The 576,716-nt window shown below is 41.1% G+C and overlaps 11 protein-coding genes and 3 long non-coding RNA genes across 39 annotated transcripts; 10 read left to right on the top strand and 4 right to left on the bottom strand.

Annotated features, from left to right (window-relative positions):
• The first annotated feature begins 38,712 nt into the window (after positions 1–38,712).
• On the top strand, positions 38,713–103,286 carry APPBP2 (amyloid beta precursor protein binding protein 2). The gene is made up of 13 exons (XM_036911111.2): positions 38,713–39,166; positions 59,670–59,758; positions 67,758–67,909; positions 71,126–71,249; positions 87,575–87,743; positions 90,545–90,634; positions 91,842–91,909; positions 91,989–92,094; positions 92,796–92,920; positions 95,322–95,407; positions 97,049–97,239; positions 98,186–98,351; positions 98,710–103,286. The coding sequence occupies exons 1-13, from the start codon at positions 39,029–39,031 to the stop codon at positions 98,961–98,963; spliced, it is 1,758 nt and encodes a 585-aa protein (XP_036767006.1). The 5' UTR covers positions 38,713–39,028; the 3' UTR covers positions 98,964–103,286.
• Positions 103,287–113,704: 10,418 nt separating this feature from the next.
• Positions 113,705–121,224, bottom strand: CHCT1 (CHD1 helical C-terminal domain containing 1). The gene is made up of 6 exons (XM_036910996.2): positions 121,174–121,224; positions 119,948–120,049; positions 119,493–119,668; positions 118,940–119,039; positions 116,554–116,749; positions 113,705–113,980 (listed from the first exon to the last, which is right to left on the bottom strand). The coding sequence occupies exons 1-6, from the start codon at positions 121,222–121,224 to the stop codon at positions 113,895–113,897; spliced, it is 711 nt and encodes a 236-aa protein (XP_036766891.2). The 3' UTR covers positions 113,705–113,894.
• A 15,808-nt stretch (positions 121,225–137,032) lies between these two features.
• On the top strand, positions 137,033–362,246 carry USP32 (ubiquitin specific peptidase 32). 4 transcript variants are annotated; one of them, XM_036911110.2, is made up of 34 exons: positions 137,033–137,225; positions 186,436–186,563; positions 210,169–210,274; positions 214,288–214,406; positions 220,125–220,284; positions 265,392–265,523; positions 267,036–267,143; positions 268,643–268,758; positions 269,116–269,178; positions 270,999–271,082; positions 281,063–281,124; positions 285,471–285,573; positions 306,132–306,324; positions 307,857–308,032; positions 308,848–308,988; positions 325,066–325,225; positions 327,972–328,126; positions 329,278–329,359; positions 330,211–330,285; positions 330,758–330,896; positions 331,184–331,289; positions 332,430–332,603; positions 333,265–333,439; positions 334,290–334,441; positions 335,322–335,433; positions 336,666–336,877; positions 341,950–342,134; positions 345,221–345,307; positions 346,226–346,346; positions 353,861–354,052; positions 357,196–357,484; positions 358,530–358,954; positions 359,412–359,504; positions 360,087–362,246. In XM_036911110.2, exons 1-34 carry the CDS (start codon positions 137,168–137,170, stop codon positions 360,258–360,260), a joined length of 4,857 nt encoding a protein of 1,618 aa, XP_036767005.2. In that variant the 5' UTR covers positions 137,033–137,167; the 3' UTR covers positions 360,261–362,246. The 4 variants fall into 4 exon arrangements, with proteins under 4 accessions (XP_036767005.2, XP_057357248.1, XP_036767003.2 ...); XM_036911108.2 differs by lacking the exon at positions 137,033–137,225 and adding an exon at positions 165,373–166,605; XM_036911109.2 differs by lacking the exon at positions 137,033–137,225 and adding an exon at positions 165,375–166,605 and having other exon boundaries at positions 325,066–325,183.
• Positions 362,247–376,434: 14,188 nt separating this feature from the next.
• CA4 (carbonic anhydrase 4) lies at positions 376,435–384,786 on the bottom strand. The gene is made up of 8 exons (XM_036911107.2): positions 384,594–384,786; positions 380,351–380,404; positions 379,351–379,506; positions 378,460–378,605; positions 378,257–378,355; positions 377,986–378,049; positions 377,632–377,798; positions 376,435–376,703 (listed from the first exon to the last, which is right to left on the bottom strand). The coding sequence occupies exons 1-8, from the start codon at positions 384,649–384,651 to the stop codon at positions 376,512–376,514; spliced, it is 936 nt and encodes a 311-aa protein (XP_036767002.2). The 5' UTR covers positions 384,652–384,786; the 3' UTR covers positions 376,435–376,511.
• A 792-nt stretch (positions 384,787–385,578) lies between these two features.
• Positions 385,579–393,154, top strand: LOC118925334 (collagen alpha-1(II) chain-like). The gene is made up of 4 exons (XM_057501263.1): positions 385,579–385,713; positions 390,011–390,085; positions 391,254–391,369; positions 392,490–393,154. The coding sequence occupies exons 3-4, from the start codon at positions 391,330–391,332 to the stop codon at positions 393,020–393,022; spliced, it is 573 nt and encodes a 190-aa protein (XP_057357246.1). The 5' UTR covers positions 385,579–385,713; positions 390,011–390,085; positions 391,254–391,329; the 3' UTR covers positions 393,023–393,154.
• A 37-nt stretch (positions 393,155–393,191) lies between these two features.
• LOC130683535 (uncharacterized) lies at positions 393,192–397,175 on the top strand. Its single transcript, XR_008997303.1, has 3 exons — positions 393,192–393,557; positions 394,154–394,378; positions 396,110–397,175. It is a non-coding gene; the product is annotated as an uncharacterized LOC130683535 (long non-coding RNA).
• A 35,173-nt stretch (positions 397,176–432,348) lies between these two features.
• On the top strand, positions 432,349–437,238 carry ZNHIT3 (zinc finger HIT-type containing 3). 2 transcript variants are annotated; one of them, XM_036911105.2, is made up of 5 exons: positions 432,357–432,514; positions 432,630–432,661; positions 434,381–434,467; positions 435,463–435,543; positions 436,693–437,238. In XM_036911105.2, exons 1-5 carry the CDS (start codon positions 432,429–432,431, stop codon positions 436,872–436,874), a joined length of 468 nt encoding a protein of 155 aa, XP_036767000.2. In that variant the 5' UTR covers positions 432,357–432,428; the 3' UTR covers positions 436,875–437,238. The 2 variants fall into 2 exon arrangements, with proteins under 2 accessions (XP_057357245.1, XP_036767000.2); XM_057501262.1 differs by lacking the exons at positions 434,381–434,467; positions 435,463–435,543 and having other exon boundaries at positions 432,349–432,514.
• MYO19 (myosin XIX) lies at positions 437,107–467,826 on the bottom strand. Of its 8 annotated transcripts, none has more exons than XM_036911092.2 (25): positions 467,564–467,826; positions 465,413–465,561; positions 460,345–460,483; positions 459,852–460,000; positions 458,200–458,313; positions 454,455–454,587; positions 453,752–453,821; positions 453,212–453,314; positions 452,555–452,651; positions 452,333–452,409; positions 450,564–450,666; positions 450,049–450,220; positions 448,349–448,422; positions 447,616–447,737; positions 447,322–447,435; positions 446,884–447,060; positions 446,373–446,525; positions 445,248–445,355; positions 444,225–444,295; positions 443,144–443,247; positions 441,343–441,509; positions 441,105–441,234; positions 439,949–440,034; positions 439,188–439,493; positions 437,107–437,861 (listed from the first exon to the last, which is right to left on the bottom strand). In XM_036911092.2, the coding sequence occupies exons 2-25, from the start codon at positions 465,422–465,424 to the stop codon at positions 437,754–437,756; spliced, it is 2,889 nt and encodes a 962-aa protein (XP_036766987.2). In that variant the 5' UTR covers positions 465,425–465,561; positions 467,564–467,826; the 3' UTR covers positions 437,107–437,753. The 8 variants fall into 8 exon arrangements, 6 of the variants coding, with proteins under 6 accessions (XP_036766987.2, XP_036766990.2, XP_036766989.2 ...); XM_036911095.2 differs by having other exon boundaries at positions 437,107–437,626; XM_036911094.2 differs by having other exon boundaries at positions 450,576–450,666.
• PIGW (phosphatidylinositol glycan anchor biosynthesis class W) lies at positions 450,893–471,139 on the top strand. Of its 6 annotated transcripts, none has more exons than XM_036911104.2 (2): positions 450,893–451,224; positions 469,242–471,139. In XM_036911104.2, exon 2 carries the CDS (start codon positions 469,257–469,259, stop codon positions 470,763–470,765), a length of 1,509 nt encoding a protein of 502 aa, XP_036766999.1. In that variant the 5' UTR covers positions 450,893–451,224; positions 469,242–469,256; the 3' UTR covers positions 470,766–471,139. The 6 variants fall into 6 exon arrangements, with proteins under 6 accessions (XP_036766999.1, XP_036766998.1, XP_057357243.1 ...); XM_036911103.2 differs by lacking the exon at positions 450,893–451,224 and adding an exon at positions 467,740–467,874; XM_057501260.1 differs by lacking the exon at positions 450,893–451,224 and adding an exon at positions 467,770–467,885.
• A 2,753-nt stretch (positions 471,140–473,892) lies between these two features.
• Positions 473,893–474,920, bottom strand: LOC130683534 (uncharacterized). Its single transcript, XR_008997302.1, has 2 exons — positions 474,618–474,920; positions 473,893–474,467 (listed from the first exon to the last, which is right to left on the bottom strand). It is a non-coding gene; the product is annotated as an uncharacterized LOC130683534 (long non-coding RNA).
• Positions 474,379–506,675, top strand: GGNBP2 (gametogenetin binding protein 2). 6 transcript variants are annotated; one of them, XM_057501256.1, is made up of 15 exons: positions 474,379–474,503; positions 475,661–475,853; positions 482,691–482,771; positions 484,002–484,255; positions 486,121–486,219; positions 490,073–490,198; positions 490,288–490,401; positions 495,210–495,419; positions 496,539–496,713; positions 500,468–500,662; positions 502,528–502,675; positions 503,873–503,998; positions 504,081–504,229; positions 504,726–504,977; positions 506,028–506,675. In XM_057501256.1, exons 2-15 carry the CDS (start codon positions 475,761–475,763, stop codon positions 506,229–506,231), a joined length of 2,226 nt encoding a protein of 741 aa, XP_057357239.1. In that variant the 5' UTR covers positions 474,379–474,503; positions 475,661–475,760; the 3' UTR covers positions 506,232–506,675. The 6 variants fall into 6 exon arrangements, with proteins under 6 accessions (XP_057357239.1, XP_057357240.1, XP_057357237.1 ...); XM_057501257.1 differs by lacking the exon at positions 474,379–474,503 and adding an exon at positions 474,984–475,157 and having other exon boundaries at positions 495,210–495,413; XM_057501254.1 differs by lacking the exon at positions 474,379–474,503 and adding an exon at positions 474,984–475,157.
• A 2,002-nt stretch (positions 506,676–508,677) lies between these two features.
• On the top strand, positions 508,678–516,702 carry DHRS11 (dehydrogenase/reductase 11). 2 transcript variants are annotated; one of them, XM_036911083.2, is made up of 7 exons: positions 508,679–508,984; positions 511,642–511,851; positions 514,117–514,211; positions 514,855–514,984; positions 515,582–515,674; positions 515,880–515,945; positions 516,062–516,702. In XM_036911083.2, exons 1-7 carry the CDS (start codon positions 508,853–508,855, stop codon positions 516,101–516,103), a joined length of 768 nt encoding a protein of 255 aa, XP_036766978.2. In that variant the 5' UTR covers positions 508,679–508,852; the 3' UTR covers positions 516,104–516,702. The 2 variants fall into 2 exon arrangements, with proteins under 2 accessions (XP_036766981.2, XP_036766978.2); XM_036911086.2 differs by lacking the exon at positions 515,582–515,674 and having other exon boundaries at positions 508,678–508,984.
• A 138-nt stretch (positions 516,703–516,840) lies between these two features.
• MRM1 (mitochondrial rRNA methyltransferase 1) lies at positions 516,841–531,933 on the top strand. Of its 4 annotated transcripts, none has more exons than XM_036911082.2 (6): positions 516,841–518,305; positions 518,495–518,588; positions 519,739–519,871; positions 519,958–520,077; positions 520,288–520,475; positions 531,427–531,933. In XM_036911082.2, the coding sequence occupies exons 1-5, from the start codon at positions 517,722–517,724 to the stop codon at positions 520,425–520,427; spliced, it is 1,071 nt and encodes a 356-aa protein (XP_036766977.1). In that variant the 5' UTR covers positions 516,841–517,721; the 3' UTR covers positions 520,428–520,475; positions 531,427–531,933. The 4 variants fall into 4 exon arrangements, with proteins under 4 accessions (XP_036766977.1, XP_057357241.1, XP_036766975.1 ...); XM_057501258.1 differs by lacking the exon at positions 531,427–531,933 and adding an exon at positions 521,108–525,252 and having other exon boundaries at positions 520,288–520,451; XM_036911080.2 differs by lacking the exon at positions 531,427–531,933 and adding an exon at positions 520,690–525,251.
• A 238-nt stretch (positions 531,934–532,171) lies between these two features.
• Positions 532,172–576,023, top strand: LOC118925324 (uncharacterized). The gene is made up of 3 exons (XR_008997301.1): positions 532,172–533,721; positions 572,689–572,995; positions 575,933–576,023. It is a non-coding gene; the product is annotated as an uncharacterized LOC118925324 (long non-coding RNA).
• Positions 576,024–576,716: the final 693 nt, after the last annotated feature.

The following is a 576,716-nucleotide window of genomic DNA, read 5'->3' as shown; positions in this document are numbered from 1 at the left end:
CATAGTATGCCAGCATCCTGATAGCTTCACTTTCCTTTGGAGGAACCAGCAAATTCCATAATCTCATGACTTGCTTGACTCAAGTGACACATATTTGCACTCTAGGTCAACCAGACTCACACAGTTCCATGCTGGAAACTGCTCCACATTAGAAATATTCAACTCCAATGTACCTACCACTCCCTATCTTTCACTTCTTCCATGACCTAACTTTTATTACTACTGTTGGTAGATCATACAGAGACCTAACGGTTCTTCCCCACCCCACACCCAGCTTTACTGAGGATTGACTGACAAATAGAAAAGAGACCTATAGGTTCTTGATCTTCTTTTCTCAAATTGTCTGCCCCATCACTGCCTCACTTCCTTCCCTCTTTACTCTTACCTCCATAGTTTATCACCTCCACTTGCAGGAGCACCCTGACCTACCTCATATGTCTCTTTTTTCTGTCAACGTGGACTTAAAGCCACTAGCCCCAGAACAAATCTTGCGCCCTCTTCTCAGACCCTTTATGAAGAATGATGAGGAATGCTATGAGGAGAAGTGCTGCTACAAATTTCTGGATCTGCAGGCCCAGAGTAATACTCAACAATCTTATTCTGCATCCTTGCTGTAGGGGCCGGCCTACGGCCGAGGCTGAGTCCCACTATGGCTGAACACTGCCCTTCCACACTGGCTGACCAACGCCCTAAGATGGCGCCCGCTTCCTGGGCACCACCCTTCCTGGTTTGGTGGCATTAGCATAAGGAAGTTGCTCCTATAGGCTTGCCCCATGCTTCTGCACTCGTGCTCAGCTCGTGCAGAAGGCATGCTACCAATCAGCTTAAAGGTCACGCATGATCTTGATCACCATAGGCCAGCTTCCTTTATATAAGGCATAAGCAGGAAAGAGAATCTCTCTCTCTCTCTCTCTCCTCTCCCTCCCTCCCCCCTCCCTCCCTCCCTCCCTCCCTCCCTCCCTCCCTCTCTCTCTCTCCTCTCTCCCTCTCTCCCTCTCTCCCTCTCTCCCTCTCTCCCTCTCTCCCTCTCTCCCTCTCTCCCTCTCTCTCTCTCTCTCTCTCTCTCTCTCTCTCTCTCTCTCCTCTCTCTCTCTCTCTCTCTCTCTCTCTCTCTCTCTCTCTCTCTCTCTCTCTCTCTCCTCTCTCTCTCTCTCTCTCTCTCCTCTCTCTCTCTCTCTCTCTCTCTCTCTCTCCCTCTCTCCCTCTCTCCCTCTCTCCCTCTCTCCCTCTCTCTCCTGGAGCGCAGAAGCATGGGGCAAGCCTATAGGAGCAACTTCCGTAGAATGAAAATGACTGAATCACAGAGAAGAGCTGAGAAGAAATGAAAGAAAAAGACCAGACCATATTGCTCCCCATTTTGATCCACCCGTCCTTAGTTATTTAAGTCAATAATTCTTTTTTATTTATGCTGGTTTGAATTGGGTTTCTGTCAAGACAGAAAGTCTCTTAATATATCTATATCTTGTGTATCATGTTTATCTTTTTCTTCTATGTTTCATAGGAGTCACAGACCCTGTTTTTCCTCATTATTCATATTTGAGTGAGGTAAGTCTAGATCAGCAAACTGTAGCCTGTGGGCCATGTCTGGCCAGCCACCAGTTTTTTGGGTTTTTTTTTACAGCTCACAGCTAAGAATGGCTTTAACATTTTTAAATGATGACATTTTAAATGGTTATATAAGTATCTGCATAATAGCCTTGATTGTGTCTCTTGGCCCATAAAACCTAAAGTGTTTGCCTATGTGGTCCTTTAAGAAAAACCTTGCCACCAGCTGATTTAGATAGATATGATAATTGGCTAAAAATATTGTGCGTTTATTTTCCTTGGGTCCCTCACTATTTTACCTGGCTGCTATTGGAGTCCTTTATTATGTGGGTTTAAATCATCAGTTCAGCATTTAAGCTTCCTGCACAGGGTTGAGAGGAATGCAGAGTCATAGGTCATCTTATCCAGAAGTTGATCTTGGTGGGACCTTTTCCCATTGTCCAAATTGCTGCCCAAGTAAACAATTTTTGGTATTTGATTTCTGGTTTGGCCTGGCTTCTGCTTTTAGGTGTATGGCTTCCTTCCCAACTGTTTTGTAAGTTGGATTGAGAGTAGCTGCTTCATGGGGTAAGTTGCCCCTTAAAATAAGGAATCTTCCCTCACTGTTGAGGTGAGCTACCTGCTCTAATAAGATATACAATCAGAGAAAGTCCTCTCCACAGGTATTTCTGTTTTCATGGCCTCCTTTTCTTTTTTAAACTCTGTGCAGCTGCCTTCAGATGCTCTTGATCTGTAGCATCAAGAGCTTCCAAGTAGTAATGGCCCCTCATCCTTCCAAAAAACAGTTTTTTTCTGGCAGATTTTGTTTCTCTGATTAGTAGGTATTAGTGGGGTTCTACCAGGATCTCTGCAACTTAGTCATTATGATACTGCACTATTCTCTTGGAAATAGTATGTATGGGTTTTAATCTTATATTGAGTCCTAAGTGACCATTATCTAGCAAAAAATCTTCAATGATTGTGGCATATATCTATTTCTCCCTTTCACCATTTCTTCACTAATGTACACTTTCATCACTGATGTTTGTTTTTCTTTATTTAAATCAGTTGCATGGAGATAGAGGAATAGGTTTATATTTCTTTCATCAACACTCAATCATTGGCTGATAACAAGAACTCATTAAAGAAAGAAAGCATTTTTTGGACTACCATCTGGAACCCCAAAAAGGCACAGCTCATGCCTCAGCAGTAAAGTCATGAATGAGATGGAGACAATGTGAACTGATTCATAGGGGGAGGACTGAGAAGTCTGGAGCAAAGACAATATTATTAGCTCCAATAATGCCAGGTGAAGGGTCCAGAGCTAAGTAAGAAGGATCAGCACTTCATCCCAAATAGCCCGTGATGCTATTCCCTTCCCCACAGGTTGCAGTGATGGATCCAGAACACATCCTGACAATAGCCAAGATATGGAAGCAACCTAAGTGTCCATCAACAGATGAATGGATAAAGAAGATATGGTACATATGCACAATGGAATATTATTCAGCCATAAGAAGAAAACAAATCCTACCATTTGCAACAACATGGATAGAGCTAGAGGATATCATGCTCAGTGAAATAAGCCAGGTGGAGAAAGACAAGTACCAAATGATTTCACTCATATGTGGAGTATAACAACAAAGCAAAACTGAAAGAACAAAACAGCAGCAGACTCACAGACTCCCAAGAAGGGACTAGCAGTTACCAAAGGGGAGGCATCGGGGAGAGTGGGGAAGGAGGGAGGCAGAAGGGGATTGAGGGGCATTATGATGGGCACACACAGTGTGTGGGGGTTCAAGGGGAAGGCAGTGTAACACAAAGAAGACAAGTAGTGACTCTGTGGCATCTTACTATGCTGATGGGCAGTAACTGCAGTGGGATGTGGGGGAACTTGATAATATGGGTGAATGTAGTAACCACAATGTTGCTTATGTGAAACTTTCATAAGATTGTGTATCAATGACACCTTAATTTAAAAAAGAACATATGCTGGATGACAGGATAGGTGAACAAAAGAACCTTAAGACTCTATTGGGATTTGTTCTAGCCAGGGCAGCTGTACAGAGAGCTCAGTAAGTTATCAAGCTTATAAGCTCAAGTTGTCCCCTTCTGTCCAGGGTGTTGTATCATAAGCAGTCTTCCGTTGCACGGCAGCTAGTGGATGCCCTTGAAGAAATATGTTCCAGTGACCTTTGGCAGTTCTGTTTAGGAGAACTGTACACCTTAGGATAACTGGGGTAGTCCACATTGGAATAAGTTGAAATCACACTGTGATGAAGACACACAGTCGGACCTTGAGTCAGACAAACTTTAAGTAAAGACTCTGCTGGAGGGTTATAGAGTATGAGAGAAGAACCATGTTTAGAAATGAGTTTGCCTGGAGATCACTTTTCAGAAAGGCTGAGTGAGGACCTCTGTGAGCTTTCCCTCCCGCAAAAACAATGGAAATACTGGCAAAGCAACTAAAATCAACCATTTAAGAACTTTGGATATTGACCAAAGCCACAGAACAAACTGAAAAATCATCTATCCAAGAGAAACTACTGAACTTTGATTAGAAAGTGGTATCTGTGATATTTTAACTTGTGGATGGGATGCTATTCCAATCCACCCTCCCTCCCCACCCAGTTACATGGTAGCCACAAAAGCCAGCAAGTGGTCTAACAGCCAATGGAGATAACTGACTTCTTGTGGAGCTCAGTTAAAAGCAATTTCCCCAGAGCACAGTCAATATTTTGTCTGAACTTGGAACTCCTTGGAAAAATCTCTATTTTTAGGGGGTTGTGGCCATTGACTCAGAATTCAGCTCAGTAGAGAAAAAAAAAAAGTCCTATTCCCAAGGTATTATCAAAACAATAGCCATATACTGGCAACATTGCAGCTGCCTAAGGCTGTGCTTTCCACTGGGGTTAGCAAGAGACAGGCTGGAAATTTAAGAGTACATCCTAGAGAACTAGGTAACCACAGGGGATTCTGAAAAGCTCCAGAAAGTTCCAGAAGATCTAAAAGGCTGTGGAAATGCACAAAGCTGTGCACTTGCCCAGGAGAGACATGGGAAGGAGAAGATCATAGACACTAATTTTTGGCTGACTTTAAGGCTCTTTGTAAGCAGAAAGTGAAAGCTAAGGCTGTCTTGTAAACTGTCTGAAGTTTGAAGGCATGCGTTCTCACACACATTCCCTTGGCAAAGGGTGGAAGACAGAAATCTCTAGTAAAGGGTACCTCCTGTTCCTAATGGACTTTAACTTTTCTTCATGAGTTTGAGGTAACAGGACCTAGAATCCCATTCCCAATGAGTGTGAGAAGAGGGGAATTGCTCCTCTGGACAAATTAGAGGGGAAGAAGGGAAAGTGATATAATAGTATAGTAGGGTCCTGTAAGTGTACAAAAGTGACTCTGGCAGTGAGACTGGGCCACAACTCCTGAACCTAAGACTCATATATAGAGTGAAAGTGAAGAGCTCAGTGGCCTTTGTCTCCCTTTAATCTATCATGAAAGTCTACCTTATGGCCAACTGTGGGTATCAAGAAAAGCAGGAAGCCAAGGAGTTAAAGAAGGGTAGGAAGGGACAACCCCAAGGATGTTCCAGGGATTTGGGCGATAGGGCCTGAACCATGCACTCTCTTCTCTCCTTAGACTTTTCATTTTTGTTATATGCCATCCCTGGAATGAAGACAGTAGCCATTACTATATGCTCCTACATGTGTTTGGGGCTCACAGAATCATTGGAGCTATGAAAGTAAGAATCAGGGGAAAAGTAGGAAGGCAGGAATGATAATGTCAACATAGTCTTGCACAGTCTTGAGCTAGTCTCCTCTCCAGAGTGAAGGTAGATGCTCCCTGTCACATGGCCTAGGATCCCCATTCACCCTGCAACATGAGTTATAAGTAATGCATATATATATTTGGTCATTCAGATGACCAAAATAGTCTCTCAGGTGTATTTGGTCTTCATCCACGTTCTTCAAAATGCTTTAGAGCCATTAAAGAGAAATGGGTGTCTTGCTATGTTAATGAGAGAACCCTACCCAAGGGCAGGGGCTGGAGGTTGAATCACCCAATGGCCAGTGATTTAGTTAATCATGACTATGCAATGAAGCCCTCATAGAAACCCCTGAGAAGAACATTTTGCTCACTCTCTGTTTTCAATCTTGCTTCTCTGTGGATAAATCTTCCAAGTTTGGGGAACCAGAACGCTTCCATATGCCAAGCCTCAAGCTCCAGGAGGATAGAGTTCCTTTATTTGGGACCCTGCCCTATGTATGTCTTCATCTGGCTGTTAACTTGTATCCTTTTCGGCATCCTTTACTAAACTGGTAAACTGTTGAGTGTTCTCCTGGGTTCTGTGAGCTGCTCTAGCAAATTAATCAAACCTAAGGGGGGACGTTGTTAGAACTTCCAGTCTGTAGCCAGTTGGTTGGTCAGAAGCACAGGTAACAGCCTGGGGCTTGTGACAGGTGTCTGGAGTCCAGTGGCTGGCAGTCTTGTAGGCAGAGCCCTTAACCTGAAGAATCTGTTGTTGTCACTTGGCAGATAGCATCAGAACTGAGCTAAATTATTGGACACCCTCTGGTGTTTGAGGACTGCTTGATGTTATGGGTGGGAAGACCCCCTCACACACACACATTGGGTTTGGGAACCTGAACGGAACCCTCTTCCCCATTCCATCAAACCCTTGCTCTGCCATGTCTGGGTCTGGATTCTCTTCTCTCCTCCCTTATCTGTCTCTATTCTCTGCAGTGTTCTTCCATACTCACAACCATCAGTTTGTTCCCATAAGTCTCTAGCTATAGTTCCCTAGAGGGGCCAGGTGCCAAGATGTCCATGTCCCTGTTCAGAAAACTCAAATACCATTGAAGACTGTTGGGTTCACCAGAAAGCAGAGTCTGAGACAAGGAACTGAATGAAGGTAGTTTATTTGGAAGATGATCACAGGAAGGACTAAGGATAATGAATAGAGAAGGAAAAGGTCATATAAGGGTTATTATCGAGGTTCATGTTTGGGAAAACCGGGGTTCCAGTTAGCAAGGGAAGGATATCCTTCTGAAGGATAGGCTGGATCATCATCTGCTGCTATTCCCCTGTGGATGAACCTGCCTCAGGACTGTACTTCTCTATGGGTCAAGCAGACCCTATGGCATTGGAGAATGTCCTGGGGCAGAATATGTAAGATGCACTATCAGAACTGGTGAGTCTGAGCTCACAGAACTGTGTACCACAGCTGCGTCTGAAAGCAGAGCTGGGTGTAAGGGACATACCTCCGGAGGCCAAAGCATCTGCCACAGGCCTCTCCCCTGATTTTAAAAACTTTCTCATCAGAAACCATTATTGACCACATAATTAATAATGGGTGTTCATTTGTGTCACTTCCTCTAGCTGAAATTCAAATGTGAAATTCCTGGTTGGCAGAGGGGAAGAAATGTACTATTCCACTAAATTCAGGATAGAGCAACAGGAAAGAAGAAACAGAAAAGGGCTGTAGTGGGATGCCATGGAACTTGGTCAATGTGAAATTGCAGATAAGTTGAAGAACCAAGTACTTCCATAAGTTTCAGGTAATTTTTGTTCTAAGATTGGACAGCATGATAATATGAACTTGAAACAGCAGTATTTTCCTCTTAATGATTATGTCATGATTCATTTCAAGGGAAGCAGAAAAGTCAGGGGAAAGGCTGGTGGAGTCACCAAAGGCCATTTTGGCTGGTTTTCGTAGTGAGTGACCCCAAGTGGAGGGTCTGTTCACCCCCTGAGACCACTTTTATTTCCAATGGTAGTTATAATAGAAATCATCCTACTTCTGTCCACCAGGGGGCATTTTCAAACTAGACTGTAAAATTATGTTGTAAGATTCACTCTTGCCTAACTGAGGAATGATCCAAAGTTAAACGCTGACATCCAGTTTCAGAGAGCATGTGCCCCTTCTGAAGAAACCAGGCCTTTTTAGGACACTTATTAGTAGAAAAGATACTACCTATTGTCCAGATGTTAGAGAGATTTTTGTTGCTAGTCCACAGTGAATTCAGGTGACACTTGGGTACTAGGTCTTAGTGTATGGTAGACTTAAGATTCTGAAATTTCTTAGGATCATAGGCAGGCTGTGTTTGGTTAGGAGTTTCTGAGCTCCCCCCTTCTCTCTGGGACATTATGTCTAAAACTTTGATCCAAAACAGAATTTCCTTATTGCTTCACAGAAATCTTCAACCACCCTGAGTGGACAGGAAAGTACCAACATTGAACTTGTTATTCTCCAGCAAATCGTCAAGAAAACAGACACATAATCAACCTTATGCAGAATAGATCAGTGGTTTGTTTGTGGAATCCTCAAGCACTGATTGCTTTTACCTGCTTGGCATCTCTGCCATCCCTTTATTCTGGTAGCAGACTCACCCTCTCGTCAGAGAGAAGGCATGTGATCAGGCTAGGCTAATCATAACATCATACCACAGGATTAGACCACCAGGGGTCATGGGCCTGTGTAGCTTCTGTTTCCCAGGAATTGCAATCTTGAATGGAAACATATAGAAACAGTTTAGAATGGGCATGCCTTATGGCAACATCCTAACAAGAAGTTCAGTGATGTGCCTGGGCTGCCCTAGTGTCTATTCTTTCCAATCTTTTAGAGCAATTAGACAAGGAGAAGAAATAAAAGGCATCCAGACTGGAAAGGAACAAGTATGTACAACACCCTAAAGAATTCCCAAAACTGTTAGAGCAATAGATGATTTTAGTAAAATTACAGGGTACAAAATAAATACACAATAATCAATTGTATTTTTGTACACTAGCCACCAACAATATAAAAAGAAGTTAAAAAAACAAATCCAAGTAAGTCACGGGGATGTGGTGTATAGCATGGAGACTCTGGTTAATAATAGGGTATTGCATATTTGGAAGTATTACTCACTAAGAGTAAATTTTAAAAGTTCTCATTACAAGAAAAAATGTGCAACTATGTATGGTGACAGATGGTAACTAGATTTATTGTGGGGATCATTTCCCAATGTACACAAATACCAAATTGTTATGTTGTACACCTGAAACTAATATAAAGTTATATGTCAGTTATATCTCAGTAAATAAAAAAAGACTGTTTGTATATACACTGTTAATGAAAGTAAGCATCTTCAGAGAAAAAGAAAAAAGAATAAAGTTCCAATTATAATAATACCAAGAAGAGTAAAATAATTGGGAAAAATTTAACCAAAGAGGTACAAGACTTATATACTGAAAACTATAAAACATTGCTGGATAAAATTAAATACCTAAATAAATAGACATGCCATGTAATGGATTGAAAGACAACATTGTTAAGATATCAATACTACTCAAATGATCTGTAGATTCAATGCAATCCCTAGCAAAATCCCAATGGAGTTTTCTTTTTTTTAGAAATAGGGAAAGGGAAGATTATTTTATCCATTCTAAGTTTTCCAATATGATCACCTTTAGAAATATTTTCTAAGTCACATAGGCATCATTAAAAAATAAATGTTACTTAAAAATGAATTTATGGAGGCCAGCTATGCTGGTTCCTCAAAAAATTAAACACAGAATTACTCGATGATCTATCAAGTCCACTTCTGGATATATACCTACAGTTACTTAAAACAGGGACTCAAACAGATATTTGTACACCCATGTTCATAGCAGCATTATTCCCAATAGCGAAAAGTTGAAGCAGCCCAAGTGCTCATCTACAGATGAATGGATAAACATCTGTGGTATATAATAAAATGGAATACTATTCAGCCATAAATAGGAATGAAGCTCTGATGTGTACTACATAGATGAGCTTTGAAAACATTATGCTAAGTGAAATAAGTCAGACACAAAAAGAAAAATATTGTGTGATTCCACTTACATGAAGTACCTAGAGTAGTCAAATTCATAGAAACAGAAAGTAGCATAGAGGTTACCAGGGCTGGGAGAATGGGAGAATGGGGCACTATTGCTTAATGAGTGAAGAGGTTCTGTTTGGGGTGATGAAAAAGGTTTGGAAATAAATAGTGGTGATGTTGCACAATATTGTGATTGTAATTAGTGCTACTGAATTGCACACTTAAAAATGGTCAAAAAGAGGACTATACTATTTTTTCTAAGATTTGTGAACTACTTCAACATCTAATTCCTTTTCTCCTTTTTTCCCTTAGCATGTAGCAGTCATTTTCTATGTTTACATTCAAAGGAATTTAACTGATACATCACTACCACTTTCCCATTCTTTGCTGATAAGGAATCCTGAGTGGTCATTAGATAAGCCCTTGTATTTGTGGATCTCAGAGATCCACAATGTCAGCTCAACAAAAATGGACAGAAGAATCCATGAAAATTGCATGTGGCTTCTTGAAAAAAGGTGGGAGAAGAATGAATGCCACTTCTGGCCTTCAGGTTTATGAACTTTCATTTAAAGAGAATCTGCATTTTGAATCCTCAGCTTTACAGTTAGGTAGAGAGAGCTGGAGAAAAGATCTAAAGAAGAGTGACTGTGGGAAATTTTAAACAAAGAAACAAACAGTTTTTATGCACAATTGGCAGGGCATAGACTAGGGCTTATCAGGATGTGGGGAAAAGGAGGACCTATCTAAGAAAGGCTGTGCTCCTACAAGTGAAAAGGCCATATGAAAAAGCCTTTACTCAGGTACAACAGTCTTGGAAAATAGGCGGTCTATCAGCTGTTTTAATTTCGGGGAGGATGTTGGGACCCCAAAAGATTTAACAAAGAAGGAGTCAAGTCATAATATCAGAAGTAGCTGGAATGACCTCAGGATTTCTCCCAAAAACAGCCAAAGTTAAAGAATTCATTGAAAGTCACCTTCTGAAAGCAGTAAATGAAGAGCAGAGCTGATACTAGTGTAGTTAAGTGTGGCACGTTGTGCACAGTTAAGGAAGTGCTCTCAGCTCCTGTGAGTGCAGGGTGGGTGTAAAACAGAACTATTTTCTACAATTCAGTTATAATTTCTGACCTCAAGTATCCATCCTGCCTGAGGCAGAAAACAAGCTTGCCAACAGCAAGAAGTGTTTATTGTGCCGGTCACGCCACTGTAGCCCCTTTTGTGAATGAAATTGGCCATCACTTCATCTTTTCCTCACTCCCTCAAGACTCAAATTCCTGGGTAGGAGCATTTGTTTGGGCTTGCATTCTGGCTGCCAGGAAGCAGAAATAGGAAGGGAGGATTCACCTCTTTGGTTTCTGTAGTGGGAGGGTTCTGTATTTCTCACCATGAAAGAGGTTGGTTGAATGATGGACAGAAAAAAAACAAAAAACCAACAAAAAAGCCCACCATCCTCAGTTTTAGGAATAACCATTACAAGGTTCTTTTTCCTTTTTCATTTTTTAAAGAGACAAAAGTAACTCAGATACTTGTCTGTGAAGTGAAAGTTTATTGTGAGGTTAATTTTTCTTCTCAGGCCATGGGAAGCTTGACATTGCTCCTAACTTCTTCTTGTGGACCTTCTCCCAGTTAAGTTTTAATTCTGCAGGTGGGTTGCTCTGAATATCTGGAATGGAATAAGACTCATGGCAGATCTAAAGCAAAGAAGCACTTTTCTTGTCTCTACTCTCTGGCCCTGAAAATGTCTATTCTGTTAGGTTGGCACCTAACCCATGGATTTAGACTGCTGTTAGGTTATGGATAATCACTCTTGCTTAGGAGGAAATGAAATTTTGTGGGCAAGGGAATTGTACTGAAGCATTCTCATGTATTCTCCTATAACTCAGAATCGAGTTGGAACATTCTGGGAGGAGCTGGAAGAACCATCGTGGATCTAGTAGAAGATGGTAGAGCTGCATTTTTCAAAGAAAGAACCCTAAAATAAGGCACCTGAATGAACCCCCCGCCAGGAAGAGCCCCCAATAAGAAGGATTGGGAAAGGGGAAATTCAGGGATTTTAATTCTTCTTTAGGGCTCAGAGAGGAGAGATTCATTTTGGGGACATAAATTTCTCTTTAAAATATAAGGGAAGGAGATCATTTTGTTAGGTTCCAAATGTTATGATTTTTTTTTAATTGCCAGCATAGTATTATTTGGGTGGTGTCATCTAATAAATTAGATTTGAAAATACAACTGGGCAGCCAATAAGGTGTGACATCTCATGTAGTATATAATGTGGCTGTTGGATAAAAAGCAAATGTTCTGCCTTGACCTATTTCAAAGGCTTCAGAGGCCAGAATCAAAGAGGCATTCATAAAAGCCTTGAGGAGCTAGACTTATTTGCTCCGGACCAGTGTCTGGGAGGCCAGTCCAGGATGTGTGGACAGGACTCGTCTGATATTACCTTGATCTCCTCTCCTGGAATGTCCAAAGGGTCTAGTGTGTTCCAGGAAAAACTGATACAAAACGGTCAGCACAAGATAAATTTTTAAGATCTTGCCAACTGGACTTCAAGTTTGTCAAGATGCTGGAAAACATTAAAAATTCAAATGGAATACATAGAAATTCTAGCTAGTTCTTCTAAGGCCCCAAATCACCATAAATGAAGGTGAACTCCAAATGACAAACCAGGAAAAATGTTTTGCACTGCTTGATAAATGGTTAGTGATCTTAATATATTGTTAGAATAATGAATAAAAATAAAAACCACTCCCTTGGGGGAAAAAAGGAGAAAAACATAAACAGGCAGCTCATAAAATATAATAAACAAATATCTAAAATATGAAAAGTTTTTCGACTTCACCAGTAATTTAAAAGTACAAATGAGTGCATCAGTGAGAAAATGTTTTCATCTACTTAGAGAGGCAGCAATATAAAGGACCAATACTACCCAGGTTATAGAAATGAAGCAGTTATGTCCTGTTGGCAAAAATGCAAATTGGTACAACTTTTTTGCAGGGTTACATGACAGTAAAAAGGGCTTGTCTTTTTCCTGCATCAGTGTTCACTTCAATATTATCATAAAGCAAATTATACCCATTAACAGACCAGATGTCCCCTCCTAGTCACACACACACCCTCTCCAGAGGCAACCACTTCCTAATTTCTATCACTATGGATTGGTTTTGCCTGTTTGAAATTTATACAGTATATTTTCTTTTGTGTCTGGCTTCTTTGGTCATTGCTTGTGAGGTACATTCATGCTGAATTTTGCTATAGTTTGTTAATTTCTGTTGCTCTATAGTATTCTTCTGGAATATACCAAAATGTAGTTATCCACTGTGTACCTGGGTTGTCTCTAGTTTTGGCTTATTATGAATAATGTCTTTGGAATGTTTCTTTTGTATATATTTTAGTTCACATATATCTACATTTCTTAGATATATAGTTAGAAGACTATTGTGTGTCTATGTGTCTATTGTTTTAGTAGATGCTGCCAGTTTTCCAAAATAATTGGGCCTATTTATGTTGTCATAAATCTCTGAGACTTTCAGTTGCTTACGTACAAATTCTGAAAGTATATTTATTAGGCTCTAACAATAGGTTCTTCTGGTGAGTGGGATGAGGGAAGAATGGAGAGCTGTATAGTTTATACACTTAAGTACTTACTGTTTTTAAAATAACGTTATTTCTTTTTAAAAAAAACTAATATTTTTCTTCTTTTCTATCTTCCATTAATTTTTTTTAAGGTATCATTGATATACACTCTTAAGAAGGTTTCACATGAAAACAATGTGGTTGCTACATACACCCATATTATCCAGTCTCCCGCCATACCCCATTGCAGTCACTGGCCATCAGTGTAGTAAGGATGCCACAGAGTCACTACTTATCTTCTCTGTGCTACACTGTCTTCCCCATGATCCCCCCAACACCATGTGTACTGATCATAATACCCCTCAATCCCCTTCTCTTTCCCTCCCCACCCGTTCTCCCCTACCCCTTCCCTTCGGTAACCGCTAGGCCCTTCTTGGAGTCTATGAGTCTGCTGCTGTTTTGTTCCTTCAGTTTTGCTTCATTGTTATACTCCACAAATGAGGGAAATCATTTGGTATTTCTCTTTCTCTGCCTGGCTTATTTCACTGAGCATAATACCCTCTAGCTCCATTCATGCTGTTGCAAATGGTAGAATTTGTTCCCTTCTTATGGCTGAATAGTATTCCATTGTGTATATGTACCACATCTTCTTTATCCATTCACCTACTGATGGACACTTAGGTTGCTTCCATATCTTGGCTATTGTAAATAGTGCTGTAATAAACATAGGGGTGCGTATGTCTTTTTGAATCTGAGAGCTTGTTTTCTTTGGGTAAATTCCTAGGAGTGGAATTCCCAGGTCAAATGGTGTTCCTATGTTTATTTTTTGAGAAATCCCGATTCGGCTTGCCACAATGTTTGAACTAGTTTACATTCCCACCAGCAGTGTAGGAGGGTTCCCCTTTCTCCTCATCCTCACCAGCATTTGTTATTCCTAGTCTTTTGGATGTTGGCCATCTTAACTGGTGTGAGGTGATATCTCATTGTGGTTTTAATTTGCATTTCCTTGATAATTAGCAACGTGAAGCATCTTTTCATGTGTCTGTTGGCCATCTGAATTTCTTCTTTGGAGAAGCGTCTGTTCACATCCTCTGCCCATTTTTTTCTTATTTTGGTATCATTAATCTACAATTACATGAGGAAGATTGTTTACTACACTACCCCCTTCACCAAGTCCCCCCCACATACCCCATTACAGTCACTGTCCACCAGCATAGTAAGATGCAGTAGAATCACTACTTGTCTTCTCTGTGTTGTACAGCCCTCCCTGTGCCCCCCCCACATTATACATGCTAATTGTAATGCCCCCTTTCTTCCCCCTCTCCTTATCTCTCCCTTCCCACCCATACTCCCCAGCCCCTTTCCCTATGGTAACTGTTAGTCCATTCTTGGGTTCTGTGAGTGTGCTGCTGTTTTGCTCTTTCAGTTTTTTCTTTGTCCTTATGCTCCACAGATGAGTGAAATCATTTGATACTTGTCTTTATCCACCTGGCTTATTTCACTGAGCATAAAACCCTCTAGCTCCATCCATGTTGTTACAAATGGCAAGATATGTTTTCTTCTTATGGCTGAATAATATTCCGTTGTGTATATGCATCACATCTTCTTTATCCATTCATCTGCTGATGGACACTTCGGTTGCTTCCATTTCTTGGCTATTGTAAATAGTGCTGCGATAAACATAGGGGTGCATGCATTCTGGGCAAACTGGGCTGCTGCATTCTTAGGGTAAATTCCTAGGAGTGGGATTCCTGGGTCAAATGGTATTTCTATTTTTAGGTTTTTGAGGAACTTCCATACTGCTTTCCACAATGGTTGAACTAATTTACATTCCCACCAGCAGTGTAGGAGGGTTCCTTTCTCTACAACCTCGCCAACATTTGCTGTTGTTTGTCTTTTGGATGGTGGCGATCCTTACTGGTGTGAGGTGATATCTCATTGTGGTTTTAATTTGCACTTCTCTGATGACTAGTGATGTGGAGCATCTTTTCATGTGTCTGTTGGCCATCTGAATTTCTTTGGAGAACTGTCTGTTCAGTTCCTCTGACCATTTTTTAATTGGATTATTTGCTTTCTGTTTGTGGAGGTGCATGAGCTCTTTATATATTTTGGATGTCAACCCTTTATCAGATCTGTCATTTATGAATATATTCTCCCATACTATAGGATACCTTTTTGTTCTATTGATGGTGTCCTTTGCTGTAAAAAAGCTTTTCAGCTTGGTGTAGTCCCACTTGTTCATTTTTGCTTTTGTTTCCCTTGCCCAGGGAGATATGTTCATGAAGAAGTCACTCATGTTTATGTCCAAGAGATTTTTGCCTATGTTTTTTTCTAAGAGTTTTATGGTTTCATGACTTACATTCAGGTCTTTGATCCATTTCGAATTTACTTTGTATGGGGTTAGACAGTGATCCAGTTTCATTCTCTTACATGTAGATCTCCAGTTTTGCTAGCACTATCCGTTGAAGAGACTGTCATTTCCCTATTGTATTTCCATGGCTCCTTTATCATATATTAATTGACCAAATATGTTTGGGTTAATGTCTGGAGTCTCTATTCTGTTCCACTGGTCTGTGGCTCTGTTCTTGTGCCAGTATCAAATTGTCTTGATTACTGTGGCTTTGTAGTAGAGCTTGAAGTTGGGGAGCGAGATACCTCCCACTTTATTCTTCCTTCTCAGGATTGCTTTGGCTATTTGGGGTCTTTGGTGTTTCCATATGAATTTTTGAACTATTTGTTCCAGTTCATTGAAGAATGCTGTTGGTAATTTGATAGGGATTGCATCAAATCTGTATGCTGCTTTGGGCAGGATGGCCATTTTGACAATATTAATTCTTCCTAGCCAAGAGCATGGGATGAGTTTCCATTTGTTAGTGTTCTCTTCAATTTCTCTTAAGAGTGTCTTATAGTTTTCAGTGTATAGGTCATTCACTTCCTTGGTTAGGTTTATTCCTAGGTATTTTATTCTTTTTGATGCAATTGTGAATGGAGTTGTTTTTCTGATTTCTCCTTCTATTAGTTCATTGTTAGTGTATAGGAAAGCTGCAGATTTCTGTGTGTTAGTTTTGTATCCTGCAACTTTGCTGTATTCCAATATCAGTTCTAGTAGTTTTGGAGTGGATTCTTAAGAGTTTTTTATGTACAATATCATGTCATCTGCAAATAGTGACAGTTTAACTTCTTTATCAATTTCAATTCCTTGTATTTCTTTGTTTTGTCTGATTGCCGTGGCTAGGACCTCCAGTACTATGTTGAATAACAGTGGGGAGAGTGGGCATCCCTGTCTTGTTCCCGATCTCAGAGGAAAAGCTTTCAGCTTCTCACGGTTCGGTATGATGTTAGCTGTGGGTTTATCATATATGGCCTTTATTATGTTGAGGTACTTGCCCTCTGTACCCATTGTGTTGAGAGTTTTTATCATGAATGGATGTTGAATTTTGTCGAATGCCTTTTCAGCATCTATGGAGATGATCATATGGTTTTTGTCCCTCTTTTTGTTTATGTGGTCGATGATGTTGATAGATTTTCTAATGTTGTACCATCCTTGCATCCCTGGGATGAATCTCACTTTGTCATGGTGTATGATCCTTTTGATGTATTTTTGAATTTGGTTTGCTAATATTTTGTTGAGTATTTTTGTGTCTATATTCATCGGGGATATTGGACTGTAATTTTCTTTTTTGGTGGGGTTTTTGCCTGGTTTTGGTATTAATGTGATGTTGGCTTCATAGAATGAGTTTGGGAGTATTTCCTCCTCTTCTGTTTTCTGGAAAACTTTAAGGAGAATGGGTATTATGTCTTCTCTGTATGTCTGATAAAAATCCAAGGTAAATCCATCTGGCCTGGGGGTTTTGTTTTTAGGTAGTTTTTTGATTACCGCTTCAATTTCTTTGCTGGTAATTGGTTTATTTAGATTTGTGTTTCTTCCTTGGTCAGTCTTGGAAGGTTGTATTTTTCTAGGAAGTTGTCCATTTCTTTAAGTATTCCAGCTTGTTAGCACATAGATTTGCATAGTAGTTGCTAATAATTCTTTGTATTTCTGTGGTGTCCATCGTGATGTTTCCTTTCTCGTTTCTGATTCTGTTGATGTGTGTTGATTCTCTTTTCTCTTAATAAGTCTGGATAGAGGCTTATCTATTTTGTTTATTTTCTCAAAGAACCAGTTCTTGGTTTCATTGATTTTTTCTATTGTTTTATTCTTCTCAATTTTGTTTTTTTCTTCTCTGATCTTTATTATGTCCTCCTTCTGCTGACTTTAGGCCTCATTTGTTCTTCTTTTCCCAATTTCGATAATTGTGATGTTAGACTATTCATTTGGGTTTGTTCTTCCTTCCTTAAATATGCCTGGATTGCTATATACTTTCCTCTTAAGACTGCCTTCGCTGTGTCCCACAGAAGTTGGTGCTTTGTGTTGTTGTCATTTGTTTCCATATACTGCTTGATCTCTGTTTTAATTTGGTCATTGATCCATTGATTATTTAGGAACATGTTGTTAAGCCTCCATGTGTTTATGAGCCTTTTTGCTTTCTTTGTACAATTTAGTCCTAGTTTTATACCTTTGTGGTCTGAAAAGTTGGTTGGTAGAATTTCAATCTTTTTAAATTTACTGAGGCTCTTTTTGTGGCCTAGTATGTGGTTTATTCTGGAGAATATTCCATGTGCATTCGAGAAGAATGTGTATCCTTTTGCTTTGAGATGTAAAGTTCTATAGATGTCTATTAGGTCCATCTGTTCTAGTGTGTTGTTCAATGCCTCTGTGTCCTTACTTATTTTCTGTCTGGTGGATCTGTCCTTTGGAGTGAATGGTGTGTTGAAGTCTCCTAAAATGAATGCATTGCATTCTATTTCCTCCTTTAGTTCTGTTAGTATTTGTTTCACATATACTGGTGCTCCTGTGTTGGATGCATATATATTTATAATGGTTATATCCTCTTGTTGGATTGACCCCCTTATCATTATGTAATATCCTTCTTTATCTCTTGTTACTTTCTTTGTTTTGAAGTCTATTTTGTCTGGTAGTAGTACTGCAACACCTGCTTTTTTCTCCCTGTTGTTTGCATGAAATATCTTTTTCCATCCCTTGACTTTTAGTCTGTGCATGTCTTTGGGTTTGAGGTGAGTCTCTTGTAAGCAGCATATAGATGGGTCTTGTTTTTTTATCCATTCATTGACTCTATGTCTTTTGATTGGTGCATTCAGTCCATTTACATTTAGGGTGATTATCTATAGGTATGTACTTATTGCCATTGCAGGCTTTAGATTTGTGGTTACCAAATGTTCAAGGTTAATTTCCTTACTATCTAAGAGTCTAACTTAACACACTTAGTATGCTGTTACAAACACAATCTAAATGTTCTTTTGTGTTTCTCCTCCTTTTTCTTCCTCGTCCATTCTTTATATTTTCGGTATCATATTCTGTACTTTTTGTCTATCCCTTGATTGACTTTGGGGATAGTTAATTTAATTTTGCATTTGCTTAGTAATTAGTTGTTCTACTTTCTTAACTGTGGTTTTATTACCTCTGGTGACAGCTATTCAACCTTAGGAACACTTCTATCTATACCAGCCACTCCAAAATAGACTGTAGAGATGTTTTGTGGGAGGTAAATTCCCTCAACTTTTGCTTATCTGGAAATTGTTAAATCCCTCCTTCAAATTTAAATGATAATTTTGACAGTTAAAGTAATCTTGGTTCCAGGCCCTTCTGCTTCATAGCATTAAATACATCATGTCACTCCATTTTGGTCTGTAAGATTTCTGCTGAGAAGTCTGATGTTAGCCTGATGGGCTTTCCTTTGTATGTGGTCTTATTTCTGTCTCTGGCTGCTTTTAACAGTCTGTCCTTATCCTTGATCTTTTCCATTTTAATTACTATGTGTCTTGGTGTTGTCTTCCCTGGGACCCTTGGGTTGGGACATCTGTGGATCTCCATGGCCTGAGAGACTATCTCCTTCCCCAGTTTGGGGAAGTTTTCAGCAACTACCTCCTCAAAGACACTTTCTATCCCTTTCTCTCTCTCTTCTTCATCTGGTATACCTATAATGTGAATATTGTTCCGTTCAGATTGGTCATACAGTTCTCTCAATATTCTTTCATTTTTAGAGATCCTTTTTTCTCTCTGTGCCCCAGCTTCTTTGTATTCCTCTTCTCTAGTTTCTATTTCATTTATCGTCTCCTCCACCGTATCCAATCTGTTTTTAATACCCTCCATTGTGCTCTTCAATGATTGGATCTCCTACCTGAATTCATTCCTGAGTTCTTGGATGTCTTTCTGTACCTCCATTAGCATGTTGATGATTTTTAGTTTGAACTCCCTTTCAGGAAGAGTCACGAGGTCAATACCATTTAAATCTTTCTCGGGAGTTGTATTAATAATTTTACTCTGTACCAGGTTTCTTTGTCTTTCATATTTGTATATGGTGCCTTCTAGTGTCCAGAAGCTCTGTTCTGGAGCTGCTCAGCCCCTGAAGCAATGTTGGGGGTCACAGGGAAGCTGTATTGGTGCCTGGGGGGAGGAAAGAGCTGTTCCCCACTTCCCAGCTGCTGTGCCTGTCTCCACTGCCTGAACCAGTGGGTCAAGCACACAGGTATAAGCTTTTGTCCCAAAGCAGCCAGATATGGATCCCTGCTTTCCACAAGGGGCCAGAATCCCAGTCTCCCCAGGAACTCTGCCTACCCATCTTTCTAATCCCGTAATCAGAAGAGTATGATGAAAGCACCATGAAATGTAGGTTTGTGCTCCCAGCGCAGATCTCCAGAGCTAGGTATTCAGCAGTCCCAAGCCTTCCACTCCCTCCCTGCTCAGTTTCTCTTCCTCCCGCTAGTGAGCTGGGGTTGGGGTGGGGCTCGGGTCCCCCCGATCCACAGCTCTGGTACGTTACCCCATTCGGTGAGGTCTGCTCTTTTCTCCAGGTGTATGCAGTCTGGTGCCATTCTCTTTCCTATTGCTCTCTCAGGATTAGTTGTGCCAACTATATTTTCTAATTGTATACGGTTTTAGGAGGAAGCCTGTCTCTCCTCTCACGCTGCCGTCTTTAATCTCCCTTCCTTTAATTTTTATCATTTAAAAAGTAAAGTCTTCTATAGCATCTTACTATGCTAACAGACAGTGACTGCAATGGGGTGGCAGGTGGTGCGGGCTTGATAATATAGGTGGTGTTGAAACCATAATGTTGCACATATGAAACCATCATAAGATTTTATATCAATGATACCTTAATTTAAAATAACAATAATAATAAGTAAAGTCTTAAATGTAAAGACAGAGATCTGGTCCAAAGAAATGGAAAAGATCATTAGCTATTAAGAGTTAGTAGTAAGAGTTTGGTGAGTAGGCCTCAAATTTAACTTTGAGCTTCCTGATAGCCCAAGTAGAATATATTTTGAGTAATTCAGAGTAAATAGGTGTTCTCAATATTGGTAAGATGTGTCAATAGCTTGGGGAGCCTAATTCATCATGTGTTGTCTGATGAGGCAATGGCCAGTTTTGGTATAGTTAAAGACCCGATTTGAAGAAACAGGAATAAGAGGTAGGTAGGAGTAATGAAAGAAGTGGAAATGTAGTTTTGGATTAGATTGTGAAGGGTTTTAAAAGCCAAATTAGGAAATGTAGACTTTCTGGGCAATGATGAATCACCAGAGATTCAGAGAAGCAAAACAATATATTTATATCTGGTATCAGCCACTATGTAACAGTAAGCCAACATCCCACCTTTCTAGCTGCTTGTCCCAAGCAGCATAGCTTAATATAACCATTGGCACCAGGGATCAGGTCTCTACTTCCCCATCCATCCAGTGGACCAGAGACCAACCATGAAGTAGAAAGAGCCCTTCCAGTCTCCAGTCAATTATTTTTCAAATGAACTCTGAGAAACAGACCCCAGTCTTCTTCCTCAACAAAAAGAATCATTCAGGACTGCCTTTCCACATGACCCTCTAGGTCATCAATCACTAGAGTATCTCCTTCATGTGTGACAGGGAAGACTAGTTCCACTTTGGAGATATTTCAAAGGAACTTCTCCGTTTTGGCAGTGAGGGGTTTGGAATGTTGTTGGGAACCAGACTCATCAGATCCGGTAGAAAGTGGGCAGGATAGATACAGTTTCGGATTTTAATTTACAAAAGAAAGGAATTTCATTTTTTTACTTTGATTTCTCTATAAGAATGTCTGAATGTGTGTGTCACAGATCTGGATTCAAAATTACAATAAGGGTCTCTGTTTTTACCTCAGATCTAAGCTAAATTACAGTGTAGTGTTGGAGTACTAGGATCTTGCCCATATTAATGGAATTGTACTTCAGTTCTTATTTAACCAATTTTTTAAATGCATCTTCTTCATTAATCATAATTGGAGTGGAGGTGGGGAAAGGAGCATCCAAAATCTCCAGCAGTACTGTTCATGGCATGTACAGTGACATATCATTTTTTTCAAGGAAATTTGGCGATATTTATCAAATATTTAAATGCATACACTCTTACCCTCAGCAATTTCATTTCTAGGAATTCATCTTAAAGATGGCACTCGGGTATGCAAAGATAGCACCTGGGTGTGCAAAGATGTTGTAATATTATTAATAATATTGAAAACTTGAAATAACTTAAATGTCCAAGGAAAAGACAGGTTAAATTATGGTACATCCATTATTTACTGTTATGATTATTCCAATTGCAAGTAAAGGAAACAGACTCTGGGTGACCTAGAGGGGGGCAATGAGAATATACTAAAGATATGCTGTATTTCATGAAAAGAAAGGAAAAGTTGAAGAATTAATACTCAGGAATGATGTAATCAGGGCAGTTTCAGAGAATGAGGGAGTTATCCTATTTACTTCATATAATTCTATACTCTGTGTGTAACAAGGAGGAGATATTATGTTCATAATTTAAAAAACATTAAGAAAGAATTGTTTTGTTTTTGTTTTTACAAATGTTAGCACAAATAACATATTCTTAAATCAGCAGTTTAGGTTCATTAGGCTCAGTTTTACCACTTGTACAGACTTCAAGTAACACTTCTAAAATTCTCCTAGACATAGTGTATTACTTATCTATTACTGCAGAGTATTACCCCAACATTTGGTAGCTTAAAATTACAAACATTTCTTAATTCATGGTTTTGGTGGATTTAGAATTCAGAAGGGGCCTAGCTGGTGGTTCTGACTTAGGGTCTGTAATGAGATTACAATTCCAATATCACTTGGGGCTACAGTCATTTTGAGATTTACTGGAGCAGGAGAATCCACTGCCAAGATTGTCAACTCACATAAATGTTACCAGGAGGCCTTAGTCTCTTCCTGGCTGTTGGCTGAGGGCCTCAGTTCCTAACTACATGGACCTCTCCATAGGGCTGCTTGATTGTCTTTACACCAAAGCAGCTGCCCCTCCTCCCACTGCAATTGAGTGATCCAAGAGAGAAAAAGGCAAAATTCATAATATCTTATTATACTCTAGCCTCAGAATGGACATACCATCACTACTCCCATATTCTACTGGTACACAGACTAATGCTGATATGTTGTGAGAGGGGACTATACTGGTGAATTATTTAGGAAACACACTTTTCCCTTTCCTCTCTTATTCTATTTCTGGTCACCAAATACATGGGGATTTTTCCCACTCTGACCAACATGCCAATACCAGCTGGGTATCCTAAAATTTAATCCAGTTCTTTATCTACCTGGAGTTAGTGTCAGATCTCAAAGTTAGGAGCTCAGTCTCATAAGACTGCTCCCAGTTCAGATGCCAATTCCAAGTCCCAGGATGTCAGTTGTACTTCTGATAACTGGCTAGCTATGAATTGGGGTTCCCACAACCCCATCCTCAGCTTTGATAATTTGCTAGAACAGCTCACAGAACTAGGGGAAATACTTTCTTATGTTTACCATTGTATTATATAATAAAGGAGATGATAAAAGATACAGATTGTGGATAAAATGAAAGTTCCTGTGGCCAAGATTCTCACCTGGCCCTGGTTGGCTAGCTCATTACACACGTGTGGGCAATATGTTATTATTGACTCTATATAAAGAGCTCCGCTCAGTGCTCTGGGTAACATGGTGGCATGGCTGCAAGGCTGCCGGGAAGCAGAGCTGAGGCTGGAGTGGTCGCAGCACCGACGACAGAGGCCCAGAGGCAGAGACCAGCTTGCTGCATGCAGACTCGCTCTGAGTGAATGAGATTTTAGTGATTGACCTGCCACCATGGAAATAAAATTGGGTATAATCCTTTCACCCCAAGAGTGTTTTACTGTCATTTCTTTGATCACATTGAATCCATAGTGAACTTACCTGGGGCTGAAACCCATTGGCAAGACCCAGATGAACAGCCAGATGAAAAGATACATAGGGTGAGGTCTGCAAGGGTCCTGAGTGTAAGAGTTTCTGTCCTGTGGAGTAGGAGTACATCACCCTCCCAGCATGTGAATGTATTCACCAACTTGGAAGCTCCCTGAACCCTGTAATTCACTGATTTTTATGGAGGATTCATCATGTAAGTATAATTATTAACTCAATCTCCAGCCCATCTCCCCTCCTTGGGTGGGAGGTGGGGCTGAAAATTTCAAGCTACTAATCATGGCTTGGTGTTTATGGTGACCAGCTCCCATTCAAACCTATCCAGGAGTACATCAAAAGTCACCTCATTAGAACAAAAGATGCTCCTATCAGGAAATTTCAAGGGATTTAGGAGCTCTGTGTCAAGAATCAGGGTCAAAGACCAAATATTAAAACAAAAGATGCTCCTAGTACCTTTATAACACTGAGAAAATTACAAAGACTTTTTTTAAAGTTCTGGTCAGGGACTGGATACGAAGACTAAAATATATACTTATTATATCACATTATCAGAGGAGTAAATACCTGGAGGCTGCTACCACTTTGATTGCTTCTGGGGAGGGGAAATGAATAGTTTGGGCCTGGTCTGGAAAGGAAACTTTTCACTGTGTATGCTTTTGTACTTTAAAAAATTTTGAATCACGTTAAAGTATTCACAAGTTAATACAAAAGCTTGTTTAACAGAGTAAAGGGGAAAAAAATTCTCCCACCAGTTGTCCATGATTTAGACTGGTGGTTCTCAAATTCAGCATGTATCAGGATCACCTGAAAGGCTTGTTAAAACACGGACTGCTAGGTTCCATCGTCAGGATTTCTGATTCAATGGGTCTTGTGTAAGAACTGAGAATCTGGATTTCTAACAAGTTTTCAGGTGCTGTTGATACTGGTGGTACAGGGACCACACTTTGAGAAACACTGATTTAGACTCATTCTGTCCAACATGGTAGCCACTAGCTACTTGTGATTATTAGGCACGTCAAATGTGTCTAGTCTGAATTAAGATGTGTGTAAGTGTAGAAAGAAAAAGACTTAGTTTACATTATTTTATTTGTACTATCTTCTTGGTAATTTTTTTTGTGAATTCTGTGTTGAAATAATAGTTTAGGTATACTGGGTTAAAGGAAATACATTAAAAATAATTTTACCTATTTTGTTTTACTTATTGATTACTGGAAAATTTTAAATTAACATATGTGGCTTGTATTATATTCTACTGAATAGTCTTATTTAGACAATTGTCTTGCCAATGGGTTTCAGACCTGGGCAAGTTCACTATGGATTCAATGTGATCAAAGAAACTGACAGCAAAACATTCTTTGAGGTGAAAGGGTTTATTACCCAGCTTGTTCTCCTGGTGGTAGGTTGAGCACTGCCGTCTCTCTGGACGGAGCTCTCTGTATAGTGCAATAATAGCTTAATGCCTAAAGGTGTGGAAGTGGTAGCCTAGCAACAGACCAGTTACATCATCTGGTGGTTTAAGTTCAGTGAGGATCCTGGCCATAGGAACCCCAACTTCCCCACAACAATTCTCTCCTCTTCAAGGAGAGGAAAGTATTCTGTGTCCTTGAGCACCAGGATTTTGCTAAGAGATTCTATTAAAAAAACCAATTGTCTAAATTGTTAATAGGTAATAATGACTTTGTAAATTCACTCCTAGTTAATCTGTTTTCATCTTAACAGGAGTTCCTAATGTCCACATATAAAAAGTAAAAGGGGGAATTTTCTGACATCTTGGCAGCCAGGTGGAAAAGATATCTTTAGTTGGGCAGAACTTTTTGACCCTTCTTGGCTCCCACTAAAACTCCAACCACTTAGGTGACTTCAGCACTAAATAGGGCCTCAAGGCAAAAGAATTCATTTCTTTTTCCTAGGCTTGAAAGATGTTTTGTCTCAAAATGGTCATGATAAAAAAAGAAAAGCTAAATTAATGTGGAACCACAGAAGAGCTGTTTCAAAGGCTTTTAAGTCACCACTTCATGAATGTCATGTTCTTTTCTTTAAGTGGGTCAAAGGAATTCAATGAATCCATACATTCGTAAACATTTTCACATTTTAACTTAATCATTTGTTACTTTATCAAGTAGAAAGATTAGCTTTTAATGTCCATGTAAGAGTGATAATTAACCAGCAAATTTAGTCATGTTATTTAATTTTTAGTATAGCACCCCAAATAGAATTATATGATTTTATAGTTTTTTCAAAGTTCACATAATTTAAAGATCAAATAGTTCTACAGGTTTTGTTATGTAAATAAGCAGTCTTGTTTACCATTTTCTGTTCTCAGAATGTTTTAGATTGGAAATAATTTTTCCCTCAAGATCACTCACCTAGTCTATACACTAATTAGGAATTTCCCAACAATGGATTCCTATTGAGAAATTTGATACCTTTGTTGTTTATCCTTTTTATGAAATATTTTCCCAAAAGGCAACCAATTTTCACCTTCTTGGGTGATTCTTTTGGAATTTACCTCACTATCTCTAAAATAACGTACATTGTTACTTTTTTATTTTTCAAATTCAGGCATGATCTATGGTCTTCCTTTCGTGGAATATGAGAACTTAATTCTTTTGCCATCCTCTACCATGTCACCATTCCATTTCCTTATCCTTCTCATATACAAAATTATAATGTCAGTAGAGCAACATACAGCATTTAGTTTATTATGACTATGTAAATACTATTGTTATCAATGTCACTATATACTATGATTCCTTCTCCTTTCTTTCACATTTTGTCTTCTGTGGGGTTATTCTGGCTTTCCATTTATCAGCTTTCTATTTATGTATTATTAATTTGGCCCCAATCTTCCTCTGGTTATATAATCTGCTCTTGATACATTAAAAAACACTGGTACTCTAAGCAGTTATATTCTATCAATTTAGTCTTCTTTTAGGCATCTCTTCCAGAGCCTTTTGATCTGCTCCAGTCTGCACTAGTTCCTCTCTAAACCTGTAGCACTGTTTTCGTTGATATCTACATTTTACCCTCATCCTAGAGGTTGACCTCAGCTCTGTTTTGGTTGGACCATCAATTTTTTTCCTCCTTGGTTTACTCCTTGATTTTAGTAGAGTCCATTCCCTCTAGTTGTTTTGAGAGAAGGTAAATGGGGAGCAGTTTTTTTGGTGGGAGATGTTCTATGTCTGAAAATATTTTTACTTTATTTTCACACTTAACTGATAAGTTGGCTGAGTAGGGAATTCTGGGTTGGAAATAATTTTCTCAAAGGATTTTCCTGAGACCATACACATGTAAATATTTTCACAATAGTGTTGCTAGTGAGAAGTTTGATGTCATTTTGATTGTTTTTTAAACTGTTGGAAGGATTTATTCTTTGTCCTTAGTATTCTGAAATTTCACAAGTGAGGAGCCTTGGTGGAAGTCATTTTCATCCATTTTGCTAGGCACTTGGCCCTTTCAGTACAGAAACTCATGTACTGTGTTTTGGGAAAATAATCCCATGTTATTTCTGGATTATTTTCTCCCATCTATTTTTTCTATTCTTTTTTTTTTAACATCATATTTGAAAATATCATTCCTCTTGGCCCAATCCTCTTTTTTTCTCTTGTTTCCTATCTTTTTAATTTTTTATTTTTTCTTCATCTTTCTGGGAGATTTCCTCAACTCTGACTTCTAAAACTGCTTTGAAATTTTAATTTCTGTGATCATATTTTTTATTTCTAAGAGCACTTTTTGCAAAGATTTCAAGTTTAAAGTCCCTTTTTAAAATGCATCTTACTCTTGTTTTATAGGTGAAGTATCTGACAATATAAGAAATCATTTTTTGTTTGTTTTCTTCTCCCCTATCATACAGATTTCTTCCATGTTGCTTTTTCTATTTGTTTTGGTTAGTGTGTCTTATGTTAGAAGCTTTTGTGTAATGTCTGGTCATGCGTGGCTGTATGTTCATATATAATATTGAGCTGCCTCTAGGTTCTATTTGTGGGTGGACTCATTCACTGTGGCCTTTTTATATGGTAACCTGACTTAGCTGTTTTGTTGAGGGACCCTTGACTTCACTCTTTTTTTTAGCTCTTTTGGGCTGATCAGACTCCCTAGAGAAGCTGCTTCTCCTGCACTGTGTGTGCAAACCTGGCTGTCAGTATTCTGGGAGCTGGGGCTGGAAGAAGGCTAGGGTGTAGGGGAAGTATCTGAACATTTATTGTGAAGTTTTCACTTAGTATACTTGTGTTTAGTATGGAACCCCTACCTTCAACTGAACCTGGTATCCTTCAGACCAAACACCTGATGCTTTACTCTCCCTAAAGAATAAGTTTCCATTCTTCTGCCAGGATGGAAGAAGCAGAATCGTTTGTTAGTATGTGTGTAGGTGGGCACCTAGGAGCCTAAAATTTCCCAATTAAATTTCAGTTAACCTTCCTGTTTTTAGCCTATCCTTTCCCCACAGTTCCACAAGTGCCTGGTGCCAATTCCTGAGCCTCTTATGAATTTCTGACGTAAATCAAATTGATTCTCTGGTTTCTCCATTGCTGGCTTGAGATTGTGCTTTCTTAGTCTACTGAGTCAGTTAATACCCATCCATCCACATTCCAGTAGCCAAAATATTGTTTCTGTTGTCTCCATTCTTATTTTCTTAATTCATGCTTTTTATGACATTTTTTAAAATTCATTTTTGCTATAATGGATTTTGGCAAGAGGGAACTTTTTGGAAAAAAACCCACAGTTGTTCAAATTACCTTGTTTTTTGATTGTTGTTATTTTTATTCTTATTTTGCTATTATTAATGCACAATTACATGAACAACATTATACTAGACTCCCCCTATTATCAAGTCCCCACCACATACCCCATTACAGTCACTGTCCATCAGCATAGTAAGATGCTATAGAATCACTACTTGTCTTCTCTGTGTTATACTGCCTTCCCCATGTCTGCCCCCACCCCACATTATACATGTTAATCATAATGACCCTTTTTCTCCCTTTTCCCTCCGTACCCACCCATCCTCCCCAATTCCTTTCCCTTTGGTAACTGTTAGTCCAGTCTTGGGTTCTGTGAGTCTGCTGCTGTTTTGTTCCTTCAGTTTTTTCTTTGTTCTTATACTCCACAGATGAGTGAAATCATTTGATACTTGTCTTTCTCCACCTGGCTTATTTCACTGAGCATAATACCCTCTAGCTCCATTCATGTTGTTGCAAGTGGTAGGATTTGTTTTCTTCTTATGGCAGAATAATATTCCATTGTGTATATGTACCACATCTACTTTATCCATTCATCTACTGATGGACACTTAGGTTGCTTCCATTTCTTGGCTATTGTAAATAGTGCTGCGATAAACATAGGGGTGCATCTGTCTTTTTCAAACTGGGCTGCCGCATTCTTAGGGTAAATTTCTAGGAGTGGAATTCCTGGGTCAAATGGTATTTCTATTTTGAGTTTTTTGAGGAACCTCCATACTGCATTCCACAATGGTTGAACTAATTTACATTCCCACCAGCAGTGTAGGAGGGTTCCCCTTTCTCCACATTCTCGTCAACATTTGTTGTTGTTTGTCTTTTGGTTGGTGGTGATCCTTATTGGTGTGAGGTGATATCTTATTGCGGTTTTAATTTGCATTTCTCTGATGACTAGTGATGTGGAGCATCTTTTCATGTGTCTGTTGGCCATCTGAATTTCTTCTCAAACTACCTTTTTAACCAGAAGTTAGGAATATTTTTAATTGTTCAGTAAAAAAATTAATACAAAATAGATGTTAAATTGGCCAATGTGGTAAGCAAGTCATACACATTCTACTTCCTCTCTCTCCAACTTCCTGATGAAATGATTCAAGAACTGTAAAAGGAACAGTTTGTCCTGCTTCTGGAAACTAAAGAGGAACCCTTGTCACACCTTAGTCTTCAAGTAATTTCCTTGGAGCTGAGTGAGATGAAAGATTTGGAGGAGAGAGGCAAGTACATAGATAATTTTTTTAAAGTTTGTAATTATTTCCACTGGGGATGAAAAAGAAGGTTTGTGCATTGAGAATTTCCCAAAGATTATCTCTCTTTGGGAAAAAATATATGCTGATGATGCTGGGGTTCTTGTTTGTGGAGCCGTAGAATGAGCTTCACAAAGAGTCAAGGTAGGAGAGCAAGGTACAGGCTTTTATTTATAAATAAAGTGAGAGAATAGAGCTCCTGGCTCATGCCAGGAGGAGACAAGAGAGCCCGTAGTGATGTGTTGTCTAGGGGGTTTTATAGGCAGTTGAGGATTTTTCGAGAACATGAGACTTGCATTAGGGGTGTGGGCTTGCATCACCTGGCCTGTCTTCAAGGTGGGATGGGTCATAGTCTGACTGCTAGGGCTGACAGCGGAGTCACAGGTTATGCTGATACCCTTGCAGAACACTCAAACATTCCAGGCCAAGTTGCTTCTGGCCTTTTGACCTTTAACTGTTCTCACTGAAGATGTCTATATTCTTAGGTATCTTTCCCTAGAGAATTAGTGTGACCTTGACTTTGCATAATGCTTAACAGAGTTTCAATGGAGACTTCTTTGCCCATTGTTACATTGCTCTGACTGTAAATATTCCGCCCTGCTTTTCCCAGAGGCCCTCACCCTACTCTGACTATACCCATGGTCCCTGTCTCACTGACACTATCTTTATTTTAGGTTACTGAAAGATGAGCCACATCTAAATATATGCTATTCATTAAATTCAGCAAATATTTATTTAATACCTGCTATGTGCTGGGTATTGGTTTAGTTACTGAAGATAAACAGTGAACAAAAGAAACAAAAATACCACCCTTGTGGAACTTACATTCCAGCAGGAGGAGAGGCAATAAAAAATAAGCACGACAATTACTAGTCTTTATGTGGCATGTTAGAAAATGGGGAAGTGCTATGGGAAAAATAAAGCAGAGAAAGGAGAAGATTAGGAGTCAATGCGTGGGAGGGCTAGTTACAACATTGTTGAGGGTCAGGGAAGGCCTCATTTGAAAGGTATCATTTGAGCAAAGACTTGAAGAAGCTGAGAGAATTAGTAGTGAAGTTATCTGTGGGAAGAATGGTCTAAGAAGAGAGAACATAAGAGAAAGGTGACCACCATGGCTGGAATAGAGTGAGGGGGAAAGCAGTAGAGCAGGTAAGGGAGGTAAGGTGGGGTCAGGGAAATACAAATCCTGTGGAATCTTGTTGGCCACTGTAAAGACTTTTTTTTCCACTTTGAAATGGGGAGCCATTGCAGGGTTTTGAGTAGAAGAATGCCAGGAGTGAATACAGTGAATTTATTCTGGGAGACTGTCTCAGTCATCCAGATGAGAAATGGTGGTGGCTTAGACCAGGGTGGTAGCAGTAAATGTGAGAAGTGATGACATTCTGCATATATTTTGAAGGTAGCACAAGATTTCCTGGTGGGTAAGACATGGGGTGTGAGAAAGGGACTCAAAAGAGGTTTCCAAGTGAACTCTGGTAACTTTTCTATATTCCAAACATTAAAAGAAACTTAATTTTCCATGCTTTCTCATTTGCAACAGTAGATACAAATTGACAGTGAAGCAGTGTTAACTTTAAAGGGAAAAGGATCATGATTCTAGATGGCCAAAGCTGGCTCTTTCTGAAGTGGCAATCTATGGAGGCAGTCAGAGGGATTAGCTGAGATCCAACTAATTTTAGGCAAACCACAACAAACAGAGAAAGAAAGAATAAAAAAAATAATAAAAAGGCTCAGCAAACAGTCAGATAACATCAGTGAATCCCTGAAGCCTCCACCATCTCCCTTGCTTTCTTGCTCTGGGAAGTGTCTTCACTTTTAGGCCTATTCCTTACCCAGGCATCTCACCAGGATAAAGCCTGCCAGCAGAACACTGCAACCTTGGAGTGGGAGGCCTGACTCAGAGGAATCTGAACAGCGCAGTGACTGATACCATTCTGAGGAGTGCAAACCACCTATCAGCAGAGACTCTTTTTTTCCTTAAGTAGTATGATAGCAAAATAAAAATGATGCTGAAAAGGCATTTGACAAAATTCAACATCCATTCATGATAAAAAACCCTCAACAAAATGGGTGTAAAAAGTACGTATCTCAACATATAAAGACTGTATATGACAAATCCACAGCTAATGTCACACTCAATGGTGAAAAGCTGAAAGCTTTTCCTCTAAGATCAGAAACAAGACAAGGATGCCCACTCTCACCACTTTTATTCAAAATACTACTGGAGGTCCTTGCCATGGCATCATAGCAGTTCAAGAGATAGAAGGCATCCAAATTGGTAAGGAAGAAGTCAAACTGTCCCTGTTTGCAGATGACATGATATATATATAAAACCCTAAAGACTCCACCAAAAAAACTATTGGAATGCATAACTGGTTCAGCAAAGTTGCAAGATACAAAATCAATAGAGAGAAATCTGTTGCATTCCTATATAATAACAAAGAAATAGCAGAAAGAGAAATCAGGAAAACAATTACCTTGACAATTGCATCAAAAAGAATAAAATACCTAGGAATAAGCCTAACCAAGGAGGTGAAAGATCTAAACTCTGAAAACTATAAGACACTCATGAGAGAAATTAAAGAAGACACAAATAAATGGATATCTACCCCATGCCAATGGATACGAAGAATTAATAATGCCAAAATGGCCATGATGCTATTCTTTTTGTTAAAGTGCATGACATTGATTGATTTTCAAAAACTGTACCATTCTTGCATCCCTGGAATAAATCCTACTTGGTCATGGTGGATGATTCTTTTCATGTATTTTAAAATTTGGTTTGCTAGTATTTTGTTGAGGATTTTTGCATCTGTGTTTATTAGGGATATTAGTCTAAAATTTTCTTTTTTCATAGTGTCTTTGTCTGCTTTTGGTGTTAGAGTGATGCTGTCCTCATAGAATGGGTATGGAAGTATTCCCTCCTATGTTTTGGAATAGTTTAAGAATGGGTATTAGCTCTTTTTTACATGTTTGGTAGAATTCAGCTGTGAGGCCATCTGGTCCTCGTATTTTGTTTTTTGAGAGTTTCTTAATTACCAATTCCATTTTGTTTTGGTAATTGGGTCTGTTCACATTTTCTGTTTCTTTCTGGGTCTGCCTTGCAAGGTTGTATTTTTAGGAATTTTTCCATTTCTCCTAGATTGTACAATTTATTGGCATATAATTTTTCATAGAATTCTCTAATAATTCTTTGTATTTCTGTGTTATCCACTGTGATTATTCCTTTTTCATTTCTGATTTTGTTTATTGGTGTTCCCTCTCTTTTTTTCTTGATAGTTCTGGCTAGGGGTTTGTCTATTTTGTTTATTTTCTCAAAGAACCAACTCTTGGTTTTGATGCCAAAAGTAGTTACAAATTCAATGCAATCTTTATCAAAATAGCAATCGCATTTTTCAGTGAATGAGAGCAAATAATCTCAAAATTTATATGGAAACACAAAATACCCTGAGGAGCCAGAAGGGAATGGCATGAAATATTTAATGTATTGAAACTAAAGGAACTTCAACCAAGAATCCTCCACCCAGAAAGAATATCATTCAAATTTGAAATAGAGATTAAAAGTTTCCCAGATAAACAAAGGCTGAAGGAATTTATAACCACTAAACTGACGTTACAGGATATGTTAAAGGGACTTCTGTAGATAGAAATGTTCTTAAGCCTAAATAGTTTTCTCCAGTGAAAATAAACCTATAGTAAATGTGGTAGACCAACTACAAGCCAATCAACAACAAAATTAAAACAAAACAACAGTAGTAACACCAATCATAAACAAAATCAGTCAAGGATACACAAAAAGTGCAGTTTATGACATCTGAAACATACAGTGTGGAGAAGAAGAAGAAGAAGAAGAAGAAGAAATATACTTTTAGATTGTGCTTGAAACGGAGCAATCATCAATTTAATATAGACTGTTATATAGTTGGGAAGCTATCCATGAACTTTATGGTAACCACAAACCTAAAGCATAAAAAAGATACACAGAGAGTTAAAAAAGAGAAATCAAATCACAGCACTAAAGAAAACCAAAAAATAACAAGAGTAGAATATAAGAGAGGAAGAAAAGAACAGAGAGGAGCAACAAAAACAACCAGAAAACAATTAATAAAATGGCAATAAGTACATACCTATCAATAATTACCTTAAATGTAAATGGACTGAATGCACCAATCAGAAGACATAGGGTAGGATGACTATTATAAAAAAATGGAAAATAACATGTGTTAGGATGTGGAGAAATTGGAACCCTTGTGCACTGTTGTTGGAGTATACAATGTACAGCTGATGTGGAAAGTTTCGCAGTTCCTCAAAAAGTTAAACATACAATTACCATATGATCCAGCAATCCACTTCTAGGAATACTCAAAAGCAATGAAAACAGGGACTCAAAGAGATGTTTACATACCTATATTCATAGTAGCATTATTCACAATTGCCAAAAGGTGGAAACAACCCAACTGGCCATAGACAGATGAATAGATAGACAACTGTGTTATATACATATAATGGAATATTATTCAATCTTACAAAGGAATGAAGTTCTGATACATGGTACAACATGGATGAACGTTGGAAACACACTCTACATGAAATAAGCCAGAGACAAAAGGATAAATACTGTAGGATTCCATTTAACGAGGTACTTAGAATAGGTGAGCTCGTATAGACATAAAGTAGGTTAAAGGTTATCAGAGGAAAGGGAGAAGGTGGAAATGGAGAATTTTTGCTTAATGGGTACTGAGTTTTTGTTTGGGGTAATGAAAAAGTTCTGGAAATGGGTAGTGGTGATAGTTGCAGAACACTGTTAATGTACTTAGTGCCAATGCATTGTACATTTAAAAATGGTTAAAATAGAAAATTTTGTTATGTATGTTTTAGCACAATTTTTAAAAAAGAAACAAAATATTTAAAAGTGTTTTTGAAATTTTGAGTTTAAAGGAAGTAAATATTTTGAAATGTAGCAACAGTGTGTTGTTTCCCCCTAAAGAGAGGTAGGATTAATCATTCATTAATCCAATTACTGAATGCTCATCTTATATCTGTGCTAGCCTTGGCTTCTGAAATACACACTATCTTTTGTCTGGTCCTCAAAATGTTTATGGGTGGTTGGGGAGTTAAAGCATCCACATATGATAAAAATAAATTACAACATAAGACATCATTATAATAGATATTTCAGGGCAGATTGTAGATGTGATCTCTTTTTGAATTCACATTATTTCTCTTTTTTAAATATATTCTCTTGTTTTAACTATAGTCAAGGTTTTCTTTTTTCACTCTTAAAATCTAAGTCTGCCTAGGTATCTTATTTAGATCCATCATCCTTAAAAAAATTAAAAAGTGGATCCAAAGTCCTCAATATCTTGTTAAACTCAGTAAACGGTCTCACCGTATATTTTGTTTTCTAAGTTAAATGTCTGTGTCATTTGTATATTTTAACTAAAATGTCTAGTGGGGAGTTGGAAGTGGATGGGATGCTCATGAGTTATATGACTATATCACTTTGCATATACTTTATCTTATTCCTATTTTCTCTCATTGAAAAAAAGTCATAACTTTTCACTATGACAAAGAACAACTTTGTTTCACAATTTTCCATGTATTTTTTACATTCTAATAATTAGAAAATTTCCCAGAAATTGGAAGTGTAGTATCAAGGTAAAATGAGCCCACTTATGTAAATCTGTTTGTTATTTTCCCATGAACTTTATTGCAACTAAAAATACTTTTGAGAACTGACCTATTTTGGAACTGTTATAATACTATTACATCTAAATTAACTCATTATCTCCTTTTCAGTACTCCCATAATATCCTGTGCAAACTCTTATCAGTATTTCTCACACTGCATTGTTGTTATTGATTACATGTTTGTCTTTTCAAGAATGACCTTTACGCCTTTATTCCACATCTTGGACCAGCATTAGCACCACAAATACAAAACCACTCAGACCTTCCAGGCTGATTCTCTATTTTTGATTGTCAGGGTAAGTAGGCTGACTGTATCCAGGGCAGGTTCCAAGTGACCTTCCTCAAAGTAAGAACTGGCAAATGATAGGGTACATTTTCCTCTGCTTCTTAAGAACAAATGGGGGTATTATGTATGTTAATGAGGACAATAAATATCAAGAATAGGGGAAGCATCCTAGTAGATAGCAATATGGATTAATTTTGGAGATAGAATGCTGTGTGTAGCAAGCAGGGTGAATTTAAAGCTGCCGTGACAAGAGGGACAGTAACTCTGAACATGTCCAGGAAATTCGTTTAAGTTTTCCGTGAATACAGGTTATGGTACTGAGGGATGAGAATTGAGCTGGATTTCTATCTGCACTGTTTCCCCAAGTGAGAACTTATTGGTAAAGCCCTTTTCTGTTTTTTGGTGATTGCAAGTCATAGGAACCAGTCATTTTGTTTATGTCTGGTATCGCAAGTGTTCCTTGATGACCCTATTTAGGAGGTCCATATGATTGTTCATCTGTGGTTGATAGGTGTTGAATATGTGGATATAGACACGGAGGGCTCTGAAAACGACTCTTCAAATTAAGGACAAAAATCAGTCTCCATTCTCACAGTCTATGGTTAGGAAGTTCACTCTTAGAACTAGTGTAGCAGAGCCATTGTTAGAAAAATTGTTAAAAATTGTCCAATGTAGGTATTACTTTCATAACTGAATTCGTATGCTCAGTAACATGTGGCCCTGAGAGGGAATAGGTTCAATATGGAGTCTAAGGTGATGGGTTCCTGGGCACTTTAGGGGATTGGAATGGCGTGCTCCAGTGATCTATTGTGGCATAACAAATCACTCCAACCCTAGTGATATAAATAAACAACCACTTTACTAGGCTCCTGTGGGCCACGAACTCAGAGCAGAGCAGGGATGCTTGTCTCAGTTCCATGATGCTTGAGCCCTCATCTGGGAGGGTGATTCAAGTGTCTTGGAGTTGGAATCATCTGTCAGTTTCTTCGCTGAAATAACCAGTACTTGAGCTGGATGACTCAAAGGCTGCACTCAGCTGTGACTGTTGACTAGATTGCTTCTCCATGTGGCTTAGGCTTTCTGGAAGCGGGGTGTCCTCAAGGTAATTCATCTTTTTACATGGTGGACAGGAATCCAAGAGTATTCCAGAGAACAAGGCGGACTCTTGGAGAGTCCTTTTTCTGATGACCTAGCATCACTTCTGCTGTACTCCATTTTTCAAAGCACACATATTCCAACCAGCTTCAAGAGGAAGGTACTTAGACCCCACATCTGATAAAGGAAGAAACTGCAGTTTTTAAAATGGTCACAATGTGTACTGCCTCTTAGGATTCTCAGAATTCCTTCTGGACCAGGTTCATATCTCATACAGCTCTGAACAGTGCAAGCCTTCTGCCAAATTTGAGGCTATCAGTAGTTAAGGCTTAAAGAGAGTCTGGTGAACTGCAGCGGGATCTTTGTGATACAAGGGATCTGTCCACCAAAATGTATAGATGGCTATGACAGTTTAGCAGGCCTCTTCTGTTTTTACCCTTCTAGAGCTGGGAGTACATAGTTCTGGCACTTCTTCCAGCTCTGCTGGTCATACATGGCTACTGTCTTCTTTCTGACACACAAATCTGATCCTTTTACATCCCTGCCTACAAAAATCTTTTAAGGAGTTCTTGTCATCTCCAAGATAAAGTCTAAGGCTATTAGCATCACATATAACTCCTCTGTGATCTGGCCTTGACCACTGAAAACTCAGATGGCTATGCTATTATCCAAAATATGAAAGGCAGTATTTATATAATTACTGATTCAAATCCCAGCTCTGCTGGGACTCGTTCTTTTCCTAGGGTACAAGGTCTCAGTTGAGGCTGGTGTACAACAAAAATGGCCTAGTTTCCACTCATTTCTCTGCTAATTTTTGAGCTGCCTAAGCCTGCAGATGGGTTCTAGTTCTGGAGTCAGTGTTCTTTGACCTTTGGTCCTTTGCCAGCCCATTGATCCTGACTCCTCCAACCCTCCTGATGAATTGTTTCTCAGAGGTCTTGTCCTTTTGGGCAGTGTTTCTGCTCTTAAGGCCTCCCAGTCTATCACACATTTTAATAACTTTCACTCTCAAACAATGAAGAAAGAAGTAAGATACCCTTTTGTCCATAGAGACTCCTCTGTCTATATACAGTTTTGGATGTCTAACTATGCCCAGCAGCATCTAAAGACCATAGAGCAATCAATAAGTGTGTCTGATACAACTTAAACTGTTTATAGGACCTGAGCCCAGTTCCTGATTCAGGCAAATGTCCTAGATCATCTGCATTCAATTTCAGGGGATTCATGGATCCCTTGAGGTAGGGTTGCTGGATAAGATGCCCAGTTAAATCTGAATTTTAGTTGAACGATGAAGAGCTTTTTAGTGTAAGTTTGTCCCATGCTATATTTGCATGGATAGTTACGTATTTCTGTGGGAAGAGGTCCAAATAGTCTCAAAAGGTCTGTGTCAAAGAACTCCTGATGCACGATTTGCTGGAGTGATGGTGTGCTTGAGTGACTTGGAAAACTATTGCATATAACAATACTTTAAGAACTCTGTTGTTTATCTGAAATTCAAATGTAAGTGGGTATTTATTTTTTTTACTTGCTAAGTCTGGCAACCCTTTCTTAAGGTCAATCACAGCTTTCCTAGTTCATGGATTATAGAGTAAGAACTGGTATAGACTAAGGACTAAGTGTGTTTCTTTTTTACCAGATTATTTAACCCTTTAACACTGAAATACCAAGGTGAACTGGAAGAACCACTTCCAATCCCTTTATCTCTAAATGTTAGGACATTATTATCATTACTGTCTACAGGTTTTATATTTACAGAGTGGCTATGAGATTGACAGTGTCACCAATTATGGCCAGTTATTTCCTTGTAAATTCCTAGAGCAGAAAGATGTTGTATAAAGTTCTTGCAGTTGCAGACTTGGAAAGTTAAGTTATATAAACAGCAGATGTTCAGGATGAGGAAGGAAGAGAGCTGAAACAACTACCCTCAATTATTCAACAATCCCCTGGGGTCAGGACTAGAACTATAGGAGAAAATTGAAATCATCATTTCTATTTTACCATTAAGTCCTATGACGGCCACATTTTAGCTCTTTTCCTCTCACCACTATTTGTAATTCCACAGTCAGGCTAACGTTCCTAGGCAGTTCTTCTACAGCAAGATTTTTCTTTCTTTCTTTCTTTTCTAAATTCTGTTTGGAAAAGAAAACATGGTAAAAAGTTTAAACAGTGGGAATGATTATACAATGAAAAGCAGGTCTCCCTTCCCTCCTGACCCCAATGCAGGATTTGTTGAAGGGACTGATGCGCCTAGTGACTCGGGAACGGCAGGTAAAAACTCAGAATAACTCGTCCCAGGGCAAAAGGTCTCCCCACGCACCGAACCCCGGACCCCTTGGAAAGAAAGTACGTCCCCTGTGGAAAGATCACTGCTCTTGCCTTCCCAAGTTTTTCTCCTGCCGCATTCCTTCCCTCCAGCGCGTCGGCGCCCACTGACGTCACGACGCCGCACACGCAGTCCCGCCCCTGCAGAGATCGGCGCTGGGACGGAACCTGGGTTTCTCTCAAACCCGGAGTGGGAGGCCGCGGCTGGGTTCCCTTTGCTCCCCGCGCGTGTGCTTACCCGGGCCTGCGTCCGCCGCCGCTGCCCACAGCTCGCCGGTGAGGAGGCAGGGCGGCCGCGCCTTTCTTCCGCGGGCCCGCGTGGCTGCTGCCGCCCCTCCGAATCCTCCGGGGCCGCAGAGGAGTTCGCTACGGAGGGAGGCGGGGGCCTTCGGGAGGAGGAGGCGGAGGAGGCGGAGGAGGAGGGAAGGAAGATGGCGGCGGTGGAACTAGAGTGGATCCCAGAGACTCTCTATAACACCGCCATCTCCGCTGTCGTGGACAACTACATCCGTTCCCGGCGAGACATCCGCTCCTTGCCCGAGAACATCCAGTTCGACGTTTACTACAAGGTACGGACCGTGGGCCTGTCTCTGCTCTCCTGCCGCAACCGTGGGGCCGCACCCCCTTCCACGTCTGCGGAGCCCTTCGGTTAACCCCTCACCCCTCGGAGCAGGATCGCCTCCCGAGACATCTGGTGTGGTCTCGGGGTTGCCAGGATAGAAATATCCTGCCTCCGGGTCCTGTCTCTCAGGTTCTCGGGCCTCGATTGGTATCTTCCTAAAGTGTCTGCCCCCCTTTTGGTGTTCCTCCTGCACTGTAGCACCCCTGGGTAGGCATTTTGCGTGGACTTTCTCTGTTGCGCCCGTCCCACTCAGTCCTTCCCTTCTAGCCGGTGTCGTCTAGATATTTCTTATCTCTCTTTCCAGTTGTCAGCATCAGCTGAACTTTTTGCCCCGCCAGCCACCCCCTTCCTACTTCCCTTGCCGCCCTCCTAAGTATTTTTTTCTGCTTCGTTTTCCTTCGTTTCTCCTTTCTTAGCCAAATCGAGAGGTAGTTGAATTATTGTAGTCTTGTGCCTTATTCGCACATTCCTTAAAGCTTTGGTTGTTATTTATACTTGGGGATGATTTGAGGTGTTTATTAATATGGGAGTGGTGATAAACTATTTGAAAGGAAGGTAAAAAAATCTTTCCTGAAAGAAAAAATAGTTTGGAATTTAAATTACTTTCATGTATTTGAAAGTTGCAATGCTGCAGCGTTCCTAAATTGCTCCCTTTCAAAAATCTGAATAGAAAGTATCCAAGTTACTCTCCAAGGAGTTTCAAGGGTAAGTGTCTTCAGACGTGGACAATTTTTTGCAGTGTTTGGAGAGGGAGGAGAACTTTATGGACTTGGAGCCTCCCTTTTCCTCTTCCCCCACATTTGAATGTGAACAGTGGATTTATTATTTAGTACCCCCTGCCTTGAATAGGGTAGATAATTCCTGTCCTTCAGTAGCCACTCATGCAAAATTTGACCAGAAGTAGAATGTGATTTACTTTTTTAGATCTGAAATACTTCCTCTTGGTTTGCAGATTGGCTGGAACACTGTGAACTGATATTTAACAGATTTGTATATTCTTATATATATATGGTGTTTTATGGCAGTTTTATTGGAAAGATTGCCCACCTTCTCCACCCCAGCATATTTTTTCAGAAAGCAGCTGACTTGCAGCATTCTACTAAATCCAGCTGCTTTACAACACTTCTAACAATGAAAATGTGGGGTTTTTTCTCTCCCCTAAATATTTGGAGAAGATTGATTTTGGTCATTCATATTACTGTGGGGGTGCGGGGTCGAGGGTGTAGAGGAAACTTTCCTTCATTCCAGATCCCTTTGATGCGTTGATTTATTTTTGTGTATATCTAAGGAATTTTGTGTATTTAAGATTTATTACTCCCAAAGAAGAATGAGTTAGATTAGTTTTTCGCAATTTGGGAAACTGCAGCTTTGTGTGTGTGCTAACTGTGATTAAATCTTAATGTAATCTTTAACACTTTTTAGAGAAAATCATTGGAAATTTAATCGAAGTATATTTAGTAGTTGAATTCTCTCAAAATACTCGGCTATTTTCTAGTAACTTTTGCTTCTAATTGAAGCTTTTCATTTGAAGAAGATTATTATTGGTGTGAACAGATGGTGCTTTTGTTACATTTTCTGTTTCACATAATTCACAGTTTTAATATTGCTTCTTTTTGGTACACTTGTCCTTAATAGTTGTATGTCTTTTGGGAGTATGGCACTTCCACTGAGAAGGAAGGTATTTAACAGTTAAAGGTGACTGCAACCGTGTTAATGCTTTTACACATGTTGTCTTGTTTTAAGCCTCAAAATTAAACTGTAAAGTAGGGTATAACCCTGTGTTAAAAGTGAGAAAGTTAAGTAATTTAGTCAAAGTCTCATAGCTAGTATTTAATTCTTAAATTCATTGCTTTCGGAAAGCTTTTGCATCTTTAGGTAGTAGATCATTTTGATGGAAGACACTGTAGAACTAATGTTTGATGAGATCTTGAGGTAGAGTGAAAGTCAATGCCTGGAACTTGTGACTTTAATGGAAATACAAGAAGGAATTTTTCTTGCTTTTAAACACTGTATCAACGCATAAATATAAGATACTCAGACCCTGCCCAATTTGTGAAAAATTTAAGAGGCTTATTATTTACAGTTCCCAATTTTCTCCAATTTAGAGCCAAGGAGAAACTCATAATCAGATCCTTCAGCAGTCCCAACTTCCATCAGTAGGCATAGTCAGAGATAAAATTGTAGTATTTATGGAACCAAAAATTCCTCCATCCCTTTTGATTGTTTTACTTTAGTGTCACTATTAATTTTGTCAGCTTCCGGTGAAGGCACTCAAAGCTTTAAGAGATAGGGTTTGTGGAACGAATGAGGGTGATAAAGTAGGTACGCTGACTACTCCCTAAGAAAGGAAGAGAGGTGTTGAAACAGAAAGGGTGAAATGTGAAGGGATTTTTTTTCTTTTTAAAGAATGGAAAACGTTAGAATGTATTGGTTGGCTAAATGGCAGAAGCCAAGAGAATTAGAAGTTGAATATACAAATAAGGTGGGAAATAAATTGTGGAGTAGAGTCCCCGAGCAGGAGCATTAATTAATGAGTCTTGCCCCTTCCTTCACTGTGGATAAATCAAGATACGAGTCTTAAATCGGAGTTAGGGAAGGAATACTTCTTCCTTTAAGATCAGATGGGAAGAGAGACATGAAATATCAATATAAGTTTGCAAAAAATGGTGGTCACAAATAAGGAGGTAAGATCATCTGCTGAGAACAAGGGATAGAAATGGTAGCTTTTACGTAGGAAGGCTAAACTGAAGTTGAAAATGACTGCTGAGGTATATAGGAAGAGAAGTTCGCCAAAAATAAGTTTAAAAAAAAGTCGACAGGTAGTAAGGATAGTTCAGTGCAAATCAGTACCCTACAAAATAATGTCCGAATCTAAATGGTTTTCTTCCCAGGGACTTTCAACAATCTGATAGTAGAAATGAGTAAGATGAATAAAAGGAATTGTAAAATTGTATCCCAGGTGAAAGCAACTAGAGCTAGAACACAGGGCTGGGTTCTTTTAAGAAGAAAGGCTATGACCTTTTTTTTAAAACTACTGAATTGCCCATTATGTATCCTGTTCCACTTATAAATAAAATTTTGCCATAGAGTTAAGTTTTGGCTAGGTCAAGTTTTCAGTAATGTGTTCTATTTCTGTTTTCAGTCTTAAACTGAATGATTTTGTTTTTTATTATTATTTTGAGTCTCATTCTGAAAACCATATGAATTAATGTGTGATTTAGTATTAAGAGTTTTTTCTGTGTATATTTCTGTTGTATAGCTGTGTACAGACTAAAACTCTGAAAATCTTTTGAAATTGGCTGTTAACAAGTTGAAGAAAATTCTTACAACATGTTTGACAGCCAAAGAATTAATATCTTTTCATGTAAAGAGCTCTTACGACAGTGAAACTTTATGGGGGAGGAACATAAAAGAACATAAATATCCAGCCATACCATCTATCTGGATGAGAAGGTGTAAGTAATGTTATAAATATGTCAACTTACCTCAGTTAAAGCTGTGAATTTATCACAACGTGAATCAGACTCTCAGAATTTTATTGGGTATAAGAAACTAATTAAATACGAAGTTCATCTGGAGGAATTAATTACATGAGAATGAGCCAAGGAAACTTTGAAGATGCACAATACTTAGAGATGTGCATTATAAGATAGTCATATTTTAAAACAGTGTAGCACTGTCACAATAACAGCACAGAGAATTTGATTTCTAGAACATTGTAGACAGTTTAGATAGAAACCAAAGCATATTTAAGAATTCATGATATGATCAAGTTAGGAGGTATTGCCACATTTTAAATAAATGGGGAAAATATCCAAAAACACCTTGGGGAGCTGACTATTTGGAGAAAAAGGCCTCAACTTCACACTTTATACCAAAATGAATATCAGGTGAATTAAATATTTATGTATTTTTTCTTTTTATGAATTAAAATTTTAAATTGGCAAATAAAATCATTAAAATATTAGATAAATTATAGGGTCAGTATCTTGCAGTGGAAAATGACTGAAATTTCCTCTTTAAAGAAACTATTTTTAGGGTAATTTACAAATTTAAATAATGTCAAATATAAAAATAAGTAATGTAAAAGGTGAAATCATCTGTTATTCATCTTGCCAATACTGTAATGCCATCTTGGCATGGAGAAGGCTTTTCTAAGCATGAAACCAAAACCCTGGAGGAAAAAAAGAAATTAATACTTTTCTTTTTTTTGGTTGCATTAATCTACAATTACATGAGGAACATTATGTTTACTAGACTCCCCCCATCACCAAGTCCCCACCACAAACCCCATTACAGTCACTGCCCATCAGCGTAGTAAGATGCTGTAGAATCACTACTTGTCTTCTCTGTGTTGCACAGCCCTCCCCGTGCCTCTCCCCCGCACATTATACATGCTAATTGTAATGCCCCCTTTCTTTCCCTCCCCCCTTATCCCTCCCTTCCCACCCATCCTCCCCAGTCCCTTTCCCTTTGGTAACTGGTAGTCCATTCTTGGGTTCTGTGATTCTTCTGTTTTGTTCCTTCACTTTTTTTCTTTGTTCTTATACTCCACATATGAGTGAAATCATGTGATACTTGTCTTCTCTGCCTGGCTTATTTCACTGAGCATAATACCCTCTAGCTCCATCCATGTTGTTGTAAATGGTAGGATTTGTTTTCTTCTTATGACGGAATAATATTCCATTGTGTATATGTACCACATCTACTTTATCCATTCATCTACTGATAGACACTTAAGTTGCTTCCATTTCTTGGCTATTGTAAATAGTGCTGCGATAAACATAGGGGTGCATATGTCTTTTTGAGACTGGGCTTCTGCATTCTTAGGGTAAATTCTTAGAAGTGAAATTCCTGGGTCAAATGGTATGTCTATTTTGAGCTTTCTGAGGAACCTCCATACTGCTTTCCACAATGGTTGAACTAATTTACATTCCCATCAGCAGTGTAGGAGGGTTCCCCTTTCTCCACAACCTCGTCAACATTTGTTGTTGTTTGTCTTTTGGATGGTGGTGATCCTTACTGGTGTGAGGTGATACCTCGTTGTGGTTTTAATTTGCATTTCTCTGATGACTAGCGATGTGGAGCATCTTTTCATGTGTCTGTTGGCCATCTGAATTTCTTTTTTGGAGAACGGTCTGTTCAGTTCCTCTGACCATTTTTTTATTGGATTATTTGCTTTTTGTTGAGGTGCCTGAGCTCTTTATATATTTTGGATGTCAACCCTCTATTGGATCTGTCATTTATGAATATATTCTCTCATACTGTAGGATACCTTTTTGTTCTATTGATGGTGTCCTTTGCTGTACAGAAGCTTTTCAGCTTGATATAGTCCCACTTGTTCATTTTTGCTTTTGTTTCCCTTGCCCAGGGAGATATGTTCATGAAGAAGCTGCTCATGTTTATGTCCAAGAGATTTTTGCTATTTTTTTTTCTAAGAGTTTTATGGTTTCATGACTTACATTCAGGTCTTTGATCCATTTTGATTTACTTTTGTGTATGGGATTAGACAGTGATCCAGTTTCATTCTCTTACATGTAGCTTTCCAGTTTTGCCAGCACCATCTGTTGAAGAGACTGTCATTTCCCCATTGTATGTCCATCGCTCCTTTATCATATATTAATTGACCATATATGTTTGGGTTAATGTCTGGAGTCTCAATTCTGTTCCACTGGTCTGTGGCTCTGTTCTTGTGCCAGTACCAAATTGTCTTGATTACTGTGGCTTTGTAGTAGAGCTTGAAGTTGGGGAGCAAGATCCCTCCCACTTTATTCTTCCTTCTCAGGATTGCTTTGGCTATTCGGGGTCTTTGGTGTTTCCATATGAATTTTTTAACTTTTTGTTCTAGTTCATTGAAGAATGTTGTTGGTAATTTGATAGGAATTGCATCAAATCTGTATGCTGCTTTGGGCAGATGGCCATTTTGACAATATTAATTCTTCCTAGCCAAGAGCATAGGATGAGTTTCCATTTGCTAGTGTCCTCTTTATTTCTCTTAAGAGTGTCTTACAGTTTTCAGTGTATAGATCATTCACTTCCTTGGTTAGGTTTATTCCTAGGTATTTTATTCTTTTTGATGCAATTGTGAATGGAATTGTTTTCCTGATTTCTCTTTCTATTAGTTCATTGTTAGTGTATAGGAAAGCCACAGATTTCTGTTTGTTAATTTTGTATCCTGCAACTTTGCTGTATTTCAATATCAGTTCTAGTAGTTTTGGAGTGGAGTCTTTAGGGTTTTTTATGTACAATATCATGTCATCTGAAAACAGTGACAGTTTAACTTCTTTACCAATTTGGATTCCTTGTAGTTCTTTGTTTTGTCTAATTGCCGTGGCTAGGACCTCCACTATGTTGAATAACAGTGGGGAGAGTGGGCATCCCTGTCTTGTTCCTGATCTCAGAGGAAAAGCTTTCTGCTTCTCACTGTTCAGTTATGATGTTGGCCATGGGCTTATAAATATGGCCTTTATTATGTTGAGGTACTTGCCCTCTGTACCCATTGTGTTGAGAGTTTTTATCATGAATGGATGTTGAATTTTGTCAAATGCTTTTTCAGCATGTATGGAGATGATCATGTGGTTTTTGTCTTTCTTTTTGTTAATGTGGTGGATGATGTTGATGGATTTTCTAATGTTGTACCATCCTTGCATCCCTGGGATGAATCCCACTTTGTCATGGTGTATGATCCTTTTGATGTATTTTTGAATTTGGTTTGCTAATATTTTGTTGAGTATTTTTGTGTCTATGTTCATCGGGGATATTGGACTGTAATTTTCTTTTTTGGTGGGGTTTTTGCCTGGTTTTGGTATTAGTGTGATGTTGGCTTCATAGAATGAGTTTGGGAGTATTTCCTCCTCTTCTGTTTTCTGGAAAACTTTAAGGAGAATGGGTATTATGTCTTCTCTGTATGTCTGATAAAACTCTCCGGTAAATCCATCTGGCCCGGGAGTTTTGCTCTTGGGTAGTTTTTTGATTACTGCTTCAATTTCGTTGCTGGTGATTGGTTTGTTTAACTTTTGTGTTCCTTCCTTGGTCAGTCTTGGAAGGTTGTATTTTTCTAGGAAGTTGTCCATTTCTTCTAGGTTTTCCAGTTTCTAAGCATATAGGTTTTCATAGTATTCTCTAATAATTCTTTGTATTTCTGTGTGGTCTGTCGTGATTTTTCCTTTCTCGTTTCTGATTTTGTTGATGTGTGTTGATTCTCTTTTTTTCTTAATAAGCTTGGCCAAAGGCTTATCTATTTTGTTTATTTTCCCAAAGAACCAGCTCTTGGTTTCATTGATTTTTTTTCTATTGTTTTATTCTTAATTTTATTTATTTCTTCTCTGATCTTTATTAAGTCTCTCCTTCTGCTGACTTTAGGCCTCATTTGTTCTTCTTTTTCCAATTTTGATAATTGTGACATTAGGCTATTCCTTTGGGATTGTTCTTCCTTCTTTAAATATGCCTGGATTGCTATATACTTTCCTCTTAAGACTGCTTTTGCTGCGTCCCACAGAAGTTGGGGCTTTGTGCTGTTGTTGTCATTTGTTTCCATATATTGCTTGATGTTTATTTTAATTTGGTCATTGATCCATTGATTATTTAGGAGCATGTTGTTAAGCCTCCATGTGTTTGTGAGCCTTTCTGCTTTCTTTTTACAATTTAGTTCTAGTTTTATTCCTTTGTGGTCTCAAAAGTTGGTTGGTAGAATTTCAATCTTTTGTAATTTACTGAGGCTCTTTTTGTGGCCTAGTATGTGGTCTATTCTGGAGAATGTTCCATGTGCATTTGAGAAGAATGTGTATCCTGCTGCTTTTGGGTGTAGGGTTCTATAGATGTCTATTAGGTCCATCTGTTCTAGTGTGTTGTTCAGTGCCTCTGTGTCCTTACTTATTTTTTGTCTAGTGGATCTATCCTTTGGAGTGAGCGGTGTGTTGAATTCTCCTAAAATGAGTGCATTGCATTCTATTTCCTCCTTTAGTTCTGTTAGTATTTGTTTCACATATGCTGGTGCTCCTGTGTTGGGTGCATATATGTTTATAATGGTTATATCCTCTTGTTGGATTGACCCCTTTATCATTATGTAATGTCCTTCTTTATCTCTTGTTACTTTCTTTGTTATGAAGTCTATTTTGTCTGATCCTAGTACTGCAACACCTGCTTTTTTCTCCCTGTTGTTTGCATGGAATATCTTTTTCCATCCCTTGACTTTTAGTCTGTGCATGTCTTTGGGTTTGAGGTGAGTCTCTTATAAACAGCATATGGATGGGTCTTGCTTTTTTATCCATTCTGTTACTCTGTGTCTTTTGATTGGTGCATTCAGTCCATTTACATTTAGAGTGATTATTGAAAGATATGTACTTACTGCCATTGCAGGCTTTAGATTTGTGGTTACCAAAGGTTCAAGGTTAGCTTCTTTAGTATCTTACTGCCTAACTTAACTCGTTTATTGAGCTATTATTAACATTGTCTGGTGATTCTTTATTTCTCTCCCTTCTTATTCCTCCTCCTCCATTCTTTATATGCTGGGTGTTTTATTCTGTGCTCTTTTGTGTTTCCTTTAACTGCTTTTGTGGGTAGTTGATTTTATTTTTTGCCTTTAGTTAGTATTTGGTTGGTCTGCTTTCTTTACTGTGATTTTATTTTCTCTGGTGACATCTGTTTAGCCTTAGAGTGCCTCCATCTAGAGCAGTCTGTGTAAAATACCCTGTAGAGGTGGTTTGTGGGAGGTAAATTCCCTCAACTTTTGCTTGTCTGGGAATTGTTTAATCCCTCCTTCTTATTTGAATGATAATCATGCTGGATACAGTATTCTTGGTTCAAGGCCCTTCTGTTTTCATTGCATTGAATATATCATAGCATTCTCTTCTGGTCTGTAAGGTTTCTGTTGAGAAGTCTGGTGATAGCCTGATGGGTTTTCCTTTGTAGGTGACCTTTTTCCTCTCTCTAGCTGCCTTTAAAACTCTGTCCTTGTCCTTTACCTTTGCCATTTTAATTATGTGTCTTGGTGTTGTCCTCCTTGGGTCCCTTCTGTGGGGAGTTCTATGTACCTCTGTGGTCTGAGCGATTATTTCCTCCCCCAGTTTGGGGAAGTTTTCAGCCATTATTTCTTCAAAGACACTTTCTAACCCTTTTTCTCTCTCTTCTTCTGGTACTCCTATAATGCAGATAGTGTACCTTTTGGATTGGTCACACAGTTCTCTTAATATTGTTTCATTCTTGGAGATCCTTTTATCTCTCTGTGGTTCTGCTTCTATGCATTCCTGTTGTCTGATTTCTATTCCATCAATGGCCTCTTGCATCTTATCCATTTTGCTTATAAATCCTTCCATAGATTGTTTTATTTCTGTAATCCCCCTCCCGACTTTGTCCGTTAGCTCTTGTATTTTTCTCTGCAGCTCCATCAGCATGGTTATGACCTTTATTTTTAATTCTTTTTCAGGAAGATTGGTTAGGTCTATCACTCCAAGCTCCTTCTTAGAGGTTGTCTCAGTTATTTTGGTCTGGATCAAATTCTTCTGTCTTTTATGACGATAGAGGTAGTTGTTGGGAGCTGACGCGTGTGTTGGCTGGGAGAACGTTCCTTCTTGCTGGTTTGTGACCTTCCTCTCCTGGGAGAACGGCGACCCCTAGTGGCTTGTGCTGGGCAGCTGCGTGCAGACGGGGTCTCTGATTCTTGCCCCGCTTCTGTGAAAGGTCTGCCCTGCTGCTGTGGGCGTAGCCAGCCTCAGGCTGCTGCTCCGCCATGTCAGAGCCACGCCAAAGGGGGATCGGGCGGGAGGCTCTTTATTGCCGTGAGGGGCCTCCAAGCGCTGCCGCCCAGTGGGTTAGACTGCCTGGTGTTCCCCTGGATTCCCAGCCACTGGGCTAAGTGTCCCGGGACGCCTCTGTCCAGCTGTGGGGTCTCTGTCCCTTTAAGACTTTCAAAGAGCACTCACTTTTCTTTGTCCAGGGACGCTGGCTGCGGGGACCCACTCGCAGGTTTTACTGTCCCCTTTCCCTAGTATCTAGCACCCCACGCACTGTGTGTCTGTGCTCCTGTGCAGATGGCTAGGGCTGGGTGTTTAGCAATCCTGGGCTCCCTCTCCCTCCCCTCTCCAACTCCTCTCCTCCCGCCGGGAGCTGGGGTGATGGGAGCTCAGGTCCCGCTGGCCTGCGGCTTGTATTTTACCCCTTTTGCAAGGTGCTGGGTTCTTGCAGGTGTAGATATAGCCTGGATGCTGCCCTGTATCTTCTGGTCTCTCCTTTAGGGACAGTTGTATTTGTTGTATTTTCAAAAATATATATGGTTTTGGGAGGAGATATCTGCTGCTCTACTCACGCCGCCATCTTGGCTTCTACCCCCCTGTTTTGTTTTTTTTAAGTGGAGAATATATGTGTATGTTTGTATTCGCATTAAAAAAATAACCTAGAGGAACACAAAATTTTAATGATGTTTACTCAAGGGGTAGGATTGCAGTGGCTTTTTACTTACAGGTATGTATAGCCATTATTTTTAATACTTGGATTTTTATGACCATGTATTATTTTGATATATAAAAGAAGTAAAATTAAAATTTAAGTATAAGATATATGGTACACAAACTTATACTAAGAGGAGATACAGCCTAAAAACTGATATTCTAAATTTGTCAGTATGAATGAAAAGAAAGTCTGAGTGGTTGTTTAAAAAGAAAAATCAGGAATTCAGCTAATTAAATAGTTAATTCACTAGGTAGCCAGATCAAGAAACTTGAAAGCTAACATTCTCAAAATTAGGAATGAGAAAGAAAAACAACTGTACATTTAATGGAAAGGGGAAAAATAGCTTTTTAAAATGGGCTTCAGATATTGAAAAGCTTGTAGGTTTATATGCTAATCAGTCTGAAAACCTTGCTGAGATTATGTTTCTAGGAATATAAAAATGACCAAAGAGAGAAATTGACAGACTAAACACTGTGACCTTTAAGGGTCATTCAGTTGTTATTCCAGGAATACACAGGAAGCCAGCTTCCAGGCCTTTCCCCCAAGGTGCTAGAAAGACCAGTCATCGCTAGTCCATGTGTCGAAATGTCCAGGTCCAGGTCCATTCAACAGTGTCTCCAGGGCTTAATGCAGTAGGGACTGGCAGCAGGATATTGCTCTGCTGGCCAGATCCTGGCTTCTATAACTCTTCTTTGGTTTGGACGTACAATTGTATAGGAGAGGCAGCAAGGTGTGTGAGCATATCCACAGGGCTCAAAGCTCGTTTACATGGCTTCTCTTTAAAACGCCGCAGCACTGTCCATAGGCAAACCGACCAACTCCATAGACTTGGTGTCCAACTTCAGGCCAGATTTCAACAAACTGTTGTACCTCTCTATCATGCCTGCCCCGGTAGGATTATATGGTCCATGAAATTTCCACTTTATTCCTAATAGCTGCACCCATTCTCATAATGCATGTCCAGTACAGTAGGTGCCTTGATCTCTCTCAATCACCTGTGGCCAGTCATAGGCTGCAACAAGACGCTCCAGGCCCCTCTTGGTGGTTTGCTGAACTGCACAATGTGCAGGAAAAGCAACCAATAGTCCAGTAGCCATGTTCACACAAGTCATGGCATACCAATGTCCGTCTGATATGGGCAAAGGCCCAATATAGTGTATTTGCCACCTGACAAGGGGTATTGGCCCCCTTACTATTGTCCCATGTTGCTGTGGGACTTGGTGTAAGTTCCTCTTAGAGCACACAAGGCACTCCTTCCGGGCTCTGCTGATTTCTTCAAAGGTCAGTGGCAAGCCCCACCTACAGGCTACAGCCCACATTGTCTTTTGCCCCACGTGCAACAAATGCTGGTGTAGTCATTGGGCCACATGAGAGGCAGGCTTTCCTTCTAGCCATTACACCTGGACCAATGTGTCTGCTTCATCATTCCCTGGGGATGCTAAAGGCAAAAGGCCGGTCACATGATATACAGTAACAGTATTAGTCTGACCAGAGGCCCATAGGTCTTGCCACAACTCTTGCCCCCAAAGGGGCCAGTGACCAACCATTCAGTTGGCATGATAACATGTCGGTAGCCACAGGAGCAAACTCTGATAGGTGGCCCAGTGTCAGGGCAGACAGCTATGGGGGAAGGCTCCTGGGTGATTATGAGCCATCTGCCCGCAACTCAGCCCATTGGCTTCTCTGCCCCTTTCCATCCTCCATCCATATTGTCTCAGTCTTAGGATGGAAAGCCACGGCCCTCCACTTTGGGGGCCTCCCATGACTGGAGCTGTCTGTGTACCAAACATCTTCAGGTATAGGGACTTTTCCCTCCTGATAAGGAGTCTGGGCTACCAGTGGCTCAAAAGCAAGTTCTTCCTGCTTTCCACTGGTATAGGTCACTGGCCCCAATAAGTGTTGGAGTTCTCCACTTAAGGGGCTAGTAGAGAGGTTGCTGCGCTGCTGTAAATATGCGCCCCCATTTGGCCAGTGTAGGTGTCTTTGCCACACCACTCTGTGGCCTTTGGGTCCAGTCTCACACCCACCCTGCTATGGGATAGGTGGTTATTACCTTGGTGGTCAGAGCTGTTCTGGCAATGGGCTCTGTAGCCAGCAAGGCATGGTACACAGCAGCCCGTTGCTTCTCTGTCAAGGTGTACCAGACCTCTGCTCCTTTCCATAGTTGCAACCAAAATCCAATAGGTTGGCATGTCCAATCAAGCCACTGCCAAAGACCCCATCCATAACCATCTTTGGTTACATGAACATCTAGGTCACAGGGCCTTGATGAGTCCATTACATTCAAGGCCTGTATGGCCTTGACTGCCCGCTTGGCAGTAGTAAAAGCAACTGTACATGTCTCATCCCAGTCCCATCTGATGCCCTTTCATACCAACCAATATAAGGGCTTCAGAATTTGTGCCAAGTGCTGGGTAAACACTCTCCAGTAGCCAAAAAGACCCCAAAACTCTTGTAGTACTGCCACAGTGGTAGGGGTGGGGAAAGCCTGGACCTTGTCTATAACTGCTTCAGTAACAACTTTAGTTTTACCCGACCAGACAGCCCCCAAGAATCTTACAGAGAAACCAGGTCCCTGAACCTTGGTGCTGTTCACAGCCCATCCTTTTTCCTGTAGATGTTGCAACAGTCTAGAACTACCCCCTTCTAAATCTGAAAGAGAATCAGACGTGAGCATAATATCATCAATGTAGTGATACAACTGCACTGTTTGTGTTTTCTTCCATGTGTCCCAAGTCCTGGGCTACAAGTCCATGACAGATGGTGGGACTGTGGAGATATCTCTGTGGAAGGACAGTAAATGTCCACTGCTGGCCTTCCCACATAGGCAAACTGTTCCTAGCTTTCCTGTGCTATATCAATAGAGAAGAAAGCATTAGCAAGGTCTACTACATGATACATTCCCAATTCATGGCTGACGCTGTCCAGAATGTCTGTTGTAGAGGGGACAGCGGCATGCAAAGGAGGTGTGACTTTATTCAATTCCCTGTAGTCTACAGTTATACGCCAGGAGCCGTCTGGCTTTCTCACTGGCCACTATGAGTGGGCTTTATGATGCCCACCTTCTCTAACTCCTGTAGAGTTTCTCCAATTTCCTTGTGCCCCCAGGCAATTTATACTGCTTAGTATTTGTCACCACCTGAGGTACAGGCAGAGCTACAGGTGGGTGCTTAGCATGTCCCCTCAGAACTACCTTTACTACACATACCCTCAGTCTGAACTCACCTGCAGTGGTCTGTAACCACAGGCCCTGCAGAATATCTACCCCCAAAATACATCAGGGATGGACGAAATGTACATGGTATACCCCTTTGGGGATAAACGCCCTATCCCCAATGAGATTTGGGCTTTCTTCACTCTAATTGCCTTACCCCCATAACCATCTATCACAGCAGGGGTCCTGGGGAAAACACTCAGGGTTGCCATGAATCAGAGAACACTCAGCTTCTGTGTCCACCAGTGCCAGGACACATTGTACAACACAGGGGACCAATGAACTGCTAATTCTACATGTGGCCTCTGGTCCCCACCATGTCCCCCAAGGTGGGGACTTTGACCTCCCTCTCTTAGTTGAACTGCGATGCCCAATCATCCTCCTGTGGGGGTGAGGGCTCAGGCGAATCCTGAGTACTGTCTCCTATGAAGTTTTGCAGGGACACAAGCTGGGCATGAGGCCTTGATTCTGGTTTCCGTGTCCTGGTCCTCAGCGGCTGGAACTGCTGCTCTGGCTTTAATTGGTGCCACAGTTGTAACAATATTCTGTTGGGCTGCCCATTGAGTTTTTCTTTCACTACCCCAGCCTTTATCAAATTAGACCACATCTGGGTCCTCGAGACCTTCGTGGGGCCTTTTGCACCTCTCCTTTCAGTCGTGGCCTGTACTTCCCTCCATGCCCTTATTGTTTCAACCTCCCCCAGACCTGCTAAAATACAGTAGCCTCACTTACGGGTTGCCCTAGGTGGGGGGCAAGAGTATTCACTAGGGACCCAAAGAGAGATGTGGGAGCTGTATGCAGCACCACGTTTCTCATTCCTATAGTGAACACCTCCTCATCAGGGCCCTCAGGGTCCATATTATAGAGAATATTTTTCATACCCAATTCCCACAGTACCTGTTGGAGCTCTGCATACGTTTTCAAACTACTGAGAAAATATGGTAAATCACCCTGATTAGGCCAAACTACCCTGATGGCAGCTGTCAGCCATTCCAGGAGTGTCTGATTCCCTGAGGCATGACGGTCATTTTGAAACCACTGCTGGAGGGAAGGGTGAGTCATCAGAGAAGCCATTCTACTCATCTCAGTACCTGACATAGCAATGTTCTTCACCCCCATATCCCAGAGATGCAAAAGCCATATAGGCAGAGATTCTGATGGCCTCTGCCTATACTGGACACTCATGTCCACTAGCTCGTCCTGGGTATAGGGGCAGAGCATGGAGTGCTCCACAACCTGGGGAGGGAACTGCTCCTCCCCCTGAGGAGCCCACGGTTTCATTTTTATTGTCTTAATCACAGCTGGGCAGGTCTTTAAAACAGGAGAAGATGGTACTTCCAGCAGTGGGCTGGGTAGCAGATCCGCCAGTGGCCCCTCCGCCTCTTCTCCCTTGGGCTTCTCCACCAACGGCTCCTCCTCCACCATTTCCGGGCTGAAGGCACTAATCTTCCCCCCCCACCCCAAAGCCTCCTGCAACGGGTCTTTTCATGCTGCTTCCTCCCTTGCTGCTAAGGGGTCTTCTAGGACCGTGACCTGTCTTTTCAGTAATTGTCAGTCTTCTTTAATAGCATCACATAGGTTATTGCCCAGGTCCTCCAAGTGATGCTGAAGTGTGTCTCTCTCCCGCCTAAGCCCCTCTCTCTCCTTGCTAACCCTCTCAATAATCCTCTCTTTCTCCTATAAAACATTTTCCACTATCTTAATGAAAAGACACTCTACCATGCCAGCCCCTCGCTACACGGTCCCTTAAGGTCTCCAAGCAGTCCTCCACCTCATGGAGGGCTTCTGCAGCTTCTGGCGTTTCCACCCTTCCCCAGTTCTGGAGAAGGTCCCACCCCTCTAAGAGGTACTTTACCCTAGACCAATTCCCCACTAGGGGTTTCCAACTTGGAAGCCCCACAGCTGGGGAGATAATGACAGGTAAAGCGGCACCCTCTGCTGCTGCATCCGCTGGGGCCTCCCTACCATCCACAGGAGCAGCCCTCCCATAATGCACCCATTATGACAGAATTCGGGTTCAGAGGCACCCTGCTGACTGCCGCCAGATGTAAGTGGGGAGAGGAAATCCTGGGGCAGAATACCTATAAAAACCGTAATCAGTCAAAGGGAGAAATAAAGTTTAAAACCCGTTTATTGCTTACAAACTGCAGTCCAGCATCGTCTCTCTCTCCTCTTGCTTCGGAAGAAGCAAGCAAGCCCCTCCCCTTAAACTCTCAGATTCAGGCACCCCCTCAGTTGCCCAGGTAATTACCCATTTACGACATGGAGATGAACTCTCCACGCCTGAGGATATGCAAATGAACTAAAGCTAGGATAGAGAATCTGAAAATGTTACAATTTTACCCACAAACTTTTTAATAAATTATCACTTAAGTGAATGTTTGCATGTGTGTCTATGCTGCTATGGATGAAAAAAAATGTTTTCTGAGAAAATATAACAGGAAACAGAATTTAGGTTGGGGAGCCAAGGGAAGGTCTCTGTGAGGAAGTGATATATTAATTGAAACCATTAAGATGAGTTACAGATTAACCAGGCACAAAGAATCATGGTACTAGTGCTTCATTTGAATGCAGCAGCATATGTATGCAAAAAGTTACGAGGTGAGACAGAGCTAAATGAAAGCTAATAGGCAGGACTGTAAGGGATAGGGAGAAAAAAGTGGCAAAAGATGAGGTTTGAAAGATAGGCAGGAGTCATGACTTTTAGAGACTTGTAGCTATTAAGTCTCTAAAAGTAGTTGATAGAGTCCTTTAATAGCCCCATTATGCACTGGATGCAGAATATAGTATGAAACATTGTAATAATGAACTTAAAGTAAGTCAGATTTTTAAAAATCTGATATGAGAATCATTACCAAGAAACCTAAGCCTCCATTTCATTTTCTTTAAGCTCTACTCTGTAAAATGTGTGAATCTATGAAAGAATTAATCTTTACATTTCTATTGTTTCTATAAAAATGTTAAAAATTACCCATCTTATATTCTTTCTTACCTCCCAATATATAATCCTCAAGAAGCAGTAAGTCTTAAGTTATTAAGAATATGGACATAAGGACAGATGGCCTGAGGCTAGATTCTTGCTTTGCCAGTTCTTAATTGTGTGATTTTGAGCAGATTTTTTATTTTATGTGGCTCAGTTACCTTATCTGTGGAAGGATGAATGAAAGCACTTAGAACAGTACATAGTACATATAAGATCCCTGTAAATGAAATGCTATTTTTATTTTGGATCAGTATCCCAAAAGCCTATTCATAATATGTATAAATTTGCTTTTTTTGGATAAACCTGGTAAGGATGATTTGAAAAAAATATATCATTACCTTCTCACCAGAATTTAAATGGGAACTCATTTTTAGATAGGAAAATTGAACTGCTGAATTAAAAAAAGTTTGTGTTATATTTGTGTTCAATATATTTACAATTGTAACTAAAGCAGCAACTATCCTAAATTTTAGTTTCAATTCCTATTTAGTAGAGTATACCAAATTTCAGTCATTAAAGGGCAATTGTACAGCATAGAGAATATAGTAAATAATTTTGTGATATCTTTCTTGGTGACATGGTAACTACACTAATTGGGGTGAGCATTATTATTTGTTTTATATATAAAATATGTTATATATCACATATAATTAAATGTTAACTATTGAATCACTTTGAAATGAATGTAATATTGTATATCAACTATACTTACTAAAAAAGGACACAATTGTAGAACACATAAAGTTGGTCTTTGACTAATGAGTTCAGGCAAAAAACTTGTATGATTTGTTTTCATTTCTTCTATCTAAAAAGAAATCCTAAGCCTTAAGTTTTACTAATGACAGTTATTTGGTAAGAAGGTTTTTTTTTTTGCTCTATACTGTTTAGGAAATATATTTATTTTGATAACTGCCTTTATTTTTCTAACCCAAGTCAGAAATTTATCACATTGCTAAGTTCTAAAATAGGAATTTGGTCATAAATTCTTTATTTTCCCTGAGTTATTCTATATTAGTTAATAGCAAAGGAAATATGACAGTGATTAACAATAAGTAGTGAATTTTACTGTATACATTCCCAAAGCTCTTATTACAGCAGAAAATAAAATCATCTCCAAAAATGGCAAATCTTTCCTTAAGGTTTATTGTTAATGTTAATATCCAACCATTATGTGAAGATAAGATTTCTACCTCATGGAAATACATCCTGTGCTCATGGATAGGAAGAATTAATATTGTCAAAATGGCCATCCTGCCTAAAGCGATCTACAGATTCAATGCAGTCAATCCTTATCAATGACATTCTTCCAAGAACTAGAGCAAATAGTTCTAAAATTCATATGGAACCACAAAAGACCTGAATAGCCAAAGCAATACTGGGAAGGAAGAATAAAGCTGGGGGGATTATGCTCCCCGACTTCAAGGTCTGCTACAAAGTAATCAAGACAATTTGGTACTGGCACAAGAACAGACTGATAGATCAATGGAACAGAATATAAGGTCCAGATATAGACCCACACATTTATGGCCAATTAAGATGATAAAGGATTCCAAAATAAGTTAGGCTTGGTGTACCATGCCAGCCCTTAACGAAATTTTGTGAAGCACTATCTTACCAAAAAAATTATCTTAAAAAAAAATGATGATAAAGGAGCCATGGAAACACAATGTAGAAATGACAGCCTCTTCAATGGCTGGTGTTGGCAAAACTGGACAGCTACATGTAAGAGAATGAAACTGGATTACTTTCTAACACTATACACATAAGTAAACTTGAAATGGATCAAAAACCTGAATGTAAGTTATTGGAACCATAAAACTCCTAGAAGAAAACATAGGCAAAAATCTCTTGAATATAAACATGAGCAATTTTTTCCTGAATGCATCTCCTCAGGCAAGGGAAACAAAAGCAAAAATGAACAAATGGGACTACATTAAACTAAAAGGCTTCTGTACAGCAAAAGATACCATCAGTAGAACAAAAAGGCATCCTACAGTATGGGAGAATATATTCATAAACAACGTATCTGAGAAGGGGTCAACATCCAAAATATATAAAGAGCTCACATGCCTCGACACCCAAAAAGCAAATAACCCTATTAAAAAATGGGCAGAGGATATGAATAGACACTTCTCCAAAGAAGAAATTCAGATGGCCAACAGGCACATGAAAAGATGCTCCATATTGCTAATCATCAGGGAAATGCAAATCAAAACCACAATGAGATATCACCTCACACCAGTTAGGATGGCCAGCATCCAAAAGACAAGAAACAACAAATGCTGGGGAGGATGCAGAGAAAGAGGAACCCTCCTACACTGTTGGTGGGAGTGTAAATTAGTTCAGCCATTGTGGAAAGCAATATGGAGGTGCCTCAAAAAGCTAAAAATAGAAATATCATTTGACCCAATAATTCCACTCCTAGGAATTCACTTGAAGAAAACAAGATCCCAGATTCAAAAAGACATATGCAACCCTATGTTTATCGCAGCACTATTTACGATAGAGAAGATATGGAAGCAACCTAAGTGTCCATCAGTAGATAAATGGATAAAGAAGAAGTGGTACATATAAACACAGTGGAATACTGTTCAGGCATAAGAAGAAAACAAATCCTACCATTTGCAACAACATGGATGGAGCTAGAGGGAATTACGCTCAGTGAAATAAGCCAGGTGGAGAAAGAGAAGTACCAAATGATTTCATATACATTTGTGGAGTATAACAAGAAAGGAAAAACTGAAGGAACAAATCAGCAGACTCACAGAACCCAAGAATGGACTAGTGGTTACCAAAGAGAAAGGGGGTGGGAAGAGCACACGGAAAGGTAGGGAGAAGGGGATTAAGGGGTGTCATGATTAGCACAAAAAAATGTAGAGAGTCACAGGGAAGGCAGTATAACACAGAGAAGACTAGTGACTCTTGCATCTTACTATGCTAATGGACTGTAGTGGGTATGTGGTGGGGACTTGATAATAGGGGGGAATGTAGTAACCACAGTGTTGCTCATGTGAAACCTTCATAAGGTTATATACCAATGATACCTTAATAAAAAAAAGTATATAAGAAAAATTTTAAAAAGTAATAAAAAAAATTTAAAGCATTTGGTAAAGTGGGGTGGGTAGGGTGATAATGGGCAATAGTGTTTGTCTCTTTTTAACTTTGTGCACATATTATTCGTGATCAACTAACATATTTGTTAAAATACCATTTTAAATAGAAGTTCTAAAAAGTCAGGCAAAATGAATAAATGATTGTGAGATTAGAAATTCTGCGCTCCTGGTTTACTTTAGATGTGATCTACTGTTGTCAGCTTGTGAAGTGTCATGCCCAGAACTGAGCTGAAGAGTCCTTTGTGGGGCATATTGACCAGTCCTAGCTTCTGGACATTATCTTTGCTATCATTTTGATAATATCACATTAACTATATCCAGTTTTGTTTAAGGAAAAAACTTCATTTTTAAAGTTTCTTGAATACAACTTTTTAATGTTTATTTAATAAATAAGTACTTATATTGCATTTTGTAGTACTTACCATGTACATACTAGATAGTTTTAGAAATACTGATTTCTAACTATTCTATACAACTATTAGGCTGTTTTATATGGTTTGTAGAAATTTAGGGTTACATTTCTCTTAGCATAAGCATCTTTCCTGATTATTATGTAATCATACCAACTTTGAGTAGTATCCATTAAATTCATCAAATACTAAGCCCATCAAATTTATTCATAAGCACGATTAAATTAGAAATTGAAATTAAATTTCAAACATTTAAAATAATCTTTTTTCTTTCTTTATTTCAGCTTTACCAACAGGGACGCTTATGTCAGCTGGGCAGTGAATTTTGTGAATTGGAAGTTTTTGCAAAAGTATTGAGAGCTTTGGATAAAAGGTAAATTCATGTTTTTTAAACTATGGTAAACTATACATAACTTGAATTTTACCATTGTAATCAATTTTAAGTCTACAGTTCAGTGGCATTAAGTACATTCACATTGTTGTGAAACCATCATTACCACCATTGCTTTTTGTGTGTAAGAAAAGGAGGTCAACTTCATTTTCCCCCTTGTGGTGGTTATGTAATAGGAGCCACATGGAGGTGTAGGTGACAAGGCTTTTGGTTGTACTTGCTGTTCTCTTTAGCATTCTTCCCTAAATTTGCTTTAAATGCCATTTCTTTCCTTAACCCACATTTCTGGGAGCATAGAATATGGTTTTACAAAATACTGCTGATCTCCTATATAAGTATTGCCAGAATGTTTAATTTCTTCAGCAAATTAAATAAATATTGTTGAATGCCTGTTCTATGTCAGGTATTCTTCTAGATGCTGTGGTTACAGCAGTGGATAAAATATACAAAATCTTTTCCTTATAGTTTTCATATTTTAGAGAAGGATGATAAAATAATAAACAAGTAAATAATTAACATTATTTCACTGTCCAAGGATAATTTTGAAATGTAGCCTGTGTACTAAGCCAACTCTAGAGAAACTTCTTGGTTACTTGATTAATTACAATAAATCTGCAGAAAAAGAATAGATGAGATCTTCATTTTGGTAAGAGGCTATAGAAAAATCTTTTAAAAACATTCTTTAAGAAAATTATTCTAGCTTTCTGGGATTTGAGTTTCTCTGCAGTTCTACACATGGCCATTGAAAAGATTTAGTGGAATATCTCCCTTTCATCTCTCAGGTTATCTTTTACCAAGACCAAATGCCTTGGTACCGGTTTAATATGTTTGTGAAGTAGTCTGACTTTTTTCTGCTTTATCCAACGCAGTGACTCCCATTACTTAAAATTTTGTTTTTACATTTTTTCTGTTGCGATACAATTCACATACCATAAAATTCACCATTTCAAATTGTACAGTTCAGTGGCTTTTACTGTCTTCACAGGGTTTTACAAACGTTACCTCTATCTAATTCCAGTATATCTTATTTTCATCATCCCCAAAAGAAACCTATACCCATCAATAGTTACTCCCTATTTCCTCTTGCCTCCAGTCCCTTGTCTACCATTTAACCATTTCCTGCCTCTGAATTTACCTATTCTAGACATTTTATATAAATGGAATCATACAATATGCGGTCGTTTGTGACTGGCTTCATTTACCTGTCATAATGTTTTCAAGGTTTATTGCTTTCTTTTATCAGGAATTAATACTTTTTTTGGTATCATTCATTAATCTACAATTACATGAGGAACATTATGTTTACTAGAATCACCCCATCACCAAGTCCCCCCCACAAACCCCATTACAGTCACTGTCCGTCCGTGTAGTAAGATGCTGTAGAATCACTACTTGTCTTCTCTGTGTTGCACAGCCCTCTCCATGCCCATCCCCACATTATACCTGCTAATCGTAACACCCCTTTCTTCCCCCCTGCATCTGCCCCTCATCCCTCCCTTCCCACCCATCCTCCCCAGTCCCTTTCCCTTTGGTAACTGGTAGTCCATTCTTGGGTTCTGTGATTCTGCTGCTGTTTTGTTCCTTCACTTTTTTCTTTGTTCTTATACTCTACATATGAGTGAAATCATGTGATACTTGTCTTTTCTGCCTGGCTTATTTCACTGAGCATAATACCCTCTAGCTCCATCCATGTTGTTGCAAATGGTATGATTTGTTTTCTTCTTATGACTGAATAATATTCCAACATGTATATGTACCACATCTACTTTATCCATTCATCTACTGATGGAGACTTAGGTTGCTTCCATTTCTTGACTATTGTAAATAGTGCTGCAATAAACATAGGGATGCATATGTCTTTTTGAGACTGGGCTCCTGCATTCTTAGGGTATATTCTTAGGAGTGGAATTCCTGGGTCAAATGGTATGTCTATTTTGAGCTTTTTGAGGAACCTCCATACTGCTTTCCACAATGGTTGAACTAATTTACATTCCCACCAGCAGTGTAGGAGGGTTCCCCTTTCTCCACAACCTCGCCAGCATTTGTTGTTGTTTGTCTTTTGGATGGTGGAGATCCTTACTGGTGTGAGGTGATATCTCGTTGTGGTTTTAATTTGCATTTCTCTGATGACTAGCAATGTGGAACATCTTTTCATGTGCCTATTGGCCATCTGAATTTCTTCTTTGGAGAACTGTCTGTTCAGTTCCTCTGACCATTTTTTTATTGGATTATTTCCTTTTTGTTTGTTGAGGTATGAGAGCACTTTATATATTTTGGATTGTCAACCCTTTATCGGATCTGTCATTTATGAATATATTCTCCCATACTGTAGGATGCTTTTTTGTTCTCTTGGTGGTGTCCTTTGCTGTACAGAAGCTTTTCAGTTTGATGTAGTCCCACTTGTTCATTTTTGCTTTTGTTTCCCTTGCCTAGGGAGATATGTTCATGAAGTCGCTCATGTTTATGTCCAGGAGATATTTGCCTGTGTTTTTTTCTAAGAGTTTTATGGTTTCATGACTTACATTCAGGTCTTTGATCCATTTGGAGTTTACTTTTGTGTATGGGGTTAGACAGTGATCCAGTTTCATTCTTTTACATGTAGCTGTCCAGTTTTCCCAACACCAGCTGTTGAAGAGGCTGTCATTTTCCCCATTGTATGTCCATGGCTCCTTTATCATATATTAATTGACCATATATGTTTGGATTAATCCCTGGACTCTATTCTGTTCCAATGGTCTGTGGGTCTGTTCTTGTGCCAGTTCCAAATTGTCTTGATTACTGTGGCTTTGTAGTAGAGCTTGAAGTTGGGTAGCGAAATCCCCCCTGCTTTATTCTTCCTTCTCTGTATTGCTTTGGCTATTCGGCATATTTTGTGGTTCCATATGAATTTTAAAACTATTTATTCCAGTTCGTTGAAGAATGCTATTGGTATTTTGGTAGGGATTGCATTGAATCTGTAGATGACTTTAGGCAGGATGGCCATTTTGACAATATTAATTCTTCTTAGCCAAGAGCATGGGATGAGTTTCCATTTGTTAGTGTCCACTTTAATTTCTCTTAAGAATGTCTTGTAGTTATCAGGGTATATATAGGGCTTTCACTTCCTTGGTTAATTCCAAGGTATTTTATTCTTTTTGATGCAATTATGAGTGGAATTGTTTTCCTAATTTCTCTTTCTGCTAGCTCATCATTAGTGTATAGGAAAGCAACAGATTTCTGTGTATTAATTTTGTATCCTACAACTTTGCTGAATTCAGATATTCGTTCTAGTAGTTTTGGAGTGGAGTCTTTAGGGTTTTTTATGTACAATATCATGTCATCTGCGAATAGTGACCATTTGACTTCCTCTTTACCAATCTGGATGCCTTGTATTTCTTTGTTTTGTCTGATTGCCGTGGCCAGGGCCTCCAGTACTATGTTGGGAGAGTGGGAAGAGTGGGCATCCCTGTCTTGTTCACAATCTTAGAGGAAAAGCTTTCAGCTTCTCGCTGTTAAGTATGATGTTGGCTGTGGGTTTGTCATATATGGCCTTTATTATGTTAAGGTACTTGCCCTCTATACTCATTTTGTTGGGACTTTTTTATCATGAATGGATGTTGAATTTTGTCGAATGCTTTTTCAGCGTCTGTGGAGATTATTATGTACTTTTTCTCTTTTTGTTGATGTGATGGATGATATGGATGGATTTTCAAATGTCGTACCATTGTTGCATCCCTGATGAATCCCACTTGATCATGGTGTATGATCCTCTTGATGTATTTTTGAATTCAGTTTGCTAATATTTTGTTGAGTATTTTTGCATCTATGTTCATGAGGGATATTGGTCTGTAATTTTCTTTTTTGGTGGAGTCTTTGCCTGGTTTTGGTATTAGAGTCATGCTGGCTTCATAGAATGAGTTTGGAAGTATTCCCTCCTCTTCTATTTTTTAGAAAACTTTAAGGAGAATGGGTATTATGTCTTCTCTATGTGTCTCATAAAATTCAGTGGTGAATCCATCTGGCCTGGGGGTTTTGTGCTTGCATAGTTTTTTGATTACCGATTCAATTTCATTGCTGGGAATTGGTCTGTTTAGATTTTCTGTTTCTTCCTTGGTTAGTCTTGGAAGATTGTATTTTTCTAGGAAGTTATTCATTTCTTCTAGGTTTTCCAGCTTGTTAACATATAGATTCTCATAGTATTCTCTAATAATTGTTTGTATTTCTGTGGGGTCTGTAACGATTTTCCTTTCTGATTACTGATTCTGTTGATATGTGTAGATTCTCTTTTTTTCTTAGTAAGCCTGGCTAGGGGCTTATCTATTTTGTTTATTTTCTCAAAGAACCAGCTCTTGGTTTCATTGATTTTTTTCTATTGTTTTATTCTTCTCAATTTTATTTATTTCTTCTCTGATCTGTATTATGTCCCTCCTGTTGACTTTGGGCCTCATTTGTTCTTTTTCCAGTTTCAGTAATTGTGACTTTAGACTATTCATTTGGGATTGTTCTTCCTTTTTTAAATATGCCTGGATTGCTATATTATTTCCTCTTAGAACTGCCTTTGATGCATCCCACAGAAGTTGGGGCTTTGTGCTGTTGTTCTCATTTGTCTCCATATATTGCTTGATCTGTGTTTTAATTTGGTCATTGATCCATTGATTATTTAGTAGCATGTTGTTAAGCCTCCATGTGTTTGTGAGCCTTTTTGTTTACTTTGTACAATTTATTTCTAGTTTTATTCCTTTGTGGTCTGAGAAGTTGGTTGGTAGGATTTCAATGTTTTTGAATTTACTGAGGCTTTTTTTGTGGCCTCTTAGGTGGTCTATTCCGGAAAATGTTCCATGTGCACTTGAGAAGAATGTGTATCCTGCTGCTTTTGGGTGTAGAGTTCTATAGATGTCTATTAGGTCCATCTGTTCTAGTGTGTTGTTCAGTGCCTCTGTGTCCTTACTTATTTTCTGTCTAGTGGATCTGTCCTTTGAAGTGAGTGGTGTGTTGAAGTCTCCTAGAATGAATGCATTGCATTCTATTTCCTCCTTTAATTCTGTTAGTATTTGTTTCATATATGTTTGTGCTCCTGTATTGGGTGCATATATATTTATAATGGTTATATCCTCTTGTTGGAGTGACCCCTTTATCATTATGTAATGTCCTTCTTGATTTCTTGTTACTTGCTTTGTTTTGAAGTCTGTTTTGTGTGATGCAAGTAGTGCAACACCTGCTTTTTTCTCCCTATTGTTTGCATGAAATATCTTTTTCCATCCCTTGACTTACAGTCTGTGCATGTCTTTGGGTTTGAGGTGAGTCTCTTGTAAGCAGCATATAGATGAGTCTTGTGTTTTTACCCATTCTATTACTCTGTGTCTTTTGATTGGTGCATTCAGTCCATTTACATTTAGGGTGGTTATTGAAAGATATGTACTTATTGCCATTACAGGCTTTATATTCATTGTTACCAAAGGTTCAAGGGTAGCTTCTTTACTATCTAACCATCTAACTTAATTCGCTTATTAAGCTATTGTAAATACAGTGTGATGATTCTTTATTTCTCTCCTTTCTTATTCTTCCTACTCCATTCTTTATTTGTTAGGTGTTTTGTTCTGTGCTCTTTTGTATTTCCTTTGACTGCTTTTGTTAATAGTTGATTTTATATTTTGCCTTTAGTTAGTATTTGTTTGGTCTGCTTTCTTTGTTGTGATTTTATTTTCTCTGTTGACATCTATTTAGCCTTAGGAGTGCTTCCATCTAAAGCATTCCCTTTAAAATATCCTGTAGTGGTGGTTTGTGGGAGGCAAATTCCCTCAACTTTTGCTTGTCTGGGAATAGTTTAATCCCTCCTTCATATTTGAGTGATAGTCGTGCTGGATACAGTATTCTTGGTTCAAGGCCCTTCTGTTTTCATTGCATTAAGTATATCATGCCATTCTCTTCTGGCCTGTAAGGTTTCTGTTGAGAAGTCTGATAATAGCCTGATGGCTTTTCCTTTGTAGGTGACCTTTTTTCTCTCTCTGGCTGCCTTTAATACTCTGTTCTTGTCTTTGATCTTTGCCATTTTAATTATTATATGTCTTAGTGTTGTCCTTCTTGGGTCCCATATGTTGAGAGATCTGTGGGCTTCCATGGTCTGAGAGACTATTTCCTCCCCCAGTAATGGGAAATTTTCAACAATAATTTCTTCAAAGACCCTTTCTATCCCTTTTTCTCTCTTCTTCTTCTGGTACCCCTATAATGTGAATATTGTTCTGTTTGGATTGGTCACACAGTTCTCTTAATGTTCTTTCATTCCTGGAGATCCTTTTATCTCTCTCTGCCTCAGCTTCTCTGTATTCCTGTTCTCTGATATCTGTTCAGTTACAGTCCCTTGCACCTTATCCAGTCTGCTCTTAAGTCCTTCCAGAGATTGTTTCATTTCTGTAATCTCCCTCCTGACTTCACCCTTAGCTTTTGCATATTTCTCTGCAGGTCCATCAGCATGGTTTTGACGTTTATTTTGAATTCTTTTTCAGGAATATTGGTTAAATCTATCTCCCTATGCCCTCTCTCTGGGGTTGTCTGGGTGATTCTTGACTGGGTCAGATTCTTTTGCCTTTTCATGGCGATAGAGGTGGTCGTAGGCAGGTGGCCTTTGTGTCAGCTGGGAGAACAAAGTCCCTTCCTGCTTTCTGGTCACCTTACCTTTCTCCGCTGCCTGTGCCAGTTACCCACACACCAGGAGCAGCCTCTGGGTTAATCCACTCAGCTGCCATGTGCAGGGTATCCCTCCGGGTAGCCCAGAGCCCTGTGAGGAATGGCAGGCACGCCACGTGTGTTCTCCTGCAAGAATGGCACCCCTTTGTGCCTTGCACCAGTTTCCTTTGTCTGTGCTGGGCTTCTGCTCGCCGGTAGCAGTCTCTGAGAGGCCCGGTTAGCTGCTCGCTGGGAGGAGACTCTGGGCAGTTGCTGTGGGCGGGTCTGTTCTTCGGGTGCTGTGCCGCTGTAGCGGGGCAGCGCAAGCCAGGGGAACGAGTGGGAGGCTGCTTATTGCCGTTGGGGACTTAAGTGCTGCTTTGCCACCCAGGGGGTTACGGTGCCTCAAGTTCCTCAGGATTCCCAGCCTATTGGGCTGTGTGCCAGGACGATTCGGTCCAGCTGTGAAGCCCCTGTCCCTTTAAGACTTTCAAAAAGCACTCGCTTTTCTTTCATCCCAGGGAGCCGGCTGTGGGGACCCGCTCGCAGATTTTACTTTTCCTTTTCTCTAATACCCAGTACACCATGCAATGTGTGTCTGTGCTCCCAGTGAAGATTACTAGGGCTGGGTATTTAGCAGTCCTGTGCTTCCACTCCCAACCCACTTCAACTCACATGGGGGGAGTGCTTGGGTCCCACTAGGTCACAGCTTTGTATCTTACCCTTTTCATGAGATGCTGAGTTCTTGCAGATATAGATGTGGCCTGGCTGTTGTACTGTATCTTCTGGTCTCTCTGTTAGGCATAGTTGTATTTGTTGTATTTTCAAAAATATATATGGTTTTGGGAGGAGATTTCCACTGCCCTACTCACGCTGCCATCTTGGCTCCTCCCCCCCTTGCTATCACTTAAAAAAAAAATTATTACTTAGCTATCCTAGCAGGTGAAATGGTCTCTCATTATGATCTTGAGTTGCATTTCCCTAAAGAGTAATGATGTTGAGCATCTTTTCTTTGTTGGCCATTTGTATATTTTCTTTAGAGAAATCTCTATTCAAATCCATTTTTATTTTCTCATTATGTTGTTGAATTATAACACAATTGGTTTTTAAAACTGACATGGAAAATTAGTTTTATCTTAATTGCCTTCAGTTAACACTGAGTAAAGACGTTTAGGCTACATTGTAAATTATTATCGTCTCATAGTTCATGAGGCAAAAACCCTTTTTTCTTATTCCATCTTGTAAAAGAATGGTATCGTTAATTTAAAAAGTAAGGCAGCACTTTCTAACAGGACAAAATATGTTACCTTTATAAAATAGTCTTTTCTTTCTCTTTCAGACATTTGCTTCATCATTGTTTCCAGGCTTTGATGGATCATGGTGTGAAAGTTGCTTCAGTCTTAGCCTACTCATTCAGTAGACGGTGCTCTTATATAGCAGAGTCAGATGCTGCAGTAAAGGAAAAAGCTATTCAGGTTGGCTTTGTTTTAGGTAAGTAATAGTAAAATAAAGGAGTGTTTTGTCCGATGACATGACTGAGAATTAAACCTGGTAACAATAAAAGATTCTCCCAGGACATTCCCTTTAGCCTACAAAAGGAGGTTATGAGAAGAACATCAGAAAAACTAGATGTGATTTATTGAACATTAACTTTGTACCAGGACTATAGTAGGCAATTAAATAATATCTTTCTAAATCCTCATGATATTCCAGTTTTGAGATTGTATTAATAGTATTTTACAAATGAGGAAACAGAGAAGTAACTTGCTCAAGTCACATAGCTTGTAGTAGAGCTAAATTTAGAATCCTGCATCTGTATTTTTCCAAACCACATCTTTTTCTACCATGTCATGCTGCTACCAGCCTCTTTCATCACCTTACTATATGCTGTGACATGGGACTTAATCCTTTTGGGCCTCAGTTTTTCCATCTCTAAAATAAGGGTAATTTTGTATTTCCTCTTGGGAATGTTATGAGAATACTGAAAACATAAATGGAAAAGGATTCTGAGAAGGTTTTGTGTGCTGTACATACAGAAAAATATTGTTTAATGTTTGTATAACATTTTATATGGTTTGCACGGATATACATAGGTATGTATGTTTCAATTGTTAAAGTTGCTATCTTTCTTTTAAAATTTTTTTAAATTTTGAAATTATTGTAAATTCATAGACAATAGCAAAACCCAGAAATGACACTGGTTTAGTAGAAAACAGACCTTTAATTTTTGCCAGTTTTTACATACTCAGTTGTATGTGTGTTTCTATGCAGTTGATTCTGTGTAAAGGTTCATATAATGGTTATTACCATGAGGATACAGAACTGTTCCATTACCATATACTACCTTTCATCTTTAACTTCTCACATTAATGTGTGCTTATGTGTTTTCTCTCTCACTGTCTTAAACATGCACATGTACTTTCTTTGCCAACAAATTTTCATAATCAATTCCTTCACTCTTAGAATAATTCATTGTAGTGCTTATAGAAAGTTGGCTGGAGGAACTTCAGAAAATTGTTTTCTGAAAAGAACCTTCAATGTTTTATCTGTTGATGGTTCCCTGGAATATAAATTGCAGCAAAGAATATGACCAGAGAATGTTTCTAACAGTAGAGTGTGTGTAATCCTGATGAATGTGAAGGCTGATATCTGTTCAGTCCTAGATGGTCATATAAAAATCTATGGGAGAAATTTAGTATCAAGGAAGGGGAAAGGCAGGGCAGGAAGGCTAGTGTTCATTGACGGTCTTCTGTCATCTCCACAAACACTTTTACCAATCTGGCCAGTATAATGCTCCAGTCTGAAGAAATACCATGGAAATGGAACCCAAGTCCTAACAACTTGTAGTTGTGGTATCAGTCTTGATCCTAAAATTTCCACAACAATGAAAAAACGTCATGCCAAAAGTATACAGTGATGGAGGTAATTTTTTTTAAGTAACAGCTTTATTGAAATATAATTCATATGCCATACAATTGACCCATTTAAAGTATACAATCCAAAGGTCTGTAGTATATTCATAGAATTGTGAAAATATCACCACAGTTAGTTTTAGAGCATTGCTATCACCCCAGAAAGAAACCCATGCCCGTTAGTAGTCACTTTCATTCCTTCCAACTCAAGCCCTACTACCCATCTACCTACCTTTTGCCTTTAGATTTACCTATCCTGGATATTTCATATAAAAGGACTCATAAGATAGATAATTTTTGAGACTCGCATTTTCCTTTAGCATAGTGCTTTCAAGTCCATCCATGTTGTAAAGATAGAATTTAAAGAATTTTAAAACAGGTATTAGACAGTAGAAAAGACAGAAAGGGAACCCTAGTGTATGAAAGGACAAAAAGTGACCCATAGGGCATTATGGACATAGCTGCAAAAATCAACCACCTCTAGGGCTTGGGGAACCAAGTGATGGGGTTGGAATTATTAAAATTTAGAAGCTTGAGATGTCTCACAGAGATGGGATGCTACTAGGCTGGTACTGGTGCCTCAGGTCTCTGATGAGGCAGCCCACGGGTCTGGAACCTAGACCTCTAGGAGTGGCACCTGGCTGACTCTGATGGGGTTCTGTGAATATGGTTTTGCAAGTTTTGGAAAACAGCAACTGAAATTGGCTTATTGGAGTAAATTGCCACTGCCAGAGTAAAGAAGCATTACCCTGGGCCTTGCTGACAGAAACTGGAAGCTAGCATGGAGGAGTGTCTCTTGCTTGAAATCCACCTCCTTTCTTCCTTCCTTACCCCCCTTCCCTCTCCCTCCTCCCACAGTGCCTCTTTTTGGCACAGATGACAGGGAGCTAGCTGGCAAAGGAGAAATGTATGTAGAGTCCTAGCCCCAGCGTCATAAAACAGAGCATAGAAGGGTTGATTTGAAGCTGAGAGACAATAGCCTAATAACCTGCACAGCACATAGTATTTTGGAACAATGAATAGACTGTTGCTTAGTATGAATATGTGTATTAGCCTTTTTATTCCAGTTACTTGGTGAGGGCCCTAAAATGTTCTAAAGCACATATCTGTCCAATTAAAGTAATATTTGTTTGATTTACTTATCACTTTAATTAAATATAAAACATGGGTCTGAGCAAAATAGATTTTCGCAACTCAAGACACCATTGACAATATTAAAAAATGTATTAACCATTGTGGCGATCAAGAGCTTCCAAAAGCATTGGATGGTATTCTAAGGAAATGATGCCCAGTGCATTAGGACTGTTGGAGGAGGGCAGTTTAATTTCTTGCTAAAAATACTAGATGAGCAAACATCAAGATCTCTTTGATCTGTGTATCCCCTAGGATGTGACACTATACTAAGATTAATTTTTTCAGATTTCTTTATCTTTTTTGAGATTGGGAATGGAGAGATTGAAAAGTTTACCCTGCAAGATGAAAATGTTAGAATCATTCAAATATAGTGGCTAATTAACTAGAAAATGGCAACTCTAAGGCCATGGAGTATTCTTAGAGGGCTAAACTCTTGACTCCTTACTCAACGTCTGATCTTAGATCTAATACCCCTAGTTTTAAAGTTTTGTTTTGTTTTGTTTTTAATTTCACAATTTAGTAATATTTTTATTTTGGGCTAAGCATAGTACTTTAGTATTCTTGGTTTTTTGTTTTCGAGAATATTTATTGTAAGCATGTCCTTTTAGCTTCAAGTGATTTATTAAATTACTTAAAGTTACTGGCTTTTCTTGTCCTTTAGGTGGCTTTCTTTCAGATGCAGGCTGGTACAGTGATGCTGAGAAAGTTTTCCTGTCCTGCCTTCAGTTATGTACTCTACATGATGAGATGCTTCATTGGTTTCGTGCTGTAGAATGTTGTGTGAGGTAAGTTGGAACAAATCCCACAATTACATGCTGTAATAATACTTAGTGGCTTTATAGGTTTAGCTCTTCTAAGCATACTCCAACATTGGAATAAACCTCTGAGGTGATATTTATATGTCATGGTTTCGCTAGCCTGGTCTCTTATCTCATCCCCAAAATATTGTTAACTTGATATAGGCATCTTAGCTTAGATTTGAGTATTATGAAAAAGCCTGTATTTTATATTTCTTTTTGCTTTGTCATTGAGCTTGTTTGTTCATTCAATACGTATTTACTGAATGCCTAATATGTACCAGGAGCTGTGCTAGGCACAGGGTGCTAGGAAAAGTAATATACATTTTTCTTGAGTATTAATTTTTTATTTTTGGTATCATTAATCTACAATAACATGAGGAACATTATTTTTATTAGACTCCCCCCTTCACCAAGTTCCCCCACATACCCCATTACAGTCACTGTCAATCAGTGCAGTAAGATGTTGTAGAATCACTACTTGTCTTCTCTGTGTTGTACAGTCCTCCCTGTGCCCCTCTACATTATAGATGCTAATCATAATGCTCCCTTTCTTCCCCCCCACTTATCTCTCCCTTCCCACCCATTCTCCCCAGTTCCTTTCCCTTTGGTAACTGGTAGTCCATTCTTGGGTTCTGTGAGTCTTCTGCTGTTTTGTTCCTTCAGTTTTTTCTTTGTTCTTATACTCCACAAATGAGTGAAATCATTTGATACTTGTCTTTCTCCACCTGGCTTATTTCACTGAGCATAATACCCTCCAGCTCCATTCATGTTGTTGCAAATGGTATGATTTGTTTTCTTCTTATGGCTGAATAATACTCCATTGTGTATATGTACCACATCTTCTTTATCCATTCATCTACTGATGGACACTTAGGTTGCTTCCATTTCTTGGCTATTGTGAATAGCGCTGCAGTAAACATAGGGGTACATATGTCTTTTTCAAACTGGGCTGCTGCATTCTTAGGGTAAATTCCCAGGAGTGGAATTCCTGGGTCAAATGGTATTTCTATTTTGAGTTTTTTGAGGAACCTCCATACTGCTTTCCACAATGGTTGAACTGATTTTCATTCCCACCAGCAGTGTAGGAGGGTTCCCCTTTCTCCAAAACCTCGCCAACATTTGTTGTTCTTTGTCTTCTGGATGGTGGCCGTCCTTACTGGTGTGAGGTGATATCTCATTGTGGTTTTAATTTGCATTTCTCTGATGACTAGTGATGTGGAGCATCTTTTCATGTGTCTGTTGGCCATCTGAATTTCTTCTTTGGAGAACTGACTGTTCAGCTCCTCTGACCATTTTTTTATTGGATTATTTCCTTTTTGTTTGTTGTGGTGTGTGAGCTCTTTATATATTTTCGATGTCAATCCTTTATCGGATCTGTCATTTATGAATATATTCTCCCATACTGTAGGATACCTTTTTGTTCTATTGATGGTGTCCTTTGCTGTACAGAAGCTTTTCAGTTTGATGTAGTCCCACTTGTTCATTTTTGCTTTTGTTTCCCTTGTCCAAGGAGATATGTTCATGAAGTCACTCATGTTTATGTCCAGGAGATTTTTGCCTATGTTTTTTTCTAAGAGTTTTATGGTTTCATGACTTACATTCAGGTCTTTGATCCATTTCAAATTTACTTTTGTGTATGGTGTTGGACAGTGATCCAGTTTCATTCTCTTACATGTAGCTGTCCAGTTTTCCCAACACCAGCTGTTGAAGAGGCTGTCATTTCCCCCTTGTATGTCCATGGCTCCTTTATCGTATATTAATTGACCATATATGTTTGGGTTAATCCCTGGACTCTCTATTCTGTTCCAGTGGTCTGTGGGTCTGTTCTTGTGCAGTTCCAAATTGTCTTGATTACTGTGGCTTTGTAGTAGAGCTTGAAGTTGGGTAGCGAAATCCCCTCTGCTTTATTCTTCCTTCTCAGCTTTGGCTGTTCAGGGTCTTTTGTGGTTCCATATGAATTTTAAAACTATTTATTCCACTTCGTTGAAGAATGCTGTTGGTATTTTGATAGGGATTGCATTGAATCTGTAGATTGCTTTAGGCAAGATGGCCATTTTGACAATATTAATTCTTCCTAGCCAAGAGCATGGGATGAGTTTCCATTTGTTAGTGTCCTCTTTAATTTCTCTTAAGAGTGTCTTGTAGTTTTCAGCATATAGGGCTTTCACTTCCTTGGTTAGGTTTATTCCTAGGTATTTTATTCTTTTTGATGCAATTGCGAATGGAATTCATTTCCTGATTTCTCTTTCTGCTAGCTCATCATTAGTGTATAGGAAAGCAACAGATTTCTGTGTATTAATTTTGTATCCTACAACTTTGCTGAATTCAGATATTCGTTCTATTAGTTTTGGAGTGGAGTCTTTAGGGTTTTTTATGTACAATATCATGTCATCTGCAAATAGTGACAGTTTGACTTCTTCTTTACCAATATGGATGCTTTGTATTTCTTTGTTTTGTCTGATTGCCGTGGCCATGGCCTCCAGTACTATGTTGAATAACAGTGGGGAGAGTGGGCATCCCTGTCTTGTTCACAATCTTAGAGGAAAAGCCTTCAGCTTCTCGCTGTTAAGTATGATGTTGGCTGTGGGTTTGTCATATATGGCCTTTATTATGTTGAGGTACTTGCCCTTTATACCCATTTTGTTGAAACTTTTAAAATCAAGAATGGATGTTGAATTTTGTCAAATGCTTTTTCAGCGTCTATGGAGATGATCATGTGGTTTTTGTACTTCATTTTGTTGATGTGGTGGATGATGTTGATGGATTTTCAAATGTTGTACCATCCTTGTATCCCTGATGAATCCTACCTGATCATGGTGTATGATTTTCTTGATGTATTTTGAATTCGGTTTGCTAATATTTTCTTGAGTATTTTTGCATCTATGTTCATCAGGGATATTGGTCTGTAATTTTCTTTTTTGGTGGAGTCTTTGCCTGGTTTTGGTATTAGAGTCATGCTGGCTTCATAGAATGAGTTTGGAAGTATTCCCTCCTCTTCTACTTTTTAGAAAACTTTAAGGAGAATGGGTATTATGTCTTCTCTATGTGTCTCATAAAATTCAGTGGTGAATCCATCTGGACCGGTAGTTTTGTTCTTGAATAGTTTTTTGATTGCTGATTCAATTTCGTTGCTGGGAATTGGTCTGTTTAGATTTTCTGTTTCTTCCTTGGTTAGTCTTGGAAGATTGTATTTTTCTAGGAAGTTGTTCATTTCTTCTAGGATTTCCAGCTTGTTAGCATATAGATTCTCATAGTATTCTCTAATAATTCTTTGTATTTCTGTGAGGTCTGTCATGATTTTTCCTTTCTGATTACTGATTCTGTTGATATGTGTAGATTCTCTTTTTTTCTTAGTAAGCCTGGCTAGGGGCTTATCTATTTTGTTTATTTTCTCAAAGAACCAGCTCTTGGTTTCATTGATTTTTTTCTATTGTTTTATTCTTCTCAATTTTATTTATTTCTTCTCTGATCTGTATTATGTCCCTCCTGTTGACTTTGGGCCTCATTTGTTCTTTTTCCAGTTTCAGTAATTGTGACTTTAGACTATTCATTTGGGATTGTTCTTCCTTTTTTAAATATGCCTGGATTGCTATATTATTTCCTCTTAGAACTGCCTTTGATGCATCCCACAGAAGTTGGGGCTTTGTGCTGTTGTTCTCATTTGTCTCCATATATTGCTTGATCTGTGTTTTAATTTGGTCATTGATCCATTGATTATTTAGTAGCATGTTGTTAAGCCTCCATGTGTTTGTGAGCCTTTTTGTTTACTTTGTACAATTTATTTCTAGTTTTATTCCTTTGTGGTCTGAGAAGTTGGTTGGTAGGATTTCAATGTTTTTGAATTTACTGAGGCTTTTTTTGTGGCCTCTTAGGTGGTCTATTCCGGAAAATGTTCCATGTGCACTTGAGAAGAATGTGTATCCTGCTGCTTTTGGGTGTAGAGTTCTATAGATGTCTATTAGGTCCATCTGTTCTAGTGTGTTGTTCAGTGCCTCTGTGTCCTTACTTATTTTCTGTCTAGTGGATCTGTCCTTTGAAGTGAGTGGTGTGTTGAAGTCTCCTAGAATGAATGCATTGCATTCTATTTCCTCCTTTAATTCTGTTAGTATTTGTTTCATATATGTTTGTGCTCCTGTATTGGGTGCATATATATTTATAATGGTTATATCCTCTTGTTGGAGTGACCCCTTTATCATTATGTAATGTCCTTCTTGATTTCTTGTTACTTGCTTTGTTTTGAAGTCTGTTTTGTGTGATGCAAGTAGTGCAACACCTGCTTTTTTCTCCCTATTGTTTGCATGAAATATCTTTTTCCATCCCTTGACTTACAGTCTGTGCATGTCTTTGGGTTTGAGGTGAGTCTCTTGTAAGCAGCATATAGATGAGTCTTGTGTTTTTACCCATTCTATTACTCTGTGTCTTTTGATTGGTGCATTCAGTCCATTTACATTTAGGGTGGTTATTGAAAGATATGTACTTATTGCCATTACAGGCTTTATATTCATTGTTACCAAAGGTTCAAGGGTAGCTTCTTTACTATCTAACCATCTAACTTAATTCGCTTATTAAGCTATTGTAAATACAGTGTGATGATTCTTTATTTCTCTCCTTTCTTATTCTTCCTACTCCATTCTTTATTTGTTAGGTGTTTTGTTCTGTGCTCTTTTGTATTTCCTTTGACTGCTTTTGTTAATAGTTGATTTTATATTTTGCCTTTAGTTAGTATTTGTTTGGTCTGCTTTCTTTGTTGTGATTTTATTTTCTCTGTTGACATCTATTTAGCCTTAGGAGTGCTTCCATCTAAAGCATTCCCTTTAAAATATCCTGTAGTGGTGGTTTGTGGGAGGCAAATTCCCTCAACTTTTGCTTGTCTGGGAATAGTTTAATCCCTCCTTCATATTTGAGTGATAGTCGTGCTGGATACAGTATTCTTGGTTCAAGGCCCTTCTGTTTTCATTGCATTAAGTATATCATGCCATTCTCTTCTGGCCTGTAAGGTTTCTGTTGAGAAGTCTGATAATAGCCTGATGGCTTTTCCTTTGTAGGTGACCTTTTTTCTCTCTCTGGCTGCCTTTAATACTCTGTTCTTGTCTTTGATCTTTGCCATTTTAATTATTATAAGTCTTGGTGTTGTCCTACTTAGGTCCCTTGTATTGGGAGTTTTATGAGCTTCGTGGTCTGAGAGACTATTTCCTCCCCCAGTTTGGGGCAGTTTTCAGCAATTATTTCTTCAAAGACACTTTCTATCCCTTTTTCTCTCTTGTCTTCTTCTGGTACTCCTATAATGTGAATATTGTTCCATTTGGATTGGTCACATTGAGTATTAAGTTTTTTTTACTCCTACTTTATTAACATTTCTAAAATCATGCATAATAAGATTAGTATTTTACGTTTAAGTGTTTTCTTTAAAAGTACGTTTTTTAATAGATGTACTTAAAGGGAAGGAGCACAAATCTATACATAACTGTGATTTGACTGTCCTTATTTTTTCTGCATTTGTAACGTTTAGTTTTAGGGGTTTTTTTACCCAAGTTTGATTTGAGATTTCTTAAAATAATTTTTTCTTAAAAATAATTATTTGAGGGAAACTTAAGGGAAATCAAAATAAAGTTAAAAAAAAAAAGAACCGGATATTCCTTGTCCAAGTTAAGTGAAGTCTGGTCTATTTGTTAAATTTATAGTTTTCTGTTTTTATTGAAAAAAGTGTCATATTTCTTTGGTACCTTAGAGATGAGTTAATTAAAACTGTATCCCTTCAGAGCCAAAACATAGACTTTTGTATGTAAAACCATTGTTGATTGAAACTAAAATTAAGTTGACCTCTCAAATTTTTTTTTTTAATCAGTCGAAGTTCAGTCTTTTGAGGTTGTCATGCTGTTTTATACAGGACTTTACCTGTGTTAGACAAACGTACAAATCCTGAAGTTAATTTTGTAATGTGAACTTCATTATAAATAATATTTTAGAAGCTTATGATAATTCCCTGCAGATATTTTAAAAGTATGTTATAAATTGTAGAAATACTTGTGTGCAGAAACTATAAAGAGATCAGTATTTGTATTTGGGCCTATAAATTACAGTATTGATAAAAATAAATCTGTGTCATTTTTCCTCCCATTTTCCGCCTATTCTGTCTATAAGAATAGACTAGACTATCTCTTGGAATTTCAGGGGCTAGTTGAATGTTTCTGTGCATGTGAAGTAGTTAATTTGGAATAGGAAAGAGATTTTGTATGATTTCTCTTTTAGATTCCTCTTTTTAGCAGTCTTTTTCACCAAAAGGTAAAATATTTTCTTCTTACATGTGCTTTTTATTTATAGAATCAGAAGATTTATTTCACCCAGATAGCATTTCTTCAAATTTTAAGCCTCCTGTGTACATGTTGCTTTACTGTAACCAAAAGGTTTAGTTTTTTCACAGGGGCAAGGCTTTCTCTCTCATTCCGATTTTGTCATCTTTAATATGTAGTTCACATCGTAGTGTTTGTAAGTGTTGTAGGCAGGGAGAAGGGCAAAAGGCTCATGAGTCTGCCTTTTCTTTTTCTTTTTTTCCATGCAGGCAAAAAAAACCTTTCTGAAAAGTCTAGCCCTGCTCTTTTTGCTTACTTTTATTTGAAACTGAGAAACTAGGACACGTTTTTCATACTCTCCAACCCATGTAAAGTGGTCTGGGGAAGAAAACATTTTTAATTGTGCATATTCCTGCCCTGAATGAACTCATGGTCTAAGTTAAGGAAGGAGGGGAGGGGGGTAATATTGGATAGGTAACTAACAATACAGTGACTGTTTGGGCTGTTTTCAGAAAAGGCACAGATGAAATTAGAAAAATGTCTGGACCAAAAACAAAACAGTTTATAATACCAACTTACTGCCTGTATACCAAGACGTTTTGTTCTTAATGAATTTGAAGTTTCACAATAAAATTTGTTTCTGCACAGCTACACTTGCCACATTCTTGGTAATGGTCATCACAGATGTATTTAACATAATTTATATATACTGTATCATTTTATTATCTGTTTAGTATTATTTGAAAAAGGATTGAATTTTTCTAAGCTTTTTTTTTAAGGCAGAAAAATTAGGGGGATTAATTGACCATGTGTTTAATTGAATTCGAAAAGAAGTGTTTTGCAGAACAGATACTCATGAAATTCTTTGGCTAATCTGGGGCTAGCATAGAAGCAATATAGAGTGAATGTCAGAAAATCTTGTTAAATCTGGTACCATTGTAGTTAAACCTGGTACCATTTCTCAACCCTTACTGTATTCCTTGAAGACCCTGCTATTTCTAAATACTCATATTCTGTTTAGTAACTTAGTATTTTTGTTTATCTGTCTATTGCCAAACAAAAAATAATAACAACAATATCTATAACCCTGCTGCCCAGAAATAACTATAATCACTATATTGGAGTATTTTGAGAATTTTAAGTGAGAAAAGAAACTTCCTGAACTTGTGGGAGAAAAGACTTGCATTTAGATTAAGAAAGAACCCTGAGCCCTAGACAATTGAATTTGCTGAAATCCAAGAATAAGTAGAAATTAGAAGCTAAAAAAAAAACCCAGTATCTCAGTTATTGAGAGAAGTAGTATGCCTTACCAACTTTTATTCTAACATAAAGAATATACAAAGATTCAGTTTACCTCCATGTACTTTATCTGAGGAAAATACTCAAGAAGCAATTTCTCTAACCAAATAAAAGTACAGTAACAACAAATCTCAAAATGGTAGATGATACACAAATGATGGTAAGCAATGAGTATGTATGTATAACAGATATGTCATTATATGTAAATGGATTAAAAGAGAAAGAAAAACAAACCGATTTTGTAATACATCTTAAGAGTATTTTTCAAACTGGAAATGAAAGGCATTTTGAAGTAACCTAAAACAAATCCTCAGTTACCACATACCATTAAATGTAAGGTAAGAGTTTTTCCTGCCCTTAATTTATCCTTCGGTAAAGACAGTTGCCTTACAAAGTCCCTCATGTGTTATATGATTTTTCTCTCAAGTCTATTACTTTGAACAGCGAAGTAGTATTTAGGAAAGAAATGTTAACCTGAAAACTCAGCCAGTGCCAATGTCTGGAAAGCTCATAGAGACTACATGGCAGATTTTTCTTTTTAAGGAGGTAAAGGAATTTAACACATTCAGAATTATTCTGGAAGTTATAACCTTGTAGTTGTGTTACATATCTTTATTAACCAGCTTTTAAAATACTATTTTAAATGTGATATAGTATGTGATTTGGTTGTGGAGATTATAGATGTCTTCTTGTGGAATGGAAAAGCCCAACAGTCCTAATGCTTTTTGCAAATGGTTGCTGGTGGTACCTTTGGATAAAATTTCGGATGATATCATACTCAAGAAATGCTCAATTTAAAAAAAAAGAATGTTTTTAGTCTGAAAAACTCTTAAATGACCCAAAAAGTAGTTATGGTGATGATGGAGATAAATGTTCTAAGGTGCGTGTGAATAGTTTGGATAAAATTGTTTCATTTTTCTGAGGAGGAAAACAGTGTTGGGAAGTTTAATTAAGATATTAAATATGTATGTATAACAGAGATTATTTAAATATTATAAGTTTTAAAATGTTATCACATGCACCCTTTAAACTTGAAGTAGTCAAGTTAGCCAGAAAGTTTTTTGGATGGAAAATGGAGGCTCTTATTATGTTCAGGTTGCTTTTTATTGGTCATATTTGATAGCTTATTTTTAAAATACATATTTGGGGAAAAGTAGTAAGACACAGAAGTGTGGCAAAGGTCTCATTTTGGTGAGTGGAGTAGAAATGGCTGTCATTAAATGTTCAAACATCATCAATGCTAAGAGTCAATATATAATGACTTGTATAATGGAAAAATATGGTAGACATTCCAAATTAGGGAAGTGGGAGTAGGTAAAAATGGTTGGAAACCTGTCCAAGCTAGGTATAAGCAAAGAGAGTAGAGGAAATAACTAAATATAATAAATGAAGAACAGCTAACTAATGATAAGTGAAAGATAATATGAAAAGATTAAAACCAAACGTAGCTGTCATCATAGTACATGTAAGTGGGCTCAATTCCTATATCTAAAGATAGCAACTGCTGAGAGAGTTAAAAAATGAAATCTGGCCCTATATATTATTAAAATACTCCCTAATGATAATACTAACAACAAAGCAGAATTCAGGATAAAAAGCATTAGTTGATACAAAAGGGATATTGATCTCTTCAACAACTGGTGTGGGCAAAACTGGACAGCTACATGTAAGAGAATGAAACTGGATTATTATTACCTAACCCCATACACAAAAGTAAACTCGAAATGGATCAAATACCTGAATGTAAGTCATGAAATCATAAAATTCTTAGAAGAAAACATAGGTAAAAATCTCTTGAATATAAACAAGAGCAACTTTTTCCTGAACGCATCTCCTCAGGCAAAGGAAACAAAATAAAAAATGTACAAATGGAACTACATCAAGCTAAAAAGCTTCTGTACAGCAAAGGATACCATCAGTAGAACAAAAAGGCATCCTACAGTTGGAGAATGACATATCCAACAAGGGGTTAACATCCAAAATATATAAAGAACTCAAATGCCTCAACACCCAAAAAGTAAATAAGCCAATTAAAATATGGGCAGAGGATATGAACAGACACTTCTCCAAAGAAGAAATTCAGATGGCACATGAAAAGGTGCTCCACGTTGCTAATCATCAGGGCCATGCAAATTAAAACCACAGCAAAATATCACCTCACACCAGTTACACATTGAAAAGACTAGGAACAACAAATGCTGGGGAGGATGCGGAGAAAGAGGAACCCTTCTACACTGCTGGTGGGAATGTGAAGTAGTTGAATCATTGTGGAAAGCAGTATGGAGGTTCCTCAAAAAACTAAACATAGAAATACCATTTGACTCAGGAATTCCACTCCTAGAATTTATCCAAAGAAAACAAGTTCTCAGATTCAAAAAGACATATGCACCCCTATGTTTATCGCAGCACTATTTACAAATAGCCAAGATATGGAAGCAACCTAAGTGTCCATCAGTGGATGAATGGATAAAGAAAAAGTGGTACATATACACAATGGAATACTATTCAGCCATAAGAAACAAATTCTACCGTTTGCAACAACATGGATGGAGCTAGAGGGTATTATGCTCGGTGAAATAAGCCAGGCAGAGAAAGACAAGTACCAAATGATTTCTCATTTGTGGAGTATAACGATGAAACAAAATTGAAGGAACAGAACAGTAGCAGACTCACAAACTCCAAGAAGGGACTAGTGGTTATCAAAGGGGAAGGGTGGGGGAGGGAGAAGGGGATTGAGGAGTATTATGATTGGTATACATGGTGTAGGGGGGATCTTGGGGAAGACTGTAGCATAGATAAGACAAGTAATGACTCTATGGCAACTTTACTACACTGATGGACAGTGACTTCAATGGGGTATAGGGGGGACTTGATAATATGTTTAACAATAACCATATTGTTTTTCATGTGAAACCTTCATAAGAGTATATATCAATGATACCTTAATAAGAAAAATTAAAAAAGGATATTGATGATAAAATGTACAGTCCACAAAAAGTTCATAAACCCATCTATAGCAAATAAGATAGCAGCCATTTATATAAGCATTGCACCCTAAAAATACAAGGAATTTTATAAAAAAGGTAATTAGTACATGTCAAGTGCCTCCAGGGTAGGTTGATTCATAATTCATTGAGGTTTTAAAGGAGCTATGTTTTTTTTCCATGTGTCTGATGCTCTGTCCTCTGTGTGCTGTTTCATCTGTGGTTTGCTCACCAGTGTTGTAAGAATGCTGCTGTGATTTGAAGTATCACACGCAGATTGCACATTGTCCAACAGAAGAAACACTTCCTTCCCAACCACAGTATTTATTTATCTTTAATGGCAGGGAACCTGTCCCGGAAACCACCTAACCTAACCACTGAGTCTCATTAGTCAGAGCTAGGTTATTTGGTGACTTCTGAATCAATCACTGGCATGGAATGGGATCACTACTATAATTGGCTTAAACTAATCTTGATTTACTCCTAAGTCCTATGAGAAAAGGGGTCAGTGCCTAAACAAAATCAGGGTTCTGCCAAATAGCATGAGGTGCATAAAATGACTGTTAGGAAGCCAACAGTATCTGCTACATTTCACAATACTTTGCTCCCCCACTTAAATTAAAACCACTCTGTACTGACAAAGGAAAAAGAGAAGATACAGATACCTAAAATCTGAAATATGAGGGCATTACTACCAACCTTCCCAAAGTAGAGTCGTAAGAGAATCCTGTGAACAGTTGTATGCCAGCAAATTAGATAATATAGATGAAATGGACACATTTTGAGAAACATGCAAATTACTTAAACTGACCCAAGAAAAAAACAGAAAATCTCAACAAACCTATAACCAAGTAAAGAGATTGAATCAGTAATCAAAAACCTAACAAAGAAAAATCCCAAGACCAGAAAACTTCACCAGTGTGAAGTCTACCAAACATTTAAAGAATTAACACCAATCCTTCTCAAAGTCTTCCAAAAAATTGAAGAGGAATACTTCCTAATCCATTTTATGAGATCAGCATTAGATATCTCAACAAGAAAAAAAAAAACACAAGAAATGAAAATTACAATGTCCCTTAAGAATATAGGCAAAACTTCTCAACAAAACACTAGCAAATCAAATCCAATTAGCATATAAAAGAATTATAGACCATGATTAACTGGGACTTACTCCAGGAATGCAGAGGTGATTAAACATAACAAAATCAAGGAATGCAATACCACATTAATAGAATGAAGGAAAATGTATGATCATCTCAGTTAATATAAAAGGCATTTGACAAAATCCAGCACCTTTTCATGATAAAAACATTCAGAAAACTAAGACTAGAAGGGAACTTCCTCAATATGATTAAGGGCATTTATGAAAAACCCACAGGTAACATCATACTCAATGGTGAAAGACTGAAGGCTTTCTAGAACAAGACAAGGATGCTCACTTTCACTACTGTTATTCAACGTTGTCCTAAAAGTTCTAGCCAAAGCAGTTTGACAAGAAAAGGAAATAAAATGTATCTGTATTGGAAAGAAAGAAGTTAAACTGTCTTTGCTCACAAGTGAACTGAACTTACATCAGAATTAAGAACTTCTATGTATCAAAGGACATTTTTAAGAAAGTGAGAAGACAACCTATAGGAGAAAATATTGGCAAATCATATATCAAATAAGAGTATTATCAAGAATATATCAAGAACTACAATTCAGCAACCACAAGCAGTGCAATTTAAAAAATGGGTAAAAGACTTGAATAGACATTTCTCCAAAGAGGATATTTAAATAGCTGATAAGCACATGAAAAGATGCTCAGTATCATTTGCCATTAGGGAAGTGCAAGTCAAACACAATGAAATGCCACTTCACACCTTTAAAAAAAATTAGCTGCTAGCAAGAATATAGAGAAATTGGAATTCTTGTCATTGCTAGTGGGAAGGTAAAATGCTGCAGCTGCTGTGGGATTCAGATTGATGGTTCCTTAAAAAGCTAAACAGAAAATTCCTATATGATCCAGAAGTTTCACTCCTAGGTATATATACTCCAAAGAATTGAAAATGGACATAAACAGATAACCTACATGCCAATGTTCATTGCAGAATTTTTCAAAGTAGCCAAAAGGTGGAAACAACCCAAGTATCTTTCAACAGATGGATAAACAAAATATGGCATATGTATAAAGTGGAATATCATTCAACCAGCTGCAACACAGGTGAACCTTGAAAATAATATCCTAAGTGAAATGACCTACATGTAAAAGAACAACTGCTATATGATTCCACCTATATGAAATATATCTAGAAGAGGCAGATTTATAAAGACAAAAAAGTAGCTTAAAGGTTACCAGGAGTTGTGAGGGAATGGGAAGCTTGTTATAGTTCTGTTTGGGATGATGAAAAGGTTTTGGAAACGAATGGTGGCGATGGTTGCACAGTTGGTGAATATGATTAATATTACTGACTTGTACAGTTAAAAATGGTTAATAATAGCAGATTTTGTTACATATTTCACAAAAAATCTCATATCAGTCTTTATTTTTATTGTCCAACCCTCCCCTTTCAGTCTGTCATTTATTTCCAAAATTGTTAAGTAGTTCTTGGAAAAATACAGTTGTAAACAGAAGAAAGATTGTTTTCCTTTAGGTTTACTTACTTTCACTGTTTTATTTTTGTCATATCTATCTAGTGAGGATCTAACTAGTCATCTTGTTCATTCTGATAGTAAATATATTCATAAGCCAGTGGCTTCTAAATTCATGTATTTTCTATTTTCCATTTCAAACAGTGTTTAACCAATTAAATAGTAATTGCTTTTGACAATAGCTGTTGGTCAAGTAGATGTGATTTTATGTTGTCATAAAAATAAAATACTACAGGGTAGAAGGTACATGGGAAATCTCTATACCTTCTGCTCAGTTTTATATGAACCTAAATCTGCTCTGAACAAGCATAAAGTAAAATACCTTTTTACGTGGTAGAGCCACTTTGGAGAACCTGCCTTTTCAATGAACTGATATTGGGTCAAAAATAAATCCTCAGTTCTTGGGTTCTTTGGACTAAAAAGTTCCTTGGGTCCTGCATTCTGCTTAGTGTCAGCCCAGATAGACACACAGACACTGAAGAGTCTCCATGTGTTTAATTTGCCCTTTTGTTTTAATAGACAACCAGCAAGGGAATGGAGAAACTATCAAGCTTTGCTTTTTTTAGCTTAACATATTTAGTTGCTACCCCCATTATATGCAAACATTAAATAATTTCCAGAAACTAACTTTTAGGGGGAATTCCTACAGTGAACATGTTGGAAATGCAATTCTTAATTAGTATTATAGAAATGAGAGCACTGTTCTTTTCATCTTCTAAATTTACAACCTTTGCCTGAGTTTAACCTTTTTCTCATTCAACCATTGTATAACTATCAATTCTGAATTTCTAATACCAGTCCTTTTTTTCTTGAGGGTTTTTTTTTGTTTGTTTCTGGATGCTGCACTGTCTTCTGTCCTGGTTAACTTACTTCCATTATTGGCTTTACTATAATCCGTTTTCTACTCTGCAGCCAGAGCAATCTTTTTTCGAGTTGTACTGTCTAGTATGGTAGTCATTAACCACCTATAACTTTTATTTAATTAAAGTTAAAGTTAAAGACCAGTCCTCAGTCACACCAGGCACATTTTAGATACTTGGTAGCCGCTTGTGGCCTGTGGCCTACCACACTGGACAGAGCAGGTGCAGAACATTGCAAGTGGCATTAGGTAGTATTGCTCTAGAGCATAGGTCAAATAATCTCATTTGCTATTGTAACCGTTGGCCAACAAGGCCATACAAAATCTTATATGCTCTTTCATCTCTCTGTGTAATCCTTTTTTTTCATAATACTCCAGACACATTGGCCTTCTTTCTGTTCTGTGATTATGCCACAGTTTTTTTCCCTCTCTCAGGGCCTTTGCACTAGTTATTTCTTCTGTTTGGAACATGTCTTTCTCCAGACCTTCACATGATTGCCTCTTCACCGTTTAGATGTCAACTCAAGTGTCACCTCAAGAGAAAGCTCTTGATCATACCACCGTGTTTTTCAATACCCCATAGCATTTATCTTTAAATGAAAATCTTACTCATTGGTTTATCTGTCTGCCACCCTAACATACTTCTCCCCACAGAATGAAGCTTCATGTGGTCATGGATTCTTTCACTTATTTACGCCTACCTCCCTTGCCCCTAGAAAAATGATATAATTGGTGCTGAGTCAGTACTTGACTCGAGTCTCTCAAAATGTTACCATCTGAACTACCATACTTCTTTTTACTGTAATCTTTTACTAAATTTCGAATCTGTTTTCCTGTGAATGGTCTCCACTGTGACAGAGGTCTTTACAAACTGCTTGGTCATTAGATCAGCGATTTGACAGTCAAGGGACATTGTCTCTTTACTCTGTATCAGTATACTTTTATGAAAAGTAGTCTATTTAACAAAACATTTTTTCCTACTTTTATATTTATATTTAAAAATACAAATCTAGTTAACTCACCATTCTAGAGTAGCCTGATAAATTACTATGTTTATTTCTGCTTTAAGTTGGAATTTGGTATTCCATTCGAAATTTTTGATTAACCTTAGTATATTATTTTGCCTGAGGGTTTGAGTCTTTTCGAAAGCAGAAAACTGCCGGTGTCAGGAGGATGTATGCTGGTATTGTATAATATTTGCCACTCTAAGTAGTTGTAGTTCATTTGAAGTTACTGTTTTTCCTAACTTTACAAAGGGATGATAGAGATTAGAAAACTATTAGAATGTTTCTCATCCTGGGTCATTGATCTTTTAATATTTTTGGTGTAGGTAGAAAGATAAATGTTAAGTGTCCGGTTTTTTTAATACTCCTGAAGAATGCTTCTTAACCTCTCCATACTTTGTTCTATAAATGATTTTTCTATCTTGCTCCCTGTCGGTGCTAAGCATTTTCAGAAAATTGTATTGGCATGATACATGGAAATAATGTTTTAGCCAGCATTATAACAGATACATAAATGTATGTCTAGATCTCACACTATTTTCTTGTCTTGTACAGTCTATATATACAAATATATAGTCAATTGCTATCTAGACCTCAATCTAATCTAAAGCATTTACTAATCTTGCATATCATTAGATAGTCAGCATGGTATTACAGTTACTTTGTGTAAAGAACTCTGTATTTTTCCACCATAGAGGATAAAGATTTTAAAAGAAACAGCTGACAATACCACTATTTTCAGTGAATTTATCTTACTGGAAAGATAAGCAAAAATGAGCATTTATGAAGCAACATGAAATGAATGATCACTGATCAAGTGTTGCACAAATATACTAGAAAAAAGAATGGAAAGTAATGGTAGGTAATAGTATTTCATGTTGATTTTAATTTTCTTTATTGTTATCCAAATTTTTTATGAGGCTGCATTATTTTTGGATTTGGAACAAAAAGAGTTACATGTTAGATGTAGCATACGCTAAGTGCACAAAGTATACAAAATATTCAGAGAAGATAAGAAATCCAAGTTAGATGAGATGAATCATGGGTAGTTTTCTGGGAAGAGCATATACTTCTTTATGTGCATTAGTCAATCCCTGTTTGGGTCAGACAGTTGTTTCCAGTGCTGCCCCATTTCTAGCATTTAGTTAACTCATTTGGGGGCCATCTAGTGATCTGTAAGAAGTTACCATGTCGCCTCGCTGAAAATATCAAAAAGAGAGGAATGTTATTTGTGCTTTTGCAGGTTGCTTCATGTGCGAAATGGAAACTGCAAATATCATTTGGGTGAAGAAACATTTAAATTAGCTCAGACGTATATGGATAAACTCTCAAAACATGGCCAGCAAGCAAACAAAGCTGCACTCTATGGGGAATTGTGTGCACTCCTATTTGCAAAAAGTCACTATGATGAGGTGAGTATTTTGAAGTGCATTCCATTGTGAACAGTAAGGACCTGTAAAACAGGGTAAATCACATTATCTTATATTGTATTTCTAGATCTCATTTTCACATACTACATTTACTTAAAGTGCACATATATAATGAAAAAGTTAATGTCAGCCAAAAGGAGTATTCTTTGAGCTGGATTTTAAACATACATGATTTAGGTCCAATTTTTGTTTTTAATTTGACCAAATGTATTTCTGCCTAAATTGTTTTGATGGGCATGCTCTGTTAAATGAGCTTTTTAGTTCATTAGCTTAAATAGATGCTTTTTAGTGGATATGTAACTGGGTGAATTCTCATAACTTTAAGGCATTCATTTTATGGGAAGCTAAATATTATTTGTACTTCGTTGCATTGATTTGAGCCTTCCTCTACTTTAGGAGAAGGATAGCTTCACTCCTGGCTTTATAGACCCTTAAATTAATGCTTTGGTGCTAATAAATACATAGTTGAGAAGTGATTATGCTTAACTCCTTTACTTGCTTGCTTTGTTTATGGAAGAATATCATAATCATTTCATGCTGTGAGATAATGTCATTTACCTTCCATATTTTAAAATCTTCTTGACTTGCCATACATGTATACTATATATATATTACATATTTACATATATTATTACATAATACATATATTCCATATTGAAAGGAAAATTATAATTAGAAGTGAAACTAGAAAATTCTACATAATTATAGAGTAATATTGTGTAATCCCAATGCTAGGATCATCCTGCTTCTAGTACCTGTGTGTAAAAGTCTAAGCTCCTTATCAGCAGGCCTGCAATTCTCAAAAGATTTGTGAATGTTCTGGTTATTTTTGATGCAGAATTCCTATGTCTGCTGAATTAGTTCTTTCAGATTGTTTTGCCACCATTTGTGTGCATGTTCCTTAGCTGATCCACACAGATACAGAACTTGGCCCCTTTCTGTGATTTTCATATACCAAAACAAAGAATCCCATTCACAGAAGGCCTTTGTGTGCAGAGCTGACATCACTAGAATTGAGGGTTAGGTAAATAACAACAGTTTGAGTATTAGAAATGCCTGTCTTAAAAGCTTCTCGGGCACCCCGCTGTCTTTTTTATCTCTGTATAAGAACTCATCTTAGCCATCTCTGGTTCCTCTTCTATCATTTCTTTTCATTCCTGTTTCTCATACTGCCTCTGGAATGCAGTACTCTTCTTTTTTGTTACATAGAGTGATTCATAACTTGCCATTCTTTATTCCATCCAACTCAGCTCCGGGACATCTTAAACTTAATATGTCCAGATCCACCAGTGTATTCAGTGGGTCAAAAGTGCCTTTTATTTACCAGTTTCCACTTCTTTATTAGGGAGTTACTATTTACTTGATAGTTATTTTCTTTCTGCATTTGGATTGGGGGTTCCTACTGTATCTTGTTCATGGTCTGCAGTTCTCAGCACATTCATGAGGAATGGCAAAGACTAGATGTTTCTTGGATAATTTTTATAATTATTTTAAAATATAAATTAATTTGTTGGTATCTACAGAAAAGTACACAATTCTTGAGAATGTAGTTTGATGAATTACCACCATATTCTGATACTAGTCAGTGTGGACAAGACTATGCTGAGGTAATACCAACCCTAAAATAGCAGTGACATGGAACAATAAAAGTTCATTACTTGCTCATGCTACATCCTTCCTATCTCAGAATGTCTGTGTCTGCTTAACAGCCCGCCTATACTTTGATCAAAACACCATGTGGTGGAGCATGCTCTACCTAGAACAGTGCCAGCCTTGGAGCAGAGGCAAAAACTTTGTTGGAGAAGTACTCCTGGCTCTTAGAGCTTTTTCCTCAGAAATGGCACATCTCACTTACGCTTCTGTTTTCACTGGACAAAGGAAATCACATGACCACTCTCATCTTTAATGTGGAGTGGAAGTATATCCTTCCTGAAGGATGTGCAGTGAATACTTTAAAGCAGCATTACAGTCTACCACAGTTCTAAAGATTTAAAAATGTTATTACTTTGGGACAAAATCAGTTTATTTAGTATCTTAAAAACTAACCAGATTTTTTGGCTTAAATAAAATATTTTTGTATCAAAATTGCTCCTGAATAACTACATCTTTTTGGTGGGATGGAAGAGAAGGAACCTTGCAGAGGAAAACAAATATTTTCCTTGTGATCCCTTCATAATACTGTTTTGTTTCTTTGAAGCAGTTCTTAGTATCCAATTTTTTTTCCCCCCACTAAACACTAGGAGGACATTTTGTGTTTTGTTCCCCACCAGATACCTAAATGCTAGCACGCTGCCTGGCACTTAACCTCTTTGTACCCTAGTTTCTCATGATAATAGTACATACCTCATAGGGCTGTTGTGTCAATTGAAATGTGTTTGTACACATAAAGTGCTTAGAACAATAACTGGTGCAAAGTAGGCACTCAACTAAAGAGGCAATTAGGATACAAAATAATAAGCATTACAACAGGGGTAGGAAGGCGTAGGAAACCTCTCCTAGGACTGAAACCCGAAAGACAGGGTAGGTGGGTTAAGGGATTGGAGGAAGAGGAGGAATATATTCTGTACAAAGGCTTCTGGGCAAAAGAGAACGTGGCTCTGATTCCCTGTATCCAAAGGAAAATGTAACGAACATAATTTCAAGAAACTTAGAAAATTAAGTATAAGTATTTCGTATGTGTTCTTATTCAAGTATTTGAAAACCTGCAGAAAAAAATCAGTCATTTTATTAAGTGGTGTCCATTTGATTTATCAGTTTTTGCTCTTCTGTAAATACATTTTTAGGCATACAAATGGTGCATTGAGGCAATGAAAGAAATCACAGTGGGCTTACCAGTCAAAGTCGTGGTGGATGTTTTAAGACAAGCTTCTAAGGTGAATATAATGGTAAAATTATTAAATGAATTGTAGGATTTAGCAAGCTTTAAAATTGTTTTAATTAACCTATTATCTAACAAATTAGGTGGACTCCATGGACTAAGAGGGTCCATTTTCTAAGTTTCTTTGCTCAGTTTTAGAAATAAGGTTTCTAAAACTGTCTCACATACAGACTTTGGCTAATTTTCTTGTGCTCAGAAAACCTGTGAAAAAATTCATTTTGATAAAGAACAGACCAAAGTATTATTTTGGTGCTATTCTGGCTTGGGTTTCTTAAACCTTTATAGCAACCTGAATTGCTGATGCCACAATTGTATGGGCTTTGGTCACTTTTCTTCTAAAGGGGCCTAGTATAAAATCTTTTAGTCATAGTATTGCAGTCTCACAGTATGACAGCTTTCTGTACTTGAACAGAATTGTGTGAACAATGCTTATTTTATTTTTTCCTCTAGTTTTTTCTTACTCTATAATAAATGCATTAACTCTTTGAGGCCAGTTACAAGTATTTAAAAATTGTGGCTTTGGTGTACTGAGTCTTAACAGCATTGATATACATTCCAAATAAGCCATTTTAGTACAGGTGAATAGCATAAGTATTTAGGTTAATGTCAGAGTTACAGAAGGGATATTAAAATGTTTGCAATGAATTTAAAACATTGGCTATACATTTAATATAAAGACAGTTAATATATGTGCAAGATTTATATTTCTGTATGCAAGTGATATTTGAGTTTCAAAACTACTGTTTATTTTGTGAATCAAAATATTTTAAGAGGCAGTAGAAACTCTTGAAGTTCAGTGTATTTAAAAATCATCAGATGAAAACTTCTAAGATAGTTGTAAGCCACTCTAAAACTGGACTATAAATAAGTACCTTAGAAAATAAAAATGGTGAACCCTCCACTGTTTTATTTTAATAATATGGAGGGACGAGAGTATACAAACTGTAAAATAACCATTATAACAGGTTTGTACTGGGCGTGGCTGCCAAAATTTTAAGCTTATAATTTCCCAGGATATGTACAGATTTGTTTATAATAGAATTTCAAGTACTTGGAAAGCAAGAAATTACAAGTAGAATACTTCTATTTTGGGAGCTGCTTTTCTTTTTGACCATTATAGTCTGAATATGTAAACTGTACTTATTTTAGCACACTAATTAACTATTTGAGAGTTATTTAACAGTTTTTCACTTTATCCTTAGGCTTGTGTTGTAAAACGTGAATTTAAGAAGGCAGAACAGTTAATTAAACATGCAGTGTATTTGGCACGGTAGGTGATTGTATGAAAAATAACATTTCAGATTGTCTTTCTCTACTTTATATTCTAATAGTTTTGTATCTTTTTATAGGGATCATTTTGGGTCCAAACACCCAAAATATTCTGATACTCTGCTAGATTATGGGTTCTACCTACTCAATGTAGATAATATCTGTCAGTCGGTTGCAATTTATCAGGTATGTTAATAGTGACACCTTTTTTCTTTCCATGTAAATTGACTGCTGACCTGTATTTGTTTGTAGTATATAAACCACTCTCTAAAAATAACTGAGTCTCTCCTTATATGACACACCACATTATTTTACTAAATAATACCCAGAAGGCTTAAAAGTTGATGTTTTAGGCATTAAAAAGAATCATCAAGCAAAGAGTTGTTAGGTTGTGGGTTCATATTTAAGAGTACTTTTCCATTTTTCCTTTGCCCAATGATGGCCTGTCTTTGTTGTTGACTTGACAACAAGTTGACTAGCTGTCTGTAATATCAAGGAGGGTTGACAGCAATTATTTTAGGCTTTTTTATCTTAGTTATTCTCAGGTAAATGATGTGTTATGCCATTGTCCTGGACACAGGTAACCTTGATGTTATAGTTCCTTTCCAAAGGACGACCTAAAGAAAAACACTGATTGTGATTCCCAAGACTTAATGATTTTTATTATTAAGCCATTGCCTTTTAAGTCACATTTAATCTTCAGAAAATCAGGCATTATAAGATGACCTTTGTGGTCTATTGTGATTTAAATATAGCAGAACTTTTCTTCAAAACTGATGGGATTGAGTATGTAGAATATATGTTAAAATTGCTGGGATGCTTAAATAAACTAGTTAGTGTTTTCTAAGGATTTACGGTATTATCAGTTATATTCATGACTCTTTCAGGCAGCCCTTGACATTCGGCAGTCAGTGTTCGGTGGCAAAAATATCCATGTGGCAACAGCCCATGAAGACTTGGCTTATTCTTCTTACGTTCACCAGTATAGCTCTGGGAAGTTTGACAATGCATTGTAAGTTCCATGTTCCTCTTTAGTGAGGGATTAAATGCGGTTGCTATTGTTTTATTTTGTTTTTCCTGATATAATAATATTAATGTACTTTGTGGATTAAATTTGTCTTCCTGAACCTTTGAACAAGATGCCTAAAATGTTCTTGAAGTCTTAAAACCATACCATTTTATAAACCATTCATTTAAATCTCATGTGGTATAGTACTGAGATTTGTTTATCTTCATAGTATAGAATATAACGTCTTTTGAATATTCCCTTCAATAGTTTTTCTTTGAGTAATACAGTACCCTCTGGTTTAATGGCAGACCTAATCTAAAAAATTCTTGCTCAAAACCTGTAGAAATACTGAATAAAATATAACAGTCTTCTTTTTAAATGCATAACTGAGCTTGCAAGAGAGAGAAGAAATCCCCAAGAACCAGTAATGGACTAAAGTCCCAAAGGGAAGGCATGAAAGTTTCTGTAACCTTAACTTGAACAACTTAGGCTTAAGAGAAAAGGCATTTAGCCTACAAGCAGCTGCGAGTTAGAACTAGAACCCTCATATGAAGCCAAGACACAGGCTACACCCTCAAGAGACAGGTAAACTAGGGGAAAAAAAGCATCTGACCACTGTCAAGAGAGATGACAAGGAAACCTGTCCATCTCAGGCTGGGCTCTCAGTTGAGCAAAAAAGGAGCCTCATGGGAATTTACAGCTGTAGACCTTTACTGTTCTTGTGCTTGGACATCATGCTAGCAGGAACCCCCAAACTAAGCACATTAAAAAGCACTTTGGGATGACTAGTTTTCCTGGGATGCCTTTCCAGTGAAAATACAAAACTCTTGGAAATAGTTAACCTTGAACCCAAACCATACAGACTTCCCATAGATTCAGCTCTACTTAAAATGAACTTACCATAAAAAATTTAAAAATAAGTAAGTAAATACTGCCTGCATGAATGATAGCCAGCAGACATAATGAACAGGATTAGAACCCTAAGAATGTCAGTTAACAGACCCTTTTGGTTGATACTTTAAGTATTCTTAAATTATTAAAGCTATAAAATGAATTAGCAAGCTGTGGCCTGCAGATGAGGTTTATTGGGACATAGCAATGCTTATTTACTGTGTAGCTGCTTTCATTCTACAGCACATTCTTGACTAGTTAGGACAGTGTGTGGCCCACACAACTTAAAACATTTACTGTCTGGTCCTTTATAGAAAAAACTTACAGACTCTGACATAAAAGAAGGCATCAGTCATATTTCAGAGGGAAAAATTTTAAAGGCAGATTTAAAAATAAACACATGCTTCAACATGGATAAACCCTGGAAACAATGTGCTAGGGGAAAGAAGCCAGTCATAAAGGACCACACACTGTATGATTCCATTTATATGGAATGTCCAGAATAGGCAGATCCATAGAAACAAAGTAAATTGGTGTTGGGGGCAGGGGAGTTGGAGGAAAATGGGTAGTGGCTGATAATAGGTACAGGGTTTCTTTTTGGGATCATGAAAATATTCTGAAATTGATTGTGGTGATGCGTACATAACTCTGAATATAAATATACTAAAAACCATTGAATTGTACACTTTAAATGGGTGAATTGTTTGGTATGAAATACATCTTAGTAAGAGCTGTTATAAAATATAAAAGCTAGAATTGGAAAATAGTTGTTGACTTTAAAACTCAGTAAATAAGTTAAACGGCAGATTAAAAAAGAACTAAAGAGACAATTAGTGAACTGGAAGACAGATCTGAGAAAACCTAATGATTACCTGGAAGATGGGGCTATAGAAGGCTTGGAGTTGTTTGAGAGGAATTGGCAGATAGCTCACCTTCTTTTTGGTGAGATGGGCCATAAACAAATAACTAAACCCATCAGGTGAGAATACATGCTTCAAAGAACAATAAAGTAAGCTAAGAGTTTAGAGGGTGATGGTAGATATTTTGGCAACTTCTGTATAGGTTATAAAGGCTTTTCAGTGAAGAGTGAGCCGTGTAGGTATTCAGGGGAAGAGCATTACAGAGAGACAGTAAAGCAAATAATGTAAGAGTCCTAAGTGAAGACATTCTTTGCATGTTCAGAAAACAGATCTGTGTGGCTGGAGGAGGGGAAAGGGGATTGTTTCTGAGAATTGTAGGAGTTTAGGTCAGAGATGTAACCCAGTGAAAGATTACCTTAAGTCCTGTAAGCTGTAATAACAACTTCACAGTTAATTCTGAGGATGATTGGAATCCATTGCATGTTGAAAGTTCAGTTCACAATAGATTGGAAATTGAAAGCAAACAAAAAACTGGCCCTTTACCACAGATAGTTTTAGAAATTCTACCAGTATTATAAATGGTGATTTTTTTTTAATGCTTATATTATTTGTAACTAAACAGAAATGCCAGAATGTATCTATCTGTATTGCAGATTTCATGCAGAAAGAGCTATTGGTATCATTACCCACATCCTCCCTGAAGATCATCTTCTTTTGGCTTCTTCAAAGAGGGTGAAAGGTACCCTTTGTAATCTAGTCTGTATATATATATATATATATATATATATACACACACATATGTAATACACACACACACACACATATTTAGATTTCTTTAGCTGTCAGTTATAATAGATATCTGTAGTTTCTGATGTTTTTTAATTGTTGATAATATGAAAATAGGGATACTTGTTTCCTCAGGGGTAGTAGCATAGGATTATAGACTGTATCTACACATTACAAAAGTAGCCAATTCACTGATCTAAAGAACTTGCAACTCTGCTTAAGAATTTCCTGTGTTTCACAATGAAAGGTTGTTCACTTTTCTTATATAACTTTGTTAATAAACCAGAATATCTTCTGTTACTTTCTCTCTCCTTTCCCTGTCTTCTCTCTTTCTTTCACGTATCATTCATTTCTTTTGAGGGGAAGATGGAACAACAGCACACATGGTTTTTGCACAGTAATGTGAATAGCAAACTGAAGATAGGTTTTGCACACACCTTCAGCTCTATAGAGCAGGATTCTGAAACTCAGCTTCATAGCAGGTTACCCTTAATGTTGTAAGGTTCCTACCAAATGCCATTTCCTTCTTTGTTTTAACTTTTGTTCTAATCACTATCAAGGCTTTTTCATTTGAGGTATTTATTTTTCAGTGTGATTGGGTCTTCCATATGTTAATTCCATGCATGAGGTTTACTTTTGCTGGACCTTGATTCTGGAAGTCAGGTTCCTTGCCTCTAGGTTTGCATTTTTAAGGCTATAAAAGTAACACATGATTAATGTTGAAAACTAAAGGTGAGATAAAAAAGAGAAAAAAATAAAGTCACTTGAAATCCCACCAATACAGAATCAACATTTTAATAAATATTTTTTAGACTTTTCTTTCTTCAAATAATTAAATGAATGAATTTTTTTTTAGCTTTATAATCAGCTTTTTTCACTTAATATATGAATGAACATTTTTTACATGTCAATACATGTAGGTATATATCCTTTTTCTAATGATTTAACCTCACTTCTATTAGTGGACCTTTGTATGGTTTTTAACCTTTTGTTCTTTAAAAAATGCTACAGTGAACAAAATCTCTTTTACTTTTGTGCTCATGGACAATCATCCTAGAAATAAAATTAGTTAAAGAATATTTTTAAGAATTTAAGTGGAATTTGAAAGTCTTGAGTATGACTTTGAAATAGAACTGTCTTTGGTTGGTCAAGTGAGTAGAAAGAAACCATTTTTTTTCATTCTATTTGGTTATAGGTTATATTTTATAAAGTATAGTTTCAAATTTTCAACAGTGCTTAAGTATCCTTGGTACAGTTTCATAATTTTAAAAAAATTTGCCTTCTTCCTTTCTTACATTTGCTTGAAGACAACAAATTCACATCAGTGAAATTGTCTAGTAAAATAGAAATTCTGCAGAATAATTTGATGTATAACATTGTTTTTCTTAAATTTGAAATTCATTATACTATGCAAAATAGAATGATTCCTTTGTATTTTTTAAAGTAGAATGCTTTTATCTTTACCAGTTCTAAACCATAGCCATATATAAATATGTACTACAGACATGTATAGAATATAAGTATAAATTATATGCTCTAATTAGCTTTGATAGATGATTTGGAAGTGCACTAATTTTATTGCTTTCTTATTCAGCACTTATTTTAGAGGAGATTGCAATTGACTGTCATAATAAAGAAACTGAACAGAGGCTGCTTCAAGAAGCTCATGATTTGCACCTGTCTTCACTTCAACTAGCTAAAAAAGCTTTTGGGGAATTTAATGTACAGACTGCAAAACACTATGGAAACCTTGGAAGACTTTATCAGTCAATGAGAAAGTTTAAGGTAGAAGCATGTTTTACTATATTTTTCTCTAAATAGTTTTAGGCAATCTTAAATTGTAAATAAATCTTAAATAATACATCTTCAGTAATCTTAAATAATAAAGTATACATTTATTATACTCTATCTTATTCTGTAGGAAAACTGGGAAAATAGCTAATATAAAACAAAATAGTTAAAATGTAAGTAAAATTAAGAAATCCAGACTGTGGGAAAAACAGATATCAAACCATAAAGACTAACACAGTTACTATAGTTAGACTTAAAACATAACCCCTTAATTAATTAATTAACTTAGCAGAATGCCTGGCACATAGTGGGTATGCAAGAAATGTCAGATATTGCAGGTATTATTAATTGTAATGATAAAAATGTACCAAATTAGTTCTCTCTTAGAATTCTGGTTTATGAATTCTTGGTATTGTCCATTTTAGGATCGGAATAGGAAAGGATGAGAGTCACTGCCTAAGACATTCATTCTTACCTGAAAAATCAATCTGTATATCCCTCAAATAACCTGAGTTTAGTTTATTGGAGTAGAAATTATCAAAACTGCAAAAAATAAAGTGTACTCCTGTGTAAATGAACATACTATAGGATGGAGTTTTTAAAGGAGGTTCAGTTAAATTTTGGAGCGTGTTCACTGAAAGAAATAGTTTTCATTTTAGAATGTTTTGATGTTAATTTCTTCTCACAATTTTGTATCAGCCCAACAAGTTTTCTCTTATCATTTCTGGCATAGGACACCATTACTGTTACCGTTTTATGTGCATAGTTTTCCAAACCCTTAGTCATCTTTTGGAATAGTATAGTATGTTCTCTGATATGATTACCTTATGCCATCCATAAGATAGCTGTAGCATTTAGAAGACCCTTGCTTATTGGGTAAGAATTGTTGAAATAAGAAACAGTATGATCCAATGGTTAATACAGCTTAATTATTTTGCAGGAAGCTGAAGAAATGCACATCAAAGCAATTCAGATTAAAGAACAACTTCTTGGTCAAGAAGATTATGAAGTAGCCCTTTCAGTGGGACATCTGGCTTCTTTATATAATTATGACATGAATCAGTTTGAAAATGCCGAAAAACTTTATTTGCGATCTATAGCAATTGGTATGTTATTTTAAAATTATCCTAGTCATTTGATTAGAGATCATCATCTCAGCATGTCTTTTCTATTATTGGAGGTGCTGTCATTCTTTACTTTTAGATCTCTTCAAATCAGTCCCTTCAAACTGTAAAATTTCATAATTTTATGCTTTAGATAAGAGAAAAATATTTTTAAAGTCTTAAGAGATAGCTTATGGATATGGCCGAGTTGGGAGGAGTGCTGATACAAGAATTGAATCTCTTTCAAGGGAATAAAACCAAGCCACCCTATTTAAAGTATTGATCTTGTATTGCCTTGTAAAAACCTGTTGTTATTTCATTATTTGAGCTTGCTTTCTTTTTTTTACTTTGGTTATTTCAGGGAAGAAACTTTTTGGTGAAGGCTATAGTGGACTAGAATATGACTACCGAGGTCTCATTAAACTTTACAACTCCATTGGAAATTACGAGAAAGTGTTTGAATATCACAATGTTCTGTCTAACTGGAACCGGTTGCGAGATCGGCAGTATTCAGTGACCGATGCTCTTGAAGATGTCAGCACCAGCCCCCAGTCCACTGAAGAAGTGGTACAGTCCTTCCTGATTTCTCAGAATGTTGAAGGACCGAGCTACTGAGGGAGGACCTCAGTTAACTAATTTACCTTTTCCCAGATTCCAGGGAATTCATACTGTGAAATCAAAACCATGTTGTTTTTTGGGGCTGGAATTTGCATTGAAACACTGGTCCAGTCCATTGACCCTATTTGGGTGATCCCTATCTTGCAGAGTCTCTGTAGGAATAAGCATATATTCAGTTATATTTAGCATGTACCGCATGTATAAGTAGTCTGGCCCATACTTTCAACCTAGTAGAACAATAAGAAATGTTTTGTTTTTTCTTTTTAAAAAATAACTAATTTTGCAGAAAGTCTGAAAGGAAAAAAAACCCTAAATAAAACTATTTAAGAGTTTAAAAGAGTTGCATTCTTATTATGTAAGGATGATTTTAACAACTTTTTAACATATAATTCTTCCTTGTGGAGGTATTCAATACTGTACTGTAAAGAAATTTTAATGGGGAAAATCTTTATATGCAGTATAGAAAAGTTAACTCAAATACCAATAGAAGAGGGACATTCTGGCTTAGGTTTGGCTGCCTTACCCAGAGAAGTGGATATAAGCCCCCCAGAGCGCTATTACAAGGGAAGGACTGTCAGATTCATCTGAATTGGACCAGTGTTGATCTGTAAGTAGTAGAAAAGCTGATAGACCAGCAGTTGCCATTTTAACTCTTTGGCTAACTCTCTGGTTGTGTTTTGTTTTTGTTTTTGTTTTTTGTTTTTGGTACAACAGTGCAAGATGCTCAGATAGTGTTTGCTAGCAGGACCAGGAAGATCTAAAAGGACCAGTCTAATGTAGAAAGGGGTTGTTTGGACCAGAGGCTTTAGGTTATTATTTTAGCCCCTGCATATACTTTTATCAGTAAAATGATTGCATTTAGATGTATAATGAAAAGTGGTAATGCAAAATTTATATTCATTTAATAGACACCAAACTAGAGAAAGTTTGCAATTTTAGTGGCATAGCTTTAGTAAAGGTACACAGATGGCAGTGTCATAAGCAAGTCTACAAATACTGCCACATCCATCCCCCTCATTTTAAATATTACCCTAGTAATGCAATTTGCAACTATTTTGGTTAAGAGTCATGAAATAACTCACATATTGTTTGTGGGGATTAATGTAAAAATGAATGCCCAAAATAAGCAAGTCTTCTTAGAAATTCTTCATTTTTATGATAAAAACTAGTACAGCTAGGTAATGTTTATTTGAAATTCAAGAGTCAAATGCAAAGATCCCCTAATGATATATCTATTTCATAAATCTCTTTATTGGGTTTTGGTTTGTTTTTTTTTAAGCCAGTCAGTTTATTTAATGTTGAGGTATTAATTCAAATTTGAGAAGTTGTGACATGTAGCAGTCCAAGAAACAAAAAAGGTCTTTTGCTGTTACCTCAGTTCTTATTATAGTGGCCTAGTTGGTGCCTCTATAGTTAAGAATCAAGGTTTTCCCCCCTATTTTCAGGGGTTCATGACTCACCTGTTAGAGCTATTGCTCCTGGCTAATGCTTGGAGTAGTCTATGGGTGTGAATGGATGTTTGTTGAATTTTGGTTTTCTTTTAACATGCATGTTAGGGTCAGAGGGTGAAAAAGTCTAAACTGAACACCACATTGAATGCAGAAAAAGTAATTGGAAATTTCAGACAAACTTGATTTTCAACACTTTTTTGAACTTCCCAAATATAACCTTGTCTAAAGCTTATTTGCTGTCTTGTTAGTTGAGTCAGTATTTTTAAGTCCCCAATGTGGGATTGACTGGGGTATGTACCTAAAGAGATGAAGCAAGCCCAAAGCCTAAGATTATAACCATGCGATTTCAAAACCTGAATTTATTCCTCAAACAGAATTACTTTCTTTTTAATTTAGCAGAAAATACATTGGCATACATGCACCTCTCCCTACCAGTTAACTGCAGTCTAATGCCAAGGGGCACCTCTTTATTAAATTACCAAATAGTCTGTGTGACCAAGGACTAATATTTTTTAAGTTACGCAGCTCTATCCTTATGGGTCTATATACTTAATACCTCCAAAGATGTTTTCAGGATAGGCTTTTGTGTACTTTTGTTGGTCATTTAGAGTCCTGTGGTATGTTTGTGGAATAGGAATGTCATGGTAAATTGTTTTTCAATAAATATTTTGAAACATGTTTGTTTCCATATGAAGTTTTTTTTTAACCTATATTTTTTGGTTTTGTGCACATATATAGCATTTCTAGGATAAAAATCAAGCAAATGACTTAAGGCCTAATCCTCTCTATTCAGTTTGAACTGAACATAGCTCTTACTAAGTGATAAAGTAACATGGTATTTAGAAGCCTAGGATTACAGGGTGATAATGTTAAGTGGCAGCCAGTTTTTCTAAAAAAAAAAATCACTATTGATAGTCTCCCCTTATTGCTATTGCTTTAAGGTAGTATTCTGTAAATCCATATACTTTAATTTAATGCAAATGCTCTAGGTTGAGAAAAGAGATTGCCAGTTTCTGTTAGTGATGTAACTTAATATGCTATTATTTGTGGTTCTAATGAAGAATAATACCTTAATAATTTTAAGTGTGGAAGATTTGTCCTTTTCATAGAGATGTTTAAAATACATTAGAGAGGTGAATGTCACCATGATTTATGGTGTGTGTTTTTTTTTTAATCTTGAAGAATAAAATTTACCTCACAACAAATAACCAGTAGCTTGCACAAACTTTTCACATGTGGTGGAGTTGTGTGTAGGAAGCCTAGACTAACTTAAAGATTTTTCTCACAGTGCAGCAAAATAGTGTTAAATAAAGGGGCCTTTGGTCACACATCCTTCCCTGACTTTGGTTTCTTCTCTTACCCAGTCTTTTTCCTAAAGTTTGGTGCTACTCAAGTTGGGTGCAGCAGGGAGCTCTGTGACACTCACGTGCCACACAGGTGGTCAGTCACTCCTGCATTCATTTTAATAGAGCCAACTGGGTTTTTTAAACTAATTTTTATGGGTCCCCAAATGACTTTGCCCATGCATTGTGACCCTTATTAGCATCAAAGGTTTTGTCTCTGCTTGGTAAAAATTAACTCACTGTTGCTTTATAGTAATCCCTGTGCAATTATGCTTTCTTTCATTTTTGAAAATAAAAGATTTGACAAAGACCTTCGTTCCTAGCCTGTTTTGAGAACAGTTCATAATATTGTGAAAAGTAAGTACAGAGGTTGCAATCTTAAAAATAATGAGAGTGCCACTTGACTGCTCTTTATAGTGCAAACAATGCTGAACAGTAAACACATGCCTAAAATGTGATTTACTTAGTCCATATTTTACAAATTGAAAGAGATTTGCTAAGTAGCAGGTATTGTTAACCACCACTCGGTTTCATTTTTTCCCCAGAATTTGTAACCTTGCTGCTTCCAACATGTTTTTTTTCTGGGTGGCAAAGTTACTACTGGTAAAATGAATATTTATAAGTACAGACATTTTTAAGAGTTTTATTCTTGCTTTAAAATATATATATATATTTCACCTCTTGGCTTTTTGGAGGACTTCTGTTCTTGCTAGGATATTCTTTCTTTTTCTTTTCCTTAAATCTGACATTTGGATTAACCTCCAGCTTGTACACTAATAGTTGTATTGTCCATAAATCTCAGGAATGTTTTAGGCATAAAACTGGTTTTACCCTGTTGGTGATCTGAAGGAGTGTGCTTTAGGATTTATGAAATAATACTATTCTTTCATCGCAATTCTAGGTATCTATAGCATGAGTGGCCTTAGTGAGTTTGTTGAAGTGCACATTTTTTTCAAAAGTAAAATTTAAGATTAAAAATATACGCTATATATAGATATCTAGAAAACTCAGTTTGTGGTACACAAGTGTTGGATCACTAAATAACTGTTGCAGGTACCATGTGTGTAACATTACTCATTTATGGAAAGATATGTTGTCATGGTAACTAAAACTTTTCAGTTTAATTTTACTTTTATGATGTGAACGAATGCTACATTTTATTAAATATTACCAGGTCAGTACTATTTTTGTACTTTATTAAGCAACAGGGGATTTTAGTTTAATAGACTCAAAATAAAAAGCTCTTAATAAAACAAAGCAAACAGTTCTTTACATGAAAATCCCCACTAATAGTGCCACAGTAATTTATATAGCTATAATCTAAGGTCACTGATAGATTTTTTTAAGACAGTTCTTGATTGTGTCAGAATGACCTTTCGTATCATTCATATCACAAACTTGTAGTGCCCACCATTATTTGTAACCATTAAATCATACTAAGTATGTTTGTAACCAGCATTGTGATATATTCTGTACTTGTATTGCTAAAAATGAGTCATTGACCTAATAAATACAGTGTTCCTGCATTCCTGGTGTATCTGTTTCCAATTTAGTGTGACCAGCTGGGATTATTTAAACATTGCAGACTTTTTATTAAAGAACAGTATAGGAGAATCTGTTGGAACAAGAACAGAAGTACTCTTGTTCAGGAAAGGTTAAGATGGCAGAGGAAGTACACTTAACAACATTGGGAGGCGGTACTCATGAAAATATTTCGGAAAAGACAAAGTACTGCATTACTGCAAGGGACTTTGCAGTCTATATTATAAAGTAACTACACCATTCTCTTCCCTAGTCTTCTGACTCTAAAAGGCCGCAAATGGGTGATGATACCTGGTGAAGTTCTGCTGGCAATGGCACAGAAAACTCTGGGTTTGGCCCAGCTCCACCTCTGCCTCTCAACAGTAGGAATTTGAGATAAGTCATTAGAAGCATCTTTGTTTTTCATTTCCTCACAGGAATAGGGTCAAATGAGGTCTTTTAAAAGTCCACCATGAAACAGCATGAATCTTAAACAGTTTAAGGTTTCAGTTAAAACAGTTTACAGAAAATGAAACCGAATTTTAAAAGATTATTAAAAAAGTTAACATTTAGACAAAACTATGTTCACTTGGAATAGCATTGGCTTCATCACCTGCCACCTTGAGTGACACTGAGTTTTCAGATTTTTTTCCTTTTACAGCTCCATGACTTAGAACATGCTGTTCCCTCCTTTGTATGAAATGTGATTTCTAAAGTTTTATTCATCTGTCAAGCTCAAAAGTCAAAAAGCCTTCCCTTAAAGGTTGAGTTGCCTCTTAGTACTTAAGCAGCATTTTATTTAAAGCTCTGCTAAAGCTATTACCATTTGATCATATTGCTTACCAGATTTAAGCCATTTCCAACTCATAAATTTTGCTGATTTGTGCATTTAACAAATTTAACCTGTTTATTCTGTAACACCACTGTGTTAGCAAACCACACCCATTTGCTTTATACATTTATTTTTATAGTTTGAAAATTTAAGATAAACTCCCCACATTTGAATGGCTATTATTAAAACAAGTGTTGGCAAGGATGTAGAGAAATTGAAGCCCTTGTACATCATGGGTGGATATATAAAATAGTGCCTCTGCTAAGGAAAATAGTAAGGTGGTCCTCAAAAAATTAAAAACAGAATTGCCATATGATCCAGCAGTCCCTCTTCTGGGTATAGATCCAAAAGAATTGAAGGCAGGGTCTCAAACATACTTGTACACCCATGTTCATAATAGCATTATTCACAACCAAAAGGCGGATGTAATCCACATGTCATCAATGTGTGAGTGGATAAAACAGTGTGATACATAACATACAATTGACTTGTTAAACCTTAAAAAGAGAGGAATTTCTGACACCTTGAGGGCATTATGCTAAGTGATCCAAGCCAGGCACAAAAGGGAGGGGAGAGAGTAAATACTGTCCAATGCCACTTACATACGTTCTGATACCCAATTTTAATTCTTATCATGACCATTTCCCCACACTATTATATATGGAAAGTGTTATTTTTCATAACTTACATAGAAGGCCAGTGTGTGGATGGGCCATAATTAATCATCCTCTAGTGCTGAAAGCATTAGTTATCCATTGCTGCATGAGGGATTACCTTAAAATTTAATGGCTTGAACAAAAAATATTAATTAAAATTCCTGTGGCACTGAAATTCAGGAGTGGCTTAGCTGGGTGGTTCTAGCTTAGGGTGGGTGTCTCATGAGATTGCTTTAAGCTGGCAACCAGTGTTGTAGTCATCCTAAGATTTGGCTGCAGCCAGAGAATCTGCTTCCAAGATGGCACATTCACATGGCTGTTGGTGGGAGGCCTCAGTTCCTTGTCACGTGGGCCTCTCCATAGGGCAGCTTGAGTATCTTGATGACTTGGCAACTGACTTTCCCCAGCACAAGTGATTCCAACGGAGAGCAAGCCACAATATCATTCATGACCCACCCTAGGAAGTCACTCTGACCAGTTTCACCATATTCTATTCATTAGAAGTTGGTCACCAAGTATATCTCACACATGGGAAGGAGAATTAAACCCCATGTCTTGAAAGGAGCATCATAAGAATCATATATTTAAAAACTCCCACACTGGACATTTAAAATGCTCCCAGTTTTTTCCTACTGTAAATACCTCTGTGATGATTATCCTTGATGCTAAATCTTTGTGCACATCTCTGATTCTTGTCTTACAATACCTGGTGGTGGAGTTGCTGGGTCAGATTTTGACACATGCTGCAAGGTTGTTAACAATTTCCATTCAGGTTATAATGTATCAGAGCTCTTATTTTTCCACACCCATATCGACACTGGGTTTAAAAAATTTTTTTTTCATTGCCAATGTAATACAAAGAAAGACTTCATTTGCATTTTTTTTATTAGTAATGAGGTTACACATTTTGCTGTGACTCGTTGACTTTTTAGAGTGTGAACTATCAGGAGCACCCACCAGTAAGTAATTACCCGGTTTCAATCCTATCTGCATCAAGAACATTTCCCGGCTTTGACACACCTGTCCCATGTCCCAGTTCCCTGGATACTCATCAACTATCTGAAGTTCAAGACTTAATGTGGTCCAGTCTGCCCCCTTTACCCTACCTTCTTACAGAAAAAAAAAACTTGGGGAAGGAGTCAAGGCAAGCTTCTAGGCTAAATATCAAGGCTGAAGACTGTCCTGTTTTAAACCAGGAGGATTATGGCTCTTAGAAATAGGAGAGGGAAGATGACTTGGCTAATCTTTTGAAAATATTTTGGAAATTTTTAAGCACATGAAAAAGTAGAGACCAGTCTCTTATACCTCTCATCCAGTTTACCAATACATGGCCAATCTTGTTACAACTATTTCCTCAGCCACTATATACCCTGACTTGCCACTGGATTATTTTAAATCAAATCTCATTACATCATATTATTTTGTCCAAAATTATTGCACTGTTGATCTCTAAAACATAAGGACTTAAGAAATACATAACTACAAAATGCCATTTCCACACCTAAAAAAATACTAAAGTATCCCTTTATATCAAGTAGTCAGTCCCTGTTCAATTTCCTTGATTGTTTCACAAACATGCTTATATAATTGGTCTGTTCTAATCTGGATGCAAACATGGTCTGGTCATCATATGTCACTTGGCTGTATCTCTTCAGTCTCTTCTAATTTTTAGATCTCTTTGCCTCTTTCATTTCCTTTGCTGTTTATTAAATTAATTGGTTTGTTCTGTGGGTTTTTCCATAGTCTAGCATTTGATGATTCTGTCCCCATGGTGTCATTTAATATGCTCCTCAGTCCCTTGTATTTCTTAAGAACTGGTAATTAGATCTGGGAATTTGATCAGATTCAGGTGAAATATTTTTTTGCAAGACAATGTTTGCTTATTTCTCTTGATGATGTTAAGATTGGTCCACAAATTCAGATGTTGTCTACTGCTTAACATGACCATTAAGTTTTTAATATCAATGACTATTTCTCATTTCTAAAGTTCTGTTTGGTTCTTTATAGAATCTGTCTACTCATTTCTTGTCATACCCCATTTTGTTTATTGTATCTTTTTCTCCTTTTTCATTAAAATCCAACCCTACATGGACAGACAAATCAATGGACCAGAATAGAAAATTCAGAAATAGAGCCAAATAAATCAGGAACTTAATGGATAAAAAGGGTGACATTTCCATCAGAGAAATGCAAATTTAAACCACGAGATATCACCTCACACCAGTAAGGATCGCCACCATCCAAAAGACAGACAACAGATGTTGGCGAGGTTGTGGAGAAAGGGGAACACCCCCTACACTGCTGGTGGGAATGTAAATTAGTTTAACTTGTGGAAAGCAGTATGGGGGTTCCTCAAAAAACTAAAAATAGTAATACCATTTGACCCAGGAATTCTACTCCTAGGAATTTACCCTAAGAATGCAGCAGCCCAGTTTAAAAAAGACAGATGCACCCCTATGTTTATCACAGCACTATTCACAATAGCCAAGAAATGGAAGCAACCTAAGTGTCCATCAGTAGATGAATGGATAAAGAAGATGTGGTACATATACAAAATGGAATATTATTCATCCATAAGAAGAAAACAAATCCTATCATTTGCAACAACATGGATGGAGCTAGAGGGTATTATGCTCAGTGAAATAAGCCAGGTGGAGAAAGACAAGTATCAAATGATTTCACTCATCTGTGGAGTATAAGAACAAAGAAAAAAACGGAAGGAGCAAAACAGCAGAAGACTCACAGAACCCAAGAATGGACTAACAGTTACCAAAGGGAAAGGGACTGGGGAGGATGGGTGGGAAGGGAGGGATAAGGGGATGGGGAGGAAGAAAGGGGGCGTTATAGCATGTATAATGTGTGGGGGGACACAGGGAGGGCTGTACAACACAGAAGACAAGTAGTGATTCTACAGCATCTCACTACGCTGATGGACAGTGACTGTAATGGGGCATGTGGGGGGGACTTGGTGATGGGGGGAGTCTAGTAAACATAATGTGCCTCATGTAATTGTAGATTAATGACACACACACAAAAAGGGTGACATTTCAAAGCAGTGTAGGAAAGTTGGGTTTTTTCCCTATATGGTATATCATAGAAATACACTGCCACATGTGCAAGGACAACTGTTTAGCCACCTGGGAAAAAAAATCAGATTCCTGCCACTCAACCCAAAATAAATTTCAGATAGCACAAAATTTTAAGTGTACAAACAGAAACCTTAGTGTTAGAAGAAAAAATAAGTTTTTTAATATTCTCTGAGTGGAGAAAACCTTTCAAAGTCATAAGGAAGCCATAAAAGAAAGGACTGATAACTACATCATAAAACATCTGCATGCACAAAGGAAAAGTAAAGTCAAACACAGGAGCACTAAGTGTGGAGTCAGGAGATCTGGAAAGTCAGTATCTCAGTTCAGCTGTGCTGCCTCTAAAGCCCTGCTTTCTTCTCTGTAATGAAGTTGCCCTCACAAGTTTGGTGAGGATCCAGTGAGAATGGATGCCAAGCACTTTGCTGTCTCTCTGGCATTACAATCGTTAGTGGTTGTGCTCTTGTTTAGAGGCGACTGCATGACTCCTGTAGCCTGGAGTGGGAGTACATCAGGCAGTGGTTACTCATTACATCAGGAGCCTCTTCCATTAAAGACTTTAAGGACTGTATCCATCATTCTCCAGAAAGGGGCCCCTTTCCAGAGCTCTTTGGTCTAGCCATCGGTGAGGCATTTTCCCTCAGATGAGCCCTACCCTCTGGGTAGCATAGGCCACGGTGTGATTTGGGGGTTTCTTTGAAGGCTCCTCACCTCTGAATAGCCTACCTTAACCACCTGCTTCTGGTGTCCCCAAGTCCACCTTACAGAGCCATAATGTGGGTAAAGATACCTTAAGTAAGAAAATACAAACCTAGGAGAAGTAATATATTGAGTGTTGTGAGTTACTTAGTTTGTAGGAAATGAGCATTCTGGCAGAGAGCAGATGGAGCATGTGTCATTGCTATGCGGGAAGTGTGCTGGCCTGTGGGGTCATCAGATCTGAGTGCTGGCCCCAGTTCTGGCACTGATTTCCTGTGTGACCTTGGAGATGTCACCTTTCTTCCTGGCCTCTTTTTTCCCTCAGGTGGTTGGACTAAATACTCTATTTTGGCTCACTCATTCATTCTACAAATGTTTGAATAGCCTACCTTAACCACCTGCTTCTGGTGTCCCCAAATCCACCTTACAGAGCCATAATGTGGGTAGATACCTACTGCATTCTAGGTACTGTCATGATTGCTTGGTCACAGCAAAAAACAAACAGACAAAAAGCTCTGCCCTGTGGAACTTACATTTTAGTAGGAGGGGGGGACTGTCAATAAACAAGAAATATAATCATTAACTAAATTATGTAATATTTGAAAAGTGTAAGTGACTTAGGAAAACACAAACAGTGTAAGGGATATCAGAGTACGGGGTGGTTGGAATTTGAAATGATGCTGGGCTACACTGATGAGGTGACATTTGAACAAAGATTTGAAGTTAATGGAGTTAACTAAGTGGATATCTTGGGAAAGAACATTCCAAAACAGAGGAAACAGCCAGTGAAAAGGCCCTGAGGCAGGAATATGTTTGACAACCATGCAAAAAGCAAGGATGAGGGCAGAGAGGTAAGAGAATGGATGATGGGATAGATCACAGAGGGCCTTGTAGGCCCCTGCAGGCACACATGAGATGTGTCTTTAATCTGCATGAGATGAAGAACTGTTGGAGGGTGTTGCTTGTTTGTTCTAATACTGTATATTTTACAGCATTTTTAGGTTCATAGCAAAACTGAGCAGCAGGTACAGAGATTTCCTGGGTATTGCTGTCTCCAGACAGTCACAGCCTTTCCATTAACCGTATCCCCCACCAGAGGGTACATTTGTTAAAACCAGTGAACTTACAATGACACATAATCACCCAGCATCCACGGCTTACCTTAGAGTTCACTCTTGGTGTTGCACATTCTATGGGTTTGGACAAATATATAGTGACGTGAATCCACCATTCTGGTATCACAAAATATTTTCATGGCCCTAAAAATCCTCAGTGCTGCTGGAGGGTTTTGAGCAGAGCAATGTCGTGTGATCTGCCTTTTGGGAATTCTGAGATCCTACTGAATTTGAGGAAAGAGTTAAATCGGCTCACGTGTTGCCCATTTTGCCTTCAGGCCTCCTGAATATCCCCAAGGCGGGTATAAAGCTCCCCTGCTTCCTCCTGGTCTCCATCTTTTTGCGCACACCCTGCGCTGGTTGGAATAGGCTGTAGAGTCCCAAGCTTCCTCTAGATGGCAGTGCTGCCTCACGCACAAGGGGATACCTCCCTGTTGTGGAGTCAGGCAGCCCTTTCCCTGGAATCCTGTCAGTGATGTCTCTCAAGAACACAGAATCTTCCTATACACTAACAATGAACTAGCAGAAAGACAAATCAGGAAAACAATTCCATTCACGATTGCATCAAAAAGAATAAAATACCTAGGAATAAACCAAACCAACGAAATGAAAGACCTATACCCTGAAAACTACAAGACACTCTTAAGAGAAATTAAAGAGGACACTTACAAATGGAAACTCATCCCATGGTCTTGGGTAGGAAGAATTAATATTGTCAAAACGGCCATCCTGCCTAAAGCAATCTACAGATTCAATGCAATGCCTATCAAAATACCAACAGCATTCTACAACAAGCTGGAACAAATAGTTTTAAAATTCATATGGAAGCACAAAAGACTCCGAATAGTCAAAGCAATCCTGAGAAGGAAGAAAAAAGCAGGAGGGATCTCACTACCCAACTTCAAGCTCTACTACAAAGCCACAGTAATCAAGACAATTTGGTACTGGCAGAAGAACAGACCCACAGACCAGTGGAACAGAATAGAGAGTCCACAGATTACTCCAAACATATATGGTCAATTAATATATGATAAAGGAGCCATGGACATACAATGGGGAAATGACAGCCTCTTCAACAGACGGTGTTGGGAAAACTGGACAGCTACATGTAAGAGAATGAAACTGGATCATTGTCTAACCCTGTACACAAAAGTAAATTCAAAATGGATCAAAGACCTGAACATAAGTCATGAAACCATAAAACTCTTAGAAAAAAAATAGGCAAAAATCTCTTGGACATAAACATGAGTGACTTCTTCATGAACATATCTCCCTGGGCAAGGGAAACTAAAGCAAAAATGAACAAGTGGGACTACATCAAACTGAAGAGCTTCTGTACAGCAAAGGACACCACCAAGAGAACAAAAAGGCATCCTACATTATGGGAGAATAGATTCATAAATGACAGATCCGATAAAGGGTTGACATCCAAAATATACAAAGAGCTCATGCACCTCAACAAACAAAAAGCAAACAATCCAATCGAAAAATGGTCAGAGGAGCTGAACAGACAGTTCTCCAAAGAAGAAATTCAGATGGCCAACAGACACATGAAAGGATGCTCCACATCGCAATCATCAGAGAAATGCAAATTAGAACCACAATGAGATATCGCCTCACACCAGTAAGGATCACCACCATCCAAAAGACAAACAACAACAAATGTTGGTGAGGATGTGGAAAGGGGAACCCTCCTACACTGCTGGTAGGAATGTAAATTAGTTCAACCATTGTGGAAAGCAGTATGGAGGTTCCTCAAAAAACTAAAAATAGAAATACCATTTGACCCAGGAATTCCACTTCTAGGAATTTACCCTAAGAATGCAGCAGCCCAGTTTGGAAAAGACAGATGCACCCCTATGTTTATCGCAGCACTATTCACAAAAGCCAAGAAATGGAAGCAACCTAAGTGTCCATCGTAGGTGAATGGATAAAGAAGATGTGGTACATATACAAAATGGAATATTATTCAGCCATAAGAAGAAAACAAATCCTACCATTTGCAACAACATGGATGGAGCTAGAGGGTATTATGCTCAGTGAAATAAGCCAGGTGGAGAAAGACAAGTACCAAATGATTTCACTCGTCTGTGGAGTATAAGAACAAAGAAAAAAAACGGAAAGAGCAAAACAGCAGAAGACTCACAGAACCCAAGAATGGACTAACAGTTAACAAAGGGAAAAGGACTGGGGAGGATGGGTGGGAAGGGAGGGATAAGGGGGTGGGGGGGAAGAAAGGGGGCATTATAGCATGTATAATGTGGGGGGGGCACAGGGAGGGCTGTACAACACAGAAGACAAGTAGTGATTCTATAGCATCTCACTACGCTGATGGACAGTGACTGTAATGGGGTATGTGGGGGGGACTTGGTGGTGGGGGTAGTCTAGTAAACATAATGTTCCTCATGTAATCATAGATTAATGATACCAAAATAAAGAAAGGAAAAGAACAGAGAATGTTGGAGGGCCCCAATCACCAGGGACCCCCTCCAGCCTGCTTGCCCTTGCCTGGCAAGTTATTCCTGCTTTCTCAGGCTCTCAGGGACTGCCAAGGAAGGCTGACCCCAGGCCCGTGGCTTAGAATGCTCATCTTGCCGCTTCTGGGAGGGAATGGGGTAAGGAAGAAAGAAAGGCTGGGGCTGCCCCCATTTCTCCTATTTATGTTTCTCTGTATTTGTTCTTCAAATCTAAATTGATATTCATTTTAACATTTTAAATCTTTGATGATATTTGGTCCTGAATACAAACTGAGGAAGAGAGGAGAAAGGGTCAAACGTGTTCTCGTCCTACCCACTCCAGGGCAGCACTGGGCAGTGCGTGCTGCTGCTTCAGGCAGAGACCTGACTTCCAGTGCTCTTGGAAAATGATTTGACCTGCTTCCCTTCTTGGATGTAACCACCTTTTCTTTGCAGCTAGAAACAATGAACCATCTTCCTTTCTCCCTCTGCCTCCCTCTCTTTCTCATCTCCCACATAATGTCACCAAAAAGTGCCAATTTTACCTTACATAACCTGACAAATTTACCTTCCCCCTTTTATGCACACTTTCATTGCCTTTGTGTACCCCAAGGTTAGCAAATGCCAAAGGCTAAAAGGGTCAAACAAGTGATATAAATGAGCGCAGAAGGCCAGTATATAAGCAACATGGAAGGGTGGGGACTGGTGAACTGAGAGTATTAGTGGAACCTAAGAAACTGCTTCTCTGCCCTACCTTGTATGAAGGCAGGTCCAATTGTGGCCAATTTTTAAGAGCCAGAAATCTGTTGTTGTTTTTAATATGAAATGTACCAAGTTAATATTGGCAATTGATTTTTGTTATTAAGGTATCATTGATATACACTTTATGAAGGTTTCACATAAAAAACATTGTGGTTACTGCATTCACCCATATTATCAAGTCCCCTCACACCCCACTGAAGTCACTGTCCATCAGTGTAGTAAGATGGCAATTGACTTTTTTTTTTAATGTTTTAAACTACATATGGCAAACAAAACACATCAGCGGTTTGAATTCAACATGCAGGCTGCCAAATTTTGACCACTGGCCTGAACCACCATCCTAGCTAAGACTTGTGATGTTGTTTCTTCTTTGTCCCTGCCTCTACCCTTTCATTTCCATCATCTTTGCTCACAGTCTTGGGAGCATTTCCCCAATACCCAAATCACAGCAGCTCATTCATTCCACTGCTTGACATCTGCTCTCCCCACCCCCCAAAAGTTATCCACAAGATCCAGTGCAGTTTAGGCTGGCTGCCAGACTTACCACTCTGACTCCAGGCCCAATCCACTCCACTCCACCTTTGGTACTTCCCCTGGGGCCGCCTCCACGCACCTGCATTCATCCTTTGTAATGCCCACTTACACAGGCATCTCCCCACTAGACTATGATGGTCTTTGACACAAGTGACCACATTTTATTCATCTGTGCATGTGTGGGGCACCTGCTACTCAGAAGGTGGCTGGGAAACATTTTTTAAATAAATTTTAAAAAAAGAATGAATGAATGATGACTATTAGTCAAGTAAAGTAGAACTGTCTTAAGGATGTGTATTTGCTGCCCCATTTAAACATAATTAAGACCTCAGCATTCATTTGATAAAGACAATTTTCTTCTTTCTCTTCACTGGTCCCTATCCCACCAGGTGCAAGGTGTGGGACGCAGACAAGCGCTCTGGGACCCCCCAAACCACGCCCGGCAAGCTGGCCTGTGTCCCAGCTGGGTCTTCTTATTGGGAGGCCTCTGGAGTTTCTGGGGCTTCCTTAATCCTCTTTCTCCTGGGTTTTGTTTTCTGCGGAAGTGTCCTCAAAGAATCTGTAAAATGGAAGGTCAGAAGCAGTTCTGGTGACATCACGAATAGTAAGAAAATCTCAGTCCATGACATTTGCGAGGTGTGGTAGGGACCAAAAGGAAGAACAACAAAATCTTACCTTACTTCCGACCTACTTATGTCTCCTACTCTTTCTCACAGGAACCCTGTGGGACAGGGAGATGGTATCACCCCAGTTTACAGATGAGGGATCTCAACCAGGCACAGAGTAAGGAAATGGCCTGTACAAAGCCTGAGGCAAGTCAGGGGCACAGTGAGGACCAGACCCCATGCTTCCTGACCTCTGGCTTCGGACTTGGATTCTTATCCGCTTGTCTCTCAGGTTTCACGCCCCAGTTCCCAGGACTTTGCTGGACTGTTTGCAAATACCATTGCCATCTTTTTACTTAAGAACTGACTTACAAACATGGTGCCAAAGCAACGCCACTCAGGTTACTTTTGCTGTGATTAACCTTAGCCCATTCATGGTGGGTCCCCCAGATAGTATGTGTTTCTCATATAACATGTAAAGAACACAACCTCATCTCTAGTGTATCCCAGGAAAAAAGGAAAAAGCTTAACATGAATTCATCCAGACTTTTGATCTAAAGTCCTGTTTATAGACAAAGGAACAAGGTTAAAGGATGCCAAAAGGAAAAAAACAGCAAATGGAATATTCTGCAGAAAAATAGCCTGATCTCTTCAACAGGTCGGAGTATAAAAAAGGGGGACTTCGTTAGGATAAAAGAAACATAAAAGACATAACCAAACAAAATGCATGGTTTGGGAAAACACTGCAAAATACATCTTTGACTACTGAGAAAATTTGAATATGGAGTATTTAATCCAACAGTTAGAAAAAATGAAAATGTTGACGTGGGAGGTTGACATAATTGAGAAAAGCAAGTTCAAATCAAAACCATATATATAACATGATCTCATTTTGGTTAAAATACATGTATTTACATGCATAAATACCATGGAAAGTGCTAGCACAATGATGACAATGTGATGTTTATGTTTTCTTATTTTTGTTTACTTGTATTATCTAATTTTCTATGATATGCTTATGTTTATGGTAATAAAATGTTATTTTAAGAGTTGCATGAGAGCCAACCTTCTTAACTCACCATCCAAGGCTTTTTCCTGTTACACCCTGTCCTGTTCTTCTCCAGCCTGCCCTTCCATTCACCTCCAAGCCCAGCCTCTCTGCTCTTTGCCTCTCACCTCTGCTCACATTTTTCCTCCCACCTCTCTCTTTTCTTTCCCCTCTCTGTTGCCTGTTCCCTTTCTTTTAAGCCTATCCCAAACTTACCTCCTCCAGACAACCTGTCCTACCCTTTGCCCTGTGGTCTCAGATTGCTCAGTTGTAAAAGGAGGGGTAGTAATAATATTCATCTCACGGGGATGCTGCATCAGGAAGTGAAACTGTGAGATACAGAGCACCCAGTACAGGGAGTGGCTGGCCCAAAAGCCCGCAGCTCACTTTCCTCATCTGATTATGGACTGCTTGGCCTAGATCATCTTGATGGGCTGGCCTTCATTCCGTTGTACGTTTTACTTCCTCAATTTAAAGTGTAGGCAACCAGGCCATGGGCCCTCACAGAGCCGGGACAGCGCTCTGGGCCCCAGGAGCTGCCTAACCTGTCCCCTCTGCACCTGACCTGTTCCTACTCGCGCTCTCCCATTTGGCCCAGCTGCGACTGGTGGACGAGGCTCCACAGGCTGCTGGCCTGCGTTAGCCCCAGCTGCCCAACCTTCACAGAAACACCTGGGTCCAAGTTAGGACCATGCTCTGAGGTCTTAGGCTACCCGGTTTACCTTCATTTTCTCCCCCAGTAGCTAAGCAAGAACAGTGAACTGTGACCCCAGAAGCCAGTTCCAGAAGAGTGAGGAGTGGTGGCACCAACTCCATGCACAGGGGGCACCTTCCTAGGTTCCAGCCTTGGCTGGGACTGAAGGGTCTCTCTTCCCTAAAACCCCAGCCTATGTCCAGAGAGTCAGGCAGCGCGATCATCACAGAGGCCAAAGCCTCTGGGAAGGCCATTCCTAGGCCATCTGGCCGGACTTCCTCCTCTCTGTGGAATGAATGCCTCCCTCAGCCCGCACCCCAGCCAGCACTCAGTGAGCTCCTACAGCTGCTTGGACACCTCCTGGTCCCCACCCATGGCTGCTAGAAATGGTCTCTGCTCTGTTTCTAGTCATATGGGAAAGTGCCTTCATTTTAAATGTTAAAGGAAAAATGCCAGATTCAAGACTGTGTGTATCATGAGGCCTCGGCATGGTGGGGTGGGGGCAGGTATACAGAACTCTGAAGGAAACACACCAAAATGTTAATAGTCAAGGCCTCTGGGTGATGGGTGATTTTTCCACTCTTCTGTTTTATACTTATCTGTACATTTCAAACTTTCTATAATGAGCGTACCTGCAGGGAGGGGCATGAAAAATTGAAAATAAGTGGAGAAGGGGAAGGAAAATGAATAGAAAGAGGAACCCAGAGACAAAGAGACACGGGAAGGAACGCGTCAGGTGCTGCTGCAAAGCCCCTGCAGGAATCCGCGCACCCAGCAGGCATTACCTCTCCTGATGTGGCCCTGGGCTCTTGGCTCCTCCAGCAGGGAGGCCCCATAGCTGGGGGCCTGCATCTCAGACAGCCTCGCCTTCATGCTGCTGAGGTTACCGTGCAGCCCCCAAGCATCGCAGAGCTTGGGCAGATTGTCCTCCTGGCCAGCCATCAAGCAGCTCTCCAAGGTGTCCAAGGGGCAGGACACCACCTGCAATGGGGCCACGGTGTTGAGGAGAGTGTGGAGAAGAGAGGGGGCTACATTCCGGAGGCCCAGCCCTGCCCTTGTTAGGAAACTGCACCTCACTCCTGCCCCACTAGAAGGATGGGATAAGACACAGGTGAAGGAGAGGAAGCACCACAGGGACGCGTAGGCCAGGCTGCCAACGGTCCCTTCGTGGTTCTTTATGTTGATACAGCCTCCATCTCTTTTTTGGGTTATAGTATCTTATGTATTTGTTTGTAGTGAAACAATGGTATTTGTTTTAAAGTCCTTTGCAAAATTAAAATTGAGAACCTAAAAATATCTTTTGAAATTTTCCTGGCCAGTGAAATCTAGGAATCACTAAAATGGCAGTTCCTCATATTCAGAGGAAGAATCACAGAAATGATCCACCCATTCATGTTCAGAGGAATACACAGAGGCCCAGAGAGGGAGAGACTCTGGTTAAAGGTGCGCAGCTAGATTGGAGGAGGGTGGAGGAAGCAGGGTGGTGTGGTTAGAGCAGGGCTGAGCCATGTTAAGTAAGAATCCAGCACTTCCCTCCCATTTGCTATGTGGTCTGGGTCACATTACTTTACCTCTCTGTATTTGGCATCTTCATTTACACACCGTGGACAGTAATTCTAATTACCACGTAGGGTTACTTTTGAAGATTTCACGAGGGAACATAAAGTCCCTGGCATGTAGAAATTGTTACCTATGACGATTATTTTGTGAGTTCGAAGTATGCTCTGTCAACCTCTGGGGGTCCCTGAAATAGTTTTTGACTTTGCAGACCCCCCTGAAAATTGGGATCCACTGAAGGTACAAGAGAGAAACCAGTGGATTCAAATGTAACAATGTGAAAAGTTCATATGAATGAAAAGGCTACGTATCGTATGATTTCAACTACATGACATTCTGGAAAAGACAAACTATGGAGACAGTAGAATGGTTGGTGGTTGCCAGGGGCTTGGGGGGAAGGAGGGAGGCATGAATAGGTGGAGCCCAGAGTTTTTAGGGCAGCAAAACTATTCTGTGTGGTACTATAATGGTGGGTATATGTCATTGTACATTTGTCAAAGCATATGGAATGTACAACACAGAGAGTGTACCCTAATATGAACTACAGACATTATTTAGTTAATAATGTATCAATATTGGCTCATCAATGGTAAATTACCTACTACAAGAAGTTAGTAATAAGGAAAACAGGAGGGGTTGGCATATGGGAACTCTGTATTTTCCACTCAGTTTTTCTATAAACCTAACACTGTTTTTTAAAAAAGCCTATTGAAAACGTTCATTAATGTAATTTCAGATTCCATATTGCAAGTAACGGCTGCTTACTGAATTTTGGTGTGATATCCAAAAAAAAAAATCTGCTATTATCTGAAAACGCTAATAAAATACTCCTCTTTTTCTAACATATCTATCTGTATGAGTCTGGGTTTTCTTCATGTACTTCAACCAAATCAATATATCCTAAGGGACGGGCTGCAGATGCAGGTTCAAGAGTCCAGCTGTCTTCAATTAAGCCAGACACTGAAGCAATTTGCAAAAATTATGTAAAACAATGCTGCTATTCTCAATGATTTTTTTGTTTTGGAAAATACTATTTCTCATAAAAATATGTTTATGTTAAAATGCAATGGACTTCTTGTTTTTATTTTTAAATGGATTAATAAATACATATTGTGAATATTTTTCTTTAGCTTTAATTTCTAATAGGGCAAATATCAATAGATATAACCTATATAAACAAATGCTTTTGGGGATTCCCAGAGATTTTTAAGAAGTTAGAAGTGACCTGACGCCAAAGCTTTTGAGAATCACTGTTTTGGAACAAAGCCAGGCCAGGCTCTGTCCACAGTGTCTGGAGCCTTCCTCCACGCTGGCTGTGCCCTTCTGCCTGGCCTCAACTGTCCCCACCTGTGGCTCCCCAGGGATGTCCCTGCCACTGCTAACATCAGGGGGTGTGTATGGAGAGTGAATAAATATTGAGAACCTGAAGCTGAGCTTCTGTAGAGAGAGGTAGGGGCAGAGGGGTCTTCCTCAGGCAGCGAGCCATGGGAAGGAGGAGGGGCACCGGTTATATCAGAGGGCCCTTCAGTTCCAGGCACTCCCCCACCCCCAAATCCAAGAACACACCAGCCAGCCCCAAGCTGGGCCCGGGAGGAGCTCTCCCAAGAGCCTCACCAGAAACTTGGCCAGCTGGTTGCTCTTGGTGTGCTTGTAGAGACTGCGGAGCTGCTTCGCCTCCAGTTCTGAAAAGAGGGAGACAAATCGCCAGAGCATCCTGCAGGGGAGAAACCCACAGCTGAGGAAGGCAGAGCACAGCCCCTCTCCCTCCAGCATTTGTCCTGTGGCGGGCACCCACCCAGGAAGAATGGACCACGCACTGCTGCCTTCTTTGTGTTTTGTTGGAGGCATGAAGAAATGGAGTTTGCCAAGCCTGGAACATCCTGTCCTGGTGATGAGCACCCCCACCACCTGGTAGTTGTTCAATCAGAGGTTATTCTCCTCAGGGTCAGGAGAGCTCTTTGCACTGTGTGGACAGCCACGGTATATCAATGCTGGAGTGACTAGAGGACCCTGTTCTCTCCACCCCTCTTTACCATGCTCACTTCAGGATCCTGACTCTTTCACAGAAAGATGAAGGACTAGGGGATCTTGACTGAGGTGTGGCCTCAAATCTAGAGGGAGGGGCCCAGGAGTGGGTGTGATGGGAAGGGCCAGGAGGCTGCCCTACTTCCTCCAGTGCTTGATTTCCCAGGCTTGGCAGTAGTGCTGCAGAAAGGCATTGATGTGATCCCCTAGGACCACCAGGCTCTGCTTCATGTACTTTAGCTGCTTCTTCTCAGGAACGTCCTTGGGCAGGTGCAACTTTCGCAGGAACTTCTTCAGTGGCCTTAGGTATTCTTTACACTGAGGAGGCAACAGGTGAAGTGAGAGGCCATTGGAGAAAAGAAGAGGCAGATGGGCAGCCCCAAGGAACCAGCAGGTTGGCTCAGCTGCAGCCCTTGTGGCCTAGGAAGGGGCACACATGTTAGATGAGGAGGTTGTAGTCAACCTCTTACACACTTCCTTCCCAAGAGTGTGGCAAGTGGGGAGGCGAGCTATGGGCTGAGGCCCACCAATTGCTGAACCAGGTCTCCTGACCTGTGTGGAGCAGGGACCTGGGTCCTGAGCTGGCCTGTTACTCACAATTTTGAAGGCGTCCTGGCTGAGGCCCTTGGCATGGCACACCAGGGACACTCTAGCAGGGATGGTGCTGAAGCTCTCCTCTAAGTAGGGTACATCTTCCACCTGTGGGGAGGCAGGGGCAGTGGTTGGTTGGGGGGCTTAGGCTGCTGCTCCTGAAGGGCAGCAGTGCTGGGCAACCACTGGTCCAAATGCCAGTCAAAGTCCTTCTCCATTTTCCCTATGACGTCTTCCTTGACCCAGCCCTGAGGTGAGTGAACCCTGGGCAAAGAAACGCATTTTTGAGAATCCCTGCTGAGAAATTCTAGAATGTTCCCCCAATTTCTTTGATAATAATCATAGCATAGTATACTAACAAACTTCGCAATGCACTTGGTAAACATTCGTTTTATTCTACCACAAATTCTGTGAGGTTAGATATCATTATCCCTTTTTATAGATGAGAACACTGAGGCAGCAAGAGATTTAATTAACTCCTTGGGAGAATGAGCAGGGATTCATTAATTCATCCACCAAGTAAACATTTATTGAGTATCCACTTCCCAGGCCCACCTCTTTGTATCCCTAACCTTTAGCATCATGTCATGCTACCTACTGGGTACTCAGAAAAACATGTGATGGTGATAGTAATCACGAGAAGGAAATTTCTGGGCAAAAGTGGGGCAAAAAAGGCTGAAAATTAATGAAGATGGAGTGACCAAAATAATACTTGAAGTCAAGAGTACAGGGTTAGATTGACATGGCTGGGTTTGCACCTGACCTTTTAAAAGACTTTCAGAAAAATGGGCATTAATTCCTGCTTGTGTTCAGGGGAACAAGAAAGATCCAAGCCCAGACCACCCTGAAGGCAGAGACCAAGAAAAAAGATGGGGGTAGACGGAGAGGGTATGGGATACAGGCTTCTCTAGGCCCCAGAGAGAGGGGACTCTAGGTGATCACCTCCTTTAACACACCACCACACCACACAACCATGTACACACACACACACACATACACACGGGCCCTTGTCTCTTCATAACCAACCAACAATCACGTCCAGGAATACATGTCCTTGATAAACATCTGTTTGAATGAATTCATCTTCTCTTGTTCCTTTAGTCTCTTGCTAACTCATGTACCTCATCATTGTTTTCCTTCTCTTCTTCCTTGACTTTCCTATTCTCTGCTTTCCAAAACCGGCCCTCAGGGACTCTCCTTTTTCCCCTCCCTCACATCCCCAGCCCCCTCACCTTCTCTAGAGGCTCGTCCCCTTCACCCTCTCGCCCATCTGAGGCCTCCATCTCAGTAGGTGCACTGGTGGGCTCCAGAGTGGCACTCCTCATGTCCCCTCAGGCTGCTGACCTGCTGCTTCTGTGACCCAGGTGACCCAGGGACCGGCCGGGTTGGCTCCAGAACGCGGAGGGAAACCGTGGCAGCTGTCAACACAGAGCCCCCCCCCCCACCCGTTCCTAGGGTGGTCGCCGGCCGTCGCCTGCCAACTGGGAGCTGGACGGGGGGCGTGAGGAAGATGTGCGAGGCAGAGCTGGAACTTTGTCGGAGCCCCCGGCCGGTCGGGATGGGCTGTACCCCTTCTCCCGAGAGAACTGTCAGTTGCTGTTGATTTTGAACCCTGGTACGGCTTGTGAGGTAATTTTCTCGCGTGAGTACCATTCAGGCCTCCCCTCCCCCCCACCCCCGTTACATCGTGCGCTTCCTGAGACGGGGGACCGGGGTTTGTAACTTTCCTCTCGGGATTTGGGACTAAGGGCTAGAGGGTGCATTGAGAAAATGGAATACAGTAAATCTCCCGAGATAGAGCTCTTCTACCCACCTGTGGCCTCCAGGAAGTTAATAAGCCAGTTGTGGTGGGTGTTGGATGACGGCATTGGAGGTATCTTTGCGGGGGTGGAGGGGTACAAAAATACTAGCCACCGTGTATTATGTCAACCCTCGCAACAGTCTTCCCGGGGCTAGGTACCCGTAGCGATCCCATTCCACAGAAGAGGAGCCGAGATGCAGAGGCCCGCACGGTGTCCCAGGCCGGCGGCCACTAGGGGGGGTGCGGAAGTTTGGGCCGAACTGCGGTCCTTCTGGGGACCGGGGGCGCCGCTGAGGCGCGCGGGGCCTCCGCGTCCGCTGAGGCGCGGGGGCGGGTCCCAGCCGCCGCCCGGCCCCCAGCGCGGCTCCGGCTGCCCCTCGCGTCCTTCAGCGCGCGCGGCCGGCGACGGCGCTGGACGGGCGGCCCGCGTCCGCTCCCCGCGCTTGCGCCTGCCACCCGGAGCGCCGCGGCCCTCGCCTCTGTGTGCTCTGGGCCCGGCGTCCCGTGTTCCCCACCCAGGTTGGCCGTCTTCCTACCCGGCCTTTGCAGGCGCCGCGTTGGGGCGCGGCAGGACGCTTGTGGCTCTACCTCCAAACGGAAAGGTCTGTTCTCTGACCATTAATTCAGGATTATTTTGCTGCCATTAAGAAGAATAATTAAATTGGCAAGAGTGAGGAGAAAGGAGCTCTCTTATACTCTTCTGCTGGGAGTGGGAATTGGTAAACAAGGTAATGCAAAATATTAACTATGCATTCCCTTTGACACACAAATTCTACGTCTGGGAATTTGTGCTAAGGAAAGATGGATGTAGCAGGACTGTTACAATGGTGACAATTTGGAAAAAACTGAAGCGTCATCAATAGGATAAGGTAGTTAAACTGTGGTACACCCATACTTAAAAGTACTATGCTGTGAAATATTAAAGTTAAAATTAATGTTTAAAAACACTTTACTACTAAAATAGGAATTATTAAAATACTACTCTATATAATACTAATTAAAAATTTAAACTTTAAATTACTCTGTATGGAAAACTGTATGGTATTATATATTTTTCTAAGTATGTATTTATATATACACAGAAAAAAGTCTTTAAGGATACCTTTCAAAATCTCAAGGGCGACTTTTCACTTTCTTTGCGTATTGTCTGCCTTTTTAAAAATAATATGTTTTACATTTACAGTCAGAAAGGGCAGCTATGTTTTTAAAAGTTACTTGTAAGGAATTAAAAACATTATAAATGCTAGTTTAAAAACAGCATAAAAGAGTATTACATTGTAACTCATACTTACATAAGTGAACAAGGATATGGACGAAGACTGGAAAAAAACAGTAAAAAAAAACAAGGAATTGAATATATATATTCAATTCAAATATACTCTCCTGCCCCAAATAATACCTACAATTCAGAAGGGGGAAAAAAGCGTCAGAACCTCAAGGTTTATCCGTCCCTGCCTGTTCCTTCACCCCGCTCCACCCCTTCTTTTCCTTCTCAGAGCCTCCAGCAAGTCCTAGACTCTGGTTGCCTGCCCTATTCCCATAATGGTTTCTTACCAACCTTAGGGAGTAGCCTGAAGAGACAGTTGAACCTGTCAGCAGCCAGGAATTAATGGTTCCATATTCAACCATTAACTAAGACAAAACAAAAATCCATTGCCTTTAGGAAACATCCTTCAGAATTCAATTAGTCAGTGTAAAATGACTCTACAGGGCAAGTCAACTCATTCAACAGAGTTATTCCTCCAATGTTTAATTTGAAAACCCTATGTACCATGTACTTTAGGCAGGTGGGGTGGGGGTGGAGATGGTGGGGGTGTTAATTTGTCCACCCTCCACTTTATGCAGGCTGGCATGTTCCTTGATGGGACCAGCCAGTTTCCTTCTCATCATGTCTCACCCTTATCCCCAGTGCACATGATAGAGCTCACAAAATTCTTGTTGTATGCCCTGACTTCAGTGGATAAAGCCACTCCAAGGCCACTAGGGCTTGAATTACTGTGGAAGGCAGAATCTCTTAACATGGGTTGGGCTTGAGGGAATCAACAACCCCTTTAAAATTCTTAACTAGCAAATTGTATTTGAGGACCATAGTCTTCATCAGATAATCAGAGACGTCTGTGGCCTCAAAGAAGTTAGGAACTGATAAGGGTGTGAACCTTCCCAACAGTGGCTTCTCAGATGGGTCTTTATATCTGATTTCATGGAAGCCTCAAATGGAAATAGTGTGAGAAATGCCAGGAAGACTAATGAGTCTGGAGAGAAACAAGTGGAGGAAGAAGGCCTGGGAGTTTTAGGACTAACTAACCATATCCCAGACCCAACCCAAGAAACCAGGGACTAAGCAGAAGACCAATGAGATCCTTGACAATGTCCAGTACCTCTGAAGGACTGCATCCCCTGCCAACAGCCTACATCCAGCCCTCACCCAGGGGGAAGGAAGCATTCTCCTAATAAAGGATAAGAGCTGTCAGGACAGGGCCTGCAGGTGGGAGGTCTTTCTCTCCCCTATCTGGCAGGACCCAGGCCCATTTCTACATGCCGGAGCATCTCTTCAGCTCTTCTCCTCTCAAAATAGTTCTCAAAAATGTTTGGTACTTTTTCTTCACTCCTATCTGATATTTACTGTAGTTTTCCATTTAATGGAGGCTTGGTTTAATTTCACTTTTTTTTTTAGCAATGTTTTAATTTGGGGCTCATGTACTCTAAAAATAACTTGTCAGGCTATCAAAATAACACTGCAGAATGGCATCCTCAGAACTTCAGAGCATGTTTCAAAACAGTTAAATATATGCAAGCTTCTGTGTTCCTGTCAAATTGCTGGGCCTAATGATTTCCACTCATCTGTCTCTGGAAGGTGTTCTTTCCTCAGATGGGATTCAGGCTGATGAGCAGGAGAGGATTGTATTGGCAATGAATATTGGAGCTAGGAAGGATTTTGGAGAGAAAAAAATGTCACCTCCAAATTTGTAACATGTTCCCCTCAAAGGTCTTACACTTGCCTCCTTTCTTCCAGGGCACCCTATTTGTCCTTGCCTTCATGCCTAGATTTGGTGGTGCTGGCGACTAATACCGGGTTTTGTAGACAGAAAAATCATCAAACCTCAGACGTGCAGAATCAGAATCTCCCATGAGGGCATGGAATCAGCATTTTGATAGATGTCCCAGGCAATTCTTATCATTAGGCAAACTTGGAAGATGCTGGTATGGTAAGTTGAATTCCACACTGGCCCTTGTTTGAGTCCAGCTGGGTAAATTTTAGACTTTCCAGTGTTGTAGTAGAGCCAGCTGTAACAACAGGCTCACTAGAACTGACTATTACATTTTCAGGACTTTTGCCAGCTATTTGTTGAACACAGACATTATTAAATGATACTGCAAGCAGGGACTCAAACACCTACTTGTGTACTAATGTTCATAGTAGCATTATTCCCAATAGCCAAAAGGTGAAAACAGCCCAAATGTCCATCAACGGAGGAATGGATAAACAAAATGTGGTATATACATCCAATAGAATTTTATTCAGCCATAAAAAAGAACAGAACTTTTACAGGTGCTACAGTATGGATGAATCTTGGAAACATTATGCTGAATGAAATAAGTCAGGTACAAAAGAACAAGTATTGCATTACTCCACTTATATTAAATATCTAGCATAGGAAAATTTACAGAGGAAAAAAATAGAAGTTACTAGTGTCTGGGAGGAAGGAAGAATAGTTACAAAATTTCTGTTTGGGCTGATGAAAAAGTTCTAGAAGTAGTGGTGATGCCACTGAATTGTACACATAAAAATGGTTAAAGTGGTAAATTTTATGTTAGGCATATTTTACTACAATAAAAAAGTTAAGTAAAAATAAAATATCAATATAATTAAATAAGTCAAATTGGAAAAAATAATAATACTCAAAACTCAACACTTCCTGATTATTTTTCTACCTTTTACAATTATCTTTGCTCTTGAGGTTATTCATGCTTAAGGAAATATAATTATATGGTATATTTAAGCCACTTGGCAGAATGTCCAAGGAATCCTCATTTATCCCCATTGGCAAAGAAACAATAACACCTTTTCTCTGGGTTCTGCTAGTCCACAAAAAAAAAGATGCATTTGGGAACCTGGAATTCTCCCTTAAGCTGTTTGAGTGGCATTAAACCTGGCTTCATTTCCAGGCCTGCACTCTAGGATCAATTATCCATGGCTGCTTCATTGGTGCAACAGTAATATAATATATTGAGATGGAGTACAACTCGGTACAGAGCTCTGCCCTGAGTAGTTGCATAAGAAAGGAAAACAGATACAAGGGAAAGAAGCAAGCTGGTACCATCTGGAAGGAGTTTATAGTTAGTGGAAAGTATCATAACTGCATTGAAAGCCATCAGGTTGTTACAAGTAGGTGACATCTCCATAAATGCAAAGTCCCGCTTCAAGTTGAATCCAAAGGGTTATGAGAAGCAGAGCATAGAGGTTGAGAAATGTTAGGCCTGAATGGTTTACTAAAGTAAATAATTATAGGCCAAATTTGACAGATTGGCAAGGACAGATTAACATTTCTGTCTGTGGAAGGAATAGCATTGGCAAAGTCATGGAGATAGTGAGAGGGAAAAATTGTGTGGAAGAAAGGGATCACAGATCTCACTAGCTTGACTGAAGTGGAGAAGCCAGATTAGACAGAAGAAATGAGAATGTCAAGGGCAGCATCTTTGGTTTTATCTACAGATAGTGAGCCACATGAGTTAGAGAAGAAAAATGGGCTAGGGAAGAAGAAGGGAACAGAATGAACACTCAAAAGGGCATGGCAACGTGGGGTATTTGAATTTCTCCACCAGTTGGTTTCAAGGAAAGCAGTTTCTCACCTGTGAAAGAGCAAGACTGTGTTTATAGAATTAGCTTGTGTACCTTGAACAAAGTAGAGAATTCATTTACCAAATACATACTGAGCAGTGGCACTGTGCCAACTACTATGCTAAACCCTGGGGATATAGAAGTGAAGGAAACAGACCCAGTCTCTGCCCTTGGGGAGCTTACTGTCTAATGTCTAAAATTTGGAAATCGTAATTACATAATTATAACTTATAAAGAATTTACTTCAATAAAGTTGATTTTTGAAAACAAAAAAATCCCATGAAACAGATATACATACCAAAATAATTATTGATTTTTTAAATTAATCACATTTGTTTTTTATTGAAATGTAATTGATATACAACACTATTATTAGTTTCAGGTATGGTTATTGAATTTTGTATAGGAGAAACTTCTTCCAGGATATATGATAATCTTGGTCCCTATTAAGGATTTAGCCCTTTGAAGATATTTTTGGTCAGCAGGTCCTCTTGTTATAGCTGTCCTTATACTTGATGTCACACTTGTCACTATAAATACAGATTTCTGGGAGTACTTGACTGTTGTCTTTATCCATCTGTAAAATGGAGATAATAATAACATATACCTCATAGGGCTCTTGTGATTAAAAAATTTAATGATGTATGTGAAAGGGCTTAAAACCAGTGTCTGACATGTATAAGAGCTCAACAAATGGTAGCAATTATTATTAAATTGTTTAAAGTAAGAGGATTTTCCTTGATTGTATATTTCATAAATGAAGTTTTTGTACATCTTTGGTATGGTTAATACTTTGTAGGTCACAACACTTGCAATATAGGTCCAAGTATTTCAGAATAATCAACTCTGAATGAATAAAATGATATATGTGATGGCCATGAATAAATTTATTAAGTGAACAGCATGTGCCTTTTAAACTGGGAGTCTTACTAGTATTATTCTTTGTTTGGGGATTGTGATACTGTGATTAAAAAGACCCACTTTCTATTTAAGTGTTCTTTTCAAACTAGAAACATGAGAAGGTTGTTTCTCAGCAGCCACTATTTTTAAAGTTGATACTCTGAGAGTACAGTGGTGGTGGTGCTTCAAGGGAGCTAATCCCAGTCTCTCTTGCTACTAGAAGGCTTCTCCTACAATTTCTCTAAATGCCAAGCCACACTTACAGATGCCTTTAGTGTGGTAGGTAACACAAAGACCATTGAAAAGCTGACTTTCAGAACAGCCAAATCTCCTCTCTCAAAGAGGGATCTTTCCCAGATCTTTAAGGAAATCAGATATGGAGGCATGGAGGCTGAAGTGTGGGAGGTGATGGTCTCTTCTTTTAGGCATCTGGGCAAAAGAACTAAAGAGTCTTCTCTCAGCCCCCAAAAGTTATACAAAGGTCAAATTAGGGATTTACCCCTGGAATGAAAAGTATCAAACTATTAATGCTCAGCACCTCTTCCAAGTGCATCACATTTTTACAAACTTTTTACTTGGAAATAATGTCAGGCTTACAGAAAAGTTGCAAAAATAAGAATAGTACAAAGAGTACTTGCATATACTTTACTCAGATTTATCTATTGTTAACATTTTAATCAAAGTGTTTTATCATTTGCATTTTCCCTCTCTCCCATTCTCTCTCTTGATAGATATATCAAGATATATATATATGCACACACAAACATATACATATATGTGTACATACAATACACATACACAAAATACATGTATGTATACATAAAATACATACATACATATATATATGTATATATATATGTATCTTCTATTATATCCCATTCATTGAAACAGTCACAAAGTTATTCTCAGACTCTAGTGGGGAAAGTTTCCAGAAATGTGTGTGTTATATATGTGTGTACACATATTTTTTTTTCTGAACCATTTAAAAGTGTTTCAATATGTCATGTCCCTTCCCCCTAAATAACCTCAGTGTCTATTTACTAAGAACATATGTTCCTGTCAAGAAATACTGTACAGTATTTGAGCCTCATTCACACCTGGACTTGATTTAGATGATGAGATCCTAGACTCGTAGCTTTAACCTAATGTCAAAATGGGAATTTTGGAGAAAAGGGTGAATGTGTATTGCATAAGGAAGGAATGCAGATTGTTGTCACTAGGGGGCAGACTGTGGCACAGCAATATTTCTGCAAACTGTTTCCTCTCAACTTGAACCTGGACAGAACTTTGTAACTCCTTCAGTGACTGGAATGCAACAGAAGTGACATTGCATTCTAGCTAAGGTTAGGTCCTAAAAGGCAATACAGCTTAAGCTGAGCTCTCTCTCTCTCTCTCTCTCCCCCTTCACCTTTGGAACCTAGTCACAATGTTGTGAGGAAAGAGGAATCACATGTAATGTGTAGTTGTTTCAGCCAACAGCCAGCAACAACTGCCAGGCATGTGAGTGACTATGAATGAGCCTTCAGAAGATTACAGTTTCTCGCTTTCAAGCCGTTGCAGATAACACTAAATGGAACAGCTTGGCTCTCTCCATGGAAGCTTGCCCAAAGTGCAGATTTGTGAGCAAAATAAATGTTTCACTGTTTTATGCCACTAAGTTTTGGGGGTAATTTCTTGTGTGGCAGTAATAACCAGTACCACATACAGTAGCATATGTACACTCATTTGTGTAAACAAAGATCTATCTTCTAAAATGTAATTCCAATTAGTACTGTAGTGTAGTTCAGAAGAATGAAAAAGTAAATTTAAGATCAGTGAAGGATGTGTGTTGATCATGGAGAAAATCTTTATATTAATGTTTGTAATAATACAAGATTGGTTGCAATTAATAAATGCAGAGTGACCTATTAACTAGAATTTAACCCTGCCCACTTTTATTTTTGTTCCATTTCCACAGAAACTAGAAGATCTGGGTTACTTTAGGACCCTTTTTTTTGAAAGATGCCTATGACACTAGTACATAGTCTGAGCTACTAATGAAGAGAGAGTCTGTCCGGGTGGGGGAAATTTGAAGACCTTTCCCTATGGATTTCTGGGGACAATCTTTGTATCTATTGGCTACTCCCTTAGACTTTTGCATGAATTAATTGGGATATCAGTATTATTTATTAATGTACACAAAAATATGGGCCTCAGCAATCTCTTTTGAGTGACATTCAAGCTGACGTTCATGCATAGGTAGAAATCTACTATTAATGATCATACTTTAGCCTTAATCATTCTTTTAGAATAAATTTTAAGGGTGTCTAAATTCCCCAGCTCAAAGAAATCACAGCAAAATAGAAATCTGACAAAAACCAACTACAATCTTAAAATCTACCTGAAAGCATTCCTCAAATGCTTATAATTCTTACCAAGTGTTAAAAGTGAGAACTATTACCTTGCTAGTTAATAATGGATTCTGATTTTCAGTTGTTTTAATAGCTAGGTCTGTTTTGACAAAAAGCATTTCTGATGAGGCAGGGCTTCTTTAGATCTCTGTGCCTTTTTTACACACTTTTCTTTTTTCTTGGCATGCCCTTTCCTCTTCTTTACTTTACTACCTGCTGGCTCCACCTTCTCAGTCTTCTTGCTAGTTCCTCATCTCAGAACTTTCAATGTCACAAGCCCCAGTTACTTTGGGAGTGGGTCGTGTCCTTAGAGATCTCATCCAATCTCATGACTTTAAATACCGTCAGTCTCTAGTAACTTCTCAGTATTTCTCTCCAGCCTGGACCTTTCCTAACTTCAAATATTTAACTATTCAGCATTTTCACTTGAATGTCTAATAGGCATCACAAATGTAATAGGTACAAATCTGAGCTCCTTATGTTGTCCCCCAAACCTACTTGTATTGTCTTCTTCACCTCAATGAATAGCAGTTCCATCCTCCTAGTCACTTAGGCCACCAACTTTAGAGTCATCTTTGCATACTCCCTCAGATATCCCAATGCAATCTATCAATAAATCCTTGTTGACTCTTCCTTCAAATATTATCCTGGGCCCAACCTCTCACCCGTTTACCCTCCCTGCCTAGCTATCTGCAGTAGCCTAATTTTGGTCTCCCTATGTTTACATTGTCATCTCTTCTCACCCAAGTCCATGTTCAGCCATCAGAGAGATCCTTTTAAAATGTGTGACAGATCTCTTCTCCATTCAAAAACCTGCAGTGGCATCCCATTTTCCAAAAAAAGCCAAAGTCTTTAGGGTGAAGCTGCCTCTATCTTCTTCCTTCACTGTTGAAGTCACACTTGCTCATTCCTGGTCCTCATGCCTGCCAGGATGTGCTTGCCTCAGTGCCTGGGACAGTTTTCCACAAGGTTTGCTGTATTATCTCCTTCATCTTTTTGCTCCTTTCTGACCACTCTTATTTTAAATTTCAACCTTCATCTCAGCACTTCCTGTCTCCTTTCTCTGCAGTTTTTCTTCATAGAACTTACTGACTTACCATTATTTATGTATTTTATTTATTATTTTTATTTTCTCACTAAAACATAAATTTCACAATACCAGGAATTTTTCTTTGTTCAATTCTGTACCTTCATTGCCTAGAACAATGTCTGCCACAAAGTGGTAGGCACTTTGAATTTACTGAGGGAGTGAATGAATGGCTGATTTCTTACTTATCCTTCAAGATTCCTATTCCCCAAGGCTTCTCTCCCTCCCAACTCCTTGAGTTTAGACTATCCCTCTTCCTACTCTTGGTTCCCACACCATACTATATTTATCTTGATCATAATACTTTCCAACTTTTAAAAAAATTCATCTTTGTATTCCCTAGGATTTAGCACAGTCCCCTGCACACAGAAAATGCTTAATAAACATTCTAAAATGAACTATTTTCAACATTCATATCAAATGTTGAGGCAGTGGGAAGATGTTAAATAGGCATGAGTGAGAAACTTATCAACTTCCTTTTTTTAATATGAATTTCCTTCCTCTTTCAAAGAAACCCAGATTTGACTCCCCCCCCTCCCCCTCCAGAGAACTAGTAATAGAACACAATTGCCAAAAACATTTTGACCAAATACTATTTTATCGCTTTTGAATCCTTTTGGAAGAAAATATAGGGATTTTTTAAAGATACTAATTGTCTGATCAGTATTACCAAGCAAAAAGCTTTACCTAAACCTAGAATCACAGTTCACATACTATATATCTAGCCTCACCTCCTAACTTAATTTTAAGACTAATGATTTATTTCTTTCTCACTCCAACTGTAAATCCCCAAGAGTTTTCAAATTATAACTACTAGTTATTAAATGTAGGCAAGTACATCTCTGTATCAGAATTTTTGATTATCAAACTTTACTTTTTAGAACACTTTTAGGTCCACAGCAAAATTGAGAGGAAGATACAGTGATTTCCCATATATGGCTTGTCCCCACACTTGCATTGCCTCACCCATCATAATAATAGTTATTGATCAAAAGCAAGTCCAAAGTCAAGAAAAGGAGGACAGTTAGACAAACACCATACTGGTAATTCATTAAAAGGTGGAAACAATTAAAAAATTGCATTAATAGCCAGGTGAGAAAGAACAGCCTGAACTAAAAATAAAAACAGCTTTGGGCTGCCAAGAGAATGTATATTGCAAGAGACAATAAGATTATAGAATTTAAGAACTGGAAAAAGCCTGGCAGCTTAAATTTCTCATCTAGTAGATGAAGAAATTGAAGTCAAAGGTACATAGGTAGAGTTGGCATTTCTCAAATAGCTAAGAAAGCACATTAGCGTGATAAGCTGGACTTTAGATGACAAAGGTATTTAGAACCTGGATACTAAAGTAAGGTATACTCTATCTGTTTAGAGCTGGATCTGTATTATTCTATATTTTAATTGCTGATTAGAACTCAGTTAATGTTCTTATTCTCAAACTTGTAGTTTCTATTTTTCTGGAAAAGACTGGCCTTAGAGTACCATGCAGTTGCCACATTAGAAAGAGTAAGGAAGCTAGAGGAGGACTAAAAAGAAGCTGCTTGATATTTCAGGACCTAACAAGAAAAAGTAGCCCCTGGTGGCACTGTCCATAAGACCCATTCCCTAACCTTTGTAAAGTATTAATTTGAAAGAAACACAAATATAACGTTATTGCAATTGGGGTGGAGGAGAACAATATGGGAATATTTATAAAGAGTAAACATTTGCTTACAGGTTCAGGGGGTAGTATAAATTGTTTGCCAAGCACGGACTGTGGTAAGAAAGAGAACTTCTAAAGTAGGTCTAAGTTATTAAAGTCCTTCACTCTGAATGTTTTACTTCTTTCTTAGTTTCATCTTAGCTATCTTGTGAGTTGGAAGCTCTCAGGGGATGGGCCCTATTGAAATTTTGCCAATTATAGGCACCTTTTCAAGAATGATAAACAGAAAGGAGAAACATCTTTAATTGCAGATCAGGGAATTAAATCTCTTTAGTCATTCTTCAAATATTTTGTCTAGGTTTAAAATGAAAATGAATTTCATGTCTGGAATTATGAATTTTGTCATAGGTAAAGGGTAATGACAAAAAAAATCAGCTTACTGACTTATTAACATTAGCAAAGATGAAGAGAAATTGGTTTTCTCAGATACTCTTGATTAGAATGTAAATTGATCCAACTTTTTAGGCCAGCAATTTAGCAATATCTATTAAAACTTAAAGGGTGCATACTCTTAGAATCCATAGTTTCACTTCTGGAAATGCCATCTGCAGATACACTCACACATGTAAAGAAGGATATATGTACTAAGATGTTTATTACAACAACGTTTGTACAGTTGACACTTGAACAATGTGAGGATTAGGGGTGCCAATCCCCCCTCACAGTCAAAAATCCCCATATAAACTTTTGACTCCCCCAAAGCTTAACTACAAGTAGCCTACTGTTGACTGGAAGCCTTACCAATAATGTAAATAGTTGACTAATGCATATTTTGTATGTTATATACATATACTGTATATACATATGTTATATGTATATATATGTATATACATACTGTATATACATATACTGTATATACATACTGTATATACATATACAATGTATATACATATACTATGTACTGTACTCTTACAATAACATAAGTTAGAGAAAAGGAAATTTTTTTTGAATTGTTATAAATGTCTAAAAAATTTTCCAATATTTTTATTAAAAAATATCTACATATAAGTGGACCCACACAATTCAAATCCATGTTGTTCAAGGGTCAACTGTAATATTGAAACTTGAATAATCTAATGTTCATGATTAGGTGATGGGTTAATTATACATTAAGTACACAAAAATTGGCATACTATGTATCTGTTAAAAAGAATATGGGTAGATCTATATGCTGACATGAAAAAGTAGTCTGGGATATATTACTGAGTGAAAAAATATCAGTATGCAGGTCAGTATGTAGACTATGAAAAATGTGTGTACAAAGAGTGTATAGATGTATATTTTATATGCATGGAAAATATGGTGGGTGTAGTCACAAAACTTGAAGGATATACACCTCTAGGGAATGAGATTGGGTGAAGCAGGAAATGTGATCTTTTCTTTATATAAACACTTTTGTACTAATGCAAAAAAGACTTTTTTTTTTTTACAATGAGTGTTTACTTTCATTAAAAAATAAAGTGTTTTAGAGTAAATGAAAATGTAATACAAGTGACCACATCCTCATATTGTGTTACAATAAGGTAGCTAGTCCATACTACTAGAAAATCAACTTTCTTATTGTATAGTCACACTTCATACACTGTTGGCTTCACTTTGTGGCCATCAAATTATATGTAAATCAGGTGCTGTTTAACCTCTTCTTTACTGTATCAGTCTTCCTGTCTGTGACCTAAGATTCTTTGACAAGTACTAAAATGACTCTGCCCTATTCCTATGTCATTCCTCTGGGAGTACAAACTAAGGAGCACTGTCATTTAGATTGCCCAACTGCAAGTAGAAATTACATACTAACCTCCCAAGCTTTAAACCTTTGTATGGACAACTCTTTCATAGGCATGTGATTATAGTTAAAGCAATTGCTCCCCAAGTGTAACCTAATGCTTAAAGTCAGGAGGATGGCCTACTCCTCAGTGGATTAAGTGAAATATAATGAAACTGAACAAACTAAATAATAGAATTCCTTTCAGCATGACAAGTAGACTCTAGATTTTCCACGTCATCAAACTTAACGTCATCAAACTTAATTACATACTGTATCAATTTTAAGTTATAGAGGGATGCTTAACATTTGACTGTTACTATGTAATACAAACCAAAATGCAGGTTTTAATCCAAGTTTAGGGAACGTAAAATTCCCATCAGACATAACTACCTGCTTCACTGCCTTCAATAATATGCTTAATTTATCTCAAAGGAGAAATAATATTTATTAGTATGCTATCTCAACCCATACTTTTGAGAAGTATTTAATCCATGGTAATCTCTGTGATGGGGTGAAAATTTTTATGTCCCTAGGGAAGCCAGACCTGACACCAAGGAGGAAATTTTGAAAGTTTCTGTGTGTGTTGGTACTGCTATAAATCTTTCATTATAAAGTTTATATTCTATTCTTTCCTGAGTATTTTATAATAATTTACTATTTCATGAGATAGATTAATTCCAACTCTAGTCCCTTCTTTCAAGTGGGGCAAGCACTACAAAGAGATACAATTGGCTTCCAGTTCCACTGTAAATCAAGTGGGTAAATAATCACCGAGCTCAACCTTTTGTACAGCAAGGTTGCCTGTAGTTATTTTTAGGACAGTAATAATGCCTAGGTATGTTGCAATTGAACTCCTGGAGGGTCTTTTCCCCCTGCAGCTGAGTCCTTAAGATTCACTTCCAAGTGATTATATGGTCTAACTGCAGGTTGAAGATGACTGAGTTGTTTTGTCTGCAAACTTCTATCTATACCAAACGAATGACCTGGAAATTAAAGGCTTTGAAGTACATTCCCAACACCCTTATTCATGGCCTTTCAGTAATCAATCTAATCTCAGGTCTTGAAATTAACTGCCTCACAGCAAACTGGAAAAGGCAGCACTGTGACTAATGCCACGCTGCTGGTCTGGTTGGCCAGGAAAGGTGAGTAGAGAAAGGAAAGAGTATTACCTTCTTTCTCTGGTAGGGCATATTATACATACTGGCTTTAGGAACTGAAATCCTTTTTCTGGCCCTGAATTACCTAACTGGAACATCTGGTCTAATCTAATACAATTGGTCATTTTTCAAAATTGTTTCCTTATCCAGAAGCTTTATCCTATGACTTTCAAGATGAAGTCTAATGGAAGCAGGCTGAATAGAGTTAAAGAGCAAGGAACTGAATAGCATTCCATTGTATGTATATATCACAATTTATTTATCTATCCATCATTATCTGTGTTGGACACTTGGGTTGCTTCTATCTTTTTGGCTGTTGTGAATAATGTTCTATAAACGTTTGTATAAATATGTATCCGTGCCTACAATTCTTTTTGGGTATATACTCATAAGTGGAACTGCTGGATCATTGGTAAATCTGGGAAATTCTGGCATATGCTACATTGTGGATGAACCTCGAGAACATTATGCTAAGTGACATGTTAGTCACAAAAGGAGAAATACTGATTCCATTAGTAAGATACTTAAATGGTGAGTTAAAATGGTAGATTGTATATTTTACTACAACAACTTAAAAATATTTAAAAGCAAGGGACTCCTTTATGTCTTGTAACCCTCACATTTCTGGTGGGGAGTAACTCTTGGAGGGAGGGTAAGCCTTTTGCAGAGCAGTTGCCCAAGAATCTGTACGAGAGGCAGGCTCAGAGCGGGTGTGGGGCAGCTGGGCCTGAGGACGCGGGGAATTCTAAAGTCCGATGGGATAGGGGCATGGGATTAACACGAAAACGAAGACATTCCAAACTTTGTCACAAGGTTCACTTTCCTTAGGGATCTCCCCAGTAGGATTAAGAACCCTCTTGTCACAGGAAATCCTTGAGCGTCCTTTCTTCTCACAACGCCCTCCCAGTCGCAGATTTAACGTTAGTTCTTCGCCTGCGCGTTCCTTTCTCTAAGAAAGCGCAAGCCTCAGACCCCAGGTCCCTAAGATCCCACTACTAAGCCAAGAACGGGACGGGCAACGGCCACACCAACCGACTATTGCTCTGGCCCCAACCGTAAGCGCCAAAACGGGTGGGCGGCGGGGCGACCCCGAGTGCCCCGGAAATCACCCCCCGGCCCCAGGAGGGCGGAGGCGCCCAGGCTTCCCGGCATCGGGTTGGCGGGGAGGTGCGGCTGATGCGTTATGCGCGGCTGCGGCCCCGCCTCTACGTCCCTGCGCGCGGTTAGCGTGGGGCGGAGCGGAGTGTGTGGCCCCTGGCGGCCATTACCCGGAACAATCCCCTGCCTCGGGTCAGGTGACCCCCGGCGGGGTGGTGGGAGGAGGGTGTGAGGAGAGAAGGGAAGGCGGGGTGGAGAGCGCAGAAGGGCGGAGTAGGAGGGAGGGGCGGGTCAGTCACGTGACTCGGAATGGAGGTGGTGGCTGCGGCCGGGAGGAGCCGCCGGGGCAGAAGCCGCACTTGTTAGTGTTGGGGGAGGAGGGGCGCGGGGGACGCCACCACTGTCACCCAGGGGCGCAGAGGAGAAGGCGGGACGGGGTTGGGGGCGAGATCAGGCTCCGACACCCGGCCGAGGGGATGAGGGAGCATGGGCGCCAAGGAGTCACGGATCGGATTCCTCAGCTACGAGGAGGCACTGAGGAGAGGTGAGGGGGGGAGGGGGCTGGGCGAGCTGCTGGGAGGCCGGCGACGGGCTGACCGAAGGGTGGGCGACTGGGTCGGGGAGGGGCGTGGGGGCGTCTGAAGCGGAAGGGAAAGGAGTGCCGGAGATGGGAAAGATTACGGGGGAGAACGGTCGGGTGGGAGCAGTGCTTGGGAATTGGGACCGTTTGGAAAGGGGCGAAGCTTTCCCAGAAAGAGAGGTGTCTGGCGCTGGCAGGGAAATGCCTGTGCTCTCCTGTGGCGTTGTTTCCCTGATGCGTCCAGGGAAGTCCTCTTGGGTGGCACCAGCCCTTCCAGCCCCCCTCATCCTTTACTGCCATTTTCTCATCACTCCATGAAAACCTCCAACAGCATCCTAACCTCGTACCTGACAGCCTTGGTTGGAAGGCGGAGGGGAGGCGGCTGCAAAGCTTTTTTCTCTCTGCTGGTAGAAGCTAGAAGCCTCTTCCAGTCTTGGAGTCTCTGCCTTTCCAATGGCCTTTGCCAGTCTCTTGGGGGCTATCACCATCTACTCTTTCCGCCCCCTCACCCTTTGAGCCGCAGGCTGGTTAGAACGACCTGAAATTTAGTTGTGTGGGGTGAAATGAGACTGGACAGCTGGTGTTGCCCCAAGACCTTGTCTTTGGTTTCATCTCCTCAGACGTTAGCCAGAGCCTTCCTTTTATTGCACTTGATCCCCAGTTCTCACCCCTCCCTCTTCATAAAATGGCATTCGGAAATCCAGCATTCTGATATTGTGTAGCTCCCTTTTGAGACCGGCCTTGCTACCAGTCCTAGCCTGCTGCTTATTGGCTCAGATGCACAGTATGTTGTTCACAGCCCCAACCCCCTACCAGTTACTCTGATACCACTGCCCAAGATCGCTAAAGCACGCGCTACCTGGAAGTGTCTATTGCACAGTTTATGGCCGGAATGTGACTTTATTTTTCATATCTGGGATTTGAGTGTGTGTGTGTATGTATTTATGTATGTGTGTGTGCTTGTATTTCTTTTCTTTGTAAGAAGTGAAAAAACATAAAGTTAGGTGCAGGCACCAAGTCTAAGTCAAGAAACCATCCATGCTCCAGGTGATGGTTCTGGTAGGTAAGGATAGAAAATAAAAATTAGTCACAAAGACAGGCATTCAAAATGAGAATTTAGTAGTGAACTCTTGGTCATATGTAGAAAGGAAGGGATAAGTTCAGTGAGCTTTCACCTGAAAATAGGTACAGAATTAGATGTATTTATTGTAGACTGACTAGAATAACAAAATATGCTTTCTGTGTCTTTTTTCCTGTGGAACAGTATAATGATTATTCTTATGGACAATCTCGCTTGAACTTTTTTCCTTGTCTGTCTCAGTATGAGAAATACTCCAAATTCTTGATGTGTTTCCAGCTCTAGTAGGCTATTCATTTCCGGGATGCTGTTAAGCCTGACAGGTCTGGCCTCAATTAGGCAATGGCTTACATGGCATGAAAGAGGACATCAGTCAAATTGATTTACAGCTTCAGAGTTCAGAAGTGTTTAGTTTCTTAAGTTTGAGGATGATGTACCTGGCATTAAGGAATTCTGAAATTAAACTTTTATTCCACTCTAGCCTTCCTAATATCAAACTAAGATTTTAGTACCTTTTAAATATAAATAAATAGTTGGTGCAATTTAAACTGCTTTTGACTGAAGGTCTTTGTTCAGTTTGTAATGAAGTGTCTGCCTGTTGAATTTTAAAATGTTTGAAGAGGTAGCAAAATATGTGGTAAACCTTATTTAATTATTATTTGAGTGAATTTATGTTTTATCAGTTTTGCTGCAGAGGAAAATTAAAGCAAAAGAGAAGCAAGTTGATAGCATTTCTAAATGTAAGCCAGGAGCTTTGTTTTAGTGGGTAATTCTTTTGAACATGGTACTATTTACTCTATTAAATGTCAGACAACTGTAGGATTTATTTTAGTAAGGTTATAGAAAGAATTTATTAAACTTTTCATAGATAATGGTTTGAGAACTGTTTGGGGGCACATGAGAAGTCTAAATAGGTGCTAAAATCTCCATCAGTCTGTCTTATTTGCTTGTTTAGATTGTGTATCTATGTTGGGGGTATTGGACAAGCACACATAATGTGTGTTATATGAATCATTTTATAAATAAAAGCCACCTTATAAACTACTGAAATACCCACCCACTGGCTTTACTTAAAATTATTGAGCACTGAATAATGCCTAGCCATAATTAGGTAGTAGTAAAAAATAGTCAATTATATATTGCCACATACAAACATGGAATTGCAGGCAGTTTATCTTGCAGATTGGGGCCTTGGAAATGAAGTGTTGTATTAATGACAGATAACACACACTGAGCCTGAGTAAAAGGGCAGTCTCCTGACTTTTCATTTACATCTCAGAAGCTGTAGAAATTAGGAGGATTGATTTTGCATACTGTTTTAGCTAGTTTGCATGTCCGTTATATAAACATTAATTTTACTGAAAGTATACCTTAAATTTTGTTTTTGAGGGATAAGTATTAGTGGTAACTTACATTTTTTGCTTGCATTTATCTTTGCTAAATATCTTGAGTAGACCACAAATAAGCTTTCTCTTGAAGGCTTGATTCTGGCTTAGAATGTATTTATTTATTTACTATTTTTTTGGAGTGTATGTATTTTTAAACTTCATGGGTACTGAGAATTTTAGCAGCTGTGTTCTTCAGCTCTTCACTTCTTTATTGCACCTAAGTTTGTGGCTTGTGTATTCCTAAAAATGTATTCTAAATGCTTGGAACATAGCATTAAAAAAACATTGAATGAAAGGTGAGTTGCAGTTTAGAGCATGTAAGAACTTAAAAATCTTCAGTACTTTTAATTATTTTTTCCTGCTCTCCTCTCCTTTTCATAATTCTGGAAACTGAGAATTATAGTTTTTTTTACTTTTTGTTTTTTGTTTTGCAAGAATTGGCTGAATTAAAATTGTCCTTAGCTTTTAAATCATGGTAATAAAATATAATGGGTACATTTCTTCTAATCCCTTTCTTTAAGTAGAATATGGCACTTATATTGGACTAAGTAGCTGGGTGATGAGCTGTAGTATGTCAAAAAGTTATGTTGTGGATTCACATTTTCTAGTGTCTCATTTATTCAGCACATTTTTACTAAGCACCAGCTATGACTTAGGCACTGACGAAACTTAGTTAAAGATAACTAAGACCTTCCCTCTAGAAGCATAGCCTCAGTCAGTGATCTCCACTGAAATGTACCACCTCAGGGTATATGCAGGACTGACTAAACATGGAGGAGGGAATAAAATATTAGAACTTCTATCCGAAGTTCTATTTTGTATATGCTTAATAATGGACATAATATTTTCAATAAATAGTACATTTGTATATCATTCATAAATAATTAACATATAGTATGTCAGGTGCTACAATGTTAAAGAAGTGAGTGCTATAGGAATGCAGTGTGTGTGGGTGTATTTGATGGCCTGGAAAGATCCCGAAAATTGTACTCATTTCATAGTATGTGCTTAATAATTATGGGTTAAAAAATTTAATTTTCTAGTCATTTAAAGATGGTTGTGTTAATTAGTGGAAAATTAACCATGTAATAGTTGAAGAGCCCAGTACTTTTCATTGTACTTATCTACCAACACTGATATGCTTTTAGAACATTGACTCTCCAATCAAAATTTTAATTCACCAAGTTTGATAGTATTAATATTAAAATTTCATTAGTAATGTACTACCTGTGATAATATCATATTAACTGGTTTGTCATTGTATAAATGAAAATTGAGTTTCATGGGTAGTGGTTTCTGGGATGCACTATTCTCTCTTATTAAAGCACTTGTTTGCCTTCATCTAAATTTGTTAAATTTACTGCTGAACTCTCCAGCATTAATTAGTGTGGAATTGCAGGTTTTGTTCAGCTTTTTGCAAGTATACCACCTATACCCGTTGTTATTAGATGTAAAGGAAAAAAAAGTGGCAGTTTTAAATCAGTCTGCTTATATGTAGTCACTTAAGTAGTTACAAAGGTGCTATTTTTCGTTATCTCCAGTTTGACAATCAATATGGAGTGTCAGTGACAAGGGAGAGACAAATATGCTAATGAGTCATGGATTTTTGGGGTGGGGGGAATGAAGTGACATCAGTTCATGGTTAATGGCCTCCCATTTACTAAACTGGAGAGCTGTTGTTTTTTCTTGTTCATTGTTTGTCTTTGTGCATGGTTAGTGAGACTTCACAGTGACAGCATTCAGGGTTGCTTTCTAGAAATACATGTAAGTAACCTAGAGTTCAGAATATGGCAACCAACCAATAGCCAGGTGTTTTCTCAGGAGAAAGAGAAGTTTTTAGCACTTGTTTATATGCTAGGTCATAGGAAATGTTAGGGAAGTGATTTACAGGCATATCTTGGAGGTACTGCACCTTTTGTTCCAGACCACTGCAATAAAGCAAATATCGAAATAAAATGTGTTTATAGAGCACAGGCAGAGTAGGTATACAATAATTCTTAAATTAGGATTTTTGAAATGGTCAATGAGCGTTGGCTCCAACTTAAAGTTACCAGCTGCATTAGCCCGTAACAAGAGAGTCATCCTGTCCTTTGAAACTTTGAACTCAGACATTGACTTCTGTCTAGAAATGAAAGTCCTGAATGACATCTTCTTCCAATAGAAAGTCATTTCATCTACATTGAAAATCTGTTGTTTAGCATAGCTACTTTCATAAATTATCTTAGCTAGATCTTCTGGATAACTTACTGCAGTTTAAACACCAGCACTTCTGCCTGCCTTGCACTTTTTGCACTTTTTTTTTTTGGTATTATTAATGTACAGTTACATGAACAACATTATGGTTACTAGACTCCCCCTATTATCAAGTCCCCACCACATACCCCATTACGGTCACTGTCCATCAGCATAATAAGATGCTACAGAATCTGCCTTGCACTTTTATGTTACAGAGACAGCATCCTTCCTTAAACTTAATGAATCAGTGTCTGCTAGCTTCAGGAGTTTCTTCAGCAGCTTCCTCACCTCAACCAGCCTTCATAGAATTAAAGAGAGTTAGGATCTTGCTCTGGTTTAGGCTTTTGGCTTAAGGGAATGTTTTCGCTGGTTTGATCTATCCAGACCATTAAAACTTTCTCCATATGAGCAATAAGGCTGTTTCACTTTCTTATCATTCATGTGTTCACTGGAGTAGTGCTTTAATTTCCTCCAAGAACTGTTCCTTTCTATTCACAACTTGTTTAAACTGTTTGGTGCAGGAGACCTAGCTTTTGGCTGTTTCAGCTTTGGACATGCCTTCCTCACTAAGTTTAATAATCTGGCTCTTGATTTAAAATGAGAAATGTGTGACTCTTCTTTTCATATGAACACTTACAGGACATGTATGGTTATCAATTGGCCTTAATTTCAGTATTGTTCTCTTTCAGAAACGAGGGAGGCCCACGAAAGAGTGAGAAGGGGAATGGCTAGTAGGTGGAGCTGTTAGAACAAACATATTTGTTGATTAAGTTCACTATTGTGTGGGCATGGTTCCCCAAAACAATTAGAATAAATATATCAAAGATCACTGGTCACAGAGCACCATAACAAATATAATTATAATGGAAAGTTCGAACTTTTGTGAGAATTACCAAAATGTGACACAGACATGAATGAGCAAGTGATGTTGGAGAACTGATGCCAGTAGACTTGCTTGATGCAGGGTTGGGACAACCTTCAATCTGTTAAACATGCAGTACCTCTGAAGCGTAATGAAATGAGGTATGCCTGTATTATTCTTGCAATGGCTGTAGAAATTCTGTGTTTGGAGCGCTAGAGATTAATGCTGAGAGTTTGGATTAGAAGCTTTAATGTTAAACAGTTGCAGAGGTAGGGGGATTTTATTTATGAATTAAAAGTTGGTGGTTTGATAATGGTAATGGAGAAGACTATGATGGGACTGACAGTTCTTTTCATATTGTATTCATAAAGCATGGCTTCTCTTTTTGGGTCTTGTTTGTACTTCTGCTTTTACGTTTTGGCCTTTGTGATATTTGTGTTTAAATCAAGCCACTCCACGTCTCTTTCTGCATGCTAATAAATTCACTTGTTCCTCTCATATGTAAATAAAGAGCTCTTGGAGGTTAGAGGTGGACAGTTAATTACAAAAAAGCCTGATAAAACTAGCTTTTTAATACTTCCTATTTTAGTCAGAGACCTATATATTAGATCTAGCTTCAAAGATGAAGGTCTTCCCTTACTATACCCCACTCTATTAGGGATATAATATTCATTAATATAAAGCCCTCTTTATTTTAGGGGAGTCCCAAGTTCATCACTTTCTTGTGAACAAGGTTCAGGAAAATTGATATTTTGAAACCTTGATATAATATGGTTCTTGTAGTCCTTGATACTGGTCTGCATTAAAAGCAAAACTGTGCTGAAATGAGGATTTACAGAGGAAGTTCTCCAGCTTCTCTTTCATTTCTATAAAGAAGTTAGATTTTTCTCAGCATCTTACCCCTTTCGAAAAAAATCTTTTAAGCTTTGCTATGGTTTCTTGCCTTTTCCTAATGACTTGTGAGTCTAGAGATTCCATTATGAAAGGACCCATCTATTAATGTAGGGTTCCCCTAGTCTTTCTCATGATAGTAAATGGCACCACTATTCAACACAGTTAATAAATCCAAGAATCTATAGACATTCTCAGTTATTCCTTTGATTTCACTGTCTGACTTACCCTCTTTTTCCCAGTTTGAGTCTTTCAACGAGCCGTTACTTTGGTATCCAGTCCAGTCTGTTAACTTCTGCTCATCTTCACTGCCTCTACTCCAGTCCCTGTTGCTGTCTTCTCTTGCTAAGATACCTGTTGTGATCTTAAAATTCAAATAATCCTGTTATTCCTTTCCTCTCAGCCTGTTTTCCTTTCAGCCTCGAAAAGCTATTTTCAAATTTTCATGTCTGGCTCATTCTTCATAACTGAAGTCCCAGCTCTGATGGCCTCAGTGAGGACTTCTCTTATCACCTAATTTGAGGTGATCTTCTGTCACTATTGTACCACTCTGTATAGTTCATTACTGCCTCCATCATAATAATGTAATTATCATGTTTATTCTCAGGCATGATGTTGAATCCCCAGTGCTAGTATAGGTGCCACGTTTGGTGTACTGTAAGTGTTCAGTAAATATTGGATGGCTGAGAAATGTTTAAATGTATAAATGATGGAGAGATTTGGAGAACTTCCATAATGTAAGTAAGGTTGCAAGGTAAAGAATAGAGTGCTGACAGGGATTGAGTATACTAAGCAATGTGTCCATCTCAAAATTTTTTTCTTTTATCAACTCTGAAAAATTTTTTGTGCTAAATGTTTGGAATATAGTTAAAAATGTAAGAGTCTGAACTTTAATATATGATTTTGTCTGTTTGGTTCAAATATTTAAGTTGATACCTAATAATGTAAATTCCTGAATGGCAGCAAGTAATTGTATTATGAATTGTATTATGAACACTTGAGAATATCTTTTGGTTAAATATAATACTTAATAATTTTGTGCATGAAATGACTTGATATAATAATCTTCATGTACTTTTTATCCGTAATGACAAATACCATCTTACTGCCAAATGTGAGTTTAGAGTTGGAAACTTTTTGCTTAAAGTGTTGCACAGTGTTACTTTGGAAGATGAGAATAAAATTCACCTCCACATACATTATCTTATTGGTTCTAGATAATCCAGGGATTTTAAACTATAAATTTATGAGTAGTCTTTTTTTTGGGGGGGGGGGGGCTAAGATTCTGTTTCTCTTACATTCCATTGTTAATGCTTTTCCCCCCTTCTTAATCTTTTAGTTTTGATTTTTATCATAGTATGATATGTGCACATAATTTAGAATCAAATGATTCTACAGGGCATGGTATGAAAACAATAGTACTATTACCCTCCCTCCCTTGCCATTTTCCTCTACCCATTGGCCAATACTTTTAACACTATAAATTTATTAATTTGGTCTTTATCTTTATATTTTGAAATAACATACTCATATTGCTACTCCTTCCCACTCCCACCCCCAAGTTAGCTCTTTATTACACTGCTACCAATCCCTCAAACATGCACATGTTTTCCTCTTTTCCTCTGATTTCCTCATCTTGGTAAATATGTCTTATTTTGGTCAGGTCATTGTTTAGAGTTTATGTAATTGGACCTTTATTAATACTGTTCATAGCCATTTAATATACTAGGATTACTTTTCCTTTCCTTACACATTTGATTTCCTCCAGTAATTGCCTTGTGTTTTATTTGCTTAGGTTTCTGTTTACTGTAATTAAACCCCCAAAGTTCCACCCAATTGTTAACTCTGATCCATACATGTTCATATGTATCAGATGTTCATGCAGTTCATCATATTGGAAAAAACTTTTCCTTGAGCCTTTTGGCCTTCTCCAGTCTTACCTGTTGCCCCTTGTGCTGAAAGCATAGCTGCCATTCCTTGGATTCTCCTTGACATTATTCAGGAGATTTCCTTCACTGTTATATGTTAGATCCCCTGTATTTTTACCAAGTTATTATTCTGAAGTTCCTAATTATCATTATACTTATTTTGGTCATGTGTGTCTTAATTTAAGCCACAGGGCAGATTTAATGTAGTGATCATTTAGAGATCAGAGTAAGAGGAAGGCTTTGCTCTAGAATGCAATTTTCATGATCAGGTACACTAGACTAAAAGATTTCATAAGGATGGGAACATATTTGTGTTGTTCACTGCTGTATCCCTAGCAGCATTTGTACAGTGCCTGCCATATATTTAGCTAGTCAATACATATTTGTTGAGTGAGTGAATTGCATATCACAGCTGTCTTTTCTAAAAACTGGATTGAACTTTTAGAGGAAACTTGGTTCAGGATAAGTGTGTGTGCTCAGTGTGTGTGTGTCCTGAGGCTTAAAACTCACATTTTTCTATCTGTATCTGTATAAGTGCATTCTTTGCTTTTAAAAAATGTTTAGTTGTATTAAACATGTTACATCATTTTTGGCTCTGTTCTAAAGTTGATTTTGGAGTGTTGGTGAACAGCTGTGGTAGGAAGCTGTGGTGGGTTTAGTACAGTTGTTTAATTAATAAATTTGTTTTAGAGATTCTTTATACGAGCTCCATAAATGAACTCTTTCACTGTATGGTTTTATAGGTCAGAAGTTATTCTTTGTCAGATATGCTGACTTGAGAATACCTGTTCACAGCTGATTATGGAAGGACAAAGAATTGCTTATTCTTTATGATTTAAAGGTATAATAAGCAATTACCTAATGTTGGAAGCATTTTATATTGTCATATCACTGGTACCACAGATTCAAATTGAAGTTGACAGAAGACTGCCAAGCAAGTATACTTAAATAATAAAAGAAATAGGACATCACCTGAATGAGCACTTGGCAGTAAATAACATCTTATAGAAAATGTTCCATTTTTAGTAGAGCATATTTTTTGTATTATTTCAGTAGAGTCCAAAACTTAATGTTATTTCTTTTTCCACAGATCTGCTTATATATTGCATGTCTTAATGATTTACCCACTGGCCCAAGCCAGAAAGCTGGTCATCAGTTGAGACCCTTTCTTTCTTCTGTTCACATTAGTCTATTGTAGTGTTCCTTTGGTGCTGCCTTCTTAATACGTTTCTTCTCTATCTTTAAAGTCATTGCCATAGGAAGGGCTTTCATCTGTTCCCTGGACTACTAGTCTCCTACCCCTTCAATCCATTCTTTATTTTTCTACTAGAATAATCTTTCTGAAATACACATCTGTTCATTTTACTCAAGTGCCCTTCAGTGGAAGGTACCTATACCTTATGGTTTGAAGTCAGTCTTTTTAGTGTGGGCTAGTTTCTGGGATTTGGTCCCTGCCTGAACATTTAGTGCTTTTGAAAATGTGGCTTCCTAAATCTGGAATGCCCCCCTTTATTACTTATGTGGAGTAAAGTGCGTAAATCCTATTGTAAACCTTAATGAACTTTTAGGTATGTACCCAGGTAACCACCATGCAAAACCAACATAAAGAACATTTCCAGTACTTCAGTAGGCTACCTTCTGCCCTCTCCCAGTCGATACCGCCCCTCAGAGGTAACCACTGTTCTGACTCCTATCACTATAGATAAGTTTTGCCTGTTTCTGAGTCTCATAGAATCTTAACTTTATTTACTTTTCTGTGTATGTTCATGGTGAGCTCATTTTTAAAAATGAGATGTGAATTCATTTTTAAGACCAATTTATAAGCCTTTTCTCTATGAAGTAAATTCCTAAAAATACTACTAGTGCCTTGAAATTAGGGCCAGTGTGTTATTTTTTTTTTCCAGAAGTGGGTGGTAAGAGGTATGTGCTCATTGACATGCACCTTTCTCCCTGAACTATCTGCCTTATCAGATCCTCATTCATCAAACATCAGTCATCAAGTCCTGTCAGAGCCTTGCTTGGTATTGCTCTCTCCTTTGCTGCTCTAACGCACTTGTAGTTATCCCACTGCATTCCCACTACTAGTTTAATTGACTGTTTTCCTTTACTTTATATGATTTCTGAAGTCCTTGAGAATAAGATTTCTGGAGCCTAAAAGGTACCTGGCAGGGCTTATTAAAACATTGACTAAAAGAGTGGGACAACTTAGTGCCCTTTGAATTAAAGGAGAAAGCTGGTAAATTGTGTTTTTACAGAATAAATTATGGTTGTTTCATGACATTTATGTAAATGTCAAAATGTTCCAGGGATATAATAAACATTTAAAATTTGGGTTAAAAAGAATGTCTCCTACTCTCAAATTACCTGAATCCACAAAGCACTCAGAAAATGTGGAGGAAAAAGGAAATACAAATTATATGCAAGGACTAGTAAATTTCTAATTTCTGTTATAATTAGCACCTTTGATTAAGTTTGAGTATCTACTTTTTGGAGGTGAGCCTTGGTTTGATTGATCAGAGACACATTATGAAGGGTTTGTTTTCATTTGATTCTACCCAAATTTCTAGATTTTAAGACCTTGCTAAATCTTAGCTTCTTTGGAACATTCCTGGATAATCCAGCACTTACCTTCTGTAAATTCTTTTGGCTCTTAATGTATATCCTTGGTATTTGAATATTTTTATATACATATAGTATTGTTTATGTGTATTAACTTAATCTCCCCACTAGATTGCAAGTTTCTTGAGGAAGAATCTTTTTTAAAACCACTTTGCTCTGTTTAACAGGTTAGGTGTTCAGCATATGTTTGATGATGGAAAGAAACTGGATGGTTACAGGCGTTCTTGTCTATATGTGATTGTGATGTGATGTTTTTAAAAATAAATTATCTTATTTCATTTTCTTTTAATATATACCTTTTAACTTTCACTTCCATGTCTTCTTCTGAATGTTTAAATAACATGTGGCTCAAACTCCCAGTTTGCAAGTTTATAGGAATGTGACAGAGTTACAGTTGTAGGTCCAAGAGAACTGCACTGCATTAGCAGTTCTACATGTGTTAGAAGAATTCATTCAAAGATAGACAATTGTATGATGCATTAGAATTTAGAAGAGTTTGCTCATCTTATATACTTCTGACCGTCTGAGGTTTGAAAATGCACCCAAGACATCTACTTCTCACCAGTGCTTCTTGTGATCCTGTCAGGGATAAGCTAAGCTGAAAGAGTGGACTTTTCTGCCTATCTTAGTATCTTGAGTCCTTATACCTGGAATAATAGATGTTTATGCATTTCTCTGTGCAAGTAAAAACACTAGAAGTGGATTTTTCAGCTTTTCAGAGTTTTCACATTTATGAAGTCCTTCACAGTTATCTTCTAATAGTTAAAGAAGTCTATTTTCCTTAACTTACACCAGAGCTAATTTGACATTTTCATTTCTGTAAAACCCTTTCTAAAAGCTACACATATATTAATATATATCCTAATCCCAATATATATTCTAATCTTAATACATATCCTAATGTTAATGCAGAAATATATTTTTTCTCACATATATAAGAAAAAACGAAATTACACTGAGTTATGATTTCTGATTGTAATAGGAATATGGCCTTATGATCAGGATTGTATTTTCAACTATATGTCTTAGGATTATTGTAAGGGACTTCTGAAATATTTCATGTGAATTTTTGTCTGACCGGCACTCAAGTGTGTATAGAGATGTTTTTATTTTTGTTTTCCCCTGAATTTAGCAATTTTTTATTATGTAAGCTATACATAATACGAAATTTACTGTTTGAACCATGTTCATAAGGTACAGCCATCACCAATACCATTTTCAGAACTTGTTCGTCACCCTAAACAGAAACTCTGTATTCATTAGATAAGTTCCTATTCCCTCTTCCCCCAAGTTCCTGGTAACCTCTATTCTACTGAATTTGCCTGTTTGTGGTACCTCGTATAAGTGGAATCGTAAAATGTTTATCCTTTCAGTCTTACTTCATTTAGCATATTTTCAAAATTTAACCATGTTGTAACATGGAGCAGAATTTCAGTCCTTTTTGTGGCTGAATAATATGTATATTCCACATTTTGTTTATCCATTCATCTGTTGATAGGCATTTGAATTGTTTTCACCTTTTTGCTATGTGAATAATGGTCCTATGAACATTGGATTGATACAGAGATCTGTTTGAGTGCTTGTTTTCAGTTCTTTGGAATATATATAACTAGGCATGGAATTGCTGGGTCGTAGAGTAACTTGATGTTTAACAGTTTGAGGAATAGTCAAACTGTTCTCTAAAGTGGCTGCACTATTTTACCCACCAATTATGAGGGTTATGATTTTTCCACATCCTGTCTACACTTGTTATTTGTCTTTCTTAGCCTCCTAATCAATGTGAAGTAGCAACTCATTGTAGTTTTGATTTGTTTTTCCTTAATGGCTAGTGATGTGGAGCATTGTTTCCTGTGCTTGGTCCTTTGTATATATTTTTTGTTTATTTTTGGAATTGAGTTGTTTGCTTTTTTGCTGTTCAGTTGTAGGAGTTCTTTATATATTCTGGATATTAATCCCTTATCTGATACATGATTTGCAAATATTTTCTCCCTTTCTTGGGGGTGTTTTTCGCACTCTTAATAATGGCTTTTGATGCTCAGAAATTTTTAATTTTAATTATGTCAGGTATTTAGTTCTTTTATTTTTTATTTTTTATTTTGGTATCATTAATCTACAATTACATGAGGAACATTATGTTTACTAGACTCCCCCCTTCACCAAGTCCCCCCCACATACCCCATTAGTCACTGTCCATCAGCATAGTAAGATGCTGTAAAATCACTACTTGTCTTCTCTGTGTTGCACAGCCCTCCCCATGCGCCCCACCCCCCGTACACACATTATACATGCTAATCGTAAGGCCCCCTTTCTTCTTCCCCCACCTTCTCCCTCCCTTCCCACCCATCCTCCCCAGTCCCTTTCCCTTTGGTAACTGTTAGTCCTTTCTTGGGTTCTGTGATTCTGCTGCTGTTTTGTTCCTTCAGTTTTTCCTTTGTTCTTATATTCCACATATGAGTGAAATCATTTGATAATTGTGTTTCTCTGCCTGGCTTATTTCACTGAGCATAATACCCTCTAACTGGCATCCAAAAGACAAACAACAACAAATGTGGAGAAAGGGGAACCCTCCTACACTGTTTGTGGGAAAATAAATTAGTTCAACCACTGTGGAAGGCAGTATGGAGGTTCCTCCAAAAACTAAAAATAGAAGTACCATTTGACCCAGGAATTCCACTCCTAGGAATTAACCTAAAGAAAACAAGTTCTCAAATTCAAAAAGACATATGTACCTCTATGTTTATCACAGCACTACTTACAATAGTGAAGATATGGAAGCAACAACTTAAGTGTCCATCAGTAGATGAATGGATAAAGAAGAGGTACATATACCGAATGGAATACTCTTCAGCCATAAGAAGAAAATCAATCCTACCATTTGTAGCAACGTGGATGGAGCTAGAGGGTATTATGCTCAGTGAAATAAGCTAGGCAGAGAAAGACAAATACCAAATGATTTCCGTCATTTGTGGAGTATGAGAAATAAAGCAAAACTGAAGGAACAAAACAGCAGATTTAGAGACTCCAAGAAGGGACTAGCCATTACCAAATCGGATGGGTGGAGGAGGGAGGGAGAAGGAGATTGAGGGGTATTATGATTAGTAAACATGGTGTAGAGGTGGTCACAGGGAAGACAGTGTAGCACAGAGAAGACAAGTAGTGACTTGTTGGCATCTTTAGACTACACTGCTGGAGAGTGACTTCAGTGGGGCATGGGGGGCACTTGATAATATGGGTGAGTGTAGTAACCACAATGGAAACCTTCAGAACAGTGTATATATCAATGATACCTAAATTAAAAAAATTATAAAAGTAGTATAACAATATTACAGAAAAATTGTAAGAGGGAGAAAATTCCACTAATGATCCTGTCACTTAACAGGTAATTATTTGCTTTTACTCTTCTTTTGAATAAATGTTTCATATTCTCTTAACCATAGCATACACACAATTTTGTATCTCGTTTTTCTGAGTTGTCTATTTTTATCAGTTTCATATATGCATATAGTTTAAAGTGTTAGTTTGTGTATGATTTGTTGAATAAGCAGCAGTTGCCTATTCATCCTTGGCATTTCCCCTTCCCAGAAAGACCACTTTATATACTTTTCGTTGATCTTTGGTATTTGTTACTGATTTTTTAGTTTTGAGCATTATGTGTTGACTTCCCACTTCTGAGCATGAGAATTTAGCTTTCTTCCCCCTACTTCTCCCTTAGCCACTTCCCCTTCCCCTGTCCCTATTACTTCATTCTTCTTCTATAGTTACAGTAATTTTGATCAGATATTTAGTGTTTACATTATAACCATGTACTTACTATTCATAGCTGAAGTTATATAGTAAGCTGTGATTAGTTTGCAGCACAATTTTTTGTTTTCTCTAAAACTAATTGTTGTGGTTTTGTTTGTTTAGTATTCTAAGTATTTATCACTAATTCAACCCTACACTCTGTCATTTGCCCAAGTCTCCTCAAGATTATAGATGTCAGTTTCTTCTAATGCTTTCTTGTAGCCTTCAGACTGGCTTCAAATTGAACTGGCTGTTCTTTGGGCTGTGCAGTTAACCTGGGAACTCTCTTCAACCTTTATACTGGGGATTCTCCTGTACTAGATTGTTTGTTACCTCTATCTCCTATCTTCCACTTTCTAGATTTTCTCTTGTTTTAGTGAATGGAATTTTTGAGAAAGTTAATGTGAGGTGAATTGTTTGAGATTCATAAGTCTGAAAATAACCTTACATCTGCCCTTATGCTTGACTGAAAGTTTGTCTGAGTTAGAATTTTAAGTTAGAAATCGTTTTTCTTCAGATTTTGAAAAAATATTGCTGCATTTTTAGGCTGGCTTCCCAGGTTTCTCTTGAGATATCCAGTGCCATTCTAATTCTTGGACCAGTGTATTTGTTTCTATTTCTGGAAGCTTGTAGGATCTTTATTCAAACTGTTGTGTAATTTCACAGTGATGTCGTTTAGTTTGGCTCTGTTTTCACCAAAGAAGTGAAGAAGGCTTGTAAAAATGGGCTCCTTGAATTTGAAGGCTGATGGGAAATTAAAAAAAATTATATCATAAATTATTTCCTCCCTCAGATTTTCTTTCTTCTGAAAGTCTTCTGTTTGGGTGTTGGACCTCCTGTACTGATCAGATTTTCTTAACCTTTTTTACATCTTCATATTTTTACTGCTTTTGGGGAGACTTTTTAACCTCACATTCCAGTCTTTCAATTGATCTTTGTCTTTTTGCTTTATGTTTTTTAATTTTTAAGAGCTCTTAATTTTTTTCTTTATTGAAAATATGTGATAAATTTACATGTGGTAAAATGCACAAATCTTAAGTGTACTCTTCAGTGAATTTAAAAATGCATATACCCATGTATCATACACCCCTATCAAGATAGATCTTAAATGTTTAATGAATTTTGACAAATGTTTTAAACTTACATTATTACCAAATTCAAGTATAGAATATTTCTATCACCCCAGAAAGATCCTTCATTCCTCTTACCAGTCAACCATCCCCACCCACCAGAGTCAACTGCTGATCTGATTTCTGTCACCATATATTAGTTTTGTTTGTTCTTGTACTTAATATAAATGTAATCACATAGTATATATCCTTTTGTGTCGGACTTTCTTTGCTCAGCATGGCTTCTGAGAGATGTGATAATCATCTGTGTTGTTGCTGAGTATTTAACTATATGAATATAACATGATTATTGTAATCTATTCAGTTGGACATTTGAATTTCCTGGTTTTGGCTATTATGAATAAAACTGCTTTAAACATTTTTGTAAAAGTCTTCACGCATTTTATGTACCTAGGAGGTAGTGAAATTATTATATCATAGGGTAGATACATGTTTTACTTTATTAGAAACCACCAAATAGTTCTCAAATGTGGTTATATAATTTTTTTACTTCAACCAGTTTCAGTTGCTCTAGTTCCTCACCAACACTTGATGTTGCCTTTTTAATTTTAGATGTTCAGATTGGTGGGGAGTAGTATAGTATATCAGTGTGGTTTTAGTGTGTATTTCCTTGATGATTAATGATGTTGAACACCCTTACTTGTGCACTGGCTATTTGAATGCCTCTTAAGAGCCTTTTTTTGTTACATGAATTTTGCTTACTAGCATCTTGTTCTTTCTTCATCTTGTTGTGTCTTTTCTCTTTGAGGATATTAATAATACATTTTTTAAAGTTTTTTCCCTCTCTCTATATACCATTTCCTCACCTTTTTTCCTGTCTGTATTTTCCTTCTTTCATACAGAGGCTTTTTGCAGATGCCTAATCAACTTGTTTCTCTGCTCTTAATGCTGATTAGAAATTGTTTTGGGGCTTGTTTCTGAGCGTTTTCATTGAGGAACCCCCTCTTTCCAACTCCCAAGTCAGTATATTTAAGTATTTACTCAGAGAAATCTCAAGTCTTCTGTCGGGAGGGTAAAAAATGTGTCTACATTCTCATTCATGTGTTTACTCAGTACCTCTGACATTAGAATGGGTTATTTAACCTCATTTTTGTCTGGTTTCCAGAGAGATTTTCTGGTGTCCAGAGAAGTATTTCATATCTCCCAGGTAATAAACTTGTAGTCTTTTGTCATTGTTAAGGAGTCTTGATAGTCAGGCTGTGTGGAATGGGGTTTGGGAATCACTGCAATATCACTGCTGCTTAAATAGCTTTGAGCCCAGTAGCGCACCACCCTCCTACACCTTCGAGAGGTGCTCTGGTCCCACTAATTCTGAGCCTTTATCGGATTTTATGCTGTTCTTTGGCTATTGTTTTTAATGTACATGAGTTTAAAATTTGTATATAGTCAGATTTGCCAGCTGTTGTGTTTTCTATCACTTGGTGAAGTTTCACATTTTTACTCTAACATAATGGCTGAAAAAGAATTGATTCTAATTTATGACTTTACACTTTTAAAAAAATTTACCTGAAATTTATTTTGCAGTATGGTAAAAGCTAAAATCTAAATTTATGTTTTTTTTTTAAGTTGCTAAGCAGCTAATCTAATACGAGCTAGGGAATCATTTCTATCCTCATTTTTAAAAAACCCTTTAAAATAATTTAATCTGTTTAATTACTACTGTTTTGCCTCATGAATTCTGTTCTACTTATTCCTTGATGTAGTCTTGCATTAGAAACTTGTGTATTGTCTCAGAGAACTTGTATTGCATCTTATGAAGTCTAGACTTCCTTATTTTAAATGATTTTGTTCTGCTTTGGTTGTTTAGGAAGTGTTTGTGCACTTTTACTTTTATGTAATACAACTTAAGAATGTTGCCATCTTGAGGTGGTTTATAAACCATATATGGTTACCAGGAAATTGCTTACAACTATGAAGTGCTTACTATGTGCAATAAGGAAAGTAAACTCCTAAACTTATTTAATGTTTATTTTTTGATGGCCAGATTCAATTCTTGGTTTTAGCAGTTTTTTGTTTGTTATGTAAGAGAATAACTAGGACAAGCTACCAAAAAGAGTTTCGCAAAGAATAGGCTGCAAAATGACACAAGAAATACAGGTCAGAGTACTAGAACTATTACTATTAAAAATATGAATTAATTACTTTGTTTCTTCACAACTTCATAACCACTAGCATGAAATCCCAATGTACAGTAATGAAGAAAGTAATAAAATTTTTGTACATAAGTAGGACAAGAATTCCTTTGGGAAATATCAAGTTGAATGACTACAGGGATGGTAATTCTTTAATTACCGATTAATTGCCTCAAAAGTTAAATTCAACCTTAAAATATAGTCATTTTTAAAGAAATAAACTCATTTATGAAACTAGATTAACTGAATAGAGTTTAGTTGATTAAAGAAGCTGGAAAACAACGAGCATTTTCCACATTTAGCAAACTAACTTTCACCTGTTGAAGTAACTTTCTTTTCATTTTCTTCATACCATAATCTGATAATGCTTTTGTCTGTTTCTCCCTGAAGTTTATTTAGTATTACAGTAGTAACTTTTTCCCCCATGCTTGTGAGTGAACTGTTAATATGTTGCCATCTATGCCAATAGTTTTATAGTTACCTATCTGTCTGAAAGTTGTGATTGAGATTTAGGATAGAAAAAATATATATCATTGCTGTTAGAAAATCTGAGATCAGAGAACTGGTAAGGAACAATATCTAAAATATTCATGAAAATTAAATATCTATGGTACATGAATCCTTCCTACAAAAATTTGAAACTGTTAGATTTTATTATAATTTTAATTTAAAAATTTCAGATTAAAACATTTGTCATTAGCAGGTTGATATGCATCTTCTAATCGTAAAGTATTGATAAAACATTCTCGGGAAAATATAAAGCAAGAACTCATTTTGACAGAGTAAATATGCAAATTTCTTTAAATAATTCTTTAAAGAATTGTCTGCATCTCTTATCCATCGATACAACTTTTTCAGAATTGCTTTTGGTATCTGAAGGAATGATATACAAAGTTTTGTCAGATGTTACATGTTGTTACCATTAAGAGTACTGAAAATGACGTTTTTCCTATCACTTATATATCACTAGGTATTAGTGGTTGTCAGAACATCAGTTTCTTTTAAATATTTTTTCCCAAATGACAGAATAGAGGCACATAGTGTGTTCTTTTTTACCAGTTTGCCAAGGGTGTTAAAAAATTCCAGTTATTTCCACTCTGTATGGAAAGCAGAACAATTCTAAATTTCATGAATGTTTTCTTCTAATAAATTGTTTTTTTGTTTCTAGATTTCATTAATCTGTTCTCTTATAAGGTGGTTTTTTTGTAGTGCTTTTCAGCAAAGATATCACTGACATATAAGGATGGGTGGATTCTCAGAGAATTGTAGGAAAATTATCATGATTTCTTAATTAAGGGGCACAAGAAAATAACTTACAATTTGAATATTATGGGTTTTGCTACTAGTAGTAGAATGTAGGTCTGGCTTTTAATTCTATAGTCATTTGATGATAATGTAAATCTGTGTTTTTGTCAAAGTATAAAATTTGACTTACATGGAGTAAGAATGTACTGGAGGATTGGGCTTTCTTTTCTTTGCAAACGTATTAGTGAATAATAAACTTTTGGAAAAGGAGAGGTTTAAGATATGTTGTAAAAGATTGCTTTTGAAGTGAAATAGAATGGAGGTAATAATTTTAAATTCATGGATATTGAATATGATTGGCTTAGCAGGTTTTAGGGGTTGATGGTGAAAGAGAAACATCACTGGTTCCTTTAGGGAACCTGAAAACTTAGGTACTTGCATGTGCGCCTGCTTGTGTGTGGGCTGGCCTTCCTTCACGTCTTTCTGCCTCCTTGCTAACCCGCCCTCGTTGTGTTCTGTCCTTTCCTCTCTCCCTTCTCTCCCCAAAAAACAGAAGAACCAGCAGAGATGTATGTTATCCTTAGAAGACTGTAATGAGACTATTTCTAAGAATTTTAAGAGATAGTGTGTGAAAGTGCTTTTAAAGAGTAAAATGCTGTTAGATACAGCATTTATTATTAATCTTACTTTATGGTTAAAGGCACTAAAGATAACCTATCCTTACATTTTGGTTAGATTTGCAAAGGGATTGGGCCACGTCTTTAGACTAAGTTTCCCCGTGCTTTTGGGGCAAAGACAGGTACTTGGAAACATTTTAATGTAGTTGAACTGATGAGTACCGTATTGCTGATAGCTCAGAAGTTTATGAACCAGGAGAATGATAAATTGCATGTTTGATTTGAGAAACTGCTGGAAGCAAGTGAATAAACTAGAAAACTTGTCATCAACATATGTTATTTAGTTATTTTGTCATATTATGGAGAATAAAAATGTTAATGAATATATAAGGGCATTCTTTCTATGACATTTTTAAGGCTCTCTTGCAGTGTCTTAAGTATACAACATTTTCTGGAACCATGAACTAAGTGGTGTCTTTTTTGATTTATGTTCTTTTCTTATGGGCAGTTTCCAAAGACACATTCTTCCTCAGAAATCATTTGAAATTGTTAACTATAAAGTGGCATATTTGGCATATTTCAGAACGTGAGCTGTCATTCTTAATAGAAGAAAACGTGTGTTTCTCCATTTGTGCTCTACATTTATAGTTGTTATTGGTTCACTCACTGACAAAGTAGGTTTGTTGTCCAGCACACAGATGCCATTCTATATTATTTTTTCTTTACATTTTTATGCTTGTTAAAAAAAACTAATAGGAAGGAGGAAGCAGAATTTTTTCTTAAACTAATTCAATTTTTTATGCAATGCAGCAAAGCTCAGGGATTCTGGGGAACAGAAGTAGTGGCAGATGGTTCATTCTGATGCTCTGCAAGGATGGGGTGGTCATTTTGATTACAGACACTGGCAGTCTGTGAAGTGAAGATATGGAGCCACAATCTCTTCTACAGCCTGCATTAACCATGTGTGTTGTGGTAAAGCCAAGAACAACTGTGTATGGACATAGTAGAAGAGATGACTGGATCCACTTAATTTCCACACACTCACACATAGCAATACTGTCAATATCATATCTTTGAGCACTAAGGCCAAATGGTATATACATTGCCACACCATTTTCTCCTTTAAAAACAGAGGGTGTGCTCAGGGATGTAAACTAGGCTATAATAGCAGGGAGCTAGATTTATACCTTCTCAATAACATGAGAAATGGAGGTCTATTTTCTCCATTATTTAAGCAGCTAGTCTTAGATAAGCTCTACAGGAGAGATTCTTTTAGAAATTTTTGTTTGAATTATAGAGACTATATAAACAACAGTGGATAAAAGGCTGTGAGAAACACAGTTGTGGGTATACAAATTCGTAGAGCCACTTGGAAGTTTGGCAGTATTTATTAAAGCAAGAAATGTGAATGACCTAGTGTTTAATAGAGGAGCACATTGTGAATAATATGTATTTTTCTAAGGAGGCATGTACATGATTTTTTTGTGGTATTATATGAAGGAAAAACATGGGCAACAGCCTAAATGTCTAATAATAAGTGAATAGTCTGTAGTACTGTTATGTAATGGAATACAATGAAAAACATGAAAGGATGTGCTCGATTTATATATAGTAAGAGTAAGTTGTATTGTGGTATTTATAGATATGTATAATGTGATACCACTTTAAGTTTCTGTGGGTTCTTAATAAAAGCATGAAAAAAGATCTGAAAGGAGACAGGCCAAACATTGATTATTTCTTTTGGAAAGATGAGGGAGTAGGAGGGATCAGGAATAGTGGGAGGAAGTGACCAGGGTTTGGTAGCAGTGATGTCTTTAGCCTTGTCTGTATGTACTATTTGAATTTAGAAGATGAATGCATTTATTCATTACTTGTGTAGTAAACTAATTTTTAAAAAATCCCCCAATACAACTGCTTTATTTTTTGCACATCATTCATCTGTTTATATATTTTGTATACTTTTAATAATCTTTGGTTGTTAATTTATTTTGCCACAAACATGTTTTCATGTTTCTGTGAAGACTTTATTACCATATTTAATAATACTCTTAAGTTATTTCTTTAAACAGAATTCCTGGGAATTAATCACATAACCAAAGGATAAGAACATATCTGGCTTTTCTTAAGTATTACTATATTGTTTTACAAAAGGATTTTACCAGCATATAATGCTACCAGCAGTGGTGAAGGTACTACTAACTTCACCACAACCTCATCATTCAAATTTATTTTTAAAAGCATAACACACAGATAAAGGGTTTGGAATCTGGAGCCTGACTCCTCAAGTGAATCGTGCCTCTGCCACTCACTAACTTTGTGACTTTGGGTAAATTATGTAACTTTTGTGCTTCAACTTCCTTATCTGTAAAATGGGAATAACAACAAGATTAAATGAAATAATATTCATAAAACACCTAGAATAGTGCCTGGCATAGTAAAGTGTTTGAGAAATTAAAAAACAAAAAAGAAAATTTGGAGGAGCTTTGGAATGGACTGTGTTGTATACAGATTGTATCTTACCTGCCTCATTTGATACTTTGGTAATTTTTCTTCCAAAATATGTCTCTGTCATTTTTAATGATAAGGAAGAACATGCATTAATCAAAGATAAGATATTTTGAGAAAGCTATAATTTGATTTTCTGCTTTGGGGCTGGTAAATGTCTAAATTATACCTATTCCAGCACTTTTAGATTTAACATACCATCTCTACCATCTGGATTTCATTTAGCAGGTTGTTAAATGAACCTGATTCCAAACTGGATCTTAGGCTAAGGGAGGATATGAGGAGGAAGATACATTTAGTGATAACAAACATCAGGTGCAGGATAATGAAAACATTATTGACCCTTACTGTGTGTGAGTCAGTATTGTTCTAGGTGCTGTTTCAATAGTAAGAGGGAGGCTGTTAATGAGAAATGGATAGGGCATTAATTTGATCATTTAAAAAAATCTAATCTTCATCCAAAAATTTACTAAGTATCAGTAATATTTAAGGTGCTTTGATAGATGTTGGGATACATACAAATAAGGCCATTTCTTTGTTCTCAAAGAGTGTAGGGTAGATATGCAATTAAATCAACAGTTACAGTATAAGTTGTATTATTTTAAAGCACTGGAAGTTTGATACTGAGTGATTATAAGGGAAGTAATTCTGTAGAAGGGACACCTGACTAGGTTGTGGGGTATGGAAGCATTTGGAATAGGCTTCTAAAAAATAAAGGAGAGATATTAAGCCAAGTCTTGAAGCATGTTCCAACTAGATTAATTGGAGATAATAGCCAGAGGACACTGCAAAGATGATGGCAGTGAGCATAATGTGGACAGGGAATGGTAAATAGATTGGAATAGATGGAGCTTTTGTATCTGCTTCTGGTTGTAAGGTTTACATTTTACAATTTTTATCTAATTATTGTATGTTAAAACATTTTAGATCTTTTCGGTCTAAGTGAAAGATTCTCAAGTCTTGGCAGTTGACATCCTTCCTCCCTAACCTTTTAGCCACAGTGTAAGCTATATTTTCTTAGTTTCTGGTGATGCCCCATGAGGTGGAATTAAACGCCTTGGAAACATAAATATCCTGGTATCATCTAGTTCCTCCAAATTTGATGTATAATAAACTTCTGTAAAACTTTCTGTCATTTTTAATCTAATTCTTAGACATAAAAACTTCTGCTTAGTTTCCTCTTTTCAGAGTGGTCTTTGATGCTCTATACTTGATGTACAGAGTAACATTGCTGTTATTAAACTTTGCCTCTTTTACTGGTATTTTGTGCTTTTGAATTTTGCATTATCTACATTTTCTAGTAGTGTTTCTCATTGTGAGGTTCTGACTTATAACTGATGTTTATGATTGCTTCCTATACATTTTTGTATATTTTGAGTAGCCATTGTCTTTTATATACTATCCTTATTATATTAGATGTCTAGATCTAGTCCAGAATTTGTACTTTTCTACTAGATTAATGTATCTAGTACTTACCTTTGCAGCCTACTCGTGCCAACCATAACTTAATCAGCTCTAGTTTACTTTTTAAAAATTTTCCTGTCTGTGTCACATTTGTAGAAATTTCTTTGTTTTTAATGTGGGATTTCTGTGTATTACTTTTACTTTTATGTTCAGTTAACTGTTTATAGCTTACCATTCTTTTTCTAATAGATAGTTTGGAAACTTTGAAGGAATGGTTATTTTGGCTTTTCCTTCAAAATGATATATTTCTACATTTTAGTTCAGAGTCAAAAAAACAAAATATTGTGAATGCTTAAAAGAGATTTATGAAAGTGTCATTTTGGTAGACCTGGTCACGATCAAAGATTTGATTTGTACTATTGAGTGATTTTTTTCAATAAATATGTTGGAAAAATTTTTGAAAATTTTTGATAATTTGAAGAAACGTTTTCTTATCTCTAGTTTATTCTAAGAGTGCGGTATGTGATAGAACATACAAAAATGTGTTAATCAATTGTGAAAAATGTTTTCTTATCTCTAGTTTATTCTAAGAGTACGGTATGTGATAGAACATACAAAAAATGTGTTAATCAATTGTTTGTGTTATTGGTAAGGCTTCTTGCCAACAGTAGTGCTAGTAAAGTTTTTGGGAAGTCAAAAGTTAATATGTGGATTTTTGACTGCGTGTGTGTTGGGGGCTGAGGGTGTCACCACCCTAACCCTGGAGTTGTTAAGGGTCTATAGATTGAGTTTCAACAGTTTAATGGGAATATAAAATTTATTTCTCCATAGAAACAATATAAATGATGATTAGATTCAGAGGGTGGTGGCCTACAGAACTTTAAGTCATTGTTTAATTGAAGTGCTGTACATCTGCAATAATATAAGTAGTAGAGACATTACTGTGGGAATACTAGATGAAGCACAATAACAATGAAATTGAAAAAGTCATTTAATAATGTGTCTAAATGCTAATGTTTGAAGATATGGAATATCCTTCCCTGCTAGGTCAACCAGTCCTTTTCGGATAGATGAAGCCTCGAAGTGTTTATCAACTACTATTGGTCACATAGAGGGGTAAGAGTATCCTATCCTTAGGAAATGTTTGTTCATTTGTAGAGATCTGGGGAGTTGTCAGTAATATGTCATATATTTGTATCTGGGATTTTTCCTATGTATCTGGAATAGGTTTATTAGTTTTTCATGTAAGAATCTACTCTTTTTAATCAGCCTTTGCTCAGTATAATATCTGAGCTTCATCCATGTTGTTACATGTGTCAGTAACTTTTTCCTCTTAATTGCTGAATAGTATTCTGTAGTATTATAATGTTTTTGTTCACTTGTTCATGGGCACTTGGGTCATTCCTAGGTTTTGGCTATTATCAATGAAGTTATTGTGGACATTTTGTATAAGTCTTTTGGGATCAGACGCTCTCATTCCTTAGTTAATTACCGAGGAACGAAATTGCTAGGTCTTAGGATAGATGTACATTTAACCTAATATAAGAAACTGCTTAACTTTGTTCCTTACATTCCCAGTAGTAGTGTGTAAAGAGTTTTAGTTCCTCTATGTCCTTGCCAACATTTGGTGTTCTCAGCCTTTTAAACTTTAGCCATTTTAATAGTTGTGTAGTGATTTCATTTGCATTTCCTTCATTACTAATGAAATTGAACACATTTTCTGATGTATTAGACGTATGGCTATCGTCTTTTATAAAATGTTCATTTAAGTCTTCTTTTCATAATTCAGTTGGGTTCTCTGCCTTTTTAATATATGCTTTAAAGGAAGGTAAGAAAAGGAGTCTGGTACTTAGAAATCATTCCCTGTGACATAAAGTTGTAGATATTTAGAAGCACTGTAGTTAATAGTCTTCATCTAGCAAGGACTGTTTTGGTGACTAGGGGTCTTAGTATTGGCATTTTAATGATGTCATTTGCTTTTTATATTTTGATGGTTGGAATTCAGAATAGGTAGAAAGCTTATTGTATTTGAACTATAATAATAGACCTTATACTTTGGGTTTACAGGGACAAGCATAACCATATGTGCTATTATCTACCACAGAAAAAGTCTGTATGAACGTTGTCGTAAGTCTTATAAGCCATTACTTTTGAGGGTAATATTGCTCAGGGATCAAAATCAGTAATTATACTATTAGCATTGTCATTGATTAGCCAAATCAGTCTTTTGGCCTCACTTATAAAATTGATAACTTCTTCCCAGCCTTGTGGAGGTACTGTGTAAAATTGTGATTCTCAGAGACAAGTAGTGTCTCTCTGGCATCTTACTACACTGATGGACAGTGCCTGCAATGGCGCATGGAGGGGGGGACTCGATAATATGGGTGAATGTAGTAACCACCTTGTTTTTCATGTGAAACCTTCATAAGAGTGTATATCAATAATACCTTAATTAAAAAATTCTGTGAAAGAATTGTGGTTCTCAGATATCCTTGAATCTTTTTAGAAAAATAAATACATAATCCAAAAAAATTTTATTATGTTATCTAATTTCTTTGTACCTTTAAAATACATACAAACCAATTTAAAATCAAAATGAAAGTCTGCTCTGTAGGAATTGATCCCTGTATATTTTTAGAGATTCTAGTTTTTAGAACACACTAGACCAGTTTCAGAATTTGCTGTTTTGTGTCACTTGATCAAAGGTTATGAATATGCATGAGAGTTTAATGCTTCAACTTTGCTTTTTCCCTTCTTACCAGAGAAAAAACTCTAATGACACTGTTTAGCCCTAGGTACATTCTGAAACTGGTGGAGTTGTAGTCTCGACAAAGTCACTAATGGCAAAAAAATGCTAGTTGTAGACAGTCTCTTACCATCTAAGATACTTACTCTTATTAATACCTGCAGTAACGTTTGCAAGATCTTCTGCTCTAGGTAACCTGCCAGAGAGACGTTTGGCAGGTAAATTCAATTTAGATCAGTTCGATCAGGCACATTTATAAATTAATATTGTGTATGATTCCTTTCCTATATTAGGCATTGTGCTTCTTCTATGTTTGGAAATTCATACTTACCCTACTTTGGCAGTGAAAAGCATATTTTCCAGTATTGATTTATCTCTGTGGTTATCCTCTGATTCAGGTGTTGTTAAAATTTCATCCATGGCTTTGGAACCAAACTGTTAAAACTGCAAAACTATATTTTAGCAAAAAATCTGAATACATGACACTGTCTTGGCTTTGTGGTAGAGGTGAAATAGGTAGTTGACCTTTGAACAATGTAGGGGTTAGGAGCACCAATTTCCCTATGCAATTAAAACTCCATATATAACTTCTGACTCCCCCCAAAACGTAACTGCTAATAACCTGCTGTTCACAGGGAAGCTTTACCAGTAACAGATAATCAGTTAACATATTTTGTATGTTATGTGTTATTATGTACTGTATTCTTAACAACTAAATAAGCTAGAGAAAAGAAAATGTTTTTTCAAGCCGTTGCAAATTTCCAAGAAATTCTATTTGCTGAAAAAAATCTGCACACAAGTGGACCTGCATAGAATCAACCTGTGTTGTTCAAGGGTCAAGTGTATTTGATCCCTGCTTTCAAGAGACTTAAAATCTACTTATAGTGATAAGATGTAACCATTATATTTGAATAGAGTTATAGTATAAGGTAGTATGTAATAGGAGTATAGAATACCGTATTGTAGTTTATTGTGAAATATAACCATATATTGAGTAATAATGAATACTGAACTTTGTAAAAGTGAAAAAAAAAAAAGCTTACCTTTACCAAAGTGGTTTAAAGTTCATGTACTTCACATATGATTTCTTAAATGGAAGTTAAGAGTATAGTTACAGCTAGAGTTTAAGGAATGCCCATTGTGGTTAAAACTGTAATATTTCCAGAATATCTCACCTGTCTTTAGTGCATCTGCATCCTCAGGGTTGGAGAGAAGTATGGCTTTAGTGTATCTGCATATCAATAGGTGTTCCTCAGGGATGGAGAAAAGTTCATTTCCATATCAATGGGTAATTACCTGGGCAACAGAGGGCTTATCTGAACCTGAGATGTGAGTGGGAGTGTGGATTTACTTCGGCCAGAGGAGGGAAGAGATTCCCCGGAAGTGCAGTTTATAAGCAAAACAGGTTTTAAACTTTATTTCTCCCTTTGACTGATTTCAGTTTTAGAGGTATTTTGCCCCAGGATACCTCTCCCCAAATTTACACCCATGGAAATGAAAACATCCATCCTGTGTTGCTGCAGAAAAAGTTTGATTACTGGTATAGACAAAAAATTGTAAGAATTTAGAGATGAACATTGTGCTGTTATTTCTTTTATACTGAGTTTTTTTGGTACAGTCATTAAAGTATATATTTTTATTTTCCTTTCAGAGACAGTGAATTCTAATCTCTTCACATGACCCTGCAAAAACCATTTAAATGGCTTCTCTATCTAAGTTAGAAAGGAGGAATTGACCTATTTATTATTGGTACTATGGAAATTGTATTAGTCTGCTTGGGCTGCCATAACAAAATTTCATAGACTGGGTGGCTTTAAAAAACAGAACTTTTTTTCTCTCACAATTAAGGGAGCTGAAAAGTCCAAGATCAAGGTTCTGGCAGGATTAGTGTCTGATAATGGCTTTCTTCCTGACTTGTGGATGGTCACCTACTTGCTGTACTTTCATGTGACCTATCCTGTTTTTGCTTGAAAGGAGATCAAGAGAGTGAGCTCTGAAGCTTTCTGGTGTCTCTTATAAGGATGCCAGTCTGATTTTATCTGATCAGAACCCTACCCTCACAACCTCATTTAATCTTAATTACTTCCCAACTCCAAATGCAGCCACACTGGAGGTTAGGATTTCAACTTACGAATTTTTGTGGGGGTGGGTATATAATTTAATCTATATCATTCTATCCCTGGCTCCCTAAATTAATGTATTCCTTGCATCTAAAATACATCTCTCTATCCCAGTAGCCCCCAGAGTCTTAACTCATTTCAGCATCAACTCTGAAGTCCATAGTCTCATCTAAATATTTAATTCCAGGTCTGGATGAGTCTGGAGATAGATTCATCCTGAGGCAGAATTCTTTGCCAGCCTTGAACCCGTGAAACTAAATAAATTCTGTGCTTCTGAAGGCAGTGGTGTGACAGAAAACAATAGACATTCTCATTCCAAAAGGAGAAAAATGAGAAAGAAGAAAGAGGTGACAAGTCCCAAGAAAGTCCAAAATTAGCAAGACAAAGTCCATTAGATGTTAGGGCTCAAGAATAATCCTCTTTGGTTGATACACTGCTCTCCAAGCCCACTGGGGAGGCAGCACTCCTGTGGCTCTGTGGGGGCAGACTGCCCCCAGGCACTGGGCCATGGATGAGCTTGCTCTGGTGGCTCTGGGTGCCAGCATCCTGGTTCCCCAACCCCAGACCAAGGACGCCTCACCTATTGAAACTGAGGAGCCAGCCCTGTCCTCTGGACCTGTGATGGGAGAGGCAATCCTGCCATTTCTGAATCACCTGTGGGGTCAGTCTTCCCTTTCTTTGAAGGATAAATGCATGTTTGTAGTTGGATAACTATTGTCCCATCCTGTAGAATCCCAGAAGTCTGACAGCGTTCCTTCATTCTGTCACATTTTTTTCTGTTCCCTTCAATCCCAGATAGCAGTGTGTCTGCTGGTGCAGTCCTATCTTTATTTCTGGCTTCTGCTGAGGTGCTTGATGAAATTTGTGGTTTGCATCCATATTAATCTCTTTATTAAATAGTTGTTCAGAAACACCATTAGTGTTCTCTTTAGAAGAAGCTTTACCATTTTTTGCAGAATGGATAGACTGAGAATTTTGCAGATAAGTTCTAGGTCCTTTTTGCTTAATAATTCCTTCAATTTACGTTTCCTCTGAAACTTTACTAAAAATTTTCAGGAGAAAACAAGTCTCCTACACTTTGCTTAGATATCTCCTCAACTAAATACCCAATTTCATCACTTGTAAGTTCTATCTTCTACAAAATACTAGAACTTGAACATAATTCAGCCAAGTTCTTTGCCACTTCTTAACAAGAATTGTCTTTCCAGTTTCCAATACTATATTCCTCATTTATCTGAGGTCTCTTACCAGAGTGGTCTTTAGCATTCATATTCCTAACCATCATTCTGCTCATAATGTATTTTTTAAGACAATAGAGACTTTTTCTGTAGCTCTCATCTTTTCTGAGGTATTAACCAGAATTGCCTTTGATGTCCATATTTCTACCAACAGTCCCTTCACAGCAATCTTAGGCCTCTTCTAGCATGCACCTCAGAAGTCTGCCAGCCTTACCCATTACCCTCTGTCCAATACTTCCATATTTTTAGGTCTGTTATAGCAGTACCCCACTTCTCAATATCAAATTCTATATTGGCTTGGGCTGCCATAACAGATACTATAGACTGGGTGGCTTAACAGAAATTTATTTTCTCACAGTTCTGGAGGCTGGAAAGCCCACAAGATCAGGGGTTTGGTTTCTGTTGAGGAATCTTAGCTTTCAAATGGCTGCCTTCTCTCTGGATCCTCACATGGCCTTATGTGTGCTTTCGGGGAGGTAGAGGTGGGAGTGCAAGCTCTCTGCTGTTTCTTTTATGGACGTGAATCCTATCTGCCCCACCCTTATAATAGCATCATTTAACAGTACAGTAGACCCTTGAACAATTCTGGGGGTTAGGGCACCAACCCCCCTGTGCAGACAAAATTCCGTGAATAACTTTTGACTCCCCAGAAACTTAACTACTAAGAGCCTACTGTTGACCAGAAGCCTTACCTGTAACATAAGTTGATTCATACATATTTTATATGATACATGGTTGTGTACTGTATTCTTAAAGTAAGCTAAAGAAAATGTTTTCAGGTTGTTGCAGATCTCCACAAATTTTTCCAATATATTTACTGAAAAAGCCCATATATAAGTGGACCCTCAGAATTCGAACCTGTGTTGTTCAAAGGTTAGTGGTAATTCTTAACTCCAAATGCAGCCACACTGGGGTTTAGAAGTTCAACATGAATTTTGAGAGTGAACCCTTAGTCCATAACAGATTGTAAATACAATGTAAAATATTCATATTCTCCTATATACTATATCTTCATCAGTGACAATCTTCATCAATGGCATTGACTTCACCTTAGGACCAAGCAGACATCTAGACATCATCATAGATGCTTTTTTCTTTCTTGTTCCACAGCTAATTATCCACTGAATCCTGTTCAGTTAATTTAATATCTCTGAAATCTGCCTTACCTCTCTTTTGAGTTTAGGCCCTCATCTGTTTGTTATCTGAACTGATGTGATAGCTTCTCAACCAGTCTTTATGTAGCATACATGGCCTTTTTCAGATCTTTTTAACATGTTAATATAGTGTGAATATAAATCTGATTGTTACTTCTTCATTTAAACTTAGGAATAGCTTATTGGTCCTTCCATATACTTGTACCTGATACCTCTGTCAGGATTAAGTTTGGATGAATATTAAACAAAAAATAACTTAAATACAGTATAGGGGTTTATTTTTCTTACACATCTGGAGATATGATATCCGGATGTTGTTTGACAAATCCATGGTCATCTAAGCCTCTTCTGTTTCTTTGACCTCACCATCTTTAGTGTATGGCTTATAATTTCAAGTTCATTCACAGTGTAAAGTGGCTGCTGGAAAGGCAGCCATTCCTTCTGAGGTCCAGGTAGGAAGAAGAGAGAAAAGCAGAAGGACATTCTAGCTATCTGGAGTTTTTAAGGAGTCTTCCTGGAGGTCCTTCCTAGTAATTTTGATTACATTTCACTGACCATTTCTCATTGCAAGAGAAACTGGAAAGTAGTTTTTTTTATCTAGGAACATTAACACCTTGAATAAGGTTAGGATTTTGTTTATCTGCCAGTTATCATTCCAACCTCATTTCTTAGAGCTCTGCTTCTTGTACCCTATATTCCATTTATATCAGACTACTCACAGTTCCCTGATTATTCATGCTACTTCATTCTTTCATATGTGTTTTCTTTGCACAGAATACCCTTCTGCCCTTTTTGGCCAGGTGAACCCCACTCTTCAGGGATTAACACCTCTTGGAAGCCTTTCTTAATCACCAGCTCAGAATTAATCATTCCTTATTTTGGGACTCCAATTTAATACCTCCACTTTAACATTTCCTATCTGGTATTGCAATTATTTTGGTTGAGTACTGTCTTCTCTACTAAATTTTGAAGTATCAGAACGTGGGGACTATGGCTTATTCATCTTGACTGTGCCTGACACATAGTAGACATTTAACAAATGATGTGTTGCAAAAAATCAGCTAAGTGTATAACTTAAAGATAAGAGGAATATTATTTTTATAGGCCACATGCAATCAGGAACTGCCTCTGGGAACTATTGATAATGAATATGTAGGGTATATAGACTACAACATTAAAATGATAGAGAAAGTTCTGAAATCCTGGGTGAATGATTTGAAGATACTTACTGCTTAAGACAGTTAAACAGAATTAGTCCTGACAGCTCTGCTGTATGAATGAATTTTTTAAATGGATTTTTTTTGGGCAGATTATATTTACCCATCCTCTTAAAAATAAATCTATGACAAAGCAGTTATAACTCTTAACCAGCTTTGTTTCATCTTTGATTTTCTTTCCCAGGGACAACCATGTCCATTGCCTTGTTAAGTTGTACTTCATTGCAGAAGTCAAGTTGGCTGTGGGAAAAGAGAAAACTTTCATTTAAACTTTTAGGAAGAAAGGCTCTAGTTAGACCCTAGAGCCTCAGATCAGGAAGTCACTCAAAGCTAGCCTAATTTTTTTTTTATCCTTTTACCTTGAGGTGTATTCTTCCTTTCTGTTCTTTCTTTCTTTTTAGTGTTCATTTGTTGGATCTTAGAAGTTCTTTGTGAAGAAATAGATCACAAAGTAGAAATCTCCTCTCTTCCCCTCTTGTTTTCTAAGGCAAGGTCATTCCGAATTTCTGAAATGGTGCTCTTAGATGTAGTACAGATAGGAATCTGATCTCTCCCAGTTAGGTAGCAGGCCACTTGGTTTTGTTCTGTGTCTTCTCTTTGTTGATTCTGTGCCTTTTCTAAGATGTTATGTTGGAAGTTTTAGTTTCTAGTTTAGCTCTACCTTTGACTAGAGGTGATCCTCTGTAATGGTTTAGTATTCCCAAAGGAGAATGGTATGGTTGACTGTTTTTAGGGCCAACTTTTGTAGTAGTACTTCTTTTCTAAGTACCATTTTTTTTTAGTATTTACATGTCTAACTTGTCTTGCAGAGATTTGTAAATATTTAAGAGACAGAGAATTCTTCAGGTGTCTATGGAAAAAAAGGCAGTGCACATGTAACACTTAGTATCCATGTTCATGGCAGATTATTTTTTCAAAAAGTGGCTGTGAGTATCTCTTATCTCACATGCTGCTTACAGTATGACTGACGCTTCTCCCATGAGGAGTGGAATTTATGGTTGCTCCTCTTAAATCAGGGCAGGCTTGTGACTATAGCAGCAATAGCAGTCTTGTTATTTCAGCTTTTTATTAGGGATACCAGTGAAATACATGTTGATTTCCTTTGCCTCTTTGTCTAATATTTTTCTCTCTAATCTTCCTCTTTTTAAACCTTGTTAATTTTCTTATTCTCTTCTCCTCTCTTTTCTCAATTCTGTCCTCTTTCTCTTTCCTGAATAATTTTTGGTTTGGCTAGAGGGCGTTTTGGTAAATATTTTTCTATAATGCTGGAGATCTTAAACTGAGGCCCAGTGGCCCCTCTTTTCTGTTATCAGAAAATGAAATGAAGAGACGTGAGTTTGTATGGGGCCTGATATATGTCTTTCTAGGCTTTCTTTTTCAAAATGTACTTTTTCAGTGTGGAATATATTGTGTCTATATGAATACTGAGCACTTAATAAAACTCTTATATTGGATTTAGTTTTTCAGTAGCCTCCAGATTTGAATTTCCAATTTAAAAATTTTACACCTTATTTTACTTTCACACTCTCACCAGAATACCTCCTGAGAAAGTAAAAGCTCATTAGCATACTTACCACCCTGGGTATTCTTTCCGCTTCTCTTTCCTACTGTTTATTCTTGTAATACTCCCACCATGCATTCCAGCCTCTCAAACTGTCCTCCAAGCATTCCTAACATCAACTGACCTCTGTGCCATTGCTTACCATCTTCTGATACTTGACTTGTTCTTCATATATCTCTGTCTTGTACTCATTATTGATTTTCTAGCATAAGAACTGCTCCATTTTTATGAAGCTTTCCTAGATTCCTCCCCTGTAATAAATATCTTCTGTATTCCCATAGCCACTTGCTTATACCCTGAAGACTATTTATTACATTCTACTTCGTGTTATTATTATGCTTATTATGCGTTAATTTATTTAACAAACATTTGAATCCCTGGGCCCTACTTCTAGAGACCCTGATGTATTGGTTTGAGGTAGAGCCTGGGCATCAGTATTGTTTAAATGCTCCTCAGCTGATTCCAGGGTTAAGCACTAGTGGAATAAAGATAAAAACCTGTGCCTGGCCTGTAATGAACACTCAAATAAATATTTGTTAACAGATTTAAAAATTTTAAAACCAAGGTCCATATTTTATCTTTATATCCCCCATAGCACCCAGCACACTATTGCCAATATAGATAAATATAATAAATGTAACAAATAAGTATACTCATGCTTTGAGTAAGTATCATATGTAGCCCAGCCTGTAGCCAGTGAATATGGCAGAATTAACAGATTGAACCTTTGGTCTATTAATACCAAGTAATTCCTGACTTGCTTCTATATAATGTTGAGAGCAAGATATGTTTTGTGAAGGAAAATTTTGTTTGTCATTTTAGGTAATGATAATGACCTTAAAGTGTTTATGAGCGCTCATAGTAATGTGACTCACCTGACTTGGAGTAGGACAGCACTCACGCTCAGATCTAATGCAGTACTTGGGTGCATTCTTTACAGTGAATGACAATACTCTTCTCTTATCCTTGTCTGTCAGAGCTATAGAAATGCTTTCCTCCTCTTGATATTTCCTTTCTTCCTCTTCTGCTGTCTCCCTTTTCCTTCCTTCCCCTTTGTCCCAGTGTTTGGTGGCAGCTGGGTCTGTCGGGGTGGAAATACTGGTCTATAGGTAAGGGGAAAAGAAGATAGGGGCAGAAAAATTTGTTGTTGTCATTGTTTGCCTGGCTTTTTCCTCCTTTCTCCAGTCCAAATTTTTTTTTTTTTTTTTACATGGTGAACAAATTCTTACATAGTGAATAAGTTCTTACATGGTGAACAGTACAAGGGCAGTCATCACAGAAACTTTCGGTTTTGATCACGCATTATGATCCAGTCCTAATTTTTTAATATTTTCCTCCAGAGTTAGTAGAAACTAGAAAATGAACAGAGGACACCCTCATTACTGTTAGAAATCCCCTCGTCCCAGACCATTATTTTCCTGTCTTTGTTAAGTTAGTCTCTCTCTCTGTCTCTCATTCTCTCTGTCTTTGTGTGTGTGTGTGCGTGTGCGTGTGTAGCTCTCTCTATATACATTCTCAATAAATCCTTATAACATTGCCACGAATTAGGTGCATTATATCTGTTTTACAGATAAGTAAGCCACAGCAAAGAAATATTAAGTAACTTGCCCATGTTCTTGGCAGTGTTGGATTTGAACATATGTATGTTTTGTTTGTGCTCTTAACCATTTGGACAGAGGTTGCCAAACCTGACAGTTGGTGGGCCATGTGGAGACTTCATGTTGTTTGAAATTTTAAAAAATTTAGTTGCCAACCCTTAAATTTTAAAGTAGGATTATTTAATAAAAATGTATGTTCCCAGTTTCCTCATTGCCACATTGCAACAAATGCCTGGAACATAGGAGCAGCTATGCCTTGTAGAACGTATATGTGCTCTCTGGAGTGCCACATACCCCACCTGGCCCACTTCATCATTTATAACACCCTCCTGGTCCCTATAGGTATTTGTTTTTGAGATTTACTCTTTACTACCCTTATATAACAGTAATTCCTGTTATGCTTGAACTTATATTCCAGAGCAAAGGAACCAATATTTTTATTCATACAGCTTTTCATCTAAAGTCGAATCTGAGAATAGTCAGGTTTAAGGAAGATGCCTTATGTTTCTGGCCTTTTGATTTGGAGTTACGCATGTATTTTCATTTATTTAGGTAATATTTATTGGTAGTGGTGGTAAAGATCAGATGTTGTGTGGTTCATAAGAAGTGGAGAGTATTGAAGAAGCACAGGTTTCTTGTCAGCACCCATTTCCCTGAATATGTAGATTTTCAGTGGCACATAGACTGCCTGGATTGAATTCAGGGTCTTCCTCTTAGCTCACCAGAATAGACTGTTCTCTTCACTCTGCTCAGAAAAGCAAATGATGAGAGAGAATGGGAAAATCTGGGATGGGAGGGTGTCCAGGAAGCATAAATTTATTGCTAGCACCATTGTCTATGTCTAAAGGCTGTTCATTGTCCCATCCAGGTGAGGATGATGGCCTTAAGCCACATGGAGAATTCCTGAAGTTATCTGCTCTCCTTTGAATCACAAGTAACTCAAATCCAGCCACATTAGTCACAGTCAATTGATACAACCTGTAAATCTTATCCCAGAAGACTATAATTTCTCTTAAAAATATTATTGTAACTGTTGATTAGGTGGTTTATGTTGATAAGTTGCTATATTAGTTTTATTATAGCTCAAATAGGTCTTTAAAATGTCATGCTACAAACGATTGAATGTAAAAATAATCCATAAGAAGATCTTCATAGAAAGTTTATCTGTTAAGTAATCACTTGCTGCAGCTAGCTGTCTGTTCTGCTCTAAATTGTGCTTAGTAATGCAGTTTTAGAACAGTCTTTTCCCCTTGTTCAGGCTTTCTTCCTTTGTGTACAATTATGTTTTTTATATTTACTATGTTACATTATTAATTCATGAGTCTGTCTCTTAGCCATGAGTTCCTTGAAGGTAGAGTTGGATGTCTTATTAGTTTTGTGTTCCCCATTGCCTAGCATAGTGTCTGGGCATTTGATAAGTAGGGGCTTCATAGGTTTTGAATCTTAAATTTTTATTTTTTTGCATTTCACAAGGGTCTTATGGAAGGATTCTGTTTCAGTGGTGAACCCCATAATCTCTGTTTTATCTCTGATCAAGTTAGTATCTGACCTTTCTGTATAATTAATTTTCCTTCTTTTGTGCTACAATCAGAAAGTGATTATTAAGTACTTTCTTTTTCTTATCAGATTTTGATAATTGATCTTTTGTTAATTCTCACCAATTGAATATTTAAAAAACAGATGTCTTGAAATCATCTACACTTTTTGTTGGATGAAATTTGTGTTAAATTCTCTTGAAAATCTGGTTTGATATAAGAAAAGTTTCTCCCTTGGTTTTTTGCCTTTGGTCTTCCCTTGTTGTCTTCTGTTTATTCTTCAGGTTTGAGGGGTGATTGTGGTTCTGTCCCTATAGCTTCCAGTAAGGTTCTGGTTGGTTTCCTATGATAGAGTATCACAGGTGTACTTTGAAATGCTTCTCTACTTCTTTAGGTTTGAAGAAAAACCTACAGTAAAACCAGTCTTTGAGAGTAATTGTTTAAAGGTGAAATACCTCTTGAAGCTAGTCCCACTGTGGTCAAATGTATCACTTAGTTTACTGTCCCACTCTTTCTTCTGGAGACCTTCTTCATTTCTAACCTGATCTTGTTGTCTAGGCGGACTGCATAGCTGTCATCCTGGGAATTCCCCTCACATTTGTCATGCTGAAGTTGGTCTTGCCAGGATCCCTTTTCTTTCCTTGTTTTCCCCCTCTGTTGTAGGGCATTCTCTTGTAGTATGTTGGGAAAGGGTGCAAGAGATTGTTCTTACTTTCTTTTTGTTGTATTTTTATGGTACCCTGTTCTTATTTGGGTGTAGTTTTCTTTTTCTCTAAGAATATTTGGAGGTTTGATAATTTATGTTTCATTGTTTATGTTTGTTTTGGGGTCATATACTTCAGAGAAGGGTTCTCATTTACTCTGTCTAGGTAATACATGTGTCAGGAGAGGGCTGCTGGATGTAAATGCTCAATCTTCACCTTTTTCCATACCTCATTAATCCCTCCTGTAGTGCTCAGCTACATCTGATATTTCTATTTATGTAGCCTTTCTGCCCTAGTTTCTCCAGAGAATGTATCTCTGGTCTTCTAATAGATATTTATATGTAAAAAGTTGATGTGAAAATCATGGTTGTGTGTGCGAGTAGGTAGTACATTGGTGCCTGACTGCATCATGCTGCAAGTTTAGACCTGAGAGTCTTAATGACTCTTTGTATAGACGTTAAACCAATCTTCCTTTAGCCCCATCTTTTGCCCCAGTGTCTTTTGTGGTAATTGGTACCATCAGTTCCTGATCCTTTTTTGGGTGCTGTGGACAAAGTAGTTACTTTGCCTCATTTTCAGGTTTCTCAACTGGTAGTACTTAGATTTCAACCTTGTTTGGTCGGCTTTAGGGCACCATTCCTCCAGATGCTTAATATTCCCCAGAAGAATTTGACATCATCTTGGGTCGTCAGTTTTCTCTTCTGTTCTTTTTGTCCATGTGAGTTTATATCTTTTTTTTATTCTTGTTGCAATTTTAGTCTAGAGAAGTCTAGAGAGAGAAGAGATGAAATTACTTTAAAAAAATAAAACTAAAATAAATACACTGTTAGGTTTTTCTACCTTGCAGTTTTATTAGGCTTGATTGTAATCTATTTTCCAGTTGCATAGATTTTTATTTTTAAAGTCTTCAAAGCTTCACCTGTACAAAAGAACACTTTTATGTACTCCTTGTCTACAAATTAATCTATTGTTATTCTGTTTATTTTGAATAAATATAAATAGTTTATTGTTAGTATACCTGGACCTGTGGCAATACTTTAGTGCCTGATACTCTGTTTTAAGGATATATAATAACTTACGGAATCTGTCCTCTATTGGTGGACAGTGTTTGCTTCTTATAAATGCTTTAAAAACTTCTATGTACATTATCATGTTATAAGTGAATAAATTTATTGGCCATCATATTGCTGTTTTTTAAACATATCACCAGTCCTTCAAATAATCTATAATCAACAATGTATAAGATTATCATTTTATATCCCAATGATTGATTTTCTTGTCTCCACTGGACTACGAACGTTCAAATTTGTTAGTAAAGACATTAATGAAAATTAGGCATCTTGAGAAATACGTAGTCTAGTAGCTGAATTAATTTCTCCATTGCTGTAATTTATGAGAAGAGCTTTGGTCTGTTTTTCACTTTTGCATTCTAAAAAGGGAAAAAATCAGTAGTATATTGGGGATGATAATGAGCCCAGTTTTTAATGACTTAAGCATCTTGTATTCACACTTTACTCTAGCTGCTTATTCAAGTATTAGTTCTGTTTTATCATTGCCCTACATGTGTTGAACCCATGAACTTTCCCTCCTTACTACAAACGTTTATTGAATGATAATCTGTGAACCAGGCGCTCTTCTCTCATTATCTTGCTTGTCCTTTCTGTCTGAAGACTGTTGACTCGTCCCTTTTTCTTGTCCTTTAGAGATCACACTCCTGTGTTTCCTAACTATTCCTTATCAGTCTTCTTTGAGTATTTTTTCTTTCTCTGCAGACACTGTAAACATTAGTTTCTTCCAGTTTTGTCTCCTTTTGTCTGCATCTCACTCTGCTTCTTATTCATGGTTTTAACTACCAGCTATTTTCTTTGACTCCTATTAAACCTCTTCTAAGCATTACATTCATAATTGCAAAAACCTAATGAATCACCACGAAATTCCTCATATTCAAAATGTCCTTACCAGAATTTATCATCTTTTCTTCCTCATTTAATCTTTTTTCTTAACATTTTCTTTCTACATGATACCACCATCCTTCAAGTTTCCCAGAATGGAATCCTGGGTATTATTCTAGATTGCTTCTTTCATTCAAGCTTCAAGTTCTACTGACTTTTCTTCTACTAATTTTTTTTTCTTCTACTTCTTTCCTTTTTTAAATTAAAATATCATTGATATACAATCTTATAAAGGTTTCCTGTGAACAGGATTGTGGATTCAACTTTTACCCATATTATCAAGTCCTCACTCCCCACCCATTGCAGTCACTATCTATCAGTATAGTAAGATGCTATCAAGTCATTACTTGTCTTCTCCATGCTGTACTGCCTTCTGCATGATCTACCTATATTGTGATTGTGAATTATACTGCCCCTTAATCACCTTCTCCCTCCCCACCCACCCTCCCCAACTCCTCCCCTTTGGTAACCACTAGTCCCTTCTGGAGTCTGTGGGTCTGCTGCTATTTTGTTCATTCAGTTTTGTTTTGTTTTTATGCTCCACAAATGAGTGACATCATTTGGCACTTCTCTGACTCTGCCTGGCTTATTTCACTGAGCATAATATCCTCTAGCTCTATCCATGTCGTTACAAATGTTAGGATTTCTTTTTATGTCTAAATAGTCTTTCATTGTGTATATGTACCACCTTTTCATTATCCATTCATCTATTGGTGAATACTTAGGTTGCTTCCATATCTTGGCTATAGTAAATAGTGCAGCTATAAACATAGGAGAACATATGTCTTTGAATTGGGGAGCTTGTTTTCTTTGGGTAAATTCCTAGGAGTGGAATTACTGGGTCAAATGGTGTTTCTATTTTTAGTTTTTTAAGGAACCTCCATATTGCTTTTTATAGTGGTTGAACTATTTTACATTCCCACCAATAGTGTAGGAGGGCTCTCCTCTCTCCATATCCTCACCAGCATTTGTTGTTTCTTGTCTTTTGGATGGATGGTGGCCATCCTAACTAGTGTGAGGTGGTGTCTTATTATGGTTTGAATTTGTGTTTCCCTGATTATTAGCCATGTGGAGCATCTTTTCATGTGCCTGTTGATCACAACAGATTTCTTCTTTGGAGAAGTGTCCGTTCATAACTTACATCCATTTTTTAAATCAGGTCATTTGTTTTCTGGGTGTTAAAAGTGTGTGAGTTCTTTACATATTTTGGGTGTTAACCCTTATTGGATAAATCATTTAAGAATATACTCTCCCATATTGTAGGGTGCCTTTTTGTTTTGCTGATGGTATCCTTTGTTGTACAGAAGCCTTTTAGTTTGATGAGTCCCACTTGTTCATTTTTTATTTTGTTTCCCTTGCCCGAGGAGACATGTTCAGGAAAAAGTTGTGCATGTTTATATTCAAGAGATTTTTGCCTATGTTGTCTTCTAAGAGTTTTATGGTTTCATGACTTACATTCAGGTCTTTGATCCATTTCAAGTTTACTTTTGTGTGTGTAATTAGACAGTAATCCAGTTTCATTCTCTTACATGTAGCTGTCCAGTTTTGCCAGCACCAGTTTGTTGAAGAGACTGTTATTTCCCCATTGTGTATTGATGGCTCCTTTATCGTATATAAATTGACCATATATGCTTGGGTTTATATCTGGGCTCTCTATTTTGTTCCATTCATCTATAGGTCTGTTCTTCTGCCAGTACCAAATTTTTTTGATTACTGTGGCTTTGTAGTAGAGCTTGAAGTTGGGGAGCATAATCACCCTGCTTTATTCTTCCTTCTGAGGATTGCTTTGACTATTTGGGGTCTTTTGTTGTTCTGTTTTAGCACTGAATTTTAGAACTATTTGTTCTATTGGTTTTTGATAGGGATTTATTGAATCTGTACACTGCTCTAGGCAGGATGGCCATTCTGACAATATTTTTCTTCCTATCCATGAGCATGGGATGTATTTCCATTTTTTGTTGTCGTCTTTAATTTCTCTCATGAGTTCCTTGCAGTTTTCTCATGAGTTCCTTGCAGAGTACAGGTCTTTCATGTCCTCAGTTAGGTTTATTCCTAGATATTTTATTCTTTTTTTTTTAATTACGATATTATTAATATACACTCTTATGAAGGTTTCACCTGAAAAAACAATGTGGTTACTACATTCACCCCTGTTATCATCTCCCCCTCATACCCCATTGAAGTCACTGCCCATCAGTGTAGTAAGATGCCACAGAGTCACTGTTTGCTTTCTCTGTGCTACACTGTCTTCCCCATGATCCCCCCCCCCACCATGTGTGCCAATCATAACACCCCTAAATCCCTTTCTCCCTCCCTTCCCACTCGCCCTCCCCCACCCCTCCCCTTTGGTAACTGCTAGTCCCTTCTTGGAGTCTGTGAATCTGTTGCTGTTTTGTTCCTTCGGTTTTGCTTTGTTGTTATACTCCACAAATGAGGGAAATCATTTGGTACTTCTCTTTCTCCGCCTGGCTTATTTCACTGAGCATAATACCTCCAGCTCCATCCATGTTGTTGAAAATTGCACAATTTGTTTCTTTCTTATGGCTAAGTAGTATTCCACTGTGTATATGTACCACATCTTCCTTATGCATTCATCCACTGATGGACACTAAAGTTGCTTCCGTATCTTAGCTATTGTAAATAGTGCTGCAATAAACATAGGGATGCATATGTCTTTTTGAATCTGTGGTCCTGTTTTCTATGGATAAATTCCTAGGAGTGGAGTTCCCGGGTCAAATGCTATTTCTATTTTTAGTTTTTTGAGGAACCTCCATATTGCTTTCCACAATGGTTGAGTTAGCTTACATTCCCACCAGCAGTGTGGGAAGTTTCCCTTTTCTCCACATCCTCGCCAGCATTTGTTGTTCTTAGTCTTTTTGATACTGGCCATCTTAACTGGTGTGAGGTGATATCTCATTGTGGTTTTTATTTGCATTTCCCTGATAATTAGTGATGTGGAGCATCTTTTCATGTGCCTGTTGGCCATCTGAATTTCTTCTTTGGAGAAGTGTCTGTTCCTCTGCCCATTTTTTAATCGGGTTATTTGCTTTTTGGGTGCTAAGGCATATGAGTTCTTTATATATTTTGGATGTTAACCCCTTGTCAGACATGTCATTTACAAATATATTCTCCCATACTGTAGGATGCCTTTTTGTTCTGTTGATGGTGTCCTTTGCTGTACAGTAGCTTTTAAGTTTGATGTAGTCCCATGTGTTCATTTTTGCTTTTGTTTCCTTTGCTCGAGGAGATGCATTCAGAAAAAAGTTGCTCATTTTTTTATTCTGGAGATTTTTGCCAATGTTATCTTCTAAGAGTTTTATGATTTCATGACTTACATGCAGGTCTTTGATCCATTTTGAGTTTACCCTTGTGTATGAGGATACACAATGATCCAGTTTCATTCTCTTGTATGTAACTGTCCAGTTTTGCCAGCACCAGTTGTTGAAGAGGCTATCCTTTCCCCATTGTATGTCCATGGCTCCTTTATCGTATATTATTTGACCATATATACTTGGGTTTATATCTGGGCTCTGGAGTCTGTTCCATGGTTCTGTTCTTGTGCCAGTACCAAATTGTCTTGATTACTGTGGCTTTGTAGTAGAGCTTGAAGTCTGGGGACATACTTCCCCCAGCTTTATTCTTCCTTCTCAGGATTACTTTGGTCATTCGGGGTCTTTTGTGGTTCCATATGAATTTTATAATTATTTTCTCTAGTTTGTTGAAGAATGCTGTTGGTATTTTGATAGGAATTGCATTGAATCTGTAGATTGCTTTAGGCTAGATGGCCGTTTTTACAGTATTAATTCTTCCCATCGATGAGCATGGGATGTGTTTCCATTTATTGGTATCTTCTTTAATTTCTCTCATGAGTGTCTTGTAGTTTTCAGTGTATAGGTCATTCACTTCCTTGGTTAGGTTTATTCCTAGGTATTTTTTTCTTTTTGAAGCAAATTTTTTTCTTTGTGAATGGAATTGTTTTCCTGATTTCTCTTTCTATTAATTCATCATTAGTGTATAGGAGTACAACAGATTTCTGTGTATTAATTTTGTATCCTGCAACTTTGCTGAATTCAGATATTAGATCTAGTAGTTTTGGAGTAGATTCTTTAGGGTTTTTATATACAATATCATGTCATCTGCAAACAGTGACAGTTTGACTTCTTCCTTACCACTCTGGATGCCTTTTATTTCTTTGTGTTGTCTGATTGTTGTGGCTAGGACCTCCAGCACTATGAGTGGAAGTAGTGAGTGTGGCCATCCTTGTCTTCTTCCCAATCTTAATGGAAAAGTTTTTAACTTCTTACTGTTAAGTATGATGTTCACTGTGGGTTTGTTGTATATGGCCTTTATTATGCTGAGGTACTTAACCCCATACCCATTTTGTTGAGAGTTTTTATCATGAATAGATGTTAAATTTTGTCAAATGCTTTTCAGCTTGTATTGAGATGATTATATAACTTTTGTCCTTTTTGTTGATGTGATGTATGATGTTGATTGATTTTCTAATATTGTACCATATTTGCATCCCTGGAATAAACCCCACTTGTTCATGATGGATGATCTTTTTGAGGTATTTTTGAATATGGTTTGCTAATATTTTGTTGAGAATTTGTGCATCTATGTTCATGAGGGATATTGATCCATAATTTTCTTTTTTTGTGGTGTCTTTCCCTGGTTTTGGTATTTGAGTGATGCTGGCCTCATAAAATGAGTTTGGAAGTACTCCCTTCACTTCTACTTTTTTTGAAAACTCTAAGGAAGATGAGTATTAGGTCTTTTTTAAATGTTTGATAAAACTCAGCTGTGAAGCCCTCTGTACCAGGTGTATTATTCTTAGGTAGTGTTTTGATTACCAGTTTGAGTCAATTTCTTTGCTAGTAATTGGTCTGTTCAGATTTTCTGTGTTTTCCTGGGTCAGTCTTGGAAGATTGTATTTTTCTAGGAAATTGTCCATTTCTTCTAGGTTATCCAGGTTGTTGGCATATAATATTTCATAGTATTCTCTAATAATTTTTTGTATTTCCATTGTGTCTGTAGTGACTTTTCCTTTTTCAGTTATGAGTCTGTTTATGAATGAACACTCTCTTTTTTTCTTGGTAAGTCTGGTTAGGGGTTTACCTGTTTTGCTTATTTTCTGAATGAATCAGTTCATAGTTTCATTGATTCTTTCTACCATTCTTCTCAATTTTGTTTATTTCTGCTCTGATATTTTTATGTTCCTCCTTTTATTGACTTTGGGCTTCATTTCTTCTTCTTTTTCTAGTTTCATTAATTGCAAGTTTAGACTGTTCGTTTGGGATTGTTCTTACTTGAGTTAAGTCTGTATTGGTATATACTTTCCTCTTAGAATTGCCTTCGCTGTATCCAACAGGTTTTTGGGCTGTTGATTGTTTTCATTTGTCTCCATATATTGCTTGATCTGTTTTAATTTGGTCATTGATCCGTTGATTATTTAAGAGCCTGTTGTTAAGCCTCCCTGTATTTGTGGGCTTTTTTGTTTTCTTTGCATAATTTAGTTTCATACCTTTGTGGTCTTAGAGGCTGGTTGGCACAATTTCAATCTTTTTGAGTTAACTGAAGCTCTTTTTGCACTACAGTATGTGATCTAATCTGGAAAACGTTCCGTGTGCACTTGAGAATAATGTTTATCCTGCTGCTTTTGGGTGGAGTGTTCTATAGATGTCTGTTAGGTCCGTCTGTTCTAATGCATTGTTCAGTGCCTCTGTCTCCTTACTTACTTTCTGTCTGGTTGATCTGTGTTTTGGAGTGAGTGGTGTGTTCAAGTCTCCCAAAATGAATGCATTGCATTCTATTTACCCCCTTCAATTCTGTTAGTTTTTGTTTCACATATTGAGGTGCTTTAATATTGGGTGCATAGATATTTATAATGGTTATCCTTTTGTTAGACTGACCCCTTTATGTAATGTCCTTCTTTGTCTCTCATTACTTTCTTTGTTTTGAGATCTATTTTGTCTGATATAAGTACTGCAACTCCTGCTTTTCTCTCCCTATTAGTTGCATGAAATATCTTTTCCATCCCTTCACTTTTAGTCTGTGTATGTCTTTGGGTTTGAAGTAAGTCTCTTGTAGTCATCTTATAGATGGGTCCTGCTTTTTTATCCATTCTGTAACTCTTTGTCTTCTGATTGGTGTATTCAGACCATTGACATTTAGGGTTTGTACCTATTGATGTGTTTGTATTGCCATTGTAGTCATTAGATTTATGGTTACCGACGATTTCAAGGGCAGCTTCCTTAGTATCTAACAGTCTGTCTTAAGTCACTTATTACACTACTTAAAACACAATCTAAAGGTTTTTTCCCCCCTTCTTCTTCCTCCACTTTTTATATACTAAGTGTCATATTGTGTAGTCTTTGTATATCCCTTGACTAACTTTGTGAGTAGTTGATTTAATTTTGTATTTGCTTAGTAATTAATTGGTCTACTTCCTTTTCTGTGGTTTTATTTTTTCTGGTGACAGCTATTTAGCTGTAGGAGCACTTTCACCTACAGCAGTCCCTTTAAGGTACACTGTGGTGATGGTTTGTTGGTGAATTCCTTCAACTTTTGCTTATCTGGAAATTGTTTAATCCCTGTTTCAAATTTAAATAATAATCTTGCTGGGTAGAGTTTGGAGACTCTTGCTTCATGCCACTCCCTTCTGGCCTGTAAGGTTTCTTCTGAGCAGTCTGCTGATAGCCTGATTGGGTTTCCTTTAAAGTGATCTTTTTTGTTTCTCTGGCTGTTTTCTCTTGTCCTTGATTTTTGCCATTTTAATTATTATATGTCTTGATGTTATCTTCCTAGGTTTTTTTGTGTTGGGAGATCTCTGCACTTCCATGACCTGAGAGACTATTTCCTTTCCCAGACTGGGGAAGTTTTCAGCAGTTATTTCCTCAAAAAAGACTTTTTCTCCCTTTGTCTCTCTCTTCTTCTTCTGGAACCCCCATAATGCGAATATTGTTCTGTTTGGATTGGTCACACAGGTTTCTTATTCTTTATTCCTAGAGATCCTTTTTTCTCTCTGTGCCTCAGCTTCTTTGTTTTCTTGTTCTCTGGTTTCTATTTCATTTACCATCTCCTCTACTTCATCTACTTTTAAATCCCTCCATTTTATGTTTCATTTCAGGTACTGTATTTTTCAAAATTTATATATCTTTGTTGAAGTCCTCCCTGAGACCTTGAATATTTTTCTGTATCTCTGTGAGCATATTTATGACTTTTATTTTGAAATCTTTATCAAGAAGATTGGTGATTTCAGTAATCACTGAATCATAAGCCTTCTTTCTGGCATTTTTTCTTGCAATTTTGTTTGAACCAAATCCTTTGCCACTTCACTTTTTTTTTAGCATTTCTTATGTGTAGGTGGCTCCCTCTATTGCCCAGGAGCTCAGTTTCTTATTGGCAGCCCCAACTGTTAGCAAGCAGTGGGTGTATTGTTTCGCCTTGTTTGTAGTGAGCTGTGTAAGCTGTCAGCTGATTGTGTGAGCTGGAAGAATACTTCCTGGAGCTGCCGTGCACCTGCAGCAATGGCAGGAGTCTCAGGTGAGCGGAACCAGTGCCTACCCAGGAGGAAAAAGCTTGGCTGAGAGGGTTTCCTTCCTTCCTGGCTGCAACGACCTGCCTCCACTGCCAGGTCCAGTGGACTGTGTGTGCATGGAGGATCCTCTGTGCTACGCCCCTGTAGCTGCTGTGGGTGGGACCACCCTCTGGCTGGCGTTGCATGATGGCAGGACTGCAGGTGAGCAGGATTGGTGCCTGCTGGAAGGAAGGTGCAGCAGGCTGTGTACCACAGTGGGGATCCTCATGGCTGCGTTGCCAGCCATGGAGATGGAGTGTCTGAAGCTCCTGAGAGTTCCCAACCTGATGGGCTGAGTGTGCTGGAAAGATTTTGTCCGTGTGCTCTTTCTCCTGAGCATGGAGCTTGTGTGATCTTTGCCCCTTTAGTGTGCCTCTCACTGCTGGGTAGTCCTACAAACTGCCTACCTTTCTTTTGTCCCTGGGGGGCCAGTTGTGCATACCTGTTCTCCACAAGTGGCTGTAATCTCAGTCCCTCAGAGTATTCCACCCCTCTTTGCTTTCCGACCCCTTTTATCTCCAGAGCACCATGTGATGTGGGTACGTGCTCCCAGAGCAGATCTCCAGGACTGGGTTTTCAGCGGTCCTGGGCTTCTACTCCCTCCCTTCTCTGTTCCTCTTCCCCTGCCTGTGGGCTGGGGTGGGAGGGGGGCTTGGGTTCCACAGGATTGTGGCTTCACCACTTTACCCTTTTCTGTGTGGTCTTCTCTTCTTCCCCAGATGTAGGAAGTCTGTTCTGCAGTCTTCAGGTCACTTTTTCAGGATTGTATTTGCTGTATTTTCATTTTTTACCTGGTTTTGGGAGGAGGTTTTTGCCTCATTTCTCACACCGCCATCTTTTTTCCCTTTCTACTCCTTTTTTCTTGTACTAGCAGCTTACTTTTTGCTTCTAGGTTTGTTCCTTTCTCTATACTACTGGTGGAATTAATTACCTGAATTGTATCTGACTGTGTTTCCTGTTCTCTTTTGCCTGGACGTTGTATCTGAATTGTATCTAACTATGCCTTCTACAGTGCAGAATTTCTTTGTCTTGGTCAGTGATTGCCTCTCCAGGGTTATCATTTTCTATTCTCTGTCTTGTATATTTTGTTCTATAAACATACAACTCTCCATATGCTCTATACATCAGTGTACTTTGAAAGAAACTATGGTCTTTGCTGAGTGTATCCTTGTCCCTTTTGCTTGGATTAGCCTTAAAATTTTATGTCATCATCTTCTGCCCAAAAGTGTTCTCTTTCTCCAGCACAGACTGAAAGTACCATTTCTGTGGCTCCTTCATGATCATTGAACTGACTTCATAATATTAAAGAGTATTTATTTTTCTGCACTTGTGGACAGAGACTGTTCTATTCAGTGAAAAAGAAAACTCTTCAATGCCCAAAATAAAGTAATGGCTCAGTAATTTTCAGAAGAAAATAACAATATAAATAAATAAAACTGATAATGTACACCTACAAATTTTAGGTTGTTAGAATCATTTCTTTAAAGATTACTTTCTTTGTAAATGATGACAAAAATCTAAGCTAAACTTGGGAGCTATCCTCAGTATGGATAGGTACATACTCAAGTACAAGTAATCTAATTTTTTATCCCAAAGGAAATGAGTGCATTGCTGCTGAAAACATATAAAATGCCAGAATCTAATGCCATTTAGCTTACCTGCTAATTTGAAGTACTTGTGACCTCTTTTTTGCCCCTGGTTAAAATTTTTAGCATACTTTGATGTTTTGTTATTTGAAAATAGTGGGTCAAGAGTTTGTATATTCATTTTCTATTTAGATTTGAAAATACTAGAATTATGACAAAATATCTTTGGGTTTGTTTTACTTACCTCGAAAGAGAAGTAATATTTGCCAATTTTTATTAAGAACTGTGTTAAAAAAAATGGAAAGATTTTCAGAGAGTTCTTTTTTTTCTACTGGTTTCTTACCCAGTGTCTATTTCTGATTTGCAGTTACAGATGTAGAGCTGAAACGACTGAAAGATGCCTTCAAGAGGACCTGTGGCCTGTCATACTACATGAGCCAGCACTGCTTCATCAGGGAAGTGCTTGGAGATGGAGTTCCTCCAAAAGTTGCTGAGGTAATCTTTACGTTCTAGGTTTTCCTTTGAGATAGTTATCTACCAGCCTTAAATACTTGAGAGGCCTCCTTGTCTTAACAGATTTAATCTTCTCTACAATTATATATCTTGTTGAATAACTAAACAGGTCTTGTCTTAGATGTCAGTATGGTTGTGTTCTTAGAGGCCAAATAGGAGTAATGCAGAGGTGCAATTCTGCTTCTTTTGTACTTCTGAGCTTTAATAGTCACTGATTATAGTCATGGGACCATTATTTGTATGACTGGCTACTTATTCTTTTTAAACATCATTCTGACATATAGTTTTTATGTTGGGAGTATGTTTTATAAATACTGCGTTAAAGAAAATATTTACATATAGTAAACCTAATTAAATTAATTATATAAAAATGTTGTGAATGAAGCAGTAGCTTATTGGAACTAGTAAAGGCTTAATTTAATTTTTACTAAAATTTTTAGGTAAAGATAAAATGTACTGTTGATATAAATATTCCCTTTCTATAAATAATAAGTTTTCTCTATTTAGGTATGTTGAAGGATATGCATTATGTCATTTCTAAATGTAAAATGAGAATAAAATTAACAAAACAGTGAAAATTATAATAGGAATTTTAAGCTTAGTATATTACACAGAATCTTAATTCACTGTTGGCAATTAGTGAGAATTTCTATTTTTGACCTGTGTTGTAAGCTTTTGAAGCTTGTGGTTTACAAATAGTTTTCATTTGTTGTTTTTTGTGTGTGTGTTTCACTTTTTTTTGGGTGGGGATTTATGTTACAATAATTCTTTTATATGTATTCTTGGGTAAAATTAAGTATTCTTGTTCTGCCATTATTTCAGATTTATAACAGGGTTAGCTTTTCCCTAATGCTACAGTTAACTCTTGAACAATGTTGGGGGTGTTAGAATTGATGGCCCCTGAATAGTTGAAAACCCATGTGTAACTTTTGACTCCCCAGAAACTTAACTAATAGCCTACTCTTGACCAGAAGCCTTATCAATAACATAAACAGTTGATGAACATACTATATTTTTACAATAAAGTAAGCTAGAGAAAAGAAAATGTTTTTTTCAAATTGTCACAAATCTCCAAAAAAGTTTCCAATATACTTATTGAAAAAAAATCTGTGTATAAGTGGACCTGTTCAAACCAGTGTTGTTCAAGGGTCAACAGTATTTATTGGGTTCTCTATTTCAGTATGAATTCATCTTCCTATTTTCTTTTAATCTTTTTTATCCTAAATGCTAGTATAATATAAAAATTTGATATTTAGACTTTTCATTTTAGGATATAACTAGCAATTTAATAAGATACTGTAAGTTGCCAGTGAGAGGAAGGGATTTAAACTGAGTCCATAGTAATTAATACAAGATGCTTCTAAATTCTGATATATGACTTCAGTCTTTCTCTCTCTTCAGTTCCTTACTTAAAGGCAGAATTGTTTTATGCTCAGTGTAATTCATACTGCTGGGAAAAAGTGAAGTCAGAATATCTGACTCATCTCTTTGGATCATATATAAAGATTTATACATGTATATCTGTATACCTATAAACAGATAACCATTCGGGTCCTTGTCCAGTTTTTAATTGGTTTATCTTTTTATTTTGAGTTGTAAGAGTTCTTATGCTAGATACAATTCCCTTATAAGACAATTTGCAGATATAGTCTCCCATTTGGTAGGCTGTTTTTTCACTTTCTTGGTGGTCCTGTTTGAACACAAAACTTTTAAGTAACAATAAAGTTCTATTTTCCTGTTTACCCTTTTATCACTTGTTTTCAGTGTTGTATCTAATAAATCACTGTCTAATCCAAAGTCATAAAGATTTATTCTCGTGTTTTCATCTAAGAGTTTTAGCTCTTAAATTTAGGTCTCATCCATTCTGTGTTAATTTTTGTGTATGGTGTTAGGAGTCCAACTTCACTCTACTGCAAATAGTTCTCCAGTTGTCCTAGCACCATTCATTAAAAAGACTATTCTTTCTCCATTGAATTGTCTTGTCACTCTTGTTGAAAATCAACTGACCATAGTGAGCATAAGGTTTTATTTCTGGATTCTCAGTTCTAGTCCATTGATTTCTGTGTCTGCCCTTGTGTCAGTGTAACAGTACCTTGCTCACTCCAGCTTTGTGTAAGTTTTGAAATCAGTAAGTGTCATTCCTCCAACTTTTTTATTTGTCTTCAAGTTGTTGTGTCTATTTTGGATCCCTTGCATTTATAAATGAATTTTAGGATCAGCATGTCAATTTCTACAAAAAAGGCAGCTGGGATTTTGATGGGGATTGCATTAACTCTATAGACTGAATTGGGCAGTATTGCCATTTTTATAATACTTAAGTCTTCTGATTCATGAAATTAGAATGTCTTCCATTTGTTTAGATTTTTAATTTCTTTTAGTTATGTTTTACATAGTTTTCTATGATTAAGTCAGATGTTCATCAACTGAATAAAGTATAGTATATTCATACAATATAATATTTTTGTTAATAAAAACAGTTTTCTGAGTGTTCAGATGAAACTTCAAAACATGAAGTCAAAGATGCTAAACACAAAGACCACATATTTTTTTATTCCATTTATATGAAATGGTCAGAATAGCCAAATTATAGAGACAGAAACTAGATTAGTGTCACTTTGTTAAAATTTTAGCAGATTTTTTTTTCTTACTTGATTTATGTGGCAGCTGTGTCTTCCTCTCATGCTGTGCTGTTAGACAATGCACGCGTGCTATGTTTTGGAGGAATCTGCCCTTCCTGGGATCTCAGGTTACTTGTTTGCCCTGTGATCTCAGCTCTCTGATGCACTCAGAAAATATTGTAATATGATAGTTTATCTGACTTTGTCTCATTTTTTAGGGTAGGGGTGACACTCTTTCAGGCTTTGTACATCTAGGGTGCAAGTGGAACTCACTGCAGCATCATTTTTATGTGAATATTTCATAAATTTCATTTCACCCAAAACTGTTCCAAAGCTCTCGTCTGTCCTTTGGACTAAGAGTCATTACTAGCCAAATTAATTAAAGTAATTATTTTACACGAATGATCATAGCTTTAATTGTGAAATCCACAATGTTAGTTTAAAGTTTCAGTTTCATTGTAGTTAACACTTTTTTTGTGTAAACTCTTGTACACTATTAAGCACAAATAAAAATTTTGTAAATGCTTGCAGTAATTAATGATGATGAACTTCTTTTGCCTTATTTACTGACCTAGGCTGAGTGAAGATGGGTACTCTTAGCATGTGGATATTGAGTAGTACAAATAATGTTGTGTATAGTGTAAAGTATTATGAAGAACTAAGTATTTCTATCCTTAATTAATTTCTGGTATTTTCTTATGTAAGGGATTTTATAGTTGCTCATACAGTAATCTCAAAGGATGAGTGAACTCCATTAAGCTCACTTCTGGAACAGTTTCAACATTGATATAAAGTGAGCTCATGACTTCCTTCAGGCATCTCTCCAAGACAGGCAGGGTAGTAGGTAGACTTCATTAGCTTTTGTGTGTATTTGGAAGAGGAAGAGAATTCATGAGTCTAACTCATTCTTGAAGAGTACAAAATTATTGGAAAGAAAAATGGTACATTTTAAATAAAATGGAAGTATAGGAGTGGGTGGTGATTTTGAAACTTGAATTTAGTTTTAGTGTGTAATACTCAGAATGGAGGTTCTGTATTCTACAGCTGCAGGGAAATCAAGTTAAATGATGGGATTTATAAACAATATGACTAGGTGCAAAGCTAAGGAAGTAATCATTCCACTGTATATTGCCCTTGTGAGATCTTTCTTAAAATTCTCTGAAGAGCTTGGGCCTTAAGTCTGGGTGGAGAGGGTCACCAATTCTTGGTGAGATTTTGAAATTAATGTTTTGAGCCACAATAGCATGATTTTAATGTCAATATCTCTATAAATGAGCCACAGGAACCATTTAAGCTGCCAGTTATGGGTGGAGAGAAAACTTTATTCCCTAATCAGTGTTTTTCTTTATAATAGAAATAATAACATATATTTCAAGAGCAAGCAAAGGTATTTTTGCAATCTTAGTGCAAAAGGATGATGAACTTAAGACAGTAACTTTAGTCCTTAATATATTAATTAAGGAAGCAATATAAATTTCTAAATTATTTTCTAAAAGAGAGTAGTTATATGTGTTTAGAGCAAAAGAGGGATTTATCTAGTATTGAACTGAATTCACATGTTTTACCTTCCCTGAAGACTTGCTATGATAAATTCCAAGAGGGAGGCTATTTTGGATGAGGAAAAAACTATGGCAGCTTACAATTTTTAGAATTTAAACATCAATTTCATTAATTCATTGTCTCTAGGATAGATTAATGTAATTTATATTTTGATGCAATTCTGATCTTGTTTATAATAGTAACTATTATTTGAATTAAGTATTAAATGAATAGAATTTGAGGGGAATGAGAAAACAAGGTCAAAACAATGTAAATGGAAAGTAAATGAAAAATGTGTTCTACTTGAAATTGGACTTTTCTAAGCCAAGGCCACTAACCCATAATAATCCAGCTTTTTTTTTCTTTAGGGTATCGCCTTTACTCTAACCTCTATGTCCCCAAAGAAATGGAATACCAAAGCATTTCCATGTAGTATTACTTTGTAATCATTTCCTATTATTTTCACATTGACTTAAAAGTGGTTGCCCTTTTACAAAATCTGCTAGGTAAGTGAATTTATAGTAGCTACTCATTAACTATTTCTTTTAACTGGAAAATCTAAATCTTTCTCCAGGATTGATTTCAATTATGGGTGACTGGCTAGCATAGTAATATTACTCCATCTTCCTCAACAAAGCTGCCTCTGACAGTTTTAGCCCACACTGTTTTTCTCCATCCCTAAACTGTTACAAAATTAAAGCCTGCCTCTGTACTACTTAGCACTAATATTTTATTAGATAATGGCTTGTTCACTAACTGTTGGTTTAATTCTTGTCATTCAACTAAGTTATGATTCTTGATGGACAGAATTTATGACTTTAAAAAAATATGGCCCAGTGGATGTTAAAGTAAGCTTGGGGAATATAGGCAATAATATTGTAACTTTGTATGGTAACAGATGGCAACTATACTTATCCTGGTGAACATTTTGTGATGTACATAATTTTCAAATTACTGTGCTGTACACCTGAAACTAATACATATCAACTACATTTGAAATATGAATAAAAGAATAAAAATGAAAATATACCCCAGAGTATTGTGCATAGACTATAACCTTAGTGAGTATTTAATTTATTAATCCTCTTGTTTTTTGTTTTTTTAGTAATTATATTTCATAAAAATTCTATTACAAAAATAACCAGGACAATGACCACGAAACCATACTCCAGAAGTAAATTAGCTTTGCTAACTTTGCAATCCTTGAGCATTTAACCTTTTCCAAATTAGAGAGAATGTACATTTTAAGCAAAAACAATCTTAGAGCCTAAAGTGTTTTCAGATATAGTGACCTATATATGTGACAACAAATAGCTGATGAGTAGGATATTTTTCCAGTAGTGTTGGCAAATTGGCACTGAAGTATTCATATTGCATTTAGAGGCCCCTTGGGACTAGGAACATGGATTTACTAGATATTCTAAGTTTAGGGGGATTGACTATGGAGTAATGGTTTATGTTTGTTTTCTAGTGTTGATGTTATTTGATCTCTATTACTGATCACATCACTTTATGTTGGATTTACTAACATGGATAACAGTTTTCTTGACACCTGTAGTCTTTGATTGTTAGCTCTTGATGCTACTGACCATTGACTGTTGTAATATATTAAATAACTAATGTGCTTAAATCAACTAGAGAAAAGCAGCTAACATTTTCATTTGTTACAGTAAATCTTTTTTTCCCCCAAACTTCATTTATTTTTTATTTTTTATTAAGATATTATTGATAGACATTCTTATGAAGGTTTCACATGAAAAAATGTGGTTACTACATTTACACATATTATCAAGTCCCCACCCATACCCCAATGCAGGCACTGTTCATCAGTGTAGTAAGATGCCACAGATTCACTATTTGCCTTCTCTGTGCTACACTGTTTTCCCTGTGATCTCCCACACCATGTGAACTAAACATAATACTCCTCAATCCCCTTCTCCCTCCCTCCCCACCCACCCTCCCACACCCCTCCCCTTTGGTAACCACTAGTTCCTTCTTGGGGTCTCTGAGTCTGCTGCTATTTTGTTCCTTGAGTTTTACTTCGTCATTATACTCCACAAATGAGGGAATTCATTTGGGACTTGTCCTTCTCTGCCTGACTTATTTCATTGAGCATAATATCCTCCATCTCCATACATGTTGTTGCAAATGGTAGAATTTGTTTCTTTCTTATGGCTGAATAGTATTCCATTGTGTATATGTACCACTTCTTCTTTATCCATTTACCTATTGATGGACACTTAGGTTGCTTCCTTATCTTGGCTTTTGTAAATAGTGCTGCGATAAACATAGGGGTGCATATGTGTTTCTGAATCTGAGAACTTGTATTCTTTGGGTAAATTCCAGGAGTGGAATTCCTGGGTCAAATGGTATTTCTATTTTGAGTTTTATTTTTGAGGAACCTCCATACTGCTTTCCACAATGGTTGAACTAATTTACATTCCTACCAGCAGTGTAGGAGGGTTCCCCTTTCTCTGCATCCTCACCATTATTTGTTGCTCTTAGTCTTTTGGATGCTGGCCATCCTAAGTGGTGTGAAGTGATATCTCATTGTGGTTTTTATTTGCATTTCCCTGATAGTGATGTGGAGCATCTTTTCATGTGTCTGTTGGCCATCTGAATTTCTTCTTTGAAGAATTGTCTGCTCATATCCTGCGCCCATTTTTTAATCGGTTTATTTGCTTTTTGGGTGTTGAGGTGTATGAGTTCTTTATATATTTTGGATGTTAACCCCTTGTCAGATATGTCATTTACAAATATATTCTCCCATACCATAGGATGCCTTTTTGTTCTGTTGATGGTATCCTTTGCTTTATAGAAGCTTTTTAGTTTGATGTAGTTTCATGTGTTCATTTTTGCTTTAAGTTTTCCTTGCTCAAGAAAGAAGTTGCTCATATTTATATTCAGGAGATTTTTGCCTATGTTATCTTCTAAGAGTTTTATGGTTTCATTACTTATATTCAGGTCTTTGATCCATTTTGAGTTTACTTTTGTGTATGGGGATAGACAATAATCAGTTTCATTCTCTTGCATTATCTGTCCAGTTTTGCCAACACCAGTTGTTGAAGAGGCTAACAATTTATTCTTTCACAATAAAGTAACTTGACAGGATAGTAATTATGTAAATATGATGAATTTCTGTCTCTTAAACATCTTATAAAAATTACTAGTCTTATTTTCATAAAACTTGCTAAGTCTGGGGAGAGAGGACTTAAATAATAAACTATTTTATCCTATGTGCATTAATTCTCCTCCAGTGAGTATCTGGGGGACTCCAAAGAGATAGGCATCTTACAGAGTATCTCATACTGAGTTTCAAGATTTCTAGTGACTACTACAAGTAGTATGGGAAAAAACAAATGGTGTCAAATATGGACTCCTAAATCAAGTTGCAAGGGCAGATGGTTTGAAATGCAGGCTTTGATTTGTGACAGATTTGTGTATCATTGGGAGATATATCACCTTTCCCCTGCTAAAACCCGTAGTGACTAAACATACTAGTTTTACTTTTCTTTAATGTGAAATAATTTCAAAGGTAGGCATTGAAAGGATTGATGGCAGCTGACCTTTGTCATCAGGGACCCAGGCCCCATTTGATCAAACAGCCTTTCAGAAACACACCCACTGACTTCTGGTTAGCCGTAGTTGCAAGAAATTTTGGAAAACATAAGTTTAATCACAAACATTAGTATCTTGGAAAAAATTGGGGTTCTACACAAAAAAGAAAAGAAAAATGGATATTGTGTAGACAGCCAACAGTTTCTGCCACAAGCTATATCATACTAACTGTATTATGATCCAGGGCGAATAGCAACCTGAATTTATTTAAATAGGTTAGGCAGTATTGTGGAGGCTAGTAATCCCTATATGATGAAAATTTTATTTAATAAAATTGCTTTTTAAAAAGTATATGAAATAAATGTTTTAGTTACATTATTTAAATTGAATTACAATGCTCTTTTGTCTTCTTGCTCTGTATTTCATGTCTTATAGTCCTGTGAAATATTATTTATTAATTAACTTAAAAGAAATAGGTAGTGTGTGCTCATGGCACACCATTAAAAACTTACAGAAGTGTTTCTAGAGAAAAGTAAGTCTTCTCCATTTTATCTCCATTATCTAGAATCCTTCCCCAGCGGCAACCAGTTGCCTATTTTGAAAATAAAGGTATAAAATTATTTTTTTTATTACAGTGATACATGCACATAGTCAAAGCAGAATCAGAAAGAGCTAGTGAAAAACAAGGGTGCTTGTCCCCACCTTCTTCAGTCTTAGGCCAGTTCCAGAGGCAACAACTTTCTAGCAATACCTTCTGGTATATATTTGTATTTTTTAAATAGTGTTCTTCCTGCTATTTCTTGGTGAATTTTAGAGATTATCTTTGTTTTCTAGTTGCAGACGATACTTAGTTTTTTTACTTCTCTCCACAACTTCCCAGTGCAATTACATCAGAATTTTTTATTAAATCAGTATTTGTTATTTACTGTATTGTAACTCTAAATATTCCCTGCAACACATGTACTATGATTTCGTTTTCTGTCTTACTCAGTTTGTTGTTTTTTTTCCCCCTGGAATTAACAATTGCCTTATTTTTTCATTTGCTTAGTTTTCATACCTGTGGCTAAATCATCCCATACCTTTCAATAGCTTTTTAGTATAATTTTCTGTGAAATAAAGGTTAATTTTTTACATTGATCTTTTCAGTATATTTTTAGCTTAAATATTTTAGTTTTAATAGATAATATATACATGTCATATATCTATGTATATCCATCCCTATCTGTATATAGACTGTCATTCTGTCCTCTAATATTCCATAATTTTTTATGCTTTTTGGCCTTTTTTGTCCCAACTGTGGAAAAAAAAAGAAGAAGAAAAGACTGATGCAAGGTTTAATTCGTGAGTTTTCTTTATTTGCTGTTGAAGTGATCTGGATATCAAGACAAAATATAGGAGGTGAATTAAGGGTGAATTTTAATAACATTGTTTGCATGTTGTTAAATTACCATTAATAACAACCATGGGAGAATACTAGGTATAAAATTCTATCTGTATAAGCCAGTTGACCTCAGAGGAAGGAGAAATCAGGCTTAAGAATCTTCTTTTTCTTGCCTCCTGTGAAAGAAGCCCAGATACTCTTTCTAAAATCAAGTTAGTAGAATCTCTGAAAATGTATTTTCATTTTTTACAGATTATGGCTAGAGTTTAGCTTTTTAAATAGTTTATAATTTTTTAAGCCAATTTATAGTTGGTTTTACTCATGGAAAATAGTAGTAGTCAAAATAATTTGCTTAAGTTATTTTATGTATGGGTGGTGATTTTAATAGTATTCTAACTGAATAATAATTTCTTCATTAATTTTCAAATGACAGAAGCCGTAGAAGTGTTTTGACATTTATGTAGAAAATAGTCCTGGCTTATAGTAACTCACATTAGATACATTCTGAACTATTTTTCCCATCTTCATTCTTTCTTGTTAGATTTGACTTTCAAAAACTTCAGATGAAGAATAAAAGGGCTTATAGGAGCAGTCTTCAGAAAAATGTGTTAAATCAGCTTGGCGCTATATATATATATATATCAGATCTTTGCTTTAAATGAAATAGTGATATTCTTTTTCCTAACAGTTTTCTAATTATTGGGATATAATAAATGCTATTCAGTCCACCCATTCAAAGTATCCAGGTGATGGCTTTTAGTTTGTTCACAGAGTTGTGCAACCATCATCACAATCAATTTCATCATCCCCAAAGGAAACCTTATACCCTTGTTACCTTTTTTCTCTCCATCCCCTCCTCAACCAGTTCTAGGCTAATAAACTAATTTACTTTCTGTCTTTATAGTTTTATCTATTCTGGACATTTCATATAAATGGAGTCATATATAGTCTTCTGTGACTGGCTTCTTTGACTTTGATGAATCTTGAAGACGTTATATGCTCTGTTGCAGCATGTATCAGTCCCCCATTCCTTTTTATTGGTGAATAATATTCCATTGTATGGGTATATCACATTTTGTTTGTTCATTCATTGATTGATGGGTATTTGAATTATTTCTATTTTTTAACTGTGATAAATAATGGTGCTATAAACATTTGTGTGCATTTGTATAGGCTATGGGCTTTCTCTTGGGTATATATCTTGGGTGTATTTCTCATTTCTTGGAAGGTAAATCCTAATTTCTGGGTCATATGGTAACTCCGTGTTTAACCTTTTGAGGAACTGCCAGAAGTGGCTGCACAGTTTTACATTACCACTGCCAGTGTATGAAGGTTCCAGTTTCTTTACATCCTTGCCAACCTCGTTATTATATGTTTTGATTCTAGACATCCTAATAGGTGTGAAGTGGTATCTCACTGTGGTTTTGATATGCATTTCCCTGAATAGTGGTATCCTGAAATAAAGTTTTGAATTTTTAAAAAAGAATATTTGAAAATAATTTCCAACTGTTGAGGTTATATTAATGGGTCTGAAATGTACAGAAAAGGTTTATACATTTTGTGGTGTGCATGTGTATGGCACTTTGTGTTTGGCTTGGCTCAAGCCATTACAGGGCACTAAAAAATTCGACATTTCTGTATTTCAGCAATAAATGTTTTAAAAGATTTAAAGTAATAATCATTAATCAATTTTAATGTTGATGTAAGGATTTAATCTATATTTTATATGGTGACTTTAGTAATACAACTCCAGGTAGAGAACCCGGGGACTACCTCCTCATTTTTGAACCCCAAGTAAATTACTTTTAATGTTTTCCAATCTTGATCCTTTTCTGAAATTAAATATTTTTAAAATCCATTTTTAATAGTATCTATTTAGCTACTAATTTTGTATAAATTTTTTACTTGCTAATACAGAGAATCAAGATGAAATGCCATTGAATTTTAAGTCACATACAACATGTATTTTCTTGTTTTAAAATGTAATACTAAATTCATCTCTAAGAACAATTAAAAAATATTTTACATTTTTCCTATGTCTTTAGAAAGAGGGAACACAGTAAGCAAAATAGACATACAAGTACACACATACACACACAGAATTTGAAATTTTAACTCTTGATTTTAGGGAAAAAAATAACCCAATTCTGAAAAGACAAATTTCCATTATGCATAAAGTAAGAGATCTGTAGAAAGAATCTAGTCACATAAGTTCTACCATTGTTTTTCTTTTCTTAAGTTGAGAGGCATATTCAACAAAATGCACAAATCTTAATATGCAGCTTGATGAATTTGACATATGTATATACTCATGAAACCATTACACAGATAAAGATATTGGATGATCTCACTGATTTTTTTTCCCCCTTCCACTGTCTCAACCCCAGGCAGCCCTATGGCAGCCTTATGGCATCCCTATGGCATATGACAGTTTGTTCTCTGTCTATGAGTCTATTTCTGTTTTGTTTGTTTTAGATTCCACATATATTTGTGTTTGTCTTTCTCTGTCTGACCTATTTTACTGAGCGTAATACCCTCTAGGTCCATCCATGGTATCGCAAATGGCAAGATTTCCTTTTTTTATGGCTTAGTAATCCAGTGTGGATGTGGATGTGTGTGGTATATGTGTGTGCGTGCATCACATCTTTTTAGTGAATTCATCTATCAATGGACATTTTAGGTGCCTCCATATTTTGTTTACTGTAAATAATGCCCCAGTAAACATAGGAGTGCATGTATCTTTTTCAATTAGTGATTTTGTTTTCTTTGGGTGAATTTTCAGAAGTAGAATTACTGAGCCATATAGTAGTCCTGTTTTTAGTTTTTTGAGAAACCTCCATACTACTTTCCATAGTGGCTATACCAGTTTACAGTCCCACTAGCAGTGTACCAGGGTTCCCTTTTCTCCACATCCTTGCCTACATTTCTTATGTCTTGTCTTGTTGGTATTAGCCATTCCAACTGGTAAGGGGTAGTATTTTACTGTGGTTTTGATTTGCATTTTCCTGATGATTAGTGATGTTAAACATCATTGTCTGTTGGCCTTTTGCGTGTCTTCTCTGGAAAAATGTTCAGGTCCTCTGCCCATTTTTTTTAAAAGTCAATGTGACTTTTTATTTTTTATTTTGGTATCATTAATCTACAATTACATGAGGAACATTATGTTTACTAGACTCCCCCCTTCACCAAGTCCCCCACTCATATGCCATTAGTCACTGTCCATCAGCATAGTAAGATGCTGTAAAATCACTACTTGTCTTCTCAGTTGCACAGTCCCCCGACACACATTATACATGCTAATTGTAAGGCCCTCTTTCTTCTTCCCCCACCTTCTCCCTCCCTTCCCACACATCCTCCGCAGTCTCTTTCCCTTTGGTAACTGTTAGTCCATTCTTGGGTTCTGTGATTCTGCTGCTGTTTTGTTCCTTCAGTTTTTCCTTTGTTCTTTTTTTCTCTTTCTTTTTTTTAAATTTTATTTTGGTATATTAATCTACAGATACATGAAGGACATTATGTTTACTAGGCTCCCCCCTTCACCAAGTCCCCCCCACATACCCATTCACAGTCACTGTCCATCAACATAGTAAGATGCTGTAAATCACTACTTCTCTTCTCTGTGTTGCACAGCCCTCCCCATGCCCCCCCCAACACTATACATGTTAATCGTAATGCCCCCTTTCTTTTTTCCCACCCTTATCCCTCCCTTCCCACCCGTTCTCCGCAGTCCCTTTCCCTTTGGTAACTGTTAGTCCATTCTTGGGTACTGTGATTCTGCTGCTGTTTTGTTCCTTCAGTTTTTCTTTGTTCTTATACTCCACATATGAGTGAAATCATTTGGTATTTGTCTTTCTCCACTTGGCTTATTTCACTGAGCATAATACCCTCTAGCTCCATCCATGTTGTTGCAAATGGTAGGATTTGTTTTCTTCTTATGACTGAATAATATTCCAACATGTATATGTTCCACATCTTCTTTATCCATTCATCTATTGATGGACACTTAGGTTGCTTCCATTTCTTGGCTATTGTAAATATGCGGCGATAAACATAGGGGAGCATCTGTCTTTTTCAACCTGGAGTGCTGCATTCTTAGGGTAAATTCCTAGAAGTGGAATTCCTGGGTCAAATGGTATTTCTAATTTGAGCTTTTTGAGGAACCCCCATACTGCCTTCCACAATGTTTGAACTAATTTGCATTCCCACCAGGAGTGTAGGAGGGTTCCCCTTTCTCCGCAACCTCACCAACATTTGTTGTTCTTTGTCTTTTGGATGGTGGCAATCCTTACTGGTGTGAGGTGATACCTCATTGTGGTTTTAATTTGCATTTATCTGATGACTAGCGATGTGGAGCATCTTTTCATGTGTCTGTTGGCCATCTGAATTTCTTCTTTGGTGAACTGTCTGTTCAGCTGCTCTGCCCATTTTTTAATTGGATTATTTGGTTTTTGTTTGTTGAGGTGCGAGAGCTCTTTACATATTTTGGATGTCAACCCTTTATTGGATCTGTCATTTATGAATATGTTCTCCCATACTGTAGGGTATCTTTTTGTTCTATTGATGGTGTCCTTTGCTGTAGAGAAGCTTTTCAGCTTCATATAGTTCCACTTGTTCATTTTTGCTTTTGTTTACCTTGTCTGGGGAGATATGTTCATGAAGAAGTCACTCATGTTTATGTCCAAGAGATTTTTGCCTGTTTTTTTCTAAGAGTTTTATGGTTTCATGACTTCCATTCAGGTCTTTGATCCATTACGAATTTACTTTTGTGTATGGGGTTAGACAGTGATCCAGTTTCATTCTCTTACATGTAGCTGTCCAGTTTTGCCAGGACCATCTTTTGAAGAGACTGTCATTTCCCCATTGCATATCCATGGCTCCTTTATCATATATTAGTTTGCCATATATGTTTGGGTAAATATCTGGGGTCTCTGTTCTGTTCCACTGGTCTTTGGGTCTTTTCTTGTGCCAGTACCAGGCAGTCTTGATTACTGTGCCTTTGTAGTAGAGCTTGAAGTTGGGGAGCGGGATCCCCCACACTTTATTCTTCTTTCTCAGGATTGCTTTGGCTATTCAGGGTCTTTGGTGTTTCCATATGAATTTTTAAACTATTTGTTCTAGTTCGTTGAAGAATGTTGTTGGTAATTCGATAGGGATTGCATCAAATCTGTATATTGCTTTGGGCAGGTTGGCCATTTTGACTATATTAATTCTTCCTAGCCAAGGGCATGGGAGGGGTTTCCATTTATTAGTGTCCTCTTTAATTTCTCTTAAGAGTGTCTTATAGTTTTCAGGGTGTAGGTCTTTCACTTCCTTGGTAAGGTTTATTCCTAAGTATTTTATTCTTTTTGATGCAATTGTGAATGGAATTGTTTTCCTGATTTCTCTTTCTATTGGTTCATTGTTAGTGTATAGGAAAGCCACAGACTTCTGTGTGTTAATTTTGTATCCTGCAACTTTGCTGAGTTCCAATATCAGTTCTAGTAGTTTTGGAGTGGAGTCTTTAGGGTTTTTTATGTACAATATCATGTCATCTGCAAATAGTGACAGTTTAACTTCTTCTTTACCAGTCTGGATTCCTTGTATTTCTTTGTTTTGTCTAATTGGCATGGCTAGGACCTCCTGTACTATGTTGAATAACAGTGGGGAGAGTGGGCATCCCTCCCTGTCTTGTTCCTGATCTCAGAGGAAAGCTTTCAGCTTCTCACTGTTAAGTATGATGTTGTCTGTGGGTTTATCGTATATGGCCTTTATTATGTTGAGGTACTTGCCCTCTATACCCATTTTGCTGAGAGTTTTTATCATGAATGGATGTTGAATTTTGTCGAATGCTTTTTCAGCATCTGTGGAGATGATCATGTGGTTTTTGTCTTTCTTTTTGTTGATGTGGTGGATGATGTTGATGGATTTTTGAATATTGTACCATCCTTGCATCCCTGGAATGAATCCCACTTGGTCGTGGTGTATGATCCTTTTGATAGATTTTTGAATTCGGTTTGCTAATATTTTATTGAGTATTTTTGCATCTATGTTCATCAGGGATATTGGTCTGTAGTTTTCTTTTTCGGTGGGGTCTTTGCCTGGTTTTGGTATTAGGGTGATATTGGCTTCATAGAATGAGTTTGGGAGTATTCCTCTTCTTCTATTTTTTGGAAAACTTTAAGGAGAATGGGTATTATGTCTTCTCTGTGTGTCTGATAAATTTCGAGGTAAATCCATCTGGCCTGGGGGTTTTGTTCTTGGGTAGTTCTTTGATTAGTGCTTCAATATCTTTGCTGGTAACTGGTTTGTTTAGATTTTGTGTTTCTTCCTTGGCCAGTCTTGGAAGGTTGTATTTTTCTAGGAAGTTGTCCATTTCTTCTAGGTTTTCCAGCTTGTTAGCATATAGGTTTTCATAGTAGTCCCTAATAATTCTTCGTATTTCTGTTGAGTCTGTTGTGATGTTTCCATTCTCGTTTCTGATTCTGTAGATGTGTGTTGATTCTCTTTTTCTCTTAATAAGTCTGGCTAGAGGCTTATCTATTTTGTTTATTTTCTTAAAGAGCCAGCTCCTGGTTTCATTGATTTTTTTCTATTGTTTTGTTCTTCTCAATTTTATTTATTTCTTCTCTGATCTTTATTATGTCTCTCCTTCTGCTGACTTTAGGCCTCATTTGCTCCTTTTTCCAATTTTGATAATTGTGACATTAGACTATTTGGAATTGTTTTTCCTTCTTTAAATATGCCTGGATTGCTATATACTTTCCTCTTAAGACTGCTTTTGCTGCATCCCACAGAACTTGGGGCTTTGTGTTGTTGTCATTTATTTCCATATATTGCTGGATCTCCATTTTAATTTGGTCGTTGATCCATTGATTATGTAGGAGAATGTTGTTAAGCGTCGATGTGTTTGTGAGCCTTTTTGCTTTCTTTGTACCATTTATTTCTAGTTTTATACCTTTATGGTCTGAAAAGTTGGTTGGTAGGATTTCAATCTTTTGGAATTTTCTGAGGCTCTTTTTGTGGCCTAGTATGTGGTCTATTCTGGAGAATGTTCCATGTGCACTTGAGAAAAATATGTATCCTTTTGCTTTTGGATGTAGAGTTCTATAGATGTCTATTAGGTCCATCTGTTCTAGTGTGTTGTTCAGTGCCTCTGTGTCCTTACTTATTTTCTGTCTGGTGGATCTGTCCTTTGGAGCAAGTGGTGTGTTAAAGTCTCCTAGAATGAATGCATTGCATTCTATTTCCTCCTTTAATTCTGTTAGTATTTGTTTCACATATGTTTGTGCTCCTGTATTGGGTGCATATATATTTATAATGGTTATATCCTCTTGTTTGACTGAGCCCTTCATCATTATGTAATGTCCTTCTTTATCTCTTGTTACTTTCTTTGTTTTGAAGTCTATTTTGTCTGATACTATTACTGCAACACCTACTTTTTTCTCCTTACTGTTTGCATAAAATATCTTTTTCCATCCCTTGACTTTTAGTCTGTGCATGTCTCTGGGTTTAAAGTGAGTCTGTTGTAGGTAGCATAAAGATGGTTCTTGTTTTTTTATCCATTCTATTACTCAATGCCTTTTGATTGGTGCTTTCAGTCCATTTACATTTAGGGTGATTATCTATAGGTATGTACTTATTGCCATTTCAGGCTATAGATTTGTGGTTACCAAAGGTTCCAGGTTACTTTCCTTACTATCTAAGAGTCTAACTTAAGTCACTTTGTATGCTGTTGCAAACACAATCTAAAGGTTCTTTTCTGTTTCTCCTCCTTTTTCTTCCTCCTTCGTTCTTTATATATTAGGTATCGAATTCTGTACTTTTTGTCTATCCCTTGACTGACTTTGAAGATAGTCAATTTTATTTTGCATTTGCCTCACAATCAGGTGCTCCACCCTCCCTACCATGGTTTACTGCCTCTGGTGACAGCTATCCAACCCTAGGAACACTTCCATCTATAGCAGTCCCTGCAAAATAGACTGTAGAGATGGTTTGTGGGAGGTAAACTCTCTCAGCTTTTGCTTATCTGGAAATTGTTTAATCCCTCCTTCAAATTTAAATGATAATCTTGCCAGTTAAAGTAATTTTGGTTCCAGGCCCTTCTGCTTCATGGCATTAAATACATCATGCCACTCCCTTTTGGCCTGTAAGGTTTCTGCTGAGAAGTCTGATGTTAGCCTGATGGGCTTTCCTTTGTATGTGATCTTATTTCTGTCTCTGGCTTCTTTTAACAGTCTGTCTTTATCCTTGATATTTCCCGTTTTAATTACTATGTGTCTTGGTGTTATCTTCCTTGGGTCCCTTGTGTTGGGAGATCTGTGGATCTCCATGGCCTGAGAGATGATGTCCTTCCCCAGATTGGGGAAGTTTTCAGCAACTACCTCCTCAAAAACACTTACTGTCCCTTTGTCTCTCTCTTCTTCTTCTGGTATCCCTTTAATGCAAATATTGTTCTGCTTGGATTGGTCACACAGCTTTCTCAATATTCTTTCATTCTTAGAGATCCTTTTTTCTCTCTGTGCCTCACCTTCTTTATATTCCTCTTCTCTAGTTTCTAGTTCAATAATCGTCTCCTTCATTATATCCAACCTGCTTTTAATACCCTCCATCATTCTCTTCAACAATTGGATCTGTGACCTGAATTCATTCCTGAGTTCTTGGATGTCTTTCCGTACCTCCATTAGAATGTTGATCATTTTGCTTTTGAACTCCCTTTCTGGAAGAGTCACGAGGTCCATATCATTTAAATCTTTCTCGGGAGTTGTATTAATAATTTTACTCTGGACAAGATTCCTTTGGCATTTCATGTTTGTATATGGACCCCTCTATTGTCAAGAAGCTCTATTCTTGAGCTTCTCAGCCCCTGAAGCAATGTTGGGGGTCACAGGGGAGCGGTACTGGTGCTTGGGGGGAGGAAAGAGCTGTTACCCGCTTTCCAGCTGCTGTGCCTGTCTCCACTGCCTGAGCCAGTGGGCTGGTCACACAGGTATAAGTTTTTGTCCCAGAGCAGCTGGAAAGGGATCCCTGCTTTCCACAAGCGGCCGGAATTCCAGTCTCCCCAGGAACTCTGCCTGTATTAACTTTCCAACCTGGTAGTCATGCGAGTCTCATGACAGCACCATGAAATGTAGGTTTGTGCTCCCAGAGCAGATCTCCAGAGCTAGGTATTCAGTAGTCCCAAGCCTTCCACTCCCTCCCTACTCCGTTTCTCTTCCTCCTGCCGGTGAGCTGGGCTGGGGGAAGGGCTCGGGTCCCGCGGAGCTACAGCATTGGTATGTTACCCCGTTCGGTGAGGTCTACTCTTTTCTCCAGGTGTATGCAGTCTGACACCGTCCTCTTTCCTGTTGCTCTCTCAGGATTAGTTGCGCCAACTATATTTTCTAATTGTATCCGGTTTTAGGAGGAAGCGTCTGTCTCTCCTCTCACGCTGCCATCTTTAATCCAATCCTCCTCTTGATGTATTTTTGAATTCGGTTTGCTAATAGTTTGTTGAGTATTTTTGCATCTCTGTTCATCAGGGATATTGGTCTGTAATTTTCTTTTTTGGTGGGGTCTTTGCCTGGTTTTAGTATTAGGGTGATGCTGCTTCATAGAATGAGTCTGGAAGTATTCCCTCTTCTTCTATTTTTTGGGAACTTTAAGGAGAATGGGTATTATGTCATCCCTGTATGTCTGATAAAACTCAGCGGTAAATCCATCTGGCCTGGGAGTTTTGCTCTTGGGTAGTTTTTTGATTACTGTTTCAATTTCATTGCTGGTTATTGGTCTGTTTAGATTTTGTGTATCTTCCTTGGTCAGTCTTGGAAGGTTGTATTTTTCTAGGAAGTTGTCCATTTCTTCTTGGTTTTCCAGCTTGTTAGCATATAGTTTTTTGTAGTATTCTGTAATAATTCTTTGTATTTCTGTGGGTTCCGTCGTGATTTTTCCTTTGTCATTTCTGATTCTGTTGATGTGTGTAGATTCTCTTTTTCTTTTTATAAGTCTGCCTAGGGGCTTATCTATTTTGTTTATTTTCTCAAAGAACCAGCTCTTGGTTTCATTGATTTTTCTATTGTTTTATTCTTCTCAATTTTATTTATTTCTTCTCTCATCTTTAATATGTCCCTCCTTCTGCTGACTTTAGGCCTCTTCTCTTTTGTTCTTCTTTTTCCAATTTAGATAATTGTGTCTTTAGATTATTCATTTGGAATTGTTCTTCCTTCTTTATATATGCCTGGATTGCTATATACTTTCCTCTTAACACTGCTTTTGTTGCATCCCAGAGGACTTGGGGCTTTATGTTGTTGTTGTTATTTGTTCCCATATATTGCTTGATCTCTATTTTAATTTGGTCATTGATCCATTGATTATTTAGGAGAATGTTGTTAAGCCTTCATGTGTTTGTGAGCCTTTTTGCTTTCTTTGTACAATTTATTTCTACTTTTATACCTTTGTGGTCTGAGAATTTGGTTGGTAGAATTTTAATCTTCTGAATTTACTGAAGATCTTTTTGTGGCCTAGTATGTGGTCTATTTTGGAGAATGTTCCATGTGCACTTGGGAAGAATGTGTATCTTGTTGCTTTTGGATGTAGAGTTCTATAGATGTCTATTAGGTCCATCTATTCTAGTGTGTTGTTCAGTGCCTCTGTGTCCTTAGGTATTTTCTGTCTGGTGGATCTGTCCTTTGAAGTGAGTGGTGTGTTGAAGTGTCCTAGAATGATTGTATTGCATTCTATTTCCTCCTTTAATTCTGTTAGTATTTGTTTCACATATGTTTGTGCTCCTGTATTGGGTGCATATATATTTATAATGGTTATGTCCTCTTCTTGGTTTGACCTCTTTATCATTTTATAATGTCCTTCTTTATCTCTTGTTACTTTCTTTGTTTTGAAGTCTATTTTGTCTGATACTATTACTGCAACACCTGCTTTTTTCTCCTTGTTGTTTGCATGAAATATCTTTTTCCATCCCTTGACTTTTAGTCTGTGCATGTCTCTGGGTTTATAGTGAGTCTGTTGTAGGTAGCATAAAGATGGTTCTTGTTTTTTTATCCATTCTATTACTCTGTGTCTTTTGATTGGTGCATTCAGTCCATTTACAATTAGGGTGATTATTGAATGATATGTACTTATTGCCATTGCAGGCTTTAGTTTTGTGATTTCGAAAGGTTCAAGGGTAGCTTCTTTACTATCTAACCGTCTAATTAACTCGCTTATTGTGCTGTTATAAACACAGTGTTATGATTCTTTATTTCTCTCCCTTCTTATTCTTCCTCCTCCATTGTTTATATGTTGGGTGTTTTATTCTGTGCTCTTTTGTGTTTCCTTTAACTGCTTTTGTGGGTAGTTGATTTTATTTTTTGCCTTTAGTTAGTATTTGATTGTTCCGCTTTCTTTGCTGTGATTTTATTTTCTCTGGTGACATCTGTTTAGCCTTAGGAGTGCTTCCATCTAGAGCAGTCCCTCTAAAATACCCTGTAGAGGTGGTTTGTGGGAGGCAAATTCCCTCAACTTTTGTTTGTCTGGGAATTGTTTATTCCCTCCTTCATATTTAAATGATAATCGTGCTGGATACAGTATCGTTGGTTCAAGGCCTTTCTGTTTCATTGCATATATATATCATACCATTCTCTTCTGGCCTGTAAGGTTTCTGTTGAGAAGTCTGATGATAGCCTGATGGGTTTTCCTTTGTAGGTGACCTTATTTCTCTCTCTGGCTGCCTTTACTACTGTGTCCTTGTCTTTTATCTTTTCCATTTTAATTAGTATGTGTCTTGGTGTTGTCCTCCTTGAGTCCCTTGTGTTGGTAGTTCTGTGTGCTTCTGTGGTCTGAGAGACTATTTCCTCCCCTAGGTTGGGAAAATTTTCAGCAATTATTTCTTCAAAGACACTTTGTAACCCTTTTTGTCTCTCTTCTTCCTCTTGTACCCCTATAATGTGGATATTGTTTCTTTTGGATTGGTCACATATTTCTCTTAATAATCTTTCATTCCTGGAGATCCTTTTATCTCTCTCTATGTCAGCTTCTCTGCATTCCTGTTCTCTGATTTCTATTCCATTAACAGCCTCTTGCACCTCGTCCATTCTGCTTTTTAAGTCCTTACAGAGATTGTTTTATTTCTGTATTCTCCCTCCTTAGTTCTTGTATATGTCTCTGCAAGTCCATCAGCATGGGTATGACTTTTATTTTGAATTCTTTTTCAGGAAGATTGGTTAAATCTCTCTCCCCAGGTTCCTTCTCAGGGGAGGATGTCTGGGTTATTCTGATCTGGATCAAATTCTTCTGCCTTTTCATGGCGGTAGAGGTAGTCGTGGGTAGTCGGCACGTGTTTGTGTGTCAGCTAGGTGAACCAAGTCCCTTTCCACTTGCTCCTGGACTTCCTTTCCTGGGAGAACAGCAACCCCTTGCGGCTTGTGCTGGGCAGTTGTGCCCAGACGGGGTCTCTGATTCTTGCCTGGACCGCAGTGGAATGAAGCTCTGCGGTTGCTGTGGGCGTGGCTGCTTTCAGGCTGCTGCTCTGCTATGGCAGGCCGCTCCAGAGGTGGAACGGGCAGGAGGCTGTTTATCACCATGAGGGGCCTCAGAGCCGCGCTGCCGCGCAGAGTTCCCCGGAATTCCCAGCTTCTGGGCTGAGCATGCCTGGTCGCTTCCATCCAGCTGTGAGGCTCCTGTCCCTTTAAGACTTTCAAAAAGCACTCACTTTTCTTTTGTCCCAGGGGCACTGGCTGCGGGAACCCACTTGCAGGTTTTACTGTTCCGTTTCCCTAGTATCCAGCACACCATGCACTGTATGTCTGCGCTCCCAGTGCAGATGACTAGGGCTGGGTATTTAGCAGTCCTGGGCTCCCTCTCCCTCCCTGCTCTGACTCCTCTCCTGCCGCCTGGAGCTGGGGTGAGGGGGCGCTCAGGTCCCGCTGCCTGCAGCTTGTATCTTACCCCCTTTGTGAGGCCCTGGTTCTTGCAGGTGTAGATGTAGCCTGGCTGTTGTCCTTTATCTTCTCGTCTCTCTTTTAGGAATAGTTGTATTTTCAAAAATATGTATGTTTTTGGGAGGAGATTTCCGCTGCCCTACTCATGCCACCATCTTGCCTCCTCTTCTCCTGTTTTGTTTTTAGATTCCACATATAAGTGAAGTAATATGGTATTTGTTTTTCTCCACCTGGACTATTTCACTTAATGTAATACACTGTAGGTTTATCTATGTTGTTATGAATGGCAGGGTTTCTTCCTTTTTCGTGGCTGAATAATATTCCATTATGTATATGTGCCATGTCTTCTTTAACCACTCATCTATTGATGGACACTTTGGTTGCTTCCATATCTTGGCTATTGTAAATAATGCAGCAGTAAACAGAGGTGCATGTATCTTTTCAAATTAAAGATTTTGTTTTCCTCAGGTAATTTCTTAGAAGTAGAATTACTGGGTCATATGATATTTCTATTTTTAGTTTTTGGAGGACCCTCCATAGTGCTTCCCACAGTGGCTGTGCAATTTACATTCTTACCAGCAGTGTAGGAGGTTTTCCCTTTCTCTACATCCTTGCTGACACTTGTTATTTCATGTCTTTTTGGTTTGTGGCCATTCTAACTGGTATAAGATGGTAGCTCATTTTGGTTTTGATTTGCATTTTCTGATGGTTAGCAATGTGGAGCATCTTTTCATTTGCTTGTTGTCTGTCGGTATGTTTTCTTTGGAAAAATTTCTTTTTAGGTCCTTAGCTAATTTTTTTAATTGGGTTGTTTGGTTTTTTTGGTGTTGTGTTGTATGAGTTCTTTATATATTTTGGGTGTTATCCCCTTATCAGATAAATCATTTATAAGTGTATTCTCCTGTACTGTAGATTGCCTTTTTTGTTTTGTTCATGGTGTCCTTTGCTGTACAGAAGCTTTTTAGTTTGATGTAGTCCCACTTGTTTATTTTTGCTTTGTTTCCCTTGCCAGAAAAGTTTGCTCATGCTTACTTAATTAAGAGATTTTTGCCTATGTTGTATTTGACATGTAACATTGTGTAAATTTAAGGTTTTCAATATGTTAACTTGATACATTTATATATTGTTAACATTATTGTTGTATTTCTGAACCTTCAGCTAGAGAATGTTGATCTTTAAAATCAAAGGATGTGTATAAGTTTTATAGAGGTTAAAGGAAATTGTATAATTGCTCAAAATTCTTCTTACATTATTGGGGCTACCAAAATAAAGAGGGACCTATATCTTATTATATTATTGGGTCTGTTGTAATAAGATACAAGAGGACCTTTATCTTCTTGGACCTTGATAAGGACTCCAAAGAAAAAGAATAAATAAATATTCAGTGTATGAGCCTGTGATATATATTCATAGAATAGATACAGTATATTCTTGGATGAGTGGGATAACAAGGTGTATAAGAGGAAGAGGGAGAAACTTAACATCATTTCACTAAAGTTTACCAGGGCTTTCTTTGGGGATGGAGACAAGATTTTTTAAAGGTGATATCAGCCTCAAATTCCTCAACAGTGGAAACACCTAAGGTTGGCTTTATCATTTTCTCCTAGGTGATTTACTGTTCCTTTGGTGGAACATCCAAAGGACTACACTTCAATAATTTAATAGTTGGACTTGTCCTTCTTACAAGAGGCAGAGATGAAGAGAAAGCAAAATGTAAGTACTTTTATTATCTCAAAATGGTAAGACTTCATTTGTGTGCAGAATAGTTTATCTCGAAATTCTGATGACAGGCAAAGGGTTTGAATTGGTATTTCTCCAAAGAAGATATGCAAGTGGCCAATAAGCACTTGAAAAACTGCTCAATGTAATTATTTATTAGGGAAATATAAATTAAAATTACAATGAGATACCACTTCACACCCAGTAGAATGGCTAATATAGAAAAGATAATAATCAGCGTTGTGTTATAATAACCAGTAATGGTGTGGAAAAGTTGCAGCCCCCATACATTTATTGTTGCTGGGAGTATTAACTATTGCCTCCATTTTGGAAAACTGTTAGGCAGTTCCTTAAACATCATGTTATAATATGATCAACAGTTCCACTTCTAGGTATGTTCCCAAGAAAATTGAAAACATATATTCATTAAAAGAAGAACATGTACAGGAAATGTTCATAGCAGCATTGTTCATAATAGTCACAAAACGGAAATAACCCTAATGTGCGTCAACAGGTGCATTCAACATAAACAAAATTTGATATATTCATGCAGTAGACTATTACTTGATAACAAAAAGGAATAAAGTAGTGACACATGCATGGATGAACTAAAACATTATGCCAAGTGATGAATGTCAGACAAAATAGGCCACATATTATATAATTTTTTTCATTTATATGTAATGTCCAGATTAGGCAAATCCACAGAGAGAGAGTAGATTAGTGATTGCCAGAGGCTAGGGGGAGAAAGAAATAGAGAGTGACCATTATGAATACAGGATTTCTTTTGGGGATGAAAATTTTCTGTTATTAGATAGTGGTGATGATTGTACAACCTTGTAACTGTACTAAAAAACCACTACATTAAAAATTTTTTAAGGGTGAATTTTATGGAGTGCAGTGTATCTCAATAAAGTGGTTGTTTTTTTTAAAATTCTGATGACAGAATTATCAGCCTGTTCATGCTTTACTTCACAAATGGAACCAAAAGTTCACTTGCTTGATAGTATTTTATAAAAATTCTTGGTAAAAGATTAAATTCTTTTACTTTTAGCTTCAGAAATTAATTTTACTAGGTAAATTATCTGAGGCCAGAAGAGGGTGGCACCTCATTCATGACCTTTAAATTCTACTAAGCAGGGAAATGTTATAATGAGAGGGCATCATTTACCCACTAATCATGAAAGAGAAGATAACTATAGTTGATCATTGTCCATCTGTATTTCCTAGGATATGCATTTGTACAGTAATTTTTCCATTCATTTATTTGTAATGTCTTCTGTTCCCTCACCATTTTCTTTGAGCTCCCCCACAAATGCACTCTCTTCTCTTGAACTTCCCAAAGATAAATATGCTCTTACCAAAAGTATTAGTAAGCAATGTAAATTTTATTGAAAAACTTCTAGGAAAGGAAAAGAAGTAAATGTTATATTACACAGAATATAACATTTTGCTCCCCAAATGCCTAAATTTCTACCCTTGGCCACTGGATGCTGGGTCCTCTTCTCTTCCTTCCTTTTCTAACTTGCCTTATGACTGCTTCTTCTGAATCACTCAGAATCTTCCTTAATTCCTGAATTTAGATGTTCTAAGTCTTTCCCTTTTTGTAGTTTTATTGACATATAATTGACATACAATAAGATACACACATATAAACTATATGTTTTGAGACATGTATATATCCACATTATCACATTCAAGGTAACTACGAACATATCCGTAAACCCGGTTTTATGTATTGGAATTAAACTGTGATTCTGGTTTTTTCAAATTAGTATCCCTCTAGGAATAAATACATAGTGTGGCTCCAGGCAGCCAGTAGTTCAAAATAGCAATTTTTGGGGTGATAAATGTAAAAGATACTTAAGATTTTTCTTCATTTTTATTATACAATTGTCTTAGTTTCTTGGGGCTGCATTAGCAAAGTACCATAAACTGGGTAGTTAAAAAAAAAATTATCTCACATCTGGAGGCTGGAAGTCACAAATTAAGATGTTAGCAGACCTTGTTCCCTCTGAAACCTGTAGGAAGAATTCTTCCTTCTTCCTAACTTGTAGTTGTGGCTGTCAGTCTTTGGTGTTCCTTGGATTGCAGCTGCATCACTCCAGTCTCTGCCCATCTCATCACATGGCTTTCTTCCAACTGTGTCTTTTCTTCTCTTATCATCAGTCACATTGGATTAGGGCCTACCCCAGTGACCTCATGTTGACCTGAGTAGGTCTATAAAAACCCTGTTCCAGATAAGGTTATACTCACAGGTACTGGGGTTAGGACTTCAGCACATTTTGGGGGGCTACCATCCAAAACAGATAGTCAGAAAATACTTCCAGCAAATACTTCCCAGAAGGGAATCAGCCTTGGGATGTAGAAGGGCAGGCAGTGGAACCTGCTGGGCCTTCAGAGGGACGGACTGTCTCTTCTATCTATTCACAGGTATCTGGATGTTAGAATTTCAACTTATCTCTTTGGGGGATGCTGTTCAACCTGTAACAGTAATATTCAAACATACATATAATATGTACCTCCACCCAGCTTTATCATCTCTTAACATTGTGCCATATTTGTCCTAGGTTTTGTTTTTTGGAAAAGAAAATATTACAGCCAGGGTGAGGCTCTCCCTCTACTTTCCATGGTCCCATCCCCATTCTTCCCTTCAAAGAGTAGCCACTCACTTGAATTAGGTGATCTTTCCATTCTCATGAGGATCTTTATATATCTTTAGGACATTTTTGTATCATAAATAATAAACATACTTCAACTGTTTTGTAGATTTTAAATTGGTTTATGGGTACAGTATAGAGATTATTTTGCAATTTCCTTTACCCTGAATATTTTTTTATATTTAACCATCTTGAAATACTTAGTTCTTTTATTCTGCTACTTAGTATTCAATTTTTATGTGTAACTCAGTTTAGCCATATTCTTGTTCATAAATATTTATCTTTTTCTCTCTAGATTTTGCTATTACGAACAGTACTCCAGTGAACGTAGTTTTACCTCACGAACATATGAGAATTTCTCAAGGGTGGTAGTGGAGTTCCTTAGAAGTTCAATTTCTACCATACATCTTCACCTTGACTAGATTTTGGCAAGTTGCTTTCCAAAGTGGTTGCAGTAATTTATACTCACATAAACAGTATATAAGATTTGTTGTTTCTCCCAATATTTTTTTAGTACTTTGTATTGTCACACTTAAACATTTCTGCACATTTGGTGTGTTTGAGAAGATGCCTAATTGCTGGGTTTCTTAAATTTTAATTTTAATTTTTTGAGGAATAAATTAAGTTACATATTTGTAAAGTGCTTAGCACTAGTTAATCACTCAGTAATTGTTACCCTTGTCTTCCCTTCCTATCTCTACCAGGGTGTGTGTGTGTGTGTGTGTGTGTGTGTGTGTGTGTGTGTGTGTATTTTAAATGTTGGAATACATTTTATTTGAAAGGATTATATCAATTTATCAAGGCACAGAACAGTTAAGTTACGGGATAAAGCAAGCACTGTTCAAACTACTCTTGGTAGTTTTCACAAAGAAATAAAACACTAATTCTCCAAGTTTCATGTTTTAAATTACAGTATACTAAATGTTAGTTTCATACTTAAAAAATTCTGCATACATTTCTAATTGATAGTAAAGGAGTTAATGTTTTGACAATGGTTTTTTAAAAGTCAGAACAATGGTAATTTTTCTCTTTAAGATTGCTCTGCACAATTTACACTTCTATGGCCATTGGTGAGTCCTGTATATCACTCAGAGCCAACACTGTCTGTACTCTAGCTTTTTAATTCCACCACCAGGTCATGTCCCAGGGCCGCCTTCTTTAGGCCACCTCATACCTCCTCCTTGGTGGACCCTGTAGACCTTGTTATCATGGATTCAATCTGACCTTGAAATCCCCATTTCAAGCAGGTTATTCTCATCCAAGCATTTCTTATCCTTCAGCTCACCACCCTTCCACCAGGGTATATTTAATCTATGGTAAGATTAATTTGTTCTTTCTTTCTCCTAGACATTTTTAGTCTTTTTGCAAGCGAATCTGGGAGCTATGTTATACGGGAAGAAATGGAAAGAATGCTCCATGTGGTGGATGGTAAAGTCCCAGATACACTCAGGAAATGTTTCTCAGAGGTATATTTAAAGATTTACATTTCATCCCAGTTGACAGAGTATTGACCTGAGCCATTCTGTGACCTCTACGACCCATCAAGGCCTATTTTATCATTTATTTTGCTTACCTGATTTTCACAGTGAAATATTTGTGTTTTGAAAATTTGTCATTTTTTTGTTTTCAGAAATAATGTATCTCCATTGTACAAAACTTAAACAATAGAAAAACGTGTATCTTTAATAGAGAAAATTCTTTTTATTTTGCTTACCTGATTTTCACAGTGAAATATTTGTGTTTTGAAGATTTGTCATTTTTTTGTTTTCAGAAATAATGTATCTCCATTGTACAAAACTTAAACAATAGAAAAACGTGTATCTTTAATAGAGAAAATTCTTTTTTTTCTTTTCAGAGGTCAGCTAATTTGGGAAAAGTCGCTATAGATGATGGAGTAAAACTCTTAGAAACTCTTTTAGTAAAATTCTTTTCTGCAGCACTCAGTGCTGTATGATTTCTTATGGGTGGCTCTTTGACCCACTTGCTTTCACCAATGACAGTCCTTCACTGCTTTTGGTCTATTCAGGGAGTTTTTATTCAGTTTAATATAGTCATCTTCCTAATTATATAGACATTGTCAATACTCCATCCATATGCATATATATGGTTCTAATATCCTTTGGGTTCTGTTAGGTTTCCTGGACCCAATTCTAGTGTGTGTATGTGTTGCAGGGGTAGGGGGGTCTTCCCCCTCCACCAATAGGGAATTCTTGGATACTAGCATGGTGTCTGAGAATTCAACTCAACCAATTCTGACACTCTATACCTGGAGACAGCACTCAATTAAGGGCTCAGTCCTGCAAGACGGCAACCCTCCACCCTTTCCTGTAACACTACTTGCCCTAGATGCCAGTCACAAGCCCCAGGCTGTTACTGCCTGTCCTTCTGACCAACTACCTACAGATTGGAGGTTCTCACAACTTTCTCCTTAGGTTCAATTAATTTGCTGGAGTGGCTCACAGAACTCAGAACAACACTTACCTTTATCAGTTTACTAAAGAATACTATAAAGGATACAAGTGAACAGTGAGATGAATAGATACATAGGGCAAGGTCTGGAATAAAGGAGCTTCTATCCTCCTGGAACTTGGGGCTTGGCTCAGAGGCATGGGGAAGCTTCTTTTTCCCCAATGTGGAAGCTCTCTCAGACAGGGAAACAGGATGCAAAGGGGCAAAATGCCGTTCTCATGGGTTTTTATGAAGCCTTCATTGCATAGTCATGATTGACTAAAGTCACTGGCCATTGGTTGACCCACTCTGCTGCCCCTCCTGCCTCTCCCCTACCTGGAGGTTGGGGGCTGTGGGCTGAAAGTTCCCACCCTCTAATCACATACTCCTGGCAGCCAGCACCTGCCCTTGATGGGGTCCAAAAGTCTCCTCATTAACACAAGACACCCATTTCTGAATCATTTTCAGGAACAGAGGATTAAGACCAAATATATCTGAGAAATAGATTTTGGTCATCTAAATGATAAAATATATATTCCATATAAAGCATTATATCACAGACTCTGGCCTTTGACTTTCCTATTTGATAGCACCTGGAAATTTCCCTTTCTTTCATTTGAGCTTAGCTGTGCAGTTTTTGGCATTGGTTAGGGTGTTACAGTTTACTCAGAATTTCTAAGTGTTTGATGCAAAAGGATTGGCCTCCTGCATTTTTGGTTCTGACATATTGACTAGAAGTTGCTGTGATAGTATTTCATTGCTATCAATTCAAACTAGGCTGTGGGTTTCTTTTTTCGTCCAATAACAAACGTATACTTATCAGAAAAAAAAAGGTGATCTAATCTTTGCAGGCTAATTAACAGGATTTTTTAAAGATGTCAGATGTGTTAATACTGTGCTCATTTAGGGGGAGAATTTTTTTTCATTTTAATAAGGTTTATGCAGATACTACCACTTTATAGATAGGAATTAAATGTGGTTAGCTACCTAGTTCTCTAAAATTTAGGCACAATAGCAGGCACATATATTAGATAATAATTAATGCTATAGGGAAAAATAAAGTATAATAAGGGGGATAAGTGGTGATAGGGAGGAGGTGGGGCATTTTGTTGTACAGAGTACTCAGGAAAGGCTTGTCAGATAAAGTGACACTTGAACCAAAAATTTAAAGGAAGTGAGAGAGAAAACCACAGATATCTGGGGGAAGGACTTTCCATAAGGCACTTTACATAAGAGAATACAGCAAAGGCCCTGAGGCAGGATTATGCTAGACATGTCGGAAAAAACAAAGAAGCCAATTTAGCTGGAATGGAATGAGCAAGAGAGTCATAGGAAATGAAGTTACAGAGGTTGGGGGAGAGGTGGGATGGAGTGGGGAGATTATATATGGCTATAGAGGACAGTGTGAATTCTTTGACTTCACCCTAAGTGAGATGGAAACCACTAGAGGGTTTTGAACAGAGGGTTTTTTGTTTTTAACATGATCATTTTGGCTTTTATGTAGAGGATGGGCTGAATAGGATCAGTTGAGTCATTTGAATAATCCAGATAAAAGGTGATAGTCATTTAGATCATGGTGTAGCAGTGAGATGATGATAAGTCTTTAGATTCTGCATTTATTGTGAAGGTGGAGTTGACAGGATCTTTTCCTGTATTGATTATGGACTGTGACAGAAAGAGAAGATGATTAAGAAGAGGATATTTGGCCTGATACAGTAAATGAGTGTAGTTGCTGTTAACTGAGATGGCTAAGACTACTGGAGAGGGTGGATTGAGGTTTTGATATCAATCGAGGTTTAAGACAATAATTAAGTTTAAATATCAGACATTCAAGTAGAGTTGTCAGTTATGCTTTTTGATGTGTAAATTGGAATTGAGGAGAACAGATGTGTTGGCTTAGAGTTCAGGATGAGATCACCTAGGAGGGAACTTAGAAGACGGATTGGAAGACTGAGTCTCATATTCTAATGTTTAAAGATTGGCAAGATGAAGGGGAATCACAAAGGAGCCTAAGAAATAGACCATGTGGTGAACCAAAAGAGAATGGTGTCCTGGAAGACAAGTGATTAAAAAGTTTCCAGAGGAAGGAGTATTTAACTGTTTCAAATAAACTGAAAAGTCAAGCGAGTTGATCTTTGATCACTGAGAAATGATCATTAAATTTGGCAACATGATTGTAGGTAGGTCCTGAGGAGTTCAAAAATCACTGGAGTCAGGATACTATAAGGAGTATGCTGGTAAGAGGAAATTCTGATAGGAAGATAGAATGCTTAAAATGGCATTTATGGGAAGGGGAACAGTTATTATAATAAAAATATCAAAGGACTATGGTAGTAAATGGATGGATTAGTGTTGTATGAGGGACAAGATTTTTAGCAGAAAAAGATCAAAGAAATGAGAGAGCACAATTTTGGAATACTTATATATATGGGTATTTAAATCATTAGATTTATGACTGATAAAAAGTAACACCGAAAATGGGCTAATTTTATCTGGTTCAACTGTTTGATGTATTTACCTGCTGTAATTTCTGAATAATGTGTCTGATGATTCTATCCAGACCCTTGCTTTTCAATTTACCATGTTTCAGTATTGGTTTACTTTATATTAGAATAGGCTTATTCAGGCCTATAACAGTGCTTTTTGTTGTTAATTCCACTTCTTATATAAACCCCAAAACCATGAAGAGAAGCATCTTAGCTAAAAGATGTGGACCTAGCACCCAGATTTAAGTGACATGAAATGTGTCTCAGGCTTTTCTATCCTAGGCTTTTTATTATCCTTGACAGGTGAAGTTATAAAGGAAATCCACATAGAGTTTTGTTGTTTTTTTCTTAATATTTTTTTTTTTATTGTTAATTCTTAAAGTGGAAATTCATGTTTTATATTCTTCAAAGATGTGTCAGCTTCAGGAATCTATTTTTAAGTGCCTTTTACAGTATTGGAAATTTCTTTTCCAGACTTTTATGACAGCTTGTAAAAGCAGACTTTCCCTTTGCTGCTTTTTAGAAGACATCCATGTCTCAAAAACATAAAATGTCAGATTTGACAGATGAAATTTTGGTACTACAAGTTATATGCAGTGATTAATGGACAGGTGGATTTAAGAGGTTACTTTATATCTCACTAAGTTGGCCAGGTAGTGTGGTTATATAGCTTAGGCACAAAGACTTTAGAGCCTGGACTACCTGGGTTCGTTTCTAACTCTGCCACTGTTTAATCTTGGACAGATAACTCAACTTTTTGGTGCCTCAGTTTTCTCATGTATAAAATGGGAATGATAATAGTATCTCCTATAGAAGGTTTTTTTTCAGATTAAATTATAAAAAGTTTACAGAAGTGTTTAGGGCTTTGTTTAATAAGAAATATTAACTATATGTGAAGGTTGTAGAAGCGCCTATTACAATTGATAGCTTTTTTCCCTTCCTTAGTGATACATGAAAGGTGTGTCTTATGACATCATAGCTTCACCGAAACCATTGAAACTGCCGTGTTTCACTGAATCAAACATGCCATCAATTAAAGTGTGCACCTTTATGTGTTATAAAGAAAGAAAAAGCTGCCAGTTACAATTGAAGGATACTATTGATTTTAAGACTTATTCCAACATCAGAGATGTTAAAATATGTAAAAATTTGCATCAGCTTGTGGAATTTATACTGCCAAACCTCTCTCTAGACAAACATGGGGTAAAGAAAGAATATGGGTATTATCCCTAATCTCTAAACATATTAGCAATGTCCTCACATGCCCCCAGAGCAAATCTGAATGCCATATTCTTCCATTCAGAAAAGAAAGACTATCAATGTTGTCTTGATTGTTTGGATTACACTGTTAAATGTTCTAAAACTACTAAGCTAGCATTTTGCTGTACTTGATAGAATGTTACCAGACAATATAGAAATTATTTCTGCCATGTCTCTTTTAGATTATTAATTATTTGTATCCTTAATGTCTCTATCAGGATTAGAGCTGCTAGGCTTCTCAATGTCATTCTACATTGTATTTCCGTGTTGATTCCTTCTCTCTTTTTCTGATAGAAACATTTGGCCCTTACTCAACCTAGGTTCTCTTGTCTTCTGGATGAGAGATTTTCCTGCACAACCGTGTTATGTTCTTTATTAGCGTGGATACTTTTTTTCTTCAGAGATTTAACAAGACAAATACTTGGAAGAAAGCAAAGAAATAGAAATCTGCTTTTTTCTTTTTGAATTGGAGCTGACTTATGAATACATGTTTTCAGTGATGGCACTCTGGAGGAGGACTCTTAGATAGTTGTTTTTAATTTGCCAGTGAAATTTAAAAAGGCATTTTTGTTCCATACATATTTAATTAATATTTAATTAATTCTGACAGATCGATATGCTAAAGAAGGGGGATAAAGCAAGTGAAAAATTGGCTTCATTAAATATTGAATGAAATTCAGTTTACTGATTTCAGGGTATACCTTAGCAAATAAAATGTGGCTTATTATTAGTACCAGTGCACTACTTTAATGAATTGATTAAATAATTTGCAATTCGTGTACACATTTTATGCAAATAGAAACTCTGAAGTACAATTATTTTTTAAAATAGTTTGATTTCTAAGTATACAGCCTATAGTGTTAGTTAGATAATCCTTTCTTTGTATATAGAAAGGTAAATGTCAAGTAATTGCAAATTGCAAGTTGTGCAAATTCTAAGCATGACACCTTAAAATTTGACTAAACCTACGTTTTCTTGTTTAAATTTTAGGGTGAAAAGGTAAACTATGAAAAGTTTAGAAATTGGCTTCTTCTAAACAAAGATGCTTTTACCTTCTCTCGTTGGCTACTGTCTGGAGGTGTGTATGTGACCCTCACTGATGATAGTGATACTCCCACTTTCTACCAAACTCTGGCTGGAGTCACACATTGTAAGTAATGACATTTTATTGTTTTCTGCCCACTTTTTAATACAATTACCTGGTAATATGAGAATATACCTATAAAGGAGAAATGTATGGTCAGTCAGTGTTTTTATTCTCTTCCAAAGCCTAATAAAATTAAGTGCTGATCATTGAGTACATAGGTGAAAAGAAAAACTTTTATTTTGTCTACTCACTACTACTTTTGTATTCCAAATGTGGGTTTTTCCCCACACCAAGAAATTTCCCAATGCACTGCGGATACTAACTGTGTATCCTACAATTCAGTTCAATTCTGACACTCTCTACCTGGGGTTGGCTCCAAACCCACAGATTTAGGGCTTGGTCCCATAAGACTATCCTTCTGTCCCTCCACTTCAAATGCCAATCACAAGTCCAGGTTGTCACCTGTGCTTCTGACCAACCAGCTATAAATTAGAAGTTTCCAGATCCCCTCCTTGGGTTTGATAATTTGCTAGAAATGCTCACAGAACTGAGGGAAACAATTACATTTACTGATTTATTCCATAATAAAGGACATATGGAAGGATACAGGTGGACAGTGAGTAAATAGATACTTAGGATGAGGTTTTAAAGGGTCCCAGGCATAAGAGCTTTTGTCCCTGCAGGTGGCATGTGCTAATCCTTCTGACATGTGGATGTGTTCACCAGTCTGGAAGCTCTCTAAACCCCATATTTTGGGGATTTCTATGGAGGTGTCATCATATAGGCATGATTAGTTAATTTTCAGCTCTCACCTCTCCAGACAATGGAGAGTGGGACTGAAAGCTCCACGTTTCTCCTTATGGCTAGGTCTTTCTGGTGACCAGCCCCTATCCAGGACCCTATCAAGAGTCACCTCAGGCATTAGGACAAAAGACTGCTATCACCCAAGAAATTACAAGAGATTTAGGAGCTCTTTGTCAGAAACTCCTATCACTCGGAATTTTATAAGAGTTTAAGTCAAAGACCAGATATTAGCAGGAACTGGGACTAGAGACAGGTTTCTTATTATTTCACAATAGCCTCTACTAATTGTCCTTAACCAAGCTGTAGTAGTTTTCTAGGGCTGCTGTAACAAATTTATAAACTGAAAGACAAATATATTCTCACAGTTTTGGAAGCTGAAGTCAAGGTGTTAACAGAGTCGTGCTCCTTCTGAAGGTTCTAGGGAAGAATCCTTCCTTGCCTCTTCCAGCTTCTGGTGACCCCAGACTTTGCTTGATTTAAGGCAGCATGACTCCAATCTCTGCTTCCATCTTTACATGACCTCTGTTTGTGTCTTTCAGTTCTTTTAAGGACAGCAGTTACTGGATTTAGGGCCCAGCCTAAATTCAGGATGATTTAACCTTAAGAACCTTAATTAATTACATCTGCAAAGACCCTGTCTGCAAATAAGATTACATTCTGAAGTTCTAGGAGGTAGTGAATTTTTGAGGGACACTATTCAGTCCACCACTATACAGACCTGTTTAACTTCTACTGTTCTTTCCTGTAGTTACAGAAATGTACCTACACTCAGCTTTTGCTCATGCTACTTTTAAACACTGAAATGCCTTTCCGTATAAATTCTAGTCATCTTTGAAGACTTAAATCACACATCCCTTTATTTTCATGGTAGCTTTTCTTGCCTTCCTGTGAGAAATCATCTCTTCTTCCTCAGAATTCTTGTAACACCTTTTTTTCTACCCTTCTTGAATTAACTTATCACTTTCATCCTTGTATTATAATTATAGCATTCTATTTATTTATGTATGTCATCTCTTAAATCATAGAAAATCTGTATTATTCTGTCTTTACCTCTGTGTTGAGCCTAAAACAAGTATTTATTAACTGAATAGAGGATCTTGGGTGTCAACAGTTATTTTGTATGTGTTTTTTTTCTTTTTTATTATTTTGATATCATTAATCTACAATTACATGAATACTAGGCTCCCCCCTTCACCAAGTCCCCCTCACAAACCACAAGCCCCATTACAGTCACTGTCATTCAGCATGGTAAGATGTTTTAGAATCACTGCTTGTCTTCGCTGTGTTGCACAGCCCTCCCCACTCCCCCCCAACATTGTACATTCTAATCGTAATACCCCCTTTCTGCTTCCCCGCCATTATCCATCTCTACCCTACCGTTCTCCCCAGTCCCTTTCCCATTGGTAACTGTTAGTCCATTCTTGGGTTCTGTGATTCTGCTGCTGTTTTGTTCCTTCAGTTTTTCTTTGTTCTTATACTCCACATATGAGTGAAATCATTTGGTATTTGTCTTTCTCCGCTTGGCTTATTTCACTGAGCATAATACCCTCGAGCTCCATCCATGTTGTTGCAAATTGTAGGATTTGTTTTCTTCTTATGACTGAATAATATACCATTGTGTATATGTACCACATCTACTTTATCCATTCATCTACTGATGGACACTTAGGTTGCTTCCATTTCCTGGCTATTGTAAATAGTGCTGCGATAAACATTAGGGGTGCATCTGTCTTTTTCAAACTGGGCTGCTGCATTCATAGGGTAAATTCCCAGAAGTGGAATTTCTGGGTCAAATGGTAAGTCTATTTTGAGCATTTTGAGGAACCTCCATACTGCTTTCCACAATGGTTGAACTAATTTGCATTCCCACCAGCAGTGTAGGAGGGTTCCCCTTTCTCCACAACCTCACCAATATTTGTTGTTGTTTGTCTTTCGGATGGTAGCCATCCTTGCTGGTGTGAGGTGATATCTCATTGTGGTTTTAATTTGCATTTCTCTGATGACTAGTGATGTGGAGCATCTTTTCATGTGTCTGTTGGCCATCTGAATTTCTTCTTTGGAGAACTGTCTGTTCAGCTCCTCTGCCCATTTTTTAATTGGGTTATTTGCTTTTTGTTTGTTGAAGTGCATGAGCTCTTTATATATTTTGGATGTCAAGCCTTTATCGGATCTGTCATTTACAAATATATTCTCCCATACTGTAGGGTACCTTTTTGTTCTATTAGTGGTGTCCTTTGCTGTACAGAAGCTTTTCAGCTTGATGTAGTCCCACTTGTTCATTTTTGCTTTTGTTTTCTTTGCCCGGGGAGATATGTTCATGAAGAAATCGCTCATGTTTATGTCCAAGAGATTTTTGCCTATGTTTCTTTCTAAGAGTTTTATGGTTTCATGACTTACATTCAGGTCCTTGATCCATTTCGAATTTACTTTTATGTATGGGGTTAGACAGTGATCCAGTTTCATTCTCTTACATGTAGCTGTCCAGTTTTGCCAGCACCATCTGTTGAAGAGACTGTCATTTCCCCATTGTATGTCCATGGCCCATTTATCGAATATTAGTTGACCATATATGTTTGGGTTAATGTTTGGAGTCTCTATTCTGTTCCATTGGTCTGTGGCTCTGTTCTTGTGCCAGTACCAAATTGTCTTGATTACTGTGGCTTTGTAGTAGAGCTTGAAGTTGGGGAGTGAGATCCCCCCACTTTATTCTTCCTTCTCAGGATTGTTTTAGCTATTTGGGGTCTTTGGTGTTTCCATATGAATTTTTGAACTATTTGTTCCAGTTCATTGAAGAATGCTGTTGGTAATTTGATAAGGATTGCATCGAATCTGTATATTGCTTTGGGCAGGATGGCCATTTTGATGATATTAATTCTTCCTAGCCAGGAGCATGGGATGAGTTTCCATTTGTTAGTGTCCTCTTTAATTTCTCTTCAGAGTGTCTTACAGTTTTCAGGGTACAGGTCTTTCACTTCTTTGGTTAGGTTTATTCCTAAGTATTTTATTTTTTTTGATGCAATTGTGAATGGAATTGTTTTCCTGATTTCTCTTTCTATTGGTTCATTGTTAGTGTATAGGAAAGCCACAGATTTCTATGTGTTGATTTTGTATCCTGCAACTTTGCTGTATTCCGATATCAGTTCTAGTAGTGTTGGAGTGGAGTCTTCCGGGTTTTTTATGTACAATATCATGTCATCTGCAAATAGTGACAGTTTGACGACTTCTTTACCAATCTGCATTCCTTGTATTTCTTTGTTTTGTCTAATTGCCAATGCTAGGATCTCCACTACTGTGTTAAATAACAGTTGGGAGAGTGGGCATCCCTGTCTTGTTCCCGATCTCAGAGGAAAAGCTTTCAGCTTTTCACTGTTTGGTATGATGTTAGCTGTGGGTTTATCTATATGGCCTTTATTATGTTGAGGTACTTGCCCTCTATACCCATTTTGCTGAGAGTTTTTATCATGAATGGATGTTGAATTTTGTCAAATGCTTTTTCAGCATCTATGGAGATGATCATGTGGTTTTTGTCCTTCTTTTTGTTTATGTGGTAAATGATGTGGATGGATTTTCGAATGTTGTACCATTCTTGCATCCCTGGGATGAATCCCACTTGGTTGTGGTGTATGATCATTTTCATATATTTTTTAATTCAGTTTTGCTAAAATTTTGTTGAGTATTTTTGCATCTACATTCATCAGGGATATTGGTCTATAATTTTCTTTTTTGTTAGGGTCTTTGCCTGGTTTTGGTATTAGGGTGATGTTGGCTTCATAGAATGAGTTTGGGAGTATTCCCTCCTCTTCTATTTTTTGGAAAACTTTAAGAAGAATGGGTATTATATCTTTTCTGTATGTCTGATAAAATTCCGAGGTAAATTCATCTGGCTTGGGGGTTTTTTTCTTGGGGAATTTTTTGATTACCGCTTCAATTTCTTTACTCGTAATTGGTTTGTTTAAATTTTGTGTTTCTTCCTTGGTCAGTCTTGGAAGATGTATTTTTCTAGGAAGTTGTCCATTTCTTCTAGGTTTTCCAGCTTGTTAGCATATAGGTTTTCATAGTAGTCTTTAATAATTCTTTGTATTTCTGTGGAGTCTGTCGTATTTTTCCATTCTCGTTTCTGATTCTGTTGATGTGTGTTGATTCTATCTCTTAATAAGTCTGGCTAGAGGCTTATCTATTTTGTTTATTTTCTCAAAGAACCAGCTCTTGGTTTCATTGATTTTTTTCTATTGTTTTATTCTTCTCAATTTTATTTATTTCTTCTCTGATCTTTATTATGTCCCTCCTTCTGCTGATTTTATGCCTCATTTGTTCTTCTTTTACCAGGTTCAATAATTGTGATGTTAGACTATTCATTTGGGATTGTTCTTCCTTCTTTAAGTATGCCTGGATTGCTATATACTTTCCTCTTAAGACTGCTTTCACTGTGTCCCACAGAAGTTGGGGCTTTGTGTTGTTGTCATTTGTTTCCATATATTCCTTGATCTCTATTTTAATTTGTTTGTTGATCCATTGATTATTTAGGAGCATATTGTTAAGCCTCCATGTGTTTGTGAGCCTTTTTGTTTTCTTTGTACAATTTATTTCTAGTTTTATACCTTTGTAGTCTGAAAAGTTGGTCGGTAGAATTTCAATCTTTTTAAATTTACTGACGCTCTTTTTGTGGCCTAGTATGTGGTCTGTTCTGGAGAATGTTCCATGTGCACTTGAGAAGAATGTGTATCCTTTTGCTTTTGGATGTAGAGTTCTATAGATGTCTATTAGGTCCATCTGTTCTAGTGTGTTGTTCAGTGCCTCTGTGTCCTTACTTATTTTCTGCCTGGTGGATCTGTCCTTTGGAGTGAGTGGTGTGTTGAAGTCTCCCAGAATGAATGCATTGCATTCTATTTCCTCCTTTAATTCTGTTAGTATTTGTTTCACATATGTTGGTGCTCCTGTATTGGGTGCATATATATTTATAATGGTTATATCCTCTTGTTGGATGAGCCCGTTATCATTATGTAATGTCCTTCTTTATCTCTTGCTACATTCTTTGTTTTGAAGTCTATTTTGTCTGATATTAGTACTGCAACATCTGCTTTTTTCTCCCTGTTGTTTGCATGAAATATGTTTTTCCATCCCTTGACTTTTAGTCTGTGCATGTCTTTGGGTTTGAGGTGAGTCTCTTGTAAGCAGCATATAGATGGGTCTTGCTTTTTTATCCATTCTATTACTCTGTGTTTTTTGATTGGTGCATTCAGTCCATTTACATTTAGGGTGACTGTTGAAAGATATGTACTTATTGCCATTGCAGGCTTTAGAATCGTGGTTACCAAAGGTTCAAGGTTAGCTTCTTTAGTATCTTACTGTCTAACTTAACTCGCTTATTCAGCTGTTATAAACACTGTCTGGTGATTCTTTATTTCTCTCCCTTCTTATTCCTCCTCCTGCATTCTTTATATGTTGGTTGTTTTATTCTGTGTTCTTTTGTGTTTCCTTTAACTGCTTTTGTGGGTAGTTGATTTTATTTTTTGCCTTTAGTTAGTATTTGGTTGGTCTGCTTTCTTTGCTGTGATTTTATTTTTTGTGGTGACATCTATTTAGTCTTAGGAGTGCTCCTATCTAGAGCAGTCCCTCTAAAATACCCTGTAGTGGTGGTTTGTAGGAGGCAAATTCCCTAAACTTTTGCTTGTCTGGTAATTGTTTTATCCCTCCTTCATATTTAAATGACAATCGTGCTGGATACAGTATTCTTGGTTCAAGGCCCTTCTGTTTCATTGCATTAAATATATCATGCCATTCTCCTCTGGCCTGTAAGGTTTCTGTTGAGAAGTCTGATGATAGCCTGGTGGGTTTTCCTTTGTAGGTGACCTTTTTCCTCTCTCTAGCTGCCTTTAAAACTCTGTCCTTGGCCTTGATCTTTGCCATTTTAATTATTATGTGTCTTGGTGTTGTCCTCCTTGGGTCCCTTCTGTTGGGAGTTTTGTGTACTTCTGTGGTCTGATTGATTGTTTCCTCCCCCAGTTTGGGGAAGTTTTCGACCATTATTTTTTCAAAGACACTTTCTATCCCTTTTTCTCTCTCTTGTTCTTCTAGTACCCCTATAATGTGGATATTGTTCCTTTTGGATTGGTCACACAGTTCTCTTAATATTGTTTCGTTCCTCGAGATCCTTTTATCTCTCTCTGCGTCATCTTCTATGCGTTCCTGTTCTCTGGTTTCTGTTCCATCAATGGCCTCTTGCATCTTATCCATTCTGCTTATAAATCCTTCTAGAGATTGTTTCATTTCTGTAATCTCCCTCTGGATGTCATCCCTTAGCTCTTGCATATTTCTCTGCAGCTCCGTCAGCATGGTTATGACCTTTAGTTTGAATTCTTTTTCAGGAAGATTGGTTAGGTCTATCTCCTTCTCAGGGGTTGACTCTGTGATTTTGATCTGTATCAAATTCTATCTTTTCATGGTGATAGAGGTAATTGTGCGGAGCTGGCGCGTGTCGGCTGGGAGAATGTTCCTTCTTGCTGGTTTTTGGCCTCCCTCTCCTGGGAGAACAACGACCTCTAGGGGCTTGTGCTGGGCAGGTGCATGCAGACAGGGTCTCTGATTGTTGCCCGGCCACTGTGGAATTTAGCTCCGTGGTTGCTGTGGGCGTGGCCTTCCTCAGGCTTCTGCTCCAACATGGCAGAGCCACGTTGGAGGGGAAACGGCCGGGAGGCTGTTTATCTCTGTGAGGGGCCTCCAAGCGGTGCTGCTGCCCAAGGGGTTAGGGCACCCGGAGTTCTCTGAGATTTCTTGCTGCTGGGCTAAGTGTCCCGGGATGCTTCTGTCCAGCTGTGGGGTCACTGTCCCTTTAAGACTTTCAAAAAGCACTCGCTTTTCTTTGTCCCTGGGGCGCCGGCTTTGGGGACCCACTCACAGATCTTACTGTCCTATTTCCCTAGTAACCAGCATACCGCGCACTGTGTGTCTGCTCTGGTGCGGTTGGCTAGGGCTAGGTATTCAGCAGTCCTGGGCTCCCTCTCCCTCCCCGCTCTTCCTCCTCTCCTCCTGCTGGGAGCTGGGGGGAGGGGCGCTCAGTTCCCGCCGGGCAGTCGCTTGTATCTTACCCCGTTCGCGAGGCACTGGGTTCTCACAGGTGTGGTTGTGTTCTGGCAGTAGTGTATTGCAATAGGGGAGAGAGATTGGTCTTAATCCCAGATATAACAAGGACAAGTTGGGATTTATAACCAAGGAACAAAGGAGGTGAGTGAAGGGAAAATAACTAAGAGGAGAGATGTCCAGTGTAGGTAGATAACTTCATAGGATTCTTTGGTAAGAGTGGGCTGAGCAGGCTAAAAACAGCATGGGGGCCAAGTTTGAGGCCTGGTCGAAAAGAGGGCTCAGGAGCAGAACTAAAGTTTGGTCAGGGAAAGAATCTGTCAGTTGCTTAGAATTAAATTTGTTCTGACATGCTTTGCAAGTGCTGCTTATTGCTTGTTTTTGAAAGTACTGTATTTATATATAAAAAGTTATGGATTTACTTAAATTTAAGGTCAAAATATTCAAAATGTCATCCCATTATATGGCTCCATTTTTATTTTAAAATGATCTTTTCTATTTATATTTTTATCAGTTGGGAAGATTTTTGGATTTTTAGTAATATCTGAATACTACAGTGCCTTTGCCTTGTTAAAAAATATTGACATGTATACATCATTTCACCTGTAATAATAATCCTCTAATTTCTAGACTTGAGTGATTGTTTCTTAGGGTCATTGTACCTATTAATATCTCTGTAGTGTTTCAGCACTATTGACTTTTCAGTTTTCTTCAAATTCTCTTCTTTGGTTTTTGAGACATTATAGTTCCCTGGTTTTTTATTATTTCTGTTAAGTTTTCTTCACTTTTTCCATCTACTTTTTAAAGGTAAGTTATTTTTCGTGGATTGGCCTTTAGCTCTTTTTTATTCTTGGATGGCATGTACATTTGCTTCATTACAGCCATTTCCATTGCTTCACCTATCCCTCATATCTTTGCTGGTGATACCTAGATGAAGATTTCTGGTCCTGAGTTACCTGTCAAACTGTATATTCATTATAATAAATTATTCCTGGATATTGTTTTAAATAAATTCATCTGAGTGAAATTGAAGGTCAAATTGGCTTTATTCAGTGATTCCTGAATTAGGCAGCATCCCATCTAGGAAACAGAAAGAAACTCTGAAGAGCTGTACAAAATGGAAGGCTTTTATAAGCAGGAGAGAGCAGAAAAAATAAATTTCTAACACAGCATGCATTGTTTCAGGCAGGGTCACCACCCGTTGGGGGAGGGGGCCAAAGGTCAGTCAAGCACATAACCTCACTAGTACTGATAAGGTAATTCAGGTCAACTGGTTAAAGGTCACATTCTGGGAGAGGCTGCAACTACAATTAGATTAAATATTAAGTCTTGATTTGTTGACATGGGGCTCTGCACAAGTGACTCTATTTTGAACTATTCTTTTTTAATAATTATATATATTCTAAAATCTTAATCTCATATGTAAAACCAATTTCATCTTTCCTTTCGTCAACCCATCAAGGTTAAAAAAGCAAACAACATGGGCTTCTTCCTCTCTGTAGTGTCTTTGGTTAATAGTATTTGTAATTCCAGTCATCCAATTTGAGATTATCTTTGACTTTTCCTTATCAAGCTTCACATGAGAGCCTATCAATCTTAACTTATTTATACATCTTGTGTCTTTCTTTCCTGTTGTTATATACAGCAGATATATATCTGATATATGCAAGTTATATATCTTGGGGCTTTCTTTCCTGTTTCATAGTAGTTTTCCTTGTTTATCTGACTACATGTTAATTACAGGGAAGATTGACGGAAAAGTTTGGTTTTTTAGTTTACATTTAAAAACTCTTCATCTTACTGCTCTTAAACCTTTGAGGATTCTTTGTTTTCTGTAGAACAGTTTAAACTCCTAAGCATGGCTCTGAACTCTCTTAGTTTCCTATTCTTAATTTTCCGTACCTATCTCTCCTCATGTATGTTCTCTATTTCACCTAAAGAGTCAGTATTTCATGCCTATACCATGAACTTTTATAGCTGCGCTATAACCGTCATTCCTAATATTCCTTCATTCAGGATTGCATTCCATCATTCAGCTCTTGACAATTGAAGTGCTTCCTTGTCATCAAAGCTCAACTTAGATGCTACTCCTTTTGTCCTGCCTTATCTGTTTTTTCTTCAGTTTGAGTTATTTTTCCATTTGCATTCCTGCACACTTTACATTTCAGTTAATGTGGTTAAGATGCCTTTTGTCTTACTTCAGAGTCAGTTGGAAATGCCTTTATTTTCTCCCAGAAGTTACATGTCCCTTGAGGACAAGGCTCGTGTCCTGTTCATCTTTGAGTTTTTCTTGGTACAAGGGACTTGATGCAAATTATTGGACTAAACTGTATTGAACAATTTTCAGCCACTGAAAGTCTACATTGAAGTACTGATTTAAACATTTGATTTCCCCAGGGGGGTATGTGTTGGTTTAGGATTGCAGGAGTAAACCCACACCAGAAGGACCAAGATAGATCATCATGTTTGAATAAGGTTTAACAACTTCAGAAAATGTAAGTGTGAATTACGATATTTATAAATTTAGGGAATTGATGAAGGTTCCAAAGTTGTTGTTCTAAGCTCTCCCTTCTAAAACTTTTGATTAGATAAATGCTGTGATCAGCCTCCTTCAAATACAAGAGAATTATCCATCTGAACTAATTATTTTATCTATTCCTATAACTCACCCACTGATTTCCCCTAAGGACAAAGAAATAAGTTGGTAGTGTAAGATAAATTCCAATAAATTCTAACCAAAATAAGCAGGTGAAGAGAGGCAACAAAGGGCCAGGTAGTTTATTTGAGTGCAACCCCTGGGTGATGTTCCACAGTCTGGGTATTACAGGCTGGGGAAGTCACACCCGGTTCAGGGAGGTGGGGGCTTATAAGGGATTAGGAGGGGGAGGAGTGGGCAAGCTATCCTAGGGGGCGTGGAGAGGTATGATTGGCCAAAGGTGACATAATAGACAACTAGAAACTTTTTTTCCTTCCAAGAGGGAGGAGGCTGACATCCAGGTCTTAGTTGGCACATCAGAAGGATGGAATTCAGGATGAGCTGTCCCCTTTCCATATAAGGCACGGACCTTGGGGTCTGGTCTGTTCTCCCCCTATGGCATCTCTCTGTTCTGTTTGCGTGTCCTTGTTTTTCCTTCCTCCAGCCTAACATTCCAGCCTTTTGGTCATAATGGGCGATGACTCGATCTGGCTACTTTCAGCTGACAAGGGGCATCATGGGGGTTTGAGGCTGGTATTAGGCTGAAGGAGGGGGCTCAGTGGGAAGCGGTGTGTAACAGTGAAGTAACATCTGGTTGGTGGCAACCCGGGTCATCTGGGTTAGCCGCTGTTGGAGGAACCTGAGGACACAAGGGGCAACTAAGAGTAAACCACAAACTGTTATTAAGGGGCTCAGCAGGGGCATTAGCCAGACCATTATGGGGGACTGGAATTCTGGATTGAGTTTACATCTCAATGACTAGTATTAGGATTTAGTATAGATAATACTGCATTATTGAAACAATACTTTTCTCTAAAATTACCCTCATTTTTATTAGAAGTAGCCAGATTAAGAAAATTAACAGTTGGCTTGATTATTTGCATAAGTGCAGCAAGAAGAGCAATTGATTACATAGGCTCTTTTAAATATGCTTTGCTGGAACTTTTTATAAGGAATTTCAGATTGGACTTTTAAAGGCTTCTTGAGGCCAGAAAGCCAAGCCAGACTTGCCATCAGGTTGTGCCTGCAGTACCTGTACATTTGGGTGAATTCCTCTCTTCTCTGAGGTTCTCAAGACATTCCTGAGGTTTCTGCACCTGCCAGGCAGTGACCTTCCTTACTCACCTGGTAAGGCTGCTGGGAACTCTGTAAGCAAGGTACCAGGCCAGTTCTTCCAAGGGGCTTTGTTGGCTTTATAAAGTCAATCTTAGTTCCTTAAAGCTGTCTGTTCATATCTGAGTTTACACACGTGTCTCTCAGGTATAATGTTCCAGTCAAAGCCTTGGTAATATAACTAGTGTTTTTAATTGGTCCTCTTACAAGGAAAGCAGATTCTTATTGAACTTGTGCAAATAAACATACTGCCATGAAATATAAAAATAGTCACTGAGAGTTTTTAAATTTTGGAGGGATCAGGTAGAAAGAAAGATAAAAGTTTCAATTCTGCTTATAAAGGCAGTCATTTACTAAACTGCTGTCAGCTTAAGAAAAAAGCTTAAAACACTTTATCAACAACATTTGAAACAAAAAACCACAAAATCATCTACTTTAGTTTACTTAATCCTATGTAAACTGGTTCTGCTCAAATCTAGTTCTTTACTAGCTTAAAAGTGATAAAACAGTGACTATAAATAATAAAAGACTTAGAAATGACAGTGGTTAAAGATTTGATGAGAGATTACTGTAAGACAGTTGACATAAGGAAATTCTGATATTTCTGTAACACAAAACATTTAGTAACAAAGTTTAGCATTATTCTTTTTGACAGTGCTTTCTAGGTAATTAAGCAGGTAATTATATATCAGATAAATAAGCTAAATTAGCCAGATACTTTCTCCAATGAGAAAAAGTTCTTCTGACATGTTCCAGGGGCCCTCTGGAAAATATCAGAGTTAACTAGAGGTAAAAGCACCTTTTCGAATTTGATTTTGGGAAGCTGTTAAAAGTTTTAAGGCACTTGCTTAAATAGGATTATAGGTTGCTATGAAGCAATATTTATCCAATTAAGTAGAATGACAACAAAGTTCTTCAAAGGCAAATAAAGAAGGTTATACAGTTGTTATCAAAGTTTAGCTTTTAGTCCTTTTAATATTAAGATCTCATTTTCTTAAATACTCTGACAACTCATTGAGACTTTAAGCATGAGAAACTGCTTTGATAAAACAATTAGAGAACTTTTTGCAAGTTTTCAATATTAAGAGCAGACTAACAGTTAAGAAAACTTAGTATTTTTAACTGAAAACAAAATTCTAATTTTGCTGTGTACTTTATACCGAGACTCATTTGCTTTAATTTTATATAGCATGACCATATTAAATTCTTCTACAAATTTTCTACAACCTTTTTTACATTTAGATTTCTCCCTCTAAATAAACAGCTGTACTTTAGAACAAAGTTGCTTTCTTTTATCAAAAGACACATTCTTTAGCATGCAGAAATGTTTTCCTTATTACTTTAAGTAGTTTTAATTAGAACTTAAAACTATTAGGTACCTTAATTTTTAGTGAACATTGAGAAGTAGGCTATTATAAACTGTTACATTAGCATTCTTTGGATTGACAAATTTATGAACATTTTATAATTTCTGTTAACTATGAGCTTTACAACACAATCTCTCACTAAGCACAAAGTATATCTTTTTAACTTAGCAAAACTTTAAGGTTTTAGGTTACCACAAAGATTTCTAGGCTGTAGATAGGTATACACACTGTAACACACAATTAAAAAGTGTTCACTTGCCACACTTATTTAGTTCACTCATTCGTAACAACTATGCTAGATTACTTACAAGACCTTTACTGAATATTAGACAAAGCCAGCCTTTAAGCATTTTATTCTTATCAGATTTTCTGGAAGTTTTAGAATGCCCAATTTTCACAAGCGCTTGTTTTTAAATCTATTTTTATTAATACTGTCTGGAGGTAGGAAAATATTTTTCATCCATACACCTAGACACACAAACATACAAACTGAGATACAACAACTACAGTCAGCAACACTCCCCACACAAAAACATATACACAGACAAGCTGATATAAAGACTTGAGTCACTGATATCCAATTGCTTTCCCTCTCCTCAGCTTCTTGTCTGTGGCTTCTGGAACCAGAGGGTGGGAGGAGCATGTTCCGGTGGGGGAAGAGGGCGGTGAAGGCAGAAGGAGAGGGGGAGGGGGTGGTGCAGCCACCAGAAGAGGAGAGCAGGACAACAGCATGGTTGAGAATGTAGGACTTTAAGATGGTGGCGACACGTGTGAAGACAAAGGACTTAAAGATGGTGGTGGAGAGAGGGGGAAGGGATTGCGAGCTGAGGGAGGCGGGCGACTGAGTTCTTCTGGCGAATCTGAAAAGGAAGAAGGACTGAGCAGAGTAAGAGGCTGACAATCTTTAACTGGAGATCGGGCTAGGAGACCCTGGGTCGTTGAACACAACATAAAAGTCTGGGTGGGAGTGCAAAGTCCAAAAATCCTGCACATATGGGATCTCACTGTACTCTCTGCTCCAGTGGCAATAATTAATCAAGTTGGTGAGGAGGCTAAAATTGAAAGTTCCCTCAGGGGCCAGCGAGATTGATTGTCCAAGGGATACTGAGGCCCAGCCTCAGAGCAAAGAAAGACTAGCTTCCATTTGCAAACTTCGCGGGACAAATATAGAGTAGCCAAATTAGAAATGAGACACCGCAGTGGGGTCTGAGTCTCTGCTTTTGAGGGTTGGTGCCCCATGTCTACGCCACTTTCCAACTAATCCCGCTGGGAGGAGTGCCCAGCGTCCCAAGTGTACCAAGTCAGGGGAGATGTCCTGGGAGCCTGGATGAGGGACGTCTCCCCCAATGCAGGGCCCAGGGCGGGCAGGATGCCTGCAGACATCCTGGGGCCTGGGGTAGGGACGTCTCCCATACCGCAGGGCCAGGGGCAGACCGGATGCCCACAGAGGGTAGGCCAAATGCCCAGGGGCCGGATGCCCTACCTGGACGTATGTACGATTTCTAACGGACCAGGTGAAATGGAGTTAGGAAGGGAAACAGACCGGGGGAAACTGAGGGACTCACCAGAAAATAGTCCATGCAGCAGAGAGCAGGCTGAGGTCCTGGGTCGGGGAAGGAGGGGTCGGGGCCACCAGTGGCTGGTTGGGGCCCCACGCTCACGCTCCTTCCTGGGTTTCGGCACCAAATGTAAGATAAATTCCAATAAATTCTAACCAAAATAAGCAGGTGAAGAGAGGCAACAAAGGGCCAGGTAGTTTATGTGAGTGCAACTCCCCGGTGATGTTCCACGGTCTGGGTGTTACAGGCCGGGGAAGTCACACCCGGTCAGGGAGGTGGGGGCTTATAAGGGACTAGGATGGGGAGGAGTGGGCAAGGTATCCTAGGGGGCGTGGAGAGGTGTGATTAGCTAAAGGTGACATAATAGACAACTAGAAACTTTTTTCCTTCCAAGAGGGAGGATGCCAACATCCGGGTCTTAGTTGGCACATCAGAAGGATGGAATTCAGGAAAAGCTGTCCCCTTTCCATATAAGGCATGGGGGTCTGGTCTGTTCTCCCCCTATGGCATCTCTCTGTTCTGTTTGCATGTCCTGTTTTTCCTTCCTCCAGCCTAACAGGTAGTATGTGGTAAAAGAAGAAATACTGTACTTTCAATTTTCTCATGTATAACATTTAAAATTACTGGCATCTTAGTTGAATTTTGTTATATCCTTTGTTGTTATAAGGGGAATAACTCAAAATAAAAAATGAGGCAACTCTAAGGCCACTATGGTAAATTAGTAGTTGCCAGCCATTATTGAGCACTAGAAATATTTGGAGGGGGTATTAAAAGTGCAGGTTACTTGTTTTATCTTCAAAGATTTTCACACAGTGGGCCCTAGGACTACTTGAATAGATATCCAGGGTAATTCTAATGTAGATGGACAGTGAACTATGTGTTGAGAAATACTGATAACAGTGTTTAGGAGTTCCTAAGACTGATTCAAGTACTTTGTTGTTCCAGCCACTTATTATTCATGTAGCCATGGGAAATTTAATCTCTGAACTTCTTTTTTCTCCTTTGGAATATAGGTATAATGATACATATTACTTCATTGGTGTGTTGTAAGTTGAAAAATACCTCTAAAAACCAAAATCATTCAAAGGGAGAAATATAGTTTAAAATCCATTTATTGCTTAGAAACTGCAGTCTGGCCCATCTCTCTCCTGCTCCAGCAGCAGCAAAACCAGCACTTCTCTCACCTCTCAGGTACAGATAAGCCCCTTCTGTTGCCCAGGTAATTACCCATTGATATGGAGATGAACTTCTCTCCACCACTGAGAAATTACGCAAATCAACTAACGCCATACTTCTCTCCACCCTTGAGCTTCTGTTGATATGCAAATATACTAAAACCAGGCAAGATATTCTGGAAATACTAGAATTTTACCCACAGTAGGGGAGGAAAATTTTTTTCCTCTACCCATCTTAGGCCCTTTAAATTAGACTGAAAAAGACTGATAATAAGAGAAACACATAAGTTTTACTAAAATTATGTGTGCATGGGAGCATTCAGTGATGAGTAATTCAAATGGGTGGTTAGAACTTGAGCTTATGTAGCATCTTAGCCAAGTGTAAGTCCGGGGAGAGGAAGTCCTGGGGCAAAATACCTCTAAAATCCAAAATCAAAAGGGGAAATAAGGTTTAAGACCCTTTTATTGCTCACAAACTTTAGTCTCAGGCTGTCGTTCTCCTCTGCTCTGGACAAAGCCAGCGAGCAAGCAAGCAAGTCCCCTCCCCTTAACCTCTCAGGTTTAGACATGCCCTCCATTGCCCAGATAATGAGCCATTGAGATGGAAATGAACTTCTCTCCACCCCTGAGGATATGCAGATGCACTAAAGCCAGATATACAAATGCACTAAAGCCAGGTGAAGTATTCTAGAAGTGTTACAGTTTTACCCACACCAAGAACAATAATTATGTAGAGAAGTGCCAAAACAAAGGAAAAGGACTTGAGCTTCTAGGGGTGGCAGGTTGTGGGAAGGCAAGTATATGGAGAAACTAATGGTAGATAGGGCTGATTAATGAGATATGTTATGTAGATTCAGGCCTGTGGTGCCATCTCCAGGTTGATAAAGGATCTAGAGTTATCTCTTGACGATTAACTTCTGTCCTACCTGGTAGAGGGACCGGGAAGACATCTTGACAAATTAGGCAAATGAGGGGAGGGAAGATACAAGTTTTTCTACTATCTGCTGCTTCTCAGTTGTCTTCAACTCAAAATAATCCCTGTGCTAAAGTGGCATATATATTTTGTTATCCTTCAGGAGTACATAAGATAATACCTTTTTGAAAGGACTCAGCTCTGTGCCTGATATAGAATTTTTATTTTAATTAAAGTATTTTTAATATACAATCTTATGAAGGTTTCACATGAACAACATTGTGGTTTCAACATTCACCCATATTATCAAGTCCTCACCCCCTTCCCCACCATTACCATCGCTGTCAGCATAGTAAGATGCTACAGAGTCATTACTTGTCTTCTCTGTGTTGTACTGCCTTCCCCATGACCTACCTATATTGTGATTGTGAATTATTGTGCCCCTTAGTTCCCTTCCCCCTCCCCGCCCACTCACCCCAACCCCTCCCTGCCCATTCTCCCTAGTCCCTCCTCTTTGGTAACCACTAGACCCTTCTGTTGTCTCTGAGTCTACTGCTATTTTGTTCCTTCAGTTTTGCTTAGTTTTTATACTCCACACATGAGTGAAGTCATTTGGTACTTGTCTTTCACTGCCTGGCTTATTATTTGAGCATAATACCCTCTAGCTCCATCCATGTTGTTGTAAATGGTAAGATTTCTTTCTTCTTATGGCTGAATAATACAGAGAGAGAGAATATTTTTTTAAATGAATGTGTGTCTTCTTGTATTAGTGAATACCTGGCTTGTAAATGTCAATGAGCTTCACCTCACTGTCTTGGAGAGTAATTCTTTGGGGAGCAAGCAGTTTTGTATTCGAGGGCTGTAGATTAGTACAAAAATTAACTTTTCCACATCTGTGGGAAGAAAGTTTTTCTTACCAGTTTATTTTATTTTACAATTGATAAAAATAAAGAATGAAAACAAACTAGTGCAGCAAACAATTTAATTGCTAGTGGCTCTTGCGAATACCTACTTTCTGAGTAGGCCGTACTATGAAAACATTATTGTAAGATAAATTTTAACCAAAATAAGCAGGCGACAAGAGGCAACAAAGGGCCAGGCAGTTTATTTGAGCGCAATTCCTGGGTGATGTTCCCCGGTCCGGCTATCACAGGCCGGGGAAGTCACACCCAGGAGGGGAGGCGGGGAGTTTTTAAGAGAATAGGGAAGGGAGGGGGAAGTGGGCTGCGCTAGGGGTATGTGGGGAATTTTTTATTGGTTCAGGGTTGGGTGATGGACAGCCAGAGGTCTCCTCCTTCCAGATGGAGGTGGTCTGCATCCGGGATTTGTCGGCAAGTCATGGGACTGGAATCTAGGAAGAGCTGTTCATTCCTTCCCCATACAGCACAGAGCTACTTGGCGCTGTCTCTGCTCCGCCTGCACTGTCTTCACCCTTCCCTCCAGTGCCTCCTGCCTTACAATTATCATGAAGTCAGAATTACTACTAAATTTCTTATAGGAATTCTGACATAGGCAGGTTTATACTCTGTTGGCTACGATTTATAATACTGTCCATAAATTCTCAGCTTCTGGCTAAGCAGTTCACTACTGGCATCTTTGCAGGCTCTTCACTCAGAGTATATTTGGTACATTAAAATTTTCAAATAATGTATCTTGAATGTGGAAATATAAGAACAGAGAATGTTATTAACTGATTTATAACTAGACAGAAAATATTCATTTTTAAGGCATGAGTGACTCCATTTAAGTTTGTGTAATAAGCCAAGGTATCTAGGAAATAAAAAGGAATTACAGGTTTTTACTTGTAAATAACATTTACGTTAGAGTGCAGATGCCTTTAATTACATTTTCACATATAATTATAAAGTAAATTTGAAGTCACAGTAAGTTGAACATACTGACATAGTTAATCAAATCTTACTCTCTTTTTTATGTAAATCACAAGTGAAACTGGGGAGCTATTTGTATTCAATACAGAGTTAGAATAATTAACTGATTTGGTTTACACAAGATTTTAGATTTTCTTATACCAAGTACATTGTTCAGAACTACAAATTCAAAACTATTGTTACTTTGCCCTTTATTGAAAAATTTAAAAACTGGATTTTAGCTCTGAAAATTTAGTCCAGAGTTCATTTTTATGCTTAAGTAGATCTTAGCCAAATTTTTATCAAGACTGTTACATTTTTCTGCCATAATTTACTATTTAAATAGCTAAGATTAGACCTGAGAAGGATCAAGATGGTGGAGTAGGAAGATCCTGAGCTCACCTTCTCCCATAGACACATGAAAATACTACATACAGAGCAACTCTCTCTGAGAACAACCAGAAGACTAGCCGAACAGCTCTTCCACAATTACAGAAATAAAGAAAAGGCCACATCAAGACTGGTAGGAGGTGCAAAGATGTGGTGTAGTCAGGACCTACACCCCTGGCATGGCGACCTACAAATGGGAGAGATACCACAAATGCAGAGGTACTACCTGAGGTCAAGGGGTTCAAGCCCCACATGGGCATGCCCACCTTGGGGACCTGCACCAGGAAGACGAGCCCTTATAATGTTTGGCTTTGAAAATCAACAAGGCTTAACTCTGAGAGATCCATAGGGTTACAGGAAACCAAGACTCTTCTCGTAAAGGACCCATGCACAAACTCACTCCGAGATCCAGCACAGAGACAGGAATTTGAAAAGCACCTGGACTGTATGTGAAAGAGATTTATTGACTAATTTTAGGGTATGTGCTAGAGGGGTAGGGATTTGTGGGAACTTTCTCTGGGAATGGAAGTACTGGTGGGCACCATTTTTCTTACGCCCCTCCCTAACTAGCCCAGCACTGTTATGTGCCATTTTTTATGCTTTTCATCTACCTTGCGAGCATTCCTCACCTGACCCCAGCATTCCTATTCTGCCCAACCCTCCCACCCTGACAGATAACCCCATCAAAGCTGCTTCTGCCCAGCCACACATAGTAGGTGGCCTCAGCTGGGACCAGTGCTCCTGTAGAGCAGCTCCCTTCTCACTGCACCTGACAGTGGCTTCAGCTGTGTCTGCCCCTGTCCCCCATTTCCTGCTATTGGGGAGAGGAGGCCAGCCTTACCCACCAGTGTGCTCATTATAGCCATGGCTGGGCCTCTCACCCAACTATGCTAGGGACCAGCCCTGCCCACCAGTGTGCTTGGATCAGTCATGGCCCAGCCACAACAGGAGGGTACATGCAGGCCACACAAGGCATATGCCTGGAACACCTGATCTGGTGACAGGGAATTGCACTTTTGGGCCCCACAGGTCCCATTCTGCTAAAGATCACTCTTTCAAGACAGGGAGATGTAGGTGATCTACCTAATGCATAGAAACAAACAGAGCCAGGCAACTTGAGAGGAAACATAGGAATATGATTCAAATGAAAGAACAAGACAAGACCTCAGAAAAAGAACCAAAAATGGAGGTGAGCAATCTACCTGATAAAGAGTTTAAAGAAACACCAAAAAAAAGAACAAAAAATCTGATTAAAAAATTAGCAGCAAGAGAAAAGCAAGTAGTTGCATACAAGGGAACCCCTATAATGGTATCAGTTGATTTTTCAGCAGGAACTTTGCAAGCCAGAAGGGAATTGCATAATATATTCAAAGTGCTGACAGGAAAATATCTACAACCAAGAATACCTGACAAGGTTATCCTTCAGCATTGAAGGAGAGATAAAGAGTTTTAAAGAAAAAAGTTACAGGACTTTATCACCTCTAAACCAACCTAATAAAAAATGTTTAAAGGCACTCCTTTAAGGAAAAGGAAAGGCAGTAACTAATAATGAGAAAATTATGAAAGAAAAAATCTCACTGGCAAAAGTAAACATAGTAAAGGTAGTGGATCAACCAATTATAAAGCTAGAAGATTAAAAAGCCAAAGTAGCAAAATGGGCTCTGTTTACAATAATGAGTTAAGGGATACACAAAAAGATGCAAAATGATGTCAAAGAAGTTAAAATGTTGGGGAGAATAAAAATATAGTTATTTTTCAAATATGTTCAAACTTAAACAACCAACCGTCAACTTAAAATAGATTGCTAGATACATAAGGTATATATATGAACCTCATGGTAACCACAAACCAAAAACTTCGTGTAACACGAAAACTTAAGGGAAAGGAATCCAAACATAACACTAAAGAAAATCATCAAATAAAAAGTGAAGAGAGCAGGAGAAATGTAGTGGAAACAGTTAAGATAATGACAATAAGTACGCAACTTATCAATAATTACTTTAAATGTAAATGGACTAACTGCTCTAATCAAATGACATAGGGTGACTGAAAGGATTTTTTAAAAGACCTATTTGTATGCTGCTTACATGAGACACTAAAGACATGTACAAACTGCAAGTGAAGGGATGCAAAAAGATACTCCATGCAAGTGGAAGGAAAAAGAAAACTGGCATACCAATATTATATCAGACAAAATAGATTTTAAAACAAAGACTATAATGAGACAAAGGAAGGATATTACATAATGATAATGGGATCAGTCCAACAAGAGGATATAACAATTTTGGATATCTGTACACCAAACATAGGAGCACCTAAATATATAAAGCAAATATTAACAGAAATAAAGTGAGAAATTGACAGTAATACAATAATATTAGGGGACTTTTAACCCCCCAATTACATAAATGGATAAAATATCCATACAGAAAATCGATAAGGAAATATCAGGTTTAAACAACACATTAGACCAAGTGGACTTAAAGGTATATATAGAACATCCCAGGCAAAAACAGCACATGGAACATACTGTAGGATATATAATATTCTAGACCTTACACAAGTCTCAATAAGCTTAAGAAGAGTCAAATCATATCAAACATCTTTTTGACCACAGTGGTATGAAACTAGAAATCAATTACAAAAAGAATGATAAAACACAGGTTGAACAACTTGCTACTAATAAACAACCAATGGGTCAACAAAGAAATCAAAGAAGAAATAAAAAATAACTTGAGACTAATGAAAATGGAAATACAGCATTCTAAAATATATGGGATGCAGCAAAAGCAGTTTGAAGAGATAAGTTTATAGAGATTACTACAATTATACACCATCAAATTAGACAACCTAGAAGAAATGGAATAATTCCTAGAAACACAATCTTCTAAGGCTGAATCTGGAAGAAGTAAAAAATCTGAAGAGATCAGTTACTAGTAATAAAATTGAACTGGTAAACAAAAAACTGAAAACAAACAAAAGTCCAACCAGACCACTTCTCAGGTGAATTATACCAAACATTTAAAGAAGAGTTAATACCCATCCTTCTCAAACTATTCCAAAAAATTGAGGCAGGAGGAGCACTTCCAAATTCATTCTATAAAGCCAGCATTACCTTGATACAAAAATCAGATGTAGGCACTAAGAAAAAAGAAAATTACAAACCAGTAACCCTTATGAACATACACAAAAATCCTGAGCAGAATATTGGTAAACAAAATCCAACAATACATTAAAAAGATCATACATCATGATCAAGTAGGATTTATTACAGGGATACAGGGATGGTTCAGTATCAAAGTGATACACCACATTAACAAAATAAAGGGTAAAAAATCATGCAGTCATCCTATAAATGAAGAGAAAGCATTACGAAATTCAAAATCCATTCATGGTAAAAACTTTCAGCAAAGTTGGTACAGGGAGAATATATTCCCAATATAATAAAGTCCATATATGACAAAGCTACAGATAACATCGTAATTCAGTGGTGAAAAGTTGAAAGGTTTTCCTCTAAGATCTGGACAGGGATGCCCATTCTTGCCACTTTTATTCAACATTGTACTGGAAGTCCTAGCCACAGCAGTCAGACAAAGAAAAGAAAGAAAAGGCATCCAGTTTGATAAAGAAGAAGAGAAACTTTCACTATTTGCAGATGACATGATGCTGTATATAGAAACCCTACAGATTCCACTAATATAACTAATAAAATAATAATGTTGCAGGATACAAAATTAATATTTAGAAATCTGTTCCCTTTCTATATACTAATAATGAACTATCAGAAAGAGAAATTAAGAAAATCCATTTACAATTGCATCAAAAAACAATAAAATGCCAAGGAGTAAATTTAAGGAGGTAAAAACATATACTCTGAAAAATATAACATTGATGAAAAAAGTGAAGATAACACAAACAACAAAGATTTACCATATTCACTGATTGGAAGAATTAACAGTTAAAATGTCCTTTGGAGGAGTTAACAATATTAAAATGGTCGTACTGTACAAACCAATCTCCAGATTCAATGCAATTCCTATCAGAATACCAATGACATTTTTCACAGAACTAGAACAAATAATCCTAAAATTTGCATGGAACTACAAAAGACCAAACTACATTTACCCAAAACAGTTTTGAGAAAACACAAAGCTGAAGGTATTACATTCCTGACTTCAAATTATATTGCAAAGTTACAGTAATCAAAACAATCTACAGTACTGGAACAAAAACACATGATCAGTGGAACAGAGAAGAGACCCCAAGAATAAACCTGTGCTAGTATGGTCAGTTAATATACAGCAAAGGAGACAAGAATATATAAGTGGAAAAGGCAGTCTCTTGAATAAATGATGAGAAAACAGAGCTATGTGCAAAAGAATGAAACTGGATCATTTTCTTACGCCATGTACAAAAAATAAAATCAAAATGGAATACAGACCTAAATGAAAGAGCTGAAACCATAAAATTCCCAGAAGAAAACAAAAACTCATGGACTTACCAACATTTTTTTTCTGGCTATGTCTTCCCAGATAAGGGCAACAAAAGCAATAAAAAACAACTGAAACTTTAGGAAACTAAAAGGCCTTTGCACAGTGAAGGAAATCATCAAAACAAAAAGGCAACCTACTGAGTGGGAGAAGATATTTGTAAATGATATTCCAATATGGAGTTACTATCCAAAAAAATATAAAGAACCCTTACAACTCAACACCAAAAACAAAAAACCCACCAGTCTGACTAAAAAATCAGATACTTTTTCCAAAGAAGACATATAGATGGCCAACAGATGCATGAAAAGATGCTCAACAGCACTAGTAACCAGGGAGATGCTAACCAGAACGCCTAAGATATATTGCCCCTCATCACTCCAAATAGCTAGCGTTAAAGAGAGAAGAAGTAACAAGCATTGAAAGGGATGTGGAGAAAAGAGAACTATTGTGTGTACAGTGGTGAAAATGTAAATTGGTACAACCACTATGGAAAACAGTGTAGAGGTTCCTCAAAAATTAAAAATAAAACTACCACATGATCCAGCAATTCCACTTCTACATATTTATCTGAAGAAAGTGAAAACACCAATTCAGAAAAACAACATTCACCCCTATGTTCACTGCAGCACTATTTACAATAGTCAAGATGTGGAAGCAACCAAAGTATCCATCAATACATGAATGGATAAAGAAGATATGGTGCACATGTATATAAACAATGGACTATTACTCAGCCATAGAAAAGAATGAAATCTTGCCATAGAAAAGAATGTGACAAAATGGATGGGCCTAGAGGTTATTATGCCAAGTGAAATAAATCAGAGAAAGACAAATATCCTATGATGTTGCTTGTATGTAGAATGCAAAAACCAAGACAAATGAACAAACAACAGAAACAGACTCATAAACACAGAGAACAAACTGGTAGTTGCCAGAGGAGAAAAGGGAATTGCAGGAAATAGGCGGAGGAGATTAAGCAGTACAAACGTCCAGTTATAAAATAAATAAATCATGGAGATATAAAGTACAGCATGGGGGTGGGTGGGGTGGGAAGAGATGGAAGTGGGAGAAGTGAGGCAAAATCTTCCTCCCAAAACCATGTAAAACATGAAAATACAGCAAATACAACTGATCCTGAAAGAGCGACCAGAAGACTGCAGAACAGGCTGCCTACATCTGGGGACAAAAGAAGATCTCATGGAAAAGGGTAAAGACACAAAGCCACGATCTGGTGGGACCCAAGCCCACCCCCTGCCCCAGTCCACAGACAGGAGGAAGAGAAGCAGAGCAGGGAGAGAGTAGTAGCCCAGAACTACTAAACACCCAGCCCTGGAGATCTGGTCTAGGAGCATGAAGCCACATTAAATGGTGCTCTGGAGATTAGCAGGGTTGGACAGCAAAGACAAGCAGAATACTTAGAGAGACTGAGATTCCAGCCACTTGTAGAGAACAGGTACACACAACAGGCCCCTCTGGGATGAAAGAAAGGCAAGCACTTTGAAAGCCTTCCCAACAGTGAGAGGGGTGCTGAAGAGGAAAAGATTACACAGAGCTCACTGCTCAGGAGAAAGGGCAGGTGGACAAAACCTTCCTGGCACATGGAGCCCAGCAGGTTGGAAACTCTCAGAAGATTCAGGTGCTCCATACCCCTGGCTGGCAAGGCTGCCCTGAGGCCCCCCACTGTAGTATGCAACCTGCTGCTCCTTATTCCTGTCAGATACTGGTCCTGCAGTCTTCTTGCACCAGTCTGACTAAAAAATCAGATACTGCTGCCCCCGCCATCTTGCAAGGGCAGCCAGAGGGTGGCCCCACCTATGGCAGCTACAGGGTCATAGCCCAGAGGCTCCTCCTTGTGCACTTGGCCCACTGGACCTGGCAGTGGAGGTAGGTGCTACAGCTCAGAAGGCAGGAAAGAGTTATTTCCTCCTGTGAAGGTACCAGTTCCCCTTTCCTGTGACCCCCACCATTGATACAGGTCCTTGGTAACTCCAGAGAGTGGAGCTTCTGGGTAATGCCTACACAAAGTTATTATTCCATAGAAGTCACTAAAAAAATGAAATGGCAAAATAATTTTGTCCAAACAAAAATAAAGGAAAAGATGCCAGAAAGAGGACTAAGTGAAACTGAAATCACCAGGCTTCTTGATAAAGATTTCAAAATAAAAATCATAAACATACTCATGGAGCTACAGAAAAATATTCAAGATCTCAGGGAGGACTGTGAGAAAAAGATAGAATCTTTAAAAAATATAGTATCAGAAATGAAACATACAATGGAGGGATTTTAAAGTAGATTAGATGAGGTAGAGGAGATTGTAAATAAAGTAGAAATGAGAGAACAGGAAAATGAAGCTGAGTCACAGGGAGGAAAAAGGATCTCTAGGAATGAAAGAATAATAAGAGAACTGTGCGACCAATCCACAAACAAAACAATATTGCATTATAGTGGTACCAGAGGAAGAAGAGAAAGACAAAGGGATTATAGCAGTACTAGAAGAAGAAGAGACAAAGAGACAGAAAGTCTCTTTGAGGAAATAATTGCCGGAAGCCTCCCCAGTCTGGGGAAGTAAATAGTCTCTCAGGTCACGGAACTGCAGAGATCTCCCAACAGAAGGTTACCCTAGGAAGACAACACCAAGACATATAATGATTAAAATGGCAAAGATCAAGGACAAGGAGACAGAGGGAAAAAAGTTCGCTTACAAAGGAAACCCCATCTGAAAGCAGCCAGAGAGGGGAAAAAGTTCACTTACAAAGGAAACCCCATCAGACTATCAATCAGCAGTCTCCTCAGCAAAAACCTTACCAGACAGAAGGGAGTGGCATGATATATTTAATGCAATGAAACAGAAGGGCCTCCAACCAAGAATACTCTACGCAGCAAGATTATCATTTAACTTTGAAGCAGGGATTACAGTTTACAGATAAGCAAAAGTTGAGGGAATTTACTACCCACAAACTGTCTCTACAGTGTATTTTAAAGGGAATGCTTTAAATGGAAGCACTCCTAAGGCTAAGTACCTGTGACCAGAGAAAAATACAACCACAGTAAAGGAAGTAAAACAATTAATTACTAAGCAAATACAAAAATAAATCAACTACTCACAAAGTTAGTCAAAGGATATATAAAGAGTACAGAATGTGACACCTAATATATAAAGAGTAGACAAGGAAGAAGAAGGGGGACAAAAACCCTTTGATTGTGTTTGAAGTAGCTTAATAAGAAGGTTAGGACAGACTATTAGATACTAAGAAGCTGTCCTTGAAACATTTTGTAACCACAAATCTAAAGCCTACAATGGCAATATGTATATATAGTTAAAAACCCTGAATGTAAATGGACTGAATACACCAATGAAAAGACACAGTTACAGAATGGATTAAAAATAAAACATCTATATGCTGCCTACAAGACACTCACTTCAAACCCAAAGACGTACAAAGACTAAAACTGAAGGGATGGAAAAAGATACTTCATGCAAATAATAGGGAAAAAAAGCAGGAGTAGCCGTACTTATATCAGACAAAATAGATTTGAAAACAAAGAAAGTAACAGAGAAAGACGGATATTACAAAATGATAAAGGGGTCGGTACAACAAGAGGATATAACCATTAAAAATATCTATGCACCCAATATAGGAGCCCCTACATATGTGAAACGAATACTAACAATTAAAGTGGGGAAATAGAGTGCAATGCATTCATTTTAGGAGACTTCAACACACCACTCACTCCAAAGGATAGATCAACCAGACAGAAAATAAGTGTGGTCACAGAGGCACTGAACAACACATTAGAACAGATGGACCTAACAGATATCTACAGAAGTCTACACCCAAAAGGAGCAGGATACATATTCTTCTCAAGTGTACGTGGAACATTTTCTAGAATACTTTTCATAATGGGCCACAAAAAGAGCCTCAGTAAATTAAAAAAGAGTGGAATTGTGCCAACCAACTTTTCAGATCACAAAGGTATGAAATTAGAAATAAATTATGCAAAAAAGCCCACAAATACACGGAGGCTTAACAACATATTCCTGAGTAATCAATGGATCAATGACCAAATTAAAACAGAGATCAAGCAATATATGGAGACAAATGAAAATGACAACTCAACAGCCAAAACCAGTGGGATGCAGTGAATGCAATTCTAACAGGAAAGTATATAGCATCACAGGCTTACATCAAGAAAGAACGATCCCAAATGAACTGTGTAGACTCACAATTAATGAAACTAGAAAAAGAACAAATGAGGACCAAAGTCAGTAGAAAGATGGATATAAAAAAGATCAGAGCAGAAATAAATAAATTTGAAAAGAATAAAACAGTGGAAAGGATCAATGAAACTAGGAGCTGGTTCTTTCAGAAAATAAGCAGAACAGACTAATCAAGAAAAGTGAGTGTTCACAAATAAACAGAATCAGAACTGAAAAAGGAAAAATCACTACAGACACCATAGAAATACAAAGCATTATTAGAGAATACTATGAAAAATTATATGCAAAGAAACTGGATAACCTAGAAGAAATGGATGACTAACTAGAAAAATACAACCTTCCAAGACTGACCCAGACAGAAACAGAAAATCTGAACAGACCAATTACCAGAAATTAAATCAAATTGGTAATCACAAACCTACCTAAGAACAATATACCTGGACCAGATGGCTTCATATCTGGTCCAGCTGAGTTTTATCAAACATTTAAAGACCTAATTCCCAACCTCCTTAAAGTTTTCTAAAAAGTAGAAGAGGAGAGAATACTTCCAAACTCATTCTATGAGGCCAGCATCACTCTAATACCAAAACCAGGCAAAGATAACACAAAAAAAGAAAATTACAAATCAATATCCCTGATGAACATAGATACAAAAGTCCTCAACATAATATTAGCAAACCGTATTCAAAAATACCTCAAAGAAATTATCCATCATGACCAAGTGGGATTTATTCCAGGGATGCAAGGATAGTACAATATTAGAAAGTCCATCATCCACGACATCAACAAAACGGACAAAAACCACATGATCATCTCCATAGATGCTGAAAAATCATTCGACAAAATTCAATATCCATTCATGATAAAAACTCTAAACATAATGTGTATAGAGGGCAAGTACCTCAACATAATAAAGGCTATATATGACAAACCCACAGAAAACATCATACTTAACAGCGAAAAACTGAAAGCTTTTCCTCTAAGATCAGGAATAAGAGAAGTATACCCACGCTCACCACTTTTATTCAACAAAGTACTGGATGTCCAAGCCATGGCAATCAGACAACACAAAGAAATAAAAAACATCCAGATTGGTAAGGAAGAAGTTAAACTGTCACTATTTACAGATGACATGCTATTACACATAAAAACCCCTAAAAAATCCACACCAAACATAGTAGAAATAATAAAGGAATTCAGCAAAGTTGCGGGATAAAAAATTAATACACAGAAATCTGTGTCATTCCTATGTACTAGCAATGAACTAGCAGAAAGAGAAATCAGGAAGACACCTCCATTTACAATTGCACCAAGAAGAATGAAATACCTAGGAATAAACCTAACCAAGAATGTGGAAGACTTATACTCTGAAAGCTACAAGACACGCATGAGAAAAATTAAAGAAGAAGACACAAACAAATGTAAATAGATCCTGTGCTCATGGATAGGAAGAATTAATACTGTCAAATGGCCATATTGTCTAAAACAATCTATGGATTCAATGCAGTCCCTCTCAAAGTACCAACAGCATTCTTCTACCTAAATAGAAAAAATAGTTCTAAAATTCACATGGAAACACAAAAGACCCCAAATAGCCAAAGCAATCCTGAGAAGGAAGAGCAAAGCTGCAGAATTACGCTCCCTGACTTCAAGCTCTACTACAAAGCCATAGTAATCAAAACAATTCGGTACGGGCACAAGAACAAACCCAAAGATCAATGGAACAGAGTAGCAAGGCCAGATATAACCTACATATATATGACCAATTAATATATGATAAAGGAGCCATGGATATACAGTGGGGAAAAGATACCCTCTTCAACAAACAGTGTTGGCAAAACTGGACAGCCACATGTAAGAGAATGAAACTGGAATATTGCCTAACTCCATACACAAAAGTAAACTTGAGATAGATCAAAGACCTGAATGTAAGTCATGAAACCATAAAACTCTTGGAAGAAAATATAGGCAAAAATCTCTTGAATATAAATATGAACAAATTTTTCCTGAACACATCTTGGGCAAGGAAAACAAAGGCAAAAATGAAAAAATGGGACTACATCAAACTAAAAAGCTTCTATACATCAAATGACACCATCAGCACAACAAAAAGGTATCCTACAATATGGAATAATACATTCATAAATGACTTATCTGATAAGGGGTTAACATTGAGAATATATAAAGAATTCATATGCCTTAACACCCAAAAAACAAATAACCTGAAAAAAAAATGGGCAGAGGACACTTCTCCAAAGAAGAAATTTGAATGGCCAAGAGGCACATGAAAAGATGTTTCCACATGGCTAATCATCAGGGACATGCAAATTAAAACCACAATGAGATTTCCCGTCACACCAGTTAGGATGGCCAACATTCAAAAGACCAGAAACAGCAAATGCTGGTAAGGATGTGGAGAAAAGGGAACACTCCTACACTGTTGGTGGGAATGTAAAGTAGTTCAATGATTGTGGAAAGCAACATGGACGGTCCTCATAAAGCTAAAAATAGAAATACATTCCTCTCCTAGGAATTTACCCAAAGAAAACAATATCCCTGATTCAAAAAGACATATGCACCCCTATGTTTATCACAGCACTATTTATAATAGCCAAGATATGAAAGCAACCTTAGTTCCATCAGTAGATGAATGGATAAAGAAGGTGTTTTACATATACACAGTGGAATATTAGTCAGCCATAAAAAGAAAACAAATCCTACCATTTGTAACAACATGGTTGGGGCTAGAGGATATCATGTTCAGTGAAATAAGCCAGGCAGAGAAAGACAAGTACCAAATGATTTCACTCATTTGTGGAGTGTAACAATGAAGCAAAATGGGGAGGGAGGGAGAAGGGTATTAAGGGGTATTGTAATTAGTGATCACAATACAGGTAGGTCACAGAAAGGCAGTACAGTATGGAGAAGACAAGTAATGACTCTACAGCATCTTACTACACTGATAGACAGTGACTTCAGTGGGGTGGGGGAGTCGATTTGATAATTTGGGTGAATGTTGAAACCACAATGTTGCTCATGTGAAACCTTCATAAGATTGTATATCAATGATATCTTAATTAAAAAAAAATACAGCATACGGTATATAGTCAGTAATACTGTCATAGCTTTGTATGATGACACTAAGTAGACTTGAGGTAGTAGTAATTTCATGAAGTAAATGTACACCTGAAACTAATACTGTATGTCAACTACTTCAATTTTAAAAGAAATAGGTACATATGATTAGATTTCTTTAAATTTTCCTTTTTAGTTAAGACTAGTGTTCTTAATGACAAGTTACTCTTTTTTTTCTGAAAAAAGTTTTTGAAATTTTTTACTTTTATTAAGGTATCATTGATATACAGTCTTATGCTCCGGTTTCACGTGAGCAACTTTGTGGTTACTACATTCCTCCTATTATCAAGTCCCCACCACATACCCCATTACAGTCACTGTCCATCAGCATAGTAAGATACTATAGAGTCACTACTTATCTATTCTATGGTATACTTCCTTCCCTGGGCCCCCCTATATTATGTGTGCTAATCATGATGCCCCTTAATCCCCTTATCCCTCCCTTCCCATCCACCCTCTCCGGTACCTTTCCCTTTAGTAACTGTTAGTCCATTCTTGGGTTCTGTGTGTCTGATTCTGTTTTGTTCCTTCAGTTTTTGCTTTGTTGTTGTACTTTACAGATGGGTGAAATAATTTGATACTTGTCTTTCTCTGCCTGACTTATTTCACTGAGCATAATACCCTCTAGTTCCATCCATGTTGTTGCAAATGGTAGGATTTGTTTTCTTCTTATGGCTGAATAATATTCCGTTGTGTGTATGTACCACATCTTCTTTATCCATTCATCTACCCGATGGACACTTAGGTTGCTTCCATAACTTGGCTGTTGTAAATAGTGCTGCAGTAAACATAGCGGTGCATATGTCTTTTTGAATCTGTGATCCTATTTTCTTAGGCTAAATTCCTTTGAGTGGAATTCCTGGGTCAAACAGTATTTGTATTTTTAGTTTTTTGAGGACCCTCCATACTGCTTTCCACAATGGTTGAACTAGTTTGCATTCCCACCACCAGTGTAGGAGGGTTCCCCTTACTCCACATCCTCACCAGCATTTGTTGTTGTTTGTCTTTTCTATGTTGGCCTCCTAACTGGTGTGAGATGATATCTCATTGTGGTTTTTTTTTTTAATGAAATTCTAATTTTTTTTAGATACTATTTTTTTGTTTTAGTATCATTAATATACAATCACATGAGCAACATTGTGTTTACTAGACTTCCCCCATTATCAAGACCCCACCGCATACCCCATTACAGTCACTGTCCATCATTGTAGTAAGATGCTATAGAGTCACTAGTTGTCTTCTTTGTGCTATACTGCCTTCCCCGTGTGTCCCCGACATTATGTGTGTTAATTGTAATGCCCCTTATTCCCCTTCTCCTTCCCTTCCCAACCACCCTCCCTAGTCCCTTTCCTTTTGGTAACTGTTAGTCCTTTTTAGGTTCTGTGAGTCTGCTGTTGTTTTGTTCCATCAGTTTTTGCTGTGTTCTCATGCTCCACAAATGAGTGAAATCATTTGGTACTTGTCTTTCTCTGCCTGGCTTATTTTGCTGAGCATAATACCCTCTAGCACCATCCATGTTGTTGCAAATGGTTTGTTTTCTTCTTATGGCTGAATAATATTCCATTGTATATATGTACCACATCTTTATCAATTCATCTACTGATGGACACTTTCATTTCTTGGCTGTTGTAAATTGTGCTGTGATAAACATATGGGTTCATATGTCTTTCTGAAACTGGGATCCTGCATTCTTAGGGTAAATTGCTCAGAGTGGAATTCCTGGGTCAAATGGTATTCCTATTTTTAGTTTTTTGAGAAACCTCCATACTGCTTTCCACAATGTTGAACTAATTTACATTCCCATCAGCAGTGTAGGAGGGTTCTCCTTTCTCTGCATCCTCTCCAGCATTTGTTGTTCCTAGTCTTTTCTGTGTTGGTCATCGTAACTGATGTGAGGTGATACCTCATTGTGGTTTTAATTTCCTTTCTCTAATGATTAGCGATGTGGAGCATCTTTTCATGTGCCTGTTGGCCATTAAAATTTCTTTGGAGAATTGTCTGTTCATATCCTCCTCCCATTTTTTAATAGGGTTGTTTGCTTTTGGGTGTTGAGGCATGTGAGTTATTTATATATTTTGGATGTTAACCCTTATCAGATATATCGTTTATAAATATATTCTCCCATACCGTAGGATGCCTTTTTATTCTGCTGATGGTGTCCTTTGTTGTACAGAGGCTTTTTAGCATGATGTCATCCCATTTGTTCATTTTTTATCTTATTTCCCTTGCCCGAGGAGATGCATTCAGGAAAAAGTCACTCATGTTTATATTCAAGAGATTTTTGCCTATGTTTTCTTCTAAGAGTTTTATAATTTCACAACTTACATTCAGGTCTTTGATCCATTTCAAGTTTACTGTTGTGTGTGGAATTAGACAGTAATCCCAGTATCATTCTCTTACATGTTGTTGTCCACTTTTGCCAACACCAGTTGTTGAAGAGGCTGTTATTTCCCCATTAGTATATCTATGGCTTCTTTATCGTGTATTAATTGAGCATATGTGCTTGAGTTAACATCTGAACTCTCTATTCTGTTCCACCTGTCTGTAGTCTGTTCTTGTGCAAGGACCAAATTGTCATCTTTAGTGTGGCTTTGTAGTGGAGCTTGAAATTGGTGAACATAATCCCCCCTGCTTTATTCTTCTTTCTCAGGATTGCTTTGGCTATTAGCTATCTTTTGTGGTTCCATATGAATTTTAGAACTATTTGTTACAGTTCATTGAAGAATGCTGTCAGTCTTTTGATAGGGATTGCATTGAACCCATGGATTGCTTTAGGCAGGATGGCCATTTTGACAGTATTAATTCTTCCTACCCAAGAGCATGGGATGAATTTCCATTTATTATCAATCTGTTCAATTTTCTCGAGTGCCTTGTAGTTTTCAGGGTATAGGTCTTTCACTTCCTTGGTTAGGTTTATTCCTAGGTATTTTATTCTTTATTGTTTTCCTCATTTTTCTTTCTGCTAATTCATTGTTAGTGTATAGGAATGCAACAGATTTCTGCGTATTCATTTTGTATCCTGTAACTTTGCTGTATTCAGATATTAGTTGTAGTCATTTTGGATTGGATTTTTTAGGGTTTTTTATGTACAATATCATGTCATCTGCAAACAGTGACAGTTTAACTTCTTCCTTACCAATCTGGATGCCTTTTATTTCTTTGAGCTGTCTGATTTCTGTGGCTAGGACCTCCAGAACTATGTTGAATAAAAGTGGGGAAAGTGGGCATCCTTGCCTTATTCCCGATCTTAGAGGAAACGTTTTCAACTTTTCACTGTTATGTCTGATGGTGGCTGTGGGTTTGTCATATTTGGCCTTTATTATGTTGAGGTACTTACCCTCTATACCCATTTTGTTGAGAGTTTTTATCATGAATGGATGTTGAATTTTGTCAAATGCTTTTTCAGTATCTGTGAAGATGATTATGTGATTTTTGTCCTTTTTATTGATATAGTGAGTGATGTTGATGGATTTTTGAATGTTGTACCATCCTTGCATCCCTGGGCTGAATCCCACTTGATCATGATGTATGATCCTCTTGATGTATTTTTTTATTCGGTTTGCTAATATTTTGTTGAGTATTTTTTCATCTATGTTCATCAGGGATATTCGTTGGTAATTCTCTTTTTTTGTGGTGTCTTTGCCTGATTTTGGTATTATAGTGTTACTCACTTCATAGAATGAGTTTGGAAGTATTCCCTCCTCTTCTACTTTTTGGAAATCTTTAAGGAGAATGGGTATTATGTCTTCTATAAATGTCTGATAAAATTCAGCAGTGAGCCATCTAGTCCACGGGTTTTGTTCTTGGTTAGTTTTTTGATTGCCAATTCAATTTTCTTGCTGGTAATTGATGTGTTCAGATTTTCTGCTTCTTTCTTGGTCAGTTTTGGAATGTTGTATTTTCTAGAAAGTTGTCCATTTATTCTAGGTTATGCAGTTTGTTAGCATGTAATTTTTCATAGTATTCTCTCATAATTCTATGTGTTTCAGTTTTCTCTGTAGTGATTTTTCCTTTGTCATTTCTGATTCTGTTTATGTGTATAGATCCTCTTTTTTTCTTAATAAGTCTGGCTTGGGTTTTATCTATTTTGTGTATTTTCTCAAAGAACCAGCTCTTTGTTTCAGTAATTTTTTCTATTGTTCTATTCTTCTCAATTTTATTTGTTTTTTCTCTGATCTTCATATTGTCCCTTGTACTGACTTTGGGCCTCATTAGTTCTTCTTTTTCCAGTTTCAATAATTGTGATTTCAGACTTTTTTGGGGATTTTTCTTTCTTTAAATAGGCCCAGATTGCTATATATTTTCCTCTTATAACTGCCTTTGCTGCATCCAGAGAATTTGGGGTGTTGAGCTGTTATTTTAATTTGTCTCCATATATTGCTTGATCTCTGTTTTTATTTGGTCATTGATCCATTGATTATTTAGGAGCATGTTGTTAAGCCTCCATGTGTTTGTGAGCCATTTTGTTTTCTTTGTACAATTTATTTCTAGTTTCATACCTTTGTGATCTGAGAAGTTGGTTGATACAATTGCAGTATTTTTTAATTTGCTGAGGCTCTTTTTTTGGCATAGCATGTGATCTATTCTGGAAAATGTTCCATGTGCACTTGAGAAGAATGTGTATCCTGCTGCTTTTGGTGGTGTGTTCTGTAGATGTCTGTTAGGTCCATCTGTTCTAGTGTGTTGTTCAGTGTCTTTTTTCTCCTTACTTATTTTCTGTCTCCTTGATCTGTCCTTTGGGATGAGTGGTGTGTTGAAGTCTCCTAGAATGAATGCATTGCTTTCTATTTCCCCCTTCAATTCTGTTAGTTTTTGTTTCACATATGTAGGTGCTCCTGTGTTGGGTGCATAGATATTTATAGTGGTTATATCCTCTTGTTGGACTCACCCCTTTATCATTATGTAATGTCCTTTCTTTTCTCTTGTTACTTCTTTGTTTTGAAGTCTATTTTGTCTTATACAAGTCCTGGAACACCTGCTTTTTTCTCTGTATTGTTTGCATGAAATATCTTTTTCCTTCCCTTCACTTTTTGTCTGTGTAATGTCTTTGGGTTTGAAGTGAGTCTCATGTAAGTAGCATATAGTTGGGTCTTGCTTTTTTATCCATTCTGTAACTCTGTGTCTTTTGATTGGTGCATTTAGTCTGTTTACATTTAGGGTGATTATTGATAGATATGTTCTTACTGCCATTGCAGGATTTGGGTTTGTGGTTACTAAAGGTTCAATGGCATCTTCTTTACTATCTAGCAGTCTAACTTACATCACTTATTATGCTATTATAAACATAGTCTGAAGAATCTTTTTTCTCTCCCTTTTTTTCTTCCTCCTCCACTCTTTACATGTCATGTGTCATATTCTTTACTCTTTGTGTATCCCTTAACTGACTTCATGGGTAGCTGATTTAATTTTGCATTTGATTAGTACTTAGTTGGTCTACTTCCTTTGTTGCAGTTTTATTTTCTCTGGTGACAGCTATTGATTCTTAGATACACCTCCATCTAGAGCAGTCCTTTTAAAATACATTGTAGAGGTGGTTTCTGGGAAGTAAATTCCCTCAACTTTTGCTTATCTGGTAACTGTTTAATCCCTCCTTCAAATTTAAATGGTAATCTTGCTGGGTAGAGCATTCTTGGTTCTAGGTCCTTCTGTTTCATTGCATTGAATATATCGTACCACTCCCTTCTGGCCTGTAAGGTTTCTGCTGAGAAGTCTAATGATAGCCTGATGAATTTTCCTTTGTAGGTGATCTGACAAGTTATCTTTTAAAGCGATTTGTACTGGATGGATGGATATATAGAATATTTATAGTGCTGCTGAATACTTTGATGGTGTTTAGAGTCAGCAAACATGTATAGAGAGCATGAACACGTTCTGTATAATTAAATGTTTGATATAGGTTGATACAGGTACATTCTTTCTTTGATGTCTGAGAATATTCTTCTTTCTAAGACCAGACCCTCATCATTTTGCTTTTTCCTGTAATACCTTTTCCATCCATTTTGTTCATGATTAATTGACAGCACATAGCATTGGAGCTGGAGACACAGACTATAAACTTAAAATGTAAGTTGTTTTCATCTGTTTTTCACAAATTTGGATCAGCGTATCCCATCCCCTGCTATTGTACATGTGTCTTCCTAGAAAGATACTGTCTGGCAGCTCTGTGCTAGAGTTCGAAGGCTCATCCTTTAGAGGCTAACCTTTGAAATGTCTACGTTGTGACAGAACTCCCTGCTGGTTCTAGGTTGAACTGTCGTCTTTAATACCTCTGTTTTTGTCTCTCACTGCTAAGTAAAGTTCTTTCTTTTTTTTGTTCTTTCATCTTGTGTCCTCAGCATTAGTCTTCCTATAGGTTATCCTTTCCTTGTTTTTTAATTAGAGTAGAACAGAATAGTTGTTTTGTTTTCATTTTTGTATTTCTGCCCTGTAACCTGTCTTTCCTCCAGACTTTTACATGGGCTTTTTCTTTTGCCTCTGCTTCTAATATACTTCTTATGCCGTAATATCTTCTTACCCGTTTTTTCCTCCTCATCAACCCTTAGGTATTCTGCATGTACTTTTTTAAATGTCACGACATCTAGGGCCTAGCTGCTTATGTGCTCCCTGACAACCCTGTGTCTGTTCTTTCATTGTACTTTCCACACTAGATTAAAATAACCTGTTTTTACTTCTATTAAGTATTCTCAATTTTGTTTTTGGTCACAGTCATATCTGCAGTTTTTAACACAATGTGACTCACATAGTATTGTGCGTTTTCTTAATGTTTGCAGAATACTTAATGATCCTTGACTATAGTTCCTGTGTTTGCTTTTCAAAAATACTTTGCCCTATGTTCCAATTTTACTACATGCAGATTGAGCACTTACTAGGGAGGCACTATTCTCTGTACATTTTCTCTTTTAATCCCTGTGCTTATTTCTGAGGTTCATTTTGTCCCCATTATAAAAATTAGGAAACCAAGGCTTCAAGACTTTAGAAACTTTTAGGTTTAAAGATGATTTATTGACACACAGTCATTGTATTCCTCAATCTCTTGTGAGTAGCTTGTAATTGCAGGTAAAAGGAATTGGTAATGTGGTAGTTGTGGTTTTGCTGAGCCATCTTTTTCAGACTTGCTTCAGACAATCTTGCAGATTCACTTTTTTCCCCTTGGGATATTTACAAATGATTATTTTTTATTTCTCCTTAATAATTAATTTCATTTGATCCAGGGAAGATCACTGAATGATTGCCTACTTACTAATAGTGAAGTTGTTAATAGAAGAACTATGATTTTAAGAACTGTTTTGAGAACTAATTTAGAATTTTTTTCCTAATGTTGTTCATATTTTCAGAGAATTTAGCTGTAGGATTTGAAAGAAAATATGTGTACCTATTCTTTCTTGTGCACATGTTTTCAAATAACTAAGAAAGAGGTTTAGAATTTCCCTAAAAAGTATCGTAAGAGTAAATAAATCTACTAACCCAGTGATTTCTTCTTAGTAGTAAAATCTGGATTGTGTGATAATTAATGTAGTGTTTTGGGCTATTTTTAGGGCCATAGAGCTCATTTTCATTATTTTTCTTTTCATATCTAACTCAAATTTATTTTCTCTTCTTAGCATTTATTACCTCAACCAAGAAAACATATAATATTATAGCCCCTTGCCACATTTAAGCTGGCAGTGTTAAAATCTTCTTTCAATAAGAAAAAGAAAGTACTTTGGTGATTCCTCTTAGAACCACAAACCCCTGGTAAATCTGCATGTACCTCCTTCATTATCCTCTTAACTGGTAGTTAATGATGTAAGGTTTACAGCCATTTTAAGTAGATCTTAGGAGGTCATTGCTTTTGCGAACAGGTTGTTTCCTCAAAAATGTTGAAGAACTGTGTTACTGTCTGAAAATACTTGGATATTTTGCCTGGCTTTTTAAAATGAGAATTCAGTTCTGGCATCAAAGAGCTATTCCTGCAGCTTAGAGCTCCGGTAAGGTGGGAGTTGATTAGCATTGGCCCAAGGTGCAGGCCAAGAACTATTTAGAATGTTGGAATATGGTATGCTGCTGTTCTGAATCAGAAAAAATTATACCTATAGGTGGGTGATAAATTCATTCCTATTTAGCTGTTAAAGTTTTGGTATTGATTAATAAATTGCAATTCTTGTAATTACTGCAATTATTAATTCTAGCATCTTTAAATGAAAGTGAAGTTAGTTGTCTTCTCTCTGCCGAGCAGTTCAAGGTGCCAATTCACGTGAAATGTTTGGGTAGTAATAAAATAATATATATAATTTACTTTAGCTTGCCTTTGGCAAAAACTTGATTAATTAATTGTAGTCTAAACCAAAATATGAAGAGATCACATAAGCTTAAAAGGGAGGTCTAAAGCACATCTTTAATTGGTGACTTTTACTAACAATCTGATCATTTTTGCATTTTAAATAACGTTCTACTTGTCTTTCCACATTTCTGCTTCAGCAAAGAAATTGTGTAGAATAAATTTGGAAGGCAGTTGGTATGATTTTTCTGTGTTCTAATTTAGTTTATTATATAAACAATCATCAGTACTTATTGAGCACCCATTATGTAGTCATTACCTAGAAGTATAGAAATAAGAAAATAGTTTCTGACAAGGCTACTACCTATCTTGGTTGGTTCAGGGTCAAATTTTTTATATGCAGATCTATTTGGAGAAAGTTTAGAATTTGAGAAGGCTATTTCTCTGCAGGAACAAAAAAGGTTTCTCTTTCTTCCTTCTTTCCTTCCTTCTTTTCTTTCTGTCTTTCTTCCTTTTATGTCATAAATGGAGTGAACAGACATCTTATTTAGGTAAAGGAGACAGTAATGCTATCTCAATTTTTGTATCAGACTCCTGTGATTACTCTTCCTATTGCTAAAATTTTTAAATACTCCTTTTAAATAAATTCAGTTACCTGGGTATTTGAAGTAGATATTTCCATTTTAAAAAATGAAAGCTACATGCTTATGTAGAAGTTAATGTATTTTTTAAATTAGTTGCAATTCTGAAGTAATTGGACCTTTGCAAAGGTTGATTCAGCATGAGGTTACAGTGTAGTAAATGTACCACATTTGCTACTTGGTTAGAAAAGATAAAATATATGAAAAAAATTGTTATTACTGCATGAAAATTTTCTTTCTTGTATTATAGTCTTTCCTGATGATTTTGCTATAGAATTTATAAAATAAATTTGGCCTATGGATTATTTAAAATTATGAACCTAAGATTTTGTGTTATTTGAGAAATCCTACAATGGTATAGATGATAGATTAAAAGCATTGGAATAATCTTCTCAAGTAACCCAGGTAGCATTCAATTAAATACATGTACTATCATGATTACAGTTATATGGAAACATACAATTACATTTTTTTCTTTTTTCTGTTTTTGATTACCTAACTTTTAAATATTTTTCATACTACAAAATATATTGCTAGCCTAATAAAAACTAGTAATGCAAATTTAAATTATAATTAGTATTGCTAGTGTTTCCATTTTTTAACTTCTTAAGATATGTTATAATCTTGTCACTCAGTTTTTTATAATTACTTTCAGTTAATTAATAATTAATTACTCCCCTCTAAATGCCAAAAGTGTAATCTTGTTGTCCCTTTTGGAAGCCCTGTTCATAAGTTTTGTGGATCATTAAGAGGACTATTCATATCAAGAACTCTCTAGGACAGCATTCTTTGTAAAATGGAGACTAGGTAGAATCAGTGTACTTGACCCCAAGTACATATTGTTGACCTTTTTGGTTGTCAGCTGTGGCAGATGTAATCATTCCTATGAACTTTTCCTTCTAATTCAGAATAAATTAGAACAGTGTCTCTCTGAAAATCTCAATTTCTCTATCTACTGATGGTTGGTAATGTGTACAAAATGTATATTCCCACCACAGGATTCTTTTTTTTATTTTTCTATTTGCTTTCAAAAGAGTTTCACTCTTAGGTCCTTTGAGTAAAAACCTCTTTTAGGTTTTAGTCATAATGAGCATCAAGGCAGAGTAAGGAATAAGAAGGAAAGATAGAGAAACATCAGCTTTAAGTCCTGGGGGCCCCTTGAAGATCAAGCAAAATGAATATAACTTCAATTAAAGTTTTTGAAGGTGGTAGAATGTATGTTTTCATTTATTTGCCACTTCTTATGACTATAGTAGTTGTACATATACAAGGCAGATACACATACAGATTTGACAACCTTAATTATCTTCTGACGAGGAAAAAAGTTTTCCCCCAAATTTTTACTTAAACTGCTAAGGAATAAAATAAGAGTGAATTCTTTGAAGGCAGCAGAAATTTAGAAAGCATTGTTTTTGTCTTTCCAGATAACTTGTCAGTTATTGGAGGACTAAGTTCACTACTGATATCAATCTGTATCTTTTATCATAGTTAACATTATCCTGAAGATGTGTGTGTGTATGTGTTAGGAGCTCAACAAATAATTCTTATTTGCCTATTAAAAAAATATTGAATGCCTACAACATACCAGGTATTTAAGTGTTAGAATATAGCAATGACAAAATAGACCATAAAACCTGCCCTCAAAGAGCGTATGTTCTAATTGCAGGAAACAACAGATAAATAAAACAGATAAGTAAATTATGCCGTATGTTGATAAGTATTAGGGAGCAAAGTAAAGTAGGGACGAGAGATGAAGAGTATCTTTGAGGGTATAGTTTGGATGGTCTGGGAACGAGATATTTCAGTAAGAATCTAGAGTTGTAAGAATAGCCATGTAGATAACTTGGAGAAGTGTTGAAACATTTTGAGGCAGAGAAATAGCATGATTCTTTTTAAATTTTCTTCTGATATAATTTTTTATTATTTGTGTTATTAAAATTCCCCCCAATATTTATGAATTGTATGTCTATACTTATTAACCTATTAGTTTTAATGCTAATTTTAACTTTTTATTGAGCACCTAACGGATCTTCCACTTCTGTTCTTGCTACCCACTGGACTCTTTTCTACTTAGTGGTCTAGAGTGATTGCCTCGGTTAGATCATGTCACTCCTCTGCTTCAGATCCTCCAGTGGTTCAGTTTCATTTAAAATTAGAGTCTTTAAAATGGTCTTCATAGTCTGACTTTAAAATCTTCATAATTTTTCTCTCTGACTTTATCTCTTACAACTCTCCTGTTATTTTCTCCCCCTATCTAACTCCAGCCATTGTAATCTTTCTCTTCCATGAGCTAGCTACCATCTCTAGGCCTCTATCCCTGTTCCCTCTATGAAGGCCATTTTTTTCTTCATGATTTGCCCCCTTGCTTCCTTCAGATCTCTGCTTGCATGTTACCCTCATGCATATTCACACTTCTAGGGTCATGGTATATATGCCTTTTCATTTATTCATATCTTTAATATTATTTATAAATCTTTCTTCATAAAAAAATCTCACCTCTGAAAGTTTATTTTTGGATATTTCTTGTGGTGAATTGCTGGTGCTATGCTTTTTTTCTCATTGGTAAGAATTTTCAGAATCACGTTAAATAATAATTGAAGGGTTTTGCTTTAGGTTGGGAAGTAGAGGGCATGAAAGACCTTCAATCCCACTCTAATAGCATGAAAACACCACAAAAATCAAATAATCTTACTCTTCTTTAAAGCCACTGAAAATGTGTCAATACACAGAAATCTTATAAAATAAAACAAAATTGAACTCCAGAGGCCCAAGCCCTTCCTAGGTAACCAGGAGATATAGGATGCTTTCATACCTGAGGCCAGATTCTGAGATTGGTAGTAAGACTGGTGGAGGAGTGAGCCTTTCTGAGGGCAATCTTTGTTGGGATGAGGAGAAACCAGCCAAACTTTTGAGAAGCCTATTTAAAATTTGAATCTGAAGGAAACCTAAATGCAAAGATAATACTCTCCACCTAGTAATTCTCTCATGTGGGAATTTTGCTGAGACTGGTGGCAGGCTGAAAAGTAAAAAGAGGTTTCTTGATTTTTCACTTTCATGGCCTTACAATTTTGAAGTCTCAGAACCTTGAAGGCTTGCTGTCTCATGGCTTTGTTGTTCTGAGGTGCTGTCATTTTGTGGAGTCTCACAGTCCTAAAAGTCTTGCTGTCAGCAATTTTAAGGTCTAACATGGATTGAGCAAACTTTTTCTTAAAAAAGCAGATAGAAGATATTTTAGACTTGTAGACCATGTGACTTTGTCACAATTATTCAACTCTGCCATTGTAATACATTAGCAGCCATAAACTATATGTAGGTAAATGGCATGGCTGTGTTTGAATACATTATTTATATAAACATGCGTGCAGCCTAAGGCTGAAGTTTATAGACCCCTAGTCTTAAAAACTAGCAGTTTCTGGGCTCTTTTGAATAAAAATCTGAACTCATCTTCAAAGCATTTGAATCAGAGGTAAACTTAATCTAACCAAAGCTGCAACCAAACTCCCATCCATAATCTGGTCTGATCAGTGATATCAGCCCCATATAAGTTAGAGGCTGGGCATTTCCTGTTTTGTTTTTTCTTTGTGTAGCTACTGATTTCCATCTAGTATCATTTTATTCAGTCTGAAGAACGTCCTTTAATATTCCTTTTGGTGTAGTTCTGCTGTTGATTAATTAATTCAGCTCTTGTTTGTCAAAATAATTCTTTATTTTACCTTTATTTTTGAAATATATTTTCATAAGATAAAGAATTTGAGATTAACAGGGTTTTTTCCTCCTTTCAACAATTTTTCCCATTTTCTCTGACTCTCTTCTTTCTGAAGAAAAATCATTGCTTAGCTTTCCTGTTTGTAATGTGTTTTTTCCTCCCCTCATTTGCTGCTTTTAAGATTGTCTCTTTATCAGCAATTTGATTATAACTTGCCTTGGTTTGGTTTTCTTTGAATTTTTTTTGCACAAGTTTCACTAAACTTCTGGAACTGTAGGATTATAGTTTTTGTTAAGTGTGAACGTTTTTTAGCTATTACTGTTTCAAATATTTTGTGCCCACCCTTTCTGAGACCCCAATAGCACATGTGTTGTACTATTTGATATTGTCTTGTAGGTCACTGGCATTGTAATCATTTTTTGCCCTTTCTTCTCCTTATGATATTGCTCAGTTTTCAAATTTACTGATCTCTGTAGTTTTTAATCTGCTGTTAAATTCTCCAGTGAATGTTTTCAAATTTCAAATATTCTTCATCTCTAGTAGTTCCTTTTTGTACTTTGTTATAGTTTCTATTTCTTTCCTCAATATAGTCATGGTTTTCCTTAAATCCTTGAGATATTTATAGTAGATGTTTTAAAAGCCTTTTCTGCTAATTCCATCATAGGAATCTGTTATTTCTATGGCTTTTTCTGTTGACTTATTTTTATCCTAGTTTTGGGTCACTTTTTCTTGTTTGTTTCTTTTCTTTTCTTTTTGTATGCTAGATACTGTGAACATTATATGGCTAATTGGATTCTGTTGTCTTCCTTTAGAAGAAGTTTGTTTTGTTTTGTTTGATATTTTCAAAGATATTTTTAAAACCTTTGTTGGGCAAGTCTGAAGTAGCCTTTACTCTAAAGTTAGTTTTTCCCCTACTAGTTAAGTGTGACCCTCTGAGTCTATGAATGCTTCCAATGTTCCTCCTGCTTGGGTTCCTCATACATTGACAATGCCTGGAAAGTGACTGTGGGCAGCAAGCCAGGACAGTGGAAGGGTTTACTGTGTTTGCTTTCTAAATATTACTTTAGTTCCTTGGAGGAAAAAAAAAGCACATGTAAAATCTAACCATGATCATGTTTGGAGCTTATCAGTGATTTTTTAATATAACTTACAATGAATGAGGAAAGAAAGACGGTCATGTTTTCATGGTGCTCCTATTATCTATCGCACTGGAAATCCTACTCTGCCTCCTCTGTTATTTATTGACTTTGTTACTTATAATATTTTTTATCATCTTTCATTTGTTTAAAAAATATTGACTGTGTAAGTAGTTGCCATATTGACAGGATGGAATCAGACATGGATCCTGCTATTAGGATGTTCACAGTGTAGCTAGGAGAGAATACGTATATAGAATCTTTAAATCTAAGACAGAGATTAAAAATTAAGAAAAATGAGTACAGATAAAAGTGGTGTGGGAAGCCAAAAAGATATGTCTCAGTTATTTACTGTTTTATATGTTAGATTTAAGCAGCCTACTTAATGGGAAACTCCAAAACAAAAATTCTGATTTTTAAAGCCTCTTTTATGTTAATAGAAGTTTAGTTTTCATGCCATTTAAGATAAAATGTATTTGTCTTCAAAGTTTTGTTTTATGTGATGATTATTTTTTAGTAACTGAATTAGGAAATTAAAGTGCTTTGGAAGTTATATTAGAATGAACTAAATGCCCAGAACAGAAGTCTGAGGTTTTATAATCTTGTTTGATTTGACTCTCAGTGGAGGAATCAGACATCATTGATCTGGAGAAACGCTATTGGTTGCTGAAAGCTCAGTCCCGGACTGGACGATTTGATTTAGAGACTTTTGGCCCATTGGTTTCACCACCTATTCATCCATCTCTATGTGAAGGTAAGAGTCATTCTATATTCTACAAATGTTCTTAGGTAAACACACCTGAGCCCATCTCTTATTTCTAACCACTACATCTTAACTCTTAAAGAGTGTATTGTAAGAGGTATGCAGGTTTCTTGCAAATAATATAGTGGAAAAAAACTGAAATGGGAATTAAGATTATAGTCTTGAGCTTCCTATTCTACCTATGAACTTGCATAAATCAGTTTAGCTCTCTGCACCTGAATATCCTCATATGAGTTTGACCAAGTCAGTGGTTTTGAAGCTGAACCTAAGGCGCCTCAGTGAGGCAATGAGACGCCTGCAATGAGGTGTGTCAGCAGCTGTTGCAGGGAATAAGGTGGTGGCCACTAAGTGGGCAGAGCTCCTGGTTTCCACACTAATCCCACCTCTTTCTCAGCTCGAGTGCCTCTACTTTTGCTTTTTCATGAGAAGGTTCCACTGCTGTCTCACCTCCTACCCTGAAAAAAAGAGATTAAGAAACCAGAAACCACTGGACTAGACCATCTTTGAGATCCCTGCTAGCCCTGAACTTTTCATTGCTGTAACTTTTTTTTTTTATTAGGAATACAAAGAGTAATTGTAAGTGATACCACAAAAACCATATTTGCAATCTGACTACTTGGGTTTCTGTGTCTGGTTCTGACCTTTTTAAACTTACTTCTCGCAAATCACTTAACCCCTTCTGAGCTTTAGTTTTATATTCTTTAAACTGAGGGCTCAGAATTAGATTCTTGAAATAAAGACTGTATTCTTCAGATTCCTAGAGTACTTCAGATATACTTATTAGGAGAGCCAGAGTAGATAGGGCTTTGGGCTTCCACCTCCTTCAACAGCACAGTTGTATTTTACCTGTTTTTAATTAGAGATTGATAAATCATTTCATTTGAAAAAATTATATCTAAATTTTACAAAAGTTTGAAAACCACAGGGATTATAAATTCCCTTTAATCTCTGAAACTTAAAATATTCATTTATAAAAGATTATATAGTACAAAGAAGACTGGAGTTTCTTTCTTTTGTAGCAAAAGTGCTTTATGGGAGCTTATTATTAACACCACAGTATATTTTTGAGTATGTATTTCAACTTTTCTCATTCCTTTTCCTTTTCAGTCTTTCTAAGTAAGGATAATTGTAATTTCGGACCTTTTTTCCCCCAGTTCTTAGTTTTTTTTAATTAATCTTTACTTTTTATATCTTATAGTCATTTTTAGCTATTAGAATTGACATAAGATAGAGACTTACAGACAAACATAACCAAACACTAAATGATAGTAACGTACTTTCTGTTACAATCTTAAGTTTTAGTTATAATTATACTAGGAAAGAAAAGAAATGCTTCCTCAGACAGTGGAAAGTACAGATAAACATTTTTCTTTCTTTCTTTCTTTCTTTTTGTTAAATTTGGCCAGTTTGGGGGAAAGAGTCATTTCTCTTTCATAAATATGTCTTTATTAACATTAGGAAGTTTGTTGACTCTGTTTATGGTGTTTTTTTCCTATTTTACAGGTTTGTTTAATGCTTTTGATGAAAATCGTGACAATCACATAGATTTCAAGGAGATATCCTGTGGATTATCAGCCTGTTGCAGGGGTCCCCTAGCTGAAAGACAAAAATGTAAGTGTGTTAAACATTGCCACAAAATTTGCAAACTGTGCAGAAAAAAAGTTAGCATCCATCCATGTGCATTGAAGTTTGAATTTGCATTACTGTCACATTGGCAAATAAGAGCCTTATGTTGAAGTTTTACTGAGGTGAATCTAAGGATTCAGTTGTTTGTTCTTTTTTACTAGGAAGTAGTTTTAGATCTTTGTTATTAATAATTGGGTTGATTTTCCCGATGAACTTGCAGTTCATGATAAATGAACTACCAGTCATAAATATATCTGAAAATGTTTAGAAAATATTTTCAATAATCTATGTAGAGAATTCTATGCCTTGCATAATCTGAAGTACAACTCAGTTTCTGTCACTTGTATACATTAATATTTAATTAGAAAAATGAAATTTATTATCAAAAGTTTTATTAAATACTAAAATGTTCTTTTTAACCTAGCTAAAATGTTATTATAGCATTATTTATAAGTATATTACATTATTAAATCTTAACCATATTTGAGAAAATGCAGCAGTTTACATTTAATTGGAACCTACTTCTAATATATTTACTAGGGTCATTATCTCTGTGTCTTTCTAAAATACAACTGCACAAGTGTTGCCTCTTTTGGGTGTGCTATTTATATTTTGATCAACTGTAATAATATTGTACTATGATGCACTCAGTTGATTTAATAGCATAATTATTATGGGAATGTATGAAATAGATAATTATTTAACTTTAGAAATTCAATTTCTTTTTTCTTACCGGATGATACGCCATGACTCCAACCTGGCTTTATGATAGATTTGTTTGTCCCCATGAAAGTCCTACTAAAAAGGAGGCTGAAATCTCTGCTTCTCAATTTAGTTTAATAATTGCCCCCAATTTTTTTTTTTTTTCTATTTTGCTGGTGGACTAATGGAAGTTAACAAACTAAGATTCATTTGTTTGGAGTTAATTAGCAAAGTACTGATATTTCTAGTACTTAGCATTTGTATACAAACTTCATTGGAGAGTGGAAATTGTTCTTTGGCAAAAAATAGAGCATGCATTAATTACTTTGGAGAGGCAGAGTGGAAACTGACTATGTGCCAGCTTTTATTGGTTCATGTAGGTGGGATATTTTCAGCAATATAAGAATCAGCTCTGCAGTGCTCAGTTTTAAATATGAGAAATTAATTTAAGGGTTTGAATTATCTCCTCAAAACCTGTGAGGTATTATAATATTTATTGTATAGTAACTTGGCTGCTTTTTTTTTCTACTTTGCAAGGAATTTAGGTGAAACATAGGGCTCCCCGACCTGGGCAATGATTTAGAGGAAGAGATTTATGAAGTGAGTGTAGGAAGTAAGTTCAGAGGTCATTAGTGACATGATAGCCTGCTCCAGATGAGAACTTAATCCAGAATATACTTGCTTGACAAATTTAGTAATTTTAATAGGACTGCTTCTAGCAAAATGTATTATACTTCAGAATATAAAAGTAATTTCCCTCCTTAAGAGTTTCTTGTCTTTAGTTTGCTTTAAGGTGTTTGATATTGACCGTGATGGAGTTCTCTCCAGGGTTGAACTTAGAGACATGGTCATTGCACTTTTAGAGGTCTGGAAGGACAACCGCACTGATGATATTCCAGTAAGTTGTAGTTGTGTACATCTTGTGGACTGTAAACTTCTAATAGGAAAATGGAGTGGAGAATTTTTCTAAAAAGAGAAAAGGATTTGTTATTACTTCTAGTTGCTGTATTATGCTACTCAAAATAAGTGCAAAATCGGAAAGAGAATTTGCTAATAAAATTTAATAAACTGAACTTACTGTGTAAAGTAGGAGTGAAACTACAGGAAAATTGTCTTAAATTTTTAAAGCAAATATAAGAATATATTTATATATTGTAATTTTAAAAATAATTGATCAAAATATAGTATACTTTGGCCGCTGAATAATAAAAATGATGTCTTTTCTAATTATTCCTTTGAATTTCTGATTTTAAAGGAATTACATATGGATCTATCTGACATTGTAGAAGGCATATTGAATGCACGTGACACCACAAAGGTGAGTCTAGCTAGGATTAGTTTATCCTTTTCTAAAAATACCGTGTACTCTGAATTAGAATATATAGTTTAAATATATAGTTGAATCTTTTCTGAATCATTCCCACCAAGTGCTTATTTGGACCTGTGGCTATAATACCTCCTAGTTGTCTCTAAAGAGAGCCCATTCCAGCTTTAAACAACTCCATTAAGTGTTTTATGACTGTATTTTATAAGCTATGCCTTTTGTAAAAATTAAGTAGACACAGCCCTTGTCATCTCTAGCTTATAATCTTTATTTCTCCCATTTTAATAAGTTTTGATAAAGCTGACCTTACATTGAGCTAAAGAAGCCACACATGAAAGAATACATATTGTATGATTCCATTTATAAGAAATATAAGAATAGAGGCAAAACTAGCAAATGGTGGTAAGTGTTTGAATAGTGATTTCAGGCATGGGTGGATTAACTGGGAAGGACCATAGGATATCTGGGGTGACAAAAATGACTTTTTATCTCAATTTGGAGGTAATACATATATTCCTTTAAAAACTTTTTCTTTAATAGTGTTGGCAAGGGCCTCTCCTGAGTTCTTTAATAGCAGCCAGAATAAGCTCATCATAGCAATAAACATGTACTTTACAAAGAAAAATATCCTTGCATTTTTTTAGTTTGACAGCATTTATTAGTAAGGATACTATACTTACTACAGGTTTACACCTGTAGCTTGCATTACTGAGATATTTCTGTATCCCTGTGAAATTGAAAATAATTCACATATGTGAGGCACATTTGAGTTAATTTGAGCCTTTCTTGTCAAACCCTGGCATGTACCAAATAGCAGATTGGTAGGTCATAGGCCACGGTGGTGTTACAAAAGTTTAGAAAAAATAAGTAACATTTTTTTTCTTTCTTCAGTCACAATTCCAGAAGGAATCATCAGTCTTATTAACTGATACTCCGTAGAAATGAGTTTTATAAGGCATGAGCTTTGTTTGGCAATATAGGCAGCCTTTTCCTTTCATTCACCTCTCTTTTCCGTAAACTAAGGTGTCTGCTTCTATTTGGTATGTTTAAGAACAGAAACATTGAAGAGTTTGTTAGAGAATGCCTTATGTAGAGATATAATTTCTAACTGTTTCTAGTCCTTTCTTCTAAGTGTTTGATAAATATGTAGCTATTGTCTAGTTTTAAGTAAGTAAGGAGTTTCTACTTCTGGTTCTACTGTGAACATTAAAAGATAATAATGTTGACAGACTAAGATAATTTATCTGCTCTATTTCCATGTAGCCATGATAATGAAATAGTAACAGTTTAGAATAAAACTTGAACTTTTCAACCAAACCTGTTAACCATATTCAGTGGTTAGATTGTGCTAATATTCCTCATTAATTTTTACCTTTAGATTGATATTAATGTACTCAAATTGAAGTTGTACCATGAAAGCTAATATAACTATAATCACAGTACTCCTTATATATGGTTAATATAAAGTGAAAAGAGGATATATTAATATCATTAATTAAATTAAAAAACAATTTTATTTATCTAGGACCATTAGAGAGTCATTGAACACATGAAGTAAGAAACATTTGGTTATATATTTGCCTGACATGAAAAATATATATATATTGAGGACATTCTTGACTCTATAGCATCTTCCTATGCTAATGGACAGTGATTGCAGTGAGGTGGGGTACTTGAAAATATGGGTGAATGTAGAAACCACAATGTTGCTCATGTAAAACCTTCATAAGATTGTATATCAATGATATCTTAATTTTTTAAAAAATGAGGACATTCTTAACATGAGATTTTTTTGAATATTGTTTCTCTTTCAGATGGGACATCTTACTCTAGAAGACTATCAGATCTGGAGTGTGAAAAATGTTCTTGCCAATGAATTTTTGAATCTCCTTTTCCAGGTATGTTTAAGGTAAATGATAGGTATAGAGAGTAGTAATACCAGTAGTTCTACATGAACCATTATGTAGTAGTTATTGCATATAGGCTGCAAAACCATATATTACAAGAAGAACTACATTATCTTGTATACCAACCTGAAAAATGTTGAGCTAGTGCATGAGGGCTATAAAGTTTCTCAAAGTCATGACATGGGAGATAGGAAAGCCAAATATAACTGATTATGTTTATTTATAGTAGCATAACTCACAACAGACCAGCATATAGATACATACATAATGATTTAAATTGCAAAAATCATCATAATTTACTATTTTTCTTTACTTCCTAATAGTGTGAACAGAGGGATAGGTCATAAGTATGTAGCTGTAAATTTTTCAAAGTATACAGTCTCTCCAGTTAGGAGATTATCTTAGCTGTAAGGCTGTTTCTAAATTTTTTTATTCTTTAGAAGGTCCAAGAAAGATTGAGGGAGAAGAAGTAAAGAAAAGCTGCCAGAATGAACATTAAGTTATAGAGCATGCCGGATTTTAACTATTTTCCTAGTTAAAGTAGTTCTCTTGCTGCAATTTAAAAAAATAATTTAGTTTTCATTTTTCATAGTTCTTCATAAATATTTAACTTGATTTAATAGTGGTATTATAGAGTTTCCTTATTTCATTTTCCTTTCTTTGTAAAAGCACCCCTCTGAAAGTCAGAAAGGTTTGGTATTTTTATTGATATATTATTGGTATTTTGCAATGGATCATCCATTGTAAATAAAGAATAACTTGTCTGTGCCATGGCTGTATTGAAATAAATGGAGATTGATCCTGACAGCTATAGACTAATTGTTGTATATTTAAAATATATACAATCTGATAAAAACAGACAATCATGTAACATCCATTTAAATTAGTCAGTTGCTCCACTATCACTTATAATTTTCAGCAGGAATTTAAGTTGATGGCTTTATAAATATGTACAAAAATAATATAAATCACTATAAACCGAAATGACATGTTGGTAATAATGAAAATTGATCAACTGTTTTTATCTCATTTAAAATAATATCCTCAACTACCTTATTTCATAATTGTATAAACATTTTAATCACTGAGGTTTGTGTCTGAGTCATTGTGCAGCTCTCACATAGGACAGCATTTTGATTTTTTTGTATTGCCTCTCCTATTTTCTCATTCTTAAGAATTTGCCATGGCACTGTTTTTTTCTATAACTGTAAACAAGTGTATGCTTGAGATTTGGTTTTGTGTGTATGTGTTGCTCACAATGTATTATGGAAATCTGGAAAATACTTTCAATAGAATATACATCTACCCACTACCTAAATTTTAACATTACATTTACTATACTTTATTCCATATTCAGAAACACTTTTAAAACTATATGTTCACTTAATATATGAATAAGCAGGCTGTTATGCTGAGTAGTTTTATTTTCTGTGTCTTAAAATTGGTAGTTATCTGGTAAGTTCAATGATAAAAGCTTGAATTACACTCTTATTTTCTTTGCCAAGATCCTCCTCTTGGCTGTTTTGGATATTTAAGTGTAACATATATGAGTGTCAATAGAATTAGAAAACCATTCCTGTATCTATTTTCAATCCTTTTATATGTACTCCGTGTCAAATCATTTGCAGAGGAAGCATGCTAAATAAACATAATCAGGGTCTTCTTTCCTGTATGTTTGTCAAAAAATATCAAATGTTCAAGAGTGTGGTAGGCAAAATAATGCCCCCCACCCCCCGCCAAAAAAAAAAAATCCATGCTGTAATCCCTGGAAACTGGGAATATATTATTTTACATGGTAAAAGGGACTTCACAGATGTATCAGGTTATGATTCTGAGTCAGGGTGATTAGCCTGGATTATCCAGATGGGTCCAGTCTAATCACGTGAGACCTAAAGTAGAGAACCTTTCCCAGCTGTGGTCAGAGAGAGATGACTTTGGAAGAAGGGTTAGACAGATGCAGAGTTTCTGGCTTTAAAGATAGAGGAACGAAAGGGACATGGACAAAGGAATCCTGGTGAACTATAGAAGCCAGCAAAGACAAGGAAATAAATTATTTCTTTGAACTCCAGAAAAGACTACAGACCTGCTGACATCTTGATTTTTAGCCTAGTGAGACCCATGACTTTTGACCTACAGAATTGTAAGGTAATAAATTTGTGTCGCTTTAAGATACTGAATTTGTGGTAATTTGTTAAAGCAGCAATTCAACCAATACCAAGGGAAATAATCCATACTTACGTATAGGAACGCTCACTGTTTTAAAGATTCCCCTTAAATTGATTGAGTTGGTCAATCAGAATCCTCCCAAAATTATTGTTATCATTGTTTTTGCAGAACTTGACACGCTGATTCTAAATACATATAGAAGTGCAAAGGGCCAAAAAAGCCAAGATAATATTAAAGAACAATGTTAGAGGACTTAGATTACCAGATAGTAGGACTATTATAAAACAACAGTATTAAGACAGTGTGATATATACATAAAATTAGCCAAGTAGACTAATGGAACAGTATTCTGTGTCCTTAAACAGACTTATAAATGTGATCACTTGATTTATAACAAAGAAGACATTGCATTACAGATGGGGATGGATGATTTCTTCAGTAAGTGGTAGTGAGTCAGTTGGTATCCATATGGGAAAAAAACACATCATTATTCCTACCTCATACCATACAAGAAAATTAAACTCCAGGTAGATTATAAATCTAATAAGTTTGTATTGGTAAATTTATATATAAATCTAATAAATGTGAATGGTAAAAAATAAAGCATCTAGAAAATAGTGTAGGAGAATAAACAATTTTTTTGTTTGTTTGTTATCATTAATCTACAATTACATGAAGAACATTATGTTTACTAGGCTTTCCCCTACCCCAAGTCCCCCCCACAAACCCCATTACAGTCACTGTCCATGAGCATAGTAAGATGTTGTAGAATCACTACTTGTCTTCTCTGTGTTGCACAGCCCTCCCCTCTCCCCCACCCCCCACATTATACATGCTAATCATGATACCCCCTTTCTTCTTCCCCTCCCTTATCCCTCCCTACCCACCCATTCTCCCCAGTCTCTCTCCCTTTGGTAACTGTTAGTCCATTCTTGGGTTCTGTGATTCTGTTGCTGTTTTGTTCCTTCAGTTTTTCTTTTGTTCTTATACTCCACAGATGAGTGAAATCATTTGGTATTTGTCTTCCTCCACTTGGCTTATTTCATTGAGCATAATACCCTCTAGCTCCATCCATGTTGTTGCAAATGGTAGGATTTGTTTTCTTCTTATGGCTGAATAATATTCCATTGTGTATATGTACCACATCTTCTTTATCCATTCATCTACTGATGGACACTTAGGTTGCTTCCATTTCTTGGCCATTGTAAATAGTGCTGCAATAAACATAGGGGTGCATCTGTCCTTTTCAAACTGGAGTGCTGCATCCTTAGGGTAAATTCCTAGAAGTGGAATTCCTGGGTCAAATGGTAAGTCTATTTTGAGCATTTTGAGAAACCTCCATATTGCTTTCCACAATGGTTGAACTAATTTACATTCCAACCAGCAGTGTAGGAGGGTTCCCCTTTCTCCACAACCTCGCCAACATTTGTTGTTGTTTGTCTTTTGGATGGTAGCCATCCTTAGTGGTGTGAGGTGATATCTCATTGTGGTTTTAATTTGCACTTCTCTGATAACTAGTGATGTGGAGTATCTTTTCATGTGTCTGTTGGCCATCTGAATTTCTTCTTTGGAGAACTGTCTGTTCAGCTCCTCTGCCCATTTTTTTTTTTATGAAATAAAGACATTTTAATAATAAAATTTAAGAAAGTTCACTATCTATAGACCCACGGAAAAATGAATCCCAAGAGGAATGGGAACCAAGAAACAATGGTGAGCAGGAAGGTTGGAAATACAGTTAAATTACTTTTTTTTTTTTTTGAGAGGGCATATCTTATATTTATTGTTCAAATGGTTGTTAACAACAATAAAATTCTGTATAGGGTACTCAATGCACAATCATTAATCAATCCCAAGTCTAATTTTCAACAGTCTCCAATCTTCTAAAGTATAATGAACAAGTTCTTACATGGTGAACAAATTCTTACATAGTGAATAAGTTCTTACATGGTGAACAGTGCAAGGGCAGTCATCACAGAAACTTTCGGTTTTGATCACGCATTATGAACTATAAACAATCAGGTCAAATATGAATATTCGTTTGATTTTTATACTTGATTTATATGTGGATCCCACATTTCTCCCTTTATTATTATTATTATTATTTTTTTGATAAAATGCTGAAGTGGTAGGTAGATGTAAGATAAAGGTAGAAAACTTAGTTTAGTGTTGTAAGAGAGCAGATGTAGATGATCAGGTGTGTGCCTGTAGACTATGTGTTAATCCAAGCTATACAAGGGCAATAAAACATCCACGGATGCAGAAGATTTCTCTCAAAACAGGGGGGGAGAGGTTCTAAGCCTCACCTCTGTTGATCCCCAATTTCTCACCTGATGGCCCCCCTGCAACTGTGCCTGTCTTAGGTTGTTCCTCCCTTGAGGAATCTTATCCATCTCTGGCTAACCAGTCATCTTCCGGGGCCATACAGGGAGATGTAAAGTTGGTAAGTGAGAGAGAAGCCATATTGTTTGAAAAGGTTAGATTTTTACTTCTTTGCAGATTTATGCCCTGTGGCTTCTATGCCCAGCATTTGTCTTGAGGTATCTTTAGCACTTGGAGGAATTATGATACTCGGTAAATTCGATATGAGGCACAAATTCTATTTAAGGGTTGTAATTAGGAAGGAAGAAGAAAAGCTATAGAGGTAGTAGACGGAAGAAAACATGGGAAGATTGATTATTTCTTTGACATATCTTCTTGTAGAGTAATTTAAGCGTGTATAGGTTTTAAATTACTAATTAAATTGCACACACACATTAACATAATAGGAATACAGTTACATAACCAAAGCAGATCTATAATTACCAGCCATCTCCAGTGAGGCCAAGGAAACCAGTTAGGCATCCTAGGCATTTGTGAAAATTTGTCTATGATATGATGGATATTGTCCAACTGTACTTGAACAGTCTGAGAGAAATCAGACAAATTAAAACAGCCCATTCCTGGGAACTGTTCACATCCCATATGTTCTTTTAACAGTAGAGAGTCTGTAGTTGTAAGATTTTGGAGCGCTAGAACTTGCACTTCTCCTAATTCTTGGTTGAGTTCCAGCAGTGTAGATGCAGTCAAATTTGTTGTTTTACTGTATGCACAGGCCAGCTTAGATATCTCCTTCTTCATTCCAATGGCAAGTCCAGGAACTGGTGGGATGAATGCAGCTACAACTGCAGCATCGCCTGGATCTTTGTTGAGGTTTTTTGATGATCATCTTCTGGTATGACTCTTCCAGAGAGTGCTGATGTTGGAAGTTCTTCTTCATATCATTCATTTTCTCAGTAGCCAAATTAGGCTTTGATCCTCTGTATAAACACAAACAGACCCTTTGCCCACACTTTGATCTGCCCTTTATACCATGTGTAGAACTCATTGGAGGTCACCACACAGGAACTGCTTTTTTTTTTTTTAAGAGAAAGGAATATTATCAGAAAAGTGTACCTCCATAGCCGATCATCTGACACCCTTTAAGTGATCAAAGTTAAGGATATTTAAAGCATGCATTAATCGTTGATTTACAGTTAGTTTTATCCTATCATGGAGTAATCCCCCTTTTCTCTCTTTCTTTCTTTTTTTGTTATCTTTAATCTACACTTACATGAAGAATATTATGTTTACTAGGCTCTCCCCTATACCAGGTCCCCGCTATAAACCCCTTTACAGTCACTGTCCATCAGCATAGCTAAATGTTGTAGAATCACTACTTGTCTTCTCTGTGTTGCACAGCCCTCCCCTTTCTCCCATCCCCCCCATGCATGCTGATCTTAATACCCCCCTTATTCTTCCCCTCCATTATCCCCCCCTCCCACCCATCCTCCCCAGTCCCTTTCCCTTTGGTACCTTTTAGTCCATTCTTGGGTTCTGTGATTCCGCTGCTGTTTTGTTCCTTCAGTTTTTCCTTTGTTCTTATACTCCACAGATGAGTGAAATCATTTGGTATTTCTCTTTCTCCACTTGGCTTATTTCACTGAGCATAATACCCTCCAGCTCCATCCATGTTGCTGCAAATGTTAGGATTTGCCCTTTTCTTATGGCTGAATAGTATTCCATTGTGTATATGTACCACATCTTCTTTATCCATTCATCTACCAATGGACATTTAGGTTGTTTCCAATTCTTGGCTATTGTAAATAGTGCTGCGATAAACATAGGGGTGCATTGGTCTTTCTCAAACTTGATTGCTGCATTCTTAGGGTAAATTCCTAGGAGTGGGTCAAATGGTAAGTGTGTTTTGAGCATTTTGATGAACCTCCATACTGCTTTCCACAATGGTTGAACTAGTTTACATTCCCACCAGCAGTGTAGGAGGGTTCCCCTTTCTCCACAGCCTCGCCAACATTTTTTGTTTGTCTTTTGGATCTCTGCCCATTTTTTAATTGGATTATTTGCTTTTTGTTTGTTGAGGTGCATGAGCTCTTTATATATTTTGGATGTCAAGCTTTAATCAGATCTGTCATTTACAAATATATTCTCCCATACTGTAGGGTACCTTTTTGTTCTATTGATGGTGTCCTTTGCTGTACAGAAGCTTTTCAGCTTGATATAGTCCCACTTGTTCATTTTTGCTTTTGTTTTCCTTGCCCAGGGAGATATGTTCATGAAGAAGTCGCTCATGTTTATGTCCAAGAGATTTTTGCCTATGTTTTTTTCTAAGAGTTTTATGGTTTCATGACTTACATTCAGGTCTTTGATCCATTTTGAATTTACTTTTGTGTATGGGGTTAGACAGTGATCCTGTTTCATTCTCTTACATGTAGCTGTCCAGTTTTGCCAGCACCATCTGTTGAAGAGACTGTCATTTCCCCATTGTATGTCCATGGCTCCTTTATTGAATATTAATTGACCATATATGTTTGGGTTAATGTCTGGAGTCTCTAATCTGTTCCACTGGTCTGTGGCTCTGTTCTTGTGCCAGTACCAAATTGTCTTGATTACTATGGCTTTGTAGTAGAGCTTGAAGTTGGGGAGTGAGATCCCCCCCACTTTATTCTTCTTTCTCAGGATTGCTTTGGGTATTCAGGGTCTTTGGTGTTTCCATATGAATTTTTGAACTATTTGTTCCAGTTCGTTGAAGAATGTTGTTGGTAATTTGATAGGGATTACATCAAATCTGTATATTGCTTTGGGCAGGATGGCCATTTTGACGATATTAATTCTTCCTAGCCAAGAGCATGGGATGAGTTTCCATTTGTTAGTGTCCTCTTTAATTTCTCTTAAGAGTGTCTTATAGTTTTCAGGGTATAGGTCTTTCACTTCTTTGGTTAGGTTTATTCCTAGGTATTTTATTCTTTTTGATGCAATTGTGAATGGAATTGTCTTCCTGATTTCTCTTTCTATTGGTTCATTGTTAGTGTATAGGAAAGCCACAGATTTGTGTGTGTTAGTTTTGTATCCTGCAACTTTGCTGTATTCCGATAACAATTCTAGTAGTTTTAGAGTGGAGTCTTTAGGGTTTTTTATGTACAATATCATGTCATCTGCAAATAGTGACAGTTTAATGTTTTCTTTACCATCTGGATTCCTTGTATTTCTTTGTTTTGTCTAATTGCCATGGCTAGGACCTCCAGTACTATGTTAAATAACAGTGGGGAGAGTGGGCATCCCTGTCTTGTTTCCGATCTCAGAGGAAAAGCTTTCAGCTTCTCACTGTTCAGTATGATGTTGGCTGTGGGTTTATCATATATGGCCTTTATTGTGTTGAGGTACTTGCCCTCTATACCCATTTTGCTGAGAGTTTTTATCATGAATGGATGTTGAATTTTGTCGAATGCTTTTTCAGCATCTTTGGAGATGATCATGTGTGAGAGTAAACAATTTTGATGTGGCAAAGAATTCTTAAACAGGATACAGAAAGCATTAATGATGAAAGCAACATTTTTAAGTTGGACTTCAGTAAAATTTAAAATTCTTTTATCAAGAGATAGCATTAATAAAGTGAAAAGGTAAGCCACACAGTGGAAAAAGATATTTGCAATACCTGCAGAGGTACAACAGACTTGTACCTATGGGTTAAAAAGAACAAAAATCAGTGAGAAAAAAGCAGAACCTCAATATAAAAATGTGCAAAAAAACTTGAGCAAGTGCTTCACAAAAGAGGATATCCAAGGAGCAAAAAATATTATGAAAAGGGGCTAACCTCTTTAGTCATTATGGAAATAAATATTAAAAAACATGCTTGAAGTACCATTAGACATACCCCAAAGGGTTAGTTTTTAAGTGATATATAAAGTATTGGTGAGGATGACAAGCAGCTGGAACTCTACACTTTTCTAGTCGGAATGTAAATTGCTACAAATACTTTGGAAATAGTTTGTCAGTATTTATGAAAGTTGAACATAGGCAGACCCAGCAAGTATACTCCCTGTGTGTGCCCTACAGAAACTTGCATATATGAGCACCAACAAACATCCATGGAAGTTCTTATAATCACTATTTGTAATATCCCAAAACAGAAAATGACCTGTCGAATACCTGTCAGTAAATCAATACATAAACAATAAATAAATTGTGTCCCACGTGTACAATGGTATGTTTTAGAGCAATGAAAATAAATACACTAGTGCTACACACAGCATGGATGAAACGTAACATTGAGTGGAAATACTATACCAAAAATTTCATAAGCAGACAAAACCAATCCATGGTGATAAAATTAAAGATAATGAATACATCAAAGTCATGCAGTGGTGTCTGGGAAGAATCCCAAAGTGGGAGGTAGCAATGTTCTATTTCTTGATTGGGTGAAGGTTATTTAGGTATATTTACTTTATGAACATTCATTGAACTGTCCTTAACACTTGTTCACTTTTAAGCATATATATTATATTTTTCTGTTTTTTTCAAAGTTTGCTCGCAAAAACCAGGTATCAAAAGCCCAAGTATCCATCAATATGAGAACAGATAAAAATAAATGATGTCATATGCAAACAGTGGAATACTACTCAGTAATAAAAAGAATGAATTACTGATCATGAATAAACCTCAAAAGCATAATTTATGTGTTTCATTGTTACATAAATGTTGCCTCAAAACAGTAAACAAAATCGAACAGATATAGAACTCTCTAGTTAATATATTAGGCATGCTGATTTACAGAGAGCTGTATTAATATTCATAATTTACTTTGAAATACATCCAAAAATTAAGATGGATTAATGGACAAATTCAGAAATAAATGCAAGTACAATAAAATGTTAATGTTGGAATATAGGATGGGTATGACATGTTCAGTATAAAATTCTTCAAACTTCTGTATGTTTGAAAAGTTACATGATAAAATGTTGAAAAAACCATATATTTAAACAATAATAATATTTGGAGAAGGCAAAAATATTAAAGAGAAAATGAACCCTAAAAAGCATACTTAGCATTAGTGGCCATAATTTTCTCCTAGAGCTTTTTAAATTAAAATGCCAATGTTATCTTTCATCTCCTATGTCCTCTTCATTGTCCCTTCTTCACCTTTCTCCCCAGTGTTATGATATGCTCTTCAAATTTTAGGAAAGAAAATAATATTCTTGGGAAATATTAAAATATATAGTATTAATGAAATACTCTGAAAAGGGGTTTTGTTTCTCTTTTCCTGTGTCACATGGAAATTTGGAAGTTGGCTTCTATTGAGATGGTTTGTGTAAAAAAAACAGGTAAAGTTTAAAGTTTGAATTTGCTCAAGTGAATCAATGATAATTCATCACTTGACAGCTGTTGCTAATACAGATTCCCATCTAGAAAGTGGATCTCATGCAGAGAGTGAAATATACTGCCCAGTCACTAGCACCAGTCAATAAAATTTAGTTTGCTACTTTTTTCTATAGGTATGTCACATAGTTCTGGGGTTAAGACCAGCTACACCAGAAGAGGAAGGACAAATTATTAGGTAAGTTTGTAGATTGAATGTGTGTGTTTTTCATTATGTAGTTGAAATTTCTAACACCTGAAATATATTTTTACTACATAACAAAATGGTACTATTTTAATGTAATCATTGCAGTAACATCCTGTTTCTTTGAAATACTTACATATTTAAATATTTTCGTTAAAGTAACTTCTGAACTAAGGGATTGGATTAATTTAGAAAGCAAATTCTATTTAACATTAAAATTGCACTGAGTACTGAATTTAACTTTTTGAAATAAAAGATATAAGATAAAAGCATTTTTTAATTGTACAAGAATTATAAAGTAGAACTAAGCAAAAAGAAACAAAAAATGACCATCATCTATATTTACACTTAATTGCTATCGACATTTTTTCAGCTTTATTTAGATATAATTGACAGGTAAAATTGTAAGATATTTCAAGTGTACAATGTGATGATGATTTGATACATATGCTTTGTGAAAGGATTCCCACTGTTGATTAACACGTCCATCACCATCACCTCACATACACCTTTTATTTATTTAAAAATATGGAAGAGACATGAATAGACATTTATCCAAACATGTGTGAATGAATGACTAATATGCCCATAAAAAGGTACCCAGCAGCATCTTTAGGGAAGGCAAATTAAAACACAATGAAAGGAGTGATTTCAATGTAAATGGTGTAGTAGGTAGCTCTAAGAGCATGTCTCTCCACAGAAACATTGAAAAATACAGGAGAAACTGTCAAAATAAATTTTGTTAGAATTCTTGAAAGGAGTCAAAGGTTTATAGCAATCAAGTGAATGCTGAAAAAGAAGAAAAGGCAACTTAAAAACAGTAAGAATGCTTTTATGGCATTTATATTTGCCCCTGCCTGGTTCACTGTCAGTCTTGAAGATGGCAGCCTGTGTTTCTAGTTTATGTATCTATTCCCTGGTTTCAGATGGGACAGAGCATACCTTACTCATAAATATCTGTGTTTGTTCTAACCTGTTTGGGTTTACTTGAAGAACTGACACAAATAGCTCAGCTCTGTTACCCCTGTCTGAGAACTTAACCAGGCTGGAAAAGCAGTGGGCATTCTTCAAAAATATGGTAAGGCAAATGAACAAACTGCAGCCACCTGGGGCAAAATATTACACTTCAGCCATACAACAGAATGCCAGAAGTCTAGGAGGGAAAGGGAGATGATTTTGCTTGGAGAATTCAAGCATTCAAAAGTATACTTGTATCTAGGGAATTTAGAAAGCCTTGCACATACTCATGGCAAGATGCACATTCAGAATAAACTTGTGAACATACCCATATTTACACCACTGGCTAATCTCTAGAATCAGGGCATGCAGGAAATGAAGGCTAAGGCAGATGTAAACAGCCTGACTAAGCACTGAAGAGTTCCCTAGCACAGAGCCATTCTTCAAAGACAAGAGAGGTTTTTGTTTCCTCTTTATCCTTTTCCACCCCCATCTCCACCCTCTTCCTTCTCCTTTTTGCTTTTCTTCCTCTCCTCTTCCTCCTCCTACCCCCTCTTCTCTCTCTCTCTCTAGCCCACCCATCATCTCCTCTCTCTCCCTCCTCCTATCCTGTGATTCAGAGAAATCTGTCAAAACACTAGCTGAGCACAGTGAAATGAAGAGAGAATTCAAGACCACACATAACAAAGAATACAGACTTAACAAAGAACAGTTCAGAAAAGTCACTAAGCAATTTTAGCAGGCAACAAAAGCAAACCTGGAGGAGTGGAGGGAAATCTGATTTCCAAAGTTACCATATTATATATTCAAAAGGTCTAGTTTTCAGCAAATATTATAAAACATGCAAAAAGGAAAAAGGACTGGCCCATTTACAGAAGAGAGTAACAGAAAACTGCCTCTGAGGAAGTACAGACATTGGGCTTAGTAGACAAAGATTTAAAATCAGCTATCTCAATTATGTTCAAAGAGCTACTGGAAACCATGAACAAAGAGGTAAAATACACCAGGAGAATGATATATGAACAAATAGATAAATAACATCAACAAAGAGTTTTTTTTTTAAAGTATGAAAAGGTACCAAGCACAGCTTATGGAGCTGGAAAGTACAATAACTGAAATGAAAAATTCACTAGAGGGGTATATTACCTCTAGTACCAGAAGACCTGTGGGATAGCAGCAAGCATACCAACATACACATGATGGGACTCCCTCTCAGAAGAGGAGGAAAAAATGGCAGAATATTTGAAGAAATAAAAGCCCCAAGCTTCCCAAACTTGATAGAAGACGTGAACTTAAACATCCAGAAATCCCATTAAACTCCAAGAAAGATAAACTCTAAGAGATACACACCAAGATACATTATAATCAAATTGTCAGAACCCAGATAGAATTTTAAGTGCAGCAAGGGAGAAAATACTGATCACATACAATGGATACTTAGTAAGAGTTAACAGCGCTTTTCTCATCAGAAACCTTGGAATCCAAAAGTGATTGGAATTAAAGTGCTAAAAGAAAAAAAAGGACTGTAACAAAGAATTCTATATTCAGCAAAAACATTTCTTCAGGAGTGTTTTGATTTTGAAATGGATTTTGATACTGGGACACCAAAAGCATGAGCAGCCAAATTAAAAATAGATAAATTTGACTTCATCAAAATGTAAAACTTCTGTGCATTCAAGGACATTGTCAAAATAAAAAGACCACAGAATGGGAAAAAATAATTGTAAACCATCATAGCTCTAACAAGTGTCAAGTAACCAGAATATATAAAGAACTCCTACAGCTCACCAACACAACAGACAAAAAACTCAAAAAATGGGCAAGGGACTTGACATTTCTCTAGAGAGGGTGTACAAATGGTGCGTCATCAAGCACATGAAAAAATACTCAAAATCATTAGTCATTGAGGAAATGCAACTCAAAACCACAATGAAATTCCACTTCACATCTACAGGATGTTTGTAATTTAAAAAATGGATAATAAATTTGTAAGGATATGGAGAAACTGAGACCCTCATATATTGCTGGTGGAAATGTAGAGTGGTATAGCTGCTATGGAAAACTGTCTGGTAGTCCCTCAACATGGAATTAACCACTTGTAGATATATACTCAAAAGAATTGAAAACAGGGACTCAGATACTTGTACACAGATGTTCATAGTGGCACTATTCACAATAGCCAAGAGGTGGAACATCCTAAATATCTATCAGTGAATGAACAGATAAACAAATGTGGTGTGTGTATTATTTAAAAAGGAATGATGTACTGATACATCGTATGACATGGATGAACCTTACAAATGAAAGAAGTCAGACACAAAAGGTCACATCTTTTATGATTTCCATTTATATGAAATATCCAGAATAGGTAAATCCATAGATACAGAAAGCAGATTGGTAATTGCTACATGCAGAGAGAAGGGAATAATAGAGAATAACTGCCTAATGTATAACTGCTTAGTTGAGACTTATGAAAATGTTTTGGAGAAATTCACATAACATAAAATTAACCATTTTAAAGTGTAAAATACAGTGGCATTAGTACATTCAAAATGTGCCACCACCACATTATGTGAATTTCTCCTCAATAAAAATACTATTTCAAAAGTCACAATGTGATGCCATTTCACACCTTCTAGGACATTTATGATAGAAAATACAAACAATAACAAGTGTTGACAAGAATGTGGAGAAACTGAAACCATCATACATTACTGATGGGAATGTTAAATGCCTCCTTTGGAAAACAGTTTGCCAGTTTCAAGTGATCAGATTTTAGATGGGCAAACAAAACATGGTATATACATACCTGTGTACTATCAGTAATAAAAAAGAACAGACTAATGATATCTTCTATAACAGAGGAACCTCAAAGTCATTATGCTATAAGGAAGAGAGACCAGATATAACAGACTATATGTTACAGAATTCCATTTATAAGGAATCTTTAGGAAAGGACAATTTGTAAGAGATAACTACTGGTTTCCGAGGCTGAGGGTGGTAACACAGGTTGACTAAAAATGGACACAGGGTATCTTTTTGGGGTAATTGAAATGTTCTAAAATTGGATTGTGGGGATGTTTGTATATGTCTGTATATTTAACAAAATTATGGAATTGTATACTTAATTTTGGTAAATTTTACTTTATGCAACTATTCCTTAATAAGGCTGTTTTTAAAACATCAATATGAGACTTGATAGTGTTGGTATGCCTCCTGAAATTAGCTTCAGAGTGTTTCACTAATTGAAATTGTGACAATCTCCTGAGTATATCTGTTGTTTCATGTTTTTCATTTATAAAAACTTCTAATGATAATTTGTGGGTATTTGGTCATGTGTTTCACACACCATTTGGTGTACTAAATTTCTCTTGTATGTACAGAGGCTGGTTAGAACGAGAGAGCAGGTATGGTCTGCAACCAGGACACAATTGGTTTATCATCTCCATGCAGTGGTGGCAGCAGTGGAAAGAATATGTTAAATACGTGAGTAAGAGTCCTGTTAATTGACATTTTTCATACAATTTTCAACTCCATCAAACTTTGTGTGACTACTGGCCAGTAGTAAAGTGCTCCAAACCTAGATAAAGATTTGAAGGAGAAATTAATGAATGCCTATGTGATACTTGCTGTGGACCAGGCTCCGTGCTTAAACTTCCACATCAATTTCCTCCCTTGCAACAACTCTGGGGAAGGTAATACTGGACACGGGGGTGCATATATGCATCTCACATATCTCATTTGATTTTCACAGTATCCCTGTGAGGAAATGGTATTACACTCATTTTACCTGTGAGGAACCTAAGGCTGAGATTAAAGACAACTGAATATCGTGCTAAGGGTGGCAGTTCTGGAAATAAATCCAAGGGACTGACTTTAAAACCAGTGGTGTCTCAACTTACGTTATTTTTTATTTGTTCACCTTCTTCATCAAAATTCTGTTCAAGAAAGTTAATTTCAGAACATTAGAACTCAATTTCTAAATGAAAATCTGCTATTATTCTAAATAGTTAAAAAATTCTCATTAGTGAATATTGTAGTCTTTTTTAAAACATAAAAAGCTTTTTGAAAATTAGGAAATTATAAAGAATAATGCCAGAAATTAAATTTCTCCATTCATGGAGAGCAGGTTGATATATATACTGATTGACAGTTGCCAAATGATCATTAGCCAAAATCCTGATAATTTTATTCATATTTTTCTTATATGTCTTTTTCTGTCATTGTTTATCAGAATATTGGTAGACTGTTTACATTATCTACCTCATTATTCTGCCGGGTTCTCTTTCCCTTTAACAGAGTTTAGTAATGTTTTCACATGTAAAATACACTAATTGGAAAAAGTAGGCTTTGGTATCACCTAAGGAGTAAAAGCAGGCAAATTACTTCAAACCTTGTAGGCAAATGATGATGGTGATTGTAGGTATAAAATGAGAACATTGGGGTAAAGCATCACAGTCTATTTTGAAAGGCTTTTTGGTCTTTATATTCTTAGTTTGGCCTTAGAATGAATGGTTACTAATGTCTTACTGGCTGCAGACTAAAATATCATCTAGCTTTGGTTTTAAAGTTATTACTTCTTGTTCCTTATAGGAACATGATAGAGGTCTTGCTCTTAGCAGTACATCTCTTATAAACAGGCGGAAGTGCACTGCTGAGAACATGAACCTAGTTTGTTCTTGCCTGCTCCAACCCTTCTATTCATTAAAAGAATTAGTGGAGGGGTAGTAAGGTGGGGGTAGAAGTCTACACTGAAGTGTCATATTCATCTCCCCACTCTGGCATTCTGTATTACTGTCTAGTAGTGCCTGTCAAATTCAGACTTTAAAGTCTACTTTAAAATGAAGACTGTCAAACTGTTGTGAGAAACCTGGGAAGAAAGTATCAGTTCATATGGAGGGAAAGGTAATAGAGACTAGGGCAACTTATTTAATAAGGAGGGAAAAAATGTAAATGAAATAACAGCAGTCCTTTCTGAACATACCTACTAATTAGGAAAGTGTTCTTTGCTAAATAAAGAACAACTTCTTTTAAATGCAAGTAACTTTTTAAAAAAGTGACATTCTGAGCTTTGTTTTCCCTATCTGTAAATGACAGTAATAATTGTAACCTCCATTAGAGGGTGTTACAAGGATTAAAGACTTGGTACGTCTTAAGTGTTTTAGAATATCTGGCACATAGTAAGTGTAAGTACTCAATAAATATTAGCTAATATTATAAGAATCCAGTATAGGATAATGCTGGTGAATTTATAATCCTGTGTTAAAGAGTCCTGTTTCTGCTACTTGCTGTACAATTTGAATAAGTTATCTATTCTTTCTTTACCTCAGTTTCCTCATACCAACAACAGGATTAATAACAATATCTATTTTAATAGTGTTATAAAAATGCACATGAGTTAATATATATGAAGCATTTAGCCCCATTACTGGCAAGTAAAAACCCTATATAAAGTTAGATAGTAATATTAGTAGGACTAGTAGTAGTTATAGCAACAGTAGTAGTAGTAATTAGTGATTTAAATTTACTTTTTAATATGTATGGCAACTTTAACAAATGCCCTGCTTAAAAAAGAATAAATGGGTGTTACTATCATATTGGATAATTTGATCTTACTCTGGATTTAGTCTGCCTACCTAAGATGTTAGTTAGCTTTTGTTAATGTCTGTCTCTTTGCAAAATGGCATGTTTGCATATGTGAATTACTAAATGTCTGTGAGGGCACACTGCATCTTTTAGATAGTAGCATGCCTAAAAGAGACAGACCAAGGAAGGAGGAAAAATTAGCAGTCCTTCTCCAGAAGTGGTTTACCTCAGATTCGCTATTATCCACTTGAGCTTGAATACCTCGTCTACTCATGGGATCTTGCTGATCTGTTTCCTCTTTAGTGATCCAAGTGTTTTACTACTATATGATATCTCCTTTTGTGAAAATGAAACGGAGAGAAATGGGTGAAATATTTTCTGTTTATCATCAGTATAATATGTATGATAGTCTTTCCTCCTAAACTAAAGGAACTAAAAGGAAGCAGCTATTACTACTCATGTACAGATTTTACTGTTTAGTTATCATGTAACTTTAGAGCCAGAAATAAGCACTTCTATTCTCTAAAGTTATACACAAAGCTTCTGAGGTCCCTTTAGGTTTTTTAATTGCCCAAAGTTATATTAGATAATTAATTAATTACCTGGTCTAGATCTCTAAAGCTCAGGTCTCTTGATTCCTACCTTAGTACTTTTCCCCTTGTTCCATACTGGCCTCTGTTTTTCCAAAACAAGCATTGTACACTTATAAAATATAAAATTGGAATAACTATGAGTCATCTAAGATAATACTTGTAGTACACATATATATATGGTAAAATGAAGGGGATTGTAAAATGAAGTAGCATCATCACTGATAGAGAAGAAAGTGAATCCTGCCCCTTAATTTTTTTTATTACTATTTTTTAAGTATCATTGATAAACACTCTTATGAAGGATTCACAAGAAAACAATGTGGTTATTACATTCACCCTTATTATCAAGTCCCCCCACATACCCCATTGCAAACACTGTCCATCAGTGTAGTAAGATGCCACAGAGTCACCATTTCTCTTCTCTGAGCTACACTGTCTTTCCTGTGATCCCACAAACACCATATGCACCAATCATGATACCCCACAATCCCCTTCTCACTCACTCCCCATCCACCCTACCCCACCCCACCCCTTTTGTAACCACTAGACTCTTCTTGGAGTCTGTGAGTCTGCTGCTATTTTGTTCCTTTAGTTTTGCTTCATTGTTATACTCCACAAATGAGGGAAATCATTTGGTATTTGTCTTTCTCTGCCTATTTTATTTCACTGAGCATAATACCCTCTAGCTCCATCCATGTTGCAAGTGGTAAGATTTGTTTCTTTCTTATGACTGAATAGTATTCCATTGTGTATATGTACCACATCTTTATCCATTCATCTACTGATGGACACTTCGGTTGCTTCCATATCTTGGCTATTGTAAATAGTGCTATGATAAACATAGGGATGCATATGTCTTTTTGAATCTGAGAACTTGTTTTCTTTGGGTAAATTCATCAGAGTGGAATTCCCGGGTCAAATGATACTTCTATTTTTAGTTTTTTGAGGAACCTCCATATTGCTTTCCACAATGGTTGAACTAGCTTACATTCCCACCAGCACTGTAGGAGGTTTCCCCTTTTGCCACATCCTCGCCAGCATTTGTTGTTCCTAGTCTTTTCTTTGTTGGCCATCCTAACTGATGTGAGGTGGGATCTCATTGTGGTTTTAATTTGCGCTTCCCTGATAATAAGCGATGGAAAGCATGTTCTCATGTGCCTGTTGGCCATCTGAATTTCTTTGGAGAAGTGTCTGTTCATATCCTCCACCCATTTTTTAATAGGGTTATTTGGTTTTGGGTGTTGAGGCATGTGAGTTATTTGTATATTTTGGATGTTAACCCCTTGTCAGATATATAATTTACAAACATATTCTCCCATACTGTAGGATGCCTTTTTGTTCTGCTGATTGTGTCCTTTGCTGTACAGAAGCTTTTTAGCATGATGTAGTCCCATTTGTTCATTTTTTTATCTTGTTTCCCTTGCCCGAGGAGATGCGTTCAGGAAAAAGTTGCTCATGTTTATATTCAAGAGATTTTTGCCTATGTTTTCTTCTAAGAGTTTTCTAGTTTCATGACTTACATTCAGGTCTTTGATCCATTTCGAGTTTACTTGTGTGTACAGGGTTAGGCAATAGTCCAATTTCATTCTCTTGCATGTATCTGTCCAGTTTTGCCAACAACATTTGTACAAGAGATTGTCATTTCCCCACTGTATATCCATGGCTCCTTTATCATATATTAATTGACTATATATGCTTGGTTTTATATCTGGGCTCTTTAGTCTGTTCCATTGGTCTATGGGTCTGTTCTTCTGCCAGTACCAAATTGTCTTGATTACTGCAGCTTTGTAGTAGAGTTTGAAGTCTGGGAGCATAATCCTCCCAGCTTTCTTCTTCCTTCTCAGGATTGCTTTGCCTATTTGGGGTCTTTTGTGGTTCCATATGAATTTTAGAACTATTTGCTCTAGTTCGTTGAAGAATGCCATTGATATTTTGATAGGGTTTGCACTGAATCTGTAGATTGTTTTAGGAAGGATGGCCATTTTGACTATATTAATTCTTCCTATCCATGAGCATGGGATGTGTTTCCATTTATTGGCATCTTTAATTTCTCTCATGAGTGTCTTGTAGTTTTCAGAGTATATATAGGTCTTTCACTTCCTTGGTTAGGTTTATTCCTAGGTATTTTATTCTTTTTGATGCAGTTGTAAATGGAATTGTTTTCCTGATATCTCTTTCTGCTAGTTCATCATTAGTGTATAGGAATGCCACAGATTTCTGTGTATTAATTTTGTATCCTGCAACTTTGCTGAATTCAGGTATTAGATCTAGTAGTTTTGGAGTGGATTCTTTAGAGTTTTTTATGTACAGTATCATGCCATCTGCAAGCAGGGACAGTTTAACCTCTTCCTTGCCAATCTGGATGCCCTTTATTTCTTTGTGTTTTCGGATTGCCGTGGCAAGGACATCCAGAACTATATTGAATAAAAGTGGGGAGAGTGTTCCCAATCTTAAAGGAAAAGCTTTCATATTCCCACTGTTAAGTCTGATGTTGGTTGCAGGTATTCATATGTGACCTTTACTATGTTGAGGTACTTGCCCTCTATATCCATTGAGAGTTTTTATCATGAACGGATATTGAATTTTGTCGAATGCTTTTTCAGCATCCATGGAGATGATCATGTGGTTTTTGTTCTTCTTTTTGTTGATGTGCTGGATGATGATGATGGATTTTCGAGTGTTGTACCATCCTTGCATTCCTGGAATAAATCCTACTTGATCATGATGGATGATCTTTTTGATGTATTTTCTAATTCGGTTTGCTAATATTTGATTGAGTGTTTTTACATCTATGTTCATCAGGGATATTGTTCTGTAATTTTCTTTTTTTGTGGTGTCTTTGCCTGGTTTTGGTATTAGAGTGATGCTGGCCTCATAGAATGATTTTGAGAGTATTCTCTCCTCTTGTACTTTTTGGAAAACTTTAAGGAGGATGGGTATTAGGTCTTCACTAAATGTTTGATAAAATTCAGCACTGAAACCATTAGGTCCAGGTGGTTTGTTCCTAGGTAGTTTTTTGATAACCAATTCAATTTTGTTTCTGGTAATTGGTCTATTCAGATTTTCTGTTTCTTCCTGGGTCAGCCTTGGAAGGTTGTATTTTTCTAGAAGTTGTCCATTTCTTATAGGTTATTCAAATTGTTAGCATGTAGTTTTTCATAGTATTCTCTCATAATTCTTTGTATTTCTGTGCTGTTCATCATGATTTTTCCTTTCTCCTTTCTGATTCTATTGATGTGTGGAGACTCTCTTTTTTCCTTGATAAGTCTGGCTAGGGGTTTATCCATTTTGTTTACTTTCTCAAAAAAACAGCTCCTGCTTTCATTGATTTTGTTGTTTTATTCTTCTCAATTTTATTTATTTATGCTCTCATCTTTATTGTGTCCCTCCTTCTCCTGACTTTGGGCCTCATTTGTTCTTCTTTTTCTAGTTTCCTTAATTGTGAGTTTAGGCTGTTCATTTGGGATTGATCTTCTTTCCTGAGGTAGGCTTCTATTGCAGTATACTTCCCTCTTAGCACAACCTTTCTTGCATCCCACAGATTTTGCAGTGTTGAATTATTGTTATCTTTTATCTCCATATATTGCTTGATCTCTGTTTTTATTTGGTCATTGATCCATAGATTGTTTGGGAGCATGTTATTAAGAATCCATGTGTTTGTGGGCTTTTTCATTTTCTTTGTGTAATTTATTTCCAGTTTCATACCTTTGTGGTCTGAGAAGCTGGTTGGTACAATTTCAGTCTTTTTTAATTTACTGAGGCTCTTTCTGTGGCCTAGTATGTGATCTATTCTTGAAAGTGTTCCATGTGCACTTGAAAAGAATGTATTCTATAGATGTATATTAGGTCCATCTCTTCTAATGTGTTGTTCAGTGCCTCAGTCTACCTACTTATTTTCTGTCTGGTTGACCTGTCCTTTGGAGTGCGTGCAGTATTGAAGTATCCTAAAATGAATGCAGTGCATCTATTTCCCCCTTCAATTCTGTCAGCATTTGTTTCACATATGTAGGTTCTCTTGTATTGGGCACATAGATATTTATAATGGTTATATCCTCTTGTTGGACTGACCCCTTTATCATTATGTAATGTTTTTCTTTGTCCCTTGTGACTTTGTTTTGAAGTTTGTTTTGTCTGATACAAGTACTGCAACTCCTACTTTTTTCTTCCTATTAATTGTATGAAATATCTTTTTCCATCTGTTTACTTTCAGTCTGTGTACGTCTTTGGTTTTGAAGTGAGTCTCTTGTAATCAGCAGATAGATGGGTCTTGTTTTTTTATCCAGTCAGTGACTCTAAGTGTTTTGATTGTTGCATTCAGACCATTTACACTTAAGGTGATTATCGATACGTATGTATTTATTGCCATTGCAGGCTTTAGATCTGTGGTTACCAAAGGTTCAAGGGTAATTCCCTTACTATCTAACAGTCTAATTTAACTCACTTAGTATGGTATTTACAAGAGCAGCATAAAGGCTTTTTTTTCCCCTCCTTTTTATTCCTCCTCCATTCTTTTATATATTACATATCATATTCTGTACTCCTTGTCCATCCCTTGATTGACTTTGGGAGTAGTTGATATAATTTTGCATCTGCTTGGTAATTAATTGTTCTACTTTTTTGCTGTGGTTTTATTTCCCCTGGTGACAGCTATTTAGCCTTAGGAACACTTCCATCTATAGGAGTCCCTCCAAAGTACACTGTAGAAGTGGGTTCTGGGAGGTAAACTCTCTCAGCTTTTGCTTATCTGAAAATTGTTTAATCCCTCCTTCAAATTTAAATGATAATATTGCTGGATAAAGTAATCTTGGTTCCAGGCCCTTCTGCTTCATTGCATTAAATACATCATGCCACTCCCTTCTGGCCTGTAAGGTTTCTGCTGAGAAGTCTGATGATAGCCTGATGGGCTTTCCTTTGTATGTGATCTTATATCTCTCTCTGGCTGCTTTTAGTGTTCTGTCCTTATCCTTGATTTTTGCCATTTTAATTACTATATCTCTTGGTGTTGTCTTCCCTGGGTCCCTTGTGTTGGGAGATCTGTGCACATCCATGGCCTGAGAGACTATCTCTTTCCCCAGATTGGGGAAGTTTTCAGCAATTACCTCCTCAAAGACACTTACTGTCCCTTTTTCTCTCTCTTCTTCTTCTGGTACCCCTATAATGCAAATATTGTTCCGTTTGGATTGGTCACACAGTTCTCTCAATATTCTTTCTTTCCTAGAGATCCTTTTTTCTCTCTGTGCCTCAGCTTCTTTGTAGTCCTCTAATTTCTGTTACATTTACTGTTTCTTCTAGTACATCAAATCTGCTTTTAAATCCCTCCATTGTGTGTTTTATTTCAGATGTAAAATTTCTTAATGATTGAATCTCTATCCTAAATTCATCCCTGAGTTCTTGAGTATTTTTCTGTACCTCCATGAGCATTTTATCATTTTTATTTTGAACTCTCTAGAAGATGGGTGAGTTCAGTTTCACTTGGGTTTTTTTCTGGTGATTGTGAGGTTTTAGTTTGAACCAGGTTCCTTTGACATTTCATATTTGTATGTGGCGCCCTCTATTGCCCAGAAGCTCTAGTCTCTGGAGCTGCTCAGCCCCTGGAGTGATGTCGGGGATCACAGGGGAACGGTTCTCGTGCCTGGAGGGAGGAAAGAGCTGTGTCTGCTTCCCAGCTGCAGTGCTTGTCTCCATTGTTAGAACCATTTGCCCAAGCACACAGGTGTTAGCCTCTGTGTTTTGCATTTGTAGCTGCTGTAGACGGGGCCTCCCTCTGGCTGGCCTGACACCAGGTCAGGGACTGACAGTTTGCAAGCCGGTACCGGTAGGCGAGGAGGAAAACACAGCAGGCTGTGTATCACATTGGGGGGCCTTTCAGAGCTGAGTAGCCAGCCAGGGTGATGGAGCACATGAAGCCCCTCAAAGTTCCCAACCTACTGAGCATAGCGCACCCAGACAACCTTATCCACCTATCCCTTCTCCCCAGCAGCAAGCTCTGTGCAATCCCTGCCCCTTCAGCAGCCCTCTCACTGCTAGGAAGCCTCTCAGACAACCCACCTTTCCTTTGCCCCAGAGCAGCCAGATGTGGATCCCTGTCCTCCACAAATGGCTGAAATCTCAGTCTTTTCCAAGTATTCTGCCTGTCTTAGCTTTTCAACCCCACTAATCTCCAGAGCACCATGCAATGTAGGTTTGTGCTCCCAAAGCAAATCTTCAGGACTGGGTGTTCAGCAGTCCTATACATCCACCACCTCCCCACTCCATTTCTCTTCCTCCCACCAGTGAGCTTGGGTGGGCGAAGGGCTTGGGTCCTGCCAGATCAGGGCTTCGGTACGTGTTTCGTGAGGTCTGCTCTGTTCTCCAGTTGTATGCAGTGTGGCGCAGCCTTCTTAGCTGTTGCTCTTTTAGGATTAGTTGTCTTAACTATAGGTTTCGTATTATATGTAGTTTTAGCAGGAGTTCTCTGTCTCTCCTCTCACACTGCCATCTTTGATCACCTTTTCCTGCCCCTTATTTTGGAATTTCCAAACCATTCAGAGGACTCAGAAGGAATCATAAAATCCTCAAAATAGCCACATTACCCTTTTAGGAATCATTGACTTGAAGAAAGTGAGGAAATTTCTCACCGTGGTTGAAATTTTACCTATCTAGATACTTATCTTCCTGAAAACACTAATAGGATGGTTTCTAATAGTTCCTGACCCAGAAGTCAGTAAGAACAAAACAAGATCCTTTCATGTTTAGGGAAAAAAACTTCCCAGGGCAACTGGAAACAAGACATGCAAAAAGAGCCAGGGACTACAATATATGACCATTATTGGTTTGTTCAACATACAAAAGGACAGTAGTGATAAAATAGGTTGACTAAAAATGTTGACTATTCACTGAAAGGCAAGACGGGTGGAATCAATAGCAAGAAAAATAGGGCAGATAAGGGGAAGAAGAAAGAACTTGAGTACCAGTGACAGTTTCAGGCAGTGCTGTACACTGAGAGCAATAGAAAAGATTAGAAAAGAAAGCCAAAGGCAGGAAAAGAGCTTTCTGATTTGGAACATTGGAAAAGAAGTGAAGAAATTTTCCAAGTCTAAAGGGTGTCATTCACTGTGGCATGTTAAAAGAATATGGTATAGTCTGCAGTCTCTGAGGGACAAAGATTGCAGCCTCTGATAAGCTATTAAAACCATTCTGTTGTTAAATTATTGTAAAACAATCTAAGATTTAATGCCTAGTGATATTGTTACCCTCCTTTTCTTGCCAGTGATAGCTATAGATTCAGCCTATAGACTAAGCTGTTCAGAATAAGAAATCTTTTAAGAATAGTTGCGTGTAAATTTTCTTTAGAAACATTGGCTCCATACAAGATTACCAAACTTACTAAAACATTTAAAATACAAGATTTTGTATAACAACAAACAAAACTGAAGGAACTAAACAGCAGCAGACTCACAGACTACAAGAAGGGACTAGTGGTTACCAAAGGGTAAGGGGGTTGGGAGGGTGGGTAGGGAAGGAGGGAGAAGGGGGTTAAGGGGCATTATGATTAGCACACATAATGTTGGGGATGAACAGGGAAGGAAGGATAACACAGAGAATCCAAATAGTGACTCTATAGCATCTTACTATACTGATGAACAGTGACTGCAATGTGGTTTGTATGTACGGGGTCTTGATAATATGGGTGAATGTAGTAACCACAATGTTGCTCATGTGAAACTTTCGTAAGATTGTATATCAGTGATATATTAATAAAAAATACACAAGACTCTGTTCAGAGTGCTAAACTCAGAGGAAAATTTGAAGAAAATTTTTAAGGTGGGATTAAGGAGACCTAATCTTCCTCAGTCTTTATTACTACAAATGGTGTAAAAGTAATTTATAGTGCATAAACTTGATATACATGGAATAGAGAAGTGAATATAAATTTTACAAGGAGGTGCCTGTCAAGTATGTGATAGTTATGTGGACATCACTTAAGTTCAAGAACACTTATGCAAGAATAAAGTGTCTGGAGGATAACATTGACCTGGGAGAGCCTTAAATTATTCAGAAAATCAATCTTTTGAAAAAGCTATTCTTTCCTACTCCATCTTTCTGGGAAAACCGCAAATGACCCAAAAGTTCATTAAAATCTAAGTCTTTTTCTAAAAAGCAAGTTCCAGAACAAATAATAGGTTCAGTAAGAAATCAGATACTATACTCTCAGCATTTGTAGCACTTTATGAAAACAAAAGTGTAAGACTATAATCCTTATCAGGACAATGGTTATCAATTCTGACTGCATAGTAGCATCACAGACAGCTTTAAAAAAAAAAAGACATGCCTGACCCTGAATAGCCAAAGCAATCTTGAGAAGGAAGAATAAAGCAGGGGGGCATCTTGCTTCCCAACTTCAAGCTCTACTACAAAGCCACAGTAATCAAGACAATTTAGTACTGGCACAAGAACAGACTCATTGACCAGTGGAGCAGAATATAGAGTCCAGATATTAACCCAAGCATATATGGTCAATTAATATGTGATAAAGGAGCCACGGACATACAATGGGGAAATGACAGCCTCTTCAACAACTGGTGTTGGCAAAACTGGACAGCTACATGAAAGACAATGAAACTGGATTACTGCCTAACTCCATACACAGAAGTAAACTCGAAATGGATCAAAGACCTGAATGTAAGTCATGAAACCATAAAACTGTTAGAAGAAAACATAGGCAAAACTCTCTTGGACATAAACATGAGCAACTTCTTCATGAACATGTCTCCTAGGGCAAGGGAAACAAAAGCAAAAATGAACAAGCGGGACTATATCAAACTAAAAAGCTTCTGTATAGCAAAGGACACCATCAGTAGAACAAAAAGGCAACCTACAGTATTGAAGAATATATTCATAAATGACATATCCGATAAGGGATTGACATCCAAAATATATAAAGAGCTCATGCACCTCGACAAACAAAAAGCAAATAATCAAATTTAAAAAATGGGCAGAGGAGCTGAACAGACACTTCTCCAGAGAAGAAATTCAGATGGCCAACAGACACATGAAAAGATGCTCCACATCGCTAATCACCAGAGAAATGCAAATTAAAACCACAATGAGAAATCACCTCACACCAGTTAGGATGGCCACCATCCAAAAGATAAACAACAACAAATGTTGGCGAGGATGTGGAGCAAGGGGAACCCTCTACACTGCTGGTGGGAATGTAAATTAGTTCAACCATTGTGGAAAGCAGTGTGGAGGTTCCTCAAAAAACTCAAAATAGACATACCATTTGACCCAGGAATTCTACTCCTAGGAATTTACCCTACAATTGCAGGAGCCCAGTTTGAAAAAGATATGTGCACCCCTATGTTTATCGCAGCACCATTTACAATAGCCAAGAAATGGAAGCAACCTAAGTGTCTATCAGTAGATAAATGGATAAAGAAGATGTGGTACATATACACAATGTAGTATTATTCATCCATAAGAAGAAAACAAATCCTACCATTTGCAACAACATGGATGGAGCTAGAGGGTATTATACTCAGTGAAATAAGCCAGGTGGAGAAAGACAAGTATCAAATTTCACTCATCTGTAGAGTATAAGAACAAAGCAAAAACTGAAGAAACAAAACAGGAGCAGATGCACAGAGCCCAAGAATGGACTAACAGTTACCAAAGGGAAAGGGACTGGGGAGGATGGGTGAGAAGGGAGGGATAAGGGGCAAAAGGGGACATTACAATTAGCACACATAACGTAGGCAGGGAAGGGGGACACGGGGAAGGCAGTACAACACAGAGTAGACAAGTCATGATTCTATAGCATCTTACTATGCTGATGGACAGTGAATGTAATGGGGTATGTGGTGGGGACTTGATAATGGGGGGAATCTAGTAACCATAATGTTGCTCATGTAATTGTATATTAATGATAGAAAAATAAAAAAAGAAATGACTCGCTATAATCAGCCAGAAAAAAAAAAAAGACACACCTGTGTTCCAGGCCAGATCAAATAGATCAGAAAGCATAACTAAAGAAAAAGGTTGAATTAATTTAAATAATGTCATTTTTGTTTACTGAAAATTTCTTTGAAACCTCGTCTAAATTTATGGCACTTTTATTGATATGGACTCAATGTCAGAAAAGCTCTGAGAAGATCAATACTATCATTAAAAAATTGCTATGTGAAATCCGCAAGCTGAAGTCCAAACACAAGATTAATAATATAAACTATTTGAGTCTAATTTATATTTCTACTTTTCTTGGCCACAGGTCAGTTTGGTTTACTTGTTCCGTTGTCTGTACAACTTTGACTACTATAGTGAATAGTCCAATTTACTTATGGCACAAAATCCATATTTGATATAGATTCCCAGTTGTTAGTAATTTGTGTGCTATGGTCACCATTTTTTGCCATATAACACCCATAGTATTATTTGCTTAATATGTTTATATAAGTAACTTTACCATTATTATGTAAATAAATGTTTTAAAAGTAAACTTTTTACCACTATCTTAAATAGGAAATCAGTGTCACAATGCAGAAATAGAAGGTCAAAATAAAAATAAATTCAGTGAAATAAAATACATAATTAAATTCCAGCTAAATAGTGCTGCCTTTGGAAGACTCTGATGTTCAGGCCTATATTCTCTGTTAAAAAGAGAAATTAAGCAAATGTTACACTACCATTTCAAGAATTAGACCAGCACTTTAGTACCAAACTGAGACTCTTTCCTTGAAATAGTCAGGATTAAAAGCGAATTGAATGGGGAATAAGTTTTTCATTGTAAACTAGGGTTATTTAATACCCCAAAAGGTCTGGCACTTTTCCCATATGTTAAGAAAGTTAATTGACAGAAGATGCTAGTATTTGGGTTTGTAATAAATGTGAACATATGTGCTTCTGAATTGTTTGAAATGTTAACTATAAAGCTACCTTCCTATTTTTAAGTTTTAATCCAGAAAGTTAATTGGTATATGGATAGAAACATAGGTTTTATTCTCATTCTTCTTGCCACTATTTCAATGCAAACACTGGGATTTCTTCAGAACTGGCTTCTGAAGCATCTAAAATTTGATTCACCTGATTTACCGTTCAAAGAGGGGAAAACATCTAATAAAATATTGATGCAATGTCTCTCTGTTTTGGCTAAAATTAGGAATGCTGTAATTCCATTAAAAGAAATTAAAGCATCCTCTATGCTATTGCAGTGCTGGGACTTGGAATTTGTCTTTTAAATTTGGTGTTTTTCTTAGGTTTCAGTACAGTGCCTTCTAGATTATCCATTAATCAGTTTTTCTACTAAGATTCAATTCTACACATGTTGTTGTCTGTCTCTGGTTAGTCCCTTTAGTCTTCCTCTTTACGCTCTCAGTTAACAAATATCCTGATTTTTTTTTATACACTCACAGATGCACATTCTCATAGCACTTTCTCTCCTGCTTCTCCTCAACTCTTACCTCTCTTTTTTCACTGCTAAATTTAGTGGAAAATAGTTCGATGTTAGCAATCTCTGTTTCTAATACTCTACAATCTCCTGATTTTTCTCTGATCATTCAGAGTCAGTGTCCTTCCCAGATTCTGTCATTACCTATCCTTTAAATAGTTTTTTCTACTTATTCTACGTATACCATTTTTTTGTGCTTCAGGAAATCTATTGAGTTGCAGATTTTTATTTCCAACCTCTTTCTCTCTCCTGAGCACAATACTGAAATGTTCAGGTATCTCAAACCAGAAAATCCCAGAACTATCTTACTCACTAGTATAACTTAATAATAAATAACTTATTACTTACTTATAAAGGTGTCAATTTCTAGTCTAAGCCAGCACCTCATGTTCTACTTTGGCATTATCTTTGCCCCTCTTTTATACATGGTTAGTTGTCAGATTTTTTCACCTTCTACATCTTATTTCTGGATCTAATTTTATGGTTTAGTACCACGTCATCCTTTGCCTGAATTATTAAGGGAGTCTTCCAACCTGGGCCCTCATTTTCAGTTTCTACATCCAGTTCTTTCTACCCAGGAAAATTATTTTTAAAAGGAAATTTGATTGTGCTATTCCTCTGTTTAAAAGATTCTCACAGAAAAATCCTATCAATATAACATGAAGTAAAAGAAAAAGAAACAATATCTTGTGTTTATAATGTGATAACTGTTTAACAACTGGAATGATAGTTCGCATTTACTAACTTCCAGGTACTTTCATGTAATCTTCGCAACATTTGTGAGGTAGATACTAATATTATTCTTATTGTTAGTCATGAATAAACTGAGACTTAAAGGTTTATTTTTTGTGAAAGGTCATATAGCTGGTGAGTCAGAGACGTGCTCTTAGTTCTAACTAAATCTTCCATACTACTTATTTTTACATGTTACATGTTTTCAGTCACAAAAAATAGAAGAATCACGTGAAAATGTCAACTATACTTAATGTGAAATGATGGAATGTGAGTACTTGTGATGTTTATTTCCTTCATATTTTTCTGTATTTTCTACAGTGACAATATAATATTTAATAATAAAAAGAGTAAGTTACTTAATTTTTAATATTAAAAAAGGGCTTCCACCCACAGAACTTCCAACACAAGGGACCCAAGGAGCACAACACCAAGACATATAATAATTAAAATGGCAAAGATCAAAGACAAGGACAGAGTATTAAAGGCAGCCAGAGAGAGAGAAAAGGTCACCTACAAAGGAAAACCCATCAGGCTATCATCAAATTTCTCAACAGAAACCTTACAGGGCAAAAGAGAATGGCATGATATATTTAATGCAATGAAACAGAAAGGCCTTGAACCAAAAATACTGTATCCAGCATGATTATCATTCAAATATGAAGGGGGGATTAAACAATTCCCAGACAAGCAAAAGTTGAGGGAATTTGCCTCACACAAACCACCTGTACAGGATATTTTAAAGGGACTGCTCTAGATGGAAGCACTCCTGAGGCTAAATAGATGTCCACAGAGAAAATAAAATCACAACAAAGAAAGCAGACCAACCAAATAGTAACTAAAAGCAAAAAATAAAATCAACTACTCACAAAAGCAGTCAAACGAAACACAAAAGAGTATAGAATAAAACACCTAACATATATAAAATGGAGGAGGAATAAGAAGGGAGAGAAATAAGAATCATCAGACTGTGTTTATAAAGCTTAATAAGAGTGTTAAGTTAGATGGTTAGATAGTAAAGAAGCTACCCTTGAAACTTTGGTGACCACGAATCTAAAGCCTGCAATAGCAATAAGTACATATCTTTCAATAACAGTGAGGAGCTGAAAGCATTTCACTCTAAATGTAAATGGACTGAATGCACCAATCAAAAGACACAGAGTAATAGAATGGATAAAAAAGCAAGACCCATCTATATGCTGCTTACAAGAGACACACCTCAAACCCAAAGACATACACAGACTAAAAGTAAAGGGATGGAAAAAGATATTTCATGCAAACAATAGGGAGCAAAAAGCAGGTGTTGCTGTACTTGTATCAGACAAAATAGACTTCAAAACAAAGAAAGTAACAAGAGATAAAGAAGGACATTACATAATGATAAAGGGGTCAGTCCAACAAGAGGATATAACCATTATAAATATGTAGGCACCCAATACAGGGGCCCAACATATATGAAACAAATACTAACAGAACTAAAGGAGGAAATAGAATGCAATGTATTCATTCTAGGAGACTTCAACACACCACTCACTCCAAAGGACAGATCCACCAGACAGAAAATAAGTAAGGACATAGAGGTACTGAACAACACACTAGAACAGATGGACCTAACAGACATTTACAGAACTCTACACCCAAAAGCAGCAAGATACACATTCTTCTCAAGTGCACATGGAACATTTTCCAGAATAGACCACATACTAGGCCACAAAAAGAGCCTCAGTAAATTCAAAAACATTGAGATTCTACCAACCAACTTCTCAGACCACAAAGGAATAAAACTAGAAATAAATGGTACAAAGAAAATAAAAAGGCCCACAAACACATGGAGGCTTAACAGCATGCTCCTAAATAATCAGTGGATCAATGACCAAATTAAAACAGAGACCAAGCAATACATGGAGACAAATGACAACAACAGCACAAAGCCCCAACTTCTGTGGGATGCAGCAAAGGCAGTTCTAAGAGGAAAGGATATAGCAATCCAGGCCTATTTAAAGAAGGAAGAACAATCTCAAATGAATAGTCCAAAGTAACAATTACTGAAACTGGAAAAAGAAGAACAAATGAGGCCCAAAATCAGCAGAAGGAGGGACATAATAAAGATCAGAGAAGAAATAAATAAAATTGAGAAGAATAAAACAATAGAAAAAAATCAATGAAAACAAGAGCTGGTTCTTTGAGAAAATAAACAAAATATATAAGCCCCTAGCCAGACTTACTAAGAGAAAAAGAGAATCTACACACATCAACAGAATCAGAAATGAGAAAGGAAAAATCACAATGGACCCCACAGAAATACAAAAAATTATTAGAGAATACTATGAGAATCTATATGCTAACAAGCTGGAACACCTAGAAGAAATGGACAACTTCCTAGAAAAATACAACCTTCCAAGGCTGACCAAGGAAGAAACAGAAAATCTAAACAGACTAGTTACCAGCAAAGAAATTAAATCAGTAATCAAAAAACTACCCAAGAACAAAATCCTGGGCCAGATGGACTCACTGCTGAATTTTATCAGACATAGAGAAGACATAATACCCATTCTCCTTAACATTTTCCAAAAAATTGAGGAGGGAATACTTCCAAACTCATTCTATGAAGTGAGCAACACTCATACCAAAACCAGGCCAAGACCCCACAAGAAAGGAAAATATCCCTGATGAACATAGATGCAAAAATAATCAATAAAATATTAGCAAACCGAATTCAAAAATACATCAAGAGGATCATAGACCATGATCAAGTGGGATTCATCTCAGAGATGCAAGGATGGTACAACATTCGAAAATCCATCAACATCATCCACCAGATAAACAAAAAGAAGGACAAAAATCACAGGATCATCTCCATAGACGCTGAAAAAGCATTTGACGAAATTCAACATCCATTCATGATAAAAACTCTCAGCAAAATGGGTATAGAGGGCAAGTACCTCAACATAATACAGGCCATATATGAAAAACCCACAACCAACATCATACTGAACAGTGAGGAGCTGAAAGCATTTCCTCTAAGATCGGGAACAAGACAGGGATGCCCAATCTCCCCACTGTTATTCAACATAGTACTGGAGGTCCTAGCCATGGCAGTTAGACTAAACAAAGAAGTACAAGGAATCCAGATTGGTAAAGAAGAATTTAAACTGTCCCTGTTTGCAGATGACATGATATTGTACATAGAAAACCCTAAAGACTCCACTCCAGAACTACTAGAACTAATATCTGAATTCAGCAAAGTTTCAGGATACAAAATTAATACACAGAAATCTGTTGCTTTCCTATACACTAATGATGAACTAGCAGAAAGAGAAATCAGGAAAAGAATTACATTCACACTTGCATCAAAAAGAATAAAATACCTAGGAATAAACCTAACCAAGGAAGTGAAAAATTTATACCCTGAAAACTATAAGACACTCATGAGAGAAATTAAAAAGGACACTAACAAATGGAACTCATCCCATGCTCTTGGCTAGGAAGAATTAATATTGTCAAAATGGCCATCCTGCGTAAAGCAATCTACAGATTCAATGCAATCCCTATCAAAATACCAACAGCATTCCTCAGTGAACTAGAACAAATAGTTTCAAAATTCATATGGAACCACAAAAGACCCCGAATAGCCAAAACAATCCTGAGAAGGAAGAATAAAGCTGGGGGGATTTTGCTCCCCGACTTCAAGCTCTACTACAAAGCCACAGTAATCAAGACAGTTTGGTACTGGCAGAAGAACAGACTCACCGACCAGTGGAACAGAATAGAGAGTCCAGATATTAACCCAAACATATATGATCAATTAATATATGATAAAAGAGCCATGGACATACAATGGGGAAATGACAACCTCTTCAACAACTGTTGCTCACAAAATTGGACAGCTGCATGTAAGAGAATGAAACTGGATCACTGTCTAACCCCATAAACAAAAGTAAATTCGAAATCAATCAAAGCTCTGAATGTAAGTCATGAAACTATAAAACTCTTAGAAAAAAAAATAACCAAAAATCTCGTGGACATTAACATGAGCTACTTCTTCATGAACATATCTCCCCGGGCAAGGGAAACAAAAGCAAAAATGAACAAGTGGGACTATATCAAGCTGAAAAGCTTCTGTACAGCAAAGGACACCACCAATAGAACAAAAAGTTATCCTACAGTGTGGGAGGGTGTATTCATAAATGACAGATCCGAGAAAGGGTTGACATCCAAAATATATAAAGAGCTCAGGCACCTCAACAAACAAAAAGCAAATAATCCAATAAAAAATGGTCGGAGGAGCTGAACAAACAGTTCTCCAAAGAAGAAATTCAGATGGCCAACAGACACATGAAAAGATGCTCCACATCACTAGTCATCAGAGAAATGCAAATTAAAACCACAATAAGATATCACCTCACACCAATAAGGATCACCACCATCCAAAAGACAAACAACAACAAATGTTGATGAGAATGTGGAGAAAGGGGAACCCTCCTACAATGCTGGTGGGAATGTAAATTAGTTCAACCATTGTGGAATGCAGTATGGAGGTTCCTCAAAAAACTCAAAATAGAAATACCATTTGACCCAGGAATTCCACTCCTAGAAATTTACCCTAAGAATGCAGCAGCCCAGTTTGAAAAAGACAGATGCACCCCTATGTTTATCGCAGCACTATTTACAATAGCCAAGAAATGGAAGCAACCTAAGTGTCCATCAGTAGATGAATGGATAAAGAAGATGTGGTACATATACACAATGGAATATTATTCAGCCATAAGAAGAAAACAAATCCTACCATTTGCAACAACATGGATGGAGCTAGAGGGTGTTATGCTCAGTGAAATAAGCCAGGTGGAGAAAGACAAGTATCAAATGATTTCACTCATCTGTGAAGTATAAGAACAAAGCAAAAAGTAAAGGAGCAAAACAGCAGAAGACTCACAGAACCCAAGAATGGACTGACAATTACCAAAGGGAAAGGGACTGGGGAGGATGGGTGGGAAGGGAGAGATAAGTGGGGGGACAGGGGAGGGCATTATGATTAGCATGTATAATGTGGCAGGGGACAGTGAGGGCTGTACAACACAGAGAAGACAAATAGTGAATCTACAACATCTTACTATGCTGATGAACAGTGAGTGTAATGGGGTATGTTGGGGGAACTTGGTGATAGGGGGAGTCTAGTAAACATAATGTTCCTCATGTAATTGTAGATTAATATACCATAATAAAAATAATAAAAAGAAAGAAAATAATTATCACCTTTCATCATCAAAAAAAATAAAATAAAATGTTGCACCTAACATGTGTCCACTTTTTTGAAATTACAAATCGCATTATCTAGCATTAACTAAGCTTTCCTTCAGAAGGACACATGGCTTAAACAGAGGCCTGCAAACAAGCAGGAGATTAAAGAAAAAAAGAAAGAGCTTCCATAGTTTCCAATTTTCAACATAATGAAATCTAAATAAAGTCAAAATTACTTTATGTTGCATAGAGTCCTGTGCAGTCTGTTCCCCATCTGCCTTACCAATGTTATTTATACACACTTTTCCCCTTTGAGAAAATAAAATTTAGTTCATTAAAATGTTTTTAAAGGACTATAGCCAACCACAAGAGAATTAGGAACAGTAGATATTTTAGGATTCAGTTTGAAGGCTTCATATTTGTCAGCTTATTAAATTTTAACTCTTAACCTCTGATTTCATGATTTTTAGGACGCCAGCCCCTTTGTAATTGAGCCATCATCTGTTCTGAATGGAAAATACTCATTTGGAACAGCGGTACATCCTATAGAGCAGAATGAAGATAGAATCGGAGGAGGCAGCCTCAGTTATGTGAACGCCACAGAAGAGAAATTTTCAGACAACATTTCTACTGCATCTGAAGCCTCGGAAACCGCTGGCAGCGGTAAGCATATTTTCCTTGAGGTTTACTCAGGGTCAGTTCTTAAAGGAGTATACTTTGTCAGGGAGTGTACTTGGTGGAGTTTTGGCATCAGGTTTCCCTTCAGAGGAGTAAGTTTTGAATGAAATGGTCAATTATAAGATTCTTGAAGGTATTTGTAGCTTTACAAAGAGAAGCTCTTCTCTGTAAATTACATGTTCATTTATCTCTCAATCTGAAAAGATCTTCACTGTTTTCATTGATTAAGCCATATCTTTTCATATTGTTATCAAATTATTTTGTCAATAAATTTAGATTTAGGAAAGCAGTTTTTCAGAAAATCTAAACTTCCATCACAAGGGCTCTCCCTAACCGTCACCATCCCTTCATTAGATTAAATGCATCCTCATACAAGATTCTACAGACATTTTGGGCCAGAATTAGGGGATTATTTTGTTAAAATATTCAGAAAGAATTCATAATGCTTCCTATAATTTCCTTCAGTTCTGAGTACCTACCAAAAACTTAGTGGTTCTGCACTTAAGAGGAAAGTGCTCTGATGTTTTTGCAGCTCAACAGAGTTGAGTTGATCACTGTTACTGTGCTCATACTGTAGCAGGACTCTCAGTCTTACTCTCTTGGTTATTTCATCTTTAGAGATGCTTTCTCCTTTTCTGTGGAAGGGAATGGACAAATAGGACAGAGCTAGCATTTTCTTTACACAGCTGTTTGTAGAATCTACTGCTTCTCTTTCCCCATCAGACATTACAAAGGTCATCAGCATTCTCTCTGTGATTGGCTTTAACACAACAATTATTCCTTTAACCTCTCTAAGGTCCTTTAGGGTATGTGCTCACTATAACCTGTTTTATCCACAGGCTGAGCAATGCCACAAATACAAGATTCAAAGTGATTGATGGCTAGAATGTTCACCTGAAATTAACATGTATTTGAAAGTTGAAATATCTTAAAATACCATTGAAGTTCACAATCATAAGTCATCATTAATCATTTTTCTATGTATATTTTTCTGTTGTAACATTCATGCCTTTCTTTCAAATAGATTTACTAGGAAATAGCGTCTTCCCTCCAGCACTCTTCTGTTGGGAATTCTTGTTTTAATTCCTTTGCTTTGGTTTAGAGAATTATTTTCATTGTCATCTACCAAGAACATTTGGAATGTGTTTGCAGGTGGAAGAGAAGAATTAAGAGAGACTATGTGAGAGCCCAGCTATGTGGCCATACTTCTGCCTTTCCTAGCAGAGAACATATTAATTCTTGTTGTATATTATTAGATATTCTAGGAGGCTGGCCAAATGTTCATTTGGTAACAATTTTTAGAGCTGTTATTCTCCTAGTATTATGCTAGGTATTGTCCAGTAAGGAATATATCTGTATTTCCTATCTTCTACAGATTTATCAGAATCTGACACTATACTGATAATGCCAACACAATAATAGCATTAACCTAATACATGGACACTGAGTTCATATTTTCAATCCTATTATGTATAATAACCAAAAATAAAGAGATTCCATCCTCTTTTTCCTTACAGGCTTTCTGTATTCTGCCACACCAGGGGCAGATATGTGCTTTGCTCGACAACATAACACTTCTGACAATAATAACCAGTGTTTTCTAGGAGCCAATGGGAATATTTTATTACACCTCAATCCTCAGAAACCAGGGGCTATTGATAACCAGCCACTAGTAACTCAAGAGCCAGTAAAAGTAAGTAATTTGACATCTACTTAAAATCATTCTCTTTCAAATTGCTGATAAATTAATCCTTGAAGTTTTAGCACATAGCAAAACATTGGAGGTTCATTTAATTAACCTGTTGTAGATGGATAGAACATAGTACACTTCGCATAATACGCTTCTGTGAGAATATTTATGGTGTAGTACTTGCAGTGTAGTGATCCTTGGAAATGTTGTTCTTAGGACAGCTACTGTGAAAATGTAGTTTCACATGTATATAGATTTTTTTCCAAAAATAGTGTTTTCTGTCACTGAAAGTAATTAGACATCTACTTAAAATCATTTCTTTCAATTTGCTAATAAATTAATCCTAGAGGTTTTAGCACATAGCAAAACATAGAGGTTCATTTAATTAACCTGTTCTGGATGGATAGAATATAGTACACTTCGCATAGTATGCTTCTGTGAGAATATTTGTGGTGTAGTACTTGCAGTGTAGTGATCCTTGGAAATGATGTTCTTACCTAGGAAAGCTACTATGAAAATGTAGTTTCATATGTTTTATGGAATTTTTTTCCCAAAAATAGTATTCTCTGTTAGTTGAAAGAAATCTGAAAAAGTCTTACTGTTTCAAATACTCCAATGATTTTTTTCAAATAGGTTGCCTTGAGTTCCCCTTCTTAAAATAATTTATTTCGAAAGTTAAAATTTTTTAAATTCATTTTTTTTTCCAGTAACATGAAACTGAGTAGTGACATATGTGTTTATTCTCCTGTGTCTAGGTTTTGTTAAAACATGAGATTGTAATATAAAAAAATCAACATTTGCATTCCATTCATTTTAAGGCTACATCATTAACACTAGAAGGAGGACGATTAAAACGAACCCCTCAGCTGATTCATGGACGAGATTATGAAATGGTCCCAGAACCTGTGTGGAGAGCACTTTATCATTGGTATGGAGCAAACCTGGCCCTACCTAGACCTGTAAGTATAGCCAATAGTACTTCTATAAGAAGTAGTCGTAAGTGGGATCTACTATTACTTTTCTATATGAACCTCACTATCCACAAATGGATTCTTACCTGTGGTAGCACAGTACTCAGTATCTGTTCAAATTAGTTCCTTCACATTTATTCATTTATTACACATTTATTGAGCACTGTATTAGGTACCAACCATACAATGTTGTGCCTGTGGGAGTGGGTGGCTTATATGGAGTGGAGTGAATAGTCACTGGAAGTCAAAGAACTATGAGGCTAGACTATTAAATAAGTCATCCACAGAAATGCAGACATTAAGATAATGCAGGACTTAGGCTGCAGCAGAAATCTGAGAACCAGTGCCAAAAAGTTCAGTGAATATAGGGGAAGTGGTGCAGTAGTTAATTCTGAAACTGTTATTCCCATTAACCACACAGGCATCCAGTAAGAGATCAGGCTCATCTTGTAGCAATTGGCGGATTTTTGTGGTTTGTCTTTTTGATTGAGGGACATAAAAAAAGATCACAACATATAACTAGAATCCAAAGCTAGTGAATTCTGATTGTTGCCATTACCAGGTTGAGTCATTTAGAGCAGAAATAAAAATGCTCTAAAATAATTTAAAAGACTCAGAGTATGTAATATCAAAATATTAGTGAGTTGACCGTAGAACATCATTGATTGTGCTTATGTAGTAAATAGCTGGGCTCATTACCCTGAGTACACTTTACATCACTGATGCAATAAAATACTTCATAAGAAGATTCTTTTGGTATATCAGGAAACACTCTCCCTTATATAATATCCAAGCTAGAACTTACACCAGGAATATTTGTGAATAGATGAGATACAGTAAGTTAGATCACTTTTGCAATAAAGGCTTAGCCTGTTATTTTGATATTGATTTTGAGTTAATGATTATGTTTATTAAAAGTTATGTTTAAGTCAAAATTGGGAATTTAGAGTTATTATTTGTTGACTTCAAGCAGTTCCTACTATATTTGGCATCAGGACTCATAAATAGACACATACAAATGTGAGTATACATAGAAACATGTGCATAGATATTCTTTATTTCTTGGGGGATGGGTAGTCCTTGCGTTAGTAACCTAATTTCTTGCACTGTCGTAATATTCTGTATCTATAGGCAAAACGTTGTGATAATTGTTTTGATTTACATATAGTTTGATGTTTTAGAGCCTGCCTGGATTCAGATTACCAGTGTTCTAACATCTAAGTCTTAGTTTCGTTAGAGTTGTTTTGACAAATAATACATATGATGAGGACAGCATCTGATTTATAGTAAGTGGTTGCTGCTATCATCATCATAAGTATAGTTACTAAATGGGTTTTTTAGAGTCTCACAAAAGATTCTTTTTGATGTCAAATAATAAAGTAAGCTATAATTTTACTATATTAAAGCTTCATTTGGTGACTTGACAGTGTCTTTTCATCTCTAAATATAAATTCACCTGTTTTCAGGGGAAATTGCTACAAAAACATTGAAAATATGGTGTTCCCACTTAAAGAACACCAAATATATCTGCCATGGCAAGGTTAAAAGTGAATGCTTTTACCTCCATACTTACATAAGCCATACCATTTCTTAAAAATAGCTTTAATGTAATTGTACATTAATGATACCAAAAAAAAAAAAAAGGTCGAGAGAAATGTAGGAAATAAAAAATGGGGACATTTTTAACTCCAAAAAAAAAACCATACAAAAATGGAACTATATAGTACCTTATGTAAATACTTGATAAGGAATTACCAAAATTTATCACAGAGCAAGGAAAATCATATTTTTGTTGGGGGCACACAATAGGTAAAGCCTCCTTTTTCATAGTGGAAAATGAATACTTAATACCAAAAACTGAAAAAAGAATCACAAGACAGCAGGATAGACATATTTACAGAGGGAATTGGGAATTCTTTTTAAAGGTATAGGCCTTGTAAAACTATTATTAATTCACATGTATTGATTTGATTAAAAATTAAAATGATTAGGCTAACCATAATAAGAACAGAAACAGAATGCATATTTTCCAAGTCAGATGAGGGGAATATGAAAATAAAAACCCATCATTCAATGCGATAGAATGCAGATATGATAGATACCTGCACTGCTGAGTTGGTGGATGAATATGGTGAGTTCAGCTCAATACCCAGCCCAGTGTCTACTGTGCCTTCCTGTATTTCAGAAGCTGAAAGGCTACAACTGCATTTCCTAAATGTTATTATAGCTAGGATCCTGGATGCAATTTTGGCTCTTAAAACCAAATTTTATCTCTGGTTTGGTAAGGTGGAAGTGAAGCAGGGCCTGTGTGTGTGCTGTGTCTGTTGGTGAGGTAGGTTGTGGAGGGGTCTGATTTTTCTGCAGTGGCTTCTTATATGTGGTTCAGGAGCAGCAGCTTTCCAACTCAGTCAGTGGCTTCCAGGTTGTCAGAAGAGGCAGTGGCTCCTTTAGTGGCCTGGCTTTGCACCACAGCTCTCAGTCATTCCTGAACATTCAACCTGGAGAGCTGCTTCAGCCCTCCAAATAAGTCCTTAGATCATTTTATACCCTATAATAAATCCTTATGTACTTAAAAAAAATAGCTTTATTTAATCTGCACATGTTATACATGCTCAGTGATAACAAATTAGGCAATATGGAAAATACAAAGAAGAAAATAGAAAGTCATGCAATATCCTGCTTCTTAAGAGATAAGTACTATAGATCAGATTAAAGATGGCAGAATATGATGGCCTCTGCCTATAAACACATAGAGGAAAATACAGCAAATGCAACTAGAACTAAAAACAACCTGAAGACTGCAGAACAGACCCCGTACACCTGAGGAAGAAGAGAAGACCACACAGAGAAGAGTGAGGCAGCAAAGCTGAGATCAAGGAGGACTCAAGCCCTCCCCCAACACCAGCCTACACAGAGGAGCGGAGAGTGGGGAGGGGATAGGAGCCCAGGAGTGCTGCACACCTGGCCCTGGAGATCTGCTCCAGGAGCATGAGCCCACATTACACTGGGTTCTAGTGATCAGTGGGGCTGGACACCAGGGACAATCAGAACGCTTTAGGAGGCTGAGACTCCAGCCAGTGTGGAGGGCAGGCACATCCCAGCAGTTTGAAAGACTCGCCAGCCATGGGAGGGGTACCAGAGGTGATAAAGGTTGGGCAGAACTCTCTCTTCAGGAGAAAGGGCAGATGGAGGATACCTCCCCAACCTTTAGCCCAACAGATCGGGAACTCTCAGGAGCTCCAGACACTCCCATTCCCCTTGCTGGTAATGCAGCCCCAAGGTACCTCCTTGCATGCTGCTGGGACCCAACCCACTTGGCCCAGCAGCAGCATCAGACTTTGCCGCCTGGCAGGTGGAGGGAGACTCTCCCAGCTTGCTTGGCTCCATTTCAGCCCAATCAGAGAGGTGCTATAAGAGCCAACCCCAAGAGCTTCTTTCTCTCTGAGCAGTGACCAAATCCATTGCTCTGTGGTCAGCTGGGGCACATTGGTCTGCCCACCCCATTAGCTCTGCAGCCCCACCATTGCTGCAGGACAGGCAGAGGGTAGCCCCGCCCACAGCAAGCTAAACAGAGTTTCCTCAGCTAAGACTTTGATCCCAGACTTAGACCACTATAGTGGAAGCCAGATAGAAAGGTGTACCACCCACAGCATGCCAACAATTGAGACCCCCACAAAACAGAACCAGGCATTAGAGAGTAAAGAATCTTGAGATTCTGGGCACCATAGCACACCTTCATAAAGCTATTACTCTTTAGACCAGAAAGCATAGCAGAGACATCTAATACAAAGGAAGAAACACAGAGTCCCTGACAAAATGAGCAGGCAGAGGAATTTGATACAATCAAAACTACAAGACAGAACCCCAGAAAGAGGGCTAAATGAAACAGAGATCACCAATCTTCCTGATAAAGATTTCAAAATAAAAGTTGTAAACATGTTCACTGATTTATAGAAAAGTATTCAAGATCTCAGGGAGGATGTCAACAAAGAGATAGAAAACCTGAAAAAGATGCAGATGACATGATATTGTACATAAAAAACCCTAAAGACTCCACTCTGAAACTACTAGAGCTAATATCAGAATTCAGCAAAGTTGCAGGATACAAAATTAACACACAGAAATCTGTGGCTTTCCTATACACTAACAATAAACTAATAGAAAGAGAAATCAGGAAGACAATTCCATTCACAATAGCATCAAAAAGAATAAAATACTTAGGAATAAACCTTACCAAGGAAGTGAAAGACCTATACCCTGAAAACTATAAGACACTCTTAAGAGAAATTAAAGAGGACACTAACAAATGGAAACTCATCCCATGCTCCTGGCTAGGAAGAATTAATATCGTCAAAATGGCCATCCTGCCCAAAGCAATATACAGATTCGATACAATCCCTATCAAACTACCAAGAGCATTCTTCAATGAACTGGAACAAATAGTTCAAAAATTCATATGGAAACACCAAAGACCCCAAATAGCTAAAACAATCCTTAGAAGGAAGAATAAAGTGGGGGGATCTCACTCCCCAACTTCAAGCTCTACTACAAAGCCACAGTAATCAAGACAATTTGGTACTGGCACAAGAACAGAGCCACAGACCAATGGAACAGAATAGAGACTCCAAACATTAACCCAAACATATATGGTCAACTAATATTCGATAAAGAGGCCATGGACATACAATGGGGAAATGACAGTCTCTTCAACAGATGGTGCTGGCAAAACTGGACAGCTACATGTAAGAGAATGAAAATGGATCACTGTCTAACCCCATACACAAAAGTAAATTCGAAATGGATCAAAGACTTGAATGTAAGTCACGAAACCATAAAACTCTTAGAAAAAAACATAGGCAAAAATCTCTTAGACATAAACATGAGTGACCTCTTCTTGAACATATCTCCCCAGGCAAGGGAAACAAAAGCAAAAATGAACAAATGGGACTATATCAAGCTGGAAAGCTTCTGTACAGCAAAGGACACCATCAATAGAACAAAAAGGTATCCTACAGTATGGGAGAATATATTCATAAATGACAGATCCGATAAAGGGTTGACATCCAAAATATATAAAGAGCTCAGGCACCTCAACAAACAAAAATCAAATAATCCAATTAAAAAATGGGCAGAGGAGCTGAATAGACAGTTCTCTAAAGAAGAAATTCAGATGGCCAACAGACACATGAAAAGATGCTCCACATCACTTGTCATCAGAGAAATGCAAATTAAAACCACAATGAGATAGCATCTCACACCCGTAGGATGGCTACCATCCAAAAGACAAACAACAACAAATGTTGGCGAGGTTGTGGAGAAAAGAGAACCCTCCTACACTGCTGGTGGGAATGTAAATTAGTTCAACCATTGTGGAAAGCAGTATGGAGGTTCCTCAAAATGCTCAAAATAGAAATACCATTTGACCCAGGAATTCCACTCCTAAGAATTTACCTTAAGAATGCAGAAGCCCACTCTCAAAAAGACAGATGCACGCCTATGTTTATCGTAGCACTATTTACAGTAGCCAAGATATGGAAGCAACCTAAATGTCCATCAGTAGATGAATGGATAAAGAAGATGTGGTACATATACACAATGGAATATTATTCAGCCATAAGAAGAAAACAAATCAAGATGGATGGAGCTAGAGGGTATTATGCTCAGTGAAATAAGCCAGGTGGAGAAAGACAAGTACCAAATGATTTCACTCATATGTGGAGTATAAGAACAAAAGAAAACTGAAGGAACAAAACAGCAGCAGAAGCACAGAACCCAAGAATGGACTAACAGTTACCAAAAGGAAAGGGACTGGGGAGGATGGGTGGGAAGGGAGGGTTAAGGGCAGGAAAAAAGAAAGGGGGCATTATGATTAACATATAGTGGGGGAGGGGCACAGGGAGGGCTGTGCAACACAGAGAAGACAAGTAGTGATTTTACAGCATCTTACTATGTTGATGGACAGTGACTGTGAATGGGTATGTGGGGGGGACTTGGTGAAGGGGGGAGCCTAGTAAACAAAATGTCTTTCATGTAATTGTAGATTAATGATTTCAAAATAAAATTAATAAAAAAAAAAGAAAAGAAAACCTGAAAAAGCGCCATGCAAAGCTGAAGAATACACTATCTGAAATGAAACACACACTGGAGGGATTTAAAAGTACATTAGATCATGTAGAGGAGAGACAGTAAAGGAAATAGAAATTAGAGAACAGGAGAACAAAAAAGCTGAGGGATAGAGAGAAAAAAGTATCTCTAGGAATGAAAGAATGATAAGAGAGCTATGTGACCAATCCAGACAAAACAGTAGTCACATAATATTGGTACCAGAGGGAGAAGAGAAAGACAAAGGGATAGAAAGTCTCTTTAAGGAAATGTTGAAAACTTTCCTAGTCAGAAAGGAAATAGACACACAGGTCATGGAAACACAGAGATCCCCTGACAAAAGGAACTCAAGCAAAACAACACCAAGACATATGATAATTAAGTGGCAAAGATCAAGGATAAGGAGAGAGTGTTGAAAGCAGCCAGTGAGAGAAAAGATTACTTAAAAAGGAAATCCCATCAGCAGACTTTTCAATAAAAATTCTTAAGGCCATAAGGGTCTGGCATGATGTATTTTATGTACTGAAACAGAAGGACCTCCAGCCAAGAATCCTCTACCTGGCAAGAGATTATCATTTAAATTTGAATCAGGGATTGAAGAATTTCCATATAAACAAAAGTTGAAAGAATTTATCACCACTAAGCCAGTCTTACATAAATTAAAGGGATTGCTGTAGATGGAAATGACCCTAAGGATAAATAGCTTTCACCAATGAAAATAAACCCACAGTAAAGGTAGTAGACCAACTAATTACCAAGCAATACTAAATTAAAACAAAACAATCAAAATCAACTATACATAAAATCAGTGAAGGAATACACAAAAAGTACAGATTATAACAATATGAAAAATGTGAAGGAGGAAGATGAAAAAGGGAGAAAAAGTACCTTTAGATTGTGTTTGAAATATAGAGTAATCAGCACTTTAAGATAGACTATTATATAGTAAGAAAGCTATCCTTGAGCTTTTGGTAACTACAAAACTAAAGCCTACAATAAATAAATAAATTTTAAAAAGAGAGAAATTCAATTACACCACTAAAGAAAACCATCAATAACAAAAGAATATGAGACAAAGAAAGAAAAGGAGAGGAGATAATAAAAACAGAAGAAAACAATAAAATGGCAATAAGTACATTATCTTTCAATGTAGAGGATCTGAATGCACAAATCAAAAGACAGAGGCAGATGGATAAAAAAGCAAGGCCCATCTGTATGCTGCCTACAAGAGACTCATTTCAGACCCAAAGACATACACAGACTGAAAGTGAAAGGATAAAAAAATATATTACATGCAAATAATACAGAGTAAAAAGCAGGAGTAGCAGTATTTGCATCAGACAAAATTGATTTCAAAACAAAGAAAGAGACAAGGACATTACATAATAATAAATGGGACAGGCCAACATGAGGATATAACCATTATAAATATCTATGCACCCAACATAGGAGGACCTAAATATATAAGACAAATACTAACAGAACTAAAGAGGGAAATAGACTGCAGCACATTCATTCTAGGAGACTTTAACACATCATTCACAACAATAGATCAACCAGACAGAAAATAAGGAAACAGAGGCACGGAACACTGCATTATATCAAATGTACTGAACAGACATATACAGAACACTCCACCCAAAAGCAGCAGGATACACATTTTTCTCAAGTGTACTTGGAATGTTCTTCAGAACAGATACATACTAAGCAACCAGAAAAGCCTTAATAAATTCAAATGATTGAAATTGTATCAAGCAGCTTCTCAGACCACAGTGGTATGAAACTAGAAATAAATTACACAGAGAAAACAAAAAGACTTACAAACACATGGAGGCTAAACAACAAGCTTTTAAATAATCAGTGGATCAATGAACAAATTAAAACAGAAATCAAGCAATACATGGAGACAAATGAAAACAAAAACGGAACAGCCCAGTATCTGTGGGATGTCGCAAAGCCACTTCTAAGAGGAAAGTACATAGCAATACAGGCTTACCTCAAGAAAAAACAGCAAACCCAAATAAGCAGTCTAAAATCACAATTAAAGATACTAGGAAAAGAACAAACAAAATCAAAAGTCAGTAGAAGGAGGGACATAATAAAGATCAGAGTAGAAATTTAAAAAGTAGAGAAGAATAAAACAATAGAAAAAAACAATGAAACCAGGAGCTGGTCTTTTGAGAAAATAAACAGAATAGATAAACCCCTAGCCAGACTTACCAAGAAAAAAGAGTGTACACACATAAGCAGAATCAGAAACAAGGGATAATTACAGTGGATACTGCTGAAAACAAAGAATTATTAGAGAATACTATGAAAAATTACATGCTAACAGGAGGATTAAAGCTGGCAGCATGAGAGGTGAGACAGAGGCTTCCTCCTAAAACCACATATAATACGAAAATATAATTAATACAACTACTACTGAAAGAGCACCAGGAAAGAGGACTGTGCCACACTGCATCCACCTGAAGAAAAGAGCAGACCTCACAGAACAGGGTAACATACCAAAGCTGTGGCCCAGCAGGACCCAAGCCCTTCCCCCACCCCAGCTCACTGGCGGAAGGGAGAGAAACTGAGTGGGAAGGGAGTGGAGGCCTGAGATTGCTGAATACCTAACTCCGGAAATCTGCTCTGGGAACACAAACCTACATACATTTCATGGTGCTTTCATGATACTCTCGTGATTATGGGGTTGGAAAATTTAAGACAGGCAGAATTCCTGGAGAGACTGAGATTCCAGCCGCTTGTGGAAAGCAGGGATCCATATCTGGCTGCTCTGGGACAAAAGCTTATACCTGTGTGCTCAGCGCACTGGTTCAGGCAGTGGAGACAGGCAGAGCAGCTGGGAAGCAGGAAACAGCTCTTTCCTCCCCCCAGGCACCAATACGACTCCCCTGTGACCCCCAACATTGCTTCAGGGGCTGAGCAGCTCCAGAGAGAAGAGCTTCTGGACACTAGAGGGGGTTATATACAAATATGAAATGTCAAAGAAACCTGGTTCAGAGTAAAATTAATATAACTCCTGAGAAAGATGACGTGGACCTCATGACTCTTCCTGAAAGGGAGTTCAAAATAAAAATCATTAACATGCTCATGGAGGTACGGAAAGATATTCAAGAACTCAGGAATGAATTCCTGTCGGAGATCCAATTGTTGAAGAGCACAATGGAGGGAATTAAAAGCAGATTAGATACAGTGAAGGAGACAATAAATGAAATAGAAACTAGAAGAGGAATACAAAGAAGCTGAGGCACAGAGAGAAAAAAGGATCTCTAGGAAAGAAAGAATATTGAGAGAACTGTGTGACCAATCCAAACGGAACAATATTCACATTATAGGGGTACCAGAAGAAGAAGAAGAAGAGAGAGAAAGGGATAGAAAGTGTCTTTGAGGAGGTAATTGCTGAAAACTTCCCCAATCTGGGGAAGGAGATAGTCTCTCAGGCCACGGATATGCACAGATCTCCCAACACAAGGGACCCAGGGAAGACAACACCAAGAGATATAGTAATTAAAATGGCAAAAATCAAGGATAAGGACAGAACACTAAAAGCAGCCAGAGAGAGATATAAGATCACATACAAAGAAAAGCCCATCAGGCTATCATCAGACTTCTCAGCAGAAACCTACAGGCCAGAAGGAAGTGGCATGATGTACTTAATGCAATGAAGCAGAAGGGCCTGGAACCAAGATTACTTTATCCAGCAATATTATAATTTAAATTTGAAGGAGGGATTAAACAATTTCCAGATAAGCAAAAGCTGAGAGAATTTACCTCCCAGAACCCACTTCTACAGTGTATTTTGGAGGGACTGCTATAGATGGAAGTGTTCCTAAGGTTTAATAGCTGTCGCCAGAGGTAATAAAACCACAGTAAAGAAAGTAGAACAGCTAATTACTAAGCAAATGCAAAATTTAATTAACTATCCCCAAAGTCAATCAAGGGATAGACAAAGGGTACATAATATGATACCTAATATATAAAGAATGGACGAGGAAGAAAAAGGAGGAGACAAAGAAAATAACCTTTAGATTGTGTTTGTAATAGCATATTAAGTGAGTTAAGTTAGACTCTTAGATAGTAAGGAACTTAACCTTGAACCTTTGGTAACCACGAATCTAAAGTCAAAGTACATACCTGTCGATAATCACCCTAAATGTAAATGGACTGAATGCACCAATCAAAAGACATAGAGTCACTGAATGGATTAAAAAACAAGACTCATCTGTATGCTGCCTACAAGAGACTCACTTCATATTCAAAGACATACACGGACTAAAAGTGAAGGGAATGGAAAAAGATATTTCATGCAACTAATAGAGAGAAAAAAGCAGGAGTTGCAGTACTTGTATCAGACAAAACAGACTTCAAAACAAAGAAAGTCACAAGAGACAAAGAAGGACATTACATAATGATAAAGGGGTCAATCCAACAAGAAGATGTAACCATTATAAATATCTATGCCTCCAACACAGGAGCACCCACATATGTGAAACAAATACTAACTGAATTAAAAGGGGAAATAGAATGCAATGCATTCATTCTAGGAGACTTCAACACTCCACTCACTCCAAAGGACAAATCCACCAGACAGAAAATAAGTAAGGACACAGAGGCACTGAACAACACATTAGAACAGATGGACATCTACAGAACTCTACACCCAAAAGCAGCAGAATATACATTCTTCTCAAGTACACATGGAATATTTTCAAGAATAGATCATCTAGGCCACAAAAAGAGCCTCAGTAAATTCAAAAAGATTGAAAGTGTACCAACCAGTTTCTCAGACCACAAAGGTATGAAACTAGAAATAAATTACGCAAAGAAAATGAAAAATCCCACAAACACATGGAGGCTTCACAACATGCTCCTAAATAACCAATGGATCAAAGACCAAATAAAAACAGAGATCAAGCAATATAGGAAGACAAATGACAACAATTCAGGACTGTAAAATCTGTGGGACGCTGCCAAGGCTGTGCTAAGAGGAAAGTGTATTGCAATTACAGGCCTACCTCAGGAAAGAAGAACAATCCCATATAAGCAATCTAAACTCAAAATTAATGAAACTAGAAAAAGAACAACAAATGAGGCCCAAAGTCAGCAGAAGGTGGGACATAATAAAGATTAGAGCAGAAAAAATAAAACTGAGAAGAGTAAAACAATAGAAAGAATCAATGAAAGCAAGAGCTGGTTCTTCAAGAAAATAAACAAAATAGATAAACCCCTAGCCAAGCTTTCCAAGAAAAAAAGAAAGTCTACACACATAAACAGAATCAGAAATGAGAAGGGAAAAATCATTACAGACACCACAAAAATACAAAGAATTATTAGAGAATACTATGAAAAATTATATGCCAACAAACTAGAAAACCTAGAAGAAATGGACAACTTTCTAGAAAAATACAACCTTCCAAGACTGACCAAGGAAGAAACAGAAAATCTGAACAGACCAATTACCAGCAACGAAATTGAACTCATAATGAAAAACCTACCTAAGAGCAAAATCCCTCGACCAGATGGCTTTACCGCTGAATTTTATCAAACATTTAGTGAAGACCTAATACACATTCTCCTTAAAGTTTTCTAAAGAGTAGAAGAAAAGGAAATACTTCCAAACTAATTCTATGAGGCCCTCATCACTCTAATACCAAAACCAGGCAAAGACACCACATAAAAAGAAAATTACAGACCAATATCCCTGATGAACGTAGATGCAAAAATACTAAACAAAATATTAACAAACCGAATTCAAAAATACATCAGGAAGATCATACACCATGATCAAGTAGGATTTATTCCAGGGATGCAAGAATGGTACAGCATTTGAAAATACATCAGTATAATTCACCATGTCAACAAAAAGAAGGACAAAAACCACATGATCATCTCCATATATGCTGAAAAACCATGTGACAAAATTCAACATCCATTCATGATAAAAACTCTCAACAAAATGTGTATAGAGGACAAGTACCTCAACATAATAAAGGCCATATATGAAAAACCCACAGCCAAAATCACACTTAACAGTGAGAAGCTGAAAGCTTTTTCTTTAAGATCGGTAACAAGACAAGGATGCCCACTTTCCCCACTTCTATTCAACATAGTACTGGAGGTCCTAGCCATGGCAATCAGACAACACAAAGAAATAAAAAGCATCCAGATTGGCAAGGAAGAGGTTAAACTGTCCCTGTTTGCAGATGACATGATACTGTACATAAAATCCCTGAAGAATCTACTCCAAAACTACTAAATCTAATATCTGAATTCAGAAAAGTTGCAGGATACAAAACTAATACACAGAGATTTGTGGCATTCCTATACATAACAATGAACTAGCAGGGAGAGAAATCAGGAAAACAATTCCATTCACAATTGCATCAAAAAGAATAAAATACCTAGGAATAAACCTAACCAAGGAAGTGAAAAAGCTATACTCTGAAAACTACAAAACACTCATGAGATAAATTAAAGAAGATACCCATAAATGGAAACACATCCCATGCTCATGGATAGGAAGAATTTATATTGTGAAAATGGCCACCTGCCTAAAGCAATCTACAGATTCAATGCAATTCCTATCAAAATAGCAACAGCATTCTTCAACAAACTGGAGAACATCGTTCTAAAGTTCATATGGAACCACAAAATACCTCGAATAGCCAAAACAATTCTGAGAAGGAAGAATAAAGCTGGGGGGATTATGCTCCCCAACTTCAAGCTCTACTACAAAGCCACAGTAAACAAGACAATTTGGTACTGGCACAAGAACAGACCCACAATCCAATGGAACAAACTAGAGAGCCCAGATATAAACCCAACCATATATGGTCAATTAATATATGATAAAGGAGCTGTGGACATACAATGTGGAAATGATGGCCTCTTCAACAGCTGGTGTTGGCAAAACAGGACAGCTACATGCAAGAGAATGAAACTGGATTATTGTTTAACCCTATACACAAAAGTAAACTCAAAATGGATTAAAAACTTGAATGTAAGTCATGAAACCATAAAACTCTTAGAAGACAAAATAGGCAAACATCTCCTGAATATAAGCATGAGCAACTTCTTCCTGAACGCATCTCCTTGAGCAAGGGAAACAAAAGCACAAGTGAACTCATGGGACTACATCAAACTAAAAGGTTTCTGTATGGCAAAGGAGACCATGAACAGAACAGAACAGAAAGGCATCCTACAGTATGGGAGAATATATTTGTAAATGACATATCCGACAAGGGGTTAACATCCAAAATATATAAAGAACTTACACGCCTCAACACCCAAAAAGCAAATAACTGGATTAACAAATGGGCAGAGGATATGAAGAGACAGTTCTCCAAAGAAGAAATTCAGATAGCCAACATGCATGTGAAAATATGCTCCATATGCTAATCAACAGGGAAATGCAAATCAAAACCATGAGATTTCACATCAGCTCAGGCCAGTTAGGATGGCCAACATCCAAAAGAGAAGAAACAACAAATGTTGGCAAGGATGCAAAGGGGGAGCCCTCCTACACTGTTGGTGGAAATGTTAACTAGTTAAACCATTGTGGAAAGCAGTATGGAGGTTCCTCAAAAAGCTAAAAATAGAAATACCATTTGACCCAGGAATTCCACTCCTAAGAATTTATCTGAAGAAACAAGATCCCTGATTCAAAATATATGCACCCCTATGTTCATTGCAGCACTGAATAGCCAAGATATGGAAGCAACCTAAGTGTCCATCAGTAGATTACTGGGTAAAGAAGAGGTGGTACATATACACAATGGAATATTATTCAGCCATAAAAAGAAAAATCCTGCCATTTGCAACACCAGGGTTTGAACTAGAGGGTATTATGCTCAGTGAAATAAGCCAGGCTGGCTTATTTCACTTATTGGTGGAATATAAAAATAAAGCAAAACAGGAAGAACAGCATTAGGCTCATAGACACTGAGAAGTGACTAGTGCTTACCAAGACGGAGTGCAGTTGGCGGAGGGAAGGGGAGGGCGACTGCTGAACCAATGTGATGTACATTTGATTTTTTTAAAAAGGTAAGTACTATTAACCTTTTGGTGTGTACATTTCCAAACATTCCTCTGTGCCTATTCATATACATATGTAGATATGTGTGGGTAATTTTATCAAATTGAAGCATATTATACCTGATGTTTTATAATCTGTTGTGTTCAACCTAATGTAGATGCTATGTATATCTTTTTAGGTTAATAAATTTACACCTATACCGTTATTTCTAATAATTGCATAATGTTTCCTTGTGCGAATTATATATATACACACATGCATATGTACATAAATTATAATTCATTGAACAGTTACCTACTGATGGACGTTTAGTTTGCCTCTAGCTTTCAGTTGTTCCAAATAATTTTCTGATGAATATTCTCTTTCCAAACATGTGTGGTTATCTCTTTAAGGTAAATTCCTGTTAATGGAATTCCATCTGTTGTTAGTTGTCATTGAAGTTAGCAAGTTCATAGAGAATAATTAAAATGTAAATAAATATGTATGTATGTTTGTGCATGTATGTATAAGAGTTTGTTAATCTGTAATTTGCTCATAAAATCACTTATCTTGGAAAGCAAAATAGATATAATAAAAATTTGCTTCATTATCAGTTCAGATTTTGCCAATCGTATGTTTTTATTTATCCTGGCAACTACAGGTGCTGAATTACCAATCTTCCATAAAACCACACTTAAACTGAAAATACAAGGAATTATGGTTGGCTTTGCAGCTCTCAGTGCCTGTCTAGAAGTAAACAGACTACTTTGTTTTCTTCCAGTGGTCTTAGACAAAAGTGTCAGGGAGAAAGCGCCTTTTACTACTTACCATTTAAATGGCATTTGAAAAAGCTCCCAGATGGAGCTATTTGAGTACCATACTATAGCAAATCAGAATGTACAGAATACTTAAAGGCCTAAAGGTTGGGTTTGTGGCATTTTTACTTGGTTTCTTACTACCCCGTCTTGATATTTAAAAAGTGCTGTGTTGCAGAAGACATTGGTGACTAGGGCAAAGGAAGACAGTGTAGCCTGATCACTTGAGACTATTAAAAATTCTGTAGGGTTTTATGTTTTAAAGCATTTGAGTGTTAATCATACTATCCTTTTAGGATACTAAACTGAGAATGTGCTACTCTCAAAACTCTTAAGGCAGTATTTGATAATGAAATATTTTCCTGTGCCTTTGGGTTGGCAAGCAGGTTATTAGAGGGAGTTATAGAAAAATCCTGTTACAATAATGTAAATTCCATTTTTATACATTCAATTTAGTTTTTTTAATCATAAAAAATATATTGAGCAAATGAGTTACACAGTGGAACATAACAAATTTTTGTATGAAAATATTTTATCCTACTTATACAAGAAATAAAATTTTAAGTAATTTTATAATACTGTTTATATGTATTAAAGAAATGGTGTTTTTAAATGATATCTGATGGTAAGGTTTTATCAAAGTAGTACATTCATACATTTCTGGGTATATTATAAATTGCTACCCTCTGGCAATGTGACTTACATAGTTAATGACATGAATTGAATACTTCCATACTTTTTGACTTGTAGCTCCAGTTGTAAGAATTTATCTTTGGGAGACCATCTTTTATATCTATAAAATATGTAAAAATGAAAATATTTATAGTCTGGGTACAATAAAATTTGGTAATATTTAAGATTTTTGCCTCAATTTTGATGTTACTTACTTTTAAATGAAAGACGAGAGAGTAACTACCAGTAATTCTAATCTTGGGAGGTGGATTTAGGAGCAGGATTCTGAGAGTATTTAAACCCACTTAATTTTAATCTATAAATTTCTGAAATCTAACTGAAATAATAGATAATGAACCTGTTGAACATTTTAAAAATAAATCAGAAGCTAGATAAAAATGTCAAGTTATGTTTCTCCTTTTATAGTGATCACTTTTATGTCTTCTATAACAACAGGTGATCAAGAATAGCAAGACAGAAATTCCAGAGCTGGAATTATTTCCTCGTTATCTTCTCTTCCTGAGACAGCAGCCTGCCACTCGGACACAGCAGTCTAACATCTGGGTGAATATGGGTATGATGAGCCTGAGAATGTTTCCTCAGCATTTACCAAGAGGTAACTTAAGAATGCAGCAAGAATACCATGCATTTCCTTAAAAAATCAAAATCAAAAACCAAGTTGCTCAAAGTCTGGTGCCACTGTGCTGTTAATACACATTCCCTTCTGCTTTCATACAGAATCAGTAAATCACTTGTGGGGCTTAGATCTATGGTCATGCGCAAGACTAGATAAGGTAGAGGCAATATCTCAGCAGCAAACTGAGAAGAATCGTTCCCTTTTCTGGTTTGTAAACATATAAAAATAATAAATAGAAATAGATTTTGCATACTTTGAAAACAAGCCTTTGTAAATTATTTGCTTGACCTAAGGGTCTACCAGTCAATAACTGGTCTTTTCAACACCAGTCAAATTTCTAAGAAGTAATTTCTTTGTCAATATTATCTTTTTTGTGTGTTTTTTGGTGTTTCAGTGGTCTTTTTTGACCAAATATAACATTTCTCATGCTAGGTCCAAAGAGCCTTTACAAGACCCAGAAATTACAAAGCAGAGGATGTATATTACTTAAATGAAAGTAACACATCTGCTTTGAAAAACATCAAGCCTATCAAAGTGACTACAGATAAGCTCTCATTTTAATGTATTACATGCAAAAAGTTCCTCTGATTCTGTATGAGGTTAAATTTTATTGATTGTAGGACTTGCTCTATATTTTTGCCTTGAAAATATTTGAAATTGTTTCTTCAAAAATAATGAGTTCATCCATATACACAGTCACAGACTCCGTGTTAATAATGCCGTAATGTTTTTATAATTAATATAACTTAGCATGTAAGAACTACCCATGAACCCAAATCAACCCTGAAAGTACCATCCCTCCTTTAAAATAGGGTTAGTTTTATATCTTTCTTAAAGTTTATGTTCAGGTAATACAAGGAGATTCTTACACATACTGTATCTTCAATTCTCTTCAAAAGATAACATGAGAGGCAAGATGTGTTGTACTTTTAGTAAGTGTTCTTTATTAATTCTTGTGCTGATCCTAGATTTTTGCTGCTTCTATAAATTCCAGTGCATTTGTTGGTGCTATTCAAAAGCCCAGAATTAAGTATAATAAGTGGCTGCCTGCTTAATGAGCTATGCTATAAAAAAAAACTGTTTAGAATTCAGATTTCTTATGTGGCTTAGGACAATGAAATCGACTTGGATACTACACTTGCAAATGCTTCTAAATCTTAGAACTGGATAGTTGGTTATGCTCCAAATTCATTCTTAATTTGAAATTTTATTCCTTACTAATTAGTTCTGAAATCAATCATTGATTTTTTGAAGTTTGTAAAAAATATGCTTTCTTGCTGTAATCTTATAACTAATCCTCTGATGTATAATTGGAGAAATTTGCTCTTTTGTTTTCTTTTTGGGATTATCTTTTGCTTGCTGATAGTAAAAAATTTGCTTTGTGTTTAAAAATTGATCATGGTTGGGTTTTGTTCTGACATAACATAGTTTTCATGTTTCCCATTGCTCAATTTATTACAACTGTTAACTGTATTAGGTTCTTGTATTCCTCTTGAAGTGACAGGTATACAAACCTTGCCTCAGTTACAACAACTTAAATGTAGCCTTTTTCACAGACAAGACTACCAGAATCATTGTTTTTTAAGTAATTTCTCAGCCTATTTTAAGTGTGTGAATTCTTTTTGGAAGCTCTAAAGAAGCAGATAATGCCAGTAATTTCTCTACTTTGTTTAGTACGTGAAGACTCAGAGTACATTTAATAGGAGGAAAAAAACTAAGTCATCACTGAATGGGTAGAAAACTACCTGGAATGTATAATTGTACCCTAGATGGGTTATATTGGTATGTTAAGTTTATTTTTATTTTGGGTTGCTCAATAAATTCTAACCTCCTTTAGGCAGAGATGACTGTAAAGCTATAGCTTTTGTCTAGCTTTTTGGCTGAATATTTAACCAGGGTTTAGCAGATTGTTTTAGCAACCTATCTTTAATTTACATAATCTCTTGTCATTTCATCTCCTCCTCTCCTTTGAATTGTACTTGATACATTCTTCCTTTACTCTTCATTCTTTCCCCTTATTGTCACTCTCTCTGTTTCCACCTTGAACCCTTCAGGAACTCAAGGTCATGTCTCCTGTCATCTAAATGATTCTTTTCTCCCCTCCTACCTTTCAGTAGGGCAATTTTGGGAGCATGGAAACTTCTTGGTTTCACTGCAATGTCTGTTTGGCCATGTAGAATTTATGCCTACTTAGAATTCTAAGTAAATTTTTCCTGTGTGATTGTACTGATGTATCAGGAAATTAAGCTGCTTAATGACTGAGTGATGGGATTAGTAATTCAAAGACCGTTTGTTTTAAGAAAATACATCAGGTAAATCCAGTTATCCATCTGTGGAATTCAAATCCAATCTCATTTTCTCTTCCCCATTCTTACATGGAGTTTTGATTTTTACTATTGAATGTGCCAGAGCTGAGGACAGAGAAGATACCAATACCTATTGCTGATGTTTGCCATTCTTTTTGGGATCCAAATAATGCCAGTTATTTGGGCTTCCATGATTTTTTCCCTCTTTTGAGTGGAAGTCCAGAGTTAAGGCTTTGGATTCACTCTAAGATACTTCAGTCTCTTGTCTTCATTTTAAAGCTTCTTAATTAATAAAATTATTAAACCTATAATTCTCTTTTCTCATCATTATTTCCTAAAACAGTATGTTTCCCATTGCTGAGGGGGTGCTTTTTTTTTTAACGTCTGCCTTTTCCTTATTATGATTACTACGACCATAGGAAATGTACCTTCTCCGAATGCACCATTAAAGCGGATTTTAGCCTATACAGGCTGTTTCAGTCGAATGCAGACCATCAAGGAAATTCACGAATATCTATCTCAGAGACTGCGCATCAAAGAGGAAGATATGCGCCTGTGGCTATACAACAGTGAGGTAAGCATGATCTCAGAGTCATGAAAGTCCTGATTAAGTGTTAAATCCATATTTCATGAGTATGGGATTTTGTCTATAGTAATCATGCTGAAAGACATGTCTGGGATCTCAATGAAAACTTCAACTTTTAAAGTACTGTATACATACATGTAAAATTGGTCACCTGAAATACATAACAACAGTTCATCATCATGAGCAGTACCATTTTTAAAAGGTGAGTGTTAGAAAGTAACAGCAAATATCTCCATTTTTTTAACCTAGTTTATGGATTTAAGGTAATTTATTTACATGTTAAAAAATCCAAACAATGCAAAGGTATATAGGGAAAATTCTTCCTTCCTATCCTCTGACCTTTATTTTCCACTCTTCTGTAAGGCATTTATTAATTGCTTATATGGTCTTCCTAACACATGCAATATATTTTTAGACTTTACTCCTAAATTGGATCCTAAGTAGTTTAACCAGTTCTCTATTCCCTAGTTGCTTCTTTCTTACATTATCATTTGGTCACCATTGAGAGGCAGTATGGTAAAATTTTTACTAGCACAGACCCTGGAGCCACAGTGCCAGGAGTTGAATTCTGGCTCTGCCACTTGTTAGTTGTATAACCCAGAGCAAGGCATTTAATTCTGTCTCAGGGTTCTCATGACTAAATGGGGAAGTATCTCCCATAGGGTAGTTGTAAGAATTAAATGAATTAATTTTGTGAGTATTTCAGACAGGGTGAACATAAACAAAAATGTATAGTTCTACTGAATGACATTTTGGTTTTACATTTTTGATTCCTAGTAAGTAATCAAGTTCCATCTTGATCACAAGTACATTTACTGAATTACATACCAGGTACTGAAGAACATTTCTGTAAGCTCTTTGGAAAATCTAAATCTCAGTGAATTTTGTGTGATAAGTCTACTTCTGGTCTCCCCAAAATTCTATATAACTCTGTTTTAGAGATATAAAGTATATGTTAATAAAGTATAGAGTGCTTTTCCCTCCTTTTACAAATTTAAATTATATATTTCTGAACAACTACAGTATGCCACATATCACATGAGTTATATAATAACATTTTTAATTGTCACTTTGATTTCTGTATTTGTTTCGAGTTTAGTCATGAAATTAACAAAATTATTTCTCCACTTCATAAACAGAATTACCTTACTCTTCTGGATGATGAGGATCATAGATTGGAATATTTGAAAATCCAGGATGAGCAGCACCTGGTAATTGAAGGTACAAGATAGAAGCATACATCCTATTAGCTTTTTAGGGAAAAAATCTAAAGATTTAGTTACTCAGTAATAATCCATTTTATAATTGTTCCAACTTTTATTTGATCATTATATTCCTTATAATAAAGAAACCCATTAAACCCATATGTAATCCTATATACTATTTAGATTGCTTTAACAGAAAAATATGTCTACATTCATTGGCTGGCAAGGGGTGGAAGTGGTGGGTGGAAGCAAGTGAATTCAGTTTTAAGTTTACAAAGTATCTTAAAATTTCCAAGCTGCCTCTTTGAGTTTGAGTTAAAACTAACTTTGACACAATGGCACAGGCTTTGTCATCAACACTTTTCACTCACCCACAAAGCCTACTTCTGTATTCACGCAGAATTACGTACCAGCGTGCACGTATCATTGAAAACTTAAAGTATGTCTTTTCCCATCAGTGTGCGTGGAAACATTGCTAGCTGCCTTTGTGTTAAAATGAATAGAATACTCTGACTGTTGTCACAATTTTAAAAAGAATTGTAATGGTTCTAATGTATTAATTTAAGAGCTTTAATTACCTCTAGAGGTGGTTGGGTATAATTTTACTTCAGGTAGGTGATTGAGGGAATAGCTTACCAATTAATTCTAAGCAAGTGACTATAAAGTCTCCACTATAAAGAGTTGAAATGGTTTTAGTGTCAGTTACTATAATTAATTTGGTGGGGGATTGTTTTTGTTTTTGTTTTGTTTTTTTCCCTAATTTTTTATTAAGAAGTAAGAACTTGTTAGTTTTTTAAACAGAAGTAGTTGAATGGGTATGATTTGAACGGTTAAGAAATTAATACATTCCTATCTCTGTCTTCCCAGTTAGAAACAAAGATATGAGTTGGCCTGAGGAAATGTCCTTTATAGCAAACAGTAGTAAAATAGATAGACACAAGGGTAAGTCTCTAGCATATTATTTTCAATTTAAAGAGGTAATCTTAAATTATTTTTTTCCTTCTTTCATCTATTAAAATGTTAACCTTTTGACTTCCCAGTTCAACAGTGATTAGGCTACCTTTTATTTTTATTTTTCCTGAGGCATCAGATTTCTTTCTAACTTTGTAATTAAATGATTTACATTATTTAAGACATAATACTAGGAGAGAGTTGTTTGAATTCTAAAAACCTATCATAGCAATTAAAGAGAATCATTGATGTAGATTACATATGAGCGTGGATTATGATGATTGCCAGTGACACTAATTGAAAAACCTCTACTTTAGCATTGCAAAACCAGAAAGAGAATATTAGTTGGTTTTAGCTGTTTAAAAGACTTATAAAAATTGTTGCATTGAATACAAGTAACTGTTTGATCTGTAACATCTTACTACAGGTAGTAAGGCTTTGTTTCTCATACTATTTGTTCCAGTTCCCACCGAAAAGGGAGCCACAGGTCTTAGTAACCTGGGAAATACATGCTTCATGAACTCAAGCATCCAGTGTGTTAGTAACACACAGCCACTGACCCAGTATTTTATCTCAGGGAGACATCTTTATGAACTCAACAGGTAATCTTTCTTTGGCCTCTTTTTGTAACCTTGATATAAACAAGAATCACCTAACTCTCCTCTTTCTTTACCTTGGGGGAGAAATAATGAGAAAAGTCTTATCTCATTTGCCCTGTATAATATGAAATAAGGGCCAAGGTTACTTACTTTAAAGAGATATTTTGGTATGAAAAAATAGGTGCTGGGCATTTCAGTACCCATGTAATTGTGATGTATGAAAAAATAGGTGGTGGGCATTTTAGTACCCATGTAATCTTTGGCAACAAATTTTCCTCTCAAATTTCTAGGACAAATCCCATTGGGATGAAGGGGCATATGGCTAAATGCTATGGGGATTTAGTACAGGAGCTTTGGAGTGGAACTCAGAAGAATGTTGCTCCATTAAAGCTTCGGGTAAGCAGGTTAAAATAATATAAAAGTATATAAGGCTTAAGTAGTTGTTTAAGTAATTATTTTTCTCTACATGTTTTTTATGTTTAGCTCTTTAGTTTTAGTTTAATGTTTTTGGATCCTTTTCTAGGTATAAACAAAATGTCAAATACTTACTGACATAAATGCAAAATACTACTATAGATGTAGTGGGTAGGAAAAGTTCAAAAGCAGTATAAATTTTATGTCATTCATTTAAATAATTATCAAATATCTTACTTGTATATGTAGTAAATCTTTTGTTAGTCCTCCACTATCAGGAGTATTTATTCTAACAGAGCTCTGAGTCTACTTAATGATACTCAATACATTTTTAACATTGCTAAGATAATTAGCTCTACCTGTAGAATTTTAAAAAGTAGTAGAAAGAATGTAATTAATGGATGTAAATTTTACATTAATATTATATGTTGTAAAGTTAGGATTATTTTTTATCTTTATTTAAAGACAACACAAAACTTTTTAGGTTAAAAATAATAATCGTAATTATAATTGCTAAAAATCTAACTACTTAACCAGGTACTACCCTAATTACTTAACATGTATTAACTCATTTAATCTTCTAACTGGCCCTATAATGTAAAGCAATGTTATTCCTATTTTATGGTTCAGGAAACAAAAACTCAGAGCAGTTAAATAGCTAGATCAAGATTGCAAGTTAGTTCCTAAGTCCTGTCAGTTAAACATAAGGCTATTTTGCCTCTAATAATAAGTTAGAATTTAACAAGACTAGAAAAGTTAACAGTAAAAGAAACATTGTAACAGGAAATCTTTCTGTCTTAACTGTCTTAAATAATGTCTTTGTAATATGATACTGTCTTTGCTTATATGATACTGAACTGGGAAGCAGTATTGGCCAAAATACTTTTTTTTGGTTATTTGGAATTAACATTAGAAGCACTTCATGATTGTCCAAATATATTTGCTAAAATAGAGACATACTATTATACTATACATAATACTATTCTATTTACTGGAGACATAATATTGTGCTCTTTACCAGCTTTTTACCTTCTTATAATGCCTCTGATGAGAATTATAGGGCATGTTCATTCCAAATGTTGTGGATAAAAATAATGAGTTTGATTCCTCTTATATTTGTAGTGGACCATAGCAAAATATGCTCCCAGGTTTAATGGGTTCCAGCAACAAGACTCCCAAGAACTTCTGGCTTTTCTCTTGGATGGTCTTCATGAAGATCTCAACCGAGTCCATGAGAAGCCATATGTGGAACTGAAGGACAGTGATGGGCGACCAGACTGGGAAGTAGCTGCAGAGGTTTGTCAATTTGAGTTTCTAATGTAAGCAATAGATAAAATGTTCTCTCCACAAATGTGTATTGCACAACTTAAGTGCTAACTAAACTATTCTGTAATCAGAATTTTACTGTGGAAGTGAAGTAATTTCTATTTCTCTGCTTAATTATTGTGCAGTAATGCCAAAACAAAGCATCTTTAAAGAAAATAGAAAAATGTTGCCATTTAAACAATGCAGACTTTTGGGAGAGGATGTAGAATAATTATTCGATACGACTTCAAGGATCTCCATTGCTAAAGTAATGTGTACAGCAATCAATAGGCATGTTTTATATGCTTTTTAATGGGCGAAGAACTTTAATATTCATCATTGTTACCATGATTATAACAAAGAAAAAATAGGGTTTTCCACCTGAGTTTAATGTTTTATTGGTTGAGCAGAAAGACTAACATTCTATTCAATAACTGGTTTTCTCTAGTATCTCAGTAAGTAATACATTTTAAATTACATATCTGAATTGTAAATTTTAGGCAGAAGCTTTTATATTTTAACTGAGAAAAAGGATTATATTCTTGACATTTTTAAATCCAGTGTGTTTAACCAGTTTCTTTGAATTTGTGTAGAAATATTTGTCTTTTAAATTTTGGGGAAAAAAAAGTTATCTTATCTTTTTCCTTGTTAGGCCTGGGACAATCATCTGAGAAGAAATAAATCAATTGTTGTGGATTTGTTCCATGGGCAGCTGAGGTCCCAAGTCAAATGCAAGACATGTGGGCATATAAGTGTCCGATTTGACCCTTTCAATTTTTTGTCTTTACCACTACCAATGGACAGTTATATGCACTTAGAAATAACAGGTAGGTCAGAAAATTCTGAAAAATTATAACTCCATTGTCTTTTACCTCATTTAAGCAGCCTGAATTTTTAAGTACAGTTGACCTTTGAACAACATGATTTGAACCATGGTAGGTCCCCTTACACACAGGTTTTTTTTCAGTAAATACATTAGACAATTTTTTGGAGATTTGTGACAGTTTGGAAAGATATTTTCTTATCTCTAGCTTACTTTATTGTAACAATACTGTATATAATACAGCATACAGGATATGTGTTCATGTTATTGGTGAGACTTCAGTCAGCAGTAGGCTATTAGTAGTTAAGTTTTTTGGGTATCCAAAGTTACATGCAGATATTCAACTGTATTGGGTTAGGGGGGTCAGCATCCCTACCCCACGCCATTGTTCAAGGGTCAACTGTATAGTCATTTATTCATAATGAATTCTCATAAAGATTGGTAGTCAGCATGTTATAATCTAGCAGTCTAATTTCAGGCATGATTTGAGTTTTGCAAGACTTGGAATGTGGGTCCATTTTTGTGCCCATTGATTCCTCTGTTAGTTTCAAACATGCCAGAAACTCTCTCTAAAATCTTGCGAAGTGTGAACACATAGATGTTCACACTTCTATATCATATGAACATCCAAAAGAATTATTTCAATCAATGTTATCCTCTAAGTATACCATCTGTTGTAGAATTTACATATAAAATAAAAATTCTAGCCTGAAATCGTTGCTATTTCCAAGTGTCTCTCTCTCTCACACACACACACACACACATACACACACACACACACACACACACATATACAGTGTAAAGCTTTCAATAAACCTCCATTTTACTGATAAAAGATCTTTTTTCTTTACTAGTTATTAGGTTGGATGGTACCACCCCTATACGATATGGACTAAGACTAAATATGGATGAGAAGTACACAGGTTTAAAAAAACAGCTGAGTGATCTCTGTGGACTTAAATCAGAACAAATCCTTCTTGCAGAAGTACATGGTTCCAACATAAAGGTAGTATTAACTATTTCTAGGAAACCCTTGATTCTATCCTTTAAAAATCATAGTTTTCTCAACTATGTAAAATGACCAAGGGAGATGTTAAAATACAACAAAAACTAAACAAAAAAAGTTGTCATTTTCCATCTCAGAAACTTAAAAGGGTTGTCTTCAGAATAAAGGAGTGATAATGGTGTTACTATTTTTAAAGAAGGGAAATATGTAAGCTCAAGGCTTCCTGCATGGAGTTACCAAGCTATGTCACTACAAATATAGGTTTCCCCCAGTGACTGTTGCTGCCATACTTGACAGCTCCTCTGCATTACCACTGTCAGTGGAATTATTCCTGGGTTAAAGTACTGTATGTATTTATAGAAGTGTGCTTTTAGTATTTTTTGAACACACTAGGAAGTTAGAGAGTAAAGACAAATTGACACAAAACAGTTCTTCCTGCATACCAGTGGAGAAACAAGCTATTTAGTAAATACACTGCCTACCCTAAATTGAGCTCCTACCATCAGTATTATTTATATTCATCTTTCGAGTTTCTGAACAAACTCCCACCTCTTTGATATTTTTCTCATATATAATGCAAAGGTGGGATCTCTTTGAGGGTTTATGATTTAGATGCTTGAAATGAAGGACAAAAACTAAGTCAATTAATTATATACAACATCCTTCCTTTGGAAAGGGATAACAGTTTTGTCAGTGAGATTAGTTATCAATTAGTTTATCAAGCTTTCTTTCATCTTTTAGTTATTTGAGAAAAACCGTTCAGTCTCCTTGTTTGTTTTACTGATGAAATAATCTAAGAAATTGCTTCAAATAGTATCACAGATGATTTTCCATTTAATCTGAAAATCTCCCGCTTCTCATCTTGCCACTTTTTCTGTAGAATTTCCCTCAGGACAACCAAAAAGTACGACTCTCAGTGAGTGGATTTTTGTGTGCATTTGAAATTCCCATCCCTGGATCTCCAATTTCAGCTTCTAGTCCGATACAGACAGGTAAGACAGAACTAGAGTTCCTTCTCATGATTTCAGTCTTAAATATTGGTCTAAGGATTGTCATTCTTTTTATATTTGTTTGGGCTAAGGGTATTAGAAAAATAGAATTTTGGATCCTAAAGGAAACCTTGATGATCATTTGGCTCAAATTCCTCATTTTATAGATGAAGAACCTAAAATTCAGAGGAACTAAGTGACTAAATTAGATAGATAGTTGTTAGTAAATCTACCACTAGAATTAAGATCTCTTTTAAAACTATTTTATCTAATATTAACATGGCAACAGATGGTATAAGAAGAATATACTATCAGAAAAACAAAACAATGAATATGACTATAAAATAATATAGTTTATCTAATGTTACATGTGATTTAATATGGTCATCCAATGAATCTTTCTGACTACTAATATAGTTTGTCATTCTTCTTTATACTGCTGATACCTAGGTTCATTCCCCAATTATAAAGGGTTTCAGAGAGAATGAGACTCCTCTCATAGACACTTAATAGATAAGTACTGATGGTGGGTTGGTGAATGATTTAATAATGCTTTTCTGTTTAGATAATCACTGTCCAACAGAACTCTGCAATAATGGAAATTTTCTATAATCTTTGCCATCCATTACAGTGTCCACTAGTCACATGGACTATTGAGCACTTGAAATGTGGCTAGTGAGGCTAAGGAAGTGCATTTTTAATTTAATTTAAATTTAAATTTAAAAGCAACATCTTTCATCAGTTGTAACACTCTGGGAGGGGGGATGTTGCTAATGGAGGAAACTGCTTTTGTGGGGCAGGAAGTACATGGGAAATCTCTGTACCTTCCTGTTTATTTCACTGTGAATCTAAAACTACTCTAAAAAAATCTGTCTTGGGACTTCAGTCTTAACACTTTTTTAGGGGAATGGAGAAATGAATTTTTAGAGAAAAGGAAAAAGAAAACAAGTGGTAGAATGCATGCCAGAACATGGTACAGATAAAGGATTTTGGCAAAAATTCTGTTTACACTTCCCAGCAGTTACTCTTGCTTTATCATTTAGTCATAAGTTTGAGTTATAGAAGTAAAATATGAAACTAAAATCTTCCAAACAATCTAGAATTATTATTTGAACTATGATTTCTCCCTGTCCTTTGTTAAAAGAGACTCTCACAGGTCTGCATGCCCATGATATTTAAGAAAAGAGCAAAGATGAAGGCACCATAAGCTTATATTGCTGTACTTATCTTTGTAGATTTCTCCTCTTCCCCATCTACAAATGGGATGTTCACCCTAACCACCAGTGGGGACCTGCCACGACCAATATTCATTCCCAATGGAATGCCAAACACTGTTGTGCCATGTGGGGCTGAGAAGAACTTCACAAATGGAATGATGAATGGTCATATGCCATGTCTTCCTGACAATCCCTTTATGGGCTACATCATTGCGGTCCACCGAAAAATGGTTAGTTTAAAAGTTAGGCAAGTTAACTGCTAGTTTTGCCAGTGTCATTTATGAAGCAGCCGTTTTCTATCTTTGCAACATCTTCATTGTGTTCACTGTCAACGTGTTATGTATGCTATTGTAAGTGATTGGTGCCAGGATTTATCTTACGTGATAGTCTATGTATAAAATGATATTCCTTATTCATATATTAAGCAGCAACAGGCTAGCCAGTGCTTCTGAATACTACCTTCTCTAAAGTTTATGTCTCTTACATGTTCATGTAGGCATGTACATCTTTTCTAGGCCTTATAAGCATGAATGCCTTTGGAAAAGGTTTTGTTCGTGAGAAGCGAGAATGTTCTTGGGCAGGACAAGTTGTTTCCTAGGATTGCTGTAACAAATTACCATAAACTTGGTGGCTTAAGAAAACAGAAATTAATTTTTTCACAGTCACAGAGGCCAGAAATCTGAAATCAGGGTGTCAAAAGAGCTTCAAAGACTTTAGGGAAGAATCCTTCCTTCCTTTTCCAACTTCACAGGCATTCCTTAGCTAATGCCTGCATAACTCCAACATCTGTCATTGGCTTTAGGGGCCATACAGATAATCCAGGATGATTTTACCTAAAAATCCTCCACTTTATTACCTATATATAAACTGGTTTTGCCAAATAAGGTCACAATCACAAATTCTGTAGGTTAGGATGTAGACATATCTTTTGGGAAGGCCATCATCCAATGTACAAAAATCAAGTACCTAGAAATGAACTTTACAAAAAAATATGCAAGGCATCTATATAGAAAATAATAAAAACATTATTGATAAAAATTAAAGAAGACTCAAATATTTGAAGGAAGAGACCATACTCATGGATTAAAAGACTCAATATTTCAAAGATATCAGCACTAGGCAAACTGATCTACAGATTCAGTGCATAATCCAATAACAGTGCTAATTCTATGTATGCTTATGTGCATATAAATGATAAGTTAATTCTAACATGTGGAAGTACAGCACCAAAATAACTAAGAGTTATTGAAGAACAAAATGTGAGGAAGGAATTGAGATACCAGATAGTGTGATTTATTTTATAAAGTGATGATACTTAAGATACTGTGATATTGGCATGAGAAAAGACAAATAGACCAATGAAACTGAATAGAGAGCCCAGAAACAGGTTCACACACATATGAACACTTAACTTATAACAGAGATGGCATTGGAGAGCAGTGAGAGAGAGACAGTTTTCTCAGTAAATGGTGCTGGGATAATTGGATATCCATTTGAAATTTGACGTCTACTGCTTAACCACACAAAAATCAATTCCAAGTGGAGTATAGAACTAAACATCAAAGTAAAACAGTAAAACAGACCCTGGAAGATAATACATCCATGACCTTGGTGTGGGGAAAGCCTGCTTAAACAGGATACAGAAAGCACTAACCATAAAGGAAAAGATTGATAAATGGGACATCATTAAAATTTAAAACTTTAGTTCTATCAAAAGATACCATTAAAAGAGCAAAAAGGCAAGCCTCAGAGTAGAAAATGTTTTCAACTCATAAAACCAACAAAAGGGGTCAATCCAGAAAACATTAGGAGCTCCTATAAGTCATTAAGGGAAAAACAATTCAATAAAAAATGGTTAATATTTAAGTAGGCACTTCATAAAAAGGAAATCCCAAATAGCCAGAAACCATACAAAGAAAATGCAATTAGAACAACCTATGTTATCACCACAAATCCACCAGTGTAAGCTAAGTGAATAGCTAAGATTAAACAGGTTGACAGTGTTGGTAAGGATAATTGAGTGAACTCTCATAAACTGCTGATAAGAGTGTAAATTAACTACTTTGGAAATAGTTTTCTAGTTAAAGATAATCTATTCCCCTCTTAAGTAGCCAGCAAACAGATATGTGTACCAGGAGATACATACAAAAATATTCATTGCAACATTATCTCTAATAGCCCAAAGCTGAAAACATAAAATGAAAACATTATATATGCATTAGTACTAGAAAGGATAAGGAAGATGAGACATAGTCACATAATAGAATATTATACGGCAATGGAAATGAATGGATTTATAGTTACAACAAACATAAATGAATCTCATAAACATTATGTTATGGGAAAGAAGTCATACACAAATAAATAGAAATTATATGATTCTATTTATAAATAACTTGAAAAACAGGGAAAATGAAATTTACTGTTTGTTTATACATAAGATGTAAAACTATTAAAAAGGAAGTGACTACCATAAATCGAGAAAAACTGTGTTACCCTTAGAAGAAGGGAAGAATTTGTGATTGGGAGGAAGCAAAAAGGAGGATTCGGGAGTGCTGGCCATATTCTGATTCTTGACCTGACTGGTGACTACACAGGTGTTTGCCTTGTGATGATTCTTTAAAATGTATTTTTCCCCACCTTTGAATTAGTAACTCTTGACTTAAGAATGAGTTTTGACCATTTGGACAATGTTCTGTGGGCCATGCTCTATAAACAGGATTGTATAAGCAGACAGCATAGAAAATTAAGAGATACATTTGTGACTTGTAATTATCTTTAAGCACAGCTCTAACTGATTCCATCAAAATAATAAAAATTAGGTGTTTATTAGGTTAAAATAACTGGGTGATTCATGTATTTCCCCATGTCTTTTTTTATCAAGCATTATCAGATCATATATTAAGAACTCTGATGTAATTCCTTTTATCTTTCTTAGAAAACAACTCTCATCAATTGTCATATACATATTGTATTACAGAAAGTGCTTAGTAAGTGCTAAAGCATTGTATAGTACAGGTTTCTGTAATTATAGACCATAAAGTCACATTGTCAGTTCTAAATTTTCACCTCCTAACCAGTCCCTGTTTGTAGTTTTCTTCATGATCTAGCCAGCTACTTTTGGGAATTCCTAAAATTGATTTTACATCTGCTTGTCCCAAATCAATTCTGTTTTCCTATTATTTCTGGGAAAGGCAACACCATTCTTCTATGCTAAAGATTAAAGCCTGGGAGATTTCTTAGATATTTTTTTCCCTTTTCTTCTAAAGCCCTATATTCAATATATTACTATGCCCTTTAATTTCTTCTTTCAAAATACTACTTGAATTTACCATTACTTCTTCATTTCAATGCCACCTTCTTCTTCCTGACCCTTTCTTATCTCAATTGAATTACTTTAAAAGTAGTTAGTTTTTCTTCTACTCCCTTCCACAAGATAGAAAAAGAAGAGGAATAAGGCAAGACAACACAGGCAAGAATATTGAGAGAATAAAGGAAGAAATAGAAAAACAGTGTATTGACACAACTAAAGGACAAGTCAGTTAAAGAAAAAATAGAGAAAGAAGTGTTTACTTAGGCCAGCGAGGTCAAAAAGAATGAGAACTGGAAAGTTTGGCAGTCTAACCAAGTAAAGAAATAGGGCAAGAATTTTTCACAGTTAGGTCAAGGGAGATTTTTTAGAAAAGAGAAAAAGTTGTTAGGAGAGAACAACAGGAAAATTTGTGCAGTAAAGCTGGGAGCATTATCCCATGAGGAACTGAGTGGGTATGGGCCCTAGGATACTAAGAATTACCTTCAAGAGGATGAAAATTGTGTGGGTTTAGAAGAGATACACTAAGGAGAGTAGAGGAGAGAGGTTGTTACTTAAATCTCATTTATTTAGTAAAATAAGTCATCAGATAAGAGTTGGAATGGAAGAAAAAGTAAAGTTTAAGGAGAGAAGAACTAATCTAAGTTTTTAGATTCTTAAAAAGTAATTGTTCTGAACTTTGTCCACATTTCTGTGTGTCTTATGATAATACTGACACATGAAAGAGGGCCTTAAAGTCATCTATTTAGCTAAATTTTAAAGAATAACAGCAAAATAAAATGAGAATCTGAAATAAAAGTTTTTTCATTTAGAAACTAGCTAACCCTTAGTTAATAAGTTGATGATTTTGCTTCTCTAACTACTACTTAAAGTCCAAACTTAATTAAATGTCCAAGTGCTCAGCAGCTCTTATGAGTACTTCTGAACCTCCTTATCAACCTTTCTATTACACTAAACTTCTGGGGATTTTTTGTTTTTGTGATTAGTTTTTTTTTTTATTAAGGTATCATTGATATACAATCTTATGAAGTGAAGCTTTCACAGGGGCAACATGGTGGTTACTACATTCACCCATATTATCTAGTCCCCTCCTACACCCCATTGCACTCATTGTCCATCAGCTTAGTAAGATGCTATAGAGTCACTACTTGTCTTCTCTGTGCTATACTGTCTTCCCTGTGACCCCCCCTACATTATGTGTGTTAATCATAATGACCCTTAATCCCCTTCTCCCTCCCTCCCCACCTGCCTCCCCTAACCCCTGCCCTTTGGTAACTGCTAGTCCCTTCTTGGGGTCTGTGAGTCTGCTGCTTAAACTTCTGTTTTATTAAGCAACCATTTCTATCCTAATTCTGTGCAGTATCTTTATATTAAGGAATAGCATGAAAATCTTGATATACCAAAAACAAATATTTTTAAAATTTACCTTTTATTCTTTCATGTAATTAAAAAATAGAAAAGACTAAGGTCACTTCGCTTTTAGTAAGGTGGGTAAGTCATTACAAAATTAAATGACTGGATTTCACAAGTTTCCAAAAGTTTGGAAATTGCTGCTCTAATGACAGCTATCAATGGCTTATTAGAAAATTGCATTTTGAGAGTGTTTTGTTTACTGGCATACTTTATAATACTATGGGTTTTAATTGCTTCAAAGCCTTCAGCTGTGAAACTATTACTAGTTTTTATATATGATCCAGTGTGTGAGAGAAGAGTTTATCAGAGTAAATACTTTGAAAATATTAAATGTCAAAAACCCAAGTGTGATAGATAAGACTGCAACTCTGAAATAGGCAGTACCTCAGCCTTTCAGTGACACCAATTTAAATAACCATTCTCTTCATATTAATAAAATTTGGTTCTATAAATAAAAAGAAGTGTGATAGTGACTATTTTGAAAATGGTAGTGATGCTTGTTATTGGCAGTCTTAGACTGCAAGGGTGGAATCAGAGGCCTATCTTCTCAGCTCTCTCTTCTCTTGTTTGTACACACAGATGAGGACAGAACTGTATTTCCTGTCATCTCAGAAGAATCGCCCCAGCCTTTTTGGAATGCCACTGATTGTGCCATGTACTGTGCATACTCGGAAGAAAGACCTGTATGATGCAGTTTGGATTCAAGTATCTCGATTAGCCAGCCCACTTCCACCTCAGGAAGCTAGTAACCATGCTCAAGATTGGTAAGTTCAGGGGATCAGCCTAGATCTGTAGTTTCCAAACTCCAGAAGAAGAATATGTATGAATTCTGTGTGGCTTATAGGACCTATTCCATGTCAGATTAATCATTCTTTGAAGAACCATCCAGAGAACATATAATTCAACCATATGGTTTGATCTTTTGAGTAAGAGAGAATTTTATAGCTTCCTTTCAACACCTAAACATTCTAGTGTCTTATAATCTGTTCATTCTCTAACCTCTTTTCTAAAGTCCTCCTGCTAATGCTTTAAATGCTTCAGGTAATATCCTTGATTTCTGTTATTGTAAATAGAGTATGAATTCATCAGGAAGTTTGTATCATCTCAACCCTCTGAAATTCATAATGGGAGCAATAGTGTGCATGGTTATACATGAACTCTGAAAAACTCATGCCAAAGAAATGATTTGGTTGGATTATTTCCATACTGTGTCATTTTAACGTGGAATCATTTCATAAGTCTAGGTAAAGAAAATAAACACCTGTTTTCTTTCCATTCCTCTTTCTGCTGTTCCGTTGGATTAGTAAATGTATTTACTTTTAAGAGTTGTTGGGATTGTGATGGCCTTATTTGTAGTTCATCTTAATTGCTGATCATTTTCTTATTGTGCAAGTGAGAAGTCTGCTTCTGTTAACTGAGTAAAGAATTCTCTTTGCTAATAGGTTATCTGCTAGGGTACAGGTCTTTTGATGATTAGGATAAGGCTTATGGTAAATTAATCTTAAAGGAAAACTGCAAATAATACAAAAGCAAGTTAGTTGAGGATTGTTGTGCTTAGTAAAAATGACAATAGGGCAAGATTAAATTTGAAGTGAAAGTCTGATTGATTTAAAGAGCTTCCAGATGAGGGCTTTTCCCAGGGCATGCTAATGAATTGGATATGGACTAGGAGGGAAAGAGTAATCCAAGCTAGGTTTTTAGCCTGAGCAATTGTTTGTGAATGGTGGTACCATTTAATGAAATGAGGAATACCAGAGAAGGTGTAGGTTTTAGCGAGATGACAGAAATCAAGTTAAATTCAAGATGTGGTTTACACTTTCAAGTGGGAAATAGACTTAAGTGTCCTTTGCTGGCGATGTCATCAACAAACAGTTGGCATTTAAAACCTTTAGACCAGATGATATCATGTACAGAATAAGAGTTAGAGAAGATGCCCAAGATCTAATTCCTGATGCATTCCAACATTTAGAGGTTGAAAATGGAAGAAGAGGCACAAAGGAGACTGAGAAGTAGCCAGTGATGTAAGAAGAAAATCAGGAATGAGATGTGTCCCACAAGTTAAGTGAAGGAAATGTTTGAAGGATTGATTAGTTTCAAATGATACAATAAGAGGATTAGGCATTGATGACTGGATTTGATTTTTTTTTAAAAAGGCAAAAACTGGAAACCTTTGGTGACCTGTGCAAAAGCTGTGTTAGTGGAGTGATGGAGATGAAGGCATGGAAGTTAGAGTAGGTTAAAGAGAAAAATAGTCCTGCAGACATTATAAAGATAGGGTTTACATTTAGAGAGAGTACACTGAAGTATGTATGGATGAAAAGGATAAAAGGTCTCTGCTTTTCTTCAAATGAATCTAGTGGGTCACAATAACCACGAGGTGGAAACAACCCAAATGTCTATCAACAGATGAATAGATAAGCAAAATGTGACATATCCATATCGTGGAGTATTGCTGAGCCATAAAAAGGATTGAGGTTCTCATACATACTGCAACATGGACGAGCCTTGAAAACATTATACTAAGTGAATAAGCCAAAAGGACAAATATTGTATGATTCCACTTTCATGAGGTATCTCAAACAGGCAAATTCATAGGCAAACAGTAGATTAGAGGTTATCAGGGTCTTAGAGGAGTAGAGAAGGGAAGTTATTATTACTTAATGTGTACAGACTTTCTCTTTGGGAAGGTGAACAAGTTTTGGAGATGGATGGTGGTGATGGTTGCCTAACATTGTGAATGTACTTAGTGCCACTGCATTGATACTAAAAATGGTTAAATGGTAGATTTTATGTATATTTCACCATGATTTTTTTTAATGGGATAGGAGAATCTAGTGGAATTAGGAAAGAGTATAGCTAAAGTGAGAGTGGCCAAGAATTGATGATTATTATAGTTTGGTGGTGAACACTTGGGGGTTCATTGTACAATTCTGTATTTCTGTGATTGTTTATGTGAGTGAATTTGAAATTTTAGATTAAATGAACAAATTGCTAGAATCGCAGATCTATACAAAGGATGATTATTTTCAGGGACAGTGGATAAGGAGAAAAGTGAGAATTTGAGGGCAATTAGAAGTGTCTCTTGGGTCAAAGAATTGTTAGAGAAGTGATACATGACTAAATGATTCAAGAAGACAAGAAATGATTGTTGCAAAGTATGATATTTGGAATTGAGATTTTTTTGGAGGTGGTAAAGTCCTTATTACGGTTTCATTACTTTCAGCAGACATGTAATAGCCACTCCCAGTTGCCAAATGAGCCATGAAATATACAGCTCATATGTTAATATTATTTGCATTGCCTCTTATGGGGACAAGGATGAATACATTTTTTAAAAGTTGGAGGATTCACAAAGTTATCTTGCAGTTAAAAATCATTACTCTAAAAATGTCTGTTGCTTATAGCTTTGAAAAGTTAGGAAAAGGGGTTCCTAGCATGTACCACATCAAGTATTCTTATTAAAGAACACTCCTAAATATGGATAGTTAACTCCTCTAAAAACGATTACAACCTCTCAGCCTTCTGTGGTGTGTCAGTGTTCTTGTCATAGAAACATCTAATTATTTTAGCTTCCGGCAAATTTAATCTTCTAATGGAATTAGAGCTGAAGATATTTAGTGTTTGATTTCATGGTAAGCTTATCTTATAAAATTTGTGTGGGCCACCTGGACTGTCTCAGAGACATCTGGCAGTCTACAGTGTCTACTCTTTTGGAAGCAGGGATACATGGAAGCCCTGAATGTGGTTGACAAATGCCCCTTCCTAGGGTTACTTCAAGAAAAGATGAAAAAGAGTTGAGAGCTCAAATCAGAAATGATTCTTACACTCTTTGGTTTATGTTCTGTTTCAGTGATGACAGTATGGGCTATCAATATCCATTCACTCTCCGAGTTGTGCAGAAAGATGGGAACTCCTGTGCATGGTGCCCATGGTATAGGTAAAGTGACCTTTTGCAAAAGAAAAATTTTAACAGAATTGCAGCTTCAGATATACCTTTTTCATAAGGTTTCCAGTTTTCAGAAGTAATAGTAAATAATGAGAAGCTTGAAGTAAACTGGAATTGTACTCTTCCTTGGGAGGCCTGTAGCTAAGTTTTGCTCTTGAGACTTGACTGGTTTTGTAAACTCTCTGATCCTCATGAAATTCATAGTTGAAGATAACATTCATTACTCTATACCTTCTGTTCCTTAAATATAAATCAGTTTAACAATCCTGAGCCAAGTAGAACATCGTCTACTTACTACACCTTGCTTGGAAGTCTGTTTCTTATTTTTAGAAAAGTTATGGAGATTGATTGTTTAGTGTTGTTCCAGCTTAGAAAATGCCTGAATACTGAAGTGAGCCTTCAGAGACCATAATAGACTTAGCAAACTGAGCTCTGAAATAGGCATTGGAACCATGGCTTCGTCATGGTCCCTTCTCCTGTAAATTTGTTATATACATTTATTTAATGTGATGTTTTACAGACAAGGAAATAGGTGTTATTATACCAGATAAATTGTCCTACCTCAGAGTATTAAATAGCCAAATTTAGAATGTCTTTAGAGGTGTACTGCCACAAATATTCAATTCCCATATCATTTATTTGCCATAAAGTCTATATACAATATACATAGATTAACAAATTGTTATCAAGTGCACTGAAAAACCAAAGACTTGAGAAGTGATGAGCATGATTCTTTGAAATAATAATTATTGATACATATTCATGAGTTTATCAGTCAAAGTTAGAAGTATGACAAGTTGTAAAGCCCAAGAAGGGAAATAGAGAAGTATAAAGGAATATTTCTCATAAAGAAAATTTGGAATTCTTCATAATTATTCCTTCATCAGTAGACATTTTTCCCCCATTTAGATTTTGCAGAGGCTGTAAAATTGATTGTGGGGAAGACAGAGCTTTCATTGGAAATGCCTATATTGCTGTGGATTGGGACCCCACAGCCCTTCATCTCCGCTATCAAACTTCACAGGAAAGGGTAAGTACTCAGGACCACCATAAGATGGTGATTTTTAAATGTAAAATTTTTCCCAGTTAACTGTATCATGAAATTTGTTTCATGCAATTTAAATACATCCAGAAAAACATTCATAGGCATTCTCTGTTGGCATTTAATATATTGACGTGGTTACATGGATATTTCGGTTTTCCCACTTCTACACTTAATTATATTGAGGCAGTAAATTTCAGAAATACTACTAATAAGTAAATCTTGAAACAAATACTAGTAAGTAAATTTGAAACAAAAGTCTGGGTGTAGAACAATCCCATATGAACGGTCTAAACTCACAATTAACAAAACTAGAAAAAGAAGAACAAATGAGGCCCAAAGTCAATAGAAGGGACATAATAAAGATAAGAGCAGAAATAAATAAAATCAAGAATAAAACAATAGAAAGAATCAAAGAGAGCAGGAGCTGGTTCTTCAAGAAAATAAACAAAATAGATAAACCCCTAGCAGGACTTATCAAGAAAAAAACAGAGTCTACACACACAAACAGAGTCAGAAATGAGAAAGGAAAAATGATGGACACCACAGAAATACAAAGAATTATGAAAGAATACTATGAAAAACTACATGCTAACAATTTGGATAACCTAGAAGAAATGGACAACTTTCTAGAAAAATACAACCTTCCAAGGCTGACCCAGGAAGAAACAGAAAATCTGAATAGACCAATTACCAGCAATGAAATTGAACTGGTAATCAAAAAACTACCTAAGAACAAACCACCAGGACCAGATGGTTTCACTGCTGAATTTTATCAAACATTTAGAGAAAACCTAATACCCATCCTCCTTAAAGTTTTCCCAAAAAATAGAAGAGGAGGGAATAATTCCAAACTCATTCTACTAGGCCAGCATCACTCTAATACCAAAACCAGGCAAAGACACCACAAAAAAAAGAAAATTACAGACCAATATCCCTGATCAACATAATGTAAAAATATTCAACAAAATACTAGCAAACTGAATTCAAAAATACATCAAAAAGATCATCCATTATGTTCAAGTAAGATTTATTCCAAGGATGCAAAGATGGTACAACACTTGAAAATCCATCAACATCATCCAGCACATCAACAAAAAGGACAAAAACCAGATGATCATCTCCATATATGCTGAAAAAGCATTCAACAAAATCCAGTATCCATTCATGATAAAAATTCTAAACAAACTGGGTATAGAGGGAAAGTACCTCAACATAATAAAAGCTACATATGACAAATCCACAGCCAACATCATACTTAACAGCGAGAGGCCGAAAGCTGCTCCTTTAAGACCGGGAACAAGACAAGGATGCCCACTCTCACCACTTTTATTCAACATAGTTCTGGAGGTCCTAGCCACAGCACTCAGACAACACAAAGAAATAAAAGGCATCTAGATTGGCAAGGAAGAAGTTAAACTTTCATTGTTTGCAGATGACATGATATTGTACATTAAAAAACTGTAAAGAATCCACTCTAAAACTACTAGATCTAATATCTGAATTCAGCAAAGTTATAGGATATAAAATTAATACACAAAAATCTGTGGCATTTCTATACACTAATGATGAACTAGCAGCAAGAGATATCAGGAAAACAATTCCATTTATAATTGCATCAAAAAGAATAAAATACCTAGGAATAAACCTAACCAAGAAGTGAAAGACCTATACTCTGAAAGCTACAAGACACTCATGAGAGAAATTAAAGAAGATACAAATAAATGGAAACACATCCCGTGCTCTCATGGATAGGAAGAATTAATATTGTCAAAATGGCCATCCTGCCTAAAGCAATCTACAGATTCAATGCAATCCGTATCACACTACCAACAGCATTCTTCAATAAACAAGAGCAAATAGTTCTAAAATTCATATGGAACCACAAAAGACCCCAAATAGTCAAAGCAATCCTGAGAAGGAAGAAGAAAGCTGGGGGGATTATGCTCCCCGACTTCAAGCTCTACTACAAAGCCACAGTAATCAAGACAATTTGGTACTGGCACAAGAACAGACCCACAGAACAATGGAACAGACTAGAGAGCCCAGATATAAACCCAAGCATATATGGTCATTAATATACAATAAAGGAGCCATGGATATACAATGGGGAAATGACAGCCTCTTTAACAACTGGTGTTGGCAAATTGGACAGCTAGATGCAAGAGAATGAAACTGGATTATTGTCTAACCCCATACACAAAAGTAAACTCGAAATGGATCAAAGACCTGAATATAAGTCATGAAATCAAAGAACTCTTAGAAGAAAACATAAAAATTTCTTGAATATAAACATGAGCAGCTCTTTCCTGAACACATCTCCTCGGGCAAGGGAAACAAAATAAAAAATGAACAAATGGGACTACATCATGTTAAAAAGCTTCTGTACAGCAAAGGACACCATCAGCAGAACAAAAAGGCATCCTACAGTATGGGAGAATATATTTGTAAATGACATATCGACAAGGGGTTAACATCCAAAATATATAAAGAACTTACATGCCTCAACACCCAAAAAGCAAATAACCCGATTAAAAAATGGGTGGAGGATATGAACAGACACTTCTCCAAAGAAGAAATTCAGATGGCCAACAGGCACATGAAAAGATGCTCCACATCGCTAATCATCAGAGAAATGCAAATTAAAACCACAATGAGATATCACCTCACACAAGTTAGGATGACCAACATCCAAAAGACTAGGAACAACAAATGCTGGGAAGGATGCGGAGAAAGGGGAACCCTCCTACACTGCTGGTGGGCATGTAAATTACTCAACCATTGTGGAAAGCAATATGGAGGTTCCTCAAAAAACTCAAAATAGAAATACCATTTGACCCAGGAATTCCACTCCTAGGAATTTACCCGAAGAATGCAGGAGCCCAGTTTGAAAAAGACATAGGTATCCCTATGTTTATCACAGCACTATTTACAATAGCCAAGAAATGGAAGCAAACTAAGTGTCCATCAGTAGATGAATGGATAAAGAAGAGGTGGTACATATACACAATGGAATACTATTCAGCCATAGGAAGGAAACAAATCCTACCATTTGCAAAAACATGGATGAAGCTAGAGGGTATTATGCTCAATGAAATAAGCCAGGTGGAGAAATACAAGTATCAGATTATTTCACTTATCTGTGGAATATAAGAACAAAGCAAAAACTGAAGGAACAAAACAGCAGCAGACTCACAGAACCCAAGAATGGACTAATAGTTACCAAAGGAAAAGGGACTTGGGGAGGGTGGGTGGGAGGGGAGAGAGAAGGAGAATAAGGGGTAATATGATTAGGACACATAACAGGGGGGCGGGCATGGAGAAGGCAGTATAGCACAGGGAAGACAAGTAGTGACTCTATAGCATCTTACTATGCTGATGGACAGTGACTATAATGGGGTATGTGGTGGGGACTTGATAATGGGGGGAATCTAGTAACCACAATGTTGCTCATGTGATTTTATATTAATGATACCAAAAAAAAAAAGTCTGGGTATAAAGAAGATGCATTTTCTTGCCATGACATACCAAGCAATAAATACATCTCTGCCTATTTATTGATTATTATTGACACTGCAGCTTGTGGTAACCACTATTACTTAACATAAGTGCATCCCAGGACTATAGCTACTTAATGGGCTTAGTGATCAGGAAAATTAGGGGAAAGATAGAAGATTTCATGGCTGGGCACCTAAAAGTACAACCCAATGACTGTTCTTTGCACTTAGCATTCCTCTATTACTGAGAGCAGGTTTTAAATGTTGAAAATGTTTCTTCAAAAAGAATACAAATGTCCATACCTAAAAATTTCCCTAATATTGTTTAAAGGGTTGATTGACTAGATAGCTTGTGGGTAGAGATATGAAAAATCTGATAGAGAGCAACAGAATCAAAGGAGCATTTTTAGTCACATGAATTGTAGTGGCCCATGTGTTTATGTGTCTCTTGATGGAAATTTCCTTCACTGTTTCTCAAGTCATTCACTTTTCTGTCTCTCTATGCTGTTGAGGAGTGGGGAAATTACCGATTTCAAACCTAGTTCCCTGTTTGGATCCCTAAATATACCCCCACACATCTCGAGGATCCTGGCAGCTCTCACTAGCCAAGTATGAGTATAATTTGTTGTATATTTGCTAAATGAAAGATCACTGGGCTAAAGGAAGCTGAAGAGAAACTGATATTCTAGCAGATCATGCTCACTGTAGCAAGGTAATTCAATAACCTCAGCCATCCTTCATTTAAAGAGGGAAATTATAGCAACTGATAGAAAGATTCTTTGTCAGCACAAAATCTGACAGGACATTGTGACAAGACACTCCTGTGAAAGATGAAAATTATTTAGCTCTAAACCTCATTCCCTTTTTAACAAGCCCAGTGTTCAATCTGAAAAGCTGTGGAGGACATCCTACTTATAGGAAGAAGGGCCTACATGACCTGTTCAGTCTCACCCATCTTCCATTTTTAGTAATCCTGTTAGGATACCATGGAAACCAACCTGCTCTTGAGATAATCCTGCCTTGCTAAGAAGTGGGGCCACATGACTAATTTCTTCCTACGTAATTTCTCTTCCTGTGTGTGGCTTCTGCATGTGCTTGGAGACTCAACGTAAACAGAGGAAAGAACTTGATTCAAAATTGAGACTATAGCTCATATGTTTTGTTTTTTATGCCAGGAATTTCCCTTCTAGGAATTTTACCTAAGGAGATATTCTGTAATCCACTGACATATCTTCACCATGGCATTTTTTAGAATAACAAAAAATTAGAAACAACTTACAGTTGCCTCACATTAGAGAAATACTTAAATGAAGTGTGATAATTGGATAGAATATTGTGCAATTATTAAAAATGATGACTACCAGGAGTTTTTATTGACACATATGGGAAGATATATAAATTATCATATTAAGTTTTTTTTTAAAGCAAGATATAAAATTGCATGTACTGAAAAATCTATTCAATATAAAAAAATGCCATTTAGGAAAAGGACAGAACAAAATCTGCCAATATTTTTACAGTGTTTGCCTTTGAATTGACAATATAAAAATTTTTCTGCCTTTTTTACATTTTTCACTGCTTTCTAAAATTTCTATATGAATGTTTTATTTGGTAAGCAGAAAAAAATAGAGAGGCAATTGCTCTTATTCTTTTTATTTTCCCCCTGTTTGGACCTCACATTCCTCAACAGAAAATTAAAGTAGATCTTGGATCTCCGTATTTTTCAATAGCCTTACCGTGTGTAAAAGCTACTGTTTCATTCCTTATGTTTTGTGTTAAGGGTGAGTTTTCAAACAAATTAGAAAAAAAAGGTGGTTATAAGTAATTCAGACTACTTAAATAAAAGTAGAGGATCTGGGAATGGATCCCTAAAGGTAAAGGGAATATTTGTCATTTAAGGAAATTTTATTGATAAATAAAAATTGTCAGTCCACAAATATGTTTTTTATCAGTCTTCTTCCCTGTTTCCTAATTCTGTAGCCTGTATGTTCCATAGAAAATACAGTCAATAAAAAATCAACATTCTTTACTAGCTTACCTGCAATTTGTGGTCAGCCATAAAGCATCCCTAGTAGCAATAGAGATAATATTTAACTGAGTACAAGAAAAGAGACACTGCTGTGTTTGATACACCTCTTTTTCTACTTTGATTCCAACAACGTTGACATAGCATGTTTCCTTTTGAAGCATGTCAGTTTTTCTCTTGGATGACGAGCTCTAAAGATGATGAGAGTTAGTATCAGAAAAGAAGGTAATGACCCAAGGTCTAGACAGATTTTCCTTTCTGAAAAGAAAGCTTTTCCTTAAGATCCCCTTTTTAAATGAATTCACTTGAAATGGATGTTGATGCAATGCCAAAACCCTTAGTTGTGTGATCATCCCCAACTTTGATAGTTTATAAAAGCATTTGACAGCCTGTGACTCAGCCATCCTCTCATGTAGGGAACAGGTCACACCTGAAAACCTGTTCTAAACTGAATGTCCTAAAGTGTGCTATTTATTATCTAGCAGCCAGTGTTCCCATCATAAGTTGAGGGAAATTGCCCCAGGCAAAACTAACTCACCTCTGGAAGGGAGGAGTGATAAGGAAAGTGATGGACGTGTGTGAACTTTGCCAGAAAAAGAGACATTCGTTGTTGAACTTGTTGTCCAGGCCTCACCCTGAGACTAAAAGTTCCCTGTGTGAAGTCTCCTGGTAGCATTTGTAGTCCTAATGCTATGCCTCACCCACCATGGTTCTTGATGGCTTATTGAGTGACAACCAAGAATTGGAGAGGGAAAAATCCTTCTTTTCCTGCTGCATTCTAGGGCCTTCCTTCTTTCCCTCCTCCTGATCCCACACCACTTTCAACACACATCCTCACACATCTACCCCACCCTGCTCTCTCTCCTTTCTTACACTTACCTCTTTCTTGCTCCAAAGCCTAGCATGCTGATTAACAGAACCACAGAGGTTTAGGCAGGTATTAGGGATTTTCTCAACAAAATCTGTTTTTTTTTAACCTGCTGTTCTTTTATTGCCACCTCAGATTAAAAGGCCCCATGAGGCAGGAGACAGACATACACATGGTATTCTGATAACTGTTTCATGGCATCAATATGTACATGAGTTGTCATTTATGGAGTACAACAACAAAGCAAACAAAACTGAAGGAACAAAACAGCAGCAGACTTAACACACTCCAAGAAGGGACTAGCGGTTACCAAAGGGAAGGGGTTGGGGATAATGGGTGGGGAGGGAGGGAGAAAGGGTTTAAGGGGCATTGTGATTAGCACACCTAATGTAGGTAGCTCACAGGGAAGGCAGTACAGCACGGAGAAGACACGTAGTGACTCCATAGCATCTTATTATGCTGATGGACAGTGACTGCACTGGGGTCGTGGTGGGGGGGACTTGGAATATGGGTGAATGTTATAAAAACCTTCATAAGATTGTATATCGATACCTTAATAAAAAATAAAAATATGTAAATGAGTTGTATCCTGTGGGGTTTAACACTATGGTGTATTGTCTTCTAAGGGTGAACTTTTCAGTTCCCTTTCTTGTCTAATCCAGATCTGGCATCTGTGTTCCAAGGACACTATTTCTCCTGCTCTCTGTAAAGCCTGTGACATACCAACAATGTTCTGTCTTTCTGATGAAATAACAAATAGCCTAATCTCAACACACCTTGCTCACATATAAGCTACTTTAGGATTTCAAAATTGTAAATAGACAATTCCTGGTTTGTTTTTTGTTTTTGTCATTTTGAAGCATTAAGAAATTTTGCAAGAAAAGCTGTGGTCATATAAACAGAAATTTGACCGAGGATATTATTGGTGTGGTGTTCATGAATAAATGTGGAGAGGTTGTATTTGCTCAAACACTAGTTTGGGTTGTATTTTCTTCTTCCTCACATAGAATATAAAGAGGGTGAGTCATTTAGAGGATGATAGGTGTTTCCTAGACCATTTTTAACTCCCTTCCATCCTTTCCTCCAACCCTCCCATTGCCTCCACCTGTAGGTTGTAGATGAGCACGAGAGTGTGGAACAGAGTCGACGAGCACAAGCTGAGCCCATCAACCTGGACAGCTGTCTCCGTGCTTTCACCAGTGAGGAGGAGCTAGGGGAGAATGAGATGTACTATTGCTCCAAGTGTAAGACCCACTGCTTGGCAACCAAGAAACTGGATCTCTGGAGGCTTCCTCCGGTTCTGGTATGTTATAGCCCTACCTCTGAGAGAGCAGGAGTCTTGCCTAAAGGAAAGAAGCCGGGAACAAATAAGTCTTGTTCTTTTTCAAGAATAAGATTCTCCTTGCACAATGTTTAAAAACACTTCTTGTGTAAGGTTTTTATGTTGCACACAGATTAATTAGCCTAGTTCCTGCTAGATATTTGCTAGTTCCTGATCCTGAAGACCATATAGCTTAAAAGGAGAGATCATGTAGGCCATTTCATGCAATACGTGGGAAGCACCACTAGTACAACCTGGTGAATTTAAACTTCTAGCACTAAGGGGAGAAAACTTCAGGCTCACCCTCAGTGGACGCCAGAAAGGCAACTGAGCCTGAATCTCCAATCAGTGTTTGGTCACATGGCCACACACACTGCCAGAGTTACATGTATGTACACAAGTGCACTGAGGCTTATATGTTCTTTTAGATTTGACTTACTACTTATGCTTTCTCCCTTCATGGATTAGGAGACTCTCCTGTTACTTGTCAGGAGAGTCTGAACTGATGAGTCTTGCTGTTCATTTAAGAAAGCTTTTTCCTTAAAGGTGAATGTATCACATCAGATATAACTGTAAGACACTGGTATATTTTAACCAGACCTTGTGTGTATTTTCTTTTTATTCATGTCTTCTTCCTACTGCTCTGTGAGAATATGACTATAGGTTTCTTTCCTTAGACCAGAACCACTTCTCAGGGAAGGGGGCACAAGAAAGTAATAGCATTGGTTAGCTAGCTCCAGATACAGGAATCAAAGGAAGGGAAGAAGAGGGCAGGGGAAAGCCTGGGGACAGGTAGATGGGAAAGGGAAAAGGTTTTTTTAAATTTAGGTATAATTAACATGGAATTAAATGCATGGATTTTAAATGTCTAATTTGATAAGTTTTGACAATTCCATATGATCGTATGACCATCGTGTAAAACATGTGCATAAAGGCATTATAAAAGTATGTTTTTGAGGTCTTTAAAGAATAATGAAGAGTAAATATGATGTCAAGAGCTTGGTAGGCTTCTGGATCCACATACCAGCATGCTCCTTAGGAAGGGATACTGTGTAAACAGTAAATTGTTAAGCATTTAGGTGGAGATAGCCATCCAAAAGTCTGTGCCTGCATGAGAGAGCATAACACTCCATAGGACTAAAACTCATTGCTCTTAGAAAGGAGAAGAGAACCCTGAAAGGGGGAAAGGAGATTCTTAGGCTCTTCAGGACAGTGAAACTCCCTGGTAGCATCCAAAGGATATAGTAAGATAGGAGAGGCCTCCTTTTGGAGCTTGGGTAAGTTTCATCTGTAAAAAAAACTCCTCTGTTTTTACTTTTCTATTTTTTATACTGAGGTACATACAAAAAAATGCACCAATCTTAGTGTACAGCTTGATGAATTTTGATTTGTGTATACATTCATATAGCCATCGCCCAAGTCAAGATCAAACATTCTCACTAATTTTTTCCCCTTCATGTATTTCACCTACTCCCCAACCCCCTTCCCTGTAGTAACTACCAATCTGTCGTCTGAGTCTATTTGTGTTTTGTTTTGTTTTTTTAGACTTAATATATAAGTAAAATCATATGGTATTTGTCCTTCTCTTCGGACTTATTTCATTTAGCATAATACCCTGTAGGTCCATCCATGTTATCGCAGATGGCAAGATTTCATTCTTTTTATGGTTGGTTAATATTTCATGGTATATATACCCTGTATCTCTTTTATGCATACTTTAGCCAATGGACACTTGAGTTGCTTCCATATATACGCTGTTTTAAGTAATGCCGCAGTAAACATGAAAGTGCACATATCCTTTTGAATTAGTGACTTCGTTTTCTTTGAGTAAATTCCCAGAAATGGAATTGCTGGGTCGTATATGGTATTTCTATTTTCAATTTTTGAGAAACATCCATACAGCTTTGCATAGTGGCTCTACCACTTTGCAATCCCACCAGCAGTGTAGAGAGTTCCCTTTTTTCCACATCCTCACCAATACTTGTTATTCCTTGTCTTGTTTCTATTAGCTATTCTGATGGGTATGAGGTAGTATCTTATTGTGGTTTTGCATTTCCCTGATGATTAATGATATTGAGCATCTTTTCATGTGCCTGTTGGCCATTTGTATATCTTTGGAAAATGTCTATTTAGGTCCTCTGCTCATTTTTTAATCAGATTATTTGTCTTTTTAGTGTTGAGTTATATGAGTTCTTTATATATTTTGGATTTTAGTCCCTTACTGGATATATCATTTGCCAACATATTCTCCTATACAGAGGGTTGCCTTTTCATTTGGTTGATGGTTTCTTTTGCTGTGCAGGAGCTTTTTAGTTTAATGTAGTTCCGCTTGTTTATTTTTACTTTTGTTTCCCTTGCCTGGGGAAATATATCCAAAAAAAGTTAACTAATGCCCATCTTAAAGAGTTTACTTCCTTTTTTCTTCTAGGGGTTTTATGGTTTTGGGTCTTATATTTAGGTCTTTAATCCATTTTGAGTTTACTTTTGTTTATGGTGTAAGACAGTGATCCAGTTTCATTCTCTTACATGTAGCTTCCAGTTTTGTCAACACCAGTTATTGAAGAGGCTGTTGTTTCCCTGTTGTATATTCATTTCTCCTTTATCATATATTAATTGACCATATATGTGTGGCTTTATATCTGGGCTTTCTATTATGTTCCATTGATTTATGTATCTGTTCTTATGCCAGTACCATACTGTTTTGATTACTATAGCTTTGTAGTATAAAATGCCTCCATTTTTCTTCAAAATATTCAGTATAGTCACCTATCCTCATGAGTGTATTTGTGAGTGGATCTTCTATGCTATTGGAGAGAGAGAGGTAAAGGTCAGTATGGGTCACATCCCCAGAAAGCAGAGGAGGACATGCAAATACAGATTCTAGGATGCTGAAGACATTTGGGAGAGTTGTGGGTATACACAGGCTATGAAATTAGAGGGATTACCATGATAGCCATATATCTAAGGACAGTGGCCCCACTGATAGCTCTGATATATGATAAAATATATTCTTTTTGAAAAAAAGTAATATTATATATTCTTGAACATTCACATGTATTAGACCTTTTTTTTTGGTAAATTTTCAGAACCTTTAATGCAAGTGTTTTCTACCTTTTCTTCTCCAGATTATTCACCTTAAACGATTTCAATTTGTAAATGGTCGATGGATAAAATCACAGAAAATTGTTAAATTTCCTCGTGAAAGTTTTGACCCCAGTGCTTTTTTGGTACCAAGAGACCCTGCTCTTTGTCACCATAAACCACTCACACCCCAGGGGGATGACGTCTCTGAGGCCAGAGTTCCAGCAGGAGAGGTGAAGAAGGTGGATGCCCAGAACTCAGCTGAGGAAGAGGATGTGCTCCTGAGGAAGAGCCCATCCTCACTCAGTGCAAACATCATCAATAGCCCTAAAGGTTAGGAGGCCAGGGGGACCTCGTCCATCCCAGACATCACCCAGACTGGGGCTTTCCTAGGACGCTGGGGGCTGCATGTTACCCTCTGTCTTCCACTCTGGACTGAAAAAGCTTTGGTGAGGTGGAAGTAACCTATCTGGAATCAGACCTGTGTAGATCTGAGCTACATGACTTTTAGCAAGAGATACAGCCTCCCTAAATCTATTTTCTCATTCATAAAAAGGAGATAATACTAAGTTCACAGAGTGTGAGGATTTGATACATCAAGAGTGAACCACTTTCACTTTCATAATGCCTGACACATGGCAATCGTGAATGATAGTTGTAATTTTGTTACCTTACAACAAAGGTTCTCCAAGTGTGGTCTGAGAACCCCTAGAGAGTCTCTGAGACCCTTTCAGTAGGGCTGGAAGATTAGAACTGTTTTCATTTAGTTCTTATTCTGTCACAACTGTGCAGAGGAATCAGAGCCAACATGACGTGATGATATCGCCAGTGAAATGTATGCTCATTTGTTATATTTTTTTCCTCAGTTCTAATTTCTAATGTGATAAATATTGATAGATGTAACCCACATAAAGAAAATTTCATTAATTTCTTTAAGGGTCTATAAGGAGGTGGGGGTGCTGAGTCCTGCTACCTTAGGATTATTGTGGGAGATAGAGTTCCCAATACTGTGGCTAGCAATAGTAAGTGCTTCTAATTGGTGATCATATTTTTCATCTAAGGATGTATTTATATTTATAAAACTCCTTGCTCTGATAACATTATTTTCAATCTGACCTAATAGCACCTTTCTGCTATTTTCTAAATTCCTACACAATACTTTATGTTTTTAAGACATAGCTGCCTGGAGGGGCTTGGCATTGAGGAAAACAAGAATATAACTTACTGGCTCCATAATAGGAATAAAGAGTAGCCAGTCAGAATGCTCCTGTCTTTACTTTAATGTATACATTTGTGAAGTTGGCTTCAAAGTTTGCATTTGATGGTTTAACTTATGGCATTTGGACTTATGAATATTTTCCTTCTCTCCCTTTCACAGGTTCACCTTCTTCATCAAGAAAAAATGGAACCAGCTGTCCCTCCAGCAAAAGCAGCAGCCCTAACAGCAGCCCTCGGACTTTAGGGAGGAGCAAAGGGAGGCTCCGGCTACCCCAGATCGGGAGCAAAAATAAACTATCAAGTAGTAAGGAAAACTTGGAGGCCAGCAAAGAGAATGGTGCTGGGCAAGTTTGTGAGCTGGCTGATGCCTTGAGTCGAGGGCACATGCTAGGGGGCAGTCAGCCTGAGCTGGTCACCCCTCAGGACCACGAAGTAGCTTTGGCCAATGGATTCCTTTATGAACATGAGGCATGTAGCAATGGCTACAGCAATGGTCAGCTTGAAAACCACAGTGAAGAGGACAGCACTGATGACCAAAGAGAAGATACTCATGTTAAGCCTATTTATAATCTATATGCAATTTCGGTAAGTGTTTTGCTATATGGTTTTCAGAATGATCTGCACTTTTTCGTGGTTTGTTCATTCATTCATTCATTCATTCATCAGCTTTTCGGGGCCTGCTTATTTGGTAGGCATTGAACTCAGTGATAGGCAGAGTAGCAGTAGACAGTCTTCTGGGTAGAATCCAAGATACAGTGTACTGCAGGGGATAGTCATGGAATTATTGTAACTGGTCACAGATTCAAGTCAGTCACAATTGTGTGTTCCTAAGGATTTTTTGCTTTCTAAAAAATAATTACAACCATAAAATGGTTAAGATTTAGAGCTTTTCAATTTTGCTTCTTGTTTTGTTCTTAGGAAGAGGTAGATGGTTCCAAAACATTCTTTCTTAACCTGATCAGTGTTTTTCTGACAGATCCTAGGACTATGCCCTGCCCAGAATACTGATAACTACTAACATATCTCCACTTCTTTTTTACAGTGCCATTCAGGAATTCTGGGCGGGGGCCATTATGTCACTTATGCCAAAAACCCAAATAGCAAGTGGTACTGTTACAATGACAGCAGCTGTAAGGTAAATATCCCCAATCTTTGAACAAAAGAAACAACAGATCTGGGAGACTGTGTTGAAAGTGTGGATTTTTTCTTGAATGAGAAAATAATATTTCTGCTAGAATCAGTGCATAAATAAATGCCTTCATTTAGTTCCAGCAGGAGAGGTGAAGAATAGCCAGTCAGAATGCTCCTGTCTTTACTTTAATGTATACATTTGTGAAGTTGGCTTCAAAGTTTGTATTTGATGGTTAAAGGAACAAAAGTGATATGCAGAGTAGAGAATGAAAACATGAGTGTGAGAAAAAAGTTAATGGTTAATGAGAAAAAGTTCTTAAACTTTTGAGCTGTTAGGATTTGAGGTTGTTCGTTTTGTTTCATTTGCCATTCTTTTGATTTACCTTTGGTCAGAATATATTCCCCAAAACAAGCATTGAAAATAATGGGGTTCATTTCAGGGGCAGGTATGAGACAGCCAAATATTAAGCTGATTGGAAACAATCAGGTTTAGTAATTAAAGAGGATTGGTGCTCCCTTCCCTGGTAAGGATTAAGAGTGAGCATAATAATGACTTTTTTGTTAAAGGCTTTTCTTGCCCTTTCAGGAACTTCACCCTGATGAAATTGACACCGACTCTGCCTACATTCTTTTCTATGAGCAACAGCGGATAGACTATGCACAATTTCTGCCAAAGATCGATGGCAAAAAGATGGCAGACACAAGCAGCATGGATGAAGACTTTGAGTCCGATTACAAAAAGTACTGTGTGTTACAGTGAAGCTACCACTCTGGCTACTAGACAGGCTGGTGGCGAGGGGGATGACTCCCTGTAGCTGACATTTGGCAAAAGCATCGCTGAAAGGCAAGCTAAATGTAGTTATTTTATCCTGTGGCCCTGAAGCACAAAATAAAAATCCTAATTAAAATAGCATTTAACATAACAGTAGTGATAATTTTGTTTGGAAGTGTCTCACACAAGTTCTCTGGTAGAGAACTTTCAGGCAGAGCCCACCATTAGCCTGTAAAGAAAAGGGTTTGGCACCAGCCACCTGGGACCAAATAAGAAATTGTGCTTGTCCAGATAGGAACAAATATGTAGTGAGTATAGAGTTTACCAATAATCATAACAAAATACTAAGAATCTCCTTGGAGTCAAAGTAAAACAAAAATCGTAGTGTTGTCTGGAGACGACATGATATGCTACCTCCTTTTACCTGAAGTTCTATTCCATTATATTGGCAAGACGGAGAAAACAAGATCCTGAAGGTGTGCAAAGAATTCCTACAGTGTGGACGCAGACTTCTTGATTAATTTTTTAAACCATTTTCCCACTCTTCCTATGCCTTTCTTGCTTTTTGTTTTTTGCTGTTGTGTTTGTGATTGAGACACAACCAGTCATTGATGGCAGAGGCATATATAAATGATCAATCTTAAGAGCTGTGTGCCTTCTCCTTGAGGTCTTGGTTGAGAGACCCTGTAGGGAAAAAAAAAGCATCCCAGGCAATCCAGCTAACATGGCCCTCCGGATAGAGGCCTCTTACTGTGTGGACACTTCAGACATCCTCCGAATGCATTCCCTCCTCTCCCACTGCGAGGTGTGGTAGGGTGGTTGCCAGTATTTGCACCATCTTCACATGCACATGTTGCACAAAGAGCTTCTGAGAAGGAAAATGGCATCAGTGCCAGATGGTGTTTTACAACTAGTGGTTGTTGGTTCTTTGTTTCTTTGTTTTGCACTTTAAAAAAAGAATACATGCAAATGAACTTTTCAAAACTTGCTCATTATTTGATGGCTGTAAGGGCTATAATTACCTTAAAATGGGTTATTGTCCCCCATCATATTAAATTAAAAAAAGAAAAACATCCCAAGCATTAATGGTATATTTTTAATGAAATTGGTGGTTTTAGGGAGTAAACTTCTGTTTTCTTTGCATATCTTATTTTGCCCCCCCAAAAGTTATGTTTCTTTGTTCACTTCACTTTTTCCTCCAATAATTCAAGACTGGAACAAAAGTATAAATGTTATTTATTTCAGGCAGCATTTTTTTTCCTATGTTCTTTTTAAATATATGTTTGAAGTAAATATATCACTTTTTTTTTTCAATCTTTTTTTATTCATCTGAACCCTGGAATTGTCGGGCTCCATTACCCTTCCTTCCTTCCTCATAGATAGTAGGTAATTAAGCATTTGTGCTGTGATACCTGAGGCTGGTTATTACCCAGTTCTTCTCAGAGCATTTGGGAAGGTTGTCTTAAATGGCTGCCTAACTTGAAACCCTCTTCAGAAGAAGACTGTAATTGTAAAGAGGAAGGAATGGCCTAAGTGGTATAATATGATGAAGTCAGATAAATGCAGACTTCATAGTTTCATAATATTCAGTATATAAAATCCATTCTTACCTGGACAAGTTCCATGAAAAAGTGGAAGATTTTAAATAATTTCCTTACAGATGTTTTATTTAATCAGGTAGCACAATCTACTAATGTTGTTTGATCTGTTTGTTATATTGGTTGTAATTAATTTTTTAAATTCATGATTAGAAAATTTATTAAATTAACTATTAACTACATTCACCTTGTAAATTACTGTATAAAACTTGACAATGCACTGACTTTAGAGAGATGTTAATGTATATACATAGAGTGTAAATAAAATAGTGTTAATGTACTGAAATATGAACTGTATAAAAAAAGTATTGGTAATTGTATATGGAGTGTACTTGTTTATCTGTAACTATTATCCAAATTAAATACTGTGGATGCATCTCTGTGTTGTTTTTCCTCTATACAAGTAAACAGAAAAAAAGTCAAATTCTTCAGCCTTTCTCTCTGTGACCCTGTTTTAATTCTCTTACTTGAATAATACCTACCTGACTTACAGAGTAGATGTTCCATCTCTGAGAAAATGGAAACTGTGATGAAGGTAGAACAAGATTACCTGCAGTGATCAGGTGAGTTGACTTAAACTTGGCTCACATCCCTGCTAGGCAATTATTTTGTAAGGCATTGAAGGGGAAGAAGGGTAGAGAGCTGGTGATGAACTGAGAATAGATGAAGGAGGTCATACCGTAGTTTACAGGCAAATTAGGAGATAAGAAGAGGCAGACTTCTCATTGGTAGAATGACTTGAAATGATCCTAGGTTTCTAGGGGGTGTGAGAAGCCAGGGATGTCCCTGGTATTGTCTGTGGAGGTCTCCAAAGAAGTTGGCAATATTGAGAAGAGTCGAAGGTTTAGAGCTGTGGGTCCTTCACCTTCAGCCTCTGTTTGTTTACCTTTAAAATGTAAATACCTTCCTCTCAGGCTTATATTGTAAATGAAGTATATAAATGCCTGCATCAGTTTCTTGGTAAATGCTTAATGAGTGTGAAATCAACACCCATGAGATTCAATCCTGTTTTGCCAAGAGGTTTTTTACTCCCTTGGTATATACTGACACTAAAAGAATTTAATACCTCTCCACTCACAGTGTCTAAAAACAGGAATACACATTAAAATTGTATAGAATAAAATGTGTTGAATCAGCAGCAGTAGTAGTCATGAAAAACAAAGCACAGCTCCTAAAATACCAGTCTATGTCTCTAGCTTTTTCAAAGACAACCTTGTAAAGGACCAGCTTAAGGAGATGAGCAAGCATCTTGTTTCTGGTTCCAGAATGAACCTGTAAGTTGAGAGGCCTTCAGCCCCAACCTTCTCTGCCTGAAGGCAGCAATTCCACAGGGAATCTCATCACCACTTGGTGGCATTGCTCACTGCGGTTTCCTTTCTTAATTGCAGACACCATTGAAATTGAGCAAGTAAACGAATTGCCACATTTCCCCCAACTATTTTAAAGGTTAGATGTAGAGTTTTACTAGCCATAATCTGTAGGTTAAAGAACAGAGAGCCCAGTTTTCCTTGATGATGTACCAGCGGGCTCCTTAGTTTTGAAATCACAAAGTCAGAAATGCACACACACACACCTCTACGATCAGAGACCCATGAAAGACAGAGCAATAAAAAGAGGCTTGTCTTTGAGTTTGCCAAACTTCCTGAACAAATGGGAAGTGAGATGGTAAATAAGAGTGAAGAGTTGGGAGGCATATAGGGACCAAGTTGGAAACAAAACGTAAAAGAAGCAGATCTAGCTGTGAATGAGAATGGGGAGTAGCTGGGCCTATGGTGAGTTCTAGGGCACACATCCATCTAAAGTCTCCATTCCGTTGTTACCATGCAGGAATGTGGGCTCCAGTGTTATGAAATCTTTTTTCCCCTTCTAAGGAGAAACCAGAAATCCAGAAATACTCAATTTAGAAATGTAGGCAATTAATTTTGTTTACATGTTAAACATTGTACAGTCCAAATAAAACCTATCTGCAAGCCAGTTATAAGACACCAGTTTATGCCCTCTGGTAAGTAGAAAGGTCATGGACTTTGAGCCCATTAAGACAAAGGTCAGATTCTAGCTTGGCTGTTAAAACAGATGTGAACTAAAACTAGTCCCTTAGACACAGATTTCTCATGCCAATGAGAATACCACTCTAATTCAGAAAGTTACTGTAAGGAATAGATAATGAATGTAAATAGGCACAGAGCCTGACACCTATTAGGTACTCAGTATAATATAACAATAATGTTATGGTTGAGTTAATTACCAAGCTGGAAGCATACTGCATGTTCTAGGTACAGAGCTCTGTGCTAGTTTCTCTGGGGAGCAGTTCCCAACCTGGCAATTCAGCAGCAGCATAGAATCAACTATGAGCTTGTTAAATGTGCCCCTTCCAGGGCCCCACCCATCATTGTCCTGTTACACCTGTGTTCTGTGCCTGTCTACACCCAGGTTTATGAGATCATCTCCCTTGCTTCCAGAAATCTGCATTCTAATAAGTTCAGGAGAGATTATTTTGCAGCCAGTTTGCACTGGTCTGCAGACTGGTCATTTATGGACACCACAGCTCCAAGGAATGAGTCATTACTTTCAGTTTAATTAGGGAAAGATGACGGAGGAGTGATAGTAATTAACCAAAGCTCCCTAGATACGATCGAATCTGATGAAGTGCTGACTGTGGACATTAGACTGTAGGCTGTTCATAGAGTACTTAGGGAAAACCAAATGGGAAAGGGAAGTGAGCTGCACCATGAAGCAAGATGAGGATTTTATTGTCAGGAGCATGCAGAATAGCGTTCTAGACAGACAAGCAGAGGTGGTGCATTGCAGAGACCTGCTTGAGCTTAGCTGAAGGTGAAATGAGAAGAATAGTAGGTGGGAATAAGTGGACAAAAGTCTGCTGTGAAGGCCTCTGACTGTCAGACCAGTCTATTAAGTGTTTCACATTGCCAAGTACTTTGGTATGGTTGCAAAACATTTTCATCTGGGTTACATAAGTACACACTAATCTATTTTAGACCATTTTATTATAAACAAGTTTCTGTTTGCTGTAATTTAGCTTTCTCTTTTTCATACATTCAGTCCATTTTTGCTGCAATTTCTCTTGATAATGAACTTGGGGCAATACCAGAAGGCCTAGAAGAACGCAGATGACTACTTGGCTTTAAGTGTTCTGAGAAGAGAAAAGTAAGTGGAAGAAAAAGCAAAGAAGAGTCAGCCAGGAGGTGGGAGAAAAACTAGAAAGGCTTTGGAAAGGGAGAAGGCTCGCCAGGGAGATAGGCTGGGGGAGGCATCCGAGGCTCGCGGGGGCCTCAGGGGCAGGCTTCTTCAGTTCACAGAAGGACGTGCTGCTGCTGATGGCTAAACCCCTGGTGCTCACTGGGATGATGCACTGTATAGCGGGAAGAGGACGTCCACGCTGCAGTTCAGCGGGAGCCTCCCAGGATGGGTCAGGAGATGCCTAAGGTGATCAGACTGCTATAGCCCCAAGAGCAGGTGAGTCATCTTACTGGCACCACAGAAAGCAATGAACTTGAAATCTATTCTACAGTGTTTGCTCTGCTCCTTGCACAATTGTATCACCTCGAGCAGGTCACTTGTCTTCTTCTCAGCTCCCTTTGTGAGTAAGGAAGGAGTTACGTTAAGTCAGTGGTCTTCAGCTTTTACTTTGAAACAACATTGGGCCTGGCCCTTTCTTCAAACTATGTTTTATCTGAAGGACCCATACAATAGCTAACGCAACCAGGTTGGAGTTGTTCAGGTTGAAGTGGGTGGGGGATGGAGTTCAGCTTGAGCAACACGTGAGGGCTAGAGCAGATGTCCACTGAGGCACCTTTGACCTGAGATTCAGAAAATGATGATGCAGTGCTGCCGCAGCATCGAAGAAGCTCCCAGAGAACTGTCCCAGCAACGAGAGATTCTCATTTGGTCTGCTGGAAATCGTGGTGGCAGCAGGGTGGACCTTTCTGAAGCCATTTTGCTGTTCTCAGTACATCTGGGCAGGGAGGAGAAGCCAGCCAACTAGAATGAAGGCCAGTCAATCCCCCCTCTGCAAAGGCCACAGGTAAGTGCCTGGAGTGCCTGTGGCTGGGTGTTTGCAGGGAGCCAGCCCCAAAGCCTCTGGCCTCCCCTTGTGCCAGCTGGAGAAAGTTACTGCTGCTGCTCCTCATTTGCCAAGCTCCCTGTAGCTTGGAGCTGTAAATAAACATACTCTGTCTTTGGGAGAGATGGGAAAGGGAGAGGGCAGAGTTTGTCACTCATACATAAGATGTTTATTGAGTACCTATCATATGGCATAACGGAGTGTCCTGTGCTTGGAACTGGAAGAAACAATGGAGAGGATGCTTGGACATTGAATGGACATACACTATTTGTCAGACCTCATGCTATTCATGTTCTGGCCTTTATCTAATGCTTACCACAGCTCTTTGAGGGCTGCATTCTCATCCCTTCTTGTAGATGAAGAAACAGACTCAAAATTAGGTCTCTTGCCCAAGTTGTCACACAGATGCAACGGTTCTGAGGTAGATTCAAACCCAGGCTCATCTGGCTGCTTCCGTACCACCCACTTCCCCCTGAACTAGAGTCTGTAATCCACCACTTAGCATCTTGAGAAGATAGCCAATCACTCTGAACCCCAGTGGCCTGTCTGTGACAAGGGATGACGGTCTTGATGACCCTGACTACCTTATAGTGTTGTGATAAGCATTGAATGAGAAGGTGAATGTGAAACCCTTTTAAACCTGATCACACTTGTGCAAACATAAAGTGTTATTGTTACAGAAGAAATGGGTGTCCTGCAGGCAGCCTCATCCCCATCCTCCTGGAAGATGAAGAAGTCTGAGGAGCAAATAACCATGCAGTGACTCAACTGGAACAGACATCCTAGGTTCTTACCTCTGGCTGCCCAGGAGCCGGACTGAAGATGGAAGGTGGGTGTAGAAGAGGAGGTGGGACAGGCAGGGAGAAAAAAGGGACTCTGGGTAAGGTCAAGACCTTTAGTTACAAACTGGACGTTGAAGTGCCTGGTAGTATCTTAGGGATTTAACAGGGATGTGATAGTTCCAGAGGCAGGATGGGGAAGACAAGGACAGCTCTTCAGGAGAGGGCAGCCACCAGCCACAGCAGCCAAGAGATTCCTTTGTTCCCCACTGGCCCTCTGCCAGACTGGGCTACCTGATGATACTTGGCCCACCAAGGACAGTGTCTCCTCCCATTAATCTGGGCCTTTTCCTTCCTGGCCTTTCCTGGGGAGGGAGGGAGAACAATTGAGCCTAACTGTTTGTACCCAGGTGTTTGCGCCTGTAAGCACAGACTCTAAACCAAATACCACATGTCCCTCCAGCCACCACGGCAGGCCCATCACAGCTGCCTTCCATTCAGTCCTGGCTGTGCTGAGCCCCGGAGGGAGCCCATTATCTTCCCCACCCAGTTATAAGCCCAGCTTTGGTTTTCTCATCTCTCCCCTTCCATAATAACGGAAATGCTAGGCCTCATCCAGAACTCATACCAGTATCCCCCCTTTCCAAAAGTTTGAGTTACAACACTTTGCTTTTACCAAAGACCTATGTTAGTACAGTAATGGCTTTTTTCATAAAAGTGAAAATACTCTTTGCATTTCTTTGGGTTAGTGAAAATGGGTACTAATGTAGGTCTTCCCTAAAAGCCACGTGGCATATTACAAACTTCTGAAAGGGGAGGGAGGAGGGAGGATGCTCTGCTTTACTCCACATCAGCTTACATAAGGTTTCAGAGGAACACTGTATTTTTGGATGGCAGGAAAAATGTGTAGTCAAAAAAGAAAGAGGGAGAAAGGGGAGGAAGTCAGGAGTGAAAAGAAAGAGGAAGGAAGGAGGAGAAAAGGGAAGAAAGAGAAAACATGCCTAGTTTCAGCTCTGGGGAAATAGCCAGTATAAATTTGGAGGACAACCTAAACTGTAACTGGTCTGAAAAAGAATGTTGAAGTCAAGGACCTGTGGCACTGCCCAGGTAATCCCCCTCCCAAAGTGGCAGCATGGGGGCCACGCCTGGCAAAGGCTTGGATGAAACATTTCCTCTGTGATCCTGTTTGCACTGATAGTTTGTTGGAAACCATTTCTTCATCTAGAGCACTCCCTGAACTTGAACCATTACCAAATTCCATGCAGCAGGATGCTGTGAATCAGCTCTGTGCCCACTCTGCTGGCCTGGCCATCACAGCCTCGGGCTCACTGAAACGTCACTCACTGCAAGGACGCAGGTTTCATTGGGCCACACACACACACACACCCTTCGAAGCCCCACTCTCCCTCTCCATATTGATGGTAGCCTCCAGAGGTATTTCAAGTGTGCCTTAAACTAGTCCTTTCAGCTGCCATGTGCTGAGCTCTGGGCAGGAGCAGCCAATCTTCTGGGTCCGCATTGTGCAACACCACCGCCGCCTCTCCCAGGCATCCCTGCCAGACTGGGCACCAGGGTTGGAATTGCTTACTGGTCCCTTATCCTCCACCAGAGTGTCCCCAAAGTACAGCTGCTTGCGCCCCACGATCAATGTTGGTGTTTTGGTGAAATTGCTTTTCTCTTGTGTGCTTCCATTCCCTTTATCACCCCAAGTGAATCCTGGAGGCTAACTGATAGATGCTACTCCAGACTCCGGCCTCTCCCGCCTTTGACTCGGAAGCTTCATGTGGACCCAGCCCGTCACACCTGCCAGGAGGTGGCTCTGGCAACACAGCCAGACAAGGCCGCCCCTTCATGCTCCAAGCAGCTCCTCACATGGCTCAAGCCCCCAGCTGAAGCCCCCAGCTGCACAGGAGCCCACTGTTGAAACTGGAATTAAACCCTGTTTGACCCACAGCCTCATGGAGATTGTGACCAGGCCAGGCCTACAGAATGAAGGGGCAAAGTCACTTTGGGCCCAAGTACTGGGAAGCAAATTCCCTGAGGACAACACACGTGACATGGGGAACAGTAAAAAGCCAAGGATCAAGCACCCTATTTGCCCAGGCTTCACATGTGGAAGAAGCTGTTCAAACTATACATAACAAAACAGACCGATTGTGTCAGTGGCTAGAGGAAAGTCAGCACAAAAAGAGCTTGGAAAACACACTTATCTCTCAGGATCGTCTGATAGGCAAGGTAAACATTTAGTCCCGGCCCTGGAATGGTGCCTGCTAGGTCTGTGCTTTGCTGTCATTTTCCCCTTTATTCATTCATCCTGCTGCCCGCCCCCCTCTGTGTGGCCAGCCCTGGCCTGGCACTTCATCCCCTGCTGTGACTCTCTAGTCTCCCTCAGAGGGTCTCAGTAGGGGAGCAGGAGGAGAGCAGAGACTGAGAAGCTTCACAAAGGAGTCACTTCTCAGCTGGGTTTTGACTGCTATGTACACCTCATGAGAACCACAAGGGGTGGGGCAGGGGAGAGCCCTCCAGGTCCAGTCTCCAGCATCTGTGGGGGACACCCACACTTCTCTGTGAGTGGGGACTCCCCAGAAGCACTTTCAGACCAGCAGCAGTAGTTCAAGGGGAGCAACAGGGACTGCAGGTTTGTGGATCTGGCAACCACTCACTGGCTGGCAAGGGGCAAGTTCCTTCACCTCTCCAAGCCTCAGCTCCTTTCAGAGAACTGGCAGAGCCTGGTGATGGTTGGAGGTTGGGCTTGAGTGTCCAACTGTCTGGGTCCAAATCCTATGACTACTGTATTACCTGCTAACCATAGGTCCCCTGTATCTCATTTTCTCAACTGAAAATGGAGAAACTAGGAATGCGTATCTCAGAAGCTCATTCTAAAGAGAAAATGGGATATAAAGCATGTCAAATAGTTTTACCTGAGTAGTTTTAGCTGCTATTAGCATACGGTCATTTGCATAGTCAAGACTAGCAATGCCTGTCCCTGGGTCCCTCAGCTCCAGTACTGACTGAGAGCCTGCCCTGCGTGCTGTGCTGGCCAGGCACTGATGTACCACAGTCCTGAAGCTGGCTTCCCCATGAAGCTGACGGAGTTTAGTGTGTGGGATGTTTATTGAGGCATGCCTCTAGGACCAACACCCGTGGAAGGGACAGAAGGATGCAGGATTGGGACAAGGGAGAAATGGAGCTGCCACTAGGCCCAGTAACCTCAACTGGCTTCCTGAGAACTCTGAAGCTGCAATGCCCTTTGGAGTCACCCTGAACTGGACTGCCCTTGATACCCTCACACTGATCAGTATTGGCAGTGGACCACCACAGAAAGGAACATGAACCTGGGTGCAGAGAGGCCAGCGGCTGAAGGTGTCTGCCCTCTGATGGCATCAGCTGGGGCAAGCCCTTCCTGGAGGGGGCTCTGAGCTGTGCATCACAGTGTCCACCACAGGCAGTAAACAGAGCAGACAAAAATCCCTGCCCTCCTGAAGAGGTGGTTCCAGTGGGAGCTATGTTCTAAAGGTGACTGTCAGGATTAAATGAAATAACCATGAAAAGTACTTGCGATATAAAATGAGTCATAAGAATTACGTATTTGGTCATTCACGTGACCAAATATGTATTTCCCAATTTCCCAGATATATTGGTCTTCATCCACAGTTCCTGAAAACACTGGAGAGTCTTAAAGGTAAAACAGGTGTTTTGTCATGTTAATGAGAGACTTTTGAACCCCACCCAAGGGCAAGGTCGAATCAGCCAATGGCCAAAAATCAGCCATGACTGTGCAATGAAACCCTCACAAAAACCCCTGAGCCGAGCTAATCGTGCTCTGCTCTGCTGTGCCCATCCCTTCCCTTCTCTGCCCCGCGCTGCTCTGCACTCTGCTTTGCTCAATCCTGTTTCTCAGTTGGAGAGAGCTTTTATGCTTAGTGAACCAGAACACCTCCACGTGCCACCAACCCAGACCCCAAGCTCCATAAGGATAGAAGCTCCTGTATTTGGGACCTTGCCCTGTGTCTCTCTTCATACAGCTATTAGCTTGTATCCTTTACGGTATCCTTTATTAAACTGGTAAATGTAAGTTGTTCTCCTGAGTTCTGGGAGCCACTCTAGTAAATTAATTGAACCCAAGGGGGAGGTCATGGGAACCTCCAATCTGTAGCCGGTAGGTCCGAAGCACAGGGAACTAAACTGCCTGGGGCTTGCAACCAGAGTCTGGAGTGGAGGGGAGTCTTGTAGGACAGAGCCCTTAACCTGGGGAATCTGGTGCTGTCTCTGGGCAGATAGCATCAAACTGAGTTGAGTTCTCCAACATCCAGTTGGTGTTCAAGAATTGCTTGGTGTTATGTGTAGGAAGACCCCCCTCCCACATATTTACACACACTGGAATCAGGTCCAGGAACCCAAACGGAGTTATACTATTATTGCTGCTGTGTATAATATTGTTATTGTTTTATATATACGTGTGTGTGTGTGTGTGTAGGGAAAAAATACACCACTGCATTTGGTGTCAGAGAAGTGGGATTAGCAGCTTTACAGAGGGCCTGGCATAACAGATTAGGCATGCAAGTAACGACAGCTAAAGTTAGCAAAACAGGTCAGGAATGATCTGAAAGGAACTGGACAGAGGGGACTCAGTGGCCTGCTGGTATCTGGATCCCACCCTTCCTGCTCTCCAGGCTATGAGTCAACAGGCACCCCAACCCCAACAGGGTCCTGCGTCTCTTGAGTCTCTGCTTAGTTCTTAAATAAACCCCTGGCAGCAGAGCCCTTCTCACTCCACCCTGGGGGTGGCAGCCAGGCACTGCTGAGGGTTCCTCTCTGCAAGAGGTGGCTGAGATGATGGGCTGGAGAGGGACTACAGGAAGGGAGCCCTGGTACCTCCAGCTCAGGGAGGTGGGAGTCAGGCAGACCTGGGAGAAGGAATGAGATTTCCTTGGTGCTGGCCTCTCGCAGATCGCTGGGAAGTTCTGTGGGGAGGAAGGCCACAGGCAGACGGGCCTGCTCCAGCGCCCTCTCTGAGGCATGCCCACCTGCCCTCCCCACGGGTCACCCAATACTGGAATCACCTATTCTGGGAGGGAAACCCCTTGCCCAGTCTGCAATTCCATTCCTGGAAGGTGCAGTCGGTGGGAGGGAGGCAGCCTAGAAGAGGAAGTGGCAGTCTCAGTCCCTTGTTCCTCCTTTTGTCCTGCCTTCTCTCTTGGCCCATTTCCCTGAGGTAGGTGGGATGAGGATAGGGCCACCAGACCTAATAAATACAAATATAGGGCATCCAGTTAAATTTAAATTCCAGATAGAGAGCAAATGATGCTTTAGTATAAGTATGTCCCACGTAATTTGGGGGATATGCTTCTACTTTAAAATAATATGTCATTTATCTGAAATTCAGATTTATCCAGCAACCCTTCATGGGTACAGACCACATGCTAGGGGAAGCCTGTAGCAAATCCAGACAGAACAGCTCTCCTGGCAGACTGCCAGGGCCAGAACTAATGATGAAGACAGGGACACATCAGAGGGCACATTCAGTAATCCTATGGCACCTGGGGAAGGGCTGCAGGAAAGTGAAATGGGACACTGGCCCCAGCCCAACTGATCCCACAGCAGGAAAGAGGCAGGGGCCCTAGGCGGGCTCTGCCTGACTTGAACCAGAACCCTCAGTCAACACGGCAGGTATATGAGAGCTGCAGAGCAGCCTGGGCCTCAACGGTCCCCCTGGCTCCCCCTGTTGTTCTGGGTGACCTTAGGCGACTCTGGGCAAAGGTCAGGCTGGGCTCAGTGGACTCACTGAGCAGGTGGACTCGGTAGACTGCTCTGGGCATGGTTGGGGTGGAGTACTGGGGGTGCCTGCGTGTCTGAGGACAGAGGGGGGCTCCACGACAGTCTTGCAGTTTCTCCCTTGCAGAGGAACAGGACTGCCACTCCACCACACAGCTGTTACCACAGAAGCGAGCCAGTGTGTCATTCCTTGGAATTCCACCCACTGTTCCCTCTCCCCACCCCCCAGAAATGGCCAGTCTCTCCACATGTGTATGTCCTACCCATTCTCTGATGCTCTCTCTGATAAAAGAATCATAATGATAATCATAAATGATTGAATATCTGCTTGGCAGGGGATCTCGTTTCATCGTTACAGCAGCTCTATCAGCTAAATGCTGTCAGCACCCCACTTCGCAGATGAAGAAACTGAGGCCCAGGCAGACCAAATCACCAAAGGCCTCACTAGCTTGTCGGCAGTGGATGGGGGCTCCAGCTCAGGTCTGTGTGGCCCTGGGGCCTGTGCTCCAAGTGTGTCTGTGTCCCTTTCACAGCCTGTGTTTTGTGGGTCTGGCACTACTATGCCCTGTGTGTCTGCCCTTTGGTCAGGAGTCTGGGAGAAAGAGCACAGACTAGGTTTTTTTCTCCCTGAATCCTCAGTCCCTGGCGTAGAAGAAATCATAGTATTTGTTTGAAGACTGAATCTTGTTCCAAAATGTACCCATACCCCTTCCCAGTCCCCCTGCCCTCTCCCTATCCTCCAGGCCTTGCAGCGGCCAGCACTTGGATAACAAAGAGCCTGCCACATGTCCAGTGTCAGCCGGATTAGGGCTCAAGGAAGGAACTGGCTTGTGACTTGTCTGTCCGGTAGCTCCCCTCCAAAGGAAGCCGCTCCCTGGGCCTGCCTGGGCCGGAGGTGTCCTTGGTCCCTAGAGGAGATAAAGCCTTTGTCCCCACGCAAATAAACAAACAGAGCTGCTAGACGCGTGTAATTCAAGGTGCAGGAGTAGCACCCCACCCAGAAATAGGCCTGGCCTTCCTCCCAAGGCCACCAGCAGGAGCCTGGGGACAGCTGGGCCCAGTTAGATGAAAGGGCCAAGCTTAGCCCATTTTGCAGATGGATAAACTGAGGCCCAGAGCAGGGAAGCCATGCCACCATGTCTGCAAGGCCACCAGCTTCCCGGCTTCTTCCTACCCATAACCCACACATAAGCATGGAACCTCAGGGTCACGCCACACTGGGGCCCCATATAGACACCCCCTGGAGTTCTATGACACAGCACTTTTACACATTTACACACGTGTGTGTGCATGCTCCACCACCACGACCCATGACTCTGGGCCTCTGAAGACCCTCTTCTCTCTGACCCCTCACCCCCCTTTCCCAACTCCATGTGCTGCCAGATTAGAGCCACAGGAAGCAGGGCCAGCAAGTGTGCAAACCATGAGCCAAGATGGGAACGTTTGTTTTCCAAGAATCATGTAAACACATGAGAGCATCCCAGCTTCCAACCTCATGATAAATCTAAACAGGGGGACAGAGAGATTGCCTGTCAGGGATACAGATGAGCTGGCAGAGCCAGGGTGGGACAGGGAACTGCAGACCCCACCCTGCACCTGCTCCAGAGGTCTGTCTCCCTCACTGGACTGTGAAAGCTGGCCGTGGGAGTGAGGAGGTACAGCAAGGGGACCCCAGGTTCTGACAGGTTCCCTAACCCCTCTGTACCTCAAGAGTCCCCATCCATGCAAAAGGTGAAATAGTACCAATGTATAGGATTGTAGTGAGGCCCATGCACAGCACACAGTGGACATTCAACAAATGTGCGTCCTGGTCTGTGCTGGGAGCCAGTGAGCCCAGAGAAGGCAAGTTGGTGGACAAAACTATCAGCCATTGAACCTTCCTCAGGCCTGGCCAGCTGCAGTGAAGTGTCTGTGTGTGTGTACATATAATGTACACGCCTGATGCAATGACCCAAGGGGCATCAGAATTAAATGAAAGTAGGGTGGGGTGGGGGCGGGGCAAGCTGGGCCCTCTTTCTGAATAAGGAAAGCCCCCTCTGGTGTCTGGGAGATGTGTCAGGAGCTAAGGCTGGGCACAAGGAGCTTAGAGCACCTTCTACAGAGGGGGTCTGCCAAGGGTGGGGGGCCACAGAGAGGCCATGACTGTACTCAGAAGAGGAAGCTCTCAAGAGCACATACACTGCAGGAGGGAATGCTCATGAGTCTCAGCCCCCAGGGTGTGGGGGTCAATTCCAGGGACATTGGCTGCCCACTCTTGTGGCGACTGGACAAGAGTGACCTTGGGGCGAGTCATGCGCTGACAGCTCCTTCTCAGCCTGAGGAACAGGAGGCCTGAACCCTGGGCCCTGGACAAGCTGTGCCCATTCTGGCCCCCGCCCACCAGGGTTATTATTGTGGGGTCAGGTTGACGGGGAGGCTCCTCTCCCTTCCGCCTGTGGTTGGAGCAGAAGCCTCCCCTAGTTTCTTGCAAAGAGCTGGAACTTCCTGGTTGTGCAGCCACGTTATTCATTGAATGTTACCTTGAGGGCAGGGACCAAAGTGGGGGTGGGGTAGGGAGAGGGAGGGGCTATTCAGACTTAGGAGAGCCCAGAGCCTGGGCTAGGGTGGGGAGGGTGCAGCTTAGGTCTTAGATCCCCGCAGGCTAAAAGGGAACCAAAGAGCACAGGTTCTGTGTCCACCCACACCCTGCTGACACAGGCTGCGTGCTGTTGCCATGGTGACAGTAATACCAACCCCCCACCCTGGCTGTGTGGTCAGTGCGGATGGAGGAGAGTACTTACTCCTGGTCACAAAGAGGTAAAGGAAAAGGGAGGCTGGTATGGCAGGGGCAGCCCTTCTCCCTCTCCCCAGGGGCTCTGGTGTATCCGAGGGGATATGGCTTAGAGGTCGCCTCCCACAGCCAGCTCCCCTCCAGAGAACAGCAGCAAGCCAGGGCTTCCAGCACGGGGCAGTGGAATCCCTCATGTGCCTGCCAAGCTCACACATCTTCCTGTGGGGAAGCTCACCACTTCTACACAGTCAGCCTGGTAGAGAGGCTGCCTCCACACCGACCTGGCCCTGGCCCCTGGGGGTGCCTCTTCACCCAGTAAAGCCAGCTCTCGTCCCTTCCCCACTTGATGCTCCTCCAGATCCAGCTCCGACCTAGGGTCCCTCAGCCAGCTCCTGGACCCCTGCAGCAGCCTCCCAGCTGCTCCCCTGCTCCTCAGCCCTGTGGCCCCTGCTCCACCATGGAGCCCTTCAGATGCCTCTGCTCACCCTCCACCCCATACCCTCAGCCTCTCCGTCTCCCTTCCACGCATGAGCATGCGCCAGCCTCCAGATGGCCTCTCTCCCTGGCCACCTTCCATTCCTCACTTAGCTTTCTCCATAGCATTTACTGCCTTCTGCTACATTGTACGATGTGGCTGTTTTACTTAGAGTGTCTCTTACTAGACTGTGAAATCCCGGAGGGCAGGCATTTTTGTTTGTCTTATTCCTTGCATATTCCCAGTGCCTAGGCCATAAACGCTCAAGAAATAATGACCAAATAAGTGAAACCTGTCTGCCACCTCGCCTAGGAAGCACCGACACATGACCTATACTCCCCACCCCCAGAGAAAAAGGCACCAGCTGGAGTCACACCAGCCCTGCCTGCTGTGGTCCTGCCATGGCGCCTCCACCCTCCTCTCATTGCTGAGCCTCAGCTTCCCCTATTATTCAAAGAAAAGGCTAGATTGGCACTTCTCTGGCTTTCACTGTGTTGGAGAGGTGAGCTGCCTCTGAATCTCTCCAAATGGGGTGTGGACAGGGAATTAAAGGTGGGAAAGGGTGCCTGGTGGTCCCTGCTCAGAAGAAATCTCCAGGCCTTCAGCTCCCATCCCAGAATGGAGGTGGGTTGACTGGAACAGTGCAGGGGTAGTTGTCAGAACTAAAAACATACCTGAGAAAGATTTCTCCAAAAATACGCACATTTAATCATCAAAATCCTAGCTGGGAAGCCTACAGTCAAGTGTCCAGAAGTGAGCTATCAGAGGAGAAAGCCAGCCATCAGGTAGGTGAGTGTGGGGACCAGCAGGGCGGGCAAGGGCAGCAGCAGCCGGCCTGGGGCCTGGGACTTGAACACCTGGCGCTGCCCCAGGCGCTGTAGGGGCCTGACATTGGCTGTCATTCTCAGTTTCTGCTCACTGTCGTAGTACAGCTTCTCGGAGAATGCAAGGATCTGTGGAAAGGATGTGATTCAGCAGGGAGGTGGGCAGCAGGTGGAGCTGCACTCCCGGTGCGTGACCCTAGGCTGGTCACCTTGCCTCTCTGAGCTCTCATTACTAAAGGGGCTCAGAATCCAAACTTCTCAGGTTTTTGTGCCAATGAAAAGAATAAGGGATGTAAAGTGCTTGGCATTTGTGGGCTCTCAGTTCCTGTTAGCTTCCCTTAGCTATGTGGACTCGGAGCTCATGGTTTTGAAAGCCTATTATTAAGACTACTATTATCACTATTGTTGTACAACAGTGGTTGTCAAATTTGATGCATTAGCATCACCTGGGGGACTTGCTGAACCACAGATTGCTGGGCTCCACTGACAGCTTCTGATTTAGTAGGACTGGGGTGAGGCCCAAGAAGCAGAATGTCTAGCAAGTTCCCAGATGATATGGATGCCACTGGTGCAGGAACCACTCTTTGAGAACCACTGTTCTGGAATTAAAGTACCACAAAGATAGGGGTTTAGATCTTTTTGGTTCTCTGCTGTGCCCCTGGAGTCTACATGTTACAAAGACTTGAGTACATTTGTTGAATGAATGCACTGTTCTCCTACTGTGGTTACACCAACCCTCTCTCAGCTGCGCCTGGCCCTCCCCTAGGCTGGCCCCTCTCCCCAGGCTCCCTGCCCTCAGCTGACCAACTCCCACCTACTTCCCAGGGCTCAGCCTAGACGCCTCCTCAGATCACCCCTGCCATGGCCTCCCTATAGACCTCTAGCCAGGTGTGGGGTAGCCAGGACCTTTCTTGTCTGTCTCCCCGGGGAGGGTCTGTAGATTCAACCAACAGAACCTCAGCTTCCTGGGGTGCCTCACCCCCACTCCAGCCCAGGGGACCTCAAGAGGGACCTAGAGGGTCGGTTTCAGGGAAGCAGGGCAGTGGACCCCGGGTACCTGGTCCCTGTGGAGCTGAATGGGCTCCTTGAACACAGTCCAGATGACCATCTCCTCACAGCCTGGTGTGGTGAGTGAGCCCAGGTAGCGGAAGTAGTGCCTCAGTTTTCCCTCCTTGGGGAGCAGATCTAACAGGCTGATGTTCTTTTTCATCACAGTGCTCATCTCTGGGGTCGGGGTACAGAAGATACTGTTAGTTGGTGGGGGAAGAAGGGGCTCTCTCAAGCTCTGATTCCCACTCACACACCTCACTCTGAGAGCCCAGGCTGCCCACCACCCCGGCCCTTCCTTAGCAGGAAGAGCATCTATCCCCCACCCAGCCCCAGCCACCCCCTCTTGGCCACCCTGACCCACCAGGTCTGGTGATATCAGACAGAGCCTCTACCAGGGGCTGGAAGCCATCGTTCTTGGGTCCTTCCTGGAAGGGAGGGAAGGGGCTTGAGAGGGGCTTGTGGGGAGCTGGCAGTGACCAGTTCATTCTTCTGGTCTGGGGTGAGGAGATCAGGCAGGTTCTGTGCCTGAAGCCCTGAAAGGTTCTAGGCTCCCCACCTGGGGGTGTACAAGCCATGGGGAAGCAGAGGGGAAGTCAGGCAGCCCCTCAGAGCCTGGGGGAAGCAGGTCCCACCTCCACCAGGAAAGCCAGCACCGCAATCTCGTCTTTGGGGTCCTGGTTTGCTTTCTCACTCCTCGATGTCCCCTTCTCTTTCTCATGTACTATGTGCATCTGGTCAGGGTGAGAGGGACGGAGAGGGGACCTGTGAGGGGGCTGGGCTTGAGGCAGGTACACCCAAGCCCAGACAAGGCTCCAGCCCAGGAAGGGGCCCTCACCTCCATGGCAGAGCGGTGTCCATCGAGGCTGTGCTCCGAGCCCTCATCCAGCTGCTCAGACCAGTGCAGGTGCAGCTGCTGGGCCCAGTACTGGGCTGCCAACCCTCCTTCAGCAATCCTGGCCTCATCCCCCAGCAACATCATCACTGCAGGGCACGGGAGGGGGCAGAGCCCTTGCACTCGCCTCCCCTGCCCTCTCCCAGCTGCTGTGTCCCCTCTCCACCCAGGTAGGGCCTAACCTCCTACCTCCCACCTTCCATGGGTTACAACCCTGGGCCCAAGGCACAAGATGGGTGGTACAGTCCCTGCACCCCCGCCCACCTGTTCCCGGCCCCACCTGGCCTCCCTATCCGCCTCTTCCTCTGCACACCCTCCACTGTCCCCAGCAGGCAACTCAGCCCAGCCCTGCCCTGCTTCAACCCCCTCAGTGATGTCCTGGTGTTCTCAGGGGAATGTCTCAACCCCTCAGCCCTGGGTGACCTGCCCTGCCCCAGCTTAGCTGACCCTGGGTTGGTCTGGCTTCTCCCAGCTTCACTCTCTGTTCCCCATCCATGCAGAGCCATGCGCAGTTCCCTGAACACCCCAAGCTGTTTCACGCCTCTGTGCCTTTGCACATGTTCCTTCTTCCTGGAACGGGTCCCCCTCCCCCAGCTCCAGACTGTTCTGATGAAAGTATTGAAAATATAGCCAGAGTGTTTCCACCTTGCCAAAGCCTTTCCTGCTTCCACCCACCCTGTCCTCAGTGGGCTTTTCAGCCCCTCCCCAGCAAAGGTGGGCCTGGGCCCTACTCCCAGGAGGAGCCCACCCCTCCCAGTCCTCGGAGAACTCAGGGTCCCTGGACCAGACACCCACGCCTGCCCAGAGCCTCTGTCCCACCCACCCGAGACCCACCTGAGTGCCCATTGTTTTTGACGGTCCACTTTCGCTTCTTGTCATAGCCAGAGAAGGAGAAGGGTCCCAGATCTTTATCCACCAGTGCCTTGGTGGTGATGATGTTGACAGGGGACTGGTGGTCCTTCTGGCAGTCTCCACCCCACTCGGCTGGCCCTGAGCAAGAAGGGAGGGCCGGCTGAGTCAGGAGCACCTGGCACAGGGTATGGCCTCCTCCGTCCCACTTAGTTCGGCCAAACACCCAGAGCACATGCTGTAGGCCGGCAGGCAGTGGGCAGGGGTGCTCTGCACAGAATTCTGCCTCCCCCTCCCAGGCCTCCTTTTCAGATGCCCCCACACTCACTCACAAAGCCAGTGGTTTGGCAGTGGCATGGGACAGGGAGGAAATAGGATGGCCAGTAGGAGACAACTTCATCCTGCTGGTCTAGGAAAGCAGAACCGGGTGACACCCTGCTTCCTGGGGTGCGATCAAGTTTGGGAGTAGTGCTTGGAAGCCACGGAGAGTCCCTGGGACACCTCAACTGAACACTGGCATGATCTGAGGCTGGGAGTGGGAAAGTAACCCCTGAGGCGCCTGATTCCTGGCTCTAGTTCCGGATGGGCGCACAGTGTGGCAGCACTGTCCAGTCACTGGGATACAGTGGAGGCAGGAAGAATGCAGAGTCCAGAGAAACTGGTCAGCATTTGAACAAAAAGGGCAATGGATGCCCTTCCAGGCAGAGTGTCACTGGAATAGAACCAATTGTCCGTTCTGTTGTAAGAAAGACCAAAAGCTGTATCCCCCCATTTGCTGCTGCTGTGATTTAATAGAGGACTTACCCTCTTGGTGACAGGGACAGAAGGTGCCGGGGAAGACTCAAGTTGCTCTACACCTGAGCACCAGGGGAGTGTGTGTGTGAAGTGCAAATATCTGACTGGGGGAGCCACCATTACCCCTCATCCTTCCCTCCCTCCCTGGGTCTCTGTTCCTGCAGGCGTGTCCCCAAGACACTGCACTTACCCAAGCAGGTGTGCCCAGAGGCCTTGGCTTGAATCTCGTAGCACCAGTGTGACTCTGGAGCAGAGAAAGGAAGGACGTGAGGCCTGTGGCAGTGTATCTATGCACACATACCTCTCTATGAACACACGAGAACTGTGTGCAAACACGCCACATCGTGTGTGTGCTATGTGTGTACACGGTGGACCAGAGGCTGGGGATATCCCTGGAGTTGGAGCCACCCTTGGGTTAGGATGGAGTGTTCTTGGGGTCTGGGCCAGAGGCCCAGGGGAAGGAAGCTTTGAAGAAAATATAGGGCTAGGGGAACAAGGTGGTAGAAGTGGCCAGGCCCCAGTGTCCCTGACCCATGGCTGGTCAACTGGCCATTTTGCCCAGGGCACTGATCTTCAGGTAGGGGAGGGCCAAACAGCCACCAGGCCTGTGGGGCCCTTTGAGACAGGCAGTGGGCAGCGCCACCCAAGGGGCTGGCCTCAACTCTCCATCTGTTGCTTATCAGCCTCCTCCTTCCTCTTTGCATCCTCCACCCCAAACACTGAAGGGAGGCTTCGGTGAGAGGAGAGAGGGGGATTAGGCCGGTCTCCCTCCCGAGACAATGGAGCTGGGTTCAGCCTGGCTGCCTTCCCAGAGTTGAGCTGGGGTGATGGAGATTAGGCTAGCTCCCCGCCGGTACACACCCTCTTGTGTTATTAAGACCCATTCTTGGCTAAACTCTCACAGCCCGCATGGAGGAAAGCAGCCAGCTCATTTCCCCTGTCCCTGCACCCTACAGTCCTGGTGTTTAGGGCCCAATAGACGTAGGTTCCAGTCTCAGCTCTGGCTCGGGGTAGCAGAACCAGCATGTCTGAAGAAAGGCTGCACCACACGCGTACCACACGAATGCAAGCTGTTAATAATGGCGGACACTGCAGAGGCAGAGGGGCACGTGGGTTCCCTCTGTGCTTCCTGCTCTAAAACTAAAACTGCTCTAAAATTAAAGTCTATTGATAAAAAAAAAAAAGGCTACCCCAGCAGGGTGGACAAAGCATTTGATCCAGAGCTGGAATTCTGTCTGGGCCCCTTAGGATCTGTGGGTTTAGGGGCAAGTCATTTAATCTCTCTGAGCCTCCATTTTATCATCCGTAGAATGGAAGTAATTCCACATCACCAGGCTGGGGGGAGGATTAAATAAGAGATGGTGTAGAGTGTTCCAGGTAGCCTGGAACTTAGGCCCTCCCTTCCGTCCCTCGGCCTCCCCAGCTCTGGCCTCCTGTCAGTGTGCTGATGGCCAAAGCCATGGAGGCGCACAGAGGAAAGAACTCAAGGATGAGCAAGTCCCTGGGAAAAGCACAGCTTCCTGCTCAGTGTGAGCTGAGGCCTCTGAGCCCCCGCACACCCCACCCTTATTGCCTGGGCCCCACCTCCTCTGAGGTCCCTGGAATGGGACAGGGTGAGGAGGGAGCCATGGAAGGTCAGGTCTCTGTAGGGAGTGGGAGGAAGAGTTTGAGGCCAAGAGAGTGAGCATGCACAGAAAACGGGGTGCCCTCTCACTCTGGGCCCCTCAGAGCCAGCTTGGTTTTTGAGCTTCCCAGCTCTGGATCAAATGCTTTGCCTACCCTGTTGCCACGGCTTCTTTCAGAGATGGACAGTCTCTGCAGTGCCTTCCCCATGGCAGTTCATCCCCTGCCCTGGACATCCTCCACTGTCACTGGGACAACCCCCATGTGGGTCAACTCGGCAAGGGGCAGTGACCACTTCCCACCCAGGCCTCTCTCTGCAGGCGAGCAGAGTTCTGAATCCAGCGCCTCTTCACCTGGCTCCAGTCCTAGCCCAGCAGCTCGCTCAATCTCTACAGGAGAATTCATTCACTTTCCCGAGCCCTCCATTCCCCCTCAGGCAGAAGGAGCTGCCACCCTCTCTCAGGGTCAGTGTCAGAGGAGACAATGGATGAGAGTCATCTGCATCCCCGACAGACTCCGTTATGGTCCCCCTGTGTCTTCACCTCTCAGAGGTCCTAGAGGCCAAAGGGGCCTCCGAGGTCACCGCTCTGAACTGCTGGCCCACAGGGAAGCCTTGCCTAAGCCAGAGTTCTGGGGAATCAGCTCTAAAGGGTGGAACCCCTTTTCTGCCTCTGCAGGGCTTATCTGGTCCAGACTGAGCTTTTCCTAGGAATTTGGCCTTCCCTAGCCACAGCTGGGTTTGTAATGGTGACCTCTGATCCACTGTCGTAATTATAGAGACTTTTGACTTGCGTGGCTGAACGCTCTTGTACCTATCCTCTTCACGAGGCAGGAGCCAGGGAAACATAATGTTGATGTGGCCAAGAGTGGGAGTTAGGGCTGTGTCGGGAGTAGCCTTCTGGCTTTCAGGCAAGAGGTGGCAGGGTCACAAACCAGCTTGGGTTCCTGAAGTTGTTCATGAGAGAGCTGTCCTTTGCAGATAATTATCAGCCTGCTGTCTCAGGCTACCTCCAGGAGGGCCTGGGAAGGCAAGGGGCTCCCTATAGGTGTTGGCTCCAAGCTCCAAACTCTACCTCGATCACCCTGCCCTGACCAGAGACAGAGTGAAAGACCTAGAACCATTGCCAATCACCCAGCCACTGTCCCCCACTTTTTACCTACCCACTACACCATTCTTTGAGATGACTGAAAAAGCTCTCTTTTTCAGCAAGATGGACCTTGCTCACCCCACCCTCCCACTCTGGGTGGCAGGGAGGAATCCTGAAAACCAGCTCAGCAAAACCAAGTATGTCCTGGGCAAAGTCTGTAGGCCAGGGGTCTGGGGCCCTGAAGAGGCCTACAGTCTTCTCCCCTTCTCCTCTCTGCATGGCCCCAGATGCTCTGGGGACTTTGATGTGCAGCGCAGTCACTGTCCTGCCTCAAGTTCCCCAGGAGATGGCATGCAGGAAGGCAGGTCCCTTGGCAGTTTCCAGTCAGAAAGCCACAGCACTTAAGGGAGCACAGCTGGTGTGAGGGGGCGGCTGAGCTAGATCCTGGCTGGCCGGCCCCAGGCACACAGTGGAGCTGCCAAGGCATCCAGAGCCCCCCATGCACACATAGCACCCACTGTACTAAGCACTTACACCCACTATTTTATTTGAATCCTTGAAACAACATCTGAAATCAGAATGACTTTCCCTAGTAACCCTAGTTTTATAAATGAGAAGACTAACGTCGCTTCACCCACCAGCTAAAAGCGGCTGAACTAATCGCGGAGCGTTTTTCTTTCTACTAAGCCCACTGCTTAAATAGGTTTCAGTGCCCAACCTCATAAATAAAATCTTTCACATCCTGCCTTTTCTCTTTCCTCTCTCCCAGGAAGACACCAGGAGCAGGATGCTCCTCATTCCCCCCCAAAGCGCCAGCTACGTCTCACACACCTGCGACAGGCACACACTCTTTGCTGTCGACGGCGCCCTTACTCCCCCAACGCCACGACTCCAAGGGACGGGAATCCAGCTTGGGAGAGGATTGCGGACCGGGCCCCAGGGACCATCTGAAGGGACAGCTGAGCCCGGGCTAGCAAGTGGGGCTTCCCGGGAAGGAGCTGGTCCCCTGTGGGGTCACGAAGAAGGTGCCTCCTGGATCCCTGTGCCCTGCTGCGCCTGGAAGCACCTTCACCTCCTTATCAAATATTAACACTCCTCCCCTGCCACCTCTCACCTAGGCGAATAATTAAGAGCTCTGCCTCACCATTAATCTTTAAACGAAAATCACCCTGGCCGGAAAGACCGGCTCAGCGGGGACCTTGGTTCTCGGGTGCCCCCCGCCAGGCTCCCAGTAGAGCGCTGGGGGCTGAGAAGATGAAGGAAGCTGACAGCCTCCGGGACGAGGAAACCTGGGCAGGAAGCGGGGATGCGAGGCCCCACCACACCCAATTTGTTGCCCTTGCTCGGCGGGGGCTGCCACCAAGCACAGGGCCCCAGCCGGCGGGACAGCGACCCACGGCCAGGCAGGAAGTGCAGAAACGGCGTGAAACTCCAGACAGGGCGAGGAACTGAGGCGGGTCGGAGAAGCATCCTTAGCCCCGACTCACACACCCGCCTCGCGCGGGGTCGGACCGCACGTGGCCGGTCGTGGGCCCCAGAGCTGCGCACCGCGTCCGCCCGCCCCCTCTCCGCTGCCCGCGCACTCGCTCCGGGACCGCCGCGCAGCCCGTGCGCCCGCACCTCCCGCCCGCGCAGCCTCGGAGGGGCCCGCGGGTCTGGGGACGCAGAGAGACTCCCCCCCACCAGGGAGCGGCCTGGGGTCGAAGCCGGGAGGGCGTTCACCTGCGCGGGCCAGGGTCCGGGCGGCGGCGAGGGCCAGGAGCGCCGGCAGCAGCCGCATCGTGCGCGGGAGCCGAGACGCCGCCAAGCCGAGGAAGGCGCACCGGGAAGACCGCCGGGGCTGCGGCGATCGTGCGGGCCAGGGGTTTTATAGCGGAGCCGCGACGGGAGGGAGCCCCGACAACAGGATGCGGGTGGCGGCTCCTCCCCCTGGCGGAGCCTCCCCTCCCCTCCCCGCGTCCCTGGTGTGAAATCCTGGCTCCCCACCCCTTGCGCTCCCCACCCGCTGCTGGGCCACCTTTTGCCTTGTGTGAGAGGCTCCCTCACCCACTCCGCGTCCTCTCTGCTCAGAGGCGGCGCCCTCTCCCCATCCTCCACCCCATCCCACACCTGGTCTCTGGTTTGGGAACAGGGTAGTGACATCGCAAGGGACTTAATGCACGCAAGGGTGGTGACACGGATTCCTGATTCGGGTTATTTTGGCGCGGACCACTGCACAGCCCTCTCGCCTAGGGAGCAGCCTGCCAGGGCCTTGGAATGGTCGTGGGTTTAGGGGGGCCAGAGGGGTGGGTGCGGGGAGATAGCCTCGCAGGGATGCCTGGGTTGACGAATGCGTGCTGGTGTTTGTTGTATGGGGTGCTCCTGGAAAGAGTGCGAGCGTCCTTCTCTCAGGCCGTGGTCGCTGCTGCTCTGGGTGTCATCTGTTTCTGTCTCCTCCCAGGCTGCCCCAAATTTAATAAGCAGATCAAAGAGCCTTCTTCCAACTGGAGTGAAGATGCCTCTCAGCTGCTGTGTGAATATTCATGTGGTGGCCAGAGCAGGGGTGCTGAGCCCGCAGAATGGAGAAATGGAGTGCAAAGTGGCTCACTGAGAGAGAAAACTTTCAGGGTTTCAGGGTCAGAGGGGACTTGCTGAGTCCTGCTGTGACTAGGGTCTGAACTGACTGTAGTTCTCTCATCTGCCAGGCTCTTCAGAGGAGTCCAGGGAAAGTTCTCCTGGAGCAAGCCCTAGCGCTTGGGGAAATGCGTCTGCATGCCCCCAAGAGAAGAAGCCCTTGTCTCAGGAGGGGAGCTTCTCCTCTGGGCTCTGGCCCCCTGCTGCTATGCTTTCAGACTCCATGGCTGTAAGTACTGTGCGTCTCCCATGGGGTGGGGGCTTCTGCGGGAGTTTGGGAAGCTCAAACTTGGGTGGGGAAGAGGGACAGGGAATCAGGCCCTCTCCATCAACAGGAAGCCCCGGTGTTCTGGTCTAGTCAAGTGCTTCCCCATCCGCTGCCAGCCTCTCAGCCCCCACCAGCCTTTGAACCTAGGCTACAGACCTCTGCAGAGGGACTGCCTCCCCCAGAACTATCCAGGCAGAGGGGCTTCCTCCTTGGTTAGAGTCCTGGCTGACTCTCCCCACACCCCACCCCAGGTTCCCCACCCCTTCTGGCCCAGGATCACACAGCTTCAAGGAGCAGCTTTGATCCTACAGGGGCTGAAGGGGAGGGGGCATCCACATCGGGCTTAGGGACCTATTGTCTACACGGGTTTTGAATTTGATCACCAGTCTGGGGCAGTCTGGGAGGGATTCCACACCCCCAGGGCCTTTTCTGGGGAGTGGATTTGTGTTCACAGAACTAGAAGAATTTATCTTTCATGACAGGAGAATGGAGTGGGGAGGAAGCCTATTCCTGGGAACGAAGTCTGCTTCAGGGGAGGTCCCTGTGACCCCAGGGCAGCCCCCTGATAGGCAGGAGAGAGACTTGGAAACCTTTGGTGGAGTTAAGGGACTACTGATCAGTGACCTTTGGACCCACCTCAAAGTGGGAGAGGAGTGTGGGAGGAGGAGCTGGCCTCTCTGTTAGCTGGCCCCTGGTATGTTTTGGGGCCAGAAAGATGGGGGAGGAGAATTGGGTCCTGTTTGGAGTGTTGGTCAAGGGAGCTGGGGGTGAGAGGAGGTTAAGATGGGCATCCTCATAAATGCAACTTAGTCACTGGCACCAGAGATGCTGCACATGTGCTGTTTGGGAAGGCAGGGGTGGCTCCTGCTTTATTCCTCATTTCTGATTCCAGGGTCACACAGTGCACATGGTCTCCCCACTCCTGGTCTTAACATTCCCACTCCTATCACCCAGCCAGACCCCTGTCCTGCCCTGCTATAAACTAGTCACTGACTTGCCAGCAGTCCCGGCCTCCCTGGAGGGGATGAGGCCCTCCTATGGGAAGGGATCATTAGAGCAGGGATGGGCTCTGACATATCTCAGTGACTTACAGGGCCCATAAAGCTGCCTGCCCAGGCCCAGCCGCCTGAGCCCTGCCTCATCCTCCTTCCTCTTATTCTGCACAGTGTCCCTGAGTGTCCTGCATTGCAGTCCCGGCGCATCCTCTAACGCAGGGCATGAACTTGGGCAACTTTTCTACTCCTTTTTGATTGCAACTTCCTCATCTATAAAGTGGGGATGCTAATCTCTGCCCTGCTGACCTCTGACAATAAACAATTATTGGGAAGCTGCTGTGAGCCAGCACTTGCCCAGCCCAGACTTTCACAACCGGCCTCATGGTGCCTGGGTGTAGTGCCTGGCCCGTTGCGGATGTGGAGATGAATCACAGGTCTCCTCCTCTGGGGCTTCTCACACGCATGGCACTTTCTGGAACAGGACGGAGGTAGTGGGAAAGCTCAAGGGCTTTGAGGTCAGACAACCCTGGCGTCACTTCTGGCTCCACCCACTTGCTTTGTGATGTCAGCCAGGCCTCGGTTTCCCTCATCTGTAAAATGAAAATCATACACCTATCTTCCTCATACGTTGCTGTGAGAATTCAACCTGAAGAGGACTGTGCCAGGGCTGGCCAATTAGCACAGGTCACCGTGACCTCTAAGTGGAGGTCCCTTTACCTGGATTAAAACCTACCCAAGGCAGGTGTGCATGTGTCAAGGGCAGGTGGGGGAGGGACCCTGAGCTTGGCTCTGGGAGGGGCCCTGGCCCTGGCACATCCGAGCTTTTCCTGGACTCCCAAGACCTGGGGAGGGATGAGCAAGGCTGAGTGGCAAGGCGGGAAGCTCCAGCTGCATGGTCCCAGCAATGTAAGATTTGAATTCAGGCCCTCCTGGGGCTCTGATTGGCATGGGGTGGAGACACAAAGGAACAGGACTCTGAACTTCTGGTGTCCCTAGGTCAGAGGAAGGCCAGGTACATACCCCTACACAGAAAACTGCCTGCTGTGTGCAAGGGTGAGGTGGGCAGACAGCATATACAACAGAAGCTGAGAAAGGGCTTTGGAGCAGCACTGCCCTGGGCTCACATCCCACCCCCAGGGCTCACCCTTCACCTCTCTCAGCCTCAGTGTCCTGATCAGGAAAATGGGGACAAAGACAGCACTTCTCTCACATGGGAATGGTTAGGACTCAACTAGATGATGTGGGTAGAGGGCCTGGTAGAGGTCCAGGCAAGCAGTAAGTGCTCAGTAAACCCGAGCTATCATTACTAGCTGTTCAGGGCAACAATGGCATATGCCCCTGGTATTACAGAGCCCAGAGGAGGGGCATCTAACCCAGCCAGTGAGCGGGAAATTGGGGAAGGCCCCCAGGAGGAGATGAGACCCGAACTGAGTAGTAGAAGACAAGTAGATGTTAATTAACCCAAAAAGGAAAGGGAAATCCAGGCAGAGGAAACAGTAAGAAAAGCCATAGATAGGAGTATTCTTCCACTAGGGGGAGGTATCAGCGAACAAACCCCCACAGGTTGAAGGGGCTGTAAGACCAGAGAAGAGGCTGACGCGTGCAGCTTGAACTCCATAGAGGTTTACTGAGGGGCTCTTACCTACAGAAGCTTGCCCTGGGCAGCTGCAGGATGCATAGATCTTCCCCTGCTTTGTGTTTAGAAGGGCTGGTTTATAGAGGCAATGGGGAAGGGTCTACGCGCAGGAAAGAGCAACCACTTCATGTGCAATGGGGCAGAGGCTGACCTTGGAGTGTTATTGCTGAATGGGGTGAGGAACCTTGCCCCAGGGAACAATGTTAATTGTTTCTCTCTGGATGTTATCTCAGGAGTACTTGGGTGTCAAAGAAAGGGAGTGTAAAGGTGATTCAACAGTCAGCTGAATTTGACAAGATGGTATTATTGCTCTCACTCACAAACAAGCATCCAGTGAGAGATGAGACTCTGAGATGGGACTGGAGAGGTGTTAAGTCTTGTTTGTTGGGATTAGAAGGTTGGACTGATCTTTTCTTTGATGAGGGGTGAATATCAAGATCCTGATATATAGGCCAGGAAGTATCCTCAGAGAGGGTCTCGACCCTAGAAAGAGCCAGGGATCCTCAACTACTTCTTTGAGTTACAGAAGAAGAAGAAATGACCACCAGGGTTGCCCAGCATGAAAAGAGCGGAGCTGGGATTTGAGCCCTAGCCTCCTGCCCATCCCCATGCTCTTTCCATGCATTCTCATCCCCCTAAGACATGCACACACCTCCCTCCCGTTGGGACTGCCAGCCTCATCTCCCCTTGCTTTCTCCATCCTCAGAGTGCCTTTGATTAGCAGATAATTCAGGAAAAAGTTCACGGAGACTCCAGCTTTCATGTCTCTGGATGTTGAGATTAAACCGTGTGCAGAACAAAGTTTAATCAATAGCCTGGGTGCCACCACTCCCCAGCCTGGATCACTGCCATATTCTAGCAAAGACAAGAAAGCTCCTTTTCTGCCAGCATCTGTCGAAGCAATTTCCCTCATCTTCAAACTTACCTTATTTTTCTGGTCTGTAGAGAGAATCCTGGGGGAGCAGAAAGAGGGCAACAAAGAGAGAGATGGGGGCTGTCATGGGGGCAGGGTAGGGGCCTCCTTAGAATGGGTGGGTGGAAACTTCTGTACCCTGAACATTTTGAAATAATAACAGCATAAGAAGTGTGGAACAATCCAGCAATGGAGATGACATATGATCTGTTCCCGCCCTGCAGAGAGTTCAGGAACACCCGCCCCTGGCTGCCCCCTCCCTCTCAGCGTCTCAGCCACAGGGGCCCAGGCTCACACCAGCAGGAGCTGGGGGCCAAGTTTCTGTGGACTTTCCAAGTATGTTCCTTTACATTCTGGTTTTGTGGTGGAAGGACCCCTAAAGAGGTTGATGAGGGTGGAACCTGGTGGGGAGAAAAAGGCAGGCTTGGGGGAAAAGGGACCATTCCCTTCTCAGTTAATACTGTGGGAACATGAAGAGAACAGGCTTACTCAGGTGTGTGTGTGTGTTTTAACTTCTTTTCATCTGATTATCCAGACAGTATCTACTCATTATAGAATACATGTAGAATACAATAGAGTGGAAAGAAGCAGGGGCCAAAGTACCAATAATGGTATCTCCCAGAGGCAACCATTTTACAATTTGACAGATTTTTAGGAAAATAGTCACCTATTTTACCTTAACCCATTTGTTAATTTTTCTGTCTTGCTTTTCAGTCTTTATCTACATGCAGAACACTGTTGACATAGTGAACAACTTAGTGTCCTGCTTTTCAGTCTTCTCTTTTCAAGGTAAACGTGAGTCCATGTCACCTCACAGCCTTTGCAACTGTCATTTTGTGATTCCATAGTGTACCCAGGTGTGTCATCAGCTTACTTCCCATTGAAAATAACACTGCAGGGAATACCTTCCCACTGGAGGGGCAGGGCCACAGGCTGGGGAAGGAACCCAGGGGTCCCAGCTCCTCATTGAGCAGAACTACTGTTGGTTCATGAGAGTAGTTTGGAGGTGGGTAAGGATTAAGGCAAGAGCTTTGTGAGAGACCCCCTCCAAGAGACCCTCAGAGGCTAGCTGGAGAACCGAGCCTGAGGTTCTAACGCTTTGATCTCTGATGTGTCTGTAATATAGGAAAGCTGTGTGTGAGTCTGTGTGGGTATTTCTGTGTAGATTTGCAGGGTAGAGAGGGTGTAAGGATGTGGGTGCCTCCTGGGGTGTGCACAGCAGCACTTCTACTGTCCCTGCTCTTCTGGCAGCCCAGGGACCTTTGCAGCTCAGTTCTTCCTCTGCTGTCCAACTGTACATCATTCCATACTGCCCTAATGTTTCTTCTGCAGCTGTGAGGATGGCACCATTTAATGAGTAAAATAGCATTTAGAAAGTTGAAAAACAACTCTTTAGATCCCCCCATGCCTGATACCCAGAACCTTCAGGAGACTCCCAGACACTTGCCACCAGGTGCAACCTATTAACCTCTAAACTACTCTCCCTTAGATATCATATCTCTCCTAGGTGCTGCTTAGATAAGATAGTGAAAATGTGTCAATGAGTCTTCTAAAGACCCAGCCCTAGCCACTTCCTTCAGGTGTGGCCCTGGCTTCCCCATTCCCCAGGCAGGGAGGGAGGTGTCAGCGCGGCAGCTGGAAGCTGAGATTGAGCAAGGCTGTAAAGGTAACTCACCTTCTGCCTATTAAAGGCTTACACGTGGGTATATGTGGGATGGTTAGATCAATCTGCCTTGCCCTCTCCCTTATGGCAACTGAGGACGGTGGAGGACAGTGGCTCTGTCATAGCAAGTAACCCCACAGTTAACCCTGAAGTGTGGCTAGAGTTTAGTGAGACGTATGTGGGATGGGTAGAGGGACCTGTAGTCACAGAGGGGCTCTATTTTAATGTTCTGCTCTCACCATCTTGAAATTCTTAACAATTTTGAATAAAGGGCTCTGCATTGTCATTTTGTAGCAGGGGGAGCCCTGACGTGCAGTCTCCTGGGGCTGGCCAGGAAGCAGCTGGACAATGGAGCCAAAGAGAATACCCCATGGACCAGCAGTCCTTTGTGGAGCCCTCGACTGGCTCAGGTTTTGCTTTTTCATAGGAAAAGTTCCCTTGCTAGAAACTTAAAGCACTGGTGCCATGCTGCTGCCACCTCTGCCCTGGAAGGGGCTCCCTCAGCCTGGCAGAGTTAGACTTGTGGGTCTGCCCCTGGGCCTCCAGAGCACTGCCAGCTCCTGGCAGCACTGCCGAACAGCCTGCTGTGTGGCACATGGGCCTCTGAGGTCCTATGCCTTGTGTGCTGCCCACCAGAGTGCTGTCACTACCTGGGTGTGTTGTCTGGCAGTGCTGGGTGCCAGCAGCTGGGTGCTTGCCACACTGTGGCTCGGATTGACAGCACCCTCTGGCCCTTCTCTGCAGACTTCTGCCTCTACTATCTGGCCTCTCTCTGTGTCTCACACTGCTTCTCATAAAAAGATATGAGAAGTCCCCGGCAGTGGCCCTGCAAGACCGTGCAGGAGCACAGCCAAAGCAGAACGGGGCATACAGGGTGGCCTCTCGCTGGTCATGGTGCCTGCTGGCACTCTTTTCTGAACTAGTTGCTGCTCTGAGGAGCTGTAATATGGCTTCTTGGTGCTTCTCATCATCACCACCATTATGATCACGCTCAGTTCATTGGGCAACCTCTTCATCTATACCCTAAGGGGCAAAAGTCTGGACCTGAAGTTTCAGTACTCTGCATTGGGAACAGCTGGAATCTTCTTGCCAAGACCTTGGGAGGCACAGGCTGGGGACATCTACATGAGCTGGGGGCATCCAGAGTTGAAAGAGGGCATATTCATGCGTGAAAGGTGCATGGTTGGAATTCTAGGGATTTTACTCTCCTGCCTCACAGGTTTCACAGCCTGTGCAGCTTGGATGCTATAAGGGGGTTGAGTCCCTGGAAACAGGGACACTTTCCCAATCTCCCCACATAATTCACAGGACAGGTCTGGAGCAGGCAGGGACTATGTCCATAATGTGCAAATTCCTAGCAGCACCAGGACAGAGCATGGGATTCTAATTTTTCCACCTCTCCCATGGTTCCTGGATCTGTCAAGTCGTGGACGTTCTCACTGCCTCCCTAGGCAAGGTCGGACCTCCTGTGTGCTTCCAGTTCAAACCAGCGACGGTCTGAACTGTTGAGGCAGACAACGATCCATGCAGATTTTGGGTCCAGTGTTAACACATCCTGGAGATGGGGTCGGATCCTGAGTGGAGGCTGCAGTGCGGGATGCGGCTGCTGGAGGGAGCGGAGGTCGTTGGGAGTTTCAGCACCACGCTGTGGACAGCACCCTGGAGGTGACTGCGGAAGCCCGGGAGGGTCGGTGACAGCCCCGCTCCCCCACCGCCACCTTCATGCTTGGAAGCGAGGCGCAGGGGCGGGCCAGGAGGGCCGGGCGCGGAGCCCTCCAGCCCTGGAGGCTGTGTGGAGCTCGGAGCCTGGGCTCAGGGGACGGCTGGAGAGGAGGGGGAGGGAAAGCGAGAAGAGCGAGAGGCGGGGCCGGAGCCGAGTTAGCGGGGAGGCTGGCGCTCCGGACCGCGGAGCCGAGAAGGAAGGCGGAGGCCCGGTCGCCCGCGAGCCTCCTGCCTTTCGGTTTGCTAGCAGTTCCAGGGGAGACGCTGGCTCCAGCTCCCGCTGGTATCCTCGGACATCCGCAGGCCCAGGTGTGCAGCCTCTACCTCCTGCCCCAGAGTAAACGGAAAGATAAGGGCGCCTCTTAGGTGTCGAAGGGCTGTTTCAGGGGAGGCAGGCAGAGCAGTCCGCCTGCGCTGACCTCATGGCAGCGCGGAGCTTTAGCGACTGTTTCCAGGAACCACATAAATGGCCCTCTACAGGGTTCAGATTACATGCCTTTTGGGAGTGGAGCCTCCTCCCATCCAGCCAGGGCCTCTCTGCAGCCTTCCTCTCCCGGGTGCCGCCAGGGGTCGCTGTGAGGCGCCCCGTCCCAATGTGACCAAGGAGCTGAGGGGGCCAGAGCAGAGAGAATGGTACTTGAGGTGGGCAGCAATTTATGGCCCTTGGAAGGCAAGGGCAGGTGGTGTGGGCGCCCTGGACAGGTCCCTGTCCCTTCTCCCTGGGCCAAGATGAGGCCCTGGGCTCCCACTAAACGTGACTCCATCTATACACGGTGCCTGATCTCCAGAGCTCAAATTCAAGGCCCATCACACCCACCTGTCCAGCTCATCTCTGACCATGTCCATGCCACAAGCAGTCCCTGGCAGCAGGTCCAGGTTCCTGGCTATTTCCATCTTCTGGAATTTTTTATTCCATAAACTTGGAACACCTTTCCTTATCAAGCTTGTACATCCCTTCAGACATAAAAAGACCTCCAACCATTGGCATCTCCCCTGCTCCGGGCCCTGGTGCAGGCTCCCTTCTCTTATGGCAGACATCATTCTGTGTGGGTCTCTCATTTCAGCCCTGGTCAATGTCTGCCACCCCCGAGCACTGAGCTTCCTCGGGTGGGAAACCAGGTGGCTTCTCCCACAGCAATAGTACCCAGGGGTACATGCTAGGAGCTCCACAAATACTTGCCAGTAAATGAGCCTTGTCTTGCCTTACTCACTGTGGGTGGCCTGCACTGAGGAAAGGGGGTTCCCACAGGCCAGTGGCTCAGGGCCACCCACGGAGGCCCTGCATGAAACGAGTGTCCCCAGGACCCAGACTCTGATGCCAATCCAGGCTTATCTGGTCGCAGGATGTATCAGCAGTGTTATGAAAATGACATGGTGGGCAGATCCTCAGGCTCTCAGGGCATTCTGAGTTTATTTTACAGGTAGGACCACAGACCCAGAGATGGGGCTTTATTTTCTCCCAAATCATACAGCAAGGTAGGGGAAGGCCAATGTCTGTTGGAGGCCATTGAGAGGACCTGATTACCGACTGACCCTCGAGCTGGACCTGGGCAGCTGGAGGCTCTTCACCTCCTTCACTGTCCTTGGAATGTGTGTTTGGCTGCTTGCCTTCCCTGCACTAGAAGCTGCCCAAGGACACAGCCTTGGAGAGTCACCTGTTGTTGAGACCATTGGACAGTATACATGACTGAACCCAGGTAAGGCTTCTCTATAAACTTTTAAGATTCTCATCAGCAGGTACAGAGATCTCATCTTATGGCCACAGAAGAGGACCCTCTGATGTAAATTCCTTGCTCACTAAGCCTACCACCTACCAGTCCAGAGTGGCCTACCTCTTGATTTGGTCTCTCCCTGCTGTCATACGGGGGCTGGTTTCAGTTATATCCAGTAAGCTTCTGAACTTGCAAACTAACAATGTCAGATTTTTTTAAGACAGGAATGTATCAAGGAAACTCACCTTCCACATCCAGAAAGTACAATCTTATAGAGACCCAGGAGATAGCCAAAAAACACACTTCCCAAACTTAGCCCTAGTCTCCCAGTCCTGGGCCAGGTGTTGATCAAGTGTAACTACCTCTATTTCCAAGGTCTGGGTGAACAGCAGGATCAATCTATTGGTTATCCCTGCCAGGTGGTGCTTAGCTTGGATTGGTCCAGCCCCTGCCTGGTGCATGAAGGACTCACACTAGCAGAACCCGCACCGCAGAGCACCAGGCCCAGGTGTAGGTACACCATCAGTGTGATATGGTGAAGCATAGATACTGCTGGCAGTTCCTCAGGTTAATCATGATGTCAACACATGATCCAGCAATTCTACTTCTAGTTATATACCCGAGAGAAGTAAAAACATGTTCACATGAAAACATGTACATGAATGTTCATAGCAGATTTATTCATAATAGCCACAGAGTGGAAACAATCCAAATGGCCATCAACTGAAGAATGAGTAAGTAAAATGTGGTATGTCCATATAGTGGAATATTACTCAGTCATAAAAAGTTAGAAAATTGTAATACAGGCTACAACATGGGTGAAACTTGAAAACATTTAGCTAAAAAGCAGTCATAAAAGACCACCTATTATATGATTCAATTTACATAAAGTGTCCAGAATTGGCAAATCTAGAGAAACACAAAGTAGATTAGCAGTTGCCTGGGCCTGGCATTGTTGGGGAGAAATGGGAGTGACTGCCAAGGGGTATGGGTTTTTGGTGGTGTTTTTTTGGTGTGTGGTCTATGTAGGGGGGCTCATGTCCCATCAAACATAGAGCCTGTGAATGGTTTGATAAGTGAAGTGGCCTTTCTGTTGCTTGGAAAAGGTGCCTTTTCCTAGGGGAGCCACCTCATGGCACAGGCTGGGCCCTTGTGGGATACTGGAGGCCCCAAATTGGTTCTGGCTCAAGGCAGAGTTTGGGGAGGTTTAGAGGCAGCCACAGGCCAGATCACAGAGGTCTTATAACTAGTACATCCCACTGACCACTCCACCAGCAGCGGAGGGACCCTGTCTGTGTGTAACCCACAGTCTCTTAAGATCAGTCACACCTGGTGGTCTATTTGCATATTTCATGTGTCATCTTTGGATAAGCCTCAGGTCCCCAGGCTGCTCCTGTCACTCACTGGGAGGAGAACCACCTTCTCAAAAGCTGGAGACTGGCCTGGAAAGGTCCATTCTCCTACTGAATATAATTATAACAGAATATTAATAGCTCCCAGTTACTGCCCACTTGGTATATGACTCTGCTAGGCACCATGCAAGCAAGTTATATGCATTGTTTAATCCTTTCAATAATCTATGAGGTATGTGCTCTGATGATGTCCAGTACACAGATGGGGCTGTTTAGAAGTTAAATCACTAGCTCAGATCACACAGTTATGGGAGGAAAGGCCAGGATTTGAACCCAGGCAATCTGACTTCGGTGTCTCTCACAGGCTCTCCTGGCCTTACAGGCGTTTTACTTGGTGGAGCTTTGAAACTCAACAGAGCATGGCCTGTCTGATCATCTCAAGACAAACCTCTGCGAAAGAATCCCATCAGGGTAGCAGGCCTGGGGAGACAGGCGCAGAGGTTCTGGATACATTCTGGCTGCTGCAGAGTGCTGAGAAGGGCTCCCTGCAAACTTCCAAGCTCCTCTCAGGGCTGGGCAGCCAGGAAGCAGTTCCTGTGCGGAGGTGCCACTGGAGGCTCTGGTCTGCATCAGCTCCTTTACAGATCTGTGGGTGGAAGATTGCCAGCAGCTGAGCTGGGCGTCCAGGGATAGCCCAGGCCCATGGGGGTCTAGGGTTAGGTGGGTGAGGAGTCGGGGGAGGCCTATTGGTCTCTGTGGAGCAGCCAGTGTGGACACTGCAGAGGAAGGAACCTACAGAGATCTGGGGTCTCCATCCTCCTTCCTGATGACAGCAGCCTGATGAGAACACGGCTTCCACCCTGGGGAGCTCGCCGCCCACTTTGGGAGGCGTGGCCCCTAGCTGGCTGACTTGGGGTACGGGGACCACACCTCTTTCTCCCTGGACACCAGGGCCAGCTCAGTGCCAGACACACAAGGAACGCAATATTTGCCAATGAACAAGTTCCATTTTTCCTTTTCCTATGCCTCAGTTTCCCCAGAGATGGTGTCCTGAACTGGGGAGAGCCTGGCTGTAGTGCGTGTTACTGCTTGGAAAGCTTCCGATGGCCGTGACTGTGCTAAGACCACTGACATTAGCCTGAGACACCTCGCTGGTTGTGCGCTTGCAGGGCCAGGATAACACTGGGACTGTAAAGACTGTTTTGTCCCATTTGTTCATTTTTATGGTGGAGTAACAGACCAGAGGGAATCAACGACTTGCTCCATGCCACGCGGCGAGGCAGTGGGAGAGCCAGGGATAGTGTTCTTCTAGGACCTGAACTGTCGGAGGACAGCCTCCTTCATGTCAAGGAATCCCGACCTCCTAGCAACCCACAGGACAACCACAGGAAAGGTCCTCCAACCTCGCACGGGGCCCCCCGGGAGGCCCAGCACCTGCCGCCCCCGAGTGCGCGGCGCTCTGCTTCTAGGTCTTGAGCACAAAGCAGGACAGATAGATTGGTTTTCCCTGCCGGAGCTGCCAAGCGCTGGTTGGCTTCGATTTGGGGCCGGGAGAGAGAGGGGCGCAGGGAACGCGGCCAACGCCCGCGCGAGGAACGCGGGGCCCAACCTGCAGCCGGCCGCGGGCGCCCCGTGAGTCCCCACCATCCCCGCTGCCCTTGGCTCGAAGGCTGGGCAAGTCCGCCTTTAAAATCTCGCTCCTCGCCCCGCGCGGAGGCCTCCCAGGCTCTGCTGCTTTATTACCGCCGTCGCTGACACCCTCGGTAGTCTTTTTACCGCTCTTGCACACTCCGTTTTGAAGGGCTGGTTTTCAAAAGAAATCATTTGCAAGCGGCCCTGTTGTGCCGAAAACAAGGTTAGGGGGTCTGGAGGCCCGAACACTCCCACATCCCTGAACTCGGGTTCTGCCTCCCTCACATTGCTGTTCCTTCTTAGTTGCCCATAATATCCAAACGTGGGGCTTTGGGACATTTACTCACCTGGTAAATTAGAGTCAATTTTAGTAGTTGATTTAGTAATTTAGTTAAATTAGATATATTAGAGTAAGATCTGGAAAAGGTCGCAACAACAAAAAAGCATGTTACTAAATGCAATGCCATTTGAGAGAACAAGCTGTCAACAAAAATAATACTCAATTCTCTGGAGGTGAAATTAATTAAAAACTTAAGAGGAGGGCAGAGCCAAGATGGCGGCGTGAGTAGAGTAGCGGAAATCTCCTCCCAAAACCACATATATCTATGAAAATATAACAAAGACAACTCTTCCTAGAATAAAGACCAGAGGACACAGGACAACATCCAAACCACATCCACACCTGCGAGAACCCAGCGCCTCGCGAAGGGGGTAAGATACAAGCCCCGACCCGGCAGGAGCCGAGCGCCCATCCCCGCAGCTCCCAGCGGGAGAAGAATAGGCAGAGCGGGAGGGAGACGGAGCCCAGGACTGCCGAACACCCAGCCCCCGCCATCCGGGCCAGAGCTCAGACACAGTGCGTGCGCGGGGCCCTGGATACCTGGGAAACAGGGCAGCAAGAACAGTGAGCGGGTACCGGAGGCCTGGTGCTGGAGGACATAAGAAAAGCAAGCGGCCATTTTTGTTGTTGTTGTTGTTGTTTTGTTGAGGTGAGTGCTTTTTGGAAGTCTTAAAGGGACAGGGAACCCAATACTAGGGAAACAGGGCAGCAAGACCGGTGAGCAGATGCCTGAGGCTGGCGCCAGAGAATAAAGAAAAACGAGCAGCCATTTTTTATTTATTTATTTATCTATTTATTTATTTTTGTGGTCATTGTTTTGTTTTGGCGGGTGCTTTTTGGAAGTCTTAAAGGGGCAGGGCAGGACACTTAATCCAGAGGTAGGGAATCCGGGGATCTCTGGGCACCCTAATCCCCTGGGCTGCAGGGAGCACGGAGGCCCCTTAGGGAGATAAATAGCCTCCCAGCCGCTCCTGCTCCAACGCGACTCCACCATTTTGGAGTAGCTGCCTGAGCCAGGCCACGCCCACAGCAACAGCGGAGACAAACTCCATAGCAGCCAGGTAGAAAGCAGAAGCCCTGTCTGCATGCAGCTGCCCAGCACAAGCCACTAGAGGTCGCTGTTCTCCCAGGAGAGGAGGGCCACAAACCAACAAGAAGGGAAGTTCTTCCAGCTGTCACTCATCCCAGCTCTTCAAACTATTCCTATCACCATGAAAAGACAAAATTACAGGCAAACCAAGATAACAGAGACTCCAGAGAAGGAGACAGACCTAACCAGTCTTCCTGACAAAGAATTCAAAATAAAAATCATAAACATGCTGACAGAGATGCAGAGAAATATGCAAGAGATATGGGATGAAGTCCGGAGAGAGATCACAGATGCCAGAAAGGAGATTACAGAAATGAAAGAAACTCTAGAAGGGTTTATAAGCAGAATGGATAAGATGCAAGAGGCCATTGATGGAATTGAAACCAGAGAATAGGAACGCATACAAGCTGACATAGAGAGAGATAAAAGGATCTCCAGGAATGAAACAATATTAAGAGAACTGTGACCAATCCAAAAGGAACAATATCCATATTATAGGGGTACCAGAAGAAGAAGAGAGAGGAAAAGGGATGGGAAGTATCTTGGAAGAAATAATTGCTGAAAACTTCCCCAAACTGGGGGAGGAAATAATCGAACAGACCACGGAAATACACAGAACCCCAACAGAAAGGGTCCAAGGAGGACAACACCAAGACACATAATAATTAAAATGGCAAAGATCAAGGACAAGGAAAGAGTTTTAAAGGCAGCTAGAGAGAAAAAGGTCACCTATAAAGGAAAACCCATCAGGCAAACATCAGACTTCTCAACAGAAACCCTACAGGCCAGAAGAGAATGGCATGATATATTTAATGCAATGAAACAGAAGGGCCTTGAACCAAGGATACTGTATCCAGCACGACTATCATTTAAATATGATGGCAGGATTAAACAATTCCCAGACAAGCAAAAGCTGAGGGAATTTGCTTCCCACAAAACAACTCTACAGGACATCTTACAGGGACTGCTCTAGATGGGAGCACTCCTAGAAAGAGCACAGAACAAAACACCCAACATAGGAAGAATGGAGGAGGAGGAATAAAAAGGGAAAGAAGAAAAGAATCTCCAGACAGTGTATATAACAGCTCAATAAGCGAGCTAAGTTAGGCAGTAAGATACTAAAGAGGCTAACCTTGAACCTTTGGTAACCACGAATTTAAAGCCTGCAATGGCAATAAGTACATATCTTTCAATAGTCACCCTAAATGTAAATGGACTGAATGCACCAATCAAAAGACACAGAGTAATAGAATGGATAAAAAAGCAAGACCCATCTATATGCTGCTTACAAGAAACTCACCTCAAACCCAAGGACATGTACAGACTAAAAGTCAAGGGATGGAAAAACATATTTCAGGCAAACAACAGCAAGAAGAAAGCAGGGGTTGCAGTACTAATATCAGACAAAATAGACCTCAAAACAAAGAAAGTAACAAGAGATAAAGAAGGACACTACATAATGATAAAGGGCTTAGTCCAACAAGAGGATATAACCATTCTAAATATATATGCACCCAACACAGGAGCACCAGCATATGTGAAACAAATACTAACAGAACTAAAGGAGGAAATAGACTGCAATGCATTCATTTTAGGAGACTTCAACACACCACTCACCCCAAAGGATAGATCCACTGGGCATAAAATAAGTAAGGACACAGAGGTACTGAACAACACAGTAGAGCAGATGGACCTAATAGACATCTATAGAACTCTACATCCAAAAGCAACAGGATATACATTCTTCTCAAGTGCACATGGAACATTCTCCAGAATAGACCACATACTAGCCCACAAAAAGAGCCTCAGCAAAATCCAAAATATTGAAATTCTACCAACCAACTTTTCAGACCACAAAGGTATAAAACTAGAAATAAATTCTACAAAGAAGACAAAAAGGCTCACAAACACATGGAGGCTTAACAACATGCTCCTAAATAATCAATGGATCAACGAACAAATTAAAATAGATCTCAAGGAATATATAGAAACAAATGACAACAATAACACAAAGCCCCAACGTCTGTGGGACGCAGTGAAAGCAGTCTTAAGAGGAAAGTATATAGCGATCCAGGCACACTTGAAGAAGCAAGAACAATCCCAAATGAATAGTCTAACATCACAATTATCGAAATTGGAAAAAGAAGAACAAATGAGGCCTAAAGTCAGCAGAAGGAGGGACATAATAAAGATCAGAGAAGAAATAAACAAAATTGAAAAGAATAAAACAATAGCAAAAATCAATGAAACCAAGAGCTGGTTCTTTGGGAAAATAAACAAAATAGATAAGCCTCTAGCCAAACTTATTAAGAGAAAAAGAGAATCATCACAAATCAACAGAATCACAAATGAGAACGGAAAAATCACGACAGACACCACAGAAATACAAAGAATTATTAAAGACTATGAAAACCTTTATGCCAACAAGCTGGAAAACCTAGAAGAAATGGACAACTTCCTAGAAAAATACAACCTTCCAAGACTGACCAAGGAAGAAACACAAAAGTTAAACAAACCAATTACGAGCAAAGAAATTGAAACGGTAATAAAAAAACTACCCAAGAACAAAACACCCGGGCCAGACGGATTTACCTCGGAATTTTATCAGACACACAGAGAAGACATAATACCCATTCTCCTTAAAGTTTTCGAAAAAATAGAAGAGGAGGGAATACTCCCAAACTCATTCTATGAAGCCAACATCACCCTAATACCAAAACCAGGCAAAGAACCCACCAAAAAAGAAAATTACAGACCAATATCCCTGATGAATGTAGATGCAAAAATACTTAATAAAATATTAGCAAACCGAATACAAAAGTATATTAAAAAGATCATACACCATGACCAAGTGGGATTCATCCCAGGGATGCAAGGATGGTACAACATTCGAAAATCCATCAACATCATCCACCACATCAACAAAAAGAAAGACAAAAACCACATGATCATCTCCATAGATGCTGAAAAAGCATTTGACAAAATTCAACATCCATTCATGGGAATAGAGGGCAAGTACCTCAACATAATAAAGGCCATATATCATAAACCCACAGCCAACATTATACTGAACAGCAAGAAGCTGAAAGCTTTTCCTCTGAGATCAGGAACTAGACAGGGATGCCCACTCTCCCCACTGCTATTTAACATAGTACTGGAGGTCCTAGCCACGGCAATCAGACAAAACAAAGAAATATAAGGAATCCAGATTGGTAAAGAAGAAGTTAAACTGTCACTATTTGCAGATGACATGATATTGTAGATAAAAAGCCCTAAAGACTCCACCCCAAAACTACTAGAACTGATATCGGAATACAGCAAGGTTGCAGGATACAAAATTAACACACAGAAATCTGTAGCTTTCCTATACACTAACAATGAACCAATAGAAAGAGAAATCAGGAAAACAATTCCATTCACAATTGCATCAGAAAGAATAAAATACCTAGGAATACATCTAACCAAAGAAGTGAATGACCTATACTCTGAAAACTACAAGTCACTCTTCAGAGAAATTAAAGGGGACGCTAACAAATGGAAACTCATGCCATGCTCGTGGCTAGGAAGAATTAATATTGTCAAAATGGCCATCCTGCCCAAAGCAATATACAGATTTGATGCAATCCCTATGAAACTACCAGCAACATTCTTCAATGAACTGGAACAAATAATTCAAAAATTCATATGGAAACACCAAAGACCCCGAATAGCCAAAGCAATCCTGAGAAAGAAGAATAAAGTAGGGGGGATCTCACTCCCCAACTTCAAGCTCTACTATAAAGCCATAGTTATCAAGACAATTTGGTACTGGCACAAAAACAGAGCCACAGACCAGTGGAACAGACTAGAGACTCCAGACATTTACCCAAACATATATATGGTCAATTAATATTTGATAAAGGAGCCATGGACATACAATGGTGAAATGACAGTCTCTTCAAGAGATGGTGCTGGCAAAACTGGACAGCTACATGTAGGAGAATGAAACTGGACCATTGTCTAACCCCATATACAAAAGTAATTTCAAAATGGATCAAAGACCTGAGTGTAAGCCATGAAACCATTAAACTCGTGGAAAAAAACATAGGCAAAAACCTCCTAGACATAAACATGAGTGACCTCTTCTTGAACATATCTCCCCGGGCAAGGAAAACAACAGCAAAAATGAACAAGTGGGATGATATTAAGCTGAAAAGCTTCTGTACAGCAAAAGACACCATCAATAGAACAAAAAGGAACCCTACAGTATGGGAGAATATATTCATAAATGACACACCCGATAAAGGCTTGACGTCCAAAATATATAAAGAGCTCACACGCCTCAACAAACAAAAATCAAATAATCCAATTAAAAAATGGGCAGAGGAACTGAACAGACAGTTCTCCAAAAAAGAAATACAGATGGCCAACAGACACATGAAAAGATGCTCCACATCATTAATTATCATAGAAATGCAAATTAAAACTACAATGAGGTATCACCTCACACCAGTAAGGATGGCTGCCATCCAAAAGACAAACAACAACAAATGTTGCGGAGGCTGTGGAGAAAGGGGAACCCTCCTACACTGCTGGTGGGAATATAAACGAGTTCAACCATTGTGGAAAGCAGTATGGAGGTTCATCAAAATGCTCAAAACACACTTACCATTTGACCCAGGAATTCCACTCCTAGGAATTTACCCTAAGAATGCAGCAATCAAGTTTGAGAAAGACCAATGCACCCCTATGTTTATCGCAGCACTATTTACAATAGCCAAGAATTGGAAACAACCTAAATGTCCATCGATAGATGAATGGATGAAGAAGATGTGGTACATATACACAATGGACTACTACTCAGCCATAAGAAGAGGGCAAATCCTACCATTTGCAGCAACATGGATGGAGCTGGAGGGTATAATGCTCAGTGAAATAAGCCAAGCGGAGAAAGAGAAATACCAAATGATTTCACTCATCTGTGGCGTATAAGAACAAAGGAAAAACTGAAGGAACAAAACAGCAGCAGAATCACAGAACCCAAGAATGGACTAACAGAGGATCAAAGCCTAATTTGGCTACCCAGAAAATGAACTAAGATACGATATGAAGAAGAACTTCCAACATCAGCACTCTCTGGAAGAGTCATACCAGAAGATGATCATCAAAAAACCGCAACAAAGATCCATGCACTGCTACAGCTGTAGATGCACTCATCCCACCGGTTCCTGGACTTGCCATTGGAATGAAGAAGGAGATATCTAAGCTGGCCTGTGCATACAGTAAAAGAACAAATTTGACTGGATCTACACTGTTGGAACTCAACCAAGAATTAGGAGAAGTGCAAGTTCTAGTGCTCCAAAATCTTACAACTACAGACTCTCTACTGTTAAAAGAACATATGGGATGTGAACAGTTCCCAGGAATGGGCTGTTTTAATTTGTCTGATTTCTCTCAGACTGTTCAAGTACAGTTGGACAATATCCATCATATCATAGACAAATTTTCACAAATGCCTAGGATGCCTAACTGGTTTCCTTGGCCTCACTGGAGATGGCTGGTAATTACAGATCTGCTTTGGTTATGTAACTGTATTCCTATTATGTTAATGTGTGTGTGCAATTTAATTAGTAGTTTAAAACCTATACATGCTTAAATTACTCTACAAAAAGATATGTCAAAGAAATAATCAATCTTCCCATGTTTTCTTCCATCTGCTACCTCTATAGCTTTTCTTCTTCCTTTCTAATTACAACACTTAAATAGAATTTGTGCCTCATATCGAATTTACCAAGTATCATAATTCCTCCAAGTGCTAAAGATACCTCAAGACAAATGCTGGGCATAGAAGCTACAGGGCATAAATCTGCAAAGAAGTAAAAAGCTAACCTTTTCAAACAATATGGCTTCTCTCTCACTTACCAACTTTACATCTCCCTGTATGGCCCCGGAAGATGACTGGTTAGCCAGAGACGGATAAGATTCCTCAAGGGAGGAACAACCAAAGACAGGCACAGTCGCAGGGGGGCCATCAGGTGAGAAATTGGGGATCAACAGAGGTGAGGCTTAGAACCTCACTCCCCCTGTTCTGAGAGAAATCTTCTGCATCTGTGGATGTTTTATTGCCTTTGTCTAGCTTGGATTAACACATAGTCTACAGGCACACACCTGATCATCTACATTTGCTCTCTTACAACACTAAACTATGTTTTCTACCTTTATCTTGTATCTACCTACCACTTCAGCATTTTATTAAAAATAATAATAATAAAGGGAGAAATGTGGTATCCACATATAAATCAAGTATAAAAACCAAATGAGTATTCATATTTGAACTGATTGTTTATAGTTCATAATGCATGAGCAAAACCGAAGGTTTCTGTGATGACTGCCCTTGTACTGTTCACCATGTAACTTGTTCACTATGCAAGAATTTGTTCACCATGTAAGAACTTGTTCATTATGCTTCAGAAGATTGTAGACTGTTGAGAATTAGGCTTGGTGTTGATTAATGATTGTGCATTGAGTCCCCTATACAGAATTTTATTGTTGTTAACAACCATTTGATCAATAAATATAAGATATGCCCTCTCAAAAAAAAAAAAATACAGCATGGGCAGTTAAATTTGAATTTCAAAAAAAAAAAAAACTTAGAGGAGATGCCAGAACACTTAACCTAGCACATTTAAAGAAGCAGAGGGACTCTAAATTCCTAGCTGTATTGATACATATAATCCAAACCGAAAGCTATGGAGTGCAGGCTTTTGCTTTGCCAAGCAGGGTTGGAGGGTGCTCCTGTCTCGGCTCGCATCCCCTTCCCTGTGGGCCTCTGGGCTGCCTGCCATCTGCGCGAGGTGAGTGGGCCTTGAGCTGTGGTGGGGCAGGACCACCATCTGTCAGTCACACACAAGACCTCCCTGAGCCAGTGCTCTGATGAATGTGCCCCCAGCTCTGTCTGGGTGTACCCTCTGGGCAGTGTAATAACTGAGGCTGCCCAGGAGCACCAGGTTCCTCTGAAAACTTCATATTCGTGGGGATGTGGGTCAGGACCAGTCCCTGAAGCCAGAGGTGGATTGTTGCCCCCAGGAGCCTCGTGTGCACTGGGTCAGTGACAGGGAACAGGGAAGAAGAGAATTTCCTTCATGCTGTTCAGTCCTTTGATGTTAAAAAAAGAAACATCTTTAGAACTTCAGATTATTTTGGCCTTAATGGGAACTGGGAACCAAATCTGTTTTAATTTTTCAGCACCTGTCACAATAGCTGGAGTCCTTTAAACTGGACTGTCTCAGTGTGGCAGCACTGGCCCCTTATTACTGATGCCACTTTTTTATTCTTACAACTGTGCAGTGTGGGTGGTGTCACCCCACTTTATATATGTGGAACACAAGTCTCAGAGGGGTACAGTGACTTGTCTAATGCTACCCAGCTAGCGCTGGTTGAGCCAGCCTTCTGACCCAGGTCTGTCTGATGCCAGAGCCTCTTTCCTTTGCCCTCTCCACTTCCCCAGGCTAGACAGTCAGGTACTCACTCTGCATGCAGTTTCTGGGCCTATCTCCCAGTTAATCAGGAACCAGTGGTTTTTTTTTTTTACCTGCAAATCCTCAGTTGAATTCATCCACGATATGATTCTACCATATTAAAAAATGCTAATAAAAGTGATGACCATAGATGGTGGGCCAATCACAGGACTTTTTTCAAAACTGCCTTATTCAAATATAACTCACATAGAATAAACCACATATTTAAAGTGTGTAATTTGATAAGTTTTGGTGAGTATACATCACAAAACCATCACTGCACTTGAGAGTGAGCATATATATTCTTCACCCCCAAACATTCCTCAGTGTCCTTTGTAATTGTGCCTTGTCCCTTTTCCCATTCCACATTCCCAAGGAATCAGTTATATGATTTCTGTCACTGTTGACTGCTTTGCATTTTCTAGAGTTTTTTTATAGATGTTATCATAGTATGTACTCTCTTTTTATTTGGTTTCTTTCATTCAGCATAATTATTTTGAGGTTCGTCTATGTTGATGTGTATATCAAAAGTTTTTTTTTCTGAATACTATTCCATTGCATGGATGTATCACAGTTTGTTTATCTGTCTGCTGATAGACCTTTGGATTTGCTTCCTCTTTAGAACTGTTACCTATAAAGCTGCTGTGAATGATTGTCCCTTGGGTATAAATACTTAGGCCTGGAATGCCTGATCATCTGGTTGGCGTATGTTTAGCTTTTTAAGAAACTGTCAAACTTTTCCAGAATGGCTGTCCCATTTTACATTTCTACCAGTAGTGTATGAGATTTCCATATCTTTTGTGAGCATTTGTAACTTCTGCTTTTGTATTTTCAGCATTTTGTTTTTAAGACAAAATGAGAAAAGGCTTTCTTGTTACATAAAGCTTGATTATATTTGCATTTGTAAATGAATTAAGTGAAAAAATTAATAATCACCTGTAATCTCACCACCCCAATGCTTCTGCTGTGTTTTCCTTCTTAATGTTTTTCTTTACATACCTACAACCACAGACCTAATATAGAATGTATCACAATTTAGCAATTTCTCTATTAGATACTTAGATTGTTTCTAATTATCTTAGTATTTAAAATGACTCTGTTAGGAGCATGATGCTAAGTAAATTCTTTTGCTTTGGTTACTTAGTACATTTTGATTTAGTATATTTTGATTTGGTTTAGTAGTGGAATTAATTCATTCTTAGTGGAATTACTGGGGTCAAAGGTATGAAGGTTAAGCTTCTTGGTACATACTGTCACAGAACCAATAGACTCTATATATACATACATACACATATGCCCCAGTCAAGTTGACATAAAGTTAGCCATCACAGGAGTGAATTACTGGTACATGCTGCAGCGGGATGAACCCTGAAAACATGATGCTAAGTCAGAGAAGACAGTCACGAAAGACCACATATTGTATAATTCTATTTATCTGAAATGTCCAGAGGAGGCAAATCTATAGAGACAGAAAGTAGATTAGTGGTTGCCTAGGGTGGGAGTGTGGGAGCATTTGGAGGTGATGACTAAGGCGTGCAGAACTTTTTGGGGGAGGGGGCAATGGAAATGTTCTAAATTTGCCATGGTAGTGGTTGCACAACTCTGTGAATATAATAAAAGCCACTGAATTGTATGCTTTAAATGGATGAATGGTATGGTATGTGAATTACATCTCAGTAACACTGCTAAGAAAACGGTAGTCACTCATTTTAGCCAAAAGAGGGTGCATTTGGTACATTGTGGTTGGTAGCACAGTGACCTTGTTTTCCTGCTTAGATTAAATTATACAGTGACCTTATTTTGTCTCGTTCTATTATGGTCTCAGTGTAACCTTATCTGAGGTTGGTATTCTGTGATTGTTTGTGTCCTGCATGAGAAGAAAATGACATGGCTGTGAATGTCAGACCAGTCAGTAGCAACACTGAAGTGAAGTGTAGCAACACTAACGGAAGTCAGATCGGTTCCAGATGTCAGGGGCTGCTTTTTTCTTCCTCAAGGGAACTGGGAACTTCAGCAGGGCCCTCAGAGACCCACAGGAATATGAGTAAATACACTTGGAAAGTCCATAGAGGCTCTGGTCCCAACCTGCCACTGGTGTGAGCCTGGGCTGCTGCCCCTGGGACCCTGGGAGGGGAGCCGCTGGCTGAGAAGAACATGCACCATCTGTATTGCAGGGATTTTTTTTTTCACTTTTTTTTGAAGGTTTTTTTTGTTGTTGTTGTTATCATTAATTCACTATTACATGAAGAACATTATGTTTACTAGGCTCTCCCCTACCCCGAGTCCCCCCCCACAAACCCCATTACAGTCACTGTCCATCAGCATAGTAAGATGTTGTAGAATCACTACTTGTCTTCTCTGTGTTGCACAGCCCTCCCCTTTCCCCCACCCACCACATTATATATGCCAATCATAACACCCCCTTTCTTCTTCCCCACCCTTATCCCTCCCTACCCTCCCATTCTCCCCAGTCTCTTTCCCTTTGGTAACTATTAGTCCATTCTTGGGTTCTGTGAGTTTGCCGCTGTTTTGTTCCTTCAGTTTTTCTTTTGTTCTTACACTCCACAGATGAGTGAAATCATTTGGTACTTGTCTTTCTCCACTTGGCTTATTTCACTGAGCATAATACCCTCTAGCTCCATCCATGTTGTTGCAAATTGTAGGATTTGCTTTCTTCTTATGGCTGAATAATATTCCATTGTGTATATGTACCACATCTTCTTTATCCATTCATCTACTGATGGACACTTAGGTTGCTTCCATTTCTTGGCTATTGTAAATAGTGCTGCGATAAACATAGGGGTGCATCTGTCTTTTTCAAACTGGAGTGCTGCATCCTTAGGGTAAATTCCTAGAAGTGGAATTCCTGGGTCAAATGGTAAGTCTATTTTGAGCATTTTGAGGAACCTCCATACTGCTTTCCACAATGGTTGAACTAATTTACATTCCCACCAGCAGTGGAGGAGGGTTCCCCTTTCTCCACAACCTTGCCAACATTTGTTGTTGTTGGTCTTTTGGATGGTAGCCATCCTTACTGGTGTGAGGTGATATCTCATTGTGGTTTTAATTTGCATTTCTCTGATAACTAGCAATGTGGAGCATCTTTTCATGGGTCTGTTGGCCATCTGAAATTCTTCTTTGGAGAACTGTCTGTTCAGTTCCTCTGCCCATTTTTTAATTGGATTATTTGCTTTTTGTTTGTTGAAGTGCATGAGCTCTTTATATATTTTGGATGTCAAGCCTTTATCAGATCTTTCATTTAAGGATATATTTTCCCATACTGTAGGGTACCTGTTTGTTCTGTTGATGGTGTCCTTTGCTGTACAGAAGCTTTTCAGCTTGATATAGTCCCACTTGTTCATTTTTGCTTTTGTTTTCCTTGCCCAGGAGATATGTTCATGAAGAAGTTGCTAATGTTTATGTCCAAGAGATTTTTGCCTATTGTTTTTCTAAAAGTTTTATGGTTTCATGACTTATATTCAAGTCTTTGATCCATTTTGAATTTACTTTAGTGTATGGGGTTAGACAGTGATCCAGTTTCATTCTCTTACATGTAGCTGTCCAGTTTTGCCAGCACCATCTGTTGAAGAGACTGTCATTTCCCCATTGTATGTCCATGGCTCCTTTATCAAATATTAATTGACCATATATGTTTGGGTTAATGTTTGGAGTCTCTATTCTGTTCCACTGGTCTGTGGCTCTGTTCTTGTGCCAGTACCAAATTGTCTTGATTACTGTGGCTTTGTAGTAGAGCTTGAAGTTGGGGAGTGAGATGCCCCCCTTTATTCTTCTTTCTCAGAATTGCTTTGGCTATTCAGGGTCTTTGGTGGTTCCATATGAATTTTTGAACTATTTGTTTCAGTTCATTGAAGAATGTTGTTGGTAATTTGATAGGGATTGCATCAAATCTGTATATTGCTTTGGGCAGGAGAGCCATTTTGATGATATTAATTCTTCTTAGCCAAGAGCATGGGATGAGTTTCCATTTGTTAGTGTCCTCTTTAGTTTCTCTTGAGTGTCTTTTAGTTTTCAGGGTATAGGTCTTTCACTTCTTTGGTTAGGTTTATTCCCAGGTATTTTATTCTTTTTGATGCAGTTGTGAATGAAATTGTTTTCCTGATTTCTCTTTCTATTGGTTCATTGTTAGTGTATAGGAAAGCCACAGATTTCTGTGCATTAATTTTGTATCCTGTTGCAGGGATTTTTGTGCTTATATCTGTTGCTATCTTGAAATATTAAAGGCAGAAGGTTCCCCTACCTGCTTTGTGGAGGAGGCCCTGTCATACCCCAGTAGTACCTCCAGCCCTTTCCACGCTCTGCTTACTCCCTCAGGAGCCCAGGAAGGGCTTGTATGGTGGGGATGGAGGGGAAGGGATTGGCCCAGCAGCTTTCTCAAGCCTGGCAGGAAGGGAACTTTTCCTGTCCCTGCTCTCCATTGCAGAGAGCTGGGTTGGGAGGCCAGATTGGTGAGTCAGTCTTATTTTGTGTTGGATTTAATCTGTAGACACCAAGGGGCACCCAGAGTCCCTGCAGACCCTTCCCGCTATCAGCTGTTTATCAGAGGATATAGAGGACAGGGCCCACCAGTAGAGGTCGGAGTTCCTAGTGAGAAGGCAGGGGTGGGGCATGGCAGGAGCACTGGGATGGGGCAGAAGTCCGGGGTTCAGACTCCAGCCCTGCTCCCTCCCTATAGGAGAGCCACTGCCCTGAGTGAGCCTCAGCTTCCTCTCCTGTAACTCAAAGAGGAGGTCCAGCTCCAGCATCCAGGGTCAGGTGACTCTCCTGTAAATACAGTAATCTCAACAAACAAGCTCACCTCTCTGGCCCCACATACCTCCTCTCCAGTCCCACTTCTCAATACTGCCTGTCGCCAGATGCTCTTGCTCACCTTGCCTCTGTGCCTTCTCACATTCTGTTCCCTATGCTTGGATTGATTGCCCTTCTCTCCTGCTTTGGTTAAAGTTCACACATCTCATAAGACTCAAGTCAGTCCTCACCTCCTCCAGGACCCTTCCCTAATCTTCTGCCTACTGGCTGTTACTCTTCTGCCCAATACCAGTGACCCTAAGATTCTGTTTTGGTGTGTACGCTGAGCTTTTCCCTGAGCTGTCAGCACCAGGAATGCAGGACCTGGCTCCCTTGGGTTTCTTCTCCATGTCCAGGACAGGTCCAGGCAGACTGAGTCCAGATCTTACATTATCTGCCTATCCTCCCCTACAACCTTCCTCTCCCTGCTCCCCACTCCCATTCCTGACCCTTGGGGACTGGGAATACCGTGCCATGTGCCTGGAGCCCAGGGATAACAGGGTGGTTGGGCTCGTGTATTGGGGACCACACAGACCTAACCACCCTCTACTGGGTTAGGCCAGCTGCCCTTTCCTGGAGATGCTGGGTCCCTGCCTGTGAGGGACAGGCTTCTGTCTTGAGGTTTTGAGTTAACACCTGGGTTCAGTCCAAGGCGTAATGCAGGAGATGGAGCCCGGCGTGCCCACCCCAAGCCCCAAGCCTGCAGTTCCCTCTCTGTAAAATGGTGTCTAAGTGAATTAAAAAACCAGTGTACCTATAGCTGTGGTATCATGCCTGGTGCATGCTCAGGGCACCCCAGAAATTAACTGGGTTACTTGTGGGAAATGGTTTATTGAGGTAACCCATCTGCCCCCTTTAGCATCCTGCTCACATCTGTTCCCACAGGGGCAGAGGCAGTGCTGAGCTCCTGGGGTCCCACAGGGGCTCTGGGTACAGCACCACAGCTGGTCCAAGAACATATTATACAAGCCAGGTGGGGTGTGGCAAACTGGTCAGACGGACTGCCTGCCAGGGCCTCACTCACCACCTAGCACTTTTAGTTTCTTGAGATCTTTGTCCATGAACGCAGGCTGTGAGAGTTGAGTTCCTGCAGTGCGCTGGCCCTGGGCCAGGCACGGAGGGGGGTCGGGGGGACAGCGATAAGCAGAGCACCTTCCAGGCTTTCTGGGGACTCTCCCTGGAAGAAACAGTCCCCTGGAAGTGACAGTCAAGGAAACAGCTGAGGATAGGAGGGTGGGGAGTGCTGTGACTGAGGGCAGTGCTGAAGGCAGTGAGGTCAGAGAGGGTGGTTGCCAAGCATGGGTAAGAAGGGAGGTCATCTCTGAGACCTGCCCTGAACCGGGCAATGAAATAGCCCAGGCCTCAGCTCCTGGTCAGAGCCTGACTTCCCTAGAATGCGAAGCACCCGGGCAGTGCCCATTGCCGTCACCTCCCAGGACTGCTTACCAGACCTGGGCTGGACATGGCCTGAGGCCCACACAGCTAGATCGCAGTGGCCCTCTGGGGTGGTTTTAAATTTGTGTGAAGCTAAGTGGGACAGGTAGGTGGTTGAAAAGAAAAAGAGCAAGGCTTATGTATGACCAAAACAGCAACCCTACACCGCATGGCCCACACCAGTTCTCTCTTTCCAGAGGCAGCTACTTTCAAACTCTTCCGCAGGTTTTGGAATACTTATGTCCATATCGTTAAGTCCTATGCCTCTGTAACTTACTGAGTTTTTAATTTTAGATGTCTGTTTACTTTCTACTTTGATGAGGACTTAGCCTTTACTTCCTTCCCTGACACACTCAACATTATCACAATTTCTAATTGAGTTACTATGCAGTGTCTCCATTATTACGAACCATGTAAATGTTGTTCACAGCAGAGCCTTATAATGTGATTGGATTGAATTTCCTATTTTGTAAAATGTTTTGCTTTTCCCATAGTTAACAGTTAACTTATTTTCCAGTTGCTTCATTTCTTTCATAGTTCCTGTGTTTTATGTCATACTTAAGACTCTTTCCCAAGTGCTTTGCCACTCCTGTGTTTTCTTCTAGAATTTCTTCTAGAATTTTATAGTTTTATATGCAGGTCCATGATCTATTTTGACTTAATTTTTCTATGTAGTGTAAGGTTATGGTTGATATGGCAATTTGTCAAATAGATTGTTCTCTCCCCATCAAATGGCATTGGTACATTTGTTGAAAATTGACCATATAGTGTAGGTCCATTTCTGGACTTTATTTTGTTTCTATATACCTATTATTAATTAATTTCCAACCTGACCACCAGAGCTGGAAAACACCCGCTGATCATGTCAGTGGTCCCATCACATCCCTCTGGGCCCCTGGTCTCCTACAGACATCCTGGAGCCCTCAGACCCCCTGCTCCTGTTTGGATTGGCAGCTGCCTCATGCCATGGCTGTGTAACTCTTCAAACAGCATCTGCCCCTTCTTTTGGGGATCCCCAAGAACCCCGCCACCCTCTCCTATAACAGATCCTCTCTTTTGGGGTCCTGCAGCTTCCTCATTCTTGTTCATTTCCTTGTGTGTGTTGTGGAGCACATTCTCTGGCAATTTCCTGGTGGAGGTTCACAAAAGGTAAATTTTTGAGACCTTGAAAATCTAATGATATCTTCTATCTACCCTTGATATTTTGAATGGATATAATCCTGTGTTGGAGGTAATTTTCCCTCCGAAGTTGGATGCTTTCTTCTTCTGCACTCTCAATGTGCTGTAGCAGTTCCTAGTCCTTGGTGTGAGACTACTTTTTTTCCAGAAAGTTTTAGGATCTTCTCTTTATCCATAAGTCCTGGTAAAATTATCAATACTCTGTCTTGGGTGGTATTTTTTCATCCACTGTGTGGATATGTGGGTGAGTCTCTTTGGCCTGTTAACTCATGCTTTTCCATTATGGAGATTCAAAAACATATTTCTAATAGTTTCCTCTCCACCATTTTTTCCCTAGAACTACTACTAACATGAAACTACTCATCTAAGTTTCTTATCTTTAAAAAAATTTATTCTGTAACTCTCCTTTCTTTAACCTTCTGGGTGATTAACCTCAGCCTCGAATTCTGCCTGTGCTGGGCTCACAGAGGGGGGCAGAGAGGGGATGGGGACCAGCCTGTGTATAGGGGTATCTTAGTGCTCTGTTAACTGCCTAGAATATTTTCCAACCTCACCCCAGGTAATCCAGCTTGCGGAATTCTAGTTCACATGGACGGCCAATCATCCAGTTTGGCAGGAGACTTACTATGCTGGGCTTTAGGGAAACTCTCCTGGCGGCCCCCCCAGTGGCCATCGGTTTCCCTCACTCTGCCAGGCCTGCTGGATGTGTTTGGATTCACATTCTTCCCCAGTGACAGCTGGCACAGCTGTGGCTTAACTGCTGCAATGAGAAGCTGAGGCAGCACTTCTGGCCCACCTGAGGGCCCGGAAGTGTGGGAGGTAAACACATCCTGCACTTCCTCCAGGCTCCCCACCCTTCCCCAGGGTCTGCCCAGCAGGCCTCCCTCTCTTCTCTGGATGCTGTTCATGTCCTTGCCATGGCTGTGGGGCCAAGCCACAGGGGGCACGTTAGCCCTCAGGGACAGCAGCCCTCCTCCTGTACCCCTGTGATTATGTAATTGAGAGCCTAGGGTGATTGTTTTTTACCAATTACCATGGTAACCAGAGCTGTTTGGATCTGACTGAGGGGACCTCCATTAGCATCAGCTCCTCCATAGATGAAGTGGAGAGCGGGTATTGCAGTGAGATGAACACTAGAAGTTGGTCTTTGGGCTTTTCTGGGGCTTTAATGACTGCTCCACACTCTCTTTGACCCTCTGTCTTCCCCTCTGCCTAATGGGTTTGCTAATACCTACTTTTTCTGCCTCTTGTGGTCACTATGACACCCAGGACACCACTACTTAATAACTTATTGCCCTGGGGGCCGCAGTGTGGGGCCCGTGTGTGGGGGTCAGATCTTCTCATCTCATGATTGCATGCTCCTGTCCCACACAGATGCATTCCTTCCACGGCTGAGCAGTACTGCCATCTTCAGACACTCATTCAGGGTGCACCAGCAGGCACCCTGGATAAGGAGAAGACCGCAGGCTTCAAGAGTCAAGCAACATGATTCACTATGCACCACAAAAATCAATTTTAAGAATTCTCATTCTGGGACAGCTCAGCAGTCCTGAGGCTGCTGCCTGCTGTTCGCTATGGTGTGAAGTCACGCCTGCCATGGTTCAAGGCCCCCTGGGGCCCTGTGAGCTAGATCCAGCCAGAATCCTCTCTACACCCTGGAGAGCCTTAAACTGTAGTTGCCTGGCAGTTGTAGGTCCTGGACCTGGCCCTTCATGCACTTCCGGAGACCAGGACATGCCTGTGACATTTGCTCCTGCCAGCTGCACGCTGGCCACAGGCTTAGCTCCTCTAGAGCACCCTCTCAAAACCCTTTTGCCTCAGTTGGTATCTCCTCTCTTCCAGCATCAACTGAGACTTGGCTGATGATGCTGGGCCCTGAGCTGCCATGTTGGTCCCCTGCGGGATGCCAGGGCAAGCCAGGTATGGTGAGTCCAGTGTGGGCTTGGCTCTGGACACCAGTGCAGCTATCTGGCTACTCCTAGCATGCCACCAGCCTCTCTTCTCTGGACTAGTTTCTGTCCCAGGAGCTGTACCCAGCTTCTTCATGCAGCCCAACATCACTGCCATCGCAATTATGATCAACTCACTGGCCAACTGTGTCATTCACTCCTTCCAAGGCAAGGTTCTAAACCCCAAGTTGCAGATCCCCTTAGTGGCGACACCTGCTCTCCCCTGCCTGCCAGGACGTTGTGTGTATGTGAGAGGGGTTGTGGGTGTCCACAAAAATTGGGGTCATCCAGAGTGGAGGGAGAGGAATCCTTGCTTCAGGAAATGTGTTTGGGGGAATCTCCCAGATTGCCTCTACCCACCCCTTTCAGGCAGCAGGGCCTGCTGGGTTTGAATGTAGGGAAGCTTGGGACCTCCGAGACGATTCTATTTTAAACTTGATGAGGCAGAAATGCCTCCTTGAGGATTATTAGGCCAGTGTGGACGAGTCTGGAAGGTTGGGAATTGAGGCTGCAAGCGCGGACAGCTCTCTGTTCTCTGGCGGCAGGGCCCAGGAAACTTCAGCACCGCGGGCTGGACAGATCCTTGGGGCCGGCAGGGCGGCTGCAGACGACTGTCCCCGCCTCCTCGCCCGAACTTCTCACGAAGGGGATGGGGCGGGGTTTTCCTGGCGGGCCCCGAGCCTGGGAGGCCAGGGTGTCTGTCCAGGCGTGGGTGCGGTGGCTGCCCAAAGGGGAGGCTTTTAGATATGGCGATTTACGGCCTTGGGAGGGTACGTGCGGGTGGCGGAGGCCAATTTAGCAGGTTCGGATTTCCTCTGGCGCGGGATGAGGCGCAGGGCTCCTATTAAAGCGCGTCTACGTGTACCGCCCCAGCTCCTGGGCCTGGCCGCCCAAGGATGGTCCCAATCCACCTGTGAGGACTCGTCTCCGAGCAGTCCAGGCCCCAAGTCTGCGGGTCCCAGAACCTCCTGGTCTGCGTCTGCGCGGCTCAGGGCCCCTCATCCTGGGCTCCCCTCCTCGGTGCAGAGGTCACTGGGCAGGCAGGTCACTCGGTCTCCCCACCTCCAGCCCCAGGAAAGGCACCGCTTTGTGCCGGACACACAGTAAAAGCAGCTCCGTGGTTGTTTGCCAGGGGACTGCCCTTGTCTCTCTTCTCACAGCGAGGATGGCGAGGCTGGAAAGCTGGCCGGAGAGCAGTTTCCGCGGCCGGCTTGGGGAAGCGCGCGTCGCCGACCAGTGCCGGAACTTCCGGCGATCTGGCATCACGCAAATGGCCTCGGCGGAGAGGGCCCGGCTCCGCGGGGCTGCCGGCTGCCGCCCCTTCTTCGCTGGCCCAGAGAGGGGCAGCGAAGAGCCCCGAGCCCCACAGCGAGGCGGACGAAGGCCTGCCCTAGGTAGGCCCTGCAGCGTCGCGAAACCTCGTTCCAACTCCTGGAAACCTGCGAGAAAAAACATGGAACGGCAGCCCCAAACTTAGCTTCCTGCTCCGCGCATGTGGACCCTCGGTCTGCACGCGGTCTCTCCACTTTCCGCTTCAGTCGCGGCCGCCCAGCTGCGTTACAACTTCCCAACAGGCTCTCAGGGTCCTGGCGGCCTGGGTTCCTTGTTGGACATTTCTGGAGGTTGCTGTAGCCGTGACGCCAGCCCTGAGGCAGCAGGATGGTTCTTAGACGCAGCTGTCCCCTCCAGTCCCCATAAGTGGAGAATGTAAATGAGAGACTAGTCATTTGTCAGCTGCAAGGAGAACCAGGACTGTTTGGGTCTAATTGGGAGGAAGAAGTCCAGATAGTAGCCACCTCAAGTGTTCTCTTGAAGAGCGGAGAAATCAGGTTGGTATTGTGCCATCAGAAAAGGCCTACGGGCAGTGTGTCCCTCGCATGTTTGCATGATAGGGAAAGTCCAGGGCAGACCCTGATGCGGGCGAGAGCACTTTTAAAAACTATGCTCATTTTGAAACTTCTTATTTTGAAATACTTTGCAACTTAAGGTGATATGAAGAAGCCTCAGTAGACCCATCACTCATATTCAACTATTGTTAATATTTTGCCAAGTTTTTACTATTCTCTGCTTTTGCTCTCCCCTCCCACCATCTCGCTGTCTTTGTCTCTCTAGTACACACAGTTTTTATTACTATGGTTTTTGAACCATTTGCAAGTAAGTTGTATAGTTCTTACTCAGAGGGGTCTTTGCGAAGGAGCCAGGTCCTTGGGCATCGCGGGGAGCCACAGCCCAGTGGGGTGGAAAGACTTAAGATGATGTAGTTGGGGACCTGGGTAGAGTAATACAAGTTTGGTGGGGACACTGAGGGAGGCTGGATCTTATGGCTCTTATCTCTTCAGTGAATGTGTGGGGCAGATGGTTGCGTCCTTCAGAAGGAGGCAGGTGAGATCCCATCCTCTGTCAGGGGAAGTGCCCAGCCAGGAGAGGAAGCCAATTCTAGTTTCTAACTCAGCCTGCACGCTCCGTTCAGGGGCTGGAGTTGGGTAGTGGGCTGAATTATCCCCCTACCACTTCCTGACGAACACCCACCATATTCACCTATGTGGTCTCCCTTATGGGGAACTGGAATCTTGGCAGGGGGTGGGGGTGGGAGTGGAAATAGGAAATGGGTCCTATTCACAACTAGGAAGACACCACAGAGCCTTACCTGGGACCCAGCAGGCCCTGCTGAGACAATTCTACTTTGGTTTTCTCCTATCTGGGCACACTTTTGTCACTTTCCTTTTGCCCTTGCTTTCTCCCTGCCTCACACCTCCCTTTTCTCCTCCTGTGTCCCTGGTTTGCTTTCCTGTTCTGTGACTATTGCCCAGAGCCCTTTTGGCTCCTGGTTGTAATGGATTTTTATTATTATTATTTCGGTATAATTAATATGCAATTATATGAGCAATATTGTGGTTACTAGACTCCTCCCATTATCAAGTCCCCCATCCCCCATTACAGTCACTGTCCATCAGTCTAGTAAGATGCTATAGAATCACTACTTGTCTTCTCTGTGCTTTACTGCCTTCCCCGTGCCCCACCGTACATTATGTGTGCTAATCCATATTGCCCCTTATTCTGAGTGTCTGAGTGTCTGAGTGTCGCCTCAGGGAGGCAGAGTAGGGGATGCAGAGGACAGCTGCCTGCTCAGACACAGCATACCAGGGCCAGGGACTGGGGCCCAGGGAGGGGTGGGGCTCTGGCTGCCAGTGGTGCCCCTCCACTGCCATCTGGAGCTGGGAGAAGTTACAGGCAGATTCAGCTGAGGGCTCTGAAACTAAAGTGAAGTAAAGAAGAAATAAGAAAGAGAGGAGAGGAAAGGAGAGAGAGACAAATGGAGTAATTTCAAAAGGTGCAGGCAGATCGACTCCTCTGTTCCCTGAGCGAGTGTCCCGACTGAGCTGGAGGAGAGGCTGTTGCTGGGCAGCTGCATCTGGGGCGTCTCTCCCTGTGCACCAGGTGAGACCTCAACCTGGACAGGGGAGGGTTCCTGACTCTGAACAAGAAAGAATTCTCAAACAGGTCAGACGAGTGTAGGTGAGGAAGGAATTCATTAAAGTGAGAGCAGCAGGGAATGGTAGCTGCCTTGCAGGTGGCTGAGAACAGGAAAGTGCAGAAGGAAGGAGAAAGTTTGCTGAACTTTTTCTCAGCATAGGGCAGAGTCCCTTGCCATCTCTTAAAGCCAGGGTCACTTGGCGTCCCATGATTTGGGGGAGCCACGGAGAATGGGATGGAGTGAGGTTATGTTCTGAGAACTTCCCAAAGAAGGGAGGTTTGCAGGCTCCTGCAGCTGCAGTTCCCTCCGATCACCCAGGCGACAGGAACTTGGAGGCCCAAGTCTGAGCTCTTGGCAGCCCCTCCCTACTTATCAGGAGTTAAACGGAGACTAAGTGGAGACTTGGAAATAAAATGAAATAGCAAAGAAACAAAGACGCTTATCACTGGAAAGGCGCAGAGAGACAAAACGCAATTAAGTTGAGCAGTGAGAAAGCTTTATTTAAAATTACACTCTTAAAGAGAGAAAAGTGCAGGCGTCCTCAGAGAGGAGGTGTGCTGACAGGTTGGGGGTTCCCTCTTTTAAGGATTTTTTCAAAAAGGGCTAGGGGATATAAACTTGTCAAGTGGTCGCAAAATGCTTACTGCTGGTGAGAGACATTAAGTCTCTTCTCTTATCAGTTCTGTGGCCAATTCTACAAAATAAACTTAAGACGAGAAATTTATTAATCCAGTTCCTCCCCAGGATGGTGGCTTCTCTTTGGGAATATATCAGTTAGGACTGTTTTCCTTTTTTTTCCCCTTAAGGTATCACTGATGTATAATCTTATGAAGCTTTTACATGAGCAACATTGTGGTTATAATATTCATCCATATTATCAAGTCCCCCCACACAGCCCATTGCAGTCACTGTCCATCAGCATAGTAAGATGCTATAGAGTCATTACGTGTCTTCTCCACACTACTGCCTTCCCCATGACCTGCCTATATTATGTGTGCTGATCATAATGCCCCTTATTCCCCTTCTCCCCCCCCTTTCCACCCATCCTCCTCAGTCCCTTTCCCTTTGGTAACTGTTAGTCCATTCTTGGGTTCTGTGAGTCTGCTGCTGTTTTGTTCCTTCAGTTTTGCTTTGTTGTTATACTCCACATATGAGTGAAATCATTTGGTACTTGTCTTTCTCTGCCTGGCTTATTTCACTGAGCATAATACCCTCTAGCTCCATCCATGTTGTTGCAAATGGTAGGATTTATTTTCTTCTTTTGGGTGAGTAATATTTCATTGTGTATATGTACCACATCTTCTTTATCCCTTCATCTACTGATGGACACTTAGGTTGCTTCCATTTCTTGGCTATTGTAAATAGTGCTGCGATAAACATAGGGGTGCATATGTCTTTTTGAATCAGTGATCTTGTTTTCTTTGCGTAAATTCCTAGGAGTGGAATTCCTGGGTCAAATGGTATTTCTATTTTGAGCATTTTGAGGAACCTCCATACTGCTTTCCACAATGGTTGAACTAATTTACATTCCCACCAGCAGTGTAGGAGGGCTCCCCTTTCTCCGCATACTCGCCAACATATGTTGTTTGTCTTTTGGATGTTAGCCATCCTAACTGGTGTGAGGTGATACTCACTGTGGTTTTTAATTTGCATTTCCCTGATAATTAGTGATGTGGAGCATCTTTTCATGTGCCTGTTGACCATCTGAATTTCTTCTTTGGAGAAGTGTCTGTTCATATCCTCCACCCATTTTTTAATCTAGTTATTTGCTTTTTGGGTGTTGAGGCATGTGAGCTCTTTATGTATTTTGGATGTTAACCCCTTATTGGATATGTCATTTAAGAATATATTCTCCCACACTGTAGGATGCCTTTTTGTTCTGCTGATGGTATCCTTTGCTGTACAGAAGCTTTTTAGTTTGATGTAGTCCTATTTGTTCATTTTTGCTTTTGTTTCCCTTGCCTGTGGAGATGTGTTCAGGAAAAAGTTGCTCATGTTTATATTCAACAGATTTTTGCCTATGTTTTCTTCCTAAGAGTTTTATGGTTTCATGACTTACATTCAGGTCTTTGATCCATTTCGAGTTTAATTTTGTGTATGCAGTTAGACAATAATCCAGTTTCATTCTCTGACATGTTGTTAGTCAATGTCCAGTTTTGCCAACACCACTTGTTAAAGAAGCTGTCATTTCCCCACTGTATATTGATGGCTCCTTTATTGTATATTAATTGGCCATATTTGTGTGGGTTTATATCTGGGCTCTCTATTCTGTTCCATTGATCTATGGGTCTGTTCTTGTGCCAGTACCAAATTGTTTTGATTACTCTCTATTTTCCTTGTTTTAAGGTAGGTTGATTTATTGTTTACCAAAGAATGTATTATTAGTCTTCCCTCTTAATATCCTGATTTTTAAAATGGAATCTTAGCCTTAAGATGGAATCCCTCCTGTTCTTACAAATACTGTTTATATTTCAGCTGTTTTCTGGAGAACTAATCATGATTCTTGTCTCCTGTCTCTGCCCTGTATCAATGCTGCTGGGCCCTCACACGGTCTCAGCTCCTGCTGCTTCTTAAAAGTATAGATATTTTTCCAAGCTATGGGTTGTTTTGAAAAGTAGTTTCTCACTTGTGTGCTAACTTTAGAATTTAACCTTTGTGAGGAAGGATAATATATTCAAACCTTTAGGGTAATGCTGGTGTCACTGCAAGGACAGGTTGCTGATAGTTCTACAGACATTTGTATTTTTCTCCTTTTTCTGTCTGAGGCTGAAATTCCTGGCCACTTGTTCCTGGTTAACTTAGAAACACGTGGCTGCACATGGGTGCTGCTGTCTGGAAGCATGCATGGCAGAGTGGAGAATGTCTCACTCTCTGGCCAGAGGAGGCAAAGGAGGGAGACTTGGCACCAGGCAGACCTGAGTCTGAAGGCCGGCTCTGCCACTGCTGGCTGGGTGACTTCAGGCAAGTCCCTGAACGTCTCTGGGCCTCGCGTTCCTCCTGTGTGAGATGGGATGACACATCCCCCTGCAGCTTTCCGTCTGGGAGGTTTCTCAGGCCTGTGCTTCCACCCACATGGTCTCTGAACTCAAGGTTTAAAGTTTGACTGGACTTAATCATATCCTGCTCATAAAACACAGGCCCATTCAAGAGTGATCCATTCTAGCCAAACGCTTTTTTAAAAATGGGCACATTTTAATTAGCATTTCTATGAATGTTTAGTTGAATTAGGGGATAGTTGGCATTTTTAACACATAAGATTAGCATTCCATTATTGAGGTACTCTTAAAAGTTTTTTCTAATTGTTGTGTAATTCCCTCAACATGTTATGATAGCATTTTTTTTTTTTTTTGTAGATAATTATTTTTTATTGAAGGGTAGTTGACACACAGTATTACATTACATTAGTTTCAGGTGCAAAACACAGTGATTCAACATTTATATACATGATAATTCTAGGTACCAGCTATCACCATACCAAGTTGTTACAATATTTTGACTATATTCCTTATGTTATACATTACATCCCGGTTATTTATTTATTTTACAATTGGAAGTGTGTACTTTTTTTTTTGTTGTTGTTGTTGTTGTGAGGGCATCTCTCATATTTATTGATCAAATGGTTGTTAACAACAATAAAATTCTGTATAGGGGAATCAATGCTCAATGCACAATCATTAATCCACCCCAAGCCTAATTTTCATCAGTCTCCAATCTTCTGAAGCATAACGAACAAGTTCTTACATGGAGAACAAATTCTTACATAGTGAATAAGTTACATGGTGAACAGTACAAGGGCAGTCATCACAGAAACTTTCGGTTTTGCTCATGCATTATGAACTATAAACAGTTCAAATATGAATACTCATTTTATTTTTATGCTTGATTTATATGTGGATACCACATTTCTCTCTTTATTATATTATTTTTAATAAAATGCTGAAGTGGTAGGTAGATGTAAGATAAAGGTAGAAAACATAGTTTAGTGTTGTAAGAGAGCAAATGTAGATGATCAGGTGTGTGCCTGTAGACTATGTGTTAATCCAAGCTAGACCAGGGCAATAAAACATCCACGTATGCAGAAGATTTCTCTCAGAACAGGGGGGGTGAGGTTCTAAGCCTCACCTCTGTTGATCCCCAATTTCTCACCTGATGGCCCCCCTGCGACTGTGTGTATCTTAGGTTGTTCCTCCCTTGAGGAATCTTATCCATCTCTGGCTAACCAGTCATCTTCCGGGGCCATACAGGGAAATGTTAAGTTGGTAAGTGAGAGAGAAGCCTTATTGTTTGAAAAGGTTAGCTTTTTACTTCTTTGTAGATTTATGCCCTGTGGCTTCTATGCCCAGCATTTGTCTTGAGGTATCTCTACCACTTGGAAGAATTATGATAACTCAGTAAATTTGATATGAGGCACGAATTCTATTTAAGAGTTGTAATTAGGAAGGAAGAAGAAAAGCTATAGAAGTAGCAGGCGGAAGAAAACATGGGAAGATTGATTATTTCTTTGACATATCTTCTTGTAGAGTAACTTCAGCATGTATAGGTTTTAAACTACTAATTAAATTGCGCACACACATTAACATAATAGGAGTATAGTTACATAACCAAAGCATACCTGTAATTACCAGCCATCTTCAGTGAAACCAAGAAAACCAGTTAGGCACCTTAGGCATTTGTGAAAACTTATCTGTGATATGGTGGATATTGTCCAACTGAACTTGAACAGTCTGAGAGAAATCAGACAAATTAAAACAACCCATTCCTGGGGACTGTTCACATCCCATATGTTCTTTTAACAGTAAATAGTCTGTAGTTTTAAGATTTTGGAGTGCTACAATTTGCACTTCTCCTAATTCTTGTTTGAGTTCCAACAGTATATATCCAGTCAAATTTGTTGTTTTACTGTATGCACAGGCCAGCTTAGATATCTCCTTCCTCATTCCCATGGCAAGTCCAGGAGCTGGTGGGATGAGTGCATCTACAGCTGTAGCAGCGTGTGGATCTTTGTTGGGGTTTTTGATGATCATCTTCTGGCATGAGTCTTCCAGAGAGTGCTGATGTTGGAAGTTCTTTTTCATATCGTATCTTAGTTCATTTTCAGGGTAGCCAAATTAGGCTTTGATCCTCTGTATAAACACCAACAGACCCTTTGCCTACACTTTTATATGCCCTTTATACCCTTGTGTAGGACTCATTGGAGGTCTCCACACAGGAATTGCCTTTTTTTTTGTATCATTAATCTACACTTACATGATGAATATTATGTTTACTAGGCTCTCCCCTATACCAGGTCCCCCCTATAACCCCTTTACAGTCACTGTCCATCAGCATAGCAAATGTTGTAGAATCACTACTTGCCTTCTCTGTGTTGTACAACCCACCCCTTTCTCCCACACCCCCATGCATGCTAATCTTAATACCCCCCTTCTTCTCCCCCCCCTTATCCCTCCCTACCCACCCATCCTCCCCAGTCCCTTTCCCTTTGGTACCTGTTAGTCCATTCTTGAGTTCTGTGATTCTGCTGCTGTTTTGTTCCTTCAGTTTTTCCTTTGTTCTTATATTCCACAGATGAGTGAAATCATTTGGTATTTCTCTTTCTCCGCTTGGCTTGTTTCACTGAGCATAATACCCTCCAGCTCCATCCATGTTGCTGCAAATGTTAGGATTTGCCCTTTTCTTATGGCTGAGTAGTATTCCATTGTGTATATGTACCACATCTTCTTTATCCATTCATCTATCGATGGACATTTAGGTTGCTTCCAATTCTTGGCTATTGTAAATAGTGCTGCGATAAACATAGGGGTGCATTGGTCTTTCTCATACTTGATTGCTGCATTCTTAGGGTAAATTCCTAGGAGTGCAATTCCTGGGTCAAATGATAAGTCTGTTTTGAGCATTTTGGTGTACCTCCATACTGCTTTCCACAATGGTTGAACTAATTTACATTCCCACCAGCAGTGTAGGAGGGTTCCCCTTTCTCCACAGCCTCACCAACATTTGTTGTTGTTTGTCTTTTGGATGGCAGCCATCCTTACTGGTGTGAGGTAATACCTCATTGTAGTTTTAATTTGCATTTCTCTGATAATTAGCGATGTGGAGCATCTTTTCATGTGTCTGTTGGCCATCTGTATTTCTGTTTTGGAGAAGTGTCTGTTCAGTTCCTCTGCCCATTTTTTAATTGGGTTATTTGTTTTTTGTTTGTTGAGGCATGTGAGCTCTTTATATATTCTGGACATCAAGCCTTTATCAGATCTGTCATTTTCAAAGATATTCTCCCATACTGTAGGGTTCCTTTTTGTTCTATTGATGGTGTCTTTTGCTGTACAGAAGCTTTTCAGCTTAATATCGTCTCACTTGTTCGTTTTTGCTGTTGTTTTCCTTGCCCGGGGAGATATGTTCAAGAAGAGGTCACTCATGTTTATGTCTAAGAGGTTTGTGCCTATGTTTTCTTCCAAGAGTTTAATGGTTTCATGACTTACATTCAGGTCTTTGATCCATTTTGAGTTTACTTTTGTATATGGGGTTAGACAATGGTCCAGTTTCATTCTCCTACTTGTAGCTGTCCAATTTTGCCAGCACCATCTGTTGAAGAGACTGTCATTTCGCCATTGTATGTCCATGGCTCCTTTATCAAATATTAATTGACCATATATGTCTGGGTTAATGTCTGGATTCTCTAGTCTGTTCCATTGGTCTGTGGCTCTGTTCTTGTGCCAGTACCAAATTGTCTTGATTACTATGGCTTTGTAGTAGATCTTGAAGTTGGGGAGTGAGATCCCTGCCACTTTATTCTTCTTTCCCAGGATTGCTTTGGCTATTCGGGGTCTTTGGTGTTTCCATATGAATTTTTGAATTATTTGTTCCAGTTCATTGAAGAATGTTGCTGGTAGTTTCATAGGGATTGCATCAAATCTGTATATTGCTTTGGGCAGGATGGCCATTTTGACGATATTAATTCTTCCTAACCAGGAGCATGGGATGAGTTTCCATATGATAGCATTTTTAAGGGGTCTTCATGAGCACTTTGGAAAAGAATGCGTGACTACCCAGGCAAAGCCAGAATGAAATGTGGTTTGAAATCCTGGCTAGGGGAGGAAGTAGGGACTTCACACATAGTTACTTTTAAAAGGAGACCAAAAACCTTTGTATTTAATAAATGGAATTTTGACAAATGATATAATCTTTTATGATGTCTATCTTAATTATACCAAAAAATCCTAAAACATTTAAAAATAACCATTCGGCAGTAGATGGATGTCAGGTTTTCTTTCCACAAGGAATTTGGCACCTCGAGTACCTCCATGTGTGTGAAACATCTGTCAAGATGAAGGCTGAGTTGCCCGCATCCACGGGTCTATAACCCTGGAAGTAAACGTTCCTTGCTTAGAGCTCCCGCAAGGCCTCCGCTTCCCTGCACAAAGTGGGCTCCTGGGAAAAAGGGATTCAGGCAGCAAGAGTCAAGCACATGCTTCCGCAAGCAGCAAAGTAATCTTGAGAATCCTCACTCTGGGGTGGTCCAATATTTTTAACAGTAGTCTGCAAGCTCCACAAACAAGAGCTCCTGTAGGTAGGTCTCTTGAGCTTTGCTCTGCTGTCACCTGATTGCGGCTATTAACTGTCAGTGGTATGGATTGTTAGAAAGACAGACCACAGGCCTGCAATAGAATCACTTAAAGTTAGGGCTCCCCTGGCAGTAAACCAAGCTTTAACACCTAACCTGACTGCAGTTTCAACCTCTCAGGAATGTAACCTTTAACCAGCCAAACTGGAACTTTCTGGAGGTAATGCCCTGGAAGACCCTTCCCCCTTAGGAGGGTGACCTTGCCTAAACAACGCATTCCTGGTTAATAAATCCCTTTTTTTGAAATGCCCTCTGTCTGTCTTTAAAAACCTTTCTTTTTCTGTAGCTCAGGGAGCTCCTTTCTTTTTACTTTGTAGATGGGATGCTGACCAATTTATTAATCATTTTATGAAGTCAGATCTTAAAATCTACTTGGTTGAATTTGTTTTTTTTTAACAGGATTAAGCAATAAGCTTCTTAATCTTACAGATTCCTTTAAAAAATAAAAACCAACAGCAGATAATAAAGTGATCTGAATTAACACAGGCACAGATAGAGATAGGTGACTTTTGTTTCAGCTGCAAACAGCTTTCAAGGGTATTATGGCCCCTCATACTTAACACATCACCTAATGCTTCAGAACCTCAACATAAGGTGATTTCCATGTTAAATGCAGTTTATCATCTTGTCTTTTCTTTCTAATTATTGTGTCTTTATACCTTGCATTTGAAGGTGAATATTTAACTGTATGCAACCAGTATAAATACATCGCAAGCAAAGAGCATTCAACTGTTGGCAGGCTGTATTTTCTTTCTTTATAGAAATAAAAACTCTCAGGGCTGAGGATAGTATACCCAAAAAGTCTGAATGCTATAAAAAGTAGTCAAGCCTTAGGCAGGACTTGTAAGAAACCAACAATAGTATTTGTGTAGTGTTTAACAGTTTACCAATTGTCTGTACTGACTATATTTCTCAAAACTGCAGTCCAGCTCCAACCTCACTTTAACAGTAATCACGACAGGTCCTGGGGCAAAGTGCTGCCCTTCAGCTATGAAATGGGCAGAATGAATATAATGCTTACTTTTATAAACTATTTCAGCTTGTTTGTGTATACAGAATGGAACTGTTAGTATATACAAAATGTGCTTAAATGAGCTACACAAGTGTTAAGCACTGTTAAAACCTGTCTCCCCCTAAAACATCAAATCCACTAACCACCAGTCTCAGTTAATGGCACCCTTGTCCCCAAAGCACCACTTTGGCCTTTCTCCCCTCTGCCCCCATACTTCTTGTCTGAACACTGGCTTCGGGCTGCTCTGCAGCACCCCCCACGACGACAGGTGCCCCCACTCCTGGTGCTCAGGGCCAAGGCAGCTGCTGCTCCCTAATGAACCCGTCATTCTCCACTCCCTGCCCTGGCCCAAGTCTCTTCTTTCCTTCTGATGTTTTCTATTTAAACGCTTTCATCTTCCACAGGCTTTATACTTTTTGCAATAGCAGCTGATCTTATTTTTTTCTCGCCAGGATGAGTTTCAGGATTGCGCTGCTCTGAAAGAGACACAGATCTCAGGTGCACATCACCTCCATTTGAGTGACAAGGCGGCACCTCCTCACCAAGGCAGCATCTAGGTGGGAAGTGTATGTGCAGAGAAAGGGCTGTGGGTGGGGTGGAGATGTATGTGGAAGAAAATAAAAAATAAAAATCAGGGCCACTATAAGGGAAACTGTAAGGTCAGATAGACTGGCAGAAGGTCAAAGGAGGCAGAATTGATGCTCCTAACAAGGAGAAATAGAAAAGAAGGGGTCATGGGTCCCAAGGAAGTCCAAACCTAATGGCAAACAACACTAAGCCTCAAGGCTTGAGAAGAGGCCCTGGGTGGGGGCATCCTGGCCCCACTGAACTAGAAAGGCAGTTGCACCCTTTGAAACTGTTCTGCCCTCTGGGTTTGGGGTGGGAGCAGCAGCTCTGGGGTAGGAGGGTGATCTCTGAATAGGTGTGGGGATCTTTTCCCATCTTTCCGTTGTTCTGAAGATAGTGCCTGGCTTCTATTGAGATGTCTGATCCACATACTAGTCTCCTGATCAAATGGTTGTTTGGCTACACTGTTAGTCTTCTCATTTTTTGCAATATCCACAGGCTGAGAATCTTGAAGGTCTGCTGTCTTTTTGCTTTGCTATTCTGCTTTTAAGTCATTTCTCTCTTCTTACATTTCACCATAAGCAGAAAGAACCAAGCCAACCAGCAACACTTTGCTTAGCAATCTCTTCAGCGAAACACCCAGCTTCAGCACTTGCAAAATCCGCCTTTCACAAAAACACTGAAACACGAAGACAATTCAGCCAAGTTCTTGCCACTATACAACAAGGATCGCCTTTCCTCCAGCTTCCAATAACACAGTCCTCATTTCCATCTGAGACCTCATCAGAATGACCTTTACCATACTGCAATTCTATGAAACAATGGTGACATCTGCTGTCTGTGCTTGCCAAATTGCCTTTAAATTCACAGCAATGTAGGCTTTTTCTAACATGCATCTCAAAGTCTTCTGGCCTCTTCCCATTGCCCAGTTCTAAAGCTGCTTCCACATTTGTAGGGATTTGTTACAGAAGCACCCCACTTCTTGGAACCAATTTCTGTCTTAGTCCCTTTGTGCTGCTATAACAAAGATGCCATAGACTGGGTGGCTTAAATGACAAACATTTCTCAAGGTGTCTGCAGATTTGGGGTCTGGTAGAACTGCTTCTTGCTTCACAGATGGCCGTCTTCTCACTGTGTCTCCACATGGTGCAAAGAGGGCTAGAGACCTCTCTGGGGTCCCTTTTATCAGGGCATAGTCCCATTAATGAGGGCCCTACATTCATGACCTTAACTATTCCCCTAAGCCCCATCATATAACACCACCACCTTGGCAGTTAGTATTTCAACATGAATTCGAGGGGGACACTTGGAGTTGCCGGTCTTTTTAATTTAGTCATTCTACTGGGTGTGTGGTGGTATCATTGTGATTTTAGTTTCCATCTGGTATCATTTTCCTTTTGCCTGAATAACTTTCTTGTGCGGATCTGCTAGTGAAGAACTCTTGTGACTTTTGTTTGTCTGAAAAGTCTTCATTTTGTCTTTAGTTTTAAAAGATGGGGAAGGAAACTCGGTGTCTTGATTCCTCTTTCCTGCTCCTCGCTGAACAGAATTCCTGTGCATCTCTGCCATGTGGGAGGTGGAATGGAGGTAAGAGGTTTGTGCAAAGCCCCAGCTCCTCTCTCTCTACATGGGACCCTTCCTTAGAGCTTCTTGAAGAATCTAACTGGGTAGTCCTGACTCCGCTGATCTTTATTTGTCCTAGGGGATGGGAGATCTATGTGGATTTGCGAGTGGGAGAGGGTGTGAGAAAAGAAGTGTGGGGTTGTGCACAATAGGGTGAGTGTGTTTATGAAACAATGGTGACATCTGCTGTCTGTGCTTGCCTAACACTTCTGGGATAATGCTGTTACTTTCTCTTTTGTTGTTTGGAAGTTCTCCTTGAAGTCTAACTGTAGGTCAGACTGTCATTTTCTATGGTTGGGGGAATGAATGCCATTTCATGAGTATGAAAAAACATACAAAGAGTTGGAAACCACTGACTTGGGTCCACACCACTAGACGCCAGGCCTCCTTTATTTGGCTCCTACCAGCAACTTCACTCACTTTAACATCCTAGCTACTCTCTTGGATGCCAGAGGGCAAATGGAGGGGAACAGAAGAGAACGTGGCAGTAGGTCCCCTAAGGATTGCATAGCAGTCGCTTTCTTCTCTTAGTGCTGGTCCTGGGTCCCCCATGCCTGGGGAGAGAGAGGGGTGTTAGAGTTGAGGTTTAGCAGGGCAGCACACAGAGCCCAACCGTATCAACCTCCTGTCTCACAGAAAGGCAACATGTAACCCATGTGGGGGGAGTAGCTTCATCTGCGCGCCCCATCGTGGCTTTGGGGAGGGCAGGGCAGTGGCTAGCCCCCTGGTTAGAAAGCCAAAAGCTCCTGTGAAGTTTCATCACGCTAATGTGGGTGGCCAGCTTCCAGCTGGATCTCCTCCACTCCCCCTCACTCCCCTCCACCCCAGGAAGGCTGTGAAGCCTGGGGCGATGGGCACCGGGGAGCTGCGCCGAGTCTCATTTGGAGCCCTCGGCCGGCGTAGACCTCGCTTTCGTGGAGGAGACACGCCTGCCCAGCCAATCGCCTGCCTTGGCGCCGCACTCTCCACGCTCATTCCCGTTGCTTGGCGGTTTTGGAGGTGCGGGCCAGCTCCGGGAGTCATTCCCCTGCGCTGCGAGACAGCCTCGTCTTCCGCCCCGTGTCGGGGAGAGCTCGCTCAGGTTCCGCTGAAGCTCCAGGTACACCAGAGCCAGTCTCGGCCTGGAGCGCCCTCTGGCGGTGCTAGGCGCCAGGCCTGGGATTGAATGAGCTGGACATTGCCTGCCAGACGGCGGAGCTCCGAAACCTTTCTGCCTGGCGTGTTACCTAGACTCCCTCCAAGTCCAGCACTACGCCTCAGGCTGATGCCAAATAGGCACGAGGCAGCCTTAGACAGCTTCTGGGACCAGAATGGTAGCGGTCCAGGGAGGGCCAAGGTGCGGCCAAGGGCGACTTCGTCAATGTGGACATTTAGTTGTTGGTCCTGGAGTCATATCTGCCTTTCTTCTCTTAACTAGTCACTGTCCAGAGGAGCTGTACTGGTTTCCTTGGCTTCTTGGTGGTTTACCAACCTCATTGCCATCACAGCTGAGCTACCTCCCTTCCTGGACATTGAAGCAGGAGGGGTGCAGCTGTGCATGTGGGGTTGGAGCCCTGGTTAGGCTGGCCGTCCTCAGGGCTTGGAGGAAGAGGAGGGCTCCCAATAAAACATAGCTTTGTCTATTCCTAAATAAAGCCTGAGGTGGCATTCAAGGCCCATCATAGTTCGCCTGTCTGGACTTGTTAGGCCAGGATACCCACCTTTGGGCCATTGGTCACTCATCTGTTCCCTGGCTGGGACTAAGGAAAAGTGGGAAGCCTAGGATGTAAAAAGTGCAGGCTAGCACCAGCAAGACCCTGAGACTGAGTTTCTTCCCTCCCACCTTTCCATCTTGCCTGCACTATAAGCCTTGAGCTCCCAGAAGGCAGAGACTGCGCCTGCTACTCCCCAGGTAGCCTCCCAGCCCAGCGTCTAGCAGGGCAGGGCTCACGGAGCTCAAGAAACATTTGTCCATATTTGTCATGGCCAAACTTTCCATCTTTCTTTCCTGTTGAGAAAAATGGCCCAGGTTGGGAAGAACACGTGACCTAATGGATTCTACTTTGGCCAGTGTCTGGACTTTTTTGTTTTTTTGCGGGGAGAACCCCATGCTGGTGTGAGATTCAGAAAATCCAAGCCAGAAAGTAAAGGGCATTTAATCCCACGAATTCTTTTTACATGCGGTGGAACAGAACCGGATAGTGACGATGACTTGCTCCAAGTCACCCGGCCACGCAGAGGCAGGGACAGGGCTACATAATTCTTCCACGACGTGACCTATCCCAGAAAGCGTACTGGATGCGCATCGAGTGTATCGACTTTTAACTTATCGAGCCTGGAACAATGAGCAGGCTCGATCCATTGCTTTGACTGCCAGCAAGTGCTGCTCACCGATTGGTCCTGGTGAGGAAACGGAGAAAAGTGCACGTGGGAGCCGAGGCAGCCCAGACGTGTCAGGGTGGGGGCCTGTTCCCGGAGAAGACATGGCGTCGCTCAGTTGTAGCACCGTCGTCTGCGTGATATGCTTGGAGAAACCCAAATACCGCTGCCCCGCCTGCCGCATGCCTTAGTGAGCTCGGGAGGGCGAGGAGGGGGGCTGAGTGTTGGGCCTGGCTGGGGCTGCGGGGCTGCGGGAGGGTCCGCGTAGCCCTCGGAGCTGACGCAGGCCTTGCACTCTGTTACAGCTGTTCGGTGACTTGTTTCCGGAAGCATAAAGGTAAGGCCCCGGTGTCCCTGCCCCAGCCCTGCGCCGCGCCCCGTGCGGGGCAGCCCCCGCTCCCTACCGGCGTCTCGGGACCGCGCTCCCTCCGGGCCTCGCCCGCCCGATCCTGTGGGAGGGCCTCTGCCTGTGAGAGCATCTCCGGAGTTTGAACATTCAGAAACTTCTGCGCTGACTTTCCTTCTATGTACCGTCCTTTTTTTTTTTAACTTTAAAAATAGGCGACGACTTGACTAACAGCAAAAGTCGATCCTGGCTGTTTCTTCATCTTAGTATTCTGACGCAGCCCCTCATTGGAAGAAGCTGGATGGCTAAAGTTAATGTTTTATTTTTTTTTTAAATAATGTCTTGTTAGAACAGTGAGGTACATTAGAGAGATGATGTACTGCAAGGAGCGATGCTGTTAATGTTGTCAGGTCTACATTTTAATTCTCCAATCCCGCACTTGGTCTCAGTCCCCGGGGACCCTTTCCACTACCTCATGCTTCCTACTCTGACATTAAACTTCCCCATTGCTGCTTCTACTTCATCCCCTCCGGTCTTTGGCCCTTTTTTTGTTTGTTTGTTTAAACCTGAGTATCCGGAGCATTTTCCGCTCAAGATAGATAGAACTGCTTTGTTGGAAATGGGGTTGGGGAGCCGTGCCTGGACCACGTCCCTCTCGCCCTGCAGCCCTGTGAGGACGCTCCACGAACCCCTAGGTCAGGCAGGAGCTCTTAACTATCTGGTCCTGCTACTGCCAGGGTGATTTTTCTGAAATGTAAATTAGAGTAATTCACATCCACGTTGAAAACCCCTTTCTCTAGCAAAGGAGGTCAGTGGTTGTTAACCTGGGTATTGCTCTTTCTAGGGAGACAGAGGGTCACATTGTGTTGTCACTGTCGCTGAGGAGGGGTTGGCCGTACTGAGGTTAACTGGTATTGACTCAGACATCCTGCGGGAGTCAGACTATCCTACAGCATTAAATACCTTTCTGCCCTAGCACAGCAGCACCCTTGCTGAGAGACTCTGTCTTGGAAGAAAGGTGAACCTCCCTTGTGTTGTGGTCTTTTGCTGCTTCTACTTGTGCCCCAGCCACCTGCCAGGCCTGCCCTGCTAATCAGCTGGCAGTTGCTCATCACCGTCTCCTTGCATTTGCCCCTATTCTTTCAAGGGTCGGGTCCTGCTATAGACCCCTCTGCCAGGAATGCACTTTCCACCTGGCAACACCTCTCCCTGCCAGACTCCTCTTGGTTGGCTTCTTGGCTTTCTCACATGAATTAGATCAGACTCATTTTATCCGTATCTCTAGCTGTCAGCCATAAGACTGAACCCCTCTGAGAGGGGCCTGAGGACTTTCACATGTGTATTCCCAGTAGCACATGGTGCATGCAAATTTGTTATCTGAAACTGCTGAGAAAATGGTTTGATGCTAATTGAAAATAGTGTGCCACTTAATTGTGGTGAAAGCCACAATTAGGACAGTGAGGATTGGGACAGACCCTACAGATGCATGAGGTCTGTTCCCTCAGCCCTTCCACCAGGCCCATGATGGCTTGTTCTTTTTCTTATACTGCCTCTTGATCTGATCTTTCACATTCTCTCTATCCATCTCCACCCCACTCATAGCCCTTACCCTGCACATACACTTCCCACCTAGATGCTGCCTTGGTGGGGAGGTGCCACCTTGTCACTCAGATGGAGGTGATGTGCACCTGAGATCTGTGTCTCTTTCAGAGCAGTGCAATCCTGAAACTCAACCTGGTGGGAAAAAAATAAGATCAGCTGCTATTGCAATAAGTATAAAGCCTGTGGAAGATGAAGGTGGGTTAACTGACTTCAAACAAACAAAACCTGGGAAAGGGTTCAAATAGAAAACATTGGAAGAAAAGAAGAGACTTGGGCTGGGGCAGGGAGTGGAGAATGATGGGTTCATTAGGGAGCAGCAGCTGCCTTGGCCCTGAGCACCAGGAGTGGGGGCACCTGTCGTCAGGAGGTGGGGGGGTACTGCAGAGCAGCCTGAAGCCAGTGTTCAGGACAAGAAGTATGGGAGCAGATGGGAGAAAGGCCAAAGTGGTGGTTTGGGGCTGAGGGGTGGACCTTGCTGTTGGGAGTCTTCAATCACGGCTTTTCAGGTCTACAGCCATGGGCCTGGCTGGGGCTGTCAGTTCACCTGAGCCGGGTCCAGCAGGGAGATTGCTTGTGGCCTAGGTCGCCTGCTGCTGCTCTGGGTTTCTCATAGCTTATAGCAGGAGTGCGGGCTGCCATCCCAGCCAGCCAGCCAACCTCTCCTTTAATACCTTATGGGTGTCATGCACCATGCCAGGCTCTGAAAGCAACCCCTCCTGGTGCCACCAGAAGTATTGAACATTCACACCAAGGGGATCGCCCGTTTCTGCCCTTTGAGAAGCTTGTTGGGTTCAGGCAGTGCCAGAAATTTGTCCATGCTGAAAGCACAGGCGATTCACATTGGCGGGTTTTTATAGAGCATCTAAGTTTTTGGCCCATAACAGGGCTGGAGCCATAATGGGGAAGTAGGGTGATAAGAATTAGAGTCAGGCTCTAAGCCCAAAGACCACAGAGAAACATAGTGTGTGAATACTTAGATGCATTTGTTAGACCCACCAGTTCTTTCACTTACTTCCCTAAGAGTGTTGTGCAGTCACAAAATTCCAGAGAAAAGAGGTTATTTTTGTTTTGTCTGTGCCTGCTTACACACCTGTTACTGTATATGTGCACATGTTTATTAGAGTAGGTAAAATCTGGTCCTCGGCTTTCATTTTAGTCACAAACAGCTGATTGTGTTATATATTCTTTAGATGACGATGACTCTATAGCTGATTTTCTCAATAGTGATGAGGAAGAAGACAGAGTTTCTTTGCAGAATTTAAAGAATTTAGGTAAGCCTATGCTGTGCTTGTTCATTCCTTTGTCAACTATTGAGATACATGTAATCTATTGTGTAGAATGTAATTTTTTGAAGTTCTTAGTTTGTCATGGCAGGCAGAACCCTTCCCACAGCCACATGATTCTGTGGGCGCCCAGGGCTTCCACTCCTCCCTGCTGTAAGGCCATTGGGATCCTCCTGCTGGCTTTGTGAGTGAGCAAAATTCTCCTTCAGGGCTTGATTCAGTTTTTCTTCCCTCAACTAAACTTTTCTTGACCTTTTGTCTCTCTCACTCCCTCACTCAGAATTAGGCACTTCTATAGCAGCTTCCCATGGTGCCTTATAATATCTTATCACATTTTATGGCAATTTCTCTCACCAGTCTGTAGGTCAAGGGCTGCATTTATTCCCATGTCCCTCATGCTCAATTTACAATCCAGCCATTAATGCAGATTGGGTAATCCCAGGACTTGACTTTTTAAGGGGATGTGGCTGTTAATATGCCCAGCATTTTGTAGGACAGCTCAGCGAGTCTTTATAGCAGTTATAGGTGTGTAAATAATGGGTGGAAGAGTTCCTAAAGGTGGTCATTACTTTGATTCTTCCCATTTCACAGTCAGGCTGACTTAAGTGCTTTGCACCCAGTCCTGTGGTAGTGATTAGACTAAGGGTGGAGCTGAGCTGTGGAGAGCTGTGAGCAGACTTGTGAACTCAGGCACCATACAGATGTGTCAGTTCACTGCTACCAATCCTGCTTCACGGGGATCAAGCACTTGCTTAAACGTCACGCCAAGTATTTGGTATAACTGTCCTCACCAAGAACCTTCATGCCTGTGAAGAAAACATGTCAACAACTTACCATTGTTGCTCTATCTGTACTGGTAAAATATATTTTTAGCTTGAATGACATAAAGCTAAAATATTTGTAACAGTACCAAAAATAAGAATCTGTGGTAATGTTTAACTTGAAAATAACCCGATAAGCTGGTCTCACCTTGTTTATATGAAGCATTGGGTTAATTTGCAGGTTTAAAGGTTAAGGGGATTTTTTGATTGATGAACAATATTCTTGATGTATTACACTTGAAACACTTGGCTTTCGGCTATCTCTACCTGTTCTCACTTAAAGTCCGATTGGCTTTCTTTCCTTGTTGATTTTTAGGGGAGTGTGCGGCATTAAGAAGCTTACTACTCAACCCACACCTTAGAGAGTTGATGGTCAGCCTTGACCAGGGGGACAACAAGGCAAAGCTCATGAAAGCCTGCATGCAGGAGCCTTTGTTCGTGGAGTTTGCTGACTGCTGTTTAAGGATTGTGGCACCGCCCCAGAACGAGGATTCCTAAAGGGGATTATTATGCTGCTCAGTCAGGTTTGTGCTTGACTCAGAATCTGCCTGCTCCCTCTTCCAGGAGCTCAGCTAGTACGGGGCCCTGAGCAAGTGATTTCCAGGATGAAGACCTGCTGACGTCGGATAGGCCATGCACAGCTTCACCTCCCTTGATGTGGGCTTGTCTCAGGCACATGGGGGCACTCAGTGTGGCAAACCCTTTATGGGAAGAGAATTTGACATTCAGATGGTTGTTTTTAAATGTTTTATTTTTGGTACAGTTAAGATAGACATCATAAATGATATTTATCAAGTTTCACACCCATTTCAGTTAAAACTTGCTCAGTTACTAAATAAAATCAAGACATGGTTGTATGGTACACTGCATTGCTCATTATAGGTTTATAAGCTAATGCTTGAAATTACATTTAAAAAGTCAACAATAGTAAAGTTTTGTTCCCTTTAAGGAACTAAATGCAGAATTCTGCCAGCCAAAACTTTAGAGCTAATATCAAGCTGACTTCCCTGCTGGTGGGGACCAGGGGGTGCCCCACGGTCCTGATGGACACTGCTGAGTTATCTGTGAAGGTAGTGAAGTATAGTGGAGTTCTCCGTGGTCCTGATGTTTTCTTAGCCTTGGTTGGTACTTACTAACCCTGACAGCTGTCAGGGCTTGAAGTGCAGACAGGAGCCAAGCCTAGTGGTGCAGTCACTGCTGCAGCCCTTGGCATGCAGGCGGCAGCATTGCCTCTCGTGTGGTTGGAGTCACTGTGGGAGGTTGATTAAATGTCTTTGGCAAGACAGCTGGCAAGAAAAGGCCTTAGAGAATAAAGGCACCAGTGATCACCCAGCTAGGTGAGGATGGAAGGTGAGAGATCACACGTGGCCCAGCCTGTCATTCCAGCAGAATCTGATTAAAGCCAGTAACGCTGTAGGGTGAAGGCTCAGGGCAGATGTCAGCATAGCGCAGTGGAGACTTTCTGCAGTGAAACTTTATGGAGCCCTGGGGAGAGAGGCAGCTTAATTCCAGCTCCCAGGAGAGCCGGGGGCCTAAAGGCACCTTACAGAGCAAATGCTAGAAATGCTGAGGTGTGGACAAGCAAGTGCGGACAGTCCCTGACTTATGATGGTTCAAAAGCAATTATGTATTCAGTAGAAACCGTACTCTAAAATTTTGAATTTGGATCTTTCCCTGGCTTGATACTTGGGGTGCTGGGCAGTGGCAGCGAGCCACAGCTCCCAGCCAGCCACACGAGCATGAGGGCCAATAGCTGCTGTACTTCAAACCATTTTCCTGTTCACTTTGAGTGGTATTCAGTAAATCACATGAGGTATTCACTTTATTATGAAAGAGGCTTTGTATTAGGTATTTGCCCAACTGTAGCCTCGTGTAAGTGTTCTGAGCACATTTAGGGTAGGCTAAGCTACTATGTGCAGTATAGGTGTATTAAATACATTTTCGACTTCCAGTGTTTTCAGTTTGTGGTGGGTTTATCAGGATGTAACCCGATTGCAAGGTGAGGAAGATCTGTGCTGGTATGAGTCACAGCAGCAGCAGGATTGAGTTAGTAATCAACGTTTTCCCCTCATTTTAAAACAGTCGCAAAGTAATAAAGCTGTATTAAAATGTAATACTTCCCATCCATTCAGTGAGACAGATGAAAACACTAGAAGGGAGCTCTCCCCTACTGGGAGTATCACCTGTGATTCTTACAACTGCTTAAAGCTGGAAGATCAGACAGTGTTTCCACCTGGCTAGCCCATGTGTCGTCGTCGTCCTATTGTAATTCCACTGGTAAGGAGTTCAATGTTTGCTTCCAGCAGCCTTGTCACTTACTCCTGGCTGTGACCCCATGTACTAGGTTGAGTATTAGCTCTTTTAATATGCCGGCTTTCTCCCTGGCTGCCCATAAAATAAAAAAAGAGCATGTGGACCACTTACTCACCCACTTGCTATTTCTTCAGCTAGAATGGGAGATAAACCAGGTAATATCACTGGAGGAAACCTGGTGCTAAACCCAGTGCCACTGGAGGGAGTAAACCTTTATGAAAGCCCACAATTTTTGAAAGTGGGACTCAGTTAAAAGACTCAGAGGTGATGCTAGAATCCTTAAAGGTAGTTTTTAAAAAGTAAAAAGACTCTGGAGAATTCCTAGTTGTAATGGTGGAAACAATCCAAACCTGTGGCCAGGGGGGAAGCCCAGGCTTCCGGCTTCCCTGTGGGGCCAGGCTGCTCTTGTCCCAGCCTGTCATGCCTCCTGCCTTCTGTGGTGGGGTGTGAGGGACCCGGGGCTGCCGTGGGCAGGACTGCCATCCCATCACAGCTTACCTGAGGCCGTGCTCGGATGGATGCCACGCCAGCTTGTTTTTGTTGTGCTGTCTGGACGCTGCAGCTACTGGGGCTGCCTGTGGGGAGCTGGAGGCAGGCCCTGACCACCAGTTTCCTCTGAAAGCTGTGTACACCCACAGCCGCGTTGGCCAGGACCAGCCCCAGGGGCCAGAGGTGGATTATTGCCCCCAGGAGCCTGGTCCGTGCCTGGGGCAGTGGGAAGGAGCTCTGGGAAAGGGAAGCTTGAGACAAGTGTTTTTCTTCCACACCGTCCAGTTCTTCTGAAGCAAGGAAGGCCATTCTGATCTTAAAAAGAGGACACTACTTTATAGCCTTTATTAGCTCTCTTAATGGAAAATGGAAACCAAAACCATCTTTAATAAATCAGCTTAATAAAGTGAACTAACAGGCCTGGCTGTGAACACTGGATGCCTTCAATGGACCGGCTCCATGTGCTTAAGCCTTACATATGCTACTTTATGGTGCATCAGTGAGATCTCAATAAGGCTGTTAATTTTTTAAAGTTCACCCTTGAAGGTATACAATCCCATGGTTTTCAGTATGTCCCAGAGTGGCCTGTGCCACGCATTACTGGGCACTGCCAGCCTTACATGAGCAACATGGCGCCATGCACTTGTCAGTGGCAGGGTCCAGGTTCCCACCTGGGTCCTTCTGGCACCAGAGCACCCACTGCCCACCCTGACTTTTTGAGGCACCAGGACACCCACTGCCCACCCTGACTTTTTGAGTCAGATACTCACTCTCCACTTCTGCCAGGCGTGCTTGATGACCGTGGCAGCCATATGCAGCCTCTGGACGTGTTTCCGAGTTAACCAGGAACGAATGGCTAAAGGGTTTACCCAGACAGGGGAGGGAGAAGTGTTCCTTAGAGCTGTGCTGACCTGGCTCTGTAGCAACACCAGAGCTGCTGCAGAAGTTGGACAGAGGTTAATTTTTCAATGAATGTCTCCTTCCTGCCACTACATAAACTAAGGTATTCAACTCAATACATAAAGCAAAACTGGCTCTGAAAAAACCCTCAGACTTGGAGGTAGCTACGCACTGAAGGGGCAGCTGGAAGCAGGCTCACATCCGCCTCAGCCTCAGTCTGGGGCAATGCCCAGAGAACAAGAGGCATCTGAATAGTCTGTATCTTTAAGAATTTTTTTTTTCTTGGAAAGCCTCAGTTAAATTTGTTTGCTTGCCTTACGAATGCATGAATGACACTTCCATACATGCACATGCTGGTGAAGGTAAACACCACCTCATACCTCACCAGCCTAGGCAGTTGTAGTGTTCCCCTGTACCATTTTTTTAAGCCTTTACACAGAAACCTTACAATGGTGGTGTCATCTAGGTTTGAACAACATATTGGAAATGGTTTTCCATTCAATTAAAAATGTTCTTCAAAAAGACTTAGTAGCTGCATTATAAGAATGGTCCCTAATATAGAAGTTAACTTCATCGCTGTCAGGTATTCAGGTTGTTTCTAAGTATATTTTTCAAAACAAGACTTTGAACATGGTTCCTGTATCTCTTCCTTTGATGAATCAAATCTTGTTTTTACCTTCTATAACTTATACAAGCCCCAGAGCCCAGGAGGTAATGACTTATCATGAAAGAAAGGCAGCATAAACAGCTATCTAAGTCTGGAAAAGAGGAATTAAAGGCACATTTTTAGCCTCTGCTATGTAAAGAATGCCCTTATGTGGTGTGACCTGGTTCCACTGAACTGGCAAGCGCTCTGGGTGAGGTGCGGGGAGTTCCAATCCCAGCACCCCACAGGATGTGCCATCATCTGGAGGCTAGGACACAGTTTTGCCATATGGGGACTTAGGAGCAGCATTTCAAAGGGAACAGGTATGTAGGGTTTGTGCATTCACTGGTGGTGGCCGGCCAGGGCCCCGTCTGACCTACCTGCCTGGATGAGCACGGCAGCCCGCCTCTGCCTCTCCAGCTTGCGGAGCCGGTGTCGCCTCCAGCCACCCTGGATGTGGCGGGCACACTGCTCCAGCACCTGGGCACGCCCATGTTCCAGAAGCTGCAGCTGGGAGAAGGGGCATCCACCGAGGTCCTCAGCCTCTTCTCCCTCCACCCTGAGGAGAGCATGCGGCTCGTTCCTATACTCCCCGCTTCTCACCCCAAACCAGCTTACCATGCAGTCAGTCATGAACACCTTGGTCCTGCCGCAGTGCACGGGGGCCGGTGTGGGCTTGGCTGGGCCATCAGGTGTGGCTGCTGCCCGAGGTAGAGCTGGCAGAGCATGGAGGATATCCTGGAGAAGAGGCTGCAGCACGGCCTCCTTGCTGTGCGGAGACCGTTCTGGAGGATGGGAGATGGCCCATCAGTCCTTGGGGCACCTACACACTGATCTTAAGACCCTGGTCTGGTCTCCCCAGCATTCCACAGGCTTCTTTCCTGCTGTTCCTGCTTCTAACCATTTCCCCCTCCTTCCTTTTTTTCGGGAATCCAGAGCCCCCCCACATCGTCCCTCAGGCCCCTGGCTGTTCTGAGGAATCATAGAGTCTGTACTTGTGGTCGTGCCCTAGACTGGCCTGCAGCTGCCATTCCGGGGTCCCTTGGAGAGGGGGTAAAGGTCACTCTGATGTGGAATCCCAGGCTCCTCACCCAGCATTTGTTTCAAAGGCCCAAACATGCTGAGGGTCAAACAGGGCAGCTGGGTCACACCCTCAGCCCCTGACCTATTCCCCACCACGGACGGACGGGAAAAGGGGGAACAACCCCCATCTCGTGGAGGCCCAGCAGGTCCCCCTGCCTGCCCTCCCACATCTCTCAAGGCTGACTCCTGTAGAGGGAGGATTTACCTGAGGGCTCTGGCCACCTTTAGCTGCCCAGTGCCTCTCTGGAGACAGAGGCTGCCAAAGGAGATGCCGCAGATGAGAAACAGCAGTAAAACCAAGCAGGGGCTAGGGAGCTTTGGGTAAGAGAGACAGAGCGGTAGAGCAAACCATGGAGAGATGGGGAGAAGAGAGGGAGAAAGAATGAAAGGAAAATGAAAAACTGCCTGAGATGAGAAAAACAAAGTGGAACTGTCCCACCTGGTCTGCTGGGCCCAGGGTAAGGCTGTGGGTAGGGTCAGCGGCTGCTGCGCTGGGTCCCACTGGGCAGGGGCTCAAGCCCTGCCCTTGGCCTCTTCTCAGCCTGTGCTGGGGCCTTATCACTCTCTCCCAGAGCCCCTGAATCAGGGCCACAGGCCAGAGCTTTTCCCTGAGATCTGTTTGCTGAGTGCCTTGCAGACATCTCTGCTCGGCAGCTTCCCCCAAACCTTCCCCACTGGCCAGGCACAGGCAGTCCCCTCTTTCCTCTCCCTCTACATGTAATCAGACACTTGCCAAGTTCTGACCAATTTCTTGCCACTGGTTCCTGACCATGCCCACATCTGCTCTCAACTCTGGTCTACCCAAGAACTTCACTCCCATGGCCTGCCATGGGGCCCCCACAACGGGCTCCAGAAAGGACAAGGCTGACATCACTCCCTTTGTCCCCTGAAGTGCCTCCAATCTGCCCAGAGAAAAGCCCAGCTTCCATGACTGGGCCCACCTGTCACCCCAGCCTCACCTCCTAGGAGGTGCCAGCAACACTGAACGGCCTGGAGTTCCTCACACACACAGTGCTGTCTTCTGTCTACAGGCCTCATGACTCTGTCATGTGGAAGGCCCTTCACTTGGCTAATCCCATCTAGCCTCAGGTATTACCTCCTCTAGGAAGCCCTCCCAGATTCACACCTCCCTAGAACCAACCACAGTATCCTATTCCTGCCTCTGCCTTTCCATGTTCCCCACTGTTTGTCTTTTGTCTGCTTCCCCCATTGGACCAAGAACCATGAACCATGAGGGTAGGACTGTTTTATTAATCTCTAAACCCAAGATGGCCCAGGGTAGGTACTCAGTACTAACAGTGGCTGAACAGATGACTGGCAAATGGTCTCCACTCACCTGAGCACCCTTCAGCAGGAGATGGGTTTTGGGGGCTAAGGGATGTGCGAGGACAGAGCATTCTCAGTAATTCATATCGTTCCACAAAGTTCTGGTGAGAGACCCTGAAGCCAAAGCAGGTGGAAGAAGAGAAGTGACTTCAGAACCAGCACAGTGTGGTTGGTATAACAGGAGTAATCCTACTGAATCTGCTCAACAACACAGCAAGGTGCTGCCCTGACCGTTCCCCCTGAATGGACAAGGTGGTGGTTCTGGAGAGGGGTCACCCAGCCAGAAGCCAGAGGAGACCATTTTCACAGGGTCTGATTTTCCTGCAGCCTCAGTCTACCAAAACAAAGCATCTGGCTCTTTCAGTAGGGGGTTTGTAGCCTCTCTCCTTCCAAAGGGGCTTGCAGGCCTCTCTCAGTCAACTGAATTGCTCCCTCCTGCACACACAAGCTTAGCCGTACCTCCCGCTATTCCTCTGACCCCACAGCCTCCTGATTTCTCTGCTGCTCTTCATGAGAGAGCATGTGACCTCTGATTATCTATACTTCCTCCTCCCCAGTCTGGCTTCTGTCCCTAACATTAAGCCGATGTGGCTCTTGGTGCAGCCATCAGCAAACATCGTACCCCCAAATCTCGTGGTCAGTGCTCTGGCCTCTCTGGGCAGCAGGTACTCAGCTGAGACCCATCCCCTGCAGAGCTCTCCCTCCCCCAGATTTTGGCAGCTTGACCCCTTTCCCTCCTACAGGCCTGAGCAGCTTAGGGGGGCCCTCCCTGCCCAGCCTAGAGAGCCTGTTAGTCTGCTGAACGGCATGTTGTGCTTGCCTAGCACTGGTTACCTCCATGCTCCTTGTTTCCACAGGAAGGGTGGACTCACCTGCCTTACTAATGCTAGAGGCAATGCCTGTACAACATAGTGCACAGGAAGTGAGTGGATAAGTGAATGAAAGCGGCCTGTCGAGATCCAGGTTGACTTCTGCAGACCTCTTTACCTTCATCTCCATCTCCTGCTCTGGGTTGGGAGGCTCTTGTTGGGCTTGAGTCCCAAGCTCCACCCTGGCAGTGGCCCTGCCCCTGCTGTGGTCAGTCCACTCACCGAATGGGGAAGCCGGCAGCACTGATGTGGATGGTCTCCACCAGCCCACAGGCCTCCAGCTGGCTCAGGACCTGCAAGGGTGGGAAGACAGTGTGGGTACCCGTAGCATGGGCTGGCAGGCCAGAAATGCCACTCCTGCAGCCTGGCAAGTGTGGATCTGCAGGCTCCTCTGAAGCTCGGCTGATGGGGGTATACCCTTTGGGGCAGTGGGAAATGGGGGACCATGAGAAATCTCCCTCCTAGAAAGGCTATCTCATCCCTTATCTCATGCATCCCTTATGTCATGCATGACTTCGGATACAGTTGAGGCAAGTGCTGGTCCCAGCTGTTTGACCACTCCCAATGGTACAGAGGCTCTCTGCCTCACAGGCAGGGAAACCCAATTTCTGTGTTTTATGTATCTTATACTTTGCAGGCAATAGAGTGAAGTCATAGCTGAGGGGCAGGGGAGGATATGTTATGAAGATTCTTCAAGGACCTGGACCAAGGTCTTTACCAGAGCATAGTGGTTCTGGCTGCAGACCCTAAGGCCACATTTACCAGTTGACTGTGGGACACTCTTTAGCACCGCCCAGCATGCATACCTCATCCACACCCCTCAGAGCCCGGTACCTGAGCAGTGGGCAGCTGCTGGCCAGAGTACTTTTGTGTGCATTAGAAAAAACTACCTTAGAATGGCTGATCTGTGTGTGGACTGCACAGTGAAGCAGACTTTAAGCTAATCATAGACACCCACCCCTCTAGACAGCTGCCATCTCACCAAGGCACGTAGCTTGGTGAGCAGGCAGCAAGATGCACTGGAGCCCCTACTAGCCTCCTTGGCTGGGTCACTGCGGAGTGCACACACCACACAACTGTACGTGACTTTGCCAAGCAGGGACACAAGCCCTCCCTCATGTCAGACCCATCCTGAGAGCCCAGCTCTGGTCATTCTATTTGAAGCAGACATTCTGCCCTTCAGCTCTCCAGGGCCTTGGCCAGATGGAGCTCTTTACCAGGCAGCTTTGGCACAGTGTGAAATACCTCCTCCCGGAGGAAGGTCTGTGCCAGGCCCTGACTGTTGGGCTTGATGCAGCGAATGTAGTGGGGTGTGGTGCTCTGCAGAACCTGGAGAAGCTGCTCCAGCGAGGCCTGCGGAGGGGAGAGACCACGTTAGGCAAGGCCTGGGGCTGCCCTGGGGAATAGACTGGCCCTGGTTAGTGACGGCAGCAAGCCCTCCCAACAGTCCTCCCAGCCCCAGGACCAGGATCTGCACATGCCCTGTGATGATACTGAAGGCTCCCACTAAGCAAACCCAGAGCACATTCCTCTCCTGACCTCCCCCACCCTCTCTGCCTCCAGAGACCCTTTGTGACCTGTGACCCTTCACCAGGTTGTCTCCCTCCCTCTGGTCAAAACCTGCCCCTGCCACCTCCCCGCCTCACCAGAGCATTCTGAGAAGAGCGTAATCTCAGAACCCCCTTCCCTTCAACCAGGCAATAGTTGTTGTGATTATACCCATCCTGTGTGTTGGACACCGTGCCCGGGGCTGACACGGGCAATCTGCTGCCATCTCCTAGCTCAGGGTCTAGGGGTCCCAGATGTAAGATGGGCCCCCTCAGATGTGTCTGAGACTGGGCAGGAAAGTGCTAATTAACCTGGGATCCTCTGGAGGCCTCCTCTGCAAGGTGAGGAAGGCTGAGAGGAAATGAACCAAGGAAAGAGGTGTTGGGGTACAGTTGAAGCAGCAGAGGTAAAGAGCACCCCAGGACTGGGGAGCAGGAAGTGCGAGAACTGAGATGGTGGGAAGCATGAGATGTGGGAGCAGGTGACAAGTCTGCTCTAGCCGAGGACAGAGTTTAAGCAGAGAACTGGGGATGAGCTAGGCCAGAGGTTCACATAACCAGCTCTTCATGATCACCCTCTCAGTCGTGGGCAAGAGGCCCCCACTGCCACCCACAGGCCTCTACGCTCCCCATCATGTTGGTTACACTGAAGGTCTCTGGCTTTTTCCTCTCTGTCTGCCACACGGACTGTCACTACTGTGCAGGTGAAGACCATGTCTACTTGAAGCATGGGGTGCTCCCCAGCGAAGAGCACTGTCCCTGTGTGGGACATCTGAGGTTGACGAGTGACCCAAGCATGTCATATCAGCACCACCAGACCCACCTTGAACTTGGACACTACAGTCAACGCAGGGGTCCTGCTGTGGCCAGAAGGCTCCTCCTGGGACTTCCCTTCAGGGTCAGGAGGAAATAGCACCTTGAGCAGAGGATCCTGAGATTGATGTAGGAGCCTAGTCAGCTCAGGGGGGACAGGGTCCTATTGTGAAAGGACAAGACAGCAGGTGAGGGCAGGTGGAGAGGTACCAGGGCTGTCTGCAAGCTTGCCAGCCCTGCTCACCCAGGCCCCAGAAGGGCTTCCAGGGGAGGGCAGGGCCTGAGTCCAAGAGGTGAATTGCCCCCTGAATGCCTAGAAACCAGATCAGGGAGACATAGGTCATTTATAGGCAGAATATGCCTAATTAGGCACCTCAGGCAGGTGGGCCCAAGAGGGTATCCTGGATTCTGGGAGGATGTTCAGGAGAGAGGATGCACGAAAGCAAACTTCCGTGTATGCACACTCATGACTCAGCATCTTGTTTCAAGCAGGGCCCTACAGGCCATGGCCCGGCCCTCACCTTGTTCTTCTCCACCAGGCCTGCCGTGTGGTACCGCACAGGCCCCGCATAATGCACCACGATGAAACTGGGCTCTGGGCTAAGCTTGTTGTGGCCCAGGCAGGGGCTGCCTGCCAGGGCACTCTCAATTCGTGTCTGCAGCTGGGCGGCACTGCTTGGCCGATTAAGGCGGCATTCCTGTGTGGGACGGGGTGGGCAGTCAGCCACAAAAATTAGGGGCTCACAACTCTTACAACCCCCCTGCCCCCAACCAGTATGGCAGCAGGGTTGTCACACAGGCATCACAGTGACCCTGACAGGGAAGGAATATAGGGAATAGCAAACCCATCTGGCAGACAGGGAGACAGAGGCACAGAAAGGGCACAGGATAGTGTCCAAGGCCCCAGAAAAGCCCAAAGACCAGCTCTGGTGCTCCGCATATTAGCTGACCCTTCCTACCTCGTTTATGAGGGAGCAAATGCTGATGGGGCTTCCCTCGATGAGATCCAGACAGGTCTGGTTATCTTGGTAGCTGACAAATGACCACTCGAGGCCCTCAACTGTGTATTCCTCCTAGGGGGCAAGGGGGAGGGGAGGGGTGGCAGGAGAAGGCAGCTGTGGTCTGAGGCCGACCGCCATCCCACGGCTGGCCTCAGGACCACAGCATATTCCAAAGCAGCATCCAAGGAGATCCTGGGATGGGGCTCGGGAGCCAGGATGAAGTAGAGGATGAGGGAAGCCCACCCCATTCACCTGCTGAGCCCGTAGGTAGTGAGCCACAAAGTGCTGCTGCAGCTTCTCATTGGCATAGTTGATACACAACTGTTCCAGACTGTTGTCGGTAAAGGACTCAAATCCATACACATCCAGCAGGCCTGGGAGGATTGGGGGAAAGCCATGAGGCCACTGCAAGGAGCAGGTGGAGGGTGCAGGACCACAGGGCCTGAGTGAGCCCGACATGGGCAGTGTATACCTCTGACCCTCCCCTGGAAGGAAGGCTGGATGAGGTGAAGGGCAGCTGAGGGCACTAGGTCCCAGAGAAGATTTTGTGTCCAGTCCAGTCTGGGCAGACTTGGTTTCACCAGCCCACCTGGTGTCTAGAATTCCATTCCATGAGCAAACTTCACTGGTGCCTCTGAGTTCGACTACCTCTCCTACCTGATTATCCCAATGACGTTATCATGTCCCCCAGGGCCCTTCTAGCTTTTGCCCAGCCTCACTACTGATTCTGGAGTTGGGTGTCTGGGGAGAGAAGGACCCTCATAGACAAGGCTCCACCTGAGCCCAGAGCTAGGATGGGTTGGACGTGGGTACCAGAACACAGCGGGATGTCCTTGTCCAAACACTGGTGGACGGCTGAACAGACGGGGGCCCCAGCAGAAAGAGGAAGTTACCCAGAGTCACACAGTGGACCCGGGGCTCCTGCCTCTTTGCCCAAGGCCCTATTGTTCTTTTTCTAAAGAGTGCTCCTGGAAGGGTGAGTTACCTATGAAAGTGGTCCAGGAGCTGGGGTCCGCACAGATGCTGCTATTGATCACCAATACCAGCCAGTCAAACAGCCTTTTGAGGGGTTAAAAAAGAATGGACTCTGGTGAGAGGAGGTCTGGCTGAGCCATGGGGTGGTCCTCCATTCGCAGTGCCACATCCCGCAGAGCAGGACAGGTCAAGGGCTAACCCTCTACTTTGGTTTCCCCCCAGTCCTGTCTTGACCCACTACAAATACAGGCTATGGTTGTGCTCTTCCCAGGTACACACACACTTAACTAGCCCTCCCAGCAAGACTGACTATGGGACCAGCTATACTCTGGGGCTACACAGGTAACAGGCAGGTCTGCCTCAGTCACATGGCCTGACACCCAGCTGGTGTCTAGACTAAAGGGGCCCCTAGGCAGGCTTAGGTGGGATTTATAAAGAACTGAGTTCACTGGACTCTCCTGCAAAACTTATCCTGTGGGGCCCAGAGCTCCAGGCCCTGCCACATCTACCAACTCAGTGGGCCCCGAGTTACCTAAGGCCAACAGTGGCATCCTGAACCCTGGGACCACCCCCACCCTGAGGATGGGTAGTTACTGTACAACGTGGTAATGTGTATAACAATATAACAATATTAGGAAGTTTCTTCCTTACAATTTTTCTTAATTACTGTGCAATATTTTTCAGTTCAATAAGTGGGTTCTAGTTTTCCAACAGGGGCTTCAAATATCCATTTGAGACACTAAAAACAAGTGACCTAGTGATATAATAACCTGATATTTATGTGTAAAATATTCTCTGGTTGGAGGCACACTCTATAATTGTCACACTTCTTCTGCTCATTTTGCAGTGACGTGATGCAAAGGCTTTAAAAATGTCTGATCTGAAATTAGCTTTGAGGCAGTGGGAACTGAGTCTCTTGCTGAACTGGGTTCAGTCTGAGCCCAGCTGCCCTGGGCTGTTTTCAGCTCAGAGGCTTTATTCCCTCAGCATGCTTGTTGGGCTCATGGCTCTTTGAGGAGTTCCTGAAAGCAGGGGACCCTCTCTCCCCAAGTGCCCAAGTTCCCATAAACATGCACATATATACACATACATGTGTTCTGGGACCCCTGACATCCTCACATGGCACCCTGAAGGTTCTCAGAACCCCGGGTTAGAAACTGCCCTTAGCCACGTGGCCAGAGGGTGGAGATGCCCACATACCCCACCAGGAAAAGGCCCAGCCAGCCACCTTCCTCCTGTTCCAGGCTCCCACATGCTGCACACTGTGTTGGCCAAGACTGTGGGCTAAGCTGCTGGCTCTCCTGCTGTCTATCAAATTCCCTGGTGACCACAATGAGTGGAAGTACCAGGACACATGGAGACAGAGGCACCTATTCACCCATAGGTCTGAACCTGAGGGCTCCAGATCACCTTTGGTGCCTGCCTTGCCAGTACAGAGCTAGGCAGGCTTCTGCACTTTAATGAGCTGAATCCAGGCCAGACTATGGCAACTTCCCCATGCAGGGTACTTCAGAAATGACGCCAAGGGCCTTGCACAGGGAAAACCCGGGAGCCACTCCCTGTTGTCCCCAGGGGTCTGGGAGCAGGGAGAAGAATGTGTCTGTTATATCTGGCAGCCTTCACCCTGGACCTGGGCCTAGTGCCTGGTGGGGTCTGGTCCAACTGCAGACATGGGGAGAATGAGAGGAGGGCAGGGCCAAGAGTGCTCACCGTGCGTAGACCAGTTTGGCGAGACAGTCTCTGCGGGTGTCACACTCAGCTTGGGAGCAGGGCTTCCGGAACACCTGCTGTTGCCTGCCTGCCCTGATGGTTCTAATCCGCAGTGTCTCCAGCAGTGGGTCTTCTGGGAGCTGCAGCAGCAAGGCCGAGGTCCTCACAGAGCCTGGGAGGGACAAATCACCCTCCTCTAAACAGCCCTCTTCCCAAGGCACTGTGAAGCTGTCACAGTGGGACCAGGACTCACCCAACTGGACAGAGGAAATGTAGTTCTGTGGGACAAATCCCTTTATAAACCCTCAGCCTCTCTTTTTCTCATCTGTAAAATGGGGATGATGCTGTCTGCCTCAGCAGAGATGGGGTGAGGAGTGTCATCCAGCACAGGGCCCTACAGCTAATGGTTTCACCAAGGGCGTCAGATTCCCAAATTTCACCCTCTGGCCTCCCACTGGTCAGGGCCTGCCCTGCTCCCTGGGTGTGTGCCCAAGTCCTGAGGCTCGAGCCCCCACCCTTGTCCTCACGCTTGGCATCATCCATCGGCTGGCAGGGCTGGGCTTCGTCCTCGGAGTCAGCAAACTGGATGTTGCCAAGGTGCAGCAGTCCAGCTAGGACCTGAGTGGGCAGGAGAGGACATGAAGTGGGAGCCTCATCCAAGGCGCGGCTTAGCCTGGAAGGGCCTGCCTCCTGCTGAAAATAATCATAGTAACAAATTTAGTAACTGGCTGCCAGTTACTGCTTGCTTACTACATGACTGCCAGGCGTGATTCTATGCAAGTAACATGCATCATCTCGTTTAATCGTTTCAGCAATCAGTGAGGCATTTGCTGTGGTGATGCCCATGAAAGAGATGAGACAGGGAAAGGAGGTTATATCACAAGCCTAAGGCCACGTACTTGGTAAAGGAGAAAGGCAGGTGGAGAACCCAGGTGGTGTGACTTCAGACGCCTCCCAGGGCAGCCAGTGGGGATCTGCATGTCACCCACCCTGTCCCTCTGCCTCCCCCTCTCCAGGGGCAGACTGTGAGACCAGCGCTTGTTATTTGTGGACAAGGCTAACTTCTGTGTGACTGTGGGGACCTGGCTCTGGCTCCCTTTCAAGCCATTTCTCAGCACTATTGGGTTTCCGGCAGCCCAGCCTGGGGAGATCTGTGATCCTGGTCTTCTCTGTGAGGTGAGTGCCCTGTTACGTTTGCACTCAGTGATCCCGTATGAATGAGCCCTTGGGGCTGTAGAAAGCTGACTCCCAGGCCCAGCAACTTGGAGCCCCTGGGACCTGGCACTGGTTTCAGGTGGGGCCTCTCCCACCAGCCCAGTCTGGTCTCAGGCAGGGGGCCTCCACATACTATTGGCTTTCAGGCCACAACCCACTTTAGGAGACTGCAGTGCCCACTGGGCAGTGTGACTGAGGCAGAGGGTCATGCCCGCCCCAAGTCAGTGCTCTTGCTCAGACTCCTAGTGTTGTCCGCTTATCCCTGTGCTGTCCCGCTAGCCAAGTTCTGGCCCGGCAGTGCCCGTATGGGCTGGGATCCCCTCCCTGCCGGAGCAGCCTCAGTCTGGAGCTGGAGGTCACTTTTTGCTGCATTGCCACCTCCCTGCAGTGGCTTCCCTGTGCCTGCTGCCAGCCTGTCCTACATGTCTTCTCCTGTTACTTGGGTGGGTGAGGAGGTGAGGGAAGGAGGTAGTCATCATCTCGTTTAATCGTCTCAGCAATCAGTAAGGCATGTGCTGTGGTGATTCACAGATGGGTGAAGGAAGGCCACTAGTGGGATGGGAAAGGTGGGAAGTCAGAATTACAATGTCTGGTACAAACTGTGTCACTTGGTGGTGTTTGACCTTAGGCAGGTCACCTTACCTCTAGTTTTCTCAAGCATAAAATTGGAATAATCTCCACATACACAGGACTGCTGAAAAAAACAAGTGAGCTAAGAGGCTTGAATGTGATTTTTAAATTCTAGCATACTAGATAAACGCAGTAGCATTATTTCTCTAGTCTGACTGCTGCAGTAATAACTGACTCAGGCACTTTGCCCTGTGACCTGCATGGATAGTGTGCTATGTTCTGTGCTACAGCGCCATGTGCTCCATTGTGGTCCTCATGCACTCTCTACCCTGGCACCCTGCCACTGGCTCAGCAGCACAGAGGGTGGTTAACATCTTGGAGGTTGTGCAGCAGGGCTTAGAGTCCCAGACCCTCAGGAAGTCACGCTCAGAGAAGGGTCCTGTGAAAGGGGCTGCCTGTCACCGCTGCCAGATACAAGCGGGGTGGCTTTCCTTCTGACCTGAAAGATGTTGTTCTGGGTGGAGGTGTCAATGCCCAAATGAAGCATGGCCTCTCTGGTCTCCTCAAAACAATCCTCTGAAAAGAAATCCAAACCATAGCCGGGTCAGGACTCTCTGGTCCTGCTGGTCAGCAGGGGCATCAAGGGGTGAGGGAGGTAGCCCCTGTGCAGAGGGTGGGTGCTGTCGGGCCTGTCCAGGGTGCTGGGCAAGGCTCCTCCTACCTTCCAAGGTCCTCTCTGGGTTGGGCAGCCAAGAGAAGGTGGCTCCCTCGGGGAGGTGCCACTGGAGCCTCTCCTCTGCGCTGGCTCCTTTGCAGATCTGTGGGGAGGGGTGGGTGCGAAGTCCAGGCCTCATGAGTGGAGTTGGGGGGAGTGAGGAATGATACTGCAAGGCTGAGAGGCCCCCACCCCCCTCCACAGAGAGCCCAGGGCAGGCATGGGGAAAAGTAGGAGCACACAGTTCTGGGTGTCTGCAGCCTGATGCAGAAGACCCATGGAGCCTGTAGTCTGATGACAGAAGCACGACTCCTGTCTGGGGAGCCTCCAGTCTCAGTCTGAGAGTAGGGAGACAACCATCCATGCCTTGGGGGACCCTCAAGGTGATGGAAGAGACACAGCTCTAGGGAAGCCCTTGTTCTGTTGGAGGAGAGCTGCCATTCTAGGAGGGTCTGCAGTCTGAGGAAGGTAACACAGTCTGGTGTCAAGGACCTTTTGGTTAGAGAAGGCAAGTGTTGCACAAAGTTCGCAGGAGTAAGTGGTGGCATCACTGGAAGCCAGATGAAGAGGAAGGTATGGAGCCCTGCAGGGTGTGTGGGGCTGGAGAGACAGGCCCACATCTGCCCTGCATCTGGGCAGCTGAGGGCCCTGTGTGACACAGACCTGGTAGAAGATGTGGAAGTTTCTCTCACTGGAGGCCTGGCAGGCCACTCGAGTCTTCTCTAGGAGGTAGGTTTGGACTGCAGCTCCAGTCATCTGCTGGACCCTGGCACAAGTAGGCCTATTAGTTGCCCATTCATTCCACAACCATTTATTAGGCCCTTGTGGCGTGCCAGACCGTAACCCAGCAACTGCTCCCAAGCTCTTCCACTTAACTAATGTAGGTCATGAGGACTAGGAAGCACTCAGCAGAATCTTGGATGGTCTGGGACATTCCCCTGCCACCAGCTTGGGAGGGCCGGGCCAAGACCTCTATATATCATTCTCCCCATCCCAAGGCAGGAGCAGAAACCCCAGTTTCAAGGATGTAGCCCAGAGAGGAGGCAGTTTCACTAGTGCACACTCAGGCCCACTCATCTCCATACATACATGCCAGGAGGAGCAGGGTTCTGCCCATAGGGTGGCGCAGGCTGGAGACTGCCCCAGCCACTTTCAAGCTCCCCACCCCGTCCTTCCTTCAGCCAGGGAGACAGCAGGGATTACCTGTTCAGCTGGAGCTGGATGAACTTCCCAAAGCGGCTGCTGTTGTTATTCCTCAGTGTGCATGCATTCCCTAGAGATCACACCTATGTTTATACCACTCCCATATGTTTAGAGTCCTCATGGGCCAAAGGGGTTGCAGGTCTGCTGGGGGCACGTCTCTAACCTCAAGTCACCTAAAGATCCCTTGTTGGTCTCTGTCACAGGGGACTGGACTGGGAAATGGGCACTTTAGCAAATGTGATGCAAGAATTAGAAGAAATTCCTGGCAGAGAATTGGAATGAACAAAACTAGGTGGTCAGGGACTGTCTTCTTAGAAGAGAAAGGGTCAAAAACAAGCAGCAGTCACTACCAACATGGACAATATTGTGCACCCTCAGAAAAATCCCCTTCGCTGAATCATCAGGTAACTGGATGGAAGGATAGGATTCAGACTAGTTGAGCCACAAGGTCATCTCCAGCACCATTTACATCTGCCTAGGCTACAGGGAGGGGATGCTGAATGACATCACCTCTACTGGAAAGAGGCTAAGGGTACCTAGGGGGAAGTTGGAGGTCTGAGGCAGTGAATGATACAATCCCCAAAGAGAGGGTTTCAATGAACTGCTTCTTTTCCAAACCTCAAAGAGAGGGTCCAGAGCACTACTCCTCTCCCTGGGAGGTGGCAAATCCCTGAGGAAATGGAACTGAGGACACTGAGCTTACCAAAAGCTTCCATGACAGGGTTGGAGTTCAAGATACGCTGTTCAATCCTCTCTGCAATCTTGTGGCTCTCCTTGTATGTGGGTGAGGCAGCCACCACAGCGTAGAACTTCATGAGGCAGCGGGACGTCCATGTCTGCAGCAGAAACAGCCCTGTGGGAGCTGAGTCCATGGCCCTCCCACTCCTGAGACTGTCTGAAGGAATGGTGCCCAGTAGAGCCCTCTTCTCTTGCTGGGCATGTTGCTGACCAAATGGGGGAATGATGAGTTCAATTGTGTCTTTGGGCAAAGCACTTCCCCATCTGTGAAATGGGGTACTCACTTCTGCTTCTCCTAGCTCCAAAGGACACTTTTACAAAAATACAACTTAAGTATTTCTTGTAGTACAGATCTGCTAGCAATGAGTTTCTTCACTTTGAAGGTCTTTATTTCACTTTCATTTTTAAAAGATATTTTTGCTGCTAAAAGAATTCTAGGTTGACATAATTTCTTTCAGCACTTCAAAGATGTCACTATTATCTGTGGGCTTGCAGTTTTTGGAAGATGCCTATCATTCTTACCTTTGTTCCTCCTTATGCAATGTTTATTTTTTCTGGCTTCCTTAAAAGTTTTCTCCTTATGTTAGATTTTCTGCAATTTGATTATAATATATCTAGGTGTGTTTTGTTATTTATCAGCTTGGTTTTCCTAAAATTCTTGGATCTGTGCTTGTCATCTTTTGTTAATTTGTAAGATTGCTTCTGACTCATGTTCTCTCTCTTCTCTTGGAACAACAATTACAAGTATGGTGGACCATTTGACATACCACAGCTCTTAGATGCAGTTTTCTCATTGTTTTGCAATGGATGATTTCTATTGACTTATTGCCATGTTCACTGATGTTATTCTTCTATGTGTCTAGTCTGAAGATAAGCATGAAGGAACTGTTTATTATGTTTATCATTTCCATTTAACTCTATATAGTTTCTATCTCTCTGCTGAAGAAATTGGAAGACTCTTTTATGAAGACACTGATAAGCTCATACGAAAAGTTACAGACTTTCAGGGTCTCACACGTTTATAAAGCTACCTACAGTGAGGCCCCCTGTTGACAATCCTGTCAAGAGATTGTAATTAGTTGCTTAATGCATTATTATTAAATATGACCAGAAACTTAAGGATTACTAACTATTTAATAAAATTCATTTACATAAAAGACACATATCACAGCAATTGCAGGAAAAGGAACTAGAAGGAAACAGTCAATGCAAAGAGAAGACAAGCAGAAATCATGAAATATACTGAGAGATGAGAGAAGATACTGAACCAATAAAGTAGGACCAGGATGCCAGTAGGAAAATATTCAGATAATAAGAAAGAACTTAGAATTAACAAAATCCAAAATTTTTAAGAAAACTTCAAAAATGCAAAATAATTGAAAGGTCAAGTAGAGAATATCTCTCAGAAGACAGAACAAAATATTAAGAGATGAGATAATACTGTTTTGGTGACATCTTTGGTGATAGATGGTAACTATACTATTGTGGGAGGCATCTTGTACTGTATATAATTGTTGAATTACTATGCAGTATACCTGAAACCAATATAATGTATATCAACCATACTTCAACAAAAAAAAATTAAGAGATGGAAGAATAGGTAACAAAACACTATCAGATAATTAATAATACTTCCTACTAATAGGAGTTCCAGAAAGAGAAAACAGAGAGGAGGAAATTATTAAATTATGTATAACAACAAAAAATTTCCCCAAACAAAAGGCCTTGAATTTCCAGGTTAAAAAGACCCCCATAAAACATCCAGCATAGTAAGTAAAAAAAGATCGTACCAAGACACAGTATTGTTAATTTTAATACCTATGGATAAAAAAGACCTTAGAAGTCTTTTGGGAAGAAAAAGACAAACCATCATTATGGACTAGGACTCTCTACAGCAACACTCAAAAAATAAAAAACTTATAAATTTGGAAAGAAAATGACTTACAACCTAGAATTTACAAAATTCCCAACATAACAAATTTGAGGCACAATAAACATCTTCAGATGTGCAACAACTTAAAAATTTGCCCTCCCTGTATACCTTTTTCAGGGAGCTACTAAAGAATGTGCTCTATACAAAAAGACAGTAAAGGACAAAGTAGAAACCATGGGCTCCAGTAATGGGTGATTTATCATAGGACAGAGGTCACTCTGGGGACCTGCAGAGTGAGGCAGAGAAGCTCCGAGGTACTAGCTGTGTGGCAGCAGCCACCAGCAGTCACCTGCATCTGAAGGGCATCACCAAGGAAAACAAAAGACCAATGTACTTGCCATGGCCGTTGGATAGGTGTTTTCCAGCTTTGGTGACACGTTTGGTAATAATACGTATATAGAAACTGAACAAATGAAAAATAGGGCAATTATTAAGTGGAGGCAAAGTAAAAATTATGTAAGAAATGAAATGTAATCATAGGATATTGCATGGTTCTGCTGTGAACAATACATACATGGTTTTAATATAACACTGTATGTTAACTAGAAATTGTAATATAGTTACATATGTATTTGGGGGAAAGGAAATAGGGTTATTTCCTCATCAAAGTAGGAAATAGATAGAAAAGGTCCAAAACTGAAAAATCAACGAGCACGTTGTTTAGAAATATGGGTGCAAGCACTAAAATAAACTGCTGAAAGATGTCAAAGTAGCTGCCTCTGCAGAGGGGGAATAAGGATGAGAGCTATGAGGCAGGGTTGCTGTTTTTCTTTGTAAGCCTTGTAATACTGCTTGATTTTTGAACTATGTAACTATGTTACTATTAAAAATAAGTAAAAACATATCAGGCCCAGCCCTGACCACACTGACTGAAGGGTTACTGAGCTCTGGCTGTATGGGTCCAGAGTCCAGCCTCAGCTCCCCAGAGCAATTCTAGGGGACAGTGGGCTTCGTCCGGGTGCAGGGCACTAGCCACTGCACTGGCCACCTTGACACAGCTCTCTCAGATCCCTCTGCCCCCAAGTCCCGGCCCTCATCCCTGCAGCTCACTGTCTTCATCTGTTTCCTTGCCTGTCTTTCCCAGTGCATAAGAGCCCCCTTAAAAGCCAGATGTTGCATTTTTATCTCTGTCCCCACTCCCTGGGCCCCTGCCACTCTTCAGTGGCTAGCCAGGTAGAACCTGACAGGTACTCAGTGCTCAGCGATTCTCTCTTATGTGAATGTAGGCAGAGGGCAACCCAGAGGCTGCAGGAGGGCTACTCCAATAAACACTTTCCCTCAAGTAATCCCAGCTACTTTCAGAGGACTGTTGCCATGTGCAAAGCATACACCAAGTTACCTTATGTGCACTGGTTCATTTAACTTTCACAGAAGTCCCATGAGTTAGGTGTTGGTACTCCTGTCCCTGCCATTTTACGAAGAACTGAGGTTTGCAGAAGCAAAGTATCTTTCTGATGTGCTCTTAGTCACTATGCTGGAGTCCCAACAGCTGATTTTTGTTTCCAGTGGTGTCAGAGCTGATAGAGAACTTAAATGAGAAAATGAAGGCTCAGAGAGGAAAGTATCTAATCCGGGGCTACAGAGGTGGTAGAAGAGCCTGGACTAAAGCCCTGTCTCTTGACTTCCTGCCCAGAGCTTGCCCACCACTGCACACTGACTCCCTGCTTGAGCCACCCTATCTGGGAATGACTAGCCAACAAACGATTCCACAAGGAATGACCCCCCCCTGCCTCTCTGCCCACCTAGCTAGTCATGAAGGTGACAGGGGCCCTCTTACCTTTCCAGCGCCGCTCTCTCCACTGACGACAATAGACTGGTTGACTGGCTCAATCAGGCTCTTGACATTCCTGTACGTCTGTTCACCCACAGTGAAGATGTGGGGCTTCAGTTTCTGAAACATGAAGGGGTGAAAGGTCACAGGAGGCAAGGCCTGTCTTCAAGGAGTGGTCGATCTAATGATGGCTGAGATGGGAAGGCTGCCCATAGCAGTAACAGGAGGCTTCTCTAGAAAAATTCCCTGGATAGAACAGTGTTAGGTCTAACTGTGGGACTGCTATGGTGGCTTCACCCACCCATCTTCTCTCAGTCTGGGGACAGTGCTGGACTTGACCAGTCTATGACATTAACACTTTATCTTCCTATCTTATCTTACCTTAATAGTCTTATTCTGCTGTTTATTATTTTATATTATTCATACTTGGCAATTTACAAAGTACTTTCTTATAAATTACTGCTTAAGAAGTCTTGTGTTAGTTGGATAGCTAACACTATTTTACAGATGAAAAATTGGAGGTGCAAAGGGGTTATATATCCTTCCCACAGCCACTCAGCATGTAAGTGCACATTCATGATTGAATTTTAAAGGCCACTGTTGTTATTCCCATCAAGAAACAGTAATTGTTCTCGATGTGTTGGGCATCAAGCTGGGCACTGAGGAAACGGGACCATGACATGGCTTTTGCCTTTGAGAAGGCAGACAGTCGGGGATTTGGGCTCTCAGGACAGGCTTCCCATGGATTCCGCTTGGATACTTAACCATGCCTGAGCCTCTGGAGGGCCAGCCTATTTGCATGATGCCTAGCCAGCCCAGTACTACCCACCTAGCAAGGACCACTTACCCAGAGTTAGGTCCTGAAGGGAGAAGGCTCTGTTCTGGACGGTATCAGAGCCACCTACCTGCCCTTCCCTACCCACTCGAATGTTGCAAAGATTCCAGCTGTTCTCCCTGCCCCGTTTCACCTTCCTAAACCTACCCTTCCAACCTCCAGAGTAATTATCCCCACAGTGGTTTCTAATCAGTCCCACCTCCACCCCTAGTGAAGCAGCTTTGTGGACTCTATGCCTGATGCGGTGCTTCAGACCCTTCCCCAAAAGCCCAGCTTATCTTCTCCTCTTCCTGTTTCAGCCACAGCCTCTCTCCCCAACAGCACCCCACCTGTTGGCAAGTTTGCTCTTGCCTCTCCACGAACACATCATGCACTTGCATACCAACTAGTCTAACCCCTTCCTGCATCATCCCCATCAGAATTTGCTCCTCTAATTCCTTGCAATACAGAAGAACATGTGCTGAATTTTCGAAGACAGTCCTTACTGCATGTAATTTTATTCTTTTCCAAAAGAGTAGTTTGCTAAATACACAAATACATCTTTGTATTTGTAAATTCCTATTAATAAATTCATGGAGGAGAAAGAAAATCCTTTTCTATGCCCTTAGTTTAGGTTCCAAACTCAGTTAAAGAAAATATTTATCTCCCACTTTGCACCTACTGTCATGTGTCCAAAATTCTGTAAGCCCCTGCTGGGCCGCGCTGTGGCACCAGCAGACTTCAAATGATTGCATGGCTGGTGCATAAATGGGTGAAGATGGGGAAGCTGCGAGGCCTCGGGCGAGGAAGGGGAGCCCTGAGGCCCAGGAAGGAGCTGTCTTACCTGGGGCTGAGGAGCAGTGTGGTACTCTCTCATGAGCTCCAGTGAGTAGAGTTGAGGGACAGGCTTGAAGGGGTTCAGAGCCACCAGGGTGCAGCCAGCATTGGTGTAGAATGTGTCTGCCGTGTACCGGGCCTGCAGACACCTCAGGACTGAGGCAGAAGCACCTTTAGAAAACTCTATCTAGCTCAAATGTAGACACAACTGCACACACACACATCTGCCTAACAGCACTCCCTGTGCAATTAGCTAAGTGCCATTAGATCCCAGCAGCTCCCTGGTGAACAAGTACAAGATTTAATTAAGATAAACCCCAAATCTGGAGCAAGTCTGTGCTGGAGAGTCCAGTGCAACTGCCAGGCATAAGTCTGGAGCAGCTTATCTGGCTCTAGGTCAGGCCAGGTCTGCTTCAGTCTGGCCAGGGGAACGGTGCTGAACACCCACACACACTCTACCCTTTTGGAGATGGCACTCTGAAGGAGAGGGAGGCCCATACCTGTCTCTAGTGTCACAGGATTCACCTTGGTGAGGTCATCCAGCTGGTGCAGCGGGCCTTCCCTACCCAGGAACTCCTGCAGGTCTTCTCGGAGGCATTCCTTACCTCGGGTGTCACAGCTTGACCTGTGGCCATTTACCTAGGAGGGAGTAACAGGGTTATAAGAACTGGGACTCAGACCAGCTGGCAGCTATGTGGGAGTGAGGGTCTCTATAGTAGAAAAAGTCTCTAGTACCATAGCCTAATTGGGTTTAAATTTCAGTTCTGCCACTTACTAGGCCTGTGAGCCTAGTTTCTCTGTTAGGCCACCAACATCTTTATTTTTAAATAAAGGAAAATAAAACCAGTTCACAGAGCTGTTGTGAAGAAAAATAAGAAGATATACAAAGCACTCAGTGCCTGGTACAAAGTATGTGCTCAACAAATTAGTAAGCACTGTACCCTTTCCTCTGCCATGAGCTCCAGCTTGCAGGCTGTCCAGCTACCAGCCTTGTTGGGCCTGGCAGGGGTTGGGGGAGCTGCTGTAGGAGTTCTGCTAAGGAAAAGAACCATGGTTTGGGCCTTTTTAAAAAGAGTCTGTTTACAGGAACAAGACAAGGATGCCCATTCTCCCTACTTTTATTCAACATAGTTATGGACATCCTAGCTATGACAATCAGACAACACAAAGAAATAAAAGGCACCCAGACTGGTAAAGAAGTTCAACTGTCACTGTTTGCAGATGACATGATATTGTACATAAAAAACCCTAAAGAATCCACTCCAAAACTACTAGATCTAATATCTGAATTCAGCAAAGTTGCAGAATACAAAATTAATACACAGAAATCTGTTGCATTCCTATACATTAACAATGAACTAGCAGAGAGAGAAATCAGGAAAACAATTCCATTCACAATTGCATCAAAAAGAATAAAATACCTAGGAATAAACCTAACCAAGGAAGTGAAAGACCAATACTCTGAAAACTACAAGACACTCATGAGAGAAATTAAAGAAGATACCCATAAATGGAAACACATCCCGTGCTCGTGAACAGGAAGAATTAATATTGTCAAAATGGCCATCTGGCCTAAAGCAATCTACAGATTCAGTTCAATCCTTATCAAAATACCAACAGCATTCTTCAATGAACTAGAGTAAATAGTTCTAAAATTCATATGGAACCACATGACCCCAAACAGCCAAAGCAATTCTGAGAAGGAAGAGACAGCTGGGGGGAATATGCTCCCCGACTTCAAGCTCTACTACAAAGCCACAGTAATCAAGACAATTTGGTACTAGCACAAGAACAGACCCATAGACCAATGGAACAGACTAGAGAGCCCAGATATAAACCCAAGCATATATGGTCAATTAATATACGATAAAGGAGCCATGGACATACAATGGGGAAATGACAGCCTCTTCCACAGCTGGTGTTGGCAAAACTGGACAGCTACAGGCAAGAGAATGAAACTGGATTATTGTCTAACCCCATACACAAAAGTAAACTCAAAATGGATCAAAGACCTAAATGTAAGACATGAAACCACAAAACTCTTAGAAAGAAAACATAGGCAAAAATCTCTTGAATATAAACACTTTTTCCTGAATGCATCTCCTCTAGCAAGGGAAACAAAATAAAAAATGAACGGGACTACATTATGCTAAAAAGCTTCTGTACAGCAAAGGTCACCATCAGCAGACCAAAAAGGCATCCTACAGTATGGGAGAATATATTTGCAAATGGCATACCTGACAAGGGGTTATCATCCTAGATATATAAAGAACTTACATGCCTCAACACCCAAAAAGCAAATAACCCTATTAAAAAATGGGCAGAAGATATGAACAGACACTTCTGCAAAGAAGAAATTCAGATGGCCAACAGGCACATGAAAAGATGCTCCACATTGCTAATTATTAGAGAAATGCAAATTAAAACCACAATGAGATATCACCTCACACCAGTTAGGATGGCCAACATAGAAAAGACTAGGAACAACAAATGATGGCGAGGATGCAGAGAAAGGGGAAACCCCCTTACACTGCTGGTGGGAATGTAAAATAGTTAAACCATTGTGGAAAGCAGTATGGAAGATTCCTCAAAACACTAAAAATAGAAATACCATTTGACCCAGGAATTCCACTCCTAGGAATTTACCCTAAGAATGCAGGATTCCAGTTTGAAAAAGACATATGCATCCCTATGTTTATTGCAGCACTATTTACACTAGCCAAGAAATGGAAGCAACGTAAGTGTCCCTCAGTAGATGAATGGATAAAGATGTGGTACATATACACAATGGAATATTATTCAGCCATAAGAAGAAAACAAATCCTACCATTTGCAACAACATGGATGGAGCTAGAGGGTATTATGCTCAGTGAAATAAGCCAGGCGGAGAAAGAGAAGTACCAAATGATTTCACTCATCTGTGGAATATAAGAACAAAGCAAAAACTGAAGGAACAAAACAGCAGCAGACTCATAGAATCCAAGAATGGACTAACAGTTGCCAAAGGGAAAGGGACTAGGGAGGGTGGGTGGGAAGGGAAGGAGAAGAGGAATAAGGGGGCATTATGATTAGCACACATAATGGTGGGGGAGTGTGAGGGGGGCACAGGGGAGGCAGTATAGCACAGAGAAGACAAGTAGTGACTCTATAGCATCTTACTATGCTGATGGACAGTGACTATAATGGGGTATGTGGTGGAGACTTGATAATGAGGGGAATCTAGTAACCACTATGTTGCTCATGATTGTGTATTAATGATACCAAAAAAAAGAGCCCATTTAGCCTGCAATGAAAAAACAGAAGTGAGGTAGCCCCATACCTTCATCACCTGTGCCTCTCAGGGGCTTAAATTCAGCCCAGCTAATTACTTGAGAGGAAATCTGGCTCAGAAGTTAGATGAGGTCAAGAATTGGCAACAAGGGGAATAGGCCCCTTTCTCATCCTTGATGCCGACATATGCCACATGTTTCTTTCCCCCATTTTCCGTCCATGAAACCCATTTCTGCTCGTCTTCCTGGGAGCTGCAGGGAAGATGGGGTGGGGAGTAAAAGACAGTGACCTGGCTGAAATCTGCTTTTGGAGGAAGGGATCTGTAATATGACAAGCGTAGGCTTCCTATGAGACTAGTGAACTCTGAGAGTTCAACACTCCCAAGTCAAGGTGGTGAGGATCATACAAGAAGCCCAGTAACAAGGTTCTTTCCAAAGATGTTGCCTGTTCTTTGACCTTGGACCCACATAATACACATGGCAGGCTCATGGACTGTAGGAGCTTAAGTCAAAGCATGGCTGGATCCACGCAAATCCCTCTCTTCTGGGGGAAAAAAAACCACTCACAAACCCAGCCATAATTTATGAACAGCTCTGATACCACCAGAGAGGCAGCTGAGTATAATAGTCAAGAGCCTGCACTTTAAAGCTAGCTTGTCCAAGTTTGAATCCATTTGCTAGCTTAAGTTTCTTAATCTCTGTGTGCCTCAGTTTTCCTCCTCTGTAAAATAGGAATGGTGGCAGCACTCAGTTACTATTAAGCACATAAAGTATTTAGAAGAGGGATCTGGTATTTGCCCCCAAAAGTTATTATTATTATTTAAAAGAGGCTCTTATAATTAGGCAATAATGTATCAAGAGCCTTAAAACTACACATGTCCCTTAAGTCTGCAATTCTGCTTCTAGATGATCCTATGTAAAGGCCATAAGAATGATGTTGTATAGTCATTTGTAATTGTAAAAAAATAGAAAATAACATATATGTCCAAATAGCCTGAATTATATAGCACATCCTTACAATAGAATAAGCAGGTTATAAAAAGGTATGATAGCTTTAAATATTTTAAAAATATTTATTTAGGGAAAAAATCTAGGATATGTTGGTTATGTCTGGGTAGTACAATTATGGGTAATTTTAATGTTCTCTTTGTTTATCTGTATTTTCCACATTGCGTATAATGAATGTGACCTCGAATAAGTCACTCAAACTCTCTGAATCTTTCTGGAGGAACAAAATTATACATGTAAAATGCTTAGCAGAGTACTTATGCTAAGCTGAACAGAGAGCCTCTGTTAGTATGATTGTGATAAACATTACTGCTTTAATAAGCAAATAAAGTTAAAAACCCACAATAAAGAACCCCAGAGCAGACAATTGTCCTGCCTACTTCTCTCCAGCCTTGAAGTCTATTTCATGAGCCAAAGACTGGAAGGTCAGGCACAGCCCCTTGAGGCTCGCTGGCCTCACACTCAGTCATCTTGCTGAGTGTCAGGCACTTATCTGCCTAGGATTCCATCAGACCATGAGCTCCTTGAGGGCAGGTATCATCTTAAACATGTGCCTCAGCCCAGTGCCTGGTGACAATAAAGACAAATTCAGCAAATTTTACTGGCATTCTCCCTAGACCAAAAGCTGCATGTAAAGGATGAGATGGGGCTCCAACAGTGAAGGGTGATTTGGAATCATACAGGCTTGGACCCATAGCAGTTTTCCCAGAGAGGCAGAGGCCTGGGGTAAGGGCAGGGTTCATGTTCCAAAAGCAACCTCCCATGAACCCATGATCCACTCATCAGAGTCCTACTCTATGTCCACAGAGGTCGTCATCCCTCACATTTTTGCACAGGCAGACCTCTTTGCCTGGACTGCTTATTTTCCTTCTCCACTTGACTTCTCCTACTTAACTATTTAAGGCTCAGTTATAAGGAATACCTCCTCCTGGAAGCCTCAGGTTTCCACTGTGCCACAATAATTCAAGTTGGCAGAGACATCTCTCAGAACTCCCTCACTGGCTCAGACTTGTAAGGTCACCAAAGTGCCCTAAGGATTCCCTTACTCATCCCATCTTACCTATCCTAGGAAAAAGAACTAAAAACCACAACAGGAGATTCAAACTGGGTATGAGGAAGAGCTTCTTGATGACTGGGGAAAGACACTAGAGTGACTCCATGAAGAGAGAAAGGAAGATCTTTCAGACGTCTTTCCCTTTCTTCAAAGCCAGGGCAGTGGAAACTTCAGGCAAGTGAAAGATGGGAAGGTGCCTCAGGTGCTTGAGAAGGCTGTCTGCGAGTGAGGTTTTACCTGCTGGAGCATCCTGCTTCAATGTGGTCAGCCAGGGTTCTGGGTCACGGGCACGAGTGCTATCCACCCGGTCATGGGGGAACAGGTGAGGGCATGGGTCCAGCAAAGGGCTCAGTTCTGGAGGAAACTGAGATGAGTCACCCCAGAGCCTGTGACATGAGAGAGAAGACAAGGTCCACACACTGATGAGGGCTTCTCCAGGGTGACTCACTCCTGCTCCTTCCACCAAGCAGAAGGAGTGTCTTTCCCGTTCCCTGCCAATTAGGGAACAGGGGAAACTTTTATGAGTCTGCAGAGACTCCGCAGGCTCCTTCAGGGCCAGTTTTACTACAGAGATTTTGGGTGGGGCTCCAAGTCTTCTGGGTCAGTGTGCTGTGAGGATGAAGACATGGAGACAGAGAAGCCCTATCCTCTTCACTAGACAGAAATATCCTATTTTAGTATAGCCAAAAGTTGGTGGGGCAGAGGCCAGAATCAACTCTTAATACTCCAGGGAAGCTATTATGTGGGAGGGCAATCATAGCTCAGTAATTCACTGGTAAACCACAATGCCTTCCTAGTCCACCTTGATTCCTCATCTTGAAAATGCGGATAGTAAAATGGGGAGTGGTTCTGAAGATCAATGAGGTCATGGATTGAAAGCACCCTACAAAATACAAATCTGAACATTCAGAGGAAGAATATTTTTAGTATTACTACTAAGGATGTATAACCCATTTGGAGGGATAATTCAGGTAGAACATTCCAGTGTCAACTTTAAGAAGGTAAGGATTTCAGAGAATGGGAGTGCATCTGAACCTCTAGGAGGGGTGTTGTGAGGCTGGGCCTAGGCCAGTTTCTGAAAAACTGCAGGTGACTCTCAACGGAATTTCCCAGGCCTCCCATCTCCCCAGCAAGGAAGGATCAGGATGAGGGGTATCCCTAATGGAGGAACCCTGGTGGAGACTTTCTTGAGGCCCTGAAAACTTCTGAAAGAACTCAGGGATTAAGTACATCATGGAAACTGAAAAACGGGCAAACCAGGCTTCAGGACTGTACTGGACACATTCACACCGGACAGACACTACAACATCCAAAGGACAGTCATGTGCAGGGCTCCTGACTCTCGAGAACAAAACTCCCTCAACTGGAAGCTCATTTTAAGAGAGAAGGGGAAGAACAACAGGTTGTGGGGTTAGAACCCAAAGCCCATAACACCTCGAAGGCAGACCACAAGAGCTCTCTAAGCCTTATTCCCTATCCTTGTATGCAAAAAGAAATACTAATATCCAGACCTCACAACGCTGAGTTAAGGATCAAATGGGCCAGTAGCTCTGAGAGAGCTTTGCAAAAGTTGGTTATTACATTGCAGGGTCCACACCCAGCCAGAGTCAAGTCAGATTAGAGCGGTTTTCTCCAGTTCTTCTAGCCCTTGTTCCCCGTTGGCTTCGCGGTTACCAACCAAGAATTTCTGGAAAGCGTGTGACCAGTGTGGGCAGGAGCTAGACGGTAATGAATAGATGAAACACCGAGTAAAGCCAGGCAAATGGCAACCTGATTACTATCTCCCCAGCACTTCTCGGCGTAAGGAGAGTGGGAAGGCAGACATTAAGAGCTGGGTCAGGGTCGTGGGAGCCCAGCCGGCCCCGCCCCTAGGTTCCCGGCGGGAACTGAGAACTCCCTTGCCTGGCGAGGGTCCTGCCGGGCCTAGGGCTGGGATGGCATTCCCGAAGCACCTGGCACGAAGAGTATTTGTCCTTCCCGTTAATGTGGACGTGACCCCTGCCAAGGGCGCGGGTGCGCTGACGCCTCCCGGGGCCCGCCGCCCCTTCCCCGGTCCCTAGGTAGGGCGAGGAGAGGAACAGGAGCCAGGACCTAGCCTGCCAGCCGGGACCTCCCCCAGCCCCGGGCCGCCCCCTGCCGGCAAGGTGGAGAGAGAGGGTGACCCTGAAAGGTCCTTGTTCTGGGCAAAGGACAAGAGCTGGGCTACCTCCTCTTGGGATGCTGTTGGGTCAAAAAAGAAAAGGATGAAGGGAAGAGAAGCGGCGCTTTTTGAAAGGGGGAGGGGAGATGCCCCCTTCTCCCTGCGCTCCAGGGCAAACCCGCCTCCCCTGCCCATCGGGGTCGGTCAGCGCTTCGGACCTTCCAAAGCGGGTCTGGGGTGGCACTCACCGGTCCTACGGCCTGAGTAGCCGAGTATGCGGTCCTCTCCAGGAGCTACTGGAAAGGCGGGCGAGCCGGGTGAGGCGGCGGGAAGAGACCGAGGACGGGGTAGGAAGAGGCGCGGGCGGGAGTGAGGAGGGAGGAGAGAGCCGGGAGCGACCGATCACACCGCCGGCAGCTTTCTGGTGGAGTGGCTGGGAGCCGGCCGGCTCCTCCCCTGGGCGGGGTGCGCACACGCGGCTCCGGGAGCACGTGGTCCGCCCGGGCGCTGGGATCCCGAATTGGGGGCTACGTCTGAGAAAATATTTTGAGACCCTGGGGTAAGATGCAGGTGAGACGGAGGCCTCCCGTGTTCTGGCGCGGGAGGCAGGGTTTCCTGGGCCTTTGGGCCCTCACGGAGCCGAAGGTTGCGCGGCGTCCTCCGACCAGTCTGACAGGGCCTCGCCGAGGGGTTTGAAAGTCTGGTGAGGCGCGGGACCAGCTTTTTGCCCTCCGGGCTCCTCTGAAGGACCTGTACACAGCCACGACCAGAGAACCCGAGCCGGGTAAACCCAGAGCAGAGAACAGGCGTGGGGCGCCGGCAGGGCCTGATGCCCGCACCACCCCGGGCGGGGTCGCGGAATCCGCCAGCCCGGAAGCGCAGGCTGCCCGTTTCGGCCGGAAGCGGGCTCGGAAGGCGGAAGCGCACTGCTCCTGCGTGGCCTCGCGATTCCACGGACCTAACGATGCGGCGGGAGTCGGCTCGCGTAGACGGTCCTTTTCGCGGGATCGCCGCGGCACCCGCAGCACGCAAGACCTCAGGGCCGGCGCGGCCGTGGCGCGTGTCTGTCACGAACAGGACTCTTAAATAAGAGTTTATTTGGATCGGTTTGTCATTGTGAGGTATTGCTGCGTGCAGACAGGCCGTTGTGAATGCATGCGTTTATTCGGTACGGTTCTTACTTGGTCAACACGTGTGTTCTTCCTCTGTGCTACTTTTCAGACATTGATATGTGGCGGAGAGGTGTTTTTAATCCCTTGAAAACAACTGCAGTATGTACTGTATCTTAATGCCTCCCCCGTTAGCTATCCATTCTCCGTACTTACCGCTTAACCTGAACATGTGGCTGGCAGTAAATCAGTTAAGGAGCAGCCTGGGGTCAGGAGATCACTGGAGGACCGCATTTTATACTAGAGGCAGTAGATTGAGAGAGACTGAACCGAAACCAAGGCCCCCCCATACTCCAAAGTGTACTCAGACACCTCTCTCCCTGCCTCATCCTGCCTTCCCTCACAGATTTGACTTAAAAGCCAAGTGTACCCTTTTCATTATATAATCTTCATCACATATACAACTCTGTATAAAAGGAATTCCCATACGACTGTAATTCCATTCTCCAGGTTTATATCCCAAATTAACTTTCCTTGTGAGTCTGCTTTATGTTGAGAGTATCTAGTTTTTGAACCAATAATTTCATACTATTAGCATGTCGTTTGTATTCTAATATATTAGTTTTAGGCTTCTTCCCACAATTCTTGGAGGGGGAATCACAAGTCTTGGGTTCTGCTCTGATTTGAAATCATTAGGGCCTAAAGTTTTACTCTGAAACCTAGGAATAAAAGTAAAATCGAGTCAGGTACATATATATGCCAGTTCCACAAGAACATTGCTTTTCACAAATGCATTCCTGTGGTCTTGTTCTCACAGGAAGAAGAAAAAAAAATGTCTCAAAAGCAGATGAAGGAAGCTTTTGTCAGTAACCACAATGGAACCAGCGTGCTGGAAGTCACCCAGGGCTTGTGCCTGCCTGCAGTCTGTGTCCTGTGCAGAGGGCTCCTGATCATTCTCTCACAGCACTTGGGTTCTTCACATACCTGGAGAACTCGATTCTTCATTGACTTTGTTTTCCTAATAGTTCCCCTGGTGGCCACTTTGACCATTTTGTCTTCATTTGCCCTCGTGGAGCACTTTGTTGTGATTATCCTTGGGGCAGTTCTGTTTTATCAAATATACTGCAGGAGAACTTGCTATACCAGAATGCCTGTCCAGAAAGTCCTTGAAAAATTCTTCAAAGTCAGTCTAGAATCAGAATACATTCCAGCCATCTCCTGTTTCCGTGTAATTAATGGTGCATTTACAGCTATTGCCATCTTGGCTGTGGACTTTCCACTTTTTCCTAGAAGATTTGCCAAAACTGAGCTCTATGGGACAGGGGCAATGGATTTTGGAGTAGGAGGCTTTGTTTTTGGGACTGCAGTGGTTTCTCCAGAGGTTAGGAGAAAATATACAGAAGGGTCCAGATTTTACTATTTTACAAAGTCATTGTACTCTGTTTGGCCATTAGTCTTCCTAGGAGTGGGACGATTAGTCACTGTAAAGTCCATAGGCTATCAGGAACATCTAACTGAATATGGAGTTCACTGGAACTTTTTCTTTACCTTAATAGTTGTGAAGTTGGTAACATCACTGCTTTTGATTATTTTCCCCCTAAATAAATCCTGGATTGTGGCAATCAGCATTACTGTATTATACCAGCTAGCCCTTGACTTTACCCCACTAAAAAGATTAATTTTGTATGGCACTGATGGCAGTGGCACTAGGGTTGGTTTGTTAAATGCCAACAGAGAAGGAATAATATCTACCTTAGGGTATGTGGCAATACACATGGCTGGTGTACAAACAGGGTTATATGTGCTTAAAAAGAGATCAAATATCAAAGACTTGGTACAAGTAGCCTATTGTATTCTACTGACAGCTCTAAGCCTCTTCATAGCTCTTTACATAGTTCAGGCAAATGTAGAAGTAGTATCTCGAAGAATGGCCAATTCAGCCTTTTGTATCTGGATAGTTGCATCTAGCCTGATCCTTCTTAGTAGTTTATTACTGGGTGATATAATTCTGAGTTTTGCCAAATTTCTTATTAAAGGGGCTCTAGTACCATGCTCTTGGAAACTTATCCAGTCACCTGCTACTAATAGAAAGTATTCAGAACCTTTAGTTTGTGAAGCTGAAAAGAAAGAACCCAGTCTTTGCTTAATCACAGCTATGAACAGAAACCAGTTAATTTTTTTCTTGCTGTCAAATGTAACTACTGGCTTGATTAACCTGTTGATAGATACATTACACAGCAGTACCTTGAGGACCTTATTTGTGCTCAATCTGTATATGTTTAGCAACTGTTTAATTATCTATGCGCTACACTTGCAAGATAAGACTATAAAATTTTGGTGATCAATAGGGATAAGATGCCTGTGTTGATCATTATTATTTTAATGTGAAGAATAAAAATTAAATGTGAAGAAAACAGACTTGGCAATTAGTGTTAACTATATTTTGAAAAATTAGGAGTCTCAAACCTCTAACAGTAGTGATGCTTAATATTTTAATGTATCAACATTATGGAAAACAAACCAATAGAGAAGAAACAATGCCTTCTGACATGATAGAAATTTACTAAATTTAAGTATTTTAAAGAAACTTTGCAGTTGTGACACTGGAAGATTGGAGGGTGGGGAGGATTTTTACATTCCATCCTGTATCACCTTATTCCATCCTGTATTTTTTATTGTATTGCTTTTATAATAAAGTTTACCTTAGAAAATCTCTGTTAAGTTGTGGATTTGTCGACACTTTACTGCTCCATTTTAATCTTAAAAAAAACTAAATATAAGAAAACAAAAGGTTTATAATCAAATACTTACATACTATGAAGTCAGAAAACAGTTATATGCTCTAGTAGACTGAATCATGTGACATAGCTTACATGCCTAATTATAAGACAATAGTTTTGCTTTTGGGACTAATGCATTTTTTTTATCTTACTCTGTAAGGGTTGATAGGCAAATTTCTTGATATCTTGGAGCTTGCAATCTAGGAAACAACAACTATTATAAACTGTTAATGCATGAAGTATAAACTGTTAAGTCATGAAGTATAGGTTGTGAAGTGTCAAATCAAGAGCTGACCTAGTACAGTCAAAGTTTTCCCTATAGATGGTATTTTCTGGGGCTAGAGCTGATGGATGGGGTGAGGAGTTAAAAGTATCTGGGGAGTGAGGGGTGGGTGCTGGTAAAGGAAAGGGTAAACAGCAGAGAGCCTTTCTATGTAGAACAAATCCTTAAGCAAAGGTCCTGGGTTAGGAGAGAACCTAGCACATCTTGGAACTCAAGGAAGGCTGGAGCTCAAAAGAAGGGAGAGCATGGGTAGTGTGCTAGCTAATTAAGAAGGCAGGCCAGGGCCAGATCAGGCATATCTCATCTACCATGTTAAAGGGAAAGAACCGGTGAGAAAGTCATCAAGTACCTGGTCAAATAAAACTATGGCTTAAGGTTTTAATACCCTGCTGAGAACTTGAGTCATTTAAAAACTCTTAAGTAGACCTTTGAACCTGTTACTCAAAAGATTTAAAAAACAAAATCTGTGGTTTCTAATTCTTCACTGTATGATGTTTAAAGTGGATGAAAAAAATCAATTAAAACCTGCCTTTTTATTGTTCTATTCTCAAGTAGAAGTGATCATTGCAGAAATACACAGGGGTCAGAATGTTCAAGTTAATTTTATATTTGTTAAGCAATCTGGATTATTGTGTAGGTGGAGCCTTTAACATTAAATTTTGGATTTACTGTTTTAATTAGTTGCCTGTAAGTTCATTTATTGTATTCTGTGATTTGTTAAGTATGACTGTTAACACTAATTTACTTCAATTTGTTACACCCATGATGGCTAATTTAGTGTTCATGTGGCATTTTTATTTGCTAACTATAAAATCAATTGTATGTGGAGTTTATTATTGAAAGGAATTTCCTAAAGAAATCAGTATGTTGAATAGTAATACAGCTATGAAAACAAAAATTAGGTTAATTTTCTGTTAAAAAGACTTTTGAAATTTAACCAATAAGATTTTAGTATGCAAATTAAGCATAACTAGAAAAAGTGATTGGTTTTCCTGCTCACTGTGTCACAGTGTTAATACCCCACAACGTCTCTGTTCAAAGCATTCTGAGGGCTGAGGGGCTCCACTGATACTACTGTTGTCATTTTAAATAATTTAAATTATTTGATGACTTGACGATCATGTTGTCTAAGTGGTCTGCTGCTGCCTGTCAGTAACTGCTGCCGTTCATCCTTTCCTAGGTCTTAAATCTCTCTCAGTAAGTTAATGTCTCACAGTTGCTGATCATCTATCACCTCTCCATCAGTCCAACTGTTCTTTATTAGGTACAGGCAAAATATCCTCTGTTGATTGCTTTCTCTTTCATGGACTTTAAAATCTTTCAACCTTGCCCTTCACAATGCCAATCAAAATTTAAAATAGGCAACAATTAGATTTTTTATATACTCATCACTTATTTTGTCAATTAGAGGTAAGTTTTCTAAAGGCAGTTAGTCATGAAATACTTGGTACAGCACTACTGGTTATAGCTGAAGGTAGACTAGTGAAAACAGAGTGCCTGCTCTAAAATGAAGAAGATACAAGGGGGAGGGGATAAAAGGACAAAATAATTTGCTATCACAATATAAGTTGATCATGGGGACTGTTGAACCACTGTGATGTACATTTGAAACCAACATATGATTGCATATGAATACTTTAATAAAAAAATTTAAAAAGTTACATAAAGCTTCTAAGTATTGTTTTCCTATGAAATAATTTCTAAGCATTTTCTGTCATATATTGATTTTACCTATTTGTAGTACCTAGGTTTTTGCCCCATCTTGAGAAAGAATAACTTGTCTAGCAAATCACCCACCTTTTAGCCTTACAGTATTTGTTGAAATACCTATAGCATGTGAAACACTGTCCAAAGACACTAAGTGTTTTCAGTGGACCTAAAAGACAAGTCTAAACGAGGGGAGGTAATCTCAGATGGAGATTGTTGTGGTCCTCATTATGTCTCATATCTGGGTTTTAGTACCTTTACTAATGTAAGATTTAAATCGCCAGGGTGAATACTTTTTCTAGTACTCAGTAATGAACGTAATTGGAATTAGCACCTTAAGCTTGTCATTTTCAATGTCCCTTCCCAACTATAATGCAAAGGAAGTTTAAAGGTATAAAGCAGATACATTAATTGTATAGTCTTTATACATTTATACATAGTCTTTGTAGGAGCACCTTTGGATCTTAAAAAAGTCACAGTATTCTTTTTTTCCTTAGGAGTGTTTTTACATAAAACACAAGAGTCTCTTAAAATGTCCAATTTTCGGCTATGTAGTCTAAACTGTCAGAAGCTGCATGCAATGCCTACTGGATTTAAGTTAACTATAACACTGTTCTGCTCTTCTAACATGGCCAAAAGATATACTTACTGGCTAATCACACCTTTGTGACTAAACAGTGGTTCTCTGGTTTATGTCACCTACCCCAACAGTGACCACACAATGCGGCTAAGGATGCACTATGGGGTTTTCCTTGTGGGTCTCTAAGACATCATGCGATGACCAAAATACTTTTTAAAGGCCAGTATCATAGCTGTAGCTTATTCTACCAGGAAATCTAGATCTGTCATCAGGATTAATTTTAAGAACAGCAAATGGATTTATCCTCAAAATTGTCAAGGCTTTCATAGGCAAAATACTTCCCAGTAATTATTTTGGCTTTACAACAGGACTCCAAAGTAGAACAGGGCTTCAAGGTAGAAACTGTGTACATGATGGCAAAGAGTGTAGATGAATTGCCTATACAGCACCTCTTCTCAGGAAAGGGTCAGAGGGAAGGGCCTTTGGCCAGCATCAGTACTTTGTCCAAGGCAATCTGTGTCCTGAGTCCTTAAGTTAATATTAACCCTACCCAATACGTTTCTCTAGCCAGGACGCATATACAAGCCACTTGCCACACAGTCTTCTATTTGCCTCCAGTGTAACTACGACAACACACAACAGTCTGCACTTAAATATTTTATTTTCGGTTCCCTCGACGGGATCGGCCGGCATCTGGTGAAAACATGGTGACAGCGAAAGCTGCATCAGGTACGGAAACCAAGCCCAGAGCTCGTCTTACGCTCCAGATGGTCGTCTCGCCTTCCCTCAGTCCCGCCTTTTCGTTCTCACTGATTTTAAAAGCCTCAGCTCCTCCCTACTTACCCAAATGCTCGCTGGGCGTCGACTTTCGGTGGGCCCCTAATCAACTCGGCCCGACTCTCCCTTGGGAGAGCGGTTCCCAGACCTGTACAGCAGGGGACTGAGGTTTAGGCTTACTCATTCCTTCGAGAAACCCTAGGTCGGGTTTATTTGAGCAGCTAGACTAGGGGAGGGCGCCGAGCACGCGTCCCAGATTGCCGGGATAGCGGGGAGCACCGAGGAGCACCGGGGAACACCGGGAAGCACCCCCACCCCCTCCCCTAGGGTTTCGAAAGAGACTTGGGGCGCGGCAGCCTACAGTCTCGCGAGAGGAGGTGGGGCCCCTCCCTGTCCCACCCTCCCTACGTCCCCCGCCCTCCCTCCCCCACTCCCCGTGGCGCGGGCGGCCGAGTCTGGAGAGGAAACGGCTATCGGAGCCGCGCTCCTGCCCGGGCCGGCCCTTACGCGGGCCTTGTCAGCTGGTAACGGGGAGCAGAGGTGGGGGTCAGGAAAGCGACCACGAAAACGGTGAAGGTCAGAGCCGCGAGGCCTTGTCCAGGAAGGGTGAGGAATGGGTCTGTCTGCCCCCAGTACTCCGCAGAGCTGAGGCGGGGTCGACCCCTCCCAGGGGCGGGGTCGCGCTGGGCAACTGCAGCCCGGGGACTGACTGGGCGGGGCGCTCCAGGAAAGGGGAGGAAGGGGTCAGCAGTGGGCTGAGAGCTCCCAGGCGGCGGGAAGCGGGCACTGGGCTGTGGCGCTGAGCCGGGGGTTGGGTTCTGGAGCCGGGACTCCAGTGACGGGCTGGGGAAGCCCCAGGGCCGGTGGGTCCCTTCCGCTCTCCTTTGGACCCTGAGTGGAGGCCGGCGGGGGTGGGGGTTGGGGAGGGTGAGCGGAGAGAGGGGGCGGGTCCCGGTGCTGCTCAGCGCTGAATGGCTGAGCGCGTGTGGAATCGGGTGATGGGAAACGCAGCCCGGCTCTCCGGTGCCCTCCCGCTCCTCACCCTCCCTCCGTGGCGAAAGTGCTGCGCGGCGGCGAGTGCTTACGCTCGCGGGGTTTGGCTGTTTCAGGCAGGAGCTGGGAGGAGGCGACAGCGGCAGGAGCAGCGGCGGCGGAGGCGGCGGCATCTGGGAGGAGGTGGTGACGGTGGCAACGGCAGCGTCGGGGACGATGGCGCGACTGGTGGCAGTGTGCAGGGACGGGGAGGAGGAGTTCCCCTTCGAGAGGAGGCAGATTCCCCTCTACATAGACGACACCCTCACGGTGAGCAGCCCGGGCCGGGCTCGCTGCTGCCCTGGCAGCTGTTTCCCCTCCTTCCCCTCCCCCAGGCCGAGCGCTGCGCACTGGAGAAAGAGTGTGTTGCAACTCCTAGGCGAGGCCTTCTCCCTGGCAGGCCCCGCAAACTCGCCTTTGCAGTGGGTCGCTCGGTAACCTCTGCGGCCCTAGTGCTCCGTACGGCTTTCCAGTCCCTCTCTACATTTTCCTTCTGTTTTGAACCCTCTTATTTTACCCGTTCCCTTTAGGAGAGGCTGCTTTTGCCAAAGCGTGTGCCCTGGAGAGGGGTTGAAGGATCTTGGGCATTCAGGGCCTGTCTCTTAAACCATCTACCCTCGAGGAGGCTTAATTATCTGGAAATGTCGCAGCTTCACTCCTCCTACCTGTATGTTTTCTATCTTAATACTGTAGCTGTCACTACATAAGCATAATCATTGAGGGCAGAATGACATGCTCTTGCACAGCACAGATTCCACTAAAATGATTCGATTTCGTTGTGAGTAGTCTCGTATTGCATAGTACATTAAAACTCTGACAAATAATTCTGTTGCTAGGCCATGACTCTTCAAAATGGGCTTTCTTGGCAATAGTTATTCTTTAGTTTATAGGTAGCCTTTTTTTTCTTTTTTAAGGAAGAAAAATTACTGAATGTGTAAGAGCATTTTAGACACTGATTGCTCATCTTTAATGTTAAAACCCAGTTCTGGTAGAGTTGGTGGCACAGCATTACCGACCCTCTGCCCTGTGTTGCTGCAGTATTTCCTTTGAAAGGAAATGGTAGAAATTTGAATTGAATCTGAACAGGAAATGAGTGCAGTTGTTTGCCACTGTTTCTTAAGAAATGAAATGAACCTTTTTAAAGTATCTTTTGACATCTGCATTTTGGTGATGCTGAAGCTTTGGATTATACAGTTGCCCATTTTGATAGGTGTAACTAAGTCTCTTCATCTTACTACCTTTGGCTTTTTTGCTTTTCAAAAGCAGTTGACCTGTATTGTTGAATTAAAAAAAATTTTTTGTTGCAATACCTACCCAAGTTTTTTCAAATTTTATGTAAAGTGCAAGTCATTGTAGAGATGCCACTGTATGCTTTTCTGTTTGCCAGTCTCAAGACTTGATTGAGCTGCAGTACTTTTTAAAAGGACGAGAAGAGCTATTGAATGACTTAATTTGTTAGAATTTAAGCAAAAGCATCTGTAATTACCCAACTACATTTTTTTTTTTTGATCTGGAAAAAAGTAGAATGATTTGGCCACATAATAAGTTAAATAGAATTTGTACTTGTATGCCTTGGTTATGATTTCTGCACTTTTTGCACTAAAAGTATAATGGACTTGTATTTTAAGTAGTTGAAAAAAATAGCACTCTAATCAAATTAAATGATACATTTTTCAATTTGAAAACTCCCATATGAGTTCATCTGTTTTCTTTCTTCTCTCCCCTTTTAACACACTTTACTAGAGCACATAGAGTTTGCTATCAACCTTTTATATTTATTGTCCCAAAGTGCCTTTGAAGTTAAAAAAAGATCCTGTGGGTTTGGATGTAAGATTGCTCTTGAGTACGTAATGTCAGAACATAAGGGAAATCAACATAAATTTGAGTAGCTAAAAAATTTATAAAGACACTTATTGATTCCTTATGCTCCTAAAACTACCTTTAATGTGAATGTGGCAGCATTGATACATCTGTCATGTAGCATTCTAAAAATAGCCAAGTCTCTGTACAGTGTTATTTCCAAATTTGTTCATAGAAAAATGTGTAACCTTGCGCTGTTATTTATTACTGTATTTATTTCTCAGGAGAAGTTGGGATTGGACTGAATATTGTGGTTGAGTTTTGCTTTTATTGTATTGTGAACTTGTGACCAAGGCAAATTTGGCTTGCTTAATCTAAATACCTCAAAATAGCGTCTTATTTAGGAAAAGGTGCAGTTTTTCTTTGGGACCGTTTTATCACTAGGGAATGAGTGGGACTATTGAGCTTTGTCTTGGAACTTCTGCATGGTCACTGAATGCTGGTTAGTGAAAATTCTTGTCAAGAATGCATCATACTTATGGGAACAAATTTCAGAACCATCCTGTCAAATACTGCTTATAAGGAAGAATGCAGAGCAAACACCTGTTGGGGAAGAGGGAGGGAAAGTGGTTTATGCTATGCATGGGTCCACTGATAATTTGATGGCAGTGGATCCCTGAAGTTGACATTTGGTTTGGTCTTTGTTCCTACTTCCACAGGTAATGCACCGAAGAGACATTGTGTGGTCCTTGTTTCAAATAGTCTTAGAATCCTGTTAGTTCCCAGATGTTAAGTCTAGTTACAGTGTTTACAATCAGCTGTAAATGTTTTATCATTTTGGTAACTAGTTTAAACCTCTAGCCTTAGTTAAGCTGGTGATTTTAAATTGGATTTGTTAAAAAGAAGCTTGTATGTGAGGAAGTAGCCTCCTTTTTGTGGTATGTTGTATTCACGTTTAAAAGACTCATACGGTATCCTAGTGGGTGTGAATACTTATGTACAGTGCTGATGTAGGTGTATTTGAGAAAATCCCAAATAAGTAAACTGGTGGAATATTTGGGAAAGTGGCATGCAATGTGGCTAAAATGCTTTTCAATATTATTAGAATTGTAAAATAGCAGGTGGATAGAGTATAGATTTTATTTTAGAGACATCTTTGAAGAATTAATTTTTAAGCAAGCATTTTTTTTTAATAAGAGTCAAATACATACTCCTTATAAAATAATCTTGAGAAAGTAACTGCCAAACAAATGATCTTTAACCCTATTTCCCAGAGATAATTAAGGATATACTAGTAATAAACACACATAGATGAAGAGTTGAGATATATTATCCTTTGAAACGTTTTATATCTTGCTTTTTTTCACTAAATGTAATATTGAAAACATTTTCTCTTGTCATTCTTAAACAACTTTAATGGCTGTGTAATACTTTGTTGTGTGACATTTCATGATTCAGTCATTCTTCATTTGTTGGACATAGAGGTGGTTCCAGTTTTTGCTATGAATAATACTGTAAGAATATAAATGCATAAATCTTCGCATTAAAAATTTTTTTCTCATGCTTTTGGACATACAGTTACTTGATCAAAGGATGAAACCTTTTATATAAAGTTCTGTCAAATTGCAGCAGTATTTCTGGAACACAGTTTACCTTCCTAATTCAAACCAACCTAAATGGACTAGAAACTCTGATAAGGGTTTTTAACTGAGACTTTAAAAGGTAATAAATGGAAGCACATCTACTTGGGTCTTAAATGTTTAGCACTTGTTAAAAGTTTAGTATTTAATGTTTTCTTTCAATTTGATTAAATAATTTACCAAAGGTGATAGATGTTACAGATAGCTGTGAGAATGAAGAAGTAAAAAAGTAAAACTAAAGTGACAATGGTTTTTAACAGACACAAACTTAATATTGTTGGTTAGAGATGAGAATGTGCTAAAAGCAGATTATTTGTGGTCGGGAGAAACCAGGACAGATACTTAACAGTGAAAGTGGGTAGTGGATTCAATAAGCTTTACAAAGCATTAATTGCAGGACAATGACTGGTTCTATTTTTGGCTAGCTAGGAATAGGCTACCTCATCATGAAGCCAAACACTAATGATTCCTCTGTGAAACTACACCTGAAATACTTAACAAGACTGTCTTCCTTTAGGTAACCTAGAATCTGAAGATTAAATTGAAGTGATTTTACAGAATGGAGGAAAAATAGTGTTGTCATCTCTTTGCCTTCCCCTTTTTCCTTTTTCTTACTGCCATTTTTCAATATTAAAGAGCATATAGTGATTGGCCAGAAAATAACAAGGTAAAAAGCCATTGTTCTGTGTTTGAAAGGAAGGACAAAGTATTTAGTGTGACCGTAGTTTCTAAGCAGAGTGGTATAGAGTAAGTACAAGAGAAAATTTAGTACTATCCAAGCCAATGCAACCCAGGAAAGACATATGTAGTGATAGACCGAAACTTGACATTAATCTATATGCACTAGTTAGGTAAAAATGAAACGATCTAAATGGGGGGTTAAGAAAAATTTTTCTTTTTTAATTTTAACCCTATTCCTTGTTGACTTTTTAAAAAGGATTCCTAAAGCAGGTATTATCCTGAATTGTGTGTGTGTGTGTATTTTTAAAGGTCAGCTGGTTGGCCTCAGTATGTTCGATGTGTTTTTGACCTCTGCTTTAATTACTGAAACAATAAAACATAGTTAATGAAAATAAAAATAATTCACTTAAATAGAGTCAGAATTTGGGATTTCACCTATGAACAGAGTGGGGAGACCTTGATTTGATTAAATGAAGATCATTCTTTGAATGTTTCTTAAATTGATAGCTTTGATCTTAAAATAGTATAGGTAATTGAATTAATTGTTTTATGGTGGCAGTTGATATGTGGTAAAGTTGTGTATATTTATATCCAACAAGTGAAAATGCAAATCAAGTGTTGCTTAAATGGTAGGTTTGGAGTGACCTGCGGGTGTTCTTTTGAATTACATGGTTTTAAAAGTTTATCCTACACATTTTTTATGACATGACAGTTAAATCTTTTTGCATTTTAAACTATATGGTGATTCCAGAAAACATTATATCAGTTATTTGTACTATTAACTATTTGTATTCTTTTATCAGTTTTCATGGGCCAGGATTTCTGATACCAGGGTGGTTAAATGTTTTTTGTTTTTTTTAAATTTGAGACTGTTAAATATGATAAATTACAGTGGGCAGTTTGGATCATTAGATACTTTACTCATTTATTTCAGTCATCCTCACCAGTTCATTCAAAGCTACAATTACTAGACTAGTGACCAGTTTTACTTTGTAGTATTGGTAAAGTTAGTATATAAAAGTACTTAGAATAATGCCTGTATGTATGAATATATATATATGTGAAGCTACATTAAATGTCTGTACTATTATTACCACCACTGTGGAGATATTAAGACTATTGAGAGGAAAAACTAGAGAGACATCGATAAACCTGAAAATTGGATAATTGATCCTTGAAACTGAAATATGAACAGAGTCCTTGTGTGTGGAAGAAGAAACATCCAGAACAGTAAAAGCTGTTGAGGTGGAAACATGTCTCTGAACATGGAATAATGAATCTAGACTTAGAAGCAAGGAACACTGATTACCCCCTGATGATAAGTAGTTTATATACATTGTAATAAATTTGGGAGAGGGAGAAGCACATAAAAAATACTCTGTCTCCTCACTGCCTAGATAGCCACATCTAATATATTATGTATTTTCTTTTTCTGCAAGAAAACATATAAGAAATTGAGTCATATTATTCAAGTGGCTTCTGGTTCTGTGAAATACTGTGAGGTCCTGGATTGTTGAGTTGGTGCTTGCTTTTTCATCCACCCTTATATCCACTTGTCTCCACTTCACATATCCAATATTCCCCTTACCAAATCAAGAAAAGAGCATACATTTATTGCTTACACCTGCCTTAGTTGTTCTGTCTGCAGTTTATTGTTAAGAACAAGCGTGTTTTAAGGCTCTGATTTCTAATGTGGAGGGACAAGAATGGTCACCTCTATTAAGGAAGCAGGTCTTTGTGGAGTTGGTTGGTAAAGAGAAATCCTTTTTTTTTTTTGGATATCGTTAATGTACAATTACTTGAACAACATTATGGTTACTAGACTCCCCCTATTATCAAGTCCCCCCCACATACCCCATTACAGTCACTGTCCATCAGTGTAGTAAGATTCTATAGAATCATTACTCGTCTAAGAGAAATCTTTTTAAGATCACACTCAACTGGGTGGGCTTTTTAGGTTTTTTAGTTTTTTTGTTTTTGATTCAAGTGGATCTCTTTATCCTGACTTCACTCTTTGGGTGTGTAGGAGTTTGTGGCCCTTGTCAACTGGAAATTTGTCCTAGGACAGTTGTTTGATACCTTCAACAGTGTTTTAGTTAAGATATAAATGGGTTTCTTTATCCATTGTTTTGAAGGCATACCTTTTTTTCCTTCATATTTTAACATCTCTGAAATTGGGATGCTTCTTTCACTTGGTGACACCATTTAGTTATAATGGCTCTTTCCTAGTGGTACGTAACTATGGTACTTCTTACAATCAGTGGTGTCACAGATAACTGAAATGTATTGATTACAAATTTCCCATTTTCTGACATCCCAAAGCACTTTAAACTTTGTATCTCTCTTCCCTCTGGTAGTTTATTTTGATACTTGAATAAATATCTGTTTATCCTTTTTGCTCATAATTAGAGCAAATATTTACTATGTGCCGGATACTGTTCTGAGTACTGTATCTATCTATCTGTATATAAAGTACTTTATATATAAGTCATTATATGTATGTTTCACATATACTCATTTACATAAGGCTTACTATATTCCAAAGTTAAGATGAATAACTAAAAATGTGTGTTTAATGTAAAATATCAGGTTATTTCACTTATTAAATGCTGTTATTAGCCACTTCAGCAAACACTTGTAAACATAATTTAATCCCCACAGCTTACTCTGTGAGAGATATTAATAATTATTAATCTCATTTTATAAGTGAGGAAACTGAAAATCAGACAGGTTAAATAACTTGCTCAGAGTTATGCTGGGATTTGAACTCTTGTCTGCGTGATCTCAGTGCCCTTGCTCCTAATGACAATGTCTGGCTTTAGAAACTTGTATAACTTGAACTTTTGTTTAACTTTTTTTGACAGGGGGCAAGGGTGGGCAAATCTGGCTTTAAGGGTCTATTTCTGTCCTAGGAGTTAATAAAATAGTCTGTATCATGTGTGCAAAGAAGATGAAATAATTTATTTTTATTTTCTTACATATTAAGATGGTGATGGAATTTCCTGACAATGTGTTAAATCTCGATGGGCATCAAAATAATGGTGCACAACTAAAGCAGTTCATTCAGGTAATAGTTTTAAAAATCATAGTTTTAAATGGTGTGTGTGTCTGTGTTTTAGAGTCATTTAAAATTTTAACTAAGTGTTTTATAAGGCTCTCTTAGTCTTAAGATTGTACTGAATTGCTTTCTTTCACTATTGCTACAGTGAATATATTTTTGTACCTGTCATGTAAAAGAGATTTGGTGGTGGTATGTTATGGTTTTACATGTTTGCAAGGCTTTAATTTCACCAGAACATCTTCTTACTTATATTTTAACGATAGGGTATGCAACTTTTCATTGAGAATTTGTTGGGCTTTTTTCTGTAGGACAGTTTTGTTCAAGTAAAAAAAAAATTAATTCTGTACCGTGAACTTTCTGGCTTTTTAAAAATTCTCATGCAATGTGATACTTTATAAACACATTGTATGTAATCAAGAAAATGAAAGACAAATTGTTACTTCAAAATTCTAGTTCTACTTTTGGAGAAAACTTTGAATGAAAGGTTAATGAAAAATCCTTCTTGGAAGTTATTTTCCCATCTGTTTTTGGAAGAGCTGGAGGCATGACTTGTAGTGTAACTATAAATCCATCCAGGTAGAAGTTATTTACTAGAGTTTTGCCCATTTCTCTATAGCTGTGGTTCTTAGTCATTTTTCTGCCTTGTCACAAACCAACAGATAACATTCATATGCACCAGCATATTAGTAACTCACTGCAGGCTCCTATATAGGTAGTATAGGCCTTGTTCCATTCCACTAATCCATAACACCCCTGTCCATACCTCCAGGTTGAGAATTGATGCTCTACATGATCACCATCCTAACTTGATTCCTGTAGCTAAACATAGTGTGTTGTTGAAAGTTGAGAAGAAGACATGGTAAAGCTACATTGTGTCTGTCTTTATTTTTTACTTTTCTTTAAAAATTTTTAAAATTTTAAGTGAGGACACTTAAGCTGAATATCACTGAACAAGCTCTAAATTCATAGACAGGGTTTATTTTTGCTTTACTGGGGCACATATTGCTTAGTCATGATATCCTAGGCAGAGCTTTTTATACTGTAGATTCTTGTGGAAGAAGCTCAGTACAACACAAACAAGGCTGACTAGATTGCCTTTCTGACTAGTAGCAGGTAGAGATGGCTGGCCCGGCCCAGGTTGTACTGGGCACAAGAATAAGAACCAGAAGTAGCAGTGAAAGAGTAATTTTATATCTTTCTTAAGGGTTCTTCATTTTCTTTCCGTCTTTCTCTCAGCGACATAGTATGCTTAAGCAACAAGATTTAAGTATTGCCATGGTGGTGACATCACGTGAAGTCTTGAGTGCGCTTTCTCAGCTCGTCCCATGTGTTGGTTGTCGTCGCAGTGTGGAGCGCCTCTTCTCCCAGCTTGTAGAGTCTGGAAATCCTGCCCTTGAACCCCTGACAGTAGGGCCCAAAGGTGTCCTATCTGTAACTCGAAGCTGCATGACTGATGCAAAGAAGCTTTATACATTATTTTATGTACATGGGTAAGTCTAATCAATTAGAGAAAAATGGCTTTGTTAAATTTTTAAACTAGGTGACAGTAGTAGCTTTTCTTCTGAATTTGGTGAGGGCTTGAGTTCAAATTCAACAACTTTATTGAGTATTCTATGTGTCAGTGCCTGTAAAGTTTCTTTTCATGTGAGGAGAGGCAGGCAGTAAGCAAATACATAATCTGTCAGGTATGGTAAGTTTAAAAGAAAAACCAGTAAGGGAGATAGAGAATGAGTGGGTAAAATTAATATGGAGGATGGTCAGAGAGGTCATCTTTGATAAAATAACAATGAATATTGACTTGAATGGAGTAAGTGAACCATGTAGGTATTTGGAAGAAAGCAGAGAAGGAGCAGCCAGTGTAAAGGTTCAGAGGTTGGAGTTTCCTTGGCATGTTTGAAGCCACTGGGTCTGTAGTTAGATGAAAGAAGAGGATGGTAATAAAAGATGAGGTCAGAGGAGCAATAAAAGGCCCAATTATGTAGTGCCACCCTGAAGTCTTTTTTTTTTTACTCTGAGTAAGAGGAACATTGAGGAGGGTTTTGAGCAGAGGAGTGACATGGTCTGATTAGTTTGGCTTACTTTGACCTCTGTGTTGAGAGTAAATGAAAAGGTTGTGGAAGGCAGAGAAACAGGCTGTTTAGTAATCCATGCAAGAAGTAACTTACTTATTTCTCATTAATGTCCACTGATTATGTCTGAGGCCAGTATAGTGGCCACAGAACTAATGAGAAATGGTTAGATCCTAGATATATTACGAGTGAGCCAACAGGAGTTTTGAATGGATTGGATATGGTGAAAGGCATCAAGGGTAACTTTCATATTTGGGGTCCAAAGAACAGAACAAATGTTTTCCATTTACTGAGATGGGTAAGACGGGGGAGATTTTTTACAGAGCTCACTTTTGGATGTGTTAAACTGGGGATACCAATTGGGCATCCAAGTAGAGTTCAGAGAGGTCTGGTTTAGAGATACAACTTTGTGTCATTAGCATATAGATAGTATTTAAACCATATATTTTTACATCATACAAGTTTTGCATGTATTTATAATTTAAGCCCATGAAATAGATGTGATCACCAAAGAGTGATTATAAATAGGAAAAGAGAAGTGATCCAAAGATCAAATCCTATTTAGAGGAGTGGTAGAGGTTTTGGATTTTCACTCTGCCTGAGGAAAGAAGCGTTGGAAGGTTTCTGAACAGAGAAGTACCATAATGTGACTGTTTTGAGAAGGTCACTCCGGCTCTTAAGTGAAGCCTAGAATGTAAAGGCAAGGATGGAAGCAAGGAGACTATTTGCCAGCTATTGAAGTTGACTAAGCTAGAGAGGCAAGTTGGACAAGGGTGTTAATGATGGAGGTGATGAGGAGTGATTGATTCTAGATGTATTCAAAAGTTAAGAGTTGCCAGGCTTTGTTGATTGATGGATGTAGGTTATGGATATTAGCTATACATATTTCTGATTTTGCATAAAGTTTCTGTTGATGGTTCCACATCAAGAATAAGTGTATTTTAAAGATAATGTTTGGATAAGGGAAGATAGCTTAGAGTCAGGTAGCAGTCAGTCATAAAATGTTTGCATGCCAGGCACACTGCTAGGTACAGTGCAGATGCCAGGATGAATGAGACAGATGCAGTCTGGGAGAGAGAAAATGTTGTATAGAGCAGGTCTCTTTCAGCATTTTGACAGACTGGGAATGGAATGGGGTGACAAGTATACAGGTTTGAGAAATTTTCAAAATAGGTGATGTGTCTATCTTGAAGTACATTCTCACTGAGAGGCAGTAAATAGAGATTTTGAAAATTCTAAAGAAAAATAAATATTAATCAAACCTTTGATGGTTTATTTTTGATTAGGTCCAAACTAAATGACATGATAGATGCTATTCCAAAAAGTAAAAAGAACAAGAGATGTCAGTTGCACTCTTTAGATACGCACAAACCAAAACCTTTGGGGTGAGTAAAATTGAATATTAAGATTTGTTGTGATTGTTAAGATTATAAATGTTGGTTGTATTTAGTAAAAAGAAAAAAATATATTGCTAGTTTTATTTCATAATTGGTTACACTATAACAGGTCAAAATAAATGTCTCCTGGTTCTGTAGGCCATTTGCATTGATATTTTTTTAGGGTTTCAATATAGATTTGACTTTTCAAAGTGTTTTCCTTGCATTAAATACGTTCATAGGAAGGAGGTTGAGACCTTTGTAAAATTCTCTATAGCCAATTTTAAGTTTTTCAAAGTAGTAATATCATTTTTGATCTATATAATAGTCATGATGTATAAATTATCCTGTCTTTTCTGTCTCTAGATCTCTCTAATTTATCAAGGATTAAAAAATGTCTTGAATCAGTTAAGGAAATGTTTTTTTATGTAGCTAATTTGCAGTTTTCTCTGTGGTTAGGTGTTACAATGCCCAAGGCTGCTTCTGCCCCCATTCCCCAACACAGTGTCACACTATTGCACCCTACAAAATAGCTTAGGGTTGGGGATGGTAAGGAGGAGCCACGGAATTTGAAGGGAGTTTCTAAGAAGTACTGTGTTTGGAGAGAATGGGATGATGTAAAACTACACTTCTGAGTTAATTTTAAAAATCAGTTTTTTAACATCTCATTAGTAGTATTGACACCATAGACATTTTCCTCCCTGATAAAAAAACCTGGTTGACCAGGTGGTGGGATGTTAATTAATAATCTGTTAACAAGGGGTTTTTTTTCCCCTTAAGGAGCAAAAACATTTTTATTATAAAAACTATCAAACACATAGAAAAGTAGAGAAACTATTCAAGGCTCCCTTTTCCCCTAATACCTTCATCCAGATTCAGTGGTTACCAAGATTTGCTGCATTTGTTTCATTTGCCCACCTTTTTCTTCGCTAATGTATTTTAAAGCAAGTTCCAGGCATCATGTTAGTTTATTACTCTGTATTTCCAATTGTATTTCTTAATATATAGACATTTTCTGTCATAATGACTGTTCCATTATTATAACACCTAACAAAAATAATGATAATTTCATACCCAGTTCATGTTTTGATTTCCCCAACTGTTTCTAACAAATGTCTTTTTACATTGATTTGTTAGAATTAGGATCCAAATAATAACTACACATTACTTGATATCTACGTGGGCGAGTACTCTAAACCCAGTGAAACTCTACACAGTCTAAAAGTGGTTATCTTAGGACAATGGTTACTTTACTTACCTGATTCACCAGTATTTGCAGAGAATTCATGACTTAACTAATGCAGAATTCAGTCTGATTTTCTCATTAGAGAGTATCCTTGATCTGAATGGCCTGTTGACTAAAGCCACAGAGTAATAGAATAAAAATGTGCCTTCTTTTTTTTTTTTGTTGTTGTTGTTGTTATGAATGTTCTTCATTGAGGAACTAAAAAGCTGCAGATAACGCAACATCTTACACATCTGTGTTCATTGCCACCTTCATTCAAACCAGTCCTCCTACTTTTGTTCTGGATTCCATGTCCTCTCTTGTTCTCAGTGACTGCTTCATCAGTTGTCTACTTTTATTAAATTGACATACAGCTATGTTTTCCTGTCTTTCAGCTAAAAAACAAAAAACAAACCTCCACATCCCCCTTCAGCTACAGCCCCACCACATGGGAAGCAAAATGTTTTAGAAGGTTGTTTGCTGAGTTACAGAATCACTATGAATGGAATTAGTTCCTCTTAAGCAATATCTTTTAAGGTAGCTTCAGTTATTCCCATATACCATATGGATAGTAGGCTAGGGAGTACAATCTGCTTAGCCAAGATTCCCTCTCTTCCACTTTGGTTGGTCACCACCACTGTTCTCTGTTTAGACTTTCTCCAGGGAAGCATAATAATACAATTGATTAGGTTTCAGCTTAATCAATAGCAGTAATCCAGCTCAGCCTTCCTAATAGTATTGTCATGCCCATGCAAATAAACAAGTTACTGCCTGTTTGGAGTAAATTTGAGATCCAAAAGAAAGGTCTAGGCTAGAATACTAGGCATATAGCTGATGATTGAAGATTATTTTAGAGAATGATATATACAATCAACTAGAGGAGGAGTACAGTAAAAGAGAAGACTTCAATTTAATGGTAGAAAATAAGTTAGTAAGGAAAATGTGAAAGAGAGGCAGGAGAGGTACGAGGAAACCCAAGGGAAAAGAGTGTTGTGGTGGTACTAGTCAGCTATGTTGAGTGCTTCTGAGTCATCCAGGACCCAGAAGTGCCCACTGGACATAGGAACACTGAGATAATTGGTGATTTTAATGAGCAGATCTGTGGTTGAGTGGAAGCAGAATCCAGATCAGAAGGGGAGAAAAGTGAATGCAATGTAAGGTTGTAATGGATTAAGCTGTGAATGGAAAGTGTTGGGACTAAACCAAGTGAGTGGAAAGGCTTTTTCAGAAGGCTTGATCCTGAGTTGAAGGAGTGATATAAAGACATTTCAGTCTAAAGATATATGGATAAAATTTTGATTTGAGCTGTAGAAATTTTTTTTTTTTTTGAGAGGGCATATCTTATATTTATTGATCAAACGGTTGTTAACAACAATAAAATTCTGTATAGGGGACTCAATGCACAATCATTAATCAACCCCAAGCCTAATTCTCAACAGTCTCCAATCTTCTGATAGAAATTTTTTTTAAAGCTTTTTAAAGAGTACTGCTTTCACATTCTGATGATAAAATAATTTCCCAGCCCTAATTTCATGAACCTTTTCCTCAGTAATGAAAACTTAAAGTTTTAGAGTTACTCAGTTTTAGGAGTTTATGGATCACTCAAGCATAATCAGAAAAAGAGGAAATAAGGGAGTTGAGAGTTAGAAGGATGTGACATGGAAGACAGGAGTAGTAGAGGTTGTTTCAAAAATAAGGAGTGCTGAACCTTGGCTTGAGCCCTTGTGAGGGAGTAGGGAGCTGAATTGTGTGTATGACCTTACTTGGTGGGCAGGGGATTGAGAAATGCTTAGCTATATAGAGTAGGTAAAGTAAAGATTCACAGGTTTTTCCATCTCAGGTATCCAAGGTAATGAATTTCTAGGACTGTAGTGAGACCTGCAGAGAAGAACAGGCAGGAACCAGTTGTTCAGAATCATGAAAAAAATCAGAAGACTGTCATTGAATGGGATATAGACACACATTTTTCTTGGAATGCACATCTGAAACAAAGCAAATGCATGACCAGCACCACATTGAAACCTGTGGGGGAGGGAGAGTCTAGGAAGTTTTTAATAAGTTTTTAAACAATTATTTGTATAGCACTTATCACTGATTTAGGCTGTGTAAAGTGTTTATTTTAGTATGTTACCTTTATTTTAGTAAATGTAAAAATTTATTTAATTAATCTGTAACTTTCCCAGCTACTCACAAATGTGAGTGTAGTTAAGAGTTTTGTTACCATGGGCTAGCTATAAAATCACAGTAAGTAGATCAAAACTTGTTAGAACTTTCAATTTGTAGAAGATTGACCTGTGTTTATAGGTGAAAATATTTTATATATTTTTTCAGCCCTTTTGAATTTAAAACATTCCAAGTAGATTTGTTCATAAAATGCTTAGTATATTAACCAGTTGCTATCTTGGTAAATACAAATGTTGTTAAGTTATATCAAGTAAACTTAATAGTTGACCAGAAGTAAAACACATTTAAGTAATATTTTAATGTGGTTAAAGTGAATATGTAATTATATACAGATTTGCAATATATATTGTACTAATAATGTTTTAAAGAGTTCATGATTTTAATTTAGACTGTAGAAATTATTCCTTGAGATTATCTCAGTGTCACTAAGTTTTGTACTATACTGTACTACAGTGAAGGCAGCAGTAACAGTGTCAGTTCAGAGAAGTTAAGTACAAATAAGAGAAGTAGTGAAGACCACAGGAAGGACAGCAAGTGTAGGATCATTTTCCATTATGGACCTTTCCAGGGAACAGCCAGGTAAAATCAAGCAATCCTTTACTCTGCTTTTTAAAATGTTCTACCCTTGTATATTCTTCCTTTTCACTAATATTTGTTTCTTTCTGCAGAGGCTGTTGGATGGACGTATGGGAACTTATGTCCCAAGAATGCAGGGATGAAGTAGTTTTAATTGACTCTAGTTGTCTTTTAGAAACGCTAGAAACATATCTGCGAAAACACCGGTAAGTCTATAAGTCATCACATTATAGTTGAAAGGTGCCCTAGCTGCCTGTCATCCACTTGACCTGTCACTGACCTCCTCCATGTAATTATACTCCAGTCTTCCCATTAATACCTGGCACTAGGCGGAGCTTAATTTTTTGTAATTCTTACCTGTTTGTTCCATGCCAGCCATTTAAGAAAGACAATGACTAAATTGAATAAAGTGTACTTCATCACTTTGGAAACTCTAGTACTCCTTGTTTTTATGATAGAAACATTTCATGGTGTCATTTTAAAAATTGAAGTTAAATGAGCAGCTTTCACTTAGTTTGAATTATTTCTTCTATAATTGTCAAGACCTAAAAATAGAATTGGAATTTGTGTCCTTCATGTACTATGAAAGTAACTTCAGATTTTTCTTTTTAGAATACTACTTTACAAAGGAAATTTCTAAGTGTCATTAACATTTGGGAATTCATAGGGAGGGAGAGTGCAGTAGGAAAGGAAACTGGTAAGGGAGCCCTCTAGAGATGGCATTCTTGGGGGCAGTTGTTTTAATATAAATTTGTCACATGTTTGGTTTGTAGTGTGTGTTCTTTGACCTTGGGACAGATGGGCCCAAGTAATTTGGGAACGTGTAGAAAATATACATGAATGATAAAAACTGGCATTATCAATATTGGTGTTTATATGGCACTGAGCTAATGATTTAACCTGTTTATTCAGTGTTTCTCTTTTTTTATTAGAAACTTCCTTGTTTATTTGCCTTTTTGGTTGATTATACCCAAGAGAGTAGAGAATGTGTCAATTATTTAAGAGATTTGGAAGGAGATTATATAGATAAAAAAACATATATGTATAGGCCCCTTACAGATTCCTTCCTTTTATAATATGAATTGATCCTTATATTCAATATTAATTGGTCCATCCAAAGGTAGTTTTTTTGGGTGATAAGACTAGTTATCAGAGCTTCTGTAGTGGAGTTCCCTATAATGGTTGTAGATATTTCCCATGGTGGTATTTTTATAAGAAAATGAAATCCATTTTATAAATATCTTAAGCAGAGGGAGAGTTACGATTAAGAAAGTAATTAAGGGAGATTGCATCGAATCTGGGTTCTCTTGATTATAACTTTGTACAAGTTACTTTCTGTGCCTCAATTTTTTTCTTTAAGATAGAAATAGCTATAGTACTGATCATTGATGATGCATAGTGAGGCTTCCTTAGCATAGTGTCTGGCACATAAGCACATCAGTGAACATTAGCATGCCAGATTTGCAAGCCCTTGTTATTCCTGTGTATGTAGTTCTTGTTTAGTTACAGTTTGAATTTTTGACAGTCAGTTGAAAATGATTCCTAAACATCTAAATAATGTACTTTTTTTGGCACTTATACTTTATTGGTGGACTATCTGAGCACTTTATAATAAAGATTTGATGACACTAATTATAGCTAGTTAGGCATTATGGTATTACTTTGTTAGAAATGAGGTGTCAGGAAACCTGTGAAACTTCTGCCTTAAAACAATGTTTTTTACGTTTATGTGCAAGGTTATTGTTGAAAACAGGAAAAACCACTTTTTTTCTTACGGCTTCTGTGAAATATTTTTAAATTGCTGTTTATGCTTAAGGGACTTGTGATTATGTACAATCAAACATATTAAGCTATTCTGAAGATTTAAAGCAGTAAAATGTGGGTGAAGTAGAATTTCAAGTTCTGTTACTGGTACTATATGACATTTAACCATCTGTTTACCTGAAAAAGTAAACTTAACCTTTTATAACCTGAAAATATGGAAGTATGTGTTGTTATTTCTGTGCCTGTGTCCATTTCTCCCCCTAAGGGGAAGCCTTTTTTTCTTGTGGTTAAAAAAGACCCACAATACATAAATTAACCCTCTTAAGAGTTTTTAAGTGAACATTTACAGTATTGTTAACTATATACACGAATGTTGTACAACAGATCTCTAGAATTTTTTCATCTTGCATGACTGAAACTATACCCATTGCACAACAACTCCTTGCAACTGCTGTGCTGTTGTCTGTTTCTGTGAGTTCAGTTACCTTAGATAACTTACACAGCTGGAATCATGCATTATTTGTCTTTTTGTGATTGGCTTATTTCACTTAGCATAATGTCCTCAAGGTTCATTCATGTTGTAGCATATGACAGAATTTCCTTCTTTTTTAAGTAATACCCCATTGGCCTCATATACCACCACATCACCTCTCAGTGGGCATTTAGGTTGTTCCCACATTTTGGCTATTGGGATGATGCTGCAGTGAACATGGGAGTGCAGATATCTCTCTCAGATCCTGTTTTCATTCTTTTGGATCTATACCACGTGATTGCTGGATCATGTGGTAATGCTGTACCTTTTGCCATACTGGTAGCCTCATTTTACAATCCCACCAATAATATGCAAGGATTTCAGTTTCTCCACATCCTTGCCAACACTCGTTATTTTCTATTTTTTTGATAGTGGTCATACTAAGGTGTGTGAGGTGAAATCACATGGTTTTGATTTGCATTTCTCTGATCACTAGTGGTGTTGAGCATCTTTTCATATGTTTGTTAGTCATTTGTATATCTGTTCTTTGGAGAAATGTTCTTTGCCCATTTTTTAGTCAGGTTATGGTTTTGTTACTGAGTTGTAAGAGTTTATAGATTCTGGATATTAACCCCTTCTCCAGTATGTGGTTTGCAATATTTTCTTCATTCCATAGGTTGTCTTTCACTCTTTTGAGAGTTCCCTTTGCTACACAGAAGTTTTTAAGTTTGATGTAGTGTCATTGGTCTATTTTTGCTTTTGTCATATCCAAGAAATCATCACCTACTCCAGTGTCATGAAATTTTTCTCCCTGTGTTTTCTTTTAGGATTTTATAGTTACGGGTCTTAATGTTTAGGCCTTTAACACATTTTGAATTAACTTTTGTTTGTATATTTCTGTTTGCTTTTGAAGCATTGGTAAAACATAATGATTGAAGTTCACTTATCATCATTATTGTCTCTGTTTACCAAGTAAGCTTACAGCCTCTTATCATATGTTCATTTCAAGAAACACAGTTATCTAATATTGGGCCAGAAAGATGTGTGTGTCAAACTAATGCATGGCAATATAAGGGTAAATACTATAGTAAGAACTGTGGTGTAAATCAGAAATACTAGGAACACAGGAAGGTTGAATTCTAGTTACAGGAATTGCAGAAGGCTTCTTCAAGGAGGGTATTGTTTATTTACGCAAATGGAGAAGGATGTGGAGGGGAGGCAGAAGAAAAAAAGACTTGGAAGTAGGGATACATCAACTATTTTCAAAGTGCATTTTGTATATGGTTTGTTATGGGGGCAGGTTAGAGTAGGGAGAAGCATGTAGGGAGAAGTGAGTTGGGAAATAAGGCTGGAAATAGTAGGCTGAGTAACAGGAAAGGTCGCTGGAGGCCTTTTATATAAGGCGTTTGAACTCTATTCATGGAGAAGAGGTTTTTAAGCAAAGAGTGAGATAATTCAGATTTGTCTGAAAAAATTGTTTTGGTGTGAGAGAGAGATCTGGGAAGAGCAGAAGCAAGGAAGCCAGTTAAGAAGCTTTTCATAAAATTAGCTAATTTGTTTGAAACAGGACAGAGGGAATGGAAAAGAAGGGACCCACAGAAGGTGTAAGGAAGAATTGATAGCAATTGGTTTTACCCCTAAAAGGAGAATCTAGGGTGAAGTAGGAATTAACCATTTCCATCATGGGTGACTGATGATATTCTTAACAGGAATGGAAGGGAATGTGTTGCCATTCATTTTGGACAGTGAGTTTAACATGTTACCTTTTGGACATCTGTGATGTCCCTCATTTTTCAGTGTGTATTTGGCCCTCAGGCCAAAGGCGGAGACTTGAACAGAGTCAAGACATGTTGGCAGAAGCCATGCGAATAGATGAGCTCACCTCAAGAGATTTAAGAAATGAGCTCCCTTAAATCTAAGAGATAAAAATTTCCTCATTCCACAACAGCTGATCTTCTCAGAGGGACAATTAATATTTTGAGAATGCCTTTTTCATCAGACCAAGTTCTTCCTTGTTTGCTGAATTCAAAGATAAACCAGGCTCTATTCTTTTTTCTTTCTGATTGAATAAGGTTTAGTTTCTTCTGAAAGAAAATTTCTTCTTCCTCTATATTCATATGCTCTTCTACATTTCAGCCACATTATATGCACTTGAGTTTAAGCCCATTTCTATGTATATGTTGATAATTTTATGACTGTGTTTTGAGAAACTTGCCTTTTGGGAGGAAGAAAGAATTTGATATTTTGGAAATTACCAGTAAACCAAAAACACATGTCTGCTGTCCCATTCTTCTTGCTTCCCCATACTCCCCAAATGCTTAGCTAGTCATGTATTAAAATGGTATAGTAAATATCTGAATCAAGGTTTACTGGTGAAGATACCAGCTATTTTCAGAGACTGAAAGGGATCCTGTGGGTCATTGGTTTGCAGCCTCCTTTGTTTTATTATTGACCTGTATGAAAAGCTCTTGGAGGTACGTTAGTCCTTGGCAGCTAATATTTTCTGAGCATGTATTTTATAAACTAACAGGTGTATGTCTGCCTTATTCTTTTGGACCAGTGTGTTTCTCTGATTTAAAACTCATTTGCAAATGGAGATCTAGCTATGCTCATGTAATCCCTAAATTTATATTTACCTTAATGTGTGTATGTTTTCAATGTGTATATGTAGGCTTTTTAAAATGCTTTATATGGGAGGGGAGTGTCATCTAGTACACTATAATATGCCTCATGAAGTACACAGCCAGTTCTTAATCTTAAGATTTTTCTTTTCAACAGGTTTTGCACTGATTGCAAAAATAAAGTCCTCCGAGCATACAATATCCTTATTGGTGAACTTGATTGTAGCAAAGAGAAGGGCTACTGTGCTGCACTCTATGAAGGCTTGCGGTGCTGTCCACATGAACGACACATACATGTTTGCTGTGAAACAGACTTCATTGCACATCTCTTGGGTCGTGCTGAGCCAGAGTTCGCAGGAGGGTATGAGTATGTAATTTGCTAGAATGGGCTATCTAGCGCTTTGCTTCATTTTATTACTGAAAGTTTATTTCCATCACTTCTGATCAGTACATATATATATACATCATACACACATATATATATGTGTGTATGTATGTATATATAAAAATTAAGGTATGCCTGTAAAGATTTTGTTTTTTCAAAATATGCATTTCTTAATTGAGTAAAAATAGGGAGAAAGTGTTTTGTGGTGTTTGGTTCAGTCTTCTGCTCCTTGTTGCTTCAAGTATATAGGCTTTTCTGGCCTTCATTACTGTAGATTATCATTTTCATTTGAAAATGATAGAAGTGATTTTTTTCCCCTCCATCCATGCATTTCCATGTTTAAATTGTGTTCATAATGATAGTTTTTGCACAGGCGGTGAGGTTTTTTGCAAAAGGGGGTTAAGAAATACTTTGTTGAGTGTAATTCATGAACTGTATGTATTATTATTAAATCATATGGGGACCTAAAATTTTATCTACTGGCTTTGTTGTAAAAATAAAGTAAGAAAAAATTGTTCATTACAATACATTGAACCTGTTTCCTTTAGTGTTTTGTGTACCAGCTCTCATTTGAGTGCCTGTGTTTTGCTTGGCATTTAGAATATGAAGTTATTTTATCCCTGAAGTTCTGTGAACAATCCTACTAAAGATTGGGCTAGAGAACCTTTGAGCCTTTGCCTGTGATTGAATCTTTGGCATTGCCTCTCTGTATTCCCCCTCAAATAAAAGAGACAAATCAAATAGGCATGTGCATTACTTGAAAGGTAAAGTGAACTGTCATGCCTGCTCTGAACTGTACACATATGTATGACTTCTCTGTGTCCAGAAAACCATCTCTTTAAGGCCGGTTCCTGAATTACCTTATTTTTAGCAATATTAGGACTCAGTTCTACCTGCTTGTGTATTTCTCTTTGGTTATATACATATGTGCATGGATGTGTATAAACATTGAGTTTCAATGTTTAATTGTCTTGCTGTTAGATTATTAGGTGTGCAGATTGTGTTTAAAAGCTGAACTTGAAGATACGTTATCCATCTTTAACTGTTTCAGTTAAGAGTTCAGGAATTACGTGTGATTTTTTTTTTTCCCCGCCTTTATAGGCGAAGAGAAAGGCATGCTAAGACAATAGACATAGCTCAAGAAGAAGTTCTGACCTGCTTGGGAATTCATCTTTACGAAAGACTGCATCGAATCTGGCAAAAACTACGAGCAGAAGAGCAGACATGGCAGATGCTTTTCTATCTTGGCGTTGATGCTTTACGAAAGAGTTTTGAGGTAAGAACAATGGGCAGCTTCAGTGTCCAAGATTGCTTAGTCAAGTTATTAGGCTGAATCTTAATGTCCACCACAACTCTGACCTTGCTTTAAAGGGGCTGTGATCCACTGATACAGCATCGTGGCTTTTGGGGAAGCTGGGGGAGGAATTCACTGGGGAAGTGCAATTTAGAAGTTTTTGGATTTTTCTTTGTTTTTTGATCCTGTTACTTTGCCAGTCTCAGTTTTTAGACCTCCTCAGAGCAGAAAACTGAAGTTGACAATTATTTAACAAGATGCTGCAATGAATCATAATTAATAAAAAATTAAAAGCAGCCCAAAAACAAGCAACAAAATTAGAAACCTTTAATGCATCCCATTTGCCTGCTGATGTCAAGTGATACGAAGTAAATGCTATCTGAATGCCAGAATGATTTTTTTTTCTTTGCTGTCTTTTTTTTTTTTTTTTTGGTATTATTAATCTACAATTACACAAAGAACATTATGTTTACTAGACTCCCCTCTTCACCAAGTGCCTCCCACATACCCCTTCACAGTCACAATCCATCAGCATAGTAAGATGCTGTAAAATCACTACTTGTCATCTGTGTTGTAGAGCCCGCCCCGTACCCCCCCCACACATTATACATGCTAATTATAATGCCCCTTTTCTTTTTCCGGCCCTTATCCCTCCCTTCCCCCCATCCTCCCCAGTCCCTTTCCCTTTGGTAACTGTTAGTCCATTCTTAGGTTCTGTGATTCTGCTGCTGTTTTGTTCCTTCAGTTTTTCTTTGTTCTTATACTCCACGTATGAGTGAAATCATCTGGTACTTGTCTTTCTCTGCCTGGCATATTTCACTGAGCATGTACCCTCTAGCTCCATCCATGTTGTTGCAAATGGTAGGATTTGTTTTCTTCTTATGGCTGAATAATATTCCATTGTGTATATGTACCAAATCTTCTTTATCCATTCATCTACTGATGGACATTTAGGTTGCTTCCATTTCTTGGCTATTGTAAATAGTGGCGCGATAAACATAGGGGTGTATATGTCTTTTTCAAACTGGGCTGCTGCATTCTTAGGGTAAATTTCTAGAAGTGGAATTCCTGGGTCAAATGGTATTTCTATTTTAAGCATTTGAGGAACCTCCATACTGCTTTCCACAATGGTTGAACTAATTTACATTCCCACCAGCAGTGTAGGAGGGTTCCCCTTTCTCCACAACCTCGCCAACATTTGTTGTTTGTCTTGGATGGTGGCAATCCTTACTGGTGTGAGGTGATATCTCATTGTGGTTTTAATTTGCATTTCTCTGATGACAAGCGATGTGGAGCATCTTTTCATGTGTCTGTTGGCCATTTGAATTTCTTCTTTAGAGAACTGTCTATTCAGTTCCTCTGCCCATTTTTTAATTGGATTATTTGCTTTTTGTTTGTTGAGGTGTGTGAGCTCTTTATATATTTTGGATGTCAACCCGTTATTAGATCTGTCATTTATGAATATATTCTCCCATACTGTAGGATACCTTTTTGTTCTGTTGATGGTTCCTTTGCTGTACAGAAGCTTTTCAGCTTGATATAGTCCCACCTGTTCATTTTTGCTTTCGTTTCCCTTGCCCGGGGAGATATGTTCATGAAGAAGTCACTCATGTTTATGTCTAAGAGATTTTTGCCTATGTTTTTTCCTAAAAGTTTTATGGTTTCATGACTTACATTCAGGTCTTTGATCCATTTCGAATTTACCTTAGTGTATGGGGTTAGACAGTGATCTAGTTTCATTCTCTTACATGTAGCTGTCCAGTTTTGCCAGCACCATCTGTTGAAGAGACTGTCATTTCCCCATTGTATGTCCCTGGCTCCTTTAACGTATATTAATTGACCGTATATGTTTGGGTTAATGTTTGGAGTCTCTTCTGTTCCATTGGTCTGTGGCTCTGTTCTTGTGCAAGTACCAAATTGTCTTAATTACTGTGGCTTTGTAGTAGAGCTTGAAGTTGGGGAGTGAGATCCCCCCCACTTTATTCTTCCTTCTCAGGATTGCTTTGGCTGTTCAGGGTGTAAGAATGATTTTTTTACAAGTACACTAAAGTCTTTTTAAAATGCCAGTATTGGGCTTAGTGCTTATAGTTTGGTAACAATTTTTTTTCAGTTGTACTCTGCAGAATGTTTTTGCGTAGTGAATATTTTGTTACATTCTAGGCCATGGTTGTAATCCTTTAATTTTGTGTCACCAGTCCCTTTTGAGAATGGGGTGAAAACTATATAAATCTTTTTTTCAGAACCCATCTGTGAACTCTAAGCAATGTTCAGGGAAGTCTGAGGAGATACATACTAGTTCTTGCTGAACAAATTTCCTATTCTTTATTGTTTTATATGTTTATGACTTCAGAAACTAGATCATCTAATCAGGTTAAATGGTCTGGAAAGAAAAGAGTGAATGTTTACTTAGCTGTGTTAAAATTATGAAGTTTAAAATTAGAATGTTGTTGGTTTAGGATAGGAGTGTGTATAAATCTACCTTTCCCACAAGGATTAGTTGTATATTCACTTCCTAAGTAGATTTTAAGACTGTCATCATTTAAAGTATTAACACTTAAGATTGTTTGTGGGACTACCTGGCAAAATTACAGTATGAAATATTAGTGTTGGTTGGTACATTTATAATTAACAAATGACAATTTCCATGGAAATGAGTTATGACCAGTATTCATTCTCAGCTTTGTTTTTATTTATTTATTTATTTATTTTTTTTTAATAATTATTTTTTATTGAAGGGTAGTTGACACACAGTATTACATTACATGAGTTTCAAGTGTACAACACAGTGGTAGAACATTTATATACATAATTCTAGGTTCCAGCTATCACCCTACCAGGCTGTTACAATATCTTGACTATATTCCTTATGCTATACATTACATCCCGGTTACTAATTTATTTTACCATTGGAAGTCTGTCCTTTTTTTTTTTTTTTTTTTTTTGTGAGGGCATCTCTCATATTTATTGATCAAATGGTTGTTAACGACAATAAAATTCTGTATAGGGGAGTCAATGCTCAATGCACAATCATTATTCCACCCCAAGCCTAATTTTTGTCAGTCTCCAATCTTCTGAGGCATAACAAACAAGTTTTTACATGGAGAACAAATTCTTACATAATGAATAAGTTACATAGTGAACAGTACAAGGGCAGTCATCACAGAAACTTTCGGTTTTGCTCATGCATTATGAACTATAAACAGTCAGTTCAAATATGAATACTCATTTGGTTTTTATACTTGATTTACATGTGGATACCACATTTCTCTCTTTATTATTATTATTTTTAATAAAATGCTGAAGTGGTAGGTAGATACAAGATAAAGGTAGAAAACATAGTTTAGTGTTGTAAGAGAGCACATGTAGATGATCAGGTGTGTGCCTGTAGACTATGTGTTAATCCAAGCTAGACAAGGGCAATAAAACATCCACGTATGCAGAAGATTTCTCTCAGAACGGGGGGGTGAGGTTCTAAGCCTCACCTCTGTTGATCCCCAATTTCTCACCTGATGGCCCCCCTGCGACTGTGCCTGTCTTAGGTTGTTCCTCCCTTGAGGAATCTTACCCGTCTCTGGCTAACCAGTCATCTTCCGGGGCCATACAGGGAAATGTGAAGTTGGTAAGTGAGAGAGAAGCCTTATTGTTTGAAAAAGTTAGCTTTTTACTTCTTTGCATATTTATGCCCTGTGGCTTCTATGCCCAGCATTTGTCTTGATCAGCTTTGTTTTTATAATAGATGACTGTGGAAAAAGTACAGGGTATCAGCCGATTGGAACAACTTTGTGAAGAATTTTCTGAGGAGGAACGAGTAAGAGAACTCAAGCAAGAAAAGAAACGCCAAAAACGGAAGAACAGACGAAAAAATAAATGTGTTTGTGATATTCCTACTCCCTTACAAACAGCAGATGAAAAGGAAGTAAGCCAAGAGAAGGTAATAGTATTATTCTTTAATGTTGACTTATAGCATATATTATTGGCTTTTGCTAGATTTTGGCATTTTTACGATGCTTTTCCAGAAAGTGAGCTCCTGCAGCTTGTGTATTAGATTTTTTCCTACTATAATCTGTGTAGGTCAAAAATTTTAATGCCAGATATTTGTTTTTATAAAGACAATGTTGGATAGTTATCTTTTGACTTGACTTAGTATGTTGTTAGAGCAAAGTCCAAATGTGGAAAGTTAACCGTATGCATGACCTAGAGCAGTTCTCATCATTTTGGTCTCAGGACCTTTTGCATTCTTAAAAATTGAAGTGCCCAGTGAGCTTTTGTTTATGTGGATTATACTTATCAACATTTGCTGTATTAGAGACTGAAATGGAGAAATTTTAAATTATTTTTTCTTTTAAAAATAATGAGCACATTGTATGTTAACATGAATAACATTTTTTTTTAAATGATCTTTAAAGGTGAAAAGGGTGGCATTATTTTATATTTTTGCAAATCTGTAATGTCTGGTTTACAGGGAATCAGATGGATTCTCATATTTGCTTCTATATTCAGTCTGTTTGCATATGTTGCTTGGTTAAAGCATATGAAGAAAGGCTGGCCTCACATAGATAATAGAGTAGGAAAAGGGAGTAGTATTTAATCTAAACCTTTTCAGATAATTGTGGATATTCTTTGGCATTACAACTAGACAAGTGGTTTCTTAAAGATTAGTTGCAATGTGAACCTGACACGTTACCAATGACCCTTTCATCCTCTTAAATTAAAATCCATTGGTCTGAAATGCTCTTTGAATAGATCTTTTTACTCATTCATGATTTTGAAGCATCATGCTTTGGTCATTTGAAAGATAATGGTTCACTGAGTTAGGCAGACATTTCTTGTTGTAATATCAGATAATCACATTGAAACCACTATTGATCTCATCAGAAAGGTCTTTAAGTATTGGGAAGCTTCAAGCTCATTGTGTTTGTGTATTCAAGTTTTCAAAATTTTGATTATAGTTTGAAATTGTGAATTTATCATTGACATCACATACTGTCCATTGTCTTCCTTGAAGTGGTAGGCTGACATGATTCATTTTTGAGAAAGTGTCTGTTAAATATCCAAGCCTGAATAACTGTAGTTTATCTCTCATTCTTTCTTTCAAGTGAAATAGTTTATCTCTCATTCTTTCTTTCAAGTGAAGTTGATGTACCAGGAAAAAAAAGCAGCTAGTTCAGCTTGCAACTCAGACGGTTGCACAAGTATTCTTCCTTGAGACAACCGTTGTACTTTGGTATGCAGGCAGAAGTGCTTTAAGCACACTTCCCATTTATTACATAGACTGTTAAAAAAGACTTAAACTCAAATTGATACTTAATAAAGTTAACATTTTTACTACTTCATCAAAGATGTTCATAAGTGAAATTATCTGTTTATCTATTTCCTCTGAGTGCTTGGCAAGTGAAGACTGTAGTGACTGTTAAGTAGCTTTGGTTGCCACTGCCTTGATTTACGCTAAGCCACCAGCATCTTTTCTTACCATTGCTTTTGTATCAGCAGGGAATGTGTCAGTACATTGAAAAAGGCAAATTACATCTTAATATGATTATGAAAATAATTTTGATCTGGGGAACCCCTGGGGTCAGCAGTCCACACTTTGAGATTTTCCTGACTCACCTGATGCCATTAACTCTTAACTTGCTTTTAGTTGGTTCATAGTCTTGAAGTAATTTAGTGATTTCATGAGAATAGTTTTTCTAATTGTTAACCTCAGTAACTCCTATCTAATTGTTAATATTAAGGAAATTAAAATGTAGCCATTATGCAAGTAAAGCTTTTACTATCTCTTAATATTGATCCTTAAAGGAAACAGACTTCATAGAAAACAGCTGCAAAGCCTGTGGTGGTACGGAAGATGGCAGTAGTTGTGTAGAAGTAATTGTTACCAACGAGACTACATCATGTACCTGTCCTGGCAGTGGCAATCTTTTGGGGTCTCCTAAAATAAAGAAAGGTAAGTGAATACATTTATATTTGACTCTTGTTTATTCTTTCTTTTAAATGTAAGAGCTTTTAGAGGACCTATAACCTATAATTTAGGAATTGCTTTATAGCCCCAAGAATATCATATAATTTAGACTTAAAATTTAGTTCATATAATTTAGAACTTAATAGTTCCTTTTTTTTTTCGTTGTGTAATTTAAGTTCATAGAACTTAATAGTTCCTTTTTTTTTTTCCTTTGTATAATTCATTTCTGGTTTTATACCATTGTGCTCTGAGAAGCTGCTTGATAAAATTTCAATCTTTCTGAATTTATTGAGGCTCTTCTTGAGGTCTAGTATGTGAACTATTCAGGAGAGTGTTCCATGTACACTTGAGAAAAATGTATATCCTGCTGCTTTTGGATGGAGTGTTCTGTAGATACCTGTTAAGTCCATTTGATTTAGTTGTATTGTTCAGTGCCTCTGTTTCCTTATTTATTTTCTGTCTGGTTGATCTGTCTATTGATGTGAGTAGTATGTGAAAATCTCCTAAAATGTGAACATGTTACAGTCTATTTCCTTCTTTAATTCTGTTAGTATTTGTTTTGTATATTTAGGTGCTCCTATGTTGAATAGTTCCTTTTTTTTTTTTTTTTTTTTCAGAAGCCAGGCAGGCTTTATAATCCTGTTTAATAAAAGATGGAGAAATCAAGGCAGGGACTTACACAATATTCATAGGTCTTCAGGGAACAACCAAGAGCTCCAACTTTGGTCTTTTGACTCCCTATTCAGTGATCTTTTTTTTGAGAGGTCATCTCTTATATTCATTGATCATATGGTTGTTAACAACAATAAAATTCTGTATAGGGGACTCAATGCACAATCATTAATCAACCCCAAGCCTAATTCTCAACAGTCTTCAATCTTCTGAAGCATAATGAACAAGTTCTTACATGGTGAACAAATTCTTACATAGTGAATAAGTTCTTACATGGTGAACAGTGCAAGGGCAGTCATCACAGAAACTTTCGGTTTTGATCACGCATCATGAACTTGAATAGTTCCTTTTTTTAATAGTGTTTGATATGTTATTTGACAAAAACAAAACTGTAAATCCCTAATCATATTTTTCATTGTTTCTGATTCTTTTTTTGTGGTCCCCAGTTGGTTCACTCTTTGTCTTCATGTATATTTATTGGTATGTTAATTGTGACATATTTATTCTCAGGCTTATCTCCACATTGTAATGGCAGTGACTGTGGATATTCATCTAGCATGGAAGGGAGTGAAACAGGTTCTCGGGAAGGTTCAGATGTTGCCTGCACTGAAGGCATTTGTAATCATGACGAACATGGTAGGTTCAGATTCAGCTTCCCAGTCATTTCTACTTAATGGCTAATTTGAGCACATAAACAGGAGATTATTGATTTCTGCAGGTGATGACTCCTGTGTTCATCACTGTGAGGACAAAGAAGATGACGGTGATAGTTGTGTTGAATGTTGGGCAAATGCTGAAGAGAATACCACCAAAGGAAAAAATAAAAAGAAGAAAAAGAAAAGCAAGATGTTGAAATGTGATGAACATGTAAGTGTCATAACTTGCGGTTCTTAACCTCTGCTGTTGAGGGGAGAACAGCCTGTGTGCCTTGGAGTGGGAGGTGTGCAGCTTGCAGCTAGCATGGGTACCTTACATGGTTCCATTGGTTGCTCATCTAGCGATTCTTGTACGTGTGTGTCTGATATGGTTGTCCCACAGTCCATGTGAGTCATAAATCCAATTCATTCTTTTCTGAATACTTTTAAATGTATTTTCTGTGTAGTCTTGAGCAGTTTGCTTGATCTTAATTTTCTCATCTATAAGATCTCAGATAATAGTCCCTATCAGATTAGGTTCTGTGGAGATGAAATGAGATTTTATTGATGGGTTAGTGTAGTGTCTTGTGTGTAGTAAATGCCAGCTGCTGCTGTTACTCAGTATTTCCTCTAAAAACTTAGCAAACTGTCAGGGCTTTTTTTTTTTTTTAAGTAATTGTTACTATTTCCTGCCTTTTTTACCTGGGAATCCTTTGCTGTGGTTTTAGATCCAAAAACTTGGAAGCTGTATTACAGATCTAGGCAATCGAGAGACCTCAGGAAATACCGTGCACACAGTGTTTCACCGGGACAAGACCAAAGATGCACATCCTGAAAGCTGTTACAGCAGCTCTGAAAAGGGTGGGCAGCCACTACCTTGGTTTGAGCATAGGAAAAACATACAACAGTTTGCAGAACCTACAGAAATGTCGTTTGGTCCTGATTCTGGAAAAGGTGCCAAGAGCTTAGTTGAACTCCTTGTAAGTAAGCCATGACATCTTATTATGGATTACTGATTACTCAGTGGGTAGATGTGGGAGAGAACAAGTATTTGAGAGTTTAAAGTTGGGAGGGGAGGGAGGCTTTTAAGAAATTAAGGGCATTACTGCATTATTTTTTGGTAACTTCATTTATCCTCTTCCACTCTTGGTTTATGCAACTGCTTCTTGGAGCACATTTCCTAGCCCTTCTTTGCCTCAAAGGTAGAAGAGACTAGTTGGGAAAGGGGTATACAGTTAGTTTTATATCCAGGGCTCTGTCTCCTTGAAGAGGGTAATTGTAAACAAACTGCCTTTCTGGGTGGCAATTTATGGTAGCCACCCATACAGACCAGGAAAGAATATAGAATCTGACCTAGGGCCCACTTTCTAGGTTACTTCTTTAGGAGCATGTAGGATAAATTGGAAAATCTTTTATAACTGACTCCAGTTCTCCATATTTCAGGTGAATTATACCTGATTCCAACCAACCCAGTGCATAGTTTATGTGGGGCTTGGAGGAGGGGGAAAGGGAAGAGAAGGGGGTGTCTTTTCTATAGTAATTTGGATCCTAATGGAACCAAATCCTTGAGAATACTAGTTTTTCTTTTTTATATGGTTGTAAAGTTTGATGGTGATACTTCGTAAGTTTAGAAAAGGTTGTATTTTACTTAGTTGGTAGAGATAAAAGTTACAACACAAGACCAGCTACTGTTAAGTCTGGTTATTTAAAATTAACTAGTTGTAACCATCTCTAATTAGCCATTTTTTTTAAGGCAAAGGTATGTTGGTAGTCTGCTGGGCACACAGGCTTCTAGGACAAATTATAGATGCAGAATTTCAAACCAAGTTGAGTTGGGTTTTATTATCTCTTATACTTTCTAAGACAGAATGACTTTTTGCTTATTCTCTAAACATTCCAATTAAAGGCTTTATGTGACTGATTTGAAACTAAAAAGCTAAACTTGCTTTCATTTTTAGGTGTGCTCCATCAGTGTAGCATTTTGCATTCTTAATTTAAGTCACAGTATTAACTATTGCTTTAATTTGCAGGATGAGTCTGAATGTACTTCAGATGAGGAAATCTTTATCTCACAAGATGAAATACAGTCATTTATGGCTAATAACCAGTCTTTCTACAGCAATAGAGAACAATACCGACAGCATCTGAAGGAGAAATTTAATAAATACTGCCGCTTAAATGATCACAAGAGGCCCATTTGTAGTGGCTGGTTGACAACGGCTGGAGTAAATTAAATAAAGTAGCCCTGTCTTTCAATGAAACACTCGAGATGACTACTGCGCCTTCTCTTTCAAAAAAAAAAACCCTCTTAATTTAGTGACGGATGGCAAAATTTTATCTTAAATCAATGTGATTCTTTCTTGTTTTGGGAGACGGTGGAGGTAATCTCATTAGTTTGTTCTTTCTTCAGGCTTGTGTCTTTAGTTGTGTGGCTGCATAGGCCTGCCATATGATTTAAGCCATCTCTTTTCATTAAATGTTTCTCTTCCTGTGAGACTTACTAAAGCAACTTAGTGGCAAAAAGTAATGTTGTACTTATACTTCTGTACAGAAATGACAGTGAGCTGAATATATGGTTTTACAAAGTAGACATCCACTTGCAAAATGTTTGGATGTAATGTTAAAGCGCAATGTGCAAAATTTAAAATAAAGAATATTTATTAATACGCATAGTAAAATTTGGTGTACATGTTTCTACTAATGTGTGGCAGTATTTTGTATTTGCCACTTGTGGACTTGGTACTTGCCAGTGTTGATGTTAGAGAGGATGAAGAGCAAATGAGAGGAGATATAGAATGTTGAAGACAAAATTCATCCCGTGATCAGAGTTGACAACTGAGAAAAGCAGTTTCCAGTTATTGGTTTTGAAAGAATAAATTTGCGATACCTTTAAATATTGGCTAGCATGTTGCTTTCTCATGAGACTTTTGTGATTATTAAAACCTCCCTGATATGTAACACAAAGCACCTTAAATTCAGAGGTTCATATTGAACTAGAGTAAAAACAAAACTTGGCAGAATTTCAACCAAGGGTTGCCTGATAAGTAATTATAACCTAGCGTGTAACGGATCAGGAGGCTGCTCTGAGAGCTAACCACATTGTGGTCTGTATAATAAGTGCCTGTTGCCTATCTGGTTTCCAACCATAAAGTCACTATGGCATTACAGTTTACTGCTTTCACAAGCTGTCTGAGTATTGAAGGAGGAGAGATTCCCCCAGGAGAAGCATTTGGCTGTCTCTTAAAAGGTTGAGTCAATAGTTCAATAAACACAATGTGCTTAGAGCTTTGTGTCTGCATGTTGGTAATACTTGGTGGCCAGCAGACAAGTAATGGGACAGCTAATGCCTCTGTGCAGTGGGGATGGAGTGAATTTTATGGGCTTTCTACCACATAACAGCAGCAGCTTAGATTTAGTTTTTGTATTTGATGGCATTTCTCTGATACACCCTCTTGAGTTGTCTTGTATAGGGATGGGGGCAGAGGTAAAATGACATGCTTCCTGTCTGACTCTTGTCTGCTTTCACCCTGGAATCCATAAAAATTACTAAGGGCGCCCAACAGCCCTTGGCTCTGAGCCCAGTTACCTCTCCACCACCTGTTGCAGTTTTCTCTTGTGATCCCTAAAAGCAGTGCTGGTTTTGTTTTAATCTTTACTCTCGGGGCCAAACACACGTGCTTGTTGAAAGGATAAACTGGTCACATTCAGTGTCAGTTCTGTTGTTTGCTGTGGAGGGATTCCAGTAGTTAGGCAGAGGTGTTTTTCCTTTGGAAGGATGGTTATATTAAGAATGCAGAAGTGAGACAGTTTCCAGCGCTGTGAGAGAATGTCCTGAGTGGTCAGATAGCAAAGTTAGCTCTACTCTGAATAAAACCTGCAACTCAAAAGAAGACAAAAGGGAGAATGGAGTGAGGGCAGTTAAGGAGCACATCTCCTGGCCTAAGACTGGACTGCTTGAGGTCCAAACCATTCTGCCTCGTTCTCAGTGTAGTCATCTATAAAATGAAGACATTAATAGGTACAAAAGATAGTTAAAGTATATTTTAAGTTCTTACAAGTACCTACCTCACAGTAAGTGCTTGATAAATGTTTGATACTGCATTAATCTTTTGTATATGTACATCGTGAGACATTTGCTCCAGTGGGAGCGTAAGGCTTAGGACAAATGGAGACAGGCCTTTAGGGAAACAATCCCTCAAAAGGGGGGTACTTGGGGGTGTTTTCCATTTTAAATCGTCAGTCTTCCTTAATAAGGCCGAGGGATCAAGTAGGGTTGAGTGTGCCTCCCAAGTTACCTATTACGACGTTGATGACTGAGACAGTCTTTTCTGGATTGAATCCTTCCCGTCAGTCGCCAGCTGACGGAGGAGGGCTTAGTCACCTTAAGTGCCCTTATTTCTCTTCCTGGCCTTACGGGTCAGGAACAAGGGAGGGAGAAGAGGCCAGAGTACGTGTGCCCTCGGGCCTGGCGCAGGCCCCCTCTAAACCTCGGTTTCCATGCCGCGAAGGGAAAAGCCCCCCGGGAGGCGAGACCACGAGCTCCCAGGACCCTCCCGCACCCGTTTCGCCGGCAGCAGTTCCCTCCCCGGCGGAGGCGGGGCGGGCTCGCCGGGCGCGGGGCGGGGCCGGAAGGCGAGGGGCGGGGCCGGAAGGCGCGGGGCGGGGCTCGGCTGGATTTGGCCGGTAGCCACGGAGAGGAGGGTGGAGCCCCAGCCGGAGCCTCGCCAGAATGAAAGAGGTTGCCAGCTCGGCTCGGACGCGGGCGGGGCGGCGGTGAGCAGAGCGACCCAGCCCGTGCGACCCGGGGAGGAGCTCCGCGAGCCGGCGAGCAGCTCGGGCCCCGGCCCGGGCAGGCATGGAGCGGTGGCGTGACCGGCTGGCATTGGTGACGGGAGCCTCGGGGGGCATCGGCGCGGCCGTGGCCCGAGCCTTGGTCCAGCAGGGACTGAAGGTGGTGGGTTGCGCCCGCACCGTGGGCAACATCGAGGTGAGGCCCAGTCGCGGATCGGGTCGCTTTGCGAGGCGTCGTTTCCGCCCGGGGAGGCGGGCGGGGGAGGGGCAGTGACCCAGCTCCCTTGCTCGCCGCGGCAGGGCTCAGGGCCAGGAGGATGGATGCCTAGTAGGGGGAAGCCTGTGGATCCCTTAGGGCAGGTTTCTGCTTTTCTCATGAAGTCCCATCTCTTTAGGAGCCTTTTCTGCTGACAGCCCCTACTCCAGGGTACCAAATCTCTTGACTCCCTGGCATCTTTCTCCCTCTCCACCTGCCTGCCCAGGCAGGCTGAGAAAAGAGAAAGCCGGAGATCGGGGGCTAGCTAGGCAGCCGGGGAGAAGGAAAGAAAGCTTTCTCGCCTCAGTGGCTAACTAATCCCGTGGATTACTTCCTCTGGTCCCCTTATCTAGCTCACAAAGCTAAGCAAAGTGGCTGGCCAGCCAGATGAGCGGGAACTCGAGGTTTGGGTCGGGATCATTTTTCACCAGGGCTGAGGCTGGGGTTGCGATGGGAGTGGAGCTTTTCTGAAGAGGCTCAGCCCCCTTCCCCCACACCAAATCTGAGGGTTAACCCCTACCCAGTGGGCATAGGAGATGAATGGGATATTCATAGGTAGACCTCTCTCCAATTTCGCTGCCCTAGGTGGGACTGAATAGGTGAAACAGGGCATTGCACATGTGAGCACCTGAGGGGACAAAGCAATGTGGAACTGAAACTCCTGGTTCTTCTCCTAAGGTGGGCTTGGGATCCCCAGAGTTGTGAGCAGCAAGAGCTCAGATCAGAGAAAAGTGGTATGAAGCAGGGAGGAAAAAGATGAGAAATTTTCCATTATAGGTCATCTTTGTGCCCCAGGCAAAAACTGTCAGGTTTTGGGGTCAGTGCTTAGCTGCTATCTCAACCATTGCTCAAAGTCCCCAGGCAGGGAGAGGGTAAGGAGGTCTTGGGTGGGGGTAGAGGGCAAAGGTGGCTGGGAAGGAGCTGCTGTCCCCTCCATTGCCACTACCCAGGGTGCACTTTATAGCTGCCTACATAGTCCCAAGGTCACCTGGCAATACCTTTGCCCCACTCTCTGCCCCTCCCTTTCTCCTATTCTGAGGTGCTCAGGGCCTAGCCCTGGCCGCGGAGCCTAAAGGATCAGGCCAGGGATTTGACCACTGGATTACTAGTTCTAAAGCCACACCTGCCTTTTCTTCTTGCTCCACCACCCCAAACTAGCCAGGAAAGAGGTGGGGGGCTCCTGAGTTCCAAGAAGATCACCAGGCTGATTCCTCAGCCCCAGATGATTCCTTTAATGAGGGAAGAATGCCTCTCCTGTGAGGGGACTGACATGGTTTCGGGTCATTTGTGAGGACAGATGAATACAGGTGGAGCAATGAGAAGGCAGTGACAGGGAGAAATATGTTCTTAGTCCTTCCATTCTGGGTTTTCGTGTGGGGGGTTGAGTCTAGTGGTAGAAGGGAGAAGATGCCATGCCAAGGGAGGGGAGAGTTCCAGGCTTCCTTGCCCACAGTCTGTTTTTACTGATTGGTAGGAAAACAGATTTTGAGTTTTGGGCTCCTCCAGAGAGAAACCCTAGTTCCTGAGGCAGTCCTGAATGGGTGAAATTGGGTGCAGGGGAGTTTTAAGTCCCTTTTGAACTCTCAGAAAGTTAAAGCAGAAAATAATTTCCTTCACTTAATCCTGCCCTTTATTTCCAGCTTGGTCTGGGGGAGGAAGTGTTTCCAGGCCAGGGCAGCTGGCCTTCCTCTAGGGCACCCTGCACGCCCCAGCCCTCTCCCTCCCGCACATGTACATAGTCACCTTCACGAGGCTCAGGGGCCCAGTCGCTGCCCTCCAGGGCTTCACAGTGTGTTGTCTTCCTGCTTCTGAATATCAGCTTCCCAACTCTCAGAGGCTCTGCTTTCTCGGGTCTCTCTTCTCTCAGGGCCCCTCAGTGTGTTGAGAGCCCTAGCGATGCCCCAGGGGTGCTCGATGTCACCTGCCACCTGACTTGCCTCAGTCTCTAGGCAAACTTTGGGTGAGTGGTAGTACAAAGAGGGCTAGAGACAAAGAATCTATATTGACCTCTGACCCTTCCTATAGGTAGGGCAAGGGGAGATCGGCAGTTGGGCTCAATGGAAAAGTATGTGTGAGAGCTCTGAGCCGACTGGCTACAGTCTGTGGAAGGGGGGTGATAGTTTAGATATAAGCCATTGGGAGGGATTGGAGGCAATAGGAGAGAAGAGACCCAAGGCCCTGGCATAAGCAGTTCAGTTACTCTTGGCAGCGGTGGAAGAAACACAGGGTAGGGTGAGAGGTGTGTCTTAGCTGAGAGCAGAGGTGGTGCTGTTGATGGGGAGGCAGACAAGGAATATCACTCCATCGCCAGCATCCTTGACCCCCTTCTCTGGCCCCCTCAGAGCCCCACCCCTCTTCCCTTCTAAGAACTGGATGCCCAGGTTTGTCCGGGTGGCTTCTCCATTGGTGATTGCAGTGTTCACCTCCCTTTGGACTCTGACCAAACAGGACAAGTTTTGGGGATGGGGAGCCGAAAGGTGGCCCCCCAAGGAGAGAGCCCTGAGTGGTGAAGTGAAGGGAGGTTGTCTGGGGGCGGTGGGGGGGTGTGTGGGGGAGTGAGCAGCTCACCCCAGTTAGACCCCTGTTGGGTTTCATAGGAGCTGGCTGCCGAATGTAGGAGTGCAGGCTACCCCGGGACTTTGATCCCCTACAGATGTGACCTGTCAAGTGAGGAGGACATCCTGTCCATGTTCTCGGCTGTCCGCTCTCAGCACAGCGGTGTGGACATCTGCATCAACAATGCTGGCTTGGCCCGGCCTGACACACTGCTCTCTGGCAGCACCAGCGGTTGGAGGGACATGTTCAACGTAAGGGCTGCAGGCTGAGCCAGGGATTGGAGGAGAGCGGGGAGCCAGGGTTGGCGAACCAGAGGGATACTCAGGATGGGACATCTAGCGAGAGGGTGCTTTGGGCCCCTCCCTGGGGCACCTTGACTCTCCCCTTGCTTCTTTCCCTCCCAGAGGGACAGTGAGTGGGGGAATGGATGTATTTTTTCCATATTTCTTTCCTTTGAGCCCCTGAGGGCAGTTCTTAAAATCTGAGCTGGTTTCTCACTGATGGGAAAAAAAATTGGTGGAGAGAACTGCTGTTTAGCAAATGTTCACAGGTGCCAGCACTGTGCCAAGTTCTTGGGAACATGGTCTAATGGGAGGAGAAGGAACCAGGAGATGGGAAATGGTGTCCTCACCCAGGCCTGCCATTAACAATGTGCTTTGGGTAGGTAGTTACCCTCTTTGAGCCTCAGTCTCATCACATTTCAATGGGATGAACACACCTGTACTGTCAGTATCTGGGGTTACAAACTCCAGTGTTCCCTGGGGCCAGGTCAGGGCATAAAGAGGTGGGTCAGGTGGGGCCTGCAGTAAGTGGGGGAGCATGTGGCCATGTCCGGAGGAGGCTGCTGCAGTCCAGCATCACTGCTACAGGGCAGTGTGGGCCCCAGTGTGGCACCACCAGTGGTGTCTTTGAGAGGAGGGGAGAGCCTGGATTTTTATGTGACATCCCACCCCTCCCATTCACCAAAACCTTGGCTCTACGAGGACAAGGATTTTTGCCCTCAGCTCTCCTATTACAGCCTCAGCCTGTAAACATGCAATAGATATTTTTTGAATGAATGAAACCTTCCAAAACTTGTTGAAAATGAATTTAAAACCATGTATGAACCAAAAATCACCTTCAGTGACATGGGTTTTCAACTCCGAGTCTGTCTTATAGGACAATCCTGGGGTATGAAAGTATTCTAAGAAATTGAAAGCAGTGTGTAAATGCTATGTGTCTTTTCCCCACAATGGATTTAGCACCTAATGGGTGCTTGGGCCTGGAAACGAACAGCGCACATTGAAACAATGAGCAGTGCAACTGCCCCTGCCCTCAGAGAGTCTTCTGGGAGGTCTGAGCTGTGCTCTTCACCTGCAGTAAATGGGTCTCTAAACCTGGACCTCAGCTTGCCCATCTGTAAAATGAGGGGCTTGCACTCAATCCCCGTGGCTCCTGTCAGCTTGAACACCATGCAGGCTCTCCACTCCCATGCTGGACATGACAGACCTGAGAGACTCTCCCGGCCCCCCGGCATCTGGTGCTCCCCCTGTATCTGTGCGTAGGAGCTGAGTTCTCTGCCCACAAACCCTCATTGCTAAGAGGACCAGAAACACAGCTGAAAGCCTCCTGTGTCCTCCTGTGAATGCTGAGGCAGGCTTCCAGTGGTGTTCTGTCCTGGGGCCTGGCTCTGATGCCTGATAGAGGGAAACATCTAGTCTCCTGGCTGGCCCCCCTTTTCTGAGAGGAGAGAGGAGGACCTGCTGAAAGTTTTATCTCTGTTTGTCCTCATGGCTGAGGCTAAGGGGTGGGGTAGGGCAGGAGCTTTAGAGCAGAGGCACCCCGTTAGGCCTCTGTTCCCTGAGGGTGGGGGTTTGGGGTCACCTCTGACAGCATGTAGGAGTGGGCAGGGGCCAAAGAAGGCTGGAAGTCCCCATGTGCTCGGGATAATCCCCTGCTATGCTGTGACAAGTTGCCCACCCTCAAGAGTCTCTGTGCCCGGCCTTGCAGGGGGAACAGAGGTTAAAGGAAGATAGGGAGGGGATGGGAAAGGAGCCGAGTAAGGTGGGGAGAGGCTAGGGTCTGTGCTTGAGGAGAGAGAGTTGTAAGTCCATTTTTGGAAGGATTTTAGGCTGTTAGGAGAGAGCAGAGCCAGGGACACTGTCCCAGAGAAAAGTGTAGGATGTTGGGGGAAGAAAAGGAGACGGTTCCCTAAGGTTCTACCTTTTGTGCAGGAGATAGCCAAGGCAGGAGGGTTCCTGGGTCACGGGTGGGTTTGGGAGGAGGGGGTTTCCATTCCTGTTTTCAGGAACTTGGAGGATCTTCCAGGTAGAGAAGCTACCTCTGTTGTTAGTTGGGGCTGGTGGCTCTAGGGGGAGGAGCACTTTAAGGCAAAGTGCCCTGGAACTGTCATTAGTCTCCGGTGGGACCTGGACACTATTTGGAAATGCCACCACCCTGCCTGGGAGGGTGTGCAGTGGCCCCATCACCGGCTCAGGCCCAAGCGAGAGACACCCGCCCCCCCACTTGGCCTGCAGGTGAACGTGCTGGCCCTCAGCATCTGCACACGGGAAGCCTACCAGTCCATGAAGGAGCGGAAGGTGGACGATGGGCACATCATTAACATCAACAGGTGAGGCAGGTGTCCACTCACCTGCCAGGCTGGGTGATCTGCTCAGCTCACTTGAGCTCTTTGGACCTCAGTGTCCTTGGTGGTAAAGTAGGGGTTTATTACCCAGTTAACAAGCAATGGCTCAATTATGGTAAGGGAAAGAAGGGTGTATGTATGTAAAGCATAGCCCCTAGTTGGCTGGAATGGGTAGCTCGGCCCCTTCTCTTTACAGCTGAAGCTTGGGGGCCCTCCTGGGACTGAGGTTTCCATTCCTCAGGCACTTGAATGAACCCCACCTCATAGTACAAAGAAAGGCTGCACAACGTTGGGAAGCCCCCAGTCTGAGTGGGGAGACATGGCCTCTGCCCTTAGAGGTCTCCCAATAGAACCATATCAGTGAAGACAGATGAAACAGATTTCTGACAACCTGTGTGACCAGGAGAGTGGATTGTGTTCAGCATAGGGAGGTCTTCCAGGAAGGAAGGGTAGGGCTTGCAGGAGCTGCCTGAAGAACAAGCTGTATTAGTGGGCCATGAGGATGGCCTCTAGAGTCCCCTAAAGAAGGCTATCCTATGGTATCCCTGGGGTGGGGTTCACAGAAGGGGGCACTGCTGCTCCCTCAGGAGGGTCTTCACTCTCTTTCCCCTTCCCTCCCTCCATCCAGCATGTCTGGTCACCGAGTGTCACCCCAGTCCGTGACCCATTTCTATAGTGCTACCAAGTATGCCGTCACTGCGCTGACAGAGGGACTGAGGCAAGAGCTCCGGGAGGCCCAGAGCCACATCCGCGCCACGGTGAGCCTGTGGCCTGGCCCTGGTGGGGACCAGGAGGCCCAGGCCTTCCTTACACCATGCACACTGCCCAGGGGTCCCACGTCCGCAGTGTGCCATTTATTCCTCCTGGGCGCGCACTGAGTACAGAACTTCTGGGCCCTGCCGCTGTTTGTATGGCCATACTCAACGTTTGAGCTTCCTCAGTTCACGGACTTTGAGGTGGGAGGGGGTTTATGAGGGAAAGCAGGGGCATGTGGGAAACTGGCTAGAAACAGGACTCAGGGCTCTCCTTTGAAGGCTGTGTGACCTTGAGCAGCTCACTCAACCTCTCCAAGTCTCAGTGCTCTGTGTACAGTGGAGATGATGATACCTACCTGGTTATGAAGTTTTAAGGAACACCATTTGGTAAAACATTCCCTGTAGGTGGCAGGTGTCACTGATAATCACCAGTGGCAGCTTTGGAGGGAGGAGGTGGCTGCTAGACATAGGGCAGCCATCACTGTGAAGCTGGGGCCCTGTGGCCTCCATCCTTTTCTCCAACTTCGCCAACACCTGGCCTCTGATTGGGGCCCAGGTGGGGTGCAGCTCAGCCCCTGAGCAGGCCCTCTCTTGGCCCAGTGCATCTCTCCAGGAGTGGTAGAAACACAATTTGCCTTCAAGCTCCATGACAAGGACCCTGAGAAGGCAGCTGCCATCTATGAACACATGAAGGTGGGGCCTCCCTCTGGGCTGGTGAGCCGCACAGTCCCTAAGTGAAGGCAGAGGGAACCCTGGCCTTTGGATCCCCCCTTTTAGCCTCATGGTCACCCCTCCTGGAGGGCTGGGTGGCTTTGTGGATGCTGCAGAGGACCCAGAAGTGGGAGGGAACTTGGGTCCATTCTGTCCTCACCTCACCCTTTCCGCCTGCTGTCCTCAGTGTCTCAAGCCTGAGGATGTGGCTGAAGCCGTCATCTATGTCCTCAGCACCCCTCCACATGTTCACGTGAGTCTGGCCTTGACTGTCTACACCTGGAGGTGCCTTACCATGCTCCGAGGTTGGGAAGGCCTCACTGGTTGGGGAGAGCATGTTGGCAACCTCACATCTTATTCTTTCTGCAGATCGGAGACATCCAGATGAGGCCCACGGAGCAGATGACCTAGTTTCCTGTGGGGAGTTCCTCCTTCCCTCCCCACCGCTCACTGCTTGGCTCCTGCCTCTGGATTTTAGGTGTTGGACACCTGGATTCTATTTTGTCTCCCTATCTCTGTGGGCTAGAAAATCTGTTTTGAGTTTTCGTGCCTTGTCAAATTGTTTGCACCACAAATGTGAAGAGTGGGGAGAGGAGGTGGTATACCTGATCGTTACCTGTTAACTCATCCTCATTTCCCTGTTAGGGCTCCCTGGGCCTTTATTTGCTTTCCTCAGGTGCTTCTCTTTGACCTGGGGAAGGAACTGTGACCCAAAGGGGTCTTCCCCCATCTTCTTGCACCCCACCCCCTTGTCCCCCATGAATGGGGTAGCAGAGAGAAGCCCTCCCATTTTATCTGAATGATGTCCAGCGCTCCAGGCTTCCTGCTCTCCCTGCCCCATTGCCCCCAACTCCCCTTCTCTTCCCTTGTCCCAGTTCTCCAGCCCAGTCTTGACTCTTGGCCCATGGTGGGGTCATCACTCCACTCTGACTAGAGCAGCAGAACACCAGGCAGGGCCTGCCTCCCAAATGCATTTCACTGTGATAATAAGAGAAATCGCAACAACTTAACCTTGGCTTCAGGAGTGTCTTTAAATATTCTTCCTCCCACTCTATGATTGGGGTGCTCGCATCTCAGGATCTCTCCCTTTAGTGGAAAGGTGGGTGAATTTGGGGCATCACTACTGGAATGTGGATTACCTTAGGTAGCAGGTTGTGGGCTTGGGTTGGGTCTTAAAAAATGGGTGGTCATTTGCCAGCTAGAAAAGAAGACAGTAGGGCGTGTATGACTGGGAGGGGGAAAGAGCATGCAGTGCCATGGGAACAGGACAGAACTTAGTGCAGGAGTGAGATGGAGCTGAGAGGGTAACTCCTTTTCAGTGCCTGGATCACTGGGGGTCTGCGTGCTCAGCCCATAGCCTGCTCATTACCTGTGGGCTGAGGGCATGAGCAAGTGCAGGACAGGTACGGAGCTGTCCCTTAGAGAAGCAGCCACCACGTGGTAGTGAGTTATTGCTGGGGTCCTGATGACGGGTGCTGAGGGTTTGACGAGGCAGTGGAGGTGCCGAGGAAGGGCTGGATGCACAAGCTTCTAAGGAAAACCGCCAGCGCCTGGTGGTGGACTGGATGTAGGGAGGGAGTCATCACGACTGACCTGGTTGAACACATCCCCTTTGCTGGTGCTTGGATGAATGCAGCCCTGCACTCTCCTGGGACCTCGAAGGGCACCGAAGCCAGAAGTAGGGTCAGCTCAGCCTCTAGCTCCGCCTCCGACGGGCCGCAGTGCGGTGGAGGTTGCGGCTCGGCCAGCCCTGCAGGTGGCGCTGTGTGTGTGGAGGCGGGGGGCTGGGAAACCGCCTGGAGGCTGCGCACGCGCTGTGTGTGTGTCGCCGCGCAGGGGCCGGGGCCGTCCGGTCCCGGAAGCGGAACAGCCCTTGTGGGAAGCGGGAGGGGGCGGTCGTGGTTCAGCTGCTAGATTGAAGGCAAACTTCTAGCGGATTGTTCGCTTCCGAGGGGCCGCGGGCGGTAGCTGTCGGGTCCCTCTGACCTGTGTTGGGGGGCCTGGGAAAGGGCCGTGACGGGTCCTGAAGATGCAGCAGGGGACATTGACCATGGCACTGCTCTCGGCCGTCAGGGGCGCGTCCCGGCTTTGCTCCAGGCGCCTCCTCACGCGTCATTTCTCCCAAGCCGCGCGGCGTGGACAGCGGCCCGGCGGGGAGGAGTTAAGACGTCTGCTACTGGATGATTTGCCGCCGACCCCGCGGTCGGCCGGGGAGCTGGAGGTTCTGTTTGGCCTGTCCCCGTGTCTCTTGGCCCTGCGGGCCGCCCGCCGCCGCGTGGCCCGGCTTCTACTACAGGCCGGCAGGTCCGGGCTGCAGGGGGAGCGGGTCGAGCTGCTCCGGGTGGCCGAGGCGCGGGACATCCCAGTCCTGCGGCTCAGTCGGCAGAAGCTGGATGCCCTGTGCCGCTACCACGTCCACCAGGGCGTCTGCATGGAGGTGAGCCCGCTGCAGCCTCGGTCTTGGGCTGAGGTCGGGGAGACGAGACCGGGCGACGACCCCCAGCAGCTGTGGCTCGTCCTCGAGGGGCTCCAGGATCCCCGGAATCTTGGGGCCGTGCTGCGCTCCGCTCATTTCCTCGGAGTGGATAAGATCATCACCAGCCGGAGAAACAGGCACGGACGTTCCCAGTGTGTCCTAATTTGCAGGCGCGCCCGAGTTCCCAAGCACCTTGACCCTTGGTGATCCCATTGCCAGGCCTCCCCATGCCAGGAATCTCACCCTTAACCTTTGGGGGCCTGGGAGGGCAGGGCAGCGGGTTGGAGGTTACCCAGCTTCATGCGGGGCATGGGGAAACTTTGCAGCTGCCCGCTCACTCCGATAGTCAGCAAGGCCAGCGCGGGGGCCATGGAGGTGATGGACGTGTTCTCCACTGATGACCTGGCCGCTTTTCTACAGGTAATATTGAGGCGGGAGGAGGGACGCGCCGGGGTAAAAGAGCAGAACCAAGCTTAATCTCCAAGGGCACTCAGCCAGCTGTTGATGTGCTTCCCTTGCTGGACACAAGGGGGCAGTATTGCCCCGCATTTGGCAGCTCCCCTGACCGTTCCCCAACAGGTCTTCCAAGGCCCGCCCAGTCTTGAATCTCTTTTCTGTATGCATTTCTTGTTGGTCTCATCCAGCCTCAAGGCTTTAGATACTATTTATATTTGAATGCCTCTTAAATGTATCCTAGCCTGGAACTTGCTTCCCAGCCCGAGATTCGTGTATCTAGTTCCCCATTCAACAGTTGTCTTTTGCTGCTTGATGAGCATTTCAAACTTATTTCCAAAGCCAAGCACTTTCTGCACACTTGCCCAGCTCAGTCGATGGCAACTCCATCCTTTCTTTGTTTAGGCCCCAAACCTTAGTGTTCTTAATTCTTCCTGCTCTCACATTTCATGTCCCACCCGTCAGTGAATTCTTTCAGTTTTTCCTTGAAGTTATGCCTGTATTCTCACCATTTCTCACCATCTCCACTGCTACTATCTGGTTCAAGCCACCATCATCTCTTGCCTGTGTTGCAGAAGCCTCCTGACTGGTCTCCTTGCTTCTGCTACTGCCTCTCAACACAGCAGGCAGAGAGATTCTGTTGAAACATGTCAGACCTTCTCTGCTCAAAACCTTTCATAGCCTTTGCATCTCTCAGAGTAAAGGCCAAAGACATTCCAGTGGCCTCTGAGGTCCTGCCTTAGGCTTGACCTGGACTCTCTTCCCATGGCCGCTTTGCAGTTCTGTCCATCACACATGCCAGGTAAGCATGATCTCTTGGCCTTTGCACTTACTGATCTCTGCCTGGAATGTTCTTCCCCCAGATGTCTACACTCAGATGTCAGCTCACTGGGGCTTTTCTTGAACACCCTTCCACAAGGCTGGGATTTTGGCTTGTTTTGTTTGCCACCCTATCCCCAGTGCCTAGAACAGAGCCTGCCTGTTCTATGTACTTAGTAACTATTGATGGAATTGAATGGGTCAGCAAGGGAATGAAAACATGGGCCAGGCCAGGCTCTTCAGCCAGCGTTCAGATGAAGGCCTGATGAACTGGAACATGTCTTTTTCCCTCTTTCAGGCCAAAGCCCAGCAGGGCTGGCTTGTGGCTGGCACAGTGGGCTGCCCAGAGCCTGAGATTGCCCCATCCTCCGAGATTCCCATCACTAGTTGTTTGGACTTCCTCTGGGAGCAGCCTACTCTCCTAGTGCTGGGTAGGTAGATCTCCCTGTTTTCCCCTGCTCAGATAAGTGTTGCCTGAGTGTCTGCATCCCTAATCCTCTGCCCATGTGCCCTGCAGGGAACGAGGGCTCTGGTCTGTCCCGGGAGGTGCAGGCCTCCTGCCGGCTTCTCCTTACCATCCTACCTGGCCGGCAGCTGCCTCCTGGACTTGAGTCCTTGAATGTCTCCGTGGCTGCAGGTGAGTCTACTGTCCCCTCACGTCTCTGCCTCTGGCCACATCTGTGTAGTTGTTTCATCCTGAACAAGTTGCTCAGTCTCTCTGTGTCTCTATTGCTTTATATGCCAAATGAGGAAAACATCCTTTTGAGGATGAAATGAGAGAGTGTCTGCAACAGGTTCCTTCCTCTGCTCCATCCCCTCTCCTCCCCTTGTCCTTCTGTCTGTGCAGGAATTCTCCTTCACTCTATTTGCAGCCAGAGGAAGAGTTCCCCTGCAGAGGGGAAGAGAGAGCAGCTTCCTCAAGACCCCCAAGACCCCTCAGCCACATCAGAAGGGCTCAGAGTGGCTCAGCACCCAGGACTGTCATAAGGATCAGAAGAAGAGAGGCAGAAGGTGGACTGACTTGGATTGTCTGAGGCGTGTGTGTGCCGAAAGGCACACAGCCATGTGCTTGAATGTACTGGCATCTCTTGCCTGAGTGTGCACCCAGGCCCCTGTTTATTAACCGCTCTTTTGTGGTGGAGACCACAGTTCAGTTGAGTTCCCTGTTTTGATTTCGGGCTTGTGGTTGGAGATGGTAGCTTGTGAATTTCCAGGATGTGCTGGGACAGAGTGTCTTTTTCCTCCTCAGCCCTGCCCAGAAGTCAAGGGGAAGTCTAGACATCAGAAAGGAAATTGCATGGCCCTGTCCAGACAGCCTGTGCCTCTCAAACCAGTGTGAGAATGGTGGAGGGAGGCCCGGGTCCTTCTGTGGTCCAGACAGATGCAAATCCAGGATCAAACCCTTCCTGGGGGCCTTGAGCACATGGCTTCATCTTTATGTGCCTCAGCCCTCCTCTGCACCTCCTTCACAGGGCGGTTTGTGAGGATCAAATGAATACCAGGTTTCCAGGAGACTCTCCATTCTGTTTGATTCCTCCACTAGGTGGCAGCCTCGCTCTTTAGTCACAGTCTCTTTGGGACACTTTTAGTCACCTGGGGAGGTTCCTGGCTGGAGCCCCGCTGAGAGGCAAGCGAAAGATTAGCAAACTCCTTCTATTGTCCCGCAGGGCCCACCGGTGACCCCTCAGTCAGTCCACCTCCTGGAAGGAACCGATGAACCAGACCCCCGGCCTTGGATTCCGTGAGGTGGTGAAGACAGGGTTGCTGTTATTTGTGCAATCCAGACAGAGTTGGTACACAGCTACCCTAGCTGGAGCAGAAGCCACCAACGTGAATAGTTTAGAGCAATCTTTGGCTGCACATTGGGACCACTTGGCAAGCGTTAAACAGCTGGCACCAGGGAGCAGTGCTCAGAGAGTCTGATGTAATTGGTCAGGGTGCAACTTGGGCATCAAGATTTTTAAAGTGCCTCAGGTGAGTCTAATGTGCAGCCCACACTGAGAGGCCCTGGAGCAGGGTTTCTGCACCTCTGAGCTGTTGGCTTCCTGGGCCAGGCAACTGTTGTGACAGCCTGTCCTGGGCACTGCAGCATGTTCAGCACCTCTGGCCTCTGCCCACTAGGTGCCAGTAGCACCCCTTCCCAGTCGTGACAACCGAAAATGTCTCAGGACATTTCCAGAACGTCCCCAAGGGGACAAAACTGCCCCTAGTTGAGAACGGCTGCTCTGGAGCATGGATCCGGAGGACAGCAGCCCTCGGTTCAAACCCCCATTGCTGTGTGACCTTGGGCAAGTTCCTTTCCCACTGAGCCTTCATCCCCTCCCCTCCTTGGTGGAGGGGCCAATTCTCCCTTCCTGGGATGCTGGGGCATAGAGGGGGCAGTGGGGACTTGGTGCCTCACATGTAGTAGGTGCTCAGTAAGCAGTGCCGCGCTTCTCATGTGGAATGCATTTATCTCGAAATTCAACTGGTGACACCAATTTGGAAGGACATTTGATTTGTTTAAAAAGGGCCTAAGAGCAGAGAAAGACAAGTACCAAATGATTTACCTCATTTGTGGAGTATAACAATGAAGCAACACTGAAGGAACAAAATAGCAGCAGACTCACAGACTCCAAGAAGGAACTAGTGGTTACCAAAGGGGAGCAGTGTGGGAGGGAGGGAGATGGGGATTGAGGGGTATTATAATTAGTATACACGGTGTGTGTGGGGGGGTCACTGGGAAGACTGTGTAGCACAGAGAAGACAAGTAGTGACTCTGTGGCATCTTAACTACGCTGATGGACAGTGACTGCAATGGGGTGTGGGGGGGACTTGATAATATGGGTGAATGTAGTAACCACATGTTTTTCATGTGAAACCTTCCTAAGAGTTTATATCAATGATGCCTTAATAAAATAAAATAAAAAGAGATAAGGGCGGGGGAAAAGAAAGGGTATTACGATTAGCATGTATAATATGGGGGGGCATGGGGAGGGCTGTGCAACACAGAGAAGACAAGTAGTGATTCTACAACATCTTACTACGCTGATGGACAGTGACTGTAATGGGGTTTGTGGGGGGGACTTGGTGAAGGGGGACCCTAGTAAACATAATGTTCTTCATGTAATTGTAGATTAATGATAACAAAATAATTTAATAAATAAATAAATAAAATAAAAAGGGCCTAAGAGCACTTTAAAGTCAGTCTTCTCTCTTAAGAAAGAGGAAGAAACCCCTTCACAAACTCCACCAATCTCTACATGGTCCCCCTGAGTTGTCCCTGACCAATACGCAGGCCTGACCTCTGCTGGCATGTGTCAGCCGTGGGCATGCTACACTGCCTCCCCCATCCCTGCTGTGCTCTTGGCCAAGAGCCTAGTGTGGTTTTTAACCTTGTCTGCACCTTAACGTCATGGGGGATAGCTTTAATATTCCAGATGCCCGGGGGCATCAGACTGATTAGATCAGAATCTCTGGGGAAGGAGCCAGGTACCAGCATTTCAGAGTGCCCCAGTTGATGCCAGTATGCATCCAGGTTTGAGAATCACTGGTCCCCAAGCCACCTGCTTAAGTCTGAGAAACTGCTTCTAAAGCACTCGTACCTGTGCTTTTGAGCACATGCCTGAAAGTTTGGGCCGGGGACCTTTCATCTGTCCCTGAGGCTCTTCAGAAGATCCAGCCCTGGCTCCATGGCTTCCTATCTGGATGGCTTCCCAGTCTCCTCATCTGTAAAATGAGGATAGTACCTTCAATATGCTCCAGCTACCCCTCCCCAACAGTGGAGTTGTAAAGATAAAATGAGGGCGTAACAGTAAGAAGTGTCCTGTAAACTAAGGGACTGTGCACCCCAGGACTAGCTCATAATGATATAAACCTGGATGTGATGGTCCAGTTTACGTGTTAACTTGACTGGGTCATGGAGTATCCAGATATATGGCTAGACGTTCTGGGTATTTTTGTGTGGTGTTTTTAGATGAGATTAATATTTAAACTGGTAGACTGAGTAAAGCAGATTGCCCCCCCCCCACTGTGGGTGGGCCTCATCCCATCAGTTGAAGGCCTGAATAGAACAAAAAGACAGACCCTCCCCTGAGAAAGAATTCTTCCTGTCTTTTGAAACTGAAACTCTTCCTGGGTCTTGATCTTGCTGGTCTTGAGAAGGGCACTACATCACTAGCTCACCTGGGTCTCCAGTTCATTGGCTCACCCTGCAGGACTTGGGACTTGCCAACTTCTGTATTCACACGAACCAATTCCTTATAATACATGAGAAGTATGAATATAGCTATGTGTATACGTGTTTATCTCCTATTGGGTCTGTTTCTCTGGAGGACCCAGACCCGTAGCCTCGGTGAAGACCAGGCTGAGCTGTATGCTGGGGCTCCCTCTGTGCGCGGGTACAGAATCGAGCTCTGCTCTCCAGGACTTAACCTAGCATGGGACCTAGATATCGGGGGTGGGGGTACTCAGGGTCCAGAGATCCTTCTCCAATCCAGGGACTCCTCTGCAGTGTCTGGAGGCATGCTGTTCATCAGCCTTCTGGGTCCCAGTGGTCTGGGCACTCTTGGGCTAACAGCCAGGCACAAGGGGCTCCTCCCTGCTTCGTCCCTGGTCAACAGGCTGGCTAGCCTCTGAGAAGACAGGTTCCCTAGAATGAAAAGGGATTGAGGCCCTAGTTACCTGCCATGCACACAAACGGCATGCAAATCAGGCATTCCCAAGACAGGAAACAGCCTGGGCCCTGAGGCTGAAGATGAGGCCTGATGCTCCCTGGAGTGGCTGGTCTCTGGTCCTGACACAGCACTGTGCCTGACACACACAAGCTGCTCAATAAGAGTGTTAAATATTCAGGAGCTGGGGTGGCTGTGCCTTGGATATGAAGGGGATTGGGTGGGGGGGTCCATCCTCTGCAGGGCAGGGTCAGGGTGAAGCCATAGCAGAGAACAGTGGTAGTTAAGACTATGACCCTGGCTGTTAAGCAGTGTTCGCTTTGAGCTCCAACTTTGTGACTTGCTAGTGATATACATGTGGACATACCCCTCAGCTTTTCCAAGCCTTGGTTTTCCTTGTCTTTAAAATGGGGATAACAATAGTGTCTACTTGAGAGGATCATGGTGCAGATTAAATGAGATCACACAGGTAAAGCCCTCACCCTGTGCCTGGAGGAGGAAGGCAGCTGTTCTTGCAGCCCCTGGGGGCAGACCTAGAGTTCAGGGCACTGGCTCTGTTTTCCTACCAGCAAGGCCTCAACTTCCCCATCAGCTCTAGCACTCCTTTCACCTGCATCTGCCTGTGAACAGCTAAAGGGAGGTGGAGAGCAGAGGGGGTTGGAGTGACAGTCGCAATATCCTCCTTTGTCAGGGCTCCCCAACCAAGAGGGGAAGGGTCTGGGAAGGCTGGTAACCCCAGAGCAGCTGAACTGTGGCCTGCACCCCCACCCACATCCAGGATTGGAATACTTTTTTTTGGTAGGAGGCTAAATTGCCAGCTCCCTCCCCTCTGGTTGGGGTCCTCAACTAGACCCCCCGCCCCCCCACAGGGCCAGGTGCTAGGGATCCCCCACGGTTTGTAAATGTAATCAACCTTGAGGTCTCAGGCTTCCACAGGTGCAATTAGCCTGCCCATCTGCTAATCCCTGATTAATGATGTTTATAAACAAGAGACTCCACTCAGAGCTGTTCAGCCCCTCCCTCCCAGGCTTGGAGGCAGGGGGTCTTCCTGGCGCCCCCACAGTACACACCCTCTTCAGGCCTCCCCAGCCAACACCCCTTCCCATTTCCCTCACTGGGCAGAGCTGGGGGTTGCCCCTGACCCACTCTCTCATTGCACGCAAGTAGAAAGGAAACAGAGCCTCGTTAGGCTTAGTGGTAGGGCCAGGATCCTGCTCTTGCGTTTCCTCCCAGTTCTGAAACTCCAAGGATGCAAGGTGGGCTTGCTGGGCTTGCTGCCTTTATTTACCACACCAGCTCCAGCCGTACACGCCTCCCTGCAGGGAGGTGTGGGCTCACCCCCAGTGCCCCATGGAGGGAACACTTCCATTCTACCCACCTTTAGCTGAGGACCTTGGTGGTGCCAGAGGCCCAGTGGAGAAAGCATTGAGAACAGACTCCTGAGTCAGATGGTCCTCGTCCAAACATTGGCTCTTTGTCAAGCCAGTTGCTTAACCTGACTGAGCCTCAGTTTCTTCCTCTGTAAAATGGAGATAAGGGTAGTACATACCGCCTGGGTTGTTGTGAGGATTGATTGTCAGGTTTATGCAAAGGACTCAGCACAGTGCCTGGGACACAGTAGGTGCTCAGTAAATGCCAGCTCTTTATGGCAGTGAAAGTGATGATAATGATGGTAATGAAAGGAGGCGTCTGAAGCTACAAACATGCCTAAGAACTTTCCCTTCTCCCCTCATCCATCTCTCTAGGGAGAAGGGCAGGTCCCAGCTCATTACTAGTGAGGGCTGGGGTGGAGGTGTCAGATTGGAATCACCCCTGGGTCTCTTCACAGCTTCCCTGTTTCATTAACACCTCCCTGGTGGTCTTCAGCTAATCCTGCTGGGGGAGGTGCTCCAGAAAGTTCTAACTGCCCCCTTCCCAGCCCAGAGTTCAATGCTCTCTTAGGTCTGCTCTTAGGTCTGCTCAGTTGCACACAGAGGTTTTATGTGGAAGAGAGGTGGCCACTGGCCAGGAGGCGATCACTGTTCCCTCCACCCAGGGTCCTTGAAGCCTGGTCAGGGGCCATAGTCCCTGGGCGTGCCTCTTCCCCTGCCCACCCCCATGGACCTCTCATCCATGGCTTCTAGTCCCCCCACCCCCACTGCATCCTAACCCAGCCACTTCTTCCTTCCTTTCAAATCTCCCATGACTCCACAGGCACAGCATGGTCTTGGGTTCTGATCCTGCTGCATCCCTCCCCTAAGGCAAGTCACTCGTCCTCCTGGACATTCAGTTGCTTCTTCTGTAAAACAGGGATACCATACCTACAGCAGGCTGGCATAGTGCCTGGTAAACTGTGAAGTCTTGAGAGTGTCAGCCATTGTTACTTTACAGGCACAACTGCTCTCCAAATTATCTTTTTAAATTGAAGAACCTTGTTTAGCCGACAGGGGTGGGTGGGGAAGCAGGGCCAAAGCCCCAAGGACCATTAGCACGTTCACAGAAGCAGGAAAGGGCATGAGCTCTGCCCCAGTTAATTGTCCCAGTTTCTTCTCCAGATTGGGAAAAGGAGTGAGGCTAGTCGTTGAATTAGGACCAGGAGATTTATACCGTGGGCTCTGGGAAGGCTGCTTCTAAAAATGGTTCCCCTCCACTACACTCCAGGAAGGATTCTTATGGAAATGCCTGTCCTTCACCCTCCCAGAGCCCTCTCTGTCACAATATTCCATTTCAGAGGACACCCTTCACCAGCTGTGGCGGGCGGGGAGGAGGGGCTGGGCCCGGGTCCTCCCTGCCTCAACCCCCAGCCGGCTTCCTGAATTTGGCCCCTTCTGCTCTCTGCCACCTTCGTGCGCCCTCTCCCCCTCAGATTCAGGCTTTTATGCTGACGTTGGTTGGTGTCAGAAGGAGAACTCCATGAAAAGTGGTACCTTCTGTGGTTTACCTGCGACTTCAAAAACGTCATGGGCTGTAATGTTTAGAAAGAAGAAACTAACGCAAACCAGCCAAGATAGGTGGTAAGAGAGGGTTTGGTCCCTTCTTACAAGTAGTCTTACAGGCCCCCCTGCCCTACAACTGCTGGTGTCCCTGGGCCCCCACAGGCCTCTGCAGATATGTAATCCCCGCCCACTCTCTAGGACCCCCACCCCCTGAACCCTTTAGACTATCAGGGAAGGAATTAGCTTTACTCATTTTATAATCCCAGCTCCCAGCACCCTGGGTGTTTAAAAACCACAAATGAAGGAGAGAGTGGTTCCTGCGGTTGGAGACTAACTGCCTCCCCCTCCTTTTCTCTATTATGAGTTGTGGGCAGATCTCTCAGCACATTTCCAGCTGGCCCTGACCTTCCACTTTCAGAGGAGGCAAGATGCAAATGATCTCCCAGCCACAGATGTGGCTGATGGAGGGCTTTGAACAAAGGAGCTGATGAAGGGCTGAGGGGATGCTCTGTGCCCCACCTGCATCCAATCTTGCACAGATGCCTTGTCATAGATGGGGGTGCTCAGCCTGGGTCAGGCACTGTAAGGGGCTGGATCTTGTTTAAATCAGAGCCCTGAGACAGACACAAATACCACAGTCTTGCCGTGGGGTGGGTGTGGGACAGGGAAGCTGTGTGCTTGGAGCAGGGTGATAAGGGTGATGGGGATGGTACTAATGTTCATTAAGTACTTGCCATGTGCTAACACTTTTACATGCCTCGTCTCATTGAATCCTTATGGGGCTTCGGAGTAGGCGTTGTTACTACCTTTGGCTTTAGATAGGAAAAGGGATCTCAGAGGCATTGAATGACCTGCCACAGTTATGCTGTGCAGTTGGGAGGATTCGGGAGGGATGGAAGGAAGGAGGGGAGAGCGGGTAGGAGCTGGACCTGGAAGGAGAGACCCTCCAGCACAAGCAGTTAGGGGGCCTGCTGCTGGGAGGCCCAGCCAAACATGCACACAGCCCCCTCTCCCCATCCTGCCACACCAAACCCCTACCCCAGGCAACACCCCAGGCTGTCTCTCCACTCCACTTGTCCTGAGCCACCTTGGCAAGCTCTAAGTGAGGATCCCTGGAGAGGGGGTAGGGAACACCTCCACCAGTGCCCCACTCAGCTATGGGTGCTATGCCCAGGCTGGGAGGCCAGAGTGACAGCTCAGGGCTAATGAGGGAGGTGGCAAAGCACCTTGACTCCTAGAGACACCCAGACTTGGGTTTCAATCCTGGTCTGCCCCCAAATCTTAAGATTCAGGCCTTAGTTGAGTTACTTAATCTCTGAGCTTAGTGTCCTCACTGTAAAATGGTACCAATAACAGCTCTCTCCCAGGGGCCTGAGATGAGAGGAAGGCAGGCCTCCAAGAACTCCGTGCCTGCCCCTTCCTTCCCTCCTCAGGAGCTCCCTCTGTGTCTGCCTCTCTGCCCCTCCTGGCTCTGGTCTGTGCCTCCTCTCCCTCTCAGCTCTGCCTGCCCCCCACTGGGAGCTCCCTGTTTCTGCTGCCTTTCTGGGGCTGTGTCTACACACCCTGTCTGTCCCTCTCCTTGCCTCTCCCCTGGCTTTTGATGCCCTGGGGACTGATCGATGGCAGCCGCTGCTTATCGATTGGGGTGGGCATCCAAGTGTGGCTGCCGGAGGCCAATATTGATGAACAGGATTGGTGCCCAGACTGGATGGTGTGGCACTCGGGAAGCCTGGGGCTCCCCACTGCCCTGCCAGGAACTGAGGGTGGAATCCTTAAAGCTGCAGACCCTGATGCTAGGATGGAAGTAGAGGGTGGGGCAGAGGGCCTCTGAAGACAGAAGGTCAGGGCTTAGCTCATGCTGTCATTTAACAAGTAATTATTGAGCACCTACTATGTGTCAGCTGGGGAAACAGCTGTGAACAAGTCAGCAAAAATCAATAAGTAAAATTATATTGTGTGTTATGCAAGAAATAGAGCGTGGAAATGGGGATGGAAGTGCAGTGGCTGTGGGTAGGTGCTATTTTAAATAGTGTAGCTAGGGATGGGCCTCACTGAAAATGTGACCTTGAAGCAAAGACCTGAAGACAGTAGAAGAGTGAGCCATGTGAGCGTATTGGGCAGTGGAAAGCTGAGCATGTGTAAAGACCCTCTGGTGGCGTCCTGCTCTCCAGGAGGCCAGTGCGCTGGAGTGGTGAGTAAGGGGAGAGGGGAGGAGGGGGGCTGTGCATGGCTGGGACAGTAGGCCAGGGCCCATCACTGCCCTCACTCCAATCTGACAGGCCTGAGCAGCTTCCCTACCAGCATGGCTTCTAGAACGTGATTCTGCAGCTCCAGCCAATGACTTGTGTTTCCCCCCAGCAGTGACCATGACCAGGTCTTTCACCAGCTTTTTCAGTGAGCTAAATGCTCCCAGCAGCCCTGTGAATTAGAGTCTATCATTCCCTGTTGTAGAGTTGGGGAGACTGAGTCTCAGAGGCATTTGGCAAATTGCCCCAGAGCTAGGACTCAACCCCAATTCTGTCTGACTCCAAAATTTTTGCCTTTCCCTGCTTTGTGGTTACTGTCTTAACCATTTTTAAATGTACAGTTCAGTAGTTAAGTATATTGCCTTGTTGGGCAACAGATCTGTAGATCTTTTCCATCTTACAGGACTGAAACTCTACCCATTAATCAACAACTTCCCATTCCTCTTCCCCAACCCCTGACAATCACCATTCTGTTTTCTGTTTCTATGTATTTGACAACTTCAGACACTCATATAAATGGAATCATACAGTATTTGTCTTTTATGACTGACTGACTTAATTCAGCATAATGTCTTCAGGTTCATCCATGTGGCATGTGACAGGATTTCCTTCCTTTTTAAGGCTCATACACCACCATGTGTATGTGCCACACTTCTTTATCCATTCATTGGTTGATGGACATTTAGGTTGCTTCCATGTCTTAGCTATTGTGAATAATGCTGCATTGAACAAGGGTATGTAAATATCTCTTGGAGATCTTATTTTCAATTCTTTTGGTTATATACCTATAAGTGGGATTGCTGGATCATATGGTAGTAGTTCTATTTTAATTTTTTGAGGAACCACCATACTGTTTTTCATAGCAGCTGCACCATTTTACAGTCCCACCAATAATGCACAAACAAGGGTTCCGATTTCTCCACATCCTAACGCTTGCTCTTCCTGTTTCTTTGATAGTAGCCATCCTAATGGGTGTGAGGTGGTATCTCTGTGTTTTGATTTACATTTCCCTAATTATTAGGGATGTTGAGCATCTTTCAATATGCTTATTGGCCATTTGCATATCATCGTTGGAGAAATGTTTATTCAAGCCCAATTTTTAATGGAGTTCTTTGGTTTTGTTGTTGAGTCATAGGAGTTTTTTTTTAAATATTCTGATATTAACTCCTTATCAGATAATGATTTTGCAAATGTTTTCTCCTATTTTGTAGGTTGACTTTTTACTCTGTTGTGTCCTCTGAAGCCCAGCAGTTTTACATTTTGATGTAATCCCATTTATCTATTTTTCCTTTTGTTGCCTGTGCTTTTGGTATCATGACCAAGAAATCATTGCCAAGTCCATCCAAAATGGTTGCTTTTAGCCACTCCTCTCTGCTGTCATCAGTTCTGCCAGCACCTTTGAGTGGGTGGGAAGTAATGGGGGGAGCATTTGCAACAGTTGAAGTAATGGGAAAGTGTTCAGCTAGGAGAATGGAAGTCCCTAGGTGGGTGGAGGGTGGGGTGGGATGGGGAGCATGTTAGGGTGGACAGTGGCTATGGTATTCCAATTACAGAGGGGCTTTCATGGGGCACAGCAATGACTCAGATGGCACTGGGACCAGTGGGAGGCTCAGGGAGGCAGCAGCTTAATCTAACAGGATTCCAGAGGTTGAATGGGGGTCCTGTAGAGGTAGTGAGCTCCCTGTCAGTGGAGGAGTGCAAGCATTCAGATGACCACCAGGTAGGGTGTTGCACAGGGACTTCAAGCAGAGGATATTAAGCTTGGGTTGAAGGCCTCTGATCCCTTCTGTGATTCAGTAAGGAGGGAGGGATGGGGTGGGTAGGATTGCAGCTGACTGTTCCCCTGTGTGTCTGGGAGAGTCTTATGATTTGGGGGTGATCTGTGGAGGAGTTTCCCTGAGTTTCTGTCACCCTGGAGCCTGAACCCAGGCTCTGACCCAGATGGCCCAAGGATCTTGGAGCCCTGGGCTGGAGGAGGGGAGGAGAGATGAAGATGTGGTTCTTCCATGACCTGCAAGGTGCTCCTTGTGAGCAGAATGGAGGAAACAGACTTGAGAGCCTTGCAGACCTTGGTTCAGGCACTGCCTCCAGTTCTTATTGGCTGGTTTGGGCGATTTCTTTAACATCTCTGATTCTCATTTTCCTGAGCAAGGAACCATCACTTCTCTTGCAGGGTTTTCTGCAGAATGACAATAACAGGTGCCTGGAGCCTGGCGGGTGCTCAGTAAACCGCAGTGATCACAGTTAACCCACTGATAACTTCCCCTCACCACCCTCCGGAGACAATGACCCTGAGTGGGCTACACACCCTCCACCTCCTGGTGACTGTTTTCCACCGTTCTTGGCCCTGGCCAGCCCCTCTGATTTGGGTGGACCTCAGCCCCTCATTCTTTCTGGGGGTATCTGGACTCCTGCATTCAGAACCAGCTCAGCTGGCCCAGACACCCAGGCTGGCCCAGGGCCCCTTTCTGGGCCTGGCAGGTGGGGCTGCATGGCAGCCTGATATCTTATCCGCTAGTCCTCTGTCTCTGTGGTTCTTGGCCCTGGAGCTTCTCCCTCCTGGTGGCCCAGACCCTCCCTGCATCCTCTGCCCTGGCTCATCTCCTCAAACATGACCCCCAACCCAGCCCATCGTGCAGAAAAATCAAATCTCATTAAAGGCCATTGATTTTCCTCCAAATTTGCTGCGAGTATACTTTGAACCTTCTTCATATTACTGCCTGTTTCTACCTTCAGCCCTTCAACTACCGCTGTAACTTAGCCAGGGAAATAGAGGGGTGCTGAGTTGGCAGGCAGTGTGGAGGGCAAGAGGTCTGGGAGAGCTGTCTGCTGCCTGCTCTGGCCCTTCAGTGGCAAGACTCTGGATATGGCCCTGAGTTCTGGGGAGGGAATATTTCCCTGTCTGGCTGCCCCCCATCCTGCAGGGCTTGGGCAGAGGGGTTGTGTGTGTCTGTGTGTCCAAGTCTGTCTTTGTGTGTCTGTGTGATTTCACGTGTCATTGTGTATGTGTGTCTGTGTGTCAATGGTATGTCTGCGCATCTGTGTCTATTTGTCTCTGTATCTGGGTGTATGTCTGAGTGTGTGTGTGTATTTGTATGAATGCAGCACGGGGAGAGGAGTGTGGCTCGTGGCTGAAGTCTGGATTCATGAAAGAGCCAGGGGGCTTGACTTTGGGTAAACCCAAGATATGGTTCTCTTCCCAGGGGCCAAGGGCTAGGTGGGGCTCTGGAGGGGACACAGGCTTCTCTGTCCTCTCCCACCCACGCTGCTGCCCCTTTGTTATCTTAGAAATGGGACATTTTGCTGACTTTGCTTGGGTGTTAGATTTGGGGTTTGGGGGATTGGTGGAAAAGATTTGCAACCTGATGTTGGAGGCCATGAATTCTCCCGCCCCAACTCCAGTCTGAACTAAGGGCCTCAGGTGGGTGTGTTTGGAGTTGAATGAACATATATGCACTTGGTGAGTCTGGAGATAGACGGGGTTAGGAGAAAAGATTGGGCAGTGAAGGTGGCAGGGATGAGGTGTGGCATGGAGGACATCCCCGTCAGCGTGAGCTAGGTTCCTAGCACAATGTTCAACATCAAGGTCAGCCTTACTGGGGAAAAGAGTCACAAATAGGGACCCTTTGACCTTTATGGGATGAAGTGGCTTGCGGCCTTGCTGTAGGCTGAGCCATTTGCCTCTAGCCTATGTGCCAGGGCCAGAGGTCAGCCTTGGTGCTGGTCTGGCATTCTAAGCCCTGGGGCATGGCTGAAAGGCCCCAGAGAGCAACTTGGTGGCACCTCCTACAAATTTGAGGGCGGGACAGTCCCTGGGTATGTGGCCTCAATGAAGCCTTGCCCACATGCCCCAGCCCTGCACAGACACATCATGTAAGTTCACTGATGTGCATGTGTGTTCGCCCTGGGGCCTCTGCCAGGGAGCTGGAAGTGGCTCTCCCAGTTCTGGGGACAGGCCAGATTTATGGCACTGGGAGAAATATTTAGGCCTGAGACAGTTTGGTTGTGTTAATTATGGAAATCTAAAGATAATCTATATTTAATGCTGAATTTTGTCAAATTTGCTAAAGAATTAGGGGAGCGTGTGCAAACAGTGACACTTCAATGAAGAACAAGGTGCAATTAAACTCTGAAATTTACAGTGGAATAATTGGAGAGCATGACAAATATAGTTATCAGCAGCAACTAATTAGGGGTCTGCTCGAGGTTTCTGGGCTTGATTAATCTTGACTGGATGCTAATAAGTTATGCTAGGCAGCTGATACCATTTATCCCCTCCTACTTTCCACCTTCTCTCCAGAGCACTGGGGGTGGGGATGTGACCCAGCCAGCCCATCCCTCTACGACCTGGCCTGCAGGGGAGAATGGGGACATTGCAGCTCCTGTGCTCAGACACCCCAGCCCAACTAAGGACGGCAGGAACCCCTTGGGCTGCCCCCGCTCAGGCATCCTGGGGTCTTTATGGTTGGTAAGTCCTTTTTGGTGTCTCACTTGAGATTTGTTGGGGTTGAGGGAGAGAAGATTGGAGCCTGAGTTTAGGGTGTTAGCTAAGCCTCAGGGGGCCAGATTTGTTCCCTTGCTGTTCATGTAGCTCAGTCTGACTCCCGCCTCCACCTCCCACTCCATGCCTCGTTGGCAGGGGCGCTGAAAGCTCCCTGCTCTGACCCGAGATAGACCTGTGCACACCTTCCTTGGCTAGATGACTCCCTTCCTCTCCCAGGTCTCTGCTGATCCTCCTTGCTGCTGACTGTGGCCAAATCTTAGATTCACTGATAATAGTTTAGGCCTGAGCTGGCCATGTTCCCTGGCTTGGTTGGAGTGTGGCTGCACCTTGGGCATCGCTGCCAGGCCCAGCTGTGAAACTAGAACCATCCCTTCCTTTCTGTCTCTGATTCTGTCTCCTGTCCCTGAAGTCTCCCTTGAACTTGCTCCCCTTGTCTGCCTTCAGGAGCCCACCCCAAGAGGGATCTCTGTGACTAGTCAAAAGGAGGGAATGACCCCTTGAGAGCTCTCCCCTTCACCACCTGCCTTTCTCTCAGAAGTTCTCTGACTGACATGGACCCCAACGGGGGGGCAGGTGGGGTCTGCCAGCTGTATGCACAGACCCCATCCTGAGCAGACACCCCTGACATCTCTGCCTCTGCTCAGTGTCATCTGGCACAGGATGGGACTCAGATTGGCAGCCTTAGATGAGTTTGGTGACTAGAAATGGGACATTAGATGAACTCCTTCTTTGTGAATGTCTTTGATACACCAGAACTCTGAAGGCACAAGTGAGTGTGTCTTAGGAGGCCAGAACCCTGATGTGGCTGGTCGAGAAGACTGCTGGGAGGGGGTGCAGGGGCTTCCAGAATGCCTCCCCGTGGTGTGTGGGCCAGAGTGGTCCTCCTCCTGGGAGGAGAGGGTGTTGCTTCCTTGAGGCCTCAGTTTCTCTTCCTGCTTGTGGTCCAAGGAGCTTTGAGGTCAGACCCACCTGGACTTGTGTTCCAGCCCTGGGGTCCTGGGCTGGTCCTGACCATGTTGAGTGCTGGTTTCCCTCTTGTGAACAGGGACAATTGCTTTGAGGCACTTTCCCCAGGGTCACCAAGACCTCAGGTAAAGGGCTTTTTGCTGAGCAGGCCCTCATTAAAGGGGGTTCCCTCCCTGATCCCCCTCTCCCTCCCTCCCAGTCCCCTTCCTCCACCCCTTTACCTCTCAGGACACTTGCATACCTTTTAAATCAATGCTAGGTCCTAACTTGAGGGAGGCTGGGGTGGGACCCAGAGCCTGGAGCTTCACTTTCTGCATCACCTGCCTTGGGAGGGAAGGGAACCTGCATAGCTTGAGGCCGGGTGTGCAGTGGTAGAAAGGAGTTTGTGAGGTCCCCAGCCAGGCCGTGAAGGCTGTTATTCATGAGTAAGAGTGTGCTGGGAGGAGGTGGCTCTAATAACCTTCTCGGCCCCACTCTGTCTCCGAACAGTGTACCTAAATGCAAATCAGATCATTCCTATCCCTGCTCAGAAACCTTCAGTGGCTCCCTGTTGTCTGCAGGATAAAGTGCAGACTACAGTCTGGTTCCTAATTCCTCTTGGGCCTCTTGAAGTCCCTTTGAAGTCTACCTCCCATCCCCTCAGACAACACCCTCTTCCTCAAACTCCCTCCACAGCTGAAAGTCTGAAGGTTTTTACTGGGGCAGTTTCCACTGCCTGAAATGCCTGCCCTTCTCCTCGCATCCCCATGCCCAACTACCTGGAGACCAGCTCAAGTCTCAAGGCCCTGCAGAGTGAGCCCTGATGTTCTGGTTTACACCTGTCATCCCTTCCGGACCTCTATCAGAAGTCCCTCTGCTTGCATAGGCATCCCCAGGGCTGTCAGACTCCTGCACCAGAGGGCGACGGCACTGGGGGCACAAGAGGAACCGACCCCAGCATTGGTAGCACCCTCCTCGGACCTGCCTCTGCTGTACTACTGCCCTGGACTTCAGGGCTGGAGGACTGGAGGTCAGGGTGTCTGAAGGTCTGCAGCTTCTCTGCCAAGCTAGCACACTTTGGGATTTGGATGAAAATTTGAGTACTAGCTTCTTTGTATGTTGTAGCAAATTTACCAGTCACCATTCATATCTTGGGGCCCCAAGGCAAAGCTTAGCTGGCCCATTTTACAGATGGGGAGACATGGCTTGGTCATTGCTTAATCTTGCAGAGACTAGCAAGTCACAGGTGGAGGATGCATCGGATAAACCAAGGCTCAGAGCAAATTTGCTGAGGGTGATGTGGCCTGTGAGGGGAGAATTGGGCTTCAAACCCAGGCCTCTCTGACTTCTAGGTTAGCAACTTTTCCTCCATGCCAGTTTTTCTAGTCAAAACCGTAGATGAATGCCTCTGTCTTTATCACAGCCCCTGGCTCTGAGGCAACTGCAAATGGTGTCTCAAGCTTTGGACTCCAGCCGCTAATCCTTAAGTACTGTGTGTCTGTGGACAAATCACTTGCCCCTCTGAGCCACAGCTTCTATAAAATGGCCAGGCAATGTTTAGTCCCTTATTTGCAGGGCTGTGATGGGATGAAGTGAGATGATGGATGCAGACACCCTTCTCCTCCAGGTTGGACCCCAGGCGGGATCCCCAGTGGAGCTGGGCCAGGAATTACCCCCAGGGACTGTTGGCCTGTCCCGTGGAGCTGGGAAGGGGAACACAAACACCCTCAGCCCTTCTCTGGGGGCTTCTTCCTCAGGGCTTCCAGCCTTCTCAGCAGCTGGAAGTGGCTTGGCTCCATCACCATAGCAACGTGGGCCAGCCACCTGCAGGGGCTTGCGGGTGCCAGCCATTGACCTCACTTAGGGTGATTACCTTTTGTCAAATAAAATCATTGTGCTGATAAAGAGGCTGTGCGCCCCCTCATCCCCCATCCTGCTTGGCCTGTTCCCCATCCCCACCCTGGGCGGATGGGGAAGAGAGGCTTCCCCCCACCCAATTACTCCCAGCCCCTGGGGTGCCTTACCCTTAAATAAGTTGTTGACCAAGACCTGACTGGGCTTTCATTTTTGACAGTTTTAACCATCTCCCATCCTCCCCATCTTGTCTCTGCCTCCCTGTCCCAATGTCTTTGTTGAAATTGCACAATTGAGATAATACTGCTCTCCTGGTCTCACTTCAGTGTGGCTTTGAGCACCCACCAGGCCTCCCAAGTCATGGCAATAATAAAGCCTACTTATTGAGGGCCTGCTGCGGGTTACATCCTTTACAAGTGCCTTCAGAAATGTCTTTAATCCCTACAACAAAAACAACTGTGCAAGTCAGGAGCTTCAATACCCCTTTACAGAGGAGAAGACTGAGGTTCTGAGAGGGGAAATGTTTGTTTTGACAAGGCTAGGAACCTGGGTTGGCCCAGCCTCTGCGCTGGAGAGAGGGCTTTCCTGACAAGGTGTGGCCTCTGGTTGTCACACACCTGTTGGCTCAGCCCTGGGCTGGGCTTCCAGGGGAGAGAGGAGGCTCTGAGTCCCAGCTGGGGTGGCAGATGGACATATCCACGGAAAGGAGAGATGCCAGGTATAGTGTGACCAGTGCTCGCAGACCCAGAAAACAGTGGTGACCCAACTCCAGAGGCTGAGGAAGCAGACGCCACAATAGAGGCCCTGAGGTCTGAGAGGAGGCCAGGACCGGCAGCCCCTGGGCCTCTGGTGAGCAGGTGACACTTAGCTGAGTGCCTCACCTTATCTTATGTGAGGGTCATCACAGCCCCATTTTACAGGTGAGAAAGTAAGATTCAGAAAGCTTAGGTGAATTTTCAAGGTCACACAGCTGGTGTGGAGTGAGGATTCAAACTCAGATTTGCCTGACTTTGCTGCCCCTGTAGTGCTCCTTTCACCCAGCTGCCTGCCGGGTCAAGGATGGAGAGAGGAACAGAGCGGGAGAGAGAGGGAAAGAGAGAAAACCATGAAACATGAAACAGGCTGAGCGGGGCATGGAACACAGGCTCCATATACAGCGGGGAGGCTTCTCGGGTGTCTAGGGATGCCTTAGCAGTTTTCATTATATGAGGCTCTTGTTAAAATAAGGATTTGCCAGAGGGTTTACCAAAGTTGTGGCTAATTTGGGAACTTTGCCTTTCACCAAAGAACACAAAATAATGCCTTGTGACTTGGCTATCTGAAAGCTCATTTTAAGCCTTACAATTATCAAGTCGGGGCCCGACAGGCAGTGATGGGCAAAGCTTTCACATTGTGAGGGCCTCTCCTCTGGATTCTGGGGTGTCCCTGTGACGGGAGGAATAGCGTAATCCAGACTTAACGTCAGCATCTGGATTTGAGGCCCTTCGTCAGGATGAGTCCCAGCCTAGACACCCTTCCTCTTCCCCACCGTCCCCCTGCCCCCATGAGAGGCCCTGCCCCACAGTGGGCGGGCACAGCAGTGCCAGAAGGGGCGCACTAGGTGGCGCTCTGATATTGGTCAATCCTCCCAGCGCCTGGTTGTGCAGTGGCTGGAGGGCCAGGTTGGAGGGATTTGAGGGAAGCCCTCTCTCTGGACCTTGGTTAGGTGAGGGGGCATTGGAGATGGCAGAAGCCAGGCTCGGGGATGAGAGGGACTGCTCCTCCCTCTCATGACTCCTGATCATTCATGGGGCCCCCAGTGCTGGGGGCTGAAACAGTAACAGTGGAACGGACAGAGAGACAGAGGGGCTGTGTGGGGTGAGTAGGTGAGCCCAAGGCCGGGGAAGGGCATGGGGAGGGCTGCCCTCACACTGACCGCTAAGCCCTGGGACCCACGTGGAGGTGGGGATGCCTGCGCACACCGTGGTCCTGTGGGCCGATAGGCTGCTGGGGAAGGAGAGCAAGTCATGCCTCCAGCAACTGTAAAAGGAAGCCCGCCCTGGGAGGCATTGGCAAGGGAACAGCTTTGCTCCAAGGGCAAGATGCAGGCCCAGGCCCCAAAGGCCTGGGTTCTTGTCCCTGTTTAGCCGTGTCCTAGCTGTGGGCACGTCACTCAGATCTCTGCTGCATTCTTTTGTGAAGTGGGATAATTCTCAGACTTGCTGGGAAGCTTACGTGAGATCGCACATTCAGTAGGCCCAACGGGAGGCATCGCTCCGGTTGTGTGAGTTTGCGGAGTGGCATCTTGTGTTTCTTCCTTGCCTGCAGGCCCAGTACATTCTCAGGGATGTTGACTGACTAATGCCTGGGGGTGGAGGCAGCTGGAGTTGCTAATGTTCCGAAGGGGGTCTTCAAAACCTCACCCTTTGGGGGACCATCCTCAAGAGACCCCTACCCTCAGATGTTCGCATTTTCCATGTTTAGAAATGTATGCCTTGGAGCTGGGTCTGAGCTCTTCACTCAGCTGTCTCCCCCCTCGTGGCCCCTCTCTGCATGTCTGGGTCTCTGTGGGATCTAGAGAGAAGGGGGATCCCTAGAGCCCCCTGAGGCAAAGAAATAGAGGGGCAGGCTTGCCTCAGGTCCTCCTTTCCAGCAGTCAGCTTGCCTGCTTCCCTCATATCTGGGGCAGGTGGGGACACTTAGGCAAAGGGGAACCATGGGGACAAACCACAAATCCCAGACTGGAGGTTGGTGTGGGGAGTGGGGAGGTGAATCAACCTCCCGGCCTCCTTGGGGGTCTGGGGGGCCTGTGACCTTGAAACCCCAGGGAGAAGTGTCAAATGGTTGGCTGGAGACATATGAGGATCTGGGAGAGAGAAGGGCAGGAGCCATGTGGGAGGGGTAAGTCGAGGGCAGGGGCAGTGGGGACAGCTTAGCTGACAATTCCACAAATATTTAGTGAGGCACCTTCTGTGGGCCAGGCACTGTTATGGGGACTGGGATTCAGGGGACCCAGACAGACAAGGTCCCCACCGTGGGGGTCTGTGGAGTCAAGCTGCTTGAGGCTTGATACCAAGTGGCTTCCCCAAATTGCTTAGCATTTCTGAGTCTGTTTCATTATCTGTAAAATGGGGATAATAATAATGTCGCCCTATGGGACTTTTGTGAACTGGAAGCATGGAAGGTGCTTGGCACTGGGCCTGGCATTTAATGATTGCGAGCTGCCATGGGCTTGGTCAGCATTATTGTGGTCACTAGCTCTGGAGAGTGTGACCTTGAGTAAGTTGCTCAACTTCCTTGCACCCTGGATTCTTCATCTAAGAAACTGGTTCATAACGTCTGCCCTGCTTACCTCACACGACTCTGTTGCGAGGTTTAAACTGATAGCGATAATGCATGGAAAGGGATCAATTTAAATTGTGTGTGTGTATCAAAGACCCCACCATTTATGCCCCATCTGTCCTTCAGGCCGCCTGAGCTCAGCTGGCTTTCAGATGTGTGTGGGCCCTGGCAGTTCCTGGAGCCCTGGAAACGGGGTCCTGGTGGAAGTCTGGAGATGAGAGCCAGGCTGAGAACTAGAGCAATTCTCCAAAGGCCTAGGGGAGTCCAGAAATAAATCTCAGAGACTGAGATGGGATCAATGCTATCCCATCCCCCAAACCCCCACCCCTGGCCCAACTCTGGGCTTCTGAGCTAGGCGGCTGTGCTCTGAGGTCAGGTGGTGCTCTTTCTCCTTCCCTATAAACCTCCCCCCACCAGCCCTCCTGCCAGTCCTAATTCCTGTTGGCAGCTACAGAACAACCCAGGGAACAATAACACAGTGGAGCTCTGCCCTAGAGGTTTTTGATGTCTGTGCCCCCCAGCTCCTTGGGCCTGGTCATCTCCATTGTGCTCACTAATGCCTGGGCTCCCCCAGCTCCCCACCGTCACCCTCAACCCCCACCCAACCAGCTGGCTGAGTGGTGGAGACAGCCAGGGTTCAGCTTGGACTGGAGCTGAAGAAGTCTCCTCTGGGAGAATTAGGATTGAGGGCAGCTCCCTCTCCCCCAGGAAAAGATCTGTAGGAGGCACTGTGGTAAAGAAGGAAGAGCATAGGTGTTGGGATCAGCCAGTCTGAGTTCCAGTCCTCTCCTACCTGGGGGTGTCCCACGCAAGACAGATGGTAATAGGATCTATGTGCAGGGTGGATTTGCAGCTTTCAGGGGATAACCTATGTAAGGCGCCATCCAGTTGGCTGTCCAGTTGGGCGATAGGGTGTGAGCAGAAAATCCCGGAGTATATTTCCTTTCTAGGATGGCAATGAAGAAACAGAGCTTTCCTGGCTGGGGGATCCCAAGAAGGCCTCGTGAGAGAGGCAGTGCTGTTAGGCTGCGTTTCTCAGCTGGCTGCAACTGGCTGACAGGTGGAGAAGGGAAGGGGCGCCTGGTGGCAGGAATGGCATGGGCAAGGGCCTGGAGGTGGAAGAGCTGCGGGCACACCCACAGAACTGCAGGTAGGCTGTTTTCCTAGAGCGGAGGGGAGGGAGATGACCTGGAAAGGCGGTTGTCCCAAATTCCTGGATTATTGAAACAAGTGGAATGCATCGGGAAGACAGTAGGAGGCTGAGAGATTTGGATCATCACTAAAATGTTCATTCAAATCCCTGGATTGGCTCTGCTGCCTCAAGGCAGTCCGCCACTTTTTTCCTTCCCCTCCAGACTGACAGTCTTAGAAAATGATAGGGCAGGAAAATGTCCCCCAGAGAACGTCCATTTCCCTTCCTCCTCCCTCCTCCTCCTCTTCCTCAGCATCACATTGTGTCCTTAGCCCCATTCTCACTCCCTGAAGAAAGAAGGAGGTGTAGGAGGAAGGCCGGTGGGGACTGGTGGTCTCCGTACTGCCCTTGGATAATGAGGAGCGATGGCTTCTGAGTGTTGGAGGCATCTGGGCCACAAGGACAGAGATTCATGGGGGGAGCACCCTGTTCTCTGCCAGAAATACTCATGTCAAGCGATGTACATTAAACTGAGCTCACAGCACTCTTCCTTCTTTGGAGGGGTACCTGAGGACAAAGGTGGAGTTTGAGCGGCAGGGAAGAAGGATGGGGAGAGGAGGCAGTGGGCAGCTGGCAGAGCAGCTTATTTTATTTGTGTTGTTTCTGGAGCAGGCTGGGAAAACCTGTCCCTAACCAGCAGCAGGCAGGAGCAAGAACACAGGCTAAAGAAGGAGACAACTTGGGCCCTTTTCCCTCCCTGCTTCTAGCTCTCTCTCCACTCTCTCCATCCAATTCTCTGCCTCTCTGTCTGCCCGTCTTTGAGACAAATCCCAGGTGACTCTTTGGAGCCCTTGTGCTTCCCGAGAGCTGCACAGGATGGGATGATTTTTGTGCCTCCTCATTTTAGGCTGAGTTTAGGATTTCTCATGCCCTCTCCTCCTTGGGGCCTGGGACTGGTGGAGAGCTCATGTTTCTCCTTCCATTCTTCTGAGCCCAGCTGGTCCTGACAGACCCCTGGTCCTCCATGGGGGCTTTTCAAAGTCCTAGAGCCCCACCTCCCAAACCATGTCCTGTCTTTTTTCTCAAATGGACTTACCGCAAAGTAATTGAAAGAAGTTTAATTTCGACACATTCACATTATGATAAATTCTTTCTGGAGTTTTACTGCCATCAGGGGCATTTTTATTATGAGTACCTGAAATGTCCTGAGTGCCCTAACCTGATCTAGCCCTTCCCCACCACTGGGAAAGGGGGCGCTGATCTCCTTTTGCGAATGCACGGACTGAGGCTGATGAATGGGGTACCTGCCTTGGTCAGACAGCCCCGTGCTTGCCTGCGTTGGTACAGGGCTCATGCTCTGGGCTGCATGTCCTGCCTGTCCTTCCTCTGGATTCCCTGCTTTCACCTAACATCCACTCACACAGACATTTTCAGAGTTCAAGCCCACTCTCTTGTCACTTTAATGGCCACATGGTATCTCATCATGTTTATGGATGGGCACTTTGCTTGGTCACTCCCTCATTGTTGGGTATGTGGGAGGTCTCTAATTTCTTGCTATACAAAATGAACTATTGTGAGTATTTTGTTCAAATTACCTCCATTGTTTTCTGCATCCCCAGTATGTTCCATGAGTAGATTCGGGAGTGGCACTGGGGCTCCGCCTCTCAGCTGGGATTTGGGAGCTTGGTATCTTGACCCAGAGTGTGATCAGTGCAATTGCATGGCAGCCACTGCTTGTGATATTGCAACCTCCACCCAGCTGAGGTTACAGCAACCCCTTCAGGGGCTGGCATATTGATGCAGTGTAAATCCTGTACACACATGGTAGAGCCTGGACCCACTTCACAGATCATAGCACGTTTCATCTCAGCATTACTTAGAGCCACCACCACATCGAAAAACAAGGGCTGAAGTGACTCAAAGTATAAATCTGTTCAAACAGTGTCCAGAGAACTTAACATTAGCCAAATGGCCAAGGTGTCAATACCTGGCTTAACAAGGAACTACTAATGCGTTTCACAAAACAGGTAACAAGATTTAGAGACTAAACATGGTTAAGTGGTATAACCATAAAATTCAGTCTTTAGCCATAATGTGTCTGTGTGGTGTAAAGCATACGTTTTATAAACAATGTGAGTAATTTGAGAAAAGGGATCAAATATAGGAAGAGACCTTATTTCAGTTCCAGTGGAAGGGAGGTTGGTGGTTCAGGTGGTGACTGGGGTTGAGACCTTAGAAGGCCCCCTGGGGGTAACGATCTTGGGAGCGGGCAAAGGAGGGAAGCAAAGAGTCACTGGAGGGATGAGAAAGAGGCAGATCTTACCAATCCAGGGGGAGGTAAAGGCACAGAGCAGGAAGGGCCATGCTAGGGGTCAGGATTGCATTCCTATGGAGCTCCAAGCATCTGAGTCAAACTGCCTCCTGGGTTTGCAAAGCATGGATATTAATAAGGGTGATTAGTAATCATGACATGTGAATAATAAGGGGATGGTTAATTGTCCTGGTTATGATGAACAGCAGTCACCGGGAGAGGGTGGAGGAGTTGGGACCCCCCCCCCAAAACATGTATGTACTCACATGTGAACTGTTCTTGGCTACCGCTTATGAGACTACAGAACAAGCAAGCTGGAGGGGTATCCGTATTTTTAAGAACTGAACCTAAAAAGGCAGAAATTAAAAATTCATTTAAAATTTCCTTTTATGCAATTATAAAAGGACATGTTCCCAGCAAAAAATTTGGAAAATGCAGAAATATTATGGAAGGAAACAAAAACCACTGCAAGTATTCTGATATATGTCCTTCTAGTCTACTATGTGTGCATAAATATAGCCATAAACTATATTTAAAACAAAATATAATTAGGATTACATTCTGCTCAGTATTTGGTAACTTGCTTTTATTTTTTAAACTTATAAATACTTCGTGTGTACTTCTCCACAGCATTACATAGTCTTTGAGAGTATTATTTTTTAATGTGGATTTCAGTATTTTGGGCAAAAGGGAGCCCCATTAGAAAAGAAGGCCATCCTTTCTTGCCTCCTCCAGTTAGAAAAACTGGGGGTCATCAGGACTAAGGGAGGCAATACTGGTCTGGGGGAGCTCAGTGGCCCCTGTGAATGGGGAGGTGGGACAAGGAAGGGAGCAGGGCTGCTTCAAAACCTGCGCTTGAAGGAGGAAAGTATCTTCTGAAACGAAAGTTTTTTTCCCTACTCAGTTGAGGATAGACAATAGCCAGATCCTTCACTGGGCCCTATGCCTGCGTTAGTTTGTGGTCCTGGAGACACTTTGAACCCTTCGAGTCTCAGTTTCCCTGTCTATATATAGAAGAAACAGCCCCCTAGCTCTTGCCTGCCCCCTGGAGGGCTACCACCAAAGACTGAGACACAAACCCACTGAGGAATTTGAAGAATATTGACTCGGGGGCTTCCATCAAATGGAAGGAGACAGAGCAAACCTCCAGGTTATGGGGCAGGGACCACCCGTATGGCTGGAGGGAAGTACGCCTCCCTTTAGGACCTACTTCCCTCCTGCGTGGGTAGGAGCCGCACTTGGCTATCTCTGGTGTCCTTAGAGCTTCTGGTTCTGAACTCTACCTTCCTCTAATAGGCCAAGCTGGGCCTTCTGGATACCTGGTTGTGCCAGGGTGAGGAAGGGTCAAAAATGCTGCTGTTCTTAGGAAGAAGATTACAACTGGAGCCACAGACCCTCTGTCCCATGGTTCAGCCACTGTGGGGAGAACATCTGGCTTGATGGAGATGAGGGTTTGAGTGTCATTTCACCTCTCTGAAAAAGGGGAAATAAATCACATGATAGGAACGTTGGCCTGACCCCTAGGGCTATTCCACCAACACCAAGAAGCCTCAGCTCTGAAAAGTTGAGGCCATCTACCTCTCCCTCTGCATTGCTTGGCAGCCTGTGGCATTCACAACTTGAAGGAAGGGAGCACCACAGGCCACTGGAATTTGCATACTTATCACTTTGTTAGTATTCTTACGCAACTTTGATTCCCTCATTTATTCATCCCCTGGATAAAGGAGAAATATCCATTATCTATTTCATGAATAGTCCTCCCACTACTGGCTAGCTCTGTGACCCTGGACAAGGTGCTTCACCTCTCTGTCCTCATCTGTAAAAGGGGGCTATTCTAATGGCACCTATCTCCTAATGTTGGTGGGAGGAATGAAACCAAATAGTAAATGTAAATTGTCTTACAACAATACCAGAACATAACACTCTGTAACTATCAGCTATCATCATCGTCTTCACCATTCCATTGCTGCGCCTGTTAGGTGTCACGCGCTGTGAAAAAGGAGGATGAAATGACACAGTTCCTGCTCTCAGGAAGTGCAAAAGTCAGCAGCAGTAAGCTCAGACAGGGCGCTGGAGGAGCACAAAGGAAGGGAGTGCCTCCTTCTGGATGAGGAGGATTTTGATAGGCAGCTGCCTCCACCATCCTATGCCTGCTCCCAGCTGTAGCTCCCCCAAGACAAGGTCCTCCGGTCCTTAAAAAGCTAGGCCAGCCCCTCCCCCAGCCCCCTCCCCGGCAGCAGCTCACAGGCTGTTTGGAGAGGTGACAAAAAATTAAAATTAAAGCTAAATTAAAAAGAAGATTCCCATTTCCTCTCCGCATCTCACTTTCCACCTTAATTTTATTGCATCTTCCTTCTCATTTTATTGACTTTTAGAAGCCTTGCCACAAGATTTAGTGTGGAGCAGGAGGCGAGGTAATAAACGTGGTACTCTGGCCTCCAATTCTTGCCACCAGGGGGTAGGGGCAGTTGGAGAAGACCAGCGCCTCCGGGTGTGAAAGGCTGAGGAGGAGGGAAGCTCCAAGACCACAGAGGTGGTGGAAATGCCCCCTAGGTGGGGTTGATAGTTGCTCTGGGTATTTGTCCACTCTCTCAGCCCATTTCCCAGTGACCCAGAGAAAGACAATCAGTCCAAATTGTGCAACCAAGTCTGAAAACAGAAATCAGAATTTACAGTCTTCCTGGTCTGGTTTTACAAACAACTCCAAAACTCTCTTCTCCCTCAAACTCCACCCTTATTTCCTGGGACCAAGATTCCCCACCCACCAAACAGATCTTTATTTAATTTTATTTTATTTCATGCTCTGGTGGTACAAAGCAGGTTTTTCTTCTCTCCCCACCCTCCCTCCTCTCTTCCTCTATTTTTTTGCTGCCCCAGCCCCCAATCTCTAATATTATTTTCACCCACCCACGGCGAGGCTGCATGTTTGTAATTTTCTTCTGACCCTAATGGCCCTGGTTTCTCCTCAGTATTTAAGCTGAACAAGACAGAGGTAAGTGGCAAATAAACAGCAGTTCCTATTTACGCTGCCAATTTCAGTTGATCGTAGAGAGGCTGCCTTGAAATTAACTCTGCTGCTGTCTGCTGTGGTGGAACGTCTGCCTGGTGCGGAGGGCAGCCGGCTCCCGGTTGTACACGACAGCCCTGCCCCTGGTTGCGCTGGAGGAGTGGGGGTGGGTGGGTGTCCAGAGCTGGTGACCTGTTGCTTTCTTTCTTTATTAGCAGGTTCCTACCCCTCGTCAGCTTTGGCCTTTCACCTTTGTAGACCGGGGTTCTTCCAGTGAGGGCATCAGTGTCTCCAGGAAACTTGGTAGAAATTCATATTCTCTAGCCATCCCAGACCTACCCAATCAGAAACTTGGGATAGGATCCAGCAATCTGTGTTTTAAAAAACAGCTTTATTGAGGCATAATTCACATATCATAAAAATCACTCTTTTTAAGCACGATTCAGTGATTTTTAAAATAAATTTATCGAGCTGTGCAACCATGACCACAACCCAGTTCTAGAATATTTCTATCACCCCAGTAAGATCCTAGTTTACAGTAATCCCCTTCCCACCCCATCCCTGGGCAACCACTAATCCACTTTCTGTCTCTAGATTTGCCTATTCTGGGAGATCTTTTGAATCTGACTTCCTTTATTTAGCATAATGTTTTGTTTTGTTAACAGCTTTTCTGGGATATAATTCACATATCATACAATTCACCCATTTAAAATGTACAATTCAGTGGCTTTTAGTGAATTCACAATTGTGCAACCATCACTACAATTTTAGAACATTTTCATTACCCCTAAAAGAAATCCCATATCCCTTAGTCATCACCTCCAAATTCCCTTATCCCCCAACTCTGGGCAATTATAAATTTACTTTTTATCTGTGATAGGTTTGCCTATCTTGGACAGTTCATATAAATGGAATATAAACGTGGTCCTTTGTGAATGGTTTCTTTCACTTAGCATGTTTTCAAGGTTCATGCGTGTTGTAGCATCAGTTCAGTCCTTTTTATTGCCAAATAGTATTTGTGTATGGATATGCCACATTTATTTATCCATTCACCAATTCATGGACCTTTGGGTTGTTTCTACTTTTTGGCTCTCATAATAATGCTATGAAAATTCTGTACATAAAATCCTGTATGTTTGAACATAAGAAATCTGTATTTTAATCTGGTCTTGCTAAACTTGAAAACCACTGCTCTAGGCCTCATCCTCCATGCCTCTTCCAGATTTTTCCTCCACTTTCCCATCTTCCTACATCAAGTTCTCCCCATCCAGCTGCTGCCTTCTTTCAACCCTTGAACAAATATTAACACAGCACTAACTGTGTCCGGGTTCTGGTTAGGGTGGGCTTCTGGCTAACAGAAGGGCAGAGTACTGGTGCCTCCCACCTTACCCAAGAGCAGGCCTCAGTCTCCCATGTGGTCCCTGAGTGGGAAGCCCCCTGTGCCCCAGCCCTGTCTATCCACCCAGACTTGGTGGAGTCTGACACGCTCCCTCTAACCTACTTGCCGGAGCATGATTGTGGACATTTCCTTAGTCTCTTTAGCTTCAGTTTTCGCAAACGATGAAGTGGGTGCGCTCGTGCTGACTTTCAGGGATTCTGCGCAGACTCTGCCCAGCTACCCCTCCCTGACCTCCAACCCCATTCCGGTACACCCAGCAGGTCACCCGGTTGACTTCACACCGCTCCTGTGTCTGCCTCTTGCCTTGTCAGCCCCTCCAGGTCCTTGGAACCAGACCCACTGCCGCTCCTCCCCTCTGCCTCCGCAGCCCGCCTCCAACACCGCGCTGTAGCAGTGTATACAGAAGAAGCGCTTGGCTGTCCTTCCCACCTTTCCCAGGAGTGGAGCCAGGCCTCGGGTGCCTTCGGCCATGGGCTTTCCACATAATGTTTGAAAATGCAAGGCCTTTCGGAGCCACCGGGTCCAACCGGTGGGGCCCACCGCGCTCCAGCCTGGCGTGGGGCCTGTGTACCCCCGCTTCCCGGTGCTACAGGCGCCCTTCCTCGACCGCCTGCCCGAGTGTGAGGGTCGGGTTCTCTCCGCCAGGTTGAAGGCAGCCTGCGCCGCGCCCGCCCGGGCCGACGTCCTTTGGGGCGTCCCTAGGCGCCCGCGCGGCCCCTGCCAAAGCGCGCCTCTGCCCGGGAGTCCTGGCTCCCCTCGTGGGCACCCCTCGCTCCCCCTCTCGGTCCCCTCGTCCCCTCAACGCCGCGCGAGGACCGCTCCCCCTCCTCCTCCCGCTCCGGGGCCGCGAGGGTCCCACCGGGGCCGCACCACCCGCGTCGCCCGCCCGGCTTTAAAGCTCCTCATTAGCGTGTTTGTTTTTATTGGTCGCACAATAACTGTAATGGGCGCCGGGCGCGCTCTCTAATTACACCATGAATATTCATAGCTCGGGGGAGGCGCCCGGCGGGCGGGCGGGGCCCCGAGACCGGGCCGGGACCGGGCGCGGGGGCCGGCGGGGCGCGGCTCTCGGTCGCCGGGGCGGCGGGGAGGCTGAGGTCGCAGCCCTGCCGCGCTCAGCCTGCGTTCCCCGGAATCCAGAAAACAAAACACCAGCTACAGACTTCCCCCCTGCTGAGTTTTTTTTTTTGATATCGTTAATGTACAGTTACTTGAACAACATTATGGTTACTAGACTCCCCCATTATCAAGTTCCCCCCACGTACCCCATTACAGTCACTGTCCGTCACCCCGCTGAGTTTTTTTTCTTTTCCTTTCCTCTCCCCTGGGCTGCCTGGCAAAGTCTCCACCAGGAGACCTGGCATCCAGCGAGGGCCCCGCCGCTCGGGGCTAACGCCGCAGCGCCTCCCGTTCCCCCGGCCTCCGCCCGGGTCTGCCCCTCCGCCCCCGGCGCTGCGCTCTCCTCTCCTCTCTCTCCCTTCCTCTCTTATCCTCCACCTTGGTTGGGGGCGGTAAAGGGGAGCGTGTGCTTGTGAATTAAGAGATTTAGTCACTTGTGGAATGACTTTATTTTATAGCGACTTCCTCCCCGACTGAGTGATGTTGCATGCATTGGTTGTATTTATAACTTAATAGCTTTTCTCAATTTTATTATACTTTTTATGATACTTGTGGCTTTATGGGACTTCATAATTTTTCTCAGATTCATTAAATTCAGCTGAGGGTAGAGCTAATGATGGGAGTAGGCACTGGATTCCAAGATGGCAGGTGAGCAAGTAGGGGGCCACCCTCCCCATCCCCTGCCCCCCTCAGGCAGTCGGCCCTTGACTGGTGGTGGTAGGTCTCTGGGGGGTGATCTTGGCTGAGTTTTCTCCTCTGGGGCCTGGGATTTTGAAGAGAACCCGCCTGAGAGACAGAGCCCTCTCAGCAATGTTCCAGCTCTGTGGCAGACTGCACCTGACCTGGGCTTATCCCGGGTCCTGTCTCATTCTTTCCAACACAAATTCCCAGAACCAGAGACACTTCCAGCCTAGATGTCCGACCTCCTCATTATAGGGAAGGGGAAACTAAGGCTCAGAGAGAAGCCATTATAGGACTACGGACAGGAAGACCCATGTCCCTCATTCTCCTAGGCTGGGCTTCTTTTTACTGCTCTCAGCTGATTCCCAGCAACAGCTTCATACTCTTTAGCTTTGCCCCCAACTTCCTGTCCCCCCAATTTTATGTCCTGTTAAGAACCTCAAAGGAAGAGTATAATCACAATAGTTAACGTTAAAGAGCACGTGCGTTATATCCTTTAATTATCACAAGAGCCCAGCTAAAGTAGCTGCTAGTATTTATCTCCATTTTACAGATGAGGCAACAGAGGCACAATGAGATGAAACCATTGCTCAGGGTTTCAAAGTAAGTGGCAGTGCTGGGTGGAGAGACTCAAGGCTTCTGTTGCAGTAACTACATCTATGCATTCAGAGCCAAGGGGATTATTTGCAAATTTTCCTGAGAATTTCTCTGTCCAGGATTCTCTTTTTGTTGGGAGGTGATGGGTAGGAAGAGCAAATAGTCTGGGGGATGGGCCAATTCGAGTAGGGGTTCTTAATTCCAAAGCTGTGACCTTGGTTGAAGAAGGAAAGGGGCTGGGAAGGCAGAGGAAGAGGTGGGTCAGCTGTGGGTAGAGAGGATGGTGGGTGCCAGTGCCCTACCCCCAGTGCTCTGTCTCCCTGGGAACCTCTGGCATCCAGAGGGTGGTGGACTCTGGATGGTTGGTTAGATGGATGACTTCAATCAGTGCTATTCCCTGCATTGCTCAGTCTCCCAGAGGCCTAGAGGCCTTCTATTTCTGAGGCCCCAATACCTGTAAAAATGAAGAAATGCCAAATGGGGATTCAAAAGTGTCATCTGATTTACATCCCATAAGTTAACACTATTAACTCACAAAAGACAATGCATATAATTGTACCTTTCACAAAATCATTTCAAGACTGAGAAAATTATGAATGTAAGATAGGCTCCATGACAGCAGGCTTTCCCGCACCCTATTTTGTTCCTCCCTGTGGCTTCAGCATCTAGAGCAGTGCCTGGCACACAGAAGGAGCTCCAGAGTCTCTGCTGCTCCTCTGAGGAGTGAATGGCGTAGTCCTGGCAGCGGGCTGGTGATATTCCAGTTTAAAGCTGGAAGAGAAACACCTTCTTTGGAGATCTTGACAAAAGTGTAAATTGGGGTCTCTGGTGGCTGTGTGGCCACCTGCTCTCTTCCTTCCCGCCCTTGCTCCCCATGAGCCTTGATGCTACCACACTCCTTCCCAGCCTTTCTCAGCATCTGCCTGCTCCAGGGAGTCCTTCTCCGCTGACCTTGCCAACCCATAACCTCCTAATCTTGTTGCTCAAATGCCCCGTCTCAGTCCGAGGCTCCTGGACCCTTGGGCTGTGAACTCCAGTGCGGGAAAGAAACTGGAGTTCTTGCAAGGAGGTCTCCTGATCCCCAGTTGTGCCTGCCATTGCCACCAACAGAGACTCTGTCTAGTTTTTGTGTGTGTTTTAATTTTTTTCCCCCCAAGAATATGGCGATGAGTAAAATTAAAATTCCTTTAAAAAGCTTTCCTGGCTTTATTGTAGCTTTGGCTCATTAGGCACTTTCTCAGTTTACAGATGTTTGGAAGTAGAAGCACTGGTGAGCTTGTGAGTGTGTGTGGTTGGTGGGGTGTGGAAGGACTTTTGGATGCTAAAAAAGCCTTTGGAATCTGGAGAGCTGGACATTCCTGCTACAGAGGAAGCTGTCCTGTTCTGCTCACAGCCTGTTTGATCTGCCACTCACCTGGCATGGCCATCGTGTGATGTGTATGTGCTCAGAAAGTGTGTTCAGTTTCTCAGATGAAACGGGCAGGAAAAAGCTCACTGAGGGCAGTGGTGGAAAGGATGTGGAGCCAGCGGGGCCTGGGTTCAAGTCCTTGCACTACTTGTTATATAGTGAGTCATCTTGAGCCAAAATACAGCCTCTCCAAGCCTTAGTTTCCTCATCCGCAAAACAGGTGGAATAAAAATCAGTCCCCTCAATGGGTAGTGACCAGGAGAAACCTTGTAAACTATAAAGGGGCCACATCAGTTGCACGGTGGTAACCATCATCCTTCAAACCCTACCCGTGCATGCGGTGGGCACTCGGCACGTCTTCTGGATGAAGTGGGAGACACACAATGAGTGTCCAAACGGAGAACGACCCAGTCCCCTGGCTCCCACCTTGAAGCAGGCTTGAACGAGGGCTGTGCCCCAAGCTCTCCCTGCTCGGTGCCTCCGTTACAGACCTTGGGTACAGGGCCCTCAAGATGCATTTGTAATTTTTATTGTTATATCTTTTAATTTTATTTTGCTCTCCCGCTGTCTTGAGCAGGAGAGATAGGGAGCTGGTATTTATGGCTGCTCCTGCGACCTACCTCTTAGAATGTATGTATCAGTTAATTTAATCTCCCTGGTTTTATTTAAACTGTTTTTCCTGATTCACTCTCTTCATTCTCCATCCACAACCCCCCTCCCTTCTCATCCCACCCTCTTTTCTGTGTCTGTTTCTGGGCTCTGTTCCTTCCCCTGCTTCTTCCCCTCGCCTCTCTTCCTCCCCGCTCCATCCTTCTCTTCCCCTCCTTGCTGCCTTGCCCTGGCCTGGCCTTTCCAGTCCTGGGTTCTGGGAGCATGAAGAGGCCTGGTATACTGAGGTTGCTACAGTATTTTCCTGATTTCTCTCTTTCCCTCCCTCTCTCTCTGCCCCGTTGCCTGATTGACATTTACAAATTACCCAGCTGAAAGTGTTCAATCCCTGACCCGCCTGTTTCTGTTCAGCAATGAGTGAGATTTGCAAGCATTTTGTCATATAATTACTGCAAATCCCTTGAAAATTTCCACAACAAGGCCAGATGAATGGTAATTTGGGGGCCACCAGCCCCCAGTTGCCTAGCAGGTCCAGATATCTGAGGCCAGAAATGCAAACCAGCCCCCAGGTCCTTCATATATATATATTTGGGGAGGAGGCAAGAGGGCTCACTGATTGTTTTGTTTATTTCCCCTAGAGATTTCTGGGAAAAACTTGAATGGTGCAGACATACACACTTCTCCACCTTCCTCCTTGTGGTGTATACGTGCTGTAAAATATTTGGATTAGGAGATTTATTTGCTTTACACAGGTGTATTTGTGCTGATTTTATTGTATTGACTGGGCGCATTTTTTTCTGCGTTCCACTACAGTTTTATTGTGTGCCAGTCTGGGGCATACATCATCTGCATTGTTTTCTGCAAAAATTACACCCCGTTTCACCCTGTCTTGAAAGGACTTACTACATTAGTACCTAAGTGGAGAGATTGGCTGCTACCACAGCCACCCCATTTGGGCCACCAGGCACTTTGGGCTGGAGACCTAGGCACCTGGGTTTCTGTGGCTGCCCTTGTGTCCCCTAGACCTAGGGAGGGGGGTAGATGGGGAGGCGGAGATGGGGTCGGCCATGGGGTAAAGGTCAGTGGTCATGGGTTTGAGGGTGGAAGAGGCCACAGCTGTGCAGTATGATGAAGAGGGAGTGGAGCCCCCAGAGAGGGGTCCCTGTTAATTTGTCTGCTTCCTGCCAGCATTTGCTGAATTCATCCCTGGGGAGCATTTTCCTGGTCTCCTCTGGGGACTACTGAGCATGATGGAGACCATGAGTTTTATATTTCCTATTGCCAGAGGGTTTGTCTGGTATCTTTCTGGCATAATTGTTCTCTTCCTTTTACACGTGGGGAAATAGTGGCACAGAGAGATGTGGTCACCAGCTCTGGGTCACATATGCAGCAAGTATTGGGTGGGGATTGCAGCCCATGACTGCCTGACACCAGGGGCTGCTTCTTACACTTCGGGAAAGCCTGGTGGGAGGAGGCAGGTACCAGGGGAGGTGACCTAAGGCACAGGGGCTTCAAGCTGGAAAGGGTCCTAGAAATCATCTGATCCACCTCTGTGAAAGGTGGGGAAACTGAGGCCCGGGGAGATTAGCAACTTGCGCAAAGCCAAGCAGTCTGTTGAGGGTCAAGTGGAGGAACCTTATTTTCTTTCTTCTCCTTGAACTGTTTATAGAGTTGGGGTCTGACTTTTGCAGGTCTGGCCTGCCTTGCCCCTCCACAGTATGAGTAAGCTTCTGGGTGTGGGTGTGAGTCTGTGTATGCATACGTGTCAGGCAGAGGGCAGGAGGAGAGTGCCATGTCCTGATTTAGAGGGTGAGATGGGTCACCTGAGCTAGGTCTGGGCCCCCCACTTTCCCCAGGGTGGGGGTGGACTTGGCCTGTGGCCTCCGCTTCTGATTCTCCTGCCTGTGGTTCCTGAAGCCATGTCTGTGGCAGCATTTTATAGGAAGGCTCAAAGATATATTTGGATCTGACCTGTCCCCAGGACTTACACAGATACTTCCTCAATTACACCCCCTTACCCGCCTGGGGTGGGGGGCATGGGGTGTCAGTGAGTACACAGGAAATGCAAAGAGCCAATTTCAATATATCAGCCCCCTTCCACTCCTTATCACTTAAAAAAAACAAAAAAACAAAGGTTATATAATTAAAAGAAAATGTGTCTTCTAATACACTGTATTTTCTCATGGTAAAGTCCCATTTTTGGGAAAGACTGTAATATCATATCCAGAAATGTTTTCCTTTGTGTATTAGCTGTCTCTCCCATTTAACTGTTTCTACCATCATATCAGGAGCTTGTAGGAACAGCAGCACCTCCAGAAGGGTCCTCTGGAAGGAAGCTACTGACCACAGGGTTTGGGGCATGTTTGAGGGTAAAGGTCCTCCTGCACACACACACACCTCACGTGTGGCCAGTCCCACGTGCACAGACATGCTCATACCCACAAACACCACATGTATGTGGGCAGGCGGACTGCCACATTCAGACGCCAACCCAATTATGTGAACAAATGAATGCAGGCTCTTGCACATGGTGGGCGCTGCTTGCACATGGTGTACAAACTATACATGTGTCTTCCCATCAAGGTGAAATCAGCCTGTGGTTTCAGAGTCTAGAGACCAGGTTCCAGCCTTTTCCTCCCAGTGGCAACTCTGTGTGATCAAAGGCAGCTCCTTTCCCTCTCTGGGCCAGGTTTCTCTCTCCCTAGAGGGCTTACAGCCCCCTCTCTCTGCAAGTCCTTCCTTTCCCCAGAGGAGAGCCCAGCACAGCCAGGAGTGTGAGAAAGGAGGCAGTGGGTGAACTGTCTTCCTCTTCCCAGCAGCTGTGAAGGCCACACCCAGACAAGCCTGAAATTTGGGTTTGGCCGGGCAGCTTTAAGGGGTCTTTTGAGCTTCCCAATTCTGAATCTGCTTTCCCTGAGGATCTCCACGCAGTGTAATCACCCAAGAGGGCTCATCCTAGCCAGTGTGGTGATGATGCTGGATCGGCACAGGCCTGAGGGGTGGCAGGAAAGAAGCAGGCAGGGGAGGGTTCAGAGGAGGCAGGGTCAGTAGGGGATGTTGGGGATTCTCAGCCTCAAGGTCATCTGTGCCTCCCTAGGGTGAGGCTCTTGACTCAGTTTCCCCTGAGAAAGCAAGAAATGGAAGTATAAAGTTTGGGGATGGTATCTATGTTTATGTTCTAGATGGACTACATAGCACCTCCTCCTTTACTCCCCCTAAATTAGCACCCTCAATGGTGGGGGCGGGGCAGAAGAGGGGAGAACAGGGTGGTAACCAGGGGCAACCCTCCTCTCCCTCCTTCATCCAGAGTTAGTGCCACTGAAGGGCTCTCCAGGGCCAGCGAATCACCCACATAATTATCCCAGGAGGTAATGGGCTTGGAGAGGTGGGTGTGGGGCGAAGGCTGGGGCAGGAGGGAGGGAGCTCAGGATAAGGGGTTTGCTGAGGCCAGGGGAGCAGAGGGGTCTTCCTCTCCATGGGAGGTGGACAGAGCCAGGAGGTGGGTGCTGGGCGGGTGTGGGTCCCAGCTGCCAACTCCTATCTATGTCTGCTTTTCTCACAAGAATTGGATTGGAGGGCCAGGCTTGTCTTCTATTATCTAGGCTGAAGTGTGTGTGTGTGAGAGAGAGAGAGAGATTCAAGGGTTTTCTAGTTTGGGGAGGGATAAGGGGTGGCCAGAACTAGGTAAAGCTTTTCAGGTTCTGCTCCTTTTCAAATGAAGTTTGTTCCTCGGTGGAAGGTGTGTAGAGAAGGGGTTGGGGTCAGACTGCTACCCGTCCTGGACTGAGGAGGAAACTATATTGAAGGCTTACAGCTTGCTATCCTCACCACAACACATTTAGAGCTTTGAGGGAGTGTGTGAGTGACAGAAAGACAGACAGATAGAGACAGAGCCCTGCTGAGGCAGTAAGCTGAATGGGCTTTCCTGGGAGGAGAGAAGGGGCTGCTCTTTGAGGATGGAGCTAACTTCTGAGCACAAGGCCCCAGATTACAAGGTGAGTTGGGGAGCAGGGCCCAGTGGCTGGTCTATATCAGCGTCTGGATGTTTCTCTGCATCGCACCAACTCATCCCAGCTCCAGCACAAATTTGCATTTAAATAGAGATTTTTTTTTTCTAATGAGAAGGACCCAAGGGAGCCCCCAGACTATTAAGTTTTCTTCTGGGGGCTGTGTGGAGCCTTCTTCATTTGCCCCTCCACCCTAGCCTCCACCCTCCCTCCCCCAACTGTCATATTCTTCTGCAGCCATATATTCCGAGGGCCAGATGAGGCCCTGGCTCTGACAGTCTGAGGGCACTTGTGGGGACAATGGGCCCAGAGCTCCTAGGAAGATAGAGGATGTGAAGTGCTCGACCCCAATACCCCTTCCTCTTTGTCTGCTGAGGCCCAAGCACCCTACCCTCAACTCCTTTAATGTCTCTGCTGGCCCTGGGGAGAGGGGGGCCTGGCCTGGGAGTCCTGCTGCTGGCGCCAGTGGCAGGATCTGTGTTAGCATAATATTGGGCAAAGTGTGTTTAGGAGACAGGAGGCCTGGCTGAGTCTGGGCTTTGCCATTCCCCTGCTGTGTCATCTTGTGTGAGCTATTCAACCTCTCTGAGCCTCAGTGTCCTCTGGGGAATGGGGATAATAACAGAATGCTCTCTGTGGGTGAGTGTGAGGTTGAAGAAGATAAGGTGGTAACTGGTTTAACACAGCGCCTGGCACCGGGTATGCCCTCAACTAACACACTGAGATGAATGGGTAGAGGGAGACTTCAAGAAGAGTCTGCTGCTCTCTGGAAGGAGCAGGATTTGAAGTGAGAAATCAGGTTTTCTTCTTCCGCAGCCCCAATCATGAGCTGTGAGCCTTTCCCTCCTGGCCATGGCTTTAGATTTCCTTATCTGTGAACTGGGGATTCTGAGTCAAAACTCATTTCCAAGGGTTCTTGTGAGTGTCAAACTATACAGTCAGGGCTCAGGGTCCCTGGCCCTGGGTAAGTACTCGGGAAAGGTGAGCTGTCTGCCACCTTCCCTCCCAGGATGGGCAGCCTGGAGAGGTGTTCCGAGGACTTGGAGAAAGAGTCTGGGGGAGGAAAGGGGCTGGGGGAGCCCTCTGAGATCTGAAGCTCAAGGGGACAAGCTGTGGGTGGGCCCTAGGCTGCCCATCTTGGGGAGCTCAGGGCTTGAAAGCCCTAGATAAGAAAGGAGGCTAGCTCTGCTCTGCCCTGCCCGCTCTCCACCCAAGGAGAGCCCCTGATGCATGGCGACATGGCTTTGTGTGTGTTGGGGCTCACGGAGGATTAGGGTGTCAGCACACCCATGGCTGACGGCTGAGGAACTTGGGAGGGAAACTGAAGGAGGACAGGTCAGCTCAGATGCACCACTGAACCCCTGCCCCCACCTCTCCCCAGCTCCCATCACTAGTTCTGGGAGAAGGAAATGAGATGTGACAGGTCCCTGGCCACCCGGGATGGGCTGAAAGGGAGACAGGGTGAGCACGGAAGGTGCGTGGAGTGTGTGTATGCGTGTGTGTGTGACCTGTTAATCCCCTCACCCCGACCCATGATGCCGGCACACCCAGATCAGTCCAGGCATTTCAGCCAGCAGAGTGACAGTGACAAGTTCTTTTGATTAGGAAAACCACCATAGTCGTCCCCGGACTCCTCTGCTGTCTTCCTTTCCTTTCCTGTCACCTGTTCTCTCCTCCATCTTTCTCTTTCTCTTTCTCGAACTCCTCCTCTGTTGTCTCAGGTTCTACTTGTGCTTCCCTCACTTTCTCTTCTTTTTTTATTTTTAAGGAAATAATGTCTCACAGACGTAGTTGAAGAGCTCCTCTCTCAGGGCCTGGCTAAGTCATGAAGAATCTCTGCAAATTAGCAAAAGGTGACCTGCCTGGGACGATCAGCCCTGCAGGTACAGGGCACTGCTGGTTGAGGGACCTTATCCTTCCCCCTGGTGGGCACAGCCTCATACCAGGTCGGGGTTGGCCAGAGAGAAGGCTGCCCTTTGGCCCCTGCCTGCCCCCTGGGCCGGCGAACACCCTGCACTCCCACGTGGGCAGTCCTCCCCTTGGCGCACCCTCCATCCCCCTAGGGGCCACCTCTGCCCACGTGTGCGCCCTTCACATCTATGTTTTTATATGTCCTCCCTTTTCTTAGCTCCTTCTTCAATTCTTTTATCTCCTTTCTCCTTCTCTCTCCCCAGAACTCATCCCCTCTCAGAACAAGCCTTACACATGTCCTTTTGCATGTCTGCACGTGTCGTTGTGTAGCAAGTGTCGCAGATGCACACAGTGTCATCTCCTCATGGGATGAGTGTCATAGTGTTTTTCTCTTAGGGTGTGGCATGTAGTAGATGCTTAAGACCGTGTGACTGGGTTGTGTGTGTCCATGTGTGTCTCTGTGTATCTCAGCTCTCTGGAGCCCTCCCACCCATTTCCTCACCTGAGCTCAGAAGGGAGGGGGGATTCGAAGGGTTAAGGCTCTGTACCCTCTACTCCCCGCTCAGTCCCTTCCTGGCCCATTGCCTTCTCCCATGACACCCAGTCTCCCACGGAGCACCCGCAAAGGGCAATCAGGGCTAGCTTTGCCCTGCCTGCTGGCCTCCAGGTGGGCCCCCTCTGCTTCCCTCGCCAGGCCTTCTAAGGCCTCCAAGACCAGAGATGCTGGAGCAGAGGCAGGGGAGAGGGCGGAGAGAAGGAGGTGAGGGAGCCTGAGGAAGCCGGGCAGGGGCTGGTGGCCCCTGGGACCCCTTTCCACAAGGACAGAGGCGGCACCAGCTGCTCCACAGAAGAAATATTCCCCAAAGTCAGAGTGGTCGTCTCGTATTTTAAGTGGCCCTTATTTATCACTGTTCTCCTGGGCTCCCTTTTGTGGCAAATGATGATAAAAGACAGCAGTGAGGGGGGCTCGGGGGCTGTTTCTGGCTGGCTCTGCAGCTGTCGGAGGTGGCAGCACCGGGGGCAGCGCAGACATGCAGCAACACATGGGCACAGTGACACATGCACACACGCACAATCATGTGCACATACCCAGCAGACACAGACACAGACACAGACACACACACACACACACACACACACACAGGCACACACACAGATTCAGCTATAGCAATGACATGCCCACAAATGCTGGACACACACATGTATGCCCAGTGACCCTCACAGCTGTGAACATTCCCATCATCTGACACATGCCCAAGGACACACATATACCAGAACACATGTGCTGTGATAACCAGACACACACCAGATACTCATGTGATACTCACCAAAACAAGCATCTGTATGCATGCCCATCTCAAGGACTCATACCCACTCCTCAGGCCCACTGTGCAGACACGTTCTGGACCTTCAGTGTGTCTCTGTGAGTCTGCCTTAGGTGGCCTCTGCATGTACAACACCAGATTAGGCCACTTTCTCTGCACAGCAGCCTCACATGTGTCTGTACTCTTCTGCATATACATGTATTCACACATGTGGGCTTGTAAATGTATTCATTTGCAGAATGAAAAATTAACATCAAACCTTGCCTGACGCCATTCACAGAAGTTAACTGAAAATGGAGTGCGGACCTAAGTGTCAGAGGTGAAAACAGTAACACTTCCAGAAGAAAACACAGGAGAAGACCTTTGTGACTCTAGGGAAGACAGAGGTTTCTTAGGTAGAGCACAATCATAGGTTGGAGTTATTATAGCTTTAATCCTGGGTTTTGAAATCAGAAAACCTCTCTTTGATTCCTGTTTTATTACATAACAGGCCACATTAACCTCAGCTAAGTTACTTGCTTTCTCTAAGTCAGATGCCTATTGTCACTGAAGGTATTAATACCATCTACCTTTCTGGATGCCTGTAAACTCCAGAGAGCTCATACATGTGAAAATTAAAACTGATGTACCATACAAAGATCAGCTAAAGAGAAGAAAAAATGAGTTCTGTGTATTGTAATTATTTGGACACATATACCTAGGCACACCTCCTAAGCAGCAGTCCATAAGCCACGTACCTTCCGGCTGAGGGTTGATGGGGGGGGGTCTTGTCGACCTTCCCCCTACCCAGGGAAGCCCCCCACCCCCACCAGAATCCCACACCCTTTTCCACATTAGCTGCCCAGTTGCCAATCAACCTCCCTCCTCAGCCTCAGCCCATTAGTACAGCTCCCTGGGGGAATCTATTTTTTAAAGGTTATTAGCAGATTATTGGTTCTTTATCAACCTCAGGCCCCAAACTCCAATCTCCCAATGAAGCCATTGTTGCCTAATAAGATGCACTTGATGATCTTGGCATAAAGAGAGTAGAAGGCCTGGTGGGGGTGGGGCAGCTGGAAGGAGGGAAGGGTTAACAGCACTGCCCCAGCCCCCACCCCCTCTGTCCTCAAATAGCTGAACTACTGTATGTTGTAGTTTTCAACTGCAAATCATCTTTAATAGCAGACATCACGGGATGGCTCATTACATTAAGCTATTTTTCATGCTATCTCCTGTAATATCCTCTAATCCAATGCGTTTCAAATCACCTCGGGCTAAAATAAGAGACATAGCGATGTAATAGCCTAGTGTATTAGTGGGTTAATTGCCCTGTTGTGCTCTTTCTAGTAGCTATCTCTGGAATGACTTCTATATTAATTGTAAATTGCTTAATACATTTAAGTCCTTGCCACCGCCCCATCCCCTAACGAAAGAGGCCACTACCCAGTTGCTTGATGGGAGGGTGTGTGTATGTGTGGGTGTTTCGTGGGCACACCTTTCCCACTCTGGTTCCTCTATGTCTTCTTAGCTTGAGCTGGCGGAGCAGGCTTTGAACATATGTCTCAGACTAATAAGGGAGACAGCATTTATTGAACACCTGCTGTATGCTAGGTCCAATCACCAAGTGCTGTCTCCTTGGAGCGTCACAGGACCCTGAGCAGCGGCAGTATTCCCGCCAGAGGTCATGTGACTTGTTCAAGGTCACAGAGCTAAGACATGATGAAGCTGGATTTGCACCCAGACTTGAGGGTTCCTATAACTAGAGCTCCTGAGAATAGGTCGGGACCCCATGAGGATCTGAACACTAAGTCAGCTGTGGTCAGGAAGCTCCTAGGGGCCTCCTGGTCTGCAGGGGGAAGACACAGCTCTTGACCTGGGGGAGTCCTTGGTCTTATGGGGGAGAGAGAGGTCTCTATTCTGGGGAGACAGATCCCCTGCCAAGGGGAAGTTCCCAGGCAAGTGGCGGACACAACTCTTGTTCTGGGGAGCACCCAATCTGATGGGAGGGATACAGTCTCTGTCCAGGAGGGCTCTCCAGTCTCCAGACTGATGTGGACAATACAGCTTCTGTCCTAGGGGAACCCTCAGTCAGATATGGGGGACACCAATCCCACTGATCTACACAGAGGAAACAGAAATAAGGTACACACTGAATGAGATTCAAGGCAGAGTGGATGGACACTGCAAACTGTGTGCTCGAGGAGGAGGGCAGAACTCAGAGCCCTGGCATGCCCAGGGCCTCAGATCCAGACGGGGCAGTGGGGGAGGGGCCTCAGGTCAGGGCCTTCCTTTCCCTTTCATTTCCCTCTGGGCTGACCCCCTCCCCATGACTGGCAGGTGGGGCACCTCAGACCAGGACAGGGATTGGGACCTCCTCCTCCTCACCATGGTTCTGGTGAGCCCCCATCCTGCCCCCACTTCTCTCCCAAAGAGCCCCTAGTGTCCTGCGTGACCAGGACCTGGAGGGTCTCCTATATACCTTTCCGTCACTTTCATCCTCTCTGGGTAGGTGACAGGTGGCGGTACCGAGGGAGAGGAACGAGAAAGATCAGGGAGGGAAGAGAAGGTGAAAGAAGGGAGCAGGGCTAATGCAGCCAAGTCAAAACAGAGCCTCAGGGGTGAGTCACACGTTCACCTTCCACGGATAAGCACTTTAACGCATGCATACTCTTGATGCATCATGAGTGACATTCACAAGGTAGTTACTGGACCAGAAACTCTTCCTGTCACTGTACTCCAGGCATATACCTGGGCATTGGGACCCAGGTTTAAAGTTGCAGTAGCTTTAATATACACCTTCTCTGCTCCAGCTGGTCATCCTTGTAACCTCATCCTGGGGTAGAAATGTCAACTCAAGGCTCTTGGTGGGTTTGGACTGGGCACTGTGGCCGCCTGGTCCCTGAGATGGATCTTTGGGACAAAATAGAAGAAAGAAAAAGAAGGAACGGTAAGGGAGGGGAGGATCGAGGGAGGCGGAGGGGTGCAGCAGCAGAGAGGCATCTCTTCCTCTGTCCCCGCGGTGGTGGGCGCGCCTCGAGTCCCAGGCGGCGGCTTTGTCGGCAGGCAGCTGGGCGAGCAACCTTGAGCGTGGGCGCCGAGACAGTGATTTAGGGGCTGGCATTGGAGCGTGAAGGTAAATGGCCACATTTCGTCGTCAGAAGGTGAGCCAGAGGCGCTCGCCCCTTCCCTTCCCCCAAGGCCCCCAGGGGTGCGGGTGGGCAGCTCTGGCTGACCCCTCCCTGGATCCCCGCGGACAGGAGGGCATCCTCCATGCTCCAGCTCCTTTCCTAACCCCGGGCTATTTGAGGAAGTTAAGTGCTCCGGGACATCAAGGATGGCTCCCATGGCCATTCCCTCCTTCCAAAGCCATTTTGGGAGAGAACTGGAGGCGGCTTACAGGCCCAGGCCCTTGGGGGCTGTCTGCTTCTCAGTAGGGGTGGGTGGGAGGCACCTCCAGAGTGCCAGCTGACATGCAGGGAGCTCACGCACCCCGTCTCCTTACTCCAGAGGCAGGGCCTGCCTTACATCCACAGCGCAGATGTGGGAGCTGAGGCTGGGGAGGTTAAGTGACCTGCTGAAGGCACACAGCTGGGAGGGGGCACGGAGGCTGGGGACCCGGGTCCTCGGGACTCCTGAGCTGTCTGTGTGCTGCAGGAGGGCCGGGGACTCCTGGGGCTCAGGGAGCCCACCTGGAGCTTCATGGGAAGGGAAGCTGGCGTTTCCCTGCCTAGTGTGGTTTTCCCCTGGCCAATTCTCCTAAAGAGTCTAGGTGGGACCACAGTTCAGGGCAGGGTAGTCAGGCGAGGTGAGAAAACATCTGAGTTCTCAGCTGTTCTTGGGGCTCATGGCCAAGGGTTGCCCTCAACCCTGGGTAGACAGGAGGCAAAGGCAAACAGAAGAAGAGGGTCACTCTGTGAGCTGTGACCTAAGGGAGCTGTGGGTTCCGAGGGCCCCAGAGGAAGGTGCCTCAGGTGGGGCCCGGGGTGAGAGGGAGATCACCTTTTGTGGTCTGAATCATTCCTGGAGGAGCCAAAGAAACCAGGCAGAGACATTCCGTGGGGGCAGGAGGCAGGTATAGACATCCCAAGGAGTTCATTCTCTCTAGGACAGGCCAAGGGCCCACCACAGGACCCAGGCACACAGCAGCTGGGGTATGGAGAAGTGAGGCCTGGTGTCAGAAAGCCCAAGTTCCTCAGACCCCAATCCCTGTGACAGTTTCTATAGCTACCATTTATTGAACACCTACTATATGCCCCCAAACTGGGTCAAGCCTTCTCAATCCTGACAGCTACTGTATGCTGTAGAAACTATTAACCCATCTGGAATAGAGGCACAGCCTCCCCTGGGCTTAGACTCTCTCCCAGGCCTGCTTCCTACCCCCATGGGTGTGGGGCGAGAGGCACAGCATAAAAGGAGGGGGTTCCAGACTCTTTTAGTCTCAGTCCAGCACCTGGCTTCTGGAAACCCTCAGCTCTTATTCTTTCTTGACTTTTCATGGGTGGAGGGGTCAGATGGGGCCACTTTGCCTTTCAGTCCACTATTTCTGTGCTTGGCTCTGAGTGCCAGAGTCCTATCTTCCCACCTGGGATCCCAGGGCACACCTCCCCCTCCCAACTTCTTCTGAATCTGCCTTTGCACCTCCATCTGGCCCTTGATCTGGGGGAAATGCATGTGCAAGCTTGTGTGTGCACGTGAACATGACAGAGAGGGAGTGGGTGGCTTCAGAGATGTTTCTAGTTCTGTGAAGGAGAAGCAGGCAGAGTGCAGGGACAGGTGTCCCAGTGAGGCCTCTCCTAGGACAGGGTCTGATCCTAGGTCTGGGATTTTCCTAGCTCCCACCAGAGTGGGGAGCTGCAGGACCCCCAGCCAGTACCACTGTTTTTGAGCTGGCACAGCCCCTTGGGTGGAGATGGGGTATATCTGACTGACCTATTTTCTTTTCATCTATTTTCACACTGGTGACAAAACTAGAGGACTGTTTTTTTTTCCTGGGTCCTTGACACCCGCTGCATTCACCCTGGTTCTTAGGATCATTGATTCACCCAGTGCCATACTTGGCAGGAATCCCAGTTTCCAGCTGGCCCAACCCCATCTTTTGACAGACAAGGAAAGGGAGGCCCAGAGAAGGGGAGTGACTTGCACGAGGTCACACAGCAATTAGTGGCAGGCCTACTGTCTCCAGATGATGCTAGGGAAGGCAGCCAGAGGACAATCTCATAGGGCCTCCAGTTTGGGGATTCCCTGAGAAATGAGGGGTGCCCCCTTTCCTGGGGTGTTGTCAGCTTAAGCACTGGTCATTCCCTCCCATCCCCATGTACCAGATGGAATTGTCTTAATGCAGCAAATTGTTGATACACATGTAAGCAAATATCTCCTCAAATTATCTCTTATCCCCAAATAGGCTGTGATGCTCACCGGCTTCAGCCCACTGATGATATGGGGAGGAGGTAGGGAGGGGGGCTGGCTGGCTGACACCAAAAATAAACCGACAGAGCAGGGATGGTTGTCGCAAGGGGCAGAGCGAAGTTGTCAGGCGGCGAGAGCGTGTGAGGCGGCAGGACGATAATGTGGCATGACACTTCTGAAATGAGCGGCCCGTTGCCATGGTGAGCAGCCAGGAGGGACCGGCTCTCCCGAGGCTGAAATAAAACATGCTTTAAATGATGTTTGATTAGAATTTAGATCATGTAACCGAATACCTCAGTCCTCCTTTTCCCTGTGCTTTTCTGCTTTTCTTTTTCTTCTCTGTTCTTCCTTCCTTCCCTCTGTCCCCTCTCCTCCCTACCCCAGGGCTGACAGATACACACACGCTCTCTCTCCGGCACACACCCACATGCAATGCATGCACGCATGCTTTGGGCACACGCACTCTCATGCCCTTCTCCTCTCCTCGCCACAGTTCCATGCCTTGGCTGGACCTGGTTTCAGAAAATCCAGCTCAAAGCAGATGCTGAAGACCCTTTGGGGAGTCACAGCACTGATCTTGGAGTCACTGGTTTGAGCCTCTGCTCTTCTGCTTTAGTAATGATAATACTAAAACAATTAAAATGGCCTAAGCCTCTTGTTTGTGCAGCCCTTTACCCATCACATCTTCCAGATGCAAGCTCCTATTTTATTCTCTCTGCAGCTGTTTGTCTCAGTGACCATACCCATTTTCTAGATGAGGAAGCTGAGGCTCAGAGAGGCCAAATATCTTGTACAAGGTCAGGTAGCTGGTGATGTGAACCCAGCACCTCATGGACTGCCTTTTGGGCTCTTGGGACATGTCCCTTGAGGCGGGAGGGAGCACAGCCAACTGCCTGTCCTCTGGGTTCTCAGATCCTTACTTGTCCCGAGTGTCTGAACACCTACTTTGCTTTTGGTTCTGGCCTGTGTGAAACATCCAAAGGATGTTCTAGACATGCTTCTAGAGGGTTTTGGGACACTGTGATTTTCTGGCTACATGTCCCACTTTTTTGGTACCAGATTTGTATTACATTTGTGGTAGTTTTTCCAGGGCACAAGGGGAAGACAGCCAGTCCTGGGGATGGGAGGCACTGCTGCGGCTCAGAGTAGCTAACAGAGAGCAGCTGGCATGTCTGGACAGGGTGAGCAGGGTGCAGTCCAGAATCACCATTGCGCTTGGCACCCTGGACCTTCTCTGGGGCCCTGGGGGGGTTATATCCTCCTGGTTCTGTGTCAAAGAGACATGGCCTGACCCAGTGTCCATCTTCCTTAGCAGACCAATGCTTCCCAGTCCGCTCTTTCATTATCAGCCAGTCCATCCACATTCAATCACTCAGCTATCACATAGTTGTTCGTGCCAGGACTCTTACTATAGAGGCAGGCCTGGTCTCCACCTTCCCAGATGTGGGGGTTTGTGGGCCAGGTGCCGGTCATCTGGAGACAGACAGACAGACAGACAGACACACGGTCTCGGTCAGTGCAGAGTGCAAAGTGCTCTGATGGACAAGGCAGCAAAGTACTCTGGGAACATCAAGGTTGGGAGACTCCCTCTGCCTGGTGGGAACAAAGAAAGGCTTCTTAGAGGAGGTGATGTTTGAAGAAAGAGTAGGAGTTCTCCAAGGAGTCAGACAGTAAGGGGCAGTTCGGGAGGAGAGACACTTGGGATTCCTGCCAAGTGTGGCACTGGGTGAATCAGTGATTCTAAGAACCAGGGTGAATGCAGTGGGTGTCAAAGACCCTCCCTTCCCCAGCAGGCTGGAAGCTCCCTGGGAGGGGGGGCATCTCTCCCATTAGACTCTAAGCTTTAGATAGGCAGAGACTGAGCCCCGTGCACTACCCCAGGACTGGGGGTTTCCTGAGGGTGGGGTGATACCTTCTGTTTCTTTTGTCTTTTGCTCCAAATCGAAAAGCATTTATTTCTTCACATTTCCTGTTGGCTCTGTGGAAGCAGGGACCCTGCCTTACCGGTGTAGGTGTCTGGCCTCCCTAGTGTCTGGCTCAGGACCTATTACATACAAACGAGTTGCCATTTACTAAGTACTTACCATGTGCCTGGCATTGTGTTAAATTCTTTACATGCTATTAGCTCCTTCAGTTCTTATAATAGCCATATGAAGTAAGTACCACCGGAGCCCCATTTTATAGATGAGGAGACGGAGGGCCTATGAGGTTCATAACTTGTAGGTGGCAGAGTCAGAATCCAAACTAGGCAATCTGACTCCCTGCCCACGCTCTCCCCTGAACTTTGTGTGTAGATTTTATGTGCCTGTGAGCTCAGGGAGCTCAGCTTCCCTGCCTGAGCTGGAGCAGCAGCATTTGACCAGCAACAGCTCCCTGGCACTTTCAAGGGCAGGAAAGAGCAAGTGGAGGGTTTGGCCACAGACTGATGTGGGGAGTCTTGGCAAGAGATGCAGGCTGGGGAGGGGAGGCAGCCATCACCGAGCACCAGGTCTCCCCCTTCCCCTCTCTGTCCCTGTCTGGTCACTGTCAGCACTTGAATCAGGCCCTTCACTTCTGGCCCATGGCCGGCCCTCTGCTGGCCATCAGCGCCTCTCACTGACACCACTGTAGCGGGCTTTCTCACCGGCTCCTCACCCCAGCTCTTCCTCCCCAGCCTTTCTCCAGTTGCCACCGGTCAGCTTTCTATAACTTAGATTTGGTTGCTTTATTTCTGTGCACCAAAACCTCCCATGGCTCCCCACACCCCAGGGGCTACAGCCAGCTCCCCCAGCCCGCTCTTGAGCCCCAAGAAGATCTGATCCCAGCCCGCCTCTCTGGCCTTGCCTCGCTCTGCTTCTCCTGTTCCAGACTGGTCAGGTCTTGGTGCCCTTTCTTTTCTGCCCCCGTGCAGACCCGGAGTGCCCTTCAGGAATGCCCTCGCTCCTCCTCTAATCCAAGGCTTACTCATCCTTTTTCTGTGGGCTCAGCTCAAATCTTTCCCACTCTGGAATACCTGCCCTGACCACTCCTTCCAGGAAGCATGCATCTCTGTCAGCTCGAGTCACTGTAACAAAATACCATAGACTGGGTGGCTTAAACAACAGGAATTTATCTCACAGTTCTAGGAAGGCTGAGGTCGAGGCACCATGGGATCTGGTTCCCTGGTGAGGGCCCGCTTCTGGGCTTGTAGGTGGCTGCCTCCTCGTTGCGTCCTCACATGGTGGAGAGAGGGAGATAGAGCTCTGGGTCCCTCTTTCTCGTCTTACAAGGGCATTGATTTCATCATGGCGCCCCACTGTCCTGACCTCATTCAACCTAGCTACCTTCCCCAAGCCCCACCTCCAAACACCATCACACTGGGAATTTAGGTCTTCAGCATATGAATTCTGGGGGGACACAACATCCAGGCCATAACAGCATGTCTGTTATATGCAGTTCAGATTCTCATGTTGTCTGATCATTTCTTGTTATTTCTTCAGTTTGACTGTAAGCTCCTTGAGGAGCAAACTGTAGTTGGCTGTAATTGTGCGTTGACGTCCCGGATAATAACAACTACCTATTACAGGACCAAAACACAGTTTACACCAAGGATCCCCAGCCTGAGCCCTTCCTCTGCCCCCAGGGACGTTCTTGTGCCTGGTCCTCTTGGTAGTGGTCCAGGGTAGTGGGTCGGAAGGACAATTGAAAAAGCCCAGAAATCTCAGATGAATTTCCTTCAGGAAAGGCAGAGCGTCCCTCCTGGGTGAAGAAGATAGAAGAGGCTAAGAGATGGAGAGAACCAGGAGAGCTGAGGGCCTGGCTTTGGTGAGTGCTGAGCGCCTGCAGGGGCACTTGGCTGAGCTGCAGGAGGGAGTGGGAGGCGGAAAGGGAGGACGCTACAAAGTGTTACTTTGTCTAGGAACGTCCATCCCTTTAGGATGCTTGGGGAGAACTGGAGCTGCATTTCCGTGTGTTTGGGGGTTGGACTGATGTTCCTTTGAGTGTAGCTCCGCGGAGAGATGGGCATCAGGGTGGCCCAGAGTAAGACAGGTCATGCTGTCATTTGGGAGACACCTGCCCTGGTGCCAGGGGTTTCCTGTGCTGTACTCTTTATAGTTTTCACAGTAACACAGTAAGGTCAGTACTAGGAATGTCATTTTACTGAAGAGAGAACTAAGCTTTAGAGAATTTAGGAACATTGAGGGAAGAGAGCCAGGAAGGAGGAAGGGGTGAATCTGGCTCTGACTTAGACCTTGACCTCTAACCCCAGAACTCTGTCTTAGGATGGAGCCCCCATGGCCATTATGCTCTGTGTTGTGGGAGATAGAGAAGGCTCATTAGACTAGAAAGTGATTGTATCAGCTCTACTCTGTCTCTGGGGTCAAAGGTGGCCCAGGCCAGGCCACTTCAGCCATCAGAGCCCAGATGATGTGAGATTTGTTAGCAGAGGAAAGCCCGCCTGTGCAGCCTGAAATCAGAGGTAATGGTAGGGGTGCTCTGGGAGATGTGCAAGGGGAGGCGCCAGGCACCTGGATCGCTGGCCCTGAGGCCCTGTGCCAGGGACAGTCCAGACTGCATGGCTCACTGTAAGAGTCTCACCCACTAGCACGTGGAGCCTCTTTGGTAAGGGGACAACCTTATAACTAAGAGTAACTTTATTTGGGGTGAGAGGTGGGGCTTGGTTCAGCACAATATGGGAGAAACAGCCAGGGCTTGGTGGTCAGGAGGTTAGGTTCTAGGCCCCAGATGTGGGTCCCTTAAGTTTGCTGCCTGCTCAGTTTCTCCACTGATCCGTTGTGGGTACAGGAGCCCACATTGCTCATCTCAGAGGATGCCATGAAGTGATAGTGATTTGAGAGGTTAAGTCCACTCTTTACATGTGAGCTTGGTGAGGGTAGAGTCTCAGTAACTTTTTGGTGAGATGAAGCTTTAAGGATCAGCCCATCCCAGGCCCACCCTGGTACTGACAGCCCTATCAGGATGGGTGTCATTAGTGAGGAATCTGCAGAAACAGGAAGGGGTCCAGACATGTCTGGAATCTGTGGAAGGACAGAGCTGGAAGAGGGGGTCCTGGCAGACAGGGCCCATCATTCCTGATTTTCAGGCCCTCCTGGGAGAAAGAATTCTTTGTCCTCCATTTCCCCCCTCTTTCTGTCAACTGACTTGGAGCCCAGGAATGCAAAGTATCAGTGATGAGAACAATAGCTCACATATATTGAGGGCTTATCGTATGTCAATCTCTATTCTAAGCAGTCTACCTGTATTAACTCATTTCTGCTTCAGAACAACCCTTGGAGAGGGTACTATTTTTACCCCCACTTTACAGATGCAGAAACCAGAGCAGTTAAATGACTTTCCCAAGGTCACAGAGCTTATAAGTGGCAGAGTCATGGCTCAGTCTTAGATGGTCCAGGGCCTGTATGGTGCTATGCTATCAGGAAGAAATCCTGAATCCTTTACAATTCAGAGCACGACCCTTCAGCTAAAGCAATCTTCTCTGCTGCACGTGCCAACACCAAGCAGAGGTCCCCTCTTCCTCCCCAAACAGAAGACTCAGATTGGAGACCCTCCCTGGTTGCTGCCCACTGCTTATCTGTCTTGAGCAAGTTAGTTCATCTGTAAAGTGGACGGATAAACATTTGTTGAGTATCTATTATGTGCCACATTTAATTTAAACCCCACCACAACCTTTTGAGATTGGCATTGTTCCCTCCAGTTAACAGCTAGGGAAGTTCAGGTACAGAAGGGTTAAGCAAATTACTGAATGCTGCACGGAAACAGGCTGAAACTGAACTGAGCCTGTCTGATTCTGGATCTTGTGCTTTTTCTACTCCTCCTCATTTTATAAAGTGTGATCCACAAAGCCTCAATTCCTGGGGTTCTTAGTAAGTGTAATGTGGGGAGAAGAAAAGGTTCTGTGATCAGCTCTGTTTAGGGAAGGCTATTTTCAAAAAGCTAAACAGGTTCTTTGCTGTAGGACTTCTCAGAGCCCTTATTGTGCTGATGTGCACTGGGTAGTTCCAAGAGAGGAAGGACTCGCTAGGCAAGGACTATGCCCTCTCCACTGACTAGCTCCCCAGGCTTCCTTCCTACCCACCTCCTAGCACCAGTGTCTCTTGGTGTGGCCTTGGGGTGGAGGCAGTGAGGGCATCTCCACCTGGTGCCCCAGCCAGCCCCTCACTTCTCGGCAGACTAGGCGGGAGTGCTGACACCACCTGCCCTCTTGTTGGACTCAAGTGTCCCTGCCCTGACCTCTGGGTTCCCTGGAGCCAGCCCGGACGTCTGTATCCATCTTGCCCCAAACTCTGGAGATTCTGACAAATTTCCTTTCAATGCCTCCAGCCATGTTATTTAAAGTAATTAACCTTAATTTATAAATTTTTATATCAAACTGCCTTTTAACTTTTAGAACTGGCAGGAGCACCCTTATCCCCGGGCTCCTAATAGTTCTCCATTTAATCAAAACTCATCCATCAGCTTCCAGTGTTAAATCATCTTTTAATTGGGAGTTACATTCTGGTTAATAGTTTTATAATTCGCCTTCTCTAATAGTTTTTACCACAGGGATCTCTACTCCATTTTTCCTCACTCTATTATTGAGGCAGTGCGTTCTGCAGGACGGCTGAGCTGGGCCCGCCTCTCTGGCCGCTGCTGCTCGCCTCTTTTGTTCTTGGTGGTCTCATTAATTCCCTAGAAGAGTTCTCTTTCCTCCTCATTACGGGGGCAGAACTACTCCCCTTGTGGGGGCAGCCCTCTCATTTCCACAGCCTTCAGAGCTGAGGCTGGTGCCTGCTTCTTTGCAGGAGAAAACCAGGGAGACAGGGAGAACAGGAGGCAGAGACAGGCTGAGGGAAACACAGAGAACATGGAGAGGAAGGAGGGCTCCGGAGGCCAGCAGTCAGGCCCACAGCAGTTACCTGGGAGAGGGACGCAGGGGGTTGGAAATGGGCATGGGCCCAGCATTGGCTCTGCCCCCATCCCTCAGCCATGCATCCTCCTGCCTGGGAGTCAGCAGTGTGGTTGGGAAGGCAGCCCCACCTGAGATGCCAGTGTGGCTGGGGCTGAGGACTTCCTGGAGGGTGGCAGGGAAGTCTAGGGCTGCTTGCCATCCACTCTGGGCTGCATCTATGCTTCTGCTCCATCAAAATACTCACAAAGCTGCTACTGGATCTCCTGACAGGCAGGAGGGAGAGGGTGTGGAGACCGCAGGATGGGGAAAGGAGGGAGACCCAGAGAGATGGGGAGGAAGGGAAGGGTTGAAAGCAAGAAGAGAAAGGAGAGGGAGAGAAAGAGGGGAGAGAAAGGAAAAGGCAGGCAGGCAGACAGAGGAGGGGGGAGAAGATGGACTGGGGTCCTCCTGGAAGAGTGGCCTAGGCTGTGAGCAGACAAGCCTGTGGGCATGTGCACATACTTGGACACATACACACATGCTCCTGTGAACCTGCACACTTGCACAGGCCTGAACACATACCTAGGAGCAGCTAATGCAGGGTGATGCTGGGCTGGGGGCCAGGCCTAGATGGCTGGGGGTCTCTGAGAAGGCCTCTGAGGGAGGTGGGCTGCAAGGGGTGGAAGCTGGGTACCTGGGGCCTGAACTGAGGTCGCAGTTGTGGGCTTCCTTGGGGTTGGGGGACTCAGGGGCTTGCTCAGCTCTGGAGCCATGCCCTCCCGGGTCTCCTCAACTGCTGCAGTTGGTGCCTTTCCATCCCAGTGGGTCTCAGCCCTGACTGCACGTTGGAGTCACCTGGAGAGCGTTAAAATCACAAATGCCCTGGCCCCAGCTCACGCACCATGGTGGTTTTAAAATACCCACAAATTCTTTGATACTTCTTCCTAAAGATGAAATCAGATTCCCTTCCCCAAGAATGTGAGATCCTTCCAATGAACAAAGCAGAAGGGACAGTGTGTGATTTAGGAGGTTAGGGCATAAAAGGCACTGTGGCTTCCTCTGCATTCTTTCAGATCTCTCACCCAGGGGGAAAGCCAGCTGTCATGTCACGAGGACACTGAAGCAGTCCTATGGAGAGGCCCAGGTGGCAAGGAACTGAAGCCTTCTGCTGATAGCCAGCCAGGAACTGGGGCCTCCTGCCAGCAGCCACGAAGAGTGAGCCATCGCAAAAGCAGGTCCTCCAGCTGCAGCCGAGCCTTCAGATGACTGCAACCCTGGTGACCGTCTGAACTACAATCTCATGAGTGATCCTGAGGCAGGAGCACCTGGCTAGCTGCTCCTGGATTCCTGATCCTCTGAAGTGGTGTGAGAGAAGAAACGGTACTTGAAGGTGCTTTATTTTGGGGGGGCAATTTGTTATGCAGCAATAGATGACTAATACACATTCATTCCATCACCATCCCTGGGGATGGGACTGTACACAGGTATGTTTAAAAGCTCCCCACGTAACACAAACGTGCATCCAGAGTAGAAAACCTCTGCCCTACGTCCTGTGTGTTTGTGAGAATATGTGTGTGTATGCAGGCTCTGTGGCACATGCATTTGCCAGGCTGTGTAAGTGCCAACACCCCCATGGATGTGTCCCTCTCAGAGTGAGTCAGTGCATGTGGCCCAGTACCTGCATCAGGGCCTGGCTCAGGAATGTCTGGGGCATGGAAAGAGCCTCGGAGGCCTTGTGGCCAGACCCACGTGGGTTATTCACCACTTCCTCTCTGTGAGTCCTCTCTCAGCCTCAGTTTCCCCATTTGTGAAATAGGAACATACAGACCACTATTCTGCCCTCCCTGTCCTTTAAGAGGCACTGTTTTGAGTGGCTGTGTGCCTCTTGGCCTGGTTTGGGCAATACCTTGTTAATTCCAGGACCTTTGTTGTAACAGCTCTTGGTGTAGTGAGGTCTGAGCTGCAGCTCTGCAGAAACTAAAGCAATCAAATGTGAGACCCCTCTGCAGGCCCTAACCTGAAGGAGGGTCCACCCTGGGGGACGTCTGCAAGAAGGAGATGATTTTAGTCATAGCTAGGCAGAGGTTTGGGATTTGAGGTCAACAGTCTTACCCTCCCAAATGACAACTGGCTCAGACTGGCTGGAAGAGGAGTATGCCGGAGAGGGAAAATATTCCCTCTGAAGCAGGAGTCAGAATAGTTTCCTTCCTGTTAACTCAGGTAGGCCAGTGGTCCCAGCCAAGTCTATACCCCTCCTGGCTTCATGTCCTTGGCTGAAGAACCTCTTGCTAGGCCTCAGTTTCCTTATTTGTTAAGTGGAGGAGCAAATGATCTCCCATCTTGTGCATGTGACACTGCATCTCCCCACCAGAGCCCCTTGCAGGCTGCTGGGGTAGCCTGGGAGATTGGAAGAGAGGGTAATCAGGTTGGGGAAGTTGCCCAGCTCCCATCCTGCCCCACTGGGCCTTCAACAACCTGCAGATAAAACTGGTTCCCACCCCTGGGTCTACTTGCTGTGTGACCTTAAACAATCTACTGCCCCTCTCTGGGCCGTTATCATTTGTAGGTAATAATACCTGCCTTGGGGTGTGTGGAGAAGACGGAATAAAATGCAGCATGGAGCATGCCCTGTGTGGTGCCTGGCGTCCAATAAAGGGCAAACTTGCTTGTCACAAGCCCCAGTCAAACTTTTTCAGGGGTAAATGGAAAACACCCAGATGTTTTCTTTTCCATCTTTTCCCAGTTTTTTTCTTTTCCATGGAAAATAGCTTCCCATTTTCATGGGGAGGAGGAAGAAGAGGAGGAGGAGGAGGAGGAAGCAGCATGTGTTCTGAGCCCACCACATGCCCAAGGAGCTCTGCGTTCAGACCAGCCCACTATGGCATCTAAACCTCACAACAACAAGGGTTATTGATCCCATTTTACAGACAAGTAAACTGAGGCTAAGGAAATTGTTCTATGTCACCCTGCCAAAGAGTGTCGAACCAGGGCTGGAGCCTAGGGTTTTCCTGTGGGCACTTGAGGGCTTGTACAACTAGTTGGTCAAGTTCACAGGCTGCAGATATCAGAGCTTATAATCCAACCTTCAGCAATTGTGAGCAGAATGACTTTAGACAAGTCACCTAACTCCCCAGGCCTCAGTTTCCTTATCTGTAAAATTGGGAGTAGGAGAAAACTGTTTCATAGGTGGTGCAAGCATTAAATGAGATAAACTCTTTATAGCCTTCAGACAAGTGCTTGGCACAGAGACACCACCCATGCATGGTGATCACATCACAAACTGTCTGTGAAGGAAGAAGCAGACACTTGATGAGTCTGGAGTCCCGCCTGGGTAGTGCTGAGTGGCCTGACTTAGTCCTGCCTCTCCCTCCCTTTCTGTGAGATCTTGAAAAAGCTACCAAACCTCACTGGGCCTCAGTTTCTTTAATTTCAGATGGGACCCAACTCCCTGCCCTTCTCTGGGGCTAGAGAGACATCAGTGGCCAGTAACCTGTTGTAGACGTTCTGGGCATGAGCAGCCAGAGCCTGCCCCTTTCACATGGGGTCCTTATGGGCCCCCCCATAATAGTCTTTGTCCTCAGCCCCCACAATAAACTAAAAAAATATTTGTTGAACTCCTCTCTTGTGCTAGGCTGGTGCCCATGCCACAAAAGTTATTTTCTGTGTTCTTGATGCCCCACGACTATTTGTGACCTGTACCACCCCATGCACAAAATGGCCTCTCCCACTGTACTGATGAGGACACTGCAGCTTTAAGATCTTAGATGACTTGTCCAAGGTCACACAGGAAGACACTCATCTGGTTGCAGTTGGAACCTGCCATTTTCTGCCCCCAAAAGCCCCATCTGCCCCTCCTCCCACCCGGTCACTTTCTGCTGAATCCACTGGGCAGGCACTTCCTTGAGCTCAGGATTATTTTCCTTTCTACAAATGAGCAGCTGAGATTCCCAAAGGTTAAATGCCTTGTCCAGTGCCCTTCCACTGGGTGGCCACCCACCTGCCAATTCAGGTTCCTCTGACCCTGGGGCTTTGCTCCCTCCCGCCCCATGGGGCACAGTTGCCTTTGGGCCTAGTCTTTGTTTTTCTCTTTACTTTCTGACCTTCTGTGTCCCTGAATGAGCCGCTGGGCTCCAGTGACTCTCCCAGGCAGGGGGCTTTGTGACTGGGGTAGTCACCTGGGAAAGAGTCCCTGTCTGGGTACTAAGCTCGGTGCCATGACATCCCAAGAGTGTTAAAGGAGTCATAGTCCCTGTAGCGCATTACCTAACCCCAGCCCTGACCTTTCATGAGTAAACTGTCATTGAGCCCACTTCGCAGATGGAATAGCTGATGCTTGGAGAGACTGAGGTGCACCCTGTCATCAAGGAGTTGGAGCAGCTGAAACTCTGACTCTCCGGATGGGCCTGGCTGGCTCTGATCTTTGGTAGACTAAGAGGTGAGGGCAGGCACAGGGTGGGGGGAGGAAGCCAAGCTCAATGCAGAGCTGGTCTCTTGGGGGTGGGGAGCCCATGTGTATTTGTGGGGGCTGAAGAAGGATCAGTGAGATGGACTGGCATTTATAGGGCCTGGAGCTGCTGGAGCCAGGCTGGCGTTCCTCATTCAGTGCTGGCAGGCGGGTGTCCAGCTCCAGACCTGGGTTGGCTGCCAATCAGCCTCCTGGCCCACTTTGCTACCTTCCCAGTAGGGCTGTCACTGAGCCTGGGGGTGAGGGAATGGCTGAGGGGACAAAGGGGGGACCTGGCAGCAGAAAGGGGAGCAGGGGAGAGAGATTGTTCCCTTGAAATCTCAGGGCTTTTTGCACTGCCAGGCAGAGCTGGGGAGGTGTTAGAACCCCTCTGGCCTTTTAAAAATAAAGTGTTTGTTTTCCCTGGTGGGTGAAGAGGGTGCAGAGGGAAGGAGTAGAGAAGAGGCAGAAGGATTGGAAACTTGGAGAAACTGAGAAAGGGAGACAGAAGCAAGGAGAGAAGGGAAGAGATGAGGAGACCCAGCTGCAGCCTGACCCAGAGCTGCAGACCTGCCCCGGCAGGAGAGGCAGAGTTCGCGTCTCTGGACTGGTGGCAGGCGCCAGGGTGTTTCTGTTGGGGAAGAATTTGGACAGCTC

The sequence above is a fragment of the Manis pentadactyla genome, chromosome 4 (assembly GCF_030020395.1).
Source record: "Manis pentadactyla isolate mManPen7 chromosome 4, mManPen7.hap1, whole genome shotgun sequence".
Classification (NCBI taxonomy): domain Eukaryota; kingdom Metazoa; phylum Chordata; class Mammalia; order Pholidota; family Manidae; genus Manis; species Manis pentadactyla.
This window is presented reverse-complemented; position numbering and strand designations above follow the sequence as displayed.

What these genes read in the sequence shown, in the direction of transcription:
- GGNBP2 (XM_057501256.1), top strand. Translation starts at nt 475,761, where the DNA reads ATGGCGCGACTGGTGGCAGTGTGCAGGGACGGGGAGGAGGAGTTCCCC. An exon ending in ACATTATTTTATGTACATGG is followed by an intron (nt 484,256 to 486,120) that starts GTAAGTCTAATC and finishes ATTTTTGATTAG; the next exon opens with GTCCAAACTAAATGACATGA. An exon ending in AGGAAGTAAGCCAAGAGAAG is followed by an intron (nt 500,663 to 502,527) that starts GTAATAGTATTA and finishes TGATCCTTAAAG; the next exon opens with GAAACAGACTTCATAGAAAA.
- MYO19 (XM_036911092.2), bottom strand. An exon ending in TGTTCATGACTGACTGCATG is followed by an intron (nt 441,235 to 441,342) that starts GTAAGCTGGTTT and finishes CCCTTCTCCCAG; the next exon opens with CTGCAGCTTCTGGAACATGG. An exon ending in TGCCGTGCTCATCCAGGCAG is followed by an intron (nt 440,035 to 441,104) that starts GTAGGTCAGACG and finishes TAAACCCTTTAG; the next exon opens with CCATTCGTTCCTGGTTAACT.
- CHCT1 (XM_036910996.2), bottom strand. Translation starts at nt 121,224, where the DNA reads ATGGAGGCCTCAGATGGGCGAGAGGGTGAAGGGGACGAGCCTCTAGAG. An exon ending in GCCAGGACGCCTTCAAAATT is followed by an intron (nt 119,669 to 119,947) that starts GTGAGTAACAGG and finishes TTGCCTCCTCAG; the next exon opens with TGTAAAGAATACCTAAGGCC. An exon ending in ACCAGCTGGCCAAGTTTCTG is followed by an intron (nt 116,750 to 118,939) that starts GTGAGGCTCTTG and finishes GCCCCATTGCAG; the next exon opens with GTGGTGTCCTGCCCCTTGGA.
- USP32 (XM_036911108.2), top strand. Translation starts at nt 166,452, where the DNA reads ATGGATGAGCTTGCTCTGGTGGCTCTGGGTGCCAGCATCCTGGTTCCC. An exon ending in TCATCCATCTCTATGTGAAG is followed by an intron (nt 265,524 to 267,035) that starts GTAAGAGTCATT and finishes CCTATTTTACAG; the next exon opens with GTTTGTTTAATGCTTTTGAT. An exon ending in ACTGGGAAGTAGCTGCAGAG is followed by an intron (nt 332,604 to 333,264) that starts GTTTGTCAATTT and finishes TTTCCTTGTTAG; the next exon opens with GCCTGGGACAATCATCTGAG.
- CA4 (XM_036911107.2), bottom strand. Translation starts at nt 384,651, where the DNA reads ATGCGGCTGCTGCCGGCGCTCCTGGCCCTCGCCGCCGCCCGGACCCTG. An exon ending in TGCTGGCTTTCCTGGTGGAG is followed by an intron (nt 378,050 to 378,256) that starts GTGGGACCTGCT and finishes CCTCCCTTCCAG; the next exon opens with GAAGGACCCAAGAACGATGG. An exon ending in TTCAGCTCCACAGGGACCAG is followed by an intron (nt 376,704 to 377,631) that starts GTACCCGGGGTC and finishes TCCTTTCCACAG; the next exon opens with ATCCTTGCATTCTCCGAGAA.
- APPBP2 (XM_036911111.2), top strand. Translation starts at nt 39,029, where the DNA reads ATGGCGGCGGTGGAACTAGAGTGGATCCCAGAGACTCTCTATAACACC. An exon ending in AGTTCGACGTTTACTACAAG is followed by an intron (nt 39,167 to 59,669) that starts GTACGGACCGTG and finishes TCTTTATTTCAG; the next exon opens with CTTTACCAACAGGGACGCTT. An exon ending in TTCTTCAAAGAGGGTGAAAG is followed by an intron (nt 95,408 to 97,048) that starts GTACCCTTTGTA and finishes TTTCTTATTCAG; the next exon opens with CACTTATTTTAGAGGAGATT.
- DHRS11 (XM_036911083.2), top strand. Translation starts at nt 508,853, where the DNA reads ATGGAGCGGTGGCGTGACCGGCTGGCATTGGTGACGGGAGCCTCGGGG. An exon ending in GTTGGAGGGACATGTTCAAC is followed by an intron (nt 511,852 to 514,116) that starts GTAAGGGCTGCA and finishes CTTGGCCTGCAG; the next exon opens with GTGAACGTGCTGGCCCTCAG. An exon ending in GCACCCCTCCACATGTTCAC is followed by an intron (nt 515,946 to 516,061) that starts GTGAGTCTGGCC and finishes TTCTTTCTGCAG; the next exon opens with ATCGGAGACATCCAGATGAG.
- LOC118925334 (XM_057501263.1), top strand. Translation starts at nt 391,330, where the DNA reads ATGGACCAGCAGTCCTTTGTGGAGCCCTCGACTGGCTCAG. An exon ending in GGAGCCCTCGACTGGCTCAG is followed by an intron (nt 391,370 to 392,489) that starts GTTTTGCTTTTT and finishes CGATCCATGCAG; the next exon opens with ATTTTGGGTCCAGTGTTAAC.
- MRM1 (XM_036911082.2), top strand. Translation starts at nt 517,722, where the DNA reads ATGCAGCAGGGGACATTGACCATGGCACTGCTCTCGGCCGTCAGGGGC. An exon ending in ATCACCAGCCGGAGAAACAG is followed by an intron (nt 518,306 to 518,494) that starts GCACGGACGTTC and finishes GAAACTTTGCAG; the next exon opens with CTGCCCGCTCACTCCGATAG. An exon ending in GCCTACTCTCCTAGTGCTGG is followed by an intron (nt 519,872 to 519,957) that starts GTAGGTAGATCT and finishes TGTGCCCTGCAG; the next exon opens with GGAACGAGGGCTCTGGTCTG.
- ZNHIT3 (XM_036911105.2), top strand. Translation starts at nt 432,429, where the DNA reads ATGGCGTCGCTCAGTTGTAGCACCGTCGTCTGCGTGATATGCTTGGAG. An exon ending in CCCGCCTGCCGCATGCCTTA is followed by an intron (nt 432,515 to 432,629) that starts GTGAGCTCGGGA and finishes ACTCTGTTACAG; the next exon opens with CTGTTCGGTGACTTGTTTCC. An exon ending in TTGTTTCCGGAAGCATAAAG is followed by an intron (nt 432,662 to 434,380) that starts GTAAGGCCCCGG and finishes TGTCTCTTTCAG; the next exon opens with AGCAGTGCAATCCTGAAACT.